Source organism: Candoia aspera, chromosome 1 (genome assembly GCF_035149785.1).
Source record: "Candoia aspera isolate rCanAsp1 chromosome 1, rCanAsp1.hap2, whole genome shotgun sequence".
NCBI lineage: Eukaryota > Metazoa > Chordata > Lepidosauria > Squamata > Boidae > Candoia > Candoia aspera.
In genome coordinates this window covers 322,880,460-323,457,175 of record NC_086153.1, presented here as the reverse complement: position 1 = coordinate 323,457,175, position 576,716 = coordinate 322,880,460, and the positions used below count along the sequence as shown (strand labels likewise).

Below are 576,716 nucleotides of genomic sequence, written 5' to 3'. Positions count from 1 at the left end.
AATGCACAATTCTTCAGCTCAAAATTTTCACACTTCCCTCAGCCTAGAAAAGTCTGCCACATTTTAATTATGGGATGTTTTAACAAACAAGGCTCTAGAATCAGTTGTTGTGCACTTTGTTCACATTGAACCACAAACTGGGGTCTTGCACAAATCTAGTCTGTGAAGGCAACAGTTCCCATGTCCTGCAAATCGAGACAACTGAATTGATTTTATAAACTATGGTTCTACAAACTATGGATCAGCATCTCAGCTGTGAGCCTGTTGCAGTCTTACATTCAAGAATTGAGGATTTAGGGGGTCTGCTGGCCATCAAGGAAATAGCTGCCATTCTCTAAATGGATGGGGGATCAGGTGTTCTTCAGATGTTTTTGGACCGCAATTCCCTGAATTGCCAGCCAATAGAGTCCAGTAGAGAGCTGCCCTAAACCCACTTGCTGGGATATTCCACTGAAATAGGTAGGACGTCTTTCAGAGGTGATTATCCTGACCCTTGTTCACCAATTTCAAGACTGCAGGCCCACATGCACTGACCTCTTAATAAACACTCTGGGGATTTTTATAAAAGAATGGGAATTTTTAAAAAAAGAAAAAAAACCCACAAATCTAGGCAAAATGCACTCTCAAAAATGCAGAGCTGATCACAAGTACATACATGCATGGTAGCAGGACCGGAAAAACAAACTGGAACATAGTCCAACTATCACCATTCCCTGCCAAAGACTGGATGTCACAAAAGGCTTTGTTTGCAGAGGTGCGGCTGATCAGTCAAAGCAACAATTAAAACCCAGATATGTTCCTTTAAAAACAAATCCTAAACAGTAAGGTAAAAGATCTGGGTAAAGGGGAGGTTGTATGGAGAGGGAGCAGAGAAATCTAACCATTCCCCAAATTACCTCTACGAAAGGTTGGGGGACAGGCCAGTCAGGATAGTTGGCAATTAAGACAATTTTTAAAACAATGGGGGGGGGGGCTGAGGGAGGGAAATGACTCTATATTCTTTCAAGTGCCTGAAGGAAAAGGAGGATACTGATAGCTTGGCAACCCCACCCCGGCCCTCTCTAGATAGTAACAAAAGATGTTTAAAAATAATTTTATAAAAATCTATTGGCTTTACTTTTAAAATAATGACTCATTTTATTTTTTATATTTTAATATGTCGTTATAAATATATTTTGCCAAAATATATGATCATTATTGTCAAAACATTTGCACATAAATAAGGTCAAGGTGAACGGATGGATCAAGGGGTTTGTACGGGAGAAAGAGACTGGCCAGGTTTTGCTTCCGCTTTGAAATCAAAAGCCGGTCCCCCCTCCCTTCATCCCGTGCCTGCAGATTTTGGCCAGGCTGGCTGGGAGGTGGCAAATGGAAGGGACAGGGAGAACTCACCACCCCCCCGCCTTTAACGACAGCCACATCCCTCTACCACCATTTCCTGGTAGTTCTTCAGAACAACTTTATCGTATTCGTCCAAGTAGAGCATGGAGATGGCGCTCAGCTCTGTGGGGACGCAGCAGGCTTTGGGGATGCTGGAGTTGACGGAATTCACCAGAGTCTGCACAATGGCATGGTTAGTAGAGTTGAGGTGGTCAGCCAAAGGGAAGGGGCAGTCCCCGTGGCAGTAGAAAGCTTGGTAGCCAGGGGGGGCCACAATCCAGTCGTTCCAGCCCACATCACTGAAATCCACATACAGGGCATGGCGGCGACAATTCTTCTTGCTCTTGCGCGGCCGCTGGTGTGCATGCTTAGGGCTGCGTTTGGTCCTCCGCGTGAGCAGAGACTGGCCCCTGCCATCATGGCTGAAGGTGACCAGGAGAGGCCGGAGGCGAGCCCATTCAGCATCCTCCAGACGGTCTCCTTGAGGTAAAGAGCGGCTAATCCGGACATGTTTGCCCTGGTGAGTCTGCGTGGGGTGGAGGTGGATGACCTCCACGGCCAGCCCGTGGTTGGGCTGGCCACCTGCGGTCCATCGGATGACTGCGGGGCTCACGTCAAAGCTCTCCCAGCGGCTCACGTTATGATGCACCAGGCGCGTGTCCAGAAGCCTGGTGACCAAGTCCCCCCCTTGCAGGGGCTTCATCACCTCATAAATGTTGATCCGGTGGAAGCCTTTCTCCCAAGCGGCGGCCGCCACCGCCTCCTCTTCATTGATCTGCTGCCGAAAGAGTCTCAGCTCTGCAGAAGAAATTGGCTCAGTGGACGGCACACTGCTGAGGTTGAAAAAGAAGTGGAACCGAGTGGGTTGATTCCATGGGCTGGCCAGATGTTGCAGGTCTTCTGGAGAGAGGAGCGGGGAGGAGACACAGAGAGAAAGAAGCACAAAGGGGAAGAGGTGAGCAGGATGAGCCACACAGATGATGCAATTTCACAAGCCCAGAAAAATACACAATCAGCAAGAGGATGGCACCATGAGGTGTGATCTCCTTGCTGTTGTGCACCAAGGTGGAGAGGGGGCAAGGAAGAATGCCCCCTCCCTTAAAGCAATTCCTCCATGCCCCTATTTTCATGGATTTCACTTGCTTAATGTCAGGCCAGGCCTTTGCACCTGATGCACGTTAAGGGTATCCCATGGGATTGCCAACAAGGCAGGTAAGAGGCTGATCCTACATGTATAGATGTGAAGATCCTGCCAAGGCTTAGTGTTTCAGCACAGAACAGCCATTTCAGCTAGATCCCAAACATGATTTACTGGGAAATGAAGCCAACCAAATGGAGCTGTTTCTTCACATGCTGACAAGCAGATTGCAACCTGTATTTCAATGACTGTTTAGTCGGAATGTAGCCCCAATGAAATCAGTCGGACTTCTATTCAGTGTTATGATGCAGTAGCGAGGATGCTCCAAGGGCTTCCCTTTGGAGAGGCCACTGGAGCAAAATGCTGGGTGCTCCAAACCAAATGAACTTGCACAAACAGGCCTGGCCTCCCTCCATTGTCTCCGTCCTTCCTCTCATCCACTTCCTCTGGACTCTATCCTCTGCTTTGCTCCTACCTCGGAAACGAACTGCAGGAGGCTGCCAAAGTTCAGCCAGGGCACCTAGTCATGCCCTCTGGACAAGCATGTATGGAGCTGTATACCCTTTGTCCTAATTATATCATCATTCATTCTTGTATTTATAGAATGCCAGGCACGTGCCCAGCCCTCGGCAGAGTAAACAGAAATGGACTGTGCCTGGCCGGGGCGGGGGGGCAGAATTTGTGATGATCACACCTTTAGGAAACAGCAAGGAGACTTCCCCAGCAAGTGTAACAGTTCCCAGAACTGCTTCAGCCCTCCCCCCCATTTCTGCCTATCTTTTGAAATGAGCTCCACTCACGATCTCTAGATTTCAAGTGCTTTCGGAAGCAACTTGCAGACCAGTCTTTCCTACTTAATTCCACTAGTGAGAGACAGATGTAGCCCACAGTTCACTGGATGGTGGTTGGATAAGATTAAATATGCCTCCTCTGGAAGGCAAAAGTGGATTGCAAAAAATGCTTCCTTCATGAAATATGCCCTCAGAAATAGGCAATTTCTTTCTTAAAACCGTGTTTTCTTTTGTTTTTTAACTCTTTGTGATAGACTCACAGACACACTAGCAAGACCACAGCAAAAGCTTTACTAAGTCCAGGCTGCTAAACACAGTCTCGGAGGCAAGGCTGCTGAGCAAGTTAATGCCTTGGACTTTTCTTTGGGGAGTGGGGAGAAGAGACAAAACGCACACTAGGAAGCTTTTGGGTTCAGCTGCACACAACCCCCTCCTTTTTCCCCCAAGCAGAGGTAGCTGCAGTCATTCACACTGGTCATTAAAAAGGAAAATATATGGACCTCCCCCCCATCATTCCCCAAAACAACAAATGAGTGGGAACAGTTTTATCGGAAGGTGGTGTGGACGGCAACAATAGTTGCTACTAAGTAAAGCCTAGAATGAAGAAGCAGGGTGGGGAAGTAAGTAACAAACCCAGCAACCAGCGTGAAACGCTTAGAGCTCCGTGTGCAGAATGTGTGTGCCAGCGCTCTCACTTTTTCTCTTACACACCCACAGCTCTACCCAAGGTAACCAATGACGATTATTCAATAATATGAACAATTGCTACTTTTATTACGTTGGCAACGCCATCTAGGTCCCTTCTCAGTTGGCCAAGGGGGGTTTCACGTGTCTTTGTTTCTCAGTGAAGCCACAGACACCCCGCTTGCTTCTACAGCAGAGAAGGATGAACACCGTAGGATGTTATTTCCTCGGGTCCAAGGACAGTGCATTAAACGTCTCGCACAGCAACCCCTCCCCACCCTGGAGACTGCTAAAGATGAGGAAAAGAAAGGAAGTGGGACCCGCATCCTATGCCCTCCCCTTCCCGGCACAGCCCGATCCACAAGCTAGAATGTTTCTCTGGAAAACATTTTCAGTCTGAACCTACCACATCCAAAGTCCAAACTGCTGGAAACAGGGCAGAACATCTCGGGGTTGGAGGGAGTAAATAAATCTGGCTACCTGCTCCCCCTCCAATCTAAATCCTAACTGAAGAAGCTTCCAAGCAGCCCGTTTTTCCTGTGTTAGCCAGGTTTGGGGGAGCTTGTAAGGGGGGGCCTCAGTTGCTACGGGTGTCGGATTCCCCTCAAATTACTTTGAAGAGGCAATCCTGCAACCCCATCACTTCTCGCTTTAGCCCTCTTTTCCACAGCACCCGACCCCAGCTGACGCCTCATCTTGTGACGCACCTTCATGGTGAAAGCTTCTCACAGTGTTGGCGCGGCTGGTCGATCTCTCGGGATACTGGAGGTTGAGATCGTGAAGGTTCTCCTCCTCGTCCCCAGACTGGAGGCGATAGAGATCCAGCATGTAAGAGGGGATGATGGCTGTTTTGCTGGGCTGTGGCCGCCGGCGCAGCCCAAACATCTGGAGGAGGGTGGCCTCGAACCCACGCAAGAGTTCATGGTTTGGGAACAGGCGGTGTGCAGTTCCCGAGGCGCCCTCTCCCTCTCCGTCTCCTCCTCCTCCTCCTCGCTGCTGCTGCTGCTGCTGTTGATGCAAACCCGCAGCCACCTTCTTCTTCCCAGTCTCAGCGGGTATCAAACTGGCCCGGTTGGAACCTCCAAGGATCACTTGGCACAATAGAATGACCATCAGCATTCGGCTACCAGGCGTCATGGTGTCTCTGGGGGGGTTGGAAGTGAAGGGGGGCAGGAAGCAGGGGAGGGAGGAGAAAGAGAGCCAGAGCAAGCAAACAAGGTTGGTGAAAAGAAAGCACCCAACAGTCTAAACTTTTTTTTGGGGGGGGGGGGATGCATACAACAGCTTAAAAAAAAAAAAGAGACGGCTACTAAAACTTTGGGTAGAGCGCCCTGGTGTCAATTTGCCTCCGATTAAGGTCCCCATCAAATAAACGCCCCCCCCCTCTTCTGTTTCTATCTAACTATCCCGGTTAAAAGTGCGATTGTAGAGGAAGGAGCTCTCAAGGAAACGCTTCCATTCAAATCCATCGTGGTAGAGGAACTGTCCCCCCCACCCACCCCCCGGTAAAAACTCAGTCCCTCCTCGGTCGGAGTTGCCCCGTTTGCGATGAGAACAGAGAAAAACACGCGGGGCGGGAGCCGAGGGTCGGACGCTCCGGTTCATTGTTAATAGCCCTTCCCGTCCAAGTACAGCGCCTTTCAAGCGGACGCGTTTTGGTGCTTAGCCTTCCCGGCTCTTAGACGCTAACCACTAGGTCCTCCCCCCACTTCAAGAAACGCTCCTGATTACGTGCTTTGTGGATCGCGAAGGGAGGGAAAGGCGCGCGGGGGGGGGGGGCGGATAAGGATGGCCCTCCGCAGAACCTAAAGGGATTTCTCTTTTGGGAGGATGGAGAGAGGTTTAATCTATTGAAATAAGTAAAGCGCGATGCTATCCCTGTTTACTCGGAAATAAACTTGGTTCGAGGGAGTTTGTTAGGTTCAAGGCAGCGCGCGTTTAAGTCTGCAGCTCACACCGCTTCGCAACGACTTGTTTTTCAGGTGCCGAAGAAATCAATTACAAAGATGGAAAATCCACAAGGAAGGCGTTCACTTTTTTGCCTCTCTCATACACACACGCGCGCATACACTCTTCGGATCGTTTCTAGCCTTAAAGTGACTCTTAACGCTTTACATCAAACCACAAGAAAAACGAAAGCGCTACTCACTGACAGAAAGCAAGGCATATAAAAACAGTCCATGGTTCTTGACAGCCAGTGTGAAACACGACTCGTGGAAAAACTCGCCGCGCAGGGAAATCCGGAGTCAACTTTCGGGACGAGGAGAATCGCTCTTTGCTGCCGCCGCTGCTGCTGCCGCTGCTATTACGGATTGCTTCGCCGAGCCGCGGATGGGAGCGATCGCTGGGACCTGATGCTCCGGAGTGGCTCCTGGAAAATGAATATATTTGAATATAATGAAACCCCCAAGCAGGCCGCTGCTTTTCTTCCAGCTCCAGGGAGAGTCACGTGGGCCCGAGAAGTCACTCCTCGCACCGGCCTGTCCATCAGCGCCGCACAAGCAAAGCACCGCCCTCCCCGCCTCCCCCCGCACTGGGATTTGCAAGTGGATGTCCCACCCCCTTGGCCTCTGCCAATCTCTCCGTAACTCACCCGCTCTTTCTTTAAAAGGCACGGTCTTCTGCAGGGTTGAATTTAATCTGAATGGCTCTACCAGGTGGGATGATCTGGGGAGCACCACATTAGGGAAGGTTACAAAATCCCTGCCAATCGTGGGATGCCTGTATGGTCAAGGAAGACCCTGTGGGTGTAAATGGGTTGTCATGTATACCCACTCTTCTCACATTATCCCGTGTTTATTTGGTGCTTGCCAAAGAATTCAGCTCAGACCTTGGGCTACTGATCCTGTGTCCAAGGGGAATCAAGTGGTCAAGATTCTTCAGCAGGAAATCTTCTTGCAGTCCCCAAGAATAGCCTCACATTTGTTTGGCCAAATATAATCCCAGTGTTAATGCTCAGTAAATACAGAATTTCAAATTCTCATGGTAAGTGTGATGTTCTTGCACTTACTAATTTATGAAGTCACTAAGACATGCAATCGTCTCTCCTGTCACTGTGGGCACTTTATACTGTACCTAGGTTCAAATCCAGCTTCAGCCATGGCAGTCACTCACTGGGTGGCTTTGGGCTAATCACTCTCTCAGCCTAACTTACTTCACAGGTTGTTGTGCAGATAAAATGGAGATCTCCACGTACGTCACGCCACCATGAGCTCCTGGAGATACCGCAGGGCATAAGTCAGAAGGAAGAGGAGGAGAAATAACTTGTCCTACATTTGTGGGTCATAGAGAAGGATACAAAAGGTAAAAACAATGTAAACAATCTCAGAGAAAAATTAAAAGCATAGAAACAGCAGTATGATGAAACTCCACCATTCAGTGTGCATAACCTGGGAAGATAAAATGATGTTCATCAAGTCTCCATTCACCAAGGTATCACTTGATGCCAAAATAATACCAGCTTGGATAAAGGTCTAACCTCTGCATGGTAGGTCATAATTATAGGGCCATAGCTAAGAAGACCTTTTCTTGTATTGCCACATAATGTTCTGTTTTCACTGACGGGGCACCGAGAAGAACTCCATTTGCAGATCTTAATTCTTGAGCGGGGGTGGAGAGGGAGAAGCATTCCCAGAAGTACTTGGGGTGTTACATATCACCAATGCCATTCTTTTAAAACTGATCAAATCTGCTTTCTAAATAATGCTCCCATTATCTAGCAACTGTATCCAGTACTAGTGTCGTGACTTCCAATTCTTATTGGACACGGCTCCTTTTCTTTCTTTCTTTTTTCTTTAACAAGATAAAATCCCAAATTCTGCTCTTACTGTGCCAACTGATTTAATCATCAGGATGTCCCAAAGAGGCTTCTATGACAGGCCTTGTGAAATACCTTGTTTAAGAGCTTGTCTTTAATAATGCCACTATAGCAATTTAAAAAGGTTTTAAAAACTGTTGTCAGTCTGAACTCACTCTTGCACTGGTAATTCATGCTTTATATTTCAGGACTCTTATTCTGTCCTAAGAAGCAGGATAGAAAGAATATCTGACACTTTTGAACTTTGGTGTTGCAGAAGACTCCTGAGAATGGACAGTTAAGAAAAGAAATGGATCACTGAACAAATCAATCCAGAGTTCTCATTGGAGGCACAAGTGACCAGGATCAAATAATCATATTTTGAACACATTATGTAAAGACTTAGCTCTCTTGAGAAGTCCATAATGTTGGGGAAGATGGAAAGAGAAGAGGACAGCCAGCAGAAAGGGGAATGGACTCAATAAGAGTGGCAATGAGTGCACCATCGGAAGACCTGAAGGGCCAGATTGGGGACAAATTATTCTGGAGAAAATGTATGGGGTCATTAAGAGTCAAGATTAACTTGATGACATTCGATCAATCAATCAATCAAAATAAGGATAGGAAGCCACTTCCCTACAGATGTTTTGGGCTACAACTTCCTTAAGGCTGAGTCAGCATGGACAATAATAACTGATTACGAGAGCTGTAGGTTGAAACATCTGATCTGCACTAGAGCCCAAGATGAGTGGGAGTTCCCCCAAAAACCCCGATGCTGAAAAATTCTGAAAAAGGACAAAAACAGAAGACAACCGAAGAAGTAATTGTGGCCTCACATAAAACTTGGTGAATATCTGATCTTTTTTTTTTAATTGGAAAGAGGAATAGGGTCCAAGGAAGAATACCTTCTGGTAGCCTGAATTTTCAAAGATTCTGAAGCTGAAAAGCTGAAGTTAGCAAAAGATGCTAAGAAAAAAAAAGCTTCTTCAGATCTATGTTTAAGAAGGCAGAGAAGAAAGAACACATCAGCTGCTCTGTGAAGATGGCAAAGAAGAAGCCAATAACTAATAAAATGTGAATTACTCAACTTGCGGGGGCTGATCTTTTTTTGAAAAAAGGAAATTAATTCTGCTAGGCAATTGTGAAAAGCTGATTCAAGAACAGGATTCTGATCTGAGCTTGACAGAACCATAACACTCTTGACCATGAATGGGCTCAAATCTCTAGGGCGAGATGGAGGAATTTGCTAATTTCCTGATCTAATCTCTATCCATAATCTTTGAGAAATTCTAGAAAGCTGGGGAAATACTGGTAAATTTAAGAGAGGGAAATGCAAAGCTTTTCACTTAGAAAAATCAAATGTGCATACATTGTGAAAAAGAATATTTGAATTGTAGCTGAGGTCAAGCTGATTGGGAGTCAATTTATGAAGCAGTTGCTGAAAAGGCAAATGCAATTTAGGTTGCATCAACAAAGGTACAGTTTCCATATTATAGGAAGTAATATTCATTGGTCAGATCCCAGCCATATCCCATTTAAGAATTATGGAACGTAGGAGTTGGAAAGTACCTTGGAAGTCATCTAATTCAACCCCCTGCTCAATGCAGGAATCCACAACTATTGCATCGTCAACAGATGGCCATCCAAACTCTTTAAAATACCTCCAGTGAAGGAGAGTTTATCACCTTATGAGGGAGTCAGTTCTATTGTTGAACAGCTCTTACTATGAGGAATGTTCCCCCTGTATCGAACTCATAATTCAGCAAAGGATTGTTACCTTGTCGTGGCGCTGGAGCTTGAGCACCTCAATGACGCCATGAGCTAAACCGTGAAGGGCCACCCAAGACGGGAAGGTCATGACAGAGAGGTCAGACTAAATGCGATCCCTGGGGAAGGTGATGGCAACCCACCCCAGTATTCTTGCCGTGAAAACTCAATGGATCAGTACAACCAGAGATATGTCGGTATACCATCGGAAGATGAGAGCCCCAGGTCGGAAGATGGTCAAAATGCTTCTGGGGAGGAACAGAGGATGAGTTCAACTAGCCCCAGACGTGATGACGCAGCTAGCTCAAAGCCGAAAGGACGGCTAGCGGCCGACGGTGCTGGTGGTGAATGGCAAATCCGATGTTCTAAGGATCAACACACCATTGGAACCTGGAACGTAAGATCTATGAGCCAGGGCAAATTGGATGTGGTTATTGGTGAGATGTCAAGATTAAAGATAGACATTTTGGGCGTCAGTGAACTGAAGTGGACTGGAATGGGCCACTTCACATCAAATGACCACCAGATCTACTACTGTGGACAAGAGGACAACGGAAGAAATGGAGTAGCCTTCATAATTAATAGCAAAGTGGCTAAAGCAGTGCTTGGATACAATCCAAAAAACGACAGAATGATCTCCATTCGAATTCAGGGCAAGCCATCTAACATCACAGTGATCCAAATATACGCCCCAGCCACAGATGCTGAAGAAGCTGAAGTAGAGCAGTTCTATGAGGATCTGCAGCACCTACTGGACAACACGCCTAAAAGAGATGTTATTTTCATCACGGGAGACTGGAATGCTAAGGTGGGCAGTCAAATGACACCTGGAATTACAGGTAAGCATTGCCTGGGAGAACAAAATGAAGCAGGAGATAAGCTGATAGAATTTTGCCAAGACAACTCACTCTGCATAACAAACACTCTCTTCCAACAACCTAAGAGACGGCTTTATACATGGACTTCCCCAGATGGACAACACCGAAATCAGATTGACTACATCCTTTGCAGCCAAAGGTGGCGGACATCTATACAGTCGGTAAAATCAAGACCTGGAGCTGACTGTAGTTCCAATCACGAACTTCTTATTGCACAATTTAGGATCAGACTAAAGAGATTAGGGAAGACCCACAGATCAGCTAGATATGAGCTCACTAACATCCCTAAGGAATATGCAGTGGAGGTGAAGAATCGATTTAAGGGACTGGACTTAGTAGATAGGGTCCTGGAAGAACTATGGACAGACGTTCGCAACATTGTTCAGGAGGCGGCAACAAAATACATCCCAAAGAAAGAGAAAACCAAGAAGGCAAAATGGCTGTCTGCTGAGACACTAGAAGTAGCCCAAGAAAGAAGGAAAGCAAAAGGCAACAGTGATAGGGGGAGATATGCCCAATGAAATGCAAAATTCCAGAGGTTAGCCAGAAGAGAGAAGGAATTATTTTTAAACAAGCAATGCGCGGAACTGGAAGAAGACAATAGAATAGGAAGGACAAGAGACCTCTTCCAGAAAATTAGAAACATTGGAGGTAAATTCCAGGCCAAAATGGGTATGATCAAAAACAAAGATGGCAAGGACCTAACAGAAGAAGAAGAGATCAAGAAAAGGTGGCAAGAATATACGGAAGACCTGTATAGGAAGGATAACAATATCGGGGATAGCTTTGATGGTGTGGTCAGTGAGCTAGAGCCAGACATCCTGAAGAGTGAGGTTGAATGGGCCTTAAGAAGCATTGCTAATTAACAAGGCAGCAGGAGATGACGGCATCCCAACTGAACTGTTCAAAATCTTGCAAGATGATGCTGTCAAGGTAATGCATGCTATATGCCAGCAAATTTGGAAAAAGCCAGGGAGTTTCAGAAAAACATCTATTTCTGTTTTATTGACTATTCTAAAGCCTTTGACTGTGTGGACCATAACAAATTGTGGCAAGTTCTTAGTGGTATGGGGATACCAAGTCATCTTGTATGCCTCCTGAAGACTCTGTATAACAACCAAGTAGCAACAGTAAGAACAGACCACGGAACAACGGACTGGTTTAAGATTGGGAAAGGAGTATGGCAGGGCTGTATACTCTCACCCTATCTATTCAACTTGTACGCAGAACACATCATGTGACATGCTGGGCTTGAGGAATGCAGGGCTGGGGTTAAAATCTCTGGAAGAAACATTAACCATCTCAGATATGCAGATGATACCACTTTGATGGCTGAAAGCAAAGAGGAACTGAGGAGCCTTATGATGAAGGTGAAAGAAGAAAGTGCAAAAGCTGGCCTGCAGCTAAACCTCAAAAAAACCAAGATTATGGCAACCAGCTTGATTGATAACTGGCAAATAGAGGGAGAAATGTAGAAGCAGTGAAAGACTTTGTATTTCTAGGTGCAAAGATTACTGCAGATGCAGAATACGCTTAATCCTTGGGAGAAGAGCAATGACAAATCTCAATAAAATAGTTAAGAGCAGAGACATCACACTGACAACAAAGGTCCTCATAGTTAAAGCAATGGTGTTCCCCGTAGTAACATATGGCTGCGAGAGCTGGACCATAAGGAAGGCTGAGAGAAGGAAGATAGATGCTTTTGAACTGTGGTGCTGGAGGAAAATTCTGAGAATGCCTTGGACTGCAAGAAGATCAAACCAGTCCATACTCCAGGAAATTAAGCCAGACTGCTCACTTGAGGGAATGATATTCAAGGCAAAACTGAAATACTTTGGCCACATAATGAGAAGACAGGACACCCTGGAGAAGATGCTGATGCTAGGGAGAGTGGAGGGCAAAAGGAAGAGGAGCCGACCAAGGGCAAGGTGGATGGATGATATTCCACAGGTGACGGACTCATCCCTGGGGAAGCTGGGGGTGTTGACGACAGACAGAAAGCTCTGGCGTGGGCTGGTCCATGAAGTCACGAAGAGTCAGAAGCGACTGAACAAATAAACAACAAAATCGAACTCATAACTACTTCCTTGTAATTTGAACCCATTGTTTTTTGGAACAGTTCTGGACAGTTCTGCCCCCTCTTCTATGTGACAGCCCTTTAGGATCTTGAAGACAGCTCTCACGTCTCCTCAGTTTTCTCTGCTCCAGGCTAAACATTCCCAGTAGCTCCAGTTGTCCCTCGTATGTTTTTCCTTCCAGGCCTCTTATCATCTTGGTTGCTTTCCTCTGAATGTGCACCAGCTTGCCAATGTACTTCCTAAAATGTAGTGCCCAGAATTGGTTATAATATCCTAGGTATGGTCTGACCAATGCAGCAGAGAGAGGAACAATTACTTACCTTGGTCTTGACATTATACTTGTGTTGTTGCAGCTGTATCACTACGTTGGCTCATGTTTAGCTTATGGATACCCAGATCCATTTTGCATTCATTGCTGCCCAGTATAGTTCCCTGCATTTTATATGCATCCCTTTGATTTTTCCTGCTCAAATTCAGGACTTTGCATTTATCCCTGGTGAAATTTATCTTGCTGGTTTCTGCCCATTGTTCTAGATTGTCAAGGAACCTCCTGACTATTGATACTGCCTCCAGGGTGTTTTGCATTCTTCCCTATTTTTGTGTCATCTGAGATTTGATTATCATATTTTCATGGAATTATAGAATCATAGAGTTGAAAGGGACTTTGGACATTCTTCTAGTCCACCCCCTGCCCAGGGCAGGAATCTTCATCCCATCTCAGGCAAATAGATGTCCAACCTTTGTTTAAAAACCTCCAATGATGGAGCACCAGGTGTCAGGTTATTTGACTACTTAATAGCTGTCATAGTCACAAAATTCATCCTTATTGGACAAAGAAAAAATGAAAAGAAATCAAGTTCTATGACACTATTTGAATGGTCTAAAGATTAAGATTGTTAGAAGTAAAAGGAAGGAATATAAAGTTGGTTTATTTGATCAAGGTTAAAGTAAATATGTTGTTATCCCTGGTAACCCTTAATGGACTTTTGCTGACATCAGGACTGAAATGACAAGGCTTTATGGATTTGTTTATAGAAAAGAGATGGGATATGGGAAGAAGAGATCATTTGTATTTTAAGAGGTGATAAGTTACCAAAATTGTTTATGCTAGTGATGAAGGTGGGAAGTCACTTTATATTTCTTTTCCTTTTCTTTACTTTATTCGTATTTTTCTTTCTTTTCTATTTCTCTTTCTATTTTACCCTTTTTCTCCTTTTTTACCTTCTCCTTTTTATTCTTTTATTGTTTTAGTGCTCAAGACCTTTGAGTGGCTGCAGCAAGTTAATTACAATTAACATCCATTTTGCCCTTCTGTCACATTAATAATTGCAGTTTGGTAGCAATATCTGCAGGGGCTTGGGATATAAACTTTTGAGGAGCTACATGTAGCCTTGGGGCAGAGGTTCTATAGCTGTGGTTTAGATATTATAACCAAGACTTTGAATTGTACTCAGAAGCAAACCAGTATTCAGTGGAGCTGATTTAACAGTGGACAAACATACTCCAGTTAGTCAACTGAAAGGTGTATTATGGCCCAACTGAAATTTCCACATACATTAAAAAAATCCTAGCAGTCCAACCAGGATGCAAACAAGGCAGGCAACCAACACTTTAAAGTTCACTGATCCTCAATAATTAGTGTTATGTTTTTATCAAGATGCCTAACATATTGCCCCAAACAAGTTGGTCAGCTTGAACGCTGTTCTGTGTAGAAAACATGCAAATTTTGAGCCAGAGAAAAAGGGAACTAAGGGAAGTGATAGATGAAGATAGCAAGTATGGTGACCTGGACAAATTTTGGCAAGATCTTATTTTGTGTGTATTACTGAACATGGCTACAAATATGGATTGTCTGCTCTCTCTCACTGGTTAGTTCTGCCACACCAGACCAGGGAGCAGGGAGTATGGGGGTGAGGGTGGGGATAAAGTGCAAATGGCCCTTCTGCAGATTTTTCATTAAATGTCAGCAAGTCCTACTAAAAACTCTAGTCCAAGTGCTGCTTCCCAGCCCTATCTAGACACGTAGAAAAAATATTAGGCATTTTGACTGACAGTGAAGATGGATTTTCTAGCCATCCTCTTGCACTGTGTGCTTATCATGGCAAAATGGCGTACCACCAGGGAAATGGTGCCACTTGCCATCTTATAGGGGCTAAAAAATCATGGGATTTCTTTAAGATGTTCTAGCCATAGGAACATCAGACTCCCAAGACGTTGATACTCCGGTGTCTACAACTTTTTAAAAAAACATTCCATGACTTCAACTTCTGTCTCATGAATCCTCTAGAACCCTTCTATACTATTCTTTACATCTCAGGTTGTAAATTCCACCCTCAGTCATGGTTTTCTGCAATGCCTCTCCTCCCACATCTGGTTCAAAGAAGAAAGGTGCACTTTTTGCTCCCAGTGTTACCAGGATAGTAACTCTGACTCTATTCTCTCACTAATAGTCAGAGGCTGAAGCTTGATAATGAGGAGCTAAAAAAGGCAGGTTCTTACACTTCCAACATTTATTCCAGAAGCCCCACAATCCTCTGATTTGCTCACTGTCCCAGCATGTCAAATGTACCTTGTTGCATACAGGGTCCACTTGGAGGGAAGTTCCCTTGCTTGCTCTTCTTAGATGGGGCCACTGTTTTGCAAAGCCTACGTTGCAGCCTTGGCTTTGCTGAGCCTTGGTTCATGGTTGTTATTACATAGACGCCTTTGGCTATGCTGGACTACACATCAGTTATGGTTGTGGTGACCCAGGCATAGGGATCTCTGCATGGCCATGCAACACAATCTGTTCAGGTATTTCCTCAGGATCCATGATGCCAGTAGCCAAAGTTAACACAATAAATACCTTCTCCATTCCAATGCTCATCCTCCTGGGCTTGCCAAGTTTCAGCAGGTCAGCTCCCTTGATGTCCCTCCCTTCCTTCTGATTGTTATAAGCACTTGGAACAGGGTATCCCTCATAATTGCTCTCTCCTAAATTTGCCAATCTTCCAAAACTTTTAAAGGTTGGATACTTATCTGCTTACTAGTGGATATATCAATCTCTTTAAATACCCACATTCAGTCTTCCATAAGGTTGATATTACCATGTTCAAACTCACCAACAAGAAGAAGAATTGGGCTCTGCAAGTTAGGTGTCCAGTCTTGCATTCCTAGCCAAAATGGCTATGGAGGCACATTGCCCTGCTCAGCAACCAGATGAGAGTGAACAGTCCCATAGCAGACATGCCATGCCAGTTGGACCCAAGGAGATTGCTGACCCTGAATGCATTCCCTGAAAGTTTCACCTCCATGTGCTCTATAATGTCCACACAGAAGTTCTTGTGTCTCAGTACAAGGGAAAATGCTATCTTGATGCCAGAATGCCTTAAACTGACTTCAGCCTGCCTTAGCATTGAGCTGGCAACAAGATGGAGTCTACATTGTGAAGACATGCCCTTGACAAATAGTTAGTAGAGCATCTTTGCGCTGCAGCAAGCAGACATGTGGGATGAGCCTTAAATTAATGTACGTGCATCGTGTATATTAAATGAAATTCCCATGTGTATGATCATTACACATAACGATCTCTGCACAAAGGATGCCTGCTAATTCCTTCATTGAAGTATATTCTTTTTTGGAGTGTTACAGTTTGAATCAGTTCTGAAAGTCTGCCCCAGTGGAAGAGTCTCATTTCACCTCTGGTGGAAGTTCACATTTTAGAAACCTGTTGAAGAAGAGAGTCCTATGTACTGTAGCTATGATATAATAATTAAATCTAAAAAATATCATTACATTATTCAAGAATTACATGTTAACTTATACAAGTTGTTGTAGTTTTGAGCCCCTGGGTTTGAAAAAGTGAAGGTAATGATACTCCCAAGTTGAACTCAGCTCCTTGTAATGGCATGGGCATATCCATGCACTATGGAAATGTTTGCCATTGCTTTCTTCCAATACGTTCTTTCAACTTCTTCCCTTGAAGACATATTGATGGTCTTCCATTCAAGTACTAACCAGACCTGCTCAACTTCTGAGCCTAGACAAGAACAGCCAGTGTCACATCTAAGACTCTTGAAGAAGTGCCTCTCCCATGTATTTCTGCTCTGTACTTCAAGTTTCTTTAAATAGTGGGTGGTTCTTGGCGGATGGCTTTTCAGTAATAGACTGACCCTTTATTATGTAATGAAGCCCAAGAAGTTTGCATGACACCTACTTTGTTACTTGGTCCCCTGAAAAATTATTTCAGGACATCTTACATTTTTGCTGCTCCCTTGTCTTCCATCTATATTTTCAATTGTCTCATTATGGTGTTTGTTTTAGCCTTACCCTGAGAATGCTTATCTTAGGAACTAATATATAAATAAATACATCTGACATATTGAGGAATGCAGAGTCTGATTCTACTATGGTCTGCCATCTCCTGGTCACTTGTGGTAGCTCTCCATCATTTCAAGCAGTTCGTTAGAGTCTTTCCCACCTCTTCTTCCTGTCTCTCATAGTAACATCTCTTACCATCGATCATTTGAGACTCGCAACAACCAATGGACATTGTATTCTGTGCAACCTGAAAGATGCCAGGGCTTCAACCTGGAGGTTTAAAAATCAGGCTCAAATCCCTTATGTTTTTGGCCACCATGGTAGCTTTATATACTACAGTGTCTCAAATCTAGGTGGAGAGAGAATGGTATAGCAAGTATCAGATCAGTTGTAGTCAAGTCAATACAAGAGTCAATTGGCTGTATGTGTAAAACAGAAGAATACACTTCAAATTCATTTTATGTGTAGCAACATTCTGAGAGTCTTGTGACCAGCAATGGGTGCATTGTTGTCAGTGAACAATTCCTCAAGGACTGTACTGATGGCCAGGAGATAATGGGAGCTGTGGTTCAACATATCTGGAAGATTGGAGAAGGCTGATCCAGATGGATTCCTGAATACTCTGAGGGCTATGCAGGAGATTGGAGTGGCAGGATGGTCCAGGTCTTTGCCTCAAATCCAACAGCTATGGGTATGAGAGAAATCAGAAAATAATTGGAATACATAGGAAAGAAGACTGATACCAATCTGCTTAAACACATTGCAGAGCTATGAGGTAGCTGTAGGTATGGCAGCAAAGGCTTCTGCATCAACTGAACTGCATCCAATGGAGCATAATATGTGTCATGCCCTGTCTATGTAGAGTAAAGCACTGATGCTGATTCATGCGAGAGCAGGTTCAGTTTTATTCTTTACATAGCAACGGTTCCGAAAAAAAGCTGAGAGTGACAGGAGCGCGCCGGTGCAGGGTTTAAATACCCCGCGCCAGTCAGCGCCCCCTCACTCAGGGTTACGTCATCCCCCCTTTGTCCTGCATGCTGTCTTGCCGGTAGGTGAGGGGTTGCGAGGCCCCGCTGGTGCTCCGGGATCGCCCATTATCGGTTTCCTTATTCAGCCGGTGATTGCTGTCAGCTGGGCGATCTCCGTTGCGCTGGTGCTAACAGCTTGGGTGTGCCTCGCGATCCGCTTAGCCTTTGTCTCTTCTTCTTTCTTCTTTGTGAGCTGATGGCTGCTTATCTTGAGCCCCTTCCCCTGCTTCCTCGTTATTGTCATGTGTGCCATTGCGCTGATGTCTTCAGCTCAACGGCACTCATGACATACTGCCCCCTGTCCGAATAGTGCCCCCCCCCCGGCTTTCCGTTTTTTTACCAGGAGAGCTGTCAAAATGGTTTTTTTGAATTTCCCGCCGGAGTGTTTTCGCCCCTCCCTTTGTTCCGCCCTCTACCTCGTGTCCATCTAGGGTGTGTTCCCAGTGCGCATGCCCCGACCACACCCTGGGCGTGCGCATGCTCCGGCCACACCCTGCTTGTTTGGCTCAGTTCGGCGAGGAGAGAGGCGTGGCTGGTCGGGTGCTTATCAGCTCCAGGTAGGGCCCTTATTTTTATTCTAAGTGCGTCGGCTTTGTTATGTGTGCATCCTGGGCGTTGCCCCCAGGCATGCACAGGTGACCAATGTCACTCCTTCGTGGGCCCGGGCAGGGGGAGGGTGAGTCCCGGGGAGGGAGGTCTACCCAAGTCGCAGGCTTGGGGGGGCCCTTTCCCCTGGGGGCGCGGTTGGCGGGGGGGGCCCGCGGGGGAAAGAGTGTTCGGGGCCGGTTCGGCTTGTCGCCCCTTTGGCTTGTCGGGGTACGTCCGGTGGAATGCCCGGGTCAGGTCTGGCGCCTTGACGTGTTGCGCCGCCACCCATTCTGGGTGGGGGAAGTGTTTCCACCTTACTAGATAGTGTAATGTTCCCCTTTGACGGCGCGAGTCGAGTATGTCCCTTACTTCGAAATGTTGTTGGCCGTCGATCATCACTGGGGAGGGCAGTGGCGTGTTCGGGTGCCATCGAGAGGTGGTTGCAGGTTTCAGGAGGCTGGTGTGAAATACCAGGTGGAGTCTCCGTAGATTGTGCGGCAGGTCCAGGCGTATTGCCACCGGGTTCACTATCTGGGTTACTCGAAGTGGCCTGATATACTTAGGCCCCAGTTTTTTCGAGGGTTGAGGTGACTTCAGGAATTTGGTGGATAGGTAGACCATATCCCCTGCCTGGAATGTCGGTTGCTGGCGCCGGTGCTTGTCGGCCTGCTCTTTGTAGGCCGCCTGTGCTTCCTTCAGCGCTGCCGTGATTATTGGCCACGATTCCGCAATCTTCCGTCCCCAGTCACTAGCATCCACTTGGGGTCCCGGGGATTGCGGTAGCTCTGGTATGGGGACGAAGTCGCGCCCCGAGACTACTTCGAACGGGGTTTTCCCCATGCTCGTGTGGACGGCGTTATTATAGGCGACTTCCGCGAACGGGAGCAGTTCGACCCAGTCGTCTTGGTGGTAGTTTGTGTATGAGCATATGAATTGCTCTAGGGTGCCATTGAGGACCTCTGTGGCTCCGTCCGTCTGGGGGTGCCAGGCAGTGGATAGGGCCTGTTGGGTCCCCGTCAGTGTTAGGAAGGCCCGCCAGAATTTAGAAGTGAATTGTGTCCCCCTGTCGGTCACCACACGTGCGGGACATCCATGTAACCTGTACACGTGTATCAGGAAGAGTTTCACTAGTTGTTGGGCGGACGGGACTGATGCGCAGGGGATGAAGTGGGCTTGTTTCGAAAAGTAGTCTTTCACCACCCAAATGGCCGTTTTATTCTGGCTGGGTGGGAGATCTACTATGAAATCCATGGAGATTTCCTCCCATGGGCGGGAGGGCTCCGCTACTTTTTGTAAAAGTCCCGGGGGCTTACCTGGTGCCCGTTTGGCCCTAGCGCATGTCGGGCAGGATGCTACATAGGTTTTCACGTCCCGTCGCGGGCCACCAAAATTGGCGTCTTGTGAGGTGCAGGGTCTTCAGGAACCCGAAGTGTCCCGCTTGCTTGGCGTCGTGGGATCTGCGCAGGATCACCTGGCGTTGCGAGTCTGGGACATATATTCTGCCTTCCCCCCATGCCAGGTCCTGTGCCATCGTCACCTTGTCAGGGTTTGCTAGGAGCCAAGGGTCGGTTTTGAGGGCGGCAGTGAGGTCTGCGCGTATCCCCCCTGGCAGTTGTGGATGGCGCCGTCTGGTTACCGGTTGCCCCACCGTCGGTTGTGCCGTGGGGTTGGGCTGTTTCCGAGTGCCGCTCCGGGTGGTCACCGCCATCCCCAGCTGGGACGCGGATAGGACCGTCCCGATCATGTCTGGGGCGGGCTCCTCGTCTTGGGGCAGTCGGGAGAGGGTGTCGGCTAGGAAGTTCTTTTTGCCGGGCATGAACTTCAGCTGAAAGTTGAAGCGGCTGAAGAATTGGGCCCATCTGACCTGTTTTGGGCTGAGGCGTCTGGGTGTTCGGAGGGCCTCGAGGTTCCGGTGGTCAGTCCAGACCTCGAATGGTTGAGTGGTGCCTTCCAGCAGGTGCCTCCATGTTTCCAGCGCCGATTTCACCGTGAAGGCTTCCTTCTCCCAGACGTGCCAGCGCCTTTCTGTCTCAGAAAATTTCTTCGACAGGTAGGCGCATGGTTTTAGGACTCCTGTGGGGTCCTTTTGGAGTAGGATGGCCCCCAGGGAGAAGTCTGAGGCGTCGGCTTGGACCACGAACAGCCGTTCTGGGTCCAGGTGCGCGAGGATTGGCTCCGTGGTGAACAGCGCTTTCAGCCTGTTGAATGCGGTTTGGCACGCGGGAGTCCAATTCAGTACTGTGCCCGGGTTCTTGGCGCGTCGTGTGTCCCCCACCCCTTTAGTCTTGAGGAGGTCTGTTAGGGGGAGGGCTATCTCCGCGAACCCCCGGGCGAATGACCTGTAAAAATTCGCGAAGCCGAGGAAGCTCTGGAGTTGGCGCCTGTTACGGGGGCGTTCCCAGTTCACCACCGCCTCGACTTTTGCGGGGTCCATCTCGATGCCTTCCCCGGAGATTCGGTACCCCAGGTAGTCTAGGCGTGCTTTGTGGAATTCGCACTTTGAGGGTTTGGCATAGAGTTTTGCCCGTTTTAGCTTGTCGAGGACCTGTCTGACTAGGGTCACGTGTTCCTCGTGCGTTTTAGAGTAGATGAGGACGTCGTCTATGTAGACCAGGACCCCTTTGAACAGGTGCTCATGCAGAACCTCATTGATGAGCTGCATGAATACTCCCGGGGCCCCTGCTAGTCCGAATGGCAGCACTTTGTACTGAAAGGCGCCTAGGGGGCAGTTGAACGCCGTTTTCCATTCGTCCCCCTCCCTGATTCGGATTCGGTAGTACGCTTCGCGCAGGTCCAGCTTGGAGAATACTCTGCCCGTGGACAGGTGGGCGAGCATGTCTTTAACGAGGGGTAAGGGGTATTTATTGGATAGGGAAGCTGCATTGAGGCCCCGGTAGTCGGTGCAGAGCCGTAGGGTGCCGTCCTTTTTCTCTCGAAATAGGACAGGTGCTCCGACCGGTGAGCATGCCGGCTCTATGAATCCCCTTTCCAGGTTCTTGTCGATGAACTCCCGGAGGGTTGCCATCTCCTTCGGGGTCATCGAGTAAATCTTCGGCCGAGGTAAGGGGACATCGGGCAGCAGGTCAATCCTGCAGTCCGTCTTGCGGTGGGGGGGTAGTTGATCAGCTTCCGCCTCTCCGAAGACCTCTGAGAACTCAGCGTACTGCTCCGGTAGGTCTTCTGGTGTGGTTGTGTTGTCCTGGGTTGTCGCCTCTGCTCGTCCCACCGTGGGGTTGGTCTTGCCCGCTGAAACTGGCGCCCGGTACTCGCCGTCGTCGAATCGAAAGGTGCGGGTCGCCCAGTCGATGCGCGGGTTGTTTGTTGCAAGCCATGGTATCCCCAAGACTACGATGGGCCGTCCTATGTGGGTTACCACGAACGATGTTCGTTCAGTGTGGGTACCCATTTGTAGGGTGACCGGCTCGGTCTGCATCGTAGCTGGTGTCCCTCCCGCTGTTGAGCCGTCCAGCTGGTGAAATGCCAGCGGCGTGGGGAGGGGGAGGCAGCGTAAGGAGAGTTTTGCGACTATGTCGGGGTGGATCAGGTTTTTCGAGCACCCCGAGTCCACTAGTGCTGCGGCCGTGGTGACTCCGTAGCCCCCAGAGAGCTTGATCTCCGCCGTTATGATGGAGCTTTCACCGCTCTGTCGAAGTGATCCGCGCCTCTGTCCCACCACCTGCCTCGCGGCGCGTTTTAAGGCAGGCGGGGAGCATTTCCCGCCGGCTGGTCTGGGTCTACGGCATCCTCTCCCCCCCAGTGGGCGTCCCAGCCTTCGTCCGGTGTCGCTGTGGCTCCGGTCATTCGGCGGTGGGGGGGGGTGGCGGGTTCATTGGTTTGAGGCTAGGTTTCAGTGCGGGTTGAGGAGCGCTCGCTGGGGTTCAGCTGGAGAAGCACTCTGCCGTTTTGTGCCCCATTTTCCCACACCTCCCGCAGGGCCCGCGAGTAAATTTCTTCCTTAGGTGTGTGGGACCGGCCGCCCCCACGTGTGGCGCGGGTACCTTTGGGTAGGTGTTGGTTTTATCTTCCGTCGTTGTCATTAGGAAGGTGCGGTGCGCGTGCTCTGCTTTCCCCGCGAGGTGGATCCAGCCGTGCAGGGTTTCCGGGTCGTCCCGGTAGAGAGCCCATTGAAGTACTTCGCGGTTGAGCCCCCTTTTAAACATTTCTAGCAGGGTGGTCTCGGACCAGTCGTTGAGCTTCCCTGCTAGGGCTTTAAATTCGAGGGCGTAGTCTGGGACAGTGCGTGCGCCCTGTTTGAGGCTTTGGAGTGCGCTTTTCGCCCTCTCTTTGGCCAGTGGGTCCTCAAAATAGCGCTTCATCTCTGTGATGAAAGCATGGAAGTCCGAGAGGGCGGGGGGGTTGGACTCGTACATTTGGACGTACCAGTCCGCCGCCCAGTCTTGTAGCTTGATCGCCACGGCTGCGATCTTGTCCGCGTCGGAGGTAAAGGAGTGTCCGTGCCGCCCCATGAACTCCCTGGCGTTTGTAATAAAAAACGACAGTTTCGTGGGGTTCCCATCAAAGAAAATGGGGAAGTCCTTTGGGGCTCGGGCGTTCTGTGGGTCCCCTCCTCTCGTTTCCCGACTCCTGGCTTCGTCCGGTTGGGCCGCTTGTTGATTCACATTCGGCCCCTGGGAAAGCGACGACCCGCTCGGGGTGTGGGCCTGTGCGGGAACGTCGTTGGGCGGCGCCGGGGACATCAGGGATTGCAGCATGGTCCTGAGGTCCTGTAGCTGGGCCTCCATGGCCGCGAGTCTGGCCTGAGTTTCCCCTTCCGAAATCCGCGCCTCAGCTGGGGTCGGGTCTGTCGGGGTGTCCGCTGGGTTGAGCCGCTGGTGGGGTTCAGGCAGTCCCATCCGCCGATCCGCTTCCTCCGTTTGGGGGTGCGTCGGCTGGGTCGCCTCTCCGTCCTCCACCGAGCTTGCTTCAGTTGGGCTGCCGCTCCACGCCCGTGGCTGGGGTGCGATGTGGGGCGGGGGGCTCTCCGCTGGTCTCAGGAGGTATGTTACTCCCTCCCGTGGCCGGGTCGCCTCCGCCGCCATCTCCCTCTGGGGTTGGAGCTGAGGCTCGGGGTGGGCCGGGCGGGTGTCCGTGGCTCCTGGGGTCCGCAGTGCCTCTGGCCTCGATCGGTCCTCCTCCGCTTCTTGCCGTGCGGTTCGCCCGTTCTGGCCGCGACGCGTCGGCCTCATTGCTCGTGGTCTTCTCGCCGTCTGGTCCTCCCGCGGTTCGTTGTCCGGTGGGGCTCGGCGAGGCTGAGTTTATGACTCTCAGCTTTATGTCATGCCCTGTCTATGTAGAGTAAAGCACTGACGCTGATTCATGCGAGAGCAGGTTCAGTTTTATTCTTTACATAGCAACGGTTCCGAAAAAAAGCTGAGAGTGACAGGAGCGCGCCGGTGCGGGGTTTAAATACCCCGCGCCAGTCAGCGCCCCCTCACTCAGGGTTACGTCATCCCCCCTTTGTCCTGCATGCTGTCTTGCCGGTAGGTGAGGGGTTGCGAGGCCCCGCTGGTGCTCCGGGATCGCCCATTATCGGTTTCCTTATTCAGCCGGTGATTGCTGTCAGCTGGGCGATCTCCGTTGCGCTGGTGCTAACAGCTTGGGTGTGCCTCGCGATCCGCTTAGCCTTTGTCTCTTCTTCTTTCTTCTTTGTGAGCTGATGGCTGCTTATCTTGAGCCCCTTCCCCTGCTTCCTCGTTATTGTCATGTGTGCCATTGCGCTGATGTCTTCAGCTCAACGGCACTCATGACAATATGGGACCTAGGAATATGTTCATTTCAGAGTACTTGGGCTGTATGAACAAAGTTCTGCCTGAGCATGCAGCCACACCATCTTCATCTTCCATAAAATGGGGGGTTCCTAAACTTTTTGCCATCACCCCTCCCTTTAATGTAATCTTAATGTACCCACCTCCCCTAAAAATCCAAACACCAAAATGAACACAAATAAACAATGAAAACAACACAATGAAACTTTATTTTTAATAAGGACATAAAAAATAAAAATCTTGACACCTCCCCTGGACTCTGCACCTCCCCAAGGGAGGAACACCTCACAGTCTGGGAAACCCTGCCATAGAATGTCTCTGAAAAGGACCCAACTCCATCAGACATTTTGAGGAATAGAAGGAGGAGGTGGAAGAGAAGGAAGGGAGAAGAGAAGCAACCACTAATTTTTGACCTGTATTTCTTTTTGCAGTACATTTTCATCATAGAATTATATATGGATATAATCAACCAGTGGAAGAAGAGGAGCATGGTTATAAAATTGGAGGAAGAAACATCAATAACCTGCACTGTGCCAATGAAGCTACTCTAATAGCCAAAAATGCAAAGGATCTGCAAGGTCTACTAGTAAAAGTCAAGGAAAATAGTGAAGAAATGGGACTAAAATTAAATATAAAGAAGACCAAACTAATGACAAGAGGTACTTCCTCTTGTCAACCAGCCTTAGAATTCTTCTTTAAATAATTTTTATTAAAAAAAGATTTTACAAATATTTTTTTAAAACTACAGAAACATAGAAGAAGAAATAGAAAAAGATTATAGAAGGGTAAAAGGAAAAGTGAAGAATAACAAAAAAGCAAGAAAAAGAAAGATATCTAAAGAAGTCATTTCCAATCTTCTTTGCAGCAGTTACAAACATAGTAATTACCATCTCCATCCACCCATATTGCATATCATAGTTCTCTTCTTCCCATAAACAAACCTTTTTAATCGATAAATCTTGAAACCAGCAGTTCATTTTTATTCATTTTCAGCAAAAAGTCTATACAGGGTTTCCAGTCTTTTATAAAAGTAATTGTAGTTCCCTCCTTGATTAAACAAGTCAATCTAGCCATTTCTGCAAACCCAGCCATCTTCAAACTCAATTCCTCCATTACTGGTGTTTCTATAGCCTTCCATCTTTGTGCATATAATAACCTTGCTGCAGTTACCATATAAAACCAATCATCCATTAGCCTTTTCTAGCTGAGTGTTCATAAGTCCTTATAAGAAAAGTTCCAGTTTCAACTGAATGTTAATTTTTAAAACTCTCTGCATCACCATATGTATTTGTATCCAGTATTTTTTCACTTTTTCACAAGTCTACCATGCATGATAAAATGTCCCTTCATGTTTTTCACATTTCCAACAGTGATTAGAAGAACCTTTATACAACTTCTCTGGTGTTATATACCAACAATACATCATTTTTAAAAAAGTTTTCTTTTCAATTGTAAGACAAGGTGAATTTCAGACTTTTTAACCACATTCTCTCCCATTGATCCATGTGAATATTATAACCAAAATTGTTGGCCCATTTTACCATACATTCTTTAACTTGCAACCAGCCTTAGAATTAATGATGAAGATATTGAAGTGGTAAATATCTTCTGCCTTTTAGGATTAACCGTCAACAGTAAAGGAACAAACAATCAAGAAATACACCGCAGATTAGCACTTGTTAGAGCAGCCATGAAGGCTTTGGAAAAGATATTCAGATGCTGCGATGTGCCTATACCTACTGTACAGAATAGTGTAAGTAATATAAGTAATAGAGACCAGTAGTAATAATAAGAAACAATAAGTAATAGAGTAATATAAGTAATAGAGAGCCAGTTTTGTCTAGTGGCTAAGGTTCTGGGCTAGAAACCAGGAGTCTGTGTGTTCTAGTCCCACCTTAGGCATGAAAGCCGGCTGGGTGACCTTGGGCCAGTCCCTCTCTCTCAGCCCAACTTGGTGCAATGTAGACTAGCCTCCTCATGGTGCACCCCGGGCAACGTGACTTGTCACGGCTAAATAGTCTACACATCTGGCTGCTGGACCTCACAAGGATTTCCCAGCAAGAAAAAGCAGCATGAACACCGAACTGCTATGCCATACAATTAAAAAAAAAAAGAAAGGTGCAAATAATGGTATTCCCTGTGATACTTTACGGAAGTGAAAGTTGGATTTGTAGAAACAGGATAGGAAGAATATTGACGCTTTTGAACTTTGGTGTTGGAGAAGATTCCTGAGAATACCATGGATAGCCAAGAAAACAATGGATCATCAAACAAATCAACCCAGAGATCTCACTGGAGGCACAAATGACAAGGCTCAAATTATCCTACTTTGGACACATTATGCAAAGACCTAGCTCTCTGGAAAAGTCTCTAATGCTGGGGAAGGTGGAAGGAAAGAGAAGAGCATGGCCAGCAGCAAAGTAGATGGACTCAGTTACAGTGACAATGGGTGCATTATTGGAAGATCTGAAAGACGAGGTTAGGGACAGATCATTATGGAGATAATCTATGTGGTGACTAAGAGTCGACACTGACTTGATGGCACATAATCAATCAAAAAATCATCAACCAAGATCAGTTCACATTTATTTATTTATTTCTCTCTCTCTCTCTCTCTCTCTCTCTATTTATTTAATTTTTATCCCACCTTTATTATTTTTATAAATAACTCAAGGCAGCGAACATACCTAATACTCCTTCCTCCTCCTATTTTCCCCACAACAACAACCCTGTGAGGTGAGTTGGGCTGAGAGAGAGTGACACATGGGTCGTCCTTGGATCCACGGTCTCCAGCATTTCCCTAAACAAGTGGAAGATAATGTGATGTCTAAATGGAACCACACAAAATATAACTTCCACCTACTATACATCCCTTCTCCTTCTCCAGACAGGGAATAATCAGTGCAAAGTCATGGGATGGAACAGTAGGAATAAATCCTGTTCTTTCTTCACATTCACCACTGGTAGTTTTTGAGTATTTGGGAATGAGATAAGCCTATGCCAAACTTTAATCTGCACAGTCAACAGTCTACTTTTAAGGCATTTTAATCAGGTTGGAGAAATGCCTTCTAGTTTTATTGCTTTCTTTTCTACATGGGGTGATATACAATAGGGGTGTAACTTGTCCAGGTACAACCTTCAATTCTTCTATTTATTCATAATTTATTAACAAAAGCATGTTATCCACTCTTCATCAGTAATGTGATTCCAAAGCAGAGGAACAAACCAGAATAAAAATAAGAAAGCCACACAAAATTCAACAGCAACAATAACAGAATGGGGAAACAAAATATTTTAATACTGATTTGAAAAAAAATGTTACCCGTGAAACCCAGTTAGAGAAAAGTCCCTTTCCCACACTTGTAGTGGTGCGATACATACGTCTCAAGTTTGATTCCCCCAATCAGCTTCCCCAGTCATCTTAGTTGGGGAGTTTCCTTGGTATTTTTTCCCTTGTGTTTTTTGAGGTTTATAGAGCTGTTTGAATTTCAGCCTCAATATTCATTTAAATCCTCTTGTTCACCATTCCGAAGAGATAATAACTAGTTTCAGAAGATGGAATGCCCATGCCATGGTTCTGAAATAGCAGCTGGCAGGGAGAGACAAAATTTTCTCCAAGGGCAGGCAGTCTGCTTGGGAACTGTCTTCCATCCATCCCATTAGAATGAACTGCCATTCATTCCAATGATGATTGAGACCTCCTAGGGAGTTGTGCCCCAGCCTCCCTCAGGAAAGCATCTGGCAAATTCAGATATGCAAATTCCTCAAGGCTACATTGAGTCATACCCCCCCCTCCTTTATTTTTTAAGGAAGCCCACAATGCTGTTGGCAGTTCTGATGACTCTGGTGCTTCAGAAGCCTGTCATTTGAAGCCTGCATTTCTCTCCCCACTTCCAAACTTACCACTTCAGATGAGCCAAGCCACACAGCACTCAAAGAACTGACATCTGTCTTCATCTCTAATTGTCTCTTGTGGGTCTGTTAGAGAGGAAGAAAGCTCAGGGTGAAAATCCATTTTCCATGATGGGTAGCTAACCGATCACTACGCCTGTGGTTACTCGTTTACATTTTTAAAAGTGAGGGAAATGGGAACTTAAGGACAGGATCTAGCCAGAGCAGAATAAATAATTAAAAACCCACTTTTCTCCATCAAGTGTCATACTTGTTGGGACAAGAGTTTCCAAAATTCCCAGCCACATAGCCAATGGTTCCTCCCTGACACTCTCAGTTCTAAGCAGGATGAGGATCATGGCACGACAATATATTCATAAGCTTTCTAAATATCGATCAACATAAATAAGTAAAAAATAATTTGTCCAACTGGATTCAGACTGCATTCTGAGGAACTGAGGAATGTCTAGATTTATTTTAGAAGAACTGAATCAATGCTATAATAGGCACAGTGTTTTTGGCTTCATCTTCCTGCTGCCGGCCTTCCTTCTACAGGAAGGAAAGGCATAGAAAATGTTTTATTTATCTCCTACCTTTCACCAAAAGGAGCTCCAGGACCAGTTAGAAAAGAGATAATAATGACGTTGTATAATAATCAAAAGGTATAATAATCTGCTTGAACACATCCAGTAAAGAGACCACCACCTTAGTTCCATTGTCAAGCTATTTTTAGTCTTAGGAAGTTTTTTCTAAAATTCAGTCTAAATCTGACTAACACAAATTCTATCATCCATCCATCCATCCATCCATCCATCCATCCATCCATCCATCTATCTATCTATCTATCTTCTGTCTATCTGGTTCATTTCCTGCCTTTTCTTCAGGAGTTGGGTGACCTTGGACCGTCACTCTTTCTCAGCCCAACCCACCTCACAGAGTTGTTGTGGAAAATAGGAGGAGGAAGGAATATTAGGTATGTTCACCACCTTGAGTTATTTATAAAAATAATAAAGGTGGAATAGAAAATAAACAAACAAACAAACAAATAAATAAATAAATAAATAGTTTGGTGTGGGTCATGGAGGATTTCCCTTCATTTTATGCCCGCAACAGCAACCCTGTGAGGTTAACCTGAAACAGAGTGACCACCCCATTGCTGACAACTGACTTGAACCTGGGTCTCCCCAATCTTAGCAAAATATTTCAACGATTCCTCCACACTGGCTCTCCATGTCCTGCTCTTGGAGGTGATGGAGAACAGGCCTTGACCTTCTTCTCTGTGATATCTCCTCTATGTGCTGTCATCTCCCCTGCTTCAATCTTCTCAGGACTAAACATTCCCACTTCCTTCAATCTTCCCTCAAAAGACTGATTGGAGTTCCCTGATCATCCCATTGTTCTTTCTTGGCTCTGTTCCAGTTTGTCTAAACCCTAATATAATAATTTTGTAACTTCTGGCCTATATTTGAGCCTGAATGTGCAGGGGTTCCCTGAGGCCTGAAGAATATTTCAAGTGTTCCTCCAGGGTCAAAAGGTTGAGAAAGGCTGGTCTAAACCCTCTTAAACTATGGTGCCCAGAACTGGACACTGTATTCAAGGTGTGGTTTGGCCCTCCCTATCTCCCATTCTGCAGTTATAATCAGATTCACCAGCAATGTTGTGTTTATGGTACATAATTAGCTCTTTGAGCATCTTCTTCTAACACTGAAATTTTGAGATTTAATTCTTACATTTCTACAAATTTTACAAATACACTGAAATATATCAGTACATTTGGGTGTATGTTTGTTTTATATTAAATTAATCAGAATATCATAACATAGCAAGCCAAGTGTATAAGCCATGTCAATGAGAGCTAGCAACCTGCCCTGTTAGAGGAGTTAAAATGGGAACATCAAAATATACATTTTCCTAGTGCCAGACATAAACATTTTAATATTTAAGAGTCTTAGACCTATATTCCAAATGTTGCAATCAAAGCCCTGTATTTTTTTTTTTAATGTGCATCGCAGGATGTGCAGGGCTAGGTGCAAACTGATGCAAACCCTGCATTCAGTTAGTGTGATGACTGCTTCACATGGAGAACACAGGACACAGGTTCCAACCTGTCCTCCTGTTATTTCTCTGAAGAATTTTCTGTTTTTGTTTTTATAAGATATCTTTTGGACAGTCATGGCTTTCATGGACTGTTAAGTATAGTATGTTTCAAAACTGTCGTACTACCAGTTTTACTTGTGTGACACTGCTAAGAGAGGGATGTGATGCTTTTATAAGCAGGAATTTAACTAGAAAAAGAGATCCTGTCACTGCAGTGCTATTGGCTGTCTATGTCCACCTCCTGCTTCTCCTCCTGTGTTATATGCCTCATATGCTCATATCCTGTATAGAGTGGATATGGCACCACAGTGCTGGCCATGTGCTTACTGAGCAGGCACTGAATTTTGGAAAATGAGCATCACCTCGTGCGTCAACATGCAAGAAGTCCCAAATTAAGGCTTGCCTGGGTGAGATGTTTCTCATTTCCCCTTTCTTTCCCAACAAATCAAAACCTACAAAAATATGTGCCAGTAAGAGAGAGGAGAGAAAGGCAAGGGTGTGAAAAATATATGGGTGCTTTAGCCATGCTAACTGTAAGCAGCACTCTATATTTTTAAGGCTGGATCCATATACCGTGCTAAACCATATCTTGTTTGGTTTTATTTAGATTAACTTGTTGAGTGAACCCAGCCACTGAGTCCTGTAAATTATAAAGCATGGCTTTGTGTGTTGTGCTAATCTGGCCAATAATCTATGGTTGAGCAGATCATGGCTTAGCACTATGTATGAACTAGGTCTTTGTCCGTCTTTCTTAATCTGAGATAGAATCATAGAACCATAGAGTTGGAAGGGTCCTAAGAGGTCATCAAGTCCAACCTCCTGCACACTACACAATTCACTACACCATCCCCAATAGATGACTATCCAGCCTCTGTTTGAAAACCTCCAGTGAAGGGGAAGAAACCACAGGCAACTGAATTCAAACTTACCAGTACTCTAAATGAAGAGTCATGATGTTGGCTGGTTTTTTGCATGATTCAAGACTCACCCAAGTGTTTGCAAGCTGTAAAATTAGCCTCCAGTTATGTATGAGGTGCCCAACAGTGCTATTGTTTGTAGTTGGGCTGTTGTAAGTTGTTCCAAATTTAACCAGTTCAAAGTCTTTCTAAGTCCTCATGGTATTGCATCTAGTGCCCCCAAAACAATTGGTATCACTGTTGACATCTTCCAAGTATTTGCAACCTTTATTTGCACAGTTCAGAGTTTTGCAATCTTTTCCATTTCCTTGTCTTCAATATTACTGTCTCTGGGTTACATCAATAAACCAAACATGGTTTTTCAATGACGGCAATGTTTGGTGTCTATCATCATCATCATCATCATCATCATCCCAGCTGAAATTGAATCTGTGTATGCGTAGAAGTATTTTCAGTCTTAAATACTGAGCTTGGGAACTGCAGCTCCATCTTGCATCACAATTAGAAGAAAATTTCCATGCCCTTGTCCCAGAAATTTTCCTTGCAAAGAAAAATACAACCTCATTTTTTGCAGGCAAGTTCTGATCCTTACAGCTTTATCAGCTAAACAACCAATCTCCCTCCTTCTACCCACAGACTCACAAACTCCTAAATAGAAGCTCGAAATTTTTTGTTTTGCGTCTTTACTGAAGAGGAGACAGGAGCAGGATTGAAGCCTGAGGCTTGCTTCTGGGTGTTCTCAAGGCTTTAAATGTCACTTCTTAAAGAGTTAAAGATCTAGATGGTTGGGCTAAGAGGGATGATAAACTAATCACTCCTTTGCTGCTGTGATCTGTCATTTACCCAAAGGAGGAATGTGTTTAACAACGTTGAATGAAAAAAAGAAAAAAAAATCCCACCTTACACCATGTGCAGACAATTGATGAATGTTAAGGTCTACTCATGAGAAAGTCCTCCAATCCTGTAATCATCTGTGCACCACCTGTGTATTCAATGCTTGCTCTAAATCTCATTATCTGCTCATTTTCTGCTCCTGAAACCTTGAACACTGGCCTTCTTTGAAATTGGGAAGCTGCTGGATCTGAATAGGATTTGGAGTACAATTACTGAATAGAGTAAAGAACCTTCCACAAGGCTGTTGAGCATCCCCCCCCCCTCTATAAAACTATCAGCATTATTTTTCTGCCACACTGAAGCATTGCATGGGTCTCATCATCTCCCAATGTTCTCTCTAGCTGGGCAATGCCAGCCGGAATCTTCCATCTTTTCCTTGTTTCCTTCCCTTGCTGCAGGGAGGAAGGAAAGGAAACTCATCAAATGCTGTGGAGTCCTTGGTCCTCTCTGAGCTTGATTGTTTGCTTGCAGATGTTTCATTACCCAACTAAGCAACATGATCAGTGTGAGTGAGTGTGGGGTTGGCTCCCTATTTATATACAGTAGTTTGCCCTGCCAGTATTGGTGGGGGTGTGGTTTTCTCCTTGGTAGTTCCTTGATTAGTATGATGACTGGAATGCTCATGCACTCATTCAATTACGACTCATAAGCTTTTGCTTAGAAATCTATTTTAATGGCACAAAACTTCCAGTACAGAGAAAAAGTTGCGAATGAAATTTCCCATGCATTCCCTACATTTTAAAAATTTCCATAAGTTCAAATTCCCACCCACTACCCCCATAGGTATGCACCTCTCCTTCTCATGCCAGCAGTTGTCTGTAACAGTTTTCTACGGATGACCTTGATGCTGGAAGGTGGTAGTCAAAACAGGATGATTCATACTCCGGGCATGTTCCCCCTCCCTGCTGGTCAACTCGCAAGCTGACACGCATTGCACCAAAATGGATGCGAGCACAATAAGATGTTCTGGGAACATTTGACCAGGGAGCGTGACAATTAGGGCATTGTTCTCTGCTTGACTGTACAGAAATACAAAAGCCTGGCATATCTCTTCATCCAACTGCATCATTACCAGGGACCCCAACATATAACACAGCCAAAGAACTTACAAAAAAGCTTGGCCATCTCACAGAGGGGAGTGAATATTCTATCAACTCCCCACTACAGTGCCTTCAGAAAATCAAAGACATAAAAATAGAAGAAGATGAAATTATGGTTTCATTCAATGTCAATGTCATTCATTCTTTACATCCATAGATCCAGAAGTAGCGAAAGAACGCATGGCAGCAGCACACCCAATCTAGTCAAATACACTAAGATCTAAATACCCAGAATCATGGACCTCATCAACCTCTGCCTCACTACCTACTTTCAGGTTGATGGACAAATATACTAACAAATCAGAGGAACACTCATGGAGTTACCATTCTCAGGACTCACAGCAGAGACCGTAATACAAAGTCTAGAAACTATAGCACTTCCACTCATACAACCAAAAGCATGAATCTGGTATGTAGATGACACCTTCATCATAATAAAAAAGGAACAACTAGAGAAGACACATAAAATAATCACCAACATCTTCAAAGGAATAATAAATCCAGAACCTGCAGTCAGATGATTTACCTGAGGGTGCCTGGAAAGGTGTTCAGCAGAATTCTGATTATAGAATTAGCAGAGTACAAGAGATTACAGGAATGTCCACAGATATGGTCCAAAAAGTCAAGAAGGCAGCCACAATGGTGCAATCTAAGTTCCACCTGTGTTTTGTTTTTTGTTTTATGCATGTCATCTCTAAGAGATGTCCAAAGCACGCTTTGGGAAGTGCAGAGTGGCATTATGCCAGGCAAGGAATGTGCAGACAAATCTTGGCTCTTCAGGAAGTCACTGAGAAATGCATGAATGTGTTCCCCTGGTTCCTTGTCCAGTTCCTTTAATATTTATCGTAATATTCAGGGTTGGTGGGCTATTTTTTTGGCTTCCTCTTTCGCTTGTAAATCTATGGTATTCAACAATAAAACAATAACAGTCCAAAAAAGAGAAAAAGCAAGAGAAATATATATATTTCCCCAAGCTGTTGTTAAAGGCAACATACAAGTTGATGTGTGGATGCAGTGAAAGCAACAGTTGGTGTACAAAGACAGAAAGGTGTAGAGAAGTTCCTGAATGGAGTTGATGTAAACTGGTTTCAGATATGTCGATGAAGATTCTCAGTCAGCCAGGTGGAATTGTCTGTAGGTTGAGTCATGGCAACTGGATTTCTTTCTTTTTGGTAGAAACGTTTCGCTGCTTGTCCAAGCAGCTTCTTCAGTCTGGGAAACATTTAGTTTCAGATATGTTTTCCTTTTCTTATCTCAAGCTTTCAATTTCTTTGGGTTAGTATTTCTAACCATTTTTCTGTGTCCTACATAATGTTGCCTACTCCAAATTGTATGATGTGTGTGTGTGTGTGTGTGTGTGTGTCTGTCTGTCTGTCTGTCATCTTTGCTGAATTTCTTGTGCTGCTGCAGCAGCTAAGCCAATTAACTTCTGAAGTTAATCAGTTCAGAATGTGAAGTCTACTGGAAGCCCGCAGTATTGTGGGAACATCAAGAGCAACATCAGTCTCAGGCTGACACTGTGTATGGAAGAGCACTTAGGCTTAATGCTGGACAGATAAAAAATTTTTTCAAAGGAGAACAGGATTTTGGAGTGATTCACTTATATATAATGTAGTGTTCTTAGATTTATTTAGTTACAAGGTAGATAAAGTGGGTGTTTGTGAATGTCTTGTTTTAAGTACACATTTTTTCCCTCCAGCTGTCTTCAGCCTCCTTAACTTCCCATGTTTCAACTAAATCCCAAAGGGAGATCTCTTGTGCAAGCTTGCTCCATGCATTTTTTAAGGATGTAAGAACAACCCTGATGGATTAGGTCAATTCCATCTTAATCCAGCATTTTGTTTCTCACAGTTGACAACCAGATGTTTCTGGGGTGCATGCAAGCAGGAGTCATACCCTTCTCTCCTACAACTGGCTTTGGAGGTATGCTGCTTCAAACCCAGAGGTAACATTGAGTCTTCAAGACATTGCTCTTTTAGCATCAGGGAACCATAATAACCCATCAAAGAAGTAAATAAAACATGTCTCCTTTATGATTTCTCCAGTAGTGCTGGTATTGCATCCTGTTTCAACTCATTTACTCTGGATCAGATGTTTACAGACTTGGGGCAATCCTGCCTGACAGCCTAAGTTGCCTGTCTCTGGTACTTAAACCAACTTCAGAAATTCCAGTCTGGATTGCAGTGGGTTGGCTGTGGGGACAGGCTGGTGCTCCCTCTGGACTACAGCCACTGCAAGACCTGATTGGTCACTCCCCTGCAGGCAAGGCAAGCCCCACCAGCTGGCTCCTACATGGGCAGGGGCAGGTCTACTAATGCCCACCTTTTCCTTTAGGGGATTGTTCCCTCCTCACTAGTCAATGTGCCTTGCCTTTACTTTCCCAGGTGTTTCCACACAGAGATGCCTTCACCACCATCCTCATTTATCTTTTTTGAATTCACACAGACCTTTCTTTTTTTTCCTTTTTTCCCTTATGGTTCCATTACTGCTCTGATGATACAATAATCAAAGCAATAAGTTCTTCTTTCATTCCTATGTTCTTCTATTTCTCAACCTTGGCAACGTTAAGATAGGTGGACTTCAACTCCCAGAATTCCCCAGCCACAGGGCCGTAAGTAGGGGGGGCAAGTGGGGCATGTGCCCCGGGCGCCTTGCTGGGGGGGGGCACCAAAATAAGTGCTGGGAGGGGCAAAATGGGCATGGAATCCATGCTTGTCCCGTGTGACACAGACCCTAGTTGCGGTCCTGCCCAGCCAGCCAAGAGTTGAAGTCCATACATCTTAAGGTTGCCAAGGTTGAGAAACACTGTTCTATACTGTAGGTCCATGGAAACTGCAGCAAGGAAGAACTGATAGCTTAGCATCAGAGAAACAAAGTAGCAATATTCCTATTATCTTTTCAAAAGCAAAGTAGGGGAAGGGAAACTTTGCAATGCTATGGGCAGGGGCTGGAAAACAAGCCTGGGCAAAAACCAAAGGGGTGCCCACTGGGAGATGTAATTCTTCTAGAGTTGAGGATAGTTCATTGACTTAATGAGTAATTGCAAGATTATTAAAATTGATGATGATGATGATGAAGAAGAAGAAGAAGAAGAAGAAGAAGAAAAACAGCAACTGGCAACTAGCAGAGAACATGATGTGGCTACCCAGGGTGACCAGCTGCTGGAGGGGAGATGCCATGCCAAGGCTGGGGCTGCTGCTAGAAAAGAACAAAGAGAGCCAGTTTGGTGTAGTGGTTAAGGTGCTGGGCTAGAAACCAGGAGACTGAGAGTTCTAGTCCCACCTTAGGCATGAAAGCCAGCTGGGTGACTTCAGGCCAGTCATTCTCTCTCAGCCCAACTCACCTCACAGAGTTGTTGTTGTGAGGAAAATAGGAGGAGGAAGGAGTATTAGGTATGTTCGCCACCTTGAGTTATTTATAAAAAAAATAAAGGTGGGATAAAAATTAAATAAATAGATAGATAGATAGATAGATAGATAGATAGATAGATAGATAGATAGATACTAAAGATCATCTGAAGAGCTTAAGACAATTCCAGTTGGGAAATAGCAGTTTTTCATTTAAAAATATGGAAAATATGGGCAGGGGGTGCATTTGTGATGGGCTGGGAGTGAGAGGAAGACACTCAGGAAGGAGTGGGTGGCCCATACTAGTGATCGGCCAAGCAGGAAGTCTGGATCTGCCCTTGATCTCATATTTATATACATGGGCTTAAAGGAATACTTTGAGAAAGGCATGAAAGAAAGGCCCACCAGAAAGCCCTAACAAAATGGTTAGTAAATGTAAAGGTTTCCCTTGACATTAAGTCCAGTCGTGTCTGACTCTAAGGGGCGGTGCTCATCTCCGTTTCAAAGCAGAAGAGCCAGCGTTTGTCCGTAGACACTTCCATGGTCATGTGGCCGGCATGACTACACAGAACGCCGTTACCTGCCCGCCGAAGCGGTACCTATTAATCTACTCACATTTGCATGTTTTTGAACTGCTAGGTTGGCAGGAGAACAAAATGATTACTGCTTCTATATATTTGCTCTTCTGTTATTAAGAGACATAATCTTCCCCCTTTGAATAATTGAGTAGGTAACCGCTTATTTGTTAGCTATATCCATATTTGCAGCTTTATTCATTTGTATAGAGCATGGGATGGTATTTTACTTCAATTCCCTTCCAATAAGCCTCATTGGCTGATCTCTGGTCCTTGTACTTTAAGAGAGGGAGGAAAACCTCCCTGCCCACTTTCTTCATGGCATGCATGATTTTATACATCTCCATCATGACCCTTCTCCATCACCTTTGTTCCAAGCTAAGGAATTCCATACAATCTAGTCCAGCATTTCTCAATCTTGGCAACTTTAAGATAGGTGGACTTGAACTCCCTAGCCAGCTATGCTAGCTGGGAAATTCTGGGAGTTGAAGTCCACTATCTTAAAGTTGCCACAGTTGAGAAACGCTGGTCTAGTCTTTTCTTATAGATATCCACGCTGCATCTGAGCTGCAAAAACTCAGATGACCAATAGATGGCAGCAAAGAGACACAGAAACTCTCAACCCTTTGCTGTCACCTAGCAAAAAAAATCATCCAGATAGTGGCAATGCATAATTTGTGCCCAGTTCTGTTTACAGTGCAGTGAAGGCCCAGTGGATCTAATATGAATAGCCCTCCCTCATTGACAAGTTGATGTCTCCTTCAGGTAGTTGGGGAAGGAAGAATTCTGCTCCATGAAAAGCCTCCCATCAAATCAAGCAGCAAAGTTATACTTAGGCATGCTATCTTTGGTGTACAAAACTCCAGATGACCAGCAGATGGCGGAAAAGATACAGGGAAATCTCTTTGCTACCATCCACTGATTATCCATATTTTTACAGCCCAGATATGATAGGCCTAGTTACAAACCTATATCACCCCTCCCAATTCATAAGGTGTTTTTTGCCCCAGTCATCCAGCATCTCTGACAAGAGCTACTACAATTTATGAGTCATTGGCAGAAAATGTCTAGGAAAATAGCCTCAAGACTTCACATCATTTTGATGAAAATCTCTTTCGTCATTTATTTATTTTGTTTTGAATGGAAAAAGCCAGGCCTTGCTTTGCCATGGGAAGCAGTAATTTCTTAGCATGACATTGCAATGCAATGACAGTTCACTTGGAAATCTATTTAACAGATTTGAAACTGCTAGATTGTTCATCTTTTGGGAACCTCCTTTCAAGGAATTCTGGGAATTGTAGTTGTGTGAAGGTTGCTGGGATTTCTTTTAATGAGCATTCAGAATTACAATTTTCTATTCTTTATTTACCCACTTGGAAATGAACAAGACTTGAAACTGGTGTAACATGTAGAATGGTATACATTACTTCACAACTCTTTCTGGTAGAGTTTTCAAGCATAAAGGAGAAGTGTTGGTCCTTTAGGGAACAGGAGATTTTGTTACCACAGCTAACTTTCCCCGTTCTTGAGATACTTTGGACTAAAATTCTCATTACCCCAGCTTTGACCATACTAGCCAGTAAAGATGAAGATTGTTGTTGAACACATCTGAGTGGGCACAATATAACTCTGTTAACTAATCTTAGTGTGAAGAGATCAGGATCACTCATTAACTTGTATAATGTTTGACATCAACAAACTGGAGCAAGTTCAAAGGAAAGCCAGCAAAAGCATGAGCAGAATGGAGAACAAGCTTTATGAGGAGTAGTTAAAGGTGCAACTGAATATTTTTCTCCTGCAGCAAAGAAGACTGAGGGGAGAGATCTAAGGAGTTGCCATATAGAAGAAAGATTGGACTTGTTCTCTGCTGTCCTGGTGGGTAGAATAGCCAGTTGTCCAGAATGATATGAGGATTCCTGCACTGGGCAGGGGGTTGGACTAGAAGACTTCCAAGACCTCTTCCAACCCTATTATTCTATGACTCTATGAACCAGAACCAGTAGTTGTGATTATAAGGAAGTAGATTGTGGTTAGAAATTAGGAAGACTTTCCTGATGATAAGAGTTCTCAATTAAGGAATCTTGTAAAGTAGTGTGTTATCCTATACTGGATTGCCAGCTAACTGAAACACTTTAACAGAGTCAAAGAGATGAATCTCTGAGAACCTTTCCAATTTGTTGAACTAGTTTTTCCAACCTGATGCCCTTCAGATGCATTGGATTTCAAATTCCAGCATAGTACAGTATGTGTTTGTGTGTGTATACACATGTACACACAAACACATGCAAACACACATTTATAATACAGAAAATAAAACATAAAGCATAATTAGCAGTTTATTTTAAGATAATTAACATCAACTTAGTAGAGTAAAAAAATTATAACCTTTTTCTTTCATAAAGTTTTTTTCTTCATTTTCTTTTAAAATTAAGAAATGTGTATTATTTCAAAATAATTTTGAGGTTCTGAGTGTCTTATTATGTCTTGTTTGTCTTCAAACTTCTCATATGAGGACATTTCAAGAAAGAGAAGGTGGATTAAAAGCCTGCCATGATCAACTGACTTCTCCTGCATCTGCCCTGGGTGATACTTTCTTTTAAAGATTCCCCTACCTTGGCAGTCTTAAGAAGAGTGGCGGCTGCACAAACTTGACAATGCAAAGCTTTCCTGCTTTAAAGGGCTTTTTAATCCTATATTTCCACTAAAGAACTGGAGGCTTATTTTGAGCCAACCTCCTGGAGGCATCTGGTTTCTATAGTCCACAATACAAGATATTGGATTATACAATCTGATCTTGCAAGGTTTTTTTTTCAATGTAAAGCCCAGAATAATCCAGTATTTTTGTGATGAAGTAAGGATTTGGATTCACTTCCTAAGTGCCAGCTACATATTGCTGCTTACAGCTAAAATACTGTCATAATGCCAAGAAAAAAATAAGCCTGTAATATAAAATGCACCCATCGGCTTCTGAATGTGGGGACAATTATGCTTTTAGTCTATTTCTGTTGCTTATTTTTATTTTATTTATTTATTTAACAAATTTATATAGCCACCCATCTAAAATGTGAGATAGGTAGCGTACAATACATAAAAAACAATAAATAATTTTGGAAGGATAGTGGTGATGGTGATGGGAATTGGATGCATCTCTGTATAAATTTATGCAAATAGGCCTTCACCTGTTGAACACTTTCAATATTATGCTTATTCTTTTTTCCTTTCTCACTCTATTTGTCATATTACACTAATTGTAAGAAAAGCTTCAGAAGGAAGTAGAATATCAAAAGATAGTGATACACCAACCCAAACAATCTGAGAGCTCACCATTACAAGAACAATTTATTTGCTTGATCCTCTAAGCAGAAACATTGCCAGGTCCTGCCCCTCAGAGTACACGTCTCATGCAGCCATTCATTTTATGTTCTATCTATAGAAAAAAAGATCCAGAAAAAAAAAATCTCTTCTCAGAATCATCATCTGCTCTCCCCATCCCTGGTAACTTAGAGCAATGAGTGGTGGTAACAACTGCTGATTTAGCACATTTTGAAGAGTTTGAGGACTCTGCAAGAACACAAAAGCTGTGTGTGTGTGTGTGTGTATGTGTGATATCATGGAGGGGTCTTGAAGGGGTGAGGCTGGATGTAAACAGCTTCCATCCACTGTCTCTTCTAAAGCTCTGCTCCACCACCACCACCACCACCCCCACACTCCAGAGTCAAGAGACGGTTCCGTTTTGAACTTTCCTAGGAAGGCAGGAGGTTAAACCAAACTGTTAACTGTGTCTTTTCAAAACTGACATTTAATACAGGACATAAATCACCGGGCAAGCCTGTTACTCCTTCAGGAATGCAATTACATAGGGTCAAATAAAACATAAAAGGGCCCAACAAGTTTTAAAATGTAGTATGTTCACCAAACTAGGCAAGAAGGAATGTAAAGCAGTCCAGCTATGCTAACATCCACATGTTGGCCTGTGCAAAGGGTGGACAGGGAGGGGGGAAGACTGACGGATTAGAAGGAAAGGTTTCTGTTCTTTAATGAGGATGCCGTTAAGGATAGGTATAGGCATTCCAATGGCTCTCCACTGGAGGGGCGCTCAGCACTTTCTGCCGGTTACTGTATTCATTCAAAGCAGGTGTCTTTTCTGTGTTTCATTACTTTAATTGGCAACCACGGTCCCATTCGAAGGGCCGAGCCGCTTAACAAACACAGGAAAGGGCCTCTGATACGATACGGGCAACCTGAAGAGGGGAGGAAGAGGGAGGGGACACCATCTTTACGTCCTTTCAGGTTCTGAACCTGTTGTCCCGGCAACCATTAATCAAGTCTTTGATGGTAGGCCTCACTCCAAGGGAACCATCTTTATCGGTCAGCAACTGCCTTTGTCTAATGCACTCCATCTGAACAGCATGCGGCCTTGGCCCTTTGATGCCCCCTCTGCTCTTTTACGAGATAAAGATCCCATGAGCCAAGTTCTTTCCCTTTTTAAGAGATAAAACCACATGCATGCTGCATGCCACTGAGGGAGAACTTTGGGAGGAGGGAGTCAGCCCCTCTAGCTGCATAGATTCAAATGGATCAGGTTGGATCCAAATCTTCAAGAGCAGAGCCTTATTGATAAGCAAGATGCTACAGGTGAAGAATGTTGCTGTTGTTGTTTCCAAGCTGCATTTGTTACACAGGATCTGTTTTGCTTTGGATGAAGGTTGTGCAATACTGTTCCATACTCTTATATCTCCAGCCTATAAGGCTATGGCATGTTTTATTATGGGATTCCCTGGAAGATTACTTGGAGATTTCAACTAGTGTAAAACAGCATCTGGCTGCACATCTCATGCGGCTGTGTGACTTACTTTATAAAGGACAGTCTTCCACTTGAGGGCATCAAGGATATCAGAGTATATCTTCCACTTGAAGGTAAACACTTATTTGAAGTCCTGTCCAATCCAGGTCCAAGCTGAAAGGAAAGAACCATCACAAGGAACATCTTACTAGTCCTTAAATTTCCATTTGAAATTACTAGCCCATAAGTAGCGTTTGAGTATCAGACTAAGTGCACCCATAGAACACCAATTCATTGTTGTTTTCTAGAAAAGTGACACATAACAAATACCCATTGAAATTATAGTAATTATTTATAAATGTAGAAGTAGACATATGCACCAGCATGTGCAAGTTATAGACAAATTGGTATTCTTTTTTAATTCAATTTTTGGTTATAAATTCCCTCTCTTTGGGTGATGAGTAAAGAACAATTGTATGTATGTTTACTGATGAATATAAGGAATTGAGCATGTATGCTGCCAATTTTGCTCCAACTATATTGAGTACAGTTGTTAATTCTTACCTTGAAACCCTTCACATCGTAAAACAATCCCTTTGAGAAAGTCAGAAATCACACGTTCAGGACTATCTGGGAGATTGTAATGTAAATGAAAATCATACATTTTCAATAAGTCATACATAACTTGACATTGTTGATAAAAATTGCCTGGACATTCATTTAGTCTTGCTCATCTCCCTATTATGCGGGGAGATTATCTCACTCTTTAATTTCCTACAAAATATATTTAAAGACACACAATGACTGAATTCAATTGATTGCATATATAAACTGATGAATTAAATAATATGAATTAAAATCTGGTATCCAGACTTTTTAAAGGAGTTAATCTATTTAAATGAACCTTCTAAACCAGAGCTTTCCAAACTGTGTGACGCGACACATTAGTGTGTTGGCTGCAATGTGTAGGTGTGTTACACGGTCAAGGGATCATACAGGTACTGCACATGCGCAGTATGCGTAATCGGATCAAAACAGCTGATTCCGCGTGACTTCTGGTGACGTGGCCGCACCTGCAGCATGTTAGTGTGTCATCAACATGAAAAGTTTGGAAAGCTCTGTTCTAAACAGTTCTAAATAATTAGTAAGCTTAAACAGCATCTTCAAACCTGATATTCTAAAATATTGATTTGATTTCTCTATAACCTGCTTATTTACCTGCCCCCTTCTTTCCATCTCATACATGCTGTTTAAATAATCAATTTGTTTAATCTTTTAAAATAATGTCTATCTATCTGACGTTCATCAATCATCTGTATAATTGAAAAAGGTCAAATTAAAAGTATTAAATCATTCCAGAGATGGAGATAAGTGAGTTTATTTGCTTTATTGATAATATTTCTATCCACTTTTAACTGATCAAAAAGTCCCACTGCATGGTGATTCATCTCACAGGTACTGCAAACACACAGTGTTATAAGCTGCTGGTATCTCCATATATACCGCTTTCCAGGACTATTATAAAAATTAGCCCTTCCCTCTTGGCTTTAGAAAATTGGTAAAAACCTGGTTCTGTCAAAAATGGGGATTAGATGGTTGTGATTGCTCCTTTAGTCACAAGACTGCATCTTTTTACTATTACTGGTATTGTTTTTATTCATGATTCTCAGTTCCATAGAAAAATTACGTAGTTATTATTAAACTGTTTGCACTATATACAAACGTGGTGGCGCTGCAGGTTAAACCACTGAGCTGCTGAGCTTGCCGATCGGAAGGTCGGCGGTTCGAATCCGCGTGACGGGGTGAGCTCCCATTGCTAGTCCCAGCTCCTGCCAACCTAGCAGTTCGAAAACATGCAAATGTGAGTAGATTAATAGGTACCACTTCGGCGGGCAGGTAACGGCATTCCATGACCACAGAAGTGTCTACGGACAAACGCCGGCTCTTCGGCTTTGAAACGGAGATGAGCACCGCCCCCTAGAGTTGGACACGACTGGACTTAATGTCAAGGGAAACCTTTACCTTTACCTTACTGTCTTAATCCCAATTACATATTGGGGAGTTGTATATTGCTCAGCATCAGTGGATAGGAAAAGCCTATAAGCACTGTAAATAAATAATATCAGTTAGTCCTACGAAGTAGACCAGATCAGAAAACCAACTCCACAGGAAGACTAGAACTATACTTTACTGAGATAGGCTATAATAACAGAATCTTGTGTTTCACCTTCCCTCCCTCTTGTACTCCACTGAGTCAGGGAGATGCCAGCCTAGAGTCTCTTCCTAACACAGTCTGCTTTCCCAAAGCTTTAGAAATGCTTCTGCCCTTGTCATTTCTGTGATGGCTTCTGAATATTCCCTTCAAGGTCATCTCCATGGCTTTCCACACATTTCCTTTGTATTTTGCCAAATCAGCTAATAATAGTTACTACATTTAAAACAGCAAACTACAGAATTCCACAGAATAGAATCATGGTAAAGTATAATAAAAATAGAAGTAAATCACAAATACCCCATTGCAAAAAATGCACAAGGTTGTTACAATAATACTTCTAAATAATAATGAAATAAAATAAACAGAATAAAGTAAAATTGAACAGTTAAAAGATTGTAAAGAAAAAGTCTCAATTTGTGCAAATATTCAGATTTTTTGGTCCAATTGCAAGAACCTGGTAGCCTAGACCCATCAGGAGAGCTAGCACTGGAGTTTATTTCACCAGCAACTGGGGTCATGGCATCCAAATCTCATAAAGGTTGAAATTCCATTGAGGAATCAGGAACTCATATTCAGAGGCCTGAATAAAAGAGAATATGAGGAACAGTTCCATCCACTCAACAGTGAATCCCTTCTGCACAAAAGCTTGAACTTCTGGACTATACTTCTTGGAACATGTCTGGATACTGTTTGCCTGATTTCTGTTCTTTTCCACTTGTTTATCCCTGGACAGTCACTTAATTTATGTATTTACCAGTTTGAATTACAGAACAGGACACACAATGATATAGACAGCCAGGTGATTTTGTAACTCTTGCTAGGCAGGCAAAAGGGAAATTTACTGAGCCCTTGATGACCAACTCTTCTGGATGGTTCCAAGGTGAGGAAAGCTTCTTTGTATGAATAATAAGCATTCTGAAGATTGTTTTTTTTTCCCTGCTCATGTATTCCACATTTTGGCTGTCATATATGGTCTAGTCGGAGCTATCAGGAACAGTTCAAGATGGGCTAGGAAATGGGAACCAGGAACCAAAAGTAAGTCAGGACAGGACTGAAAACAAGATGGCGGAGTTCAAGGAAAAGCTTTTATATTCCCTCCAATGACCAGTCTGGGAGGTATGTCAATTCAGTGGCTGAAGGTACTTCATTATGAGCTGCAAATCAATAATTTACCACATACAGTAGGACAGCTGCGCATGGATACAGCAGTTCTGACATATTCTACAGTAAGGTCTCATAGAGCGCATGTGGCAGCTGTTGATCTGTCCCCCGCCCCTCTCCATTTTCCTTGTAATATTTGTCCCAAGAAATGTGTGATCTGGCTTGTTTTTCAATTAGCTTTGCTGCAGAGTTCATGGGAGAAACTGAGACACAAGACTGGCTGCCATGCATCCCTAGCTATATGGACATTAGGACCCAAAGCCTGTGAGTTGCCGCTGTACATTACTTGGTGAGCTTTCCTACTTCCTTTTTTTTAAAAAAAAGCAAACATTGCAGGTTCCATGTTTTACTATTACCTATTTTGATTCAGCAACAGGGTCAAAAGTTTTAACTTGGAAACTGTCAAGGAGAGTTTACCAGAACTCTGTGTAGCTGTACAACAGCTGCTCCAGCAGCAAAAGAGGTTTCACCTTTTCTGGGAGTCTACACCCACCTGGTATTTGATTTCCTTGGACAGCAGGAAGAAAATTAAAGGTTAGCAAAGTTTGCTTTCATCTTGCAGTGGGAGCTGTCGGTTATTTTGGTATGGGACTTGCCCTCCTTTTATTTATCTTCCCCCCTTTTTTCTTTACTAGACAACTCCCTTCTTGTTTTTGTGACTAAAAATATTGCTCAGGATGTTTCTTTAGTTTGAATTATTTCAAGGAACTTAAAAAAAATGTAGACAGCTTTTCAATTTCAAAGAGTTATTGAAGAGGTCTCATTTCTGTTCGTTTAACTGCTGTAGAAGTTCAACCAAGTAACAAGAACTATGACTGATGTCAATAATGACCCCCATCTTAAAAACATAAAATATAATTAACAATTAAAATACTTTGAGTTGCAGGATAGAAACATATGTAATATTTTTACAGAGTTGCACAAAAACACATTTTTATAGCAAGATTGCTTTATATACAACTCGAGCTTACTCATACGTGAGTAGATGTATCACAACCAATATGACAGCTGTTATTCATGTACAGGTAGATGAATTTTGGTTTTGCTCAATTTCTGATTTTCAGGAACATTTGTTGTAGCTTGTTTCCATGTTTCTTTGTGACTTTGGCAAAAAAAAAAACAGTTTGGAAGAAGGCATCTCTTCCAACACTTACAGTTTTGAATCTACTTTTCCTAGCGTGGCACTTTTCTGAAGCAAATTTCCCCTAATGTAATATGGGGGTTTGTGCAAAATTTGCCCTACATTCCTGTGTACATTTTCTGATTGGCAAAGAATTTTGGAAAAAAAAAACTGAAAATGGTGGATTTTGGTATGCTAGCGTGTCTTGGTTCTGTATAGCTTCATCTGTGAATTGCTCGGGTATGGAGGCAATGTCTTCAAACAGCAAATTCTGGAAGTGCTCTGGCTGACACAATGGCCACAGTGTCGTTGCCAACCTCTGCTGTAGAATATTTCAGCCTGAACCAATTTCTCTTCCATCCTTAGTCATTAGTAAACTACTAATGTCCCATTTATTTTAATACCCCTCTTGCTACATTTCTATATAAAATTTTGGTTATTTACATTTTTGTAGTCAATGTATTGTTTTTATTTGTTTCTGTTAATTGCCTTGCAAATAAGATTGTGTTGAATATGTGGAATATAAATATCTACATGCTCATATAGAAGCAATTCAATGTATAGAGAACAATTTGAACTCCCAACTGGGTTTTTACCTTGAAATATGGTAACTGCGTCACATTAAGTCAGTTGCTGGCCCGTGTAGCTCAGAGCGCACAGCTTAAGCTGTAAGGATTCTGTGCGGCACTGAAAAGCCTTGGTGCATCTCCTTAGACCCTTCCCAAAGTTCCCTTCGATCTGTAATTTTTAATCTGAGAATTAAAAGGGGGAGATATTATTAAACATATGAGAAGTAATATTCATTGATTGATTGATCAATTATGTGCCATCAAGTCATTTTCAATTCCTAGCAACCACCTAGATAGACTTTCTCCATGAAATATGCATTGTATCTAACTAATTTAACAAGCTAGTTCTTGATCTATTATAGACCCAAAATATAAAGAAAAGAATATTCTTTTCACACTGGGCCATGTAGGGGCAAATGTTTTTCACTCCAGTTTCACTGGTTCTTGAACACAGGATGGAACCAAATGAACATGGTTTTCTCATTCAATTTGGCTGTGGGGAGATATAGGAGACAGTGAAGTCACAGGAAATAGTCATCTGCTCTTAAGCATCTTTCAAGAGATTATGTAGCATTGTGACTAAAAGACAAAGGGTCCTATTTCATATCTTGCCTGTATTAGGAATTAATTAGATAGGATTTCAAGAGGCCTTTATCATTCATCTCCCCTATCCCCCACTTCAAAGAAGAGTATGGTGGAAATCACACAGACCTAACTGACAAACAATATTTTGAATAGGACAGAAATGCTAGCTGTGATATACTCTGCCTTAAGCCCATAGAAGGGACTGAATAAATGCTGCTATTCTTATTGTTGTGTTGTTGTTGTCGTTGTCGTTATTGAAAGTATCTGCAATTTGGGATTGGGTCCATAAGCCCTGAAGATGGGGCCATGTGTCAAAATGGTGTTGAATCAACACTGTAATTTAGGAAGGAGGTAAACCCACACAAGATAGTTCAAAGCAGTAACTCCTCTGCAGTTCCTATTCTGTTCCCCACCACACCTCACTTCTGGAACAAAATCGCCTTAAGGGCTTCTCTTGCCAAAAGCGTAAACCTGGTTGACCTTTCCATTCTTACCATTCCCTTCCTCCCCCCCACCCCCTCCATCCCCAACAGTTTAAATACTAACACTGACTCCGAATAGCTGCAGAATATTAGGTAGATGCCTAAATCCAGACAATGAGAATTTAGTAGGGGTGGCACTTTCTGTGTATTCCTTGAGAGCCACATTTTGTCATTTTCCTGATTTTATCTATTTTGTTTTTTTCTAATTGAAGAATAAGGGCATCTCCCACTGCCCAGGCAAACAGTTTTATCTCACGGTTTAGGAGGAGCAGGGGGTGGGGGTGGGGGTGCCGGTGGATGCCCCTAACAATGACACCGGCTTCACTGTTTCATCTTCCCAGTGATTCCAAGGCCACATCCTGTGTGGTTGCTTCCAGACCTGTGGCTTTTCATGTGGTTTAGCATGCCTTTAATTTAGAGATAATCTGGTTGGGTCTCTAACTTGAAATGCAAAAGGGAAGGGGTGGGGGGGAGAAAAACACTTGGGAACCTGCTGAGCCTCTCGAAGAATTCGACAGATGTCAACACAGCGGGAATGCAATGTCAAACTGTTAATTAGACGGGTAAACAGGACCAAAGGTAATTACACACTCAGTGCAAATATTATTTGATGTAACTATAGGCTGAGTGTGGGCTGAACCAGCTCATCTAAATAGATGATATTATTATGGGAGCTAAGTCTGCAACAGGTTTGACCCCAAGCAGTCCTTCCCTTCCAGCCAAGTATGACTATGCTTAACTAAAAAAAGAGAGAGAGAACGATCAATGTCTTCCGTTTACCCAAGAACCAACAACAAAAGGCAAAGGTTGTCCACATGTGTTTACCAGCAGGAGAGAAAGCTTCTCTAATCCCTCCAAGTGGGTCTGCCGTCCCCGTGTGGAAAGCAACACGCCTGCAATCCTCTCCATACTGGTCTGGGGGTAACTGGGGCACACCCTGCCCACGGCCAAGAGAACGGTTCTGATGCAGTCAGCTTTCAGACGGGCCCTACAAAATTCTTTATTTTGGATTTCCCTCTTAGCTTCCCATGCCATAATCCTGATAGTTTCATCAAATGGCCTGTCTTGAAAACCTTACCCATGGCTTGAAAATGATGGTGCTGTTTTCTGAATTCTGACATATGTAAGCAACATTCCAGTTTTATGCTGCTGTTTTCAGATGTTGGCATTCCCTTGGTTTTGGATTTGTTTTGGGCTTTGTTTGTTTGTTTGTGTTTTGGTCACCCAATATCTCCATGTGCCAATGAGCTGTAGTTGCCAAGAGAATGGATTCCTTTCACTTCCCCCACTTTTTCTTCCTGTGTGTTCCGCAAACATTTAGATGCCTGTGAAGTATAAAGTAGCAGGAATGTACTGGCTGAAAGTCATCCAATGAATGCTATTTATTTTTACATTCAGAAGACAGAATTCAGTAATCTGAGAATCATGTGCATGTTTAAGAAAAACAAAGGCTCTAGTCCTCAAGGCTTTGTGAAAAGATTTCATATATGGAAGCAATTTGCTTATCTATTCATTCAGACTTTTATATTCCACCATTTTATCAGACAAAATGACAGTAACTTTAAGAGATAATGAATATAGAATAAGTATAACAGGATTTTCTTAAGAGATAGCGGTAAATGAGTGTTCTGGAAAGATAAAGCCATAAAACATGCATCCTCAGAAACTTCACTAGTACTGTGGGAACAGGGGAGAATAGCACAACGCTGCAAGACACTTATCTTTCAGCGAGAAGATTAAAAGCTGCACAAAGGCAAGGATAAAATATAATAAGGATTTACATAAGATGTGCATGTTAATGATATAGAGAGGGGCAAATTTAGAAATATTCACTGCATGCACCTTACATTAACTTCCTCATTATATTTGGGGGGGAAATACCCAGAGAAGTGAAAATTTGGAAGAACTTCAGCCTCCCACATAACCTTTTCCTTTTGCACATAAATAAATCAACTGTCCAGGACAACAACATTTAAAGAAATCTATGAAACCTTCCCAAATTAATGGGAAATTAATCAGAATTTAGGAACAAGCACTTGTGTGGACATGTGGCATATGAAATAAAGACAGAGTAAAATGCTTCCTAAGCATGGTGGTCCTGGGACAGAGCATACAGTTTATGCGGAAACTTTTTCTAAACAAGAGCCACATCAGTTTCTGGAAAGCAGTTGGGTGCCTAGTGCTGGAGGTTTGCAAGGCCACAACAAAAGGGGACATGCACATAAGCATACGACATACATGCTGGCTGGGGAATTCTGGGAGTTGAAGTCTACACATCTTAAAGTTGCCAAGGCTGAGAAACATTGGATTTGAGCAATTCCCATTACCTCTGGTCTGGAAGGGAGGAGACCACAGATGAAAAAAAAAAGTCTATGCTAAAAGGTAGTGTTGAGTTGAAAAAGGAGAGAATCGGTTTGATTCTTTAAAAGAAAAGTGCTTCAAATTATTCCAGAACCCTTAAAACAGACTCTGGCTAAAGTTACACTTCCTAAGGTTGAAGGCATGGCAGTATGTGATGAGGCTGGATGGGCAAGACACAACCCTCTCCTGATACCCTAACCTAACTCTCGACGCCTTGGAGCTATTTAAGCAGAGAGTGCAATAGGATTGGTCCTCCTGGATCATGTGACTGACTTTCAGGAGGCTGTCCCCAGCCAGTGATGCTAAAGGAGGCATACCAGAGATCCAGCAGTTTCTATTTGCAGTAGTAGAATATCTGGAATTATGGCAACCAGCTTGGTTGATAACTGGCAAATAGAGGGAGAAAACATAGAGGCAGTGACAGACTTTGTATTTCTGGGCTCAAAGATTACTGCAGATGCTGACTGCAGCCAGGAAATCAGAAGACGTTTAATCCTTGGGAGAAGAGCAATGACAAATCTTGATAAAATAGTCAAGAGCAGAGACCTCACACTGACAACAAAGGTCCGCATAGTTAAAGCAATGGTGTTCCCCGTAGTAACATATGGCTGTGAGAGCTGGATCATAAGGAAGGCTGAGAGAAGGAAGATCGATGCTTTTGAACTGTGGTGTTGGAGGAAAATTCTGAGAGTGCCTTGGACTGCAAGAAGATCCAACCAGTCCATCCTCCAGGAAATAAAGCCAGACTGCTCACTTGAGGGAAGGATATTAAAGGCAAAACTGAAATACTTTGGCCACATAATGAGAAGACAGGACACCCTGGAGAAGATGCTGATGCTAGGGAGAGTGGAGGGCAAAAGGAAGAGGGGCCGACCAAGGGCAAAGTGGATGGATGATATTCTAGAGGTGACGGACTCGTCCCTGGGGGAGCTGGGGGTGTTGACGACCGACAAGAAGCTCTGGCGTGGGCTGGTCCATGAAGTCACGAAGAGTCGGAAGCGACTGAACGAATAAACAACAACAGAATATGTAGAATTTGCAGTAGTAGAATAGAATCAGGTGCGATACTGAAAGGAGTGCCTCTGCTCTGTATCAATGGGGCTGGAAAGACTCTCCTTGTTGCAACTGTGGTGCTGATATGCAAACTATTAAACACATTGTGCATGACTGCCCCCGACGTGCGTTCCCTGGCTCCTTAGAAGATCTGCACAAAGCAACACCAGATGCAATCGCCTGGATAGCTGAACCGGACATCCAGTTATGAAGCTATGACTGTATCCCTTCAGAAGTTTTGTATACAGTATAATCATGTATATTGTGTATATATATTTGTGTGTATATATTTGCCTTTCTCTTGTCATGTACTCATCATACGCTATATATATATATATCTGCAGTAGCAGTCCTCAGTGAGGAAAGACATTGCTCTGAAGTTTGGAAGTCTCTGCAGTCACTGCCTTTCCATTTCCCCCTGTCTACAGAGGGGACTTGCTTTATCTATAGGGAGACAAAGGAAATGGTGCTTATAGGAAACAATAGCAACAACAGGGGAGCACATTGACTTAAAAGCAACACAGCGCCCCCCCTCTGCCCCTCGGTCTTTGCAGTGTGAATGCAGGAATGTTCATGCATTCCTAGAAGCGAGATAAAAAACTGAAAATAGCTGTTCTACCTATCACCAAGTGAATTCATAACAAATAGCTGTGTTCATTGCAAATAGATTAGCTGATGCTTACTTTACAATAGAATAATTAACTGGAGTCCACTGATAATTAATTGGTTAGGTTGTGTTTAATGAAATGGCAATTCTTTTTGCTTATTTCACTTCAGAGAATGATTTTACCTACCAGCTTGTTGCATGGCTTCTATTTAAGAGAGGTGGCTAATTATAGAGCATCCTGCACTGGGTATGGATCTTCTTTGGTGGGGCGATTGTGTCAGGGGAGAAGTCTGAAATTTAGGTGATGCATAAAGCCTGGAAGCAACCAAATCATCTGGGCATTATGATGAGGTAATTAAAAGAAAAGCTTCTGAGATCTTAAGGTCATCAGATCTGTTGAGAGAGAAATATATTGAGTCCAATGATGTTCTGATTGTTTGGGAAAGTTCAGTAAAGATCATGCACAAAGGTGAAGATTGAAAAATATCGATAGAGAAGAACAGTGTTTAGATAACCACTGAAGTCTATTTTAGGTTACCATGGTGGTGGTGGTGATGATGATGACGATGACAATAGTGGTGATACAATTTCCCAGCAGATCCTTAATAACAAGCTGGAAAAGATCTTGACTATTTGGAACAGAATCTTGTATCAGCCTAACTCAGGTTTTGGCTTCATGATTACCAAATAGGGCAGCCCCTCCGTTAGACAGAGTGAGTTGCTGATTAGGTAGCAGATGCTTCTTAATAAGTTAGAGAAGGTATAACCTCAGTTACCAGCCTTAATCATACCAGCGTCACATGCAGCATTCTTTTTTATTTTTTTATTTTTTATTTGAAAATTTCTTAAAGAATTTCTTAACAAGTTTTATAGAAAGACACAATAAAAATAAGAAATAAGAAATAAATTCTTGAAAAACTACAAAAACAAAACAAAAACAGAGAAGGGGGAAACAATATATGTCATACATTAATCAAATGTCAAACAGATTTCTAAATCTACCTGAGGGGGGAAAATTAAAAAAGTAATAATTCTCAAATATTACAAAATATCATAGAATCTAGTGAAAAACATATAGAGTCATTTTTTGCTTAGTGGATCAAATTGCCTTTTCAAAAACAAATTAAGTCACATGTCTCTTGAATTCAATCCCTTAATATCAGGAATATTACTACTTTTCCAATTTCTCAAAATAATTATCTTAGCAATATTCCAGGCCTGATACAGCCATAACTCCTCAACAATGGAAAAAAAAATCCATTCATGCTATTCTATGCAAGATAGGATCTTGACAGAATAGCACTATGTTGTCTTGGAAGATGGTGACTATCTTCCAAGGCAATGTAGTGTTATCTGGATCCCATGAACTAGGAGGTATATGCAAGGTACTGACCCACGCACAGTTTGTATGTGGTTATGGTGGAAGCAGAGCCGGTTTGGTGTCGTGGTTAAGGCACCGGGCTAGAAACCAGAAGACTGTGATTTCTAGTCCTGCCTTAGGCAGAAAGACAGCTGAGTGACCTTGGGCCAGTCACTCTCTCTCAGCGTTAGGAAGGAGACGATGGCAACCCATTTCTGAAACCTTGCCAAGAAAACTGCGGGGACTTGTCCAGGCAGTCACCTGAGTGACTCGAAGGCATTAAAAAAAATGGTGGAAGCAAGGATGGTTTGCAAAGACAGAAAAATAGGGAGAGGTATGGTGAATAATGTTGGTGTAAACTCATTTTATCTGTGTTTTCTTTTCTTCTTAGTTTATGCATTTAATGTCTGCTTTGGTTATTCTTATTCCTTTTCTGCACTCTGCATGACATTGCTTACCCTAAAATGGAAACACATGATGGTTATGCATTTATTTTATTTTATTTATTTATCAAATTTGTCACCACCCATCTCCTCCCACCAGAGGGACTCTGGACATGATGGTAGGTAAGTGGGTATGTAGGTAGTAGATGCCAGATGTTAGAAGTCACCACAGTGTGTGCTCTCTATACCCCTTAAGATAGCCCAGATGAAGATTACGAGTTTTAAAATAAGATTCCATGACCAGTATAGTAAACTTTTATACATATAGTAGAAGGGCAGAGTGGATCATCTTGTTTATCATCTTAGGCAGTGAACTGTATATTGCCTTAGGCAGCAGTCCAATGATGGTGAATTGGGGCCAGGTCTCTGCTACCCACCAACTTCCTGATCCATTTCTCAGAGCATCTACTATAATGATATGCTGCTCCAAGAACTCCTTAGAGCAAAGAAACATGGATTGACACATAATTTCTTTAGAACATCTTGTTCTGAGGGCTCTCAAAAGCTTATCTGATCTAGAGAGTTGTCTATGTCCCAATGTCTCCTTTTGGAGACCTCAAAACCAAACTTCCTGGTTAGTGAGCAGGAAGATAGCACTTGTAGCAGCTGTCCAGGGTGGGCATTGGGTGAGAAATAGCTCTGAGAAAGACGTTTGCAGAAGGAGTAACCTCAAGAGGAGATTGTGTGGCAGACTGGGAGTGTGATTCAAGATAGGCAGACAGGCAGACACACATACTGTATATCTACACACATACAGTTTAGGAAGCAATATCTTTCCTATGGTTTGGCATCTTTCCTATGCCCTGTATGCCAAAATCCCAGATTGAATTCAGTACTCTGTGCTTCCTGGTGATGAAGAATTGAAGTTTAAGCCTCTGGAAGGCTGCTGCTAATCAATTCCAGTGATGGTGGGCTGGATGAATCAACAGGTTAATTCAGTAATGATAGACAGAGAGACAGACAATAAACAGATGACAGAAATAGATAGATAGATAGATAGATAGATAGATAGATAGATAGATAGATAGATAGATAGATAGAGACATAGAGACATAGAGACATAGAGACATAGAGACATAGAGACGTAGACAGACAGAGATATTTGACTGAATAACTGGATGGGGCGTGATTTTTTTTAAAACTGAGTCAGATTTTAATCAGCTTCTCACTGGAAATGTATTCTTGTTTTCCTTCTCTACTATTTTTTACAGTATTTGGTTATCTTTTAGACATACTTTATAACTACAGTACATTGTGAAATATAAGTAGCACCTCCCTTTGCTTTTAAAGTATTCAAAGACCCTTCACACATATTATCAGGAATGCTCACAGTCAAGCTCCTGACCCAGGATGGCTGTGTTGCTGAAGGCAGCATTGGACACAAGGGCCGTCCCTTTCCCTTTTTCTCAATGGAAAAACCAAGAATAGAAGCCAGAGTGGCAGACCATTTCTAAGATTTTTGGGAGACTACATATCAATGTTGTACACTTCCAAGACCAACTTTAAGAGCAACAAGGCCCAGACAAAAAGGGTAAAACAAACAAAGAAAATACATTTTCTGTATTTACTCATTTCAAGTTTATACAAGCTGGCCGTTTTTTAAAGTTGGCTCTCCCATGCTGAAAACATCTCCACCTAGGCAGCCCAAAACAATGTCGCAGACATTTCTAGCATGCTTCTTGGGAGCCAAAGTTCTTCTCTTGGCTCTATGCTATGTGGAATGCTGGCCAAACGCAAATATTGACTCCGAAAGCATCATTTCTGGTATTAGGAGAATGCAAATGTGGACAAGAATCACTCCCTAATTTTAAACATGCTGAGTAAAGCCCAGCTGGAGTCCCTTTGGTGCAATCCCAACTGAATGGAAGGCATAATGGATAGGGAAATGAAACCCCTTGTTTTAATCAGCCTTTGTAGATCCAGCCACTGGAAGATCTCTTTTTTAATCAATGTCTGCTTAAACGAAGGAATCCTTCAACAGGGACTGAGCTAGCATACAGGAGTAGGTGAGCTGTGATATTTTACAATGCTTCCTTGACAGGGATAGAAAGGGAAATTGCGGCTCTCAAAAGGAGTAATAATCCAATAAAAGTCTATCTGGATGAAAATAATTGCTGTTCCAGAGAACTTTTTTATCAAAATTCTCATTCTGCTGACCACAAGTACAGTGTTTACCAACTCAGTGGGAAAATAATACACAAATAGAGTGAAAACTTGTTTTAGCAAAGTCTTTGTGGGGAAGGGGGATCCTTTTATTCCTAATTGTCTGTTAGATATGAAAATAGGTCACTGAAGCAGGCTACCTCATTTGTGTGATGATGCCATAGGGCAACTGACACAAACTGCTGCAAATAATGTAATTTTCACCATTTGTTTAATGACTTACACAAAAGACGGACATCACTGAGGATGTCATAGAATTAAGGTGAAATTAATATAAATTTATCTCCCTTGTCCAGACTACTTCTGATGCAACCGATTTGTCCCTTATGTGGGAAGGGATGTCTGGATGGAAATTTGATCAGGTACATCTGAGGTCCACTAAGTTGTGTCCATTAAATGGAGACTTTGCTGCATTTCAATACATGTCTATGTAGAAATACATATTCCATTCTTTCCGAAGATTATTTTCTCAGTTTGCATCTTTTTTTGCATTCATTTGTTCCCAAAGTCAATTGCTGTTTTCTGATTCCTTGTCTTTAATGTATACATCTTCGTCTATAGTTTTCCAAAATGCATATGTTTCAGTGCTTATTGAACCACAACACAACAGTCTGAAAATACCGATTTCAGGGGCAAATTACAAATAAAAATTTGTATGAAACCAGCCAATTTCTCACCAATCCCTGTATCAAAGCTGGCCTCCCTGTTGTTGTTTTTTCTATGAAGAAAGGTGTTATATAGTGCAATTTATCTTGTTTTATTTCAAACTCATCTCACCTCCTTTTCTGTAATTTGAACTCCAGCCTATCTTAAACATGCTATCTGCCTGCCTCTGGCCCTCAGACCCTCATATGCCAAGAATCTGGCCATTATTCTCTATAAATTGTGTTACTGAATATAAGGATGGACCAATAATCTCACACTTTTGTTCTAATTTTCTGCAATTTGTGCATTTGTTTCTTTTAAAAGCCTTGTATGAAAATATGTACATATTCCTGAATGCATTTCTCCCAACGTATTCTATTTATGGGATTTTATCCAGTATAAAAAAAATGGCATAATATCTGATGTACTTATTTGCTTGCTTGCTTGCTTGCTTGCTTTTACTACACTCTTCAGCCAAAACAGATTAACCAGGTCAGTGGTAAGGCAGTCATGATTTCTGTCTTCCAATCTAAAAGACATGACACAAAATGAAGAAGAGTTGGAGAGGGAGAAGGAAGCAACACCACCTAAATCCTTGCTCTAAATTATGCTCACATGATAATCCAAGGTCAGAAAACATTTTTTTCAAATTAACTATATTCTATCATGATACTTAGATTGCATTTGGATTCCTAAGTCCTGTTCAAAGGGACGTGGATAAGCTGGAGTGAGTTTTGAGGAGAGCTCCCAGGATGATAAGGAATCTGGAAACCAAGGAATCTGGAAACCTCTGAGGAACAGTCACAGGAGCTGGGCCTGTTTAGCTTATAAAAGAAAAGACTTAAGGGGAGATATGATAGCAGGCTACAAATATGTAAAAGGTTATCAGGTGCAAGAGGGAGCAGATCTCTGTTGGAACTGAGCGTTGGACAAGAATCAACCAATTGCAATTAAAGAAAGGAGGGTCAGGCTGTATAGTAAGAGGAATTTCATGATGGTAAGAGCAGATAAGCAACAGAACGCTTTGCCCAGAATAGTGGTTAGGGTAGAGATTTTTAATGGGGGTTGATGGGTACTTGTTACTGAACTACTGTACTAAGCTGGGGGTTGGTTTAGATGACATAGAAGGTTCCTTCCAATTTATACATTCTGTGATTCTATGACTTTAGGCAGTTGCTGATAATCTGAAGAGAGAAGATAATTTAAGCTCCTTAAATTAAAGGAAATAATAACAGTGAGAAAGAAATCTTCCCATGTGCAAGGGAAATGAACTAATCCAAAAGTCTTCTGGGTTAAAATCTTCATTCCTCAAGAAAGCTGCCTGTTGGATGAATTATTGATCTCCTTTTAACCAGTCTCTGACCGTTGTTAATTCTCTCTGGTCCAAATTGGATAATATTTGGTAAATTCAGTCACTCCATGACAGTTATGCCAGGAATTTATGTATCCTCATTGGAGGCTACATTTTCAACTTCTGTATGAAGTACTACAAACTCTGCCAGGAAAGACAACCTGAATAATAACACAGGAAGAAAGACGTGGTTAATGCTGGGTAAATAATTCATGCCTTAAGGTAAGATTTTTTGGGACGTACCTTCAGTTTTAATTAAAAATTAAAGGTTGGTTTTGCTATAGGTTTTGGGCAATGCTGCTATCTTGAGTCTCCCTCACAGCCATATTTTTGCATGAATTATCAAAGAGTTTTGCTGGATATACTGAACCCAAATAGATTTATCCAATATAATGGTTCCAATAGCAAACATCCAGATGCTTCTGGAAAGCCAACAGGCAGATTATAATGGCAGTGGCCCTTTCTTGTTAATGTTCCCCAGTAACTAGCATAGATTATGTGCCATCAAGTTAGTGTTTGACTCTTAGTGACAATGTAGGTAGACCTCCTCCAGGATGATCTGTCCTCAGCCTTGCTCTGTGGGACACTGAGGTTTATTAATACCAAAGGCACCATATCAATTGTTGTGGATCACGTTCACTTCCCTTAAATTTGCTTAAATCCCTTTTCATATCATTGCAGCAATAGCTGTCGCTATATCCAGTGGAAATCAGTTTCATAGATAAATTACACATTGTGGGTCAGAAGCATTTTGTTGCATCTGGGTGGAACCTCTTTCCATTCAACTTCATTGGACAGTCCCTCAACAAGTGCATGCCTCTGGCTGATCTTGTTTAGGCTTGGAAGCTAAGCAGGCTCAGGCCTTGTCAGTACTTGGATAGGAGATCACCAGGGCTACAGGCTAGACTGGGAAGTCAAAAAACATCCTAGAAGACAGCAATTGTCAACCACTGACATATTGCTGCCAAGAAAACTACATGTATGTGCCCATTAAGTCTACAGGAATTGTGTTCAATGAGAGAAAATGAGATTTCTCTGTATCTACTTTCTCCACGTGATGCATAATTGTATATACTTCTATTAAATCTCCCTTTACTTGCCTTTTTTTCTAAGCTCACAAACAGCAAATGTTGTAATCTTTCCTCAGGAGGGAATTTTTCCAGCCCCTGACTGCATTTTTCTGACTCATTGCTCTACTGCATTCTTTCTTGAGATGATTGACAAAATGAATTTTATATACAGCATTTATGCCTTATTGTATCAGAATTTCAAAATCCATACAAATCCAGCAGGGCAGGCCTTCTTTTCTTCAGACACACTTCTTTGATTTCATTTATTGTGTAAGCTTGGTGAATTGAGTGCACTGGCTGGGCTGCACAGGCGAGTGACATTTTCACAGTTGGCCCATTGGGAGGAGAGCCTAAGAAGATAATTTTTAGCTTTGAGAGGGTTGCTGGTAATTGTAGGCCATTTCCAGGATAATTGCAATTGAGTTGGAAAATGCTCCAGTCGGAGTGTTTATGTTCATCAGTCTAATTTAAGATCTAGAAGGCTGGAAGAATCATGTTTGGGTCCATGCCTTCTATTGCTCCCCCTCCCCCTCCCGCCCTTCCCCCCCTCCTCCTCCTCCTCCTCCTCCTCTTCTTCTTCTTCTTCTTCTTCTTCTTCCTGCTTCTCCTTCTTTCCAACAGTAATTATAAAAAACAGTCCCTGTAAAAACCACAGACTGCAAGGCAAGACAACCATTGAAAAACTCACATTTAAACATTCAGGAAAAAGCTGTTTGAAAATTAGCTATGGACAATGCTGATAATTAGCAAGGGCATGGCGAGGAGAGAGCACAATCCCCCAAACACCATGGGCCTGATCTATGATCAAGTTTTCCAGTAAAAACCACTGAAGGGAATGAAAACTGCAAGAAAGCACCACCAAGAAGATCATTTTGGAAGGAGGAAAGCCTTTAAGAGACCCACCAGCTAAGAAGAAAACCAACTTAATGGAGTGTTCAGATTCCCCCACTGCAGTGACACTTGAACTGCTCACAATTTCTTACCCAATCTTACCTCTTAATGCAAGGCCTCAGTGTTTGGATGACTGTTCCATGGGAGGCTGAAATGGTAAAGCACCACAGAAGAATTTTATAAGATCATGCAAGGGTCATGGCTCAAAATAAAGAAAATGGTTAGAACTTGCAACCTGAAGAAAACTGAGGGTATTTCCTTGCATAGTTTTGGCATCACTGTCAGATTGGCGTGGTTGCTCCTGTGATCTCACACCATCATTGGTGGTAGGCAGAAGAACCAATACACTTCCAGCACATCAGATCAGCCGTGATGTAGTCCAAATTGTAGATCTTCAATTTTGTAAGTTGTAATTCTGGTGTTCTGCAGTGCTTGGGACACACCATTATTCCTTGGCAAGAATTTTGCCAACCCATCCCTCCTAGTTCCTTGGTTTTCTCTGTCTCCCTCCAGTTGCTAAAGTGCCTGTGGGTCACAGTGTCCTTGCACTGGGCTTTGGAGCAGAGTGACATATTTGGAGCCAATTACTAGCTTTTTATTTTGTTTTTATTATTGCAAAAAGAAATACAATGAGAAAGGGATGGCCAGGGCTGCCACATGCAGGTGTACAAGCTGTGCACTAGACAAAGACTCTATGACATGCGGGGCACCAAATGGTGGGAACAACAGTAGCCCAGTGCTGCATTGCAGGGTGCCAGGTTGGGGAAAGAAGCCTGTCCAGTTACTACTCCACACATCTGCACAATCACTGTAGAAGGAAAGAGAGAACAAGGTATCGGGAAGCCACAACAGCCACATGATGTGACTTGACACTCTGGTGGCAAAAAACTTTTGCACAAAGTCACCTTACAGTGGAGGTACTGGGAATGGCACTAGTTGTATATCAGTTTTTGTGCTCCCTATACTGTGACTTGGCAGGAGCATTCATTGGGTTGTCTAAAGTTCTTGGCTGTAGTAAGGTCAATCATGGGCAATAAGAGAGTATGGAATATTGGGAGAGCAATCACAGTGGCATGTGAAAATATACCAAGGGAGGATATGATAAGGCTTTTCAAATACCTTAAGGGGGAAAAACTACTTCTCTTGTGCTATAGAGAGGAGGATTAGAGCTAATGGGCTTAAGTTAAAGGAGAATAGAGTTCAATACAATAGGAAAAAGCCTTGGCTCTAACAGCAGTTTGACAGTAGATCTAATTATCTGGAAGAACTGTTGCCTCTTCCTTGATAAAAGTTTCCAAGCAGGCACTGAACAAGCTGCTCTAGATTTACTAAACTGAGCAAGGGATTGGAATAGATGGATCTCAAGACACTCAACAATAAGGTGACCAGTACAGAATTTTGGAGGAAAGGGACCATGGTACGATAAGGAGGGTGGTAAATATTGAGAATCGTGTACCTTGGATATTAAGAAAGACAATTTCAAAAACTTCAGAGAAAAGTTAGATAGATTCCCATAGCAAGAAGTTCAGAAGGTCAAAAAACTTCAAGAGGGACTGGAAATTCTTAAAAATAAAATTAAGGCTACAGATCATGACTGCAAAAATAGAGATGACCACTAGATGATAGCAAGGAGATGCAGAAAAGTCTAAGCTTTTGCTGCCATGATCTGGTTACCTCAGGTTTTGCAGACCCAATATTGGTAGCTCTAACTAAATGCTGAAGAATATAAATATAAATCCAACTAATCACACTCTTTGATTCTATAAGAGATTGCAGTATAATTCCAGATCAGCTCTGTAATGTCCCATTTTCAGAAAGAAAGGAAAGTCAAACACAAGAAGCAATAAATTGGTTAGTCTGATAACAATGTGGGGCAATATTCTCAAATGGTTGGTCTATGAGGTCTGAAAAAGAACACATGAATTACTGGGAATCAGCACAGTAGATCATTACTATGCTATGTGAACCTTGATTCTAGCAAAGCAGTTGACAGACTTTCCCATTAGACTCTTGTTGACAAGATAGTAAAGTAAATTGAATGCCTCTACTATTAGGTAAATCTGCAGCTGACTGAACAATTGTACTCTGTGAGTGATTATTAATAACTCTGCATCAACTTTGCATAGACTGCTACAGTGCTCAGTAGCAATGTGTTACTCAACATTTTTAATAAATGACCTGGAGGAAGGCAGAAAGGGGATATTTATCAACTCTGTAGATGCCATAAACAATAGAATGGTCTACACAGGGCCAAACTAACAAAATTAAAGAGAAGTAAATATTAAGTTCTGCTCTTAGACATGAACAATAGGATGAGAAGGTCCAGCTTGGTATTCATACATTTGAAAACGATGTAGTTATCTTAATAGATCACAAATTAACACAAACAAGCAGGCTAATGTGAATTCTGAAAAACATTACACAGACTTACTAATACTTTCCTATTGTTGTTTGGTTAGATGACATTTGAAGTATTACTCTGGGCATATTTTAAGAAGGCATTGACAATCTGCAAAGTGATGTCCAGGAAGAAGTAATTAGGATGTTGAGGCTTTAGAAAACAAGGATACAAATGCACAGTTCTTTGTACTACCAAAGAGAATATGTTGTGCAGGTATTTTACCTTTTCCTCTTTAATCATTTTTTATAGAAATGGAAGAAATAGTAGGCAACTGAGAATGGATATATGAATTTTTTTTTTTTGGCTAGGATTTGCATTTTCCTAACTAGATTCATGACCACATTGGTCTGTGATGGGTTTTATTTTTATACATTCTAACGTAAGGCATTTTATTACAGAGTATTTCAATTATCTTAATATATGTGTTTTTCTGCACCCAAAACATGCGGTAAATTCGCCTTCAAGTGAAGCTTCATGTGTTGATTTTGTATCATGGACTTCTTGGTGGTGGTATGGAGGTGGTTGGCCATTGCCCTCTCCTGGGATGTTTGCTTGACTTCCCAGTCTACTGCATCTATAGCCCAAACATCCCCTAGAGGCCTCCAATCCAAGTTCTAAGGCAGCTTAACTTCCAAGATCTGCTGAGGTATGTTCAGTGCTTCCACCTGCTGAGATATTGAGAGGTTAAGCCTAGAACAAAGAAGATTAAGGAGAGACATGACATCAAATTTCAAATGTGTGAGAGGACATCATGTAAAAGAAAGTGAAATGGCCTGATGTCTCCTTCGCAATGGGAGAGTTTAAAAATAATATCTAAGGATCAGATCATCAGATGGTAATCCAAGTGCTAAGGTACATTCAGATAGACACCTGATCTCAGAGCTGTCTTATTTGAATTGTCTGAACTGGTATTTCAAGCAAAAGTTATGACAGAAGGGCTAGGAGTCATCGTCTCAACATATCTGAAGGACACCCAGATTGGGGAAAAGCAGACTAGCTTGATAACTGTTTACTCTTGGCTGTGTTCTGGCTCCTTCTTGCTTTCAGAAGGGTTGTGGCAGGTTTTCTGGTGTCACTGCAGCAGGGGCAGTGTTGTGTGAGTTTGTGTTATTTGGGGTGGACCTGGAAGTTTTTGGAGGGAACACATGGCTTGCCCTTGCTTCCATCTTCCAGTATCCCAGGGTAGCACCAGGAATCAAGACCAAATAAAGAGACAGCACAGGGGTTTTGATGATTTGTCACACTGAAAGGAACACAATGTCTCTTCTTTTAAACAGAAGGGAAATGTGGATGGTGAGGCATTTCCTTCTGATGGCTGGCCAGCAATGGAAACTTCTGATTGGCTGTCAGTTCTCTGCCAAGTGGGAAGACTCACAAAGAAGCAAATATCTCAATAGTGACCTAGTACCTGCCAATAGTCGGAAAGCCTACTCAATATTTTTATATGGCAAAATCAAGTGGCTTGGGAGGCGAAAAGGCCAATTGTCAAGAAATGCATGTCACTTTTGCAGAAAAGGGAATCATGCAAATAAGGCGCGAGGGGGAAGCTGTCCACTTACCCCTGCAGGGATCAGGGAAGGTCTAAATGCAGTTAACCTCTGACTGGCAGGCTATAATGTTCCCAGAAACAACCAGGTGGTATCACTTCATGGGAGACTGGAAAACAGGCTTACGCTGGGAAAATGAAAACATATAGCAGAGAAAACTGAGAACACAAGGGCAGTTAACTCCCATAGTCAGCCAAAGGTATTTTCCTCATTTTCTCCGTCTTTAGACCCAGTGTCTCCTGAAGGCCCAGCTCAAAACACGTACATAAATCTTGGCAAATACTCTCTTTAAAGTGCCAGACAAAAAGGCTTTGCAATCTGGCTGTTTAGTCTCTAGTAACCTCCCGTGTCTTGAGGGCATTCATTCAGGAAATAAATACCCTTCCAGGAAGGGATGTTAAATGGAAAGGGAGCCCCCCACAGGAGACCAGGCCTTGGGACTGAAGCAGGCAAGCTGCAGACAGGAAAGGGGTCTCTTATACTTTGTGCCCACATTACTACAACAGAACAGGAGCCAATGGAGCAGTCTTTCTCTTTGCATTGCTAGGGTAGCAGCGATAGACCTAGCAATATGAGAGAGGTGTCTGCCCTTTGATTCTTCTCCATACCATCATGAAAACTTTCTGAAGGAATGATGGGGTGAGAAGACAATCCACCCAGGGGATTGTGCGTTTCAAGTCTGGAGATCCAAAACTTGCTGACAGTGTGCCCAGTAATGGCTATTGTCTTAGCTCTCTCAAAACAGAGATGAGGAGATCTTTCCCCCAGATTATGGCTATGCAAGAGTTTCCTTAACAGATGTGTGGGGAAAAAATACATTGAGGCAAATGTAACTTCTGGCCATGCTAGCTAGAATTCCTGGAATTGCCATTTCAACCCATCTGGATTGGGAAGGGCAGATTAGTCCAGAATGGAAAATCTGCCAGTGATCTCACAGGTAGCAGTCCAGTGTTGAAGGACAAGAGTAGAGGAGGGTTTCTTGCAATACTGTCCCATTTGTGGGCTTCTCGCAGTCATCTACAGTAGTTGTCCACTGAGAGAAACACGATTCTGGGTTAGATGGAATTGTTAGGTGTGAATCTAGGGTTTTTCTTACGCCTTTTCAGGTTGGCATGAAGGCAAAGAGGGGTAAGCCTGAATATGCTGCTCCAAATCCAGCAAAATATACAAGCGAGATACAATTGTAGGGGAAGAAAAACATTTCGAAATCCCTTACAATGGAGCAGTAGTGCAGTTATGTCCATCAGGACTGTTCCCGGACATGTTGCTCCCTGAGCAAACAGCAATGTCAACAGCAATCCCCCTCCCCAAGTCTTTTTGGAAGTTGGACAGTCTTCAAATCCATAAATGAATGAATGAATGAATGAATGAATGAATGAATGAATGAATGAATGAATGCCCGACCAACCAACCAACCAACCAACCAACCAACCCCTGGCAACTGAGGTTTACTTACCCAGGTCAGTCTTTCCTACTTCACCTCAGGGTCACAGCCACCAAATTACGTTGGTGAATGAGGACAGGGTTTGCAGCACACAGGTCTACCTCTCAGCACATTACCATCATTTTGCCTACTGTTTTGTTTTTGTTTTTCCTTCAAGTCAGACTCAATTCCTGGTGTTTGCCTGGACAAGTCCATGCAGTTTTCTAGGCAGCATTGTTGGAAGTGGTTTGCCATTGCCTCTGTCCTAGGACTGAGAGAGAGAGACTGTCTCTTCCTTTGGAGGCTGCCTGCTGTACCTGATCTTCACCTACAAATCTTGCAATATAACAGCAGTTCCTGAATGTATTATAAGAGCAGAGCAGAGCAATGTATGAATATACTAAATGCCTTTCCAAATTCCATTCTCTGTCCCAGAGAAATTTAACTTGAAAAGTGTTCTTGAAAGCAACTGGAATTAATAATAATAATGATAATAATGATAATGATAATACAGAGCAGAAAAAAGGGCAACAATTCTGTAAGTCAATCAGCTTTGATAGTTTATGGTATTAGCCCTGTTCCGAACTCAAAACACAGGAATAGGAAAATATTCCAACATGTGCAGAAGTATACACAAGAGGGGAAGGATTGGAAATCGAGGCGGGGCACCCTATCCCTAACTTTTTTTAATTGAAATTCAGGGTTTTGTCGTGCTTTGTTTTGCTCTAGAATTTAAACTTAGAAAATTGAAATCCAATTCTACCCCCTCCATAAAAGTTCACACAATATGAGATTACAGATCTACATCTTGGATCTCAAAAACGTTTTTAAGTGCCTGAAAAACTTTGAGGACACCACAAAGCAGTGATACTGGTTTAAGTGTGTGAAAAAATACCTAGGAGAAGAATTTGATGATCTTGAATTTCCTCAGAACTCAGCCTTCCCAATCTGGTGTGCCTCAGGCATTTGGTGAACCCAGTTGGTTGGATAATGGTTATTTTAATTAATTAATTAATTTTCAATTAACTGAGCTGCTTTATTACTTCTTTAATTTCTTTACTTCCCAAAGCCCCCGTAGTGAGATGGGTGGCCATATAATTGTTTAAATAAATCAATATTGGACTAAAGTTCCAGTCATTTATTTGTTTGTTTGTTTGTCGAATTTCTCTGCTGCCCATCTCATACACAATGACCCACAGATGGTATTTACCTCTAGATAGCCTGGGCTATAACAGCCACCAGCTCTTGACCAGCTTAGTCTTTGGCTTGCGAGCTGAGTCATGAGAAGGGAAATTTATCTTAAATTTAGCTGTAGGCAAAAACTAACAGCAAGGACAGCCCCTGTATTTTCCTGTCTGAGTTATAGCAACAGAAGCTGCCCAGCCATTAGGGGTGTCTGCAGAACGGTGTCAAAAACATCAAGATGGTTGCTATGGCCTGTGTAATTGAGCCCCACCCCCTTTTTACATGCTTCAAGCATGTGGTTGTGGTCGCCATCTTGACTTTTTGATCCCCCCTCCCTCTCCGCCCCCAACGAGGACTCTCCTGCTAGCCAACCAAGTCAAAACGTGCTATAACTAGCAGTACTCATTTTGGCACATACGTCAGCCTTGCCAGGCAATAATAACAACAGCACGGTCAGAAATAATTTAAAAGCTTGCCATTTTCTGCCCATTCCTAAGGCCAAAAATCTGCCACTTGAGTCATCCACTTCCTGTCTGTAAACATAGGCTGCAGTACTTCCAACCTGTGTAGAGCTTCCAAATGGATTTAAAAATCTCTCCGATATTTTGCCTTCCAAATCCACCCCAAGCCTTAGATGAAACTCAGTAGCAACTTTGATTTCAAAGAGGAGATCCTTTGCCAAGGTGGGCCATTTCAAAGAGGCAGCCACCAATGACTCTTGCCTCTTGACCAAAGTTAAATTAGTGCAATTTCTTTCAAGCCAGCCATAAGCGAACAGCTGCTGCTGCTGCAGAGGACGCAAGGTCTCCTAGTATAAACTCTGCAGATATCATCACCATCAGAAGGTCATAAAACTGATGGATTATAAATACAGTCCCTCTTTTGTTTACAGCTAACATTTTTGGGTCCTGGGTAATCAGAACATTAGCCATCTCTCAAAGTGATTGTTTGCAGGTGCTGCTCAGTGATAGTTTTTGCTGGTGGGACAGGGCTGGGAGACCAAGCAAAATCTGAAGCTAAACAGTCCCTGGGATGGCTGTAACTGAGAGGGAGGGAGGGGTGAGGAGAACAGTAATTGATTCTGTAATGGTTTGGTCACTTAATTACACCTCTCCAGGAACTGTGGGCAAAATATTGGGCAAATCTGCTAACTTCTTTGAGTAAGAATTGATTGGAATGCTACTGGAAGGGAAACGGATGTCAGCTAGAAAAATGTGGGAGAGGAAGACCTATAGGTGATGTCTAAGGTTCCCTCTCCTCCATACAAACTTACTTATTTAAAGATCAGCCATGGTTTTGTCATTATTATTATTGATGTTGTAATAATTGGTATTATAATCTTTCCACCTATCCCAGAAGAAGGAAACATGCAAGCAAAAAACACTGCAAGTCTGCTGTGAAATTCTGTGAAGATCTTACTCCAGGAAATTGAACCCGCTGGATTTTACTTTCCTTCTTCTGCAACCACTGCCTTTGCATTAGGGTAACTACTGGTTCCCCTTCATGGCTCCCATCTTGTCCAGAACAAGCTTCAAATCTAAGGTCAGTCAAATGCCCTCTAAAGGTCCCTCTGCTACGCAAGTGGGTCCTGACCATAGAAGGAGACAGGTAGTAATCTAACTTCCACAGTGTCTGGGAATGACGCTTGTTGTTTATTCGTTTAGTCGCTTCCGACTCTTCGTGACTTCATGGACCAGCCCACGCCAGAGCTTCCTGTCGGTCGTCAACACCCCCAGCTCCCCCAGGGACGAGTCCGTCACCTCTAGAATATCATCCATCCATCTTGCCCTTGGTCGGCCCCTCTTCCTTTTGCCTTCCACTCTCCCTAGCATCAGCATCTTCTCCAGGGTGTCCTGTCTTCTCATTATGTGGCCAAAGTATTTCAGTTTTGCCTTTAATATCATTCCCTCAAGTGAGCAGTCTGGCTTTATTTCCTGGAGGATGGACTGGTTGGATCTTCTTGCAGTCCAAGGCACTCTCAGAATTTTCCTCCAACACCACAGTTCAAAAGCATCGATCTTCCTTCGCTCAGCTTTCCTTATGGTCCAGCTCTCGCAGCCATATGTTACTACGGGGAACACCATTGCTTTAACTATGCGGGCCTTTGTTGTCAGTGTGATGTCTCTGCTCTTAACTATTTTATCGAGATTTGCAGCATTATGGGGAATCTAAATGGTATTAACTGATACTCAGCACTAACTGGAACACCAGTTGCCAGAAAAAAGTAGATTGAAGGAGGTTTGTGGCAACTTTTAAATGTCAGGTCTTGCACAGATGTTGTGGCCTCAACAACTATCTACGGTTGATATAAATTGACCCCAGGCATGATCTTACAACAAGGGTAAACTGAGAGGACTCAGTTGTTAACAATCTCATTTTTTATAGGGAAGATGACCACAAATGTGGTTCTGTCTCTGGCATTTCTCCACAAGGTGAATGCACCAAATTTATGAGTGGTGTGATTGGCAACTTTGCCCTGAGTTCCAGACTCATATTTTCAAGATGTGGATACAGAAATACAAGTTTTTGATCAACTTTCAACTAGAAGACTCCCTAACAAATGGCAAAAATGCAGTCATCCAAGTGAGCAATAGCTGGATGGGAGAGAGGTATTCTGGTTGCTGTGCACCACTGAGAAATTCTAGGGCTCTGATGTGCTGTCAGGATAGGGAAAACCAGATAAGTTTGATTGTGTAAGGAGAGTTGTTTTATTGTTAGGAAACACTGGGCTTTTTAGAGGTGACAGGGATGCTAGAAATTGCCTTTCTTTCTTTCTTTCTTTCTTTCTTTCTTTCTTTCTTTCTTTCTTTCTCTCTCAAATATTTATATAGCTGCCTATATCAATACATGACTAGCAAGAGGAGAAACATTGATGGGATTAGGTGCCTATCACCCAGTTACTGTGTGCAATTTCCTTACTGGGGGGAGTTTTGTTTAGAGGCAGAAATACAGGTAGTCCTTGCTTAACAACCACTCATTCAGCAACCGTTTGAATGTACAATGGCACTGAATGAGTGGTACCTATAACCGGTCCTCATACTTGTGGTGGTTGCAGCTTCCCCTTCAGTCATGTGATCGCAATTCAGGCACTTGGCAACTGGCTTGCAATTACAACAGTCGCAGCATCCCGCAGTCATGTGATTGCCATTTGCAACCTTCATTTCTGGCTTCCCACAAGCAAAGTCAATTGTTGCATGCCACCCAAAGTCACCTTGTGTGAGATGGGTGGCCATATAAATGTGACTAATAAAATAAAGTCAGTGGGGAAGCCAGCAGGAGGTCGCAGATGGTGACCACATGACATCGTGCTTAATGGCGTCGTGGGATTCCATTAACAACAGCAACCAGAACTGCCAGAACTGCCATTGCTAAGCAGGATGATCATGTGACATTGCACTTTATGACCGCATTGCTTAGCAACAGAAATTCCAGTCCCAATTACCGTCCTTAAGTGAGGACTACCTGTAGTTCCTTTAGGTCTAACAGGATTATGTAAAGTGGGAAACTGAACCCAGTCCCTATCATGTTTGCAAGGTCAGAGGAAAGTATCCAAGAAAAATAATAGCAATAACATATTCAGTATATATGGTGTCTAACTCCCAACGAGTCTGAGTGAAATAAACTCTCATCTCATTTCAGCTATAACACAAAGATGATGGTGAGGACTAATTAATAGCTGTTAACATCATGGTGACTGTCTAAAAATATTGGGATGCTGTTATGCAGTTCCTAAAGGGACCATGTTCTTGGGGACCTCCTTTCAGGACACCAGGCTGCATTCTTCCAGGTGGATTCCCACTCCCATAATGCACAACCACCATGGTGGTCAAAGGCTCTGCTTGCCCTTCCCCTCAGTGTGCCCAGCAATGCCTCTCCCATCCATGCAGACATTCATCCAGGGTGATAGGGAGAATCTGCCTTTGGTTAAGATATATGGAGACTATTAAATCACACGGGAGTCTTCAAAGGGGCCTGGCAAGCTATTTTTGTACCCTGATGAGAAATCCTATGAAACTAGAAAGCTTGGACAATCCTACATCAGCCACACCTGGTCCAATGAAAAGTATCAGCTTTCCTGTTTTGCCTGGCTCCTCTTTTTGCTATCACTTTACAACTCCCCTCAAGGCCTTGCAATCCTAATTTACTATATTTTTACTGCCTCCCAGGCTCTGAGCAGGTTCACTGGCTCAAGGAAAGGGATGACCAGCCAAAATAAACCACAGCAAGAGCATTTTATGAAAAATGTTAATATTGCTTTTCAACACACTGCTGGAAATCTGCAGCTTGCCACAAAGTGAATGTCACCAGCACAGCCCTGGGGTTTTATGCCACTTGGATTGTGTCATTGTGGGCCAGTCTGTGGACATGCCACCAGCATCTTCTCACCTTCTTATGACCAACTCAGAGGAAACATGAAGAAACCAAAACAGCAAAGGAAGAACCCTGAAGCGAACTGTGATTAATTTTGCTAAAACCAATATTGTGTTTTACAATCAACTGTACCCACTGGGCAATCATTTGGGATGCTGAAAAAGGAACTGACTCCATACTGTGGTTTATATCTTCTGTGTCTCTCTTCCTAAGTCAACATTAGGCAGAAGATTTTCTTCCCCCACCATTTGGAAAGAGTCTGCCTGGAGTTACACACACACACACAGTCCCCAGACAATGCTGTCTCTTTGTTATCTTGCCTGGGATGTGTAGACTTGTTACCCATTTGGAATTTTTACCTCAAAACCACTCTACCCCCTGCCCCCACTTGCTCCAAAAAAATCACTGATGCGGTCAAATAATTTTAGATCCTGGATCAACTTATGGCGTCCCTTCTCTCTTTAGTCAGCTATGTGTTGTACTTTGGCATAAACTCGTTTGTTTCAAAATAGAATAATATGCTTTCAAAGTGAAAATCATTTAAGTCAGCATCCATAACATTTATGAGGGCTTGCCCCTTTGATTCAGGAACCAACTAACAAACAATGGTTTTGCATGACCTCCAAACCAGATTCAGAAACCCAAATGTTGTTTCAGAGTCTGGTTTGTAAACAGGTACAAAGCATGATTTGGAAATTCATGGCAGTAACTATATAAATTTAGTTACTTTTTGAGTAAGGAATTGAAGATTGTGCTTTCTTCCCTGGGTCTTCACAGGACCTCACTAATGATGGCTTCTGTCAGGTGGCACAGAGTCAGTAGAAAAGGAATCAGATTCTGTTCTTTGCTGAAAAAGTTTGTTAATTCCAGGTTAGGCATAAAGCCCTGGTGAAAAAGAGGTTTGATCTAAGTTACTTCAGAAAAGAAGGGTTGTTAGATAATTGGTAGAAGGGAAAGATGTACTCATTCTTTGTACAGTACGTGCAAATCAAGTGCTATCCTATGCTGTGGTCTTCCCCAAACCGCTACCCTACAGATGTGTTGCACCAGCTCCCAGAATCTTGGCTAAGGAAGAATTCTAGGACTTCAACACATCTGGAAAGCACAGATTGGAAAAAGCCACCGATAGCCATTTCAGACTTATTATAACAAGATTCTTCTTCCTGCTGAAGTGAGTTGAACAGTCTGTTTAATCACGATCATTCTACAGTGTGCTGATCTCCCAGATGTAGATGAGAGTTTTTATGTTGGCTTTGCTCTTGCTGAGTCAGCAATTATGGGCGAGGAGTGTGGTAAATAAAGAATCAAGCACTGAGGCAGCTGGGAGAAAATAATCTCTGTGGAGTGGCAGTTGAGGAGTTTGGTTAAGATGCCTGATTTTAAACAGAGATTGAAACCTGTTTGGCCTTCATTTCTAAATAAACACTTGCATTCTTCTGTTAATGACACCGGTGTCCATCTAACATCTCAATGATAACAAACAGGATGAATCCAGCAAGCATTTGGTCTTCCTTGGGGGAAAAAAAATCCATGTCAGGGACTGATGGGATTTGCACTCATCTTCAAAGATGTACCCAGTGACCACGAGATACCTTCTATCTGCCTCTGGCTTTGTAAAAGACTTGTGGACTTACAGAACCTATGGGGAAGAGAGGCTTCTTCCCTGGGATTTTCTTCAACTGTCACATGACCATGCATTCTTGTTCGGCCCAAAGGTTGTCATGGGGCTGTGTGGTCTGTCATGAAACTCTAGCCCCTCCCTTGGAAGTCACTCAGATTACTTCTTCCTTTTTCTGAGCAGAATGGACATTCCTGCAAACCATGTTTATTTTCTAGGCCCAATTATATTCTTGAATGAACATCACGATAGAGACCAGTGAATGCTGTTTTGCAACATGTCATCTTCTTATGTATCTGTTTGGTTTAATGAAGCTTTTTTTTTTTAGTTGAGGAGCAGGGAAAGCCTCCCTATCCATCAGGGTGCCAGAGAAATTATTTTCCACCTTTGTTTCTTGTCCTTCCTTCCTTCCGCCCTCCCTTCCTTTATAATAACAACTCTGAACAAAAGTATAAATATTAACGTTTTTCAAATACAGGCAGATCATTCTTGCCTGATCTTGTGGATTATTTTAGGGAGCTTTTCAAATTCAAATTTAGAACATCTCCACTGGAAGATTCTGCACCAGTTTGAAAGCAGTCACAGATCTCTCCAATATCACATCTGCAGAGGTTTGGAAAGCTGAGCAAATCTATTTCCAAATCAGTTGTGCTGAACTTGAAACAACAATGAAGTTACCATTTGCTTTTGCAATTCTTTGCAACGCCGTGACTCCCTGGAGCTTGTTACCAGGCCATCTCATCACTTCACCCCCACCTTCCAGCCTTTAGGCTTGGCCACTCCAAAAAGTCCTTCATGGGGTCCTGACAACTTTAACAACTCAACTGCTTGGATTAAAAAAAAACCCAAACAAATACTGTAAATAGACAAAATATATGTATGGATGAATGTGGTAGGATTGGAGGTGGAAAGTAATTTATTTTATTTCCATTTTGCTTGGAGTGGAGAATGAGGGAACTGATGTTCCTTCAGAATATACAACATCTTGGGAAGCAGCAATGGACGTTTCATATTCTTTGCTTGTTGTTTGTGTAGGAAGTGTAAATTCATTGGCACTGATTCTTCAGCAACCCATGACCTACTGATCACACTAGGCCAGTGGGGCATAGATGGAGAGTTAAGGATTTACTCTGTGTCCCCTCTTTATCTGTCACTCTGCATGCTCTTTGTCTAAGAGATTGCTATTCTGACGTCACTTCCCAGGCACAAGCACCCAGAGCATGTGCTCTTTGACCCTCCTTCTGGTGGGATGTACCTGGGTGGGTGCTAGGTTTTGCTTGTCTCTGTAACGTATTTCTTTAAAAAAATGTGCTTTCTGTTATAAAACCTGTTTTGCTCAGCATTATTCACATCAGGCTCCTGCTCTCAAGAATTCTCACACACACAGAATGCTGTAACATTTTGCAGCATTTTGAGGTCAGCAGTTGTGGGTCATCTTGAAACTATTTTCTGAGGATCTGGAGAATTAAAGTGGTGGTGGTATGAAAGGAACTTCAAATTAATGGCTCAGTTCTGAACATATACTGGGCTGGGGAGCAGAGTTTCCAACTCCTGTCTGGATGGAAAGTGAAAACCACAGGGTGTCCCAAACCAACAGTCAACTAGATCTTAAAAAAAAGGAACAACCAAATTCTGTTGCTCCTGATTATATTTTGGAGAAATAAAAACTGGATAAGAGCACTCCAGAGGAACTGCCTTGAAATAGGGGGGAAAAAATGACATGGAAGACAATTACAACTGCCTTGATGTATCTGCCATCCCTGCCCCCCTGAAACCATTAGGTGGAAAAATTAATGGTTTCATGAGAGAGGGAAGGAAATCACACCTATGGTTATACAACATCAAAGGCTCATAAAAGAACTGAGCAAACATATTGTCAGTCTAATGCTTCCTAAAGACAAAAAAAGTATTTCCAGACTGATTTACACAATCATTCTAACGTGTCTCTAATGCAATCAACTCAGGGCAGATTAGTAGGGCTGCAGTCAAGTTTAGACAATGACAAGGTATGAGAAGGAAGAAGGAAGAAGAGATATCAGTCAAGAAATGGATGGTGAGTCTGTTAGTAACTTATTTTATAGATGGCAACTCAGCCCATCTGGCAAGGAACCTGGGAAGAAGAGACACTGTCTTAATCAGTTTGCTATATAAGAGAAACTCCTGTTATACTTTCCAAGCTTCTGTATTTATCCAGAATAGCATTTAAAGAGAACAGACCAAAGTCTGTGCAGTTCTTGCTTCCTTGATCTTGCCCAGCTGCATGGGACCAAATCCATAAGCTTTGAGGGGGCTCACTGGCAATGCCTCCAGACCATTTAGCAGTGATCCTGCTCCTTGCTTCTGCCCACCCTGAGCAAACATGAAAGACAGATCATTGTCCTTCATATGCCTTGAGCGCTTCTTCTGACTGCAGGGGTTGGTTGGAAGGCTCAGAAGGAAATAATGTGTGAACAGGTGATATGGACAGAAGTAAGGAAGAGGTGCATCTACTAAGAGCAGGGGACAACAAGGCATCTGCCCAAAGGTCATCAAAACACTGGGTCTGTATAGAATTGTCTTTGTGAATGGGTTCTCCAACTTAGCCAAAAATGAAATATCACAAGTTCAGAGAGGGAGAAATGACCCAAATCCTGAGGGTAAGATACATAATTTTTATAGGTGTGAGCCAATATCCAATCTAAATCTGATTGTTAAAGATGATCTGAATGGGAAATTAGTAAGCACAACATTAGATTCAAACCAATTCAAGATATGAATGAATGAATGAACACATACACACACAGAGTATATGTATTTACAGCATATACAGCATATACATATACATATCAGACCAGCTTCCAATACAGAAACAGAAACTTCTTTCCCTCTCTGGTGTGTCACCCTCTTTAGTTTTAAAATATGCACAAAAAGCTTGATGATAAATATTTCTATTACACTTCTTACAAGTGACAGAAAACACATTCTGTCTGAAACATCTGGTCATGCTCTCTCACTTCCTAATTTCTTCCTTAAATATTATTTGATTTTATTAATGTGTCACAGTAGTTCGGCATTGCAATGAGTCATTTCCCGCAGAATCAAGCAGCAGCACGCAGCATTGGAAAATGAACACTCCGCTTATAGCCGTAAACCAGAAAGGGAACTAGAAGTAAACATTGAATGGAGCCAACACACAGTTCATTGTGCACACGTTTTGGGCCACTCCAAGGCATGTAAAAAGTTGGAGCTTCAGGACTGGGAACAGGAAGCATTTCCTCATATAGTATATTGCTGAACTGTATATTTTCCTTTTGTATGATGTGGGAGTGGCCATCAACATGAGCAGCTTCAAGGATAGGCAAGTTCAGATCAGTCGGGGTTACACTTCATTGCTGTCATTTCTTGAGGGTCTTTTGTTTCGCTTTCTGTTTGGTGCCTCAGAGGACCACAGGCCATGGCAATGACACAGCAATGTCACTAGACACCAGAACAACATAAAATGCCCCATGTTTTTGTTTCTTGGGGGACAGGAGAGTTTTAACAGATTAAAAGTGGTTTATTGGGCCTTGTATAGCATTAAGTTAGATTTTAAAATGGTCAAAAATTGGCCTTTTGTCTGATTCCCCGTACTTTTTTATTTTATTTTTATTTATTTATTTTTCAAATTTCTATCACCGCCCATCTCTCCCAAAAAGGGGACTCTTTTTATTTTGCTCTAATTACAAGAGAAAAGGAAGACAAAGACAGAAGCATTTTATTGGATTTATTGATCAACCCCATGGAATAATAATGGTTTATTTTTCTATTATTACTAAGCAGAGTGTGAACATGGATCATCAGTCCAACTCCTGTCAGTCCAGAGTGGCACTGTCATTCCCTCATAACAGAATGCACCTCATGCTTAATAAAATCCACATTTCTTACATATTCAAAAATAGAGTATAATTATTTTTTATATAATTAATTGATTTTATTACAGTCACTGACCAGTACAAAAATACAGTATCTATTTTTAAAATATATATAATTCAACATTTCTTTGACATCTTTGAACCCCATTCCTATTCCCAAAACTACCTTATAGATATTAAGCCAAAACTGGGACAATTGGGGGTAGAAGCCCATATTATATGTGTAAATGTCACCTCCATCATTTTATACTTCCCGCTTAATGAAATTGACAGTCAACTCCTAAACATTCTCAGAAGTACTAATAAACATGGAAAAATCTTTTGTTGGATAAATCTCATCTTAAGATCATAAGAAACCTTCTTAATAGTCTTAAAGGTTCTTGACCACTGATGTGTTAATGTGGGATATTCCAACTATTAATCCCGCTGTTCATGCAAATAACCATATCCATCTTTATCATACTTTTTAATTGTCTACTAAAAATACTGCAGTTTTTGATCATCCCAAGCCCTTATATGTGCTAATAATAATTCAGAAGTTTTAGATACTGCTAATCCTTCTGGGCCATATTGTGAAATCGGAAGATGTTTACACTGAATGTACTACTATTCTACAGTTTTAGACAATCCAAATTCTTCTTGCAATCATGGCATCTGCAGGGAGGCAATGGGGGGAGGAAAATGGTGATACATGATCATGACATCATCATGCAAGTGACTCAACTTTGCATCATCGTGACATGAGTATTAAGTTGTGTTCTTCATGTGATATCATTATGACATACATGTCATCTTTCTGACATTATTGTGGCTTTTTTTTTTTTTTTTTTGGCACTGCTGTTTGCAATATCTCAAATGGTTCATCATATTTCCTTTTAAGTTTCTGTGTTAATTTGATCCCCAAATCCTTTCCACCTGGAAGAATCTCAGATATCCGACTCTTTACCTGGGAGCCAGAAGTCAGAACATCTTACCAAATCAGAATCTTGGTTTAGCTCTATGCAGAGCTGCATCTAAATAATGGCACTGACTTCTATGAAGTGAACACTGTGAAGCTGACTTCATAGTGGACTTCTGTGAAGTTGAAATTGTTTCCCACATGGTTGTATTTGATTCTTTTGGGTGCTCTTATAATGGGAATCAGTTCTTCCCTGCTACCATCCACTGATCAGAATCTGGCCCAAAGCTTGGAGTCACACTTATGAGAAATGATACGTTTACCATAATGAATGAGGAACTTAGCTTATGAAGGATTTCATGCCCAACAAAGAAATGGCAATAAGTATAACACAGTTGGTAATATATTGATCCTGCAAGTGGTATTTGGCCGTGGTGGTGAAGATTCCTGGGGAAGTGAAGGAAGCCTTTGTCCCCTGTGTTCTCCAGCCAACTCTGCAATTAATAAATAGTAAACAAAAGTAGTTGAGAAAAATTATGACTGGCATTTTTATCTATGAGTTTTACCATGGCGTCCTTATGAAACCCCTCCAACATGCAGATGAATATTAGCCACAAAATGGTCCAAACCAACAACATGGCTAAAACTGTCTTCACTTGTGACGCCACCAGCCTGATTACGTACTTTCTGACGAATTATTGCCGTTTGTAAAACAGCAGCAGCCTAGGAGATGTTGATTTATGTATGTCTGCACATTATGAAATAGCAACATGACCAAAAAAAGGCCACAAGGATGATATAATTTAATGTTGCTTTATTTCTCAATTTCTTAAAATGATTACTTGGTGAAAATGAGCAAGCAAAAGAAACACTACAATGTGCTATGTAAACATTTAGACAGTAGTAAACCTCAAAAATTGCAGCCACCTAGTGGTGCATTTTGGACGCTACCTGGAGGATTGCTCACACATCTGCATAAGTGGGCAGGACCTAGTTTATTATACATGTAGTTAGATGTATTTCGCACATGGTGGGCAATCCAGTAAATTGGTAAATATAATCTTAACACAAAATAATGGTGATAATATTTGTGGATGTGTCTCAAATATCAGTGGAGGAAAGCATACATTACTCACCTTATATATGAATTAACCAGGAACTGAGGAAGTATGTGAAACAAAGGGATGGTCAGGAAGAATATTCTACAGGGTTCTGGAAAAAAAAATTGCTTGGTTTTTTATTCTTAAATAAAAAGGCCCCTGCTAGATTAGATCAGATCAGATCAAAATATGTCTAGAATTTAATTTTCCATGCTGGCCAGCCAGGTGCCATTGAGAAACTCTAACTAAGTTAAATAAATATATATTGTTGAATATAAAATGTTGAATATGGCCATCATGATGTAAACATCTGAGAATTGTGGCAAAGATTTGTGTAAATAATGATGTTATATCCCTATGGAGGGGGTGGATGAGATTCCTAATATTTATGCATTTGTGCATACCCATGTACACATATACTTTTATGCAATCGATCCACTCATTTTCTGGCAGCTCTTACAATAAATCAGATTTTTACAGAATATATAGTATGTCAGTATGTTGCATATACTAACTTGTAGTGGGATGTGGGCAACGTTATATTGGCTTGTAAAATGGTCTCTAGGTTAGAGATATTAGCTTGTATATAACAGCATGAGCATGCTTGAAATGGGCTTTGGATGAGCTTATCTTACAATGGTCAATATATGCCAAAACTGACAGATACTGTCAGTTATTCTTACCATTCTCAGGGAATGCTGCATGTGGCATAGGCTAATCTACACCTTCTCAATCTTACTAAAAAACTTTACATAATGGAATAACTTAAAATTTGTTTTGGAAGTGGGTGAAATGGACTAATCAAGGAGCTTCCAGAGCGTAAATGGAAAAATACAAGTGACACAATGCTTTGGGCTAAAAATGAGGGAATGCTAGAGTCAGACATGACTGTGCAGGGGAAACCTTTACCTTTTACCTTGCTAGAAGGAGAATTTTAGAAATTTGTATGAGAATAGTAATTATCTGTCTACACATGTAACGTAAATGAATGCTACAAAGGTTAGCATCCAAAAAGAAATCAATGGAAAAGAAGTCATAAATGCTGTGGGAATGTAGAAAAATAGTAAGATACCTGCAGGTGCAGATGGTGTTAACTGGGAAACTTTTAAAACAGGGATCTGATGTGCTTATGAAGTGGCTGGGCACCACTTGTTTAAGTGGAGGGAAGACAGCAACTGTGCCTGCTCATTGAAAGGATGCTGTTACTGTGCCCCTGTGGAAAGGTAAGGGCAGCAAGACTGTGTGCAGAAGCTACAGGGGACTTAGCCTGGGAAGGTGTTTGGCAGAATTCCAATTGAAAGAATACAAGAGGTGGCCACAAGCAAAATTTGGAAAGTGCAGTGCAACTTTCCACCAGGCAAGGGTTGTGCAGGCCAAATGTTAGCTCTTGAGCAAGTCATTGAGAAATGCATGAATGTGAAAAAGAAAGCTTTTTGTACATTTGTTGATTTGGAGAAAGTATATGGTTAAATGAATAGGATTGAATTATGCAACATTTTGGGCAAATATGGAGTCAAAGGTTGAATACCAAATGTGATAAAGAAGTACATGATGGAACTAAGCATGTGTGAGAATCAATTGAATACTTAGCAAATGGTTCAACATTCAGCAGAGAGTAAAACAAGGATGTGTGATGTTCCCTTAGATGTTTAATGTATTTATAGATAAATATATAAGGAATGCTTATGGGGACATGAATGTACTATACATTTACATTTTTATGCAGAAGATGCTGTGTTGTTTGCTGAGAATGCAAATGATTTCCAGCAAATCTTAGGTAAATTGTATGATGCGATAAGGAGTATGGATCTGATAATTAATGTATCAAGGACCAAGTAGCTGTGTTTGACAAGGAAAATGGAGCAGGGAACTGGGAAAACAGCAAGTAGATGAATTTGTGTACCTTCAGGGTATGCTTACTAAAAAAGGGGAAATAGAGAAATTTTAAGATGCGCAAATGCTGGTGGAAAGGTAAAGGTAAAAGTAAGTTGAGTGCAATGTGAATGGGATGTGGTGGTAAAACAAGAAGAGATGGTAGTCATGAATTAATGCATGCTGAAGGAATGAGGACTGAATATACCAGTGAGTGGCCAGTATGAAAGCAGCGTGTGAGGTGCTTCAGTCAAATAAAGAAAATGAATGAAGGCCAAATTGAAAAACAAATAAATGAAACAGTGAATAGGTTGACAGAAAGAAGACTGAGAAAATTGTGTTTGGATGGAATCAAAGAGATCCATAGAAAGCAAGAGGTGAGAGCTTAAAAAAACCAAAGGCAATGTTTTGTTTTATACAAGGGTTATACAGAGGTGGCTGAAGCAAGGACAGTTTACAAAGGATAGAAAGGTATGAAGAGGTACAGTGAATGGTGCTGGGCTAAACCAGATTAGCTATGTTTCCATCTTCTACCTTTAATGTATTTTGCTTACTGTTTCTTACTTCTCTTCTGTAATTTCAGCATCAAATTCCGTTATTCTGTTATTCTGTTATTACAATAAGTGGGAGCACAGCTCCACTTTTGGATCTTTCCTTCCTGTTGCTTTTATTTCTGCCTAGTTTCATTTCAACAACACATAGCTGTAAATAAAAGGAGTTTCATGTATATTCAATATGAAAAGATACTCATACCAGCTTCCCAACCTGGATATCTCTTAGGTATGTGTCAGCCCTTCAAGGTAGACCAGACTAAGAAACCAATGCCATGTACATCAGTACTGCTTTTACTGTGACAGCCAGAGTATGTGCTTCCTCTTCCCTCTTTTTGTGAACCAGGGAGGGGCTTGTCTGAGACATTTTTTCAAGTTACTTTCTTGACCTAGGCTCAGGCCCCTGTTATCTGACCATTGCCTTGTTAGCAGCTCTTCCTCCTGCTCTTCAAGGCCATTCCCTCTGCCCTCTACAGCATGTGAACTTCATCTCTCAACACTCTGCCACCATAGCCAGTCCTGAGAATGTGGAAGTCGAAGTCCACACATCTAGGGGGTAACCTGCCTGAAGAAATTGTCCCATACAGTAGCACCGCAAGCAAAGCTGTAGCATTGCCGAAGCTATTATTGTCTCTTGTCCTGTAAGTAGGACAAGAATCTCTCAACTGTAGCAGGCAAAATATTGAAAAAAATAAACAAACCAATAAGCAAAAAGTAGAATACTCACAATGGCCTAAAGGTAACATAGCCAAGATGAAATAGATTATGGTTCAACCATCAGGTTGCTTGTAGGTTCTAGCTGGCCATCTCTGTTCTGCATAGTGGGAAAAATTCAATGTAGCAGAAACTTCACATGGTCCTGCAGCAGCTAAATTAAAATAGTGGCTATGTTCTAGTTCATTGTGGAACATGTGTCATGCAAGCATAGGTAGAATTTTGCTGTTCCTGCTTCGGTGCAATAGAGACTTCTGTCCTGTGATCTTGACATAATCAGACTGTTCATGAGGCTGAAAGCACCCACACCCAGTGTGTTCCAACTAACTGAAGTAGCTAGATTTATTAGTTGGCTTATTTGTTTGAATTAAACCTTCATCTCCTCCAAGTACTCAGGACAATGGGCAGAGTACTTACTCCTCCAATTTTATGTTCACAACAATCCTTTAAAGTAGATTAACTGAGAGACAGTGAGCTTTCACAGCTGAAGGTTGGCAGGAACCCAGGTCTCTCTATTCCTAGTCCAATATCCTAACCACTCTGTCCTATTTACTTTCTTTTATCAGCCTGTTCCTTGACTACCCATGATCTAGCATGCAGCAGTGAGCAGATGAAGCTGCTCTTCTTTCTTTATTTCAGCACATCTGCCTAATTTCTGCTGCAAAAGTTTGGACCAATTTAAAATTGGCAACTACACAGTCATCCTGGAGAAATGCAAATGTGTGGAAGGCACAGTGAAGCCCCCCCTCTCCTCGGATGCTATGCCTAATTGCTAAAAATATAAAGTGTGGCCTTAGAAGTTGGAATCACCCATTCTAAGATATCAATGGGCAGAGGATAGGATATAGGACAGATAAAAGATGTTGTTTGGTTTGCAGTTCAAAATTAAGGCATGACGTCAAAATGGCTGCTTTGGTGGCTTTAAAAGAGAATACATTTATGGTGATTGATAAGATGGTCATAATGTTCCCCAAGCCGGAGCATAAGGTGGAACGCAAATGTTTCAGCCAGTAAAGAGCTAGAGAATCTATTACCCAAGATTGTTCAGCTAAAGCAGGATATCTCTGAAGACCAGGAAATGGATTAATTAGAGATCCTGCCACATTAGCAGATAACTCTATTTTGGGCACAAGCCACTGTAAGAAGTCTACCTCCCAGAACAATGTCTATAAGCCAAAAGTGAGACCAATGCAAAGATCAGTGGGATGGCTTTCTTCCAATTGGGAACACCTTGTGTCCCCAGCTAGTGGTTGCCTAGCAGACCTTTCTGTTGCTTTCAAGACTTACTGATAGGTTTCCAGGGAAAAGACTTAAGGCAAGTCCATGGCCCTTAGTTGCTCTTCTTGCCCTTTGCACTGGCCACCTCTGACCTCTTGAGATAACGTTTGTCTTAAAAATGATACTTCTGTCTTAAGCATTAGTGACTACTCCCAACATTTGTGCAACAGATGGTGAAAACCATTTGGCTAAATTGTTACTTTTTTAAAAAATCTGCAGATGAGGGTAATGGTGCCGGAAAGTAACTTGAGAGGATTTACCATGAACCTCTACATTCAGACCCACTTCCCTCAACTGACTTATTTGCATCTTTCCTTTGACATCAGGGGACAGTTTGGCTGTTTTAGGGATCCCCAGGATTGCCCATATCACCCCATTATGTTCTGTCTTTGACTGATAACTATGAAGCCACAACGTTAGTCTCAGTGGTCAAGTATCAAGGAGGGTAGACCTTGCTATTTGGCAGCATTTGCACACTGAAAGCAAGTAGAGGGAAACAGGCAGCAGCAGCAGCAGCAGCAACTGTATTCAGTGGAAAAGAAAAACTGGTTGTTGCTATAAGACAGGGATAAATCCAATTCTTTGAATCAAATCAAGTCAAGTCTTTATTATGGCCATAGACCAGCATAAGGAGGGGAGGTGCAATCAATTAAAAAGCATCAAAGATATTTTATTCTTTGAAGATGTTTATCTTAATATACAACTGAAACCAGAGACTTTTCTTTTGGGACTGTTGGATAAGCAGTTATAAAGAGCTCATGATACTTTACTTTTATATATGATAACAGTGGCAGGGCTTCTATATGCACAGAGGTGGAAAGAGACATTACCTCCTACAGAAGAATGGATGGTGAAGTTGATGGAATTAGCAGAGCTGGCAAAACTGACAGCCTTGATTAGGGCCGGGATGGTGGCCACAATAGTGCAATCAAAGCTTTTTTATGTGCATCATGTGTGCTTAGCACATTATGCTTAACCCAGAACCCAGGTTCATGACACACAGTCGCTGTGTTCATATCAATAAATTTTGTCAAATTTTATTGCTACCTGGAAGCCTCCTCTGGACTTTTTGCATGAAACTGAAAAAAATGATACTGTGATACTTGGATTTGATTAGATAAACGATGGGCAGTAGAAATAATGGAAAATATTTTTAAACTTAGACTAAGAGCTTGATGTAAATGTATACGCATATCTGTAACAAAGAAGGTAAAAAGTCAATTCTTTTTCTTATGTTTCTGTTTCTTGTTTTAGCTTTTCTGAATTTTTTTTTCTTGCATCTTTGATGCTTTCACTTTTTCTTTGCTTTGTTCTTCTATTCTATGTACTTTAATATTTGTTTTTATGTGTGTATTTTAAAAAGTTTAATAAAGCTTGCTTATGTTTATCTTCTCCCCTTTGGCCTCCTCTACAGCGGAGGGACCCCGATTGGAGAAGGTGCCTCTTGTCCTATAAGGTGGTGGGATCCCAGCTTTGTTTTGTTTGTTTCAGGTGGTCTGAATGAGCCCATTATGACTCTGGGTGGTATACAGTATTAAAACAATTCAAAAATACCAGCAAGAAAATAACAAGCATCTGGGTAAAAAGAGACTCAAAAAACAAGCCCTAATATGAGCTATATAACATACAAGGGGCCCACTACCCCATTTAACTTAAGGCCCGGGGGAAGAGCCAGGCTGGATGGATGCTAGGCATATCCAAGAAGAGTTCACAATGAAAAATAGATGGGAGAAACTGATTACTTTGGAGAAAATATTCCCCTATAGCTTAGTTCACATGGAAGTGGTGGTGATGGCCTGGTTCCAGTTTTTCTTACTTACTTTGCCCCAGTGCCATTTGGATTTGCCTTTCTTTCTCTGAGAAGAGGTAGCAAGTCACATTTGACAAAACCTCCCAAATATTGCTTAGCTGAATCCAGGCCATGGCACTACACAAGTTCTCCTTTTCCTGTGGATTTTTTGCAGCTGTTAAAAGTGTGTGTGTGTGTGTGTGTGTGTGTGCGTGTGTATAAGGGAGTAGAGAGGTGAAGAGGGGAGGACTAGAATATCTATACTTCCGATTTTGTCATTCATTCTTTTTCAGTGGAATCATCAGCCAAGAAAGACAAACAAGAAATAAGCCTCAAAACTTAAGTACTAAATTCCACAGAAATCCCTCTGTTGTCCAGAGACTCAGGAAATGACAGTAGACAATCCAAACATTGCCTTCTTAAGTCAGTAATGCAACCAAATCAAAGAGCAAAACACAAAGAAAAATAATGTTAAGCTGTCAGCAAGAATCCACTTGGATCTCCATCTTAATATTTACATAGTCAGAGTCAGATCGTGCAAATAGTGGCAGATTTAATTCTCAGTGGTTTGAATTTCCAGAGGTGCACAATTTTATTTTCTCACCCACAAATGACTAGGACAGCCAAACCACCAAGAGTGACAGATCTGTGAACCCTGCTCTGGGGAGGCGGGGACAGTTCTTTTGAAGTGGGAAGTTGATACCTGAAAGCCCTTTTCTCACAATCCTGGAACTACTTCTTTGGCTAAGTATGAGAAGTGCTGTTCCACAGTTTCTTCTTGGGACTGCCTGTAAAGTAATGATTATGATAGAGTAGCCACTTACAGGTTGCAAAAAAAAGAGGGCACTGGTTTTCATTTGCTTGCTTGTTAGTTTATTATATTTCTATCCCACCTTTTGTTTTAGAATTCAGGGTAGTAACCAAAGGAGTTTTTCCCTGTTATCCTCACAAGAATAATCCTGCGAGGGAAGTTGGCCTGAAAGACAGGGACAGGCCCAGAGTCCTTCACTGAGAGGGGACATCAACCTGGATCTCAAGTCCAATGCCTTAACCTCAATGCTAAAAGCTAGAGATGTGGTCCCTTGCATCAAGATCAGCTCTTGGTGATTGTCTGTAGTTCTCTTCACAGCAGGAGAGAAGTGGCCTGCCATTGACTTCTTCCAGGATATATTTTTGACTTCCCAGGCTAGCCTGGGATATATCCTAGTGGTCTCTCACTCAGGTATTAGCCAGATCAGTCTGACCCTGCTTAGCTGTTTTGCGCTTGAGTTTTTCAAGTCTGACCACCTGCTGTGACACTACATTATGCTTCACGTGACATTTGCACACATGCCGATTATGGTCGGATTCAGATTAGCAGTTCTTGGAGTTCTGTTCGCTCTGGAGGAAGGGAGCAGGGAATAGTACTTGATAATTTTCACGCTCCAGGGCAGCCTAAACTGCAGAGGGATTATGTTATCAAGGACAATTGCCTCCTCTCTTCCTTTAGCCAAGAACCACTCTGGATCTCAGGACTTTCCATGGATAGTCCTGTGCACATGGAATGGCCCATTTGTGTCGCATCCTATATGGGAAGATCAGCAGTTCCCTATCTTTGGCATACTGTATGTGGATACACTGGAATCTTGAGAATGGGGTATGGATACTCTCGCAGTTACAAATTATTCATTTACCAGAATGTTATCTGTTCCTTCTTTTACCTACCCTTCTGCAGGAAGCTTCTTGCTTACCTTTGTCCTGAGAAATGGGCACAGTTCCAAACAAAATACTGAGCTAGAGCTATCTATTTTTATTGCCTTCTAAGAAAGCACATGGGAGTCAGTTGGAGTTTACAGACACCTTTCAGGACCCGAGACTAGTTTCAGGTAGAGACTGTCTGCACTCACCTGTGCTTTAAGGGTCCTCTTATCAAGTACAAAAGTTTAAATTGCCACTTAAATTTCCCCACAAAGACCTAGAGCACCCACTGTGGCATCAGTCTATGACATTGCAGGATGTTTAAGATAATAGATTACAGTGATTTATTATTGTCCCCATGTAAATCTAACATCAGGGTGAGTCCAGTAGTGTAGAAGGAAGCCCATTTTGCTTCTTTATATCTGAAGTTGCTCCACAATATAAAACAACTGTAGCTTCAGCAATCCTATTCAGATAAGCCCCCATTTCTTTTTTAGCAAATATGTAGACCTAACATATGAGACCTACCTACTCTAGGTTGGAGGACAAAATACAAATCAGGCTGGGTTTGTCATTGTGCCCATGGAGTAAACCAAGATAGATATGATGAATCATTTATTCTGTCCATGTAACTTAAATATCCTTTCATCACTACTGGGGCTGGAAGAAGTGGGGGAAAATATGTCCCAATTCATGTCCTTTCCCCCAAAAAGCTAAATTTTCCCATCATGCATTACTTAGCTCAAGTAATCAAACATTTTCAAAGGAAGTTCCAGATGACATCATTAGAATGCAAAGAACTTTTTTGACAAACTTGCATGCTGATGACCTTTGTCCAACAGCAGATTGAGTCAAAGCATTTGCATGTAAATTATAGGTCTTTAAGAAATGGGTTATTATCCAGGAAATGATGGGTGTAACAGAGGATGAAAAGGGTTGCAATGAAATCATTTATTCCTCTCCAATTCTTGTCCACTTCCCATCTTTGGGAGAAACATTTGTCTTGCCATGCTGTATAGCAAATGCTGTTTTTCACAATCTAGAGGGGGCCCAGCAGCTCCCATCACAAAGCAGGAGAACCCACTGGCAATAAATCTGTAATGTTCTATATTTTATCACATTTCCATGGCAGGCAGGCAAAGGTCAATGGCATGATTTAAAGAGGGTAGCCAGTCTTTTCTCAGTCTGTTGGGGATCCTGCTCTAACTTGTGTCTAAAATATTTGTGATATCTGAATATACGTAGGGATTAAGATACTCGACATATCAATTTACTTTGCTTTGCTTAGGTATTCAGCTCAATCAGGATAGTTTAAAGTGCCAAGTAAACCCCAGAAACTGCCAACCTCAACAAGTCCCACAATTTCATCTCCTAAACCTTGACTCCATACTTCAACCTATAGTCAACATTATACGCAGGTTTTCCACTTGGGGAGCGGATTTCTATGATTGCATACTGCTTTATCCCCACACTCTGCAGGGATCCCAGAGGAAATCTGCAAGGGGCCACAGAGACTGGATGAGAATATAGTGGATGTTTCCATTAATTAGATGTACCACATATTGGACATTTATTATTGGATATAACCTTTCATATTACCTTCTTTATTTGCAATGTCAGCCTTTATTCTCAATTCTTCCCTTGTTATAGTGAAAATCTGTGTCCATTCCCCTGATATGTGCATAATATAGTACTTTACTGTTCTTTCTCATGATAATGGCATAAACCACTATACAAATAATAATTAATAATGATATACTAGCAGTCTTCATGAAACAGATTTGTGGGAGCAACCCCATTATGTTCATTCATAAGGTCAAGAAACACTGGTTCTTCTTTCATCTTTCTCTACAGTAAAAGAGAAGATGAGCAAAACACACTAAAAAAAACCCTGAACATTTTGTATACACTCTTAAAATTATCTTTGTTGACAATGTTATTTAGGTTTGGATTTTTCCTGTAGTTTACTTTAAAAAGCTGTCCTAAAAATTGTTTATGTTTCTTCATACAGTCTTCACCAGTGAGGTCAACAGCTGCTTGGGATTTTTCCTTGCAACTCCACGCAACAGGCTGCCTGAATCATTCCTGATGCTCAGGGACAGACAGACTTTCAATAGTTGTGGATCCTCCTTTGTATTTTGTCAGAGAGTGAGGGAAGGATCTTCACTGTCTTAAATCAATGGCTCTCAAACGTTGTACCATGAAATACAAAAGCAATTTGTAGGATCCTCCCAGGGAATGACCCTCCTCAAGGGTGTCCTCAGGGTATGGGCAAATGAGTCAAGATGGTGGACACTATCATATGATGCAACACACATAAAAACAGATGAGCTTCAATCATCCCTTTGTCACCACCATCTTGACTTTTTTGACCACACTCTTTGGACACCCCAATGTTCCCCATGAATAAGATAGTCATACAATTATCCCACAATTAGAAAAGCCCTTGCTTTAAAAGTATTTTATACCTATTTAAGTATGTACAGTACACCCTCCTGCATGTCCAAATGGGAAGACACCCTTGATCTGATTTGACATTGCTTTTTCTTTCAGAATATCATCTTGGCTGAGGTACTTGACTGACTGACTGACTGACTGATTGATTATGTGCCATCAACTCACTGTTGACTCTTAGCAACCACATACATTTCTTCCATGATCTCTGTACTACTACAGTCAATTAAAACAATTTGGATCTAGTTACTTCATTACCCGCACAATGAGAATATTAGGAGTGGGAAAGTAAATCCTTTATTCCCACCTTAAAATGGACTTTATATCTAACACAAAATATTGAACATTATGGGATTTGACTGGATTCCTATCAAGTCACACCATTACAGTGCCTGCTCTTTTCATTGCAAGTGACACCAAACATTGGTAAACCCTTTTTTAACCAGCAAAAATCAGCCCCTTGCTGAACACCCCATGACCCTATCTCTCTGAAGTGTGTCTTGCATAATCCCTACAGAAGGGAGGGCAAGGCTTACAAATTGCAACTAATTTGCCTCAAAACTATACACCTCCACACACATGTGCATGGACAAACACATGTTTTTTTTAAAAAAAAACCAAATCCAAATGTAAGGACCCTGCACAAACACTTCTGCACTTATTTGTTTGAAAGTGGAAGGTTCCTTCATCTTGAAAGATTGATTGATTACACGCCATCAACTGGAAGATGTCATCTTTTTTTGATTGATTAGGTGCCATCAGGTTGTTGTCAACTCTTAGCAACCACATGGATAGATTTTCTCCATTATGATCTGTCCCCAACTTGGTCCTTCAGCTCTTCCAATGGCACCCCCATTGCCATTATAACTGAGCCGATCCACCTTGCTGCTGGTTGTCCTCTTCTTCTCTTTCCTTCCACCTTTCCCAGCATTAGAGCCTTTTCCAGAGAGCTCCAAAGTAGGATAATTTGAGCCAGGTCATTTGTGACTCAAGTGAGAACTGGTTGACTTGTTCAACGATCCATTGTTTCATTTTCTTGGCTGTCCACGGTATTCTCAGGAGTCTTCTCCAACACAAAGTTCATCGTGAAAGGTCTTACCAGAAAAGCAAAGTTCATCCAATTCTATTAAACATTCTAAAATACATAGAGCCCAGTCAGATGGCCACAATAAAGTGCAGTCCCCCAATCCTTGAGCTGGCAGAAAAGTATACAGCCTCAGAAATGGAGCCAGCACATGTTGGGATTTTAATACAGGACACATTAAAGAAAACAATTGGTGTGTTCCCCTGGCTGGTCCAACACTCTTTCAAAAGAGCGCTACGCCTGTGTATAACCTAAAGACCACCTTACAAGACTAAGTCCCATGTGGGCTGGGGAAGAGATAAAGGCAATGTCATGGTAGCACAGCAGGCAAAAGATATGTCCAGGGCATAATTGTGCCACGTTGACTGCAAGAGGAGGAAAGCCTATGCAGTAGCAGTGAAAGCTCCCTATACTCCTTGCTTTTTAATGACTCCAGCAGATATTTTAAATAGGTAAGTCTTCTATCAAGGCAGAATATGTATCCACTGACACCAGTATTATTTACTTAGAATGGATCTGTACTCCAAAATCTCAGTCATTACTCATTACCAATCCTTATAAGTGGAAATACTTCATCCATTTTGAAAACAGTTTAAACTCTTCAAATACTGTAAGTGCAGTTGTACTTTTCTGAAGCACACATTCTTTTTCCTAGGGCTTGCAAGAAAACAGAATTCAGGGAGAAGAGGACCATGAGCATTGCAGTGAAGCATCATTCTAATCAGTGAATAGGAGATGGAGAAGCCAATTCTTTATATGAAAAGGAAGAACCAGCAGTTGGCTGAGGAATTAGGTATCTACTAAGATTAACGGCTGCAAGCAGTTTGTATAATTAGTTATTGTAGATAAACTAAATTATTGTTGTTTAATTGACAGTCCCAAATGAGTTTATAAAGACTGTAACACTGGCTATGTGGAATCCACCATAGAGTATCAGATACAGCCAATGAAGATGGGCAGTGTTGCTCCTGGTGGGTTTTTCAAAGGCATTTAGGCCATCCCTGTGTGAACCCAGATCTGATGGAATTGTGGTCAAATCCATCAAGGATCCTAATACATCTACTTTATTGGATTAAGATCAGGGAGACCGGTGTGCCACTAGCCACAGAAATACATGGGGTGACTTTGGGCCAGTTGCTCTCTCTCAGCCCAGCCTTCCTCACAGGCTTGCTACTATGAAGATAAAATGAAGGCAGATCCTGATGGAAGTCACTTTGAGATCGCGGAGGAAATGTGGGATACAAGGCTAACTAATAACAACAAAAACAATAATGAATTAATAATTTAAAATAATGAATTGAAAATTAAAACTAATAAATCAAAAATAAAAATAATAAATTATTTAAAAAAGAAGTGAAAGGCTTGATTTTGGCTGCTCAAGAGCAAGCTATTCAAACTAATGCAATCAAGGCCAGAATTGAAAAATCATCAAATGATTCAAAGTGCAGATTGTGCAAAGAAGCAGAAGAAAGAGTAGATCATATACTCAGCTTGCACAAGAAGATCGCACAAACTGACTATAAACAATGACATAACACAGTCACCAGAATGATTCACTGGAACATCCGTAAAAATTATCATGTGCCAGTAAGGAAAAAATGGTGGGAAATATAGTTGAAAAAGTAATTGAAAACGAGCAGGTTAAAATATTGTGGGATTTCTGAATATAAACTGATAAAGTCTTGGCGCATAACACACCAGATTTAACTGTGGTTAAAAAGAAGAAAGTGTGGATAATTAATGTGGCAATACCAGGGGATAGTAAAATAGAAGACAAAAACACTGGTTGTCCTAACAGTCAGGAATCACGCTGAGACAAGGAGTAGGTCTCTAGTGTTTATTACTGCTACATAAGACAGAATCCTAACAAACTGAAGAAGCGTGGGAAAAACCCAGACAGATAAACCCCAAAAGTCAAGGCGGGTCTGATCTGTGTCTCTTTGAATGGCTGCTTAATTCCTCAGTACTACTCATGCGTTTTCCCCCCTGGATAGGGGCCCCCTCCCGCTCGCCATCAGTACTCATGACACTGGTGCCATACCAAAAAGCCTTGGATGACATTTAGAAAATCTGCAGAATGACAAAATTTCCATCTGTCAATTACAAAAGGCCACACTGCTTGGATCCGCACGTATACTACACCGATACATTATGACATCCTAGGTTCTTGGGAAGAACCTGACGTGAATGAAAGCTAATACCAGCTCAACAACTGGCAGCTGTGATTACACGTTGTTGTGTATATAATAATAATAATTTCTCTTTAATTTCTCAGTGAATCATTTCTTTAAAAATTAGAATATTCACTGTTGTTCATATTTTATTGCTGTCATTGTGCTTATTATTTATGTATTTATTTCATTTTTATATCATCGTATTTCACAAGGAATGCATTTTTCAACATAATGTTATCTCCAGTAGACATTTTTCTATATAACCCCTATTACAGACTTTTTGCTATGCAGACTGAGAAGTCCGCAATGATGAGAAAAATGGAAAGAAAGAAGATGACCAGTAGCAAGGATGGACTCAACTACAGTGGTGATGGATGCACCACTGGGAGACCTGAAGGATCAGGTTGGGGACAGATCATCTGGAGAAGGTCTATCTATGCTGTCACTTGGAGCTGTCACCAGCTTGATACACATCATCAATGAATTTAGATACAATTTTATCTACAATTTATATATATGACTTTAATGTATTTTTCCAAAGTATATAAGAATGCCTTTTATGCAACTTTCCTGAATGTGGCTAATTGTTAGAGAGTTGTCTAAACTGATCACAAGGGAGATAATAGATTTCATTTACCATTGCCCTTTCTATGCTGCAACAGAATATATTTTGCAGCCTGTAACATTTGGATGTTAAACAGGCTGATAACATATTTCTGATACATCTTCTGATATACCCTCATCTTCTCTTGCAGGAAGACTACCTCTGAATGCATCCTTCACAGCCTCCCTGATTTCCCAACAGAAATTAACACAAAGCTAGAAGGAAAACTGCTAATGGCTGTAATGTGCACACAACCCCTTGGGCCTCCTTTGTTACAGTGCCATTTTCTCTCTCTATTTTTAAACCAATGATTCCAAATGTCATACTCTTTCTGCTTCTCAAGTCAGATGAGACTAATAAGAATACCACCTGAGGGGAAAAGGCTAATGTACAGATATATTTCCTCTCTGGAGGATCAAACAGCCAAGACCGTTCCTTTTCAAGTTTTATTAATCCCCGGTTCATAATTTTTACCACATCATTAGTCTTTTCCTATTATCGAGTAGCTGGTTGCCAAGTCAACCCCCAGTACATAAAGAGAGGTGGTTGCACCACCTGCAAAGTTTGAGTTGACATCTACCCCCACCTAAACATTTCCTCAGCACATCTGTAAAAATGGCAGAGAAGATACTGCATAAAAGGGAAGCCAATTAGAAATCCCATCAAGGTGGCTTTTTATTTTATTTTATTTATCATAAAGGACTGCCTGCTTCTTTTATCCAGTCCAGCTGGGTGTTGGCCAACCACCCAGAAAAAGCAATTCCTAATCAAAGGGAAGGGAAATTGAAACTGGCAGGGTGGGGTAGGGTAGGGTGGGGTGGGGGAGGCAAGAAGACTGAAGCTCAGCAGCATGCTTGCAGTGGTTTCAGGGGGAGGGTCTTGTTTTACTTTATCTATTTAATTAAAGAGAACCAACCTGAAAAATAGAAAGCAAAACAAAATGAGTGTGCATGTGAGTATATACACATACGTATATAGAATTTTACACCAACATTTCCATAAAGGTTGACTTTATTTGTTTATTTATTTTATTATAGCATTGCCCACTCACAAGGCAATTTTTCATAGTCATCCATACTTACTGCATGACTTTAAGCAACTACAGTAATTCAAAGATGCAGGTAACATCAAGTTTTTAGTCTATTGAGTAATGGAGGCCACACATTTATCTTTCCAAAGGGGAAGGACATCTCATAGTGATAAGAATAATGCAAAACATCTATTTCTGTTATCTAGCCATCAATTTCCATGTAGTAGGCATGTCATTTAAAAGGCTATGAAAATCCAAAATATTAAAACCTGTCTCAGAGTCCAAGTATGCTGCAAATTAGCAGTTGGTAGGTAGCCATTAGGGCTTTACAAAAGATATTCAGATGCAGGGATGTGTCTATACCTACAAAGATCAGAATCATGCAAACAATTATTTTCCCTGTAACACTCTATGGAAGCAAATATGGAGAAAATTCCATGGATAGTCAAGAAAACAAACAAATGGATCATAGTAAGATCCAGAGTTCTCAATTGAGACCCAAATGGCCAAGCTCAAATTATCATGCAAAATCTATCTTGTCTCTCAAGAAGTCTACAATGCTGAGAAAGGTAGAAGGAAAGAAAAGAGGTCAACCATCAGTAAGACCTGAAGGGCCAAGTTGGGAACAGATCATTCTGGAGGAGATCTATGTGGTCATTAAGAGTTGACACCAACGTGATGTTACATAATCTGTCAGTCAATGACGTCTTCCCAAATATAACAATTTTAGGATGTCACAAAAACATGTGTATGAGTTGGAGTGTCTTACAATCTCTCTATAGTATAGGGGTTAGATGTGACTGGTAGAGAACCTAACACCAACACAGCATAAAAAATCAGGATTGTAAAACAAACCAAAATCTCCAACAGCCTTGATCTATGAGAGATGGCAGCAGTGAAATCAGCCAACTGCTGTCCAGCATTCTTGGCTAGAAAAATTGGTAAAAAAACAGCTGACTTTGAGTGAGAAAACAGTGAGAAATTGCACTGGCTGAAAAATGAACACAACAACAAGAACCATTAAAACTCCAGCAACAAAGACTGCATTTATTCAAAACTGGTTACCATTTATGAGCTACATTAACTATATCTTTGCTTTCATCAGTACAAATGTCATTTGGGACAAGAGTATTGGATTTTAGTATTTAAAATATTAGTATATATGTATTTGCTTGTATGTGTGTATTTGGTGTATATTCTCAGGTTTTTATTCTCCTACCTATTTTTACTTTTTCATTTGTTTTTGTTTTTGTTTCTGGTTAATTTTGCTTTTCCGTTCTATAATTTTTTGTTTTTGCTTTTTGTCTTCAACAAGGGAGCAAAAATGTCTTAAAGTTAAAAGCAGTTCTTCCTTTTGGGAAACTTGGAGGCACCCATGCCATGCACATGCCAAGATAATAAAACCATGTTCTCTGTACTACTCTGACACCATTAGTATCCAAAGGAACAACGCATAATCTGTCTGAAAAGGAAATCCATAAAGAGGCTACATAAGATGGGGAAGATGGGCTGGGTAGCGTGTCATGTACCCCCTGAGGAAGTCAGAAGTCACAGTCGCAGTATTAAAAACTTTTAATTCTCTCTTTGGGGCAGCCTACACCTAACCAAAGGGACGCGGTGGCACTGCGGATTAAACCGCTGAGCTGCTGAGCTGGCCTATCAGAAGGTCAGCGGTTCAAATCCGCGTGACGGGGTGAGCTCCCGTTGCTAGTCCCAGCTCCTGCCAACCTAGCAGTTCGAAAACATGCAAATGTGAGTAGATTAATAGGTACCGCTTCGGCGGGCAGGTAACGGCGTTCCATTTAGTCATGCCGGCCACATGACCATGGAAGTGTCTACGGACAAATGCCGGCTCTTCAGCTTTGAAACGGAGATGAGCACCACCCCCTAGAGTTGGACACGACTGGACTTAATGTCAAGGGAAACCTTTACCTTTACCTACACCTAACCAGAATTTTCTGGGGGTGGGGGGATCAAGTCATTGTTTACTCCCAGAGACTGCTTGGACTAATGGCAAGATTTTGGAAGTGGTTTGCCATTGCCTGCTTCCCAGGGCTGAGAGAGAGTGTTCAGCCCAAGGTCACCCAGCTGGCTTTGTGGTCTCCTGGTTTCTAGCCCAGTACCTTGACCAAACTGTCTCTCCTAACCAGAACATGCACCTGAGTAAAAGAGGGCATTCAGGGTTCGGTATCTGAACTGTGAAGTCAGGGGAGATACCCATCTCATCTTTGTTTCAAGCAGCAAAAGGATTTGGCTAAGACTTGATTTGTAATCCAAGAGGTGGGAAGGCCCAGAATAAGATTGCAGCTCAAATGAGAGAGTCAAGCAAATGCATTCAAGCCACAGGCTACTTTCTAAGAACTTGGTGAATATCCTTTATCTACTGGAGGAGTTTTTGTGACCCAAGCTGACAAGTACAAAAGGGCAAATTGCTTTGCTTTCTGTTTGTCCAAGAATAAATCAGTATTAGATGTTTGTCTCCAAACGGGTATCTTATATTTTCAACTGAGCCCAGAAATTTTGTACACAAGGAAGATTCCAATGTATCTGTATCAATCCATCCTCCGAAGTAATTTGTTCTGTGCCTCCATGCTTTTGAATGAATATCAATTCAATGTATTGCATTCTTTGGGGATACCCGTACCAATTTAAGGAGCATGAGAAAGACAGGCCTACTCTGTGGAAAGTAAAAACATGGGACATGATTGTCCTTTTCTCTTTTTTGCTCAGTTTTATTAGTAACAGTAAGGCAATTTCAGAAAAGGACCATAATTGCTGTATGTATCTAATACAATGTTTCTCAACCTTGGCAACTTTAAGATGTGTGGACTTCAACACCCAGAATTCCCCAGCCAGCATGGCTGGCTGGGGAATTCTGGGAGTTGAAGTCCGTACATCTTAAAGTTGCCAAGGTTGAGAAACACTAGTCTAATAAAGTGCTTCCAGTTCCTCTGAATGAATTATTCTGAATTAATCCAGGCCATCGAATTACTTTAATTCACTGATTTCCAGCTCCCTGTGTTTCCATTGACTTACTTTAATTCATTGATTTCCATCTCTCTAGAGATAAAGTAGCCCTTATTTGGTCAGCCTCACGACAAGGTCTGTATTTAAGGAGCCTGGCCTTTTGCTGCTGCTGCTGGAACAGACCAAGCCAGTCTGCCCAAAAAGCTACTTTTCCTACGTTTCCCATGTTTCCTCTGCTTATGGGTTGATTTCATTTCATGCTGTACTTTAATAATGAAGGGAAGTCTCCTGAAAGGGAAGTAGATTAAAGGGTTATCATCCAGAGCAGCAAAGTAGATCCCAAATCAAACACTAACTGGAGAAGCTCCAGTTCTATATTAAATGGAGAATAGCAAGCAAATTAAGAACACTGGAAGAAACATGCTGGATCAGACCAAGAAGCAGGACTTCCAGTCCACCATTGCCTAGCTCCCACTCTGTCCAGAAGGGACTTCCCAGGAGAACTTCCCCACATGTGGTTGGCTTCCTTCTGTTCTCCTTTGAACAGCCTGCCCGGCTCTGCCTTTTGCAGCCAATTGGAAAAGTTCAAGTGGCCTTCCGCACAACTACCGCTCTCTCTAAGAAGATGAACGACCAGAATGGCCTGCAAGCAAAGGAAAACAAGCCCTTGATAGGTTCGGAAATAATGCCCGGGCTTTATCTAAAGCAGTGTAATTGCATCATGTGCTTTATCTCTAAGTGCTTCCCTCCATACCTCCCTCCATCTGAAGAAAAGAGCCTGTCTTTCATTTTTTACTGGGACCTCCTATTCACCAGCCTCCCTTATGACTAGCAGATTTTAACAGGCTGCCTAACAACGGAGTTAGGCTATCTCTGCAGAGCAGGTAAGCAGAGAGATAAACTAGCCCTTGTTTGGTCAACCACAGGACAAGGTCTGCTTTTAAGGAGCCTGGCCTTGCTGCTGCTGGAACAGACCAAGCCAGCCTGCCCAAACAGCTACTTTTCCTACGTTTGGGGCTGCAACCTGGAGGGTACCAGGCTGTGAAAAGGAGGATTACCCTGCATTCTATGATTAATTTGTTTGGTACATTTCTACTCCACCTTTCCGTCAGGAGTTCAAGGTGGAATAAATAACCATTCCTCTCCACACCAATCCAGTCATGTGGGCTAAGAGATGGTGACTGGCCAAAAATCACCCCGTGAGTTTCTGTGGCGGATGGTGGATTTCAGGTTGGGCCTCCCCAGTTGTAAAGTCCTACTAGACAAGGATTATACCCACACGGGCTGCTGGATATGCCCCCAGACATCATACAGTGCAGGCTTCAAAAAGATCTGGGTCCTGCCTCCCTGCTCCCACCAATAAATATGCTTGTATTTTTTTCTTTTGCTTTTAGCCAGAGGGAATGCATGTTCCCATGTGCTTTCCCTGTTGTTGTTTTATCTGCCACGCTGTCCCCTTGTAGCTCACATTTCACTTTTGTAAGTCAGTCTTCCCCTTAGCTATTCCAGCGTTAGTGGTGTTCTCCCTTTTCCCCCAACAAACATTTTGCTGCATGAATGATCTACCGTGCCATTACTGGTGGAGATATGGTTGATCAGGTGGTCAAGGGCTGAGACCTGCCCATCTCTTACAGGCCACTATATGCTGCTCTCAGTGTGCTGCTGCCTCCCCTTTGGTCTCTGAACTATGTTTTGCAGGGCTATTCTATTCTTGTCACTGGGAAAGATGAACTCTTTCAAACTGGTTCTCCACCATCCAAAAAGTTATCTCCTCCCATCTGTCCTGTCACTCCTGCCAGACTTGTCAATAGATCACTGGGCTGCCAGAGCTGGACAGGATGGCAAGAGAAGCTGAGGGAGCTTTTGAATTATATACCTAGCACATGGAATCTGACAACTGGACAACATACATGGATGCTCTGTGCCCTTACTATGGCCAAAAGACTGATATTGCAACATTGGAAAGATAAATGTATGGCCCCATTGGCTCAATGGATTGAAGACCTGATTACACTTGCCATCTATGAGAGGATTGCCTATAGATGTAGACTTTGTATGGATAAGTGCAATCAAATATGGGACTCATTTATATAAAACACAGTAGTTTAGGGAAAAGCATGATGGTTATATAGTTGTATTATTTATTTTATTTATTTATTTATCATACAGTATTTCTTCCCTGCCCATCTTCTATTACAACTCTGTGTTAGGGATACACACACACACTTGCATCATATTTGCCTTAGATAAATATATAGAGAATTCTAATTGTTTATTGTGGTAATGACATATTTCATATTTTTATTTTGTTTCTTTCTGCTACATTTTCCCTACTTTTTTAAAGCACTTGTTATGTATTTTTTATACTGTGTGCATCTTTGTGTATTTTGGTTTTTTTCCCCTTTCTCTGTCATTATTTTATAATAAGTAAATAAATAAATAGAAAAGCGGAGGATGCTGACACATTCCCTGCCAGGCCTCTGTTTGCATTGTTGAACTGTGTGATTTGAGACCCAATGGGGAAGGACTCAGCTCCCTGCACTTCACCTCACAATTGCTACCCTCTTCAACTTTTTGGAGGGGCTGCTTTAAAACAGGAAGCTGGGTGGGCTTCTCTGTAAAGCCGCCTGGTAAACTGGGAGAGCTCCTTCCCATTTTACTTCACAACTGTCAAGTGCTGGGGAGCTACTTTGAAACATGGGTTTAGCACTCTTTCAAAAAAGAGCTAAACTCATGCTTAATAATTGTTTTAAAAGCAGCTGACAGTTCGGAGGGCCGTTGCAAGGTGCAGTGAGGAGTTATCCCAGTTTATCAGGCAGCTTCACTGAGCAGCCTAGCCCAGCCCATAGGTCAGGCACTGCAACTGATCCCCTGGGTGGCTTGGGGCTGCCCAGGAAAGCCACTGACAGGTGTGTAGTGTTGGAAGCTACAAGTTGAAGTGGGAGAGTTACCTCCCATTTCACCTTGCAACTGCCATCCCCTTCAACTTTTCAAGGGTGCTACTTGTAAACAAAGGTTTACTGCTGTTCCACAGTACCAGTATTCCTTTTTTTTTTTGAGTAAATTTTATTAGGTTTCAAGAAAAGAATAAAAACTACAAAAAACAAAAAACTACAAAGAAAGGAAAAAAACTAAAAAAGTGCAGAAACAAGAGAATTTTTTTAAATTTACAAAAAGATGTGGCTTCCAACTTTTAACAGCAAGGATATACAAAATTTCCATAATCAATCTCTTACTCTATATTAAACCAAAACACCACATTATTTCTATAAGTCATTCCACTTTATCACATAATAGATATCACTAAGTACAGTTACTCCTCCCCCTTCTATTAAAATAAAGAAAAAAAAGTTCATATAAACCTAAAGATCTTTCTCCCCTCCAAAAGATAACACATATTATTCCCTTCCCACCGCTATTCCATACATTTCTGTCTACTATAATGAAAATCAAACTAAAAAGCATGTAAGTTGTCTGCTATTATACTTAATAGTATAACAATTTTAATAATCCCAATCTTAATAAACCCAAAAAACAAAGACAATTCAAAACAGTAAATCCATAACTTTAAAAGGGAATAACATCAATCAGATCCTTAAAGCAAACCAAATAAACATTCTTTAACCCTAATACAACAGTTCTAATAATTTTAATCTTAATAAACCCCAAAAACAAAGCCAATTCAAAACAGTAAATCCAAATCTTTAAAGGCAAATCGCATCAATCAAATCCTTAAAGCAAACCGGACGAACATTCTTCAACCCTTATCCCACGTCAGAATAAACCAGAGCAGTGACATATCCCCACAATGTGCACAGAGCTTTCCTCTTGAAAGAATCAAACAGCCCCCCTCAAAGATTCCAGGTTCTTTTCATGGCTTTCCACCAGGAGATCGATTTTACTTAGGGCTTGCAGATCACTCTCTCCCTTAGATTTCTCCAACTCCACTATCCAATCTTCATCCAGCATCAGGATAAAAATCCCAATCTCACACTTTAAAAAGACCTTTCTATCGCTCTTAAATTCCTCAATTTCATCACCACATCCCCAGCCTGATGGCACATTTTAGATCTCATATTTTCTACAATGACTTGGATATCTTGCATAAACGTTTGATAAAAGTCAGAAGAAATCTGTTTAAAATCCTGGTGAAAGTCAGAAAGAATCTGTTTGAAATCCTCCATGCCTCACGCAGTAGATTATGGCGCCCCCTAGGAGCTTAACCAGCGAAAGTCAAAGATATGGAAGAGTTCCAGAGTGTGTTTACATCAAGTGAGGGTGAGATAGCGGACTGTTCTCAATGGAAGGTGAAAACAGAAAGCTGAAGGTTCAAATCAGCCGATTCAGCGTGTAGGAAAATACTAATATCTTCAAATTTAATACAAAAATAATAACAGGAAGGCAATTGTTTACTCTCAATCTTTGGAATTTCCTGTGAAAGGAAAATGAAATCTAAAACTTAAAAGATTTTTTTTTTAAAAGTAATCCCAAAAATAACATTAAGCACCAAGAGAACCAGCTTCTCCTTGCTGTAGAAAGCCTCTCTTGGGGTACATATACTTTAAAAAAATACAAACTGGTGATTTAGAAATGGGGTGGCTGGTCTTAGTGTCCCTTTAAGGCTACAGCACAGCTTGGAAATCCTGACGTCCCAGCCTCCCAGCTGCTTTTACCAGTCAAGCGCGAAACGCTGTTTGCGATCTTCTGGCTGCAAGCAGCCATCTGGAGGACAGATGGGAAGATTCCAAGTATTCTCCTTGATCCAGAGAACGTTTCTGGGCTTCAGGAACGCCTGCCTGAGCCCGAAAAAAGTTACCGCGTTGTCAGCTCCACCTGCTGGACCAACAGGCACAGCTGTTCAGTCCGCCATTCCCACCGGAAGCGAGTAGCAGTATTCCAGAATAGCACTAAACCCGTGTCCAAAAGGAGCCCAACTGTCTGCTTATATCAAGAACAGGCGAATGCAAGTTAATGTGGGAAAGCCCAAAAAGAAATCCAGGTTTTGTTATATGTTGTAGCTCTTGTCCAGGTATGTCCCAAAACAGTTCATCCTGTAGCATTTGTTATATGTATGACAAAGACTGTATGCTTGCAGTACAAGGTAAGTGGAGAAAAAGCATGCAAGTTGATGCAATGAACAGAATTTAGCAAGCCAGAGAGTTTAGCTTACTCTGAAAGAGAGGCAAGTTATTAGTCTATCTATGCATTATAAGGGACGCGGTGGCGCTGCGGGTTAAACCGCTGAGCTGTCGATCGGAAGGTCGGCGGTTCGAAACCGCGCGGCGGGGTGAGCTCCCGTTGCTCGTCCCAGCTCCTGCACACCAAGCAGTTCGAAAACATGCAAATGTGAGTAGATTAATTGGTACCGCTTCGGCGGGAAGGTAACGGCGTTCCGTGAGTCATGCTGGCCACATGACCCGGAAGTGTCTATGACAACGCCGGCTCTTCAGCTTAGAAACGGAGATGAGCACCGCCCCCTAGAGTCTGACACGACCGGACTTTACGTCAAGGGAAACCTTTACCTTTACCTTTTATGCATTATAAGGAGATGCTTAGGACATGCTTGATAAACACTCAGCCCCAAACAGGAGAACTTTCTTGACTTGTAGGAGTGATTCACCAGAAGGGTAAGAACAGAAATAAAAAGCAAGAAGTTGTTTGATGGTATTGTTCCCTCAGTTAGGAAAAAAAAGATTCTTTTTGCCCAGGAATCATTGGCAATCAGGTGTATATGGTTAGCTCAGCCCAGCTGCCTTCAACCACTGTTTTCTTAAACACTGAAGCAGTGTTATGTAGGCACAATGAAAGCTTTTTCCCAGTAACCATTTCATCATGAAAGGAACACACCCTACTATTAAACCTGTTATTGAGAGACATGGCCATTATCAATATGCCAATTCGGATTCTAGAACTTCAGAATGCCTGACTACCAGACGCTGGAAGCAAACAAACAGATTAGCCATTTTCATTCTGCCAACAGCTTCTAGCACACCACTTTGGGAGTCAAACAGCAATTTCTTGTGACTCAGCAGGACAGTGCTTATGTCTTCAGTATCATGTTAATTCTATGCCCAAGGAACAACCAAGTGCCACAATATTTTTTAAATTTCTTTGTTTGATGATCCTCTGTGACCTGCATTCATTTGTTTGTACAAGAGCTAAAGAACTTGCGGAATCATGGAACTGGAATAGGCCATTTAAGCCACTGAATCAAACCTCCAGCTTAAACAAATGGCTACCCAGCCCTTTCATGAAAGCATCAGTGAAAGGAAGCCATCACTTTCCCAGTCAAATTACTTTTAGGAACATTCCTAACATTTTTCCCAAATATCTAATGGGAATCTGACTTCTTGTAACAAGAACTTTAATCCATTCTTGCACTCAGGCTGATAGATGGGACTTGCTGTTCCTGCTGCCCCTTTCAGGTTCTTGAAGACTGCTATTTTCCTTAGTCTTCTGTTCTCACAGCTGAAGGTATCCAATTTTCTCACTTTGTCCTCCTAGACTAAATTTTCAATCAGCTGATTATCCTTGTTGCCATTCTCCAGTGTTTGCATTCAACATTAAACTGCAGCACCAAACTAGACATAGTGCTTGAATTGAGATCTGACTAAGACAGAATCAGGTGGCTTCTCTGGACAGGACATAGTCTCATTTTATCTTCATGACAAAAAGCAAACCTGTAAGCATTTTCTTGGGAAGAACTTCCCAAATCCTTTTTAGAAAAAGGCTAATTTTTTTTTGTAAGTAATTTAGTTGTAAGTAATTTGAACAACTAGTTCCTAACAGCAAGGACCTCACAGCCCACTTTTGCCACAAGGAATGTGAACAGTGAGGAGAGGGAAAGAAGAAATTATAGAACAAGGGATCAACATGAGAGAGATGCTTGTTCTGTAGGCCTCTCCTGTTTAATTGGGGATGAGGCTAAACCAAAGGTGGGCAACCTAAGTCCTAGGCCACATGTGCCCCTCACCCCAGCTAGTATTGCTGATTAACTGGCAACATAATTTCCCATCATGCTGAGGTAGGAAACACTTCAAAATAGTAAGCTTAGCACAGAGCATTTACACAAGAGGATTGTGCATGGGATGGAAAACTGTTCTGGAACTTTTTGTTCCTAAAATGACAGCAGTGCTGGGGAGCTGAAATTATATATTTCTGGCTCTGCTGTGGTGTAGTTGAAGCTGCTGCAAAGGTAGTTGCTATTTGCTGGTTTGAGATGCTGTGTCCCCATGGGCAAGAACTCCTGCCTCATTCTTCCTTCAGCTCCTAAGCTTCAGGGCCTATAAGGGAAATGCTAGTTTGACAGCTTTGCAGCTCTATCTCAGGGACGCAAAAGAACAAAGTGTTACACCACTGGGTCATTTTTTTCTCTTTCCTTCCTTTCTGTTTCTTCCCTTTTGTGTGGAGTGAAAGGGAAGGAAAAATTGTTGCTGTAGCACTTGCCCCAATTCAGGGCAGGGGAGAATCAGCTGAAGCAGAGGTGTCTGCAGGATCCAACACTTGCATCAAAGTTAGAAAAGCTGTCACATTCTTGCACCATAAGCTCTGTCCCTTTCTATATGCATGTGACGTCACAATATTCATACAAATGGGACAGAGCTTACATTGCATTGGCGCAGTGCTTTGTCATTTGCCCCCTTTGTCCCCTCCCCATGGATGCCACTGAACAGAAGTGAAGATAGTCTCACATCTCCTTCAAAATTCTTCTAAGGATTGGAGGAGTGGAAATGGTGCCAGTATATAAAAAATTATTTTAAAAAGGAGAACCTGAACACTCCTCTATAATACTTAGGGGCGGGAACAGGAACCTGGGTGCATGTGGCATCACTGCCTTGCCCTTTATGGCTTCTGAAGTGCCCCCCCCCCTCCATTCCAATGCTAAGGGCAGTTCCTCCCAGTGCTGCTCAAGTAGATTAAATCTTCATAAGAAAACATGAGTTGCAGTCAATATATCTGGAGGGCACCAGCTCAGGGAAGGTAGCTGTAAGTCTTTGGGAGGGATCTATAGCCACTCAGGACTTCAACGGTGGAGCATTCTTTGAGGACTGATAGGGATGAAGTGAAAACCTCTCTCCCTTCTTTGTACTTACTAGGATTCTGAGAAAGAGCTTCTTCCTCCCCTCAAACAACTGAAATGAATTAGCTCTTCTATTTCTAGATCCCACCAGTCAAGGCATCTCCTTCCCCCATACCACAAGCTGAGCCTTGTGTTACTATATTCAAAAATGGGAAGTGCTAATTATGGTCTGGGCTGCACGACAGCCACCATCTGCCCAGCAGCCACAGGAAGGTAAATGCAGATTTTTGCAAGGGGGGGGGATACTCACTTACTTGTGGGTGGCAGTGCAAAACTCAGGGTTTGTGGTCCCAAACAACCCCAGACTTTGCCATGGGGTGTGAAGGATTGCATATATGGTTTTTGGATTATTATCTAGGAATTCAGATTGAATATATCAGTACATGCTTAGCAAAAGGGAGCATAAAACTCAGAGTTTGCAGCGCAAAGCACCATAAAACCTTGGCATAGATGTCAGAAGGATAACCAAGTTGTTTTCTGTTTTGTTTTCTTTTTAATTCTGAGGTCTGAAAAGCGAGCTCCTCCAATACACTATTGGGTGGCCTTAGACAATGGTCCAAGCCACTCCTGCTTCTATTTCAGTAGCAAGCTAGCTGAGAGATACGTTGCAGGGAGGAGCAGGCTCCAGGAAGCCCAACAGGCATGCTCCACAATTCAGTTGGTTAGTTTCTTTATTGACACTATTGGTAGTCTGCCCCGGTCATGAAATTCCAGTTGGTGTACAACAAATTAGAAAGAAAGAAAAGAGCCAATCTCAAGGTAGAACAAAGCATCCCTACAAAATGGAATGACCACAATCCTTTAGCTACAGCCAAAGGCATGTTAGATTTAAAAGCCAAGGGGGAAAGGAAGCATATTTCAGAGCACGGGGGCCACAGCAGAAAAGGCCAGCCACCAAACCCAAATCCTTCCCTGAAGTGGGGACCTCACCTAGCAAAAAATACAGGATCGGAAATGGGAACATCATGTCTTCAGTATGCAGTATGTAGCTATTTATCTGTTTTCACTTCTCCCCAAGTACACATTCTGTTTCTCAAGCCCTAAAGCCGTGTTTCTCAACCTTGGCAACTTTAAGCTGTGTGGACTTCAACTCCCAGAATTCCCCAGCCAGCATTAAAGTTGCCAAGGTTGAGAAACACTGCCCTAAAGCGATAGAATCCCCATTGAGCTTCTCTGCACTGCTGGGTTAGTATTCTCCCCTCATCCTTCAGTCAGGCTTTGAAAATAAAGCTGTCTTCTATATTGGAAAAGCCCTGATCCAGAGCAATAAAGTTCCTTGATATCACTCTTCTGCAGTCTAACAGTAGCAAACCCCAACTGCACATATAAAAGGGGAAGAGGTGGCTTTGATCCCATGATTACAACTGCCATATTGACCTTTTTTTTTTTACCTCCCCCCTTGAAGATGCCCCTGATCTCCCAAATGTGTCCTGGCCCAGCTGATCTACATCCCTAAATGCATGAACTACTTGTGAAACAGCACTCTGAATCAGCCCAAGCTAGGGTGGGAAAAGGAAACTATCTAGGATGTGGGGAGAATGGGGCAATTCCAGAGCCAGTCACTCTGTTCTGCACATCGTCACTTTCGTTCCTTATGGCACTCTTAATCATTCTTAGAATTATAGAATCATAGGGTTGGAAGGGACTTTGGAGGTCTTCTAGTCCAACCTCCTGCCCAAGGCAGGAGTCCTCATACCATTTTGGACAAATGGTTGTCCAATCTGTTCTTGAAAGCCTCCAGTGATGGAACATTCATAACTCCAGGAGGCAAGCTGTTCCATTGCTTAATTGTTCTCACTGTCATGAAATTTCTCCTTGTTTCCAGGTTGGATCTCCCTGATGAGCTTCCACCCATGTTCTTCTTAGAACACGAGTTCTGTTTTTCACAACACATTAAAAAATCCTAACAAATTTTAACATTGGAGTAAAACACCAGCCGGTCTATCACCACTGCAAATATATGTCCTGATTTTACTTTCTAGTTATAATTGCAGCAGGGAAATTCACTTGTCCTGTTAGAAGCTGTTTTGATCATATGCTGATTTGATCACCATCATCATCAGATTTATCTACACATCTTCATTTGTTGGACCTGTTCTTAGAACCTTTGTATCTCAATAATACAGTAGATACTTTTGCTGTGCATGATGAAATATGAAGTTATTGATTCATCATGCCCCCTTCTCCTTCAGCAGCTGTTGTACAACCTAGATCACAGGGGAGGTGGGACCAGTCCAAATGCAGTGCTTAGGCGGAGAGACCAGATCATCAAACTCCTCCATCATTATTTATTCTGACTGATGATCACAATAAGAATTGCTATTTAACTTCTTGAACAGAGGCCTGCATCTGCTCCCTTCTCTTTCCTTTCTTCCACATTCCTTCTTCCTTTTGTATTGCAACTTTTAGACTGTAAGCTTATTTAAGGGTTCGAATGATTTAATTGAAAGGGACAGTGCAAATCAGTGATCCAGTATCTTTCCTTTTTAATTCAAACTACTAATAAAACATAACAGAAATAGTTTTGCTTCCAGCTAAGCTGTACAAGTATGATTTCCTACTCCTAATTGCTCTGCATACCAATGTGAACAGTTCCTCCTCCCCTTCAGGAAAAGACAGGATTCCAAAAATACAAGTGAGTCTATTGGTGTGCTTATTTTTTGTGGAATGAATGTTAACAACAGACAAACATTATTGTAATACATTATTTTATTGTAAACTGCCCAGAGTCCCTTTTGGGAGATGGGCGGTGATAAATTTGATTAATAAATAAAAAAATAAAATAAACATTGAATGTTTACTTTTGACAGGGTCTTTTGGGCAGCAACCAAATGCCAATTTAGCATTTTAACAAAAATGTCATAACCAACATTTTTATGTACTCTAAATTATCGCACCATAGATCACTTGGTTAGAGAACCAACTTGAAAGGAGGTAACTCTGCATTTAATCCCATGATCACAAGAATCACCAAGGCCATTTTGTCCAGCATTTTATTTCTCCAAGAAGCCAATAGGATGCTTCTAGGGTGCTCACAGTTGAGATGGAGACATATTCTCTCCTGCCATTGTTCCCCTGCAGTTAGCACGCTGCCTTCAACCCTGAGATAGTATTTAGTCTTCAAAACTAGTACCCTTTATGGATCTGTCCTTCACAAATTTACCCAATCTCCCTTTAATGCCATCCAAGTTAGTGACTATCACCATGTCTTGTGGTAATGAATTCACAGGTTAATTATGCATTGTGTGAAGAGGTATCCAGGACCTACTCGGAGTTATGACTCTTGCTGAATCAAGTGGAAACAATAAACTTCATCTATATGTAAATGACAAATTGCTAAGGAACTCTAACAGACACAAGATAGCAAATGTGGGAAGTTATCCAAATAGGAGGGTTAGTAATCACAGAAACTGTGTAGTGGAGATGATTGGTTCTTTTGTTATTTAGAATCTTAACATTGCTTTTCTTTTAGGCTTAACATTGTTTTTTTCCCCTAGGCAGTGGGATTGTACTGCTCAATTACTGACATATATTAATCAAATGGGTTGATTTTAAAGTGTGTATTAAACATACATCACCTATCCACTCTTAGCATTCATTATCTTAATGTTGCTAAGTTCTACCTTTCTGAATAATGGCTTTTGCTGGATCAGAAAAATTGGGGTCTTTGGGACTGATTTTTAGCACAGGGGACTGCAGAACAACTGCTTGTTGTGACTCCTGGTTCCACCTCTTTGTGGCCTTTTTGTCTGCCCCACTGGGCAGCAGCTGCAATGATAGGCATGTTATTGGTTCCTGTGGGAACAGAATGCTGGACCACATAGGCTTTCATCTAATCCAAAAGGGCACTTCTTATATTCTTAGGTTTTAATGTGGCCACTTGAAGCAACTCAGCTTTAAGGACTCATCTCCCTTTTTAGCCAGGAAATGACATCCTAATGACACACTTAACACTCCCCAGCTATTTGACCTGCCCTACTAATGCATTTGGAAAGAAGGTTAATTAATGGGGGAGAGCTATGTCCTCAAGCTTAATTTTTCCAACAGCTTGTCTCATAAAAGGGGAGGGGGAACCCAGGCAAGCAATTAAGTTACACAAATAGTGAGCTTGGCTGAACTGCAGCTGATATCTGTCATGTCAAAGAACAGCTAAACACAGAAGCAATGAAAAGATTGTTCCTGCTGACTGACCACCGTGGAGGAGGTCCGACTGGGAATAGAGATGAATTGCTTTCTACTCAAAGATTAGTGAGGAACCCGGCCCACCCCACCCTGCTAGGAATCACACACACACACACACAATTAGTTGCTAGATGCAGGCATCCCCAGAACAGAATTATTTGGAATGCTCTTTTGAAGGTCTTGAGTCATTATTTCCTACTGCCCACTTTCTCTCCATGAAAGAATTAAAAACCACAGATCCATGCAAACGTTGGTTATTCTTTTCCCACTGAGAAGCAGCTGCAAATCCACCCATCTCTTTATGGGTGTCAAGCATCGTTCAATAGTTGAGGGCTGATCCATACTTCCTGCTTGCCCCAGCACAAGGTGTGGCGTTTTTTGGTGGGGGTGTGGCAAATAAGCAGAAAACAATGCTGTAATCAAGGAACTACCAAGGAGAAAACCACACCCCCACCAACACTGGCAGGGCAAGCTGCTGTATATAAACAGGGAGCAAACCCCACACTCACTCACACTGATGATGTTACCTAGTTGGGTAATGAAATGTCTGCGAGCAAACAACCAAGCTCAGAGAGCACCAAGGACTCCATAGTATTGCTAATGTCTATTTTGTGTCCTAGAAAGTTACCTTTCCTATAATATTCATTGACTGACTTCCACTGAAACCTTCTGTCTCCCTTGGCCTTCTGCAACCTTGGGTGTGGCTCCCTAATATGCCTTTTTTTTAAACCAAATTGTCATTTTAATGTGATTGGGGAATTCATTAAATAAGTGGGGCATAAACATATTAACCATATAAATTAATGTAATATATCTAAATTCAAAACCCTTTCAGCTTTTCTCCTGTCCCTTTTGGAAGTATATCCTCAGCATATTAAGTGTTTCAATAGAAGAGAATATACGTAGCTCAGGGTTGAACTGTGGAGTCCTTGGTGTTCTCATGATGTTACCTAGTTGGGTAAAGAAACATCTGCAAGCAAACAACCAAGCTCAGAGAGCACCAAGGACTCCACATAAGTGTCTCCCTGAGCTGGTGGGAATTCTGGAGGACTTGTCCTAGAGCAAGATAGAACTGATATCTGTAAATATCTATCTCTTGGATCTGCTTAGAATCCACATAGCAGAGTCTTTCTCCTCTTTCCATCCTTCTTTTAAATTATTACAAATATTAAGAAGAACCCTTTCCTTTAATTTAATTAATTTCCTGATTGGGGAGGGAAACGGAGCAAGAGTTTTTGTCTTAGGAGCATTTTGGACTGGACAGTAGTGACCACCCCAGACTTGAACCCAAATAGAAGCATCCATGAGACAAATCCTCTGTCTGTCTGTCTGTCTATCTATGTCTCTCTTAATCCCTAAGTAGTTAATACCCAGCTGTGTCCTCTATAATTGTGCACAAGCCCTCCACGCTGCACTGCAGAATCCCTGTTCTCCAGCAGTCTGAGATAAATCAAGCACCAACCAGTCTAAACTCTCTTTATGAGAACCAGAGCTCCAAATAATGCCACTGGGACCTTTGGAGAGTCTGGGGGGAAGGTACGGGGAAGGAGTTGAAAGGGAAACAGAGACTTGTACCAAAGCACAAGACGTCATGGATGTGAAAATTGGCTTTCCTTTCATTTAAAGAACATGCGTAAGACTGCCTTCTCTAAGCTGGCCAGCCTCAAAGGTATCATGCTGTGGCCATTGGCCACATTGACTGAAGGTTTCTGATTGGAGGATGGTTAAGAATATCAGCTCTGCTTTCACATTGTGGGGATGGCTGTCCTCTTATCCCAAATTTACCTAAAATATCTATAATTTCTAAAATACGTAATTGTTGGGAATCGGGCGCTATATACATTTACAAATAAATAAATAAATAAATAAATCTTCTCTGTTTATTTCATGTTTCTTCCTCTCCTAAAGTCCCATCCCTCACTGAGAGCTGCTTTATCTTGCTAAGTATTGTTTAGGCTGTTTTTGAGATCAAAAGCTGTACACAGATATTGTGTTTCAGGGGCCTCACGCAGGCAGGGCAAGGGGGGAATGTGGCGTGGGTAAAGCAGGAAGCGGGTATGTCCACAATAAAACTGACTTTTTAAAAAATGCCATCCATTTTTTTGTAATGTTTTTCCCCATCCACCTTATCCTTACCTTTATTTTTTAAGTTTTATTTTAACTTGCCATAAAAGAGTAGCAAGATAGGAGTAGGAGCACAATTCGCTTGGGCAGCCCTAGGTGGTTGTATATCTTTAATTTAGGGACTACAACCAAGGCTTCAACTGCGGGCTGCATGGTCTGCAGTTCAGAATGCTGGGGGAACCCAGCCATTGTTTTTGCATATTGTGTGAACTGGACCATGATATTAAACCTTTGTATGGGAGTTGTGTTAATTTAGGATGTTGCAAGATCCCAGTCTATGTTGTGAGGGCTGAACCCTACCTGAACAGTTACCATGGTATCTGCATGCACAGAAGTCTTTTCAAGTGCTTAACCTAATGTTCAATATGAAATTCTTGTTATTGGTAGGCAGAACATGGATTGGCTGGATTGGCAGTACATGGATTGGCAGTAACATGGCTGGATTGGCTGGTCTAAATGTAAATATAGAAAGGCAGCCCGTTTGCCACTGTAGGCCAATGCCACCACCCCAATTGCCTATTGTGCACTGTGGCAGACGTGCCCCCTCCCTCCAGTTATTGCTTGTGGTACTCAACGGCCATGTCATCTTAGGCTGCCAGGCTGCTTCCCCCTTCTGAAAGGACTTTCTGTACTTCTTTTACAAGTTCACTGATGGTACAGTGAAAGGCTGGACTTTTTGATTTTTGTTTTACCAATTCACCAGGGGCATGATGGAACTTTTTTTTATTTCCATCTCCCAACCAATCACCAGTGGATGTGCCAGGGAGAAGGAATCAAGTACAAGAGGAAATCAACAAAGGGTGAGAAGGGTATTCACGCACAAGTCTAACAGTGGAAAGGAAACAACTGGTGCTTACTTTTCCAGCACAGGTAGGATTCCACTAATCAAAGACCATTGTAACCATGGTCCAAACAGAACACTTGGCCAACTTCATTTCATTGAGTGAAATCCAGACAGCAGTTTCTTAATCCAGCTTCATTTCCAGCCAGTTTCAACACAGGAGACAAGCAGCTGCATCTGTTGTACAGATAGGTGCTACACTGAGGATGTGGCTGCTTTGTTTCTGTACTTTCCACTATTGTAAATCTATGAAATATGCCAACTTAAATACACCAAGCACTTCAACACAAATTACTTTTCTTTTTGATTGGCTGATTGATCACAGTGCTGCTCTTTCTTCTCCCAGCTGAAATACTTTCTGGCATTGACTTCTCTTTGAGTTGAAACATGCAAGGAAGTGGAACTCTGAATTGCCCCATATAAACTAAACACCATGTCTTGACTTCATTACCACAAAAGATAATCAAAGGGCAAGAGATCAGTGGCATCTTGGAATCATGGGCTCCCCTCTTTTGTTTACAATACCCACATATGGGAGTGTGCAAAGGAATTAGGGAATTCTTTCATCTGTTGGATGTGTTCTCCAACAGCTTCCTTTGTCTGGCTTCACCTCAGATGGACCTGCAAATTGTGCCGTTGTGTTTTGCCAGCAATCAGAGGAGAAAAAGATCCTCATGAAGGTCAAACTTCTGTAATAGAAAATCCTACTTTCTGAGGTTAGATTTCAATGTAAGCTATCCTAACAAAGTTACTACTTTGGGATTTTATTATGGGTAAACTCATGCATATTTTTTAAAAAATCACAATACAAAAATACAATTTAAGGCACAGCAATTATAAAAGCATATAACCAAGCAAATCATTTTTAATAGAGATCAAGGAAATGAAGCACAATAAGTCTGCAAGTAGGAAGCAAAGAAGGAAAAAAATCAGAACTGGCTTCATCTTTAGTTTGGACAGAAATGCTGCATAATGAATAGAAGATACCTCTGCAATTAATCAAATATTTTTGATCAGTTAATCTAGCTAATTTAGCTATGTTATATGCAGGTACTTACCAAATATGGCACCTTTGGGGCTGTGTGAAATGCTTTCCTTAGACAGGCCGGCTTAGTAATAAATGTAATAAATTTTGTAGTAATAAATTTTGGGCACTGGTCTTAGCATACCTCAAGTTTAAATGGCCAGGAAGAAAAAATGTATCAAAGGTCATTTTTGGACGGCACAGACACACAAAAGGATCTTTGAAGCAGTTCTTAAACTACAGGTTTAAGCTCCAAGGAGGAAGAAGCTTTTCAGATATCTGGACTGCAAAGCACTTAAGAATTTATAGATAAGGCACAGTACCTTGATTTTTTTCTGGAAACAAATTAGTGTGGTAACTAGTACAACTGGTAAATTCAGTGAAAGATGCTCCAGAATGTAATCCACTGATGCTACACTTTTCACTAGTTGTGCTTTCTGAACAATGTTCAAAGGTGGCCCATTGAAAAGCTTATTGTTGTTCATTTATGAGATGTATCTGCTGCCTCAATCCAAGTGTACAGATACTTGATAGTATAATAATAATAACAAAAGTAGTCCTGATAATAAAAAACCCAACTAAAGTTACCGCTAATGGCTCTGCCATCATCAATTGCTAATGGTCTTTCAAAATTAATCTTCATGGGAGGTAATTCAGACATGGATTGCTGGGTCCAGATTTATTTTCTTCAGGAAGGGAGCTCCAGGCTACAGCAGCCATTTGACCAGTCAAGAGTCGTAGCAGCTGAGAAACACACCCAGGCTACAAATCAAGTCCTTCAGAAGTAATTCAGTATAATTCAGGAGAGATTTACCGCCATTTCCAGATGAGTCTGTTTACTGGCCAAGAGTACCTCTATCTGGAATGAGCCTTCTGGAATGAGGTTCCCCACTAGATCTGGACAGCCCCCACCATGCTGGTGTTTCAAAGGGCCTTGAAGACCTGGCTCTATGCCCAGGCCTTTGGCAAAGATGACTGAAGCCCCCTTTGTGTTGTGTAGGTCTGTTCTTTTTCATTCCTGCCCAGTTCTGTCATCTTTACCCTCTTTTACTCCTTTATTGTTGTTTATTATGGTTTTTTTCCCCCTTGCTTTTAATGCTTTTTACCTGTGAACCACCCAGAATTGTTGGGAGTTGGGTGGTATATTAATTAATTAATTAATTAATTAATTAATTAATTAATTTTTTTAAAAAATTAAACCCTGAATGAACTGAATCTCATCTTGGGCCATATGATGAATTTTATAGAGCAGTCAACAAGTAGACTATCACATGGAAAACTGAAATACGTTTCAAGGATACACAGGGCTCCCTGGCTCCTATCTATTTTTCTAAACTGAGGAATCTTGACTTGTTTAACAGCATCCCTTTTTCTGAGATCATCAGTTCATTCGTAATGACTTTTGAATGTGTATGCTATTTAATCTTATCAACCCCCAGTTATTTCAATACTGTTGAACATATTTCTAAATGGAGAAAGCTTTATCAGGAGAGCAGTTTTCCTCTGTAAACTCAGGAGATTTGCAAATTAGTTATGATCAGTCAGCCTGGAAGACAATTAAATACATTGCAGATATATGTAATCTTTATACCGTGTGATTTTTATGTCTTCGTAGAAAGATCTTAAAACTTTTAAAAAGCTGATATAGTTGGAATGTTTGAGAACATAGAACATAAAATGCTTGGCTTTCAGGGGCTTTTTCTGTGTTAATATTTTTCCACAGAAATCCTTACTGATTGAAGAAGACTTTCCAAAATGCTATAGAGCTTCATTCAGTCCATTCTGTTTGGACTGTCTCCCAGATTCCATGAGCTCCACTTCTATCATGGTAGATGGAATCCCTCTCCAGAAAGTTGGCCATGATATATGACCTTCTGATGGAGAACACCAGATTCCCAAGTTTGGGAATCACACATCCCATCATATTTTTATTACCATACACAGGTCCATTTAAAAAGTTGCTTTCCAACTAAGCAGGCAACACATTAGAATGTTGTTGATCCAAAGAATAAATAAGATCCAGTGGTGAGCTGTATTGTGCCAGTAGTTGTGGGGGGGTGGATTAAGGATGAAAGGGAAACTTGGAACTCTCCAAAGCGCTGGTAGGATTGCATGGCAATAACTGTAAACCATGTTGGTGATTCCTGTACTTAAGGGACATGCCCAGTGCACTTATTTTCCGTTTGAGATTTGCCTTTATATCTATCTTCAACCATGAGATTTGCCTTCAGCCATGAAGTCAACACATTCCTCTTCTAACTCATCCCGTACCTCATCGAGCTAGCAAGTTCTGACCCACTGTTTAAAAGGTTGTTTATCTATCATATGGTCATGCTAGACTGCAGTGCCATCTAGTGGAAGCCCAGCTAATAGTCCTCCCATTCTGTTCAACTGGCCAGATGACAAAAGAGACTGGGCTTTGTCGTGTTTGGATGCAGGGTAGCTAAGGGTGCAGATGGAAAGACAATTCCCAAGCACAGTAAAATGCTAGCACATGCAGCAGAAGCTTGGAAGTGTACTCGTGGGAAGCTGATGCTTTTAACTCATTGCTGGATTTGTAAGAGAGCTTCCTCAGCTTGGACTTTTCAGTGATGAATGTTTGAGAAACTGGATCCTTTGGAGTCCTGTCAGATCCTTCTCTATAAAGTTTCTTGCAGGTGGTGAAAACTTTTCTTTCTCTTTCAGTCATGGTGTGGTTGCACAATATGCTTTAAGTTTGTTGGCTAAGTGCTGGAGGTAGCCTGGGAGAGGCCCACATTCAAGCCCCAACTCAGTCATAGAGCACCCTGGGTGATTTTCAACCACCCCCACCCCCATCCTCTCTCTCTGTCAGCCCAGGGTACTTCACAACCTTGTTACCATGGGGATGAAATTAGAGGACACACACACATCCCTCCACCCATATGCATCACCTTAAACTCCCAAAGAAAAGGTAGGATATAAATGCAATAAATATGGTTGAGTAAATTAACCCAATTTCCAATATCTCGAAGAAGATGCTGCTGTTTGATGTGATACCAGCTTTCATTGTTCCTGGGAAAGCTCTGCATAAGAACAATGGGCTTTTTAAAAAGTTGCAATAACTAAGTCAGCCTTAATTTGCAAGCAAGCAAGCATAATTTCTTATACATATGAGATTAACAATGGAGAGACCACATATTGGCTGCATTTTCTGAAAGTATTGGGTGAATGGGAGGAGGAAATTAAGTGCATGGGATTATAATAAGAAGCATTTTTTCCCAATACACGCATCCAAAAGATCTAGCAATAAATGTTATTTCTGATGTTTAAACACCTTTCATATGCTCTTAGTCAAAAAGTTGCTTTGGACAGCATGATGCCCATACACCCACCATGAGACTATCCCATTGGGGGGTGTAATTATGTTACCCATTAAAAGCTTTGTTGAAATATTCCTGGGAACTGTAGTTGGTGAAGGTGCCAAGAAGTCTCCATTATGAGTCTTTACTGCTTTTCCTCCCGTCACAGTTCCCATAAAACTGGTTAAACTCATCTATGGCTGTAGACATACCCATTCTAAATAAATATTCTAAATAAATGAACAAAGTAAGTGAAGAGAACTGTATCTCCATGGCACTTTTGAGCAGAGGTAGTGTGGCTTTCTCTCCATCTTTCCCCACCTGTCTGTCTGCACAACAAGAGGGAAACGGTGGCATAGACCAAACGGGCTACACTGACAGCAAAGACCAAGGTCCCTTTCATTTGTAGATTTGTGGCTGCCAAAACCTTGAGCCAAGATGGATGCAAGAACTGCCAGAGCTTTCTACTTCCTGGCCATGTCTTTTTTCACATGTGTTTGTTGATAAAGCCCGTCTGCCTTATTTCTGCATCAATCTGCAAGTTTTTGTTTTCTGTGCATGAAAATTGCATTAATGTTTTACAGATTTTCCTTTAAAATGTGTACTAAAATCTTTCTGCAGCAGCTTATTAAATCTAAGAAAACTGAATCCAAAGGGAAAATATTTTCTGAGCCACTTGAAAACCATCACAACCATGTTGATCCACAAACACACAAAATCCAAAATCTACACTTGGGTTATAATGAAGCCCACCAACCTGACACTAAAGAATCTGGAAGAACCAAAGCAGATACAATCACCTTAAAAAAAAAACAGGCCAAATGAAATTCTGAAGCATTCCTTAATGCAGTGTTTCTCAACCTTGGAGACTTTAAGATGTGTGGACTTGAACTTCCAGAATTCCTCAGCCAGCAAGCTTCAATTCTGGGAGTTGAAGTCCACACATCTTAAAGTTGCCATGGTTGAGAAACACTGTCTTAATGGATAGAGAAGCCCAGAAATGCAAAGAAGGAACTCACAGAGTTATCCGACAGATTTTATTTGCTTTCCATCTCAAACATACCTTAAAACAATCCAGGATATGCATACATATGGTGATCTTGTCATCCACAACTGCAGTCTGTGTTCTTGGCCACTGAGAAGTTAACCTGTTTTTAAGGGGAAAAAGAACTGACTAAAGAACTGAAATTAGAAATACATAAAAATTAAATGTTTATAAATATTGTACATCAGTCAGAGTACAACAAAGGTGAAACTAGAAACTAAAATTTATTTATTTATTTTTATCACGCCTTAATTATTTTTATCTTCAGCAAAGGATCGTTACCTTGTCGTGGTGCTGGAGCTTGAGCACCTCAATGATGCCATGAGCTAAACCGTGAAGGGCCACCCAAGACGGGAAGGTCATGACAGAGAGGTCAGACTAAATGCGATCCCTGGGGAAGGTAATGGCAACCCACCCCAGTATTCTTGCCGTGAAAACTAAATGGATCAGTACAACCAGAGATATGTCAGTATACCATCGGAAGATGAGACCCCCAGGTCGGAAGATGGTCAAAATGCTACTGGGGAGGAACAGAGGATGAGCTGAACTAGCCCCAGACGTGATGACGCAGCTAGCTCAAAGCCGAAAGGACGGCTAGCGGCCGACGGTGCTGGTGGTGAACGGCGAATCCGATGTTCTAAGGATCAACACACCATTGGAACCTGGAATGTAAGATCTATGAGCCAGGGCAAATTGGATGTGGTTATTGGTGAGATGTCAAGATTAAAGATAGACATTCTGCGCGTCAGTGAACTGAAATGGACTGGAATGGGCCACTTCACATCAAATCACCACCAGATCTACTACTGTGGACAAGAGGACCACAGAAGAAATGGAGTAGCCTTCATAATTAATAGTAAAGTGGCTAAAGCAGTGCTTGGATACAATCCAAAAAACAACAGAATGATCTCAATTCGAATTCAGGGCAAGCCATCTAACATCACAGTGATCCAAATATACGCCCCAACCACAAATGCTGAAGAAGCTGAAGTAGAGCAGTTCTATGAGGATCTGCAGCACCTACTGGACAACACGCATAAAAGAGATGTTATTTTCATCACAGGAGACTGGAATGCTAAGGTGGGCAGTCAAATGACACCTCGAATTACAGGTATGGCCTGGGAGAACAAAATGAAGCAGGACAATTTTGCCAAGAATTTTGCCAAGACAATTCACTCTGCATAACAAACACTCTCTTCCAACAACCTAAGAGACGGCTTTATACATGGACTTCACCAGATGGACAACACCGAAATCAGATTGATTACATCCTTTGCAGCCAAAGGTGGCGGACATCTGTACAGTCAGTAAAACAAGGCCTGGAGCTGACTGTAGTTCAGATCACGAACTTCTTCTTGCACAATTTAGGATCAGACTCAAGAGATTAGGGAAGACCCACAGATCAGCTAGATATGAGCTCACTAATATTCCTAAGGAATATGCAGTGGAGGTGAAGAATAGATTTAAGGGACTGGACTTAGTAGATAGGGTCCCGGAAGAACTCTGGACAGAAGTTGGCAGCATTGTTCAGGAGGCAGCAACAAAATACATCCCAAAGAAAGAGAAAACCAAGAAGGCAAAATGGCTGTCTGCTGAGACACTAGAAGTAGCCCAAGAAAGAAGGAAAGCAAAAGGCAACAGTGATAGGGGGAGATATGCCCAATTAAATGCAAAATTCCAGAGGTTAGCCAGAAGAGATAAGGAATTATTTTTAAACAAGCAATGCGCGGAAGTGGAAGAAGACAATAGAATAGGAAGGACAAGAGACCTCTTCCAGAAAATTAGAAACATCGGAGGTAAATTCCAGGCAAAAATGGGTATGATCAAAAACAAAGATGGCAAGGACCTAACAGAAGAAGAAGAGATCAAGAAAAGGTGGCAAGAATATACAGAAGACCTGTATAGGAAGGATAACAATATCGGGGATAGCTTTGATGGCGTGGTCAGTGAGCTAGAGCCAGACATCCTGAAGAGTGAGGTTGAATGAGCCTTAAGAAGCATTGCTAATAACAAGGCAGCAGGAGACGATGGCATCCCAGCTGAACTGTTCAAAATCTTGCAGGATGATGCTGTCAAGGTAATGCATGCTATATGCCAGCAAATTTGGAAAACACAAGAATGGTCATCAGATTGGAAAAAATCAACTTATATCCCCATACCAAAAAAGGGAAACACTAAAGAATGTTCAAACCATCGAACAGTGGCACTCATTTCACATGCCAGTAAGGTAATGCTCAAGATCCTGCAAGGTAGACTTCAGCAGTTCATGGAGCGAGAATTGCCAGACGTACAAGCTGGGTTTAGAAAAGGCAGAGGAACTAGAGACCAAATTGCCAATATCCGCTGGATAATGGAAAAAGCCAGGGAGTTTCAGAAAAATATCTATTTCTGTTTTATTGACTATTCTAAAGCCTTTGACTGTGTGGACCATAACAAATTGTGGCAAGTTCTTAGTGGTATGGGGATACCAAGTCATCTTGTATGCCTCCTGAAGAATCTGTATAACGACCAAGTAGCAACAGTAAGAACAGACCACGGAACAACGGACTGGTTTAAGATTGGGAAAGGAGTACGGCAGGGCTGTATACTCTCACCCTACCTATTAAACTTGTATGCAGAACACATCATGCGACAAGCTGGCCTTGAGGAATCCAAGGCTGGAGTTAAAATCTCTGGAAGAAACATTAACAATCTCAGATATGCAGATGATACCACTTTGATGGCTGAAAGCGAAGAGGAACTGAGGAGCCTTATGATGAAGGTGAAAGAAGAAAGTGCAAAAGCTGGTTTGCAGCTAAACCTCAAAAAAACCAAGATTATGGCAACCAGCTTGATTGATAACTGGCAAATAGACGGAGAAAATGTAGAAGCAGTGAAAGACTTTGTATTCCTACGTGCAAAGATTACTGCAGATGCTGACTGCAGTCAGGAAATCAGAAGACGCTTAATCCTTGGAAGAAGAGCAATGACAAATCTCGATAAAATAGTTAAGAGCAGAGACATCACACTGACAACAAAGGCCCGCATAGTTAAAGCAATGGTGTTCCCTGTAGTAACATATGGCTGCGAGAGCTGGACCATAAGGAAGGCTGAGAGAAGGAAGATCGATGCTTTGGAACTGTGGTGTTGGAGGAAAATTCTGAGAGTGCCTTGGACTGCAAGAAGATCAAACCACTCCATCCTCCAGGAAATAAAGCCAGACTGCTCACTTGAGGGAATGATATTAAAGGCAAAACTGAAATACATTGGCCACATAATGAGAAGACAGGACACCCTGGAGACGATGCTGATGCTAGGGAGAGTGGAAGGCAAAAGGAAGAGGGGCCGACCAAGGGCAAGATGGATGGATGATATTCTAGAGGTGACGGACTCATCCCTGGGGGAGCTGGGGGTGTTGACAACCGACAGGAAGCTCTGGCATGGGCTGGTCCATGAATTCACGAAGAGTCGGAAGCGACTAAACGAATAAACAACAAACAATTATTTTTATAAATAACTCAAGGCGGCAAACATACCTAATTCTCCTTCCTCCTCCTCTTTTTTCCACAACAACAACCCTGTGAGGTGAGTTGGGCTGAGAGAGAGTGACTGGCCCAACATCACCCAGCCGGCTTTCATGCCTAAGGTTGGACTAGAACTCCCAATATCCTGGTTTCTAGCCCAGCCCCTTAACCACTAGACCAACCTGGCTCTATCTATAAGTTTCTAGTAGTTTTTCGTTCGTTCGTTCTTTCATTCTTTCTTTTTGCATTTTTTTCTGTATTTTTAAATAACAGCTGGTGGAGATTTTGACACTCAGCTCAGAGATTCAAACCTTCCTCATATTGTTAAAATAATTTAATGTACTTCATTTTTATGGTTAATTTCTCATCAGTAATATACTGAGCACTAACTGTATAATCTTGGTAATTCCTTTGCCTACTTACAGATATTATATTTCTGTATCAACTTTTTTTTCTTTTCTTTTCTGCTTTTGCTTGCTCATTTGTTCATTGGAACCAGCCTCCAGCATCACTCTCATTTAAAAGAATACCTCTGGTCTCATAGGGATGTCCTTAAGGGGAAGGGGGTCAAAAAAGTTGAGACAGCATCTGTGACAAAGCAGTCAAAGCTCCACTCCCTTTTTCATGCATTGTGAAGGGGGCTTCAATTGCACAGTTGCAGCCACCATCTTGACCCTTTTGATTCTCTCTCCCCTCCGCCCCCCATGGATGTCCCTGTTCTTCAAACATTTTTAGAAAACAAAATTGGTTTGAACTGCTGTTTAGGGCTTTGTCCTGAAATGTGCTCCTTTGCTCAGGAAAAAAAAAATAGAAACATAAATTAAAAAGCATCTGGGCCCAAAGGGGACTGGAGAAAAAAAAAGACTTCTCCAGTTCATCTTTTGGTAAACTGTTTTGCGATTGGCTATGCCCGCCAAAACAACCAGTTTGGTTTTGGAATAATCATGTAGCCATTTTGTGCTTCAAATTCTAAGTAGGCCCTACCATCGACAGGAAAGTTTTTCCTGCTACATTCTGGCCTAAAGTCCAAGCCTTGGAAGAAAAGAAATCTCCATAAAAATAACAGACCAATTAATATGAGAGCCCTTAGAAATGTCATGGGGTTAGCCACTTCCAGAATAACTTTCTTCACACGTTTGTGCTTGTCAAAATAATAAAGGCGGGATAGAAAATCAATCAATCAATCAATCAATCAAATCCCTTTTAAAAGTCATCCCTCTCACGGCAAATGTCCCATCAGAAAAGACCACTTCTCCTCTGGGCATGGAGAATTCTATCTTTATCTCTGTTGTTTGCTGGTTTGTTTTCACTGAGATAAAGTTTGATGCCCTTTCTGGTTAACGTCGTTCACCGTCAATTATAGGCAACGTACCATGAAAAGGTTAGTCTGGTGAAGTGAGCAGGGAGGGAGTCGGAGGAGTTTATCAGATGATCAGGAAAGCTGTGTTGGTGTTCATCTCTTGTAAACAATAAGAAATGTCAGCGTTCCTGGTTGCCATCACCATTGACAATATAAAGAACAGAAAGCCAGGCATTCTTTGGGGGAACTCTGGAGAAATGAATCAGGTGCGGATGGGGAAGGAGGCTGCCTGTGGTTATCTGAGTACCTTGGGAAAAACAGAGGCGTTTCGACTTCTCACTCAGCAGCCTAATGAAAACTAGACAAATTGTCTTGCGTTTAATATATAGTTTCCACTGATTCCATTTGCCTTTTGTTCGGAACAATTCCGGTCTGTACTGGAAAGAGACAGTTAAATATAAAGAAATCATTTCACATCGGCAAGAGACAGCCACAATGGTAAGGGGGGAAGGGACTTATGAAAAGAAAACAGGAGAACATTATGGATCAGATGAATTCTGTAACCTTACCAACCCATTCCTTCATGCTACTTATCCCTCACCTCCCATCTCTGTGAGAAAGAGAAAGAAAGAAAGAATCAAGGAATCATTCAGAGGCCTGGCTGAATGAAACAAGCGTTAATGGAGTGTGCTAATGATGGCATCTTAATCAGGAATGGGAGTAGATATTGGCAGGTTGGTCTCAAGGAATGAAAGCCAGGAGATCAGATTCCAGTCATATGTCAGTCAAAAATCAGGTGGGTTTGGAAGCTGGAAGCTAAGCAGATTCAGAGCTGCTTAGTACTTGAATGGGGGACAATAAAATTCCAAGACTGGGAGGAAATCAAAAAATATTTTGGAAGAGGGCAATGGCTGACTCTTATTGCTGCTAGGCATGTGCAATCTTGCTGTGCAAATGAAGCTCAACTTGAGGGAGCTTCAGGTTGTTTATTGTTTTATCTTCAGACCCTTTACAGTGCCCTCTCAAAATGCAACTAAAAGGGGGAAGAACAAGGACTGATTTTGCGGGACTTCTTATTTATGGAATCCTCTTATGTTGATGTGCCAATTACTGCTCTAACATTAATGCTCTTTCAGCATTTGCCATGCTATATTCTGGATACTTCTGTCAACTTTTGTTCTGTGCCAGTCCTCAATCAACAGCCAATACAGGCTGGAATAGCGTGGACATAACGACTCCTTTGGAGACAATGCCAATCTTGGCCTGACTGGAAAAAAAACATTAGGGGCAGGAACACACCTTTCTAAATGAACGGTGGTCTCACTGTGAGAACTCCAACTATTTAGCCCATATCATTCATTCATTCATTCATTCATTCATTCATTCATTCATTCATTCATATATATTCATTCTAAAAAAAGTAAAATGGGAGGAGGGGTAGACAGAGAGGCTGGTTGATAAAATGCAATACTGTTTGTTATACCACTTATAGCCTGTGATTAACACCAAAAGGATTCAACTAGAAAGGAGTTTAGCCTATAATTTCTCCACAGCTCAACCCTATATTTCTTTATGAGCCATTATGGTATGGGGGCAGGGCAGGGGGAGACTTCCTCTTCTTTTTCTTTCAGCATCCATCATCAGCTTGTAATTATTGCCATTTCTAAAGCTTTGCCAGACAGTGTTCCCTTAGAAGCAGATTGGCTGTGCGTTTCAGGGCAAGCAAGAAAGAGGAAGCGGTAATATTACTCTGTAGCCTGGTATATGTCGCCCTATGCCTTTTCTTTCCTACCACCCTTCCCTGCAGGGATCAAAGGGCCTCCACCTGCAAGAGAAAGCCATCTCCACTCCTGCTCATTTCCCCCACCTAGCTGAACAGGCAACAACATCTACAATGCCTGCCCTTAAGACTAGAGTTCTTTGGTGGGACTTCATGTATTTTTTATTCTGCTGCTCACTTAGGCACTCTCCTTTACCCATCCTGAATTTGCTTGAGTTTGGAGTCATAGGACACACACATTCTCTCTCTCTCTCTCCAATATAGCCTAGGGGAGTGAAAGTGGATAAACATTTTCTCAAGAGGTTAAGGTCAAGACATCACACAACACCACACAAGAATGGCAAGAGCAGCTAGACCTAAAGTTCATCTAATTCTATTGGGAGGCCGAGGGGGGGGGATGCAGGGGTCAGTCGCGAGTGTTAAGTGTTAGGTATCGCAGAAAGCCACTGCTATAGTTCTATTAGTAGTTAATGAGGCAGGACCTGGAACAGATAGCCCACTTTCAGCTCACAAAAGCTTTCAGATTTCTCTGTTTACATTGAGCCATTTGAGTTCATTCGAGCCTCCCTGGTGTTTTACCCACCCAGCTCCCCCACTGCCTCTCTCAAATCTAGATAAATCCCCTCCGTTCGAACAATAGTATCATTTACTGACTTTATGCTTAACAAGTTTGGAGACTGGTGACAATGGAATAAAACCCTTTTATTTTTGAGGTGCAGGGAGCCAGAGGAAAGGATCTATGCTCACAGCACATATATATCTCCTCCTGTAGAAAGATAAATGGAAGAGGGGGGGAAAGGAGAGGGAGAAATAACAGGAAAACCTGCATTTGGGGAAGAGATTTAAAGTTATTTGTTCCTGATTAGGCAAGCTGCTCTTTCATTTTTATCCATCGGTTTTTATCTGCACAATGCCAAAAGAACCCCCTTTGTTAAAATGTTCTCTGAACGGATAAAACTAATTTGCTGGAATGTGAAATAATCCAGAGAGCAAGCTGAATTGAGCCTCATTTTCACAGAGGGAGAGCAGCAAATTAAATGGCCACATTTTCCAGTCCCTGGGGCACTAGGCAGGAATGTAAAGCTTCCGAAGAAAGCCCTGGAGTTAATGGATTTGCATGAAGTTTGGCATGCTAATGGAGATTGTCTCTTGTAATGAGCTTTTAATTATGTCTCTTTGGTGCTTGACCTTCTGATAAAATGCAGGCCACTCTTCAGATCACTCTTTAGATGTGTGGACTTTCAACTCCCATGCTGGCTGGGGAATTCTGGGAGTTGAAGTCCACACGTCTTAAAGTGGCTGAGGTTAAGAAACACTGCCTCTTTGGTAACCCGCAGGTGTAGATAAACAGGGCATGGAAGAGCACACAACATTCCCAGCATTCCCAGAGCTGACTTGACAACTTGGGAAACTCTTTTTCTTTTCTTCAGTCTTGTTCAAGAACAGACTGCCCATTGCTGACAAGGGCAGATAGAGGCATTTTGTTGTGCACAACCGAAGAAGTAGATTTCCAGATCCCTTGCAATCATGTAAAATAGGGTGAGCAGATTTGGAAATGTGTTATGGATGTTCTCCTGAAAAGGGTCTATTGGGGTAGGCTCAGAAAGAGAGGACAGAGGGACTATATAATAATACTATTGAAGTACATGGAGGAGTCTCCCAGAAAGAAGGTCACACAGTTCTCTCTCATCCCAGAAAGTAGGACACAGTAAATAAATGGTTATTCATTACAGGAAGGCAGATCCCTCCTGAGTTCTCACTCAAGGCACACGTGGTGGGACTCAAACTATCATACTTTGGACACATTATATGAAGACCCTTAAGAAGTCCATAATGCTGGGAAAGGTAGAAGGAAAGAGAACAACAAAATGACCAACAGCAAAGTAGATGGCCTCATTTATAGCAGCAATGGGTGCACCATTGGATGACCTGACAGGTTGGAGCAGATCATCCTGGAGAAGGTCTGTCTATTTGGTCATTAACAGTTGATACCAACTTGATGGCACATAGCAATTAATCAATTAGTCAGATTCCTCTCAAATGTTATGAAAAATGTCCTAATAGTTAGAGCTTTTCCAAGCAGCAGACATAGAAAAGTAGATAAGGTGTCTATAGCCTTCAGCCTCTGTCACCCTTTGGTTATGTACCCCAGAGGACCTGAAACAGTAACTTTTCATGTGACAGAAATTATTTAATAAATGACCTAAGAATAATAGCTTTAACTTTATTTAAATCAGACTGCAATGTAAATTATATGAAATCCCCTCAGCAATTACCCTTTGGGATAGGTTGAGCTGAGTGAAAGACCTAAGCTCATCTGTAAGACTCCATGGCTGAAGATGGACATGAACCTGGGTCTTTCTGGTCCTAGGCCACCACCTTAACTACTAGACTAATAAAAACCAAAATAAATCCTAAAATTTAACCAGGCAGGGTAATGTATGGAATGGTTCTAGGGATCTGAACATCAATCTAGATGTAAAAGTAGCTCAGGTCTTTCACATTTAGGCAACTCCCCATGGTCAGCATCAATTATGAGAGAAGAAGAGAGAAAGGGCCATTTATGTTGATAAAAGAGTGAATTTACAGTGATATGAAGGGCATGGTATTTTCTGTTGTGTATATAGCAGCCCTTTATATACACATATTGATATATATACACATACACATGACTCTGTTTACAGTGCAAATGGGAAAATTTGAGGCTCATTAGGGTAATTTTGAAAAGGGGTTAATTGGTGCACTGGATCCTAGGAGCCAGTTTCTCTATCTCTTAACACTGAGATAAATTTCATGGGAATTGCCATGAAATTCAAAACACATAGTTTGGAAAAGGAAAATAAGAACAATAATGTTACTGTTTTTAATAGATTAATATATAAGCCTTAACAGGCTTTGGCTGAACCCTGGTAAGACGGAGTGGCTGTGGGTTAAGGGTTCCTCCGTATCCAGGACTTTGTCATCTTTAGTTCTGGATGGGGTTGCACTGCCCCAGACAGACCTGGTGCGTAATCTGGGGGTCCTCATGGACTCACAGCTCCTGCTCGAAGAGCAGGTGGCAGCCGTGGCTGGAAGGGCCTTTGCACAGCTTTGTGTTGTGCACCAGTTGTGCCCTTTCCTGGATTGGGAAGCCCTTCGGACAGTCACTCATGCCCTTGTTATCTCCCGTATAGACTACTGCAATGCGCTCTACATGGGGCTACCCTTGAAGAGTATCCGGAAGCTTCAGCTGGTCCAGAATGCGGCCGCGTGGGCTATTTTTGGCGCCCCTAGAAGGGCACACATAACACCTTTGCTACGTGAGCTGCACTGGGTGCCAGTTTGCTTCTGGGTCCAATTCAAGATGTTGGTTATCACCTTTAAAGTCCTACATGGCATGGGACCAGGTTACCTAACGGACCGCTTCTTCCCTGTATCATCAGCCCGTCCCACCCGCTCGTGCAGAGAGGGCATGCTGTGGACCCCGTCAATAAGATAATTCCATCTGGCGGGGTCCAGGAGGCGGGCCTTCTCGGCAGTAGCTGCCGCCCTTTGGAACATCTTGCCCCTGGAGGTGAGATTAGCCCCATCGCTCCTAGCCTTCTGGAGGAAGTTGAAGACCTGGCTCTGCCACCAGGCTTGGGGCAGGGAGAAGAATCGACATACTTGGGGTTGGCTAGTGCCTTAAAGTGTCCCTCCTACATAATGATTGAAGAGATCATAGCCATCTGGATTTGGCCATACATACTTTTCTGTATAACCAAACTGAGGGGCTGTCATTTTAACTTTTAAAATGTTTTTCTTTTCTAATATAAATGCAGTGTGGTATTCCACCCAAAATTATCATTAAAATGAAATACTGTATGCAAGTTATTTTATTGGTATAATAGAAAGTTTCCATCAAAAATGCTGTGAGATAGATAGTTGATAGATATGAGAGGAGAGGAGAGGAGAGATCATTATGTTACTTAGTGATGTGCACTAAGACAAGGTATTTTAATTATTAATACAATTTAGAAATCCTAAAATATTTGTTTCTGGACAAATGTTGCATCATATGTATGACTTATCTGCAGAATACACCAATAATAATTACTTCTCACTTTCTAATACATGTTTACATTTTACACTGTATTTATGCACCAACATATTTCGGTGCATGGTACTCATGTACATCTTCCAGAACCACACTCCTTTGGTGATACTAAAGCTGGAAGGATTTCAGGAATCAAGATAGTACTGGTGCACAATTGCCATCTTTAGTACTCCATGAGTTCAACCATATGTTCCCATAATCCCAGCCCAAACATGCTCCAGTAAGCACTTTTTAGTGCCATGTCCTTATGACATTGCCCACTTTTTGTTCCTCGTCCAGAGCTGAGGCAGCTTAAAATCATCTTCTATCACGGATTTGATCTGAGTGTTTCACTGATGATATAGTTGCTGCTGAAGTCAGAGTGGAATCTGCCAACTCCTGTGGGCCATTTTACAATGCCGTAGGCATGCTCCCTGAGAATTGCCTTCCATGCAATTTGGGGGCATTTTTCATTTTTTTCATTTTTTGTCAAAGGGGGCTAGGGGGTGCCATCTAGTGGTATTCCCAACCCTTGAGTTAAACTCTGTGGCATAAAGGTGGATTTCAGGTATAGAGATGGGGTAAAAATTCCCTCATGGGGACATAGAAAACTGTCTTTCATTGAGTCATTGTCCAATATTGTTTGTAATGCCAAGGTTTAAAGCAGGAATCTTTCTTGTCTTTACCTATGGATGATAAAGACTAGCCATTCCTAACAAAGGAGAACCAAATTAGACAAGCATGGATGGGTGAAGAATGCTACTCAACAGTGACATGAAATACATCAAGAAGGGTTTCTCTGGAAAGGAAAACAACTGAAGAATTTATGAGAGTTCCAAGTGGAAACCATTATGTTCTGCCTTATCCCACATAAAATTCTGTGACCAGGCAGGACAATTGCACAATAAAAACTTCTTCGGGAAGCACCTGCAATGATGGTGAGCATGTAGTGAGCTCTGTCAGTGCCAGTCTTCACTTCAGAAACAATGACAGCTGCACAGGAGAAAACACCATGTTTCTTGTACAGCTCTGTTTTCCCACTCTGCCTGTTGGCCTCTAGCTTCAAAATCCAGCTGGCATTTCCCAAGTTCTCATTCTCCCCATTTGACATTGGCAATGCAGCTTCTCCTCCACCCTGACATTAATATAAACTCTGAAACCCACCACAAGTGGAAGACAGAACTGACCACCCAGAAGCAAAATCCATATTAATCTGTCACTCAGGAGAAGGAAGACCAAATATACTCAGAGGAAGAGCAATTCTGGCCCTCAACCTTCAGGCAGGTTGGGAGATCATGGGCATTGTTCAGCGGCCAACAAAATCCATTTTCTATAAGTTCAGAGGCAGTACCCACTCAATATTGTGTGGATCCTTCAGGCTGTGATGTCTTCAGTGGCCTCCATTTATTCTTGGGGAGCGCCTATCTCTATCTCTTCCTCCTGAACTCTGCTGTCAGTAGCCACTTGCTACTGCTCACTCACTTGCCAGAAAGAGTTGCTGAATATGTTAACGGCTGCAGCAGCCCTTCTCCTGGATCCTGTTTACCCCCCTCCTCTGAGCAGAGGGTGAAAAAAACAGTGAGAAGCAGGTTCTGCTTCTCTCAGCCCTGCCTCTACTTCATCCCATCATCTTAATTCGCAGTACAAACTCAGATTGCAGTTGGCAATTTTAGACTTGGAGACAAAGCTTTTAGGATAGTGGTAGTGCAGTTATTTAAATGATGATGTGTTACTTTACTTACTTCAAAACAGGGTAACTCAGTTCAGTTTAGTCTGGAAGCCCTCATAGCTATTTTGCTGAGTTAGACCATGAGCTTCCTCTTTGAAGTCTGCTCCTGGCTGCACCACGATCCAAGTTCTTCCCTGTGGAGAACAATTGGTCATTTCCTGTACCTTTTACACATACAAATGCTGCTACAGATCTGTAATTTTTGTTCCAAGTTTCCCATAAATGTATGGAAGTCAGGGATGATTCCAACATATATGATTCCAATCCACTTGTGCATTCTTCACCCCCCACCCCCCAAAACTTGTGAGAACATTTCAGTTATACTTCCAGAACTACTTCTTTTTTTAAGTATATGCCTAAAATGTAATATGTAAATGAAAAGCAGAAAATGCCTCAGATGCTGACATGTGTAATAAACAATACTTATAAAAGAAAGGAAGCCACTTAAGAAGGAGGTAATTTAAAGCAGAGATGTTTCTACTTTTATTCTCTGTTCAAAAGAATGTCCCTCAGTGGCTTCACATACACATACACACTGCATAACATTTTGGCAACCAAGTATTTAAAGCTTTTGCTGCCTGGGGAAAATGATTTGGAAGGAGAAAGTCACCTGGGTTAAAGAAAAAGGATTGTCTATGATTTTACATCGTGGAAAATCTAACCTTCACACATACATGAAGTGAATGTTTGTATATAAGAATCATCTCAGGATGATTTGCCATAGATCAGCAAAGGTTTTTAATTTGCAATAGTTTAACAACATTGGAAATAACACACTTTTCATCTACCTAAAGTGGCAAAAAGGCTGCTTGAGCGATGCCACGGAAGTTCTGTCTTGGTGCCTGGAGGCTTCAGGAGCCCTTCACGGGGCACAACAGGCTTCAGCTCAACCCAAGCAAGACCGAGTGGCTTAGGGTTTTTGGACCTCCTGATTCCGGGGATCTTCTACCTTTGACTCTGGATGGGATGGCACTGCCTCAGGCAGACCCGGTGCACAATCTGGAGGTCCTCCTGGACTCTCAGCTTCTGCTTGAGGAGCAGGTGGCAGCTGTGGCTAGAACAGCCTTTGCATAGCTTCAGGTTGTGCATCAGAGGTGCCCATTCCTGGGCCAGGGGGCCCTGCTCATGGTCATTCATGCCCTCCTGACCTCCAGACTGGACTATTGCAACCAGTTATACATGGGGCTGCCCTTGAAGACCATTTGGAACTTCAGCTGGTGCAGAATGTGGCAGTGTGGGCAGTTAACAGCGTCGGGGTTTCACGCATCTGACACCACTACTCTGCAAGCTGAAATTGGCTTCCAGTGTGCTTCCAGGTGCAATTCAAGGTGCTGGTAGTTACCTTTAAAGTCCTTCATGGCTTGGGACCGGCTACTTACAGAATCGTCTCTCCCCAATTGTTTCCACCCTTCTCACCTGGTCCAACAGGAGGGGCATGCTCCAGGTCCCATCGGCTAAGGACTGTCAGCTGGTGGGGCCCAGGAGGAGGGCCTTTTCTGCCATGGCACCTGCCCTGTAGAACATCATTCCACTTGAGATTAGGTTAGCCCCAACCCTGCTGGCCTTTTGCAAGGCCCTAAAAACTTAGTTTCGTGCCTGGGCCTGGGGCCCTAGAAGCGTGATAGAGCTTGTCTCTTGGCTTTGTTGATGGTTATTTTATGATGCTTGGCTGCTATGTGATTTATATTATGAATTTTGTTTTTATTTTATTGAAAGATTCCCACAGTCACATATGTGAGATGGGAGGCTATATAAATCAAATAAATAAATATAGGCAACATTAAAGGAAAAAGAATGTACTGTATCAAACTGCCACCTCAAAGATGATGTTAATTTATATAACTTCCCAGAATCCTATGAGAGTTAGAAGGTATGGATGCTGTTTTGCAGTGATTCAATTCCTTTCTGAGTCGTGCCAGTCACTATTGGCCTGTTGGATCCTGCTTTACAGAGTGCCAAATAGCATCTATTCTTACTCTTCTTTTTTAATATTTAAATGAAACCACTGGGAGAGAATGTTTGTTGGTTCAGGGTAAAGTATTATCAAGAGATAATACTTGGTTGTATATCACCATCATTAGGATATCAGAGATGCTGTGAAGGTCTTGACACAGTGTCTGGGGGTTGTGAGTCTTAAATGGGACATAACTGGCAGAAGATAAACAATAGCAAAGTGGAGTTTTTGATTATGTGCCATCAAGTTGTTTTTGACTCCTAGCAACCACATAGATAGATCTTCTCCATGACAATATATCCCTAACCTGTTCTTTCAAGTCTCCCAAAGGTGCACTCATCGCCACTGTAACTGAGTCCAGCCACCTTGCTGCTGGTCATCCTGTTCTTCTCTTTCCTTCCACTTTTCCCAGCATTAGACCTTTTTCCAGAGAGCTACACTGAAGCCATTAGTGGCCTGCTAGAACCACCTAATGGAGGAGAGCTTAACACAGCAGAGGAGCTGTGCACAGAAAAAGAATATTATCTTAAATAGCTTCAGTGAGCATGCCAGAGAAACACAGGTTATTGATCTTACACACTAAGCCCTCCCAAGCATAAAGAATCACACACTTAGACAGAGCAGGTTTTAAAAGTAAAAAGAATCTTACTGACTTTTTATTCTTGGTTCAGTTACATCCATCTTTGGTGGAAAGATGAAGTTTCTTTCTTCATTTGTTCTTTCTAAACTTAATTCACCCTAAACTCTCAGCCCTAAAGCTGCCAAGAGCTGTATGGAAGAAAATGGGAATTCCAGGCCCACCACATGGTGCCCATAGATGGAGCAGCACCCAGCCATGTGCTTTGCTCCCAGTGGAGAAGAAGGAAGAGACAGAGAGGAAGTGGGAGTGGCAACAAAAAGCTTCCTCAATAGCATGGAGAGCTTGCATCCTAGAGCAACCATCCATATGCTAATGAGGCATGCTGGATTTGCCAGGACTTCCAACACACATAATGTGTGCCAAGTAGGATCATTTGAGCGTGGTCATTTGTGCCTGAAGTGACAACTCTGGGTTGATTTGTTCAATGATGCATTGGTTTGTTTTCTTGGCTGTCCACAGTGTTCTCAAGAGTATTCTCCAATGCTGAAGTTCAAAGGTGCCAATACTCTTTCTATCCTGCTTCTTTAAAGTCCAACTTTCACTCCATAGAGTATCACAGGGAATACTGTGGCTTGCATGATTCTGATTTTTGTAGGTTCAGAAACATCACGGCATCTGAGTATCTTTTCCAAGGCTTTCGTGGCTGCTCTACAAGTGCTAGTCTGCGGTGTATTCTTGACTGGCTGTTCCTTTACTGTTGATGGTTTATCCTAAAAGCAGAAGCTATCCACCCCTTTGATATCTTCATTATCAATTCTAAGGTTAGTTGTTCTACCTGTCATCATTAGTTTGGTCTTCTTTATATTTAATTTTCGTCTTCTGGAGTCACAGTTAATGCTGGATTCGCAGGTGGACACCATGGGCAAGGGAGCCTTCACCCAGGTTGGGATGTTATGCCAGCTGTGGCTCAACCTATAATGGGGGGCTCTGATGTCAATCACTTGTGTCTTTATCAGCAGAAATTTGAACAGTGCTCTACAATAGAGCTGTCTTTGACAACTCTTCAGAAACTGCAATCATTTATTTATTTATTGTGCATTTTAAAAGCCATGTTCCCATGTGCACCTAATCATCTAATCATGGCCCTAATATCCTCTGGCAATATCTTTGTTCTGCCATATCCCATAATTTTGCCTACATATCTTCCCTAGTCCATGAGTGAGTCAGGCTTAATTTATTACTAGTAATGTTGTTGTTGTTGTTGTTGTTAGTTGCTGTCGAGTCATTTACGACTCATGGCGACCCTATGTATAACAGAACGAAATGCTCTGTTAACTCCAGAGATCAGATGGTTGAGAAATTCATTAGCCTTTTGCACCACTGTGTTGTTATCTGGCTTCACAGGTAACAGTAGCAGAGCTGAATCCAGTTGAGTGTTTCAGTAAAAATGAAGTTCAGTCTTGCACCATATCCCTGACTTTAATACCAGCATTAAAATAGTATGTTCCCTCCCCACTTATTCTGACTTTGTTCAAGAGCAGTCTCAAGGTATGTAAAATCTGTTAGGCTTTGTCATCTGTTACCTTAGAGTGACTGGGTGACTAGCAGTGACTTGAAATAAAGGCAACAGTGGCAGGATGAAGATCAACAATGAGGACAGCAAATGTCATTCTGCCAACTCAAGAATGGGTAGATAACACAGGAGGGGAGAAAGCCCCCAGGATATGTGCTTTGGTAACTCCAGAGATCAGATGGTTGAGAAATTCATTGGCCTTTTGCACCACTGTGTTGTTATCTGGCTTCACAGATAACAGTAGCAGAGCTGGATGCAATTGAGTGTTTCAGTAAAAATGAAGTCCATCCCAAAAGCCTGGAGGCTGCCCATGCCTAACAACCTTAAGGCAGAGGTATGCAACTCAGAGAAGGCTGCACTTGACCTTTTGAATGTGCTTTGAGAGCTGTCCTTAAGACTTTCAGGTGACACCTGCAGTCTTGGGTCTCAGATTATGCTGCCCTGCACTATACATGACAGGTTTGTTTGTTTGTTTGTTTGCTTGTTTTTTTATTCAATTTATATGGCCAAACATCTCACAGCAATGGCTCTGGGTGGTGTACAAGAGGTTAAAACTAGGCAACAATAGAATTGAGCAACCATTAATTACTTTATCGGCCTCAGGTAGAAAGGAAACCATTCCCAATTCCCAGTTAAAAGCAGCAATAAAACCAAAGCTAAACAACCAGCAGAGCTTGTTTAACATTCTGGCCCAAATGCCTGGTGGAACAGCCAGGTTGTGAATGTCTTAGAGAAGGTTAACATGTTAGGGGCCATACAGATCTCCAGGAGGATGCTGTTCCACAGGACAGGTACTGCAACAGAGTAGACGCAACTCCTGGGTCCAGCAAGATGACATTGCTTGATGGAAGAGCCCAGAACATGCTGTCCCTGTCAGATCTGGAGGGGTAAGCAGAGACAATTGGAGACAGGCAGTCCCACATATAGCCTGGCTCTGTGCCATGTAGACCTTTATAGGTGATAACCAGCATCTTGAATAACACCTGGAATCCCACTAGGAGCCAGTGCAGCTCGTAGAGCAGCATTATTATTTAAATGTTACACCATGAGCTGCCCACATCACTGCATTCCAGACCAGCTGCAGCTTACAAATCCTCTTCAGGGGCAGCCCATGTAGAGTCTATTACAGTACTCCAAACAAGAGGGGTCTAAGGTGTGAATTATTCATAATTATTGCCTATACAATAAAATGTCCTTGCTCCTCCCAAGATGAATCTCATCCTTTCTTAACTCATAGAGTGATTGCTTCTGCTGAATCTCTGGCTATATGCATACCTGTGATACCAGAGACTCAGGGCCACAAGTCAGTTCAGTAATCCAAATTATCCCCATAGGCTGAAAGCATAACTCCAAAAAATTAAGGCGACATGCAGAGGAGAGATGGGTGGGAATCCTTCACCTCTGGAAGCCAGCACATTAGAACTTCATAGTCATTTCCTTGCAAGTGCAACGAAAGCTTGTATATTTATAGAACTGCACATACACATATATACCATCTTAATGCCTAATATATTATACCCTCCCCTGCCAAGTCCCTAGGATTTAAATCTGGATTTGGTAACTAAAGTAATATAAATGTTCGCTAAGAACTATTCCAGCAATGTGCTTCTAATTTAAGCTTGTTTTGAAGTCTGAGGGACAAACATGTCTCTTAAATTCTGTACTACTCATTGAAGATCTAAATGTCATTTGTGGAGGAGAGTCCCACTATTTCGATCACTATAATAGCCTCCTTGTAAACAATCTGGAGTGGGGGGGGGACAGAGAGGGGAAAAAAATGGAGGTGTATAAATTCCCCATAACTTTTGATCTTGAGAAGTTGCAAGGAAATGGCATTCTGTTTGCCAGGCTGCAAGAGATGAAACCCAGTCCTTTCTTTGCTTCCTTTATCACTGTTCTCCAAGGAAGTTGTCAGCAATTCCACTTCAAAACATGGTTCCAAACAGAACTCTGAAAATCATAATGCAGAAAATTATAATCCGTTACCTGAATTAAGACTACCCCAAAATACTAATCTTAATCCCATCATCACAAATATATTAGTCTGACAAGATTCCCTGTTACTGCTTTTGCCTCCCTTTCTAATTTAGACTATAATGTCTTCCGGCTAGAGTGCTGTTTGTATAATCCCACATAAAAATGATTAAGTCACAATATAAATTAAACTTTCAACTCTATAAACTGGGCAGATTTTTAAATTTGTCGTTATTTAATTTGTAGTCTTTATGTAGGCCGTCCAACACAAAACACAAATTATATCACAAAAACTGTTCTGGCATAGGGCTATTCTCACATCTCCTTAATGGAGGCACGAAGGTGCCCAGCTAACTGTCTCAAAGGACACATTGTCATGTTGTTGTCTTCATCTCTTTCCCAGCCCACCAAGGAGGCAGCTTAAAGCTGATCCTGTTTTATTCCTCCTTCTCCCAATACAGTTCCTGCCATGGACATGACCTATGACACTTCCTCAATTAGGAGGTTGATGACATGGTCAGGGACTGGGATGTCCAGCAGCCCCTTCTTCTCCAGTCTTTGGGTATGGCTCTCCATGTCTATTCTGGTTTGAGCTCAACAAGAGACTCTCAACTGGCTTCTGGAGAAACGTCTGCATATGTAATGCCTGCCCAGAACTTTCTGAATTGTTGGTCAGATCTTACACAAAGGTATAACGCTCTAATGAAAAGTGTACACCTGTCTTCAAAAACCGAAGTAGCACTCTCTTGGATGTTTATGTGCATGCCCTGATGTGTGAGTTATCGAAGTAGAGAAATTGGCTAAAATGTTTATATAACCTTAATGGATCTCTGGATAAAACCATAAAAAATAGAGACAGCAAAATACTAAGAATAGAATAGAATAGAATAGAATAGAATAGAATAGAATAGAATAGAATAGAATAGAATAGAATAACTTTTATTGTCATTTCACTATACACAAAGTGTACATTAAAATGAAATTTCGTTGCAATTGGCTCGAGCAATAAAATAAGAGTACCATAATTACTATAACCTAGTCAAATCAGGTTAGCAAAACATCACAACCTAAAAGTAAAATGGTGAGTTAAGACCAAGCATCAGTAAAAGCTTGGATGAATATCCAGATGTTTACTTGATGCCAAAATGAAAGCACTGTTGAGATCAGACTGGCCTCTATGAATTTCATAAACAGCCATCACTGTCAGAATCCCAATTTAAGATCTTTAATCCATGTATTGCTAGAATGGACTCTACTGTGTCACTTCCAAGACTGTGTTTGTCCATCAGAAATGGGACAGGCAGCTATCCACTGTCTCCAAAGGAAAAGGGTGAAATAGTCAATTCAGGGTTGACAGATGTATTCTGTACACAAAGCATGTCTGTATAACTGAACAGCAAGGCCTTTTCTTCTTAGAAAGTGACTGGTATGGTTTCCCATTCCTCTGTGAGAATATAACATTTTGGGTGTTCCTCTGCTTCTGAACTGAAGGTTTGCATAATACAGTTCAGCAGCTGAAAGGATACAGATCCAAATCACCTCCAAATATAAATGGGATTTTTTCTCCTGATCCTGAAAACTGAAGCCAGGAATGTTCAGTGCAGTCCTCTACTTAATGTGCAGGGCCTTGCCAGGGAAGGAGCCCAGGTCCTGGCGCTCGTCCTCAACCAGTGATTGAAAGAATCGTGCACATGAATTTCCTTTTGCCTGAACAGGAAAGAAAAAAATAAGGATTTCTTTGCCCCACCTTTCCTTCCCCAATTCTCCCCCCCCCCCAAATAATTGGAATGATAGTTGGCTGTCATGACAAATGAAAGGAATGAATTGATTGGTGTAAAATGAGCTTAGTTCTAAAGGCAGAAAGTTTGGGGGTTTATCCTCCAGAGTGTGATTGAGAGGGTGAGAAGTTAATTTGGCAGATTCGCTTCTATGGTTTCATAATCTTTCTCTCCTCCTTTCCCCAGTCCCTTCTTCACACAACCCCTGCCCCTCTCCCCCTCCCTCCCCTCCCCGACGCAGCCTGGCTCCACCAAACCTCTGCTTCGTGCCTGCCCTCACACAAGTCAGGAGCATGACCTGAAACGCAACCCTTCTCCCCAGGGCACATCCTGAGTGGCAACAGCTTAGCTCAAGTGTTTCTCATGAACTGCCTTCCCAAGCACTTGATCTAAATCACGTTATTTCCTTCACAGTCTGGCCCAGTCAGTGCATCAACGGGATCTGCAGATGGCAGTTCAAAAAGGCCACAAGCTCAGCGAGAGGAAAGCCAAAAGAAGTCTCAGGATTTTGTTTGTTACTTGGCTTCGGCAGGGAGGGGGGAAGAATGGGGGGGAATGGGAAAGGTTTGGCGGGGAAGGCCAGGCAAGTCTTCAGCACAAGCATTTCTGTGCAAATATAGTTAACAACTTGCAAAAACAAAAGAGGGATGGCAAGGAACAAGGAAGATAACATTTTGCTTTAAAGTTTTTTTTTAAGCTATTGCTCACAATGGATACACTCCCACACAGATTTTCCATGTTTGTGTCCCTCTGGTTAGACAGGTGGCACATCTTTTCTTCAGCATAATAGAAGACCTTTTTTTCTTTTCTTTCCTCCCTCCCTCGAAAGAGCAGAAGGAAGCAGAAGGGGGCTTGAATTTCAGTTTGCAGGTTGGTAATTTTGCAAAACTCTGAGGACCCACTGAATTGTAGGAAATTGCTGTGTGTGACTTGGACACGGTGTCTTTTAGGAAGGGATGGCCTTTCTTCAGCCAAAGCATTATAAAATCAACAGAGAAAAGAGAGAGACAGGGATAGTGACTATTTTATGCTTATGTTTCTTTTGGTTACAGATATTTAAGTTATTGTTTTGGCTTTGGTGTTACGCCAGTGATTATGTACTGTTAGCTGCCCAGAAGCACTATGTGGAGATAGGTGGCCATATAAATCATTTAAATAAATAAATAGCGAAAAGGAGCATACAAATCTGGGGTTATTTATTTATTTATTAAATTTCTTTGCCACCCACCTCACATATGACAATTCTGGGCAGCTTACAAATAGTAAAAATAGCAAATCACTAAAACAGTTCAATATAAATACCTAAAAATACAAATACAAATATGAACTATGCAATGTAACATATAAAGTATAAAATTCCAGATGGTGGCCATGACTGTGCATCGAAGCTGCACCCTTTTTGACAGGCATGTGCAACACATATAAAAAAGGGTGATGCTTTGACTGCAGGGCTGTGGCCTCCATTTGGACCTTTTTGTACCCCATCCCTCCTCATGGATGCTTTTGGCTGGGCCAAAATACTTTCTTGCCTGAGACTGAGCAGCAAATTGCATTCCCTCTTCCCTTCTCAAAAGTATGAAGTACCCAAGGCTTACTGAAGTTACTTTAGTACCCAAAGCTGAAAATTAGGAATTTTCTCTCACAAATATCCTAGGTATTTATGAGGGCAGCCTTAGTCAATTCATCCTGTAGGTTTGAATTAATCCAGCAGTTAAGTAAGTAAACAAATCTGCATACATTTACATATGAGTAAAAGCCACAGTTCTGAAAATAACAACAAAAACCTTATTTCCTTTCCTTCAACCCCAAAAATGTATGGTTAAGTATGGTGTGTGACCCCAGAAAATTGAGATTTTATTGTGCTTATTAACAAAAAATATACATACACATAATAATGAAATAATAGCTGTAATAATAATAAGGGTCACCTCTCAATGTATCCTCAAAAGAAACTATCTTATAAGGTAGTGTAAAGGACTGACAGGTAGGTTGGAGTGAGAGAAATGACTGTCCTAGCTCTGAGTCTGCCTAGTCTAGTCCAACGCTCTAACCCAGTGTTTCTCAACCTTGGCAACTTTAAGATGGGTGGACATCAACTCCCAGAATTCCCTATCCATGGCAAGGACTTTTCAGAGTTTCAGGAAGGAGAATTTACCACCCCTACCTCAAGACGCAAGGGACTGAACCCTGAATCCAGGATCTTCTGCTCGAAAGTTCTATTTGCCTCCATTCAAGCAAATGGGGAGCAGGTATAACCTCAACTCAGAGAAGAAAGAATATTCTATCACACATCCAAAGCCACCAAAAAATTCAGAGATGGTTATGAAGCTTTCCTGTCCTATACCATCTCAAGTAGAGATAATCAGACCTACTTGCTTCCGTATCTAGAATATTGTTTTCAGTTGGAGATCTCTCATCTGTGGAAGCTACAGAGTAGCAGGTGCTAGAGAAATATTAATAAGGTATATTAAGCAGAAGTGAATTTTCATGAGAAGATGGCACCAGAAAGGAAAGAAACACCTACTGGAAGTAACAAAGCCTTTTCCAGATTCAAGGGCTGCTTTTTATGAAAATGACCAATCAAGGTCATTCTTGAAGACAAATTTTCTTTTCAGCACACTGTAAATCTGCAGCATTGCTTTCAAGGTGTTGATTACTAGGGCAGAGCTTGCAATATGGCTCTCTTAGTAATAGCTTTAATAACATTCTGAAATGAAAAGCAGATACCTTGACATTTGGCTTACTTTGAAAAGCTGCACAGGTCAGTCTGCTTTTAATTTATGTTCCTTTCTACATCTGGAATCCCTTATAATTAAAAAGAAAAGGTTGGACTACTACTTCCACCTGTCAAATGATAAAAAGATAAATGCACTAATAGGTTACTAAATAGTCCAATGAGAGGGACTTTACATTTTCCAGTTTTATATGGTAAAAAAATTAAAGGAAAATTTCAGCCAGGAAATCAAAGGTCTTCTGTCATTGCTAATAACTTGTTCTCGCTCCTAACCTACATACCCCTGTACCACCCATACTATATACTGTTTCAGGGTTAAATTCTCCTAGTAAATAGTTCCTACTAAAACTTCCTAGTAAATTTACACATGAAGTGAAGGTTTCTTTGACTAAAGCTTGATTCCTGCTGATTACGTGGACATATCCATGTGGATTTTTTCACAGCTACACAAAAGTGGCTTGCCATTGCCCTCCTCTAGGATGTTTCTGCAATTTCCTTGTTTAGCTTATACCCCTGGATGTCCCATCCAAGCACTATGCAAGTCTGGACCAACTCACCTTCCAAACCAGGGCAAGGTCAACCTGATGCTGCCACTGCTGAAGTTAATCATATAAGTATATACACACCATGTCATACACATACACACCCTACAGGCTTCCTATAGTAAGGGGTGTTTTAGGAGTGCAGAAAGATAAGGACATATTGTTAACCTCGGAACCTAAGTCTTCCCTATTCACCCCTCAATTGTAGCGATAAATTATAGCATGATTTCCAACTATTGGGTATGGAAAAAACACAGTAAGACTTACTTTAGGTTCTATGCACAGCCTCTCCCAAAAAACAGTCCCCCCCAAAAAAGAAACAAAGGCTGCATTTGCATGACCAGCTTATCCATGGTTAACACATTTAACCTAGTAGTCTGGATTCAATCCATACACTGAACAACACTTGCTAGGCTACGATGTGGTTGGCTAGTTTCTGTTTTGTCTCAGCAGGTGGCAGTACCTGGAAGATCTTGTGTGGGCTTAGAAGCTAAGTAGGGTTAGGTCTGGCTAACACTTGTATGGAAAACCACTGGAAAATTCCAGAGTTACAAGCTACACTGGGAAGTTGAAAAACATCCTGGAAGAAGGCAATGGCCCACCACTTCTGTGCTGAAGTGAAGAATCCACATGGTTGTGTCCATCAGCATCCACAGGATGGGTCCAAACAAGCAAAATGGCACCCACCTTTTGAATGCTACTAGTTGTATCATGGAATCACTGGAATTCATGGAATCATCCATGGAGCCAAACTCAACTCAAGGGCATTTGTACTTCTAAGTGCTGAGTAAATACAATGAAGAAAGAAACATGTGGAAGTTCTGTTCCCTCTTACTTCAGTTACATTCACCATGTCACTACTCCGACTGTTGCCATCTCTGGCCACTGAAACAAATCAAAACATTGCTTACTTCTGCCCTAAACAGTGGACTAAGTTTTATGATTGGCTTCTAGTGGCTGACCAGAATTTCTTAGGGGTTCCCCTTGCCTATTACCTTTGGAGCATCCTTCAGTGGAACTCCAAGTCACAGAACTCCCATTGCCACACTGGCTCAGGATTCTTGCAATCTTTAAAGGCAGATTACATAGGATTGGTATACACTTCAGGAATATTCCCTTGAAAAACAACAACAACAATGCACTATGCCAGAATAGTGATAAACCCTTATCCAAAAGGAGCCTGCAGATCAGATGAGATCAGATGATCAATGGGCTATCTTCAAAACTTGCCATCCTCTCTCAACCCTAAGGCCATTTATTTTGTTTTGTTTTGTTTTAGCTTGCTTGGGGAAATATTTAAGAAAAACCTTTACAACAACTTTCATCAACCTGGGCATGGTCCTGATGACTGGACTTCAATTCCCAGAACACCCCAGCCAGCACAGGCATGGCTGAGAATTCTGGGAGTTGAAGTCCACATATTCAGAGGATATCTATGTTGGGCAAAGCTGTTTCCCGGCCTCCAAGTTGATGACAAATTCCAAGCTGTGTTCAGCATTTGCTGAGCAGAATGTCAGCCTCCAAAACCAAGAGACTAAATCATTCCAAGACTATTCTCTGAAAGGCCCCTGTCAAAGGGAGCCATTTTGTTAAATGTCCTGGGGAGGGCAATAACCATCACATACATTTGTACCCCCATCACATACATTTGGCAAGTTCCACACCCAACTCCTCCAGCCTTTCTGAGGGTGATTCATAAATGATGTGTGTTGGTTTAATCTATTTTTCACAGGGGGTGCTTGAGAGCAGGAAAATTAGAACCAGGTAGAAAGGAATATTATTACTGTCTCAGAATGTGCTTTGGTTACATGAGGACTGGATTAAGGTAACATCTGGTCCATATTTCTTGAACTATTTCCCTTTTATCACAAGAAAAGATCGGCAACCCATCCCACAACTGCTCTTAATTTAGGCCCAAATATTACTGATGAAACATTGTACAACATGCTGTTATCTATTAAAACAATTTCCCTGAAGAAAAATTTGATACTTTTATATTTTCCAGCAGAGCCAATCACACACCACTAACTGGAGCTTGCAGTAATAACAGACTCTTACAATCCCACACTCCTTCCAAACATTGTACGAACATTGTGTGAAGGACAAGCAGGTTGAAGAACAGTGACTTGTTGAGAGGAACCCACGGATTCCTTCTTCTCCCCAGAAACTCGGCTTGCGAGTCGAGCCAAGCGGTGGATGAAAGGACTGACTGGCTACTCCAACCTAACCCATCTCTAACTGTGCTGGCCTTCTGAAAGGCCTCAGAGACCTGTGGTTGTTAGCATGTATGTGTCTTGGTTTATGGTCTTTGAGGCTCTTTGGTTTTATGCTGTTGGAAATGTTTTAGGGTGCCTCAGCTAGGTTTTGAATTGGTTGTTCTTGCAGTTGTGTTTTTATTTTTCTGTTCACTGCCCAGCATTACCCTGGTTAAGATAGGAGGCCCTGTACATTTGTTTAATATATAAATAAGAGACTCTCTCTTGCCCTCTCTGATAAGAAGACATAGGAAAATGTACCTGTAGCTCCCCCATAGGAAAACTGAGCTCTCTTTGGATTAAACTGTGCTGAGTTGACTATTTGAGTCAGGGTTCAGGAGGGCAACATGTAGCCCTCCCTAAAGATATTGCTGAATTACACTCCCAGCATCCCTCATCACTGGGTAGGCACAGTGGGTCTGCTGGGGAAGGCTACAACTCTTACTTGGAGGAAGATGGGAGATTGGGGGGGGGGGGTGTTTAGGGGAGGTTCTATTACCTCTCACTTTTAATTCTTGTCCTGTCACCCAAGGAACACTGTAGTTTGGATGGCGGAAGTCACCTATAACACTGATACTTGTGTATTCTGAACTGTGTACTCATGGTGGAAATGGAGAAGCCACAAATAGATAAAGCACCAGTAACCTGTATCCTGTGATTTGAGGTCTTTATAAACAAAATTTGTAAAAAGCACTCTCATGGTTTTCCTGTTGTAATTTTGGAAGGAGAGACAACAGAGCCTCCTTTTTTTACTGGCTACTCCAGTGGAATGGCTTCTAGTTGCACTGAAAGAAACCGGAGTAGGGATCATGCACAATATTGTGTTTTGGAAAAGGAGATGGACGCTGCTTCTTGCTCTATTCCACAATATTGTTTTAATGCCAGCATTCAAAATCCATTATAAATAAGAAATTGATATTATGGGAAAATGTAGTAAGTGTACTAAATCACAGAGAAATGCTCCATAAATGCTCAAAGGAACAAAGAATCCCAACGAATCAAAGAATCCCAAAATATCAGAATAAACTTAAATTTCTAAGAAAGGTTTTAAGCATATATGTATAGTAATTACTTTTTCCCTTCAGCGATCTTCAGCAGTTCTTCTGCAGCTGAACTCATAACTTTAAAACCTGGCCTAGAAGCAACTCAAGTCAACATGCTGTTTTATCCTCACAACAACTATCTTATGAGGTTGGTTGCAAACAGTATTCCGTAATTACAAGTAGATCATTCATTTAGCAGATTGAAATGAGGTACCCTTTCTCTTTTCTCAAAAATTCTTTTAGAATTTAGCATCACACCTTACAACTTAAAAATATGTACAAAATGTGATTGGCAGGGAGAAATATGCATAAAATTAAAATATTAAGGGCAAATACACTAGGGCTATGCAGTACTTCGAATTCAGTTTCAAAAAAGTGCTACATGGAGAGCACAAACTAGTATATATCCACACCTCTTCAAAGAAGCTACATCTTTTCCCAGGATCTCACAGCAGCTATGGAAGGCAGCTGCATCATTCCAGGAAAGATGCAGAACAGTTGCAGGCAGGTGTTGGGTTAGTGATCCACACATTCTGAAGTACTTGTTTGGAATCAATTATGAAGTGCTGTGTAGCCTACAATATACACAAAAGGTTTTTTTTTCTTGCTTATTAATGTTGAGTATTTTAAATATGATTATTTTCTTCTGGGATTTGATCAGTTATTATTATTCACAGATGTATGGAATGCTTTCTAGATTTTCCTCCCTCATCAAAAGATTATTTCTATTTCACAAATTGCAAAGTTTTTCTTGTTTTTTCCTCTCTCTTGGCCACAAGCAAATGATATAGCCAAATGTTACAGCAAATTCTTGCTCATTTGACCATATGTTTATTTAATTCCTCACTACTTTGTCTAAATGGTAAACTGCAATGGAAAATGGGGAAAACCGATGTTTGGAATGACAAGAGGCCATAGGAATGTGTGTGTTGGTTACCCCTTCCTTTCCCTTCTCTCACTCCCAGTCCCCTCTCCAGTCCCTAGTTTACCATCTGTGGAATGGAATGAAAGATTCAGAAGTAAAATCAGAACAGAAATTGGGAGTATTTATTTGCCGTCCTTCTTGAGCTGTTTTCTGGTGATTGGATCACTTGAAAAAAGATTACTGCATTTTTTAAAACTTAAATTAAAAAAAAAGATTCACTCTATGCATTCTCTGTTTATCAAAAATATGGAACATCATCATCATCATCCATCATCTTCTTTCAGGTCAGAGATCAAAAAGATGATCATTCTGTTCCTGGATTACCTGTTTGCTCTATTTCCATTTTCAGCATGGAAAAAGGCACATCTTTTTTCAGTGCAAAGAGGAATCCAAACAGCCAATTGGTTATCCATGAAAATTGAAAGAAAGCAAGTTTCCCTCAACCTTATAGATGTCCTACTAGAGTCACAATGATGCTATGCATATGATAAGATTGATGCAGTACATAATGTAATTGGCATTTTTGTGTGGTAGCACCGTGATGTAAGTGACATCACTTCCTCCCCCTTGTTCCCCGCCCCCCACCCCCGCTACTTCAAAGCACATCAAATGTCCTGAGGCAGCACCTGAGCCAGTTTCTTTCATCCTTGTCTGAAGGACTGGGCTTCAACCAGCCAAATGGGAGGGAGTGGTCCATGAGCCAATGTTTAGGCTGTTGGTCTAGTGGTTAAGGGGCTGGGCTAGAAACCAGGATTTTGGAGTTCTAGTCCCGCCTTAGGCATGAAAGCCGGCTGCGTGACCTTGGGCCAGTCACTCTCTCTCAGCCCAACCCACCTCACAGGGTTGCTGTTGTGGAAAAAAGAGGAGGAGGAAGGAGTATTAGGTATGTTTGCCCCCTTGAGTTATTTATAAAAATAATAAAGATGGGATAGAAAATAAACAAACAAACAAACAAAAAAGTAATAGATTAAGCTTATAATTAATCACTACCCATCATAAGTATAAAAGGATCATGATATTAGCACATGAAATTCAATGTTACAGCTGTATTCCTCTTTTGTGCTACCCATCAGAATATCAAGATGGTCACTCACCGGCAGCTCAGATCCCCACTGGGATTCATGCAAATATTTTTGGTATTAATAGTTGGCCAATAATTTGATGTTATCTGAAAATTTGGTCACTTTGGTGATTTTTTTTCACTTCCATTTCATTTATGACCAAAATAACAACCACCAGTACAAATCCTGCAGGGATACCACTTCTCCTAGTGTTCCACTGTGAGAACTGTCCATTCATTTCTGTTATTGGCTATACAGTACAGGCAGCCCTCACTTAACAACCATTCATTTAGTGACAGTTAAGACTTATGATGGTGCTAAAAAAAGACTTGCAACCGGTCCTCACACTTAGGACCGTCAGAGTCCCCAGGGTCATGTGATCACAATTTGGGTGTTTGGCAACCAGTTCACACTTATGACTGTTGCAGTGTCCTGTGGTCATGTGATTGCCATTTTCAACCTTCCTGCTGGCTTCTGGCAAGCAAAATCACTGGGAAACCATGTGATTTGCTTAACAACCACATGGTTCACTTAACACACATGATTCACTTAACGACTGCCGCAAAAAGGTTGTAAAATGGGTTGGATTTGCTTAATGACCGCTTCACTTAGCAACCAAAATTCCAGTCCCAACTGTGGTTATTAAGCAAGGACTACCTATATGTTCTTTATCTATTTATATCCATTATAGCATTTTCTTTCTGATTCCATGGCTCTTATATTTTCCAGGGAATCTTTAATGAAGAACTTTGTCAAAAGCCTTTGGAAAGCCAACATTTACTGGATCATCCCAGTACACATGCTCCACGACACCCACAAAGAATACCAAAAGCTTGGTCAAGCAAAGTCTATCCTTATAAAACTGCTAATTCTCATTTGGTAAAATTTTTCCTTCTATATGCTTGATGATTTTGCCTTTAAAATTGCTTTTTGCTGGTTTATCCAGCGCAATTCAAACGTACTCCCCACTGTAATTCTGGTAACCCTGGAGCAGTAATACAAAGGAGAATTTATTTTTAATAGTATGCTTAAATGAAGATGTAATCAAGCATGGATATTTTTAGTCTGCTCTCATGTTGAGTAGATCCATGAAATATTGGTCTAAGTACTGCATATTTCTATATAACTTTTATATCTTATTCTAAAAGCAGTTCATTATAATAAAGATAAGCAATGAACCTCATACCAAAAGATATCAAAACAGCACAGCAAAAGAACCATAAAACTAGCAATTCTTAAGCATAATATTTCAGAAACTAATATTTGTCTATGTGGAATTCCTGCCGGAAATTTTGGTATCACATCTAGAAGGCACCAGGCCAGAGAAGGCCAATATTGATTCTGTGCTTTCTGCCGTGCTATTGTCATGGGAATCATAGCCTAGGCATTGGTGCCTATCACACTGGCATTTTTTTCTGAAGCCAGGAAATTGTAAGTTTGTTCTACTTCCACCTGGAAAACAAAAGATGGTTGGCTGTCATCATTACTTGCATTTCTACATTTTCAGAATCAATATAATAACCAGAGGGTGATATCATGTGGAGTGAAATGTAGACATTCCATATCTTAAATAAGAAACACAGAGACTAGGAATTGTGAAGGCCATGGTGAGCACCACAAGTGTTTTGTAATAACTTAAGTGATCCAGATGAGTTTTGTGGTTTACGCATTCAAACACAAGCAGGTTCTATTTCCCCCACATGCCATCTTTGAAATTATCTGCTGAGGGGCATTTCTTGAATAAAAATCAAGCTAAAGATGTGTCTTCCTCCTTCTCTACTCCTCCAACTTCTCCTCTTCCCTAACAAAGTAAGTTTGAGCTACTAAGCAGGAACTGAGATCATTGTGCAGGAGAAGTCATACTGAAGTATACATTCATAATGCATGATTGAATCAACAGAGCTAACTTATCCTCCTCATTATTCCATACGCCAACAGATGTTTTCTCTCTCTTCCTCCCCCCTCTCAAATATCTGTAATTCCACAAATTCCTTGAAGCGATTGGCTTCATCATCGGAGAACCCTTTGGAAGGATTAGATACATCATTAGTTCTGAATTTGTCTGCAAGACCAGCCAGTATTCAGAACTGTTTATTGCTAAAATGATTGTGCTGTGGTCATACTATACCTGCATTTGGGCCCTAAGAGACTGGGGTTGGGATTGACCAAGTGAAACGCAAGTTCTAACAGTTGTATATCAGGCTCAACTTTTTCACAACTAGTTTCATCTCCACATTTTTCATACAAACATTAAGTGAAAATTAACAACACCAGCTCCCAGTGTTGTATGACAAGATGCTCTCAGTGGGCCAACCTAGTGATTTTTCTGGGTAACGATTTATTCATCTATACAGCTTCCCTAGGCCCAATGTACACAGCCACTGAGAAGGGAAAACACAAGGCAAGTGAAGTGGTGAAGTTAGGTAAATTTAGCTCATACTTCCCCAACACAGTGCTCTCCAGGTGTTGAACATCCAGTATTTCCAAATAGCACTAGGCGCGCTGGTGGAGTATTCCAAGAATTGTGATTTACCATGTCTGAAGAGTAGCAAGTACAATAAAGCTAATATAGACCCTGAATTTGTTGGTCCTAGGAGGGCACCTATTTAGATGGTGTCATGTATCTTCAGTTCTGAAGCAGAAAACTAAATTAATTTACTTCCTTTTCACATCCATGTTGACGCACCAAGTGGAATTCTCTTATCCTGCTGCTCAGAAAATCTCTCTTTAGCAATAAATTAATTACATCCAAAAGTGTTAAGAAAGTGAGGCTTTTGCGAACCTTGTGTCCATATAGGCTGCATTATGGCTGTGAGCTTGATTGACTCCCTGCCACATGACTGGATAATCAAGCGCCTAGAAATAACAGGAGTCAATAGGATCATCAGAGGCGTTGTGCAAAGATCAATGGTACAATGGAAGACACAGTTGCTGGTCAGTGGTGATAGACTGAGAAAGGTTAACATCAAGAGAGGAATCTTTCAAGGAAACTCATTATCACCACTCCTGTTTGTCATTGCATTGATTCCTATGTCAACAATACTGAACAAGTCAGACTATGGCTACCAAACATCAAAACCATCCGCCAGGCTATCCCACCTCCTTTACATGGACAATCTGAAGCTGTATGGAAAAACACCATCTGAAATAGAATCACTGCTCAACACTGTCTAAATATACAGCCAAGATATCACAGTGGAGTTTGGACTGGACAAATGTGCTACCATTACCATCAACAGGGGAAAAATAGTGAAAACTGAAGGAATCGAGATGCCCTATGGAAATAAGTCAAGAGTCTGGATGAAGAAGATCACTACAAATACCTTGGCATTCTTCAGGCTGACAACATCAAGCACACTGAAGTCAAGAAAAGGTTACCCGTGAATTCATTAGAAGAGTGAAGAAAATCTTAAAGTCCAAATTCAGTGGAGGAAATACCATTAAGGTGCTTAACACCTGAACAATTCCAGTCATTAGATACATAGCTGGAATAGTATAGAAATGTACAAATACATAGTATATTGTATATAGTATACAATATACAAATGCATATAAAACCAGAATTGGGAAGACAGCAACAGACAGCAAATGCTGCCTCTGCAAAGAAGCTGAAGAAGCAGTGGACCACCTAGTTAGCTGCTGCAAGAAGATCATACAGACTCACTACGAACAATGGCATGACAAAGTAACAACAGTGGTGCATTGCAAGAAATACCATTTGCCTACAAGCAAGAACTGGTGGGACCACAAAATAGACAAAGTAATAGAAAATGAAGAAGCCAAAGTGCTCTGGGATTTTAGAATTCAAACAGACAAGTACCTGCCGCACAACACCCCAGACCTAACAACTGTTGATAAGAAGACAAAGTCTGGATAGTGGACATTGCAATACCTGGAGAGAGCAGACTAGAAGAGAAAGAACTGGAGAAAATCACAAAATACAAAGACCTGCAAATAGAAGTAGAACGACTGTGGCAAAAGAAAGCAAAGGTAGTACCAATAGTAATAGGCACCTTGGGTGCAATTCCAAAACATCTGGAGCACCACTTGAACACCATCGGCATTGACAAAATCACCATCAGTCAATTGCAAAAGGCAGCTTTACTTGGAACAGCTTACATCCTGCAACGATACCTTTAACACCATCAAATAACATCTGCCTATCCCAGGTCCTTGGGAAGGACTCAATAGGTGGGTAAAAATGCCAAATACAGTCTAAACATCTGGCTGACTGTGCGACCAACCATAATAATAATAATCCTGTTAACATAACAAGGTAAATACAAAGAATCCAATGATGCAAATAAAGAATTTCACTTTACAGTAAAGATTAAAACAGTACCAATAGTGAATCAAACCTTCCCATGTCTAATTTTCCTGTATTTTAGCTGTCAGAATTTTAGAGTTTAGCATGTACTCAAAGGTTGCTTTTCCTTATTATGCTTCCCACCCAAAGCTTCTTCACTGTCTCTCATTAGCTCCCTTTGCAATATCAGAAGGGGGGAACAGCACATTATCTATTGTAACCTGGCAATTGCAAACTGATAAGCAGTCAGATGGATACAGGAGGAGAGAAGTTTTTAATTAGCAACATTTCCCTCCTCTTGAAGCCAGGAAATCCTGATTCAAAGCATAAGGTCAGGATAATGGAAGGAAGCACAGGCAGACAAATAAGTGACAGCACATCTCTGGGAATATAGCGGACACTGTAACAGTAAACCCAGTCACAAAACAGGCACACACACACACACACACACAATGTAGAAATGCCATTGGATTTTCTGGAGCTGAGTGAAAAAGTCGAAGTCTTCTACAACAGGAACCATATTGCCTTTGCCAGGTCAAGTTGCCTTTCTTTAATATGTTCATGAAATTTAATGGATCAGGAAAAGGGTTAGGACAAAGATGCCCAATTTTTCCCATGCTGACCTACAGACAAGCTGTAAGCTATGCCACAAAAATAGTGTGTGGAGCCAGGAAAAAAAACTGAATTTGATTTCATTTCCACTCAAACTGAATTAAAATTAAATACAGTTAATTCAATTATTTTCCACCTATGTATTTAATTATTTCTTCTTTCAGTCACATTCAGTAAGGAATTCTGGAAGTCTCTGATTGGAGTATCCACAATGGGGTCAAAAAAGTCGGGATAGGACTACAACTGTGTGATTGAAACCTCAGCTTTTTTTACATGCATTACACAGGACACATGTTAAAAATAGGGCAGGGCTGCAATCATATAGTCCAGTGTTTTTCAACCTTGGCCACTTTCAGAGGTGTGGACTTCAACTCCCAGAATTCCCCAGCCAGCAAGCTTCAATTCTGGGAGTTGAAGTCCACACCTCTGAAAGTGGCCAAGGCTGAGAAACACTGATATAGTCACAGCTGCCATCTTTACTTTTTTTTACCACCCCCACCCCCAGCTCCCCTGCTCCCCAATGGACAATCCTGCCTTTGACAGTTCACGTGTGGCCCTGGAGCCTCCATCTGTTCACTTCCGGCTGAGGAGGAATGTTCAAATCATTGGGAATGAGGGCAAGGCTTCAGGAGAGGGATGAGGCCCCCTTAAACTTGTTGAGGATCAGTTTGGTAGAAATGCATGCACTTTGGGCAAAGGGTTAGAGTTAATTCTAGGAATGGCTTCCGTTGAGAATATTACTTTCCAATTTAGTTATGGTTGCCTAGCAATTAGTCCCACTGTGATCACAGTTATATAAACTTGCAACCTTTGGTCATATCAAGAAAAATGTACCTTTTGTAAGCCTTGGGAAGATTGATAAATTGTGGGGAAGCCAAATAAACAAATACTTCTGCTTTTTTTTTTTAGATTGATATCCCTTATCCACTTTTGTTGGAAGCTGCTTGGGCAAAACATGAAATATAAAACATGAAATATAGTAGTCATTCTGAATATGCTCATCAGCTTTAGCTTTCTGACAGCTTCAGTAAGTAAGAGTTTGCAACTCTTTTAATATCCTCCCCATATGGTGGCGATTCCTCCTCTCCCATTACTAATCCTAATGGAATTCAGCCAGATTTGCAAATGAGATCTTTATTGTTTACACTAAATCCCACAAAGCTCATAAATATTGATTTAACCTCTAGAAAAGCTAGATAATACCATGTGGATTGCAGCAAAATAAATATATATATATTTCTATAAATGCAATGCTAATTATTTCAAATGGGAAAGAATAAGCACCACAGAAAAGAGGTTGGCTTTGAGTTAAATACATCACTGAATATGCTGAAATTTAGAGATTGATCAGACAATTCTTTGGAGATTGCATAGCTTACCATGAAGATGAGCTTGGCTGATCTTGAAAAATTTAAGTATATTCAGATATGGATGGGACACCACCAGAAAATCCCCAAACTGTGGACCAGACTGAGAAGTTGAAAAACATTCCAGAAGAAAGCAAAAGGTCCAAAACCACTTCCAAACTGCCAAGAAAACGACGTGGATGTCCATGTAGTCACCAAAAATCAAATTCTGCTTAAGGATGTCTTCACCTTTTACCATGAATTCACACTGATAATAGTTTGCCTTTGCATCCTATTCACATGAGAATCACATGTTTATGAAACATTTGCCAACTTTACCAAGGAAGTTTTACTTCTTGGTATTATTAGGATATTATACAAGAGCTTCCCTCTGCAGATAAACTGAATATAATTTGCTATCAATAATCACAAAAACTGTTGTTTAAATATTAAATATTAATATTTAATAATTATTATATTTAATACAATAACAGCATCAATAACGCAGAAGGAGAATTATTTTGATCATTCTTAAGTCGGGTTGGATCAATAATTGGCAATTAAGTTGGAGGTGAAAGAGGATGCAAATTGTAGTTTTGCTCACTAGTTTGAACTACTTAATAATGATTTGCCATCAGGATTTCCATTGTATAGACTTCATATTGGACAGAACAGAGTTATAAATTCCAAAGGCTGCAAATAAGTTTATCCCAGAGGAGAACCTTCATCTGTTGAAAGTGATGGTGATGGATCTTCAAGCTCTAAATAATCTGGATCTGAGATGATAAAGAAATGCCTCTCATAGGAAGAGGAGGTCTGTGGGAGAGATCCCCTTCTCTGCAAACTGTTAGACAGAATTTCTATCACATCCCAAAGCAGTGTCACTGCTGTGTTGAGAGAAGGGCCTCTTCTGCAGCTACATATAATTGGTGGGACATTTTGCCTCAGGAGATACATTTGGCTGCTTCTCCCACTATTTTATACATCAGGATTTAAGCTCATATCTGCCACAAGCTGTACATGGCATAGGGCCTGGTTAGTTGAGAGACCCCTGTCTCCCATAGTGTCTGCCTGGCTGATTCAACCCTTCAGGGCTGGTGCCCTCTGGGTTCCTTCAATTAAACAAGGCCATCTATTGGGAACCTGGAAGCGCGCCTTCTCTGTGGCTGTGGCTGCCCTCTGGAATGAGGTTCCCCCCAAAATCTGGACCACCCCCATTCTGCTGTTGTTTAGAAGAATTGTGAAGACCTGGCTCTTCACCCAGGCCTTTGGCAAGGGAGAGGGAGACACCCTGCCCCCCAACTTCATTTCATCTGGTCTGTCACACTTGCCATCTTAAAGATAAAATTGCATCTTTTATTGATTTTATTGTAATTTCTTTGATTGTTGTGACCCGCCAGAGTCATTGAGAATCTGGCAGCATACAAGTTTAATAAATTATTACTGTAGCATTAGCATTTGATGTGCAGGGTTGAGAACTTTAATATAGCAAGTCCTGTTTTGCTTACTGTGATCATCTAAGCCAGTGTTTCTCAACCTTGGCAACTTTTAAGATGTGTGGACTTCATGGTGGCTGGGGGATTCTGGGAGTTGAAGTCCACACATCTTAAAGTTGCCAAGGTTGAGAAACACTGATCTAAGCAGTGTCTGCCTTTACCTCCCCTTTGTTTTTTAATGGTCCTCAGTTTATATTTGAATTTTAAATTCATTGTTAGCTGTTCTCGGGCACTTTAGGATTTTTTAATTAATTGAGTGATTGACTGATTGATTGATTGATAAACATGTAGGTCCATTGTAAAAGCTCAAAGGATTCTAAACTTGCCACCTCGGTTGCTTCTTCTATGTATTCATATTAGGGAAGCAGAGCTGCTGAACCAAAATGGCATTCAGAAGTCACTGCAGCCATTTGAGCCACAAAGAATGTCAAGTTTTTTCCTGAGAAGCACTTCTTAAGGCTTGTTCAGTGGCAATCTGTTTCTTCTCCTCTTTATTCTATCTCCCCACCCAAGGACCAGGAGGATCATGTTAACAAAACCAATTGTTTTTACCCTTAAAATAAATGAGCTAAAGACATTGCTGCAGACATGGTACCGTAAGCTTGGGAGCAATTAGCTCTCACAAATACCAAGACAATCAGTCTACATGCAGACCAAAAGGTCTGCCGAACAATGAGGATCCCCACGGCCCCATGAACCTCTGTCATGCCCACGTATGTCACCCACTGTAGCCAAGGGTGTGCTGGTTCTTTGATGAACAGGAACCCAAGGCTTTGACTTTACATAAGAAATGTCACCCCAGTTTGAGGCTAACCCATCAGGTCCATAGAGCAGTTGATTTGCTGAACCAAGTCAATAAACAAATGTTGGGTTGGGTAGCAGGAGCAGCCATCATCTTAATTACCTTCCACTCCTCGGTTTTTCCTTTTGTTATGTACATCACAGATACTTGTCCGCATTAACATTCCTGGGATTGCATCTGACCAGCCCTTTGTAAAGAGATTGAAGGCAGGGCCTTAATATAGGCTTGTGTGATGCTTGTATCTCCAACAACAGCTTAATTATAGACATTGTTTACAGATCAGTATTCAGTTGAAGGCTTGGAGGGCAGTTCTAATCTGGGGATTAGCACAATTGTTTGTATTGGGTTCTTCTAAGAGTGGAGTAGAAGGAAGTTTTCAAACACATAGCGCACATACACAAACAAAACCTCTTGCCTTTTCATTTTTAGATTTCTCTGTTTTGACTCATGTACAATATGTGCAATTCTTGCAGGTTTCTCTGCATGGATTTGAATGCTTGAGTGCAACAATTATCAACAAAGACAGCTGCCATTTTATAATCTGAATCTGCTTCATGGATAGAGAATGACATTAAGTAATTAGGAATTCATTCATTCAATATTAATTCAGGATCAGCTTTTCATCATGATCTCTGTGATAAACCATAGATCCATTAATTGAATACTTGAAAATTCCAGGGAACATACTTCACAGAATTGTGCTCATTTAGAGGGAAAGAAGTCATTGGTATTCATCACATCACAAAGAATTTGGTTTCAACTTCGATTAGAGCCTTTTCTCTCAGAAAGAATGGTGAACCACTTAAGATACAATACTCTCTGGGTCCCAAAGAGGCACCAGCATGTCCATGGTCTCCTCCTTGGTGTCCTACCAAAATTTACTTTTCAAAAGATCTTAATTTTATTTTATCCATTTTTTAAAGAGACGCAATGCTGCAATGCATGGCACAACTTTAGCATCCTTTTAATTTGTAATAATGCATCTCAGCTCTATAGAAATGCTTATAGGAAAATCATGGGTGGCTACCGACCAGTGTTTTGTCTACAGGTGTGCCTTCCACCTAGATAAAAGAGAAAGGAAAATGTGAAAGGCAGAGAGCATCCTGAGGGACTGAAGAGCCAGCATGGGGACCAAATTTGCTTTCTACTAAGTTGATATATTGTGACAACTATACCCATCATGACAGCCATTGAGGGATAGATAAGTTCTGCAGTGGCAGTTATTTTGTGTGAATGGCCACAACAAGAATTCCAAGTGTGCATCCTCCAATAGAGGCTTAGGCAAGTAGGAATGGTGTGAGCAGTTCTCTCTTTATATGTCTACTGATAGGATCCACAACAATAATTCTATCTCCCTCCAGTGCATAATTAATACATGGATTTTATTCATCATAAGTAGTGATCATCACTAGTTTGGATGACTTTGTAACAAGAATTGGACCAGTTCTGGGAGCATGTCTACTCTACCAGTTGCTGTTAGTGATGACAGCTAAATGAAACTCCATGTGCACAGACAGTATTCTCATGACTATCAGCATTAACTAGAAAGCTCATTCTTTCATGAACTGCTTACAAATATCAGAAGGCAACTGGTCTAGTGTGGTTGGAAAAATTCTGTACTAGATGGACCTTGTTCTACCACTCACTGTATGCCAAAAGCCCAAGTCTACAAGTGGCTGCATATGTGCATCTGCACTTAACTGGCTCACCACAAATTGGAGCCCAGATGCTTTGATCTGGCAGTTTCCTCTTCTGCCCACATAGCTGGTGGAGAGATGATGGTCTGAACTGCTTCTGAAAAGCATCAGATAGCTACCACACCCTTCCTAGACACATTTCAGATATGGAGATTATTGTTCCTTACTTAATGGAAGTTTTCAGCAAGTTTTCTGCCAGACTGAAGCAGTATGCACATGGCAGAAGAGATGTAATTCACAATTATTAATAAAAGAGACCCCCAAAATGAGAGCTATAATGCACTGTTCACATCAGCCCAGATGTTTGCAAAATGAAAAACAGCCCTAATGCATGGCCTCTAGTAGTAATGTGAAGGAATGTTGAAGATGTGATGGGGGTCATTCTATATTACTGAAGGCTAGAAAGCTCATGGAAAAAAAATTCAGCAGAGTCTTGGGCAATGTGGCATTAACCCTTGTAAATACAGCTGTTTTTTAATAGTTAGGAAAAGAAATCAAATGTAAGAATACAGCAAATATACATTTAAGCTCTCAAGGGAGAAATAGCAGTGAAATGTATAGTCTGTGACGAAGAATAATGAATTTAAACAATGAATTTAATAATGAATTTAATATATAATCAATTGCATAACTTCTTGAATTTTCATTTTACAAGGCCTGAGAATCAGCTCAGTTAGTACAGCATTAATGAAAATAGAGGGCCTGCTGCTGCAGAAGATAACATACCCTCAAGAAGGAAAAAATAATTCAAACAGAACTGAAATCATACGAAGTCACAGACCTCCTTCAGGCGGCATTTGACCCCATCCAGATCCAGTCCCAGGAATGGATCAACTCATTCAGGAAGAAACAAAACATTCAAGGGTAGTGGTGCCTCCTACTCCTAAACCTTGCAGGCTATCCAGAAGGATACATGGTCAATGGTACCGAACACTACTGAAAGAATAAGAAGAACACTCTCCCTCCATCCAGGTCCTGATGAAGGTCATCCAGCTGAGAACCAGTGCTGTTTCTCTCCCATTCCCAGGCCAGGATCATGACTGAAGATCATGATCCAGACAATCTATTTCCTGTAGGTTCTTCTAAAGCAGAAGCCCCACTACCTTCTCTAAAATCTTCCCCAAAAAGGGGAAATTGGGATTGGGCAGTAGTTTGTATCTCTCTTATTTTTCTTCTATTTTTTCACAGAGGAAAAGAAAGGAAGATAAGATTTCTGCTGATGTATGCAGTGCTGATTTTGATTGGGAAAAACTGTACCTAGACTGCCCCAATAGTTCACGCTTGATCAGAACTTCTGCGTATTCAGTGAGTCCTATTATTTTCATCCTCATTGATTTACACTGAGAGGCTGCTCTTGAATACATAGGATATTCTGCAATTACTATATGCAGGAATAATTGTCCATTATTGATGTTCTGAGATATAAAAGGTCTGCATTTGCTTTCCATCCACACACATCATCAATGCCCATAGAAGAATGGACCGAGAGTTTGAGGAATGTCTTTTCTAGGGTTCAATGACAGAATAGTTTAACAGATTGAACCAGAGCTATGTCCAAACCCAGTCCTTATCTGCTCTTTTTTCTTGAGGAGGACTATGTTTCTTAGTATGAATCTTTCTTGCAGAATGCTCAGAAGTTTCAAAACATTACAAAACCTTTGGCATGAGTACATATGACCAATGAATGTATTCCTTTTTCCTAAGATGTGAGAGAAGATACCTGTCATTGCAGCCTGAGATAATGAATAAATTGGGACAACCCATGCTAAACACTCTTCTGTGGGTTCATGAGCCATCTGAGATTATGAGCACTTGCCCAAAGTTTCAAGATGTGGTTGGCAACTGTCTCACCTTTGTCAGAAGTATGTCAGTGTGGCACACTTACAATATGCCTCTTAGGTAGTCCAAATTGGAGACAAAACGGACAATATCAGGTTCATTCATTCCTAACTCAAAGATGTGATTGAATTCTCCCCACTTGATTACTTCATGTCTGGTAGTTGTATGTGTGAAATGACACCATGCAGGTGGGGGGGACCCTGATTTCGATATGATACAAGCTTATCTTTGATGTAATGTCTGTGACAGCCATTTAAGATACCGCTCCTGATCCATGCCTAATCATCACATTTAGGTCATCACTTGCTCCATGCTTAGTGCTGTACCCAGCAGGATCACAGCTGATGTTGAAGTACCCACAGGCCAATCTTGATGCTCCCTCATCTTCTCAGTTGCCATGCTTCTCTTTTTTACCCACAATGAACAAAAACTTGAATTTCTAGGTACTGCATATTTAAAAAGTTGGTGACCTCAATTATAAAAAGACAATTTGTCGTAATACCCAAGTAAAGGGGAGGCTTAGGATAGCATGGAAGAGGAGGCTTTGTACTCCAGGGCTGACCAGACCTAATTAATTGATGTGAAGGATGTAATAAACTTGAATGCATGTACCAGCCTCTTTATTTCAAAACAGAATGCATGGAAAATCATTTGGATTAAAAATAAATTGTGCACTTAAGATGACTTTGAGAGGAGATCTGTGCTGAAACCCCTTCCATATGTCAGAATGCCATTGCTGCTCTATTTTTAGGCAAATGATAGGCAGTGTATCACAATATTCACTGCAAACATACTATGAGAACACCTTTTAATTCTGAGAAATAAGGAGGTGTGAGAAAGGCTTTGAGTTTTTGGCAACCAACAGCACTGCAGTTGCTGCTCTTTTTCTTGTTCTCCAGCTTTCTGTTCACAAACCAGCAATGTGGGAAGCACTTTCCTCATCCTTGCATATTGATATCTTTTTTAAGGCATCCAATCCCTTTTAGCACATTCTTGGGCTAAAAGAAACCTGAGGGGGCCCTGTTTCTTCTCAGAGAATCCTGTCTGAATCCAACCTACTCAAACCCCAGCTTCATTTTTTTTCCTGATAAGTAACATGCAGTTTCCCCTAGAAGTGGCCCACAAGTAAAATGGATAGTACCATAGTTTCAAAATATATTGCACTTGGTAGCACAGGGAAGTCATGTTTGTCTGCATACTTGTTATAAAAATAGTCAGGAAAAAACTGGATCTTTGAGGAAAAACTAATATCTAGGGGACAAGTTGGAATACGTGGCATGTGCTTTTGAACCCATGTATATCAGCTTCCCTGAGCAAAGTTGTGTCCATTGTACCAGTTCAAGGCCTTCCCAAGGACCCTTTCATAAGATTTCAAAAAAGATGACTAAAAGTATACCATGTGCACTACGGGGACATTTATGAACAAACTACAAATGGTTCTTCTTTGTATGATTTAAAGTGGTCTTTAGGAGACTGAAATCAACCCCACTGAAAAAATATGGAGCTATATTTTGAGGTCAGTTTACATGTGGGTGAGTGTTTTCATGAGGAAACATGGCATTATGGTCTGTTTCCTATTTGCTTGTCAAATACCAGCACCATTAAAAAAAAAGCAATGGCATTAAATCCACCATTTTAACCTAACATCTACCCACAATTATTGCTAAAATAAGTCAGCAATTTTGAGTTATACAAGCACAAATGAAAACATCTGTAACCAATCACCATTTTTCTTTTCTTTTCTTCACTCCTCCTTTTGACGATTTTACATCTTGAAGTTTTATATGCAGTATTTGCAACTCTTGGGTTTTTAAAAATAAATACTGCTAATAATTTTTTTTTTATACAAAAAATTCTCTCTAGGCTGGGAAACACATATGCATGAGAAATTTAGCCTGAAGAGAAAGAAAAATATGGGTGACTTATAACCTCCTGAAAAATAGGAATTTATCATGGAAATTTAGTTATAGACCTATAACTAAAACAATATTCAAGCAGGAAAAGAATGTTTGTTATCTTTTCTCAGTTGTGTTAACAGAACAATTACAAAAATCTGTACATTATATAGTACCACGAAGCACAGTTTATCATGTATTGTAAATTTATGCGATCCAATAAAATTAATATTTATTTTAAAATAATCAAAACACTCCTAATGTCACATTATGGTGGAGGGGAGCAAAGTAGTGATAAAAAAAACATTTTTAAAAAAATTTAGGGGGTCACAGTGAAATCTTCCAATTCCTTGCATAATCTTGTCGGTGGAGCCCTGCTATCCAAAGTTACAGTGAAGTAAAAGTTTTGCCTCCGACCACAACATTCATTTCCCCACAAAAGTGAATAGCCACCATTGAATAGACATCAGGAACATGCAATACTGATCACCAATAATTTTATTTTATTTCAGTATCAGAGAGCTGCTGCCAAATCACTAATTCACTACAATTATTACAAAACATACAGAACAGCAGCAAGTACCCAGTTCCCAATATTGTGTGGGTGAAACTGCCCTTTTCTAGATGTCTGTGCAAACAGCAAGGGCTGCTTTGTGGGTAGAAATGTACACAGAGAGATTTCCATGCAAGCAAAAACTGCACCGTTGGGATTCTTGCTGTATGGAGGCCTCCGTCAATACAGCCTGGCATCTTACTTTTCTACCTTTCTGGGGTACCGGGCCATTACTTTTTATGCCTTATATGATGAATTTAAGGCTCTCTGCCACCATACCTACTTCTAGTTGAGGTTACAGTGCCACCATGAGGCACTGTGTTACCAGTTTCATCCTTATTGGGAATCTTCAGACACAGATAGCCAGATGTTATTCTATGGGGTTCAAACCCTCTATCAGGAATTGAACTCACGTACCATTGCACAGGGGGAATCACCTGCAGCTTGCATAACATCCTAACATTCCAGTTGTGGCTACTATACTATACCCAAAGATTACACCATTGATTCCTTTTTCTTTTCCTCTGTCTCTTTCCCCATCCCCCAAAGTAACAGAGGGAATGAAACCTTACCTTACTTGAGAGGTAAGCCATTTCCCTTCCCACTCTTAATATCTCCCCCAAAGAAAAAACTGGAGGAATTTTTGGGGTCCTGCTCTTTCTGGTGACATCAGCATATAATTGGGCAACTTCCTTTGACTCTTTTCACATCAGGAGGCAGAACTGCAATCTCTGGTCCCTCATCTGTTCTACAACTCAGCTTCATGCATCTCCTTTAATCCACCTGATGTTCCATTGAAAGAGCCTCCCTTCTCACCTCAAGAGCAGCCTCCTTGATGGGAGAATGATTTGCAGGCTCTTTGAGAATCGTCTCTCTGCAACTGGCCAGTTGGGCTAACAGGTGCAGAGGAGGGGTGCAGGGAAGCAGGAGGGAATTACTGATAATGAGCGAGTGTCATCCTCACTATTGCTGCAAAGAAATGGCAATGCTGATAGCACATGGCCATGGGTGGAAGTAACCCACGCAGTAGGCAAAATGGTGGTGGCACAACTTTTCCTAGTAATAAAATCGGTAAAAATTACAACAATTTTTGTAATTACAACAATGAAACCTCTTCTTGATAGAAGCATCAGAAAACCTGGAAAGCACTCATAGGTGACTCTCTTTCCTGGCTTAGATTTACCTTTTGTGCAGCCCAGGATTAGCACACTCTAAAGAGAATGCTAATCCTGTTTTTGAAACAAAGATCCAGCATTCTAGTACTAAACAGGACAAGCTCTCATTCAAAAGAGTGCTAAACTTGTGTTGTCTTATGCAAAGCTTTGGACTGGAAGCAGACAGACTGAGAGGCAATTTAAAAGTCTTTGAGGTTTAACTGACTTGCTGTAAATCTTTCATAGTAGCAGAGAAATAGAGAAGCTCAGTCTAAGAGTCATAAATTAGAGGCTTTACAGAGCAAAGACAGAGTTCTTGCCTGCAGTGAATCTTGGAAACAGCTAAGAATAGGAATACCAAATCACCTAAGAAATTTCACCTAGGTTGCTGCAATCTCCTTTACATGGGGCTGTCTTTGAGAACCACCCAGAAACCTATAGCAGTGCAAAATGCAGCTGTCCCTATGTTTCCAGGACAATCACGGTATTGTCACATATACAGTAACCCTACTGTTATGAGAGTTGTACTAGTTACCAGTCTATTTCCAAATGCAATTCAATATGCTGGTTATTACTTATAAAGCTCTATAAATAAATTCTGTAAATAAAGTAAATTCTGCATGCCTGACCTGGCTGACCCTGGGTGAATAGAAAATGCCCACTGAATGTCCCTTCCTATCATGAGATAGTAAAGTAATAGCATTCTGGGTGGCTGCTTCCCTCCTTTGGAAAACCTTATGCTCCGAGGCAAGAATGACCCTATTCTTATGGCCTTCTAGAGAATGTTTGTTTGTTTGTTTGTTTGCCAAATTTCCAATGCCACCTGATTCCATAATGACTCTGGGAGGTGTACAATAATAAAAACAGTTTGAAACAATACAACAAATAATGTCCAGTAGGAGCAATAAAACACAGCCTAAACAGAGAGTGATCTCAGCACACATTCTAGCCCAAGGCCTGGGAGAAGAGCCAGGGTTTTTAAGGCCTGTTTAAATGAAGTCAGGGTAAGGACAATATGAATCTTGGGGGGACACTGTTCCAAAGGGCATGTGCTGTGACACAGAAGGGCCACTTCCTGGGTTCTGTCAGATGATACTGTTTAATTGACTGGACTTGAAGCAGCTCAACTTTGTCCAATTCCACAGGATAAGCAGAAATTACAGGAAACAGTTGGTCCCTCAGAAAGCTAGGTTCTATGCCATGAATGGTGGAATAGTTAAAACCTGGCTTTGCCAGAAGCCTTTGGTGATTAAGCAGCTAGAGAAAGATCTATGCCATTCTTGTTTGCTATTGCTTATGGTTTTATTGTGTTTCATGATATTGCCCCTTGTATGGTGTTTTAATTTTATACCCTGCCTAGAGCCTCTAGGGTGAAGCAGTCTATAAATCTTGCAAATAAACAAATAAATACAAGGTTAAGGATCAAATGCTAAAATAATTCATAAAAGTCAGTCCAAGGTAAAAAATGGAGGTCCATCTACAGGAAGAACTTGGAACATAAAGTTGCAAAAACACAGGTCAGGAAGCAGGCGAGTTGTTTCCAACAAGAGGAGGAGACAATTTGTAATGAAGCCAAACCAGTATCTCCATCTTCCAGGAGTTGACACCCTCTCCTCTCAAGAAGTCACATAGATTTCCAATGCCCAGAGCCCTTCTGATTCTTAGCTGGTAGTGTGTTTTAGGGCTTCGCAGTCTCCATGGTCTGGTGGCAACTCCCTGTTAATTGAGTGAGCAGCTACCTGACCTAGATTTTAGTCATTATTCTTAGGTGGTTGACAGTCTAGTGACTCTCTAACAACAGGCTGAGAGTCCACCAAGTTCTTTCCTTCAGCCTCAGAATCAGAGGAGTCTATAACATGTGTATAACTAGCATAGATAAGACTGGACCAGAGCTCAAAGGGTTATATAGGCAGATGTCTCTGCAAAAGCCAGGGGTCCTGTCTCTCTTGCAGCTCAAGCAAAAACGGTAGGGTTTCAGAGGGAGCTGGGGGTTATACCTGAAGATCTGCTGCATGGTCCAGCGGAGGCCCTGGCTGCTGCCTGGAATAGGGAGACAGCCAGGGCCTTGGACAGGATCGCGCCTGCGCGGCCTCTCTTGTCCTATCGAACCCGACACTCCCCATGGTTTATGGGGGAGCTGAGGGTTCTGAAGAGGATTAAGAGACGCCTAGAGGGCCACTGGAGGAAGACAAAGACTGAATCCAAACGAACACAAGCTAGAGCCACTATTAAGGCTTACCTTGTGGCGGTAAGAGCAGCAAAACGACAGTATTTCTCCGCTCTTATTGCATCCGCGGAATGCCACCCAGCAGCCGTTTAAGATCACCCGATCCCTTTTGGGGAAAGGGGAATCAGAACTCCATCTACAGGGCCGTGCTGAGGAGTTTTCTAGGCATCTGCAGGATAAAATTGCTCGGATCCATTCCAAGTTGGACTCCAAGCATGAGACAGGGTCTGTGGAGATGCCCAGGGAACATACTTACCCAGTTATCTAGGAACAGTTTGATCCCATTGGGCCCGAGGAAGTGGACAGGATCCTCCAGACTGTAAATGCCACCACCTGCCAATTAGATTCATGCCCCTCCTGGCTGGTGAAGGCAGCTCGGGAGGGGACCTGTGGTTGGGTCCAGATGATGGTAAATACATCCTTGCAGGAGGGGGTGTTTCTGGCAGCCTTTAAAGAGGTGCTGGTGTGCCCCCTCCTCAAGAAACCATCACTGGACCCTAGGGTACTGGACAACTTTCATCCAGTCTCCCACCTCCCCTTTTTGGGGAAGGTGGTTGAGAAAGTGGTGGCATTGCAACTCCAGAGGATCCTGGATGAAACGGATTATCTAGACCTCTTTCAGTCAGGTTTCAGGCCCGGTTATGGGACAGAAATGGCATTGGTCGCACTTATGGATGACCTCTGGTGAGAGCGGGATGGAGGCAGTGCATCCATCCTGGCTTTTCTTGACCTCTCAGCGGCTTTCAATACCATTGACCATGGTATCCTTTTGGGGCGACTTAGGGAGTTGGGGGTGGGTGGCATGGTTTTATGCTGGTTCACCTCCTTCCTCCAGGGCCGGTCCCAATCAGTGCTGATAGGGAGTGAGAGATCCAGCCTGTGGCCCCTCCTTTGTGGGGTGCCACAGGGCTCAGTACTCCCTCCGCTCCTTTTTAACTTCTACATGAAACCGCTGGGTGAGATCATCTGTCACCATGGGATGAGGTATCGTCAGTATGCTGATGATACCCAATTATACATCTCCATCCTGGGTGAAGTACTGTAAGTGACGCCATGACCACCCTTTCCAGGTGCCTCGGGGCTGTGGGGGCCTGGATGGGGAACAACAGGCTTCAGCTGAATCCTGGTAAGACGGAGTAGCTGTGGATTAATGGCTCCTCGGGATCTGGGAAATTGTCATCTCTAGTTCTGGATGGGGTCGCACTGCCCCAGACAGACCTGGTGCGTAACCTGGGGGTCTTCTTGGCCGCACGACTCCTGCTCAAAGAGCAAGTGGCAGTCGTGGCCAGGAGGGCCTTTGTTCAACTCCTTGTTGTGCGCCAGTTACACCCTTTCCTGGAGTGACAGGCCCTTCGAAAGGTCATCATGCCCTGCTCATCTCCCACATAAGACTACTGTAATGCACTCTACGTGGGCCTACCCTTGAAGAATATCCAGAAGCTACAGCTGGTCCAGAATGCAGCCGCGCAGGCAAACTTCAGTGCCCCAAGGTCGGCACATATAACACCTCTGCTACACAAGCTGTACTGGGTCCGAGTCTGCTTCCAGGTCCAATTCAAGGTGTTGGTTATTACCTTTAAAGCCCTACATGGCATGAGGCCAGGTTACCTGAGGGACCGTCTCATCCTGTTACACACACAAGCTCCCAGGTTTGGCTTATGGTCAATCACTCACAGACTCACAGACTCACAGCCTGTCGAGGCACTCAGTTCTTGTCAGCCCCCCTTGCTTTCTATCTGGGTTTTCCAGATAGGCACAGCTTGAGCAGACAAGACACACAGCCCTGGTCAACAGCCGGGAAGTAATTAGGGGCATACACAAATAACTTTCAACCGAACACTGAGGCACAACAGGTTCTTTGAAATACACGGAGACCCAGTGAATTTAAAGTAACAGCAAAACTTTACTGGTTGCAAGGTGCATTGCTCTTTCTCATATGTACACACGCTCATCCACACTTACCCATGTCCAACTAAGCTGCCAGGCACTAGCTAGAGGGACAGAAGCCGCCAAGTCTGGGTCCATAGATGACTCAAGGAGTGGGCGGGCTTTGGGATCCCTTTTATCCCCAAAAGCCCTTTCTTTGTTGGTTCACAAGTTTGGTAGCTGTAGATGGGATTGGCTTCAGCAAAGGATCGTTACCTTGTCGTGGTGCTGGAGCTTGAGCACCTCAATGATGCCATGAGCTAAACCGTGAAGGGCCACCCAAGACGGGAAGGTCATGACAGAGAGGTCAAACTAAATGCGATCCCCGGGGAAGGTAATGGCAACCCACCCCAGTATTCTTGCCGTGAAAACTCAATGGATCAGTACAACCAGAGATATGTTGGTATACCATCGGAAGATGAGACCCCCAGGTCGGAAGATGGTCAAAATGCTACTGGGGAGGAACAGAAGATGAGTTCAACTAGCCCCAGACATGATGACGCAGCTAGCTCAAAGCCGAAAGGATGGCTAGCGGCCGACGGTGCTGGTGGTGAACGGGAAATCCGATGTTCTAAGGATCAACACACCATTGCAACCTGGAACGTAAGATCTATGAGCCAGGGCAAATTGGATGTGGTTATTGGTGAGATGTCAAGATTAAAGATAGACATTTTGGGCGTCAGTGAACTGAAATGGACTGGAATGGGCCACTTCACATCAAATGACCACCAGATCTACTACTGTGGACAAGAGGACCACAGAAGAAATGGAGTAGCCTTCATAATTAATAGTAAAGTGGCTAAAGCAGTGCTTGGATACAATCCAAAAAACGACAGAATGATCTCCATTCGAATTCAGGGCAAGCCATCTAACATCACAGTGATCCAAATATATGCCCCAACCACAGATGCTGAAGAAGCTGAAGTAGAGCAGTTCTATGAGGATCTGCAGCACCTACTGGACAACACGCCTAAAAGAGATGTTATTTTCATCACAGGAGACTGGAATGCTAAGGTGGGCAGTCAAATGACACCTGGAATTACAGGTAAGCATGGCCTGGGAGAACAAAACAAAGCAGGACATAGGCTGATAGAATTTTGCCAAGACAACTCACTCTGCATAACAAACATTCTCTTCCAACAACCTAAGAGACGGCTTTATACGTGGACTTCACCAGATGGACAACACCGAAATCAGATTGACTACATCCTTTGCAGCCAAAGGTGGTGGACATCTATACAGTCGGTAAAAACAAGACCTGGAGCTGACTGTAGTTCAGGTCACAAACTTCTTGCACAATTTAGGATCAGACTAAAGAGATTAGGAAAGACCCACAGATCAGCTAGATATGAGCTCACTAATATCCCTAAGGAATATGCAGTGGAGGTGAAGAATAGATTTAAGGGACTGGACTTAGTAGATAGGGTCCCGTAAGAACTATGGACAGAAGTTCGCAACATTGTTCAGGAGGTGGCAACAAAATACATCCCAAAGAAAGAAAACCAAGAAGGCAAAACGGCTGTCTGCTGAGACACTAGAAGTAGCCCAAGAAAGAAGGAAAGCAAAAGGCAACAGTGATAGGGGGAGATATCCCCAATTAAATGCAAAATTCCAGAGGTTAGCCAGAAGAGAGAAGGAATTATTTTTAAACAAGCAATGCGTGGAAGTGGAAGAAGACAATAGAATAGGAAGGACAAGAGACCTCTTCCAGAAAATTAGAAACATTGGAGGTAAATTCCAGGCCAAAATGGGTATGATCAAAAACAAAGATGGCAAGGACCTAACAGAAGAAGAAGAGATCAAGAAAAGGTGGCAAGAATATACAGAAGACCTGTATAGGAAGGATAACAATATCGGGGATAGCTTTGACGGCGTGGTCAGTGAGCTAGAGCCAGACATCCTGAAGAGTGAGGTTGAATGGGCCTTAAGAAGCATTGCTAATAACAAGGCAGCAGGAGACGACGGCATCCCAGCTGAACTGTTCAAAATCTTGCAGGATGATGCTGTCAAGGTAATGCATGCTATATGCCAGCAAATTTGGAAAACACAAGAATGGCCATCAGACTGGAAAAAATCAACTTATATCCCCATACCAAAAAAGGGAAACACTAAAGAATGTTCAAACTATCGAACAATGGCACTCATTTCACATGCCAGTAAGGTAATGCTCAAGATCCTGCAAGGTAGACTTCAGCAATTCATGGAGCGAGAATTGCCAGACGTACAAGCTGGGTTTAGAAAAGGCAGAGGAACTAGGGACCAAATTGCCAATATCCGCTGGATAATGGAAAAAGCCAGGGAGTTTCAGAAAAACATCCATTTCTGTTTTATTGACTATTCTAAAGCCTTTGACTGTGTGGACCATAACAAATTGTGGCAAGTTCTTAGTGGTATGGGGATACCAAGTCATCTTGTATGCCTCCTGAAGAATCTGTATAACGACCAAGTAGCGACAGTAAGAACAGACCACGGAACAACGGACTGGTTTAAGATTGGGAAAGGAGTACAGCAGGGCTGTATACTCTCACCCTACCTATTCAACTTGTACGCAGAACACATCATGCGACATGCTGGGCTTGAGGAATCCAAGGCTGGAGTTAAAATCGCTGGAAGAAACAGTAACCATCTCAGATATGCAGATGATACCACTTTGATGGCTGAAAGCGAAGAGGAACTGAGGAGCCTTATGATGAAGGTGAAAGAAGAAAGTGCAAAAGCTGGCTTGCAGCTAAACCTCAAAAAACCAAGATTATGGCAACCAGCTTGATTGATAACTGGCAAATAGAGGGAGAAAATGTAGAAGCAGTGAAAGACTTTGTATTTCTAGGTGCAAAGATTACTGCAGATGCTGACTGCAGTCAGGAAATCAGAAGACGCTTAATCCTTGGGAGAAGAGCAATGACAAATCTCGATAAAATAGTTAAGAGCAGAGACATCACACTGACAACAAAGGTCTGCATAGTTAAAGCAACGGTGTTCCCCGTAGTAACATATGGGTGTGAGAGCTGGACCATAAGGAAGGCTGAGAGAAGGAAGATCGATGCTTTGGAACTGTGGTGTTGGAGGAAAATTCTGAGAATGCCTTGGACTGCAAGAAGATCAAACCAGTCCATCCTCCAGGAAATAAAGCCAGACTGCTCACTTGAGGGAATGATATTAAAGGCAAAAATGAAATACTTTGGCCACATAATGAGAAGACAGGACACCCTGGAGAAGATGCTGATGCTAGGGAGAGTGGAGGGCAAAAGGAAGAGGGGCCGACCAAGGGCAAGGTGGATGGATGATATTCTAGAGGTGACGGACTCGTCCCTGGGGGAGCTGGGGGTGTTGACGACCGACAGGAAGCTCTGGCGTGGGCTGGTCCATAAAGTCACGAAGTGTCGGAAGCAACTGAACGAATAAACAATAAAAACAGATGGGATTGGTGGGGGGGGGGGTTCTTCATGTGCTCAGGCCCAACTTCCTTTGTCTGGTTCAGGTGACATTTTTCCTTTGTCTCCTTAACAACTTGCTTCCTTCTTATCTACTTCCCTGAAGGGATCTTTCAGACAAGTTTCCTAGCTTTTGTCGTCTTTGCCTATGTGCCTGCTCCATCTTTAGATAATGGCAGTTTCAGCCTAGTCTGATAGTCATCGCATCCACCTGTCCCACCTGGTCATGCAGAGAGGGCATGTTACGGACCCCATCCATAAAGGAATTCCATCTTGCAGGGTCTCGGAAGTGGGCCTTCTCTGCAGTAGCTCCCGCCCTCTGGAACATCCGTCCCCCAGAGGTGAGACAGGTCCCCTCACTCCTGGACTTCCGCAAAAAATTAAAAACCTGGGTTTGCCAGCAGGACTGGAGCGGGAAGAGGAATGGCCACTCCTGGGGATGGCTGGCGCCCTAGGACGATCCTGGAACAGCCTTTATACTCATGGCCTGATAGAGAACTTTTAGCCATCTAGATTTTATTATATTTTCATTTTTATTGTATTTATAATCATCTTGAATTTTAACTTATTTTTATTGTAAACTGCCCAGAGTCCCTCCTGGGGGTGGGGAGATGGGCAGTGATAAAAATCTAATAAATAAATAAATAAAAGTAAAAATGGCTATAGTGGGCCTGTCCAGTAATTAGATTTGAAGAGGCCTGCCCATCAGAGGCATGTGCAACGGGGAGGGTCAAACAAGAAAAGCAACACTGTGTCAATTAACATAACCTCCACTCCTTTTGTACATGTATCTGTGATGTCATGATACACATACAAAAAAGATGGGGCTTCTGTTTGGATAGTACAATACTGCTTTCATCATTTTGAAGAAAAGGCTGGTTCCTGAAGATGCCTCTGATGCCATAGTAACCTAAAGTGACCATTAGGACTGAGCAAATCCCAGCCCCTCACTGGGTGTAATGGTATAATCATGTATCACTAACTACATTGTCAATGAAATGTCTGAGATTGTGTCCATGGCAAAAATTGCGTTGGGAGAGAGGGAAAACACTACTTTAAAACTGGAACGGCTGAAGTTAACAAATACACATAGCGTGTGTTGAAATCATTGGGTGTGGGGAAGAGGAGCTAACTGTGATTGAAAGTTCCATGTAAAGGAAGAGGGGTGTGACAACTGTTTTAGCAGATGGGATGAAGCAAAGACCTAATGTAAAAAGCTCCTAAAAGAATAGGACTTGGTCATCTCAAATGTGTGCCAAAACCATAATGTAAACAGGAGCATGTATCAGATTAAAAATGAACTCAGTAACATATTTCAACCCAGTTTGAGCTGATCAGGGATTTTAGAATTAGATTAAATAACAAGCAACTTCCACACAGAGAAGTATCAAATAACGCAAGGGACCAAACTCTATCCAAAAGACTTACTCTGCTCTATCCCACAAACCCTACAATTGCCAGAAGGTTTTTCCTCACTGGGCCAATTAATACTGTTGCATTGGTTGCCAAAGCTGAGCGAAAGTACCTTTTCCAGTGGGGTGGGACAACACAGCTACCAGTTTCAAAGGTAACTGTTAGAAACCTTTGGATGATGGTTTTTAAAAAGTTCATATCTATGCAGGATACATTAATTTAGATGAAAATTGTCTGTCTTGCCTTCAGTGATGTCACTGCACAGCAAAATCCAACTGTCTGTGGTGCATTATAAGTTTATGCTGTTCACTATTAACATTTCTAATGGGCTGGAAAAAATCCATATACAGTAACTGATTAAGGGGCACTGCCTTCATTCTCCATTTGCTTTGAGTCCATGCTGAGCCTCAAGCAATAGCCTCGGGCATGTTAGACATCTGATACTACATATTGAACAATCATCAAATCAGAAGCCATAACCAGTAAACAAGCCAAAATCCAGGATTAAACGCGGGAGTTCACCAGTACGTTATTCAAGCAGACGTTCTCTGAGATAGCAGCTGAGTTAAAGCCTTTATCTGTGAACATGTTAAACCACTACTGTACCTGGTCAAAATGATTTGGGAATAATCCACCTGTCCCATTCCTGAGCAGTATCTCAGTATGTTTTGTTTGCTCTAGGCCAGTGCTTCTCACCCTTGGCCGCTTTAAGATGTGTGGACTTCAGCTCCCAGAATTCCCCAGCCAGCAGGCACTGCAGCAACAGAGGTGGGGGAAACTGTTGCGTAATCATATAATAATTAGAAGGTGATAGGGCTAAAATAGCAGAAGAGGAAAAAGCAAGGACAAAACATTTCCACAAAGAGGAGTTTTCCCGATAATATTGCTCTCTCAACTTTCACACACAATGAATTTTTTATGAAGGAAAGAATGAGAGCAGGTGAGTATTTCGCTATTGTTGTTGCCTGTGCCTGGATTTGGTAATAATTGTAAAGTAAAGTGACTCCTGTTCCCATAACTGTATTTCACTGTATTATGGGGTATATTCTATTCTTCTTTTCTCTTCCTTTAGATCTGGGAGTATCCATTTCTAAAATTCCTGAACTGTTCCCAAAAAGTTTGTACTTTTGATGTGATCTGGAAAAGAACAGACCAGACTACAAGATTATTTTCATATCTTAGTTTTTCCTCTGAGGCAAAACTCGTATGATTGAAATGTGTCAGAGAATTAATTCAACAATAAATTATTTTCTGCACCTGGCAGTTTCTGCCTTATGGATTTTCTCACTCTGTGGGGCATCCTTCCCTCTAACTGCAGTCTCCAGCAAATGTCCACCACATGTAACCTTGGGTTTAAGATATACATCTCTTCTTCCCACCAAATGTGTTTGCTGCTGCATACCTTACCCTCTGCATGGCAAACTGTCTGACTGTACTGAACAGAACTGTCTGTCAAGGTTTCCAGAAACCAGGAAAAGCAAGCACAGTGCCTAGTCAGGTAGCCTGCATTTTCATTTATGTGAAACGTTTGTGTTGTATAGATGTTCTCATGATAACTGGGGGAGACCACTCATTTTCACTGAAATTTCTAAGAAGTCAACAAGTAAATCAGTTACAGTAGCTTCATGCTACAATAAAATATACTTTCCCCTCTTTACAAGCTCTCCAGACATTCATGCAAAAATTTAAGAGTAATAATAGAAGCTAATTGATAGTCCCTGCACATTCATTACACTATAATGACACCTCTTCTGCATTTTACCTGAAACTGCCTTCTCCAGGGAGGTATATATGGTGATCTACCCTGACTGATGACATCATTTTATTTCATTACTTGGAAATAATACAAGTCTGTCTGTGTTCTGGTTTACCCTTTTTAACCAGGTTGCACAACTTTTCTGAGGCCAAGGTCCACACATAGCCTTGGTGTGACAAGCTGGGGACAAATGGCAAAAAAAATGAGCAGCAGGGTGAAGAAGCTGCTAGAGCTAGAACAAAAACTTAATTTGATTGACATTTGAATGTAATTAAAATTAATTAATTAAAGCAGTTAATATTGATATGTCCCTTGTAGTTAATATTTTCTTTCTATCACATTAAATATATAATTTGGCAACAACCTACCAGGCTTTCAAAGGGTATCTGTGTCTCTGGGATCACAGGATGGATACTCTGCTGTCCAACACTAACTTCTCCACTACAAATACAGGTAGTCCTCAACTTATGATCACAATCGGGACCAGAACTTTGGCTAAGTGATGCAGTCATTAAGTGAGGCATCACATAAACACACCCAATTTTACAACCTTTTTGCCCTGGTTCTTAAGTGAATCACATGGTTGTTAGGTGAATCTGGTTTCCCCCATTGATTTTGCTTGTTGGAAGTTGGCTGGGAAGGTCCCAAATGGTGATCATGTGACCCCGGGACAGTACAACCATTGTAAATACATGCTGGTTGCCAAGTGCCTGGATTTTGATCACGTGACCGTAGGGACACTGCCATGGTCGTTAAGTGCAAGGACCGGTCACAAGTCACTTTTCCCAGTGCCATCTTAACTTCGAACGGCCGCTAAACAAATGGTTGTAAGTTGAAGACTACCTGTATAGCCAAGACCGACCAAATCATTCTACTATTTCACAACCCAAGTGATATATAGACAGTTTTTTTGCAATATCTCAGGCTGTATGCAGAAGTATGCTGAGAGAAAATGACTGGCCCAAAGTCACCCAGCTGGCTTTCATGCCTAAAGGAGGACTAGAACTCACTGTCTTATACTTTCTAATCCAGGATCTTAACCACAACACTAGATTAACTTTCAATTAACTTTCCAGTATAAAATGTGGTCAGCTTTGCAGGGAAAAGCAAAGAGGCTGTTAAAAAATGTCCAAACTTTTCAGTGCAGCTATTGGAATGCTTGAAAGTTTGGGGATGTATTCTGGCAAAATACAAAGAAATAGACCCAAGGAAATAATAGTAAGCACAACATACTCATCTTTCTGCCAATAAAGCAATTTTCAAATGAGCATAGTCCAGTCAAGATTCCCTAAGAGGAGTATGTCTTGTTGAATTTATGGATGCAGATATTTAAGCTTGACTGTGAAAACGTTTTATGTATATAAGGGTCCAGTTTTAATAATTCTAACTTCTAACCTTTACATTATAGCAAAGGTACAGTATCTTTGTAATTCCCTAATAGCATCATGTCAGTAGTTCCACCAGGACTTCTCCAGAGTGACATAATAACAATTTAAACCCACATTCCTGATAAAATATGTCTTTTCAAAATGCAGCATCTTTTCTATACAGCTTTATAGGAACACCTGGACAACATAATTTAAACACTGCTGTGGCCATTTCCTCAGCAGCGATTTACAGCATCTTCGAGCATCAGCCAGCCATCATTGTGCTAATATAGCAATGATGAGGACAAGCCTTTATATTGTCTCAGGGATGGCTGGATGATGCTAGAAGACACCATAAAGCACTTGTAAAGATATGATCTTAATCTCACTTTGCTCAGTAATAGTTCAAATAACATTTAAACTCTTGTTTCCAACTTTACAGCCAAACCACAAAAATGTAGTTAGCACGTGAAATTGTTTGTTAACTTCTGGGTTCTATAATGCTTCTGAGTGAAAATTGAAAGGAGAAATCAAAATCTTCCTACTGTAGTTCTACATCAATTCTCTTACCTCATTCTATGAATACTGACTTTCTTCATAACCTGGCGCCTACAGTACTCTGGATATCTAACAGTAGCACTGCACAGCTGGAAATGTTATATGGTTTCAATATGCTCTAAGAGACTGGAATGCCCACCCCAGCCTAGTGAACTCTTGGGTGAGTTGTCCTTTTTTTATGTTAGTACAGAGTAAGTCATGAATTCAATGGGACATACTTCTCAGTTCATCTGCTTTAAATTATACAGCAAATCTTTAATCCCAAGGTAGTTCAGTAATGGCATTTCCTACTTTAGGATTTCTAAAAATAAATAAATAAATAAATAAAACTAATAATTTTAATCCATTAAATTAAGGTACTCCTGTTAAAGTGGACCTTGATACAATATACATCATGTGCAATGGACTAAATTTCTGCAGGGATTTAAGTCACTTGCTAACCCTAATTATGCTATTTACATCATTTGTGTATTGACAGCATTACACAAATGATGTAAATCATTTCAATGACATAGTTTTGTATTTAACAGACATTTAGGAATAACTGATTACCCCTCCCCACAAATAATCCATTAAAATGAGGTTTCACTCACTGTAGCAGCACCATTTGTACCATCTCTCCATACCTTTCTACTGGGGCAAACTATCCTTGCCTCTCCCCAGCCCATATATTACTTCATCCATTGCTTTCAGATACTTAAGTTTCTCTCTTTTTGAGGAACTCATCAACTCCACCCAAGTACAACTTTGTTGGCCTCGCCATTCCTTTCAGCGCAGTCACATACTTACTTCATATATTTGTTCTGCAATTTGATCCTCATTCACTCTCTCTCTATGATCAAACTATCTCAACTTATTTATTTCATACTCATCACTCGCTTTTGTATCAGTTCAAGTTCCTTTAGCAGCTTTATTTTCTTTTCCCCATTGCTCTTTGCACATGCTTCAAAGAACTCCATTCCTACTTCAGTTTATTTTTATATTTCTCCTAATATATCCATATACGAAAATGGGCAGAAGTGTTCTTTCAGCCATTTTAGGCTCTTTTAATAAAGTTATTCCTCAGAACAGACCACATGCTCCCCACTATCTTTCTACCAGCATTTGATGTCTTAAATTCCCTGCAATCATTTAGTAAACATTATTGTTGTATTTATTTATTTATTTATTTATTTATCTATCTATCTATATCAAATTTTATCACCGCCCATCTCCCTCACAAGGAGGGACTCTGGGCGGTTTACAATAAAATAGAATTAAAAAGCCAAACAGTTATAAATACAATAAATACAGTAAGAATGTAATAGAATCAAGATGGGCAAGAGTTCTTTGTCAGACCGTGAGTATAGTAGGTCCATCAGAAGTCACTCTAGGGCGCCAGCCATCCCCAGGTGCGGCTATTCCCCCTTGCCTTCCAAGCCTGCTGAAAAAACCAGGTCTTTAATCTTTTTCGAAAGTCCAGGAGCGAGGGGGCCGGTCTCACCTCTGGGGGAAGGATGCTCCAAAGGGCAGGAGCTACTGCAGAGAAGGCACGCTTCCGAGACCCCGCTAGATGGAATTCTTTTGTGGATGGGATCCGTAACATGCCCTCTGTGCATGATTGGGTGGGGCAGGTCGATGTAATCGGGACAAGATGGTCCCTCAGATATCCTGGTCCCATGTCATGTAGGGCTTTAAAGGTAATAACCAACACCTTGAATTCCAAGGTGGACCTGGAAGCAGAGATTTAGATCCTGCCTTTCCTTCTTGAGCTCAAGTCATACACAGACACTCTCTCCTTCAATTCTTCCCCCCAACCTGCCCCCCATCAGCCTTGTGAGGTTAGGGGGAGGTTAGATACTGGGTGAAAATTGTCCAGTATGGTGGGATCCCGCAATGGTTTCTTGAGGAGGGGGTGAACCACTGCCTCCTTAAGAAGCAGAGGAACAATCCCCTCAGTCAAGGAGGAATTCACCGTCGCTATAACCCTCCCACATGACACCCACCTGGAAGCTTTAATTGGCCAGGAGGGGCATGGATCTAAAGAGCAGGTGGCCAAACTCACAGTCCTAGGGACCCTGTCCACTTCCTCAGGCCTAACAGGTTCAAACCGTCCCCAGATAACAGGGCAACGTTTCTAATCTGACATAAAGAACTGTGGGAAAATGATTGTATTTTGGGGGCTAAGATCACAAAAAAATTAGGAGGCCTTTATAACCAGCCTGATGAGCAGAAGGACTCAATTTGGTAATCTTTCTGTTCTGCAAAACTTCACGATCTAGTGTCTCCTTGATACGAGCAACAGGAAGAGTCTCTTTTGTGCCTCCAGTATTACACTTGTGTGCCATAGGATTACTTTACATTTTGTTTGTCCTATCTCATCGCACCTTGTTGCCATCTGCCTTTGAATTGGTTCCAAGAAGTTTCCCCTTTGATTTAGTTGATGGGTGGGCAAACTTTTGGTGATCAGGCTCACTTTTAGAGCGTGTTTTACATATACATATATTATTTTGCCCTGCAATTGCTGCAGAGGATGTGGCCAATACTAAAATGATGTCATCAGAGAAAACAGGACCTTCTTTTTGTTTTGGGGGAAAATGGAGATTTTTAAGGGACAGAAGCCTTAATTAATGTATTTATTTCACTTCTTATTTTGGGGAGTGAGCAAATTTTTTGCCACTATACTTTAGTGATGTGACCTAGGGATGGTCTGAAGTAAGACCTGCAAAAATGGAGCTGGGGTCTACAAGCAACCCACAGGCTGAAATTGCCCTGCCTCTGATACTGGCCAAGTTATACTTAATTGGACAGCAAATACATTCACCCCGAAAAACAGATCTCCTCCATGTTAACAGCTTCCACACACCTAGCTCGAATATCATGCAAGAGACTCAGAACTGTCTTTTGGTGTCACATGTGAAAAACTAATTTAGAATTTTCTCCTCCTTTTGTTCCAGCAATGGCTCAAAAAAAAATTTAAAATCTTCTATCACCTTGCAGCTCTCTAATGCTCTTTGCCAGACACATCAATAAATATCCCCAAGATGTCCACCCTGTTGCATGGCAAAACATTTCTTTTAATAACTCCATATACATGGCAGGCTATTCCTCCTCAATCCATTACATCATTATTATCACAGTCAAAAGGAAATTAATTGTGTTTTCCAAAGGCTTGGCAATGGGTCGGCTCTGCGCTTCGCCGACATCTGCTGTTTTTGTACATAGGTCATTTTCTGAAGCATAGTTTTTCCTTCTGACTTTCTTCTCATAACAGTTTATCATGCTATGCTGTTTGCCAGGGAAATAAAATGTGCAGTGAGATTTCTCACTGGTCCCATAAAAAAGTGTAAAGCTAACTCTAAAGCTGATAGTCATAATCTATATTTCACTTTCAAAATAGTTTTGCTGGTTTCCAAAAACAGGAGGAGGGGGAAATTTCTCACCAAAGCCTGTTAAGCAAAAATAACCTCTCTTGGTCTGTTTCTGAAATTTATTACTCTCTTTGCAGCACTTTGTTTTAACAGATGGGGCTTTATCAGCAGGTTCTGTGGGCAGCTGACCAGTTCCCTTTAAGAATGGGGGAGAGCCTCTATTTACTTGGGTTCTTATCTCTGTACTTAAATAAGCTATATTCTGAGCACAACATTATAGCAGTTTTATTTTCATTTACTGATACAAAAGATAAAGCACAGAGAATCTTAAGTTCTCCAAAATGCATCCAGTCTTCCTCATGTATGGTCAATAAATAGAGAAATTGCCTTTTTTTCCTAGCTTCAGTGAACTTCAGGAATGTAGTTTCATATTCATCACAGAGCTCCATTAAGACTTTCTTAAAAGAGAAACACCTCCACTGTTCGAACTGTTGATGCTCTATAAATTATCTGGTTTGGCTTTCTTATCAATCTCAAAATGTTAGTCCATAGGCTCTTGGATGATCGTGGGCTCTGGCTAGAAGTAACAATAAATATTATTTCACACATGCCAAAAGGAGATAAGGAGCAAATACTATAATTTTTCAATCTCCTAGTTTTTATTAGTCTCTTCTAAGAGCAGTCTTGATTTGGGTTGTATAAACTGGCTGTGCAGAAGATGGTGCATCAGGATCTCTGTGTCATTAAGACCCATCTGTTAAAAGATGCACAGTAATTGCACAGGTTTCTAAATCTCATCATTCAAGCTGATGGTGATATCGAGAGAAGTCAGGATATCTGAATATCTCTTCTTATATACAGAGATTTTAACCAGATAGGTTGATAAACAACACACACACACACCTACGTACATACAAGCATGCATGCACAAATACACATACACCCAAAGACAGTGAAGGCTTTCTTTTTTAGCATTTGCTAGCAACTTTGGACATAAAGGATTTCCATTACAGTAGTGTGTGTAGATGCAGAAGGAACCATCTACATAAGGAATCAGTGCAAGCACAGCTACAATACCCGTCATTCTATCAGGCTGCAGCAGAGGAAGAGTTGTGAAGTAGGGTTTTCCACTTGAAAGACCAGCTGATTTTGGCTCTTTCTCACTTGATACCACCCAGCACCAACTATTGCATCAGAAGACAGGAAAGTTAGAGGGGGGAAAAGGAGGGTTATTCTACTGCAGTTGCTTTGCTGAAACAGCAGATTGGAAGAGAGATTCAGGGTGTTTTTTATTCCCATTAAAATTACTGAGATATTTTATACTGCTTTCCACACATTACGGACTGCAGCAACAGAAAGGAGCAAAAAGATGAAAACCTCAGATGTTTAGAGGGGAAGCCTTGTGGGTACACACCACCTACTGAATGTGAGGAACTCTGTGTAATGGATAAGTGAGCAAGTTAAAGTTGCCAGCATTGAGAAACACTACCTTTGGGCAAGGATGAGGAAGCTGTGGCCTTTCAGATGTTGCTGAATTCTAATACTTGGCAGATCCCATCAGCTCCGTCCCCAATAGTGCTGTTCTCTCTAGGCTCTGCCTGTCTCTTTCCAAAAATAAAGATTGCTCTGTCCTGAAATCACTGGAGAATGGAACAGACGAGTGGAGAAAGGAATACTATAATTCTTGCCATTTCAGATTTGGCTCTTTGCCTTCATTTTGAATGGGGGGATGAAGGACATATATGTGCAGCAGCAAACATGCAATTATTTCTAGGCTGGGTTTTAAATTATAATCAAAGCATATCAAGCTTGTTGGGAGTGTCACCCAGCTGCATAAAATTCTTCCCGTCAAGCCCCTTTGATAGGTCCCCAACCCTCTTTGGGTTACACTCTGCTAAGGACCACATGCCCTTCTGAAGTATGGCCATGGTTCAATTACTCCATCTGCATATAAATTTCATAGTTATTTGAAACACATGCAAAATGTGGATACTGAGGTACTTTAAAATTGATTAAATATCTGCCTCATTAAAGTATAAAACCTGCAGTGCAAGAGGCCCCACTAGAGTCTTCACTTTGCATTAAGACTACTAACCTTTGCCAACAAAATACTATTCTCATTTGGCTCAAGTTAAAGGGTGACATATCTGCACTGTAGCAGCTAACCTATTTCTATGAACCTGGACTTGCAAAAAGCTTGAACAGAGCCACATCATTTTATTTCCCTTTGAGCTAAGGGAACTAGAACTCAGAGGCCAGCTCTGACAAAAGACAGGTTAGATGAAGCTCAGATATTACAACATCACACAAAAATAGTATGACATCCTGGTCATTTGTGTGATGATGATGGTATTTATATCTTGCCTTTATATTTGGTCAACACAAGGCAGTGAACATACCTAATATTAAACTGACAAGAGTACAAAGAGCACAAAAATATGTATTCGCAATGTACCTCTCCTATTCTGGATGTACCTTTGGTTCTTTATATTATCAAGGGCTTCAATTAACACTATGGGCACTTCCATATGGGGCTTTGGTGCTATTCCCACATCAGCACTGCTCCCTTATGGTCACACACTGTTGTCTGTTGTGAGTGGCTGACCTGTTTTTTGTTTGTGTGTTTTCTAGCTCTAATTTTCCATCTTGCTATTTGCATTGCTGAAGTTGTTTTACCATTCTTAGGAATTCTTGCTTCACCTGCCTTCTACCACTGAAACGTGGGCTTATTAGAGGTCCAGTATTGTGGGCAACTTTATTAGTGAGACCATCTTAATCCTCATGAATTTCACAATTCCAGTTTAATTTTCCCTGTCTACTTTTATGAGCACTGCACACAATTCATGCCTCTGTTTACCTCCCAGCTGCTGGGCTCAACAAGGCAACATTCTTTCTGTACGTCATACTCTCACACATGGAGGCTCTACACTGCAGCCTACAACTATTGTTACCACAACTGAGAAAAACACCTGTCTGCAAATCTACAGTGTGATCATAACTTTCAGTGGGAACTTGCAGGAAAAATGAAGCCTTGACACTCAGACATTTTACTGTCATAACACCAGCTCAGGTTTTTTTTTAAAATGCAAAAACTACCCAATTCATGTACTGTACAGAAAGTGTGAAGTGGGGCTAATAATTCAATTTTTCTTATTTCCATAAGGAATGAAGGCAAAAGTTTCTTTCTTACTTCAGGAACTGCCATAGGTTCAGGGGCAGGACATTGACTGAATAACAATTGTTATATTCTTGGTTAGGTGGAGGGAGCACTCATGGTGTTCCCTGACTGTTCTGTTTTCCACATTTGGCAGGAAAGACTACAATGGCATAACCTGCTTCAAAACACGAGGGAGTGTCACATGGTAGTGTTCTAAGCAAGGTTTTCAAAGCTTTCCAGAACCCTAGGAGGGAGGGCACCATCCTTATCTTCAACTAGATACACACATGGCTTTATATCATAAAATATAATGAGAATCAGATATTTATTTTCATACATCTATCTTCTCAAATTTTATTATTGGTATATGTGATAGCCATGTGAAATTTGGAGATATCAATATTGCCAGTAGCTTCCAAATAGTTGAGAATCAGTTTCTTAAAGGTCTGATGAAGAATGTAGCCAAAATTAAAAGGCTTAGCCATCTTTGTCCCCAACCCAAGTAAATCAAAATCCTTCTTGTAAAACCAAAATTAGTTTTAAATAAACTTTTTCCAATCAAATGCCATTTTCCCTGGGGTCTATATCTCCAAATCAGCTAGCAAGGAGGCATGGAAACTAAAAAAGAATAACAGGGTCATAAAATTAAATGGCTATTTATTTATCTATTTATCAAATCTTGTCACCGCCCATCTCCCTCAAAAGAGGGACTCTGGGTGGTTTACAGTACAGCTAAAAAAGATAAAAATACAATAAAAACAAGATATATTAAATAAAGATATAAATACAAAATAGTATCCAAGATGGCAATATTAAAAGTTCTGATTTAAATTCTATTACTTTGTATGTGAAATTTGATGTAAAATACTTCCTTATAAAGAGTTATCCATAAACATAACTGCATTAATTTTGTAAATGCCAAATTCAAAGATATTTTTGTATCTTTTAAGGATAAACAAATTAAGTAAATTAATCAAGTTATATTGCACTGACTAAAGTTTGGAAGGCTGGTAGATCCCAAACCTTCTCCCCCAAGAAGCCCTCTAAGTCTCCACATCCTGGTCCCTCCTCCTGTTGGTTGTTCCTACTGCTCCAACCTATCTTCCAGACCGTGCTCAGCTGGCATCCATATCTTAATAGCAGTGTGTGAGAGAGAGGGCTCTCACATCCTATGTTACATTTCTAGCAATTAAAAGATCAAAAGGAAAAAAAGAAAATAATTTCAATAAAGCTATTTCCTGACTATGTAGATTAGAGGCATGGGATAACAGGATCCAGCCTTCCTTCCCCACCCATCTGGGAGATAAAACAATGGATAAAAAAACAACTTTGTTTTTTTCAAAAGATAATAAACTTTTTAAATATTAAAATGCATACATTCAGTGTTGAAGAAAATAAATTACAGATCACAGTATATCTCAGCTGCCACATAACACAGCTAGTTAAAAAGAGAAAAATCAAACAGAAAATACAATGCTCTGGACAGATCACAAGATGGCACTGGTCTGCTACAAATGGAGAACTCTCTGCCAAAAGTCTCCATAAGTAGATGGGAGAGGGATTCATATTATTACAAATCTCAGGAAGATTCTAAAGAAAAAATACATCCTATGACTGAAATATCAATAAAAATTTAGATTACTCCTAATTCCTTGACTTGTACACACTGTTAGAGACTATTAGACCTAGCACTACACAGAAAACAGAATAAAAAATCTAGTGCAAATTCCTAGCTAAAGATGTTACGTATTTCTAAAGAAATAGCTAGACTGTGAAGCAAATGTTCCTCTGCCTCAATTTCCTGGACTCCTCTGGCTTCCTGGGATATTCCAAATTTTAATCAGAGGCTGTTGCAAATCATGGTAGTCTTATACTTCTCCTAGCCTTGGTCCACAGGTTTCTCTGGAGATCTATCCTTGGGTTGAAAAGGACAAACCTTTTCTATCTCCAACAGAGGAAGAGGTTGGGGTAATCTATATCTGGTCCAAAGCCAAATCTACTCAGGGGGATGTGCACTGTATAAGTCTGCAGACTGCAATCTGGCAAGCAGACTACATTCACAACACATCTTTTAAATCCATCCAAGTTACTGGCCATCACCATAACTTGCACTAAAAATTCCACAGGTTAATTATAACCAGATATGGTATAAGAGTAGGAACTAATGTTCTTAGAGTTTCCATGAAGGAAGAAACTATGAAGGAAGCTGGACTTTGTACCATACCTGGTACATGCTTTCCTTGATCTCATTTCTCCAGTGTCTTAACATTGCCTGCTTCCTTTAAAAAGCACCTCCCAGTGAGCCAGTCTGAAAAAAGGCTGTACAGAGATAGAAACTTGGCAAGTGGTAAAGAAGAAAGTAGGAGTCATCCATGTAACAAGTCTGTAATATAAACTCTTAAACTTTTTTCTCACAATGGTTTCATGTGAATGCTAAAACATGAAGAAGCTACAATAGAGTCCTGAGATGCTCCATAAGTCAGAGGCCAGAATTGTGATCCCATAGCATCATTTTCTGGAAGTGACTAGCCAAAACAGATTGGATTAAAGATATAAATATTTCCAGGAATTTTAAAGCCATGGGGGATAAAAACACTATTTATTCACTGAAGCTCATTTTGCCCATTTTAAGAACATATAATGCAATACATATAAGTTGTGCAATTATGCTTAATATATTTATTATGTATAAAATTATAAGTTATGGTTTTTCTGCACTGAACACTTCAGCTGCCGGTCTCCCATGCATAAACTTGCTAGAAGTGAAACTGGCTTACGAAATCCTTTTTCAGATTTCACCCCCTTTGTCCACTTTGTTCATAGTGATAGCCAGGTGTTCTGTCTGGAGTGCTATAAACATAGCCCCCAGTCGGGGGTTTCCTCTTTTTCTTTTCCCCTCCCATCTATACCAGGAAAATAAGCACCAATTGCTTTCCCTCTTCTGAAGGCTGGTAGAGGAAAAAAGAAAAATTGTAGTTATTTCTGTTACTTGGGCTCGAAGGGGAAACTTGCAGAACTCTTATCACTTTCACCCAATTAAAGAAAAAATAAACAAGGAAATAGAGAGCATGTCACCATTTCTCTGCTTAACCTGTTTAAAAAAACACAACGGAGAACATTTTCGCTACCCAATCTGGGGGGAAAAATATCTAGTCTTTCATGGCAGTAGCCCAGCCAGTATGAAATGGCTATCAAAGACAGATGGGGGTTGCCACCAGAGCACATGCCAGCGATTTGGAACAGAGCACTTGTATAAGATGGAATTAAGTGCAGCAGGTGGGAGGAAAGAGAAGAAGAGGACAACCAGCAGCAAGATGGATGCACTTAGTTACAGTGGCAATGGATGTACCATTAGAAGACCTGAAAGACCAGGTTAAGGACAGATGATCATGGAGAAAATCTATGAGGTTGCTAAGAGTTGACACCAACTTGATGGCACAGTCAAAAACACTAATATATTCCAATATATCATTAGAAACTTAGAATAGTAAGAAATATTTCATATCCATTTTCTAGTCAAAATCCACATACTTCTGTTGAACTTTAAACAAAAATTTGGTTAATACTGTTCAAATCCTTAAGAAAAACTGTAAGTAGTAAACAATGCATTTCAGTTATACTATGAATTATGCAACAACTTGAATTATGAGCTCTGTGAAACCAAAGTTTGGAGGGTACACAATTCCATGTATGAGATTATAATCCAAGAAGGGTTTTAAATTCCACATCAGATTTACTTTTTAAAAACAAAATTCTTTTATATATCAAGCCATACTCCCACAGTTTAGTTAACCATTCTTCCAAAGATGGAATCAAAGATCTTTTTCAATAAGAGGCATACCTTGCAGTAGGACTATTCTTTGTAAAGCATCATGTAAATTGCTAAAACAAATACATTTTATATGTAAGTGTTGCAAGGACAGCAATATAATCTTCCATTACATTGTGCTTCATGACTGAGATGGAATCAGGAATTCCATAAACAGCAAAAGCCAAAAACTCAAAAAAAATTATAAGACCAGGGAGGGAAATCTTTTGCATTTTAATTTATTTATTTATATTTTTATCACTACCCATCTCCCCCATACGGGAGACCCTGGGCAGTTCACAATAAAAATCATGGTATCATAAGCTAAGTTGTAAAGAACAAGAGGAAAAAACCTTAAAATGAAGTCCAAACTTATTCAGTGATTGTTTCTCGCACAGATTTATTCTTCTGGGAAACATAGGAATGCTTAAAAGATAGGAGGATAGATATAAAAGGTTTGCTATTTTGTTTGCATAACTAAATGTTACATGATTTGCAGTCAGAAAATGTAGCAACTAAAGCAACACCATAAATTTAATCTAGCATGAATCAAAATGATACAATAGTCATCCTGTTTGCCACAAAAATGAATGATCTCACTGAAACAACTGCACCAAACTAAAGGAAATTTCAAACAACCAGACTTTCCAGGCACAAACTCTTCTGATTCCAGTCTAAAGCCCACTCAGTACAGTTCTGGGCTATCCTGACCATTTCATAAGTTTTGGGAAATTGACACTATGAGTAAGAGGTAGATTTACATGCAGGAACTACCAGCCAATCAGTATTAATTATTACAACAACAGAGCACACAGAACCATCAGCCAGTCAGTGTACGGCTGCTGGCCATAACTGAGGGCATTGTCCCCCTCACCACCTTCACATTTATACCCTTTCACCCTCTTCAGGGAAATACCGGAAAATAACTAGGTAGCATTCATGTGTGTTTCTGCTCAATGTGTGTTATGTCTCTGTCCCTTTCAAAATTACTGATGCTGGGATGCCAAGATTACTACATTTGGGCTTTTCTGACCACTCCAGCCACTACATCGCTGTGGATGGAGAACAGGAGCTATGAGGTTAGATGAGCTGTGGTTTTCCTCCACTAAGAGCACAGACTAGTAAAAACAAGCAAAACTAGTTGTTGGGATGGTGTTTTAGTAATGTAACTTTCCCCAGTTGACAGAAAAGACAGGGAAAGATTGGTATTTCTCACTTTCGCAAGCCTCTGGCTATAGAGACACCTGATTGCCAATAGAGTGGAGGTATCTCACATTCCGTTATCAGTTCTGCATCCCTGTCTGGAATTCTCCTCAAATTGCTTGTTAGGTTTTAATAGCTTCCTATTATTTTACTAAGCAGTGTGTCTTGCATCACAGTTACAAGTATTCCTGTGGAATGCAAGCAGAAGAGATAATAAACGTATTTGTTTCATTACAATATTTTTTAAAATGTAAAAACCATATAAAAAACACACCAACTGTAAGCTGACCTCTAGCCAAAGTACACATTAATTATCCAGCTTAAGTCAAGCGGATGCTCAAGGAAAGGGGAGATAAAGTTACCCTCAGCTGGATACTTTGTAGTAAACACAAATGTAATATAAAGCGTACCAGAGTTTGTCAAGTGTCTGTCTGGATTTTCAGTTTTCATTAGTGCCCTAATTAAAACCACATTTCTTGACTATATTACCTATAACTAGAAAGGAATGAGAAATGAGGTTGTCAAGGTCAGTCACTCTTTGCTCTTTGTGCTGAGGATCTGCAGGCCATGAGCTGGATTTTGGTGTAAGCCAGAGCAACTGGGGTGGAATGTCACGTTACAGCTAAAGTTTTGCAGTTGAAAAGACAAACCTATGAGGTCACTTCCTTTTAATCACCAACAGAACATGTTTATCTGAATGGTGTATGTGAGACAAGGAGGTGGACAGGCTGATGACAGGCGGAAATAGCAAGCTTCCTGAACGTATGTCTATGGATACTTTAGGCTCAAAAGAGAGGACAGACAGGGCTTAATTTGAGTTAGGTTAGCCCTAGAAATAGTTAGGCCAAGGCTTGAAAGCTATAAACAAAAATAATTTTTCATTCATAGGTAGGAAGACGCAGTTGTTCCACATATGCTTATTCCATATGACTACAAGGAAGACTTGATCTCAGTATTTAGGCTCTTAAGAATTTCATTTTAAAAACATTCAGTATAAAAATGTAAGAAGATTGAAGAAAAAAAGCAAGTGTTAGTCACTACATATAATATAGCAAAATTCCCTTTTCATTACAGCTTAGCTCTTGCAATTAAGGTTGTTCAAACAGCTGGACTGTTCACAAGTAAGTATTTACTCACAACTGAATTAAAATCTTTCTAGGCCCTATTTGCTTAAATCAGATTCCAGGAAGATTAGATTCAAAACAAGTCAATATTCCTGTCCTTTAAGCATGCAGGAAATGCTGTCGAGTGCATAAGTGTCACACACAGTGAAACAAGTTGCATCTGATTATTTGCTTTCTTCCACATAAGCCTCAGACAACCTCATGACACACTGGAGATACTTCCTTAACAATGTTGGGGAGCAGATAATACTCAATTAGAGAGAGTTGCATAATGAAATCTTCTCAATAGCTGCCACTTACCCCCTCTCTTGTTACTGAACTTATTCCTAGTACAGATTCGAACAGCAAATCTAAGGGTGCTTTCAGATGGACAGCTCCTAGCATTACTAATCAAAGGACATTCTGCCATCCTTCTCAGCAGCTTTTTTTCTGATAATGGAAAACGTAGAAGTAAAAATGGGAAATCACAAGAAATTTACTACTGGAAGATGTCACTTTTTAAAATAATACTTGCCAAGAGAAGAATCACCATCCTTTGGGATCTGAAAGTTGGGAATCAAAGATGACCTCATAGAATCCATTTTGGATTGAAATTAAGCACTTTTATTTATCATTGAGATGAATAAAATAAATTATTATCTTTATCTTATAAATAATAAATTTTATCATTGAGATAAATAATAGATTTTAAATAATGTGCTCTCAAAAGCATATATTATTTTCCCTGTTATAATTATCTTCTTTCTGTCTATATTACTTCCACCCCAGATTAGTCATCTGAAGTAGCATGGCTTTTCATATATTTTGAAAAAGCATTCTTTGTATTAGGAAATCACAACCATTGTTCATTTTCATATATGCTGGCACAATATTATAGAGGCCATCTATAACAATACCAGATTAGTTCTAACATTTCCTGTGTTACTTTCATGAGGAATGGTCAAAACGAACTATTGATTATCAGGAAGATGCAGTGTAAAGATGGGTGCTTCTTGGGTAAGAAGTGGAGAATTATAGATGCTTAGAAGTGGAGATAACAATATTGGCCACCATTAAATAAAAGTGCTCCTGTCGACTGATGGCTGTGCTTTTATACAAGAGAACCTTAAAAGAAAGTATATAGCAACAATTGCATCATCTGGTTTTCTTAGCAAGAAACTATACTTCAAATGCTTGGCATTCTTAACTGGGAGCAAGTCATATATACATAGTGGAAGGAAACTTGAACAGAATCAGCAACAATATAGAAAGAAACATGTTCAAAATATAAAGACAGTTTTACAAACAAGAGTGAAAAATGTAGAAGCTACTTCTCCAGATATGTATCTAATGTTTTATGTAACTTCTTTCATACAATTTCTTTATTAAAAAGATACATGATTTATTTTTAACATTTTAAAAGAAAAATGAACAGCTTAATGTAGATAAACTATTCCAATTTTACACTCTCAAAATAAAGTTAAGAATATCAAAAGATTCATGCTGAATCAAACCAAAGACCTGACATAGATAGTCAATGGTTTCTGTCACTCTGAACATCTTATTTTTCTGTAAGTGTATAATAGTAACGATTTTTTAAGGATTTTTTAAAAGTACTTACATTCATAAAGCAAGAGTGCCCTCTACCGTTGCAGAAGTATTAGGCCAACATGCCCTTCTTTTCTTCTATTTAATTAATGAAAGCAGGAGCAAATCTCAGTCACAAAAAAAATAGGATTGATAAAAATATTATTGTGCATATATTTATAGATTTGTTTGTGTGTGTGTGTAGTGGTGCTGTAGAATTTACATATAGTATAGTAAAAATTAGAAATAAACATATTGATAGGAAGTCTACAATCCTTTACCCACTTCCTGGGAGGTAAGTTTCACTGAACTTAATTCATGCATATGAAAATACTATTGATTTGTGTATTTAATCTATCCTATTAATATGTGCCTAAGATTAATTCACAATGTGATTTTCAGAAACATACCTTTGTTTCTTATTAAATAGGATTTCTCATACTGAATGGATTATACTGAGATTTTACAGGGAAGAAATTACACTGTTCTGACACTTCATATAGCAATTTAGAGCCATTGGAGGCTCAAAAACTATAATGCATTGTCAGTGACAGCAAGTGTTCACATGGCTTCACTCCCAAGGACAACTACAGTCAGGAGGAGGAACTATAAGTCTTGTGGGTTAACATTTCATGGAATTTATCTGAAAATTTAATCAGAACCAGAGGCAGAATATCAGAAAATGGAAAAGGGTTGTTATCTTGTCTGGTTGGAAAACTCAATCAACACAGGCTGGGGTTGAGCAGAATCATAGCCAACACATCTGGATGATACCTTTTCACATAATAAATGCATGAATCTTTAAGGCACCCTTGTTGTAGTCTCTAAATCGGTGTTTTTTCAAACTTGGCAACTTTAAGATAGGTGGACTTCAACTCCCAGAATTTTATTGTCAAGTTTAAAAACCATGGTACTAAAGAAAAACAATATAATCATCTTTCGAATAAGCTGCTTTTAAAAGTGTCCACTCCTTGGTACATTCTGGAAGTTGAAGTCCACACATCTTAAAGTTACCAAGTTTGAAAAACACTGTTCTAAATCATCCTCAGCTCTGCCCCAAATAACACAATATATTTTTTTCTGTTTGGGGATACATTTCTACTGAAGAATACCTTTGCTATTCAAAATCTACATTTATTTATTTATTTATTTTTATTTATTCTTCAAATTTCTATCACCACCCATCTCTCCCAAAAGGGGACTCTGGGCGGTTTAAAAAAAGAACTATCTGTACCTTGAATAATTCTTTCCCCAGAAATAAATTTTACATACTGAACTACTTCTTGCTTTTAAAGAAAATTTACCTCCTGACCCTACACATATCCACGTCAAAGGAATTCCATCGGGTTAATAGCATGTACTCCCCATATCTAACTGAACTCAACTTCTTAAAAAGCGCCTGCTGTGCTGTATTCCGGCCATCCAAAAAAAAAAAAAGTCCTTTCAAGTTAACGAAAGGAGAGTCACCAGGGCGGGAAATTTGTTTTTTCCTGCCGGTTGATTGGCTAAATGAAGAAGCTTTCGCGAGGGGTGGGGTATCTGCCCGCGTTCTCGAATCAGCTGGGGATTCCCTTTTAAACCGTTGGTGGCGAAAGCGAGTTTTTCGCGGAATCCACATCGCTGAGGTAGGGGGGTATCCTAGCAACACAGAGCGGGAGGAAGCTTCTCTTCGACTTTCTGTTCTGTATTTTGGACTAAAACCGACGTTTCTATTTCCTGTCCTCCGACCCCCGTGTTGCTATGTGAGCCTTTTGCCATTGGGGTTGATAATTGAGCCTCTGAGCATGTTCTAAGTTTCCCTCCTCGCACACGGTGGGCAAACGTTCTGCTTTGAATACTTCGATTTTATTGATTTTAGGATGGAGGGCTCCTTGAAAACTATTGAAGTCTGTCCATTGTTGTAGGTTAATAGAGGAAAAGAGAAAAAATACAGGGAAGCCAAACTAGCAAATAAATTTTGAAAAAAAACCCGTACAGTAGCTAACATTTATCAATTTGTGCGGCCTAATTGCACAAAACAATCCAGCTTCGTGCTAGAGACGTTCTGAGGAGCTTGCGCGCCTGAAGCCAGATTTTCTTCTACTTCTAAGGCACCGCCCCAGTTGCCCAACCCCGCCCCCATCACAGGTTAAGGAATTCGATTGGTGAATCTGTCTCCCGCTAGCAGTGACGTTCTATGAGGAGAAACGAAGCCGGGAGGAATCCGCCAATGGCTACCCTCCAATTGTCCCCTATGGAAACTAAGTGGAGCCTCCTGTTATAGAAGCGTAGAACAAGTTATGCCCGTTGACTGTTCTATGAACTCAAGGATGGGTGGATTGAACTATACCGCAGTTATCTCGGTGGCCCCATAGAATTAAAGCTTGGTATATTTTTTTATACGTGAAGCTGCAAGCAAAGTTGCGCATTTGATGAAAAAAAAATCCGAATTCTGCTAGCATCTGTTGGGACGAACAAATTTTATGAGTAGGTATAAGCTTAGGTGAGCTTAACTCCATAGACTGACACGGTTCTCCTACAGCATCTGACGACGTGAGCTACAGCTCGCGAAAGTTTATGCCTTTTCATAAAATTTGCTAGTCGGAAAAGGTGCTACCAGACTCCTTACACATTCGGCCATAAATCTCTTTATCAGCACACTTTATCACCCGCAGATTATGGTTTTTTTAATGGTTTTAATAGTTTTTAATGTTTTAATTATTTCCGTTATGATTGTAGTTGTTTTTGTATTGTTTTTGTCTTTTTAATTCTGTAAGCTGCCCAGAGTCACGTATATGAGATGGGTGGCTATATAAATCAGATAAATATAAATAAATTTCTGCCGCTTACTATTTCTAATGCTGCTTAGGCTGGAAAAGAATAGTATGATGGGAACCTATACATGTAAAAAGCATTCCCAGGTTAGCTAATTGGTAATAATTTCGGTTCTGTAGTACTTAGACTTGATTCCAAGAAGGTGCTTTGGAGCATGTAAGTATTGTTTAAACAGCTGCATTTTTTCTGGGATCTTGGGGCTACCTTCTACAGTTGGTGTGTGATTCCAGGAAAAGGCATTGTTCCTTTAAAGAATTGCAGACAGGTGCTCGGATTGCAGCTTTGCATGATCAGAAGCAGCTTTCTGGAATTAAATTTGATGCACAGCACAGCCCTAATTAAACATTCAAACAGTAAAATCAACATGGTAAAAGTTCTTTATATCAGTTTCCTATTTAAGCTGAACCTATATAGTAAAATAAACAAGCTCCATGCTTCTCCCAAAATTTATTTTATCTAAAGTGACTATATTTCTGTTTCCTTCTCCTATTGGTTGTATTCTTACAACTAATTCTAACAAAGCATTTAGAATTCAGCTTATTCTTTTTTCAAAAAGTATCTGCCAAAAATCATCTCCAAGGCAATCCTATAACTTTTATTCAGACAAAGCCGTTTTTTTGTTCAATGTACTCTCAGGGAGATGTGAAATATTTAGAGAACAGTTTAAATCACTGTCATTCAAATATTTTACTTTTTATCATTCTATGGTAATCACATGCTTATCTTTGTATCCCTAAGCTGGTTTTGGTGGCTCCTGGACCTAAGGCATGTTTGTTGCTTTTACCATCAAAATCTCAGCATTTCTCTGTGTTATTTTTCTTTTATCTCAGTATATCTGTCGTAGTCTTTGACACACTCCTCTCTCTCTTCATCACTGTAGCCATTTAAAGATCACCAGGTGATCTACAAGTACAAGTCTGTCCTTCCTCTCTTATGCTACCTTCTGGACTGCATATCCCTCTCTTCCTGTTCTTATTTTAATCTGAAATTTTAGGGGTGGGCCTAAGCATTAAAAGATAAACAACTAGACATGGAGCTATCTTATCATCATACTTACTTGTGGCCAGTTGTAAATAGTCTTTCAAGATATTAAATTGTTCTTATGTATGGAAAGGGAAATTAATGTGGTCATCCTGTGATAACTCATGCAATAAATATGTTGATGACATAAAAATATTTTCCTGCAATCTTTCCTTGAGATGTGTGCAATGCAGGTAAATGAATTTGACTCATCAGATGAGGAGTCCCTGGAGGAAGAACAGACACCTTTTCAAGTATCCTGGTAAGACTTGACCAATAAGGTATTGGAGCAAAAATGCAGAGTAAACCACCTTTAGAATCTTTTGGAGCATCTTAATATTCTGTCCACATCTCATTAAAATATTTGTCTTTCTTAATTTACTCCATATTATATAAATGAGATGCTGCTGTCTGTTTAATTTTCTGCAATCTCATTTAAGTGACAGTATCTCTTCTAAACACCATTTATTTATAATGATTTCCATTCTGCTGCTTTCCAAGAATTCAAAGTAATAACATAACCCTCTTCTCATCTTTTCTATAAATTGACTACAAGTATAGAAGGAATAGAATTTAATTAACTTGCCCTGCTTCTGACATTCATGTTAAGATGGCCTGTAGTTTGAATAGCAATGTATGTGTACAAGGCTTTTATATACAAATGGAAACTCTAGTGTGATTAGAAATACTGGTTGTGAGTGTGGGACCATGAACTTACAGCTGTACATACCTAGATCCCTTCCCAAAATTGTGGAACGTAAAATGCGGCAACCAATATAATATTGGTCTTCTGTTGGTTTAATATTCTCCTCTATTGGGACCAGTATGATCCTCCTCCTCCCTCTATGCATTCATTGTACATGGAAAGATTAAGGTGAAAGTAGAATTACCTAGCAGTTCAAAAACATGCAAATGTGAGTAGATTAATAGGTACTGCTTCGGCGGGCAGGTAACAGCGTTCCATTTAGTCATGCCAGCCACATGACCACGGAAGTGTCTACGGACAAACGCTGGCTCTTCGGCTTTGAAACAGAGATGAGCACCGCCCCCTAGAGTCGGACGTGACTGGACTTAATGTCAAGGGAAACCTTTACCTTTACCTTTGAGTTACAGAGAAGAATTCTTAATGGCTGTTTTCCAGCATTAGGCATGCCTGTTGTAATCACAGCCTGAATGTTTAAACCCAGTATAATTATCCATATGTTTAGCTCTTCATTTCTTGGATGTGATTTCTGATGCTTATAAAAATGTCCCCTACTTGGGGTGAATATATTCACAAAGCTATTTTTTCCATGCCTAATGAATATTTATTACTCTTTTCCATAAATGGAATCATAGAATGTAAAGGATGGAAGAACTCTGGAGATTGTCTAGTCCAATCCCCTGCCTAGTGCAGGAGTCCATTACTACAGCATCCATGAAAGACAATCTTTCAGTATCTCCCAGTAAACAGGAGACCGGCAGTTCCTGAGACAGTCTGATCTATTGTTGAAGAGGTCTTTCCATTAGGAAATACTTTGATGCCTAGCTGAAATCTACTTCCACGTAGTTTAAATCCATTCTTCCTTGCCCTATCTTCTGCAATAACTCTGAACAATTCTTTTCCCTCTTCTGTATGACAGCCATTCAGATATTTGAAGGCAGCTCCCATGACTCCCTGCAGTCTTCTGTTCTTCAGGCTGAACATATCCAACCCCTTCAACCATTTCTCATGCATTTTCTCTTCCAGGCCACTTATTGTCAGTTTTCCTGTGAATCCACTGCAGCTTCTGCATAATGGATGAAGTATTCTAGATGTGTTCTGAACAATGCAGCATAGACAGAAATGATGACTTTTCTTGATCTTGGCATGTTACTTCTATTGATGCAACCTAGGACTGTGTTTGCTTTATTGCAGCTTCATCACACTCTTGGTTCATGGTCAGCTTGTGATCCACCAAGACACTCATATCCTTTTCACAAGTACTGCTGCCTGGTATGGTCTAATCCTAACCCTATACCCATGCCTTTGATTTTTCCTATCCAAAAGGAGGACTTTATATTTGTCATTGTTGAAATTCATCTTGCTGGTGCTTGTCCAATGTTTCAACTTACAATTCTCCTGAATCTTGATACTGTTCAATAATGTGTTTGTGGATGACACAAAGATAGTGGGGGGGTGGCGGCAAATTTGATCACTGTACTCTGGAACCTCTTATCTAAGTATGTTGAACGGCCAAGTGCTTACTTGACACTTCCTTCATGACTTGATGCTAAGTCACTTACTGTATGTACAATTGTTTGATATGATTATTCAACTAGTTCTGTATCCATCTAATGGTAGCATAGTCCAGCCAGTGTTTTGCCATCTTCTTTCCTAGAATCTCATGATAGACTTTGTTAAATGCTTTTCTGAAGTCAAGCTTTCTATATCCACTGCATTCCTGTGGTCAACTAAATTAGTCATACTATCAAAAAAGAAGATAAGGTTGGTTGGCATGATTTATTTTTGTTAAACCCATGCTGGCTCCTGCCAAGTAATGCATTCTTTTCTGAATGCTCACAACTGCTTAATAATTTCTTCTGGAATTTTACCTGTTATTCATATCAAACTAACTGGCCTGTAGTTACCCAAGTCCTGTTTTTTTCCCTTTTAGAAGATAGGAACATTTGCCCTTCTCTGGCACTTTGCCCACGCTGCATGATTTCTGAAAGATCACAGAAAGGGGCTCAGAAATGCTTCTTTGAAAGTCTTGAAAGTAATTGATCTAGTCCTGGAGAGGTAATCTCTGGTAGCTAGGTGCTCCCTAATAATCTCTTTACTTACCTAGAGTTGCCGCTTCATCCTACTGCCAATTTGAAGACAGTTCCCTTTTGAGAAGAAGACCAAAGCAAAGTAGGAATTAAGGAACTCTGCCTTCTCCCTGTCACCTTTCACTATCCTAGCATGCTCCCCTAGCAGCAAGCCCAATTTAAGAGAATATGCAGATTGAAATAATTATATTTCATATTAGAATTTGAGGGATCTAATTTCCAAAGAAATGACATGAGTATACTGATTATTGGTTGCATGTTTATGTTAAATATACTAATTTTCTTAAGAAACTCTTATGTGTGGGATTAGTGAGGAAATTTATCAGTACACTCTTGTATATTTTATTAATCAAATAAAACCACAGCACTCTCAGCAGCAAACAAAGTAAAAAAAAAACCCAGGACAAATAACACCCAAAGTCAGTGCATGGCATCAAGCCCCCAAAACCATCTGGAAAAGCTCTTTATTCAACTTTTCAGACAATGTTGGAGACAGACTGAATCTCCAATGGGAGGTCATTCTAGAGGACAAGACCCATCACCAAAAAAGAATGCTTCTGGGCTTCAGCCACCTGACCTCCTGGAAATGGAAGATAACCAGCTGCATCTCCTGGTGTGATTGAAGTGGTTGGGCGGATTCTAGTGGAGAAATGCAGTCCTGGAGTAACTAGGCATCAAGCCATAAAGGGTTTTATGGGCAAAACTAGCACTTTGGCTTTCTGTTAGCTTTTAGATGCAATTCAATGTAGGGCCCACAAAACTGATATAATATATGCTCAGCAGTCCATGAGCACCTGGGCCACTGCATTTTGAACTAATTGAAGCTTCCAGATGGTATTTAAAGGCAACCTCATGTAAAGTTGCCTAATGGGGTGGTGATGGAGGTGTTAGCCACTGTAGTCAAGTCCTCTCATCCCAAGTAGGGCTGCAACTGGCACATCACCCAAAGGTTCAGCAAAAGCCTCCTGGCCACAGCCTCCACCTACTGATCCAGCAAGATCCCTGAGTCCAGGAAGATGCTCTTTCAGGGGCATTGCAACCCCATTCAGATATAAAATATGGGGTGTGGAAGATGCCAATATATAAACAGTAGCTCCATCTTGCTAGGGTTTAGTCATATGCCTTGAGAGCAAATGCAGTAGATAAAAATGTCAGTTTGTAAGAGAACTTAACTGCCATTGGGTTTTGTGCTTTCTTCCTGTAGGTTATCCTTATCACCAGCTTATTCTGAATTCCTAGGAATCAGCTCACTACCAGGTAAGTACAAAGAGATGGCTAAGAACTTGAATGAATCCATAGATGTTTTATATTTATAGTATTTGTTTTAATGTTAATAGCAGTGTTTGTTTCTTTCTCTTTCTTCTCTCTTGCTTGATTTAGGTTGCAGATTCAAAAATATTAGAAGAAACCTTCAGAAAGACATAGGTAATTATATATCAATGGCACAGATAGCTTATTTAATTAATGGCACAGACAGCTTATTCAATAGCTTATTTTTTAAATAACTACTTTGCATGGGAAAAGTGCTTTTAAAAATACACATATTTAAGACTTGGGAAATCTTTAACCCTCTAGATCAATGTTTCTCTACCTTGGCAACTTTAAGATGTGTGGACTTCAATTCCCAGAATTCCCCAGGCAGCATGGCTGGCTGGGAAATTCTGGGAGTTGAAGTCCACACATCTTAAAGTTGCCAAGGTTGAGAAACACTTGCTACTCTCTATCATCACTCATCACTGGCATTATTAAGTGCAGCTGCTGGGAATTAAGGCTGAGCAGGAGACAAGGCTGTAGGTTTTCCTTTATTTGTTTTATTTAGATGGTGTGGTTTCATAAGATGTCATTTGCTACCTGCAATTTTTGTATGTTCTTATTTTAAAAATAATGTAAGTATTTTAAGAATTTTCTCCTGATTAATTGGGACATCTTTTTATTGACTAACATTATCTTAATAATATAATATATAATAATATAAATGTGTATTCAGTAATATAACCGTGTACTAATAATATAACCATGTACTCAGTAAATATTGCTGTCCTACCTGAAACCTTTTCTTATATCTGCTAACAGAATGAAATAACGAAGTAGCAGATTTCACAACAGAGTGCAATTTCTATTGCTAAAATTAGGCAGGCTGAAGGGACATCTTTAGTTTGCCTAACAATTAGATCATGATACTCATATGAAAACTGATGGTAAAACTTAGAAAAGTTTGCAAATTAAACTTTTCTAACTGGTTTTACAATCAATTATAATATAAATATAAAACACATGGATTCAGATTTGTATTTTTATTTAGCACTTTAACAAATATGTAACTTGGCCTCTTTGCAGATGAACTAAAAAGTTACGGGGTGCTGGATGTATTTGTACTCTGTACCAAAGGAGAACTCACAAAGTACCGTGTCCCACATCTCATGGAGACATACCAGAATTATGGGATCACTGTGCATCACCATCCAATTCCTGATGGAGATATACCAGATATTGCCAGATGCTGTGTTATTCTAAATGAACTGAGGAACTGCCTTGAATGTAAACGAAAAACCATAATACAGTGAGTTCTGATATTCTAGTCATTTATCCTCTTTCAATAAGTGAAAGTGATTCGATCACTAAATGTTCAGCTTCAATCTCTGTGCCAAAATTTGATTTCTCTTTGCTACCGTCAGCTTCTGCTGTATCATTCCAAAATGCAGATCAGAGTTAGTAGCTTGGGGCCTCAGGGCTGCATATGGCCCTATACTGTCAAAAGCCTGGGATCTCCGGAATTTTACAGAAGAATTTTACAAAACTGTGATTTTTTTATGTGACTTTGGGAGAAACTATTGAATTCATTTATTAGACTACTCATATTAAGTATATTTAATTCTGATTAGATTTAAATGTAAATTGAGTTTTTTATCTGATTTCAGCCGCTATGTTTTAGACGGTAATCGTGCATACCAGTTTAAATGTATCTCTTGGCTTGGAAAAAATTGTTTTCCCTGTCTAGATAGTCTTATATCAAGTAGATTCCACAAATGAGTCCTTGGGAGGGAATGGAAGAAGGGCAGTGAGGTTGTAAGACATTTTAAAAATGGGGGAGGGGGAGTAGGGCTTAGACCAATTGAAGCAAATATTTGTAGCTCAGGGTTGAACTGTGGAGTCCTTGGTGCTCTCTGAGCCTTGTTGTTTTCTTGCAGACATTTAATTGCCAGACTAGGCAACATCTTCAGTGGGGCTTCAGTAGGGCTTATACTAATGGTAATTATACTTTTTTCCTGCTGTATATCTAAGGGACTTCAGAGTTGTACTGAAGAGTAGAATGCCCAGTCTCCTGTTCAGATACTGAGCAGTCCCAAAGTAACTTAACTTTGACAGTTTCACTACCATAAAAAAAAATACTATTCTAGAATATATGATGATGAAAGCTTATTGTGAGAAAGTTGAGAAGAACCCATTATCAATGGTCCTTAAAAAAAAAAAGAACATTGTTTTTAAATTAGGCTTTGGAAGAGTAGATTCCCCTAAAAACATGTTATGTATGAAAGAGTGTCATTCACAGCAGATTTAAAAGGCATGATCTTGGTTATGAAGTTTGTCATGTTTACAACTATCGCAATATATTCATTTAAAAAAAAAACTGCTCTTTTTTTTTCTTTCAGTTGTTATGGAGGACTTGGACGATCCTGTCTCAGTAAGTGAAGTGCCCTCTAAAAAAATTGCAAAGTGTTGTTTTCCTTACTGTTACTGGTAATATTCTGCAACATGAAGTCATCTAATCACAGAACTATTTTCTCTGCATACTGGGTGGAATATTCTCCTGCAATACACAAAGCCTTATTCTAGAGCCAAAAAGCAAAGCTCTCTTTAATCTCTCACAGCCAACAGCAGGCTCGTGATTAGTTTTTAATAGCAACAGATTTCCCTCACAGTTTGAAGGAGATAAACACATACAGGTAGTCCTTGCTTAACAACCACAATTGGGACTGGAGTTTCAGTCACTAAGTAATACAGTCATTAAGTGAATCTGACCTGATTTTATGACCCTTTTTGCAGTGATCATTAAGCAAATCACATGGTCTTTAAGCAAACCATGTTGTCGTTAAGCGAATCATGCAGTTCGCCATTGATTTTGCTCATCAGAAGCCAGCTGGGAAGGTTGAGAATGTTGGTCACACAACTGCAGGATGCTGCGATGGTCATAAATGCAAACCAGTTGCTGAGTGCCCGAATCACGATCATGTGACTGTAGGGACACTGTGACAGCCGTAAGTTTGAGGACCGGTCCTAAGTCTGAACCATTGCTAGACGAATGGTCATTAAGGAAGGACTACTTGTAGATTTTCTGTAAATTGTAAGATAAAAGAACTATCCTTTTTTTTTTTTTTAAGCTGGTCATGAGAAGCTAGAGCAGTGTTTCTCAACCCTGGCCACTTCAAGCTGTGTGCACTTCAACTCCCAGAATTCCTCAGTCAGCTGGCTAGGGAATTCTGGGAGTTGAAGTCCACACAACTTGAAGTGGCCAGGGTTGAGAAACACTGAGCTAGAGTACTGTTCGCTAGGTGCATGCATGCATACATACTGAAAAAAGAGAAAGTAAATGCACACACTGTCACTTTTATCAGGAATTCTTTGATATAACACTGAACTCAGCCGCCCAGAGTCCCCTTTTTGGGAGAGATGGGCAGTGATAGAAATTTGAAATATAAATGAATAAATATGGTGATGGTTTTGGCAAGCCTAAAAAATTCATAGATGTGTTGCAGCAAAAATTTCAAGAGTGAAGCTGAAGCCCTATCACCATACCCATGAGCACTAATGTGACAGCAGACACTTCCCTTAGTGCTTGTGCCCACCTGACTTCCTTTTTAAAAATTAATGTAAAAAGCATTTCACAGGAAGGGGTCATGCTGCAAAGCAAGTGCCAGCATCTCAGATTGTTGTTTCCAAAAATGTCTGAGTGTACTGTAAAACAGAAAAGATATTAGTCTTGCTACTTCTGTGCTGACCTCTAGTTCACCCTTACTCTTTCTAGTGGTCTAGCAAATCTCCATCTCATAGCTTTTACGGTATTTTCAATTAGAAGTATAATCAAGAGAAAGAATCCAAGCATTTTTCCCACAGTCCTACGTACTAGTGCAGGGTTTCTCAATCTTAGCAACTTTAAGGTGTGTGGACTTCAACTTCCAGAATTCCCCAGCCACCCTAACCCTTGCTGGCTGGCTGGGGAATTCTGGGAGTTGAAGTCCACACACCTTAAAGTTGCTAAGAAACCTTGTACTAGGGTGTCTGGAGAGCAGTAGTAAAAAAAAAAAAAATCAAGGTGGTCACAGCCATCTTTTAGGGAGGGGCTTGGGTTGCATGATTGCAGTTGTTAGCTTCACTTTTTGACCACCACCCCTGTAGACACCCCTGCTTCCATAGAAGCCATGCTCTCTGAATCCAGCTAGCCCTGCCTCTATGATAAATCCCTATTAAAACTATGTAAGTACAGAGGATTTGAATTCTTGTTTCAGGCTGATGCTCCTGCATTTAATATGCCTGATTTGCATGATTGCTATCACTGACATTTTCCAAGGCAGCTGACATGTGGAAAGCTGAGAATTCATGAATAAAGGAAAACAGGAATCTTAACGTTCAGTTATCTTGCTTGCTTTTTAAACAGGTTGTTCCTCCTCACTAAAAACTTCTGGCTTGCTTAAGTTATCCTATTGTTCCTTTACAGTAGCGGCTTGCCTTCTGCTCCAGGTATCTGACACGGTAGCCCCACAACAGGCAATAGACAGCATGAGGGAGTTGAGAGGTTCAGGTGCAATACAAACTCTAAAGGTTAGACTTGCCAAGGAGGAAATAGAGCTTGAAAGATGCTTGTTTGTTTGTTTACTCGATTTCTGTACCTCTGTGATTCTCAAAGCTTCATAGGATACTCGACTGTAGACATTTTACTTGGCAGTAAAAGTCTTTTCTGGATTAAATGCACCATATTTGCCCCCAGGCCATAGACCACATCCACTGCTGCTGCTGGATCCCCTTTGATATTGTTAAACCTTTTACTCTTTTACACGGACCTTGCCCTGCATTTGCTTTTCCTGCCCTAAGTACGCTTGTGTCGTTACTGTTTAACGAACAGTGTAATTGTTGCTTCGATCTCATTAGGCTGCTTTTCAGCCAAGCGCTTAACCATACATTATTTAGCTTTCCTTGTTCTGCATGACTGGGTTTGACAACACAGGGCTTCATTAAAATGTTGATTGGGTAGTTTATATTTCAGCAGGTTGTGGGAATCAGGGCATCATCTTGCCCAACCTCCTTAATGGTGGCACCTCTTTTAGGGAACCACTTGCCCTATGTGAAATAACCATCTGCTCCTTACTGAGTTTCAATAAAGAGCTGGAAGAGAGCCTTGGGGTGGGGAGGGCAATGGGGGGTATAGGGTTTTTTTTATCTGTGCTTGATTAGGGCTATTGTAATATATTTGTCACTCTTTTGATGTTTATAATCTCTATTTCTATATAATATAGAATTATATATTTTTTATTTACAGCCAAAAAGCTCCACTTGGAGCCATTTTGGAGTAGAGCAACATACAGATACCAATAATAAAATAAAAATGAACAATGTGGCTTGTTTAGACATAGCAAGTTATAGTAACACAACTGTGTGCTGTGAAACTAATCTCTACATATTTGCTAAATCTCCTTGCTTTACTCTGAACTGTGGATGTTGGGAATGAGTACTGTGAAGTATTTTTTTTCCTCAGAGGCAGAGAACTTTCTACTGAAGGTTGCCAAAATCAAGGATTTTTTCAGGGGAGGTAGGGGGAATCCAGGGGACTATCTTCTCCAACCCAGTTCAGCTGATAATGGAAAATATTATAGAAACCTGTTCTCTGATAAGAACAAATATCTACATTCAGAGAGTCTGTTTGATAAGAGAGTTGGAGAATGGAAATCCATTCTATCCTCCTTTTCTGTGGTTCTCCACTCATTTCAACCCATATCATTAGAAAAAGTCAGGTCATCCTAATGCTGAAATCTGGTCATTCTGAATAATCTGTTTTTCTTTACAGCAATACAACTATCTTCATGATTTTCCGGAGAGCTTGGCTGCCTATCTGGCAACAGAAAGTGCAGTAGCAAGATCAGTATCCCGATAAAGTAACTTGAGTTTATTTACCACTTGAAAGTATAATTGTTTTTACTTTGTACACATAGTGGGAAATATTTTTATTAACTGCCTGCCAATATCTCCCTGACAAATGATAGATTAATAACTGCATAGCACAATGAGTCTCTATGAATAAAGTTCCATCTGCTGATTGTATTTTTAAAACCTCAAGTTATAGCAGTAGCAGAATTCATAATAAATTATTTTTAATCTTTTTAAAATCAGTTCCTCTAGTTTTCTCTGCTATGATGGAGGATATTTTTGTTGTACTCCTGTCTATAGTTTATGGGAAAGTCTATATAAGAGAATCTCATCTTAATTTATAATACAGCAGTGCCAGCTTTTTGGTGGGGTATATTGTAGGACACTAGTAATAGAAGGGGGTTGTGGGTTGTGTTTCACATGAAATTTCAATTGATGTGTCCCTGTACACATACCTATTACCATGGCAAACCAGATGTTTGCTCACAAGTAGAGAAGTTCGTGAGCTAAGGTTTTGCTTGTTCCCTGAAAAAGCAATTCATAGTGTCTCCCTTAAAACAATAACTTTTATTCAAGTTGTCCCAGTTCATCATCTGAAAGAGCACTCTATCGTTACTGCTGCAGAAGTACCAACCAACCAGGATATTTATTTTCAGGATTAGCAGTCCAACCTGCTGCTTAAAACAGGAAATGGCAAAAAATGTATTCCATAAACAAACCCTGCCATGGAGCAGCATGAAATAATTATTGTTGTATTGCTCTTTGCATAAAGAAAAATGTAGGACAAAAGAAGACACTTTCCTCTATGTTCTACATGAATGTGAAACAGATACACTGCAATAGCAGCCAATTGAAATTCAAATTTTGGCAAGACTGGTATGCTGCTTGAGGCAGTATGATTGTCTTCCTACAGCAGTGTTTCTCAGCCTTGGGAGCTTTGAGATGTGTGGACTTCAACTCCCAGAATTCTCCATGCTGGCTGGAAAATTCTGGGAGTTGAAGTCCACACATCTTGAAAGTTCCCAAGGTTGAGAAACACTGGCCTACAGTATTCATTAAATGTATACCTCACCACAATCTAGTGACTCTTGGCAGCTTACATGGTATAATGTAGCAAAAAAAATTACAACATCCATGTCTTGTTAAACATCCATGATATGATTAAAATGAAACAACTAATCATAAAACCCCTCCAAGCAAAAGAAATAATAAAAAATAAAAGACAGTGCAGTGCATAAACTTAGAAGGAAGCTCTCCAAAATAATTCCATGTTTAACTTTTTTAGATCGAGGCAGCTAGCTTAATTTCTGTTGGAAGGCTACTTAAAAACACTAGTACTGCCATGGGGAAAGCCGTGTTTTCTAGTGCTAGCCCCCCTCGCCTTTCAGAAAGGTGGGACCATAGTTTCTCCCTGGAAGAACTACTAGGTCAGCCAATTTTGATCAGAGCATATAATCTTCCAGGTACCAAGCGAAAAATGGCTTTATAGGTCAACCACCTCCCCCAGCACCCTGAATTGTAACCAACTGGAAACCAATTGGCAACCAATACAGGTATTATTTTATTAATATCATATTGGTATTATTTGCTCCTAGCACCAAGAACTGGTGAGTAGGCTGCATTCTAGACCAGCTGCAGTTTCCATGTAGTCTTTAAAGGCAGCCCCAAGTAAAGCATATTGGATTAGTGTAACCAGGTGATGATGAGGGCATGAGTTACTATACTCAGGTCCCCTGCACCAGATGAAGGCATAAGTAACACACCAATTAAAGCTAAGCAAAGGCCCCTCTAGCCTCAGCTTCCACCAGCTGTTAAAGGAGGAGCCATGAGTCCAGAAGGACTCCCCAAATTGTGAGCTTGTCCATAGATAGCGCCTGCCTATTCAGAGATAATATTGGTGTTGAGAGAATCCGGAGTACAAGCAGTAGCTTCACCTTGGGTTCAATTTCAACCTGTTCTATCTCACCCAGACCTGTTTAGCCTCCAGGCACCAGGCTAAGGAATTGACAGCATCTCTTTACAGCCTGAAGTGGCACTATGAAGTTAGATATACTTAGCATGCTGATGTTACCACACCCCAAGCTATCAGATGACCTCTCCCAGTAGTTTCATATAGATGTTACAGAGTAGAAGAGAGGTGTCCAATCCCTGTAGCACTCAACATATCAGGGGCCACTGGATATCTCATCTCATCTACCATCACAGACTGAAATTGCCCCCAAGAAGGAACAGAACCTCTGCAAAACGATCAGTCCCCATAAATGGTCTAGTAAGATATCATGATCAACGGTATTGAAGGTTGCTGAAAGGTCTACCAGATCTGGGTAGGGTGGGCTACTCCATCCAGATCCTGAGAGCTCACCCAAGAGAGCAACCAATGCCATCTTTATCCCATACCAGGGCCTGAACCGACTGAAAAGGGTCCAAATAATCCACTTCTTCTAGGGTGCTGTGAAATTGGTCCACTATCACTATCTCAACCTTCCCCCAAAATGGAAGTTGGTGACAAAATAGTTGAATCTAAGGATCGCTGTTTCAGAAGGGAGCACACCATTTCCTTCAAGACTACTGGTAACTCGCCCTCCACAAAGAGGCACTGACAATCTCCCAAATCCAAGAGATTACCTCTACCTGCTCCCTATAACTGCCAGGATACTAGGCACAGAACCACCCAAGTAGCACCCTATCCACTTATTCAGAGGTTAAAAGCATAATTGGCAGGACAAGGCCCTAGTTACCACCAAAGAATGCCCAGGTAAAATCAAGATTTTGGCAAATTGAGCCTCTTAGTCAGCAAAATGCTATGCAAATCTGTTGCAGTGGCCAAGTGGGAAGTCCCTATACTGTTCCCTCCCAATAGGGATTTGGTCAAGGGTGCTTGATGGCAGCCCGCTGACAAAATAAAGGGGCAGTTCGTTTGCTTTGCTTCCCTTATTACCATGATACAGACCTTTTACATGTACTTAAGTTCACGCACACATGACGTCAATGCTAAAAGCATTAGTGCACAATTGGTTGGTTGGTCTGCTGAGGTGTGGAGCATGTTGCATATACTCTTGGTCCCCAATGTTGAGCTGGTGGATGCATTTACATATGCAGTGAGTATCTCCATCTTCAAAGGCACACTGAATGTTCCACAATCGACAGACACAGTATGCACAGAGCACACAAACGTATGAATTCACCTAGCCATTTTTTTTTCCGCGAAAGTTTTATGTTTGCTTTGCTTTGGCTGATGTGCTCCATTGTATATTTTGCTAAAAAGACATGTTTCAATTTGGTGGTTTGATCGGTTTGCTGCTGTTCTTCTGTCTATTTACCACTTCAAAAAGAAAAAAAACTGTTTTGGTAAGCAAGTGCATATGCATGACTAGCAATTACTGTTTTGTTCTACGGCTGTGAGTGCTCAGAATATAAATGTAATTTACATTTAGGCTGTAAACGATGGCTGTCGGACAGGGAGGAACTTTTTTGTGCTTTCCAGAGTAGGGCTCCTTTCTCAACACACTCCTGCTCTCCACTAATTGTATTGCTGATAAATGGCAGGTTTTAGATGTAATAAAAAGTGGAGGACGAAGCCATCTTGCAAGAGAGCCTATTTTAAAAGGAACAGAGAAAATGGAATAGTGATATAATTGCTCTATTATAAATAGCCCCTTTTTTTGTAGAGTAAGCTCTGGAAAGTATACGTTTTTCCCCATCTTGAAAGGAGTTCTGCCATTTTTACAACGTCGTGTTTAGTAAACTGACAAACTGATGTATAGGAACAAACACGTTCACTGCTTTAAAAAATAGGAAGCAGACTTTTTGGTGAAGGAAGGGATGGAATAGGCCAGAGGCCTTATCTGGCATGTATTCTGTAATACAAGTTTCAATACCAAGGGTCATAATATGAAGGACAATCCATTATTTTTATTCTTAAAATGCTACATGTCTCCCAAATAATGGTGCAGCCAGCATTCAAGTTCTTGTAAAAATTCAGTACTACTATAAAAGATAGAAAATATCAAAAGCAGAGATACTTTTCCATGTGAACATATCGCTAAGGATACCTCACATATTTAAAGGAGTGATGTGGATAATTTCAGAGGTTTTCCGCAGCAACTTGCATACCTAGAAACTGCTGCATCACATGAACATCATTTGACACCAAGCACTAGCCTAAATAATTTGACGTTTAAGATGGTGACACAGCTCTCATAACAGAATATGGATACACATGTGTTCCATATCTTTATAGCATTTTGGCAAACTCAACCTATTTTAAAGAAGCAAGCTTCACAGCTATTCAAAATGCTCAAAAATGTTTTTAATAGGCTTTCTAATTAAAGTTCTCCATATTCACTCCTTTTTCACACATCTTTATAGACCTAAATGAAATAAAAGTTTCCTTATTTGCACCTAAGAGAGATCTTGTAGCTCCCTTGTTCTTGGACTGCAAAGGGAAGTTCCACCATGAATAGATTAAAATGCTTTCCAACAAGGTGAATCAAATTCAGTCTAGTTTAATGATCTCCTCTTTTTTCTCCCAAGATTATCCATTTTCTGAAGTGCTTTAAATCGGAAAGTACATGATCTAGAAATCTCTTGCAGAATGAAAGCATAAATAACCTGTTCCAAAGACCATGCTCTTACTTAAAAATAGAGTTTTCTTTTAGGACCAGAGCAAAGTTTATGAATGTAAAAATCCCAGCAATCAGCAGGTGCTAAGCAATCCACTGGAGAACTGTAGCCATGCTTGCTCAACAGCTAACTGCCTATGTTTGAAATGTTAACATTTGGATCTGGTAGCAATCTCTCTCTCGGAGATTTTTATTGTGTGGCACAGCAAAGAAATCTGCCAAACCATGTGGCATGTGTGACTCAAAATGTATGCCATGCACTCTCAAAATGATTTTTTATTATATTGGCTTCAGATGTATGGCAGTTTGAGACAGTTGCAGATGTTTTTTTAAAAAAATAGACTTCAAAATGAGCTCTACTTTCCCTAACATCCATTTAGCCTGGAAAACTAAAGCAAGGAACATTCAGCTTAATGTTTCATGTTAATATGAAAATGTTGATCCATGCATATTATAGGAGAATATCCTAATAGTAAAAATAGAACTACAACTCTTCCTGCAGTTGTACTTATGTATTCATCTACGTGACACACAGAGGTTACCTAGGAGATAACATACAGAAAAGTATTCAGTGTTTTAGAAATGGTGACTACAGTTGACAGTGAGATGGAAGTCCTTTATCCAGATGAGCCACTATAAGGTCCAGTAAGCAAAAGAAAAAAAAAATTCCTCTCTTTTACTAAGGACAGTAATTTACACATTTTTACTGAAGATACGACTGATCCTTATGGAGGGCAGGAATAAAACTGTCCAAAAGCCAGAGGCAGTTGTATTACGTTAATTTATAGGTAATTCTTGCCACTTTAAATATCCCAATTGAAAAAGTCTCTCCATGAGTATTAAAGACTAGGTACTTTTGGACGGGAGAAAACCATAGAAGAGGAAGGCATTTTTCCTATGATCATCAGGTTCCACAGCTAAATCTTTATACCAGATTCTTCTTCAAAGATAATCCTTTGCTTTATGGCTTTTCTGCATGCACCTTTTCTGGAACCAAGTCCACTGTACATCACCCTTTAAGAGCTCACCAAAACATAAATCATGCTGTTGGAAAGAGAAGAATAAAAAATAAAATATATTTCTGTTAAATTTTTGTTCTGTTTCATTGGAGATTGACAACTAGTAACCAACCTTTAAGCTTCACTGTTGGGCTCACTAGGCTTACGGCCAGATACTTCTACTGGCATATCCCTCCTATCACAGGAAACCTGAAACCAGTCTCATTTGTACAACAGTATGGTCATAACTGCAGTGCAGCAATTGAAAGCTTCTGCCAAGAAAAGGTGGCACGTTTTTCCTCTCCCAAGCTGATACACTGAAAACAGTACTGGCTGTTCCAAATTTTTGGCTGTGGCCATCATTTTAGCTCCAGTGATTCACCAAAGTTAATTACTAGTTCCCACCATATCATAAATGCATTATTTGCAAGGCTTATTCTCAATAACATAGCAATCAACCAAGCAAATACCTTTTATACTAAAGAGGATGCATATCTCCAGAATAAATCAACACGAAGTTCACCACTTAACTCTGTTGTTAGTAGCTGACATTATCCTGATATCAAATCTCAACATTATAAAACATTTTAAGTTTTTAATGTTTTAAATAACTGTACAATTTTATTTTTATTTCTGAAACTGAAAACAGGTTTGGTCTAAAGTAAAGCCTCTGTCCACATAAAGCAATTTAATAAGCAACATACAAGTAGAACACTTTTCCCTGTTTCTCTAAGCCTGACCCTGACAAAAAGTCAGTGTCACGGCTGTGTTCCAGGACCAAAAAGAATCAGGAATTACCTATCCCTTTCATTGTTGAATCAACAATGTGACACACAGTGAGTCAGTATGGTATTGCAGTTTAAAGTGCTGGACTAGAACTGGAGACCCCAGATCCATCCTCAACCCAACCTACTTCACAGGAGTTCTGCTGTGGAGAAGAAGTAGGAGGAAGCAGCCATGTGTGGCACCTTAAGCTCCTGAATTAAGAGTAGGATATAAATCAAACAATATGCTGCTGGGCATTCATCAAGGTCCCTTCTCCCTTTCGTGTGTGTGTGCGTGTGTGCACATGCGTGTGTGTTTAGGGAAGCCACCATGTGACAAAACGAAGCTTTAGCCTCAAACTTAATATGTATTTCCAACAAGGTCTCTAAGCTACTCATGGACTAAGCAGGCTTTCTTAGAAAATAATGTAGGTTACCACAACTGATGTATAATTTCTATTATGGTATGCAAGTGATTCTTGTCTGGACTCACCATGGCAACCATTTTATGAAAATGCCGTAACATGCTGTCAAAATATTAAATGTGCCCAGTGATCAAAAAGCTTGGGACTCCCCTGCTTCAAGCAAATGAATTTTAAGTGCCTGGGCTTTTAGCACTTTTTAAAGTCATTGCTCTAATTCAGTAAAAACACCTTTAAATTTTTATTTTGCTTTCCTACGTTGTGTGTTCAACTACTAGAAAGACATTTTATTAGAAACAGTACACTGGTGACTTACCCATATAGGTAGTAAAAAAAGGATAGAAGATAAAACGCTAGTTTGCACCACCCTTCCTTCTGACAATATGCTAAAATATCCGCATTCATAATGGTTGTGGGATCATAGAGTCCTGGTCCACTCATTACAGGCCTACTCATATACCTGAAAAAGTGAATTGGTATTTTAAAAGCCACAGGAAAAATTAGTTTTCTCATCAAGGAACTACACCTATCATTACACCGTAGTGTTTTCTACCCTGTCATTTATTTCACATACACAAAATTCCTTAATTCCGCAGTAATGAAATAATTTTTTGGTGCCTTCGAGTCTGTTGACTGCCTGGCAAGTCCTTGCAGTTTTCTTGGCAATATTTCAGAAGTGGTTTGCCATTGCCTCTTTCCTAGGGCTGAGAAAGAGTGATTGGCCCAGGGTCACCCAGCTGGCTTTGTGCCTCAAGCAGGACTAGAACTCCCAGTTTCTAGCCTGGTGCCCTAACCACTACACCAAATGGGCTCTCAATGAAAGAATATGCACCATTAAAATGGAAACACTCTGTTCAGTTTATCTCTGCCAAGATTCACAGTTTCTGACATCAAATGCACTGAGCAAAGGGCTAGCCTGAAAGGATAAGACTAGTTTCATGAAACTCAGGCCTAACTCTCAAGCTTAAGTGAAGCATCCTTTATGATCATCCTATGGTCTTTCTAGCTGAGACAAGCAAGAATGCAAAAGGGGTAGGGCTTGTAATATCTGGCAGAAGGGTAATATCTTTCTGAATGTGCTGACCTGATCCCTCTCTTTTTCATGTTATTGAATGGAAGCATAAACATTATTATGTTTTATATCAGTTTCTTTGGGGGTAAAAGCACAAAACAGCAGCATTAAGTATGAGCAGTGACAGCAAGATCACAACTGATCTCTGATGATGATATAGCAGGAGAAAGCAACAAACTGTTATCTTTCTCTTGCTTCCCTTGGGATCTTCCAAAAGCAAGGAATGGAAGGGGAAATTGAACACAGCCTCCCGTCTGTCCCAGCAGACCAAGTAATGTTGGGGAGCAGGATTTAAGGGACAGGAAAATCCCTGTAGAACAATTCATACAAAATGCAGTACACTAAAAACAAAAGCCACAAGTAAAGTTATACCAAAGGATGTTCAAAATTACCTCCAAATGTGGTAAGCCAGTAATGGCATATTAAGACTCAGTGTAAGCCATTCTGTTGCACACAAAAACATGACACAGAAGAATGCATGGATGAGATACTCTGGAAGTACAAGCTGCAAAAGAAGACAGGTAGTTAGATCATCCTCTCTTCAACTTTTTGTGCTCTTAAAATAAAGACAGCATTATTTATGGGAACAAGAAGGAGGTGAAGTAAAAGAAGACCATTAGACAAAATAAGCCAGTGGAGAAAATGTCAATCTATTGTGTCATAATAACCGGTAAGTGTTACACATACTTAGAGGAACTGAATAAAACTGTTAACATCTCTTATGGAATTTGCAGTATGGACTTTGAAATCACAGCACTATCACTTACACATACCTTCCAATTTCAAACTGTTGTCCCAGAGATGTTAGATTTATTCTACGTAATTTCCATCCATCTGCATATTACATTAGCAGATGGCATTTAGGTACCTTGTGAAAGCTGCCTATGTATCTCTAATTAACTGCAAGAAGGACACTCTTTTAGGAGAGGTCAGTAACCTTGTTACTTTTCTATAGATGTTACTTTTCTATAGAAATAATGTTAGTTAAGGTTTAACTAAGAGTAAGAGATTAAGTTATTACAATATGCATTTATATCTGTGTTGGAGAAGGTCGGCAGTCACTTTCTCCTTATTTCTTCTTGCTATTCTTGCACTTTTTAGTTTTTCTTTTAGTTTTTTATTCAAGCTTTTCTGTACTTTGTATTTTAACTGTATTCTGTAACTGTAATAAAGTTATTAAAAAAAGGAGTGGTCAGTAACCTCTTGGAATAAGTAGGCATATCTGGCATTTTAAAAAGTATTGTAGATTTCAGTATTGAGGAAGGGGTGGCTAGTCACAAATTTTTATTTAGTTTGGCCTGTCACAAAAAACTGGATGCAATCTGCATCTTTTTATGTGAGAAACAAAGACAGGAGGGCAGAGAGAGGGACGCAAAAAAGGAGAGTGAGACAAACACAAGAACTCACACTCATATAGTTGGGGGAAGGCAGACAAAGTTGAAGGGAAAAAGACAGAAAAAAAGTTTTTCAGGAGAAGTTTCTATTCAAATCTCTGAAGGAAAAAAATACTCCATTCACTTGAATGGGAGGGGCAAATTCTATGCTGCTCTTCTCCATTTTTAGCTTTCACAAACTATTCAGATCAAATAGTTGCATATAGAAGTTATAGAGCACTGTGCATGTTAATATATACACATACACAAAGGCCTAAATTTGGGCCTAATTTAGGCCTAAATTTAGGCCTAAAACTGTTGCACAAACCACTGTATACAGATATAAGCAGCAGCAATTCCACTGTGAAGACAGGAGCAATTAGAAAAAAAAATAATCTCTGTCTATATTCAATCTTTCTAGGACCCTGGATTTTATGTTCTGGAGAAAACTTATTTCCAGTTCGTATTTCTGATATTCATTTCTTAACCATCATATTTTTCAATAAAAGCCTAATATAGAGAGTTCTGATTATATGGGGTCCTGTTATAGGCAGCTAGACTGAACAAAAAATGTGCAGCTATTCACTGTAACAAAAGCCATTGATGATCTGATGTTCTTTGATTTATCTGAGTTTGCAGAAACAAATGAATCTAGTGTAAAAGACTTCACACAGACTTCAATCAGCGTAGACTCAATAGATTCAAATTGCACTTCTGCTGAACAAGGTTAAACTATGCAATAACTATGGAGACCAAGATAGCAGCTGAAACCTCCCTTGGAATCACAAGCTCCCCAGCTCCTCTGACACTGTATTTTTTTGGGAAACCTCTATTGTAAAAAAAATCAAACAGGATGCTGGCATACTGCAAAGCAAAGCAGCAGCCCTCTAGTATCATCTTGATTTTTAAGGATAACATGGGGCCCATAGACATTCCTAGAAAATAAAGACAGCCAGGCCAGTGCTTTGTGTGAAAAATGTTTCCAACTGCCCAGAAACAACATAAAGGAAAGTTGAAGGTGGTCAGAGAGACTGGCATGGAATAACCTCATCAGTCTGCCTTCTGATAAGGGATGTTTTGTGATTAGCCATTCCATGAATAGGTAAGTCAGGTCAATGGCGGCTTGTTTATGAGACCATCCATGGCATGTAGTACTAAGCAAAATAAAAATCATAGAGTCATTTATTAAAAAAATATTTTAAATTTAGCAATTCAGTCATAAAATATCAAAAACTGCATTGAAAAGCTAAAATTCCTACTAACGTTGGCAATTTATTTTTGTTGTTAGTTTTTCCTGCATATATTCCTAAGATGCTACATTCCCACACTAAGGTTTCATTTATGCCACCCAATATGCAAAATCTCTCATCAAATTTCTCTCTGTATTAAACAAAATAGCCCAGAGAAGTACAACATGCACATGGTAATATATCTTTCTTAAAAGTCTGATAAGGGGATGCACAGATGTAGTGAAAGTCTCTCTCCCTTGCACGACAAATGAAGGATGAACCGAGAAGGGTAAACTGTTCCATGCACAGCTTCTATACAGGTTTACTTCTTCCTTCATTAGAAAAATAGGGGAACATCTTTCAACAGTCAGTCTCGCTTCACAGTAATTTTTTCTTGTTCACCAGTTTGCATTTGGCACTTATGCCACTTCCTGTGGCCCAACTTCAGCAGGACTCTGGGATATGTTATACAATCTTCTAGAGGATTGCTATCTAGTCAGGTCAAGTCAAAAATATATGGAAAGAAACAGAAGTCTTTCCCAAACCTCTCAAGTATACAGTAATTTGTTACTAGTTTGTCAACAAGTGAATGAGAAGCATTTTAAAGTAAAGGTGGAAATAATGCATATGAAGCTGGAAAACTCTAAGGAATTTGGTTTTGGTCCTCTAAGGAATAAGGAGTTACTGGTATAAATGTGAGCAAAGAATGGTGGGTACTAGCTAAACCGGTAAATGCAGATTAGAATTAACGTTTTACCAATCACATAGACAAGGCAGAGTTTGGATCCCATCAGGAAAGGCCTTCTAAAAAGTCCAGGGACTGCAGGCTATTCAATACTACAGCAAAGTCTTCTTCAAGCTAAGCTTGATACAGAAATGGTTTGCCACTGGCTTCTGGAATGCTCTGTCAACTTCCCAGGTTAAGCCTACAGTCCTGGTTCCCCCAGAGATCTCCCATCCAAGTCTTAACCAATCCAAATCTAGCTTAGCATCCAGGTCCACACAAGGTAAGCCAAATATTGCCACCTATCAGGACAACTTTAAATATAAACATTTTGGAAATGGGCACGTAACTCACTAAGATCTAATACAGCTGTACTTGTCACAACATGGAAAAACAGAATTGGTGGTATTAAACATACCCATGGCAGAACCTGCAAAAAGTGTCCTTAAGATCAGGGTGGGCAATATGGGAAAGGTACCGTTTCCACTATTACACCACAGGTACTATTTCCAAACTATCTCCATGCAAATCACCTACTGTAAATCAAGAAGCCAGAACTGAATGAGTATACCCTTGCTCCCCAATTCCAGGATGAATTCCCTTAACTGTGGCTTAAATCTATATCGGCTCTAATCAGGACCCCAACTTAACCATGGTTCATGATATAAATTAAATTTATATATTCTGATTAAGGAGAGAGATGGCATTTATTCTATTTAAATAAACATGAATTTATTGAATTGTTGACATCAAGTCCTGTCAATAACTCTATTATAGAAGAATTTAAGCATGTAACAGTTTTCCCCAACTCTTATTAAGCAAGTGCAAAATTCAAAAAGTTATTTCAATCCCTGAACAGACAAAAGACAAGCAAATGAACAGGCACATGGACCAAAACAAGAGTTAACATAAATCATAGACATGTTCCTAATAAATGGAAAGCAAAGAAGACTGTGGGATTAAAACATTAAACTAAAAAGCAGTACACACCTTGAATGCAATTTTGACTCTTTTAATCTTTTTAACCTTTTCAACTGTCTTTGTGCAGAAAACGTAAAAAGCAGATTGAAAGAATGTTAGTGTGACCACTGACAAGTTCACCAGCAGATAAATAAGTCAGAATTTCAAGAATGGGGGGTGGGGAAGTGTGAAAGAGTATAGGGAAACAATTCTACCTAAAAATCTTAACTCCATTAGATACTGTACTATCAAATAATATGTATGTTAAATAGTATGTATGTTAAATCATCATAAATCTACCAAAAAAACTGACTAGGAATTCATGAAGAAAGTTCTGTCTCATATGAACTTACAGGATTAAGAGTATTACACTGGTCTATGGGATTCTTGTAGTCAGTCTTCAGCTCATCAAAAGCTATAATCTAAAACAAAATTAAAATGGTTAGGTAACAGTGTAAGAGCTCTTCCCATCCTAAAGTCCAGCATTTAGAACAGCCCAACTTCTAGATGCAAATTTTGATGGAATCTCCTATGGAACTGACTCATCCAGCTAGCTTCAAGTAGTACTAAATAACTAGGCTTTTTAAAGCAAATTTTAAGAATTCACTCATATCCCCTATACAGTAGCAGCATCCATGCCTTCCACCCCGCATTGAATAAGACAATTCAATTCATATGGAGTTGGATCCTGACTGAGCACATCACAGTGAGCTGACTGAGGCTTCATCTGGTCCTATGATCTAGGTGGGGGTTCACCTTGTCACTCCTGAAGAAGTAGACAGAATCTTGAGTTCTAGCAACCCAGCGATCTGGTTATCAGATCCGTGCACCTACAGGATGATTAAAATTTCCTGGGAGGTGGTGTGTGGCTGAGTCCGTGCAATGATAAATGCTTCTTTATGTCAGGGAATGGTGCTATCTGCCTTGAAAAAAGGTGGTGATATGCTATCTCCTATAAAAGCCACTGTTGAACATAACAGTTCTGAACAACTTTTGTCCAATCTCCAACATTCCCTTTCTCAGGAAGGTTGTTGAGAAAGTGATCAGGTTGCAGTTTCAGAAAGCCTTGGATGAAATGGATTACCTGGATCCTTTCCAGTGGTGTTTCAGGCTGGGACAGCACTGACTACACTTGTGGATGACCTCTAATGGAGACAGGATGGAGGCTGTGCAAACCTGAATCTTCTTAATCTCTTAATGGCTTTCAATACAATTAATCATCATATCCTTCTGGGGTGGCTACGGGGATTAGGGGGCACAATGTTATAGTGATTCTCTTTTCCCTCAGGCTGGTTCCACTTGGTGATGGTCGGGAGGAAGGGAAGGTTGATCCTTTGGCCCCTTATCTGTGGGATGCTTCAGAGCTCAACCCTCTCACCTCTCCTGTTCAATATCTACATGAAACTGCTGGGTACAGTCATCTGCCAATGCAGGGTCCAATAGCATAAATACACTGATGATACTCAGTTGTACACATTGATCCCAGGCCAACCAAGCAATGTCATCAAAGCGATGTCCCAGTGCCTGGATGCTGCAAAGATCTGGATGGGGAGGAACAGGTTTAAGCTCAACCATGGCAAGATAGAATGACTATGGGTTTTTTGCTCTCACAGTAACAGGGATTTTCCATCTTTAGTTCTGGACAGGGTTGCACCTCCCTAAACAGAACTGGTACACAATTTGGGAATCCTCTTGGATCCTCAGCTCTTGCTCAAAGAGGAGGTGGCAGGTATAACCAGGAGGGCCTTCACCCAATTTGTCTGCTGCACCAGTTGCACCCTTACCTGGACCAAGATTCCCTTCTCACAGTCACTTCTACCTTAATCACCTCACATTTGGACTACTGCGATGTGCTCTACATCGGACTGCCCTTGAAGAACACTCAGAAGCTGCAATGATCCAGAATGCAACTGCATAGGCAGGTATGGACGCACCATGGTACACCCATGTGACACCTCTGCTACATGAGCTGTGCTGGTTACCAGTAAGCTTCTGAGTGCAATTCAAAGTGCTACCCACCTTGTATGCTTCTGCAGAGTGGGCATGCTCCAGGTCCCATCAGTGAAAAAAAAGTCATTTAATGGGTCCCAGGAAGTGTGCCTTCTCTGTTGTGAAACCTGTCCTCTGGAATATTATTCTTCCAGCAGATTGTGTTGCCCCAACCCTGCTGTCCTTTTAGTGGGCCTTGAAGACCTGTCTCTTTCCCCAGGGCCTGGATGAGGAGTGGTCTTGACTGTCTGTATTATCAAGACTTGAGGGTTTTTTTTTTACTTTTATCAGATGCCATCTTGCTGGGAATTTTTAATTGGTTATTTTTATTGTACAGCAATCAGATTCAACTAAGTTGGGTGGCTCTATAAATTTGATAAAATATATAAATAAAGTTTGTTTTTAATTATTTGTGTAATTTCAGGATAAAGGAAAAAAGAATACACTGTGGACACAATCAGGTAATCCAATTAAAATGTCCATTCCATCTATTTTATAGTATGGGTGATTGCTGTGAAGCAAACTTGTCTTCACAGTCCTCCAGACTGATAGCTTCAGTCTTCTCCAATGCACATCTCTTGGTGTCAGACAGGATCCTCCAGGGTAAGGATGTTTATCTTAGCACATAATTAAAGGGGATTCCCCCTGGCCTCTATCCTTCTCCAGAGGAAAAGGTGTTTGCCTTTTAAAAATCCAAGGAGAAGCAACATCCTGGGGCTAAGAGAAGCTAAGGAGATTGGAATCTACTAAAATCTGGAAAAATCCAAGGAAGCAACCAGGAAATGTTTGCTTCATTGATCAGTTCATCTCTAAAGGTTAGGTAACAGGTGTGAGCTAGAAATATTGTATAAGATTAGTGTTATTTTGGAATGTGTTTTAAACTTTATAGTCTCTGATGTATATTGTGTATTTTCTCTGTGCAAGCTCAGAGCCTCCATCTTTTAGGTAACAGACCAATACATCTCATAGTCCACTCAGAGCCTTAACTTTTCCTATGTGTTTTTCCACTGGAGACTCTCTTGAGATGCTCTCTATGATTTTCACAACTCTCTATCTTTACCTCCTCCACCACCATTAATTGTTTTGCACATGACTACTTAAAATGAAAAAGGAATCTTTATCTTTTATCTTTTAAATAATGTTAATTTTGTCTATATCTTGTGAGATTTGATTCTGATTTCACTGCTGAGGGCTAATTTTCCTATTCACATGTCTTCTGCTACAGAATCAAGAGATAACACTACAGAATTGATTTTATTTTTTTCCCTTTTACTTGCCAATAAGGCACACAGATTGTCAGATCCCTCTCTCAAACATCAAGGGTGTGGGGAGATCAGCAGGTAAAGACATCCCCTGAAAAATAAGTGGTTGCAGCAGTAACTAGGCAGTAGTTACACCAAGGCAAGAAGGTGGGGCCACACTGTGTAGTCTCAGAGGGCTTCTGGGAGAGGAGGTTTGAGTCTTCTAAGCTTTCACCCTACATGCTCAGCCCTGCCACTAGCCTGCTAAAAACAGTCTTGATATACTTTCACACAAAAGCATGATACATTTTATCCTGAGGGTATTAAGATAGCACATTACAATTCTGTATAGCGTAATGCACCCACCTACTTCCCACATAAATAAGGCAGAGACTGCCCCATCTAATTTCACCTCTTCCAAGATTCCCCTCTCCTACAATTCTAGTCCCTTTTATTTCACAATAAGCTTTAACAGTCCCTGGCCAAACCCCATGATGTCTCTTGTCCCACAAGTTACTACTCTTTCCATATTTTCCTCTTTATTCTACCCATCAGTCCAATTCCAGTTCTTCAAACACTCATTAAAAAATGATGTATCAAACTAAAATCCCACCTAGTTCAGTGTCTTACTTCCTACAAAGACCACTGTGAATTAACAGCTCTCCTGTTGTGCCTGGCAATTGGCACTCAGAGTCTAACTGCCTTCTTACTGGTGGCAATATACAGGAAGCATGGTGGGGCCACCAGGGGTGTGCAGAATGACAGTGATCTACTTCAGGGGGACACTTCACCCTTGTCATAACAAGGTACATCATTACACTTTGACAATCATCAAGATGGAGCTGAGACAACTCAATTGGTCATTTCATTTTACAAAAGAGGTTGCTGTGCACAGGCAGGAATCCCTTTGGCTGCTCAACTAGAAGTGAGGTAGCCACTCTATTCCACAACTGTGCAGCAAAATGCTACCCTTCCTCAATAAGGTGCTTTGTGGGGACGATTGTGGAGATGCTCCAATCAAAAGGTTCCTCACAGCAAAGCAACTTTTAAAAGCTCTGTGCAGCCCTAACACGCTTGATAGTTTGATCCTTCTGAATGTCTCTTGAAGTCATCCAAACACAACTTATCACTATATCCTGCAGTATGAAATTACATAAATTATGGGTTCAGGAAGTAATTTGTTTTTGAGTTTTAACTGTCCTATTTTAAATCTTTTCTATATATGGCATCTTTTTTAAGCTTAACCACTTTGAATATCCCACAAACACAAACATGGAATATAAATCCATGTTTTAAATACCTTAAATACCTTTTAATTTCTCTGAAGTGTTAGAGCACTACAAAAAAGAAACACTTTTTCCTATTCACTTTCCCCAGGCATTCTTTAACATTCTTCTAACATGCTCTCTCCCTTCTCCATTTGTAAATTGGAGCTTCTAGATGCACCATCCTTTTTCTACACTTTTTCCAGTTCCACAAAAGTTTTTTTTTTTAAGGATGCAGAGATGACACTACGTGCAACACTTAAATGCGGTCACGCCTTATAATTGCAGAAAACCATGACGGCGTCCTTTTCATGCCCGCTGCGCACATGGTCCACGTTCTCACGCTCCCCAAGACCCCGCTGGTCTCTCCCTGCCCGCTCCGGTCTCGCCAGGATAGATGCAAAGTTCGGCTTTGGGGGCCCGCAGTGCCTCGCGTGACTCTTCTCTGTCGTGGCGCCACAATTGCCAGTTTTTAATGCCCGCCCCTCCACTCTTCGTGGCCACTTTGGGGTTTAATCTCCCTGAGAAATTTAGCGCCCCAAGTGAACGGGCACTTCCTTCGCTTCCCCCAACTCCAGGCAGCCCCTTGTCTACATTCATCCCTTTCTTCGTCCCTCTCCCTTTACGCCCACCGCCCCAGATTCCCCGCGAATGCCCTCCACTCACATGCCATATAGCGAAGAAGATAAGGGCAGCGGTGAGGAGCAGCGCCAACATGTAGCAGAAAGCAGCGAACGTGAACGCCATGGCGGCGGCGGCGGCGGCACTAGCTCTAAGAAAGCCGGACCCGACGGCGAGGCGCGCGGAAGTTTCTGGGCCGGATCATTCAGGGCGGCCGCAGAGGCCCCGGAGGGGGAGCGACAGAGGCGATCGACGTCAGTGCGCAAGTGCACAAGGGAGAGAACGCCGCCGCCGCCGCCTTCACTGACCGGAGGAGCGCAGCGCAGCAGCTACTACTGGACGGCGGTGGAACTGCAACGTGTCTCCATCCCCACCCCGGGATGTTTGTTTCTCGCACCCCCGGGAAGCGAGTTTCACGCGTGACGCCCGCAATATGGAAGTCGCGCCCGGCGTTCTCTTCCACGGAAGAGCAGCGTAGCAGGAGGACGCATGGAGAGGAGGGCGTTATTTGCCGGGGTCGCGTCCGGGTGAACGTGGAAGCTGAATGGGCTTCAGCACCGGAGGCATGTCACGCCTGTACGGAGGGGCGTTTACAACCTGCAGTCGGCACCGTTAGGAAGAGGGCACGATTACAATTTGGAAACCTTTTTCCAACCCCAGGAAAAGGGCTTGGGTTGGAATTTGCCCGGGTTCTTCAGTATGCTTTATTAGGAATGGGTTTATAGCAGTCCTGGATGAGTCGTTACTAAAGTTCGCTCCTTTTGTACATTTAAGGTTAGATTAAATTAAAAATTCAATTTTGTTTAAAAATATAAAATTAATTTTATCATTGACTTGAGTACATGAAATGAGAGTGTTGCTTTTGTGGAAGTATGTTTTTTTTTCAGAATTCATTTTTTAATCTGGACAATTCATTATATCTTCATTTTATTTTTACTCTCTCTTTCCCCCAATTTGGTGCTTGGGTGTGAACTCCCATAACCCCCACATTCAGGGTAGGAAAGGTGAGATCGTTTTGCTGTGGATGGACTCCATTTTTTTAAATTAGCGTTTCCTTACCTAACCAGCATCTCTTGATACTGCAAAGGCTCGGCAACCTTTAAACTGTCTCGCATGTAATCTGCATAACCATCCTCTCCCCTCCTTCCCACCCCCCCTCATCCAGTTGAAATCCTACATCCGTTTAGCTGCTCAGTGCGTCTGATGGAATGAGCTGTAGCTCATGAAAGCTTATGCTTGTGAATAACATTTGTTAGAGCTGAATGTGAATAATGTTTGTTAGGGATTTTGGGCTATCCTACAATTTTGACAGTGGGGAAACCATTGGAAGACCTCTGAATGGGCATGGGGGTGTGGTGACTGATTATCTGCCATCAAGCCAGTGCCAATTCTTAGTGACCACTCATTTTCTCCATGAGTTGAGAGTTTACAGAAAGCTTTATTGCCTGAATGGCTTAGTAATTGTACAGCTCTTAAGGGAGATGTCTCTTGGCACTGTGGGGCCCAGCTGTTGCATTGGGAATCCCAGCTAAAAAATGAGGTGGGGGAGAGAGCAGCAAAAATGTTGTGAGACCTCAGCTTCATTGGATATTTGGTGTGGTCTATAAAGTGACAGGCAATGCCTGGTAAGATTCAGCTGCTAGGGCAGTTGGTATCTTTGTGTGGGAATGCATTTTGTCCTTTGCTTCAAGCAATATTTTTTTGAAAGGTTAAATTTTAAAGTATATGGCATCCCAGACATCTTGTACTATAGGGCAGCGTGTCAGTGGATCAAATAAATGCCAGCAGATGAAAATGGAACATTGATCTTCAGAGGAAAACACTTACTGCTGTATAAATAAGAAAGGAATAATAGAGAATAATTTATTTCCACCCTTGGCTTGTTTAGGAATTTCCCAAAACTACTTCACCCAAATTCAACAGGTGCCACCAATTTTCCATCACACAAGGTTTGTGGGACAGGAGGAATTGAGATAGGATCAGCCTATCAGGCACCTGCCAAAAATAGAACTTTTTAAGGGTGAAGAGAGACTAGATTACCCACTGGAAAATCCATCTGTTCTTTTTTTTCCTGAGTCAGTGGTGCTTCCTCTCTAGCACACACATTATTTTGAGAGCAGCTTCTGGTATGGCAAATCTGAAGATCAGTGGAGAAAAAAAAGTGGTTTGCATGCAGGTGGAAGCACCTCCTTCTGAATTACTTAAAATACTTTAGAGGTGATCTCACACATTTCTTATTTATTGTGCTGTTCACCCAAGTGTCCCAGGAAGATCATAAATGACCCATTTGTTTTTTTTGGACTTATCTGCTCTTTCTTAAAAGCTTTGTTGGTGACCACTTCCAGTGACCAGTAATTTCATGATATGAATTACATCTGTAAGTAAAAAAGTACTGGATTTCTACAATATGTTTCTTGAGATGGAGCCCTCAAAGATGCACAGAATCGTTTATTTGGGTGAACAGCACAACTCTCTGGAAATACAAGCTTATTTTCTAGATCTTTCCACACTGTGGAAGAACATACTGAACTTAAGTTTTCACAAAGAACATGCCACTGTATCTCACAAGACTTCTGGATTAGTTAGTTAATGCAGATCCCAGATACATCACAGTGTATTGCACAGGCCTCCCTACACCTGACATTCCCATTCCTGAACTCCCAGCATATGTCACCTATAAATGGAAACATTCAGTATCACCCCAGATCTGAGTAACAGATGAGTCTGATTTATCCTGGAACTTCTTTAAAAGCCTGTTCTCAGTGTCTGCAACTTGAATAACAAAAAATTTCTCCTGAGCATGTGCAAATGAGTCTGATATATAACCAGGACTATTGCAAGCGAAAAAGTAACAACAAGGAAGTCTGACAGGTTTTATTAACATTGTATGATCATTTATACCAATACAAGCTCCATGCTTTGCCAAACAAAAAGGAAAAAATGGTTTAAAAAAACATGCAAAATCAATTAAGCAGAGCATTAAAAAAAACAGACATTGCAACACCTGTCAAGCTGGATAGTTTCACAGAACTGTCAGAACTTCAGTCAGTCAGCACACTGAACAATAAAAGCACATACTGTAGTTGTCGCTCAAGGTTCAGATGCCTTCTTTGCACAAAAGCATTTTCCTTTTGATAATACACTGTTACTGTTGTCTTATACAGAATACATTTTTGGTATTAGAAATGTTTAATTATATTAAGTCAATACTTGATCATATATTCTTATAAAGAGGCCAATATTCTCATCAACAATTTGCAGATTTGGGGAAGGGAATTGAGCTGCAGTGAAATGAGAGTGGTCCTGGGTTTAATCTGCAGCCTTTTTCAGGTTGGCTAAGAGAGACTGATATTCCAGGAACTGGGGTACATCAACCTTCTCCAACCTGGCACCCTCCACATGTATACTGGTTGGAAATTCAGGGACATATGGTCTGGATACATCTGGAGGATGCCTACTGGGGTAGGTTATTCTACCAGATATTGAGCCAGTTGATGGTCCAGTACTATCAAGGAAGAATTCTATGCCAAAGGCCCAAAAGGAAGATTTGGCCCAAGCAAAGTCTAAACTATAGATACTACAGTACACGCTCTTCAGGTGCAACTGGAGGAGATGGTAACAGAGCTTTAATTGGCTTGGTTATACCTTTATCCTCCATGCTTCAGCTATCCTTTCTCAATAGCTTTGCAACTTTGCACATTTACAATGTGCACACCAAATTGAATGATGCTAACTTCCCTAAAAGGTGTTTCATACAGCACTGATGCATCTGATTTCAATACAAACATCGAAGCTGGTGCACAACTACCAGTACTTTAGGAATCTACCCAGTTTTATTAGTAGACTGATTCTCATTTTTTTAAACCCTGCGTGCTCTTATGAAAGCCTTTTCACATGTTACACACAAGAACATAACCTTCCACCAGCTAGAAAATTCATTCTTCCATATACATAACAAGCCATGTCTATTCACTCAGATCAACTGGTACCACTCAACACATCTGGAAGGGGTCACAGTAGAGAAGTATAAATTAAATCACACACGTTTTCACCAAGGCTGATCAATATTGATTAAGAGAAAGCAGGAAAAGTTCACAAATGCCAGTTTCACATTTTATCCAGTGAATACTGCACTATCAATTAAGCGTAAAGATGTGATTTCTTAAGTTCTAACAAGCTTGTACAGAAAAAGGGAATAAATTAATACAGTTCATTCATACAATTGTAACATGTGAATATTAATCACATAATCATGTGATTCTTCCAGTTTGCTTGGATCTTCCTGTTTATATGCTACAGCAAGCCTGTATTATGTATTTGTAATATGTGAAAAGGCTTAAGGAGAAAAAGATTTCAAAACCAGGCTTTAAGGCTACGATATTTAGAATCATGCCAGATCCCCAGTATTTGGTCCCGATTTGAAATACTGACAACTCTCATCTAAAAGAGATGAAAGAGAAGTACTATTAGAAACAGACAGGAAATGGAACCATTTCTAAAAGTTTAGCATCCCATTGTATTATTACTTATTACAAGTAGGTTCAACTTGCTTATTAAACCATCCATAAGAAGATTTGATTTAAACAAGTTAGTACTTCAAAGAATTGTTACAGCTACATATTTTGGTGAGAATTCTTCATTTGTTGCTCCTTCAAGATCCAAATAGAGGGGAAAGGGAGGAGCAAGAAAAAAAACCCCTCCCCTTAGCTCAAGATGCCAAGGTTTCCAGACTGCAAAAAGAGTTCCAGTTACAAATAACTACGGTTCACATTATACCCCCCAAAAGACATCAAAGAAAGAAAGATCGGGACAGGGTGGGGAGAAATAATTGCTTAGAAAAGAAGAGAGAACATCCACAACTGTGAAGCTTAGTCTCAATCTCTAAACCTAAGATCAAGCCTGCAATTTCTTTCATTGACTTTGACCAAAACGTAATTCCAAGGAGTTCTCAGCCACATGTCCTTTCTTGCCAAACTTTTCAGACAATTGCATGGATATTAACAATACTTTTCAATTTATAAATGCTTCTGACAGGATTATTCATTTTCCAGACTGTCTTCAGCCTCCATTTTACCCTACATCAGAGGGGCACAAGAATGGTCCAGGAGCAGCATGCAACACACCAGCATTCCTTTTATGTCCCTCAGAGCCCTTCAAGACTGAGTAGCCTGCCCCCCTTTCTGCTTTCTGGAGGATTTTAAGTGGCAAAATGGGTGATTTACACTTTGCATGTGCTTAAGGTACTCAGTTTACCTCTTAAAACTCTGACAACACCTATCCAAAACAGAACCTAACTCCACCAACCTCTGGAGTATGTCTTACAAAAAGCTGGGTACATTTCTTGAGCTGATTGAGTCTCTCTGCTCTAGTAAAAGGGGGTGGAAAAACCACCAAATTAAAAGCATCCAGGGATTCTCACCTTAGATGAGGGGCTGCACAGGGTCAGTCACTTGGATACATCTTTTCCTAAGAAAAAATGTCCTAAGGAAAAAAATTCCTAGGAAAAACACTGCTTAAAAAAACTAACAAAGGAGTGGTTGAGAAGGCAGATAAGCACAAAAGAATCTTCAGACATATTTGGTACATGAAAAAGGATGTCTATGTATATCCTTCTTCAGTCAAAGAATAAATCTGATCCCAAAATCCATGTAAAACTACCTCTGCATCTGTACTATTTTAATATTCTAGGGCTAACACAGCTCAAGTTCATTGGAATGCTACCCAAGATGGAACAATTAAACCAGAGTGCAACCGATCCCTTGCAAGATGCTCAGGATTAACAGACGTGGTTCTTGAGAAGGGTTATCTGTATAAAATTCATTCTTCCAATACAGCATTCGCCCTATGAAATCTGGGTTTTTACTTTCTCAGAGTACAAGATTTATTTTAGATATTTATAGCCACTTTCACAAACTCCCAAGAAACTAGAACTTCAGTTAAAGTCTTGCATAGAAATGGCTGTTTATAGAGTAAATGCAGAGAAAATATTCTTCCTCCAAGAAGCTCAGAGTGGCTTCAGAACATCTCTTTAATAAATCCTATCAAGTAGTAAACCTGAAATACCATTAGAGTGTGCCTTTTTGCAAACTTTTTTGCAGGGTTAATCTCTAACAAAAAGAATCCTGTGCTATTCATGTAATTTTTCAAAGTATATTTATCATGATGGTTCTCCCACGCCACAAAGAGAATGGGGAGTGTATATGCTTAAAATTATATAAAACAAAAACAAATGCCCAAGACAGATTATATTTTCCTACTAACAAAGACAGAAGACGGCCACTGAAGAAAGAAAAAAAAGATAGCTAACAATATCTCTCTCTGTCATTTAATAAAGGTTTGCCTCAACATGGTATTTTAAGAGGGCTCAGTTTTTGCTATCAGTATCAACTACCTTCTTTAAATATGAACAGCCCAATTCTATCTGTTGCTATGCAAGTAAACAGCTTGCAGAATTAGGCAACATGCACATACACCCAAAAGGCACAACCCAATCAGTGCATGGTTTTGTATATTGCTAAAGTGGACAAGAATCGGTCTACAAAGATGGAAAGGCTACTGCCTCTTCCTTCGTCCTGGCCATGAGAAAAACAGCTTACAGTTCACGAACAATATCCAGCTACCAATTTTTTCCAGAGAACAGCCTTCCCCAATCTGTACTCTCCAAATGTGGTAGACTACAATCTTCATCACTTCTGTAATGCTGAGTATTGAGTATTCTCACCCAAAGACATGTGAAGGATGCATAGTTGGAGATGTCTGCCCTAGAAGATATTTCCTCCCCTCAACATAAAAGCTGGCTACTTGCAATCCCTATCCTAAAGCTTGTTAGCACTACAATTTTATCTCATTGGTCCTACCAACTATTACTTCTAAGCTTCCAAGAAAGTTCACATTTTAATTTTACAAGATGAAAGAAAACCCCACAAACACCCAGAATTCACGTTACCGGAGTTATGATCCCATTGCTGCCAATTGGCATCAGATTCAGTATACAGAATCTGTAATTTTGCCCAACTAGATGACCTAGGATGTGTTGAGATTTTGGAATGTTGCAGTTATAATACATGTACAGCGCAACATGCTGAGGAAAACTTATATAAAATTTGATCAACTAGCTATCACGTTAGGGAACAACGTATATTTCTGCTCCTTTGTCAGATCACTGTCTAAAATTCGCATTTGGCCATCCCAACTCTTGGGAATCTTGTTCCTAGATAAACCATAACCACAGTAGATAGGAAAGCCCCCACCCCATCTATCTCTAAAGCCTATATTGCCAGTTTATAGGCAAGATCATGCATACCCTCCATCAAAGGGAGAGTCAGGTTTTGCAGCTAGGTAATTCAAGCCGATGATCAAGGAAGGTGGGATTCTGTGATCTGCATATGTTGTTGTCAAGATCTAGTTAAGGAGAAGCACATGGTGCTAAGCATGACACCAAGGCTCTACTCTCCCCTATGCATTGCAGTGGGTATTCCTCTGGCTTCTGAGAAGGCATTGCCTACATATTTTTAAAATACAAAAAGGAAACCAAGGTAGTCAAGGAAGCCAAATTCTGCATCCTATATATTACGTTTTTCCTGCCCTGCACCCATGGGAATCAAGGCACACACAGCCCTATCTATTAAGATGCAGAATGCAGGGTTGTGGTGGACGCTGATTAACTTGAGAATATGTATTGACTTGTAATTTTATTTTTTAGCCAGGCATTTTGCCTTAAATCATAGCACTGTAAATCAGAGGGTATGCACCTGCAGCTGAAGTTAATGGAAAGAGAGATTAAGCTGCTAGATGCTGGCAGGAAGATTCTTTTAGACAAAGTTAACCTGTATCAAATTTAATATTTAAAAAAACTGGCAGTGTAAGACTTTCTTACAATCATTTGTGATTTTTTTTCTTAAAAGGCACACAGATTGAGAAGTGCTTGCATAAAAAGCCCAGAAAAGTCAAGACTTTTATATTAATAGATCTACATATAAAGACTTTTGGAATGGAAGTCCACTACAGTATGTTACCAAGCCCTTAGAGGTTGCTTTAAATCTACTTTCTATTTGATTAGTAAAAATGCTGTCTTCTACACACACAAAAATAGTGTCAAACCTTTGACCCAAAGCAGAAATACAAGATTCAAAATAATTGGATTTTTTCTTAAGAGAGAACTCCCCTCTGGAGAAGTTAGGAACCATACTACAGTGTAAGTACCTGTCCTACAATATGTTGGGCCCAATTCAAAAGTTTTTATGCCACTGGATTCAGTGTTATTTCCACATACTATTATGCCCAGTTATTGATGATTAATGTCTACTACAACAAGATGCACTTGTAGCTGAAGAGGGGGAAAAAATCTGAGAGTTTTCCAACCACTTGACCGAGTACGCCCCTAACACAGCCTATTAATACAAGCAAGAACTAGTGCACTATGTGTCCCTTTGGAGACTCTGCCCCAGAGCTGTAAACAATGACCAGTTCTGAATCAGACCAGATAGAAATATTAATCATGTGAGTGCCAAAAAAAAAAAATTATCCCTGCAGGAAGAGAATTGTTCCTTTTTAAACAATTAGAAGGAATAATCCTGGGCAAAGTTTGGTTAAGTAGGAGATGCTTCTTCCCCTCATGTATATAAATTTTGCACAGACAAATATATACATATATATGTACATACATACAAACATGGCAGGAAGCAACTGTAAGTACAGTGCGTTCTTAGTAGGTTTAGAAAGCAGGAGTCGTGTCTGGTTCCAGTTTGAACCGGATGGAATGCTTAATCCTCCTTTTAGTGGAAGTAGCCAAGCTTCTCCTGAAGCCATTCCTCAGTGAGATCTTCTGTATTCCTGATTTCAAATACCTGGGGGGAAAAAACCAAAACAAAAATAGCTTCAGCAAGTGCACCAAGACATGGTCAAAAGGATAAACCACAGCTGACTATGCTGATACAACACACTAAGCCAAACCCAAACAAATTACATTATGGTTTAGCGTGCTGTATGTGCTGAGCCAAAAAGACAAGTCATCCAGCCAAAAGGAGGTAAGAAACAGATATTACTAGACAACCCATGACAGTTGAGTCATCGTTTCAGTCATCCTTACCAGATTCCTCAATGCCTTCAACAATGGCAGAGCTTCTAATGTACTGGAAAAGTTCTTAAAAATTCAGGGAGAGATGTATCTGCCTTGAAAATAGCCCATATCATACATATAGAACTGTATAGCACAGCCAAACATCAGGAGTTGACCACAGGAAATGTTTCATGACATTTTGTATTATGTCATAAAATGTTTTATAAAATTTGCCAAATTGCAATTCCATGGGAGTCATGGGTCCCAGATTTTGGATGCATTCTGTAAGTTAGCTCATTTGAGGTTCCTGGTTCAAAAATTGTTGCCCTACAATGCACTGTTTTGCCCAGTTAAAGGTTACAAAGTATCAAACAGGAGAGTTTAGTAGCATATAGATTTCATAATACATTTTCTATTTAACTTTGATGTAGAAATCTACTACTATTGATGCAGATAAATTTGTCTAGGAGAGGCTTAGAGCTGAGAAGACCAGCACACAATCATCTATCCTTGGCCTAGAAACTGCTATAGTTGGATTTTTTTTTTAAAATGTTGCCATTTGGTTTGGGGGCTTCAAAACAGTGTATCAGCAGGTCAAAATACAGTGCTATCTCAGGGCCTAGTTCCCACAGAAACAGGACACTTGAGCCCAGGACAGAACATTTTCAGTTGCAGGTAAGTCTTACAGGATAGACCTCTATTCCTTCCTTGGAGAAAGACAGCAGATAAAGGAGAAAGCTAGGTTAGAACCTCCTCCCCAGCATTTCAGGTTTTTATGTGTAGGGATGTATTTATTATTATTATGGGAAACATTTAGTCATACAAAGTTTCATGTGTGGTTAAAGGGCTAGGACTTTCCCTTGAAGCTCACCAGTTAGGAATGAAAAAAAAGAGGAAGGTCAACTATATGGAAAGTGCAGTGTCAAGTTGCTCAGTTCTTTATTGTAACCTGGTGCTCCCTCAAGATACTTCAGACATGCATCAGCCTCTTGCAGGAGCTATAGCTCAAGAAACATGGAATGCACTAGGTTGCCCACCCAGGCCCTGTTGGATCCCCCAGATTCCTGAAGCAGAAAAAGAAGCAACACAAGGCTGGAAAGGGAGGGTGAATGCAGCAGTTTTAGTTATTTTTGTGACTTCTCTACTCTCTAGATGTATACTCTCCACTCACTGGGCACTTGGGACTATTTGCTCAGACACTGATTAAAATGAAAGATGTAAAGCGAACATCCCAAATCCTGTAAGACTGCTTAGCCCAACACAAGGCAGCTTCTACATTCATACAAGGGAGGGCAATTGAATATGGGGATCAGAAATCTTCTAAGGGGAAAAACTGGGCAGGCAAGAGAAGAGAGTCCAAAAACATTCTGTTAAAGACAGTATGAAACGTCACTGCCTGGCCAGAGAAGAAGAGGCATATCAACAGTTGTAGCAGCAAAAGAAAACCTGAACAATCAGAAACACAGGAAGTAAAAAGGCAGGTTCTCCTTGCAATGACTGTGGACCAGTCAGCTTCAGCTGTCCCTCTTAATCAGGCATAACATGAAAGTTGGAAGCCCCTTCCCAACTACTTCTATGACCCATCTGAATTCAGACTCTCCCTCTCCCACCAGAAATAGAAGCATTGCAAGACTATACATCTTTCAGAGACATCGTGCACCACTGAAAGAAACTTCAGTTTTCATTTTCAGTCATTTTAACTACTAGTTTTTAGAGTCACGAAGTCAATTTTGGAGAAAACATTGGGAGAAAACACTCTGAGCTGGAGGACTAAGACTGGGTAAGCCCATCACACCCACATAGATAGACTTGGGTTTGGGAAAGAAGTTGAAGGATTTTTTTTTAACTTTTTCATGGTATTTTGCTTATTTCAGGGGATAAGCTACAACTGCCTCAAACTGATAAGAAACTATGCTGTTGGTTTTCAACAATTATGCTCAAAGGGCACCCCAAGGACTACACATTGGGCTATATGCATCCCGGGACCACTGTCTGCCGCCCATGGCTATAGGAAGCCAAATACAATATCATTCCCATAGTTAAAAATAAATATTCACCAGCTGAGTCTCCAATGAACATGGAACTGCATTTGAAATCATCCTGGAGAATAGCAGTTTTGGAAAGGTTACAGTAGATGTTATGAAGTTCAGCTTTCTCTTGAGACAGAATTTTGGTAAGTACCAAACTACGTACATCCTGCGAATATCAGTATTTGAAATGACAGATGCTTTGGGGCAAGAGGGAATACATCAAGTTCATGCTAAATGCATTAAAGGTTTGCTTCAGTTTTACCTTTGTGAGTTCTGCTGTTTGTACTAACTTATTTTTGCTGCCAGCATACATCATCTGTTGCTCAGGCTTACACCCTGTAATTGTGAAAAGGGAGGAAGGCAAGCAGAGACAAAGAAAACCACATTAGTCAGTGTCTTTGGCTACTGGTCGTCAGTCCTTACTGCACATGCAAGAAGCTACCCAAAGACACCACTAGTCTTTTCCTTATCCTAATTGCCACTTTAAAATTAGGGATCATGCCTCTTTGTGTTTTGTAGAAAACGTAACTTCACCAACCAATGAGTTCCAGATGTTTTAGACCAATTCTCACAACAGGCTGGCTGCGAACTAAGGGAATTGAAGTTTTCCAACACATCTCCAGAACATCAGCTTGGAGAAAGCTCAATTAGGTCATTCTTCACACCAAGAGAGATTCAGCTAGCAGTAGTTCTTTGTCAAAGTATTGAAAAGGCCAGGTTGCCTTCTGCCTTACGAATATGCCTAGATTTTACAGTCTTTATCTAAAGCCTATTACAAGTCCTACATGGTGGGCACTAGGACAGAGCTTTTTCTGTGGCAGCACCCTTAGCCAAGGGGTTTAAAACTTAAGAAATGTTGATTAAGAATTTATTAGTTTAAGGGTTGACATTTTTATTTCTGCTTAAAGATTATGTGTTTCTGTGCTTGAAGGTTGAAAAGCATACTATAGGTGTTTTAATAAATGATTATAAAAGAGACCAGGATCCACAACTTCATGATCTGTAGATGTTTGGGACTATGACTTCCATAAACTTTTGCTGGCTGGGGCTATAGGAAGGCACCAGATTGCCTAGCGCTGTACAGGCTTACATACTGAACATGAAATCTGATCGTTTACCTACTTCACTATTCTCTTTGAGCACTATGCTAGTAAAAAGATATTTACTGAAGACACCAGCTGCCAATTCTATTCATATACACCAAAAGCATTAAACACAGAACATATGTTCCATAGTCTATACCAGCTTGTCAGATTGGAAACATGTAATAAGCATCCGCAGAACGTTCTAAAAAGCATTTGAAAGGTTTACACACATTACTGAGTGATTCTTATTATTTACATTACAGCAGACCATTATTAGCCCTATGCTGCAGACATGGCAATTTAGGATATGAGAGAATATATCTTAAACAACTAAGACAATTTGGTATACTAACACTTAACATTCATACACAGGCAGGCTCAGTGTTCACACATTGTGCTAAGCATAGGCACCTAACCTAAGTCAGAATGTGCATCATGTCATCATACAAATGATGCAAAACTGTATTTCCACTATAACATCATAGTGTATGTGACATTACATGACCCACTGCAGATGCCAATGGTGCTAAGCCATTATTTGTTTTATCTACAGAGGTTCTCACATAATACTAAGCCATCAGCCATGACTTACAATCAACAACCACTGGGTTCACAAAATATACTAAACCAAAACAAACAAAAACCATGAGTGAAGGGTCAAGTGCCACCACACAATGTTGCAGTCCTCTCTGAGATAGAAAATAAATAAAATATAAAATATGAAGCAATGAGGCCTCCCGTTACATTTCAAAATCCAATGGCTGTCAAAAGTTATTCATCCAATCACTTTAGAATAAAGTGCATAATTGCTGAAGTTTTTACAAATTTCATTAAGGAAGCATTTAAAAGTTTTCTAGTGTCTTGGTGAGAGCCTGAAAATAACTACATCCCCATTAGCTAACAAAATTAACTGCTACCAAGAAAGTCTACAGCCATTCTGCATGTTTTCACTCCCTTTTCTCATAACTATGTCACTTGCTGGCCTCCAGACTCCTTGTCCTGTTCTTCCAACAACTGTTATTGAGCTGGGCTTCAACACTGTTTATCTTCTGCATTTGTTGATCCAACACAAAGGCCCTTATAATGGCACTCAGAAGCCAAGCAACATGAACTTCCCCCGGCTAATCAAAACTCAACCTTTAACACATCCTTAAGCACTTTTCATCTTGGATGGCAGCCAGCACTTTTTTGTTTCTACGGAAGAGTTTGCACATCAGTTCACCAGAGTTCAACTTACCAACTGGACTTGAGAAGATAAAGCAGAGTGGGTAAGAGACTCGCCCATCATCATGTTGGTACTTGTAGCTATAAACAATGAATGTTTTCTTAAGGTAAGGAAACCAGGCAACTTAAGTGTGGTTTGTGGAATATTCCACAGCTGGTTTGGTTCACATACACCCTAAGCTAAAACCAAATAAACTATAGCATGGCTTAGAGCTGTGTATGAGCCCAATATAGAAATAAAGCTCTTCCCTCTGTTACAAATCCCTTCCTTCCTGGACACTTACACCAAAGAGAGTTTCTAAGAAAGAACTGCACACCTTCTTTAACCTCTAGCCTCTATGCCAAGAAGCACAGCATAGCTGACTGCATCAGGCACCAACTGTGACAGCAGAAACTGATTTCTATGTACCAAAATATTACTCTGATCACTAACAAAGGATATCGAGGTTGTCTTTCTGGAAGTTCATCTTTTAGTTCATCTGGAGAAATGCCCTGTAAGAGTAACAACAACTAGTATTTTAGCAATGTACCTTATAGCCAGGATGGCTATACATCATTACAGCCTTCACTCATTTTTAAGACAGTATTTATAGCCAATACCAGTCCTTAAAAACAGATTATTATGACCTGTTATTTAATTTAGTACAAGACTATCCTTTGTTTTTCTTCGTTTGTTGTTGTTTATTCGTTTAGTCGCTTCCGACTCTTCGTGACTTCATGGACCAGCCCACGCCAGAGCTTCCTGTCGGTCGTTAACACCCCCAGCTCCCTCAGGGACGAGTCCGTCACCTCTAGAATATCATCCATCCACCTTGCCCTTGGTCGGCCCCTCTTCCTTTTGCCCTCCACTCTCCCGAGCATCAGCATCTTCTCCAGGGTGTCCTGTCTTCTCATTATGTGGCCAAAGTATTTCAGTTTGGCCTTTAATATCATTCCCTCAAGTGAGCAGTCTGGCTTTATTTCCTGGAGGATGGACTGGTTTGATCTTCGTGCAGTCCAAGGCACTCTCAGAATTTTCCTCCAACACCACAGTTCAAAAGCATCGATCTTCCTTCGCTCAGCCTTCCTTATGGTCCAGCTCTCGCAGCCATATGTTACTACGGGGAACACCATTGCTTTAACTATGCGGGCCTTTGTTGTCAGTGTGATGTCTCTGCTCTTAACTATTTTATCGAGATTTGTCATTGCTCTTCTTCCAAGGATTAAGCGTCTTCTGATTTCCTGACTGCAGTCAGCATCTGCAGTAATCTTTGCACCTAGGAATACAAAGTCTTTCACTGCTTCTACATTTTCTCCCTCTATTTGCCAGTTATCAATCAAGCTGGTTGCCATAATCTTGGTTTTTTTGAGGTTTAGCTGCAAACCAGCTTTTGCACTTTCTTCTTTCACCTTCATCATAAGGCTCCTCAGTTCCTCTTCGCTTTCAGCCATCAAAGTGGTATCATCTGCATATCTGAGATTGTTAATGTTTCTTCCAGAGATTTTAACTCCAGCCTTGGATTCCTCAAGGCCAGCTTGTCGCATGATGTGTTCTGCATACAAGTTGAATAGGTAGGGTGAGAGGATACAGCCCTGCCGTACTCCTTTCCCAATCGTAAACCAGTCTGTTGTTCCGTGATCTGTTCTTACTGTTGCTACTTGGTCGTTATACAGATTCTTCAGGAGGCAGACAAGATGACTTGGTATCCCCATACCACTAAGAACTTGCCACAATTTGTTATGGTCCACACAGTCGAAGGCTTTAGAATAGTCAATAAAACAGAAATAGATGTTTTTCTGAAACTCCCTGGCTTTTTTCATTATCCAGCGGATATTGGCAATTTGGTCTCTAGTTCCTCTGCCTTTTCTAAACCCAGCTTGTACATCTGGCAATTCTCGCTCCATGAACTGCAGAAGTCTACCTTGCAGGATCTTGAGCATTACCTTACTGGCATGTGAAATGAGTGCCACTGTTCGATAGTTTGAACATGCTTTAGTGTTTCCCTTTTTTGGTATGGGGATATAAGTTGATTTTTTCCAGTCTGATGGCCATTCTTGTGTTTTCCAAATTTGCTGGCATATAGCATGCATTACCTTGACAGCATCATCTTGCAAGATTTTGAACAGTTCAGCTGGGATGCCGTCGTCTCCTGTTGCCTTGTTATTAGCAATGCTTCTTAAGGCCCACTCAACCTCACTCTTCAGGATGTCTGGCTCTAGCTCACTGACCACACCGTCAAAGCTATCCCCGATATTGTTATCCTTCCTATACAGGTCTTCTGTATATTCTTGCCACCTTTTCTTGATCTCTTCTTCTTCTGTTAGGTCCTTGCCATCTTTGTTTTTGATCATACCCATTTTTGCTTGGAATTTACCTCCAATGTTTCTAATTTTCTGGAAGAGGTCTCTTGTCCTTCCTATTCTATTGTCTTCTTCCACTTCCGCGCATTGCTTGTTTAAAAATAATTCCTTATCTCTTCTGGCTAACCTCTGGAATTTTACATTTAATTGGGCATATCTCCCCCTATCACTGTTGCCTTTTGCTTTCCTTCTTTCTTGGGTTTTTCTTCGTATGTATGGATAAATAGATATAAAATATTTTATCTATTGACACCATGTTCAGCAAGAACAAAATATTTATATATTTAAGCTTTGCAAAGCCACAAGCTACTTCTGCCTCCTACTCAGACATGTCAAGCCACAAACCTCATGTTCTTCATCCAGAACCACCAGCTGTTTCTCTTTGTCAATCTTCACTATATAATAAAAAGAAGGAAACAAAAAATGTTAATTTAAGCTATGCTATCTGAGGAAAAAAATATTCTTATTCATTTAGATGGCTTTGTTTTTTTACTGGTTCTTATTCTTTCACCTGAACTAACAGTCATCGCCAACTGCATAACCAACAAGACCATCAGAAAAGGTCTTTCCTAATAGTCATCAGGCTGCACTGCCTTTTATCACAAGCATGCGCAGTTCACACATTACATTAAACCAAAAAAGTACTATATGTGGCCCACGCTCATTCATTCTGTGGCTCCCAGCATTTTTCCAGGGAAATTGAGACCAAGATTTATTGAACTGTTTACTGGTTAAAGCCTATAAAGATTCAAGGCACCAATTTCTCCCTTAAACATACCAAACCCACATAACAGGTCCTGGCCCCACCCACATTTGGAGTATGGCCCTTGGCATGTTGTATCAAAGACACTACAGCCCTCAAACAAAGCCAATAGAAGTTATTGTGTCTGCATTTATATAGTTTGTTTGGTTTGGGTTTTGTGCATTTCAGTAATCCAATGTCATTTATATTTGCTTAAAGCAGCCATTTCATTACTTAAACCTTCTGAAAGCCCCTCTGAAAACAGGCTTTGAGTCTGGCCAACTTTGGAATGTGGCCCTTGACATGTTGCATAAAGCTGGTGTGGTCCTCAAGCCAACAGAAATTCCATATCTCCACTGGATGCCAGATGACAACCGCAATTAACTTACTTGCACACCAAAATCTGCACTCTTTGGAATTTTGCAGCGCAGACTGTAATTCAAACGCAGCTAAACCAATGGACATACTACATTGAAAATGTGGATTTGTATGTGGATTTTTTTCTTTTTGCACAATGAACCAACTCAAAATAGGGCAAATGAGAAACTGACTGAACAACACATGTTTGTACAGCAAAATGCTCCTAGATTTGCTTCAAAGACTTAACAGCTTTTTAAAATTTGGTGTATATACATTCAGAAACAAAAATCCAAGTTAATTTCAGCCAGAGGAGAGAACATGAGGCTGTATTCCCCCCCACCCTTACAAGTTTTGTGAGCACTGCCTTTCAGCTTACTGATAATGGCTGCATTGTTCGTGTCTTTGCGAAAACGAAACTTTCTCAGCTTCTCTACAAGGTCTTCAGCAACATCGCAAACCACTAGGGATTCACTCTGAAGAGATGAGGGGAGGGGAGGGAAGAAGAAAAGAAAAGGCATGGATGAACAAAGGAACTCTTTATTCCAGCCATATATATCACTCCAATCCTCAACTGCTGGAGATGCAACGCATATGAAAAATCAGGCAATATCATATATAAAGAAAAACTGTAACAAGTATTTTGAAGGAGAAAATATATCATGAGAATATAGTACAATAACTCTATAATACGAGGACAACTGTTGCAGTTTCCTAGTCCACTGCCCTCCAGATCTGTTTAGTTCCATTATATCTAGAACGTCAGGAAACGATTACAAGACCCCATTACCAAATCCTTTTCGCAAACAGTGGTTTATAGCAAGCATTTAACGTTGAGGCTTGCTGGGAGTTGCCGTAGTTCCACCCACTTGGAGGGCTCTGAGGTGAGGGAGCCTGGCTTTCCGCACTTTTACTTTCTTTCTTTTCCTGCACAACAGCCAAAAAAATCAAGCTTCAGGCAACCGTGGGAGGCCTACAGTATGAATTCACTGCAACTATGGGAAGGATATAAAGAAAACTATCCTTTTCTTCCCTCAAAACCCTCAGTGGTCTTGCCCCTTGTATCTCTATTCCTACACTCTATTCCTACACTCCAGGATGGGGAACACAAGGCCTTTTGGTGTTGCTGAACTATCAATTCCAGCATTCCTCACCTCTGGCCATGCTTGTGGGCTTGCCGGATAATATTGTTCAGCAACCACTCAGAGTCTCCATATGTTATACTCTATCCCAATGTTTCCTTGCCTGTGGCCACCTAATTCCATCATCCTTGCCTGTTGAAAAGTTTCTAACTTGTTCAAATAATTCCACTTGGAATTTCCTGTGGTCTCTGATATCCAAAAAGCCTCTACTATGCTACTTTTCTTTCCTTCTTTTGTTCCTTTCTTTCATTCTTCAAATCCTTCATTTACTTTTTCTGAAGTACGCAGTAGAATGCACTGTCCTCACACCCAGCTGAAATTCACCTTACTATGACTATAAAAACCTAAATATTCTTGATTGACCATGATTCCATTTCTCTCACTTTCCCATTTTGTCTCCCTTGGGTTGTTTTCCAGACTGTAAGGCTTTCTGGACCTCTCTGCCTTCTTATATTTTGATGGGGGCTCCATGTTTAGACAATAGCTGCCACTGACTATTCCCACTATGGCAACATCTCCCAATACACAGCTTGTTATTAGAGTTCAACATAGGCTGCAGTGCTAAATACAGTTCTGAGGAAATAAATCCCACTGAGTTCAATGTGATTTAATTCTACAAAATCTAGAAGTAGCTCTAGGTTGTGTTCACACATTATACATAGCCATAATGTTAGTTTGGTTTTAGCTTAGAATGTTCTGTGAATGTAGTAATTGTTTCACCAGAAGCCTATGGTTAAACAAACCCTCACTTAGTACAAGGTGAACCCAGCCAGGAACAACTTCTGGACTTTGCAAACCTAGCATTGCAGTAGGCCAGATGATGCACCTCAGGAAGGAGGACAATTCTCAAGTCTTTCTGGACCAACATAACTAAGTATTACTAAATCACACAGCTAAGCAATCCCAGATTCCGTTTTTCTCTGCAATAGAATAGGTTGGAGATTCCCATATCCAATACGAAAGGCTGTAAACTTTCACAAAATGCATAGTTAAGCTACAGAATTTGTAAATATAGCAATAGGCCCCAATTTAAATGCTATAAAAGGGAATAAGACAATTTATGGAAAATAGTAGTTATTACTCACAATAGCTATATATTACTTCCAGTTACCAAGGCAGCATGATTTTCAATATTAAGAAAACATGAGTCCATGTGTTTATGTTGAGCTTTGAATTCCCCATATGTACCTGGTTGTCCAGTGTGGATATGTTGGTCTAGGATGCTAGACTAGGATGTTAATCTGATTCAGCTGAGTTCATATTTAAGGAAAAATTTTAATTACCACCCAGAGTCCCTCTTTTGGGGGAGATGGGCGGTAATTAAATTTGAATAATAAATAAATCAAATAAATAAAACTGGTAAAAATTACTCTCAACAGATATTCATTATTCTATAATACACAAATATATCAGAATAGAGAATATTACAACATTTATTTAAAAAACAAAACACCTGCTCGTAAATCCAATCTGCAATCCACATTACTGTATACTTACAACACTCACCATGTATAAATGCTGTATGAAAGTATATCCTGGCAGTTAAAATTGCACACAATTACATTATGCCAGAAAAGCCACAACTGAGTTTCCTGAACAGATTGTCTTTCATGCATTTGTTATGATATGCAAATCAACTATCCAAAAAACATTTGCTCATAACAGAAGGTTCTGGGGCTGCATGGAGTCCTTGAGCAGGAGAACAGTATATCCCAATCTTGTTGCCAAGGAAAAAGAGAATAAAATGGATTCAGAAGTCTTCATCTTCTGTATCTCACTGTTTAGAGCAGTGTTTCTCAACCTTGGCAACTTTAAGATGAGTGGACTTCAACTCCCAAAATTCCCCAGCTAGCCATGGCTGGCTGGGGAATTCTGGGAGTTAAGTCCACACATCTTAAAGTTGCCAAGGTTGAGAAACACTGGGCTAGAGATTTGCTATCAGTCCTGTGCTACATCAGAAGCCAGTTTAAAAGCCACAGGATTAGAGAGAGATTACCTTGCTGACCTTTCCCCCTCTCCCACTAAGATTGCAAAGTCTTTTGGATAGAAACTGTTCTTTATTTATCTTACTTCTGTTCCTCTAAAGCATCATATATACTGTGCTAAAAACAGTATTTCTCTAAGGGAACGTAACATCTAATAAAAATTGCTACAGAGAACATAATTCATAGATAGGGGTGGGAATGATTTCCTGACTAAATCTGGTTTAGGTTTGGAAATACAGACACGTACTGCATTTCTTCATGCTGCATATTAAGTCTTAAAATCTCTCACAAATACACAGCTTGAGGTCACAAAAGTCTTGCATTTTCATTTAAGTAGAAAGAATTTCACCAACAGCTTCTGAGCACACAAAGTGATAAGTCAAATTCTTCAATATTAAGCAATATTTGCAGTTAGGAATTTAGAAGGTTGTAACAGCACAAGGGAATGGATTTGGAGAGAAAGAAAAGCAATGAGGAGGCCCAAGGCCATTTAGACCAATCTCTCCTCACAAGCACACAAGCCATTAGGGCAATCTATCTGTCAACAATGGCCATAGATGGAAAATGACTACACTTTGGGGACCAGAATAATCAGCAGCAATACCATTAATTTTACAAATGAAAATAACTAGTATATTCAGGGATATGGTTTAACACAGATAAGAAAAAGATGATTGTTCTTCAAATTTTGTTTCTCAGGACAGCTAAGGAGTATTAGTAAAATAATAAAGCCTTCTTCAAGTTAACTCCTGGCAAATTCATGGATACTGGTTCATATTGGGGGGTTTTTGTGGTAGCAACATGAAATGGTTTGCTACTTCCTTTTTCCAGACTTCCTTTTTCATTCTATTTTCCAGTCTAACATCCTGGGATTTTCAGGTAGTTTCTCATCCAAGAACTAACCAATCAGTCAAGGTTGGCTAGATGTTGCCACCTGCTTGACAAGGAGCAGTTAGATGCACATAACATCAGATTTCTCCAACTCCTTTCAGAGCTATACTGTACATACTGAAAAGAGGTCCCTTTAAATCATGGCATTTTTTCCCTAAATAAACACAGATTATATCAGGCAGTCACAAGTATTCTAGAGCAGTCCTTATAGATTACCGTTCTCCTTTCAGGAATCTTTAGGAAACAGGTCCTATTAAAGGACAAAGGTTGAACCCCATGTACATTTTCCTCAATGAGAGTTAATGCTGGACACTACAGTATCAGGAGCATAAACGTGCCTTGATCACACTTGGAACTTAAGCCACTCATATCTCCACTTTTTCCATCAAATCTTGAAATGAATGGCAAGTGGAAATTTTATTTATTTATTTTATAAATTTATTTTATAAATTTATTCATGGCCCATCTCTCTCCTACGGGGGGGGGGACCTCTGGGTGGCTAAATTTAATGCACATACTTGTCTGTGAGCATGAATCTACAGTATTGGAAGGAGCTTTTCCTAGAGCAGGGTTCCCCAAAGTGGTCAGTATTGACCCCAAGGCTTGATAGGACTATCCATTATTAGTAGTAGTAGTAGTACTATTAGTTAAAGTAGTATTTATTAAATACTTCGGGCTTGATGAACAATCTGAAACTTCATGAAGGGGTCAATGAGCTGAAGAGTTTAGGGACCCCTGTCCCAGAGGCTAGAGCAGTGTTTCTCAACCTCAGCAACTTTAAGAGGTGTGGACTTCAACTCCCAGAATTCCCCAGCCAGGGGAAAATGCTGGCTGGGGAATTCTGGGAGTTGAAGTCCACACCTCTTAAAGTTGCTGAGGTTGAGAAACACTGAGCTAGAGGAAAGAATATCCCTTTTTTCCCCAAGGTAGTCTCTCTCAGATGCGCTGGATCCCAAATCCTAGCCAGTTATTTTGGTGATGGGAGAACAGGAGGGGGAAAAAAAACCACAGACGGAAAGAAAACGAAATATCAAGAGCTCTTCTGCTAGAGAGCTGCAAAATGGGAACCGAAGGAGTGCAGCTTAGTCCCACCTTTGCAAGAAAACACTGATTTTTCTTTGCGGAGGCGGCAGAGAATAGCAATTCTAGACTACCCCCCTTCAGACGTGAAATTGGAGATAATTTCATCAAAACGAGCATCAATCCGAAGAGCAGCGGATTATCCCCGTCACAGGAAGTCATAGCTTTAACCTTTTCGAATATTTAGGCAAAGCTTTTAGGAACCCGAACGTTGTTTACAAGCTACGGTGTATCATTCTCCTTCTAACGAACAAGCTCACTCCACTCAATTTATCTAAATTTGTTGCCGTAGGGGGAAAAAATCTCACTCTCCACTTTATCGCTGGGAGGGGGCTATTTCCTTAGAGCATAAATAATCGCGGGGAGGACGGAAAAAAGAATAACGAAGACCCAAACGCTAAAAACAAAATGCGATTCCGCGGCAAGCGAACCCATGAACTTACCATCTTGTAGCTGCAGCAGCCGCCTTCCCTCCTCCTGGCCCTTTAAGAGCCCTGAAGGGTCCTCCCCACCCCAGCCCCAGTCCAGCGCCAGGCCCACTTAGTGCGCATGGCCCGAGCACTCCCTGAACCAATCAATTGTATCGCTCGGCTCTGCCGGCGGCCTCCCCCAATTACGGTGAGCGAGAGGCGGTCTCACTGGAGCTCCCTCTCATGTGAGGATCATTAACTGCTCCCTCCTTCCCTCCCACCCGGGCGTCCATCTACCCGCCCACGGCTAGAGAGAGCAAAGAGCGTCTATAGACGATAGTCTATAATTCCGGGCGGGCAAGGGAGAGTGCTTCTTCTTCGCTCCCCCCGCCTCGTCGTTAACCAGGAAGCAATGTTGCCATGGTAACCAATGAGCTTTCCTTCTTTGAAAGTACCGAGGCCGTGCTACCCCCTCCTTGAAAAACGAGACAAAGCCAAGCTAAGCAAAATTAAATAGTGGGATTACTCCTAAACTAAAAATAACAGTCACTTACGTTTGGGGCGTATAAGCGTTATTTTAAAAATTCAAATTTAGCATTTAAAATTGTTAACGTTATCTCTACGATAGAGGTAGTCAAGTTACAGCAAGGAAATCGTCTTGTGGCATATGGTGTTGGAGACTTAACCAGTCCGTGAGATGGAGGCTCCTTTCACAAAGGCTTGTTCCAGCCTTCTGCAATCTGATGTCTTCATGAGCTCCAACATCATGCTCCCGTCATCCCCAACCAGCACTGCATCCATATTAGCTCAACTTGGTTTGAATTATAATCCAACATATCTGGAGGATACCCAGCTGGGTTTTATGTTATGATCCATTTGTTATTCTGAAACCCAGTGCTGGCTGGGGAATTCTGGGAATTGAAGTCCACACTTCTTAATGTAGTCAAGATTGAGAAACGCTGCTCTGAAAGATACCATCCCAATCCTCCCTCCAGTCTCTTGGCACTTTTGGCTTGGGATGCAGGAGAAATTGGACATGGGGCTTCTGTGGAGGCATCTGTCTGCCAATGACTGACCATCTTGTCAGGGGTTATGGGGGCTCCCTAGAAATCAAGATTGACCACTCTTTTGAAAAGGTGGTTTAAACCCTAAGACTAAGGGTTCTGGTTTTAGATGTGGGTTTGTGGGTTAGCAAAGAACTGAACGAAGCTGCAATGACCAGGCTGAAGGACAAGAGAACATCACTCTTATAAATTAGACAGAAAAGTCCAGTTAAAACTCATTAGAGAATCCCTCCCCACTCCAACATTTTGGTCACAAAGGGAAAGGAAGGGCCAATATGCATTTAAATACAGAAGAAAACACACACCCCATGACCTCTTCATATGATTTCTCAAAACTCTGCTTAGTCCCTGTAATTTTTTTCCTCTTTTTAGAATCAGGCAGTAATTCTCCACCACTGGAATTTACCAGGCAGTCTTCTAGCACCTCACTTTACAACCATCACCTCTTGCACATGTCAGCCAGCTTCTAGCTTGCTTTTAAAGGCATGTTTAGTGTTGACCAGAGTACTATTTCAAAATTCTGATACCCAGGAACAGACAGGAAGACTATCAGATTTCCTTTGAAGGCACTTGTGCAAAATCAAAGCTAATTCTGACAGCTAGCTAACCCTGGTGTTCTAGCCGTCTGTCAAAACTCACCTTCTCCCCAATCCCAGACCCTGCCTCCCCCGCCCCCAGGATGTTTTTTCCTACTGGCTGGTGACATTTTGTGGGAGGAAAAATGAAGCTGGAGGACTCTACCAATCCCACATTAAAAAGGACAGCTCCACGTCTTCTCATTAGCAAGGTAGAATAGAGCTCGGCAGGAAGGGCAGAGCAAAGGCTGTTTGCAGAGAGGGGTCAGAAAAGTCATGATGGTGGACGCAAATGTCTGGTCAAAGCCCCATCCCATCTTTACATGTACATGATGCAGGCTATAAAAGAGTTGCACCCATTATGTTAACTTTTTGACCCCCCCAGGGGACACCCCTGAAAGCATGCCAGTATATTTTTCTGCTACCTCAAAGACAGAAGGAAAACATTTTAACATTGTGAGGACTGTGAGGAAGAGCATCAGGATTGAATAAATGCCACAACTGTTTTCATTCCTGTTTTTTCCCTTTATCTGGCATATTATTTTAGAAAAAAAAACATGCAAATTGTTTTGTGACCTGCCCTGTTTTAATTGTTGTTTTTGTTACATGCATGTGGAGACTGTGAAGAAAATATGCAGGCTTTAACAAGAAGCCATACTTATTGTTTGCTTAAAACGAGAAGAGGTATAACAAGTGAACAAAAACAAAACCAGAAAGAATATAGAACTGATCTAACAATAAAATGAATATACAGTATAGAAAACTTGCATTCCAGTTTCCATTATTTATTTTATATTTATATCTTCACAATATTTATTTATAAAAATATGGACTAATTGTCTTTTGATTCACATGAAGCAGTGCCACTAGATTAAAACTTATAAGACAATACCAGTATAAAACAACACAGTGTACAAATTATAAGCATAACCTTATAAATGTCTACTTGGGTATAAGTCATGTGGTACTGAGTTCAAGTTCAGTAAAATGTGTACTGAACTGCAGTTTAACACAGCAATGTGTTGATGAAATAACTGAAGAACAAAATTGCATCAATGGGATGCAAATGAAAGGTAACTTTTGTCAATAATTTTAATACATAATGTATACAAGTTATGACAAATATTTGCAAAATGTACATATAAATGTTCAAAAATACTAATAGCAACAGTATTAGCAAAGAAAAACAACTGAATATGCAGTAATTTATGTATTCTTGTCTTAATTCTTATTTATTTTAATCCGTCTAAGGATCTATTTAAGATCATTAAAAATACATGAAGCACGTTACTAATGATATATGTCAGTGGGGAAAAACTCCCAAAGAATTCCAATCCACAAGGTTCGATGATACAGAGAAAAGAGTTTATTTGTAACGCATTTGCAAAGGCAGGTTCCCTCCATGCAGGTGCAGGAAAGAACCAAGAACAAAGCTAGCTCAAAGTTTTTATACCCTACCTGTCCTCCCCCTCCTCCGAGGGCTCAGTTCACAATCTTCCTGTTTCCTAAACAGTCAGCATTATCTTATACATTCCTACACTATCTACTAAACTTTTGGGTCTGTAGGATGAGTCTGCAGATCCTTTCCTATCCTTGTTTCAAGGTCTATCTCTACTCAAACACATATTTCCATTGGCCAGCCATCCTACACACAATCAGCTACAAATTCTTAACCTAAGCAATTTTATCAGTGATCAGGGTCTGTTCACCCATCTGTGGCTAACTCCCTTTTTTTCTCTCATGAGTTTGAGGAACGTACAGGGGTTTTTCTTTACCTTGCCCCCCCCCCCACTCACATATATAATGATATATATATATATATAACTTTTTTCAAGATCTCCACATCATTTGGACCTCCAGAACCAGTTGGACTGCAATTCCCATCATCTCTCATCATTAGCCTTCCTTAGTTGGAATTCAACAATTGGAGGTTGCCCATATTTGGTGCATAGTTTTGAGTGATGGTTTTCATATGCTGGTCTGCTTTGATCTAATAGAATGACATCAAATACTGTATGTGTAATTAATTTGTCGTTTTAAAAAATTGTTTGGGTATGGCTGCATACCTCCAGAACAATGTTTAAGTATTTCAAAGAGACAATTATATGTTGTAAGTGTATGTTAATAATAGTATACCACTGAGTTGAGAGGGTGGTATAATATATGGGAGGACATCTGTATTATCATGAAGTGAGCAGGTACGGTGCGTCCCACTGCAAGACACCCTCCACTCCCAACAAGAAGAGCAGGAAGTGCTGGGGCGCGGGGAGAAGGCCGTGGCTTCCCTATTTCTTTGCGAGCATGCGCTCATTTTGCGCATGCGCTCTTAGATGACAACAAAAGGACGGTGGGGTTTCGGAGCGGGAGTGCCTCTCGTCTCTCTTTTTCCTGCCTGATGGCTGCCGCGTTGTTGGTGGCGCTGTACGAGTACTCTCCGCTGTTCTCCATCGCTCTGGTGTTCGTCTGCTTCTTGGTGACCAGCGGCCTGGTCATGGGCTGGTAAGTCGGGTAGCGAGGGAGTAGGGTCGCGGGGAGGCAGTGGATCGTTACGGTTTGCGCGGGCGGTTTTGAGGAGTTGAGCCGCGAAGATTCGCTGAGAGTCTCGACCATGGGGGTGGAGTATGCAGAAAGGCGACTGTCCTCCAACCGGGTACCCTCCGTTTGCGTTGGACGATGACTCCCATTGTCCGATTGTCCATGGCATGTGTGTTGGAAATGGTAGGAGACGTGGTGTAGTCCAGTGCGCCTGGGTTGGGAATGACTTCTGCGAGACTTAACATATCCCACATTAAAGCTGCAGAAAGCATACTCACTCTTACGAATGCTTGTAAAGGAAACCAGTATTATGAACCTCGTGGGTTGGGTGACATAGGCCACTTAAAGAGGTAGGAATTGAGCAGGATATGAGGGAGGTGGAAGGGGTTTAAAGCCTGGATAGTGTGGAATAAGACATGGGGCTTTTGTAGAGAACACGTAGGGGTGGGAAATGGCTTTTTCAGGAGTGATGCATAAGCTCAGATGAAAAATGGCTGTGCTTGTATGTTTTTAATGGGAGGGGGCAAATAAGGGTGGTTGCTGTGGAACAAAGTTGTAAGGAAACGTTAATTGACCCTGGGGGAAGTTGAGAGCAAATGCAACAGGATTTGGAGGATGTCTTCTTTGAAGATGTTATTCCTTTAATAGTCAGATCTGGGCATTAATGCAAATCTTTGTTCTTTTATTATGCTTTAAGTTGCACTGAGGAGTGGGTTATGCTCAGCCCTTCCAGATCTCTAATTTTATGATTATTAATATTTTGTACTTCTTAGGTTTGGGTGGGATGTTCCTGTGATTCTGAGGAATTCAGAAGAAACTGAATCAAATATGAAAGTGTTCCAGAAACAGATGCGGCAAGTGAAGAATCCATTCAGCTTAGAAATCAAAAACCCAGAAGTGGCTTCAGCTTCAAGTCAGTATATGGTATTTAATATTTATTGACATTTTCTGTTCTACCTTTTGCTTCCTCCATTTTTATTACGATAAATATTTCTATTTACCAGAACAAATGGATGCAGTTTTGGTGATTTAATCTGAAACCATTTTTATCATAAGCTTAAATCATTTCTCTGCTATTATCCCTCCTAAACAACGAGCATGCAAAAAAGAAATAGAAAAGTTTGTTTGTTTACATTTCAAATTTCTGTCACCACCCATCTCCCCCAAAGGGGGACTCTTTTTAAGGAAAATTCTGCTCCTTATAGATTTCTGTTTGCGTTGTGAACTTAACTGAAGCAAGAACCACCGTTTGTGGGGATAAGAAAACACTCTTGATTTGTGGGTAATGTTTCTCCATTCTTGTTGGTGTGGGAGCTGAAGAGCTATAAGCTCATCGCAGAGAATCACAGAAAGTATACAGCTGCTTCACTAGTTAAGTTTACATGACAAGAATTAGGTCATTGTAATAAAGGCACATTTTGAACCTGATAGTTTAAATCTGAATGTATTTACAACCTTATATGGCCTCGAAGAGATAATGGGCCAGTTTTTAGAATGTTTTAGATTTTCACTGCTTGAGGATCACTCCATTTGAGCTTGGAAGTTTTGAAAGGCAGAGTCAAGGACAGTGTTTCTCAACCGTGGCAACTTTAAGATGTGTGGACTTCAACTCCCAGAATTCCCCAACCAGCCTGGATTCACAATTAAGGCAAAGCCAAACAAACCATATTATTTATGGCTTAAGGCATGCTGGCTGGGGAATCCTGGGAGTTGAAGTCCACACATCTTGAAGTTGCCATGGTTGAGAAACAGTGCTCTAGGAGAATGTTAGATTCACTATATAATAACATGATATAAAGATAATATTTTGTTTTTGTTGTTCACTTTTGAGTTACCACAATTCCCCATTATACATTTGTACCATTTGTCTTTATTTTCCTCAAGATGGCATTACCCTGGTGTCTAATTGCCTGGAAGACTGTCTCCTTACATGCTATTGGGGCTGCAGTGTGCAAAAGGTCCATGATGCTCTGCAGAAACATGCCTACTGCTTTCGAATAAAAACTCCACAATCTTTTGAGGATGCAATGTGTAATGAATATCTCTATTGTCAACAGTATTGGTATCCTTTAGTGAAGCTTGTGTATCTTCAGTTTTGCAGAAGTATACAGTGGTGGAAATTTCTCCTTGTAAATAGAACATGTGCAAGTAACCCATGCTTCCAGTCCTTATGGTTGCAAAGAAAAATTGGAAAAATAAGAGTACTTTCTCCTTTTGCTGTCCATGCTGTGAGACTGGTGTGCTCCATCTGATAGTTGTTATTATCAAAGCAAACAGAAAATAAATGCTTAAAAATTATCTGGGCACAGGAAATTTGTTAACTCCAGATATTAAAATTGTAAAAGTTGCTTGCCATATCCCCTTACCCTCTTTTAAGTCTTTGCAGTATATCTAATTTGAAGTATGAACTCCAGTCCCATGTGTTTGTCACCATTGCTTGGCCATTTCCTTTGTGCCTCTGCGTGCTGCTTGGTTGCCATGGCAAGCCACACGGAGAGCTGTGCTTAACTATCATACTTTCTGTTTACTGTCCAGCAGCTACACAGCCAAAGAAAAGTACGGAATAGAAGCCCTCCGACTTTCTATCAGCCTTTTGTCAACTCTTTGCCATAATAAATCTGCATTCCGTTTCAGAAGGACTGAAGTTTTGCACAGTGAAAGACAGAATGTGACCAAAATATAAAAATTAAGTGATTTGCATGCATTTTAAAATTTTACTTCATTTGTTTTTGGGCAAGATTTCTGTACTTTTGTAATCTTTCCACTAGCCATCCAGAGAAGTTATGCAGAACATTGAAGCCTTATTCCCTTGTTGGTGAAGATTAGCTTATTTCTGCCCCCACAGGGAGAAATCCAGGGGTACTTCTAGGGCAGTGCGTGCTTTGAAAATGACTTGGAAGAATTGCCTTGGAACTCACATGACTACAGCATCTCTCTGCTACTTCTTAAAGTTGCTTTTTTTTCCTGGCTTCTCTGCAAGCTTGAAAAATGACACAATTGTTGTAAGAATTCCATTGAGTCATTTCGGCACGTTAAAATACAGGTAGTCCTTGCTTAATGACTACAATTGGGACTGGCAACTCTGTTGCTAAGCAAGACATCATGTGACCATGATGGACTTATGACCTCACTTTTGCCATGTTCAATAAGCAGATCACCTGCAACTGTTCATGTAACGGCAACTGTCCTAACAGCCAGGAACCACGCTGAGACAAGGAATAGGTCTCTAGTGCTTTATTACTGCTACATGACAGAAAATCCTAACAAACTGAAGAAGCGTGGGAAAAACCCAGACATATAAACCCCAAAGACTAAGGTGGGCCCGATCTGTGTCTCTTTGAATGGCTACCTAATTCCTCAGTACTACGCATGCGCTTTACAGCCTGGATGGGAGCCCCCTGCTCGCCATCCTTACTCATGACATCAACTTGCAGTTTTACTGCTAGTTTCTCCATTGATTCTGCTTGTCAGAAGCTGGCTGTAAAGTGCGCAAATGGTGATCGCAGGGACACTGCAACGGTCATGTTAGGACCGCTCATAAAGTGACTTTTTCAGCACCATCATAACTTTGAATGGTTGCTGAACAGGGCAGTTGTTAAGCAAGGACTACCTGTAGCCATGCCTTTTTTTAAGGCTCACATGCAAGTGGCTTCTTTAACAAATAACAGAGGTGTTGTGCTCATGTGGCTTCTAACCTTCTTCCAAATCATTTTCAAAGCATGCTTAACTCTAATATGTCTATCACTAGATGGACAAGTTGGTAGATGTATTCTGTACATCCTTCCCTGGTGGGTAAATATTTCAGAGTAACTTGAAAGATTAGTGATGGAAGGAAAATTCCTTTATTTGAACAGAAAGTTGCTTACGCAATGCTGGATGTTGTTTGTAGGGGCTAGTACTGCTTTTAAAAATGGTTGCAGCTATTTAAAGGTTCAATCCTAATTTCTGTGCTCCTGAGTTGTCATAATTAACGGGTACGTTACTCTTTTGTCCCAGGTGGAAACAGTTCAGATAGAATAGGGGTTGTGATGTAGCTTGAGCCTTTCTTTGTGAATTTGACAGCATGCTTGGCACAATAGCCTTTGTTTGTGACAACACAGACTATTCCTTGACCCAACAAAGCATAAAGAAGACAGAAAAAGAGGAAACGCATTGCAGGTTACCAGAAGAGGCAGAAATCAATGATTTTGGTCGCGTGCCTAGATCTCGGTACCCTCTAGTTGTACTGTTAACCCTTGCCGATGAAGGCAGCAGAGAAATCTATGACATTGTAGGTGATCTCCACTTTTTTTAAAACAGGGCAGGGATTTGTATTATCCTGTACATGTATAAAAAAATTACCTTTGAACAGAACTGACTGAGATGTTTGGGTTTTTCAGTTTTGTGTTACAGAGCTTTCAGTTTTAATATGAATTTCTTCATGTTTCAAGCCATCTCTCTGCCTGTAACTCTTGAAACTGAAAGAAGTGCAGTTACTGAAAATTACAAAGTTCTCAAACTGTGATCCAGGGACCACCAATGGTCCTTGGAAATGGTACAAGTGATTATTGTTGTGTTTAGTAGAGTCTGAGTAAATTTAGTGAGATTTTGGCCATTTTATTTTACAGAAATGTAATTTTTTGCTGACTCGGGGCCTATGTGGTAATCCTTTTTTTAATGGTAACGTATTTGTCTACTTGCCTCATGTGGCCTCATGTGGTGCAGAGAGGTAGGCAGCAGTATTGCAACTGAAACTCTCCCCATGACCCAAGTTCAATCCCACGGAAGCTGGATTCTCAGGTAGCTGGCTCAGGTCGACTCAGCCTTCCATCCTTTCGAGGTCGGTAAAATAAGTACCCAGCTTGCTGGAGAAGGTGACGGCTGGGGAAGGCAATGGCAAACCACCCCGCTATAGTCTGCCAAGAAAACGTTGCAAAAGCGGCATCCCCCCAAAGGGTCAGACATGACTTGGTGCTTGCACAGGGGACCTTTCACCAGGGTTCTGTCTAAAAGGAGTTGGGAACCACTGACTAGAGTAGATTCCTGCAACTTGCTACCTTCCAAATGTGTTAGACTTCAACTCCCATAATTCCCCAGCTAGTATGGCTGGAACAGAATTATGCAAATTCAGGTGTAGTGCATCTGGAGTGCCCGAAGCTTGAGCTTGCCATATCTCATGGATTTGTATCTGTTTCAGTTGAAAAGAATTACAGAAAGAACTTATTGCTCATAGACAAAACTTTACATCTGGGCAAGTTTTTAACTTGCATAGCCAATTAATGAAGCCAAACTAGTTTTCTTAGGTGACCTTAAAATAAAATAAATTTTACATGACAGAAATAAATCACTATCACCAGGAGGAGTTGTTCAGTAGAACCTGGTTGAGAAACTAAATATTTTAGTTACTTTCATAATAAAGAACTGAAATAAAGGTAGTTGCCTTTTTGATAAGGTAAATGCCACCTTTCTTCAGAATAACCTCAGACCATTTCACAGCCAATGGAAACATTTATATAAAAACATTAATTATCATGACCACATAAATCAGACAGTTAAATCACGGGGCATTACTAGCAAATGTCATAGTAGGTGTTTCGTTCACAGCTCTAAAATGATTGGAAAAACAGAATAAGCATTGTAATAATTTGGGGAAATGTGTGCAGATAAATACGTATGTGATGCGTGTATAGCACAGGCTTCAAAATGCATGTGTGGGTTTGAAGGTGACACAGCATTAACATATATTTTTAATATGTGAAATCTACAGTATTAAACAAAATTGTTGGAGACTCAACTTAAAATGAGTTAACAATTTATATCACCTGTTAACATTTTTAGTTGTTCTGTGGTCTGGTTGGGGTTTGCTTGAACTAAAACGGACAATGTGCTGAAATTAATGTTTCTGTCTTTAAGATTTCTATGGTATCCATAATTCATATTCCGGATGCCAGTTATGGGCTTTCCTGCCGGATACTGTATCAGTATCTCCTCTTGGCCCAAGGTCAATTTCACGATCTAAAGGTAAACTTTCAGATTGATTTTCTAGACCAGTTTTCTGCATTATTATCTTTGCCAAAGGCTGCTTTCTTATCGTGGAAAAGAAAGAGAATGGTGCCTTTCTTCACCGTGTTGTCAGAAACATGAGAAAAAGTCCATTGATTCCTGGTATCCAGATAATTTTGTCTTTTTGGATAAAGAAGTTGAAAACCCGGAGTTGAGAAGTAGAGTGAGGCAAGTGTTCCTACAGATGGAGAAATAGACCATTCATAAGCCCCACTGGAACTACAGTATTGCAAAGAAAAAACAGCTTTCTTGTGATTTTAAACAAATAGCAATAAAATCAGAAAAAAAGACTATGTTCTTTAAACCAGACAGTCTCGTTTGATTACACACATCTAGAACTGACTTCTAATTGGTGCAGATTATACTGATTATAAATCTATAATCTTTTGTGATTTATTTATTTATCAAATTTTTGTCACTGCCCATCTCCCCCAGAGGGGAGCCATAATTGTCTAGATTCCCTGGAGCAAATTTTTCCAGTCTCCTCTAAATTTCCCTAGTGCATTCTTCATTAGATTTGTTGGCCAACGTTCTGGCTCATTTCATACATTAAACTATGGTTTACATCACAGCTGTTGAATTCCCAGATCAAAATAAGCCAAAACCAGATATGCCACAACAAGTTTTGCACCCACCCTTACTCCCGCGCTTTAAAGACTAGCCATTTTTATATTACCATAATCTTTTGTGGATCTCAGTCAGTCAGTGCACTTGATAGAAAATTGGTTAGTCCTGAGTCCTTAAGACTCTTTTTTCCTGGGCTGCTCTTTCTATTGGATTCCAGTAGAAAGTAAAGATCAGCCATAGTAAAGGAAGTCTCTCTCTTAATTTTCTTTACGCATTTATCTGGGTAGTAGGAATCAATGCACTTTTTTTCATGCTTCTGATAACACGATGAAGAAAGGCACTGTTCTCTTCCTTTTCCACTAACTTTCACCACTTTCCAATTCCTATTTTTCCACTGTTACCCCACATGCCAGTGCAATCCCTGAAATGCCTTTTTCATAGCATTACGCCTTTTTTCCATCTCCCTTCTCAGGGCTCCCCAGTTGTTGATCATGAAACTGCCATTGTAGTATTTGTTTCCTAAATACTTTTTACAGAAGAGATCTTTGCTGGGCCACAAGTAGCCTCAGGTATTCAGGCTTTGGCCCAAAATTAAAATCCTATGAATTTTGTCCCTAAAGCAGTGTTTCTCAACCTCAGCAAATTTAAGATATGTGGGCTTCAACTCCCAGAATCCCCCAGCCAGAATTCTGGGAATTGACGTCCACACATCTTAAACTTGCTGAGGTCGAGAAACACTGCCCTAAAATGACATATGGACACCTTCCTTGGTGTTTGCTAAGCTTCCAGCCTTGCCTGAATGTTTAGATTTTGAGAAGAGCCAAATGTCAACCACATTTTACTTCCAAGAATGATTCTGTGTCTCAAATAGACCCCATTTGCTTTATTAGAAAATAAAAATGAGTCTTGTGCTTTGTACAGAAGTGTACAGGTAGTCCTTGCTTAACAACCATTTGTTTAGTGATGGTTCAGACTTAAGACAGTGCTGAAAAAACCAACTTGCGAGTGGTCCTTACACTTACGACCGTCGCAGCATCCCCCACGGTCACAATTTGGGTACTTGGCAACTGGTTCACATTTATGACTGTCGCCGCATCCTGTGGTCACATGATCACCATTTTTTGAACTTCCTGGCCAGCTTCTGGCAAACAAAATCAACGGGGAACCACGTGATTCGCTTAACAACCATGTGGTTCACTTAATGCCTGCAGTGATTTGCTTAACAACTGCTGCAAAAAATGTCATAACATTGGGTCAGATTCACTTAATGACCACTTCACTTAGCAACCAAAATTCCAGTCCCAATTGTAGTCATTAACCAAGGACTACTTGTATCCACTTTCCCAGAAAAGGGGCAAAGGTAACTGAGTATCAGGGAGCGTTCTGTTAAACTTCCCTTTTTTACCTGCTTGCCTGCCAAAGCATTTGATTTGGGAAAGGGCAAGGCTTCCCCCAGGAGACCTTTTGCAAGAGTGACCACAAGATGTTCTAAAATTCAACATGTGACCAACAATCTTATATTTTAACTGTTTTAATTATAATTGTTTTAATTGTTTTGTGGTTTTATTGTTGTAAGCCGCCCAGAGTCACTTGTTGAGATGGGCGGCTATAGAAATCAAATAAATAAATAAATCCATAAAGGCGAGGATCCCTAGCCTGTCCTAACCTAAGGGTTGTGGGGCAGGGGAGTATTTGTAAACATTGGTGTCTTTCTTCTACCTGTTCCCATCTTCCCTCCACCCAGCAACTGTTCATGTCTGCCAATAACAACGCATCTTCTCTGAGCGTCCCTCTCTCTGGAGAGACAACTGAAGACCACGTCCTGCTTGAAAAGGCTGGCCTGGTGGAGAGTGAGTCCGAGGTGCTGGAAGAGAGCAGCAAGGACTGCATCGTCTGCCAGAACCGAGCGGTCAACTGGGTGCTTCTTCCATGCCGACACACCTGCCTATGTGATGAGTGTGTGAAGTATTTCCAGCAGTGCCCCATGTGCCGGCAGTTTGTGGGAGAGTCATTTCCATTATGCAGCTAGAGAAAGTGAGCCTTGCCAAAGAGGATCCTGTGTATGGTACTTATCAGGGACTCTGTGGCAAAGGATTGATAAAAGCTTCAGCTGTTGGTTTTGCAACAGTATCTTTGATCTCACATTTCCTTCTGTTTGAATGATGTTGGGTGCCTGGAGAACTCTGAAGCAGCATTTTTGTTTTCCTTTAACAAAGCACTTAGAAGCATCACCGTGAAGGCATGTAACACAGGAACTTCGGTGTGGTCTTCAGGAATGGGACAAAAGGGGAAGAACTTCAGGCAACAGAAGCAATGTACTGAACATGGAATGAAGGACATATTTACACAAAAAGAAGTCTCTTGAGATTTCCAGGATATATTATTTAGAGGTTTATTCCAAGAAACACTGAACATATGAAGAACAAATATCCACATATGTAAGAGATATTGGCAATCTTTATTTATTTATAAAGGTATTTGAAAGAGTAAATATCACATAGCTTGGCGTTCAGCCATTAGCAACTTTGCACTTTTTAAGTTATAGTAGGAGTGGGGGGGAGGAAATATATAAACATTTTCTACGTACTGTAGCTCTTCAGTAGTTTCAGATGTCTTTTGTGTATTCCAGCCTTTGTCTGCTTCATGATCTTGAGATGTGCTGGGATGATGCAGGTTAGGAATTCTAGAGTCCTGACATAACTGGGAATTGCCAAGTTGGGGATGGCTGGTGTATTCGGTTTTCTTGGGCTTGCTGGAGCTAGGTGCTTGGATTCATTTGCAGATGCAAGGATGGCATCGGGTGTGAATTGTCACTCCCCACAAAAGGATGTCTAAAGGATGCAAACTCAAGCAAATATTCATTGAACTGCAAATCAGTTTCTGCCTGTCTTGTCCTTGGACACTAAAAATTGGTTTGCCTCAGGCAGTTTTAGACACTACAAAGACATCGGTGATGTCATGAAAAGCTGATGTGGTCCAAACTCATTGTGATGTAAATTAGTCTATTGACAAGGAAGAGTGCATTTGAAGATAGTGTTAAGCCTTTGAGTGGAAGTGTTTTGTGTAGGTCTTGTCTCCTGCCCAAGATGTTACTTGTAGTCAGCATTCTAATACCTCACTTTGACTTACCCAAATTCCAAACATAATTCTAGACCCCATAGGAATTCTATGAAGTAGGTTTAGCTGAAATGAGAAGATGTCTGAGTTCATGCATACATCACGCATAGCCATAATTTAGTTGTTTGTTTTTGGCTTAACTTGCTGTGTGAATCTAGTTGGTTCTGGTTCATTAAAACAAAGCATTTGCTTTACTGTAATGTGTGAATCTAAACAATGACTTTCTCGTGACTTGCCACTGTGTTTCCTACCTCAGGTGGAATTTTAACCAGCACTGTCATTCTTAATAGGATCACATTAGTAACTTGGAACAGTTACTGCTAAGCCCTGCTGAATGTCTCTGCAGCACTAGGTTCTTTGGGTTCAGTGAACCAAAAGTGAATTTGGAAAACAGTTTGCGCTTTCTACCCTTCTCTTTTCCATCTATAAAACATGCATATTTGGGGCTAATAATTATCGTTTATATATGTTTTTTAAAAAGAGGCTATTTTTAGGAGGGAGGCTCGGAATAGGATTCATCTTTACCTTAAGCCAGTGTTTCTCAATCTCAGCAACTTTAAGATGTGTGGACTTCAACTCCCAGAATTCCCCAGCCAGCATGCCTTAAGCCATAAATAATATGGTTTGTTTGGCTTTGCCTTAATTGTGAATCCAGCCATTGTGGATTCACATAGCTTGGTGTGATGTGCACTATCAAGCTGTTGCTTATTCAATAAGCCATGGGTTAATGTAGTAGTCAGCAATTACCTCAGGTGCCAGGTGTTACCACCATCTTAAATTATGGCAAGCCGCCTACCCTTTACATTATGGTTGAAGTATTATAGAGTCATGGAATCTTACATGATTCTTGCTATCTCATTCAGAAGAATTTGTGAGATCTTTGTGTTCTCACCTGACATATCAAAATAAATCTATTTTAAGAAATAATGTTGGGGTACCATGGATACATTTGCTGATCTGTAGCTGAGCACAATGGATGTTTCCTGATTACCTTTCTTTCAATCCATTCCAGTCTCGGTGAGCAAAATTAAGTTGTTACGCAATTCTTAGTATCTACTGAGAACTGTACACAAATTTAAAAAATATAATCCTACTAGCAGAAGATTCCAAGAGATATAAAACAGAAAAAGGGGGTGGGGAGAAAAGAGGAAAACAACCAGACACCAGTTCTTTAGCTTGCATACCAAATATGAAATAAACAGGAATAAAAAACCAGACTTTCTAAAAGCCTAGCCTTTTGTACACAGAGTACATTGTTCTCTTTATTATGTAACAACAGTTCTTGTATGTACAGAATTAAAAGGATAACTTTTAACAGACTGTTAAAAGGATAACAGTCACAAGGCCAGTAACTGACCAGGCATGGTTGGACACTGCTCAGGGGGTATCCATTGCGCAAAGCTAGTCTCCAGTTCGATTCCTGGCATCTCCATCTAGAACTGAAAAAACTGCAAAGCCATTGTCAGTTTGCTATCAAGCATATGGGATCTGTTTTGCTTTTCTTCTGGAAGTCCTGGAACTCAGTGCAAAATCATTGCTCAGGAAGAGACTTTCATTTCTGGAACAGGGTATCTTGACGTATATGCTCAGTCAGAAATTTATTTCCTTACCTTATATATGAAAAAGGAAGAGAAAACCTTTCTGTCATTATTTCAGAACCATCACAATTTACCTGTCTGCTGTATGTCATAGGGAGACTTATCAGTAGTTCCCAATATTTCTTCTGCCTGCCTGCCAGCCACATAGACAATATTGAGTTAGATGGACCAATAATCTGAGGTGGTAAAAAGCAGCTTCTAATCTTAGTATTCTTAATAAAAACTACACAACCCTGTGACCTGCTGGGTCAACCTATGAGAGAAAGGTAATGCAGTCTGATGTGACTAGAATGAACATTACATTTTAGGCTGACCATGCTTTTTTTACCCCAATGCTGGATGGTCCTGTGATCATCTGAGAATATAGATCATAAATATAAAAATAATGGTAGTTACGCGTTCTTTAAGTTAGCAGATTTTAAGTACCTTGATTCAAAAATTGTTACCATATAATGCACCATTTGGGCTATCTTGAGGGGACAAACAGACAAACAAACACAATGAGAGTTTTAGTATATAGATGTTTGTCAGAGTGGACACTGTTGGGGGAATGGGTCAGCCCCAGACTCTATTCCAGATGAGTAAATCTGAGAGGAACGTTAGGAAAAGAATGCAAAGGGAGGACCAATTGCATGGAATACCAGTCCTATCATGGTGGAGGTAGCCTTCTAAACTGCATAGTCCTGTTCTTTATTCAGCTTACATGGCAAGCTGAGGGAGAAACACTTAAGACAGCAACATTACCTCTCGCCAATGTTTTACCTGAGGTTTCAGACATGCTAGCTTCACTCAACATAGTTACTTAATTAAGCCAGTCTTCTGATTTGAATCATACATCAAACTATAACTGCACTATCTGGATTCACAACATGCTAAGCCATAAAAACTACACCAGGGTAACATTTATCAATCTGCAAAATATACTGTTGTGCCATTTTAATTCTAAACAGATACCATCTTAGTTCACTTTAATCACTGGATACAGTAACCAGGTTAAAGGGATCTGTTTAGCTGAGGGGAGAGCAACTTGTAGCCCTCTAAGGTTCCATTTGTGGCTCCAGAAGCACCCCAAGATCACACCTACCATATTCAGTGTCTGAGTTCAGTAGTGAGATTATTTTTACTCAATTGCAGGGGTTTCTGAGGAAAGGAGCAGAAATGAGAGACTTCCAGAGATAAAATGTTGCCATCCCTCTCCTAAAAAGCCCCTTAAAAAAAGAACATTGAGTTAAAACCCCCAGAAACATTGCTAGAAGGACTTGTTTCGGTCTGCCAGTAAGTTGGAAAGCTAAGCTGCCTATGAGTTAGTAAAACTTCCCCTCCCCTGATATTCCCCAGGAATTTCAACTCCTCACCCCCACCACCACAACCCTGAAGTAGGTTGGGCTAAGAGAGGGTGATTGGCCCAAATTCACCCAGTAAGTGTCCATGGCTGAAGGTGAAACTACACCTGGGTCTCCTTAGTCCATTACACCAGGATTCTTGTTAGTGCCCCTGGCAAAGTATAAAAATACCATATGCACATACTCACTTCCTTGAGCCTAGATCTCTATACTCTCTGATACACTCCAAAGGGAGCAAAAGGCAAGTAAGTTTGGAAACCAGAATTAACCAATGGTGATGGGATGGTTATCTGCAGATTGTTAATTATATCTACTGGCCCTGTTTACTTGCAGAAGTTCCATTGTTCATCCCATCTCCAGGGTCTATAGTTGATCAATCCATGCAAACGGTGTTCCCATGTCAGTGATGCCACCAGCTGATTTGTCATCCCCCATCATCTGCTGTTTTGTCAGCCTCTCAGGGCTGTCAATGTCTTGATTAAGAAAATCTGGGGCTCCTTGAAATGTGATATCAGAGACTGAGCTGTAACTCCTAACAGATGGCTTCTGTTCTGTTGGCACGATGCATTTCATGTTTGCTTAATTAGTCGCATGTCATATTGAAAGCTGAAACGTGTTTGCATGCCAGGCACAAGCACAGAAGAGAAAGCCTGGCCTCAGCCTTCATGTATAGCCTTCTTCAGCTGGATGCCCTCCAGATGTATTTTGTAGAATCAGAGCACTGGAATGAACTGTAGAGGTTATCTAGTCCAACTTCCTATTCAGTGCAGGATCCACTAGAGAATCTCTGACAGATGGCCATCCAGCCTCTGTTTGAAGACCTCCTGTGAAGGAGAATCCATCACATGTAGCAAGTTGTTCCACTGGCTGACAAATTGTATTTGGAAACAGATGTTAAAATCCCAACACATTTGGAAGATGCTCAGTTGGCTATGGCCAGGGCCACAACTAGGGTCTGTGTCACCCAGGGCAAACATGGATTCTGCACCCATGTTGGCGCCCCCCCCCCCCCGTGCTCATTGTGGCGCCCCACCAGCGCAGCGCCTGGGGCACATGCCCCAGTTGCCCCCCCCCCAGTTGCAGCCCTGGCTATGGCTGGGTTCAGAAATCATATTAAGCTATGGCTTTTAACTAGTTTTTTTTAAAAAAATAGTGCCCTGGTTCATGCATAACAAGGGACGTGGTGGTGCTGCGGGTTAAACCACTGAGCAGCTGAGCTTGCCAATCGGAAGGTCAGCAGTTCAAATCCGCGTGACGGGGTGAGCTCCCATTGCTAGTCCCAGCTCCTGCCAACCTAGTAGTTCGAAAACATGCAAATGTGAGTAGGTTAATAGGTACCACTTCGGCGGGCAGGTAACAGCATTCCGTTTAGTCATGCCAGCCACATGACCACGGATTTGTCTACGGACAAACGCCGGTTCTTCGGCTTTGAAACGGAGATGAGCACCACCCCCTAGAGTCAGACACGACTGGACTTAATGTCAAGGGAAACCTTTACCTTTACCTCATCCATAATGCTCAGCCATAAATCATGGTTGACAGCTATAATGGCTGATTTCAAGCATTATCACACCAAGCCAAAACCAAGCATAGCAGATTAAGATTTAAGGTCATCTATATAGCAACTCAACCATATAGCTATGATGCACCAAGCAAGAGGCAATCTTATCTGGAGAAGTATTGTTCTTCTTTACTCTTTGTAGTATTTATTTTGACTGGGCCAGGAGAAAAAAAAAAGGCCAAACCCCGCTAGACAAGAACCCATCAGTTCTTCCATTTAGTGAACTACAACTCCCAGAATTCCTCTATTCTGAAGCCAATAGAGACCTTCACTCAGTGTTAGAACATACATTTTGCATGCAGAAAGTTGTGGGTTCCATTTCCAGCATCTCCATTTTAAAAATATATTTAACTGATTGTAGAATTTATGCCCATACACTCCTAGCATGCCAGTCTGTAACAGTTTACAATAAGATATTAAATGGCATTAAATAACAGCATCAAATAAAACAAATAATAATGCATAAACATACCCCCCAAGTCCTCAAGCTGTAGAGGTAAAGTGCAAAAAAAAAAGCAGTATGGGAATGCTTGCTTATAAAATAGGTCTTTGGATTTTTCTTAAGGTCAGCATGTGAAGGCAAAGGCCATTTCTCAGATGCGGGGAGGTTCTGGCCTAATTGTTTCTAACTGGTCTTCTTTTCTTAGTAATGCCTATAATAAGCCCATAGAGGAGAAACATCATTCCCAGCTAATAACATGGTGGGGAAGTTGTTCCTTTAGGTAAGCAGAGCCCAAGACCTTAAGAGGATTTGTTTGTTAAAAACTATACAAGAAGCCAATGCAAGTGTCACATGCTCCCAGTAGGGAACACCCAACAGAAGACTGGCTGCTGCATTCTGGACCCACCACACTTTCCTGTTTTCTTCAAAGATTTCCACACATAAAGTACATTCCAGTAATCTGTTTGGGAGGTGGCTAGCATATGGATCACAAAGGCCAGGTCAACACTGTCCTACGAAAGGATGAAGTTAGTAAATGAAACACACATGAAAAAGGAATCAGGCACAACCCTCACCACTTTGCTCACATCCAGCGTACGAGCCTGCCGTTTCAGGTGAATGTAACTCCATCCAGGGTTGGTAATATCCCTTCCAACAGAATAAAGTTATCACTGACTCTCAGACTTTAGCTTCAGCTTCAGCCTGTTATCTCTCATCTAGGCTGCAGGCCAGTCCAAACAGGAGATAACCACAGATGCCAACACACCTGAAGGAGGTAAAAAGAAAAAATAAATCTGGATCATCCACATAAAGATGACACCAACTCCACATTCTCTACCACTCCCAGCAATTCCATGTAGTTGTTGAAGAGCTTGGAGGACAGGAAAGAACCCTGTGACATCTCACAATTCAAAGATCGCAGAGAAGAGCAGTAATCCTCAGCAATACTGCCAGGATCCTGCCCTCAAGGTCAGAGTGCAACTACCACAAGAAAGGTATGGCTCCAATCACGACCTTCCCCATGTGGTCCAGGAGAATACTGTGGCTGATGGTATCAGAGGTTTTCAAGAAAACTGGGAGCACCAGGCAGGGACACGTTCTCCCTGTCCCACTCTATGGAAGCAAAAGTTGGACTCCGAAAAAACAGGATAGAAAGAATATTGGTGCTTTTGAATGTTGGTGTTGGAGAAGACTCCTGAGAATACACAGACAGCCAAGAAAACAAACCGATGGATCATCAAACAAATCAATCTAGAATTCTCAGTCAAGGTACAAATGACGAGTCTCAAATTAGCATATTTTGCACAAATCATGTGAAGACCTAGCTCTCCTGAGAAGTCTATAATGCTGGGAAAGATGTAAAGGAAAGGAAAGAAAGAATCCGCAGTAGGGTGGATGGATGGATTCAATTACAGAGGTGGTGGGTGCAACATTGGAAAACTGGAAGGACCAGGTTGGGGACCATCCTGGAGGAGGTAAACCGAGAGACTGGGAGTTCTAGTCCTGCCTTAGGCACAAAGCCAGCTGGGTGACCTTGGGCCAGACGCTTTCTCTCAGCCCTAGGAAGGAGGCAATGGCAAACCACTTCTGAAAAACCTTGCCAAGAAAACTGCAGGCAGTCTCTGAGAATTGGACATGATTGAATGAATTTAAAAAAAATCAATATTATTCAGAAGAACCTGGAGGTGTTCAACTATGACCTGCTCAACCACATTGGCCCAGAATGGGAAGTTAGAAACTGGGCTATATCTGTTAAAATTGAGGGATTTAACATGGCAAAAACCATGAAGTCCTGAGCAGGAAGATAACCATCACACTCTTCCACCATTTGCTCTCTTTTATTTCTTCTCGGACTCCATCTCATTTTCCACTACGGACTCCACTACTTTTACTCTACCCCATTTCACAGTGAATCTTCAAACCTCCTACTCATTTTGATTTTAAAAAATACTTCACTTTTTTCTTCACTTTTTGTTCTTTTGTCTTCTCCTTCTCCACCACTGACTCCTCTCACAATTCCCCCCAACAGACTACTGTACTTCCATACTGTGACTCCAACTGAATTTTACCTTGCACTCTTTCTCTAATGCCATCTCCTTTCCAACAGTCTACTTCTCTGTATCCAATGCCATCACCAACATACTTCCTTCCCATCACCACTGTCTCTTCCTTTCATTTACAGCTCTCTCTCCTACTTTCCAGCTCCAGCTCTGTCTCCATCACCAACTTGTATTATCATTCTCTCAAAGTTCTTTAAGTTGAGTTTCCTAGTATCCAATTCTTGATCAATTCAGTATATCCAATTCTTTTGCATCTTATTAATCCAATTCTTATAAATCTCCAATAGAAGAGAATATATATAGCTCAGGGTCGAACTGTGGGGTCCTTGGTGCTCTCTGGCTTGGTTGTTTGATTGCAGACATTTCATTACCCAACTAGGTGACATCATCATAAATCTTCCACTGATATAAAGGCAGTATTTCTATTGCAAGCTTGCAGATTCCATGCCAGATCTCAACATCTCTCTGCTGTATTTGTATCAATATCCACAAGATATCTCACAAGAGAGCCAGTTTGGTCTAGTGGTTAAGGCAACGGGCTAGAAACCAGGAGACTCTGAGTTCTAGTCCTGCCTTAGGCATGAAAGCCAGCTGTGTGACTTGGGGCCAATCATTCCCTCTCAGCCCAACCCACCTCACAGGGTTGTTGTTGTGGGGAAAATAAGAGGGGGAAGGAGTATTAGGTATGTTCCTTGCCTTGAGTTATTTATAAAAATAATAAAGGCGGGATAAAAAATTTTTTTTAAAGTATTTGGGCTACATTATTTGATGTGAAAAAAATAAACCTAGCCAATTTTTTGAAGTTTGAACAATATATTTAAAAAAACAAAAAACAAAAAGCTTTGATGTGTGGAGAAAAATTATTTTTATTCAAATATTGGAAATAAAGTTGAAAAAAATTGGGCAATAGGCAATAAAATAATATGCAATTGCTAAGTACCTTTAACATCCCAGTTTTTAAAAACGATCACCTGAAAAGTTATTACTATTATTATTATTTTGAAACTGTCAAACTTGCCTAAAATGAAATTTTTTCCATAGAAAAATTTGACCCTGGAAAATTTTCCAAAAACATTTTGATTTTGGGTATCTTTTTGCCCACATCTCTGCACAAAACCATAGGGCTACCAAGGCTTTGTACTGCCCTCTATTGGTCATCCAGGTATCTGTAGTGTAGATGGTATACCGAAGCTTGATTCGGGGAAAGCAAGGGCATTTACACAGCTAATATTAGATTGATACCTGATTCCATGATCAGACCAGAACCAAGAAAATAGAAGTTCAACCTCTTCTTGACCATGAAATTTGCTGGCTAGTTTACCTACTATATTTATCTCTTAATGTAACTGTTTGGCTTTGATTACTGCCTTGTGTGAATGCAACCATTGTGGATAGTAAATCAAGTTTTTAGTATCACATATGTATTCAGCAAATTATGTTCTGTTCAAAACACCCGGATTAATCTAATGTGCAAACCCTGTCATACTTAACTTGGTCCCCCACATTCAATTATCTGAGATACAAATTCTCTGATATGTTGCTCTAGCAGAGCCACTAGATGGCACTTCCTTGTCACTTTGCCTAGGTTCAAGGATGGCAGTAGCCTGTACAGTTGTCAGCATTAGTCCCATACAGATTTCAGCATAATTGTTCTAAGGTGCTCTTCAGTCAGATGTGACTTACTGCAATCCTGAGTAGCATAACCACTGTAGGGCCTGGACAAAGTGAAATCATCTTCTTGCCCCATACTGGACTTTGTTCCACACCTACGTAACTTCCTAGGTTGTGGGGAAATTGTTTTGATAAGTTATGATTTGCTTAACCATGATTTATTGCACAAGTTGCAGTAGTTAGGTTGATGCAAGAGTTTTTTATTTATTTCTGGTATTTCTACACTGCCCAGCTCAAACTGACTCCTGGCAGCTTACTCAAAATGTGATATATAAATTCAAACAAAATTAATACAGGAGACATTCAACTACAGAAATAGACTACAGTATGCTAAGTCATAAAGTGTCTTAGCTGACAAAGTCTAGTTTCCAGAGATCCAAGATGGTGGATCAGAAGACCCATTAAAACTGAAAATTAAAACAACACCAAGCATATGCTTGCTGAGATTTCTGGCTGAGCATGTTGTGTGAGCACACTCTATGGATAAACGTAAGGTTCAGATCCAAATCATGGTTCACCAATAATTTGCAGTAGTTTGCAAATTTGAGGAAATCTACAAGGGGGGCTCTGGAGTAGCCAAAGCAGCAGCTGCATCCTATGAGCAGAGAAGCAAATTAGTGAAGAGTGAGTGGGACAAACAGGGGCCATTTCTCCCTGCTCTCCCTCTAAATGACCCCCCATATTTAGGAGGCTTCAGCTTGCTCTGAACATGGCAAAAATTGTATGTCCTCCAACATATTGCCAAGCTGTGCAGATAGGATTAGAACAATGGTCTCTGATCAAGCCCTGCAGCCCAGAGAGTCCCCAAATTCAGCAATGTATAATTTAAAAAAAAACCCTAATTCAACAGAAGTCTATCTTGTCTTCTCAACCCCTACCATCATCTTTCCTGAAGAAAATTAAAATGCTGGGCTGACTGTTTTTTCTCTGTAACATACACCAAATTCTTCAAAAGCTAAGGATTTAACTTGTTAGCTTAGAAAGAAAAAGGGTTTGCCAGAAAGAAAAATGGGTCAGGACAGATATGGGGCAACTCCAGAAAAATGCCTGGAGTTCCCCAAGATATATCTCATCTAGATATCAATCATGGATTCTGCCCCCAAGATGTGTCAGGACAGTAAGTCCCAGTATTGCCAGCCACCATAGCCGTGGACTTCTGGATCCTGCAGACCCAACTCAGTTTGGGGAATGTTCCTTCTAAACCATGGGGCTGCTAAGAAGAATGAAGCAAGTAAACCAGACATTTGCACATTTTAAATGACATTTTAAACATTTTAAATGACAGCATTCCTCCTCCGTTTCAGGAAGAAAAGTATTTTGTAGCAAATAAAGTCTTGTGGAAGCCTGAAAGCTTACCAATCTATTCTCACCTAACTTTAGCAGATAGTATTGCTCAACTCGAGGGGAAAAGGCAGACAACGAAGCCACCTCTGGCATCTATCTCCTTCAGGGATAAGGTCACCTCTGCCACTGAAGACCAAGACTTTCCATCCAGGAGAATGGGGAGCACTGGAAGTCTACTGGTCCAAGTAACTGCGGGAAAGATATCTGTATTCTGGTGAGTGAATGAGGTGATAAGAACATTTAAAGTTCTTTTGTTTGTGATTATCAGCCCAAATTCAAAAGGTGTGTGGAATTCTTTTCCTGTTATTCATTGGGGCTGTTGATCAATCACAGCAAGCAGCAGTCCTGATTAAGAACAAGGCCAGAGAAGAGGAGGGTAGCTCCTGGATTTCTCTTTTGGTTTACAACTCTTTCTGCAGACATTAATTTTAACTATCTTGAACATGACGAACTAAATACCACAAATCAAGCAATTGTAGGAAAGACACTAAAAATGAAGAACAGACTCAAGCCATTTTCCTTCCATGGATTTCCTACTTCAGGCAAATGATCCTAAATGGTAAAACTTTTTTGTAAGATGGTCTGCATTTCTCCTTAAAAGCTGAAATTTGCATTGCTACTACCTGGAAAAGATCCTTCATTAAGCAAATAATCAATGTGTTTTCTTAATGCAGATTTACTCAGAAAGCATCCCTTAGTTTAGAAAGCATCACTTCATTCAGTGAAGCTTATTTTCATGTATACTTATTTAGACCTTCCAGTTCTGAGCTGCAAAAATCTGGATGACCAAGAGATGGCAGAATGTGCTATTTGCTGCCATTTAATGGCCATCCAGATTTCTGTAGCCCAGAAACCTATTTGGCAGGTTCAAATTCGAAGTATTTAGGTTACAAGTCAGTGTGTAGATATGCACATTGGTTGAAAAATACCATTAAGTATCTAGTTTGCACAGCTTGCTAAATTTTAAGCTATGGTTTATAAACCATAAAAGCCAAACCCAAATTCTAAATCAGAAAAGTATAAACCAAACTTATTAAAGTGATTAAATTGATTATAATTCAGTGTGAGGTATGAAGCAACTGATTGCCTTATATTTAGATTACAGTAGATTTCTGCAACATACCCATCTTTTGAATATAGGTAGAAGGTAAATTTCCTTCATGTCAAGCTTGACATCATGGTTTCATCCATGTAGTTTTCTCAGCAGCAGTATGGAAGTAGGTTGCTGTTGCCTTCTTCCAGAATTTCTTTTTTTATTTTTCAGTCTATCTGGTGTCCCCTGGAGGACCCCATCCAAGTTCCAATAAGGTCCAGATCTGCTGAATTTCCAAGTGTAGATAAGGTCAACCAGGTGCTGCCCCCTGCTGAGATTTTGAATGCACTCCTTAACTTGATTTCTTTTTTTAAATTAAAACCTTTGAGGCTTATGGAAATGCTAAAATAGCCATATAACTTCCCATAGTCTAGATTTTGTTTTGAGACATTAAGAACAAAATCGTATCTGCTAATAATAGCATTACTGAATCAGATCATTTGTCATGGAGATTTCTGAAAGGTTTCTAAATGAAAAATGCATGCCAAAAATATCAGTTCGAATGTACCATTCCAAACCATGTTGGTAGAGAGGTCAATTATCTGGCTGGGACAATTCTGGCTTTTCCAGCTCTGAGTCCTGGATATTTAAAAGCCACCTGGGTAGGGAAGGCAGCTTTAGCCCATGAGGCTCATGCCACAAAATTTTTACTATTTAATATAAATTCTACAAGACAATCTCTTAACAAACTGGTCATTCTTCCTGCACATTGGTGATAACATTTCTTAGGCAGAAAATTAAAATAAGACAGATACAGGCCAAATGTCATGCTTTGCAAGTACTAGTGGCTGTCTTGGAAAAAGGGGAATGCAGCAATTCTATTTATTTAAAACATGCTTATTTGTGCAAGACATTGAGGGACAGATAGGCTTACAACTACAACGTTGAAAGGAAAATACGGTCAAAAGTTTATCTGCTAGAATGAATCATAATGACTTTACTCCCAAACTACCTCTCTCTACTGATCCTTCCAGGCACCCAGAGAAAACAGTCCAAAAATAATCTAACAGCAAACTATTGCTGCCGCTGTGCAAATCTGTGTCCAGCAGTAACCCAAGGTCAAATGCCAGCATGGAATCACATGCCATCAACAGAGCCAAGCCCTTTTGCAGCAGATCTCTGATGGAGTTTTTAAAGGTTAATGAAAGAACTCCAAGCAGCTAACAACAATCTTGCAAAGTAGAAGTGTGAACCAAAACTTGCACATTAAGCTTAATTACATTCAGAAAATAAATTCAGTCTTCACACAGTAGTTAGATGAAGAGAAAAAAAAGGTAGCTTACATTTATTCAGTAGATACAAGTATATAAGTAGCTTCATAGTAGAAAGCAGTTATTCATCACTGCTTCTTTGTAGATACATTTCTATGTGGAATAGAAATGTCTGTGTGCAAGTGAGATGAGAGGATGAGAGCTGCATTCTGCAGCATCTCCTGCTTGCAGGTGTGCCCAAGAGGTAATGGAGATCGTTAATCCCCAAACCCAAGGAGGAGGAGGAGGAAGTAGAAATCAGGTGACCCATGTGACATCACACAAGCACAATAGAGATGAGTTTACTAGAAAGACCCCCTTATGCTTATGAGACAATGTTGAGTTGATCCCTGATAATTCCAACAATCTCAGCCTTCTGAGCAAGTTGCCTACAACTCTAGATACAGCAGTCATCCTGAGTGTATGAGGGCAGGCACACGTTAGAATTCGCATCTTTGCTAGTAGCGCTCAGAGAAAAGGGGGAAAGTAAATAATTTCTACCTGGTAGAGTTTCTACTCTGGAACTCCACTACAGCTCCGCTTTGGAGCTACTGTTGCTATAGGGCTTAAAAATGGGGATGGGGGAAAGACATGAGAATATGTCTGTTTGGCAGAAGGATAGGTCTGATGTTTCATACAGTACTGCATAAACAGATTCTTCCTGTACTAAGGGTACTATATTCTTGGCCCTTTGCCAACCTATCCCCAGATGGTTGACTATAATCCCTGAATCCCAATGGTGGCTGGGAATACCAGGAGTTATTGTCCTAAGTCAGTGATAGTGAACCTTTTGGGTTCATGTCAAAAATTCGGAAAATGCCTAATTTGACTCTGCTGGCATGTCACACACACATGAACAAAGGAGAAGCAATTCTTTACATATTCATTTATTTTTAAAAAATTATTGTTATTGCCCCTTTGTGCAAAGCCGGTTCCTGGAGAAGACTGGAAGGCAGTTTCTTTTTCTGCTGAAGGCCAAACTACCTGCAATACTCTCTTGGCTGCACACATTGCCATGGGCATCCCCAGAAAGGGGCAAGGGGAGAGTGATGCCACATGCATTGCAAACCCAGCTGTGGTTTGTAACCAATGCTTATGGCTTAGCAATATGTTTGAATCACAGACTATTGGGACTTATTCCACAAACCATAGTGAAGCAGATCCCTGCTTGGTGTGGTAGGTGAATCCAGTCTAAACGGATTCACTTTTATTTTCCAAACACCAGATATCCATGATCAGGATAGGACTGTTACATGCAGACAGAAGAGGATTAATACCACTTGTGGTCCTGGTAATTCCCCTCCCTATCCCTTACAAGATGAATGCTGGTTCATATACCAGGAATGACCAGGACCACAAGTGGTATTAATCCTCTTCTGTCTGCATGTAACTGCCAGAGTTCCTCTTCTGGTGGGAGATGGGCGGTGGCAAAATTCGATAAATAAATAAATAAACACCACCTATTGTCATCTCACCCAGAAGTCTCTACTCCAATTATCTGGAGTTGTCTAAGATCTCAGTCAAAGGAATTGCTTATCCTTTGCTATCTGGAGAAGAGTCAGGGACTGAACCTGGGTTCACAGCATGGGCTTTATCATTGAACCGTATTCCTTCTCCTACTGCAGTTAGCTCAGGGAAGGAAACTTACCTAGCAACTTCCTATCCAAAGCTGCAAAACAATTTTCATTAGGAGCAGAGCAAGAAGGCTTCCCCACAGTCCCCACCATATGGAATGGAACTCATGCCAAGACCAAAATGATCAGTTCTGATTGGTCACAATATTCTGGAATCTTAGAAAGATCCTGTAAAGAGAGGTTCCAGGGATTAAATCCATTTGTATGCAAAGCATGCGCTCTACCAGTGAACTCTTGTTTCCTAGGAATGCATGGGTGTGGTTTAGTTTTCCATTCTCTTTGTAGGCTAGATTGACTCAATAAAACAAGCCAGGGTCAATCTAAGAACTCCTTTGCAAAATGCATTCCTAAAAATCCTCCAGAAGTCACTGGAGTGGAATGTTGTGGTGGCTAACTAGCACCCATTTCTTCTATCATCTGCACTAATCCATAAAACAAAATAGCAGCTGGAAATCTCAGGACCAGTGGGAAATATGCATAGCCTTTGCAGCTCCTGGTGGTTCTTTTCTGTTTTACTGAGAACTTTAGTATTTAGGCTGGTTATACACAAACTACGTTTTTTTAAAATCTTTTTCAAAAAGTCCTAAAGATATTGTTGGCAGTCTTCTGATATGGTATTTAGAAAAGGAGTTGATGAAACTGGGAGGAAAGTTAGGCAGTTATGAAATCAGAAGTCATGTCTCAGTTTTCAAATATGCTTTTGAGTATCAGATGAGAGAGATTAACTATAAGGGAAGTATTGTAGGAGGAACACCATGTTAGTCTATGGTGGCAAAAAAGAGGAGGAGTCTGGTAGCACCTTTTCCAACTCATGAATTTGGCTGAAAGGCATAAGCTTCCATGAGTTGCAGCTCACTGTATGCATCTGGTGAATGAGCTGCAGCTCACAAAAACCTTCAGTAAATTTTGTTAGAGGGGAATTAGTATCACCAGTTTCCTGGGTTTACATGGGATGCTCCTGTGGGTCCTTGAAAAGTTCAGTGTGAATTAAGAAATGTGGGTCAGGGTCATCCCCAAACTAACAAAGTACCCCAGCTTAATTCTGGGTGACTCAACTGAGTCAAGTAGCATGGGGAGGGTGAAACTGGGAACAGAACAGAGGTGGAATGACAACTTACCCTGTCCTATTCTTACACCATTCAGGTCACCATAGTTGTTTTTAAGAACTGTGTCTTTTTAATTTCTAAAACATAACATACAGAGCATAGGATTTCCTTGTAAATCATTAACTTTCACTTTGATTGTCTATGTGTGTGAGAGAAAGAAGTAGATGTACCAAATCGGGACTGCAGAAATGCAGACAACCAGTAGATGGAAGTAAAGAGAAATGGGAAAACCCTTTTTGCAGTTCAGACCAAATACAGGTAGTCCTTGCTTAATATCAGGTAGTCTTTGCTTAATAACCATTTGTTTAGTGACAGTTTGAACTTACAACGGTGCTGAAGAAACCTTTTTTTTTTTTTATCCCACCATAATTATTTTTATAAATAACTCAAGGCAGCAAACATACCTAATTCTCCTTCCTCCTCCTCTTTTCCCCACAACAACAACCCTGTGAGGTGAGTTGGGCTGAGAGAAAGTGACTGGCCCAAGGTCACCCGGCTGGCTTTCATACCTAAGGCAGGACTAGAACTCACAGTCTCCTGGTTTCCAGCCCAGCACCTTAACTATTAGACCTCACATTTACAACCGTTGCAGCATCCTGTGGTCATGTGATTGCCATTTTTGACCTTCCCAGCTGGCTTCTGGCAAACAAAATCAATGGGGAACCATGTGATTTGCTTAAGGACCACATGGTTCGCTTAACACCTGCGGTGATTCACTTAATGGCCACTGCAAAAAAGGTTGTAAAATCAGATTGGCTTTGCTTAATGACCACTTCATCTAGTAACCAAAATTCCGGACCCAGTTGTGGTTGTTAAGTGAGGTCTGTAGACCTTGAGAAACTGGAGCGCACACATTAAAACCAATCAGAACCTAGGAAGAGGTCTTTGAGACCATTCCTAACAAAAGAATAATAATGTATGTACAGTATTTTCTGTCCAGAAACCAGTTCCTAGCCTATAATCTTTGATCTGAATGGGGGCCAGACTGAGCAACAGTAGCAACCGACTTCTGCCTTTGCAGAATATTATAACTCTGCTTCTGTAAGACTTGACAAAATCTCACCAGGAGTAGATACTAAACAAGGAAATATTTTTTCACCAATATACATAAGCATTATCTTTTCAGTTTCTGCCCTCCATAGGTTTACTGCAGTCCAGGCCTTATCTCTATTCTCTAGGAAGAGACCTGGGAAAGCCTTTCTCTTGCAGGTTGTTCTAGTTTTAGGCCAGCACAGCAGTCAATAAGGGCCACTCATTAAAGCTAAGCGGAGGGGAAGCCATTAATCCTCATGCCTTATACTGTAAATCAAAAGAGCACAGCCATCCATTTGTCCAAAATATGATTTTTAGGCATCATCCATCCATCCCTCTCTCTGTCTTGCTTCCTCTCTGTGCTGGTATGTAGGATGGGAAAGGAATATGTACCTATTAGTGAACTGAACATATGCTCCTGGAACCTCTGGCCTCAAGCTGGCCTTTTCTCACCCTGGAATAGTGTCCTGTTTCAAGATATGGATGGCTTAAAAGATTTGGGGAGATCAGCTCTCCCCCATCAGAAATCAAAAAGGGCTGTTGCAGAGCTGTGCATCTGAAACGAAATGATGCTTCAAAGCATGTAAAGGTGTCAGCGTAGCACTTGTCTTCAACTCCTTAAACCAAGGATGTGAAGCACCATTTTGCCTTCAGATTCAAAATGTTGCAGAGCCCTAGAATCAAACATGCTGAGATTGAGTCTATTATCTATTGAACAAAAAGATTATTCTGCAATTCAAAGTGACTGATTTAAGTGATTTAAGGAATTGTACTGTATACTCAAGTGTTTTAGCATAATTGGAAAAAGGCTACAAACAAAACCAGAATTAGTTGTGTCTGCACATTCCTATTTTAATTAACAGGAAGAAAGCTATCAATGGTGCACAATCTTTTTGGGCAAAGAGACACATCAGCCGCATCCCAGAAAGTTGATACAAAAACTACATTTGATTTAATTTAAATAGAATATAACCAATTATGTGCCGTTAATATGATAATTCTTCCTCCATCTTTGTTACTAGAAACAGTTTGGCCGTACATGTTAAAAGAACCCCAAGGGCCACATCCAAGGTGTTTGGAGACTAAGGTTGTGCAGCACTGGTCTAATCAGGCAGTGCATAGCTTGCAAGACCATTAATGTATCTTGATGACGGGGAAACATTTTCTTGAAAGATCTAGAAATCCTTCTCCCCTGCCTTTGGAACATGACACAGTCCAAGCAGAGAAAGTTGGCGGCGTCTCTGAAGATAAAAGATAGTAAGGCAAGAAGGAACTGTGAGCTGGCTGAAGATAAAGCATCTGGGGTATTAACAGGGCTGTCTTGGAACCTTGATGTGGCAGCCTGGTTTTGCTCTCTGCAACAAAAGTCTATAGCTTCCCACAGATTTTGCTACTGTAATTATTACCACTCCAGATGTTACTAAGGCAGTACAAGTCTGCAGTCCTCTTTTACCCATCATGTTAGGAAGCTGCTAACAAAACACTCCCTTTACGGAAGTTGAGAGTGACTACCAACAGCAGGCACGACGCCCTCACCTCACTCCCTACACAGGCATACAAGCGCCCGTCTGCCGCCCGCACACCTGATGCAGGTGTTCCCTTCGCCAGGCTAATCCAATGCAGTGTGAAGAACCTGGGATAATTTTGCAGGGCTGCGCCAGCGGCTCGTTGGGAACGTTAGGACGTGTGTGGACTTCTTTGCAACCCCCGCACATATCTCCTGATCTTAAACCAGACAACCACAATCTGCAATGCAGCAGCGTTTAGTGGGGGCACTCCGATGTTGCTGGGAGGTTTGATTTGGTTCCTTTCACGGCACGCACGAAACTCTCGCTCGTACCTCGCTACGGCTCACTCCTCCAAGACCAGGTTTGTGTAAGGTGGGGGGAGGATTTTTTGTTTTTTTTTAGCGGCCTGCATTTGCAAACACCGTTTAGAGGGGGCGGAGGTATGCGATAGGAAGTGGGAAGCAGGACATCTCGGAGCCATGTGCATCCCAGGAGAACCAACCTGTAGGCAGGTATTGGGCCAGGAAGTTGCCGGCTATCCACTTAGGACATACATGGTTAGCAGGGGGCTTTTGCGGACGGGCGTGTCCTTTGCAAGCCAGCAGAAGTACGGGCGCGCGAGATGAAGCGCAACAAGCCGATTTGCCTTTTTGCAAATGCAAAGTCTCCCAGCTTCGGGAATGACAGCAGCGAGCAGCCGGAGCCCCTCCTTCTCTGCCGCTCTCCTGGCTGGGCTGGAATCGAGTTGCGCTCCGCCCCTGCAGCCAATCGCGCCCCACGCAGAGCCACCGCGGCCTCGCCTCGCCTGGGGCTGAGTCAGCGGCGGAGGAATGCGAGGCCCCCCCCTGCTCCTCGGGGAGGGGGCGTTGCACCTCCGCTGCCGAGGCCATGACGTCATGGACTATGCTAATGACTAGCATGTGAGGAGCGGGGGCTCCGCGGGGCGCGCGGCTCACTTGTGCCTGAGAAGCAGGCGGGGAGAGACGCGGCTCCGACGGCGCGCCCGGACGCCCCGCCGCTCTTGCTCCGTGCCGCCGGGGCCGCCTTCGCTGGTGCGCGGGCTCGCCATGGCCCTGCCCGGGCACCGCCAGGCGCCGCCGCTGCCGCCGCCTCCGCCCCCACCTCCATCACCGTCTCCTCTTCCTTCTCCTCTTCAGTAAAGGGTCAACCAAAGCCGGCGAAAGAAGGAAGGCGAGCGAGAGGGCGGCTTACGCGACAGCCAGGTGGGCGCTCCGTATAGCGCTGGGCGGGCGGGGAAGCGGGATGGTCGTGCGGAACAGCGGGCGAGCGCTGCGGCGTCCTTCTTGTCCGTCAGGAGCGCTCGCGGCGTTCTCCCGGGCGCGCGGGGACTCCGGGCGCTCCCGGCATGGAGCCGGGGACGCCAGTCTGTCGCGGGGCTCAAAGGACGCAGAGACAGGGGGCGCGGCAGGGAGGCGGAGGCGGAGGGGAGCTTCGCGGATGTCTGAGGCGAGGGGAAAAGGGCCGCCCGAGGGCGCGAGCAGTGCCGGTTGAGGTGCCCGCGCCCCTCTGCTCTCTGCGTTTTGCTGGGAGAGGTCGTGGAGTCCCGGGCTCGAAGTTTATTTGGGACCGGTGCTTGGCCTCCTGTAGTCAGAAGCCGGGGGCGGGGGCATCTGCGAAGAAAAGGTGGTTGCTTCTCCTGCTGATAGGTACCCTGAAAGGGTCCGATCAGATGAGGATGGGGGTTGGCTAACCCTTCTGGGGGCACCCGGTTCTTGAGGACTCACCTAGTTTAACCCTAAAGAAGACCATTAAAGTAAAATGCTTTCCTCGGACAGTTACTTTTTCTGCACCCATCTGTGCTTGGGAGATAGCGGCTCCCTCATCGCCCTTCCTGGCTTTGGCTCTAAAACGGTACTTGAAAGCTGACCGTCTCACCTCGGAACTCTCCAGAAGTGTAGGATTCCAACCGCTGCCTCCGTAGCCCTTGCCATCTTGACTGGGGTGATGGGAGTTGTAGTCCTGGGCATCTGCGGGACTACCGGGGTGGGGGAGCCTTTTCGGTAGATTTGCAACCCCTGGAAGGAGCTGCCCTTTGTAAAGGTTTCAACCTGGCAGCGAAAACGAGAGATGGACGCCACCTTGTGAAATAGGTGTGAATATAGATGTGTGAAGCGCACGCAGGACAGTCTGTGACAGCCTGAATGGTGATTGGAGCAAGGGGGAGGGCTGGTGTTCATCCCGTTTTTTAAAGCAACCTGAAAAAAGGGAAAAGGGAATGGATAGTGAGGTTCCTTGACTCACCCCCCCCTCCTCGGCTTCCGCTGAACTGTGTCTGATGCGGTCTTGGGGAAGGAAGGGGGTGCCTGAGAGTTTATTTTTGTCTCCTGCCTGCTGCTTCTGCTGCTGGGGCTTGCTTGGAGCCTACATCCAGCAGGGGCTGGTTGGGAGATGCTTGAATTCTGTAGATGAAGCTGCAGCCCTTCTCCTCAGCCGCCTTACTTTCTGGTTGGGGAGGGGAAAGGCAGGAGGAGGAGGAGGAGGAGGAGGAGGGGAAAGCATCAGAACCTGGGCTGGTTTGCATTAGCTATCTATAGCCGCAGTGTTAAATTCTCTCCCCCCACCCCCTTTCCTTCTTGGGCATGAATGATCAGTTGCGGTCCTGTCTCTTCCCAGCCAGGTCCGTTCCTATCCTGGGGTGAAAGACTGCTTAGAATGTACAATCAGCAACAGGGAGCTCCGTCCCCCTCTCCACCACTGTGTAGCCCGGAGGTTCCTTTTAAACCTCTCCCAATGTGAAGCCCGCACCTCTCCATCACTCCCTCTGCTGCCTGTGTGTGGGCTGCATTTTTCGTGTCTCAGTATCTCTGTGCTCATCTCTTCCTTCTTCTCCAGACCTGTTTTATTTCTTGGGAAGGTGGCCTTAAAGAAAAAAAAAGACACAACCCCTTGCTGCCCCACACACCAAGCACCAGGCTGTTCTCTCCCCCCACCCGCCCCCCGCAACACACCCCCTTGCTCTCAAATTTCCCTTCTGTCTTATTAGGAAGTGAGCCGCGTTGTTTGTCATGCTGAATCACAGCGTTGCCTTTCAGAGTGTCTCATCTCACAGCAAAATTCTTCTTCTCTCTTCCTCCCCTCCAACAGTTGTGAAGGCTTCTATTTTCTCCACTTCCCCCCAGCGAGGAATGCTGTGACTGTGGATGGTCCAGAACGCTGCTGCTGCTGCCCGAGGAAGGAGAGCCAGCAGCCAGGCCAGCCCTGGGCTAAAATAGCCAGACGGGGAAGAGCAAGGAGGGAGGGGGAAGCCAAACCCAGAGAAGAAAACAGCTACATAACACACATCCCCTCACAACATCTTCACACATTGCTGTGCCTTGTTGAGAAATACAGCTATATAAGTCCACACACAGAAACCACACAGCGTGTCTGTTTTCCTTTGCCACCATGTGTCATCGTCTCTGGCAGAATTAAGAAGCAGCCGCTGGCATTTTGGCCTGAAAAAGGGACGTGTGAGGAGGAAGAAGAGCAAGCAAACCTCAGGATCCGTCTGCAAACATCTGTCCTATTTCTGCAGTGACAACGTTGTAAAGTGGACGAGAGATTTTTTTTAAAAAAAAGGTGTGAGTGGGAAGAAAAAAGGAACTTCTAGGGGATTTGCCTACTTTTTTTTCCTTGCAAAAAACAAAAGACGTATCAGAAAGAGAGAGTGCTGCACACAGATTTTTCTGTTCTCAATATTGCACGCGGACGTTCACTTGCACAGACACCAACCATGATGTTTCGAGACCAGGTTGGAGTGTTGGCAGGTTGGTTCAAAGGCTGGAATGAGTGTGAACAGACTGTTGCTTTGCTTTCCTTATTGAAGCGGGTGAGCCGGAGCCAGGCCCGTTTCCTTCAGCTCTGCCTTGAGCATTCCCTGGCTGACTGCACAGAACTGCACGTTCTGGAAAATGAAGCCAACAGCCCTGGTGAGTTCCCCCGCCTTGTCTCCTCTTTCGCCTCTCCTCCCCTCCCTTTTGGTGCATCCAATCCATTTTGAATGCCACATCGTTTTCTGATGTGTATGAGGATGGTGCATAGTCATATTTGAAAGGTGGTGGGTTGTGGCTGGGTTTTTTTTTTTTTTCTGATGCTGTATAGAAATCACTCTTCCAAAACAATACTCTTAACCGCAACAACTGGAAGCAACTTCCTGATGATACTTTTTTTCCCCCTGCAAGCTCTTTCAGCTTAAGCTTTGCTGTAACTCGGGTAGCATGAATGATTGTAAATTTCTTTTTCCTCCCTCCCATAAAACCTCCTGTCAAATAACTAAGTCAGGTCACGTAGAGTCTGGATTTCCTAGGCTTTTTTGGGGCCATAGGATTTCCTCTGTCTTTCAGCAGTATGCAGAAGAAGCCTAATGTTACCTTGTGAAGGATGTTAAATAATTCTTGCCTTTGCTCCTGTGTGTGTGTGTGTGCATGTGTACTCATGTATATGTATTTATGTCGCACACATACATCAGTTTTAGCAATTCTGGAAAGCCCATTTTATAAGAAGTTGTGATATGTTTTTCAGCAAAAACTTCTGGTGGCTGTTCATAGCTTTGCCAATATGTTGAAATATTCATTATTTTACTGTAGAAAATATGTGCATATTTAAATTGATATTTTAGATTTTTTTTATGTTGTTTCCCCTGTGAGTAAGGATTAAATTATTGGAGTAGCTGAGTAGCCAACCCATGATATGCGGCAAAAAAGAATTAAGTGTTCATTGTGCATGTGCTAGAACAGAGATAGAGGAAACTGGTCTTTTTAGAAGCTATTGGACCAAAACTGCCATCATTCTCACCACTTTCCACACTGGCTGAGTCTAAAAGGGCTGGAAGTCCAACAGCACTGGAGGACTACAAATTGTTTGCCTTCTATGTAAGAGCAAGGAAAAAGACTCATTTTTCTCAACATTGCAAAAAAGTTTGGCATTCATATAGAAAGTTCTTTTTTTTCTATGGAGCCACCATTGCAAAATCCTTGTGCAGATACTGACAAAATAGTTAATAAGATGTGACATTTATGTAATGTATTTCAGATTTTTCTTCACATACATTATCCCAATATTTTTTTTATTAACCCTGTTAAGTATTTCCATATTATCATCTTATTGTTGAAGGTGAAGGGCTAGCTTAGGAGACATTGGTAATTATAGGCTGGTTCACATACACACAAAGCTATAAGTTCATGTGGTACTGGTGTAATATGTTATGCTGATCCAGCTATTGTGATTTGAAAATTATGGTTTATAGTGCATTCCTAACTAGTTCTGCGTTCATTAAACCATAGCCGAGGAAAGCACAGCTGCTTAAACTTGGGGTTTATGGCCAAGAGAAGGTTTGAACTGGGGGCTTCGCTGCACATGCACTTAAACTTCCTTTTACATATGCATCATGATAGGCTAAACCAGTATTTTTCAATCTTGGCAACTTTAAGATGTGTGGAATTCAACTGCTACCATGCTGGCTGGGGAATTCTGGGAATTGAAGTCCACACATCTTAAAGTTGCCAAAGTTGAAAAACACTGGACTAAACAGTGAAGCAGTTCAAGAATGATAACATCACTGTGCAAAAGTTGCCAATGAAAACTTTATATTGAGCTGAATACATACACATATATATACACACAGTCCTTACCATATACTACTATATTATATATTGCTATGTATTATAATAATATATTCAGGGTATTAAAGTCTGCAGTCTTGTACGCCAGCTTTTCCCAGTCTGGCACCTTTCAGATGTTTTGGGGTTGCAACTAAGGAATTCAGGAAGCTTTGTTCTAAAAGAGTGCCAGATTGGAAGGGCTGCTGTACTCTTATTTTTGAGATCAAGTATCTGTTTGAAGTTAGGCAGATAGCAAGCAGAGAAGGGGGAGGGATCTTTTCTGGGATAATGCCCAGTGTGTGGAATTACTGTTAGCAAATAAAACTTTTCAATAATTTTTAGAGTGATGTTTTAAGATAGTTTTTATTTTATACTTTGCGTAAACTATGTTGGAAACAATGCTGAGAGGTAGCACACTTTTCTTATATAAATAAAATAAGCCTCATTAAACTCAGTGGGGCTAACTTTTGAGTAAGATTGCATTGTGAGTAGCAAATTGAGAAGTCTCTCATTCAAACTTCATGTTCACCTTGGATGTATTAGGCAAGCCACACGCTTAGTCTTACATCTTTCCTCTGAAATAAAGAAGGGTGATTTACCTTCTTGGATTGTTGTAAGCAAAGAAATGAATTGGGATCATGTGTGCAAATGCTTTGGGCACTCAGGTACATTACCTGGGAGTGGAATCAGACTCGGCTGAAGCATTGGCTCCCCCCAGGCTCCTCTCATGAATTGAATGACATAATTGGCTCAGACTCTGGCTCCCACCTTTAGGGATGTCATCTAGCTCCCAGGGAAGAGCAGCTTCAAAGAGCCAGGAATACAGCCTTCCCCAAAGACCCTTAGCAATGGCACCTAGGGAGTTTTCAGGGGGAAAGGTGTAGGACACCTGGAGCAGAACTGCTTTACAGGTGTTCAGCCAGAATACTGCAAGTGTTGCTTTAATTGATGAGGAAGAGGTAGGAGGGAGGGGGTGGATTTTGGGTTGGGAGCCAGAGGCCCAAGTTTCCCCATCTCTGTTTAATATTAAAGCTCTAATACAGTTAGTCAGGAAAAAAATGCATTGCTGATTTCAGAAGTATGTTACACTTCTTTATTCTTTTCTAAACAGCTATAACAACTGAGCATGCCCAGTGTAGCTTCTTATGAGCACTTAAGAGTTCAAGTGTGCAAAATGCAGCTGAGTCATGGGCGAGAAGGGTGGTGGTGGTGGTGGTGATGATGATGATGATGATGATTTCAAGTAGAGGTTTTAACAATGCATGATTTCAAGCCTTTTCAATGCATTCTCACATCAGTCCTTGTTTTTAATTAACTTCAGTTTTTTATTTAGTTTCTTTATCCTTTGTAAGACTGAACCAAGGTTGACAATCAGAACTGAAAAAAATGTGAAGATGAGCAATAAAATGCTCTGTTGGAGACAGATGAACCTGGGAAGTGTTGATATATGTCTTTTCCTGGTTTTTCTTCTGGTTGTTTGAGGCAAAGTTCATCTATGCACACTCAAAGGCCTTTTTGTTCATTGACATGCTCTGAGGTTGTATCCTTCTAAATGTTGGGGATAGACTGTAATTTTGAATCTATAGATTCCAGTCCTCATATAAACAGTTGTACTATAAATTAGATACGTTTTTGCAGTAGGGTAAGAAAAGCTCTATTCAATGTAGCTTCCTTGGGCAAAAATCACAAAGTAAAAAATTCTGAACATATTCTCTGCTTCATTTTTTTTTTTTTTTTTTACAAAATTCTGTAATTCCAGCCAAACAAAATATTCTGGGTGAAATTGAACAAGTAGCCCACTGCCGACAGAAGGCTTCCATTAGTAGAGGGGGGTAATTCTGTCTTCCCTCAAATCTGCTTGGGAATGGGGAGAGGGGAAGGAAATTTCCATTGCCTGAGTAAATAGGAGTTGTAGGAAAGCTACATTAAGGCACTTGGATTTGGTTTGGTTTGCTATTGAGCTACATGGGCTTGAGCTAGATCAGGTAGCGTGTCAAGAGATTAAGAAGCTGGACTATGTGGCTACACTTGTTCTTAAGGGCTTAAAAAGCTCTTGCTGCTGCCCTTGTTCACAAGTAATGCTATATATGTACGTAACTAGTCTAATGTATGTACATGTCCTGTTACCATCTATAAAATATTGGGCATACAATGCTGTTCCTGGAATATTTGAATATATCAGTTGACCTCTGTTTCTGCATTATGTGTTTGTTTACACTTAAACTTTCTAAAAGTAATTCCCTTAACTGCTCCTTGTGAATGAAGACCTGTAGTCTGCTAATAGACTTTGGTGAATTTTGTGTGCAGAGATCCAGATTTGGAGCAAATCTGTGGTTTTCTTTTTTCCTCAATTTGTGCAGCTGCCCTGTGCAGATGATGCACAACCCAGAGAAGAGATGTATTGGTTTAAGGTGTGCACCAGCAGGGCTGTGTGTATGTGAATGCACACTCCAAATCACATTTTGCCCTTCAAATCTGGATCCATTGCACAGCCGGACCATTTGACTCCATTATCATTTGCAGAATAAAAATCCACTTTATTATTTATTACCAATTTTTTAAAGAAAACAAATCTGTTTGTTGCTGCCTGTGAATGACATGTTTACACCCCACCGCTAGCACATGTCTTGTTAAGGGAGGGGGAAGATGGTGCTGAAAATGTGTAGTTTCCCCCTCCTCCCCATTTTGTCCAGCCTCAGTGTAATTCTGAACAGAGCCCCCAGTGTTCGTTGTGGAAGAGAATGGTGAGCGTTCTTCCAGTTCACATGAGAACACAAGGCTCACAGGGTTTGGGTGCAGCTGTTGCTGGGGCCATTGAATGGTAGCTTCCTGCTGAATTTTGCAAGGCGTAGAAAGCTACTCTGAAATTTGTTTTTAGGAAATCACTCCAGGGCTCCATTCCAAGGCAGCAAGGTTTCTCTGTTTGAGCTCGTGGTGGTAAACCCTGCTGGGAATTAGGCTATTTCCTTATATAGTCTGTGTGAGGAATGGTATTGTGGTGTGTTTCATGAATGCCACCACACTGCATAAAAGAGTTTAAAGTGATCTAATCTCATGAATTCAGGTAAGAAAGCAAAGCACGATTAAGAATAAATTACCCAGTGCAAGAGCACTGGGGGCCCAGGGGTCGAAGGGCGGAAGAATGGGCTGCTCTCTCTCTCAGCTGCTTCATAGCTAGAGCTTGTCATTCTCTAGCTGCAGTGGAGAGACTTGGCGTATGGGATTGCACGCTCACTTCTCAGACACAACATTCCCATCCACCTTAACATTGGTTGAACATGACATGAGCATGAATGTATTTTAAGGTAGCCTGTTGGGAGAGCTATGCTCCAATGCCCACTTATTTAAAACAAGTCTTGAGAGATTTTTAAGTCAACATGCATAGGATCATAGAGTAGTAGACTGAAATGTAAAAAAATTAATGCATAAAAATGTAAGTAATCTTCATACCATTTCCTTTTGGAGCAAGCGGTGTTATAAAAAGCACTGAAAATAAATAAGAAACAGTAAGTCAGAGTGATTAAAGATACGAGATGAGAGGAAGGAAAGAGAAATATAGCTAAAACTGATTTATTTATTTGTTTACTTGTCGAGTTTTATTACCGCCCATCTCCTCCCCCCAAAAGGAGGGACTCTAGGCGGTTTACAGAAACAAAATTTAAAATTCAATATCAATATCAATACAATAATAAATAGACAATAAAAATATATAATAAAATATAATAAAATCCAGATGGCTAAAAGTTGTGTTTCAGTCTGTGAGTGTGAAAGATTGTCTTAGGGCGCTAACCATCCCCACGAATGATTGTTCCCCAGCCTGCTCCAGGCATGATGGGAAAACCAGGTTTTTAGCTTTTTGCGGAAGTCCAGGAGTGAGGGGGCTTGTCTCACCTCTGGGGGAAGGATGTTCCAGGGGGCGGGAGCTACTGCAGAGAAGGCCCACTTCCTGGATCCCGTCAAATGGAATTCCTTTATGGATGGGTCTGTAACATGCCCTCTCTGCATGACCGGGTGGGACGGGTCGATGTGATGAGGACAAGATGGTCCCTCAGGTAACCTGGCCCCAAATGATTTACTCTACCATCATTCACTTTAGCTCCCCATACCATTTTCTATCTTTGCACGCCATCTTAATTTCACCATGTCCATATACCACTTTATACATGATCCCGTTAAACTTCTCACCTTTTTCATTTTGAGGATCTCATCAACTGCATCCAGCTACAGCTTCCTTCATTTCCTCCTTCTCATCCCATTTCTTCTTCCTTCATATACTTGTATTGCAATTTGATCTTCATTCTCTCTGTATGACCAAACCACCTCAACATGCTTGTTTCAGACTAGCCATTCATTTTTGTATTCATTCCACATTCATTTGGCACCCGTTCACTAACCCTATCTCTTCTTCTTTTACCATACATGCTTCTTAAGCAAACCATTCCCACTGCATTTAACTTAGTTTTGTCTTTCTCCTGACATGGCCATCTGCAAAGTAATTTAGAGCTGATCTGAGGGAAGGTATGTGAGAGCCATTAAGAGGAAGAAGGAAGGAGCAAGCAGTTAGGGGAACTTGGATAAGGGATTGTACAATTTACAAATAGAAGGAAGTGTGAGAAAAATAACTCAAATAAGCCTTGATTTTGTTTAATATAAGATGGGACAGAGAGAAACCTAGATAGGCTCTCAGTTATTATACCCTACAAAAATAAAGTAGCATTCCTAGAATTCTGTGGTATTTCTTTTTTGGCCTACCATGAATAACTGATAATTTTCCTCATTTCCAAATAACTTCATATTTCCATTTCCAAATAGCATTAGTTTTTACCATTTATGCAATTGTTTACTTCATTTTTCATGTCAAACAGAACTACCTTGATCATACATTAATTTTCAGATCCATACTCCTACTGCATCATTCAGCTTAACATTTACAGGAAACCATTTGGGTTCTCAGTTAACACAGCATCATTTTCACACAACAGTTCACATGTATTCACATCCACAACCATCACACATCTATTGTCAACACAAGCTTTCCTTATGTGTTTATCCATAAATAATAAAACAGCCAAGGAGATATCACACAACCGTGTCTTACCTCTTGCTCATCATTGAACCATTCACTAAGTATTCCATTTATTCTCATACATGCTTTATACCCATCATACTATATATTTTTATTGCATTCATCAACCAACCTTCAACTCCATAGACTTGCAGAATGTTCCATAATTAAAACACCTAGACTTTTATCATATACTTCCTCTAAATCAATCAATTATAATAAATTAACTTTCTCGCTTTCATACCTACTCCCAACATAAAGCACACAACACTTTCTTAATATTGCTCATGATAAATTTATGTATATTTTGATCAGAATTCTTCCAGATACCTCCCAGGCACATTTAACAATACTTTTTGAATTCAATCCTATACTTTTTGAATTCAATCTATTTTTCTCTTTGTACAAGGGGACAATAACAGCATTGCTTCAGTTACTGGGCACAGATGCAGTTTTCACACATACGTTAATTAAGTTGTGCACAACCACTTCGTAAGCAAACTACATTCATATGAGCAGTCACCGCATCACTTACCTCACGCAGGATGGAGATGTACAATTGAGTATCAGCATATTGATGATACCTCATGCCATGGTGATGGATGATCTCACCCAGTGGTTTCATGTAGATATTAAAAAGGAGTGGAGAGAGAACCGAACCCTGCGGCACCCCACGTGAGGGGTCGAGGGTTGGATCTCTCATTGATTGGGACCATCCCTGGAGGAAGGAGGTCAACCAGGGCAAAACCACACCACCCACCCCCAACTCCCTGAGCCGCCCCAAAAGGATACCATGGTCAATGGTATCGAAAGCTGCTGAGAGGTTGAGAAGAGCCAGGATGGATGCACTGCCTCCATCCCACTCCTGCCAGAGATCATCCATAAGTGTGACCAGTGCTGCTTGAAGAACTGCATCTCTTACACAAGCCAGGAGCACACTTTGGAGTTACAAAGAATGATACAGCAATTCCTTCCTATGTCAGATTACAAGTGGTTGCATTATTTACAGAATGAACCTTAAGAATACATCTAGATGTTAGTGCATAAATGAGTGATCACGGTCATTTGGAAATGATCGGTTGATTGATCATTGTCACTTGCTTGGCAGACACTTGGTTCTATGGAAGTACTTTTTCAGTCCCCTATGTTTGTGGCAGGCAATCCAAGCAGAGATTAGACCAGTGTTTTTCAACCTTGGCAATTTTAAGATGTGTGGACTTCAACTCCCAGAATTCCCCAGCCAGCATGCTGGCTCGGGAATTCTGGGAGTTGAAGTCCACATATCTTATTAAGCTAGTTAATAAGACTAGTTAAAATTTGCCAACTTTTTCTGCTAGATTGTTCATCATCTGGCCATCAAATGAGTATCACTAAAGTGTAAAAAATTGTATTTGTGAGTCTGGAGAAACAAGAATGAATATTGTTATAAGGAATGGATGGTCCATTGTAGGGCTCCTTTCTCTACCCCTTTTTAATGGAGGTCATGTGGATAGATTCAGGGAATGATATTTGGTGTTCCTCAACAGTCCTTTTAGAAAGATTGTTTGGAAAGAAGCAGGCCAAGTATGACTGCCTAGGACTGTATTGGTCATAGTAAACGTATAAGGGTTAAATGGCAGATGTTCCCACTGAAAAAGCAATAGGTGCATTCCCAGTTCTGAAGAAGCCTTGGCTGTCTTTGTTTTTCATGCAGAAAGTCCTACATTTTGTCCTTGGCAGCTTTCATTAAGGCAAGGTTGGCTGGGGTAAGTAGGTTACACAAGAATTTTCAAGGGGCTGAGAAGTGCAGTGAGCGGTACAGAGTAGATAGTGTCTCAGAATAGCTACAGAGGGCCAGCTTTTTCTGGATTTTCTTTTGTTTGGGGTGGAGCTGGGGGGTATTTGCTGTTTTTAAATGTTAATCTTATTTTAGAATATTTATTTATTTATTTATTTTCTATCCCATCTTTATTATTTCTGTAAATAACTCAAGGCAGCGAACATGCCTATTACTCCTTCCTCCTCCTCTTTTCCCCACAACCACCACCCTGTGAGGTGAGTTGGGCTGAGAGAGAAGGACTAGCCCAAGGTCACCTGGCTGGCTTTCATGCGTAAGGTGGGACTAGAACTCACAGTCTCCTGGTTTCTAGCCCATTGCTTTAACCACTAGATTTAGTGCACTTCTCAACATTAGATCTGGCAGAGAAGACATGCTGTGGGCACTATCAGCTAGGGCCAAACATTTGGTGGGTCCCAGGCAACAGGCCTTCTCTGCCGTGGTGCCTGCCTTATGGAACATTCTTCCCCCTGAAAACCGATTAGCTCCATCCCTTTTGTCCCTCTGGAAGTCCCTCAAGACCTGGTTATGTCACCAGGCCTGGGGCTCCCAGGGAACCAGAGACATGCTTAGGTGGCTCCATTGCTGAGGGGGCTATTCTTATTCTCTTTTTGTCTAGGGTTTGTATATTTCGCTTTTATATTTATCTTTTAATGTTGATATATTTTTATACTGATTATTTTATATACAGTATATGTTGCTTTATCAGATTGTTGTACGCCGCCCAGAGTCACTTTTTCCGAGATGGGCAGCCATACAAATTTGATTAATAAATAAATAAACATGGCAGAATACAGTTACCAGTTTTTAGCAGTTGTGATTAGAGCAGACTCCAACATCTGGAGAAAGAGTGTTTCCGGCCATGTGTGATCCTGGGACCGCTGCCCCCCCTTTGGCCAAAAAGGATCATTTGGAAGGCTATGCTTCTCTTCCTGCAGCCCTTAAGAGCTATCGCCATTTGTAATACACTATAAAGTACTTGGGGAAATAGCAGAATAAATTAACTTCCCATGTTTCAGTGCAGCAAAGATTAAATCTCAGAAGCATATTGAATTCATTTGTGTCTTTCTCCCACATTCAGATAGTTACTAGAACCTGCCACATCTCCTCTTCCCTACAAAGATCTGTTTTTGCAAAGAAAGCAAAGCTTTTCTACCTGTTATTTATTCCTCAGGATTTGCTTCCAGTTGCAGAATCTTTAGGCGTTTCTTCTGGTTGTACAGCTGGTGGAGAAGAGATTATCTACAGAGGATGGAATCTTACCAGGACTGAATTGAGTGACACTATGGATTTCTCAACCTAGTAAAAATAATACTCAGCTGTTTCTAGTGCCTTCCTCCCCTTTCCTGTCAGCTTTGCACCCACCTGTTGCCTCTTGTCTTAGCTTTATCTTGTTGAAAGTTGATTTCAGGCTTTTTAAATATCAAAATGGAGAAGGCCACCTTGCCTTAGAATTGTGGGAACGTTCAAGGTTTCAGTCTAAGTATACTTACCTTATACTGAGCCGTGAATTGCATGATGCTTGAGAGGCTGGTGGAACATAAATCAGAAGCATCATGCAATTCATGCCCCAAAGACCTTAGAGTGAAACTTCCAGCAATAACAGAAGGGAAGGAAGGAACAGGAGGCGTGCTGAGAGATGAATATTGGCTAGTGCAATTCCATGGTTTTGGCTTTCATTTTATCTGGGTGTGCGGATGGAGAGTTTAAATGAATGTCTGTTGGAAGGGTGAGTTTTAAAGGGGGATGATTACATGTTAGAAAATAATTTTAAAAACTAATAAAGCAGAAGACAGACTTTTGGGTCATTTACAGTGAATCAATAGGTTTTTATCACTCCAAGTTGTTTAACAATAGCAACCACAAAATAACTTTTTTTCTGTTAAATTTGTTGCATTTTGAGAAAGAGTGGGGTAATTAGAAGTAAATTTCTATGTGCAGTTCAACCCTGTCCTGCCTTATCCTAAACCTGAAAATAATTTTTGAGGCTCATTATTTGCTTAAATACTCTCAAAGGCTTTTGGAAACTAGAAAACAAAGTTCATCTGTTGACTGGACTGAAGTCTGCCTACTCCTTGACTTTGGCTTTACGTGCTTTGTAATCTTGCTGCTGATCTAGTTACCTACTTGGGATCATTGACATAAGGAAGAATTTGGGATTGTTGGATGGCTTGTGTTCCTTAAAATAACGTTCAGCAACACCAACAGATACTACAAAAATGAAAGACAACATTGCATGTTGTCCTATCACTGCTGCTACCATTCATCCACCGTTCTCTCCTGCCTATTCCAACATGGTGCCCTCAGATGTTTTGGGACTGCAACTCATTCTCTTTCATGGTGAACGTGGGGTGAAGGAAAATTAGGCTTCTGTCCTTTTCTGCTGCAGAGATGATTCAGGTAGATTCCTTGACTTGAGGGAGTGTAGATTGGAAGCACTTCCTACATTATATCAGGATATATTTTAAAATTAAGCTGCTGTGGTGAGGGGTAGATTTCTTCAGGATAACACAGTGTGCAACCAATTAATATATCCTACATCTGGCCTATGGTATAAGACTGAAAAAGAACAAGATGATGATGATGATATAATATACACAGGTTTTCATTTTAAGATTTCTCAAATGCCGCAGAATGTCCATATTAAAGAAGGAATTATCTGACATTCCCACTACTTTCCTGGTTATCTAGACATTTGGAGGGAGGAGTTAGTTATGTTTTATCATTTTTGTTGGTTTTGTTTCCACAAATCAAGACAGGAAGCTCTTCTGTACTATTACTGTGTAGAATTTTTTTTCAGGAGGGAGTGTTGTGTTGAGAGATGAGAATAGTCCCCATATAAGAACATGAAAAGAGTATCTACACCTGTGTCTCCCACACTACTCAGCAGGATGCCTCATCAAAAACCCACAAATTGAACACAATGCCTTTGCTGTTTGTTGTTCTGCAGAACTGGTATTCATAGACATGAAGGGGGAGTGTAGCCAGCATGACTATTACTATTAATTGAATCTCTGTGTAACCAACTCCATGAGATACCACCTCAGTTCCTGCTTCTCCCTGTGCCCTGACAGTCTGTTGATTCACAAGAATGGATCAGTGGCTGAAAAAGCAGCCCATTAAAGTATATAAGTAATGATACAATAGCACTGTGAGTATCAAAATTCAGAAAACTGACAATACTGAACATGTCTCAAGTGCAGTAAATGATTGTGAATCCACGTGTGCTTTGCTAAATGGAGCTCAACCTCGCACTTGCAAACCCCAGGAAAAGCGTGAATAGGAAACAAATTGGATTTCATTGGGCTGGAGCTTCATTTTCCTGTAGCATTTTAGTAGCCAGAGGTTTCTGTTGAAGAAGATTCTTGACCAGCAGATTTATTATTATTATGGAATGAGGTACATAAAATAATTCAAGCGGTAAATAAATAATTTGGATATTTTTTTTGGTACAAAATTCAGTTTTAAATGGTTTTAAAAATAGAGTGTATGGGAAGGCAACCACAGTTTTTATTTCATTCACCAAAAATTGAAATTTGATGCTCTTAAAGACAAAAACATGAGGGGAGTGTTTGTTGAACTGGGTGGACCCTGCATTTTCAGAATGTTTATTTAGTGGTCTGTGATTGCAGAAAGTTTGAAAAACACTGCTTTACATCCCAGTAAAATAAGGGGAGGGAAAAAAATCTGTTTTCTCCATATTATGCGTAATTATACTTCTATTTGCCCTTCCTCACATTTTTGCTAATCTAAAATCCTGCAACACTGCAATGTTTCCATATAAGGAAATTGCTCGTGTCCCCCAAGATTGCCATTTTCTTCTCCCTTTCCAGCTCTTCAGTATTCTTTTGGAAGAGCTGTGCTAGAGTTGTACAGGTAGTCCTTGTTTAGCGACTGCAATTAGGACTGGCAACTCCATTGCTAAGCGAAGCAGTCACTAAGTAGACCGCAACTGTGCTTTCCTTTTCTCTACTCCCCCACCCTTTGGAATGCTCACCCCAGTGCTGGGATAATTAACGAGAAGGGAATTAATGTTTGTATTTACATCCATTTGAGAAGAAGAGATTACAAAAGAGTAAGCAGACACACAGTGGGGAATACACATCAAAAGCAATGTGCTGGCACCAGCAGCCACGAGCACCCTACATAAACAGCCTGGTGAATTCCCCATTGTGTGCCTGCTAAATCTCTTGCAATCCCTTCCTCTCCAATCTCTCTGCTCTTCAAAGGTGGGGAAGAAAAAAAAAGGTCAGGCACAGAACAACGCTTACTGACTCTAATGGTGATCACATGACTGAGGGATGCTGCGAAGGTGGTAAAGGCGGGCATTGGTTGTAAAGTTATTTTTTCAGCACCATTGTAACTTGGTGGGACGCGGTGGCGCTGCGGGTTAAACCGCTGAGCTGTCGATCGGAAGGTCGGCGGTTCGAAACCGCGCGGCGGGGTGAGCTCCCGTTGCTCGTCCCAGCTTCTGCACACCAAGCAGTTCGAAAACATGCAAATGTGAGTAGATTAATTGGTACCGCTTCGGCGGGAAGGTAACGGCGTTCCGTGAGTCATGCTGGCCACATGACCCGGAAGTGTCCTATGGACAACGCCGGCTCCAAGGCTTTGAAACGGAGATGAGCACCGCCCCCTAGAGTCGGACACGACTGGACTTTACGTCAAGGGAAACCTTTACCTTTACCTATTGTAACTTCAAACGGTCACTGAATGAGGCAGTGAGTAGGTGTCAACTACCTGTATAGGGATGGATTTTACCCTATATTTGCAATTATACATTCATTCTCTTGCCTAATGATTCCTAGCAAAGAACCTACTTTTGCTCAGCTGTATCCACAGGGTCAGCATTTCCACTGAGCTGTCTTTGTATTCCCAGAAATCTTTTGTAGTTGTTCACAGTCACCTCAGACCCATTAGTACATATATGAGGCCAAAATGTTTTGTCACAGTGTGAATTTTTAGGCTGAGTTCACACATCACCCTAAGATATTTGAGTAGCCAGCTTTATTGAATGAATCATGATTAGCTGGTTTCATGCAATATTTGGTAAGCCAAAACAAAAAAAAAACCATATTACAGTTCAGCATGTGTATGAACCAAATCATGTTTTCTTTCCCATCCCTCCACTACCTCCCCAAATTCAGGAGAATCACATTCAGGGAAATTATATGAGGGTATCTTGAAGTTCTCCTTTGCTTTTCTGTACCTGTACTCTACATGGCTCCTCAATTTGTCTTTGAAGTAACTGTTCACTCATTGGGTTTGGATTTATTCGATGTTTGGTCATAGGCTTCCACTAGAAACCACAAGGATGAAAATGGATGAAAAGTATGTTGCAAGGTCACAGTACAAACCCAGTTTTTTATAGTTCTGTCCTGACATCAGGCACAGGTATGCAAGTCATGGAGTTTGCTTCATGATGTCACAGTGTTCCAGCTCTTCCCTCCCACTGCAGACCCCTATGGCTTTGGTTGAATATTGCTTTCTAGTTATAAAGTTTGCCTTTCCCTCTTTACCCTTTCAGTTTTGCTTTGTCTGCCAAAGTGAATTGGATAGTTCTTCTCTGCCAAACTTGCATTATGCCTTGCAATCAGCCTGCCTAAATGAAATAATAATCAGTCTGACCACTCTGGTCAGCTATATTTTTAGGCTTTGTTACCCAGTGCATTACCTTCCTCTGTGTTATGTTTGTTAGTTGCATGCTTGTATTTAGCCAGGGTAGTTTTATAACTAAAAAGAGAAGCAGGGAAGCCACTGCTTCAAATCTCACCCATCCACAGTCTCACTTGGTAGAGCTTTACAAAACAGCTATTTAGATTGCCGTCATTATTTCAGAGCTAGTGTTCTGGGCATTGAGATCTATCTAGTCAATTTTTATGAATTTTACAGATTTATGCAACTTGAGGATGTGGACAAGATCTTTGGAGGGAAGAGATCCACCATTTTCATCCTCGCCCATTTTGGCTTATTAAATCAAGTAAGATAGGGCCTGATTCTTGGAGACAGGGATGGGAATTTGAAATTTATAAACATTAAGAGACGGTGATGCAGCCCATAATGAGGCTGCAAAGATCCTCTTTGGGGTGGGGAATCAGTAGAACAACCTGCTAGAATAATTTCCATCTGGTCTTAAATTTACCATTTGGGGCCAACATGGCTTGGTGCATCACTGCCTAGTCATAAAGCAAAAACAGAAATATGCAATTTTTCCAAACTCTCCTGTCACACAGTTTTGAACTGGAGATGGACAGGGACTGTAACCCTGTTGATTCCTGAATCTCCTGAACCAATGAGCATAGGTTCTTCTGGACTGAGTAGTTGGATGGGACTTGGAGTCACTATTTACAGTAATTTTGATCTTTCTTAGAGAAAAAGTCTCCAGAGGTTATACTGTTGTCTCTGAGATGTCACAGAGTCACATTTTAGGATAAGGTCATCCAAAAATGTGAACGATCAGTATTCACAGATGACATTCAGAGAGATTATGGCATCTGCCTCTATTTTCCATCATCTGATAATGGAAATTCTAGACTGGTGTTAACATTTTTAGATTGAATGAAGATGCAAAAACAGATTTATAAGATGTATGTTCTGCTGATTGAGTGATCCTGATAAACTGAATGGGGAGATGCAGTGTGAAGTAGCTGCCTCTGAAATAATACATTCACAGCTTGGGGTTAATCTCTATTTGTCCCCCATTGTTTCTGCCTGCCCCACTAGAATTAGAAAGGAGGGCATGCTCCAGATCCCCTCCATCAAACAATGCCATCTTATTGGACCCCAGAGTCATGCTCCTCTGTGGCCGCGCTTGTCCTGTGGAACAACATCCAGAGATCCAGATGGCCCTGACCCTGTTAGCCATTCATAAGGCTTAGAAAACTTGGCTGTTCCTCCAGGCTTTGGGCCAAGCAGTTAAGCAAGTTCTGTTGGTGTTGATGATGTGGTTTCATTTGGAGTGTTATTATTTAATTGGGGCATCATGAGTTTTTACTTCTGTGATGGTTTTAAATCTTTATACACCACCCAGAGTTACTGCTGTGAGATGGGCAGTCCTATAAATAGTTTAAATCAATCAATCAATCAATCAATCAATCAATCTGAGACTGAGTATTTTTAGATAACCAGGTGGAAATAATGATAGGATGTAGTGGTAAGAGGCATTTTTTGTTAACTTGATTTGATATTACAGCTACATTTTTATTGCCCCAGTCATTCATACTTCAGCCAGGTTGCATTACACTGTTTGATGCTGTTGTGCTCTTGAAAACAATTTGCAAACTGCGTTTGGTCTAGAATGTTATTACTAGAGTCTCTCTGGGATCAGAAGATCAGACTGCTCTACTTAGTCCCTTCTGTTGGCTACGCTGTCCCATCAAGTTATTTCAATACTCCTGGAAAGGTGTTTTTCTTTGAAGAAATAGCATGACTTGGGACCAGAGTATCTCAAGAACTGCTTCTTCCAGTATAGACACTCATAGAGAACTCCATTCTATTACTGAGGTCAAGCTCCATGTCCCCCTGCTGTCTGAAATGCACAAGGAACAGGGCGTTGGCTGCTTTGGTACCCATCATGTGGAATCCCCAGAAGAGCTTCCTGGTTATATTACTTTAAAGCTGGTATGAACTATAAATGGGGATGCGGTGGCGCTGCGGGTTAAACCGCTGAGCTTGCCGATCGGAAGGTTGGTGGTTCGAATCCGCGTGACAGGGTGAGCTCTCGTTGCTAGTCCCAGCTCCTGCCAACCTAGCAGTTCGAAAACATGCAAATGTGAGTAGATTAATAGGTACCACTTCGGCTGGCAGGTAACGGCGTTCCATGTCATGCCGGCCACATGACCACGGAAGTGTCTACGGACAAATGCTGGCTCTTCGACTTTGAAACGGAGATGAGCACCACCCCCTAGAGTCAGACATGACTGGACTTAATGTCAAGGGAAACCTTTACCTTTACCTATGAACTATAAAAACGTAATATTTTCACTGCCTTGACTATATGAGATAGAATAATAATATGAATCTTCTAGTGCTGATAAGTATTAAAACTGACCTCATTAAAATCATTGGATTTAATCAGGCTAGTTTTATTTACTTAACTAAATAGATTAGATATGCATTTTCATAGCAGGGAGGTGGAAGAGTGGCTGTCAGTCACCCACACCAGCCTATGAGACCCTTCTCTGGAATCTGTATCCTACAACTCTTCTATTGAGTTCTGAGTTGTCTGGATGATCAAAGAGTTTTACTGCTGTCACCATCTATTGAACGGGGAGATGCCAGCTGGAACCTGGATGGATCAGAAAAGGAAATCCTCTTTTCCCAGGAATAAGCTTTTCAATAAATGACTCCAGGATTTCTCTTTTTGGAGTGCATGGTGCTGGATTACAAACTGAATACTGGAGTAATCAAGATGAAAAAGGCTGCTTATTTTAACAACAGCAATAAAGTAAGGATTTGAGAGAATAGTCTAACTTCCCTGCATTACATAAGGCTGAGATCTGCTAATCAAAGCTGGCACTCAGTAATTTCTAAACAATTTGAGCCAATAGACAAAGAGATGGAGAACCAGAGTACTGGAGCTGATTTAGAATTACTCAGACTTGATGAGCAGCTCTAAACAGAAATAAATAAATAAAGAGGAATAAAACACAGCTGAATGAACATTCGTTATTGGCTTTGCTGGTTCTAGTTCTCCAAGGGCTTTCTGAGGCTTTGGCCTGAGTTCCTAGGCCCAGCCACATGAAATCTGTTTTCTGTAGGTCCTTTGGGGGGCCACCAACCAAAATTCCCTGAAACAAAGACATTTTCTCCTTGCTTCGCTCCTGAATTGTACCTGCAGCCTTAGTGTAAAAGTCAATGGCTGTTCTGAGAGAGGACTTAAAAGACCATAGCAAGCCAGCAAGCCACTCAAAATTGAGTTCCCTTAACCCACTAAGATATTGCGTTTTTTAAAGAACAAGGTTTGATTGGGAGACATGCATACATGTAGCAACCAAGTTTTTCCTCAGTCTTTGAAGGGGGAATACCTTTTCTAAGACACTTCAGAAGGCAGTATCTACTATCTGCGGTGTTTATCAGTAACAGTTAATGTTTCTAATGCACAATAGATTTAAAATCAACTTATCTAACCACATTAAAGGTTGCAGCCATAACTATAGTTTATTAGTAACTATCATTTTCTGCTCTCCCCACTTACCTACTGAATCATTTCTGCTGGAATCCTTGGATTTCAATCAAACAACTAGAAATGTCTCTTTTCTAGTTCTTTTTTAAGTGGTAATTGGAGAATCTGCAGTAGTATTAGCTGCTCTTTATGTAATAAATCATTAGATCATTAATACACTGATGCCAGATTCCAGAGCTCTGACATGCAGACTGTAAGAAAAGCATTTGCTGGACACTTATGTAAACTCTTGTGATTTGAGCTCAGATGTTTTAGATCAGTGTGGGTATTTGTTTAAATTTCTCCCACAGTAATTTTTGAGAACTGTGCCATGGATAAAATAAAAAGTAAAGACTCATTCAAGTTGAGCTCAGCTCCGGGTAACTATATGGTCCTGTAAATAGGTAGTTTTCTTGGCAATAAAATAGAAGTAGTTTGCCATTTTCCTAGAATCCTTCCAGGATGATTTTTCAGTTTCAAAACTCTAGCTTACAGCCCTTAGGTTTTCTTTCTCCTATCCAAATGTTCCACAAGTCATGGTTAGCCCCCCCCCTTTTTTTTTTTTTGAGAATACAATACTGAATTTTAACCTTGTGGACATGAGTTTAAATCCATCTCTGCCAAAACGGATATTCTACATGTGCAGATATGCTAATTAATTTTCTGTCTTATTTTTTATTTTTTATATATCTATACAATTTCTATAGTTGTCCATCTCACATCTGTTACTCTGGGTGGCTCCCATGGTTAAAACAACCAAACAGCACAACCAATAAACAAAATACAAAAATCAATAAAAAAACAACAACCCCTTTAAAGCCAATTTAAAACCCCACTAAGAACCAAAATTAAAACCAGAGAACATATAAAAAGCAGGCAAGTGCAAATCATGGATCAGTCAGTATAGCCATCTAGCAGGCTCCAAGCCATAGCCAGATCTCCAGGCACATTGGCACAACCGTGTCTTTAGAGCCTTTTAGAAGGAAAGCAGGGTTGGGGCCAATCTAACCTCCGGGGGATGATGTTCTACTGCACCGCAGCAGAAAAGGCTCTCCTTCTGGGCCCCATCAGATGACACTCCTTAATAGACAGGACCCATAACATGCCTGTTCTCCTGGACCTGATGGGATGGCTAGATGTGACTGGGGAGAGGCGGTCCCTCAAATAACCCAGCCCCATGCCATGTAGGGCTTCATAGGTTATAACCAGCACCTTGAATGGGACCCAGGAGCAAACTGGCAGCCAATGCAGCTCGCAGAGCAGAGTTTTAATGTTCGCTGAATGAGCAGCACACACCACTGCTCATGCTGCTGCATTTTGCACCAGCTGAAGCTTCTGGGCGCTCTTTAAGGGCAGCCCCACGTAGAGTGTGTTACAGTAATCCACTCAAGAGGTGACCAGGGCATGAGTGACTGAGAGTAGAGCCTCCTGGTCCAGGAACGGGCACAACTGGTGCACAACACAAAGCTCTGCAAAGGCCCTCCTGGCCACGAGCAGGAGCTGTGAGTCCAGAAGAATCCCCAGATTGGGCACAAGATCAACCCCATCCAGCTCCAAAGATAGTACGTCCCCGGAACACAAAGGCCCCCAAATCCAAACCCAGGCTTGCTAGGGTTGAGCCAAAGGCTGTTGTTCCCCATCTTCCCTGGAATTTGAAATCAGAGTGTGATGTGGGTATGGAAACTGTGATTATGAGGAAGTCTGGTTAGTTTCTGCCAGGGTTAAAGCTGGTGTAGCTCTAATGTTGAATTATGATAAGAGTTGATAGACAGGAGATTGGAATATGCAGTAGAGTTGGTTGAATGTTGATTTCTTGACATACAGTCCCAAAGTGGGGCCATTCCACTCCAATGTATTAAGGAAAGACATACTTGAAGGAGTCAACCAAAGAGTGCCCAAGGAATAATGCATGTGGTTGTAAAACTGGTCCAGTTGGAGCTGTCCACTTCTCAACAAAGGCACCTTTGATATCAGGTGCAGCACCACCCTGGTTGTCACCTTTTAGAAAGCTTGTTTTTGTTTAAAATTATCTCTTCATACCACGTGTGAGGGCTCTGTCCCCTGGCTAGTCAAGCTAACCTAGTGAACAGTTGTAGGCTGTACAAAGACCTGATGGATCAGCTTAAAGGACTGCTCTGTGCTGGGTTTTCTGAAAGTCCCCTCTGTGTGCCAGGAACGGGGTGGGGGGCGGGGGGATCACCAGGCTGCTGCTGCTGCTGCTGTTTTTAAAGCACATATCAAATTAGTCCAGTCCTTGAGATGGGGGTTTGGAGAGCAGGAAGGTTTGCCTGCATGTTTGGACAGGTGTTTTTCATCCCTCCCTGCCCCCAGGTTATCCTCAGTTTTCGCGAGAAGTAGAGGGGGCCGGGGGGGGGGGGGAGAGAGTCTAGTAATCCTCAGTGATGTGGTAGGAGGATGGTGCACAGCAGCTGAAGGATCCTGCTGTTCTCTATGGGATTAAGGAATTTTATCAGAGAGCCTATTGTTTGTATGTCTGGCTTGGAAACTGGGTTAACACCTTCTCTGCCGCATCCAAAATCCAATGCAGGATAGGGAGGATGGGAAAACTCTCCTATAGTGGTTCTTCTTTTATAAACATTATTTGTTTAAACAAACATTGTTGATTTCAAGACGTCACAGGATTTCAACTAGTGAAATGAACATCTAGTTCATAGTATAGACCTGAGTAGGTAAAAGTTTTCTGGGATCTACGTAGTATCTTCACTATAAATCCACTGGAATCTGGTACAAAAGTCAAAGGCCTAATTCCCACAGTGTAGGTAAAGGTAAAGGTTTCCCTTGACGTAAAGTCCAGTCGAGTCCGACTCTAGGGGGCGGTGCTCATCTCCGTTTCTAAGCCTTGGAGCCGGCGTTGTCCATAGGACACTTCCGGGTCATGTGGCCAGCATGACGACTCGGAACGCCGTTACCTTCCCGCCGAAGCGGTACCTATTGATCTACTCACATTTGCATGTTTTCGAACTGCTAGGTGAGCAGGAGCTGGGATTAACAACAGGAGCTCACCCCGCCGCGCGGTTTCGAACTGCCGACCTTCCGATCAACAGCTCAGCGGTTTAACCCGCAGCGCCACCGCGTCCCCTCCCACAGTGTATCAGGCCATAATATAGTTCATTTAGCTTTGGCATAACTTGTGTAAATTCGGTCAATTGTGGTTGGTTCATTCCATAAATCAAAGTTAAGCAAACGCTAGCTTACCCCAGGGTTAACTATGTTCAACAGAAAAATCCACTCCTATCTAGTGGTATCCCTCACTTTCTTCACTATAACCATGAACTTTGGAATCACTGCTGCTACTATCAAAACATTGGGAGGCACCTTTGCTTCTGATCTTCTGAAATGATCCAGTGATCAGTAGTCTCTGATTTAGCCATGATGTGCTGGTGTTAATGAAAGATGACAGGTCAGTATAGATACAAGGAAATATTTTTGTAAAATGTTATGCAAACAAGGTATGGTTCTCCTTCAACAGTTTCTGCTCTTATAACCGCTGTGTGTGTAAGAAGAGGGCCATTCATCCTTGAAGGTGCATAGGGGAGAAAATAAATCTAACAAACAAAATGGAGGCTGCACCCCTTTCCTCCCCTTTTTTTTAGACGTGACCAGGGTCAGACCCAGCTCCTCTCTTTGCCTAATTCCATCAGACCCAAATTGACCCTCCCTGCCCCAGACAAAGCCCCCCCCATGCAATCCCATCTAGACCAAAGAAGAGAAGCCTCCTCACCAGCTCACAGCCCAGCCCAAGGGCAGCCCTGCCAAGGGAACAGCAACCCAGAGAAACCCCAACCTTCCATCTTAATATCGGAGGACCTCAACATTCCATCCCCTTTCACAAGGGCTTCCCCAGCTCTGTGCCCTCCTGAAGGGCCCATTTTGCTTAACAATAGACTAACCCAGGCACACTGACAGTGACCTACCTAGCTTCCCCAAAATGGCCGGCCAGTCAGATCCCTTGGATTTCCCACCTCACAGTCCTCAGCTTCTATAAAAATCTTTGCTTTTGTTCAGGATCCCTCTTCCTTGTAAAGCAGGCACCCAAGATAGCAATAAACATGGTTCTTCTCAGGGTTGTGCTCTTTCTTCAGACTGAATCCCTGACAAGGGGGTCATGATGGGTAAGTACCATGTTGGTGATAAAATAAGCTTCCTTTCTCACCATCATGAAAACAGAATAAACTCTAAGACAGGTTTTCACCTTTGTTGGGTTATATTTGTCATACATCTTTTATCACTCATGTGCTGCTTGTTGACCCCTCTGTTTCATTGCCTTCGGCTCTTTCTCCATTTCAGGACATTGGAGAATTGTCATATTGATGATCCAAGTCATCGTTTTACTAAAAGTATTTGACTACAGCAGCTTTTGCCCACCTGATGCTCTCCAAGTATGTTGGATTACAGCTTCCATCATCCTACACTGGCCTGGAATGATAGGGTGTCCAACACATCTGGCAAGCATCATTTTGCAGAAAACTGTGCTATATAAAAACACATCAGGGTTTCTTGGGTATGTGAATGAGGTGTTCTGTGGAGTAGTAATGCTGATAGTGTGCCACTGCTGCTGTTTCTCCAGGAGAGTACATTAAACCCAGCAGGTGATGGGAGCGTGTGTTATTTGAACATCTGATGTTCAGAATTTTAAACCAGATTACACAGAAGGCTTGACAATTATTTGCCAGGACTATATGTCTGTATATTCCATTGCCTTTTTATAGCATTGCTCAAGTTAACTTTTAAATTTGCTTTCTGTGCAGTGGTGCTTGACAAACTTAGAGTTCCCATCATGTAGCAATTAATTGCTATTCAAGCTGCATAGTGTTTTCTGTCTTCTCAATCAGCCCCCAGTTACTGAACCTAATATTTACAAACTCTATAAGTAACAAAGCACAAGACATTCCAGCAATTTTTGCAAATGAAATGAAACTTTGTTCCATTGTTGCTGTTGCTACCAGTGGTGGGAAGTTCCAGGGGCAAACCTACAGTTGCCAGCTGACAGTATGTTGGAGGTTTATGGTAACTGTCTCATATTTGCTTTATTTACAAATATGGAAGCAAAACATAGTGGAAGCAAATGTATCCCAATAAATAGACAGCAAACAGCTGATACTATATTAGTTCCCCAAAGGCAACAGCTGCATTCCAAGGATGCATCATCCAAATAACAGCTGTTTCTGTGTCTCCCAGTTCAAACTGCCGGTAACTGCAAACCATTTTTCTGATCCCTCCTTTTTCCTAAAGGGATAATTCTTCTTCTGAGCCCATTCCAAAAATTGGGGATTATTAGATACAGAAAAAATGCATTCACTCTCATTGATGAAAAAGAAGTCATGGGCTGGATTCACTCACATATTGCTCTAAGCTCTGTTTTCTTAAAAAAAACATTTTATTGAATGAATCACAGTTCAGCGGATTCATCATAAGATACTGAGCTGTAAATCAAAAAACTACATTATGAGTTAGTGAAATGTATGAACTCAGTCACAGACTTTCACCAAACCATCTGCTTAGTGAAGGATAATCCTCCTGCAGCTAATGTTACTGTATTAGCATCCTTGACACATTATGTAAACTAGAATTTCCGATGATGTGAGGTTACAGTGAACAAACGATCATGCTGATGGGTGTTGCTCCTTTTTGGTTCCTCTTGCTAACAGAACCAACAAATACAGGTGCCCTGTAAAAACATGGACTTCAAATTGTCATTACTTGTGTGTTGTCATGTATTTGCCAAGTCTTAGCATAGCTTTCCCAATTCTGATACTACTTTAACTTAATAGTTTAGCACAAGGTGAAGATAGTTCAGGACTGGAGAATATGCCCTGCATGATTTTGAATGGGAGTTGTCCACTTTGGGGGGAGGGCTCTACTGATGGGTTTGCAGAGGGTGTGAGAGCTGCAGCATCAATGTATCATTCCTGCAGGTGGAGTTTCTGAGTTGTGGGGTTATTCCTTTTTTTTTTTAATGATAAACTTTTGAATTGTGCTATCTGTTACCTAAGAAAATTCAGTTGATCAGAGTCTGGGGGATGGTGCTGAGACCCCCCTCCCACCCAAAAAGGACATTAGGGACCATGGATTGCCTACTGCAGGTTTAGGTTGAACAGTTTTAGATTCTTGTGGATTGCTTAACTAGGGTACAAGCTAGGAAGCTACATGCATATACCTGGAATTGTAATGCTTTGTATTTCTATAGAAGAGTAACTGCTATCTGTTCAATTAGAAGTATAGACCATGGAAACATCAGGTGCTTATATGGTAACTCACATCACCATCAGGATTATTTTGCTACTATATAGCCTCAGAAACAAAATCTGTTAGACATGATGCTAGTGTGATGCTCAAACAATTTGCCTGTGAAGGTGGTCATGGCCGATCTTTTTCAGGAAAATAATGCTGATTGACCATGCTGCCCAAGGTCTCATGTAGAGAAGGTCACCTGCTGCCAGATCCTTTTCATTGGAGATGCTGAGGACTTAATTTGGGGGTCTTTTCTCTGCAGGTCTTGGTTCTAAGGCTCAATTTTGTTGATCCACAGCACTGTGCAGATATTATTGATTCACTGACTGACTGATTTGATTTATTTACCACTCTGTCTCTAGGTTCAGTTTACAGCAGTTTTTCTCAAATGCAATACTTTCACCCCCAAGAGGCACACATTCTTGGGAATGAAAGAAGCTATTTCATACCATGCCAGAAAATTATTCCATTTAACTAAAGACTGGGTTCTCCAGTCTTGAAAAGCTCTTGGCCTTCCAGATGCATAGGCTTCACCTACATTGGCCATACTGTTATGGATTATAGTGGTAACCATTCAACATATCTGCCCATCAGATTCAGAATAGCAGCCTTGCTGTACTCTCCAGGGTTTCAGGAAGAAGTTCTTTTGAGCTATCCCTAAGATGCCATTAGTGAAAACAGATCATGCACAGAACTTGTGGGATGCATGCGAAAAGGGATTGATGTGAGTTCACCGTCTGGAGAAAGAACAATGTACAAATAATGGCATGCTAAGTCTCTTTACCCATCATAAAGCCTGACCTTTTGTAAAAGGCTTGGGTTGTACAGGAAAATGCCCTGTTACTTTGGAGGATTATGGAATAAGGTTGCCCTTGAGAATGTAGACATTGGCCAGAGTCCAGCAAAGCTGTAAAATTCTAAGATCTTTGCTGCATGAATATCTGTGTTTTAAAGTTACTGCTTTTTGAGCCCAGATTTAATTAGTCTTCACATATCTAAATCTAATAAAGGTAGTGATTAGAGCAGCCTGTAAGTTCTGTAAACAAGTAAGTAAACACTGCAGAACCAATCAATGTTGATATTAAGAAAAAAAATCATGAACTATCATTTATTCCATTTGTGTATGTTAACGGGTGGATGGTATCTTGAAAACCTAGACGGGAATACTTTCTCCCAATTGGAAAATAACTTAATGCAATTTTGAATAAATTAGAGCCTGACCCAAGGGTAAAGGAAAGATGTGTTCCTTGAATACAGGAGTTATACATAACAGAAGTATCTTTGCAAAAAGATATAATTATGTGTTTCTGAAATTGTAACTCGACTTCTTGGAGAACTTGGTGTGCACAAGTGGTGCCTTTTGAAACATAATTGTCAATTTTTGCAAGGTTCTAAAAAATGAACTAAGTGTTCTGCCCAAGAAAGATAAACCAGGATTAGTGCTTTAGAAATGAATGGTCTGTAAGAGGGATGAGGCCACTCTTGGTCCCTGGAGCATTTGGATTCACTTGCAGAATTTGTTTTTGTTTTTTTGTAAAGCTTTATTAATTTTCAAGATATAATTAAAACACAGAATACAGAATATAGAACAGATAGAATACAAGTCTAAAAAAGAAACAAGAGAAACTAAAAAAATGTAAGAATAGACAGAAAAACATAAAGACAGGTGACTTCCGACCTTCTCCAGCACAGATATAAAAGTACATAAAAGCTAATCTCTTGCTATTAAACATTTAGTAACATTATTTCTCTAAAATCAAACCATTTAATCATCAAAACCCAAAATCAGAACTTCATTTTTTTCAGATATAAGCAAATTGTCCAAAAGCAGCTTCCAAACAGAAACAAATCCAGTTAAGTATTTTCTCGTATCAATGCTGCCAATTTAGCCATTTGTGCCAGTTCCATTAACTTAATCATTCAGTCCTCCATTGAGGGAATTTGTGCATCCTTCCATCTTTGAGTGTATAAGAGTCTTGCTGCTGTTATCATATATAAGAACAGAATTCCATGTTGCTTCTCAAGCTGTTGGTCCATCAAACCCAAGAGAAACAGCTCCGGTTTCAATTGTAAGTCCACTTTAAGAATCTTTTGAATAATAATACATATTTGATTCCAAAATTTCTTAACTTTTCCACAAGTCCACCATAAATTATAGAAAGTTCCTTCACCTTGTAAACATTTCCAACAAACATTTGATACCCTTATACATTTTGAACAACTTATCAGGAGTTAAATACCAATGGTACTTCATTTTATAAAAATTCTCTTTCAAATTCTAATTCAGAATAAATTTCATACCTTTGTTCCACATGTTCTCCCACTGTTCAAGCATAATGTTTTACCCAAATTTCTTAGCCCATTTAATCATACAATCTTTAACATATTGATCTTCTAAATTCAATTGCAACAACATTTTATACATTTTCTTAATAAGATGCTCATCGTTTGTACAAAATTCCATTTCAAATTGTGTTTTTTCATGAACAAAATTATATACTTTATCCAAATTAAACCATTGTGACAATTGTGCATAATTAAACCAGTGACAAATATGACCTTCCAATTCTAGTTGTTCCCTTGTTTTAAGTTTAGCTATCCCTTCTTCAAAATTCAGCAAATTTTCATATCTCAACCAGCTTGGTTTGCCTGCCATCTCTCTTCTAAAAACAGCTTCTTGAGGGGACAACCACATAGGTACATTAGGAGACAATATTGGTTTATATTTATTCCAAACCCTCAGTATTGCACGCCTAACAAAATGATTTTTAAAATCTTTATTAACTTTATCATACCACAAGTAGGCATACATCCAAATTGGAGATCATGTCCTTCAAATCCCAATAATTTCGTGTCCTTCAAGGTCACCCAATCCTTCATCCATAGCAAACAGCAGGCAACAAAATACAATTTTTGTTTTTCAAATGAGACCTCCTCATTCTTTGGCATCTTGTAACAATTTATACTTGATTCTTGGTTTCTTCTCTTGCCAAATGAACTTAGAGATATCTTTCTGCCATTGTTTAAAAAATAATTGATATTATCTGGAACAAAAACAACATTCTAGGCAAAACATTCATCTTAATCACAGATATCCGACCCATCATTGACAGCTGCAATTTTTCCCACCTTAACAAGTCTTTCTTAACATCACTCCACAATTTAACATAGTTATTCTGAAACAACGTACAATTCGTGTTTGATAATGTCATCCCCAAGTATCTGACCTTTCTGTCAATTATAAAACCAGTCTTACCTATCAACGTTTCTTGATTGTGTGTAGTCATATTCTTGATCAACATCTTTGTTTTTTGTTTATTTACTTTAAGTCCGGCTAATGACCCAAATTCCTTTAATTTCTTCATCGAATGTTCAACAACATTCAAAAGGTCTTGTAATATTAAAACTAAATCATCAGCAAAGGCCCTCAGTTTGAAGACCACCTTCTTTATCTTCAAACCCTTTATTTGATTGTCTTGTCTAATGTCTCTATTCAGAACTTCCAAAGCGAGGATCAAGTGTAAAGGTGACAAAGGACACCCTTGCCTTGTTCCTTTTCTGTATATGACAAGGCTCAGTTAAATTGCCATTTACAATGTTACGTGCTTTTTGAGGCACATAAATTAATTCCTGGAATAAAATTATCTCCAAAGTCCATATTTTCCAAAACTTTGAACATAAAAGTCTCATTCAAATTGTCAAAGGCCTTCTGTGCATCTAACAAGATAAGAGCTGCTTGCTTTTCATTGTGGTGTTGTAGATATTCTATAATGTCCAAAACTATTCTCACATTGTCTCTTAATGTGAGAGATGGGCGGTAATAGAAATTTGAAAAATAAATAAATAAAAATTGCCTTTTGGGTAGAAACCCACATTGATCTTGGTGAATAAAGTCCTGTAAAATTTTCTTCATTCTTTCAGCCAATATTGAAGCAAATATCACAGGAAGACATCTATAGTAACTATACTCAAGAATAAATATGGAAGCAATCTTATACAGGAAAATGAGGTTAAAGGAAGATGTAAGGCTATTCTAAAGTCCTTTACAGAAAGAGTCCTAGAATGACATTTGTAAAGAGAAGAGTGAAATACAACAGGCAGCAGACCAGCTGTCAAATAGGATAGCGTCAAATGCAGATTAAAATTGCAGAAGAAGAGGCAGAGTCTTAAACAGCTGTATGTCAACAAATACAGAGTAAGAGTGTGTGACCTAATGACTGAAGATGATTGTTGGGCATACCTATACAAAGGAAGGAAGATGCAAGAGAATATGCTAATTACTGAGTCATCTCATGCTAGCCAAGTTTTGCTTAACATCTTACAAAGGAGGAGAAACAAATGCCAGATGAAGAGGGAATAGGGAATACTGTATATAGATAGCAAAAAAAGTTAAATTGGTAAATAGTTTTGTTGAATAAAAATTGACAGTGTGCTAGAGAAATTAAAAAGAAAATCATACAGGAAAAGGCAATGCTATTTATTTTATTTGTTTATTTGTCAAATTTTATCACCGTCCATCTCCCCCCTAAGGATGCTAGGCTAGATCATGAAGGATAGAGACATTTAGTGACAGCAATGATAATAATGGTTGATTGGGCATGCTATGGATCCTGTCAGCCAAAGAATGTTGGTTGGCGGGGACTAGAAGGCATGCCTTTTTCAGCCGTAGCACCTGCCCTCTGGAATATTCTCCCCTTAGAGATCAGGATGTCCCCGACCCTGTTGGCCTTTCGTAAGGCCATGAAGACCTGGTTATGAGCCCAGCCCTGGGGCCCCGAGTGTGATAATAGTCCTGTTTCTTGGTTGTATTAACATCTTACATTGTTTACTTGGCAGCCATGTATACTTATTTTGTATTGTAACTATTTTAATTCTAATTGTTTACTTGCTTTATGGTTTTTATCGTTGTAAGCCGCCCAGAGTCACTTGCTGAGATGGGCGGCTATACAAATTGAATAAATAGATAAATAAAGTAGGCTGTTATAGAGAGGGAAAAAGAAGATGGATGTCTTTGAATTAAGGATTTGGAGATGTGTATTAAGAGTATGATAGACTGCAAGAAGAACAAGTCAATCAGTATTGGAGCAAGTAAAGGCTGACTGCTTCCTTGAGGTAATGATCAGCAAGCAGAAACTCATATACTTTGGGCATGTGATGCAGGCAGATGGTGTACTTGAAACAATTATTGTGTTTAGCAAGGTTGAAGGACATAAAGTGGATGGACAGGATCAAAGAGATTACTGGAATGTCCTTGGAAGAGCTATAAATTATTATTAAGACAGTGATGGGCAGCTCAGTTTGTCCATATGGTCAATAGGAAATTAACCTGGCTTGATAGCACCTAGCCAATTAATCCCACAGAATACATTTGTACCTTTTTCCTCTAATAACTTTACTATATTTTCAAAAACCATTAAACAGCAGTATTGGTATTATGAATATCAGTTGTATTAAACCAGCATTCTGCAACCTGTTGCCCTTCTCATTTCTGTAGCCCAGGATGATCATTGGCCATGGTTGCTGGAGGTTATTTTTAATCTTGCATATCTGGAGGCTGCTAGGTTGCAAAAATCTGCATTAAACTGTATGTTCCACTTACAGTACCTTAAGAAGGGCGTGGCCTTTTTCTAGAAGAGACCAATATGGCTTGGGGCTTTCACCAGCCTCAGTCCTCCTGGATCAGAGGCATCTAAGACCTTTTCTTTTCTCAGAGATGATAATGACAATTACATTATTATTCTGGGCAGGCAGAAGGGGAATTGAGGAAACATTCTCTTGCTTACATGACAAGGCTCTGGTGTGTATCACAAATAGATCTATTTATGTTCATGAACAATAGGGCCAGAAGTGGAGGAAAAAGAAATGTCTACCAGAGGCTGGATGGGGCCTCTCTAAAAGAATGTATGCATTCTTTCATTTTGATCTCTTGGCACGAGGTAGAGCAGGAAGAGGAACCACAAAAAAAAAAAAAGCTCAGAATTACAGAAGAAAAGATCCACTATAGAACACATTTGCAGCAATTTTAAGTTTTTTATAAAATTTTGAATCTGTACAAAGTTCCGTTTTCCCCCAAATACCTTAACTTGACTGAGATCTGAAAAGGCAAGTGTTTGAGCTGAAATAATTTTTGTTGGCATACACACATACAAACATTTTAGACCTAACAGTTTAGTAGCCACTACCTAAAATAAGCTTACAAAGGTAGTTGTGTTTCTTTCTCAAGCGTCCTATTCATTGACTTTGGCCATTGACAATGATTTTGTATTGTGTTGCTTGTTTGATACCCTGTTTTGCAAAAATTAGATGAGTTTGACTCTGTGTTACTATAGGCTCACATTCAACCAGTCTGCCAATATAATAATAATAACAAATAACAAGTATTCCAATATACTCAAGTTTCCTCAGGTAAACACTGTATTTGTATCAGAGGAGAGTCTTCCTGTCCTGTGCATTTGATATGGGAAGGGATGGTTCTAATCTCCTCCCCATAGGATTTCTGTGAGGCAAGGAATTTCTTAGTAGTTGGAGCAACTCTGTGGAGCAGCCTGCTTTCCACCCACCCTGGTGATCCTTTCTCTGTTTCTTCAAGGAAGAGGTTACGATCATCTTCTTTCGCATGATTTTGGAGCACTGATTGTTAAATATGATGGTGGCTAGGTATTTATTCATCGCAGTGACTTTAAGTGTGATTGTGTAATTCTAGAATGCTGTGTATCATCTGTAGATTGTTACTTTTAATTTTATTTATTGTGAAATAAATGTCAAAGTCTAAGATTGGGCAGCATATAAATCTTACGAAATACATAGATGAGAATGAAGATCCCTTGCTGTGCAAATCTTACTCAAGTGTTCTTCTGGCCTTTTAGATATTCTTATAATACCAAAGTACTTTTTTCAAAGACTTGTTGCAGCCATAAATAAAGTCGCTCTAAGCCTGTTGATTATAGTGGGATTAAATGCAACTTGCCATGTGTTGCATGATTGCCCCCAATAAAATGCAGCACCCAGCACTACTTTATGTCCTGCTGCTGTAAGAAAATACACACGTAGCTTGGCTTAACTTTTAGGGAAGAAGGGTGTTCTCTGCTACCTCAAACCGCCACTAATAAACCCCCTCTGCGCCTATGACTCCTTTGTTTTATATAACCTAAAATTATAGTTATTGTATGACTATTACTATGGGTTGCAGCTGTTGTATAATTTTCACCTTTACTTTGAATGTATAGAGGTTAATATTATTATAAATTGTGGACATTTTACTTTGGAGGCTCCTTATTTTATATCCCACTATAATTCCTTTTAATTCACCTTTGTATCAATTCTTACTATATTTTGAGTCTGTACTGCACTTAGTTATAAGTATATAACAAAACCTAGTACTGCTGCTGTTACTGCTTTCCCATATAAGGCATATGGTTAGCCGATGGCAGTACTGGGATCTATTGTTACTCCCATCCAAAGAGATCAAACTTATCAGAGGGTTAGGGGAAAGTATCTGGAACACTAAGAACAGGCATATATAACCCACAAAATAGACCACAGCCAGCTGTTATAACAGGCTTGCCCCTAATTTCACTGACAAAATGCAAGCCCCATTAAAACAGCTTATGGCTTGATTCATACAATGTACTAATATAAGGTTAACAAAACACCCTTGCTGTGCCCACACTCACACCATATTATATCTTAAAGTGATAGCCTGTCTCACACATGCTAAGGTAATAGCTGAGTTTTCACAATAAAGTAAAACACAGATTACCTAACACCATTTTAGCCTGGTCTAGTATGTTGTTTGAACCCAGTCAATGTTCCTCTTAAACACTGCTGTGATGAACCAGCCATTTGTCTTTAAAGGATGGACGAAGCCAAAATTGCAAAGTAGAAGTAGTGAGAATGAGAGTACAATTTTCCTTTCTATTTTAACACTTTACATATGCATAAGTGCTGTTCCTTCCTAAGAGTCAAGCCACTTTTACAAGCATGTAGTTATCTAAAGTATTACAATGCTTTAGGAGCTGCTACTGGCAAATTTTCCGCCAAGTGATCTATCACTGGATCCCAATCTATCTTCTATGTACATTGGAGATCCACTGTCTGCCAGTGTTGTCCAGAGTTTCAAGCACGTTTATGGGTGCCTCCTCCTTGCACCACTTAACACACTCTCTCTCTCTCTGTATGTATGTATGTATGTATGTATGTATGTATGTATGTATTTTAATGTAGCCATTCTGGTTACTGAATTTGGGACTACCTGCAACAAATGTCCTGATTTACTTTCTTGCCTTTGAGTAGTGTCATGTCATCATCTCATAAGTAATTCTTCTGTAATAAAATATAACTTTTCACAACTGAGCATTCTTCTCCATACTGCTGACATATTTAGTGATGCTCTGATACAGGTGTTGCATGAGGACCAGTGGCCCAGTTCAAGTTAGCTATGGAAGCTCACTGGGTGACTTGGGGCTAGTCACTTTCCTTGAGCCCAACCTACCTTGTGGGATTGTGGTGAGGAACTGAAAATGCAGGAGGGAGCGACATGTACGTGGGTTTAAAGTGATGGGAAAAAGGCAAGATATGAAACTGGCTAAACCTATAATTAAACAATAAAAAAGCTGAATAAGGAAAGAGGCAACTCATCATGAATTTGACATGATTAGCCATCCTGTTACAAAATAAACTCCTAAAGGCCTGGAACTTTCTGCACAAGCTGATAATTCCATTCTGAAGATGCAGGAAGGAGCTTTCTTGTGGATTTTAACTACAGATAGGCAGAAATACATGTTAGTGTATCTATGTAAGTTTCCCCCAAGCAGTGAAAAGAAGCAGCTGTGGTTGAACCACTCCTTTCTCTGGCTTTCATTTAACATTAAGGTTGCTGGCATTTGTTTCAAAGCTCAAGTTTTAAATGTGATCCATAGTTCACTCAATTGTCTACTCTCAGCTCTTGCACAGTAAGAGAATTGGTATGTCCATATGTCTGCACAATGCAAATATATCTGTGATCACTCAGAAATGCAAATTTGACATCATACAATACTGCTTTATGGCACTGACTTGGAGGCTTTTCAGGGCCTTTCCAAACCCAGGTTTACTGAGTACACACTTTTAAGAAGCTACAACTACCTTTTTGAAAATGTGTTATCCTTTACATTACTGGATTAAATTACTCTCATATACCACTCTCTCAAAGTTGCTGAGTGTGGAGTACATAATAATGGAAAACCTACATTAAAAGGGGCTAGAGAGGCCTTTAAAGGCATATCTGCATGGTCATTTTCCACTCTGTAATAAACTAAAAAGATGCAAAGAAACATTGTTGCACTTGATCTCCACTTCCACATTGGCAGGCTGGTCATGCAGGAAGATTGCGAAGGTTGTACAGATAGGTTGCACTTTATCCTTGAGTGCCATTGAGAAGACAGTATCTTATTTTGTGTTTTCAGGACCGAAACATTTCAAGCAATTCAAATATTATTACTGGGGCTTTTTTATTTTTATTGGAGATGGTGCTACTGCTGGTGGTCCAGAGTGAACTTCACTGCCTGTAATAGGTATAAAGGAATAATTGTGAGAGTAATCATTTTGTCTAGTTTTAAGCCTAACAAACAGTTTCCTAATTTATCTTTCTGTTGAAACTCTGTAAGCTAGGAGTCAAAAATGAGGGGGCTAAATTAAAATCCATTAACAAGGCCATCAGAGCCTCTGGTTGTCAACTTAAGGGGCAAAAAGGGGGTTGGGATGACAAGGTTTGTGGAAACGGGATTTAGGGAGAGAACAACAACCATATTATATCCCCAACGTTCCCTGGTTACAGTAGACTTTTAGTGGAAATAGTTTCTAACCAGAGTTCTAGATGTCTAGTAGAGACATTAGTACCTTTCCAAATCACAGTTTTTCTAACCTCCAGCATCAAAACCTATTAATGCAGAAATTGGAGTTGACTGACATGGGTTTATTTTACTACCCAAAATGCTAAAGCCTATTTTCATACGATGTGTATGTATATGTAATGCTTCTAGGTAGATGTGTGTCATTAATTTCCTAACCTGTTGATTACATTTTAACTGTATCAGTTCAGCTTAAAATCATAGAACTATAGTTGGAAGTGTGGTTGAATCCCACCCACTGCTCAATAGAGGAATCCAGATTAAAGCGTCCCTGACAGATGGCTGTTGAGTCCCTTTTCAATCACATTCAGTGAAGGGGAACTTGCCTCTTTTCTAGGTAATTGCTTCCACTCTCAGACTGCTTTTAATGTTAAGAAGCTTTTTCTAACATTCATTTAGAATCTACCTTCATATCTTAAATCTATTATTTCCTATGCTGCACACTTGAACAATAGAGAGCAGGTTGTGACCTTCTGTGTGGCATCCTTTAAGTTAATAAAAGATACTGAGTCTTCTCATCTCAAGGAGAAATACGCCCAATTCCTTCAATATGACTTAGTTTCTAGTTCATTTATCACCCTCTTGCCTTTTTCTGAACCTGTTTCTCTAAATCCTTTTTAAATTTGGTAACCAGAACTGAATAGAGAACTCAAAGAGCAGAATAAAGAACTTTTATTTGCTCTGGCTATGACTGTCCTCCCAGGATATTTCTGAACTGCAGTTCTCTCATCCCTAACCATTGGGCACATTGGCCAGGGTGATGCAAAGTGGAGTTCAACAATACCTGGAGGACCGCAGGTTCCTCAGTCCTAGACTAAAGTTTTAATTCCAGATTTTCCTAGGAAAACAAATTGAAATCACAGCCTAGTACAGTGTTTCTCAACCTCCTCAGCTTTAAGATGTGTGGACTTCATGTTGGCTGGGGAATTCTTGGAGATGAAGTCCACACATCTTAAACTTGAGGTGGGTGAGAAACACTGGTCTAGTATCTGCAAGCAATATTCTAAAGGAAGCACATTAATTGAGAACTGCTAACCTTTCCCTTTTTGTCTCTTCTCTATTTCTCGGAGAGCCATTTCAGTGAACTCTAATGCCAGAATAGAAAAGTCTGAAGCCATAAAACCCTTTAATAATTGAGTTCTATTTTGAAGGCATCATGACTCCTAGGCAAAGGTCCAGTGTTTTCCACCTCTTAGATTTCCTGTTTGAATGTTTAAATAGTAACACTTGAGCTGGGTAATCACAGGGTATGTCTTTGCACTGGTTTGTAAGTGCAGTAATAAAACACTCCAGATTTTTACATTAAAAAAAAAACTCATGGAGCATTCTGAATTGTTTTTATGTTGCAAATTCTGTTTCTGAGATGAAAAAGGCAGCACCTGCAATGCAAATCTTAAGGGCCTCTTTCTCTTTTCCAAAGAAAATCACAAATGCATGCTTCTTCCCCCACTTTTAAAGCTTTTTTTAAAAAATAAGAATTTTATTCAGTTTGAAACAAAGATAAAAACTACAAAAAAGCAAAACTACAAAACAAAAAAAACTAAAAGAGTATGTAATCTTCAAATTCTTTTTTCTTGTCTTTCACAAAGAAGTGACTTCCAACTTTCCAACAACAAGAATATACAGCAGTTTCCATAATCAACCCCTTACTCTATATCAAGCCAAGATCACATTATTTCTATAAATCATTCCAGTAGGACATTTAAAAAATCACTAAACACAATTGCTCCTTCCCCTTATATTAAAAGAAAAATATATAAACCTTGAAATCAACTCCCCCCAAAAACATTTATTTAATTATTTCCTTCCTACCAGTATTCTATATATTTCTGTCCACTGTAATAGAAATCAAATTATAAAAACATTTAAATTGTCTACTTTTATAATTAATAATACTATGACAATCTTAACCCTATTAAACCTAAAACCGAGCAATTATTATTATATCTTATAAATCTTAAAAATCAAACAAACCACTTTTAAAGCTTTTGAGGGACCTCTTATTCTTCTGGGTGGGTTTGAGAGAAGCAGAAATAATACTTGTAAACTGGCTTTCCCCAGCTTTGCATCTCCCCACCACCACCACATTGTAGAGAGTGAGAAAGATTACCTTGGCAGAGATATGCAGGATCCCTTGCTTAGGCAAAAGGGGCTGAAGCATTTTTAAAGTCCAGAATGTCCAGATAGCATTTGGAAGTGGCTCAGGTAGATGCCTAATTCAGTGAACTATAAGAAGGAGAAGGAGGTACAGAACAATCAGACTTGCAAGATTATGTTATTGTAGCCAGTCTCAATAAAAGTAGTTTTAGCCTTCCTTTGGAGTTGATTTCCTGGTCTGGTCTACCTAGTGGGGCTGACACATACGCTTGGAGTTTAATTCCTAGAATTCTGCCTAGAAATTTGGGGAGTTTTAGTCCAAACATATCTGGAGTTTCCAGGTTTGGAGAATGCTTCCCAAAACAGTATTGTTGAAGAGAAAGGTGTACATCATACTTCTAGAGAGCATTTCCTCCTCTGGAGTATTGGAGATAATTCAAACACTTTCCAACACTTGGTAAAGAAATGAGGATGAGAATGGTCAGGGGGCTCCATTTCTGACGTACCTTATTGAGAAGAAAGATCTAGGAAGAAACCTAAGTCTTTTTAAGCAAAAGAAATGAGTTTAGGGGTTAAACCATAGCTTCTGACCCTCTCAAAGCCAACATTCTGATGAAAGTGGAGGATTCAGCTCCTTACAGGACTTACTTTTGATCTTTAGACTAGACTTGGTCTTCATACGCAGCAGAATAAGGTGGCAGACTGTTTCAACTGACAGCTATTTCAGATTGCAGATAATTATTTTCACTTTTTATTGTTCTACATGGAAATTCTCACAGGAAGAATGGCACAATGGAAAGCAACCAGGGCATGAAGCTTCCTAATGTTTTTCTTTCTTTACTCCCAGGGAATTTTGCCCCATTTTGCAACCTGAAATAGTGGAATAGATTCTACCACCTTATTCTTCTGCACATCTAGACCACATTCCAGTCCATACTCAATGTGTGATCAGAGCAGGCATGTGGGGGAAAAAAAACTTAGTTGCAACTATCATGTGAAAGTTTACAGAGTATAACTATGCCTGCTTTGTTTCCTGACATTTCCAGTCAAAAGATGTTGGATATTGCAGGACTCTGCCCAATATATTGGAGAAAGATTGCTCATCAAAGTTGATGGTTCTAGATTTTTTTAAAGCATTCTGAGTTGCTTTAATGATGGTATTTTATTTGCAACCAGGGATGGGGGATCTCTGGCTCTCCAAATGTTTTTTCATTTTATTTATTTCAACTTCGAGGCTGCCTGACTCCACAGTGACTCTGGCTGGTTTACAATTTAAAAATCTAAAAGAAAGCACTGTGTATCAAAGAAGAATATAGCTGACTGGAAGACAGAACCCAAAACCAAAGGGGCTCACCCCCATTCTAGCCCAAGGCCAGGGGGAACAACCAGATCTTTAACAATTTGCAGAAATTCAAAAGGATGGGAGCAGTGCAGATCTCTGGGTGGAATATCATTCCACAGGGCAGGAGTCATCACTGAGAAGATACGCTTCTGCGGTCCCTCAAGGTCCCACTGCTTAATCAATGGGACCTGAAGCATGCCCATTCTAGCTGACCTCACCAGATGTGTAGAAACATGTGGAAACAGGCAGTCCTTCAGGTAGCCAGGCCCTATACCATGAATGTTGTTATAGGTGGTAACCAGTACTTTGAATTAATCCAGAAACCAACTGGCAGCCAGTGCAGTTTGTGAAGCAACGGGGACATCTTCGTGTACTGTGACATACCCATCACTGCCCATGCTGCTACATTCTGGACCAACTATAGCTTCTGAGTGATTTTCAAGGGCAGCCCCATGTGGAGCGTATTACATGTTGCTGAGTTTAATTCTCAAATCCTTTACTACAGAATTAGCTATGCTAGCTGGGATCACTAAGCGCTGTAGTTTAGCAAAATTAATAGGGCCACAGATTCCTCACCCTGGTATGTGCTGCATTTCACTACAAGTTAAACCCAGCCACTGATGCCTATGATGATCTGGGAGGCAAGAGGGTGGAGCAGGTGACAGGATCAGCGCCAGAAGGTGCATGGTGTTAAGTCAGTTTTTGATGCATTTACACATGCATTACCTACATGCCTGGGGCCTGCCAAGATCCTTCATTAGCTACCTTGCTAGCAAAATATTTATAGTTGCCTTATCTCAGTGTATTTCAGAGTTCAGTCAGTATAAAACTAACAACAAGTGCTTCTGCCACGGGAAATGCCTGTGGCTGTCTCTTGTTGAGGCTGCTTCTGGTTGTATCCTTCATGTATTGCTTGCATAGGTTCACGGATACTTTTTGGATAGCTGCAATCAGACAGTGCAAACATTTGTGTGGTCATTATGGGAAGAGAACGCTGGACAAGATAACACTTCATTTCTGCTCTATCAGGACTAAAATTATGCTTAGAATCATACCAACACCCAAGTGTATGAACACACTTTTTCTTTTGAAAGGCATGATATCTGAAGTGACACCAAGAGATGCTGATGGTCTGTTTGTTGTATGGTCTACAGGCATCTTTGACTGAAGTACTATTACTATCAGTAATGACTGTGCATGCATCAGCCAGACAGTCAACACAGTTCTTTTTTTTTTCCTAAGGACATTGCACAAGCAATGTGATCATTGCTGTACAGGCTCACCCTGAATAAAAAAAATTGGTGTGTTCAGTTCTAGGTAACTCATCTTACTGTTTTCTACATTCACTTTCACCATTAAGTCACCCTCACTATTTAATTAATGAAAAGTCACTTTACTTGCCAAATTAAAGTATTTGTTATGGCTTCTGTTGCTTTTAGAGCTATTCCCCCCACCCCACCCTACCCTACCCTACCCTACCCTGAGAACACCACACAGCCACTGTACATAAAACAGAATGGAAAAGTTCACATTTTATGTTGTTTTGGATTCATATTTTCCAGGCCAGACCATTTAGGGCCCAGGTTGTTAACCTCTGCAATATGTTAGTAATTAAAGGGCCTTCTTTCCTGCCCCTCATTTGTTTTTTTTAAACTTGGAAGGAAGTAAACCACCTTTCAGTAAGGTGATTAAAACTGCAAAACTCAGAGGGGCTTTTTGAGGAAGGAGAAGAAAAATGTTAGTTTTATTTATCTAAGTAACATTACTGTCTCTTCCTTCTTCTGTGTTGTATAGATTTGCAGTAAAAACTGTTCAAATGCTTTTTTTAAAAAAAATCAAATTGCAGAGTTGCCATTTGCTGGTCTGTCACCTCACTGCATTTGACAGAGAATACTAAATAGATTTTTCATCACAAATTAAGCTACAATTCAGTGTACTTTGTTTAGCTGCTTTGTAGCTAAACTTGTGATAGCAGAGAAGTGATGCAGCCAATAAAGACTTACTGTTCGGCATGAAGGAGGATGCCAGTTTCCCAGCACCCAGGTGTGGCGCATTATTGGTGCTCAAAACATATTTATTTATTTTGATGCCTTGGAGCTGGTTTGGGGTTATTTGGTAGCTGAGACTGCCAGAAAAGGCAACAGTTACAGTAGTGGGATTTCTTGAATGAATTGTTAGGATGGTGTTGGTTTAGAAGTCTCTGTTTTGGTTTCAGTCAAAGAGCACAAAATGGTAACATCTGCCCCCAGAAATGATAAAAGGAAGGAAGTCCTTTTTCATCCCTTATTCTGTGGTTCCATTGTGGCCTCCTTCCAAAAACATTCATGGTGTGTCTAGTTGTGTGTTCATTGAAGCTGGCTGCAGCAACTCAGTATTCAGAAATAAAACAGTCCAGTTTTTTTCCCTTGGTTTTGCATGTCTTAGCAAAGAGCAGTGACAGCTATTTCACAAACTTGTCTCCTGTCATCTTCCCAGCTAATATCTTTGTTACAGCTAGAGATGGGCAACAAGAAATGAAGAGGCAAGAAATTAGGACTTTTTTTTAAAGGCTTCCCTTCCTCAGATTTGCCTTGGTAGCAAAAGGATTAAGAAAAGAAGCTACTCTTGTGCTTATTTTATATCGTTTTACAGTTTTTGTAACCCACCCCAATCTGCAGACTCTGGTTGGCATACAGCTGACTAAAGAAATGAAGAAAAATGGTGGGCACATTGACTTATTTGATCAGACAGAAGACAATATGTTAATTGCTGATTGGAAACCCCTCATGGGCTTTTTGCATGAAACAGAAAAAAATGAACTTATGACTTAGTTTTTGATGATTAGAAAGAATAGATTGTAGAAAAAAGAGTTGTAAGCTCTAAAAAAATGCTGTAACCATAGAGCAAGAGATAAACTTATAATTGTACTTATAACTGCTGTAAAGAAGATTGGAAGCCACTTCTTTTGTATCTTTTCTCTTTCTGTCCACACTGCCACAACTCTTGTCTCTGCACACACCCTGCAGAGGGGCTGTTCTGTGCTCCTTCCATATTGAACAAACACAAAATTAACGCTATAGCTCCTAGTAAATTCTGAGACAGTAAGTACAGTGAATTTGGGAGACACTCTTTTCCAAACACCATAGTCAATATCTCTTTTTCAGTTTCGGCACATCTTGCTCAGTCTCTAACAGAACTCTGCTCCCATAGGCAGTCGTCCGCGAAGAACTGCCTGCAGCAGCCCTAATTCCCCAAAATTACTAGCCTATTAAAAAAAAACCCACCCCACCCCCTGCTTTTTTTCCTCCTTGGTAAGAGGAATAGTTCTCTTGACTAAAATGCAGGCTTTAAAAAAAAAAAAAACTAGCCTGGAACTATACCCTCCCCCGCACCGAAGAAATAAAATAATCTGTATCTCTTTTACTAGTTTGCTTCCTTTTTATATTTGGCATGGAGTAAATAAAACTTTGACTCTGTTGTTTTTTCACCTGCCCATTAACTAACTTGAGGGAATTCTACTACACATCTGCATGGAATTCCTGGAGCAGTGGTTGCCCATTGAGTGATTCAGAGCCAGGCTAGCATCCCGCCCATTACATTACAGAATCGGCTGGTCTCTTGGGTTTGAGGACAGGGCCATCTGCAATTCATTCCCTTAAACTTTAGATGCTGTTTGTTGGGGCCCTTTCCAATCCCATTTTAGAGTTTGATACCTCCCCCCGCACCTTGCACTGGGGAGTCTAACTGTCAGATTTGGAGAGAAATTTGCCAAGAAGCTTATTCTTTCCATGAAGTTATACCTCTTTTGTATCTCTTGGTGATAGCAGCTTCTGAATTAGACTCCTCCTGAGCTGCTTTCTAATCAGTATGACAGAGATATTTGCTCAGGTGGGATAGATCACAAGGCCTTTTAAAGATTTTTGTCAGGCTCTTGCAAAGGACTTAAATCTGATTTTTTCTTTTTAGTAGAACTGATTAGTTCTAAGTCAAGCATGTGGCACACTTGCATTACTAGAAGGATATTTTTAACTACTTGATAGACACTGCTGCTCTCAATTTTAGATTCAAGGGTTCCTGGGGTGACCATAGTTCTTCCTTGAAGTTGGGCATTTTGTTTTATTTTTAATTGCTTGAGAGAAACTTTCCTAAGCAAGCTGCTCTAAAATAAGCAAGAGCAGTGCCTATTTTATTTGAACAGAGCTTGTACAAGGCGATTGTGCCTTCAGAATTCGTCATCCTCAACTCTGCTCCTAGAAGTGTTAGACCACAGCTCTCATTAACTCTTACTACACATGCTGGCTAGGGATCTGAAGAATTGCAGCTGATACATCTGGATGACATTTGATTGGGAAAGGCTGTCTGACTATATTGGCCCATTAAAGATAAAACCCAAATTAGGTCAGAATAAAGCATTAAATTGTTACCTCATTAGTTTAGAATAACTCAGTGGCAGTTTCATCTTAGCAGTTCCAAGCAGTGCAGGAGCTGCTGCTGCAACTGAAGAAAAATCCAAGTTTGAATTTTCTGCTTTGACAGAGGATTTTTGTACCTCTAAAAGTTAACTGGCCTGGCTACAACCTCTTCCCTCTAATTCTGACATTATTTTCAAACATAATGCAGGAGTGGCACATAATTCTGGAAGCAGGCAGTTGAGCAGTTCACAGCATCATCCTGTACTTGTTCCTTTGAACTGGGGTCATAGATGAAGTGACATATTTTACTGAATCTTTGCAGTAAATGCAATATGAAAGTGACCAAAGGTTTTTGCTTTCTGTTTGTCCAAGGTGTGGTACCTGGGTGAATACTAGGAATCCTTGAGCAATACTGCAATTCACATTGGGATGTCTAAGTGCATGTGTGGTTTTCTAGATGTTGCTGCTGAACAACTTCTCACCATTTCTCCACAGCAGCGTTCCTCAACCTTGGCAACTTGAAGACCTGTGGACTTCAACTCCCAGAATTCCCCAGCCAAGGTTGAGGAACACTGCTCTACAGTATTAGCCATGCTCACTATAGCTTCCAGGAGTACCCATATAACAACATTTGGAGGACTTCATGAAGGTGATTTCTTAGACTTGGACAATAGTTTGAGAACTATTTCAGCTGGGTAAATGGAACTTCTTCCTGGTTCAGATTGCTCTTCTCCCATGGACTTCATATATGACTAGAGACAAATCATCATTTTTGGCTTTGGGGACCCTGTTCTAAAGATGTAGCAAATGATGCTGACTCAAAGTTGTAACGGAAATTATACAAATTTGAAAACTATGTAGGACCACATGGCATTCTTAGGATTCAGGGATGTTTGATCCAGTCACTTTGTTGTAGCTAAGCAATTCTGGGTCTGGTCAATGTCTGAGAGTGACTATCTGAGAATTCTGCATGTAGTTTTGAGTTCCAAGAAGGAAAAAAACAATACAATGCATGCAAAACATTATCCAAACTTTCTCTCCCTCTTGATGGTTGTTAACACTTTAATGAGACCATGGGGGATGTCAGAGACCTGTAAATTATTTTTTTTTAAAGCTACATATGAAGGAAGAAAATGTTTAGGTTTGCGGCTGTTGGAATTGTTGCTGGTAAGGAATAAATTTGGCTAGGTATCAATGGTCTGGAATGAATGATGAAGTTTGGTCATTGGGGTTCTTTTTGAAAAAGAATTTATTTCTCTAGCCCAGTGTTTCTCAACCGTGGCAACTTTAAGATGTGTGGACTTCAACTCCCAGAATTCCCCAGCCAGGCTCTAACCCTTGTCCACTTCTTCCTATTCAGCTACACCTGCTCCTGATTTCCTGTATGATATTCTCAGGGCTTCCAAATGCCAAAGGCCTTCTGCCTTTATTCGCTTCCTGCATTCCCTCTGTCCCTGGTTTCCACTGTTATGCTTTCCTAAATGGGGATCAGTGATCTCGAAGCAAAAGAATGCAGCCAACCACTGTCATTTGGGATCCTCTGAAGTGCTACCCTACGGAAACTGTGCATTCTTTAAGCTCGCTTGTGGTGTGCCAGCACATTCCAATGGCCTGAGGTGGAAGGGAATAAGTGGTCATGAGCGCTGCCATGACTTGGGGTGGAGAAAAGGATCGTAATTCTTAAAAATACTCCTAATTATATTCTTTCCCAACAAGTGAGCTTTAGAAACATTTTTAGCTCTTTATAAATGTAGAGATTTCTCTGTCCTCTTTACATCTTTAAATCAGGCTATGATCTTGTTGACTTATTTTTGTAAAACAAAAAAAAAAACCTTGCTGCCAGAGTGCTCTTATTTTTAGACCACATAAGAAAGAAATAGAGCAAACAGGCTTGCCTTCAGCTGTTCCTTTTTCTGGTAGATTTTAGGTCCCCCCCCAGCTTCTCTTTTTGTTACCCTGCTTTGGATTAATTGATTTTTCTACCATAAACTAGTCATGAGATTCAGCTGTTATTTTGTCACTAGCTGTAGCTTAGAGAAGTGCTCTGGACTGTAGTTGGAGGATGTTGTTCAAATGGCTGAATTACCTACTCCACATTGCTGAAAGCTTTTAATCAATGCCTGATGAACATCTTCGTCTATACTAACCTTTCCCAGTCTGGCCACACTCCAGATATGTGGACCAACTCTGAAATTCCCCAGAGTATGGCCATTGTTGGAGTTGAACTACAACATCTGGAGGGTGCCAAGATTGGGAAAGTTGTCCTGTACATTCCACATCGTGTTGAAGCCACTTTCCTCCTCAAAAGCTCAATCTAAAGATTCCACCCCACTGGAAGAGCTTCTTGATTTGACCCTTCTGCTTTTGTCTTGGGGGCGGGGGGGGGAGACGTGCCAGGATTCTACTTGTTCACACTGCTCCTATTGGCCTGAATCCTTCTGCCATGATTCTGTCCTCAGCCTCTTATAGGCAGAGAACAACCCAAATGACATCTTTCTAAAAGAGGGAACTGACCCATGTTGCGCAAAGTGATTTGCTTAATCTCAGTTTTCTGATTCCAGCTCATTTAGTTGAAGAAATAGCCTACTGAGATAACTATTGAAAGATTTTATTGATAATATAAATTAATATGTGTACTATTAAATATATTTTAGCTTTCCATAAAGTTTTAGCTTCGCAGAACCTTCTTAATTGAGAACAAGTAAAACGTGCCTTATATTGTAACAGCAGTTCCAAACCTTTTCCTTGAAGTGGACCTCTCTATCGAAAAGTTTTGAGGTCCATCATGGAAGCTAAGAATCATCAAGATGGTGTCTCACCCCAGAATTAAAGAACAAAATTTAATATTAATATACCACAATAATTTCAATATTAATATTAAGTGGACAAAATCTTGCAAGATGGTTCAAACTCATGAATCACCTAACTCTTGGGTGATTTGGCTATCTCCTTAGACTTCGGCCATTTTAAGAAGTACACCACAATCTTGCACCCATACCAAAAATCACCTGCAGCTCTCACACAAATCATAGGCTGGGAACCATCGTGTTAGAAAATGTATGAAATAACAAACTCAGATTTAAAAAACTCATAGTTCACTGTTTCATGGATGAAGTGGTTTATATAATAACTTCATACCTACAGCAAACAAACAGAATGGCTAACTGTTCAGTCTCCAAAACAAAACTTTGAGTTATCCACAAGAACCTCCAGAAGTATGACTTTGAGGCTGAACTCTCTAAGACCTAAAGATTAAATCAAAAATATATTATTTTTTCCCCACAGGGAAGATGGCTTACAAATATCCTAATAGCTGTACTTCTAATTAGCATGCTTATGAATTTTCTGTGCCATCATATGAATATAACCAGTCAGTTTCAGAAGTTATACTGCTAGGAAGCAATGCAAGATGGTGCTTCTCTTTGAGGTTCATCTGTACCAGTGAGGTACGAAAGGATAAAAACAGAGCAGCTCTGTTAGAAAGAAGCTGGTCTGCCCCTGGTTTATTCCTGGCTCTTGGTGAGGCCGCAGACGTATTTTTAGAAATATAGTCATATGTTTGCTATATCTAGCATGTGTCTGTACTTTTTCTCTCCATCTCTTCAACAGGGTCGTGGTCTTCGTTACTAGACTACCATTCTTAGGGATTATTTCATTCACACATCTTTAAAACATCAGAGCTGGACACTGCTTCTTTAAGAAATACAAAAATGACATTTTATTAATAAGCCATTTTGAAAAAATCTGCTAAAAACACTGCTACTTGTAGTAATAAAATATATAGATGCATCATATATTCGCATACCCTGCTTTTTTGTGTTCCCCCAAATTCCTCCCAATAGCTGAATTATATATTCATTAGGTACTACTATCTAGGATGCCACCTCCCTTTCCTTCTAGATATACAGGTAGACAAATTGAGATCCCCCCCCCACCCTTTTCAGGTTTTTTATGTTCTTTTAAAACGATTATGAGTTGCAGAGCTCATTTGTTTTGCATGTTTCCTAGGAATACTTGCTCATATATTCTGGTACTATGACGTTTTTCATTTTTGCCAACAAGATTGCTCAGTAGGAGAGGGTATACTTATAGCTACTAAATTAAGTTGCATAAAAACAAATAGGTTTGGGGAAAGAATCTGTTCTTTATTTTTGAATAGCTTTGACCTCCCTTTCTGGGGAATACTGCAGATCTGACTGGAGAAGGGTCCACTTCGGTAAGGCTGCTCAGCAGAGTGTAAAGTGTAAACCTATTTGTTTTTATGCAACTTAAGTTCAGGTTCTCTCTTTCTGTATGGAAAGATGCCTCCCAGTTGTCTTTCTTGCTTCCCCACTAGGAAAAAAATTGCTGCAAACCCAGTGTCCATCCTCATCCTGAAAATATATTCTTTCAGTCCACAAGCTTATGTTCCTTTATTTCAATTGCAGGTTATTTTATTCTTTGTTGTATGCTTTTTCCCAGAACAGGAAGAAATTTTAAGACTTGATTATAGACTGGATGGAAAAAGGCAGAGAAATTTTAAACTTCTCCGTTTTCCTCTCTTATTGTAGAGGATATGATATTTTCCCTGCATTTTACCTCTGTGTCCATCCTGTTTCTCAGCCCCATTTGCAGCTGGTAAAGGTAGGTCAGGTTCCTGTTTCTCACATAATCCCATTTTCCACACCAGAAAGAAAAAGAAGGTAATGTTTTGCCCACCTTCAGAGATTGATTAAAAGAAGAAAAAGACTGTGAAGGGCAGCTGTTGCAGGGAAGGAAGAAAAACCTGGACTGGATTTAATTGGAAGAAAGAAAATGTTGTCTCCTAACCATATCAACCCTGGTTTTAGAAATAAATCCATTCTGGGTTGTGTTGCAGCTTGTCCCAGAAAGGCAGGTGTAGTCATTAATTATAATTATTACAATAATACCCACAAAGGACATTAGCGTAACATTTGTGCTGTTAGTCCTTATTACTTAAGAGGGGCAGATTGCCATTTGCTTGGTGGAAAGAAAAGCCAATCTATGTTTGTGCAGAAGCACTTTTATTATATTTTGTGACAGTAGAAATTTTCTAATATATTTAGCTCATTATGTCCTGAGATTTCATTAAGGAAAATGTGATACCGAATGCAGAATGCCCAGGTACGTTGTATTTCATAGACAACAAAATAAAAGTGCATAATAAGATTACCTACTGGATAGCATGCAAGAGAGAAATCTGTTTTGTCCACTATCTGTATGATGATGGGAAAGAACTGAAGGAGTGGCTGATAACCATTTTAACTCTGAAGACTGCTGCGTTCTCTTCAGAAATCTGAATGGTTGTAAGGAAATAGTCAGCACTTGTAGAGAATATGTCAATAAGAGTAGCTATCAAACAGATTATATCTGCATACTCATTGATGGAAAATCATTCCTTAATCACCTGGGAATTACATTCCAAAAACGGCTACCTTAGACAGGAGTTTCTAGATACCCTAGATGGTCAGATACTCAAGAACAAGAAACGTAATACAATTCTTGCTGCAAACTCTTAATAACAGTATTTCTAAATTACATTTCTATTGGCCATATTAAAATAAGAGCAAGGGAGGAATTGTTCTCTGAACGTAACTTTCACTACAGTTGATACAGCAAACTAACAGGGTATTACTTCTTTTTAGACTTGGGAAAGGAGGTGGGCTTTTAGTATACTAATGCTCCCTATTAAATGAGGTAAAGTAGAATATAATTACTTCAGAAATGAAAATGTGTAGAAGTTCTTGTGATCTTTGATATCCACCTCGATCACCTTGATTGACCAGACTATCACTGCACAGAGTCCTGGTGGTCACAACTCGCTTTCATTCATCTCAATTCCTGGCTTTTCTTCTCCAGGTTCAGCTAAAGTTCTTGACTATTGGATCTTCCCATCTCTTTGGAGGTCGGCCAATGGGTCTTTTTACTTCTCTTGGATACCATTCAGCAGCTGCTGTTGTCCAATGGCCATCCGACATGTGTGCGACATGTCCTGCCAGCATAGCTTCCGTTTGCGATATTCGACAACATCATTTATTCCACTTTGTTTTCTAATCTGGCTGCTTGGGATATAGTCTCAGAGAAAAACTTTCAGCATCAATCTTTCCATAGCCCTTACTGCTTTTGAAAGCTCTTCCTCTTCTGCCTTTGTTAGCGACCATGTTTCGCTTCCATATAGCACCACCAATAAGACAGTCAAATTAAAAAGATTAGCATGCAGTTTTCCATCGATCTTCTCATTTTGTAAGACTTCTCTAATGGAATTGTATCTAGCCCATCCAGCTTTCTTTCTTCTAACCAGTTCTTCTCTTTGATCATTGTTCATTTTGATTAGCCATTCCAAGTAGACATAGTGGTCGACCTCTTCGATGAGTTTGTTCTGAAGCCTCATTTGGAATTTTGGAAGGTTCCCTGTCTGCATATATCTTGTTTTGATGAAATTTATCTTTAGACCTGCCTTTCTGCTTTCGGCGGCAAGTTGTCGAAGCATTTTTTGCAGCTTTCGAGCATCTTTTGCAATCAGTACAACATTGCCCACAAATCTGAGATGGTTTATCTTCTCTCTGTTTATATCGATTCCATCTTCCCAGTTCACTTTGCGCATGATATTTTCCAAGCAAGCGTTGAAAAGTTTACGTGAGATCATATCACTTTGCTTTACACCTTTTTCCACTCGTATTTCAGTTTCGAAGAGAGTAATATTTGTGAAGCAGTTGGTATTTGCTTCTTTGAGCAGCGCGATGTAGTCAGAGTTGATTCCTTGTTCAGATTGCTTGCATTACTGCATTGACTTTGACACTATCAAATGCTTTTTCATAATTCACAAATGCGATCACAAGCAGAAATTTATATTCTCTTCACTGTTCGATGAGCTGAGTAAGAGTGAATATATGATTAGTAGTACTGTACTTGCTTCTGAAGCCAGCCTGGTCTCACGGCTGTTGCTCGTCTAAGGTTCTTGTAAGACGGTTTGTAATCACTTTCGTGAATAGCTTGTAGACGGTCGATAATAGGCAAATTGGCCTATAATTTTTGAGATCTTTGCAATCTTCCTTTTTGTACAGCATGACTGTAGTAGACTCCTTCCAGCAGTCAGGAATTTTTTGCATCTCTACGTACCTGGTGAAGTGCTCCGCCAGTGCTTTCCATAATTCATGGCCTCCAGCCCTCAATATTTCTGTTGTTATACCGTCTTTTCCTGGAACGTTCTCCAGTGTCATCTGATGGATGGCGTGTCGAACTTCACTTATTAAAACGGGCGTTATATGCTCAGTTGTGGCGGTTAATGGCGGCATTGGAATGTCCAAGCGGGATGCAAACAGGTCCATGTAGAATTCTTTGCAGATTTACTCAACGTCTTACTTTCCTGTCTTTTCCTTTCCATTTTTATCTTTTAATGCTGCTATTGTTGTTTTGCACAGTGCTATTTCCCGTTTGCACTTTCGGATGCTGCTTCACTTATTTGCTGCCTCAAGAAGTTCCTGCTCTTGGAATTTCTCCAGATCTTCTTTCAGTTTCCTCCATATTAATTTGCAGAGAAGAGAGTATTCGACGTTATTCCAAGCAGTTCTAGCCATCTGTCTTCTGTTTTGAAGAAGCATTTTGGTCTCTTCCAAAATTCTTCCTTTTATCTCTTTTGGCTTCGTTGTTCTTGCTTCTTTGGCGCATTGCATCAGCTTCTCAATGAAGTTGCTATAGTCTTCATTATGATTTTCTACCATGTTCCAATTCATCTTTGAAATGCTTTCCTTCAGGACATTTTCGTCGAGAGATTTTAGTAATCGCTTTTGATTTGCAAATCGTAGGATTGTCTTCTCGATCTTTTCATCGAAAAGTCTTGCCATTAGCATCCGGTGATCCCTGTCTGTATTGAATGAAGGCACTACAGATATGTCTTTCAGCAGTTGTTTTTTGTCAATCAGAATGTAATCAATTTCATTCTTCTTCCTTGTATTCGGAGTGATCCAGGTCCATCGTCTTTTAATATTCTTCTTAAACCAAGTGTTGCCAACATATAATTTGATACTACTAACTAATAATTACTAATATCAAATATATTATAGCAGTAGATAATCTTCCATGTAAACTTGGGTGGGCAGTTTATGACTCTGAAGGCTATACCAGTGGCTTGGGGCTGCACTTCCATAAACATTTGTGCTTATACATGCAAAGTCACTTTCCATCACAAATACATACACTTGCAACCCATTTTCACAGTGATCCCAGTTCCATATCACATATACAGGGTTATCACATCCCACCCATTTCTACATGCAATCAAACCACATACCCGCTGCCCCATCCTGCCCCACAGATATCTTAATTTAGGATAGTTCGGAGAGAATACAAGGAACCCCTCTCTTTTCCAGTATCTCTATGCATGGTTACCCTATTCCTGGAAGGAAGAGGGCTTTCTCCTCTCCCAGTGACTGGAAGTAGGTTTCTGGATAAGGAAGGGAAGGCTTTTACTGATCTTACAATTCTTTACAACCCTCCATTTTTAGAGGACATTCTTTATCTCATCTGTAGCCTACTATAAAGAAAGCCTAAATTCATTCCTAACTGTTTCAGTTAAGTTTAAAAAGTAATGTGTTCCATATTGTTCTGATTGGTGAATGAACTATCTACCACACCTTGGTAGATTCATGACCTTGGTAATGAAGCAGTCAAAAGCTGGCATCTGCCAAGCTCCTTTTTATTTATTTATTTTATTTATTAAATTTATACACTGCCCATCTCACTATAAAAGTGACTCTGATTCTTTTGATAAGTTGAGGCTGCTGTGGGCCCCTTCCCTCCCATCATTGGGCACTGGTGTCCCTGGCCATTTTTGCTTGGGGCTGCAGGAAAACTATACATCTTGCTTCCACAGAACACCTGTCTGTGTAATATGGTGTAATGTCCATCAATTAAGCAGTCATCTAGCGGAACCCAGGAAGTGTGTCTTCTCTGTCATGGTGCCTCTCCCCTGGAATATTATTCCCTTAGAGATCCAGGTAGCTCCTATCCTGATGACGTTCTGAGGCTATTGAAGACCTAGCTATTGTCCCAAGGCTTAGGGCAGGGTGATAGTTTAGCCGCTATTGAATGGATGCGCTGTTCTTAACCTATTAATTGTAAGTTGTCCAGAGTTGTTCAGAGTCAGGCAAACTGTATAAACAAATAAATGCCCTGTTATTTCTATCTGAATCAGAAACACATTAATGTTCATTTGGTTAAGGCCAGGCTCTGGTATTCATTTGAGAATTGTGGACCTACGTACTGGTTTCAGGCATGAGCAGATTTGAGTTTAGGCATCATCACTAAAGAATAGAGGCCAATGTTTATTACTGGAGTAAAAGGTCCTCTTTCCTTTTTTCTTTTAATCATCCTCATATTAATAATAAGAAGGCTGCCCTTAACACAATTTTACCAACTGGCCCTGTACATTTTTATTATGTTTTTATTTAATTTGTAATCCTTTTAGCAATTTTTGAAATGTTAAACCCTGCCTTCATTTCAATATCCATGACTAAGGATGCTGTTCAGACTTGCATCTGACAAAGATCCCTGGAAGGAAGACAGCTTTGCTGTCCACAGGACTATCACAGTTTCTGTCTTCTGTGTCTGGTGCAGATCTTACAGCACTTTTCAGTTTTACTGGGGGGGGCAGGCGGGTTCTTCTTCAGATAACCATTAAGAGCTATAAATCTGCTCAAGATATTTGCACTAGCCAGTGGGGAACATCCCCACACAAGATTTGTATCCAATTTGCAGAATTTTGTCAGTGTGTCAAAGTTCAGTTTTAAGGATGAGAAATTACTTTGGTTCAAATGTCAAACTTGGCCCCTCTGCACTAAAAATGGTGTGCCTTTGCTTTGATTTCTAAAACCATCTCTTACAACTAGTGATACGATTATGATAGTAAAGCCTCCAGCTTGCTGCATTAAAGTATCCAACAGACTCTTGAGATTTGTTATTATAATTGTCTACACTAATTGGGACTCATGTGGTATACTACATTGTCAGCTGGATTGTTTGTGCTCTGTTCTTCACAAACAACAGAAAATAAAACCATTCTACATAAAAATAACTGCAGTCTTCTGCTAAGGAAATCTGAATTTTTCCAAGATGTATTTATAGCATTGATTTTAAGTGAAACTTCCCAGCAGATATTATTGAGGTTACTCTTAACTCAAACACATTCTATGTAGCTTAGTTTCCCAGTGTGGCATCTGGGACACCAGTATGCTTACAAACAATTCCTTTTGGGGGGGGGGAGTTGCAGTTTAAAAAATGGGAAGCTGGCCTCTAGCATAATTTTTAAGTTCAAGAATGCCTGAGCTCCACATGGGCCCCATAGCTATCTTAGAAAATAAAAATGATGGACAGCTACCGGCCATCATAAGTTTGGAAGTCAGTCTGCTTCCTATAAAAAGGATAAAGTTAAGAAGGAAAAGTAGAAAGCATCTTACAGAAAGGGAAGTAGAGGATATGTTGGGGAGCATTCTGATAAATCAGTGCTTTTAACTAGCTATGCCTCCTACAGTGGCCACTTAGTGACTGTGCTAGTCCCATCTAGCAGCCATTATGGAACAGTACCCATGACATATTGTCAACTTTGCAAACATGCACACCACTCTGCACACCACTCCAGAAAAGTTAGGACTATCTGCCATATAGGATAGGGAAGATGACATTTCCTTTACCACTTAGGAATGGAACCAAATGAATCTGGATAACATTTTGTTTTTATAGACAAGTGGCTTTAGTCTGAGCTCCTGAAACCTAGTTGCGTTGTAGATGCTGTTCCATGGACCATTGGCTGATTCTTCACTGTTTTGTTTTTTTTTAAGATTGTCTAAATCAGTTATGTTCTAACATATTGATGTGTTTGTCTTGGTGGATTTTGGTGCTACGTGAAAGGTGAAAGGGCCCCTGTGCAAGCACCGAGTCATGTCTGACCCTTCGGAGGGATGCTGCTTTCCTTTTAAAAGTGTGAATCTGGGCATAATATGGGGGGTGGGATTTGATTGAGTGATTATGTTCCATCAAGTCACTGTCGACCTTTTGCAACCACGTAGGTAGATTTTCTCCAGGACGATCTGGTCTTCTGACAGTGTACCCATCACCACTGGGGTGGGGTGGGGGGGCTAGTTTGGGATTTTCTTTTTGGTCAAAGTTTTCCCTGCTTCCTATGCATCACTGAACTCAGGATAATACTAATTATGCTTATGCACAAGCTGTATGTAATTTCTGACTCAGTTTCCCTTCTCCTTTGGAACTTCAAATTCTCTATACAACAGAGTTGAGGGAGCAACAGGGAGAAAATAGGAAATTAATGCACCTGTTATTCTGGTATGAGCTAAGGATTTGTGGCTGGTTTTTCAGGGTGTGATGAGGTACATATTCTCACTTGCCACTGAGTCTCTGTGAAGAGGGATGACACATAGCAATACAAGTAGTAGGGCTGATGCAGCATTTTTCCAGGGTGTTGTGCCTTGCCAGAGAGCAAGCTATAGCAAGACTCTGGTCTAAACCAGACAGGTGAATTTCTTGCAGTCTCCCAGCCAAAAACCACCTCAGCATTTAGTCTTGCTTCACTAGGTATGTTGGAGTAATGTTCCCATCATCCTCAACAAACACGATCCCAAACTATGCTGGCCAAAGTCAAGGGAGTTGTAGCCAACCCTTCTAGAGGGTACCAGAATGAAGGCAGTTCAAAGACATCATTTGTAGGTATTATAAATAAAACAATTTTGCGGCTTCCTCTCTTCTTGGGGGAAAATCCTGAAAGATGTTGTCCATTCTGCACAGTTCTTGATTTTACCAAAAAAGTTCCTTCCCTGGCCTAAGATATAGCTTGGAGCTCCACACTTATTGAATTCCTCTGTTAACCCTTGCAGATCTGAGCATAACCATCACAAGATTCAGGTGACTTGAAATGCCTGGTTGCCTGCCTAGGGCTGCAAGCTCTCAATTTTTCTTTTTTCTTTTTTAATCAGAAAAAAGTTGGCTCTTCAGCATACTTGGGACGGAAATATATCTGGGAAAGGAGACGGGACGGAATTTGGGATATTCTTGTGAATGTCCCTTCCAAGAAGTTAGCTGTCTGTTTCTCTTTTTTCCCTTCTAAAATTTCCACTTGGCCATGGTTGGCTGAGCCAATAGCATTCCAGTTGGCAGACTTTCTTCCCAGTTTGGCTGAAACAAGCAGTGATTTCATCCCGATCTTCCCTCCTCCTTCCGCCTTTTTCTCTGATAATGTGGAAGTCATCATGGCGTTACATCATATGGCCGTGGACTCAGGCACATTTTATGGCCTTGTGAGTCATCATTACTTTTCCAGTGTTCATGTCATTAGTGTGGAATTTGTATTTAAAAGTTCCTCCACACTTCATTTACTCTAGATCTGTTGGCATTGCTTTCTGCTTTGGTGTTTGACTCTTTGTATGGATTTTCTGGCCCTCTTTTCACAGCATCCTTCTACCACCACCCCTATGATACTGGGGGCAAACCCAGGTTTTAATGTTCATAATTATCCCACTCTTCTTCCCTCTTTTCCATTTCTTTGCCATTAATAAAAATATATCTGGTTTGTCATCACATAAGAACACCTGTTACAGAATTAATAGTCCTTAACCGAATTTGCAGTTTTCTTAAGAAACAGGCAAGTATTAAAAAAAAGTTCTGGAGAACTAGAAGGTTAGTTTTTGAACTGGAGAAAGCAAAATTAACATCCACGCAAAAGGTTTGGTGTGTTGATGTCATGAGTACTGAAGGTGAGCAGGAGGGGGGGCCCTCCTGCTCACCTTCAGTACTCATGACAGTTTAACTGTTAAAAATAATCCGATTTGAATCCCTGTGTGGTTCATAAACTAAGTAAAAAGCTTAATCTCCACAGAGGGATTCGAATCATGCTCACTGAGCATGATAGTCTAACACCTCAGGAGGACACTGGGTTGGAGAAGGCTGGTGTCTGCCTTTGCAAAAGTGGAAAATGAGTTTATCTTTTATGTATTTCCTAGAGCATCTCTTAGCAGGCATATCCTTAATGCCCACACTGCTTAATAGCTGCAAAACTGAAATGGTGGAGTCATTTCTGCCCATTTCTTTTGGTGGGTGAGGGCAAATTTGGGAGGGGATTCATGGCTGTCCTTGCCCTGGCCATCATTAACACTTGCCATTTGCTGCCCAGGACAGAGGCAGCTTCTAGGTAACCTTGGATATCTCAAAAAAAGTTAAGTAGGATCAGCCCTGGTTAGTACTTGGATGGAAGTTGACGGGGAAATCTGAGGACTGGAGTCCAGACTGGGAGATCAGAAAACATCCTGGAAGGCAGTGGATAACCACTGGTTTATTGTTGCAAAGGGCCTTGTTCGTGTATTCACCAGAACTGAACTTGAAGTGTTTACTTACTTTTCCCCAAAGCCTCCTGAAGTTGTGATTATATAATGTTGTAGCATTCTTATAATGGGAAGGGAGTGGGACAGATGACAGTCCCAGAAGGCGTAATTTTGCTCCATGGAGGTTTGTGGTGGCAGAGGATGGGTACTACTATATCGCTTTCCCCTCTGGGGGAAATTGATTGTGACTTTTGCCTCATTCCTGGAATTCAGTTCAGAAATTCTCAGCTATGCATGACCCTAATCCTGGATGCCATTCAAGATCTGTTGCTTGAATAATATTTACATTAGATGAGTATATATAGAATTGTAACTGTTAATTGTTATAGCGATATGTTATACTTTGTTTTTTTCTATTATTTTTTCACTTTTTTTAAAAGCACTTTTTATGCATGGTTTTTTTTCTCTCTGAAAATGTATGTGTTTGCATTATAACTATTTTTGTGTTTTGTTGTTTTCTTTTTCTGTTATTATTTTAAAATAAATAAATAAGATCTGTTGCTTCTGAATTCTGTTCTGGCAACACTTGACATCTTGATGGAAATACCAGCTATGGCAAACCAGTTTCCTAGGAGATAGTTTGCCCAGCACTGCATTTTTTCTTGTATCATATTTTTTTCTCCCTATATATGGGCCTTATGAGCCCTGGCTGAAAGTTATGATAGTGACAGAGAGCACTCAGATCAATGTACATGAACTTACCAGGCTGGGAAGCATTGAGGCCTGTCTTGTGTGAACTGAGAGTAAGAACTGGCATGTGGTGGCGAGGCTTGTTCCACAGAAGGAGCTTGGTTTCCTTCTTCGGTGACTGCTCAAACGGTGTATAGTTTTCCTTCTGGAATTACAACTGACCTTTTCCTCATCTCCCCCATATTGTAAGCAGTTGTCCCACTTTTCAAACTACCATTCTTTTAACCATCTTGCAGGTTTAGCCAGTTGCATTTTAGCTTGTTACTTTTGTTGTTTATTCGTTTAGTCGCTTCCGACTCTTCGTGACTTCATGGACCAGCCCACGCCAGAGCTTCCTGTCGGTCGTCAACACCCCCAGCTCCCCCAGGGACGAGTCCGTCACCTCTAGAATATCATCCATCCATCTTGCCCTTGGTCGGCCCCTCTTCCTTTTGCCTTCCACTCTCCCCAGCATCAGCATCTTCTCCAGGGTGTCCTGTCTTCTCATTATGTGGCCAAAGTATTTCAGTTTTGCCTTTAATATCATTCCCTCAAGTGAGCAGTCTGGCTTTATTTCCTGGAGGATGGACTGGTTTGATCTTCTTGCAGTCCAAGGCACTCTCAGAATTTTCCTCCAACACCACAGTTCAAAAGCATCGATCTTCCTTCGCTCAGTCTTCCTTATGGTCCAGCTCTCACAGCCATATGTTACTACAGGGAACACCATTGCTTTAACTAGCTTGTTACTTAGTTTGTTTTAAAAAGGTTTGAAAGGAGAACATGGAAAACTGCCTCAAGGAGTAGGTGGCAGGTAGTGTCGTGATGTCACAAGGACAAGCCAGTCAGAAAGGCTTTCTCCTGAGGTTGATGCAACATCAGAGAGTACAGACCTGACTAAGGAAGGAAAGGGGAATGTGAAAGTGTGTAATTAATGGTGCCTGGAGCAATTGGATTGTGTATGTGAGTGTTATTGGATGCCCCAGGACTTCAGCAAGACGTCAAGATTCTGTGGTCAGACAGGGTGGCTTTTCCTCCTCAAAGGAGAAAGTCTGGAAACCAAATCACATCATAAATAGAGTGGATCTGGCAATGTAAAAGAAGTGTATTATGAGCATCCAAAAATAAAAAATAAAAAAGAATCCCTAAATGGAAAGAAAACCCTTGAAGCTTGTGTTCTGCCTGGTGGGGTGGAGAAAGGCCAAGTGAAGCTGCAATCTAATTTTGGAGTGGTGTTATTACAGGTCACAGAGTCATTTCACTGGCCAGTCACAAGCAGAGATTCCAAAAGAACAGGTCACATGGTGGCAACAGTGCACTGAGGAGGCTTACGCGAGTGACGATTTATTTTTTAATTTGGCCGAGAGCCCCACATTACTTTGTGTCTTCCTTACAAAACAAAACAAAGCAATGGTTCTAGCATTTCCTTTCCTGTAACACCACCCCCACCCTGTGGCATTGCTCAGCTCTCTGGACAGATGTGTTGAAGCATAGGGTTAGCACCACCGTTCTTCACAGTTTCAGTTGTATCATTTTTGTACAGAAGAATCTCATCAGCAGTTAGGAGCTTATGTCCCAGGAGGCAGAGAATTAGACCACAAGGTCCTCATGTGTCTTTTATTTCCAGTGTGTGTTGGTTGTGTGTGTTTGATCCTGAGCTATAAAAAAATGAAATAACAAGAGTGTGACTCCCTCCAACCTCCCTCCTACAACTGCTTTAATTCTTGCAAAATGTGTGGCCAATAGGGATGTATATGAGATGCTATGGATGACCTCTGGTGGGAGCAGAATGAGGGCAGTGCTCCATTCTTGCTCTGTTTGACCTCTTGGTGGTTTTCAATACCATCAACTGATTGTAATATCCTTCTGGAACTGCCCTGGGGGTTGGGAGTGAGGGGTATGGTTTTGTACTAGTTCTCATGTCTCAGAGTCAGTTCCAGCTGGTGTTGATACGGGTGGAAAGGTCCAGGTCACAGCCCCTTCTTTATGGGGTGCCTCAGGACTTGATGTTCTCCCCACTCCTATTTAACATCTACATAAAGACACTGGGTAAGGTTATTTAACAGCACGGGTTGAGGTATCAGAAGTATGCTGATGATTTTCAGCTGTATATCTCTGCCCTAGCTGATCAAGCGATGCCATGGAAGTTCTGTCCTGATGTCTGGAGACTATGGAGGACTGGATGGGGAACAACAGGCTTCAGCTCATCCGATCTGAGTGGTTTTGGGTTTTACGGCCTGCTTTGTTGTTGTTGTTTATTCGTTTAGTCACTTCCGACTCTTCGTGACTTCATGGACCAGCCCACGCCAGAGCTTCCTGTCAGTCGTCAACACCCCCAGCTCCCCCAGGGATGAGTCCATCACCTCTAGAATATCATCCATCCACCTTGCCCTTGGTCGGCCCCTCTTCCTTTTGCCTTCCACTCTCCCTAGCATCAGCATCTTCTCCAGGGTGTCCTGTCTTCTCATTATGTGGCCAAAGTATTTCAGTTTTGCCTTTAATACCATTCCCTCAAGTGAGCAGTCTGGCTTTATTTCCTGGAGTATGGACTGGTTTGATCTTCTTGCAGTCCAAGGCACTCTCGAAATTTTCCTCCAACACCACAGTTCAAAAGCATCGATCTTCCTTCTCTCAGCCTTCCTTATGGTCCAGCTCTCGCAGCCATATGTTACTACGGGGAACACCATTGCTTTAACTATGCGGACCTTTGTTGTCAGTGTGATGTCTCTGCTCTTAACTATTTTATCGAGATTGGTCATTGCTCTTCTCCCAAGGATTAAGCGTCTTCTGATTTCCTGACCACAGTCAGCATCTGCAGTAATCTTCGCACCTAGAAATACAAAGTCTTTGACTGCTTCTACATTTTCTCCCTCTATTTGCCAGTTATCAATCAAGCTGGTTGCCATAATCTTGGCTTTTTTGAGGTTTAGCTGCCAGCCAGCTTTTGCACTTTCTTCTTTCACCTTCATCATAAGGCTCCTCAGTTCCTCTTCTCTTTCAGCCATCAAAGTGGTATCATCTGCATATCTGAGATTGTTAATGTTTCTTCCAGCGATTTTAACTCCAGCCTTGGATTCCTCAAGCCCAGCATGTCGCATGATGTGTTCTGCGTACAAGCTGAATAGGTAGGGTGAGAGTATACAGCCCTGCCGTACTCCTTTCCCAATCTTAAACCAGTCCGTTGTTCCGTGGTCTGTTCTTACTGTTGCTACTTGGTCGTTATACAGATTCTTCAAGAGGCAGACAAGATGACTTGGTATCCCCATACCACTAAGAACTTGCCACAATTTGTTATGGTCCACACAGTCAAAGGCTTTAGAATAGTCAATAAAACAGAAATAGATGTTTTTCTGAAACTCCCTGGCTTTTTCTATTATCCATTGGATATTGGCAGTTTGGTCCCTAGTTCCTCTGCCTTTTCTAAACCCAGCTTGTACCTCTGGCAATTCTCGATCCATGAATTGCTGAAGTCTACCTTGCAGGATCTTGAGCATTACCTTACTGGCATGTGAAATGATTAGGGCCTGCTACATCCAGTGATTTCCCATTATTAGTTCTGGGTGTAGTGCACTTCCCAAGAGAGAATAAATGCACAGTTTGGGGGTCCTTCTGGACTTGTGGTTCCTATTTGAGGAGCAGGTGGCAGCAGTGGCCAGGAAGGCTATTGTACAGCTACATGTTATATGCCAGTTGCACCCTTCCCTGGATGAGGTGGCACTGCGCAGGCATTCATGCTTTGGTCTCCTCCCAAATGGATTAGTGTAATGCACTCTATATGAAGTTCCCCTTGAAGAACATCCAGAAGCTGCAATCGGTCCAGAGTGCAGGGGTACAGGCAGTTATGGGTGTATCCTCACTTCATGAGCTGCACTGGCTCCTGAGAGGCTTCTGGGTGCAATTCAAGGTCCTGGTTCTCACTATAAAGTCCTTCATGGCATGGGGCCAGGATATTTGATTACCCTGTCATTCTCTGGGTCCCATCAATTAAAGAATGCCATCTAGTGCAACCTGCAAAGCGTGTCTTTTCTGTTATGGTGCTGCCCTTTGGAATGCCCTACCACCTGAGATTACTGCTGGCTTTCAAGAAAATGCTTGATTGGCTATTTTCCCAAGGATGGGGATCAGGAAGCTAGTGAGGGCGGTGAGGTTTTATAACTTGTTGAGGAATTATCCTTGGCTGCCATGTTTTGCTTTTTGTTACCTGTTTTTTTATCATTTGTGTTATTTGTTATTTATATTGTTTTTAAATTATGTTTGCCACCTAGAGCCGCCTTGGGGAAATGGGCAGCTCTACAAATCTAAATAAATGAATACTCAAATAAATTTATATTGTTGAGTGTCCACAGTTCCACTCACTAGAGGGGTTCTTGCATCATTCTCTGGCAGCCTTGCTCTGCAGCATAGGGAGATGATCGTGCCCTTCTCTAACAATGAGTTTCTGGTCCCTCCATTAGAGGAGACTACAGCCGTTTCCTCAGGAATATAGATTAGACCCCCTTACCCAAGAATATAGAGTTGGCCAACTCATTTTAAAGCCTCAAATAAATCTTTCTATTCTTATTGACAACTGATATTGCAACCCTAACCTGCTTTTAACCGCCTTTGATCTCTTCGAATTGACCATGGACATGCTTTCTGAACTGAGATAATGCATTTGGTCAGGGCTGGTCATACAGTATCTGCAACAGCGGCTCTGCAGAGTATTTCAGAAGTGTTCTTTTGTCTGCCTGGAAGCAACTGCTCTCCAAGACATCAAGATGAAGTCTTTCCCATTATCAGCTACCTGGTTCTTTTAAAGGCCTATGACGCCAGACTGAACATGGAGTTTTCAGCTTCCATTTTGTAAGTTCTGGATTACAACAAATGACTCTCATTCCAGCAGGGTAAGTTGCACACTGTAACTACTTCATTAGCCTCACAGTCATGCCTGTCTGCCTCCATTAGGGATGCCACTTTTCCCAGTGTGTAAGACAGGCATACAGTTAAGTTAGATTGATGTCTGCCTTCCCATGTCGAACAAATATAGAACCTCAGAGGAGCTACCAGTCTTTTCATTTTAAGTGGCACATGTCTTGCTAACCCTTCCTTCTCCAAATTTACAAACAGTCACTAAAGCTGCTTTGCACCCTGGGGGATTGGCAACCACAGTTAACCATATCTTCCACAGTAGTAGGCGCAACAGAAATGATTGCATCCGATAGGATGCACGACCACCACCACTACAGTTGCCTGCAATAAAGGTTTATATCACAGATAGCACACAGCACCCTACTGCCCTCTTTGTGCTTGCTGCAGAAGCTCTACCATGGCTGTTCACTGCCTTCCCCAGCTCTGTGCTGGGATTGGATGCACCGAGGGATAAGGAGGTTGTCCTTAAAGACACAGCCTAGTTGGCATCCTTCACAGGCAGCTCTTATCAGTTCACTGAGCTCTGCTGAAAATCTGCAGGGTAATTTTTCTTGGCTCTGAGACAAGAAGCTGTGTGTGTATATTGGAAAGCAGTGACAGAGCTATCAGATCACCTCTACCTTCCTTGAATTGTATATTGGTGTTTATACTCAGGTAGCGTGACTGGAAGAAACATTTCAGAGAGGAAATGTTGATGTTCTTCTAGTTGGACTAATGGACTGGATTCTCTGTTTTGTTGCTTTTGTTGAAGATGAGCATCTAACATGACTCAATTTACTGGGGCTTTTTTTCTTTGGGTGGGGGATATTGAATTTCCCCTGTTCTATTTTAAATGGAAATAGTTTGGAGTACCGGTTAAGGCACCAGGGCTAGAAACCAGGAGACCGTGAGTTCTAGTCCCGCCTTGGGCATGAAGCCTGCTGGTGACCTTGGGCCAGTCACTCTCTCTCAGCCCTAGGAAGGAGGCAATGGCAACCCACTTCTGAAAAACTTTGCCAAGAAAACTGCAGGGACTGGTCCGGGCAGTCTCCGAGAATCAGACATGACTGAATGGATTAAAAAAAAATTAAATGGAATCGCATTTCAGTATTGTTGTCCTTTAGCAATATCATTGAGCTATTCCACACATACCGTGAACCCTTCTAGGCACACATCTAGTTCTTTCCATCCTCCTTGCCTGAAAAGGGTATCTAAATGTAGTTAGGAAGGGGAAAAAAACAACGTTTCAGAAACTATGTTGTCAAACAGAAAACCAGGATGTAATAGATTGGGAATTTATTTGCTAATGACTGGAGCTCTTAAATGCACCTTCATGGCATAATGCTTTTTTTTTTTTTTCCTTTAAAATATAAGGAAAATGACTGGGCTGGAAGATTTTGTAAATATTTGCTGCTGTGACATTGTTGAATTCTTATGGGAGATTTTTTATATAAAAATATTATTCTGGTCTTTAATTGCTGCTTATTATAAACTGCTGTCTTTTTTATAAATTGAAGCAAAATTAGTATTGAATTTTGTGTGCATGTCTATGCTGAAACTGCTGGCTGACACATTTATATTCATTACTCATATACATTCTGACGAAATTGTACTAATCTACTGAAGCTACCTTCCCACCATCCTTCTGGGAAACATCCAATTCTGTTTGTTTGTTTGTTTGTTTGTTTGAAAATAAGCAGATTTACTCTTAATGGGTTCCATAAGAATAGCTTGTAGCTTTCTGTGTCTCTGGGCTGTTTTTCCCTGTACAGAATAATTTTGGGATTCTCATTCTTCCTTTACAGAGGAAAAGGCTTTTTTAGATTGGCTTACTTCCAGAAGGGTCGACACCTGCCCTATGGAACAGCCTCTGCCCAGAGATACAGCCAGTCCCAACCTTTCTGGCCTTTTGGAAGGTCATGAAGAAAATTTGGAAATTGTTCAAAGGAGTTCCACCAAGGAAAAATGTTTGAGGAATAAATGGAGGCATTGGTTATGTTTACCCTGGAAAAGAGAAGTCCGTGGGGACACATGATCAGTGTCATCAAGAGTTTGAATGGTTTTCATGTAGAAGACAGGGTAGAATTGTTCATAGTTGTTCCAGAAGACAACTTTGAGATTTAATTTACCAGGAAATTATTTTGGTTGGTACCGGGAAAAATATCCTAACTGTAAGAGCTGCTTGACAATGAAACAGAGTGCCTCAAGGGATGGTGACCTTGCCTCACAGATGTTAAAACAGAGGTTGGATGATCATCTGCCAGAGATGCTGTAGTAGTTGATTCCAGCAGTGGGAGGAGACTAGGTGATCTCCAAAATGATTTTAATCCCTTTCATGCCATGACTCTATGATATACCAAAGTTTACAGCTTGTGCCTTTTTATGTAATGAATACCATAACTTTAGATCAGGGCACACAAAGATATTGCTGATGGGCTAAAGTTATAATGGATGTCTCCATCATTTTTGGATCTACTGAATAATGACCCTTCCTTCTGTTTGCTACTGAAGAGGTAGTCAAGATGTAATAGGATTCCTGATACAGTTGACTAGTCTTTGGCATTTATTTATTTATTTAATGGATATCTACACTGCCCAGTCAAAATGATTTTAGATATCTTACAAAAAATTAATAATATGCAACAATAAAATTCAGTCACCAATTAAAACTACAAAATCCAACAACAGAAGGACCAAACTATAGGAAATCAACTTCAGCTCCAAAGATAAAGCATTATAAACCCTGTATGGAAAAAGCCAAATTAGTTGTTGATGTTAAATGTAATAGGGGACTGGAAAAATGACCTAAAAGCATGGGGCAGAGTGCTTAAAAGTAGGCAGTTTTGACAGTAACTTGGATCTAATCAGTGTAACCATAATAAGCAGCTAACCATAGTGAATGCCTTGAATTGGATCTGTAAAGGAATTGGCAGCTAGTGCAGATGTTTCAGCAGATTGTATGCAGTACCTCATGGAAAGCCCATTCACCACTCACACTGTTCCATGTTTGACCAACTGGAATTTCTGGACTATCTTTAAGGGCTGCCTTACTGAGAGTGCAGAGCAGGAGATGGGAAACATTATGAACTGGTATCTTAGCAAGCATTTGTAAAGAAGATGTCCACCCACTCTTCTGAGAGAAAATATTAGATGGAATTGCCTTCAATTTAATCAAGAAAAGCATTGTGTTCCCATACTAACAGCTGCAACCAGTAAAAATATTCCCCTTCTCTCATATAAACAATAATTATCTAAAGGTTGCCTTTTAATAAATTCTCTGATTAGCCACAAAATGCTCTCCTTTCTCAGCTAGTTGCGATTTGTGTAAGTGTCCATCTTGGAAACATGAGCTGCCTTTGTGAGTTTGAGCCATTTGCTATCTTGGAGGTGGCAGATGACAGAGAGAGGACTGTGTGGGTTGAGACAGTTCGGGCACATATGTGCCAAAGAAAAGGAATTAATGTCATCCTTCTCTACTACACAGGCATTCCGTTTTCTTTAGTAGTGACTTGACTTTCAGTAAACCTCCACTTGCAAAGGCATTTGGCTGGCTGCCTCTGAGCCAAGTTTGCACCATCTTGTTTCAAAACAGGGATGGACATCATCCTAGTCAACCCAATATTTCATATTTACAGTGGAGAATGAATAGACAGAGACAGGACTCAACACTGCAGCTAGAATTATGAATGGCTGTGGGAAAGCAGAAACGGACGTTTGCTTGGATTTCCAACATACCTATCAGATTGCACAAGGTTGATTTAAATCATTAAAGGAAAAGATGGTTGAGTCAATGTTTTACCTTCTTCAGATTTTTGTAAAGCAAGAGTAAATATTCAGTGGAATCCTAAAATGTAAATCATTCCAGTTTGGGTTGCTGCCTTCACTGTCAAAACACCTTGATTTATAACTGAAGTTTTTATGTTTTGGAAGTATTCATTTTATAGTAAAAAGTATATTTTGCTACTTTAGAAATAGACTAAGATATCTTGCTTATATAATAAATAACTTGCTGTCTGCTCAATATTGGTGGCAAGCTGTATCAGGCTAGCAACCAGCAATTAATTACACATTTTTTAAAAAATCAAATCGTGTCTTTATTTCCAGTTATGATTTCCCGTCTGAACTGAGTAAGGCTCCCCACAGGGCTGTCTTTAAATAGAAAAGCAGCCTTGGCCTCAAGGTGCTTGAGTATGATAGCGTAATATGATTGTTTTCAAATAATCTTTGTATAAATGCACATTTTTATAAGATAAAGAACTTCATACAATTGACATTTGACTTTTTCATTTTTCATATTTTTGTAATTTAAAATAATCTGTTTTCTTCCTCTGTCTCCCTCTTAGTAAATTACAAATTTTTAACTGTCCTGCATTCCTGGCAACTGAATTCAGAAGCCCCCGTAAACTTCATTATAAAGGTTATAGTGCCCAGCTGAGCATGATCCTTCCCTCACAGAACTGTAATCCCTCCTAAAGTTAACGGATAACAATAAGCATAGCCATTTTCGCCAGCCTGGTTGCTGCCCAAAGTGTTGGAGATACCACTCTGTTGTCTGCACAGATCATACGTGTAGTTCAGATATGGTAACTCTAAAACATCTAGTGCCAACACTTCTGGATTCCCCAGGCAACAGAGTGGGGAAAGCTGATTTGCAGTGAAGTTTCATGTTTTCGTCCTCTACTCTGTATAATTGGCCATTAGAGAAGTTGACTCTTGCAGCAGGATGAAGACATATTGCATAGCAGTGGCTACTTCAGCTGGGTTGTAAAATGGTGGGTCCTTGTCCTTTTCAGGTGACCAGGCGCATACCCCAACTTTCCTTCTGTATAGTTGGACTGCAACTTCCTTGATCCCCAGCTCACATGATTGGAAAAAAGTGCACAAATGATCAGTACCACAGAAGAGCAATATGAGTATGTCTGGATCGAGTAGGACAGTTAACCATTTTGGTGTCCGGTTCCATTTAGGACACATTTACAAGAGGACACCAGTCAGAGAAGTTGAATCCCGAGGCGGGTATGTTTCTAGTTACAACTGGTGTGAATGATACATACTCACTCTAGCCTGTCTGAAACAAAGGACGTTTCTTCATTTGCAAGAGCAAACATAATGTCCCCCCAGACCTCACTTGAACTTGGTTAGTGGTTCTATGTGATTCAAAAGCTTGCATACAGTCATAGTATCCTGCTTTGTTGTTGTTTGTTTTTATTTTTCATCTTTATTTTTACTGCAATAGAAGAAAAAATGATTTGATCATTGATGAGATTAGTGTCATAAAGCTATTTGTAATGTTTTAAAATCTCTTTATGTACTTCCTAGGCTTGTTTCCTGATTTCACAACTCTCTCTTTCTCTCTCCCCCCCTCCCATTTTTTTGGGCACAACAGGAATCATTAACCAGTGGCAGCAAGAATCAAAGGACAAAGTAATTTCTCTGTTGCTCACCCATCTGCCTTTGCTGAAGCCAGGAAATATTGAAGGAAAAGTGGAGTACATGAAACTACTTCCCAAAATCCTGGCCCACTCGATTGAACACAACCAACACATAGAGGAGAGCAGGCAACTCCTGTCCTATGCTTTGATCCATCCTGCCACGTCCCTGGAGGACAGGAGTGCTCTTGCCATGTGGTTGAACCACTTGGAGGACCGCACATCTGGTACTTTGGGCAGCCAAAACAGAGGCCGGTCTGACTCGGTGGATTATGGGCAGTCACATTACTATCACCAAAGACAGAACTCGGATGATAAGCTCAACGGGTGGCAGAGCTCCCGGGACTCTGGCATATGTGTGAATGCCTCCAGCTGGCAAGATAAAAACCTGGGGTGCGAGAATGGTCACCTCCCTCTCTATTCCTCGTCCTCCGTTCCCGCAACCATCAACACGATTGGGACTGGCACAGGCACAAGTAAGTCAGTAATAGTTTTAAAGGTTGATGCTTTGCACCAGGTTGTAGTTAGACAGAAAGAGATGGCCTAACTAGCGCATCTAAATGGGTACCTCAAACTGTGGCCTTAAATAGTGCAATAGTGCAAAACATCCTAAAGCTTAAAATGCCCTTGTCTGATTTTGAAGTGCACCATTTCAAATCTGGAAACTTTAGACTCAAAATGCTCAGCTTGAGTTGGAAATGCACCATTTTGAATTTGAAAAAGCAGTTCCACCCTACCAGAAGTTTTCAAGCTTAGCTATATCAAGTTTAGAACATTTCCAGAATGATTGGAATAGCATCAGAACACTTACGGTAAAGTTGGGACAATAAGTTTCAAACTAAAAACAGCTGTTTCAAGCTCAAAACAGGTTGCTTTGAGAGCCAAACATTTTAAATTTGAAATATTTTGCATGCCCCTGTATTTTCAGTAATCATATTTAATATAGTGAGAGGTGGGTTGAGAAGATAAAGGTCATAGTCCACTAGGACAGCTGTTTTCCCCAAATATGATGCTGGAAAGGAGTTCTGGGAGTTCCATTCCAGCACATCTGGAGAGCATCATTTTGGGATTGTTTCACCTGGAATTTTTTACCAAATAAGGATGATTAAAAGGAACAGGAGCTGCATCCTTCATCGTTGTTCAGTGGACTGAGTCAAAAAGATAATTACAGATGATAATGGTACTCAACTGCAACCCTAGCAATTAATTGCATGTTACACAAGACAATACTTATGGAGTGACTTATTACAGTACCAAATTTATCTGAAAGGAAGTGTATTTTTTTCTCCTAAATAATTTATCTAAAAAAAATTAGAGGAACGTCTCAAGAACATGTTAAAGGGGGCAAAATATTTGTTGCATAACCTTCCAGGGTGGGAGGTGGGATTGATTTAATCCCAAAATCATCTTCAGTTCATTTAAACATAGTATAGTATGTACGCATTAGAGCTCATTCACCCAGTTCTCTGGGCTATCATTTAATTCCCTTTCTTTCTTTAGTTAGTCATCTTTGCTTCATACATACGCTTTATTCTCTGACAAAGTGAAAGTCGTTTTTTATTGTTACCTAAATAAATACTGAATTTATGCCACTTCCAGAGAGCGAATTGCATCATCCTGTTACTAAGAATCTTGTTTTAGAAGTAAAAAAAGCACCATGCCTAAGCATTCTCTGGTTCACCAGGAAGTATACTGTCCATGATAAGTATTTAGCCTCTAAAGAACAATAAGCTGCTTCATTGATTTCCTACAGTTGTTTCTCAGCACACATCGTAAAGTTTGTGGAGAATTTTATGAAGAGCTAATGAAGCCCTTGAGATGATGCGCCAGTTGGGTTCCAAGTTTGTAAACAAATGGTGCATTATTCAACACATAGTACAGAGCATGGAATAGTAGATTTAAGTTAGAAAAGGACAGATTTGGGTTGAATGTTAGGAAGAACTTCCTAATAGTAAAGGCAAATTAACATTAGAACCAATTATGAAGGAATTGTTGATCTCCCCTCTAGAAGAGATGCAGACAGTTTAATAATCTTGATGTCTAGGCATTATGGCATCTCTCTTTGCTTCTATCTTTTGGAAATGTGTGTACACAAAGTCTTCATTTGGTCAGAAGATAGACTTTCAAAGGAGAAACTACTTTGGCAGGGAGTGGTCTCCTCTTTGTCAGAAGCTGTTAAGCAGAGTCTGAATGGCCACTTATTAGGGATAGTATAAAAGTGGTTTGCCTTAATCAGGAAGAGATCAGATTAGATGACCTTTGAGGTCTCCTCCCTTTCAAATTGCTTCGAGTTCCATGTGGAGATTTGGTTCTGTGGTATTAGGATATATCATATACCATTATCCTCTATGTGGATATAAAGAAATTATGCTGTTGCTTAACTTTTGCAGCAATGACTGGGCCAATAAATCCTATTTTGGATTTATAGACAAGCACACCTTTCAAACATGCACCTTACAAATTGTTTGTTTGTTTTTCAAATTTTGCCACTGCCCATCTCCCCCCAAAAGAGGGACTCTGGGCAGTTTACAGTATAGCTAATAAATAATATATAAATGGTTGCAAACTATTTAACTCCTTTGACATAAAAGAAAAAAAATGGAAGAAGTTATATATTTCTGTCCCCAGAGTTCAATATTGGGCACTTCATTTCTAATCCGCTCCACTACTGTATTGAATAAGAAATTATAGGTGTAGAATTTGTAAAAGCAAGAAACTAGAGGTGCAGGAATATTTAATAATCTCAATAGTAACTTCAGTGGTGTTTTGCATATCCACACATACCAGAAATAAGATGTAGTAGAAAAAGACTTGTGGACAATCAAGAAAGTGCTATGGCAAAACTGTCCTCTCAATTCCTTATTAGAACAAACGTATGATGCGAACTACAAAGAAAACCAATAGTGTAATAAAACTTCTCTATGCCTCTATGAATACCCACCCATGCAGATTTGCATACACACTCAGATACATTATGTTATCCCATCTCCTCCATTGTCATACAGATGTTTTCTCTACAACAAATAAGTTGTAAGAAGAAGATAATACAGTAGTTGACTGACATAAAGTAAAAGAATTTAATCAGCAATGTATAACAGCAAATTGATTTATTATAGCTTCAATTTTTTCCATGGTGTGTTAAAAGATTTTCATATAAATTTAATACAGAAGACCTGTGAGTATCCTTCAACACCAGATGATGCTAGAGCGTCATCGTGCATGACATGAGATAGTGCTCACAACTGGAAATGAGCAGCTGTCTCTTAACCCTCTGCATCTTTATAACTGATTATGAAACACTGTAGACAAGTGAGGATGGCAGGAAGCCAGTTCATATTTGCATGTGCAAAAGCAAACAGACAAAACATGCAGCTATTACAACAACCACCAGCATATTAAAGCAAGTGGCTACATAAAAAACGTCCTTGTGGGAAGGCACATATTGACCTCTCAGTCCATGAGTGGGAAACCCACAATTAAGTAATGCAAATCATTCACAGCTGCTTTTGGGTTCCTTGTTTTCCTCTTTTCTCCTTCCTAGTAGAATATTTTAGATATTTAGTTATATCAGTTCCACATTTCTAATCAATTCTAATCAATTCTTTTTACTATTTTCTTGTAGAAGAACAGATACTTCTTACCAAACAAAACCAGTTTCAAGCAGCAGGGTCTGCAGAGGGGGGCAATGGTGGGATGCAAAATCAGGAGTGCAGATTTGAGAAGGCTAGAAATGTTAAAAAGACCTGAAGGGCTCTTCTCTGATCTCTTGTGCTATGCCTTGTGTGCAGGACTTTGTATTAGATGATTGAACAAAACTTGAGGCATAATAATAATGACGACGACTACAATGGTGATGATGGGTGATACAAAGTACAATTCAGCCCCAGACTCCTCCCCATCCTTTCGTCTTGTCTGTAGAGTCAGAGGAGGTAACTGGGGTTGTATTGTTCAGTGTCATCTGGGACTCATTTCAGCCTATTGGCTCCAAGGAAATGGATAGGATGAACTGTAGTTTGAATTCTGCCACACACGGGCTAGATTCCTGCCCACCCTGGGTTCTTCAGAAGGCATGGGGAGTGTGAGTGGCTGGATCCAGGAGATGATCAAAATGCATTCATACCTTACTCATGAAGGACGTGTATCCATTCCTGAGATCCACTCAGTTTAAAACAACTATCCATTGGCTTCCAACCTTTTCTGGTGGAGATTGTTGGGAGAGAGGTGGGACTGCAACTACAAACTGCCCTAGATGAAGTGGGTTATCTGGCCCCTTTCAGTCAGGATTCAGATCTTGTATTAGGCATAACCTTGGGGAAGGTATGAAAGAACCATCAAAGAGTGACTTGAGAAAAGATTACACAGTCCAGAGACTGAAGCAAGTATGAGAAAGGAACTCAAAATAACCCTGCCTTGATTTTGTTTAGTATGAAATGGGTAGAGAGAAACTTGGACAAGCTTTCAAGGTTCTGTTACTATATCCTACAACAACAACAACAAAGTAGCATTCCTGAAATTGCTGCTGTGTTCTTGACCTGGCTTACCTCGAAGGGCTGGCAGATAGGAACCAAACTGGTTGCCCTGTCATTGGGAGCTGGTTGTGGGATGTACCCCTCCTCATCCTACTAGGTTTCTTGGTGACTTCCTGGATACTCTTAACTGGAGTCCTTCTGGGCTTCCAGCAGAGTTGAAGAGTAGGAGGCTCTGTTTTGCAGCAGTTACATCCCTTCTGAAGTGGGTAGTTCAGTTTCGTGATAGGGAGAGGAAGGGTCATCCAGTGTCTAGTCACTTGTGGGGTGCTACAGGTAGAACCAATCCATTTGAGCGGTTTATCCTGAAGTGAGATGTTAAGAGTACTCTGACTTCCACATAAGAACAGGTCAGAAGGAAAAGAGCATAATGCTTTTCAGTTTATGCTCCATCTTTGTGGAACTGTTTTTTTATTTATATACCACATTTATATTCCACCACAATTGTATGCAGATTCTTCGTGGCTCGTAACATGAAAAACAACAACAATAAAAATGCAAAATGCAAAAGCCAACAGTAGAGAATGCACAAACAGTTTACCTGTGGAGATCCAGATGGTGCCATTCTTAGTGGCACTTTAGACTGTGGTTAAAATATAGCTTGTCTGCAGAGCTTTTAAGAAGGGAATTGGTTGTGAAAATACGGATGCTGGGTTAGGGTGGGACATTTTATTGTTATGAGCGTTTTATGTTCAGTATTTATTAAACCCCTAGAAGTCCTTGTAGAGTCATCAACATATAAATACTGTAAATAAATGAAATAATATATTCTAACATAATATTAGCCTTATCATTCATAATTAAATCAGTATCTTCACTTCCCTACATACATTCATCAACTTTTTAAGACCAAACACTCTTCATTCAGATCTCTTAACACTCATCTCTTTTCTGTCATAGTTTCACAGGAACATGATACACCTATTTTCACTTCACTTCACTTCATTTCATTTCTTCATGTATCATCATTACCATTCTTTTTTGCTTGCTTTTCTGTGTGGTATCTGTTTTTAATCTGTATGCCATTCAGAGTCAGTGCTGAGTTAGGCAGCCTTATACATCTACTAGAGGAAGGCTGTCTGTATTGATTGCACGTGATTTTAGAAGTGCCGTGAAGCCTTTTCAAAGGGCAGGTTCTTGACCAGGTGAGCCTGTCCTGGCAAAGGCGGATGTGGCTTCCTTTGAGCCTCATCTACTTCTCATTGAGTCCCCCTTTCTGAGTCAGTCTCTGCTTCGTGAACAATGTTCTATTCAGCTACACTTCTGGCATGAAGCATCCTTTCCCACCGAAGGAGCTGCTACGTAATACTTTTCTTTCCTTTTGCCTGAATGTTCTCTCCATGTCGTTCCTACACAAATAGCCCTTGTCCCAGCCCAAGATACTTCCTGACTTGCTACAGCGAGGGCGTTCTGCTCTCACCAGGAGCACAGCTTGCTCTGGCTAACACGTCGCGCTTGTTCAACAAGAGGTTTGCGGAATTTCTCCCCTGCTGGAAATTTTTTAAAGTAGGATTTTAAATACAACACATACATTTAGAATCTACAGATTGTGTATCCCCATGGCATATAGATGCATGCTTTGGAAAGGCAGGGTTTTTTTAGAAGTTAATGTTCTAAATTTAACATTTTTACTTAAAGAAGTGTTAACTGTCTTTCACTTGCACATATAGAATGAAAACACGCAGATAGCATTTATAAAGTCTGCATTCGGATGAGCACCTGGACTGGGTTTGTTTGTTTGTTTGTTTTTTGCAATCCCCAGACCGTTCTCAAGGTTATGTTGCTAAAATTCTGTTCCAACTACCTACCTGCATGAGTTCAATTTTCTGCTCGTTTAAAATCAGCAGTAAAACAGTGAATGAAGCTGCAGTGGACTCAGCACATCAATTTTTTAAAAAAAGATCCCACAAAACATTAGAAAGGAGGCCAAAAATGAATGCTTTGCCCCCTTCAATGATATCCCTGCATCACTGCTATGCTTTCTGCAGTCCCCAGGTCCAAAAGGAAAAGAAAAAGGCATGGCTCCTGCTGCACAATCTTTACCTGTTCAGAGGAAGTCAGATTTCATCCAGCTCTATGACCTACAGATCTTACTGAACAATATTTCCTTCACCATTAGCCATAATGGCTGAGGCTCCTGGGAGATGTAGTTCTGCAAGATCTGGAAGGCAAGATTTCTTTCCCTGATGTAAGCCTAGGCAAACTGTACCCAAAAGCAGTCTGAGGATAAGTAAAATAAATTGTTAAAAAGTTTGGTTTGTCGCTAGCATTCTTTAAGGTCCTCCAAAGTAAAGTGAAGGGGGTGGAGGATAGGCAACTCCCCTTCTCTGTAGCTGCCTCCACACTGTAGAATGCCATACCTGCCTGCCAAAGTTGGAATGCCCTGAGCCTCCTGGTTTTTAGGAAGGCAGTTAAGACTTGGTTGTTCTGTGGGATGTTTGGGTGCTGATGGTGACAGGACTGCCTATAATTAGTTAGCAGGTCTTTTTTTATTATTTTTATGCCGCTTTTTTGAAATTTAAGTATTTTGCTGTTATTGCAAGTTGATTGCCTCAAGTCCAAGTATGTAAAACAGTGTTTCTCAGCCTCGGCAACTTGAAGATGTGTGGACTTCAGCTCCCAGAATTCCCCAGCCAGCCTTGCTGGCTAGGGAATTCTGGGAGCTGAAGTCCACACATCTTCAAGACGCCGAGGTTGAGAAACACTGATGTAAAATGTTAAAAGAATGGATGAAGCATTCTTCTGCAGCTTGCTGTCTCTTTGATGTGTGAACTTACAACTTCACTTTATCTTTACAGCTCAAGACCAAACAACAATGTACAAATTCATAAAATATACACTATAGAAATAACTGACCATAGTTTACATTACATGAGAAGAAGTCAGCTTCTAGGAGCCAATGCCCCTGAGAGATATCTTGCCACTGTCTTAGAGATATTGATGGATTGATTGCTAAGTAGCATGGCCATGACTTCCCGGTCCAGCAAACAAGTAAAGGATCTAAAGATGGGTCTTTTAGCTCTGTGTGTCCTTGAGCATAAAGCAGACAGCGAGGAAGCACATGAGGCAGATTTGATTTCAGACTCGGAACATAAAGCAGGCACAGCATTCATAAAGGAGATTAGAGTACTGTTGTTTTGTTCCTCTACCTTGTACAGTTTCAAAATGTTTTTATAATATCTTGTATGCCCTGTATAGAAACTCTTCACACTGGCATGATGTAACATGCTACCCACATGCCATCAGGATGACAACAGGCAGATACTGGATCTACAACTTCTGTTATTCTTAGCCAGCCTCATCACTGATGATACTAGTTAAGGGTCATACTAGTTGCACATCAGACTGGAAAGGCTGGTCTAAGTTCTGTGTAATTTTGCCACCTTTATTTAGGACAGTGCTTGTTCCAATAAGCTCTTCTTTTAAAAAGTAAAGTTTCCATTACTTTCTGCATATTTTGATTATCACAAGCAATAAAAGTTGTGTACTGGGAAAAAACTTCTAGCATTCTGTGATCTGCTCTGGCTTTAGGTCAGACTAAAGTCAGGAGGTCAAATATAATATTTATTTGTAAGTAAATTTTCCATCCTGCTCTTGAGCCTAAATACTCTTAGAATGGCTAACAACTAAAAATGCAGCAAGATCAATGTAGTAAAATAATGTGCTATGAAACTGTGACACAGAACCACACATTAAAATCTCCAGATATTAAACAACAGGATTCCCCAACCAGTAGTCCAATAATTCACTCACTCACTCACCACATTTGTATATCTCCAATCCCTGAAGGCTCTGGGTAATTAACTATAAAAATCATCATAATAAAAAAGCCCTCATAAAATAATGAATACCACCACCCCATACAAACAGAGTGCATTATAGTAATCAAACAGGAGGTAACTCAGGCAGGATTTCCCAGTCCAGGAATTGCCCTATTTGGCACACAAGATCTCCCTGTGCAAACACTACACTTACTACTTGCTCAGCAAGCAGGAGCTGTGTATCCAGGAGGACCCTCAAATTGGGAATCACCTGAACTTAGCTCCAGATCAAAAGTGGGATTTCTCTGGAATCAGTTGGCCCCCAAACATAAAGCCACTCTATCTTGTGGGGTTCATCTCAAGTCTGCTCCTTCTCATCCAGAGCCTGGCAACTTCCAGGCACCGATTCAGCATTTGTCTGTTTGGTCCAGGTCTGGGATATATAGCAGGGTATTATCAGGGTACTAATGACACCAGACCCCATGTTAATGGATGACTTTGCCTAGCAATTTTATGTAGATATTTAAAAGAAGTGGAGAGGGTGGAGAGCTCCAAGGGAGTCCACAGAGTAGAGATCTCTGGGCAGATCTCTCCTCCCTCCCCAACTGGAATCACCCCTTGAGGAAGGAGGAGAACCACTGCAAAACAATGCCCCTGCTCCAAACCCTTGAAGATGGTCCAGAAGAAAACCATGGTAGGTGGAATCAAAAACTGCTAGTTGATCAAGGAGGACCAAAAAGGTTGTAATCCTCCAATCTCAGTCTCTCCAGAAGTCATCCATAAGACTACAACTCTCACCATTTCCCGTTGATCCTTCTGGAATCCATTGGGTGAAGGGGGAAGGTATTCAAATGTTTTAAATAACTGCATAGTGTTACAAGTAAGTTCAGCTATATTTATTATGCCTTTGGGATTTTTCCAAATTTATCAATGATTTCTCTGGGAGAAAACACTAGTTGAAAACAAATGTTGAGATATAGTTTGCTTGGTAATACCAGGCTTTCCAGAGCAGAGCCACAGAGGAGTGCTGATTATGTTTTAGGGGGTATTTTCTAGGTCACACAGGGCAAACAGTAGCATTTGTGAAATGACAATGTACAGTAAACCAGTGTGGGTAATTGCAATCTTGCAGCAGCTGCCTTTTTTTAAATTAGATCTCTAAGATTTACTTTTGGAACCAAGTACACAATTTTATTTAATAATAGAAATAATAATAGTTTTCTGTTACATGCATTTATCCCATCTGTTGGGATAACTGCATGGTTGAAGGTGACCAATTAATACTTCTGTTCTACAGTTCAACACAAAGGCTGGAAAATAAGAGATCAGCACAAAGCCAGCAGTGACCAACAATTACAATTATTACTGCAATTCTAGACTTTTTGTTAAGCCATTAGAAATGGAAGTAGTTGTTGATCTGCTAGGGTCGCCAAAAGGTCTGCCTTTTCCCTATTCCTGTTGCAAGTTGTCCCTCATCATTCTCCACTTTGAGTCAGATTTGCCTGAGAAGACATAAAAGTTGCTTGACAGTCACATTAGTGTGCGATGAATAATCTAAAACTAGAAAATTCAGCAGAAATGCTACATTATGAAATATTTATATATGAACAATAGCCAGTTGGAAAGGGCAGATCAGTTGTGAGTTTTTCTGCTGATATCATCTTCTAATGGTTGGTCACCCCATTTAGAGGGAGGCAGTATATCTGTACTTAATCCACTTACAAAGGCATAAGCAATTAAATGTCAGATTCAATTGTTGCAGAATAAATTCCAGGAATCTTGACTTCCAGGACTGATCAACCTGCTCCTTTTTCTCCAAAGCAAATATTACAGGCTGACAGTGTTTCCATTACTGTTATTTTTGTAGATGTGGTACTCATAGAATTCACCATGGGTTTAGAATAGCTTCTATAACCACAAAAAAACAATCAGTGTACTCTGGTCTGCAAATTACTTGACCCAAAGAGCAGAGTGGGAAGAGCCTGCAATAAATGGATGTGGAGATGGATGCAGGAGAAGATCTCACAGCCCTAGTTCCATGGATTGATTTTTGGTTTTTGTTGTTTGGTTTGGGGTTGGTTTGTTTACCGATTTTCATCAAAGAGAAATGATATTTCAAACTGAACTGAGGTGTGGTTCTTTGGTGGTGCAGTGTGATGCAAGAGTAGAAAACTTGTGGCACTTCTGATATTGTTGGGTTTCAATTCCTGTCCTCCCTGATCATTTGTCCTACTGGCTGGGGCTGATGGAAGTTGGAGTCCACCAACAACTGGAGAGCCAGAATAAATGTGTGAGATAGACTGCAAGTGTAAGTCAGTTAAAGTGATTTAATATTTGAGGTAAGGGTCACAGGATGATGTTAGAACATACACATGTGGAAAGATCCTGATAATTTCCCAATATTTTCAGTAAGGCATAGGAACTTCAAGCCCATAGTTCTAACATGGCCCCCTGAGTTTTTCCAATCTGGATCAAAAGTTTATTTCCCGGGCCCTGCATCTTATTCCTTAGTCCTTCCTCCTAAACCCAGGTCAGGAAGAGGAAAAGCTCTCATCCTAAATCTACACCTGTTCTCACCTGCAAGGCTCTAACACAGTGTTTCTCAACCTTGGCAACTTTAAGCTGTGTGGATTCCAACTCCCAGAATTCCCCAGCCAACGTGGCTGGCTGGGGAATTCTGGGAGTTGAAGTCCACACAGCTTAAGTTGCCAAGGTTGAGAAGCACTGCTCTAACACATCCTTCATTGATGTCAGTGGAGATGGTTTTTGACGTAGGAGGCATTTTCAAGGCCTTTCCATTTTTAGCATAATTAAAATGGATTAGAAAACCCAAACTGAATTAGCCTGGATTTAAAGAACATTTCTCACCCACTGTATGATGAGTACCAGTTGTTTTTCCACCCAGAAATGCTAAGGATTGAACCTGGGACCTTCTTCCTGCACAATGGGTACTTTGCCACTGAGCGATGGCACCTCCAGAGTTGCTTAAAAAGATCTAGAGACTACAGAAATTATAACATAGTAGTATAACCTAAAACAAATGCAGCCACTTTAAAGAGGTGCTTTGCTGATGCTTCCACGCATTTGGAAATACCTCTTTCAAAATCATGTTCAAAGCATGCACATCCTGCTGAATATTACAGCTCTACATGAAGAAAAAGATTGCAGATTTGGCCATTTGGTGCCCATTTATCCTCTGTGAAAGGTGTTAAGCAGATTGCCATGAAAACTATTTTTCTTTCACAATTTATACTGTAGCTGCTATTCCTATATTGCCTCTAATAGAAAACTATTGGAAAGTGCAAGGATGCTGAGCTGTAACTGAACAGTTCAGCAATTGGCAGTCTGAATTCTCTGTAATTTTGCAGGGCTTTCCATGTTTTTTCCCCTTTGCCTAATTTTGTCTGATGCTTAGCCTTGCTGATTATTTGCAAACAGCTAACTGCTTGCCAGCATTTGGAACGTACCCGCTGGAACATTACTTTTTTAAGCAATGAAAAGTATGTGTCAAAAAAAAAAAATCTTTAACATAGAGGTAGGAGCCACTTGGCACAGTCAAAGGGCAATCTTTTACAATTAGTTAAGGAAAAGAATGTAAGTTCTACAATTTTCTATGTGTACACCTTTTTCTTTCTTTACTTATTACATTTATTTATATGCTGCCTGATCAACATGCAACTCTAGGGTGGGGTGGGGGGGGCTAACAGTAAACATAGCAACATAATGATTAAAAACAATTAAAAATCCTAGGTTACTCCTGAGGATCTGCTGCACGGTCCAGCAGAGGCCCTGGCTGCTGCCTGGAATAGGGAGGCAGCCAGGGCCTTGGACAGGATCGCGCCTGTGCGGCTTCTCTTGCCCCTGTGAACCCAACACCCCCCATGGTTTATGGAGGAGCTGAGGGTTCTGAAGAGGCTTAAGAGACGCCTAGAGCGCTGCTGGAGGAAGACAAAGACTGAATCTGACCGAACACAAGCTAGAGCCGCGATTAAGGCCTACCTTGTGCCGGTAAGAGCGGCGAAACGACAGTATTTCTCTGCTCTTATTGCATCCGCAGAATGCCACCCAACGGCCCTGTTTAAAATCACTCATTCCCTTGGGAAGGTGGGCCCGTTGACCCACCTACAGGGCCATGCAGAGGAGTTTTCTGAGCATCTGCAGGATAAAATCACTCGGATTCATTCCAAGTTAGACTCCAAGTGTGAAGCATGGTCCATGGAGATACCAAGGGAGTGCTCTTACCTAGTTATCTGGGAACGGATTGATCCTGTTGGACCCAGGGAAGTGGACAGGATCCTCCAAACTGTTAATGCCACCACTTGTCATCTAGACCCATGTCCCTCTTGGATGGTGAAAGCAGCCTGGGAGGTGACATGTGGCTTGGTCCAGGCGATGGTTAATACATCCTTGCAGGAGGGGGTGTTTCCAACTGCCTTTAAGGAGGCGCTGGTACACCCCCTCCTCAAGAAACCATTGCTGGACCCTACCATACTGGACAATTTTCGTCCAGTCTCCCACCTCCATTTTTGGGGAAAGTGAGTGAGAAACTGGAGGCATTGCAGCTCCAGAGGGTTCTGGATGAAAAGGATTATCTAGACGCCTTTCGGTCCGGTTTCGGGCCCAGATATGGGACGGAAATGGCATTGGTCACACTTATGGATGACCTCTGGCGGGAGCGAGATGGTGGCAGCGCACCCACCCTTGTTCTTCTTGACCTCTCAGCAGCTTGGTAACCTTTTGGGGAGCCTCAGGGAGTTGGGGATGGGCAGCATGGTTTTACGCTGATTCACCTCCTTCCTCCAGGGCCGATCCCAATCGGTGGTGATAGGGAGTGAGAGGTCCGACCCTTCACCCCTCCTTTGTGGGGTGCCGCAGGGTTTGGTTCTCTCTCCGCTCCTTTTTAATATCTACATGAAACCACTGGGTGAGATCATCTGTCACCATGGGATGAGGTATCAATATGCTGATGATACTCAATTGTATATCTCCATCCCGGGTGAGGTAAGTGATGCTGTGACTGCCCTCTCAGTGCCTGGGGGCTGTAGGGGCTGGGATGGGGAACAACAGGCTTCAGCTGAACCCTGGTAAGAGGGAGTGGCTGTGGGTTAATGGCTCTTCCCGTATCCGGGACTTTGTCATCTTTAGTTCTGGATGGGGTTGCACTGCCCCAGACAGACCTGGTGCATAATCTGGGGGACTTCTTGGACGCACGACTCCTGCTCAAAGAGCAGGTGGCAGTCACGGCCAGGAGGGCCTTCGTGCAACTTCATGTTGTGCAGCAGTTATGCCCCTTCCTGGATCAGGAAGCCCTTTGAACAGTCACTCATGCCCTTATTATCTCCCATATAGACTACTGCAATGTGCTCTACATGCGGCTACCCTTGAAGAGTATCCGGAAGCTATGGCTGGTCCAGAATGCAGCCGTGCGGGCTATTTTTGGTGCCCCTAGAAGGCCACATATAACACCTTTGCTGCTCGAGCTGCACTGGGTACCAGTTTGCTTCTGGGTCCAATTCAAGATGTTAGTTATCACCTTTAAAGGCCTACATGGCATGGGGCCAGGCTACCTGAGGGACTGCCTCTTCCCTGTTATGTCAACCTGTCCCACCCAATCATGCAGAGAGGGCATGTTGTGGACCCTGTCAGTAAGAGAATTCCATCTGGCAGGGTCCAAGAGGTGGGCCTTCTCTGCAGTCGCTCCCGCCCTCTGGAACATCCTGCCCCCGGAGTAAGGCTAGCCCCATCGCTCCTGACCTTCTGGAGGAATTTGAAGGCCTGGCTTTGCCACCTGGCTTGGGGCGGGTGTGGAGTTGTCATGTTTGGGGATGGCTAGTGCCCTAGAGTGCTCATCGCATACAAGGACTGAGTTATTTCTGCCATTTGGATTTTATTTTTATCTTTATTATTTACTTGTAACTGTTTTTTAGATATTGTATTTTTATATATGGTAATTTTATTGTATATTTATTGTTTTATCGATTATTGTTGTAAACCGCCCAGAGTCCTCTGGTGGGAGGAGATGGGCGGTGACAAATTTGATAAATAAATAAATAAAAATAAATAAATAAATACAAGGAAACATAATCTGTATGGAGCAAGACTCAATGGGCAAGGTCATGACAACAAACACAGGCTTGTTCATTAGCCGGGCCCAATGCTTAGGGCAAGAACCAGGTCTTTATTGCCTTAGGAAAGGCTGGCAAAGTCAGGGCCATTCAAATCTCTACGGGGTCCCATAGATTGTGCTGCAACAGAGAAGGCACACTTCCTGGGTCCCATTAGATCACATTGTTCAATAGAAGGGATCCAGAGCATGTCCATCCTGTCAGACCTTATGGGACAAGGAGACATAATTGGAGACAGGTGGTCCCACAGATACCTGGCCTTGTACCATGAAGACTTTGTAAGTGATAGCCAGCACCTTGAATTGCACCCAGAAGTTCTCTGAGAGCAAATGCAGTTTGCATAGTAGAGGTGGACTGTAGCATGCCCATAACTACCCACACCGCTATATTCTGGAGCAGGTGCAACTTTTGATTGGTCTTCAAGGGCAGCCCCATGTAGAGCATATTGCAGTAGTCCAATGGGAGATGACCAAAGCTTGAGTGAGAATGATCAGGGCCTCTTGGTCTAGGAATGGGTACAATTGGTGCACAAGGTGGAGCTGTGCAAAGACCCTCTGAACTGCAACAGCCACCTGCTCCTCAAGCAGGAGCCAAGAGTCTAGATGGACCCCCAAATTGCGCACCAGCTCTGTCTGGGAAATGCTACCCCCTTCAGAGCCAAAGAGGTCAAGTCTTCAGCAGGTCCCAACTGCGGCTGAGCCTCTTCCTTCCCATCCAGCCTCCTAGAGCCTCCAGAGAGAAAGCATCTTGGTACCATCATTTGGCTAGCCTAAAACAGACATGTATAAATGGGTATTGTGCTGATGATATCTGACCACCAGATGACCTTATCCAGTGGTTCATGTAGATGTTAAAGAGGAGTGGGGAAAGAGTTAAAGCTGTGTGGAACCCCACACATTAGAAAGTCTGTTTGTGACAACCAGTTCTGTGCATCTTAAATGGCAGAACTGCCCTGCTGATAATTTGAAGTTTGTGGCCATAGAAAACTAGTCTTCTACAGTGTTAGCAATTACTGTTCTCTCCCTGCCAAAACTCACGGTGGCTGATTGCATCCGCCTGAGCATTAAATCTTCGGGGCTTCCAAATGTCGAATTTTAAATTTGCCTGCCAGACTTCCTCAGCAATCGGTATTTCCTCCTTGATTACTTAGTTCAAAAGCAATGTTGTCCTTTGATATTTCTTGCTTTCCCTTTTTCGTACACACAGCTGTAGTACGATAATTTCCGCTGAGTAATTCTCCCTTCCATATACACATTTCCTAGTGTTGGCACGTATAATTTGGAAAGGGTGGAATTTGCTTTATTTGATAGTGCAGAAATAATAAATCAGTCAAAACAAAGAGTTTAAAGAACAGGGAAACAAGAAAAACAGGGTGAGTGAACATTTATCAGCCTAGTTATTTCAAGGCTACCAATCCAGGGATGCAGTGGTCTCATGAGCTGGGTTTACACAACACACTAAACCTTGGTTAAGAAAACACAGTTGCTGTGTTCAAGTAACTTGCTGTGCCCAGATAATATATATTATGGCTTAATGTAATGATTTTGTTCATACAAAATATTAAGGCAATAGTTGGGTTTTCACAACTACCAACCTCATTTTATCCGAATCAAGCATTTTTTGTAAGATGTCATTGGGCTGACCCAGAGCCATGGGGTGTTCCCCATACATTTGCATGTAGAGATATGCAATATTTAGATCTAAATATTGAACATCTCACTGTTTATGTATGTACATGCTCACCAACACATATGCTTCTGTATTCACTAAATAAGTATATAATTAAAATACAGGTTGGTGTCTATATGACTTCTGCAATGAACTATATTTCAGGTATTTCCATAAGAACAATAGACCAAATTCCAAAATGTTGTTAAGCTCAGAAAATGTGTCAGTAACATTGACTAATCAGGTAGAACACAAAACACTTGCTTTAAAACTCTCCTGTTGGAGTCATTGACCGATGAGCTGAAGGTCTGGACCAGATTGGCAGTGTGAATAAGAACCGTTTTCAGTAGGCCTTGAATTTGCAAGGTTCGGTCCGCTTTTAACTTGAAATTGCCTGCATTCTGGTTCAGTTCAGACAGACATGATTATGATCTGTGGCATTCACACATGTGTGGGATCATTAAAACAGGTAAGATGGTGGAAACATTATCACAATGGCAAGCCCTACCCCTTTGGTACATGCCGCACCAAATATCCCAGGTGATGGATCAGCGGGGTGGAGAGGAAGCAAGTTTGCAAGTACATCAACACTTCTTTCCTGCTTCATCAGCACCTCTTCTGTTCCCCATGGACTTACCAGCTATCATCCTCTTATTTCTTCCTCCTCCTCCTCTTCTAAAGGAAGATCATCTTCCAGAGGATCAGCAGGCCTGGGAAAACACCACTTTAACAACAGAACAATTAAAGAGAGCTTTAGGCTGCCTCTGCAAAAGGCTGGTGATGAGATATCATGAGGGCATAAAGACCATTAACAAGGTGTCTTCTTACTAAAGTTAGAGGAGCTCCAAGAATGAGTTTGCAATTAGTTTATAGGATATGAAAAGAAAGATACTAAGTTTTTTTTAAAAAATACGGACCTTTAAAATTTATTTGGTACACATTCTTAAATGTAGTTTCAGGTTTTCACATGTTTATACACAATTTGGTATGCTTTCTGAGTTGAGAGCTGTAATGCAGAGTTTGTGAAAGTACGAATCAGGTTGTTTCCTTAAAACTGCTGATAGAAACTTCAACTATTCTTATGAGTAAATATGTAGATCTTTATTGTTAGTATCACTGAATTTATTAGTAGGACAAGCTTGTAAATAGTGCCTTTTCTACCATTTAATTGCTCCTTCTGTTATTTCATTTTGTTTTAGCTTTGTGGCAGCAGCAACCATCTGTTTACACAGAGAATGTGCTAATATCTGCAATGAAAGGACGTATATATGGAAAGAACCATATTACACAAAATTTCTTGGCCACTCAGCTAGTTATAATTTCATGGAATGATTTTGCTGATAGGGTTCCATTGGAGAGAGAGGTTCTGCAGGAGTATTGTCTCTAAAGCATCTCCCAGTTCTGTTTTTATTGACCACGGTGTTGGTGGAGACCTAAATCGATCTTCCCCAATCTGGTACCATCTGTACCCAACCAGCTAGAGCTGGGTAGGTTGCCATATCTGAGCTGCAAAATCTAAATGGCAGCAAAGGAAAAGCATGCATTTCCTGTACCCCTTTGCTGCCATCAAGTGCTCATCCATATTTTTGCAGCCCAGAAATTAATTTAGTTGACGTATAAATGAATATTCAATTTGACATTTTCAAACCCATATACAACCTGGAATAGGGCAATTCAACATGGCAATTTTCCATTTTCACCCCCAGTCCCTCAGAAATCTGTTTCAAGCAGGCCATCATTTGTTTTTAATTCTACTGACCTCAGAATGATGAAAATGGGCCATAGGTTCCTCTTGAATACTCTTCCAGAAGTATTCAAGGATTTTTGAAAAATTAAAAAAAAAGCCTGGAAAAGTGCCCCTCCCCATGACCCTGGAGTTACAAAAAATCTTCTTTTTCCTACATAAAAGAAAACAAATTGCTAGTGCCCTCTCCATCCATATTTTCAATACATGTGTGCATTTATTTGGCCAGTTGCAAAACTTAAAAAAAAAAAAAAAAGCAATTGTTAAGGGGGAAGCCACCCTGCAGTGAAGGCGCCATTCCTTCTCTTTCTGTTAAAAAGTCTTTATTGGCTCTGATACCAAAAAGATAGCATGGGGATCTTTTTGCAACCATGTTTCAATGGTCATAGACTGCAGTGTGGAGCTTTTGTGCGAGAGTAATGGCTTGTTTAACCCAGAGGCTCAAAGGTGGCCAGCAGGCAAAAATTTGGTGCACGCTGGTTATATAAGCAGACGAAAATCAAACCAGGCAGTTCTTTTAAGAGATTTAGTATCTGACTAGAAGTATTAAGGTTATCTGAACTCCTTCCCAGCATGGTTTGGAGAAGCAGCAGATACCACGAAAGTTCAGTAGCTGGGAGGTATGGAGAACCAAGATGTAATGGTTGCCTAACCTAACAAAACCAGGCTCACCAGTAGACTCTAGGAAATCTGGTTTATTGAAGGATTAGTATGCAAGTACAGAGAAAGCTGAGAATGAGCAAAAGCGCGCCAAATACAAATTAACCCTCGGCTCAAAACGTAAGACCTCCCCCCACCCGGCCGTTCTAACCCCCCCCCCCCCCCCCGCAGGTGCCAGTAACTGTCTTCACCATCCCTGGGAAAGCAACCTTGAGCATTTGAGAAAACCCAAACACATTCCATTCCCTCAGCCCAGAGATAACAGTCCAGGGTATGGAAGCCTCCCTTCCCTGCAAATCAAACACGCAATTAACAACTGACACGTGAAGTGTTACAAATCAAATACGGGAGTAGTAAATGAAATGTGAAGTGTTACGATGTACCAGGCACATTGAAACAGTGAACATGACACAAGAGCAAAGCCAGTAGAAAAGAGACTGCTAACAAGCCCCATTGTTGGCAGGTGGGGGAGGAATGTCCAGCGTTCTAGTGAGCACAGAGGATGGCCTTGAAGGACAGAGTGAAGATCCATTACCAAGGCAGTGATCAAATAAACGAGGCTTGAGCCCAGACCAAGGAAGTGGTTTACGAAAATGCCTCAGACATCTCCCCACCTATAAATTCACATGCAAATAAAAGAGGGAGGAAGGGAAGTATATTCAGGCTTGCAGGATTGTAATGTGTCAGCCTTACCAGGTAGACCAGACAGGAAACACGACCAGATAAACTAATTCTACCTTATTGTAAAGCTACATTAACAGAATCTTGCAAGTCTGAAAACACAATTCTCCCGCCGTCACCTTTACAGCCTGAAAACGTAGGGAGGGTCTCTCCTGAGCCTCTTGCTCTGCCCACTATGCAGCTGCAGGCTGTGCTGTCTCTTATCTGACTGTTCCCTAGGCAGCATCTCTTTGCCCCATTTCCCAAGGTCTTTCCCATGTACCATTACATAATGGTAGGTGGGAATGACCTTGGGAGACAGAGCAATGAGACACAACCAAGAGAGCAGTCAGACAAAAGGCAGCTTAGACCACAGCAGGTATGTGGGCAGGGCAAGAGACTTAGAAGAGACCCTCACTAGCTTTTAGGCTGTAAAGGGGGCAGGGGGGGCGGGGAGAGAAGTACTTTCAGACTCGCAAGATTCTGGTAATGTAACCTTACAGTAAAGTAGAATTAGCTCATCTGGTCGTGTTTCCTCTCTGGTCTACCTTGTAAAGCTGACAAAGATTGATGTCAGTCCTATGAGTTAGACTAGACTAGGAAAGAGACACTGTGCAGACCTAAAGCTACTTTTGTTAGAACAGCTATAGTAACAGAATCTTGTAAGTCTGATGTGCTTCCTTTCCTCCCTGTTATCTTCAGAGGGGCTGTCTGAGGCGTTTTCTCAAATTACTTTCTTGGCCTGTGCTCAAGCCTTGTTTATTTGATTGTTGCCTTGGGAGTGGATTTTTCCTCTGTCCTTCCATCCTCTGTACTCACTACAACCGTTGCTCTTGTTTCTGATAAATAGACACTTAGCTGGGAAAATAATGACTGTACCCTTAAGTCCAGAGCCAATTCTTGAACACTGCAAGAATGTGCATAGAGGGGCTATCAGTTTCATTTCCAATTTGGGATTCATCAAATTATACATTGCAGTTTGCCAGCAATGGAAAGATATAGTATGGTCTATACAAAAATATATTAATATATATATTAAAATATATTAATATATATCACTCTCAGCCCAACTCACATCACAGGGTTGCTGTTGTGGGGAAAATAGGAGGAAGGCGTATTAGGTATGTTCGCTGCCTTGAGTTATTTATAAAAATAATAAAGGCGGGATAAAAAGTTAAATAAATAAATAAATAAATATTAAATAACTTGATCAAACAACTCTGGGCGTTGTACAGAAGGCTCTCAGGATGAGCAATCTCCCTGTATACAACAATCAACAGCAATAAGTAGGAATTCAGTCAAAAATGAAATCAGATGGCCACCCTCTATCCTCACTAGGCATGTTAAGAAATTATTTGGAAAAATTTTAACAGGCAAAACTGCTGCCCAAAACACATACAGTTGAAAAAAAAATTAAATTTAAATAGCAAAATAATTATTCAATGCAAATTAGAGCCCTACATGGAAACAGAGACGCCAGATGTTCTCATTGTAGAAAAGGCTGAGGAACAAGAGACTTTATTGCTAAGGCACACTGGATAATTGAGAAAGCCACGAATACCAAAAAGAAGTCAGTATGTGCTTTCTTTGATCATAGAAAGGCTTTCAGTTGTGTCAACTGTGTCAAGCTGTGGAATGTCCTTAGAAAAATTGGAATCCCAGAATGTCCTTGTGGGAAAACTATACACAAGACAGGGAGCCATTGACCATTCAGAATGTGGCAAAACTGACCAGTTCCAGGTTGGCAAAGGAGTCAATAGTCTTTCACTAATCATTCTACCTCTATGTTGAATATATATTGAGGGAGACTGGACTGGAAAATGAACATACTTTTAAAATTGGGCCAATATACATCAGTGCTATGCTGTTGATACTACTCTGATAATTGAAAATGCACATGATCTGGAAGCTCTGGTAATGAAAGTCAAGGAGCACAGGGGAAAAAATAAGCCTAAGCGTAAACATAAAGACCAAGCAAATGACAACAGATACAGCAACCAGCTTTAGATTTGACAATGAGGATACTGAAGTGGTGGATAGCTTCTGCCTTTTAGGATCAACTGTCAACAGCAAGAAATATGCTGCAGGCTAGCACATAGTAGGGTGAAGTCCTTGGGGAAAATATTCAGAGGCTGGGATGTGTCAGAATCATGCAGGCAATGGTTTTCTCTGTAATACTCAATGGAAGCAAAATTTGGTCTTTGAAGAAGCAAGATAGAAAGAATATTGATGCTTTTGAGCTTTGGGGTTGGAGAAGACTCTTGAGAATACCATGGATAGCCAAGAAAGCAAACAAATGGGTGATAAAACAAATCAATCCAGAGTTTTCACTCAAGGCAAAATTACTGTATTTTGGACACATTATGCAAAGACCTAGCTCTCTAGAGAAATCTGTAATGCTGGAAACAGTGGAAAGAAAGAGAAAAAGAGGATGACCAGCAGCAAGGTAGATGAACTCAATTCAAGCCATGATTGCTGAACCATTAGAAAACCTGAAGAGAGGTTGGGGAACAAGACATCCTCGGGAAGATCTATGTGGTTGGTTAGAGTCAGCACCAACTTGATGGCTCATAATCATATCAATCAATATATTAGCACAAACATTTTTTTAAAAAATGGGCTTTAACAAACCAAACTTGTTACAGTCACAAAAATGAAAATGGAAAGTGACTGAACTTGACCCCTAGGTGTCCCCTAGAATTCCAAGTCAGAGTGACAAGTCGAGTAACTCTGGCCTCAGAAGTAGAGTGATCCTTGATTGCTAAAAGTATTGTCAATACTTTTTATTTTGAGCTAAGGATTTACAAGGTTGGGTCTACATTCTATATGCTTCCTTCTTTTATTGATTTTTTTGAGTGCCTCAAGTGAGATCTGTATTTCCGAGAAATAGGTCTACGTGGTATAATGTAGTTCTAGGACTCAAAAGGTCTCAACAACATAATGGTTTTTTTAACACGTTACAGTTGTTAGTTGATGGTGTACTGTACTTGTAATCTGTCTCACATGTAACCTGCATTTGCATAATCATCCCATCCCCTCCCACCCTTATCCCAATTTTAGTTGGATATCTGTTTAGCCGCTCCATGTATATGATGAAATGAGCCGTAGCTCACAAAAGCTTATGTGTTTTCAAATGTGTTCATAGAAAATAGTGTACCAGACTCCTCCTGGTTCTAGGACCTGAGTAAGTTTAGTTTGGCTATAAAATGCCTGTGAATGTGGTAAGGAAATATATATATTCTGCAGTGATTTTGTCTAGATGCAGCAGAAATTCAGACATGGGTAAGGAAATGTCTGTCTTACTGGAACAAAGACTAGTTGTAGAATTACTTATTGATTAGTTTTGAAAAGCCATTTAGCCATCCTTCCAAATGCCAGGCATTTAAGGTTCTTCACATAATCAACACTAATAAAACATGAATCATAGACGATAATGTTCAATACTTCTGCAAAAATGTACCCCTCCATTTCTTTTTAAACCAATTTGCCAGTGCAGATAGTTCTGGGATAAGTGGTGTCTGAGAACTTAGAGCACTGTTTCCCAGTTTGGCATCCTCCAGATGTGTCAGATATCAACCCTTAAGCTGGGGAAGCGAAGCTTAGAGGGAGAGAAAAGCAATACAAATATATACATTTAGGGAACTTCCTTGTTCTTTTCTTTTGGAAAGATCTCCGCCCCCCCCCCCCCCCGGAGAACCAGTTTGGTGTAGTGGTGAAGGCACCAGGCTAGAAACTGGAAGACTGTGAGTTCAAGTCCAGCCTGAGGCGCAAAGCCAGCTGGGTGACCTTGGGCCAGTCCCCCTCTCTCAGCCCTGGGAAGGAGGCCATGGCAAACCACTTCCGAAATCTTGCCAAGAAAATTGCAGGGACTTGTCCAGGCAATTGCCAGGAGTCAAAAACTGACTTGAAGGGACACGCCCACACACCCCACCCCTCAAATGCACTTTTCTGGAAATAAATTCCTTGCTCCACTTTCTCTGCATGAGGAGAAATATTATGTTCTTATAATAACAGCAGTCATGTAACTTGTCTTCTGGTACACCTCAGATCTGTTTACTTGATTAGGAAACAAGCATTCTGTTGTTGAGGAACACGACTGAGTCACATCATAGCAGTTTTGGGGGAAATAATTTTATTCACCGTAGTTTGGTGGGTTTGGTAGACATGCGAACAGGGTTGTAGAAGTGGCAGAGATCAGGATGCATGTGAAGATGTGGCTTGCAGCGTAGGTCCCAGAAGGGCAGGCAGGGAAGGAAACAAGTTTCAAAGAAAGGAAAAAGATGCAGAGCCAGGGAAATGGAGCTGGCAGTCACCCACTTGCAGAGCACAATCCATCTCTTTTAGGTTGTATTTCCCTCCTTATTTATGCAGACCTGGGTTTCAGTGATGTTTTATACATTCTATGTTTTAAGTAGAAATGACCCTTACTGAAAAAAATGACAGTTTCATGATAGGATGCCACTTAATGTAGTAACAGTTTTATTACCACAAGGATGCTATATTCCTCCATGTAATGGAGGTCTCTGAAATTATGGTAAATTGACTTATTTTCATCTAGTGGGCAACTCTCGCTTAAAAGATGCAAAGTATAATATTAAAGCAGAATGACCCAGCAAGAACATTCTGTCAAGTAAAAATCCATATTAGTGCAAGTGAAATATATGTGCAATTCATGCTTTAAACCAGTGGTTCTTAAACTGGGAGTAATTACTCCCAAGGGACTAATTTGGACATATCCTGGGGGCAATGAAGCAATTTCTAATTGCTTGTTTGTGAGTCCAGGATCCAGTGTTGAACTGCCATTGCCAAGACGCTTGTGTAAAACAACAGTCTGGTTTGTTTGTGTGGTTTTTTGTTTTTCTTTTTGGTGGGGATAATGCCATTATGTAAGACCAGAAAAAGGGGTAATTGGGTCAAACAATTTAAGAACCACTGCTCTGAATTAATCACTTGCCCCCTTTTGCTGCTCATGCGTTCAGGAGAGATATTTGCTTTGATCTGCTAACCGCTGGGGGAGAAATACCTTGCTTTAATTTTTTCCAACTTTTTTCGTTTCAGTTCTCTCAAGTCAGACCCATCACAGCCCTCTGAAACGGTCTGTGTCCCTCACCCCACCCATGACCGTGCCTAGCCAGCCCCTGGGACACGGATGGATGTCTCACGAGGACTTGCGGGACAGAGGACCCCAGGGCATCCCTTCCGATCACGCCCCTCTGTCTCCGCAAAGCAGTGTAGCTTCTTCAGGGAGTGGTGGCAGCGAACATTTAGAAGATCAGACTTCTACCCGTAACACATTCCAGGAAGAAGGGAGTGGTATGAAAGGTAGGTGGAAAGAAATGAAGGTTTTCCCTTCCTCCCCTGCTTGCTTAACAACATGCATGTGCACGCACGCGCACACACACACACACAGTCCCTGAACTTGTTTGAAACATGTTGTTCCAAAACAGAATAATTTTAATTACATTTCTGTGCTTATACTGCAGTTTAAATGTCTTCCATTAAAAAGGCTGATTTGAGAGAAAGTAAGTCTAAGGAGTTATTAGCTTATTTTATTAGCTGAGATAGGACACCTCCCCGTCGCAGCTATCAAACCAGGTGGCGAAGAATGACCTTCTGGGATCCAAAGTTTCAATGCGGGAAGTATGAAGCGCAATAGCTGAGTTCGTCCATTGCACTGAGCCATAACTCGGTTTGCCTTGTTTTGGCTTACTACATTGTGCAAACCCAGGCAATTGCTCTATTTTTGATAAATAGCGATTAATAAACCAGAGTTTAGCACAGTGTGTGAGCCTACTCAGTTAAAAAAGATGTTTTAGAATAGCCAGCTGAGAAAAAAGGGAGAGTTGGGGTTCTGGTTTATGCATATCAAACATACACAAGAACACAAATGAAGAGAACTGAGGAATCTTCTGGGGCAGTGTGAAAGACCAGGCTGTTGAGCAAAATTGCAGGCACCTGTCCTGCTTTCTCTCCCTCCCATTTGAGCCTCCCTCTGCAGCATCAGCAGGGCAGAGTTGCCAATATTGTAAAGCTGCAACCTTGACACAGGTGCAGGGGGAGAATGGAGGAGAAGGGTTTTTTTGGAGCTCTGCAGCCACCAGCAAACCAAACGAAAGAAGGTGTTTTTCCTTTGGAGGAAGTGGATGGTCCAGAGGAAAAAGAAATATAGAGGCCTAGCAAGGCAAAGCACAATGTGGAAAGACGCAAGAGCTCTACGTACTATTAACAGAGAAGAAAAAAGTAGCAGACCTCTCAGAGAGGGAACTTAATAAATGTTCATGCATACTAGTAATAGTATAGAGCATAGTACATAGGTAATTGTAACAGAGTAATAAGTAATAGTAATTGAATAGTATACACCAGTGTTTCTCAACCTTGGCAACTTTGAGCTGTGTAGACTTTAACTCCCAGAATTCTCCAGCCAGCACATGCTGGCTGGGGAATCCTGGGAGTTGAAGTCCACACGGCTCAAAGTTGCCAAAGTTGAGAAGCGCTGCTATATAGTATAAACATTGGCACAATGTATTGTAATAGGAACTATCATGGTAATAGTATGGAGATGGCAATAGAACAGAATATAAGGAGCACTCAGATATCACTTTTATGTGTTTGCTTTTACAAAATAAAACATCTCCCCAACCCTTATAGGGGGATACAAAGAAACCACCCGTCCAGTGTCCAGGGCTTTTGGGTCTCTCTTGAGTCTGCGTCAATCTAATTGGGTACAGTTAAAAAAAAAAAAATCCGTGACAGGCAGATGACTCCGTAAGCAAGGCTGGGACTGCAAAGGCTCACCTGCTCTGCCTTGATCGAGGAAGCCACATTCCCTTCTGAGGACTTCAGCCTGCGGGATGCCCCCTTTCTTAGGCCTGAGTGCTACATTGGGCCCCTGAGTGCTATGCTGGAGACTGCACACCACAAAGTGAGAGGAGCCGGGACAAGGAAGGAACAGGGTCAAGAGCTCAGTTTGAATGGAAAGTAAAAATAGAGATGTCCTTAAGATATCCTTGACTTTGGTGACTACCTATATGTGTCCATGTGAGTTTTTTGGGAAGCAACACGGAACTGGTTTGCCACTGCCTTCTTCCGGGATGATTTTTCAACTCCCTAGCCTGCAACCATGCGAGTTCCTGGTGGTCTCCCATTCAGGTACCAATTAGTCCTGACTCTGCTCAGTGTCCAAGCCAAAAATTCAACTAAGTACTATCACGTGGTCAGGATAATTAAAAATGAAAATTAATTAATTAAATACAGTGAATATGATTACCCACACACATACAGTTATTTAACCACTTGTCCCTGCTCACATGTTAAAGATTTACAAGAGTCCTGGACCATGTGCAGAACTCTGCCTCATGCTGTTCAGAGCCTTAAGATTCTGGCCTGGTTGGTCATCTGGAAGAAGACCGCCCATTCTTAAATCAGGAAAAAGGCAAATTGGGGTGTTCACATATTTTGGATTACATAGCCTATAAGGCCCAACTCGTGTGCTAATTATCGTCCAGTCTCATTGATTAATGTTGATACAAAGATCTTAGCAGTGTTAGCAAATAGATTACAGCAAGTGATATCGTTCATTATTAAGAATGATCGAGCAGGGGTTATAAAAACTAGGCAAGTAGCCTCCTTCTGGCTTAATATCAGTTCAAATAGTTAAATGGAACCACCAGCCTCCAAGATGGTATTTGAATCCTACTAATTAGCTGACCATCGCAAGGGTATGGAAAAGAGACCTTAGCTTTTTTGACTGGACTTTCAAACAGCTGCATTTCATGCTGCAACATGTTGTTGCAGGTCCCACTTATATCTTTCAGTAAGAGTTACTGGGGTGCAAACAAAAGAGAAGGGCCATAGCCTTCAAGTTGTTATTTTTTGCAGATTTTCCCAAAATTTCCAGTTGGCCAATAGGGAAGATGAGTAGGTGGGTATTTAATTTGATAGAGCAAGGCTCTCTTGGTCTTATGCAATTCCATTGAATAATAAATATAGCAGTTTTCCTGGTCCTGATACCTCCAGTATGCACACATAAGTCCTGCTGGCTGGGGATTAAGGAGTTGACACACAACCCACCTGGATGGCCCCAAGCTGAAAATACTCCTGTGTGTAGAATATTTCTGGCATCTGCATCTGAATCATTAGCATAACAGGTGAGCTTTTTTTATCACTCTCCATGTGTTCTTCAATCTGTGCTTACTTCCATGGCTTGTTAGCCAGGAGTTAGCTGTTCCTGTCTGTTGCTTCTCCTTAAGAGCTAAGCTTGATGAGGAAATGGCCCCTTCCAGTCCCAGCTCATTCTGCTTTACAAGAGGGAATCTTTGTGGGAGTTGTGCTTTTCCACTTCTTTTTGTTTCTAATTGCTTCAGGTGGCACTCAGAAGACTGCACGTGGCTTCCCTGCTTTGGTTTAAATAAGTGTTTTTCAACCTTGGCAATTTTAAGATGTGTGGACTTCAACTCCCAGAATTCTCCAGCCAGGATTCTGGGAGTTGAAGTCCACATGTCTTAAAGTTGCCAAGTTTGAAAAACAATGCTTTAAATTAAGGAATACAAAGAGGAACCACAATTATTTGAGAGGTATCAGAATGGCAGCTCAGTAAACAGAGCTAAATTGCAAGCCTGTTAGTGACAGCTGCTAATTTGCATTTTATAATTAGCATAATTTCATGCCATGCAATAAGTGAGGGATTGTATAACTGTGCAACTTGGTGCCCACCATGGTCCTGAAGCTTGTAAAAAACTTATAGTGAATAAAAGTAAACCCTCAAAACAACAATTCAGCACAGCAGGGAAAATAATGTCTGCTTTTCATGCACTCCATTTTACTACTTTGCTGCAATTTTATCATATTTGTAGGTAATTTTTAATGGAGAAGAACATTCACATAGTTTACTCAGATGGTACTTTGGTTTACTCAGCTGGTATCACTGTTTCAAACTTTTACAACTGCAAGTCCTTAAATGAGCAGATTATTTTGATGCTACAAACATATTTATATTATAAATATTAATATCTATATTATTATAATATATTTATTGATATTATATTGATATTATCAATATAATATAATATAATATAATATAATATAATATAATATAATATAATATATATAATATATAATATATAATATATAATATAATATAATATATAATATATTGATATTGATACTATATTTATTGTTTTTTTATTATTTTGTTGTAAACCGCCCAGAGTCCCTCCGGTGGGAGGAGATGGGCGGTGACAAATTTGATTGATTGATTGATTGATTATAATGCACTTGAATTCTGGACAGTTCAGCCTTATCGTGAATACTCTGCCCACAGGTACACAGAGTCTGTTCCTTCCCACTGGTGTAAGCAGCTAAACAAAGTTGTAAGCAACTAAACAAAGCAGAAATGATTTTTGCAGCGTGGAATCCTAATTATAGACCTTGGTCTCCTACTCCCTTTACAGTTCGGATCACAAAGTGGGGTTTGTTCTTGATTTTTTGTAATCAATTGGCCTGATTGGAAACAGCAAACAAGGATCAGTTTGGGTAACCTGCTAAAACAGTAAGCCCTTGGTTTGCTTAGCTAGGTGCACTAATGGAAGGAAGCAAGTGGGAGCAAACAGGTCCCTGTACATAAGCCCACTGCTCCTTCAAAATGAAACATGATTCTCTAGAATACCTGTGGTTTTGTGCTTGAATGATGTCTTGCCCTGTGTAAAACATGTACAGATTCTTTGATATAAGCCCACTGCTCCTTCACAATGAAACATGATTCTCTAGAATACCTGTGGTTTTGTGCTTGAATGATGTCTTGCCCTGTGTAAAACATGTACAAATTCTTTGATATCAAACCATTGTTTTGAAGAGCATGAAATGGGTATTTTTAGAAGCCATGCAAGGTTGCTAGGGTAGCACATGCCTGTTGTAACCATCATTCATCCATCTATCTCCTTCATCTTCTAGAGAGCCAAGAGCAGCTTTCTTCTAATTCCCAGGCCAATCCTATCTAGTTCGAGCAGGTCAACTGTGACATCTGATACCCTTGTACCTCCAGGGCATCCTGGGAAAAAAAGGAAGTGTTTTCATTGAACCTGAAATACCACATCCAGCAGCACACAGAGCTGTGTTGGAGCATAAGGAGATGGGCGGTGACAAATTTGATAGATAGATAGATAACCAACCAACCAACCAACCCTAACCCTATATATAGCCATCTTTCCTAGTTTCACCCCTTTGCACCTCAGAAAAATACTATGAGGGTGGCTCTTCTGTCCCGTTTATGAGCTTCCCAGAATCATAATGCGGTCAGATTGTACAGCCAGTGTATCCCTGTAAATAAGGGGAAAGAATTAAAATACATGCCTGCCTATTTAAAAAAGGGGCTGCATTCTCTTCAGACATGGAGACCGTGCGAGCAAAGCCAACAAAAGAGGAAAGGAGTGGAATGCCAGTACTTGTATGTAAACAGAGAATAATATTAATATGTTTTCTACTACAGGTTAAGGTTACTATGGTAACTAATCATTTTGGCCAGGTGAAGAGGTTGAATTTAATTGTCCTCTTTTTGGATGTTAATTTTTGCACCTGGGGAGAAGAACTTGCCTGGGCTTGTTTTAGTTTCAGTTTCCCTTCTGTGTAGGCTTGCAGAGAATATGCAGCTGAGAGAAATCTCTCCTCTCAGCAAACAGCCTTTAAATATGTTTGTTTTCTGTAAATAAAATTATTTTTATAGAAATGCCTGGTATGTGACTTTTCTGATCTCTCCTGGGCCAAAGGCTTTCCTAGCAATCAGCCAACAAATAACACACATCCTCGCCCAATAATTATTTGCAAGGCTGATAGCCTAAGTCACTAAGCAGATACAACCTTCATAGCCTTTCTGAAATACTCAAGTTCAGAGTTGACTGCTACAGCACAGGTGTTTCCAGTTTACAGTGGTATTATCTGCATATCTGAGATTGTTAATGTTTCTTCCAGCGATTTTAACTCCAGCCTTGGATTCCTCAAGCCCAGCACGTCGCATGATGTGTTCTGCATACAAGTTGAATAGGTAGGGTGAGAGGATACAGCCCTGCCGTACTCCTTTCCCAATCTTAAACCAGTCCGTTGTTCCGTGGTCTGTTCTTACTGTTGCTACTTGGTCATTATACAGATTCCTCAGGAGGCAGACAAGATGATTTGGTATCCCCATACCACTAAGAACTTGCCACAATTTGTTATGGTCCACACAGTCAAAGGCTTTAGAATAGTCAATAAAACAGAAATAGATCTTTTTCTTCTGAAACTCCCTGGCTTTTTCCATTATCCAGCGGATGTTGGCAATTTGGTCCCGAGTTCCTCTGCCTTTTCTAAACCCAGCTTGTACATCTGGCAATTCTCGCTCCATGAACTGCTGAAGTCTACCTTGCAGGATCTTGAGCATTACCTTACTGGCATGTGAATGAGTGCCACTGTTCGATAGTTTGAACATTCTTTAGTGTTTCCCTTTTTTGGTATGGGGATATAAGTTGTTTTTTTCCAGTCTGATGGCCATTCTTGTGTTTTCCAAATTTGCTGGCATATAGCATGCATTACCTTGACAGTATCATCCTGCAAGATTTTGAACAGTTCAGCTGGGATGCCGTCATCTCCTGCTGCCTTGTTATTAGCAATGCTTCTTAAGGCCCATTCAACCTCACTCTTCAGGATGTCTGGCTCTAGCTCACTGACCACACCGTCAAAGCTATCCCCGATATTGTTATCCTTCCTATACAGGTCTTCTGTATATTCTTGCCACCTTTTCTTGATCTCTTCTTCTTCTGTTAGGTCCTTGCCATCTTTGTTTTTGATCATACCCATTTTGGCCTGGAATTTACCTCTGATGTTTCTAATTTTCTGGAAGAGGTCTCTTGTCCTTCCTATTCTATTGTCTTCTTCCACTTCCACGCATTGCTTGTTTAAAAGGATTGCCTCTTAACCCAACCCATTTGAGTTGAAGAGATTAAAACAGCCCCTCCAACCACCCTTTAAAAAAATAAAAAATAGTCCTAATAGAAGGGGTGGGAGCTGGCTCAACCTCTTTCTAAAAAGTATTTCAGGGATGAGAAGAATCTCTCCTTCACTGAGATCCTGAAAATCTTCTGAGTTGTCAGATGCTATTCAACTTGATTGCTCATCCTTTCTTCCTTTTTTGCCCCCTTTCCAAGTTCCCTTAGTGCTGAACAGGAAATGCATGAGCTCCATTGTAAGGATGTACAAAACTCACTCATTTAAGAACCAAAGGTTACTTTTGGGAACTCCCAAAGCACCCTGGAATGGTGTGGTCCAGAGGAGGCTCAGCATGGTCCAGAATGTTTCATTGTGTTTTGTGTAGGGTTTTTAAGGTTTAAGTTGTAAGATTGTAGCAGTCTATAAACCATGTAAATAAATACAAAGAAAGAAGCTTTTTCCCAACCAGGGATCTTTTAGATATGTTAGACTACAATTCCAATGATATGTTGATGTGATGTGTCAGCCATCATGTGTTGTAATCTGACATGTCTGAAGGGTGCTACCTTGGAGAAAACAGTTACGAAGTTTTGAAGTGTAAGTCACTTGAGGTCTTTCTGGGTCCAGAGGCAGTTCAGAAATATTTTTACAGAAAACTGGAAAAGGGTATAAGGCCTCTGGCTGCCCAGTCGAGATGATACAGAAGAAACAATACTGAGCATTTCTCTGATGTTGCCTTCCAGTGCTCTGTGGTATATTCTACAGTCACTAGAATAGGCAGCATACAATGGTAGGTAAGTAAATACATATGCTTGAAATGAAAAATGTATAATATGTAAAATGTCCACGGAGAGGCTAGTTTTCTGTCATTCTTATTGCACTTACAGGTATCCATCTGTATTGGCCATATTGTATTATTTACTTTATTAGTTATATCTATTATTGCTGCACTTTCCTTTTTGGGTTTGAAAAATGTAAAAAAAAAGTAAGACGCAGTAAAAGACTACCATAGCATAATATTACGTGAAACGTCAGTAAACCAGCAAGCCTGGCTAAGTTCCAGTCTTTCTGCCTTTCCCAAGCCAATCAAGTCATTCTTTCACTGACAATTGTCTGAAAAGCGAAGGGGTGCCCTTGTCATGGCTATGGATGGTGAGCAGGAGGGGGCCCCTATCCAGGGGGGAAAACGCATGCGTAGTTTAGAGACTTTGAGCTGTCATTCAGAGAAACCCAGAACAGACCCGTCTTGAGTTTTGGGGTTTATCTGTCTGGGTTTCCCACGCTTCTTCAGTTTGGTAGGATTTCTGTCTACAACAGTAGTAAATAAAACACTAGAGACTTTCTCCTTGTCTCCGTGTGGTCTTTGCTTAGTCAGGACAGCCCTGAAGATGAACTCCCCTCCCTCGCACCCGGAACATATTTGCATTTATTCACAGAGCCGCCTCAAACGGGTTTGTGGCAGGTCCTACAGGCAAGGACTTTTATGTTTTTAATCTCAGCCTTTCACTACAGTTTATTTGTGTGTTTTATTTCTTTTAATCATTTGTATAATTATTTACAATTTTTAAAATAATTTTTGCCATTGGCCCAGGGAGCTGGTTATGGGGCAGATTATCATAATTGTTGCTCTGCTACTCTTAATACGTAATTGTCGTGTTTGTCTGTTCCACATGTAGATGTTCCTGCCTGGCTCAAAAGTCTTCGCCTCCACAAGTACGCTGCCCTTTTTTCCCAGATGACATACGATGAAATGATGTCCTTGACTGAATGTCAGCTTGAGGCTCAAGTATGTTAGATTATCTAGTAAAAAATAGCTTCTGAGTTGTTTTGGCCATTTGATGCCTAATCATGAGAGCCTAAGACCAAACAATTTAAGAGCAGATTAATTATAGTTTCTTATTAACAGTATATAAATAAATACTAGATCTGAAGGGGGAAAGCCCATGTTCTCAGTCTGACCCATTATCCTCGCTGATGGCAGGTACTACTTTAAGTGGCTCATTCCCTCCTATGGCTGAAAGAGAATGCCAACTTTACAAAAGCTTTCATAAAAGCTTTTATACAAAAGCTTTCATAAAAGCTTTTATTTGGGTTACAGCAAACTGCCTTTGTTTCTGGCCAGAGGGAGAGTGCTCTGAATAGAGTTCTTCTCTGAATGCTCTTGCAGATAGAAAAGAAGATCAGATGATACCTGTTGTTTTTTCATCCCACAGAATTACCACTTCCGTTTTTCCTGGCAGACCTCCAATCATTCTAGATCATATTTTTAGGAAGAATAGGGAAATCACTTAATTCATGCTACCAGTAGGCTTTCTTCGCTGGAGGAGAAATCTTCTGTGAATGAAAAGAGTCCATCTCTCTTTAACAACTTATATAAATAAGATTTGAATCAATTAGATTTAGATCAGGCACCTTTTGACTTGATCTAAAAGGTTCAGCAAAGTTTTCAAGCCTTGGGGGCCATAATGCAATGTACCAGAGGGCCCTGCCTCAAATGCCTGAAATCTGGTAAGATACATAAATCATACAAAATTACAGCGATTGCAACCTAAACTGTAACCTAAGTGAAATCATTTGCTCAAATACGAGAATTAGCACTCTCATAAGAACACTGGAATCTAGCAAACTTTCTTAAGATTTAATAATTTTACCAGCTTTCAGGCATCTATACATCTAGCATCCACCAATGTTAGGATGCTGGCTCCAGATTAATCTAAGTAGTTAATTGGCTAAGCCCTTTTGGAACCTCGACCCTATTGGTTGCTTCAGTCTAGAGTGATTAACTGTGCTTCCCCATCTGCACTATGTTGTATATGTGTACTAATATTGTGTTCCATGTTTCTGTTGCAGAATGTTACCAAAGGTGCAAGGCATAAGATTGTGATCAGTATCCAAAAGTTAAAAGAGAGGCAGAACCTTCTCAAATCCCTGGAAAGAGTGAGTTCTCTTCATTTTTTTCTTTGGAAACAGACAAGAGTTTGGTTGTTACTTCAGCTAAATGTACTGGTAATTAATGCTCTTAACCTCTTTGCCCACATGTATATTCCAAGTTGAACTCTGTGCTGATGAATTGCTATGAATAACATCATCACTTCCTTTCCCCACAACTGGGTTTGACTTTTGGTTTACTGTTCTAACTTTACTGCCTTCTTGCCTTCCTTCCATCCTGCCTGCCTGTCATGAGTGAGGATGGCGAGCAGGGGGCTCCCATCCAGGCTGTAAAGCGCATGCGTAGCACTGAGGAATTAGGCAGCCATTCAAAGAGACACAGATCGGGCCTGCCTTAGCCTTTGGGGTTTATATGTCTGGGTGTTTCCCACGCTTCTTGAGTTTGTTAGGATTTTCTGTTATGTAGCAGTAATAAACACTAGAGACCTATTCCTTGTCTCAGCGTGGTTCCTGGCTGTTAGGACACTGCCTTCTTTATTTATTCGTTCATTCATTCATTCATTCATTCATTCATTCATTCATTCAATATGTCTGCAGCTGCCCACTCATACATGACTAAGGATGGGTTACAAAGGGCTAAAACGTCAAGATACAAAATTCAAATAAGAATAAAAATGGCCGCTCCAGGTGGGAAGGTCCACAACAATGAACAACAAACAACTCAGAAAGAGCCAGGTCTTCAAGGTTCGCTTGTAGGACAGCAGGATCAAGGCTGCACAGATCTTGAGTGAGATGCAGTTCTAGAGGAAAGCTTCAGTCCATGCAATACCCAAGCCACAGAACACTCAACCAGGGCTACTGATAACCAAGATTACCAGGCTGTATGACTGCAGCTGCTAGGTCTTTACTTGACCACGTTAAGCATGTTGTATGAATATGAAAGCATGTTCTCCAAAAGCAGTAGATAAATTAACTGAAGTGAAATGGAACAGAAGGGGAATAAAACTGAGATGGGTACAAAAAGGAGTCTACATAAGGAAGCAGCAGATTTTGGTGGCAGCAGCTTCCCAGCCTTGGCTGATCTAAAACAAAGATAAGCAGGGTCAGACTTGGTTAATTCTTGAATGGGAGACTAGCAGTACATTCTAAGGCAGTAAGCTAGACTGGGACATGTTGTATGAATATGAAAGCATGTAGATTGGGACATGAAAAAAGCAATGGAAAAACTCTTCTGTATTGTTGCCAAGAAAATCACCTGTATGTATCCATGTAGTCACTGGGAAACAGGCTTCTCTTGAAGGAGTTTTTACCTTTTTTTAACCATAGGAATAAAGAAAAAAGAGATAAATAGAGTATATTTTTGGAAGAGATGGGCAGTGATAATAAATTTGATAGATAGATAGATAGATAGATAGATAGATAGATAGATAGATAGATAGATAAATATTTGCATGTTGCACTTCACCTAGTCTGGTGCCAGATGACCAACAAAGTTTGGGTCCCAGTTTGACTGAGAACAGCCATCATGTCTGGTATCCCAATTATTTTTGGAGTGCAGAGAGTTCGCATATGCTTATTTTTTACAGATTTTTGAAAAAAGACATAAAAAAATACAGGGTTGCCTAATTGGATCATGGCATCACTAATAAAAGTGGGAAAGAGCTTTGTCTTCCTCCACCTCCCTTCTCTCCCTCTCTCTTATAGGGGAGGGATTCAAAAAAGAGATGGTAGCTGAGGTATCTCTAGATCCATGATGGCTAGGGAATTCTGGGAGTTGAAGTCCACACATCTTCAAGGTTGAAAAACACTGCTCTAGATCACTAATCTCAAAATAATCCTCTCTTCTAGGTCTGGAAGAAATGGGGAACTGAGGCTTAGGTGGCTGTCTCCTAAGAAGTCTTGGAGAAAAAAGTAGGATTAAGGCACTCCAGCTTAATTAGTTGTACTCAGATTCTGGGTTTGAATGACATGCTAGGTCTTAGAATAACCTAATTTAGTATGGCATGCAAACTTGGCCATAAAAGATCTGGGAGAGGTAATTGCATTGGGCAAGAATTTGAACTTTAGTCTCTTGTGAGCTTATAAGCCTTTTGTACTTCTAGTATTGCATAAACACAATTAAAAGCAGGTGTTAAGTATATAGTCATCTACCCACTGTTCTCTGCTTGGACCTTTTCAGTTGCTCTGCAGGTTGTCTCTGTGTTTGGTTGGCTAACACCTCTACCATATAATGTGTATTATATTGCGGGTAATGAAGTCAGAATTATCTGAATAAATGAATGAAACCAGAATCTTGCTTTAATATTAGCTTTAAAAGACAGAAAACGGCAGACATCGAATGTAATTTCTGAGTAACTTCAGTGTCTCCTCTTGACACTGCTTTTTTCTTGTTGAATTTGATGTAATAAAATTCCTCTTTAATGGTCTTAGATACGGAACCATGAGCATGCTTTCATAGTGAGTGTTAATGTCCAAAATGGCTGGAGATCTCTAGGTTGTCCTCCACTTTATTTAAACTGCATTAAAACAATACTACTTTCCTGCAAATAAATGCATATGTAAGTTGGATTTATAGAGGCACTAAGAGTGTCATGAAGTCTTCTTAGAGTTTTTCCCGCGATATGGCAGGGTCCGCTTGTCAGAATATCCGTCTCCATTTGGCTCAGTCCAAGGCATCTTCAGGGATGGCGTTCAAGCATTCTATGTCCTCCTTAATGCGGTCCATCCACTGTTTCTTGGGTCTACCATGGGGCCACCGGCCGCCAGGGTCCAGGCGCATGGCTGTTTTCGCCACCGAGTCTTCTTTGCCACATATTATGTGTCCATACCATCTAAGCCTTCCTTCCTGCAGTTTTGCCACGATTGGCGCGACTCCCAGTCGGACATCATCGTTCATGGTGTGGTCGAATCACGCTAGTCCAAGGCACCATCGGAACATTCGCATTTCCATCACGTGCAGGGCCTGCTCGTGCTTTGCTGTCGCTGGCCAGCACTCCGATCCGTAAAGGGTGACTGGGCGCACTACCGTTCTGTACATCTTTGACTTGAGGCGTAGGGGCATCCAACGATCACACAGGACTCCAGTCACCTGGCGCCACTTCATCCAGGTAGCGCTAACATGGGCGCGGGCATCCGGAAAGCTATCGCCATCACTGCATATGAGGGAGCCGAGATACTTGAATTGCTCTACTTTCTTCAAGTCTTCTCCACCAGTGCTGATGGTTCCATCAGTTTGGGGGCCGCATTCCATATATTGCGTTTTCTTGATGTTCAGTTGAAGTCCAAATTCGCTGAGCCATTCATTCCATTGCTGCATTTGCTTTTGGAGGTCTGCACGTTGTTCATTCACCAAGAAGATGTTGTCGGCATAGAGGAGTGACCATGGATGAGGTGGTTGGAGGTCATGTGTCACAGTGTCCATGCAGAGGACGAATAATAAGGGCAAAAGCGCCGATCCTTGATGTACTCCGACACCGATGGCGAAGGGAGGCGATGTTCCCACTGTGCATCGGACCATACTGGTGACGCTGCAGTACAGTAGTTGGATCCACTGGACATAGTGTCATGAAGTCTCTTAGGCCATTATTGTGACTTATACATCTATATGTGTGGACTTCAACTCCCAGAATTCCCCAGCCAGCCATGCTGGCTGGGGCATTCTGGGAGTTGAAGTCCACACATCTTAAAGTTGCCAAGGTTGAGGAACAGTGATATGCATGTTAGCTAATTTTGTGGTTTTTCACATATTTCTCTGTGAGCGAGGTTAGGCAATTTGATATCCTCCAGATGTTCTAGTTTGGCTGGACCAGGTGAGAACTGAAGTCCAAAACTTCTGAAGGACACCAGGTTGCCTGTCTTCATAAGCTGCTCCTGTGCTGTGAAATTCTCGACCTCTGAATTTTGTCTATTTTTGAACATACATTAAGGCATTATTTTTGCTGGTTTAGTTTACTGATCTTTTGTTATTTCTAGGATGTTAAAACTATTGTTTTTAATATAGGCTGGGTTTGTATAACATACTCAGCTAATATGTGGTTGGCTCAATATGTGGCTTAGTATGTTGTGTGAACCCAGCTGTTGTGGTTAGTTCACAGTTTAATGTGTTCCATAAACCCAAACTATTGGATTAGTTCAACAAAATGGTTATATTAACTATAGGCTGGTGTGTTGTATAAACACTGCCATTATAGCTGCAATTTTAATATTGTAACTGTGATGTTATTTTGCTAACCACTTTGAATACCTTTTAGCAGCAAAGTAAGATACAGATATTTTAAATAAACACATTACAATGCTATAAAATGCTGGGTTTCCTTTCTCTTGCATTCATCTCTAGAGATGTCTTTTTGGTTTCTTGTTTCTTTGGGAAGGTTTAAAAAAGAGCTTTAAAAAGCAATCTTGAAAGGAATGTGAAGCCGGCATGAATAACAGCCATCGAAAGCTTGCCCTCCATTGGTGTCTCTAAGTCTTATTAAAGACATCAGATTTCCAAATTCCAAAATTTAATTTTGTTGTGTGTGAAGACAAACTCTCTTGCATCAGTCCTGAAGCAGTTAAACATTTTTTGATTTCTGGGGATGAGAAATGAAGTATTGTGTTATTTGAAGTATAGATCAGATGAGTGCTGTGGGTATTCCCTGCCCTTCCAACACCATTCAGAGTACAGCAGCTTCTTGAAGGCAGATAAGCATTCAGTGCAACTGTCACTGGGAAGAAAGTTTTCATGCACACAACTGTACACACATTGGCTTCTATATGACCAGAGTCTTGATACTGCAAAGACCTGGCTCATGTGAAAGCCAATTTGTGTACAGCTGTGCATGTACATGCATTGCTTTTCTTCTACAGATATCTCCACTGAACATGTAGACATGTGATATCATTGGAGGGATGGGGTAGGGTGAGGCTATCTGAAGCATCCACATTGTGAGAGCTTCAGATCGTGTAAGGCTGTCATGATGACAAAATACAGTATCAGGTGATTCCATTGCACACCACATCTGCCTTAGATCAGGAGTCCTTTGCAGTCTCTTGCCTGCTTTCAAGTTGGACCTGTTCACTTGCTTCTTTTCTCCCCAACATCCGATGGCTCCTACTTGCCCTGCTGAATTTCAAGAAGGCCATCAAAATCACTTATCAACAGGCCTTGAGGGTGGGAAAGTTAAGAGCTGCTCCTTCCTGTAATCTGGAGATTATTGAAAGTGGAGTTCTGTTTGTCCCCAGGACTGTTTTTTGTATTACATTGTTATTGGTATTTTTAATTATACAGTTCAACTTTATTTGTGTAAACAAGGTAAGTAAGCTATTCAGAGTCAGTTTTGACTAGAGGGACATACAAACCCTGTAACTAAACCAACAGAAAAATCAATAAAGTGGTCCTGCTTTGTTCCAGCATGCGAGCACCTAGTTTGGGAGAGGTAGAGCTTGGTTGCCATTATGCATTCCCATGTCGTCCAGCCCACTCTGTCTGTACTCGTGAGCAGGCAATCACAGATAGCTTTCTTTTTTTCTCTCTCTTTTTTCTTTTGAAATGTTTGTAATCTTAATTCTGAAAATGTCTATTTTCACCTAAAAACTAACAGTGGCGCTCTCATGAGATCTCACACAAAGTAATCAAAACCTCATCAGAACTTGTATGGGATTATCGGAAACAGACACAATATTGTGTGACATGTTCAAAATCTTGCTAGTGTTTCTGTGACATCTTGAGTTTTTTAGCAGTTTTGCGCTAGATTTCATGAAATGTCAGTTTTTTCACACAATATCTTACATGCCTTTGGCATGTTATATTATGTGGATGCAGCAGGGGCCTCACTTTGTACCCATTGAAATCATGTTCCTACTTTTGATCTAAATCACAGTAGATGCCCTCATTGTATAGTTAGTTTATAAGCAAGCATTGTAGCTTCAGCTTCTTTGTCATGAATACTCACATCATGAAAAACTGAGGAATAAATGGAATAGCGTGAATGGTGCAGTGTTGTAGGTTACAGAAATGTTTAGCGCTGTAGATAAGAAACAGGTCTGCTTGCTAAGATTTTCTAAAGAGAAAGGTAGCAGTAACAGAGCAGGCTACTTCAGAGTCTTTGAAGTACTTTTGCTTCTCTCAAGACAAAATATTTCAAGCTGGGGGATAGGCTTAATATTATTAAATTAAATAATTTTATTTTATTAGCTCTGATACTGGAATGAAGTTTCCATGTCCAAGGACTTAGCTCTGAATACAGAGACAGAAAACAGGAAAAATCCATCACTTTTTTTCCCTATTTACATGGAAGTTGGCCAAGCTGGAAATATGTTGATGTTGATGTAGATGAACCTTTGATCTTATACTCTTACAGGGGGTCCAACATCATGGTTTCTCCCAGTAGAGGTTGGGAACTACAACTGTACGAAAATGATGAGTTCCCATTATTTAAAACACTATCTTCAAGCTTCCTAACAAAAATGACTTAAGAATTTCTAGATTGCAATTCAGCATGTAAAGTGTTTCAAAATTAATTCTTATTGAACATTAGGAAAATCTTCCTTACAGTAAGAGTAAGATTACAAATTTCTGATGGAGGTAGTGAGCTCCTTTTCATTAGATGTGGTCAAGCACAGGCTGGACAGCCGTCTGTTAGGGATGGTTAATTTGGGTTGAATTTCATCAATCCCCACATCAACTTACTCACTTGAGGGAATGATATTAAAGGCCAAACTGAAATACTTTGGCCACATAATGAGAAGACAGGACACCCTGGAGAAGATGCTGATGCTAGGGAGAGTGGAAGGCAAAAGGAAGAGGGGCCGACCAAGGGCAAGGTGGATGGATGATATTCTAGAGGTGACGGACTCGTCCCTGGGGGAGCTGGGGGTGTTGACGACCGACAGGAAGCTCTGGCGTGCGCTGGTCCATGAAGTCACGAAGAGTCGGAAGCGACTAAACGAATAAACAACAACAACAATGGTGGAGCAAGGATTTGAACACAGATTTCACAGAATTAAGACTGTATTTGTACAACACACAATGCGTTGGTTATAGTTTTGACTTAGCTGCGTGTGTAAACTCAGTGATCGTTGTTTAATAACAAGTATTTATGGTTTAGCATTGAACCGAACCAGTTTTGATTTATTTTGCAAACCATGATTAAGCAAGTTGTGGTTTGTTGCAACATATGAACCAAAACTAAATCAACATTTTAGTGTCTTATATTATGCTGACTTGTCAGATGCTAAACATCCATTAGGTTTCTTCTTTGGTTTGCCTTTCTGGTTTATCTTATGCAAGAAAATGAGTTTTACTGATATTTCATTGATACTCATGCTTGGCTCAAAACTACGACATGATAGTGTGCTTCAGGATTTGAGATGCTCATGGGTGGGTGTGTTTTGCTACCCACAGGATATTCTAGAAGGAGGCAATCTGCGCCTCCCGCTGCAGGAGCTTCACCAAATGATCCTTACCCCAATCAAAGCATACTCTTCTCGGAACCTGATGGTGGATGAGCACAGCCGGGATTCTCAGCTGCATCGACCAACTTCTCTGATTGGCTCAGACAACCCAGGGCCAGATTGCAAGGACTCTGCCTCAGGAGGGATACAGCATCACACCTTACCAGGTTGTGAGGGAGAATCTGGAGGGGCCCCTTTGCCAGAAGGGGACATCCCAGGACACTTTACTAAAGTGATGGGGAAAGGTGAGCAGCAGGTTTACTTTTTATTCACTGTCCAGTTTTGCCTGCTGTAAGATGTTTTGCTCCATGTCATAACTATCATTGCTCATTAGCCAGTTTGTTCCAGATTAATTAATGTGTAGGCTGCCTGACTCAAGTGACTCTGGACAGCTTACAACTAAAAACCAACTTATTAAAAGGAAAATGCTACCAACTGAAAGAGCAAAGTACAGAGAACCGGAACAAACAAAGCAAAACCAAAAAGGTGGCTCCACAGTCATGCTGTCCCCAAGGCCTTAGCACGATTCAGAGAACAGAGTGATGAGGATCTGATGCAGAAGTGCTCAACCTGCGTTTCCAGAATTACATGCAGCCAACCAGCCAACCCAGGAGCATCTACTATGGGAAGACCAACAGGACAAAATAGTGGGTACAACCACCATTTTCCCCCCCCTTGATCCCCCATAGTGGATGTGCACACTTTACCACAAGGTTTGAGAACCTCTTCTCGTATTGCCCAGAACTGACTTGCTGGGATTTTTTTTTTAAAAAAATTGACAATCTAGCCTAGCAATTTAGGATTCCCTGGTGTGCTCCCATCCAAGGATAAAGGAGTCCATCCCTGCTCAATTCTTTCCATATCACTCAAGGTCAGCTAAGTGCTGCCATCTGTTGTGACCCATTCAACTTGAATTAAATTTAATTGTAAATTAAATTAAGTTTTTGTGAGGGCTTCTTCCATTTCTTTCTTCCTGGTCTCAATTATTTTTTGGAGTGCAGCACTCCATACAGAAGTAAGGATGGTCCTTCACTTGAAAAACCTTGATCTAATAGAATTATATAGTTGGTAATTCCCCTCCTCCTCAGATCCAGTTAACAACTTTAATACCAGTAAGTTTAAATATTGGATCCAATTTTTATTTTTGTATTTTGTTTTGCATATTCTTTTACTGTACTGTCATTCTGTTTGCCTGTATCTGAACATTGCCATTTCTCTCTCTCCTCCTTTTCTTCCTTTTTCTGCTCCTCGTTCTGTCCACACCAGGTAGTCCTCAATTTACAGCCACAATAGGGACCAGAAAATTCATCATTAAGTGGTGTGGTTGTTAAGCGAGGCATCACGTGATCACATCCAATTTTATGACATTTTTTGTGGCAGTCGTTAAGTGAATCATGCAGTTCCCCATTGATTTTGCTTGTCAGAAGCCGGCTGAGAAGGTTGTAAATGGCGATCACATGACCCCAGGACGCTGCAACCATCATAAATACATGCCAGTGGCCAAGCACTCACATATTGATCACGTGACTGTGGGGACACTGCGAGGGTTGTAAGTGTGAGGACCGGTCATAAGTCACTTTTTTCAGTGCCATCATAACTTCACAGTCACTAAACAAATAGTCGTAAGTCGAGGACTACCTGTATCCAAAAGGCATTTGGCATGATTCGTATTCACTACTGATCAAACTGTAGTAAAGATTTCACATTGATCTTGCCTCCCTCCATGGTTGCAGCAACAGCAGCATTCAATAGAGGCAGCAAAGCATCAGTCCAGGGCAGGCCGGCATTTACAACTAAAATTGACTCTAAATTCAGCTGTGTTTAGAGTTGTTTGAATTCAAAATGTAGAGCATATGTTTTGCATACAGTCTCAGGATCAGATTCTCAGACAGCAGAATCTTCCGTAGAATCACAGAATGTATTGCATTGGAACAGCCTTTCCCCTCATGGTCATCCAGTCCCATTGACTGCAGTGCATGGACCTACTAAACCATCTGTGACGGGTGGCCATTCAGCCCCTTTTTGAAGACATCCAAGGAGGGGGAGTCCACCATTTTTCTAGGGAGACTATTCTCTGCTGCTTTTTAGCTCTTACAGTCAGGAATTACCTCCTAATACGCATCTCCTTTGTTTTGATTTCAACTCAGTTTCTGTCCTTGGTTTCAACAAAGAATAAATCTGCCCTTTCTTGCATGTGACAGCTTTTTAGATATCTGTAGACCTTTGCAAGCTAAATTGCCCAGCTTCTTTGACTGTTCCTCACAGGGCTTGGTTTCTATCGCCCTGGTAGCTGAATCTGTTCCAGCTTTTGTGGCCCTTTTAAGTGCAATGCCCAGAACTAGATATTAAACTCCAAGTGCAGTCCAACCAGGGCATTTGGATAGCTACTCTCAAACATAAATTTCAGGTAGCCCTGATGGTCCATTAGAAACAATAGGTCAATACATTTAAAAGATCAAGAAGTGCCGGATGGACTTCTAAAATCTCCAGAAAAATTATTCTGGCTATGCATGCAATGAAACAAAGCAGCACCATTTTTGCCTTTTGCTGTCCTATCATGCTGACTTATCAGGCCAAAAGATGGGGGGAGCCTGGAGGAAGAAAGCTGGTCTAATTGGGCCCATGGGCTTCAGCATCCCTAGAGATGCAAGGACTGTAGCAGAGGCAAACATAAAATGCAGAGTCTTTGACAATCAGACCTTAATGCCTTTGTTGACAAATATTAGGTGGCCCATCTGCAAAAGACTTTTAGGACTTTAAAGCAGCTCTGCCATCAAGATGTGCTGGATTACAGCTCCTATGATTCTTGGTCAGTTTGCCCCATGGCTTTGCTAGCTGGGGATGGTTGGACTTGTAGTCTAACACATCTAAAGGGTACTGTGTTGCGGAAGACTAATCCAGATATCAAGATTAGCCCTCTATGGATTCAGAATCTGACTCAGTATGAAGCAGCATATTATGCTCATACCTGCCCCCTGATGGCAGTGATTAGGTTACATTATTCCATGTCTGTCCCATCCACTCAAAGTCCTTCATGTGGCTTTTCCATATTGGAGCTGGAGAAGCAGGAAGCCCAGCTGCTTCCTTTTTATAAATAGACCTACATGGAATAATTCCAGATTGACGCCACAGTAACAGAAAGTAAAGGATAGAACAAAATAGAAGAAGGCATGAATGGAATCCAGCCTGTGTGTGTGTACGTTTGTTATTGACAGCTGTTCCATTGATGGCAATTCTTTTCAGGTCACCACAATGAGGGCAGTTTGAGTTCATTCTTCAAAAGACTTGTAAAATTCTCATTAATCTTAAAGTTTTTGGATGATGATGATGATGATGATGATGATGTTGTTGTTGTTGTTATCTGCAGTTTGCACCCAGCTCCTTGTCTCCAGACCTGATGAGGAGAATATAAGCTCCTATCTGCAACTCATAGACAAATGCCTAATTCATGAGGTGAGTCATTGTAGGGGGGCTGAAGGAAGGGAGATAGATGGGTTGGCAAACTTGTTCTCTTCCCAATTCTTAAAGAGACCTGCTGGATTTCCTAGATATGCAAATATGACTATTTCTAGCACTAATATTGGCATGGGTGTGGCTTAGTGACGGAGTTTCTGCCCTGGATAAAGAAGTCCCAAGTTCAGTTCCTGCCCAGCCAGATAACGTTGGGAGGACTCTGATATAAATCAATGAAAACCCATTGCCAATCATTGTAGAAACAGTATTAAATGAGGCACCCATATTAAGTGAGGAAATGGAGTAGATGATTTCTAAGGATCCTTTTTAGTGCTTTGCTTCTCTGTTAAGCTTCTGCTTTATAATAAGCAGACTAGTGAAACAAACACCTTTGGGTATAACCATTATTAATTTGCAATAACAATTAGCAAACATTTTCCTTATATGGCTATAAATATTCTGGAGTCTTTTCTCTTCCCCTCAGTTAATAATAATCTTTCATAGGTCAAAATGTTGTTGCCCTGATCTTTGCCTGTGGTCACTCTTGGGCAGAAACACTTCCTCACCCCTGTCTGGTGCAACTTCTCTTCTCCTATTTTGGCATTTCTGAACTACACATAGCTTGCTGTGACTGGCTTCTGGCTTCCAGAAAACTTCAAAACTTTGTCCAAACTTTTGATGTTTTATATTTATCAAGTAGCATTAGCATTTATAGCCATGTGGCATTGAAGAGAGATTCCATAACATCTGGAGTAGACCAAGTGACCAGACAACTGGTTAACCTTAGCCTGCTTATCAGCATCTCATCTCATCTCATCTCATCTCATCTCATCTCATTTCACTTTTCTTTTTCTTTTTTTAAGAGCAAATGGATCATACTATCATCTGCTATCATCTTTGCCCAGGCTCATATTTTAAATATAGCTGGAGCTGACTATTAAGGAAACTCATTTGTTTCAGTCCAATCTCTCATGAAGTGCTACTTTTATTTTCCCCACAAATGTTTGCAAACTAAGCCTGTCCTTTTACAATAGTGTAACAATGTTTATTCCACCTGGCCCTTTCCTATTTATAAAGGATCCAGTGAGTTCCCACACTGCACTAAGCTATGGTTTGTTTAACCATAATTTCTTAACTAAACCTAAAAAAGGTTCAGAGACGGTGAACAAATTCAGCAAAAGGCAGCAAGGATGATCAAAAGGATTAGAGACTAAGTCCTATGAAGACAGATTGAAGGAGCTGAGGATGTTTAGCTTTGGGAAGGGAAGATTGAATGAGGGAGATGATAGCACTCTTCAAATAACTGAAATGGTGTCATAGAAGAAGGCAAAGATTTGCTCTCTCATTCTAGAATGCAAGAGATGGAATAATGGATTTAAGTTATAGGAAGGCAGGTTCCAGTTGAATGTTAGAAAAAAGTATTTTCTAACAATAAGAGCAATTCAATATGAAATGGACAAAACATGCAAGCAAAATGTGCTGCTTGTGGTTGAAGAGTGCACTGCTAAAGTTGGAAGTAGTAAGGAAGAAAACATTGTTGGCACAGAAATGAAGCAGGAGAACAGCTTAGCAGTTTCTGCCAATCAGTTATTCTGATTGCTAACCCAGTCTTCAAACAACCAATACATGGACATGAACAATACATGGAATACACAGAAATTAAATTGATTATATTATTGGTACAAGTAAGTGGAAGAGCTCACTTATAATAGTAAAGATATGGCCAGGGGATGACTGGAACAGATCACACGTTGCTCATGTGCAAGTTCCAAGTCAAGCTAAAATGGAAGTCAACTAGTTTCCAGAATATATCTTGAGCATATATCCACCATTTTGAAGGAGAACATTGGGAATTGCTTTGAATTCTTGAATCATTGATAGAGAATCAGAGAAACTGTGGAATAAAATCTAAGATGTTGTTAAGGATAAATGTGAACAGAAACTGCCAAAGATCAAGAAACAGAAGAAAGCAAACTGGATGTTAGAACAAACAGTGGAAATTGCCAAGAAGAGAAGCCACAGCCAAGAAAGACAAAAACTGCAGGAAGGAATGTAACAAAGAATTTCAGAGAGCTATTAAAAGAGACAAGAAACAATATTACAATGAAATCTGTAAAGACATCAAAGTTGAAAACAGACACAGAAAAACAAGGAGTCTTCCAAAAGATCCCCAAAGTTAGAGGTTCCAGTCTTGCCTTGGTTTGCTAAAAGACACCAGTGGACAGATAGTAACTGATTCCAAGATCAAACAAAGATGGACAGAGTATGCAAAAATTCTGTACAATAGAGATGTCAACATCCAAGATATCTTAGAAGATCATCCCTATTTATAAGAATCTCTAGTACAGTAAGATGAAGTTAGATCAGCACTCTGGTCATTACCAAGTCAGAAGGCTACAGGAATTGACGAAATATTTACAGAAATATGGCAAGCAACAGAAGAAGAAGAATTGGTAAAGATTCTAACCAAACAATGTTAGCAGATCCAAACAATAACACAGTGGCCAACATACTGGAAGAGGTCAGTCTAAATACCAATAACACAGGAGACTTAAACAGTGTGTGCAAACTATTGTATAATGTCCTTAATTTCATATGCTAGCAAAATAATGCATAGGATCATCCAACATAGATTGGAATCCTACATGGAAGGGGAGATGCCAGATGTTCAAATTGGTTTTAGAAAATGCCAAGGAACATGAAAAGTATTGTTGATGCATACTGGATAAATGAGCCAGTTTGGTCTAGTGATTAAGGCAACGGGCTAGAAATCAGCAGACTAAGAGTTCTAGTCCCGCCTTAGGCATGAAAGCTGGCTGGGTGACTTTGGGCCAGTCCCTCTTTCTCAGCCCAACCCACCTCATAAGGTGGTGGTTGTAGGGAAAATAGGAGAGGGAAGGAGTATTAGGTATGTTCGCCACCTTGAGTTCTTTATAAAAATAATAAAGGCAGGATAGAAAATAAAATTAAATAAATAAATGAGAAAAGCAAAGAATACCAGAAAAAGTCAATATTATAGAAAAGCCTTTGATTGTGTTGACCATGTCAAGCTGTGAAATGCCCTTAGGAAAATGGGAATCCCAGAACATCTAATTGTCCTCTAAAGTTGGACTTTAAAGAAGCAGGATAGAAAGAGTATTAATGCTTTTGAACGTTGGTGTTAGAAAAGGTATTTGATGGTATTCCTGAGAATACCATCAATAACTTAGAAAACAAACAAAGGGATCATAGAACAAATCAATCCAGAGTACTTGCTTGAGGCAAAATGACCAGGGTCAAACTATCATAATTTGGACCCATTATGTGAAGACCTAGCTTTCTTGAGCAGTTTGTAACATGGGAAAGACGGAAAGAAAGAGAAGAAGAAGATGACCAGCACCAAGTGGATGGACTCAAATGCAGTGGCAATGGGTGCACCGTTGGAAGACCTGAAGGGTCAAGCTTGGGACAGATCAATCTGTGTGGTTGTTAGCGGTTGACACTGACTTGATGGCACATCCCGCCATCTGTTGGAAGTGCTTGAATCTGGATTCCTGCACTGAATAGGGATTGAACTCTGTGGCCTAAAGTATGCCTTCCAGCTTCTTAATCATGCTAAGCCAAATAGAGGCAATCAACATTATGGCTTAGTGCAATATGTGAGACCAGTGTGTCTGAAATGTTGATCCTGTGAGAACCGTAAAGAGTTTTGCTTCTATCAAATCCACATGAACTAGTGCTTGGCAACTGGCATATGGAAAGAGCAGTAATGGTGTCAGAAACTTGGGGAGAAGCTGTTTCACAGCCCCTCCATAGAATGACGTGAGGATCACAAGATCAGTGCAATTCACAGCCTCAGCATGTGGGGATTCCCTTCAGTGATCCTCATTTGGAGAAATGTCTGTGGCTCAATTTGTCTTTCTCCAAAGCGTAATTAGTTTTACTGAAAAATACAGATTTCAGACTTAGAATGTAAAACTTGCCACTTGAGTACAGTGGTTGCTTTTAACAAGGTACTGCGTTCCACTCATTAGTGAGATGTTTTACTAACAAGCCGATGATGATGATGATCACTTGTGACTTTTTCTTCTAATCATTATTCTATTTTGTATGTTTACCCCCTTTTCCCTTCCCTCCCCCCCCATAACTCCCTGTCTTGGGCAGGCATTTACAGAGACACAGAAGAAAAGACTGTTGTCATGGAAACAGCAGGTGCAAAAACTATTCAGGTCTTTCCCTCGCAAATCCATCTTAGATCTCTCGGGATACCGGCAGCAAAGAACGTAAGATTGGGGCTTCATCCACGGATTCAACTTGTGGGAGTGCCAATGCTGCAGAGAGTGTATGACTGTTAGTGCCGTGGAACTAGGCCTAGAGAGCCGGTGGGTGGGAGGCACACCCCTCAAGTCTAGGAGAGAAAACTGGGGCTCGTGGTTGCCCAGGAACAAGCCCAATCCAGCCTAGCAACTTTTACGCTTCCACTGTGCCTGGAAAATATGGTGGGTTGATCGATTTGTGAGCAAGTGATAGACTTGGGGTGAGAGTTGGAAGAAATCACACCTACAAAATTACTAATTTCCAGATTCTTGACAGGCGCATGGTTTTAGTTCCAATTAAATGATTTGCAGTGATTTATTTCAGTCATTTCAGCACAATTCTGTAATTCTGTGAACCATTATTTAATTACAATATTTTAAAGTGAATTTGCAATGTCCTTAGTTTTAAACAAGACAATGTGCAAGGTCTTCAGCTTCAAGGCTCTGGTGACAGAAAGAGGGAGATTGTGGCACTTTCAAGATTAACTGATTTAATATATATCCTAAAGAGTGAGGGGTCTGTGTGGGGTTTATAATATAGGAGGTGAATTGCATTGGGTTGGATTTGTCGGATCTTGTTTTCTCAGCCGAGGTTTTGGCCAGTCAAACTCCTTACCAACAGCTGGATCTGCAGGTGCAGGAATGGGCAGAAGAAACCTACGCCAGTTCCAAATTCCCTCCCGGAATCTCCCCCCCACGCGGCTGGGGCTTTTGGGTCCCAGTGGCCTCCTAGGAGCCGGCCAGCGCAATGGAGCTGCCAATCCCACCATCTTAAAGCAAGGAAGACAGGTGTGTATCCGTCAAGTCGTGGGTAGTTCCTCAAAGCCACTAGCCTGACATAAAATGAGGTAGAAAGAGTTAGTGCAAACTACAGGGAACTATTTCAAAAGTGAGGTGGCTGGATCCACCCTCAGTACAGATTTGTCCAATGTTGTCACTGACCTCTTGGGATTTTCTGTGACTGAACAGAAACATTCTATCTATCTATCTATCTATCTGATGGGACGCGGTGGCGCTGCGGGTTAAACCGCTGAGCTGTTGATCGGAAGGTCGGCAGTTCGAAACCGCGCGGCGGGGTGAGCTCCTGTTGTTAATCCCAGCTCCTGCTCACCTAGCAGTTCGAAAACATGCAAATGTAAGTGTCCTATGGACAACGCCGGCTCCAAGGCTTAGAAACGGAGATGAGCACCGCCCCCTAGAGTCGGACTCGACTGGACTTTACGTCAAGGGAAACCTTTACCTTTTATCTATCTATCTATCTATCTATCTATCTATCTATCTATCTATCTATCTATCTATCTATCTATCTATCTATCTATCTATCTATCTATTTAATATAGCTGCCCATCTTGCAAAACAAGCAATTCTGGGTGGCGTACAACAAAACTAAAACAATAATACCCAAAACTATTATCATTATTAATTATTTTAAAAACATTAAAACTATAAAACAGCTAAAAACAAACAAACATAAAAGAGTAAACAAAAGGATGTTAATAATAAATGGAGTCACCTCACTAGTTCACCTGTCCCCTGGGGTCTCCAGGCCTGCTGGCATAACCAAGTCTTGAGGGACCTTCAGAAGTGATGAGGCCAACCTTACCTCAGGGAGAAAGTTCCACAGCATAAAATAAAATAAATAAAAATTGTGTGGAACTACGTTAACAGGTTTTGCTGCCACAAGGTGTAGTGATGATCACTAATTTTGATGACTTAAGAAAGGATTTATACAGGCCCGTGCAAAGAACTCTGCCAAGAGGTGTCCAGCCACATTAGCTAAATAAAATTGCCTGTTTTATAAACTTACAGATCGAAGTGTAGTATATCTTGCAAATGTCAGTGTTGGGGCAAACAAAAAAGGAAACATGCATCCATGATACTATCTCCTTGGGAGCATCTGGCTGGCAGTTGTTGAAAACTATCCAGTCTTTAATCTTTCCCAAGAGGGCACTCTCCAGAAACAGTGATGTTTAACTCCCAGAATTCCCAGGCAGGGGCTCTGCTGGGCGTTGTAATCTCTGCACACGTGCATGTGCCAGTTTGGGGAAAGCTGGTCTAAAATCACAAGGCAACCTCTGCAAGTGTTGAGAGAGACACACACACACAGGCACAATCCTGATACTCACATCTTGGAGAGCATCCAAGTCCATGTATGGATTCAGATTGTGTAATTTTTTTTTTTCTTTGATGGAAAAGAAAAATTATTTATCACTCATCTAAAGTTCCTTTGCACTCTCTTTCCAGTTTCCTTCTTGGACTAAACTGAAAACTCTTACATTCAATTTTTAGTTCAAAAACAAAAAATGAAAGAGATCGCGCTGGCCAAAATAGTCTGAAGGCATTTCCTGTTTTCATTCTCTTCGGTGCTGTAAAGAGGTCCTGTAAAGGGGATGAGGGTTGCTGAGGGAGGAAAAATAAAATGCTTTGAGGGCAGGAGAGACAGGCCATGGTAGGGATTGATGTTCCTAGTCCTGCCTGTTCAAAAAGCAAATGCAGCATTTGGTAGGTTAGAAAAGATTAGAAGCAATTGTGTGAATTGTAGTAGTTGCAAGTTTGGTGTACTGAACAGTGGCCTGGTTCACATATAATACTAAATTATGATGTCAGTGTTACAAATTGCTGTGCTGTGCTCTCCTCCACCTTTTCCTTTCTAGCCCATCCCTGATGAAATTGGAAGATTTCATTTCCATTTTCAATCGACTGTGGTTATACTCTATATTTGATTCCAGTCAGCTTGGGACTAGTACTAATTAAGAATTAGGAGACAAACATACCAAACCATGGTTAATTATGAGCTTATCTTCCCAATCATAGTTAAGACTGACTATTATCCTCAGTCAGACTGAATCTAGTAGATCACTCAATTGAAAACAGTAGTAAAAACTTCCAGTTTTCTCCCCTTGGGCATTAGTAGGAGGTAAGCAAGACTGGAGCCAAGCAAGAATGAAGCCAAAGCTTTACCCAAATTCATTCCTATAGGGTTACTGTGTCATAGTTTGATTTAGTATTTACACATACTCAAAAGAAGCCATTGGGTGGACTCACATAATAAGCTAAGCCTTAATGTGATTGATGTATTATTTAATTCAATTTAGCTGCTGCCAACTCCAAATCAATTCTGGGCAGCTCACAATATAATCAACCATAAAAACACAGTACTGTACTAAACAAAATGGGATCCAGTCGCTCTGTGCAGAAACATAGACAAAAATACATCCAACAAGGGGCTCCATCCATCTTAACCCAAGGTCTGATCTTCAAGGCTTTATGGAATGCCAGCAGGATAGGAGCCACATGGATTTCAGGGGATCCTTCTAGAGTTGTTTCCTTCCGGCTCACTGCATTGGGCTATCGTGGATCTAAATCTAATAGGAGGAAAGGTTAGAGCACATATTATGAGTGGTTGTGCTGTGTATTATCAAAAAAAAACAAACCATGAAGTCAGGCTATTTCAAACTAACTAGTGGTTTAAAGCCGACAAGAAAAATGCAAAAAAAAAAAAATCAGTTATTTAAGAAGGATTCATGGATTTAACTAGTATCTCAGGTGTCTCAGAAACTGAAAATGCTGCTGGTCCAAACAATGTTGTTAACAAATGTTGTAGCTGTAAATATTGCCATTGGGTTATATCTGATAGGTGATATTAATCTCTTAACATGGTGTATGTTAAGAATTCATCTTCATTTTCATCATCTATCAGTTGGTCCAAAGTCAATATCCCACTTCCATCCAATTTTTCCATATCACCATCTTTTCCCCAATTTGTAAAGTTGGGTTTCCCCATAAAGTCAATTTAGCGTGGGAAAAAGGGTTGAGCCTTTTTTTTTTATTAGACATTCTATTCCATAACTTTTTAACTGACGTAATTGTTTCCAGAGATACTAGAGTTTTAGTGTATTTAGATCCTAATGCTGTCCATCCACCCCAAGGTGCTATATATGTATATTCCAAAGTTGCCCAAATTGGAAAATTAACACCAATTGTTGACTTCCAGCATTTAATACTTGACAATAGGTAAGCGCGATGAGATAGCTCCAGATGTGGAAAACAGAAGTGAGGGTTTGTGTAGGGTGGGAGGTCCTTGTTTAACTGGCGGTGCTGAGTGCCTCTGCAGAAGCACCTCTGGATTTAGGGGGTCCTTATGGTTGGTTGTTGGTTATGTATGTACTGTATGGTGGGTGCTGCAGGCTTGGGCATGTGCCAATATAGGCAGGGGAGAGGGGAAGTCTCTGGAGGGTTGCAGGTACTGTAACATCTCAGTAGTGACAAGGGGAGATATGATGGGAGACCAGGGGCAGGCCACTCTTGGAGATTGCACCACATGTATATTGTCCCAGTGGTGCATTCCAGCCCCTCAATCCCATTCCCAGGTCCCAGTCAACAGACCTTCAAGCCCAGAGCTGTGGGCGGCTGCTGCTGAAGACCAGGTCGATCAGTAATAAGGCCGTCCTCATTCTTGACTTGCTCGTGGATGAGAGGGCTGACCTGGCGTGTATTACCAAAACCTGACTGGGACCAGAAGAGGGGCCTTTTCTGCCTTGGCACCTGCCCTATGGAACCTTCTGCCTCCAGAGATTTGATTGGCCCCAACCTTGCTGGCCTTTCGTAAGGCCTTAAAGACCTGGCTCTGTGCTGAGGCCCAGGACCCCAAGTGTGTGAAAGGACCTAACTCCTGGCTATGTGGATGGTGGTTGGATTTCTCGGCTGCTGTGTATTTTAATTTTTGTATATGCGTTTGCTTTATTTTTATTATTGTTCGCCACCCAGTTATTGAGATGGGCAGCTAATTGATAACAACAGCAACGACACCAACAACATAGCATTCATTAAATACTTGAAAGGATGCCACATGAGGTTCATATCTTGGCTGCATCGGACATTCTTTTTAGGTCTCAGCACATCAGCAGCTGGACATACTCTCAGCTTTAATCCATTCACATCATGGACACCAGTAATACTTGTACTTACCTGCTGTTATTCTCCCAAAGCAGACTGAATATTTTCTGGGGAGAGAGGGAGGTGTCATCTTCCAGTATCATGTTAACATTGTTCTGGTTGGGAATGTCTGTTTGTCTGCCCATAATGAGTGACCTTTCTGGAAGTGTAAACTTTCTATTCAGTGTAAACTCCCAACATTATAGTTCGTAGCATTGCTACAAGGTGAAGGGGAGAAATGACCGCATTCTTCAAAGAATGAACAGGTGTTACATAGAAGTTCAAAATCTGTTTTCTTTCTTTCCAAGTACAGGATGTGGAGTAATCAATTTCAGTTACAGGAGGGCAGGTTCTGACTGAATCTGTTAAAAACTTCCTAACAACAGTTTTGAAGAGGAACCAAGCATGCAGAGAGATTGTGGGTCCCCCTTGTTGGATGTGTTCAGTCGGAGGCCAGAGAGCCATCTGCCTGGGATGCGTTAATATGGATTCCTGCACTGAGCAGGAAGTTGGACTCAGTGTCCTAAATAGCCCCTTCCAACTCTGTGATTTTATGAGAGTGCAAGGGCAGAAAATTGGCTTTCAGGATTTAGAGCAGCCTTCCCCGACTTCTTGCCTTCCACATATATTAAACTATCCTATATTGGCACTCCTTTGCAACCAGCATATTCCTGCAGCCTGGCATCAAATTAAAAAAATCAAACATTGGCAACATCTCAGGCATCACACCTAGTTCAGCTTTAAGGGAATGTCTGAAGACAGGTGATTACTGGTCACTTTTCTAGATAATCTGAAACAAGATGTTTATAGGAGGGTGTTACTGTTTCTTCCCCACCCAGATCCCAGATCAAAAGTTATGAAGTACTGTAGCTGAGAATAGTAACTGGTTCACAGAGTATAGTTACCACTTGATGCCTGTTAAATCATATGATTTATTCCAAACCTTCCCATTGCATCTCAAGCTGTCTCAAGATTAAAAGGGGCCCCTTGGCCCCTGGTTGTACTTCTCTCTGGGTACACAGCAGTCGGGGGTGATCCAGTGCCTCGGCTTCCTCTGTCTATTTTTGTCCCAGGCTCAAAGGTAAAAGAGACGGCTTACCAGAGGGTGGAGGAAGTCAGTGGCAGCAGCACTCATGGCACTTCAGTGTGGTCCAACCAGCTGTCATTGAAATTGTCCGTAATGTCTTGGATACAGCCATTTTATGAGTGGCCACCCAAGACTCATTAGAAGAAAACCAAAAGAGGAAATCTAGCTAATGGGTGTCAAGGGCCCTGAGCAGCCACACAAGGTTATCCCTTGCTGGTGTTAACCCTATCTGCACCTCAGGCACTGGGCTTCTAGCAGAATCCTTGCTGCCTCCCTCAACAATCCAAAAAGAGGGACACGCAGATATAATAACATCCGTTTTGGGCAAATGCATTTGAAGGAGGTTCTGTGTGGTGGATTTCAGTGCTGCCGCGGATTCTCAGGAAGGATGGAGCACATTCCAAGGAGATAAGAGGAGTCACAGTCTGGACAGCATTGATGGGAAAGTGAAGAAGTTCAGGGTGGCCCTGCCCTAGAGTCTCCCCGGTTATTTCCCCTTAGGTTAGTTAGGATAGCTTTCGCCTGGCAAGATTCTCTCTGTATGGTGAGAGCACATAAAGAACTGGAGTTTGGAATACACTGACTCGTCACTGTTCTTGGGCTGGCCCTGACATTCTGCCTAATTACAAATGGGTGGAAGAGTTCCTGAAATTAACTGTTTTGCTGCCCCCTTCCCAAAAGCAGGGCAATTGTTTCTTTTCTGGTAAAATCCAGCACACTGCCAAATAGGTTCTCTGTGGCCTTCCGGTATCATTCTAGGGATTATATGTTGTTTCTACATTTATGGCTTGCCTTATTTTAATGATGCAGACTTCTTGTCTCCCCGTAGAATCTTTGGTTTGCAAATCCAGGGGGAAGTAACAGTATGCCCAGCCGAAGCCATAGTTCTGTGCAAAGGACCCGCTCGCTGCCTGTCCACACCTCTCCGCAGACAATGCTTATGTTTCAGCAACCTGGTAAGTCCGATCTGTTTTCTTGTTTTCCAGGGCTCAGTCACCCTCTTATTTCCCCACTGAAAGAGTGTTGAACCTGTGAAAAGTATGGCTTGTTAACAGTTCCTTTGGGAAAACATTTAAACATAATGATTTGACAAGACTAGAAAGGGGTGAATTCTTCCCACCACACTCTCATGTCAGATTGAATTAGAAATAAGCAATTCTCCTTGAACTGGAAAAGATCACCTTTAATCTCTGGACTAATAGTCATCCATCATGATGTGTATAGGGGGTACTTTTAGTGCTGTGCAGGAAAATTATCTTGCATTTTTTGGTATCAGTTCCCATTTAATTTGATGAAACAAAATTTCATTGCATTTACTGCAGAGGAATTGAGAGTTTTGATGAAATTCTCTGGGTGAAATGTGGCATTATTGAACTTAGTTATGAGATGGTCAAGAGGTACGTGCAGTAGCCCTGGCTTCCCACTTTTCTTTTAATTCCTGTTGATGTTTTTTTCCTTAATTAGCATCTTTGGTAGATGTAGGTATTGCAAGGGGTTGGAATATTACTGTACACCACCTTGGCTAGAGTTAATCACCACTTGGTGGTGGGATTGTACCATCTTCAGATTGCTTCAAAAGTATCTGTCCACTGTCCCAGAAAAATCAAGAGAACTGCTGTTGAGCCTAAAATGGGAAAGTCCTTTTTTTCCTTAGAAAAAAATTCTCATTCCTTGCAATAGCTACACCCTAAAGTCCTCTTTAGTTACAGGAGAAGCCTTCCAAACCATTGCAGGGTTCTCATTTGCTGTACTTAGTCCTCTCATTATCTTTGCAGAGTTCCAGGTCCCAGTGACAGAACCTGATATCAATAATAGGCTGGAGTCCTTGTGCCTCAGTATGACTGAACACGCCCTGGGAGGTAAAAGCTGTTCCGCTCAGATTAAAATTGCATCAAGCCCTTCTGATATTGTGACCCCAAATCTCAGACTCTTGCTAGCTGGGCGATAGGGATTTAATATTTGAAAGCTGCATATATGCCAACACATTATTCTCTCTCACTTTTGCCATCAGAGTTGTTAATTTTTGCAGTTTCAGACTTTCCTTCTCCCTCAGGGCACATCAGCAGCTGGACATTAATTCAGCTTTAATCAAACCACATTAGAAGCATTAGTGCTACTTGTACTTGTCCTCTGCTCTTCCCCAGTAGCTCATTCGGTTCCTTCCAACTAGAGGGCTCATCTTCCAGTTTCATGTTGACTTTGTCCTGGTTGGGAATGCCTGGGTTTTTCTGACAGAGTACTGGAGTGCGTTGCCATTTCCTTTTCTAGCAGATCATATGTAGTCTGATTCCTCATCTATTACCTGCCCATTATCTATGTCCCAGGTGGGCTCTGAAGCATCCGGGTCAAGCCTTCAAGAGCTGATCCAGAGGGACGCTTTATCACTTGAGGAAGTGACCTGCACAATCCTAATATTTTTCATAGTTGTTATTGTTATTTTCCATCCCATCTACTCTATGAGCTTTCTGCATCACTTACAAGAAGAGTAAAATAGTGTAGAGTTAAAACACAAATTAAAAGCAATCAAGGGTGTCCACAGGGTGTGGTCAAAAAAGTTAAAACAGTGGCCACAATGGTGCAAAAACTGCTTTTTTTGATGTGTCATGCATTAAAGCAGACAAAGCTTTTATCAATCCAACATAGTCTCCATCTTCACTTTTGTACCATACCCTGCAGACCATCATGAAAGCAATAATTATAAGCAATGGTTGCTAAAATCAGTAAAAGCAGAGGAAGTCCAAATAGGAGATAACCAGAAGATGAATCAGAATTTTAGCATGGGACAGAAAGGAGATGAGACTGATGGTTTTTATGTTCGTGTTACAAATTGATATAAGGGCAAATGTATTTACTCCTCGTATGTGAAAATGTCTTGACACCTTCCTGTCTTCTAAAACAACTTCAACTCCATTGGTAGAAGGGGAATTTTAAAAATCCTCTTTTTTGCAACTGCTTTAAAAGACATCTTGCTGAGACATTTCACAAGACTTCATTCTCTGTCCATTGTTTTTATTCTGAAATGATCAAGCAAAGATTGTGCTTTACATAACATCTTAAAAAGAGAGAAGAGGGTTGAAGAGTTTGGATTGAATTTAGCTTGTTCATTTTTTTTTCACATGAAAGCTAAGCAAGATAGGGTGCTTTCTTTCCATTAGGAAAAACAGTAGAAGAAATGAAACCTGAGTATCAGACCCATGGACATGATTGTTTGACTAGCAACATTAACAGGGAGAACCCTAATAACTGGCCCAGGAGTAGGAGTGGTGCTGATGAAAGATAGTTGTGGGACGGACTGCCTCTGTCCTTAACAAAACCTGCTGTGTCTCCACCATGTGTGCCTATGTAACTTACAAGCCGCAGCCTTACCAGCAGACTTCAGAGGTATTTCCTCTGTCTCATTCCTGCACTAAATGGAGAGCATTATGCAGGTTTGTGAGCTGGAAGGAGGGGCGGCAGGAGATGAAGTTTAAATTGACAGTGGCTCCTTTCCATTTATTTTGCCTTCTTTGAAGTTGTCCGAAGTAGGGCCACCAGATCTAAGCTGCAAAAAGAGTACTATAGATGACTACTAGATAATGTTGAACACATTCAGAAAACTTTAACTCCTCTGTCGTCATGTGGTTGTCCAGATTTTTGCGGCCTAGATCTATAGCTGTACTTCAAAGACAAGAAGGGATACACAGTAGAAACTACTGAGAGATATAGACATGGTTCGCACACTAAGACATACTCTAATGTGGTTTATTTGGTCACTAAGGATTATAAACCATGCCTTATGATATAGCATGTTGTGGGAACCAAGTCAGCGGTGAGTTATTTGGTTAAATCATGGTCAAGAAAACCATTGCTTAGCTCAATGTGTGAACTTTAGGGAGAGGCCATCAAATAGAGATTCCTACTGCTGAATGAACATGTTTATCTTGAAAGAGAGAAAGCCACAAGGTTCTTCAAGGAGACAGTTATAAAACTACCAGCTGTCCAAGGAGAAAGTGAAAAATGGTCACTAATAAAATACACAATGAAAAAACTAGTGATTTTTAAAAAGACAACTTTAATAAATAAATTCAACCTTTGTTTATCCATTCCCATATATAGGAAAGGAACCACATGATTGCATCCTGCTTTGCATGTAGAAAGTCCCAGATTCAGTGTCTGACAGTTCTGGCTAAAAGACACAGATTGTATTGGAATAGTTGAGCAATACATTTGACCTGGTGCAAAGTATTTTATGCTTTCTTGAGGAGATACCAAGAGAGATAAAGGAGAGGAGCAGGTGTCAGAAGGTTAACAACTACTTGTTACTAAAGTCACATCCACACAAATATTTTAATGGAGCTATGAGTGCCTTGGATGAGTGGATGGATAAATGAATGTGCTGTGGTGTTCTTTTTGCTGCTAGTCATAGGTCGCCATCTGCTGGATTTGCTGAAGCATTGTCCCATTAATGGCGCAGAGTGTATAATCTATCTCATTCACATAACTTTGCAACGCTGAACAATTTGGAACAGGAATGAGTTTGGGACAGAGAAGGGCTCTGCTCTGGTCCCATTTCTCTTGCTCATGCCCCACCAGGTCCCCACCCAATCCTATTTATTAGAACGAATGTTACCTCACTTCTTTGCTGGGATAAGATAAGTCATCACAATGATGCCAGACCTACAGCAGGGATGAGGCAGTATGTGCCAGTATGTGCCATCATATGATTTTGTATAAAGGTATAGGAGCCTCCTCATCATTAAAGTTAAAATGACAGTATTTTGGTGATCTCTTGCGAGCTCTCCTGTGAAAATACTGAAATCTAATGAGATTAGCTACCCTTGCAAGGGCTTGGCCATGTACAAATATTTAGCTTTTCGTGGTAACTATTTAGCAGCATCATAGGTACTGTGGCATCTCGGGGGGCTGTACTGCCAACCCCCCCATCTGGAAAATCTAGTTTAATTAATCTAACACAGCATTTCTCAACCTTGACAACTTTAAGATGGGTGAACTTCAACTCCCAGAATTCCCTATGCTGGCTGGGGAATTCTGGGAGTTGAAGTCTACCCATCTTAAAGTTGTCATGGTTGAAAAACACTGGCCTAACCTGACCATCTGATCCAATTTCTTCCCAAGAGAAATCAAAGTAATCTTGGGATAGCACTGCAATTTATCCATCTCCTAGCAGTGCACTTTCTCCTATCTTTGCTTCATTTCAAAAAGGCTTGGGTTGGGTAGGAGATAATTCCCAATGTGCTGACTCTGTATTTTTCATTGTATGATCCTCATTGCCAGATTTATCTGTGGAAGGGCCTGGAGGGAAGGGGTAGAAACATTCAGTACCCTGCTTCACAAAAAGGGTAGGTTGAGTTTAGTGGTCTTTGCATTACTATATCCTCCTTGCTCCTAAAAATTTGCTTCTGAATTAGAAAGCCATAATGGCCAGACTGCTGTCCCTTTTGAACAATGGCTTATCTAACCATGCCCAAATCCTGACAGATGGTGTTGACAGAACCTCAACTATCTAGAAGATGGAAGAATCTGCAGTGACAGCGCTGGCCGTGAGAAAATTTGGCTGCTGGACCAGTGGTAGATTTGATGATGAGTCCCTTGTCATGCTAAGGATCCCTGGAGATACTCTGCATCCTTTTCATTGCTGTTTCCTTCTGTTCTTCTCTCTGCCTTCTCTCTCTTCTCCATCTCCATTTTCATTTTGTGAAGGGCTGCTTATCTTAAAGGTTATGTCAGAAGCAACACAGCAGCTGTGTCATCGGAGACAGTGCACACACAAAGAAAACATTTGGAGGAAGCAAAGGAAGTTGGGGGGCTTCACCTAAGGGCTGGCATCCTGGTGCATGTCTTAAATGTATCTAAGGGCAGGCATCTTAGTAGCATGGGTATAGGCAAGAGATCTCCAGTGGAATTGGGGTCGAGAGGGGCGTGTTAGATGCAAGTCTTCTGTATGAAAAAGGAGACACTTAAGTATGTTATTGAAGCATGGTCAAGAAGAGGGGAATAACACATTGGCTGTCTGTAAATATGAGCTGTATTTCACTGACATTCAAACCATAATGGGAGCTGTGGTTTCACTGAGTGGGATGGAAAGGAAACACAAAGGTCCAATTGGTTTTGCCTCGGTGACATTCAAAAGACTAGCTTTGAATCCTGAGCATTGTTTACACATGAAGGTGGATAGAAAAGAGCATGTTGCACGTGCTTCAAACTCCACCTTCCTTCTTCTCCTGCAGAGAAACAATAGGGTAAGCCAGCCAAGTTTCCAAGCTTGCCCTTGGAGAGCCATCATGCATGGCCAAAATTCCTGCTGTCTGGGAAACTACCAGTGCCCCAGTCCCAATTGCCAGGTTCCTGTATGAGATTGTATGTACATGGTGCAGGTGACATCTCTCGAGAGATCCAGTGGCCAGGATAAGGGCACCCCCAGAAGGAAGGGAAGCCGGCAGGTTCAGCTAGTCCAAGAAACAGAGCCCTGTGATCTTGGAGGAACCAGGGATTCCCACTTTCCTTCTCATCTTGCCATAATAATAGATCTTTTGCATGGTACCTGTGTGTGTGTGTGTGTGTAATTTTTTTTTCTTTTTGGCATCATAGCAGGTTTTGCCTTTTTAAATAATGTCAAACTTCTAGAGGATTTCAGGCACTTGTAACTTTTTTCTTGACTTTCCAAGCTGGGCCAGAGCAGGATGCCAAAGAAATGTAGAGCAGAAAGAAGAAAAGTTGAAGAGAGGGTCCTGTTCCTTTGATTTTGTGTGAATGAGAGAGAGAGAGAGAGAATTTTAAAGATGCTTCATTGGGATTTGGCACTAGAGCATTGGGATGCTCAAGAATAGGTTTATGCAAGTTAGTGCCATCTTAGAGAAGACTTCTCTAAAGATTTTTTTTTCTGGAAAAGCAGAGGAGTATACACCATGGAGATTTTTTCTTGATCTTGGTTTGGTAGCATTTGAAATTTGGAAGTTAGGGAAGCAAATTTACAACATCTGTTCCACCACTAACTTTTTCCCCATTCTGAAGTATTATCTACTATCTGATGTGCTTGGTACATAACACTAAGAAACAGAGTAAAATAAGCTGCTATTTGGATGGAGCACCATGGTACGGAGAGGGGAGGGTTCTTTGAACCTCCAAGCTCTACACTAGAAGCCCTGTACATTTAACTGGGACCCAGAACATCAGTCAAACAGCAAGAGGTTGGAAAACCTTGGCTTTGAATCACTTGGGTTGTCCAAACAATGTTCCCTTTTCACTTTATAGAGGCCACTGGATCTCGCTCTGGGGACCACCAAGAATTAAGCTTACCTGTCAAGTAGTTTGGAGGGCTTAGGTTTACTGAGGCTGTGAATACTTATTTTCTTCCAAGTAGGTATACAGAGATGGAAATGATCAGCTAAACTCAGAAGATCTTTTGAGATCAGTCTGACCTAATGTAAATGTTGACATGTTTCAGGTAGGAGGCCCAGTTATTTAAATCAAAAAAAGGTCAGGTGAAGCAAAGATTCCATTTCTTTGCTTGCTTTGTGAAGTAACTGGAGGAAGTATCATTTTCAGATAGTAGATTGTGCTTTTCCTAGGCCTGAGTCACATGGGAAGGAAGGATAAATAAAGCCATGGGAGATGCTACTATCAGCCTAAATTGGACTCTTGTTTCTCAATCTCAGCAACTTTAAGATACGTGGACTTCAACTCCCAAAATTCCCCAGCCAACAAAGTTTCTGAGATTGAGAAACACTGTTCCAGGATGTGGTTCTGTTGAACAGCAGGCCCTGCTCTGTTTCCATAAACCTGACAAGAAGTTGAGCTTGAGGTCAGGAGGGGCAGTTAAGCCAGTGCAGAGAGGGAGAGCTGTGGATGGATAGGTCATGGGGAAAGGAAGCTGGAAAGCAGTCCACTGGGTTGCACACAGCTACCCAACACTGCTATCATTTCTTGCTGCATTTTTCCCCACCACAACTTCTGTTGGGCCTGGCCTAGTCTGGCTTCAGAAGCCAAACCAGCATGTCTTCAAAAGCAGTTTCTGTATAAACCTGAAAGAGAAGCCAAATCACAAAGAAAGTTAAGCTTCGCACATCAGCGGTTCTGGAATTTGCTCGTAGTTGTTCTGCCTCATCTGAGGAAGACTCTTGTTACTTGAGGCTCCCTGGACTTGTTCAGACATTGAATTGTTCAGGGAAGGGACCTTCCAAAAGCATTATGACTGGAGGAAAACGGCATGTGATTACAGCCTCACAACTATTGTGTTTTAACTCAGAGATGAGAAACAGTGTGCACCATGTGCAGTTGCTGCCAATACCCCTTTTATGCTCCTCCCAAGCATCCCTAGAGGCTTTTTGCCCATAGAGGAAACGAAAGGGCAGAATGGGGTGCCTTAAGCCTCTAGGAGCAAAGATACTTATTTCACACCTTAAACCTGCCAACTCACATCAAGGCCAAAATGGTGATGACTTCAGCCATGTTCACTGCCATCTGCAGAGCCTGCCCTCAGGCTGTTCTCTGTTTTAGCCTACATTTTCCTACTGCTATTCTAATTATGTGCTGAGGGGAAGAGATGGCTTTTAAATAGATATATGTACATAAGTGGAAACGTGATACGTTTCAATGCATCACATACCAGACAATACCAAGTGATAAGGTGTCACTTGGAAATCGGTGTGTCATTTCACCATTTCTGATCATAGCAGTACAGAAATAATCTGTGCCTCAGCTCTACTGGTAACTCTCCAGTCCATTCACCTAATAACAAGTTTATGTTTTAGTATGAATAGTTTCCTGTTCCTCCCATGGAAGAAAAATAGCCGTGCATCTTCTCGCCCAGAGGCATCCTTAGTCCTTGGGTGCGTGTGACAGTGCCAAGCAACAAACTGCATACAGTGAACAGTAAACCAGTTTGAAACGAATTGCATCATCATGGCTTCTTGCATTGGGAATTGTAGTGTTGTGAAGGTGCTGAAGATTTGTTGTGATGAAGCCTATGTTACAGATTTAAATTGGTTTGAAACTAGTGCTAAATAGGTATGGCTTCCTACTCTCCGCTTCCCAGTTGTGTGAGAATCCTGAGCTTTCCGTGTTCTTTAATTTCAACTCCAATACAGAGGCAAATTTCCCAGGGCCCACAAGTGGGAAGACCTAACAGTGAAACCAGCATGAAAGTGGACATGCCCAAAATGTGATGCAGTAAGGCCTGCTTCAGTAAGTCTGTGGTGCATATTGCTGTGTTTTTTCCCCAAATAGGGAATCCATTTTTGATAGTAGACATTTTCTCCATCTAATCAAACCTAACTCAGTGCCAAACATCTGCTGCTGCTGCTGCTGCTGCTGCTGCTGCTTTTTGGCTAGAAAGGGGAGGGAGCTGAAGGGCTGCTTCTCAAACTCTGTAACTGTTTTATTATTATTTTTTAAAATTGAGCCTATAAATGAGAGAGAGATCAAAATATCTTTCAGATAACAGTATTTTAAAGAATTAAAACTGATATTTCTGAGCAAAAGTGCCAAAATACTTCTTTGTTTTGTTTTGTTTCTTTCACGTTTTTCTAGAATCCATATTAACAAGGAAGGAAAACATGGTTTTATGTTTAGTAAAGAAGGAACGCGGTGATGGAGGGAAAGATTTTGGAAAGTGATTTTTAAGGCACATGAGAAAGACATAATCTGCCAGGCTAGTTTTAGGCAGAGGCTGTTTTGCGACTGATGGATTTACATACTGTTTATTGCAGTGCAATGTTCATTGCTGTAGATCAGCCTTCCCCAACCTAAGGCCTTCCAGTTGTTGGACCCATTGAAAATTCCCAACCAGCATGGTACGTGGCCATAGAAGTGAGGAATTCTGGGAGTTGCAGTGCAACATTGCTGGAAGAGATCAGGTTAGGTGAGGCTGCTATGTAAAATAGGCTGATTGGTTGCGCTAGGATAATTGTCAGGAAAGCAGGTGGCATAGTGTAGAAACCATGGGCTTGAGTATTTTGGAAATCTACAAACCATGCACTTGTGCAGGAATCTGGGCTGGGGGGAGGAGAAGTAAGAAAAAGACATTGCTCCTCAAAATCAGGGTGCTGTGGTAGATTCAGGGAGCTTTAGTCCATCTATGTCTGGAGGGCACCATGTTGGGGAAATCTGGTCAAAATATTTACAAATCTGAAATGTTTATTTATTCCTTTGCTGAATATAGAAAACAGAGGTTATCTGATTATTAAGATATATTATTTTGGATAGACATATGACTTATAACTTGCTATGGCTGGTACCCATGATAAAATTCTGGTATTAATAACCATATACATTTTTCTTCTATTTTTCCCTCTTTTAATAAGAGAACTTATTTTCCATTAACACTGTGTAAGTACATTGCTAAGTTGAGCATGTTTCTGTATCTTGTGTACTGAAAAGAGGCTTCAGATACATTTTAGAAGTCACCACCCCAAGTTTCCTCTTAAATCCTGTATTGAGTGCAGGTAGAAAACACAGAAGATTAAAAAAAAATCTATCCAGAACTATCCAAAATAAAATTAAATGTATTTATAAAAAAATAGTTGCATGCTGAAGGCCATGGAAGTCAAATGTTTAGTATTTTTTTAAAAAGTGGCAGTGCCTTTCGTTTTTGTATTTACCATTTATTGCCGAATGCAACTGTTTTATAATAAGCAATTATATGATAGTTTCAGAAATTGCAGACTATTTCACTACATAGAAATGTGTGTTCTATTTTTTTTTCTTGTTCTCATTACAAGAGTGTGTAAGCTGGATACCTCTGCCTGCTCTGCCAGAGACAACTTTTACTATGCGGTTATCATGTATGAAATTTATATTGGTGCTTTTCTTTCTAGTGATTTATGACAATTGTTAAATGGGGAAATACAAACAAATTTATGTAACGGAATTGGGGGTGTGAGGGTAAGGGGATGAACTCTAGTTTTTATGCTGCTTTGAAATTTATTTGAAGGATAGTAGCTGACAAGAGGAAAAATCCAATAACACAACGGGTTAGGCATTTTCACTCTTACTTTCTGCACTGTGATAACTTTTGTACTGCAGCACAAAGCAGTCCGGCACTTTGAAGTGTCCTTGACTGTGATTCACACTGCAAAAATAAACTGTAGACCACAGGTCTTAATGGTGGTCCTTTGGCTAATTATTACATTCAGAAAAGAGCCCGATTATGTGGCAATGGGAGATAACCACCATTCAATGTGCTGCTTTGTCACCAATCAGCATGTACTCCTTCTCATGACCATTGTTAAACGGAAATTCCCAATTATCGATGCCCCATGCTAATTAGTCAGGATAACATTGGGGCCTTCCAGCTCAGCACCCAAAATGTCTAGTCATACATCGTGCGACATCAAGCATACTAGAGATTTAAAGATTGGTCATCAAGACTCAACCTTGGCCTGCTTAGGTAATAAACACAGTTTGAGATTAGTAGCATCTAATCCAGTGCTTCTCAACCTCAGCAACTTTAAGACGGGTGGACTTCAACTCCCAGAATTCCCCAGCCAGCAAGGCTGGCTGGGGAATTCTGGAAGTTGAAGTCCACCCGTCTTAAAGTTGCTAAGGATGAGAAGCACTGTTCTGATCTAATGGCTTGTTAGTGCACAGAAAGGCTTTGGAGCTTCACACAAGAACAGATTTGTAGACTTCCACATAGAGCTCCATAAACAAGAAGCTTATTCAGAGCATCTTGTTTGTTCTGGAACCCCACAGGGAGTGGGATTAGTTGGAGGAGTTGGGATTCAGTACACAAATGTCCCATCCATAGATAACAAGACCCTGTGTTCGTTTTTTGTGGCAGACTCAGAGGCATCTGCAGGTGGCAGTCACAGGGGACAGATAACATAAGCAGCATTGCCCTGTCACAATGGAAGCTCCACTCCTTTGGTGTATGTGTTGTGAAGTTGCATGCATGTAAGAAAAAGGCAGAGTCTATGGTGAGCTGCTGCTTTTGTCCTACTGATGAAAACCTCCTATCTTGCCAATTACTTGACAAGCTTGAGTATCCAAACTCAAGAAGTCTGCAACCCACCTATCATCAAGCAGCCCCTTTATATTCTCTAGACATTGGGCTTTGGCAGTGCCTTTTCCTCTTGTCTAAGATGAGGCCAAGAAAGAAAAATATCAAAGAAAACAAATCTTTCCTTGTGTCATTTGCTGTTCCTTTTTGGCAACTGGAACCTTTTCCAGTTTGAAACCAAGATGCAACCCAGACCTTTTCCTCTATTGTCCTGGGAACAGGCAGGAGAAGAACTTTCCTTGATAGCCAGCTCTACTCCCAGAACAAAGAATTGTTTTGATGAGAAACATACAACTTTGTCAATGTTTGGCTTGTCTGTGGCTGCAGAATTATGCTCTGATTTGGCCCTAGAACCCAGGGTCCACCTTACAGTCAACAGTGTTTCTCTTCTCCTCCTCCTCCTTCCCTGGGTTTCAAGGAGCTAAATTACAAGTTCTGAATGTTCTTGTTTCCCCTTCCTCCTCTCACTTAGGAACACCCAAACTGTGACATAATGGCACTGTGCCCATATCCCTTCTCATTAGCTATTGGCTGCAGGAGCAAGTGTTGCATCCTGTGTTTTCACTAGACATGATGGGGAAGAGGAACAAAGAGATTTTCAGAACAGTAGCAGGTCCATCTCGCTTGTAGCATGTAGTGAATACCATCCCCTTCCCTCCTCCCCAGTCAAGGGTCTTCTGGATGTGCCTGATTCTAAGAAGTAGAAAGAGTAGATCTTGTAGAAAGTATAATTTGCACACAGCTACGATAACACTAAAGTTGATTTTATACAAGTCATCAGAGTTTGCAAAGTGAGTTTTATTTTTTGTATTCCTTTAATCTTTACTTAAAAGGTGAATGTGTATTCCTCTGGGAGGAATTGCAAGAAAACAGGAATGTTAATAAATGTTTAAAAATAAAACAGAATACTTCCTCCCTTATTAATATATAACCCTTATGTATTTATGCCTACTGTAAGCAAATGAAAAAGCTTGGATTTCCATTTTGTTGCATGCCTGCTATCGGCAAAAATGAAAAAAGAGCCTTCTATTGTACATGCATGCATTTTAGTCTTGATCTCTTTTTTTTTCTATTTTATTTTATTTTATTTTATTTTGGTTAGGGGGAAGCGTGTATTTCCTCTGCATAAAGTTAGTGCACAAAGAAATATTTTTGCCTAGTTAATGTTGCCAAGCAATGCATATTTTTAAAAGAAATTTGTCATATATGGAAATAGCATGTTTGTTTACATGTATCAGCTTCCTGATTAATCAGAAGAAGAAGGAGGGGCAGGGGAAAAAGTCCAATGTTTGGGGATGCTGTAATTTCTTTGCAAGTGTACAGTTTTCAATTTGTTGTTATTACTGGTGAAACACCCTTGTGATTTCAACTTGCTACAATATATATTTATTACTTGTTCTCCTTCCATGTAACTAGGAACCATGCCTATGTTTCATATCAACGTTATATTGAAAGTGAAGGGAGATGATTAATACAAGATTTTGTAACATTGGGGAGTGTTGCCTCTTTATTTGGTGTGTTTGGATCAAAGGGAAGAGGAGAATTATCTTTTCTCAGAAAGCAGAGACAAACCCTCCATATTAACTGTGAATTAATTTCAGCAATGGGTTTAATTCAGTAGTATGTAATGTTACAGAATAATATCGAATTGAATAGAAAACTGGGATAAACATCAAACAAATACATGCTCAAGACATCCTTCACAAACCTACCCCAGTATTCTGAAATAAGCAGAGTTATATAACAGCATTTCTGGGCCTTATTCCAGCTTCTCGGGTAGCTAGTGGCATCCACAGGCATCAGACAAGTGTGGCTCCATTCACACATGGCCTTAAGGCAGTGTTTCTCAACCTCAGCAACTTTAAGATGTGGGGACTTATGCTAAGAGGAATTCCAGGAATTGAGGTCCACATACCTTAAAGTTACCGAGGTTGACGAACACTGCCTTAAGGCATGGATTGTTCCGTAATTCGGAGTAGGCTCAGTTCATATATCCTCCATTCATATCCTTGGTAGGTCTAAACAACTTACAAAGGATAGGATATGGTTGATCTGATTTGGATTTAGCACAGTGTATGAGCCCAGCTATTGTAGTTTGTAATCCCATGATTTATGGCAGTGGGCCAGAACTTCCAGCAGTTTGAGATCCTCGCCAGGTTGGCATGGCATGTTGAGGGCCACATTTCAAAGATAATGCATTTTGTTCCCCAAGTTACAAAGAAAAAAGTCCTTCACTTCTTTGGCCCAACCAAGCTCAGTGGGTTGCAAAAGAGATGCTTATCAGTCACACGGAATCCTCAGGGGATACGTTTTGTACTGTTCTACAGCATGCAACATTGTATGAGCTGAACCAATTGTAGCTATATTCTTGGTTAAGCAAATGATGATTTAGTGTGACGTTTACTCATCTGTGCATAGTGCTGACACAAAAAGGGTACTGGGGACATGGGCCACGGGCACTTCTTTTTAACATCCCAGGAGAATGGAAGTGAAAGTTGAGAAGTTGGAGAGATTTCTTGTTTATTCTCATAGAAAGTAATTCCAGATTACGTACCTCATGGATGCTAGAAACTAGCTGGAAAGTATCTGCCAATTTAGTACATATTGATCATGCTATAATTTTATTGCAATACTTAATTAGCCTTAGGAAAGCCTCGTGTGCTCTTAATATTGCACCACTACTCACCATGTAATTAATTATAAGAAGGCAAAAGATGAAGGATATACAGGTAGAATATTGATGATGGTCATAATATCAAACAGGTCAGATGTTTTAAATACTTATGTGTGATGTTACAGACCTCAGGAAGAAAGAAGGCTCAGGTCAATCATGGGAATCTTGGTCCAAAGGATTGCAGCAGCCATTCTGTATTTTTTTTTCCAGTCAAAAGAAGTAGTCTTTGTACCTGCAGCTCTATTATTTGTGGCAAAAACGCTGGCCCAGTTTCTGCACAGAGCCCAAAGATATGGCTTGCAGTTCTTTCATTCTTAAGAAAGCCCTCTTTCCAACCACTAGATGGGTACCCAATGCAGCCCCTGTCTTGGAAGCAGGGTAGCAGAAGACAGGGTTAATGTAGCCTTAAAATAAAGTAGAATTAGTTCATCTGGTCATGTTTCCTCTCTGGTCTACCTGGGAAGGCTGACAGTGGTACACAAATAGCTGAGATAAAGTCTGTTGGTGGCTGGCATAAGAACTTGAGCTCCTAGCTCAGCTTCCCCCTTAGCCACAATAGTGTATTTGCATTCTTCCCTCCTATTCACACAACAGTGTACAACCTTGGTTCAGGCTGAATACACTGAAATAGCTACACTATCCTTAAAATAGCATCCTAGCTGAGACAGAGGCACCTGTCAAACCATCAAGCTAGGGCATTTGATTTAATTTTAAGGAAGTTGCATTTAATTAATTACACAAGCTAATTTTATTACAGTATTCAACACGTACCTCATAATTTCCCCATCACATTCAGAATAACTACTCTGTGGCAAATTCTGGAAGACCCCAAGGAGGCCTAACCAAGATTGAGAGGGGATTGTTCAGTGTAGAGAAGAAGGACACATTTAAAGGAAACAGATAATTGTGTATTATACAGAGGACATAATTGAGCTGTGTGAAAAATTAAGAGATTAACCCTTCCCTCTGTGTTTCTGCTTAAAATCCTGGTTTGGATGAGTCTGCACTGAGGGCAGAGAATGCTGTGGTGCGCCTTTTCTCAGAAGTAACTGGATAAATGTTATGCACCCACTGGGAAAATCCAACCCACCTGAAAAGAGATTGGAAAGTGGCAATGAATGTATGTCCACGTGATGCCACATCTGTGCCTCTTAAAATCCCCCTTTTCCAGGGAGCATCTGAAGTTAAAGCTAAATGGGGAGAACTGAAATAAGTGCCTCCCTTTAACCCCTTGGTTTTGGGGGTTCCCCTTATTTGTTTGCCTACTGGGGAAGGTGTTTTGGCTTTGTATGGGCAGGTGGTGTCAATATTCAGCCAGCAGAGGGCAGTCCAGTCAAATAGCCTGGCTGAACATTGCTATGTGCTTCCAGGAGGAAAAAGAACTGGAAAGCCAGGGTTTCCCCAGCAAGGCAGCTTGCCAGGAGAGTAAAGGGGGCCATTCATAAGCAGTCTTTAGAACTGCCATCGTGTTTTCCACTGTGTGGCTTGAAAAACAAGTATGTGTCAACAGCCCTGGTTAACTAATGTCTTCACTTGAGACCAATTAAAATACCATGAAAAGCATGTAAGCATTCAGGAAGTACAGAGGTTTTTATCAGGTGAGGCTGGAGGGGAAAATAGGCTGCTGGGCTTACATGGATCCATGGCAGCCCCAGTGTGCCCCCCACCACAACTCCCCTTCTAAAGAGGCCATGCAGAGTTTCTGCTGAGGGTGAAATCCCAGATCCCTAACCCGGCAGGGAATCAAGTAAAGAGAAATACGAGAGACTTTCTGTCAGCAAAGTTAGTATTTGAATTTTTTTTTTATTACAGTCATTGACCAAATTGCAAACAAAAACATGTGAGAGCGATCTGGCTGCCACATCTGTCACCCCATTGATCACCAGAGTTGATTTGGCTGATCTGGCTGGCTAGGCGGGTGTCCCCTTCCTTCCTCACAGCTCCATGTGCATCCCTCCTGAAGCTGCACGCTCGGTGGAAGAGGATAACCATCCCAGATAGAAGGAGTGTACTGATCCTCAGTCAAGGGCAGTGTTTCTCAACCTTGGTGACTGGAAGATGCGTGGACTTCAACTCCCAGAATTCCCCAACCAGGCTGGCTGGGGAATTCTAGGAGTTGAAGTCCACACATCTTCCAGTCGCCAAGGTTGAGAAACACTGGTCAAGGATATACGATAGCTGAAAAGTTAGTAATTTTAGTTGGTCCCTAGATTAAACAAAAATCAATTGGACCAAAGTTCATAATATTACTGTGCCAGAACCCTCACATTTATCCACAATCTGAGTTTTGAAGAACAAGGTTAAATATGCTGTGTTCCTGGCTTTGTAACTGCACACACAATGAGATGCGCCATAGCTGGAAGCTAGTAGCCATGGGCCTGATTCTGGAGACAGCTAATTTCAGAAGCTCTTACTGAATCCTCACAAAACAATAAGTTGTGACCATGATTGAGTAAGCTGAACTGGTTGGGTTTGTACAACAAACTAAACCACAAACCCTGTTTTGCAAACCACAGTAACAGGATTTTCACATTGTAATAAGCCATCCATTTTTTTTTAACTAACAGAATAACAGCTGTTATTCTGGTACAGCACAATATGTGAACCCAGCCTCTGTTTCAGCTTCATACTGTTGGAATTATCAGGGGTCAACTCAGCATTGTCTCATAAGCATAGTAAGAGGGCTTATCTGGTAGGCGTGTCTCTATTGTGCTTGTGGGAAGTCACATGGGTCACCTGATTTCCTCTTCCTCCTCCTCCATGGTCTGGGAGATTTAACAGTCTCCATCTTCACCTCATGGGCAGACATGCAGGCAGGAGGACTGCATAATGCAGGCCTCGTCCTCTAACACCTTGCTTGCACACAGCCTTTCAATTCCACATAGAAATTGTCTACAAAGAATCAGTGATGAAGTGCCTTTCTACCATGAACCTACCTGTATCCAGATCTACTGAATAAAAGTAAGCTACCTTTACTTTTTTTCTTCTAACTGCTGTGTGAAGACTGAACTGATTTCTGGACATAATTAAGCTTGATGTGCAAGTTCTCTTTTTGGTCCACGCTTCTACTTTGCAAGATTGCTGTTAGCTGCTTGGAGTTCTTTTGCTAACATTAAAAAAAAAAACTCCATCACATACATCTCTTTGAAGCTCAATCTTAGAAAGGAAATGCATGCTTTCACTAAACATAACGAGGATTCTTCTAAAACCACTCAGGCATCCACATGCACAGAAGCTTGAGCTCTACATCCTTTTGTTAGAAGTAGATTGCAATCATTCCCACAATTGTTGGTTCAGATGTTAAGATTTCATCAGAAGGGAGATCAGAATGACAGCATCTCTTCTGGGAAGAGACAATTACACTTCCAAAACCAAAAGCTACTTTAAAAGCAAATGTTTCCTAAGTTATTTCAGTGTTAGTTCCTTTCCCTTGTTCCTTTTGAGAAGTTAATGTTAAAACCTTTGCTTGAGTTGTGAAACTAAGATCAAGAGAAACTTGGGAAAACTTTGCCTAAAATCAATGAGAGGTCACGCCCCCTCAGAACAGCCTCCTTCCACACCACATGGAAGGTGTGTTTAGCAGGTTTGCACAACTAACCTAGCATGTGAAGTCTTTCTGGCAGAATAACTTTTGTTAGGAAAGCCATGCCCAACTTGAAATATATCAACAAAAATCCATTATCTTTCAGACAAAGAGGCGGCAGGTGCAAACCAATTATTACCTAAGCTTTTGTGGATATGGTCTGGGGTCCGTGAAGTCTTAGGCAGACAGTGCTGTAAAAAACTAGCAGAAACATCCTTCTGGACATGGTCTATGCTGGAAGGTTGGGCGCTGATGAAGGGCCATTTATTTAAATGTCAGCTCAATAGGCTAACAAAGCCGAGGTTCAAAGGGCCTCAGTGATTGCAAAAAGTGTTTCCCAATGCTGTCCCTTTGATTTAGACCAGTGTTTCTCAACCTTGGCTGCTTTCTGATGTGTGGACTTCAACTCCCAGTATTCCCCAGCCAGCCATGCTGGCTGGGGAATACTGGGAGTTGAAGTCCACAGATCAGAAAGTTGCCCAGGTGGAGAAACACTGATTTACATACACAAAGACAGATGGCAAAAAGTGTACCATTGTGAAATGATGACTTCTGGAAGGGATGATGTGAATTTGTCACAATGTGCTGGACATCTCAAGAAATTTTATAAAGCAAAGAAGTTGCCACTCTCTGTGGGCCTCTGTTAAGAACTCTATCAGGTTGAGTAATGTTGTTGAAACCTGTTCTTAAACCTGATAGTTAAGCTGCTTGTTGAACCTGTTAACCATTACAGTGTAAATTCCAGATTCACTAACAACCTTAATCAAAAAAGGTGAGTGAGGTTCTATAGGTTCGTGTCTCTAAATCAAGTTTAGTGATAATCACTGATTTTTTTTTAAAGTTTTGCTGATGCTCAGAAGTGTTTGAGCAGCACCTGGAGACTGAATTAGGTATCCAAAGAGTTCCGTATCTTAGATAGCTCCTTCCTATTCTTGAATGGTAGCAAAACCAGAATAAAGTATGTGAAATGAAAAGGGAATATATGCAGCGTTTGGAACACCTTTCGTGATATCAGAATGGAAGGTCGTCAAAGAAGCTGATTAGAAGGAGATTCAAAAGGGACAAAAGGAAGCAATTCTTCACACAGTGCAGAATTAACCTTTGGAAGACATTACAAGATGTGTTGATGGCAATTACTTTGGATGGCATTCAAAGGAGGCTGGATACATTCATGGGGAATAGATCTATCAGAGGCTATTATTTATGAGACAGCATGTAGCCAAATAGCATTTCCAGAGGAACAATGGCAGGAGAGGAGTTATCTCTAGATCCTGCTTGTTAGCCCCTGAGATGTATTTCCACATATATTGGCCACCAGGAGTCAGTACACAAGCAGTTTTGTTCTATTTGGAACTCAGCAGGTATACTTAGCCCCAAATCTTCCTCTGAACTTCAAACCCTCTACCAGGAATTGAACTCATGAATCCTGGCACTTTAGGTAACTGTATGATAGTACATTCACTTTATGAGGTCCTGGTGCTCTGCACTGTTGTTGGAAGGGATAGAGAGAGAGAGAGTCTGTCTTTTAGACATATAGGGAAGCTAGGGCAACCCACTTCATCCATCACCTGCTGGCTATACAGATTGAGTTCTGGAAGTTACAGTTTAGCAGCGGAACAGCTTTGGGTTCCCCAGGCCTGTGAGATTGTAGAAAGAGAGCTGTGTCTGTCTATGATAGCCCCAAACCAGAAGGAGTCTAGTGACACTTTTTCAGACTAACATGTTTTAAAGCTTTCAGGAGCTTCAGTGCCTGTGAGTATGGTACTAAAATTAAGCCAATCCAGGTGTTGTCAGAAGTCAACTAGAAGACCATCTGGCAGCCTCCACACATTTCTCCTTGATCCCATAGAAGGAAGGTGATATTTAAAAATGAAGCACACATTTGCATATATACCCTGGGACCATTCTCCTTGCTGTTATGCTGCAGCTGTTGGGGTACCTCTGCCTGAGACATTGATTTGTCTCCCCAGACCACCCAAACCACTATCCAGTCCAGCACAGAGCAGACTGAATTGCAGCCAGATGTTCATCAAAGCCTCAGCTGGTGAGATCAGAAGGTTTGTGACGTTGGAACCAAGGGCTTTCAAAATAACAGTTTGCTGGGTAGGCAAAAGCATCAATGCTCTTACAAAAGAGCAAAGTGGGTGGAGTGGATCTGGCAAATAGACACCCAGCTAAAGATCAAGCGAGCCTCTTCAGTGAATGAGAAAACCAAACTGACCCTTGTTCTGCTTTTAAACTATCTTCTCTTCCAGACAGGCTGATGTAACTCTTCCCAAACTCCATTCTCAGAGCTGACATAAAAAATAAAAGAACATAAGCTCATGAGTATAGTTAACCTTTCCACAGCAAGGCAGTGCTATAATATAAACGGGGGGAAAAACCCAACTTGGGCTAAACAGCAAGTTGGCAGCCTAAATAGTCCCTATAACTGAAGACAGTACGGGGTCTAGCTTCCTCAGACATACACAGATGGAGAAAGTATCTCAGATCCAAATCTCAGCATCATGAGGATCTCTGTTTCCAAAATGCATACAGTGCTGAACACTTTTTATATCAGATCATAGCACTGGAAACAATTTAGGCCATAGAGTTCAACCCCCTGTTCAGTACAGGAATCCAAATTCAAGCATCTCAGACAGATAGCTATATAACCTGGGATTAAACACATCCTATGAAGGGGCACCCTCCATCTCTCTCAGTTGGGTCCATTAGCAGAAGCTTTTCCTTCGTCAGGAAAATACTCCAAGTTTCTCTTCTGAAATAGATCTAGATACACAAACCACTAGCTTGGCTATTATGAGAAGTGTGTATTATGAGTAATTCAGAGTGAAGTTCATCCTTGGCCATAAGAGTCCATAGGTTGACTTAGGGTCAGTCTTGGCCCCTCAACCCAACCAAAACAGGATTGCTATGGTAGGGAAGCATTGGAAAGGCAATCCTCTGAATTCCTGGTGGAAGGGCAGGATATAAATTTAGTGAAAAATGTTATTGCTTGCTCCATAGTGAGAGTTATGAATGCCAACCTGGTCTATAGCAGAAGCAGATGGGAGTAAAGCACATGGGGCATATTGCACATGTAGCCATTCCTGGCCCACCCACCCCTACTTTCATCCTGAAATCTGGTTCTCTCTCTCACATCACCAGAGAACCCAAAAGAGAAGTTGCATTTCCAGCCTTTGCAGACGCTCATAATGAGCTCCTGAAGCAACTCAGATTAAAATTTATGAACTAGTTATGACATGTCATTGATGTTCCTCTTTCCTTTTTAAGCATTAATAAAAGCAGCAGAGAAGGAACATCTGCAGAAAATTAAGAGCTGTAGTGCTGGAAATGGAGCTAATACATTTATCAAGGTCAATTTCTACTTTAAATTCACCCCTTCACAAAAGCTGATTGCCCTAGTGCAAAGGGTATTTAGAGGAACTGTTTGGCTAACATGCTATGTGGTTTCCCCTTAACAGGGAAAGAGTAGTTTGATGATGGAGCAATTTCAGTGAAGCAAATAGCATGGAAGGGAAGGAGTTAAGCTCATCCCCCACCAGTGATCCAGTCCCACCCCTGCACACCCCCTCTCCCTCCCCATGGCTGTTGCTTTGGTTGTATTTGTTTTCAGTGGCAGGATATGTGCATTGCAAAACTGTGATGTGCTTTCACAGGAGAACCTTGAACAGAGGTGTTAACTATGATTCTAGTCCTTTCAACTATTGTTATTCAAACTGGCTTCACACATCACAGTAAACGAGGGTCATGCAACCTAGACCAAATGTGGCCCTTGATTCTTTTTTGCAGCCTTCTCTGATCATGATTGTTGAAAACCAATGGCACAATTACCTCCCATTTTGAAGTGGGAAACAGGTGAAAACATCAGGCTAAGTCATCACAGATATTTTAAAACCCCAGAAACACTCCCAGAGCACCACCCACATATGCAACATGACTCTACCCTCATTGCTGCTTTCCCATCTTCCCCAAATTTGTCAAGTATGTCCCTTGGCTACAAAAAGGTTACCCACCCCAGTGCTGAGCGATAAAGTGGTTGTTTTGGGTTTAGCTTGGTTTTGGTATAAGGAGTTGTGTGAATCTAGCCCACTGTGACTTATTCAACAATTAGGGCACTGTGTGAACTCAGGTTATGGAATGAGCACTCCTTGGCCTATTACAGCTCCCATCTCACCCTTTGCATTCAGGCTATCCTGATGAGCAAACAGCCTCCCATTTTTCCTTGTTTCTGAGGAAGGGAGAACTGACATGACCCACTTCCCAGACAGTATCTGAAATCGTTGCTATCCCATGAACGTTCTGAGACAGCTTTTCTAACCTGATGTCTTCCAAAGATGTTGACCTACAGCTCCACAAATTCTGCTGGTGTAGTAGTAGCCCACTGTGCCATATGGAAGAAAGCTGCTCTTCCAACTTGTTCTAAAAGCTGACAGTGCTGGCTTCACATCCTAGCTCAGGAGCTCCATGGCTGAGCCCAGGTCAGACCAGGTCTTGTCCTAGAGTCCCTCACAAGGCTCAAGATGGGGAAATCCTGAGCAACCTTTTGCTGCGAAGGACAGGATACGAAGGGCCGGGGCAGGGGGTTAGTTCTGCTGGAGTCATCTGCTACAAAAACATGGGCTTTTGCCAGAACTAAAGGTCAACATTTTAGTTCATTTATGGATTCAATAAAGCTGAACAAAGAAGCTGAAAGATGTAATTTCAAGAGTATTAGATAGCTCAGCTAAGCTGAGCTGTATTGTTTGAGGAGACTAATATTGACACTGCCTTTTAGTTTTAAAATGCTGCGTTTTGCTGCTTTGGAAAACTGGGGAGCATTCCTCTTGACTGAACAAAAAGAAAGGGAAAATGTGGATTTGCGCACTTCAAATAAAAAGGGAAAGATGGTGATTGTGCTTTGAAAATACGAGTACTGTACAGGAAAAAAATCCACTGCATTAGAAAAACTCAGGCATTGCATTTTGAGGAAAAAGGAATTTGTGGCATGGATTTATGTTGAGCCAAGAAGCAAGAATGGGGAAATTTTAAAAGCTCCAACATCCTCATATGAGCTGGGAATAAACATTTGATAATCTCTTTATTCATGTAATTCCCATCAGCATGTGGTAGGGAATTTCCTGCTGCTCACAAGTGGAAGCTTTCCTTTAAATTGTGCCTGCCCTTCAGAGTAGCGTTCAGCTGCCTCCAAAGCTGAGTGGTTTGTTGAGTATAAAAGCAATTCCCAAACAGTTTTTACTATAAGTCGTTATAGATTTGTCACAGTGTGACTCTGGGTTCTTTTACAATTCTCTCTCTCTCTGTCATTAAGCAGGACAATTGCTTGACAGAGACAGACATGGGGGAGGCCTTTTGCGGGGGGGGGGGGTCCCTTTACTATATACAGCTGTATTTCCAGAACTACCTGCAGCAGCATCCAAGCTTTCCAGTTTCTACCTTTCTCTCCCTCTCTCCCAGAGCTCTTTGCTAGCAACCACTCACTCCTTGCCAGCAAAGCTACCAGCTCCCCTTTCTCCTCCTCTCAGCTTTTCACAGAGAGAGAGAGACAGACAGACGACAGACAGGAGGGGGATTGGCTGAGTTACTTTGGTGTGGGTTTCAAGCCTTTTGCACCTGTCCCTCTGCGAGGATCTTGTGTGAGGCACCTCCCTCTGGGACTTCCCCAAAGGCTCCAGGTGTCAACTGCAGTCAACCCCTCCCTCCATCCCCATCTGCCTTGGCTTCGGGGTGAAGCATATCTAGGTCTTCACTTCACTTCTTCCAGGGGAGCTTTCACTCTCTTCTTCTTCTGGGGCCAGGAACCGCCATCCACACACTCCAGTGGCCCAGCACACACCCAGCAGTGTCCAGCCACCAACTTCCCACAAGATTTCCCCAAAGGCACTTTTTGCCTCAATGCCTCAAAGCAGCACAGCCTCAAACACGTCTCTCCATTCTTTTTCTCTCTCTCTCCCTTTATGGGTCAAACCAACAGCATGTCCCCCAGCAGCTGAGGAGGTGGGTGTCCCCCCAGGGCTCTAGTCCCCAACACAAGGCTGGACCGATGGGAGTGCTGCCCCACTCTGCCCCACAAGTCCTGGCTAGCAGCCAGGGCAGCTCATCTGTCCTCGTGACAGTACACCTGCCCTTCAAGGCTAGACTTGAGCTTCCTCTCCCCGTCTTTTCTTCTCTCCTGCTGCTGACCCACATCACCACCACAGCAGCCAGCCTGGCCACAGAAGCCATATGCCCAGTATTCAGCCGGTAAAAGGGAACACTTAATTCACAAATCACACAGAGGAGCATCTCCAAAAGTGATCAATGCTGCGTTTTAATACTATAAATAGACCAGAATTTGATTGGAGGGCAAGACAACAGCCAATTGCATATGGTTTACATACCTGTACATATACTTATTTGGATAAACACATACAACATGTACATACACGGATGTGGTAGTATAATGACATTAAGGGGCAAGAGACAGGTTTCGCAAAAATTATCAACAGTATTCATGGAGCCATTGCTAGCTGGGGAATTCTGGGAGCTGAAGTCCACACAGCTTAAAGTTGCCAAGGTTGAGAAACACTGTTCTAAGGCCACAAAGTGAACAAGCCACTTGGAATTCCCTTTGATCCAGGGAATGGAATGGAAGTCCACTTCTCTGCATCTCTCCTGCACTTTCAAGCAGTGCAAGAGAGGAAGTGCTGCCATTAGGATGCATCCAAGTACCAGTTAAGAGGTATGTCTGAAGGACTGCGTGGTAAGAGAGAAGACAGAGAGACTGGCTGGATGCAGTTATTTCCTCCACCCCTTGAGCAAAGCAGGCTGTAGTGGTTCCTGTTTCAAGTACAGGGCCAACAAAAACCATATATAATGGTGGTGGTCCTTGCTCTCTTGTACTTTTAAAACTGATCAAGTCACTTGCTTTTTCCAACTTTCAGCTGATATCACAGCGCAACTTAAGGCTTTAAAACATTAGAGTGCAATTCATAAGGTGACCTAGAGGGACGTAGTGTTACAGGTCAGAGATATTTAGACTCAAAACTTCAGTCTAAAGTCTAAAGTCAGGGAGTTGATTAGGTTGCTTTTCATCTCCCAGACAATAAAATGGGGAAAACCTAGACATGCTTCTTGGAGGAAAGGCAAGATCTGGCCAACAAAGAAAACTAGTGAAAATTTCTGCAAAGCTCTACATCACTGTTTCTCAATCTTGGCAACTTTAAGATGTGTGGACTTCAACTCCCAGAATTCCCCAGCCAGCCTCGCCAAGGTTGAGAAACACTGCTGTACAGATTCATTCCTCTGAATGAATAAGAACATTAAAAAGAGCCTTTGTTGGATGACTCCAAAATGTCTATATCTAGTCCAAGGATGGGCAACCTCTTTTTAGCCTGGGAATCACTGTAACGTCCTTCCTTGACAGGGGACCACAGGGAATTTTGTCAATGATGGGGTGATATCGCCAGAGTCTATGGTGGACTTTTTTTTTCATGATTTAGGGGCACTGGCAAGTTAAGAAAGAAAGCATACAGCATCCATTTTGCCTCTTAAAGCTCTCTCCAAAACGGGGACATTGGCTGGATTCTAGGGTGATCATAGTTTCAAAGGATGCAAGGGGTATGTTAAACCTCTGCATCTTCCCCATAACCTCCAACAGCCAACCCCTCCAACCTCCCCCCACCCCCAAACTAAAAACACTGGCTCTGCCAATGCTGCAAAATTCTGCCTGTTATCCCAGCAGTGTCTGTAGGGTGTGGGTGGGGGTGACAAAAGCTACAAGATTGCAGGCAGAGTGTTGCAATCCCTGCCATTTTGTATGTGGATGCAAGAATACATGTGCAAAAATACATGGGCCTGGGTTGGGATACTGCATCTGCCATCTTGCAGATTTTGACCCACACCCCCTCCACCGATGCTGCTGCTTCATCCTTGCTAATGGTGGCTAATCCAAAAAGCCAACAGCAAAATAAACAAGCAGGTGCCTCATTCTCCACCCTTGTTTGAACCAGACCGGGCTCAACAGCTGCTTTGCCAGATGGCCAAAATGAAATGAGCATCTCACATAAACTAAGGACTGTGAAGCAGTGGACTCTGATCCCATCTTTCTCTAATTAGAGTGGTTATAAAACTTTCTTTAATATGTTTTCCATTCGGAGGGCAATTATTGAGATCAGCTCCAGTAAGCTGCTTTTCATGCCATTCCAGTTACACAAGAGGAGGACGAGAGCTTGACCTACTTTGGTCCCCACAAAAAGTGTCTGTTTGCAGAACCCAGCACCGCTGTGCTCACAGCTCCCATGTCCACCGTTCTTAGTCTCTCACCTGCTGAGGACTTTATGGTGAAGGAAGCAATTGCCCAAAGCAGGAATTAGATACTTATGTCACAGGTGGACAACCTTTGCTGGCCAATATTGCATTTAATAGGGTGGTGGGGTTTAGGAGCAAAACGTGAGTGGGGCTATATCATGTAAGAGTGAGGGGGTTGGGGACAGGGGCGTTAACAGCGATATGCCTATTTTAGGGCTTCTATGGCAGTGTTCATGTATCTGGCATCAAATCGCAGGAGACTCTGTCTTCATGTTTAGCAATCATGGCCTCAGAACTCTGAGAGTCAGAAACAGGAATCAGGTGCCTGCAACTATAGATTGCCCATCCTGGGTTTAGTTATATGCCTAAAACTGAAGTGTGCGAATAAAATAATGCCCACTTCCCTAGAAGGCAGCATTTGTTAGAAAGGCATCACTGGCTGGAACTTCGGCATGCTGTAAACACTCCTGCAAAGATAGATATGCTGCCACATATCCAACAGAAAGCCCATTTAAGAATTGCACGTTGAAATCAGCTCCAGGAGAATTTGAGCTAATACAGCAAAGAAATCCTTGCAAACTAAGCAATGGATGGGGACATCCCAAAAACCCAAAGGGGGGTTGAACAAATCATCTGGAAATCAGGAGCTCTGTACCGCACGCAGCTCCTTAACTCCTTCTATGACTGAGCAAACTACATTATGCAAGTTGTCTCAGAACACAGAATTCAGGATGGTGTTTTGGTAAGCCTGAATTCAGCTGAGCTTTTTGGCACTTTTATGGCCAGAACTGAGATGAGGTGGATCCTTCCAAGTCCTTCACACAAACAACTGGAACCCACTGGAGCTGCACAGACTGTCTGCTTCGTGATCTAAACGTCTTTGCTTTTCTCTCCCAATGATGGAAACTTGCCAAGGGCCACAGGAGGAGAAAGCAGTTGCTAACCCTGCCAAGGAAACAGAGTCTATAATATTACCCATTTTTGAAAGAAGAGAGTTAGAAAGACAAAGCTCTGGGTTTTTCCAGAGATCCTTGTATTCTCCTCCTAATTTTAGCCTGCAAAAATCACTTATGAACAGCAAATAGAAGAACTGAAGACAATTAAGGAATTGGCTGCTAAATACAGCCTCCCAATATTCTTTACTCCATATTTGTCTGAAAATTTATTCTGTTCAAAATGTTTCTGTCAATGTTTCCGTTATGGCAAAGATGCAGAAATCCCAGGCTAGAGGTGGTCTGAAATTGGCACCAAGCTGTTGTAAACAATGTAGGGCTGACATCCAAGAAGTGATTTAGATCACTCTTACTTGCATGCAAGCCCTGAAAATAGTCCGGTACAGATTGCAAACTATGTAGTGTCCAGAATATACTCACAACCCACATTAAGTAGAAATCATGTGGTAAAAAGATTGCTACAGTTTACTACAGACAACATCTAAATCAGCTTCATATAGGGAAAAACACAATGCTCAAACCCTATCAACATTTAATCAGTCCTGGACTCCTGAAGACAGCCCAGCCTCCCCCAAGTTTATGCCCTCCAAATGAGTTGAAACTACAATTCTCAGAATTCCTAGCAAGCCTGGAAATGCAGACCCAGCTTATACAGCAGCTCTGGGTGTGTACATAGTTCTTCTGCTCCCATCCCTTCAAAAGGGATTCCATTTCGTACCTTGTTCCATTAGTAAAATAAACCCCAGGCAAACCATGATGTATTCTCTTCAGTGCCAGAGCTTTTGCCAAGTCTCTTTTGTTTAAGCAACTCCTTTGAAGGAAAAATAGTTGCAGCCCAGTTTCCTGGATTATGGTCAGATTAAAGTGCACATCTCCAGACTTCAGATCCTTGGTCTTTCAGAAAAAAAAATTCCTATTATGTCAAGGGCAATGGCCCAATAATGAATGCAAACAATCCCACCCACCCCAAAAGAAGGGTTCCAGATATTTCTTCCCTTTCTGAAAGGGCCCATCATTTCCATTTCATCAATGGAAGCCGAAGGAAGGACGTTGACTTCCAGTTGCCTGAGATTTGAGAGACATCTGAGCAAAGGGAAGGCAAAACACATCCACCTGAGGGAAGGGGGCCCAAGCTCATTTGCAGGATGTAAGAGAGATTGAGAAAGCGGAGAATGGGGTTAGCTGCAACTGAAGTACAAACTGGAGGGCTGGGGGACTGGCTGTACAAGTTGCTCTGAAACAAGGACCAGTGATGGCTAATTGACCCCTGATTGGGGTGTGTGTGGAAGTATGGCTCGACTGTTGTCTGCAAAACAAAGGATCATGTGAGAAGGGTGTGTCACCCTCTCTTTAACATCTAGAATATGAAAAATCCTCCAACTACCTCATCCGTCTTCCTTGACCCTGAAAAAGCGGGGAGAAATTTTGTGGACACCAGGACAAAGGGTTTCTCTGTCTCAGTGGGGATATGTCCTTAAAGCACTTCAGATAACTTTGACAAGAACAACCCTACTAAGCCCACACAAAACACACAACAATTTCGTGACATTTGCCTTAAAACAGTCACGTAACATAGACCGAGAAAATATTTCCAGGACTTTTATGGTCCACTGACACAAGGAACCACCTGAGCAAATAAAGTACGTGTGGCACTCACCACCAACACACCAAAACCCCAGAAAGGTTAAAGTGACTGTTACTTTTTCAAAAAGAGAACGACCAAGACAAACAGCAAAAGAATCAACAGCAACGCTAGAGAAGACAGTCCAGGAAGGAAAACCGGTGGCACGGTTTTAGCTACGGATGAGTGCCAAAAATTCTTCACGTGTCTTTGGGTCTTCTCGGAATACTCCAAGCATCGTGCTGGTTACAGTCTTGCTGTTCATTTTCTGAACCCCTCGCATCACCATACACATGTGCCTGCAGGAAAGAAAGGCAGAAAAGAAACCCAGTAAAAATCTTTTTGTTGAAAGAAAATAGCATGTCTTTTTCTGCTGCAAAAATCAGCAGGAGTAGGATAGGAAGCTTTAGCTCCAGAACTGAAATCCAATCCAATCTTAATTTCAGTATAATATCTTACCAATCATTTAAAAAAAGCCACCAATGTCTCCTCTCTCATGTACATCAACTCTTTTACTGATGATTGAGGCATGGCATTCACTGAGGAGGTGATGAAACAATATATTCCTCCAGTGTACAGATGGGGATTGTAAAATTGAATGGTGCTCGCTCTCTCTCTCTTTCTCTCTCTCTCCAAAATTCCCTGCTTGTGAAAAACTAGTTCTTGGGAAGAAGAGCTCCTGGCAAACTACATTGCTACGGACAGGAATTACCATTATAGAGTTTCCTTCTACAGTTTCCTTTAATGCAGTCCAGGCTCCAGCCTATCACTTCCAAAAGAACTAAGCTTCTGTGACTTAACCACTTCCCCTTGAATACAAGAATGGAACTTGGAATACAGCTACAATGCTTAGCTGATGTTGTTCTTCAAACATTGTGCCCTTTACTTCTCATTTCTTTTAAGTTAAAAAAATGTTTGTGGGCTGTAAGAACAATTCCTATCCACCACAACTGGGCAGTAGCACAACTGTTGTCTGTCCCCAAGCTCTGGAACTCCCTCACCCTCTGGACACATCACGAAACTTGTGTCAACTTACGTTGCCTCAATCACCACCCCAACTCCAGCAGGCTGCAAAGCTTCTGTGATGGCAACAGCAATTTGCTTTGTAAGGCGCTCCTGAACTGCAGTGAGAAGGGAAAGAAGAGAAATGAATACCCTCTTATCCAAATTTAAAATGTCTTATCCAAATTTCAAATTTTCTTAAGCTAGATCTTGTTAAAAATCTTGAGTTTTAATCTTATCTTCACAGGCCACAAAGTCTACTGAAAGGATTGGAAGTCTCCATAATGGAAGGGAGCCTGTCAGAGTCCAGAGAAGAAGCATGTCTTTCCCATCCACTCCACTTAAAAGCAGGTGCTTACCTCCGTATGTGGAAAACCACAGTGGCATTCTTGGTGCTCTCTGAGCCTTGTTGTTTTCTTGCAGACGTTTCATTGCCAGACTAGGCAACATCTTCAGTGCGAACAGGGAGAGGGCCTTGCACCCCCACCAAAACCCCAACCAACAGCCCCCACCAACACCCCACCAACACCTTGCACCCCCACCACCTTGCACCCCCACCAACACCCCGCCAACACCTTGCACCCCCACCACCTTGCACCCCCACCAACACCCCTACCAACACCGCCCACCAACACAAGGAGGACAAGCCACTATATATCATCAGAGAGCAAGGCCCACTCCCTCTTTGCATTGAAGATGTGGCCTAGTCTGGCAATGAAACGTCTGCAAGAAAACAAGGCTCAGAGAGCACCAAGGACGCCACAGTTCAACCCTGAGCTACAAATACTCGCTTAGAAAAGCACAGCGTTTGGAGCAGGGCCCCATGAAAGGGGCAGCAGAAAAACATCTCGGAGTCTTCAGGACTGCCTGGAGGTGAGGAGCTGGGCAGCAGATTTGTTACTGGATAGGTTGTGCTTCTGTCCAGGTCTCTCCCTCAGTGTTCCCTCTGCTTCTGTATTTATAAATCACAAAATGCAGAGGAACACAGAGACTGGTTGGCCACATTATCAAGTCAAAAACCGTAGTTGCCACAAGGGGGAAGGAAAGATGCCACAGGGGCATCTGCGGGGGGAAGTCAAAAAAATCAAATGATGGCCAGAGCGACACAAGGGAAGCATGGCACACACATTAAAAAGTGGTGAAGCTTCGATTGCATGGCCATGATTGCCATTTTGACTTTTTTGACCCCTCATAAGTGTCTATAGGATCCAGTACTTTTGTCAAGACGACAAAAGCAGTACTGCGCTGTCACAGGGCAAGCTGTACCCCTTTTGTACGTGTGTGAGACATCTTGACAGATAGGTGTTACTGTGGTGCAAGGCTACTTTTGGTGCATGCCCTTCCTTGCTGCTGTGACCACCCCACCCCACCCCACCCCACTGCCTCTGAAGCGTTTATCTGCTTCGCTGTAGAATTTAGGTCTGAAAACAGAACCCATGTCCCTTGGGTCAAAAAGGCAAGAAAAGTGACAAACCAGATTTTTGCCCTCACTACATACATAGACTATCATATGCTTCTGCATCTAACGTATATTTACAAATCCTTCCAAGTGGAAAGTCAGCATACCAGAAGCTAGGCTAGAATGCTTCTCACCAATGAACATGCTGATACTCCGTCATTGTTTGTTATTGATTGCCTCCCACAGTCACCTCTTGAGATGGGCAGCTTTACGAATGAATGAATGAATGAATTAATTAATTAATTAATTAATTAATTAATTAAAATATTCTATGAGCAGGGAATTTCTTGTATAGTGAGTTATAATAAATTATATTATATACTGTATATTATATATACTATATTCTATTATATACCTGCTCTCTATCTTGTCTAAAATCTTTAAAAAATCAATAGTCCCTCAATAGTGTATGGTGATTCAGGTCATTCAACAGTTCCTGATCTAGCAATAATTATGAAAATCGTTTTAGACACAAATTCATCCATCTATTACTGTTGAATTGTTTGTGGAGGCATTGTTTTGCCAAATAAGTATTGGGCATGAGGACTAGTTTCCTATAATATAAGATTATTGCTTTCTTGATTGACAGAAGGCCCACTTCTAATCTCAACATTACTGCTGGTATACCTGGGGGTAAGGCTAAGGATTACCAACTACACACCGATTATACATTTGTAATAACTCAGAGGTGGAAGATTTGAGCCATTACATATTATTTTGCAAATTATATCAGGAGCCTAGAGCTAGATTCATCATGCCTTTGTTAATCCAACTGAATCATTCTAGTTTAGAAGAAAAAATATATTTTCTGTTGACTGATGTTGATGAACATGTGACTAAACAAGTTGCATTGTTTGCAATGGCTGCAAGGAAGAAACAAAAGCAGATGTTGACAAATAGTGCAGTTAATATTAGAGGGGATGTATTGAACTGATATGGAATGTTGTAATTATATATGAATTTTGCTAAAACCTATGGTTGCAAATAAATGTATATACATTCATGCCTTTTATTTTTATTGCTACAGCTAATAGCCCTTCGATATTGCATGCCAAATTTTATTAGGATGGCAAAAGGTACATTTCATTAGGGAACACACAAAAGGTGGCTACTTGCCTTGTAATCGTCTACTGTATATTTCTACAATCCTAGAAGGAAAAAAAAACCAATGCACTTCATTAATACTACTTTGGGAACACAGACATGGAAAATTAAGATAGAATTTGCACTTACAAGTACAAAGCCTTACACAAACAGCCACCCTAGTATGATAAAGTGATTGCATTAATTGTTCTATCGTTTTCCTCCTTGATTCTGCCACCATTCTTTCTTGCACTGTGGTGCAGTGTTGGGCTCTGGGATTGGGGCAGGTCACAAATATGCCAAATAAATAAATAAATGACAGAGCCCATGGAGTGTGCCCTTGCATCAAAGGCTTCTCAGCTCAAGGAGGTAATCCACAAGGATCCTTCAGGCAGGATGATGTTTTAAGTCATCCATCACCCTGGAGCAAAGCTCTTTTGCAACTGCCCAGCGTCCCTTTCCCCAGGGACCAAAGGGTCTGGTAGCAAGGGGGCACCTGGGTTGGGAGAAGGCCATCCATTCTCAGCATCTCACCCTGGCATGGTCTGGTAGAGACTGGAGCCAGGGAGGAGAGGAGGCAAAGTCCTCATGAGAGTCAGGGCCCTTCTGCCACACAGCACACCCTCCCCTCCACCTTCTGTGATTCTCACATGCTAAGCTGCCCCAAGAAGCTACTTTCTACTGCTGTCTTTTTGTCAGCTCAGCTCCAAATCCAGAAACGAGTTGGCCAGCCTGGCTGGGTGAATGCTTTAATGATAGGCTGGACCATACTCACAAAACAGAATCAGGGGGTGCTGGGAATTCCTATTCCGCCAACTCATCAAGCCTCCCCATCAAATACACTTGCTGTAGTTCCTTATTTCAAGGACCTGACCACATTTGTCTGTAAAAGCACCTAGCAATCCTGGGCTGCTGATCTTGAAAAAAAGCTAAACCAAGTCAGACCCAGTTAGTGCTTGGATGGGAGACTGCCAGGAAATCCCACAGCAGTAGGCACATCTGAAAAACATCCCAAAGGGAGACAATGGCTATCCATCTCTATACTGTTGCTAAGAATGTCCATGAAGTCACCCTGGGCAATCTCAATTTCAGCTTGTAATGATATGTCTAGGACAGCCTTTCTCAACTATTTGACCATGGAGGAACCTTTGAAATATGTTTCAGGTCTTGGGGAACCCCTGCACATTCAGGCTCAAATATCAGCCAGAAGTTACAAAATTATTATTTTTGTTTCATGTGTAGGCCTGTATATACATTAACAGTGTTCTTAAACTAAAAATAAAGAATGGAACTTACCTCTTTAATGTGAAGTTGCCCAAATTTGAAATATATATATTTTTTAATAAATCATGACCTCCCAGGGAACCCCTAGAGACCTCTCATGGAACCCTAGGGTTCCACGGAACCCTGGTTGAGAAACCCTGGTCTAGGACAACATATTTTAATACAGGGATGTAATCTTCCACTTTCCCAGCATCATCTTTCATCACTGCACTTGCTGGGACTTGCAAGGGTCTAGCAACACAGAGTGAGACATAAGCCCCCTACTCTGTTCTATTACAGTGTTCAAGTTCTGACACATCAGTGTGGTGGCCCTATAGTTTTTAAATGTACTTCTCAGGATGGAGCTCTCTGGGAGGCACCCCAATCCCTTCTTCATTCAGCCTCTTTGATCTGCCTGAATCCAGCCTACACCTGCCTCTCGGCAATCACGCCTCTGCACAGAGAAATATTGGGATAATCCAACAAGCAGGAGGATACTCTTTTGAAATTTAAACCATGCTTTTCAGTGTCACATTTTACAATTTACGATTTAAACAAATGGAACGAGCAGTGTGTCATTGTTTTATGCTAATTTTCCCACTTTTCTCATGGCTTGCTATTGCACTATCATTGTTGCGACAAGGGATCTAATAGTAAAGTATCCTGAGATATAATGACAAACAGGCCATGCAAGTCTCAACATGGGATGTAACACTCCCAGACATAAGCTTTTCTAAGCCCTGATTCTTTTAACAGAAGAATTAAGGACCAGCCTCAGTCTTTGCCTGTGAAATACAGTATATGTATTTCCTGATCTGGGAGATTATGCTTGGCAAACAGCCATAGTAAGAAGTGCTCCTCAGCGGGTTGGACCAAGTTTGCTTCTGGAGAAATCTCTTCTAGCTTTCTTGCCAGTCTAGTGAAACAAGGCTCCCAAGACCCAGTTCTTAACAAATGTCTTGGGTTTGGGGAGAAAACGGCTTTGCTCTAGGTTGAATCCTTTTCCACCAACTGGTTGCAAATGGGCTTCAGTTGCTTAGTGGTCAGAACTAAGAAAAATGCTGCTCTGTCTTCTACATGACAGCCCTTCGGATGCTAGGCAGATAGCTATCATGGCTCCTCACAGTCTCCTCTTCTCTGTGCTAAACATACCCAATGCTTCTAACCATTCCCAAAAGATTTTCTTATCATCTTGGTAGTTGTCCTCTGGACACACTCCAACTCATCAATGTCCTTTCTAAAATGCAGTGTCCAGAACTGGATGCAGTATTCTAGAGGCAGACTTACCAGTGCAGCATAGAAAAGAACACTAACTTCTCTTGATCTTGGTAATATACTTGTGCTGACATAGCCTAGCACTGCTTCTGCTTCTTTTGCAGCTGTGTCATACTGTTAGTTCGTGTAATGCTTACGATCCAAAGACACCCAGATCCTTTTCACATGTACTGCAGCCCGGTATAATTCCCACCATCCTATTTTAGATTACTGAAGTACTTCACTTTTGTCCCTGCTGAAATACATCTGGATCTCAATACTTATGTGCACTTTCTTCCATATGTGTCACTTTCTAGCCTATTTCTCTTGAATATCTTATAAACTTCAACTCTTGTATTTCATTCCTGAGTTTCATCTCACCAAGGAAAAGCACATCCTTCCAAAAAGCTGCTGGATGCATGAACATTAATAACATGTAATGAAATACCAAGAGTGACAAAATCTGGGTGGCCATCTGTCCAACTTTATATAAAATAGTCCTCAACTTCAGTTCAGTCCAAATCCAATTTAAAGTTAACAAAATTGCCTGTCAATAGGTGTACTGCTATTCAAATCACAGTAATAGTGTCCTGTCTTGGATCGAAGAACAACGCTGAGATGGTTGGTTAAGTCTCTAGTGTTTATCGTTCTACTCTACTAGACAAAAAATCCTGCCAAACTGAAAGGCCATGGGAAACCCTCACAGATTAAACCCAGAAATCAAGGTGGGTCTGCTCTGAGTTTCTTCAAAGGGAGATTCAAAGCTTCTAAACTATGCATGTGTTTTTCCCCCTGGATAGGGGCCCCCTCCTGTTCACCATCAGTACTCATGACAAATAGTTTCTAAATGCAAATTGCATGCAAGTCTACATCTTCTTGGTTTTAAAGATGAAGTTTCTATTTTTTGGTAACAGAATAAATACAAACCTTCTTTATATGCTAAGTACCAGCTCCTCCACTGATATAAGAAGCAGCTCCTCACAGAAATTCAACATCCTTTACCACTTAACTTCAGCAATTTATTGATTCATAAGAGAGGGAAAGAAAATGATGCTTGCCATGACTCACAGACAGAAAGAAAATCATCAGATGTGATGAAAAATCAACATTAAAGTCTTTACTGTGCTTCTACAGTTTAGAGATAATTTTGGGCCACCCTAGCAATACTAATTCACTAATTTGCCCTGCCAATTCCATCCAGAACAATAGGCTGATAACAGATTTCAAATAAATCTCCCAAGATGAAAAACAACACAAGATGGATGAGGCACAAGATAATACTTTCAACATTTGCTCACCCAGGCAGATAGAAACCACCAATTATTACACAAGCAGCTCTCACAGTAGTCATTAGGTGTGGGGGAAGTGAATCATGAATGTCAGAGTGCCAGAAGAATACAGAAGGAGCAACAGAGAGGTGAAAATGTCAAGTTCCACAAAAGGTGGAACACCAAAAGGTATAAGACATTCTAAGTTGAACTCTAAGTGTGAGGCATAATGTGGGGAGATGCCGAGGGGACGTACTTACCCTGTTATCTGGGAATGGTTTGATCCTGTTGGGCCTGAGGAAGTGGACAGGATCCCCTGGACTGCAAATGCAACCACATGCCATCTTGACCCTTGCTCCTCCTGGCTGGTAAAATCGGCCCGGGAGGTGACTTGTGGTTGGGTCCAGGCAATGGTTAATACATCCTTGAGGGAGGGGGAGTTTCCAGCTGCCTTCAAGGAGGCGCTGGTACACCCCCTCAAGAAGCCATCCCTGGACCCTACTATACCAGGCAATTTTTGCCCTGTCTCCCACCTTCCCTTTTTGGGAAAGGTGGTTGAGAAAGTGGTTGCATTGCAGATCCAGAGGATTCTGGAGGAAACGGATTATCTGGACCCCTTTCAGTCAGGTTTCAGGCCAGGATATGGGACAGAGACTGCATTGGTCGCACTTATGGATGATCTCTGGCGAGAGCAGGATGGAGGGAGTGCATCCATCCTGGCTCTTCTTGACCTCTCAGCAGCTTTTGATACCATTGACCATGGTATCCTTTTGGGTCGGCTCAGGGAGTTGGAGGTGGGTGGCATAGTCTTGCGCCGCTTCACCTCCTTCCTCCAGGGCTGGTCCCAATCGGTGGTGATAGGAGAGGAGAGATCTGCCCCTCGACCCCTCCATTGTGGGATGCCGCAGGGTTCGGTACTCTCTCCTCTCCTATTCAACATCTACATGAAACCGCTGGGTGAGATCATCCGTCACCACAGGATAAGGTATCATCAATATGCCAATGATACTGTTATATATCTCCATCCCGGGTGAAGTAAGTGATGCGGTAGCTCCCCTCTCCAGGTGCCTGGGGGCTGTGGGGGTCTGGATGGGGAACAACAGGCTTCAACTGAACCCTGGTAAGATGGAGTGGCTGTGGGTTGATGGCTCCTCTGTATCTGGGAAGTTATCATCTTTAGTTCTGGATGGGGTGGCACTGCCCCATTCAGACCTGGTGCGTAACTTGGGGGTCTCCTGGACTCACAACTCCTGCTCAATGAGCAGGTGGCAGTCGTGGCCAGAAGGGCCTTTGTGCAACTTCGTGCGCCAGTTACGCCATTTCCTGGATTGAGAGGCCCTCCAAACAGTCACTCATGCCCTGGTCATCTCCCACATAGACTATTGCAATGCGCTCTACATGGGGCTACCCTTGAAGAGTATCCGGAAGCTTCAACTGGTCTAGAATGTGGCCATGCGAGCAGTTATTGGTGCCCCAAGATCGGCACACGTCACACCACTGCTGCGCGAGCTGCACTGGGTGCCAGTTTGCTTCTGGGTCCAATTCAAGGTGTTGGTTATCACCTTTAAAGCCCTACAGGGACCAGGCTACCTGAGGGACCGCCTCATCCACCTAACATCGATCCATCCCACCCGGTCATGCAGAGAGGGCATGCTACAAACCCCACCGGTAAAGGAATTCCACCTGGTGGGGTCCAGGAGGCGGGCCTTCTCTGCAGTGGCACCCACCCTCTGGAATATTCTGCTGCTGGAGGTGAGACAGGCCCATTCGCTCCCAGACTTCTGGAAGAACCTAAAAACCTGGTTCTGCTGCCTCACTTGGGGTGGGAGGGGCACCAGTTCATCTTGGGGGTGGCTATTATAGATCTCTCCCCAACTAACAAGATCTGCACTGCTGGATTTTATATTTTACACTTTATATTTATTTTATTTTTATAAAATATTATATTTTTATATTTATTTTATTTTTATAGAGTTATTTTTATTGTGATTTATGTGTTTTAATTCTGACTGTAAACCGCCCAGAGTCCCCTTTTCGGGAGAGATGGGCGGTGATAGAAATTTGAAATATACATAAATAAATAAATAAAATAAAGGCAGCAAAGGCAAAGTTCAAAGGCCGATATAGTCCAGGATTATCTTATTAATACTGTCAACAACCACACAGCAAGTGTGCTATGTAGCTCATTCATTCTGCTTTATCAGAACTGGTTGTTAAATTGTCACAACATTACAGATAAGTCCCAAAGTCACACTACCTTTGCTCTGCAAAAGTTGTCTTTTCCAGGCAGAGAAGTAATGAAAGCCTGGAGAGTGTCTGTCAGTTCTTTGGCTTCTTCCTACAACTGAAAATAACTTTTCCAGAGTTTATTTAGCAAGATTTATTGAGAAGAAAGGAACAGGATTGTAAGAAGCCCAGAAACTGAACTACTTCCCATCTAAAATTCAATGTATTCCAAAATACACTGGGTTGCAGCCTTCTTTATCCTCTCCTTCACTGCTCTTCTCTGAACCAGTGAAATGGCAGGTCTCTTCACAGATAAACAGGAGATTGCAGCCAATTGTTTACAAAACCATCTCCTAAACCTTTATAAGACAGAGAACTAACCATTACACTGTCTGTCATGGATCAGGCTTTGCATGTACAATCCAATCCAGAGCCTTGACAGGCCATGCTCCATGCTTTCTGGACAGCCAGGTTGCCCGGACAGAGAGGGAAAAATGTAAGTTTATATCATAGCTCTAATTGGATTGAAAATACCAGGATTTAAGCAGCTAATTAAGCAGTTAAATTAAGCCAATTTAAGCAGTTAAATAATTTAACTTCCACTGATTCCTTTTCAATAAAACTTGATAAACACAATTGTGATTTATGGATGAAAATTTTGCTCAACATTTATTTATATATATATACACAGAGAGAGAGAGAGAGAGAGAGAATGTATATGCTATTTAGCTCAGTAACACTCTGGGCCCAAAACTGGATTTTATCAGCCCAGTTCTAAGCCGAAGTGCAGCCAGTGAGTGCAGAACTGCAGTGAATGCCTTTTTAGCTAGTAAAGCCTTTAAAATGTGTTTCAATGATTTAATCATATCACCAATATTAAAAGAGTGGGAGGAGTTAAATAAAGAAAAAAGTCTCTGGGCATTCAAACTCTAGCCACCTACCCTTTCCCCTTATCTCTTCAGTTCTCTGAGTAAAGCAACTCCAGATCACATTTTCTAACCTTTTATCAAGAAATCCTATCCAGCTCAAAGGAAATTCTTTCTATCAGTTTTTTTTTTCTTGCCAGGCTTACATTCCAAAATCACTGCATTCCTTAAGAGTTTCAATTGTACTTATTTATTTACTTATTAAGAGTATTTTTATACTGCCAGACTCCATGAGGACTAAAATTGTGTTATTTAGAGCAGATTCCTGCATTTGTGATTGCAAGGTGATGAGAAAGTTGAAGCTTACTTGAAAGTTTAGTGTGTGAGTGGGGGGGCAAGGTGAAGAAAAACCCCTGTATGTGCCTCAAACTCATGAAAAAGGGAAATATGCCACCAGACCCTGAACTCGTGGGGTGGAGGATATGGGTGTTAGATAAAGTTATTTAGGTTAGAAATTTGTAGTTAATTGCGTATAAACTGCTGGCTGGCGCCAGCAAAGATATGCTTGAGTAGGATGAGACCCTGAAACAAGTAGGTGATAAGAGTTGCAGGAACATCCTGCTGACATGTAAAATCCAGCAATCAAGGATACTTGTGAAATAAGATTGTGAGCTGAGCCTTCGGAGAGGGGGAGGACAGATAGGGTATAAAAGTTTTGTGTTGTAGAGAGCATTGAGTGCTATGCTGTTGGCTGGCAAACCATGACAGCTGTGCGAGATGTTCCTTTACATTAAACTTCCCTTGAACTTCCCTATTTGGAAGAGATTATCAGATCTTGAGGCTGGTGGGAGCTGTAACATGAGCCGCACAGGAGACCATCCCGAGGACACTGCTAATTAGACCAATCAGCTTTGGATGATAAGAACTGATTGCTTTGAGTGTACTGAATAAAAAAGAGAGCTTACAGTTGCAAGGGGCTCTCATCCCGAGGAACTTGTGTCTGTGCATTCTTCCTATATTCTTCATGAGAGACCACCACATTGTGTTAACTTCATTCAGGGTTCCTTCTTGCACGGAGGGACCCGCCTTTGCAAACGTGTTACAAATAAACTCTTTTCTCTGTATCATCGAACCTTGTGAATTGGAATTCTTTTGGGAGGTTTTCCCGCTGACAATTTGGCGAGCCAGCCAGGAGTCCTGGGAGTAACGTCGGTCTGGAAGGATCAGGGTGGGGTAAGTGGCCACCGCTTCCTGTTGTTGAAGTGGCTTCGCCCAGTCCTCCTGGAGCGACTCCCAGGGCCCCGATTAAACGAGACGGTACAGAGAAAAGAGAGGAGAAAGTCCAACTGCTAGGTGAGCAGTTGGTGGAGTAAGTCCAACCGGTTGGTGGAAGTCCAGCTGCTAGGTGAGCAGTTGGTGGGACCAGTCGTAGGCTCTGACGAGAGCTGGAATAGGTGAGTGCTTGTTCAGAATAACCGGCTGCTGTGTGATCAGTCGGATGGTTGGTTGAGTTGGGACTGTGTGGGTGGTTAAACAGTCGCAGTTCCTGCAGGTAGCCGTGAGAGTCCAGTGCCCCAGGTCGGCTGTAGTGTTCCCTCGGGGACGGGTTAAAGAGGAGTCAGACTTTAAAAAATAGCCAGCATCTGCTGGGAGTCTGATCGAATTTTGCCGCAAAAGGAGAGGGCTTAAAATTCGCATCCAGCGTGGGCTGGAGTCCTCTCACTTGGGGCGAAATCAGTCAGAAGGTCGACCAACCATGGGAAAAGGACAGAGTAAACTACCTAGGAGACTGGAGGGTCCTGGTGCAGTGGCGCCAGGCAGGGGGCCAGATCCGGATGTGCCCCTGGGACAGCTGATTAATCAGTGGAATATGCCTTGGCTGAAGAAATATACTAGGGATTTAAGCAAGTTAAAATTGATTAGGTTGTGTATGAAGCAGTGGCCCACCTATCCATTGGTTAATCCCGAAGCTCCATACTATTGGAACAAAGAGGGAATGACTGATGGATATTGGATCACTCAATAAAAGGACTATATTGTGGAACATGGTCTCACGGACCAGGTGCCTTATGTAGAAGTCTTGGGAAGGGCCAGACCCGCCCACAGGCATTTTTGTAAGTAAAGAGGACAGCAGCGATGAGGAATGCCTAAACTTGTCTCGATGCCATAGGTTGAGGTCGGACTTTAAAACTAGCCAGCGCTTGCTGGGAGGCCGGCCCGGTTTTGCCCCCAACAGTCAGAGGCTTAAAATTGCTGGAAAGCAAATCCAGCGTGGGCTGGAGTACTCTACCTTGGGTGTAAAACAATCAGAAGGTCGAGAGGGGCTAGTGCTGATCAAGGATCAGGGTGAGAGAAGGCAGTAACCAAGATGGGCTGAGGAGAGTATAGAGGATCTCTTAAAAGAAACAGAGAAAAACGTAAGCAGAAGGGCAGGATCATGGTAGCAACAATAAGGGAGGTTATGGAACAAAGGGAACACAGCAGGACGCCGCCACTCAGAGATGAGGAAAGTATAGGTGTGGAAATGGCGGGGAAGAAGAGAACCGGTAGAAATCAATCCTGGGAGTCCTTCAGGACTGTCAGAATTTGTATGAGTATGTGAAAATGTTTTCTGTTTGTAGGTCTTTGTCTGTGTATTGGTATGTATATTTGTTGAGGGAAATGGTGCAGAGTGTGTGTGTGTGCTCATGTGTGTGTGTGTGGCATGGGCATCTGTCCTGAGCTGAGGAGAGAAAGTCTGAAGAGGAAATGAAGGGAGAGAAAAGCTATGTGAGCTTGTCCCTTAAGGAGTTAAATGTGAGCCTGTCCCTTTAAGGAACTGAACTCCTCCACAGTAAAAGGGGGGAATGCTTCAGGTTTTTGGAAATCCATAGCCCTGGCCAGGCTGCGGGTCTTCCAAATTTTTGGCTATGCAATCCCTTTTGTTATTTGCTGTGAATGGAGGGACATGGGATTTGATTGTGTCCTAACAGCCAGGAAACACGCTGAGACAAGGAACTGGTCTCTAATATTTATTGCTAGCACTTAACAGGAATCCTAACAAACTGAAGAAGCGTGGGAAAACCCAGACATATAAACCCCAAGGGTTAAGGCGGTCCCGATCTGTGTCTCTTTGAATGGCTGAACAATTCATCAGTGCTACGCATGCGCTTGACAGTCTGGATGGGAGCTCCCTGCTCGCCATCCTTACTCATGACAGATTGTATCATGTGTTCAGTGCTGTGAGTAGGTGACCAATTTAATTTGTGTGGATGGGAATTGGGTAAAAGTGAATTAAATAAAGTGAAGGAGAAATAAGAATGAACTTGTGATGTTGAGATGACTTGAGAGAAAGAATGCCTATGGGGTGGTACACAATTTTGGAAAAATATGGTTAGAGAGGGGACTAAAGGGAAAGAAGTTTTTAAGGGCTGATTTAGAAGAGATACCTTTAAGTGCAGGAGAAAGATGGTTTGTGGATGGGTCAAGCAAAGTAGAAGAGGGAAAGCGGAAGTCAGGTTTTGCAATTGTTGAAGGGAATGGGGAAGTGATAGAGAAGGGAGCTTTGCCTCCGAGTTGGTCGGCGCAGCGATGTGAACTCTATGCCCTGGCCAGAGCTTTTGGATTGGCTGAGGGAATTGAAATCACCATCTGGACTGATTCGAAGTATGCGTGGGGAGTAGTTCATACTTTCGGGAAGATCTGGCAAGAAAGGGGTTTTATAAAAGCTGATGGGAAACAGGTGGAGCATGTTCAGCAGGTGGAACAAACTTTGGAGATGCTGATGCGACCCCATAAAATTGCAGTAGTTTATATACCAGCTCATCAGAGAGGCCATAGCTCAGAGGTGGTGGGAAATTGGTGGGCAGATAAATGGGCGAAGGAGGCCGCTGGCCAATTGGAATTACAAATGGTGGCGGTGCCAATTTTGGATCCTCCAAAAAAACCCGATCTGGAAACCCACTGAGCAAGGAAAGAAAGAGTTAAAAGAGGAGGGTTGCAGAGAAACAGAGAAAGGATGGCAAACGGAAGGGGGGGTAGAAGTGATATCCCCAGTAAATATGAGAGGGATTTTTGAAAGAGTTCATGATGGAGGGCATTGGGGAACCGATGCTTTGGTAGATGCAGTAAAAGGAAAGTTTTGGAGCTTAACTATATGGGCCATAGCCCATAGTGTGTGTTGGAAGTGCTTAATTTGCTTAAAAGTCAACAAAAAGGCAGCTAGAAAGAGAGGGGAGGGGGGGGCGACCGTTAGCCCCTTGGCCATTTCAAAGGGCACAGGTAGACTATACTGAGCTGCCAGAGAAAGGGGGGTGCTGGCAGAGCCCATAAATGAACAGGGTGTTTGCAGGGCAACCCCAGGAGGAGAGAGAAAAAGAAAGAAAGAAAAGGAAAGATGAAATGCCTTGTTTTTAGCTCAAGGTTTGCGGCCCCAAAGAGGGGGAGGCTGGGGGAGTTCTCGGAAGATTGGGTCAAGGAGGTATTCCTTGGAACGGAGGGCTCGGGAAACAGACAGGCGCGGAAAGGACCTGGAGAGACGCAGGCTCCCTGGGGAGAGGAGTTGAGTTAAATCACAATAGGGCAGTTGAGTGTGGATTGTCTCCAATAGGCATGGGAGCGGCTAGATTCATCTTGATGAGAGCTATCGCCCTGCAATAAAGCATTCCTTTCTCCTGGCTGAGAGGTAGGGAGGAAGAGCTTCTGTGTTCCTGCAGTGCTGTGATGAATTGCATGTGGCAACAGCCTGTTGAGGCATTGGTGTGCGGTTTTCTTTTTGAGAGCATTTGTTTGTCTGAATGTGTGCGTACACGTAAGGTGGAGAAACTGTTTTGAGTTGTGAAAAGAGAGTTGAGAGATTGTGTGAGTCTATTCCTTAGGAGGCTGCAGGTTCTGGCCATGCCTGCATCCACCATTTATTCTGGTTTTGTGTGTGTGTGTTGTGATTTATGTAATTTGAATGCATATGATGGGAAAGTTGAAAAGGTTTGTGTCAATCCTTTCCCATTTGTTTTTTTTGTTCTTTAATTGTTTGAGGAGTATGTGTGTTTCATTATTTGCCCAGTCTCACCCAAACTCCCCCCCCTTACTGTCTGCCTCTTGCCTGCTTGTTACAGGCTTGAGGATCCAAATGAGGGGACAGAAGGGTGACAGAGGGGAGGGGCAATGCTTTTACAGAAGATCCTTTACTCCCCATCTTTTTAGGATTCTTCCTTTTACAATACCTTTACACACCGGGGGCAATCTTTTAATCTTTTAAGTTTCAGAGATGTCTCTTTCCTTCTCATTTCCAAGAAGGAAATGATTATTCCTCTTGTGAAAAGGGGGGGAATGTGGGCAGTTTCAGAGAGGCAATGACTCAGAGAAAGGGGGGGGCACCCCTTTGCTCTCACAGCTCCACTCTGCTCTGCCCCTGGCATTCCAGTTTTAGAAAAGTGTGTGTGTTTTTATAAATTTTATATGGATTAAATTTTAATCACTCCTCAGCATAGCACATGATGATAAAAACAGGAGAGAGAGAGGAAAAAATTTGGACAATGTATGGTTTTAGTAGAGCTTCCATGGACTGGAATGATCTATCTGAATTTTGTTTTCTTTTGGTTTTTTTTCTTTTGTTTTAACAATTTTGGCTATGGAAACAGTCCAAAAACACTAGATAAACTCTTATGTCAATGTTTTTTTTCTAGTTTTACAAGTTTTGATTTTAGAGAAGTTATTGGGGAATTAAAAATTGGCAATTGAAGTATAATATTGTTATTATTGAGAAAAAAATGACTTTTAAGTCATTATATATATATTTTTTAAAATTAGAGGTTTGGCTGTAAAAGTCTTGACCCAATCCTGGGGTTTTTGAAAAAAACAAAACAAAAAAACTTGTTGTTTAAGCAATTGGGTCAGGTGGCGACGAGATGGCCAGCCTACTTACTTAGGGTGGTATTTTGCTAGGGCAGAAAAATTAGTTTTATCCAAAGTAGTGCTTAGATATATCCAAAACTACACCTACCAATCTAGTCACATGGGACAAATGCTTCAGAGACTTGTGTGTTTAGAATCTTTATGTGTCCTGGAATCTTTTTGAAAGCCAAACAGGTGTGTGTGAGAGATGTGGGGTATGCCAAAAGGACAACCCAAAGACCAACCAAGTTCAACTCCAGGGGAACCTCCAAAGGGGGGTGGCCCTAGGGTGAACTGTTTCTTAGAATGGGTGAAAGGCTTTCTTTATAGGCTAAAAAGACACTTGGAGAGGCTAGGACCAAAGGCAGGATCAACATGGACACAGCCTTTTTAGTGACAATACTAAGTCTCTGGATTGCTCCTAAGAAAAGACTAGGAGTCAGTCCATTTGAGATGGGTGACTCTATCTTGGAATTCTTAGTGGAGAAGTAGGAGACATGCATGCCATGGGGAAGAAATTTGTCTGCTAGTATTTGAAACAGTCATCTGCGCAAGTCTTGTCCTTGTCTCCCTATCTACAGGAACACAGAGCCCTACTGTTGGAACAGCAGGCGCATCCTTTTAAGTCTGGAAATCGAGTTAAACCAGATGGAGGGGAGTCGGCAACTGAGTTGGGAGAAACCCTAAAGAAGACACTGGTGTTGCCAAATACTGCTGGACACTGGACTGTGCAGAAAAAGAAAAAAATGCGCCTGAACTTTTGTCTAATACCTTGTAGTTTTGATGACCATAATAGTCCCTGGACCTGGAAAAGAGAGTCACAGGGTTCAAGGGAAGCTTTGAAGATGTACTCAATTTAGAACAATAGGGAATTTATATTTCCATATGAAAAAGTATTAAGAATCAGTTCTGAAATCCAGCCTACCTGTAGTATGGAACTATGGTTAATCCACTGGTTTGGATTTGTTAACCTTATAGGCTGGCGCCTGAGTCACGAGTGGACTGATGACACATCCCGGTTCAAACTTGGAAGGTGACATTTAACTCTGAGGGGGGGGGGGGTTAGGTGGACTATTCACAAGCTGGAAACAAGCTCTGATGATGGGAATTTTAATTTTAGTAGGACTAATGTGTATACCATGCCTCATCCCGCTTATTAGAATTATTGTTCAGAGCACTATTGAAAATATGGCTCCCCAAAAGGTTCTGTACCAGAAGTTGGAGGGGAGTGATCCTGGAAAGTACCAAGAAGAAAGACATATTCTGGAACGACTTGAGTTTGAGGCAATGTTGGAAGAGAAAAAGGGGGGAATTGTGAGTGGGGGGGCAAGGTAAAGAAAAACCCCTGTATGTGCCTCAAACTCATGAAAAAGGGAAATATGCCACCGGACCCTGAACTCGTGGGGTGGAGGATATGGGTGTTAGATAAAGTTATTTAGGTTAGAAATTTGTAGTTAATTGCATATAAACTGCTGGCTGGCGCCAGCAAAGATATGCTTGAGTAGGATGAGACCCTGAAACAAGTAGGTGATAAGAGTTGCAGGAACATCCTGCTGACATGTAAAATCCAGCAATCAAGGATACTTGTGAAATAAGATTGTGAGCTGAGCCCTCGGAGAGGGGGAGGACAGATAGGGTATAAAAGTTTTGTGTTAACTTCATTCAGGGTTCCTTCTTGCACGGAGGGACCCGCCTTTGCAAACGCGTTACAAATAAACTCTTTTCTCTGTATCATCGAACCTTGTGAATTGGAATTCTTTTGGGAGGTTTTCCCGCTGACAAGTGGATTGTGTCACCAAAATGTTTGAGCCTCCCTCCTCTTATTGGCACTTACTATTATTATTGTGACATGCTGTGCTTTTTAGAACTTTGTTGAAAGTTAAAAGTTTTTAAAAGACATGTCGGTATGTTTGGAAACTTAACCATGTTAATATTTCTCCATTTGAAACGCTAACATGATTATTTTGGGAACCAGTTGCTGCCTAATTTGGGTAACACCGCTGTATGATACTGAGGGAGATTAATGTTCTCAGCATAGAAGTTAGAAGAGGGCTCATAGAAGAGGAATGGTCCCCTTCTCCGTCTAGCCCAGCCTCATCCAAACTGACCTTCCCCAGATGTACTGGCACTCCAAGAGTCCCAACACATCTGGAGGGCACCCAGTTGGGAAAGGCTAGGCAACCTTTTCTAAATGATTCTGCTTTCTAATACCACATTCATATGATACATTCTTGTCTTTGTAATCTGAACCCAGGGTTGCCTAGGGTTAGGTTGTGATTAAGACGGTGTCTTAAGACTAAAGAGATTAGGGAAGACCCACAGATCAGCTAGATATGAGCTCACTAATATTCCTAAGGAATATGCAGTGGAGGTGAAGAATAGATTTCAGGGACTGGACTTAGTAGATAGGGTCCCGGAAGAACTCTGGACAGAAGTTCACAGCATTGTTCAGGAGGCGGCAACAAAATACATCCCAAAGAAAGAGAAAATCAAGAAGGCAAAATGGCTGTCTGCTGAGACACTAGAAGTAGCCCAAGAAAGAAGGAAAGCAAAAGGCAACAGTGATAGGGGGAGATATGCCCAATTAAATGCAAAATTCCAGAGGTTAGCCAGAAGAGATAAGGAATTATTTTTAAACAAGCAATGTGCGGAAGTGGAAGAAGACAATAGAATAGGAAGGACAAGAGACCTCTTCCAGAAAATTAGAAACATCGGAGGTAAATTCCAGGCCAAAATGGGTATGATCAAAAACAAAGATGGCAAGGACCTAACAGAAGAAGAAGAGATCAAGAAAAGGTGGCAAGAATATACAGAAGACCTGTATAGGAAGGATAACAGTATTGGGGATAGCTTTGACGGTGTGGTCAGTGAGCTAGAGCCAGACATCCTGAAGAGTGAGGTTGAATGGGCCTTAAGAAGCATTGCTAATAACAAGGCAGCAGGAGATGACGGCATCCCAGCTGAACTGTTCAAAATCTTGCGAGATGATGCTGTCAAGGTAATGCATGCTATATGCCAGCAAATTTGGAAAACACAAGAATGGCCATCAGACTGGAAAAAAACAACTTATATCCCCATACCAAAAAAGGGAAACACTAAAGAATGTTCAAACTATCGAACAGTGGCACTCATTTCACATGCCAGTAAGGTAATGCTCAAGATCCTGCAAGGTAGACTTCAGCAATTCATGGAGCGAGAATTGCCAGATGTACAAGCTGGGTTTAGAAAAGGCAGAGGAACTAGGGACCAAATTGCCAATATCCACTGGATAATGGAAAAAGCCAGGGAGTTTCAGAAAAACATCTATTTCTGTTTTATTGACTATTCTAAAGCCTTTGACTGTGTGGACCATAACAAACTGTGGCAAGTTCTTAGTGGTATGGGGATACCAAGTCATCTTATATGCCTCCTGAAGAATCTGTATAACGACCAGGTAGCGACAGTAAGAACAGACCACGGAACAACGGACTGGTTTAAGATTGGGAAAGGAGTACGGCAGGGCTGTATACTCTCACCCTACCTATTCAACTTGTACGCAGAACACATCATGCGACATGCTGGGCTTGAGGAATCCAAGGCTGGAGTTAAAATCGCTGGAAGAAACATTAACAATCTCAGATATGCAGATGATACCACTTTGATGGCTGAAAGCGAAGAGGAACGATGAAGGTGAAAGAAGAAAGTGCAAAAGCTGGCTTGCAGCTAAACCTCAAAAAAACCAAGATTATGGCAACCAGCTTGATTGATAACTGGCAAATAGAGGGAGAAAATGTAGAAGCAGTGAAAGACTTTGTATTTCTAGGTGCGAAGATTACTGCAGATGCTGACTGTAGTCAGGAAATCAGAAGACGCTTAATCCTTGGGAGAAGAGCAATGACCAATCTTGATAAAACAGTTAAGAGCAGAGACATCACACTGACAACAAAGGTCCGCATAGTTAAAGCAATGGTGTTCCCCGTAGTAACATATGGCTGCGAGAGCTGGACCATAAGGAAGGCTGAGAGAAGGAAGATCGATGCTTTTGAACTGTGGTGTTGGAGGAAAATTCTGAGAGTGCCTTGGACTGCAAGAAGATCAAACCAGTCCATCCTCCAGGAAATTAAGCCAGACTGCTCACTTGAGGGAACGATATTAAAGGCAAAACTGAAATACTTTGGCCACATAATGAGAAGACAGGACAGCCTGGAGAAGATGTTGATGCTAGGGAGAGCGGAGGGCAAAAGGAAGAGGGGCCGACCAAGGGCAAGGTGGATGGATGATATTCTAGAGGTGATGGATTCGTCCCTGGGGGAGCTGGGGGTGTTGACGACCGACAGGAAGCTCTGGCGTGGGCTGGTCCATGAAGTCACGAAGAGTCGGAAGCGACTAAACGAATAAACAACAACAAGACGGTGTATTTTACCTACAGTCTAAAACTGTGTGTTTTAGGTTACACCCCTCAGCCATAGTGCGACCTAGGAACCCCAATCTATGGCTTGGTGGTCCCCAACAGCTGCCACCATTCTGCGAAGGACAGATATGGGTAGGTAGTGCAACTGCCAAGATGGGCACTGACAGCAGTGTCCCAGCAGCTCCAGCAGCCTTTTCACCAACTTCACTTCCACAACAAAAAGACCAAAAAAACAGGGTCAGTGAAGAAGAAGTTCACATGTATTGCTCACCAGCTTGTTTGTGTAGCTGTGCTTTTTTTCCCCTCACAATACTGTAAACTGCCCTTTTAATGGATTCAGGGTTCATTATTCCCAAATGTTATTCCCAAATAGAAGGGATATCCAGCCAGACGTTTTGTCTGTTGTTTTTATTGTAGGCTTTTTTTTTTAGTTAAAGGAAAAACAACAACTTCAACCAGGAAAGGGTAGGTAAATAAATAAATGAACTACCTGGCCTTGCAGGTGGGGATCAAGTATGCTCTATGTTTAATTGTCAGTGGAGCTGACAATTAAACTAATTAAACTAACCAGAGTTAGTTTCCTGAGCCAATGCATATACAGCCTACGTCATCAGCTGTCACCACCACAATTTGTAGCAGCCATTTCCAAGTATTTATTTATTCTTGTGTGGAGAAACCTATCCTTTTTTTACCTCCTCCAGATATGCTGCCAGTCAGTTCTACCGACTGGCCCAACGTTCCTTCCATGTCTCCCAGCCTTTGGGGAGAGATGGCCTTTTGGAATTGTCCACCAAATTGGCGGGCAGAGAAATTCTCCAGCAACAGGACTTCCTCTCAGCAGCTCTGCTGAAAACAACCGGTAAAGGAATTCCCCATTTCATGGTTGTGCTGACACTGACGGATTTTGAGATCTCTTGGCTGTACTTATATTTAATTTTTTGTTTTGTTTTAATGGTTTGACTGTTTTTTATTATTGTTAGCCACCCAGAGTCACAGGTCTGAGATGGGCAGCTATATAACTTAAACAAAGAAAGAAAGAAAGAAAGAAAGAAAGAAAGAAAGAAAGAAAGAAAGAAAGAAAGAAAGAAAGAAAGAAAGAAAGAGAAAGAAAGAAATTCCTCATAATCCACACAGAGGGGGCAGTAAGCAACTGGGGAGAGGATTGTTTTGTGAAAAACAGGACATTCACACATATCTCCTGGCTACCTCATCACTCAGTAAGTGCAAGAACAGCGTATTCTCTAACCATTTCTTCAAAATCCTCTCTGCTTTGAAAGAATTTCCAAAGCGGACTCCAAAAGCAACTGGCAGAAGAAACACAGGGGAATTTCTTCGCCTGGCAGTATCTTTTTCTCCATGTATCCCTTTTCTTTACTCCATATGTAATTGCACATGCCTCTAAAATTTTAACGATTTGTAAATTGCGCAGAGTACCACACGTATAAATTTAATAAATGATTGTGGTGGTGGTGGTTGTACAGCTGCACTTTAGTTTGCTAGAAGCTTTAAAACCATCAAACAGTGTCATATTCCCTCAGAGGGGAGTTGCTCTAGTCCCTTTCACGTGGTTTTGTGAGCTCTACAGTTTCGTTCTAAGGATGGGGCAGCCCTGAGTAAAAATGAAATTGGTGGCATGCAAATGGGGTAGAGAACTAAATCAATAAAAATACACTTGCACCATTCCTATAAAAGCACGGTACAGTCGGCTACTCCATTTTCCCACCCCTAACCTCATCTTTGCCTTATCACTCCCATTTCCTCCCACAAAGAGCAGGATTCCGGGATGCACAGAAGCTACCTAGGTTTAGCAGATTGGTTCCCGCTAAGAGCCAGCCCAGTTCCTGTGTGCCCTCCTCCCTCTGCTACTCTGTGCAAGAGGAGAAGACAAAGTCCAGGATGGAAACACACTGCCGACCTACACGAAATCCAGTACACTTTCAGCCTATTTCACAATTACAACACCAGTGATAAAGTTCACACAGCGTCTTAAATCCTAGCTCTGGGCTAATAAAACACAATTCCTCTAATCACATAGCATATTATTGCCATTATGGCTCAGCTTGCTAGTCTGGTTTACTCAACATGCTATGACAATGGCTATAACCTCCCAGGCCACAAACTACCCAACCTCATTTTAACTTAACGTAGAGCGTTGTGCAAACCCATCCCTTTACTTAGGGTTTGTATATATGCTGTCCTTCCAACTCCTCGCTTAATCCAATAATAGAATATTTAGCTTAAAGTCAAAGTAACAGGAGGGGAATGGAGGAATGGTCAGAGGACCAGGGCTGGAAAGAGAATATTTAACACTCTCTCAACAGAGGTTTCCTAGCCAGACTTCCCTATTATATCCACTACTTGCCCTGCACTGGAAAATGTACCTCCGTATCTCAGTGGTGCCTAAATGTTCTTCCATATGGGACAAAAAGGGAATTTCAGCTAGAGAAAATATTGCTGGGGAAAATTAAATGTTATCTCTCATAGTATCACTTCCTCAATCCCATCATCCCCAATTGCTTAAAATAAAAATAATTCTAGGCATAGCCCATATACACATGCTGAATGTTAAATTTACCAGCTTCTCACCTAGTTGTGTTTTCAGTTAGCTGGGCTAATCACAGTATCTAGTTCTCTAGTGAAACGCGGAGGCATGGACTTTAACTCAGCTTAAACAAAACCAGTTTAAAGCTTGCAGCTCTGTACGCTGCGTTCCCCTGGGCATTTGCTTTTTACAGCATCTATGATGGCCAGCAACCTGTTATTCAATAGTAAAAGGCTGTCACCCTCAAGGAATCTGACTGGAACAGCAATTCAGGGTCAAAATAGATGGGATTGTGAGGGAGTCATAATGGGACCTCTGTTTTCTTATTAATGCAAAACAATGGTATTCTGGGATAGGGGGAAAATAAGATCAATTAGCCTCTAGTAGAATGGCCTTTCTATGTCGGGGGAGAAGGGAATCTGAGATTGTCCTTAAATCTGCCCCTTTTTCTTCTGCGGAAGAAGTCGGTATCTTATTGGAGGAGATCCAAAAAAAAACCCTATAAAATCTCTGGCCAAATTTCCTACAACCGTAGCAAAAGGGTCCTATTCCCTCCTTGATCACCCACCTAGATATACAATCTGCTCACTCCATAGTGGTGGATCTGCAGCCTGTCTTGTCTCTAAGACATGCACCCAGTGTGGTGTTGTGGTTAAGGTGCTGGACTAGGAGTAAGGAGACCCAGTTCTAGTTCATCCTCAGCCACAAAACCTCACTGTGTGACTCTCTCTCAACCCAATCTACTCAGAGGGTTGTAGTTATGGGAAGGAAATAGGTATTGTAGTTAAGTACTGTAGGAAAGTTAACTTTCCAATAAAATGCCCAATGTTCTGATTAAAATGTGGTTTTGCCTCCAAGCTATATGGTATTTATGAGACAGATAAATACTTCCAAAAAAGTGAATCATAACTGCTTATGCTCATATAAAGTTCTTGATCCCTGCAGGATACCACAAAACACGTAAGGTCAAATTTAACTGAGATGATTAAAACAGAAGGTCATTGTAGAGAGAAAACAAATTTTATCAGACCAAACTGTGAATGGAGGATTTAGTGTTTCAAAAATGGCTTTCTCCCTTATCATCCAGATGCTGAGAAAAATTATCTTGTATTCTTCTATAAGAACTATTTTAACTTCCATTTTAAACCTATCCACCTACTTTTATAAGCAATCCCCATGTCCAAACAGAAGAGTTAAAATAACCTCTGAAATGCAAAGAATTTCTGCAATTCAGGGTTGACAATACTGGACCGGATAGTATGATCAATAGTATGAATTGGCATAAGGTAGCTTCTTACTTTCCTAAACTGATAACCAACCATGTAGGATGTTTCTCATTACAACTCTTCCTCCTTGAGTTAATCATTACCTATTTAGCATGACCTAAAGGGGGAAAAGAAAGCATGGTCAATTTAGCTCCATTTTAGGTATCTGGACCAATATAGCTGGAGCTATTTACCCTAAACAAAGTAAAACCAAATCTGGGTCACACCAGTTAAAGCTCTATCTCTACCATTTCCAAGGCCTTAAACAAGTCACTCTCCCATAAAGACTAGGAAGGCTCTGGTACCTCAGATGTGATCCCTCTCTGATGTGAAATCATGGCAATGGTTATTACATATATAGCCTTCAAGTTGGTCTTGACTTCTGGAAACCGCATGGACAAATCCATACAGATTTTTTGACATTTTAAGAAGTGGTTTGCCATTGCCTTCTTCCAGGACTGAGAGAGAGTGACTGGCCCAAGGGCACCCAGACTTTTATGCGTAATGCAGAACTAGAACTCACAGCCTCTCAGTTTCTTGCCTGCTGCCTTTAACCACTGCAACAAACTGACTCTTTGATGATTATTACCCAGATCACTGCTGTTTAGTGGCATGGGTTATGCAAAGAGAGAGGTAGAGAGAGATCACAGTATTCCATTGGTTTGAGAACACATCAGGTTTTGTGTAGCATATTGAGGGCCATACTGCAAAATTAGGTGGAACCAAGATCCATTTGGGGAGGAAGTTTCAGGGTTTTAAAGGATGAAATGGGTATCACAAGCCAATAGCTTGGCCTCAATTACTCCTGGTTGGCTCTGGGAGTCACAAAAGGCATGCTGATGGGCTGTTTGTGGTTCCAGACACCCTTTTTGTACCTTTAATATAAAGAAGGGCCTGCTGCATGACATGAAAGGGTGCTGTTCTCACAGTTAACCACCAAATGTGGAGAGAAAGCCCACAAGCAGAATTCAAGGGCAAAAACACCATTACTACTTGTACTCCTGACAACAATATTGCAAAAAATTTTAGTACTGGAACTAATATTTAGCCATTTTCCCATTTTATTATTTCTGTAAAATACACACCAGTCTTACTATACATCTCCAGGTGGTAAATAACATTAGAATGTATTTTATACTGTACTTTTAAAATGCACAGTACAATTGTAGCAGGGAGTGGAACCGCTCCAACTCAAGCCCATGGCTGCAACCTTTCTTCTTAGTTACCTGGCCCCCCAGCTCCTTCTTCCTCAGCCAGGTGCCAACCAAAGGTTTTCTGCCCAGGGGAACATCCTTTTCTCCTTAAGCTTCTATCTGTGGTGGGAGGGGAGGGGAAGGGATTCCTCCTCTCCAGGGTAAACAGCAATGTATCCTATTGTATTATATTATCAGGCTTGAGAGTCAAACCTGAGGGCTGGGCTTTCCCATGTGTAGCCCTTAAAGGTACTAGCCCTCAATGAACAATTCTAATAGAGCTGAAATCTGAAACCCACACATGATCAGAAATACAACAGCTACTTAGTCACAGCTCTTCAGTTCCCCAGAGCCCAATCTGATCTGTCTTGTTAGCATCTCTATCAACCATCTTCCACCATTGATGGTCCAAAACACCAACCCTCCTTGCTCTCTTTTACATTATGACCCTTCCCTCATCTTTCTGGTGAGAAGAGGGAACTGCAACTTTTTATTGGCAATCATCCACAATCACAATATTTAAAATGTATTAAAACATGTAAACCATGGCTATAAGTAGTAGAGCAGTACCACTGAGCTTCTTTGCACAATCTGTGTAGTATCACGGTGGCTTTCCCCCAAGTTAAAAGAAAAAGTGAACTCTGGTCATTTTTCCCACCTTTTCTGCACTCAAAATGTCTACAAGGAATCTTGCAGACATTTGTATAGCTTACTGAAACCTAAAGAACAACTGCATTAAATTGCTGAACATTCTGCATCCAAGAGAATCTGGGAGTCATTTCCATCATATTATCAGTGTTTCTCAACCTTGGCAACTTGAAGATGCATGGACTTCGACTCCCAGAATTTCCCAGCCAGCATGGTTGGCTGGGGAATTCTGGGAGTCGAAGTCCACACATCTTCAAACTGCCAAGGTTAAAAAACACTGATCTCTATCTCTATCTCCTTCAAGTCAATCTTGACTCCTGGTGCCTATATGGACAAGTTCATGCACTTTTCTTGGCAATATTTTTGGAAGTGAGTTGCTGTTGCCATTACCTTTGTCTTAGGGCTGAAAGAAAGTGAGTGTCACCCAGCTGGCTTTGTGCCTAAGGCAGGACTAGAACTCACCATCTCCTGCTTTCTAGTCCAGTGCTTTTAACCACACCATACTAGTTTTACTTTGGTGACCTGCAGTTAAATAACTTACATTACTTTAACTACTTGTTGTTCTTACCTTGCAAGCTTGCTGAGCCCAAGGACTTGTTTGTTGGGAAGGTAACCTATATGCACCTAGGCAGAAGGAGAACAAGTCATTAAACAAAGTTCAGGACTTTTTGACCTGGGAGATTCATGCATGTCACCCATGCCATGTCACGCATGACCAGAAAGTGATTTTTTAAAAATCTGTGAGTGGAGCAAACAGGCATGCAGTTGCATAAGTCTTAAAAGGTCAAGGATAAAGAGAAATCCAACATGCTTGTGAACATACTTCCCATTTTTTTCTTTCTTTCCTGTAAAGAACAGAAGAAGCAATCAGAAATCTTTCAAAGTTCAATATTTATTAAGCTTGCTGAAAAGTCTAAGAATGGCTACATAAGTTATACAGATAACAGTGAGAGTACGGAAAGTTTTCCTAAATTGAGATCAATCTGTTGAAAATTTGCTACTCCAGATATAAGCTGGATTGCCTAGCTAGGTTGCGTGGATTTGAAAAGATTCCCCTTTGAAAGGAATGGAGAGGGGAAAAAAGAGAAAAGTAAAGGCAGGTAAAAAATCATTCTCACTGTGCTACAGTAGCCAGGGGCGTTTTCAAATGGGTCTCTTGTGACCTGGAAGAAGTCAAAGCTCATGTCTGTGATGATCAAATTTAATACAGAGATGTCTGCCCCCAAGGCCTGGCCCCAGGGGCACTTCACAAAGAGCTTTGAAATGAAATGTCAGAAACGATTAGGACAAAAGTCTAGGCCAGGAGATCGAACTGGCTTTCCAAGCAGGAAACTGATGGGGCTATTGCTAAAGAAAGGTGGAAATTTTGCTCAGTGGATTTGCTGTGGATGTTGGAAAGCCTTTGACCCCACTACATCCCACTCATTCCCTAAAAGCCTATAGAATACAACAAGCAAATTGGAAATCCACCCTTGTTTCTTTTTTGTCAACTTTGTGAAACTCCAGGTCTTTGTAAACCTGAATCTTTCAACCTTTGCAAACCTTTATTAAATTAAAATGAACACATCAGTATATATAAAAGGCATAGAAGCAAAACATTTACTTGGTGTTTCTTCTTTCCAGGAAATTTTGGGACAGTCCATAACATAACAACATAACATCAAAACATAACATAACATTACTCTGTACCAGATCAGATTCAGTTTTCATGTCTGAAGGGACTCCCTTCTAACAATGTAATCAGGTACAGACTTGAGTCTGACATCAGCTACATCTTTCCTTCCCCCTTCCTTTTTTTTTCCTAGCCAGTTTCTCTGATGAAGAATAATAGAAATTCTAAAGCTTGCATTCCACAACATTTCCTATATACTGTATATATATAAATACACACCCATCTAATACTTTTCAAGGTGAGCAACATTATGCAAATCACAAAAAAAGACTAAGAAGTGGTCAGAAAAAAAAGCTAAAGCAAGAAGAAAAGGAAAGAAAATCTAATTTATATCAGCACCATTCACTACACTTCCTCATACCTCTAGCCTCACAAACCATCCTTGTTTCCATCACACTCCAAATCCACATTCATATACAGGTAGTCCTTGTTCAGTGACCACTCATTCAGTGACCATTTGATGGTGCTGAACTACGACCATTCCTCGTAGCTGCAGCCATCACAGTGTCCCTGTGTTCACTTGATCATGATTTGGGCACTTGGCAACCAGCTTGCAATTATGATGGTCACAACGTCTCAGTCATGTGATCACTGTTTGCGACCTTCACTACCGGCTTCTGACAAGCAAAGTCAATGGGGAAGCTGACAGGAGATCGCAAATGGTGATCACATGACCACAGGATGCTGTGACCATATGGGATTTGCCTAACAATAGCAGCTGGGACTGCCACAACCACTGTTGTAAGTCGGTGCGGTCATGTGACATCACGCTATACAACCCTGTCACTTAGTGACCAAGTTACTGGTCCCAATTACCAATTAAGCGAGGACTACCCTGTATTGCCTTTTGTTCTTTAAATTTCTCACTTCTCTCTTATTCAGTGTCTCATCAACTCCATCCAACCACAACTTTTTCAATCTTTCCCTTCCTCTCAGCTCATTCACTTTTCTTTCACATATTTGTTTTGTGACCAGATTTGCTCAACATATTTTTGTCTTTGTCACTCACTTTTGTATCCAATCCATGTTCCTTCAGCACCCATTCATTTACAGTGGTATTTCTTCCTGTTTTGCTACACAAACACACCTCTTAACTAAGCCACTCCCACTGCATTCAACTTACTTTTCAAGGATTGCTGGTCAACGTTGGTGGTTGCTGATCAGAAGGATTTTTTCTAGGCACACAGTTGGGGTACTTGTTAACCCTACATTCCCTCTGAGTGCTCAAGTTTAAGTGTGGTGGTGAGGGACATTTAAGTTACCAGCTTCATCCCCACTTGGATAGGCCTCTGTGATTCATGCTCCTGAATAAATTACAGTATTGTAATGCACTTTTGTGGATATGCTTTTGAAGGAAACGTGGAAGTTACAGTGGGGGCAGAAGGCAGTGGCCATCATAAGCATCAATGGAGTGAGGTGGGTGGGAACAGGAAGCAAATGACAACACATGCATAACGATTCCATGGAAATGCTGAAACTTATGTAATCACATAAATAAAATACTTGCATCACATGTTGGGACACAAGCACCTAAGGTCAGTATTTGCACAATGGCATCATTGAACACATTTCATCATTTCAGCAGCATCATGCCTTGGCTGATGGCCTGGCTTCTATGGAGTATCTCTCCCTGGAAGTACATAAAATCATCCTGGCTCAGCTTCAAAATGCTTGTTTTAACATTTCTGATATCGCTAACTGGGAGTTGTACTCATCAACTAAGGGTCAGCTGGAATCATCTAAGACCAAGATTTGATCTCTATCAGCCCCAATGCTATGGAATTCTCTCCCCACTGATTACAGTCTTCATACTCTCTGATCACTTTTAAATATAACTTGAAAAAAATATCTTCATAAGCTGGTATTTCCTTGCTTAAGCACACATTATGTCATATACTAATGGCTGCTTTAATATCATGATGTAAGGTTTTATTGTAACATAATTATTTTGCTACATGATTCATATGTTTGTTTATTTTAACTAAAAGTATTATTGCCAAAATAAGTGTAAGTGACTACCGGCAGGCTTTGCCAGGAGCATGCAAGCCAAAATTTGAAAAATAAAGAAATTCATCCATCCATTTTAAGTATTATATGCATATATGCTATATGCAGCTCTCACTCCCATTTCAGTCAGCTTAATAGAAGTATTGTTCCTTTGGGTTTGGGATTATTTTTTTCTCATGGCCAACATGGCTACTCTTCTTTATTAAGAAAGTAAATTATATTTATATTTTTATTGTATTTTTAATTGTAATGGTTTTATATTTTAATTTTGTTTTATTGTAAGCTGCCCAGAGTCCCCCTGTTGGGGAGAGATGGGCGGTGAATAAATTTAGAAATAAATACATAAAAATAAATAAATACATGTGATTGCAATTCTCATTATTTATTGTAGCAACATAATGCGATTCTCCCAGCTCTGGCTTCTACTTTGTTTTTATTTGTTGAAGGTACAAAAGAAACTCAGCACTGCTAAATCTTCCCACTTACACTGAATAGGCAGACAGGCAGGCAGTTCAATGTGAAGTTGAATGAGAAGGGCAAAAATTGAGATAAAGCCAAGATGAATGTACCTATTAGCACTGAGTAATGACCTATAAAACGACTGTTCCAGCAGAGCAAACAAAGTGACATCAATTTTTTAACTGATTCATTCACCCTTCGTCTCCCAACAGCCATGCCTCCCTCTTCTTTGAGTCACAGGATACAATCAAAATGACCAATGCACAGAACACACAAACTGCACTTATTCCACAAAAACCCACACGTAGTAAATGGACAAGGGAAACAAGCATTACACATCCATTCTTAGCCGTAACTAGACTCTCTATTTATTAAACTATACATGTGTACATGTGGTCATTTTAAAACGCTTTGCTGCCTGAGTAAATAATCCTTTGATGTCACCTAAATCAAGGTGCAGAGCTGTGACAACTGGTATTTAGAGACATGAGGCTCTAAATGCCATGAACACCTCTTCCCACTTTTTGAAATACATATTAAAAAAATTGAATAGCAACAAATTAAATAACGGACTGGGTTGCCTATTCATGACTCCCCAAAAGCTGCAGCTTGTAACAGTACCTTGTTCTGCTAATAGTTGGGCTTCTCTGGTCCACCTTGCATTTCATACCTTGTTTGATGGCCCTAATGTCTGACCACGGTTGCTGTGTATGCAGAGATACATTGCCTTTAAAAACATTTCTGATAATTTGCAAAATTCATCCCAAATAGTTTTGCAAATCAAGCATCTAAGAATGACTGGCCTATTGATTCTACTTTATAGCAGAGAAAAAGAAATTAAAGTTTACCTTTCCAACAAATGGAACCAGGTGATGTTCACACATTGAAAACATATCTATATCCTTCACAATCACCATTTCATCGTGGTCTTCATCAAATATGGCATCATTGAGTACATCTGAAATCAAGCAGGCACATACAAAGTAACTATTACATTACCTGTCACTTTCCTTCTATGTTGTTTTATTTGAATGTGTAAGCTACAGCATTATCCAAAAAATGGATCTCAAAGAGTTATGCATTAAAATGGGAAATCAACAAAATTAAAAATATAAAGCGCAAATTCATCATTCAGACACGAACAATTAGTCACCTGACAAATTGTCACAATTTACAGTACCTCAGCAAACAGAAGTTTAAGCTTAGCACCAACACCAATATAATGTTGGAGCCATGTGTATCCATGCGGGGTGGCCTTCCAAATTGCAATGCTAGTTACAGTACTAAGAACAGACATTCTCAAAGCAGTTTTGGAGTGGTACTTAGACATTCTTACCCACATCAGCTGCTGAAAGCTGTTTGAAGTTCCTTTGTTCACGGTGATACTTGAACATCTGCGACAGAGTATCCTAGGCAGTTTAAATGTTCTCCTACTGTTTTCTTGTTGTTATTATTTTTTAAAAAGCCAAATACCGGTGATGCAAGTTGTTCTTTTGTACATAGAGCATCTAGTTTGTCTTATCTGTAAATTTAACTACATTTCATCCATTTCCATTTCCTTGGACCAGCCTGTTTAAAATTCTACCACCTCCAAATTGTGGCAGGACACACATATACACATACACTTTTACAGTGTTGCTTAAAAGTTTGCGAACCCTTTTGAATTTTCAGTATTTCTGTATAAATATGACCTAAAATGTGTGTAGCTTTGGATCATTTTCCTCAATAAATACATAAACAAGTATAATGTTGTTGACTTATTGGACTGGGTTCTCTTTATCTAGTTTCAGGACTTGTGTGGAGAACAAGTCACACTTCAAGTCATATTTATGCAGAAATATCGAACATTCAGAAGGATTCATAAACTAAGAACCACTGTATGGATCGAATGAAATAGCTAAATCTTATGTATAGATATAGATAGAGATATAGAGATATGCATGCAGCTGGATAGCATAGTGGTTAGAACGCCACCTTTGGAGCGGGAGACCGCGGTTCAAATCCTGGCTGTACCTACCTTACCAGTAGGGGTCCTTGGGCAAACACCCCCTAACGCCTCACCTGCCTACCTCAAATATGAGAGTTACATGAATTAAGAGAGTCATACCAGCTCGGACATCGCCCGGATTAACAAGGTCCATGTCAGATGTTGGGGAACCAGGACAATCTGATAAGTGGGCTACTGGAACAAACCATACATGGACAAGACAAGAGAACCTGGAATTGATGGAATGTACTACAACAGCAGAGGGAACTATGGATGGACAGAAGACCTGCATTCACACTAACTGAGAAACACTATTACCCAATGCTTCAACATAGTGAAGAGGAAGCTGTTCTCACACTTGAGACAGACCAACTACACATTACATCCCAGACTCAAGAAGACCCGGAAGAACAACTGGAGGTCCAGCCAACACCTGAAGCTGGAACTTCACTGCCACCTGCTCCATTTCAGAACACACCAGCTGATATGAGGCAAAAGATTATGGATAAACTAGCTACAGTCAACTCTCAAGACCGATTACCAAAGCTCAGTGGAGAAGTACCATCAGATAGTATCCTAGAAGATGCCAACAGAGCCTTCATGACAATCCCTACTACTGCTATAATTCAAACCAATGAACTAGTTACGCTACAGCCGCTGTAATCCTGGAGATGCTTGGCTACATGATCAAGAAGAACAGCAGTATGTACCCCCTCTGGAAAATGAGGTTGGAGGGTAAGATCAAGGCAACTCGGAGAGAAGTTAGTCAGCTGGTGGAACTACAGCAGGGTGTGGAGATTAACAATAAGACTCGGCTACTGAAAAAATAAAAGGGCCTGGCTCCATCTGAAGCCCTAGAGACTGCTTAACAAAGGCTCACAGTACTGGCTACCAGGCTAAGGAGATACACTAGAGAAGCAGAGGCCAAGAAGATAAATGCCCTGTCTCCAAAGAACCATCCAACATGTACGCTCAATTGCAGTGCAACAACACAGTAACAGCAGAGCCACCAACAGCAGAAACTGAACAGTACTGGAAGAACATATGGGAGAAAGAGAAGACACACAACACCAGTGCAAAGTGGCTGCAGGACCTGAGGGCAGACCACAGCAATCTCCCAGAACAGGAACCAGTCACCATCACAGTAGCAGGCATCCAACAGGGGGTCAAGAACACAAAGAGCTGGACAGCACCTGGCCCGGACCTGATCCACACCTACTAGCTAAAGAAACTAACATGCATGAACGCCTAGAAGCACAGATGAACCAGCTGTAGCAGCAGGCTCCCACCCAGACTGGCTAACACAAGGAAGGACAGTGCTGATTATGAAAGACCCCCACAATGGAACAACTCCATCCAACTACAGCCAATAACCTGCCTCCCCACAACATGGAAAGTCCTCTCAGGCATTATAGTTGCCAAGCTAAAGGACCATATAGGCCAGTACATAAGCACAGCTCAGAAGGGCATTGGGAACAACACCAGAGGCTCCGAACACCAGTTGCTCATAGATAGAGCAGTTGCCCGAGACTCAAGCTCTAGACAGACCAATCTGAGCACAGCCCGGATTGACTACAGGAAGGCCTAGGACAAAATGCCACATACATGGATCTGTGAATGCCTGGTACTATACAATCAACAGGACACTCAGGACCTTCCTCAAGAATTCAATGGGATTGTGGAAGACAACACTGGAAGTCAACTCAAGGCAGCTTGCACAAGTGGCCATCAAGTGTGGCATATACCAAGATGATGCACTGTCCCCACTGCTGTTCTGCATGGGCCTGAACCCCCTCAGCCAGATTATCACAAGAAGTGGATACGGATACAAGTTCAAGAGTAGAACTACCATCAGCCACCTCCTCTACATGGATGACATCAAACTGTATGCTAAGGGTGAACAAGACATCAACCTGCTGACCCACCTGACACGGATCTACAGTGAGGACACTGGGATGTCATTTGGACTGGTATGGCTGGATAGAAGTAAAGAGAGAGAGAAGGTAGTTAAGATTGATGGAGTGGAACTACCACTGGGCCACACAGCAGACATACAGACCAGCTACAACTACCCTGGTATCCCACAGTCACATGGGAACCACGATGAGGAGGCAAAGAAGACAGCAACATCCAAGTACCACCAAACAATAAGACAGGTTCTGAAGAGCCAGCTCAATGGGAAGAACAAGATCCATGCCATCAACACATATGCTCTGTCAGTCATCAGATACCCTGCCGGTATAGTGAGCTGGCCAAGGGAGGACATGGAAGCTGCTGATGTGAAGACCCGGAAGCTCCTCACAATGTACAGAGGCTTCCACCCCAAGTCCAACACCCAGAGACTGTACACCAGGTGGAAAGAGGGAGGTTGGGTCGGGTCGGGTCTGGTGAGTGTCCAAGCCACTGTCCTGGATGAGACCCAGAGCATCCAGGAGTACATCAGTAAGATGGCACCTAAAGATGAGCTGTTGAGAGAATGCCTGAGGCAGCAGCACACATGGAAGGAAGATCAAGCAAAGGAAGTGCCATGGCAAGACAAGACCCTGCATGGGATGTACCATCGATAGATAGTTGAGGTGGCTGACATTGGGAAATCCTACCAGTGGCTGGAAAGGGCTGGACTAAAAGACAGCACTGAGGCACTGATCATAGCAGCACAAGAACAGGCACTAAACACCAGAGCCACAGAAGCAGGGATCTACCACACTAGACAGGACCCAAGGTGCAGACTGTGCAGAGAGGCCTCAGAGACAGTCCAACACACAGTGGCAGGGTGTAAGATGCAGGCAGGAACAGCATACACTGAACAACACAACCAAGTAGCTGGCATTGTGTACAGGAACATCTGCACGGTGTATGGGCTAGACCCTCCCAAGTCCAGATGGGAGATTCCACAGAAGGTTGTGGAGAATGACAGGGCTAAGATCCTGTGGGACTTCCAGATCCAGACAGACAGGCAGGTACTGGCCAATCAACCAGATATCATGGTAGTAGAAAAGGACCAGAAGACAGTGGTGGTGATAGATGTAGTAGCGCCAAGTGACAGCAACATCAGGAAGAAGGAGTATGAGAAGCTGGAGAAGTACCAGGGCCTGAAGAAGGAACTAGAGAGGATGTGGAAAGTGAAGGCTAAAGTGGTCCCAGTGGTGATAACGGCACTCAGGGCTGTGACTTCTAAGCAGGAAGAGGGGCTCCAACAGATCCCAGGAACCACATCAGAGCTTTCTGTCCAGAAGAGTGCAGTGCTAGGAACAGCTAAGATCCTGCGCAGAACCCTCAAACTCCCAGCCTCTGGTAGAGGACCCGAGGTTGAGGAAGACACATACTACCCATAGGGGTGAGAAGGGGTTTTATTTATTTGTATGTATGTATGTTTTTAAGATGTAAAATATCTTTAAACTGGCCAAAACTTTATGGTGATACATATTCTATGATTGGTACTTCTGTAGCACAGATATTTTTCTAACCGGCAGAGGATTTACCCTTTCAACTTGCAGCTTTCCTTCCCAAATTCTAAAGTACCTAGACTTAATTTATAAAATAGCCAAACTGGCCCCAGAGTTAGTCAAACCATTTGCAAAGAAAGCCATAGTTTAACCACAATTTAAGGCTAAGTTACAATGTCTGAGACCATACAAAGCTCATTTGGTCCAAACTAAAAGCAAAAGGGCTTAGTATATTACATGAACCCAGACTTACGAAACGGCTCTTCAAGTTTGGGTCTCCAAACTTGGATCTTGTTGTGCATAATTTGAAGATATCTCTGTCTCCATTCTCCTCTTGTAAAATTTGAACCATCATAGCCTATCTCACAAGATTATTGTGAAAACAGATACAAAAGCAACCTGGAAAACTAGTTAATACAGTAGCCATGATATAAAATATTTCCTGTGATTTGGAATGTTACCAGTTTATTTATCCAAAGCAGTTGGGATAAAAAAAGGGGGGGGGGCTTCAGGTGGGAATGGTGGACTGAATGGCTGTGCCTGCTGGTTCAGCGGGTGGAGCTGACAATGCGGTAACTTTTTTCGGGCTCAGGCCAAAAGCCCAGAAACGTTCTGCAGATAAAGGAGAATACCTGGAATCTTCCCATCTGTCCTCCAGATGGCTGCTTGCAGCCAGAAGATCGCAAACAGCGTTTCGCGCTTGACTGGTAAAAGCAGCTGGGAGGCTGGGACATCACGATTTCCAAGCTGTGCTGTAGCCTTAAAGGGACACTAAGACCAGCCACCCCATTTCTAAATCACCAGTTTGTATTTTTTTAAAGTATATGTAAGCCCAAGAGCAGCTTTCTACAGCAAGGAGAAACTGGTTCTCTTGGTGCTTAATGTTATTTTTGGGATTACTTTTTTAAAAAAATCTTTTAAGTTTTAGATTTCATTTTCCTTCCACAGGAAATTCCAAAGACTGAGTAAACAATTGTCTTCCTGTTATTATTTTTGTATTAAACTTGAAGATATTAGCATTTTCCTACACGCTGAATCGGCTGATCTGAACCTTCAGCTTTCTGTTTTCACCCTCCATTGAGAACAGTCCGCTATCTCACCCTCACTTGATGTAAACACACTCTGGAACTCTTCCATATCTTTGACTTTCGCTGGTTAAGCTCCTAGGGGGCGCCATAATCTACTGCGTGAGTCATGGAGGATTTCAAACAGATTCTTTCTGACTTTCACCAGGATTTTAAACAGATTTCTTCTGACTTTTATCAAACGTTTATGCAAGATATCCAGGTCATTGTAGAAAATATGAGATCTAAAATGTGCCATCAGGCTTGGGATGTGGTGATGAAATTGAGGAATTTAAGAGCGATAGAAAGGTCTTTTTAAAGCGTGAGATTGGGATTTTTATCCTGATGCTGGATGAAGATTGGATAGTGGAGTTGGAGAAATCTAAGGGAGAGAGTGATCTGCAGGCCATAAGTAAAATCGATCTCCTGGTGGAAAGCCATGAAAAGAACCTGGAATCTTTGAGGGGGGCTGTTTGATTCTTTCAAGAGGAAAGCTCTGTGCACATTGTGGGGATATGTCACTGCTCTGCTTTATTCTGACGTGGGATAAGGGTTGAAGAATGTTCGTCCGGTTTGCTTTAAGGATTTGATTGATGCGATTTGCCTTTAAAGATTTGGATTTACTGTTTTGAATTGGCTTTGTTTTGGGGGTTTATTAAGATTAAAATTATTAGAGCTGTTGTATTAGGGTTAAAGAATGTTTATTTGGTTTGCTTTAAGGATCTGATTGATGTTATTCCCTTTTAAAGTTATGGAATTACTGTTTTGAATTGTCTTTGTTTTTTGGGTTTATTAAGATCGGGATTATTAAAATTGTTGTACTATTAAGTATAATAGCAGACAACTTACATGCTTTTTAGTTTGATTTTCATTATAGTAGACAGAAATGTATGGAATAGCGGTAGGAAGGGAATAATATGTGTTATCTTTTGGAGGGGAGAAAGATCTTTAGGTTTATATGAACTTTTTGTTCTTTATTTTAATAGAAGGGGGAGGAGTAACTGTACTTAGTGATATCTATTATGTGATAAAGTGGAATGACTTATAGAAATAATGTGGTGTTTTGGTTTAATATAGAGTAAGAGATTGATTATGGAAATTTTGTATATCCTTGCTGTTAAAAGTTGGAAGCCACATCTTTTTGTAAATTTAAAAAAATTCTCTTGTTTCTGCACTTTTTTAGTTTTTTTCCTTTCTTTGTAGTTTTTTGTTTTTTGTAGTTTTTATTCTTTTCTTGAAACCTAATAAAATTTACTATTAAAAAAAAGATTTAAAAAAAGGGAATAGAAAGGAAATCTATAAATAAAGGTGCGGCTTAATCTCGTGTTACATTTCTTACATACTTTTTAGATATTTCTAAAAGCCGATCTGAATAAAGACAAAGGATTTGATGCCATCAAAAGCTTCCTTCTCATCTTCAGGTGACTAAAACGCTAATACAAAAATGCAACATTCGTGCCAGCCACTTTTTCTTTTCTAGCTTCCTCTGAGGTACATCATCCCAATTATGAACACAGGCACATGTACCAATGAACTGCCCTTTAGGCCAGCTGCGATATGCTATCAGGGGCGGTTTTAATTTCCTGTGTGCTGCCAGACAGACGCAGGTATCCCTGACAACCAGGGTTTAGAGGCACGCTACTGTTTTGTTGCGTACTGTCCATCACCCTTGAGGAAGCCAGGGATGTAAACGGGGGCTGGGGGGGAGGAAAGATTAAAAAATTGTTCTAACAAAAAGGCTCAGAAGGGCAGCTGTGACTAAGTTGACTTTTCAACACTTCCCTTTCCATAAGTCATTTGCCTCCACCAAAATCTCTATGTATTAACAAGTTCTCCTCCTAAGTTCTGCCCAGGCGGTGGGTATCAGAACACCACTGAACGTGAGGCAGCCACTAATCTCAGGAGGGATGCCATTCAAGTCATGGGTTGCATGCAATCCAACAATAATCTGGTTTCCTGGGATAAAAATATCTAGTCCAGGATAAGTAAAGGTAAAGATTTCCCTTGACATTAAGTCCAGTCGTGTCCGACTCTAGGGGGCGGTGCTCATCTCCATTTCAAAGCCGAAGAGCCGGTGTTTGTCCGTAGACACTTCCGTGGTCACGTGGCCAGCATGACTAAACGGAACGCCGTTACCTGCCCGCCAAAGCAGTACCTATTAATCTACTCACATTTGCATGTTTTCGAACTGCTAGGTTGGCAGGAGCTGGGACTAGCAACGGGAGCTCACCCCGTCACGCGGATTTGAACCGCCGACCTTCTGATCGGCAAGCTCCAGGATACACCATCTATTATTCGAACAGCATATGCAAGGATGAACTATCTGGATTAGCCCGCCCAACACACCAAGTGGCTATACTAATTTTTATATGTGCTTCCCAGAGTAATACAATCTTTATTCACCTATTCCCACTGCAATATCATATTTCTAGGTTTTTGTAAATACCTCTTTCAAGTATGAAGTAAGCACAACTTTGTCAGCACAAGGGCCATATCAGGCTTTGCATGGCATGCCAAAGGCTATGTTTCAAAAGTGGGGTTTCAGAGGTTTTAGAAACTAAAATGAGTGGCATAAACATTTTGCCCTTAAACGGTAAATAGCCCTTCAAGTCAAGTTTGACTACATCCAGGCAGTTTTCTTGTCCATGTTGATCGGGTGACTATGGAAGCTGAAGTTCACCACGTAGGCAGCATCTGGTAGGGGGAAGGCTGATATATACGATCACAGATGCTGCAATTCCACACACACTTCCCTGAGCATTAATCCCACTGAATTCAATTAACTTTATACTTCCGAGTAGAAATCAGCAGAGTAGTTCCACTAACCATTGCTGTGAGTCTCTATACCAAATTTTAAAAAGAGATGACATACATCTATATTGTAAAACGAACAAACAGTAAGAACATTTCAAATCGCCCAGAATATTTATCTGTTGATCTAAATGTCGGCATTTGCCATTTCAAAAAACGATACAGGACCCAGTGTGGCATAGTGGTTAAGATGCTGGTGTTGAGCTTGCTCTAAGGAGACCCACATCAAGCCCCCACTTACCCACAACGTTCTCTAGGTATCTTTGGGCTAGTCATTCTCTCTCCAGCCTACTTCCTGTGGTTGTTTTTGTGAGGATAAAGTGAGGGGAGACGTAAGAATAGCTCTGCTGGACAGGGCAAGGCCAGTCCAACACGTTGTTTTTCACAATAGCCAACCAGATGCCTCTGGTGCGCTGAAGCAGGAGACTAAGATATATCTTTCTCCCACCATGCTGTCCCCAACCTCAAGATAACACTGAGTCTAAAGATTAAAACTCTAGATGGACCAGTCTTCCATGAATTTATCCACTTTCGAAGCCATCCAAATTTGGTCTAGTGGTTAAGGCAACAGGCTAGAAACCAGGATATTGGGAGTTCTAGTCCGGCCTTAGGCAGGAAAGCCGGCTGGGTGACCTTGGGCCAGTCACTCTCTCTCAGCCCAGCTCACCTCACAGGGTTGCTGTTGTGGGGAAAATAGGAGGCGGAAGGAGTGTTAGGTTTGCTCGCCGCCTTGAGTTATTTATAAAAATAATAAAGGCGGGATAGATAGAAAATAAATAAATAAATAAATAAATAAGCGACCATCTCCGCATCTTATGGTAATAAATCCCAATGGTGTGTTGATCCTTAGAACATCGGATTCGCCGTTCACCACCAGCACCATCGGCCGCTAGCCGTCCTTTTGGCTTTGAGCTAGCTGCGTCATCATGTCTGGGGCTAGTTGAACTCATCCTCTGTTCCTCCCCAGTAGCATTTTGACCATCTTCCGACTTGGGGGTCTCATCTTCCGATGGTATACTGACATATCTCTGGTTGTACCGATCCATTGAGTTTTCACGGCATGGTGTTTTTTTTTGCCACACTCTTCTCAAATTCCTTTTTTCCCCCTAGGGAATTTTTGGGAGAAAAATGGCAGCTCCTAGCTGTCAGCCACACTTCTTTATTATGATTACAATTATGTTTATGATCATTATTATTATTATGTTGTTGTTGTTCTTGTTGTAAGTCTTAATACATTATGTTTTTTCAATATAACAATATTTATACAGTATTGATTGAAGATTGTTAATTCTCTAATGTTTAGATAACTTAGACTGTTGAGGATAAAAAGAAAGAATTATATCAATATTAATTACAATTTAGGATGTCACCGTTAATGACTGTAAAATTATTTGGCTTTTTCATCCAGAATTGAATACAGCATTTAAAAATCCGGCTGCATATTGTGTCAAAATGTTTGTTGCACAATAAAGGTTTTGGTCTTAAGTTAATTACTTAGTGTTAAGGTCTCCATCATATTATTTAATGTTTTTGTACATGTTGGTAAAGAAAAAAAGAAGATACGCAGAGCAAATCTGTCAAAAATTAAATACCAAAAAAGAAAGAAAAAAGAAAAAGTCTATTGGGTTTCTAATTTTGTTAGAAACTCCCCCTCCTCCTCTTCCTCTTCGTTCCTTATTATCACCCACCAGTTTGACCCCTTTGAGTTCTCAAGAGAAAAGGCAGGATATAAAGCAGGGGTAAAATAAATAATGATGAAAATATTTCCAAAACACATAGCCATTTACTATAATGAATCATACAGTTCCCAGAAAAACCCAGCCCAAGTCTTGTGGCACTTTAAATGCTAACATTTATTTTTGTATGGGCTTTGGCGGATCCTGGTCCACTTCAGGAGATGTATTTCATCAGATGAATAGAATACATTAGCAAGTTTGATTCTGTGTATTTTGGTTCCAATAATGATACTTTCATTTTCCACTTGAAGAATGAGTTTAGCAAAGCTAGGATGATGACCATCTTGTATCTGGGGTGCTACTGTCATTAAGGAAAACTGGGCTCACCTTAGATGCATTTAAGATTGATCAAATTATCCCAGATTCAGTCTTTTCCCTTTAATTGCAATTTAGCCACATTTATAATTTATTTTATAACATAAATTTATGATTTATTTCTCTGTAGGCACAAGCTTGACTCACAGGAGATTTACTTATGCATATGTCTAATTCTGATAGACAAGGAAAAGAATTTGCATATATGACAAAACAGGTATCTCATCTAGTCCAATGGATTGCTCCTAAGCCACAAAAGAACCGAAGTCTTTGTAGAGCCACAAGTCCTTGGCTGAGCACTCCACTGAAGCAACTGGGGCACGAAACTTTGTTTGGATTATGTTTTAATCTTTGAAAGTCTTGTATGGACACAATCTCTTTTAACCTGTAGCTAAGGGGATGTGGAATCTCCACACACAGTAATCATATCAAGCATCTGTCCTGTTGAGCTGAAAGGTTTAGAAGATGCTGGTGGTAGAATATGATTAATTGCACTCAACGGAAGTGATGCTGGATGAAAGCAAGGAGCACAGCAAGAAAGGAAGAGAGAAAAGATAAAACCGAAATGAGGGGAAACACAGACTTTGCGTCAGAGATAAGGGAGCCTGTTGCTATAGAAACTATTTGCATGGCTTTAATGTCACTTGGGCAACCTCTCAGAAGCACAGTCAATTTGATACTCAAAAGGCAGGTCAACAGAATACAGAAGACATACTTAATGGTCTCTGAGCAACTGAGAATTTACTTCGTTCATTCCTAGAATAAACAGCATCATGAACTTTTTAAACAACAGACAGGCCTGTAGTACTTTAAAGGCTACCAAATTTATTGCAATGTTCAGGAACTAAATTTATTAGTCTTTAAAGTGCCATAAAGCTCTTGGTTGTCAGGGTCAGCCCCACCAATGAACAGACTAAGATGACCACTTTAGGCACCAACTGCCGGGCAGTAACAACAGCCCACTTTTCTCTGAGAGTCTTAGCACTGGATACTTCACCCATGTCTACCAGACTGCTTCTTTAATGGAGCAGAATAGAAGGATTACCTGGTGTCCTACTTTCCATCTCTGTTCTGCTGCCGTTCGAACTGGCCATTTTCCAGTTAGCCTAATAGACCAGCAACTAGCTTAGAGAACTTTTCATGCTGCAAAAAAATGTGAAGTACTTCCCTCCAGTAATTAAAAATAGTTTAGCAAACAAACACAGATCTAACCAAGTAATCTTCCCCAAAACAATGCCTTCCAGGTATACTAAGACTGCAAAAATCCCTACCAGCATGGTTGAGAACTCTGAAAGTTGGAGTCCACAAGGACCAAGTTGGGGAAAACTGCAATGGAAAGAGGAGAGATCCCTGAACCAACTGTGGTTCAAGAGCCTTAAGCCAAACTTGAGACCATAATACCTAAACCCCGCATTCTCCAACTTAAACTTTGTATTAATGCAAATCAAGATTTCTTATGGATAACTGCACCCTAGTTTCATGTTGCACAGTATTAACTTCCTCTTTAAGATACAACAGTTGGCTATTGTGCTAATGCAAAATACTGTGCCACAGCCAATGTGTTCTCCCATTCACCTACCTCACAGGATTGTTACAAGGACAACAGAGGGTAAGGGGAGGTGAATGATCATGTAAACAGCCCTGAACTTCTAAGCATGAATGAAAGATGGGAGAAAGATTCATATATTCCTCAATAGCAAGACATTGTTTTCAGTGATACTGCACTCAGCTGCTCCCAAGGAAAAAATGGACGTCCATTGTGAAGTTGAATTAAATGGGCATATTTCTATGAGTTATCCCTTGAAATAAAATACTGCTATGCATCTTTTTCCTACCAGAAGTCTCACCTGTCAATTTTCTGCCTGCTCACAGCTCATAAAGGCAGAGGATATTTGCCAAGCCATTAACAATCAGCCATCTTGCATTTTCCACAGTATTCTAACATCCAGAAGAATGCTTATGATGAGTATCCATAAAAATAAGGAATGTTTTTTTTTCAAAAAGAAGGGATTTTTGGAATACAAAATTCTGCAGAGATGACATAGGGCCATAAGTCAATACTTGACTTAAGATAATGTATCAAAACCATTTCTTCACTTCAACCTAACCACATTTGATAGAAAAAAGAGGAGCTAAAAGCAAAATTAAATAATACTCATCAGAGCCCACATAAGGCAGATAAAATAAGATGAAGACCTGGCAGAATAAACATAGAAACAAACTAAATAAAACAAAATCCTTTAAGTGACAACAGAACCAAATTGCAGCACCTGCGAACAGTATTTCCAATGTAAAGAGCAACAAATTTTGGTTCTGTAATCACAGCCTCTAATTGTCGGACATATCCCTGCCATCCTACATCGGGCAGAATGGAGGAGCAAATCACCTGGTGTCCTACTTTCCATCTCTGTTGTGCTGCCGTTACGTACATAAAAGAGTTAAGGCTGGAATAACCAAAAGCCACTCCCTTTGGGCTGCTCCTGCTAATTACCCACAGACTTGTTTTCAGGGGTCTAGAAAGTTCTGTGCCTTTTGCTAGAGATAGAGAATTTAAATTCTTGTCCGTTGTTCATGTCTCTCTGTCTTTGCCTGCCTTTCCTCCTATTTTGCCAGTTCGCTGTTTTTTTAGTGTTTGTTGTTGTTTCATAAATAAAAACCAAACAATACTTTTTGCTAACTGAATGGAATGGCCCTGCTTGTTTGCTCTGATCTGGCTGTAAGGATTGGCTGGGAGCGGGCCCAGTGGAAACCAAATCGGAAATTACCCACAGTAATTTTCCAAAACTAGCAAGGTCTGCAAACACGTATTGTCTCTTCTCACCCCAGTGGAATCAATTGTTTGGAAAATATCTAGTAGTTCCGTCACCAACAGCCGTGGAAAAAAGGGTATAATTTAACACATACTACGTTACCCTGGAAAATTCAGATTGAAACCAGGGGGTGGGGGGAACCTTAGCGTCATTTTGCCACTTTTAAGTTGGATTCAGATCAAGCTTTTTCAAAATTATGCAAGACTTTTGGCACAAGAACAGCCATTAAGCAAGAGACGACAGCAGCTTTGCAAAGTTTATAAACCAGCATACCGAAAACAGCCTACCAGCCACAAGCTGACTGGGGCCTTTAAAAAGCCCCGAAGGCAGGAGATGCAGGTGGCACATCCAAGCCTCAGTGGAAGGCTAGGCAGAGTTGCTCATCTTGATGGGTCACTAGTAATGTCTCTGAAGGGATCACAGCTCAGTGGAGGAGCTGGGCAGAGCTTTGAAAAGGCCCCATTTTAAGACATCTGTTAGAGCAGTGTTTCTCAGCTTTGGCAACTTTAAGATGGGTGGACTTCAACTCCCAGAATTCTCCATGCTGGCTGGAGAATTCTGGGAGTTGAAGTCCACCCATCTTAAAGTTGCCAAGGCTGAGAAACACTGAGTTAGAGGGTGATGGGAGAAAATTGCTGGATAAAAGCAAGATGCAAATTTAATACAATAAACAAACTCTTAGCATGAAATAAAAAGAAAAACCTTCAAAGAAAAGGATCCTCAGCTCATTTTGGTGATTGTTTCACCAGTTTCTAGAGCATGAGGTGAGCCTCAGCCTCCACTTCTCTGAATTTGCAACCTGAAGGTGGAAAAGCTTTGGAAATGCAGCTCTCTTGGTCCCCTCTTGAGTTTCAAGGACAAGGATTATCTCTTTGCACCCTTGGGCTGTTACAAGGGTAGGCCCACTTAGGATTTAGTAATTACCTCTTCAGAAAGAGGGGCCAGGGAAGAAGGCTGTTGTTACAACTGATGAAGTTAAGCGAAAGGATAACGCAAAGGTTTATACTGGGACTGATGACATTTTACGTGTTCAGAAAAGATTTGGAGTTAATAACACTTAACCATTGTACAGGTAATCCTCGCTTAATGACCACAATTGGGACTGGAATTTCAACTGCTAAGCAAAGTGGTCATTAAGCAAATCCAACCCAATTTTACAACCTTTTTTGTGGCAGTTGTTAAACGAACCACATGGTCATTAAGTGGTTCCCCACTGATTTTGCTTGCCAGATGCCAGACAGGAAGGTCAAAAATGGCAATCACATGACCACAGGATGCTGCAATGGTCATAAATGTGAACCGGTTGCCAAGTGCCCAAATCGTGATCGCATGACAGCAGGGATGCTGCAATGGTCATAAATGTGAGGACTGCTCATAAGTTAGTTTTTTCAGCACTGTTCTAAGTCCAAACTGCCACTAAACTTATGGTCATTAAGCAAGGACTACCTGTATAGTGCTTTTCAGTGTTCAAAGTATTTCCGTTGATGGCCAGTTATAATTTTGCAATAACACTACAAGGTAAATTAATAGGGTAATTTTTCTTGGTACAGACTGAGGCTGAAATACATGAGGAAGGGGACTTGCCTGAAGCCGTTTAGCTGCTAGATTCACACAACTAGACTCAGCTAAAGTGAACTTATGATTCAGTATGTTGGGGGAACTCAACACTGTTAATTTGTGTAGTGTGTTATGTGAACTCGCCAGCAAGCTCTGTCCAGCTGTCTCTTCCCTGAACCGCATCTCCATCTAGTTTCTTCATCTCCCTTCTCTATCCAGGGGACATCTACCCTTTCCCCATATCCCACCTCCTTCTTCCTAGGATTTTTCTCCCTTCAATGGAAAATGTCTGTATGTGTATGTGAGAGAGAGACGGGGTGTGTGTGTGTGTGCGCGCATGTGTGTGTGTTTGTGGGTTGAGAAAATGCTTGGTGTATGTATAGAGAGGAGCTCAATTACTTGTATAAATTGGGCACTTTATTATACAGGCAATTATTTTGAAACAATTGTTACTGTATTCATTTAGTTCAAATCTTTTTTTTTGTCCTGGCTCTATCCAGGCATCTCTAGGTAGATAGGGTAGGGAAGCAGGATATTAAACAAGATTTTTTATTGATTTTTTTTCCAGTTTTCTTGGTGGGGTTCATAAATACAGGGTCATCTTCCTTTCAGAGAAATACAGTAAATTAGCAGATAGAGGGACACGTAAGTCAGACTTTGAAGAAAAAGGATAGAGTATCAGTGCTTCTGAACTTTGATATTTGAAAAGACTCCTGGAAATACCAAAGATAGCCAAGAAAACAAAAAAATTGTTCATAGAACAAATCAATCCGGAGTTCTCACTTGAGACACAAATGACCATGTTCAAAAGATCATATTTTGGACACGTTAAGCAAAGACCCAGCTCCATTGAGAAGTCCATGATGTTGGGAAAGGAAGAAGAAAAGGGAAGAAGAGGATGACCAGCAGCAAGATTTATAGACTTGATTACAATGGTGCATCACTGGAAGTCCTGAATGGTCAGGTCTCTCTGTGTGGTTGTTAATTTGATGGCACATAATCAATCAATCAGTCAGCAAGATCTCATGAGTCACTGGCATAGTTGTGCCTATGTTCATACTGGCAGTTTGTGTAGAAAACATTAACCCATTGCTCACTTAACCACAAGAGAAACACAATTCTGGAAAATAAGCTGTTTCTAGAGAGAAGGCACCTGATGCTAGGGCTACCAAACCTGTTCTACAAAAAACTGGATAATCACTATTTGGCAGCAAAGAGGTCCAGAAGACTAACTCTTTGTTGTCATCTGGTGGTCATCTGGGTACTTTCAGCCCAAATCTGAAAGTGCTACCTAGTGCTTCACAGGCATTCCAGCTTTCCCTCCTCAACCATATTCTTTTTCAATAAGGAAAAAGAAGACACAATTACTGTATATAGAAGGGCTACAAGTGGAATATGGCATCAGTAGGATTCCCTGTCTACCACCCCATAAAGTTCAGGACAACTGCATAGTAAAAAAGTGAGGAAATTGCAATTAAGATAATTTTCATTTGGCTTCTTAAACTTTCCTGGCTTTAGCAAACCTTTCCCAACCTGGTACCCATCAGATGCAGTAGATTATAATTCCTATTTTCCTTATGCTGGCTGGAATGACAAGAGTTTAATTAAACAAACATGAAGGTACCAGATGGGAACATCCACTCTAAGGAAGTGATGCTCACAGTCACTTCATTCTGCATCAGGATTGCCAATTATTTATTTATTATATTAAATTTATTATGGCCAAAACATTGCCATACTTATCCTCATATTAATATTATAGTGCTTGAATAAAAACTTATTCATCCTAAATGCTGCATAAAAATGCAGTACTAAATAAGACACACTACCAGCTGTTACACTGCACAAAGCAAAATAAGAACTTTAAAGAAAATTTAGATAAGTTTGAATGAAACCATCCTTCTAAACCTATTGAACTGTGAATCCTACAATTCGCATGAACCAAATGTCTATGGCTGAATGCGATGGGAGCTGTAGTCCAGTGCCTCTGGACTGCAGAATGGGAAAGGCTATGATTAAATTGTTCCACAAAGCAATTTACAAGAAGTCTGCTACCAAAAGATACAGCAGGGAAAACTTCACCTGGATGATTTCAATCTGGTAAAGCTCCATAATTTTGGCAGAAACATCTTTGCTCATTTCTGCGTGTTCAACAGCGTCTAATCACAGGAACTGCTGGGCAGAAATCGGCTACCCCATTCTCATTTTATTGATGTACTAATGACTTGGAGTTAAAAATACCCAGCCATGTTTTTCTATACCAGAAAAAAAGTGGTGAGCAACAGCAGCACAAAATACAAAGTCCATGTTTGATCTAGGACAATTATCTTGAAATGGACACATCAATTGCAATCTTTCCTGTAGAATTAATGCTACATCCCTCCTCTCCCACGGGGATCATGAACATGACTGGGACAGAGATAACAAAGCCAAGGAAAAAGTCTTTGACTTTGTGATTTTCCAGCCCTTCCTATCAGTATACATCACAAATAATCAGTGGTGAAAGTTTTAGTAGCATGTTGAGAGCAATTTCCTTTAGAATTTCTGCCTCAAAACTGCTGTTACAGGGGAAGGAGCCCAGTCGTGTCAACCTGATAGGATAGATCAGTGTTTCTCAACCTTGGCAACTTTAAGATGTGTGGACTTCAACTCCCAGAATTCCCCAGCCAGCATGCTTTCAAGGTGGCCATTCACCAGCAAATATGTAAAGACATATTTGCTAAGCTAGAAGGATTCTGTTTCATTCTTGAGCTGGTAGTGTGCTCAAGTGGTAGAGTGATTAAGCTGCTGGCCGAGGGCTACAGCGATGCAGATTCAGGTCTACACTCAGCCATGGAAACTCACTGGGTGGTTGAGTTGAGACAGAACTGGCCCAACCTACCTCATCAAAAATAGAGGAAGGAGTACATCATACCCCACCTGGATACTTTTCCAAAAGGCCCTGAAGATGTCAGCAGGCCTGGGGAACCCAGACTGAGCTGATCAAGTGGCTGATCTGATTTTGTTTGTAGCTGCTGTGGGGGATAGGGGCTTGATGGTTTTTTTATATTGTGGATTTTAATTTTGTAAGCCGCCTGGAGTCACTGTTTGTGAGTTGGGCGGCCACATAAATTTATTAAATAAATAAATGATAAATAAATAAATCAGACACTGTCCAACTCTTGGAAGGAAGGCAGGATCTAAATCTAAATTTAAATCATGTGAGAGAAAGAGAAATAATTGCAGTGATTAGAGATGCTAATGAATGTTTTTCTACAACTGATATTTCTCCTGTTGTACTGGACTATGACTTCCATCATTCCGGGTTCTATTATATATTTGAAAGCACTAACGTTATTTTTGTAAAGTAAAGTATCCAGCACTTCTGAATCTTTGGTTGTGTTCATACTAAGCAGTAAGCCATGGTTTGTTTAACAATGGATTGTTGGCAAAACTTGGTTGGTTTATGCAACAGGCTAACCCCTGAACAATGATTTGCAAACCACAGGGACCAAGATTATGCAGTATTAAGCCATAAACAAGCAAACCACACTTTGGCCTAGGGCAAGATGCAACCCAGGCCTTCAGTACTGTTGCATTTTCATTGATCAGGATTATGAAAAGCAGGGACAGCCTTATTATTTATGACGCAACGGAGGGAAAGGATCCTGCTGGTACGTCTCTACCCCTTGTTGTTGGTAAGGCCCTTTGAGTTAACCTTGACTCCTAGTGACTCCATGGGCAGGTCCATGCAGTTTTCTTGGCAACGTTTTCAGAAGAGGTTTGCCAGTACCTACTTCCGGGATGTTTTTTAACTTCCCAGTCTAGGGTTCAGAGCAGGTAACTGGGCCAAAGTCACCCAGCTGGCTTCTGTGCCTAGGGGAGGACTAGAACTCTGGCCTTCCTGCCTGCCCTTGATCCAGCAACTGTAACCATTATGTCATTTATGAAGCAATTGGACCAAAGCATCCTGCTGGCTTGGCTCTACCTCTTTCACTTCTGTAAAAGACTACAAAAAGTGAACAGGCCCTCTGGACTAAGAGGAACACTTTTTCTTCTAAGTCACACTGATTTCACTGGAAGGAAGCCGTATGCATTAGTCTCCAACAAGCCTCTGTCTAGAGGACTTTGATTCTCATTCTCCCTCATCCATCATCTCCAACAGACAAACTGTAGGCATCAGCTGCCATATGAGTAAAGCTGTTAAACTTCTTGACACTATGTATACTTTAAATGTAAGCTGGGCTCCAGAAACCCTGTTCATTCATTTGAACCACACTGTTACACCAGCTCATCCTGGATAGCTTATCTGAAATAACTGGCCTACCCCACAGGGCTGTTGTGAAGATCCCCATTTCAATGCATTCAAGGCTTCTACAGCCACGGGTCGCGCGCCCACTGGCTCCCACCTGTAAGGGTCTCCTGATAGCCTTTGGTGAAGAACTGCATGGCCATGGCCGCCCTCCAGGGCGTCTTGAGCAGCCCCTGGCGTTGCGGGTCCTCGCCCAAGGCGCTCAGGATGGTGGTGTAAGCGGTGGCCAGGCCGGGCAAGTTCATTTCGTTGTCCTCTTCGCTGCGGGTCCTCTCTTCCTTCCAGCTCTCTAAGGGATGCCCACTAGCCGCGGTCTTCCAGCTACGGGACGGCGCTTCCACGGAGCGACTCCGCTGCGGGGGCGGCTGCTTCTCTGCCGGCGCGTACCCATTGCAGCTGGCGGTTCGCAGAGACTGGTCCACCACGGCCCGCGGCTTCATTTTCTCCATCTGGTCAAGGGATGCGCCCCGCCCTGGAGTGCCGGTACTCCTCAGAGGCTCCTGCGCACTCTGGAAAAGCAGCCGAGACTAGAAACGGAGCCTTGCTAGAAGTTGAAAGTGGGGGTCACGGACTCCCCAAAACACTATACAAGTAACGGGGTGGGTGGGAGGCTTGGCGCGCAAGAGGACGTTCCCTGAGAGCACGTGCGCCCAGCCTCTGGAAGCGTCTGGCCGCACTCGCGGGCTCCCGTGACCGAAGTGGGGACTGATAACTAAAGAAATCGCCTCTAAAACCACCGGCCGACCTCCGTATCCGCCGAGTGAGGTGCCACTACGCGCCCGCCGCGTTCACCCCGCAAAAGGCTCCCCCTCTGACAAGCAGGAAAGGAAAAAAGGCTGCCGGCGCCGCGCCACCTCGCTTCTTCTGTCCAGACGGCGCGCCCCACTTTATACATCGCCTGCTTTCGGTCCTGGGCACGGCGCGCCTCTTTCATTGGGCACCTCTGCCCGTGCGTCACCCCGCCCGGCAGCCTGTAAGAGGCTCGAGCGCCGGAAGCCGCAGGCAGCGTAAGCTTGGCGAGCGCTTCTCCTGTTGCGAGAGCTTGTCGGTGGCCGCGCGGGGGGGCGCCCCGTCCTCCACAGGCGCGGGCGGGGGCGCGGATCGTTCTCACAGAGCTGCTTTAAATTGGCTAAGTTATAGGAGAGCATGTGCACCGAGCACTTTCTTCGTACGGTACTTAAATAGTTACTCAGGCCTTGGGGCCACGTTGTTATGTTGGCTAGTAACAACACTGACCCGAGCCATTTTGTGTTTGTGACTTAGGGGATGTGTAAACACAGGCATTGGTTATACCTATCACGCCTCAGACGATGGCGAAATTTCTATTTGCCTTTCTACCTACTGCAGCGCTAGCTTGGGGACTGCTTCATCCCATCCATCTTTTTCTCCTGTGCGGCTGTAAATTCAGGTATCACTCATCTACTGCATATTGCAAAACATTACATGTATCATTGGATTCATTCATTTTGGACCTGTTATCCATTCTGACCATTAATCCTATTCTTAACACAGTAGCTGCCCTCTTCTCAAGTTTGGAGCCAACTGCAGATTGAATGAACATCCCACTGTCTACGTAATTTTTGAACAAGTTAGAACAGAACAGAATTCTATTGCACCCTCAGTTGTTCTCCAAGTTGAGAAAGAGTTATCAAGAAGCATTGTTGTTGTTTATTGGTTTAGTCGCTTCCAACTCTTCGTGACTTCATGGACCAGCCCACGCCAGAGCTTCCTGTCGGTCGTCAAGACCCCCAGCTCCCCCAGGGATGGGTCCGTCACCTCTGGAATATCATCCATCCACCTTGCCCTTGGTCGGCCCCTCTTCCTTTTGCCTTCCACTCTCCCTAGCATCAACATCTTCTCCAGGCTGTCCTGTCTTCTCATTATGTGGCCAAAGCATTTCAGTTGTGCCTTTAATATCGTTCCCTCAAGTGAGCAGTCTGGCTTAATCTCCTGGAGGATGGACTGGTTTGATCTTCTTGCAGTCCAAGGCACTCTCAGAATTTTCCTCCAACAGCACAGTTCAAAAGCATCGATCTTCCTTCGCTCAGCCTTCCTTATGGTCCAGCTCTCACAGCCATATGTTACTATGGGGAACACCATTGCTTTAACTATGCGGACCTTTGTTGTCAGTGTGATGTCTCTGCTCTTAACTATTTTATCGAGATTGGTCATTGCTCTTCTCCCAAGGATTAAGCGTCTTCTGATTTCCTGACTACAGTCAGCATCTGCAGTAATCTTTGCACCTAGGAATACAAAGTTTTTCACTGCTTCTACATTTTCTCCCTCTATTTGCCAGTTATCGATCAAGCTGGTTGCCATAATCTTGGCTTTTTTGAGGTTTAGCTGCAAGCCAGCTTTTGCACTTTCTTCTTTCACCTTCATCATAAGGCTCCTCAGTTCCTCTTTGCTTTCAGCCATCAAAGTGGTATCATCTGCATATCTGAGATTGTTAATGTTTCTTCCAGCGATTTTAACTCCAGCCTTGGATTCCTCAAGCCCAGCATGTCGCATGATGTGTTCTGCGTACAAGTTGAATAGGTAGGTGTCATGTTCATCGTTTCAATGTTTTGCATACATCGTAACGTTTCGCATGTCACTTTGCTGATCCGGGTTTGCTGGGTGGAAATTTCCAGCCGTGCCTGGCTGTAATCTTGCTGTTGCAACTGTGGAATGTTGTTTGGGCTATTGGGCATGTTCAAGGTTACTTTCTCAGGCCGATGTGGGTAACGGTTTTCAACACCTGGGAGGGGGTGGTTGTTAAGGAGGGAGCGGGGCGGGACTGGCTGGGAAGCGAGGGGTTTTAGTTTGTATTTGGCGCGCTTTTGCTCATTCTCAGCTTTCTTTGTATTGCACACTATTCTTTCAATAAACCAGTTATCATTCAGCATCTACTTGTGAGACTGAGTCTATTAGAATAGGCAAACATTACATAAAGCTGAGAATCCAAAACCCTTGTTCCGCTAGCCCTATCCAGCATTGTCTGTAGAAGGGAGCGCTAGCGAGGAACGAACCGAGATTGCAGGAGATGGCGAGCAGGGCATTGAGCAAAGGGGAACTGGACTCCACGGTGGTTGGAGCGGAGAAGGTACCCTGCAGCGACTTAAAGGGGTCGGAGGCACGTCGGAAATTACCGGAAACGGCCAGCACCTCGGCTGGTGACTATTTTACCTGGGAGGAGGACTCGGACATTGGGGCGGCGCAAGCCCCTTCGAAACGGAGGTATCCGTTGTCACCTAAGGTGGTCGTAAAAGAAGCGCCCAAAGGAGCACTCACCCCTGAGCATATAAAGGCGTTGGAGTATAAATTAGATTCAGTTGAAAGTATGTTGAAGAGAATGTCCACGGGTCGGGAGTCCCCTGAGAGAGGAAGGGAAGGGCCCCCTCGTAAGCGTTCCATATCACCAGCACCCCTTCCATCCCCCAGAGGGAGAAGCAGGGTCCGGCGCAGAGGAGAGGAGAGAGGCCCGGGGGTGACAATTTCGAGGTCCCCTCCGTCGGTGAGGCGCTCAGTAGGGGCCATACAGAGGGCGGAATGACCCGAAGCTGGGAGACCCCCACCTTTCACGGTAAAGTTTGATGGGGACCCCACCAAATTGTCCTCCTTCATAACTAACGCTAAAAGTTATATGGAAGATTGGGAACAGGGATTCCGCTCAGAACGGAGCAAAATAACCGCAGTTGCTACCAAACTGAAGGGGAGGGCGGCCAATTGGTTTGTACAGCTGGGCCAATCAGACGCTCCGGAGCTGGAAGATTTCGAGGAATTTTTATGGGCATTACGCCAACATTTCGAAGACCCGTTAGCTCAGGAAAGAGCAAAACGGGCATTAAAGAGACTGTATCAAGGATCACGATCCGTGGCAGATTATGCAATGGAGTTTAAAGCGCTGGCTGGAAAGGTGGAGGATTGGTCCCAATCCACCCTAGTGGAGATGTTCAAAGAGGGGCTGGAAACCGAAGTCCTGAAGTGGGCTTTGGGGCGTGAGGACCCAAGAACCTTGTATGACTGGATTCAGCTGGCGGGCAGTGCAGAACATGCCCTAGAGACATTTGCTTACAGTAAGTTGTTGAGGTATGGGAGATTCAGTAAAGGGCCCCGCACCTCTGCTCCACAAAGGAGACCCAGCCAGCGGGTCTGGGACGAAGAAAAGGAGCGACGCTTTGTGAAGGGTCAATGTCTGCGGTGCGGAAAAGAGGGACACCGAGCGGTGGCGTGCCCAAAACAAAGGACCGAAGACCGGGGGAAAAAGTCATCCAGGAAATCTCCGTCGCTACCAAGAAGGATGAAGGTGGCAGTGGCGGAGGTCGAAGCGGAGGAGGTCCCGTTCTTCGGAGAGGAGGAAGAAAATGTGTTGGAGCAACCGGTGGGAAACGCTGGCCACCTGCTTTAAAGGGCGCCGCTGGGCAGGTGGAAGAGGAAGGGCGCGATCACACTTCGGTGAGTGGAAATTTCCCTATGCTGACAGTGAAGGTGAAATTGGGATCACGCACACGAACTGTTGAAGTGTGGGCAATGGTTGATTCAGGGTGCTCACGGTGTTTAATGCACCCCGATGTGGTGGCTGCTTTGGAGCTACCCACGTTCCCTTTGAATCGGGAAATGATCTTTACCCAATTGGATGGGTCTACGGCGGGGGGAAAACCGGTGACTCACTCCACAGGGATGGTGGCATTGCAAATGGGAAGTCACTGGGAAAAGCTACCTTTCGTGGTGGCGCCTGTTGGGGGTCCGTTTGTCATTTTGAGGATGCCTTGGTTTGTTCAACAGAACCCACACATAAACTGGGTGCACAGGACTGTGACTTTTGCAGATGGATTTTATAAGGCCCCGAAGGGGGATTTATTGGATAGCGGTGAAGTGGGGCGGGCGGCAGCAACCTCTCTGCACCGTATGCCTGAATTCCTAGAAGGGTTGCCGGAGCAATACCAGGACTTTGCGGATGTCTTTGGTGAAAAGGAAGCAGATCAGCTACCGCCACACCAAAAAACTGACTGTGCCATAAACTTTATCCCTAATGCAAAGTTGCCTAAGCTAAAAATTTATGCTATGACCCAGAAAGAACCCAGAAAGAACGTTAAGGGAGTTTGTGGATAAAAATCTGGCTCGGGGTTTTATTGAGTCAGCAAGTTCCCCAGTGGGTGCGCCTGTTCTGTTCAGACCAAAGAAAGATGGGACTTTGAGATTATGCACAGATTTTCGTGGTTTGAATGCAGTCTCAATATTAAATAAATATCCCGTTCCGTTAATCAAACACATGTTATCACATCTGTCAGAGGGGAAAATATTCTCTAAATTGGACTTGAGGGAGGCATATTTCCGGATTCGCATAAGGGAAGGTGATGAGTGGAAAACTGCTTTCAATTGTCCTCTGGGCTCTTTTCAATATAAAGTGTTACCTTTTGGGTTGGCGGGAGTGCCTGGGGTTTTTATGCAATTGATTAATGAGGTCTTGCATGACCATTTATATAAAGGTGTATTGGTATATTTGGATGATGTATTGATCTATACTACAACAATGGAGGCGCATGTGAAACTAGTCAGACAAGTGCTCAGCAAGTTGAGAAAAGCTGAACTGTATGCTAAATTGCCTAAATGTGCTTTTCATAAGTCTCAAATTGACTATTTGGGTTATAGAATTTCAGACAAAGGTATTGAAATGGATCCAGCTAAAATTGAGGCCATTCTGTCGTGGGAGGCACCACGTACATGGAGGCAACTCCAAAGTTTCCTCGGTTTCGCGAATTTCTATAGATCCTTCATAAGCTCATTTGCAGAAATCGCCCTTCCCCTTACTGAGTTGCTCAAAACTAAGGGTCAGGGGGACACCAGGAGATCAAAGAATCCCGGCGCATTATTAAAATGGACGCCCGCATGCCAGATGGCTTTTGATACACTTAAAAACCTATTCACAGCAGAACCTATTCTGCAGCACCCAGATCCTACCAAACCATTTGTGGTATAGGTGGATGCCTCTGATTTTTCTATTGGAGCACTCCTCTTACAGGCAGACGAATCGAGGTGTTTGAAGCCTTGTGCTTATCTCTCTCGTAAATTCTCGGAGACTGAAAGGAGATGGCACATTTGGGAAAAAGAGGCTTTTGCTGTGAAAGCTGCTTTGGACACTTGGCGCCATTTGTTAGAGGGGGCTGCTCATCCTTTCGAGGTTTGGACTGATCACAAAAACCTCGAAGCACTCAGTGCACCCCATAAACTCAACCCAAAGCAAATTCGATGGGCTCAGTTTTTTAGCCATTTTGATTTCAAATTAAAATTTATCCCAGGAAAGAAAAACTTTCTGGCTGATGCATTGTCACGCAGACCCCAAGATTCCAGCAATGTGCCTGATGTAATAGGAACTCTCTGGACGGAGCCGCAATTGAGTCTCGCGGCTGTGACGCGCAGCCAGACCCATGCGCAGCAACCAACGAAATCAATTTCACCCCGTCCAGGACGTTTGCCAGTTCCCTCAGATTTGCAACAACAGTTTCTTTCAGAATTGAAATCTGATACTTGGTTGCAAGCCAACCTTAACACTGTTGCTTTTGACAATGGTTTTGCTTGGGAAAACGATCGGCTCTATGTACCTGAACCTTTACGCAAAAACATTTTACTCCGTTGCCATGATGACAAACTGGCAGGACATTTTGGCTTTGTTAAAACACTGCACTTGGTGAGACGCCAATTCTGGTGGCCCACACTCCGGCGGGATGTTAAAGCCTATATTGCCTCCTGTCCTGTTTGCACGGCTTCTAAACGGAAGGTGGGGAAGCCTCACGGCTTGCTCCAGCCTGTGGCCAATCCCTCTCACCCCTGGGAGGAAATCTCCATGGATTTTATTGTAGATCTGCCTCCAAGTCAATGGAAAACTGTGATTTGGGTGGTAAAGGACTTTTTCTCAAAACAAGCTAATTTCATCCCGTGCGCTTCTATTCCCTCGGCGCAACAGCTGGCCTGCCTCTTTTTTGTACACGTGTACCGCCTCCACGGTAGCCCCTCCCATTTGGTGACTGACAGAGGCACACAATTCACTTCGCAATTTTGGCGGGCGTTTATGAAACTGGTGGGCACAAAACAAGCCCTATCCACTGCGTGGCATCCTGAGACTGACGGCGCCACGGAGGCGCTTAATTCTACATTGGAGCAATATCTACGTGCCTTTGTTAATTATCAACAAGACAATTGGGTCGACCTTCTCCCTTTTGCTGAAGTTGCCTATAACAATGCTGTCCATCAAAGTACTGGCCAAGTACCCTTTCGCACTGTCTTTGGTCGTGATTTCGTCCCCATCCCTGAACTGCCTCAACCAACCTCTCCTCCTTCCTCCCCGGCAGACTGGGCTGCTCATCTGGGGGACTCTTGGCCGAAGATAAAACAAGCTCTTGCTGATGCTCAAGCAGCTTATAAACGCCATGCTGATGCCAAATGAGCGCCTCAACCACCTTTCAAAGTTGGAGACAAGGTCTACCTCTCCACAAAATTTATTAAATCACCCCCACCCTCTAAGAAATTAGCACCGAAGTTTGTGGGGCCCTTTCCAGTTCTTGCCCAAATTAATCCTGTGACTTTTAAATTGGACTTGCCTCATAATCTTAAACATTTGCATCCTGTCTTTCATTGCAGCCTACGTAAAGCTTATCACCCGTCTGACCGCTGGCATCCTCACGCAGCGCCACCCACTCCTATTATGATTGATGGCCAGCAACACTTCGAGGTCCACGACATCCTCGACTCTCGCCGCCTTCGGTCTATCTTACAATACCTGGTCCGATGGAAGCACTTCCCCCATCCTGAATGGGTGGCTGCTCACCATGTTCGCTCACCTCTTTTGGTTGCTCGTTTTCATTCCACCTACCCCCATAAGCCCGCTCCTTAACTCTCTTTCTCTTTAGGGGGGCACTATGTCATGTTCATCGTTTCAATGTTTTGCATACATCGTAACGTTTCGCATGTCACTTTGCTGATCCGGGTTTGCTGGGTGGAAATTTCCAGCCGTGCCTGGCTGTAATCTTGCTGTTGCAACTGTGGAATGTTGTTTGGGCTATTGGGCATGTTCAAGGTTACTTTCTCAGGCCGATGTGGGTAACGGTTTCCAACACCTGGGAGGGGGTGGTTGTTAAGGAGGGAGCGGGGCGGGACTGGCTGGGAAGCGAGGGGTTTTAGTTTGTATTTGGCGCGCTTTTGCTCATTCTCAGCTTTCTTTGTATTGCACACTATTCTTTCAATAAACCAGTTATCATTCAGCATCTACTTGTGAGACTGAGTCTATTAGAATAGGCAAACATTACAGTAGGGTGAGAGTATACAGCCCTGCCGTACTCCTTTCCCAGTCTTAAACCAGTCCGTTGTTCCGTGGTCTGTTCTTACTGTTGCTACTTGGTCGTTATACAGATTCCACAGGAGGCAGACAAGATGACTTGGTATCCCCATACCACTAAGAACTTGCCACAGTTTGTTATGGTCCACACAGTCAAAGGCTTTAGAATAGTCAATAAAACAGAAATAGATGTTTTTCTGAAACTCCCTGGCTTTTTCCATTATCCATCGGATATTGGCAATTTGGTCCCTAGTTCCTTTGCCTTTTCTAAACCCAGCTTGTACATCTGGCAATTCTCGCTCCATGAATTGCTGAAGTCTACCTTGCAGGATCTTGAGCATTACCTTACTGGCATGTGAAATGTGTGCCACTGTTCGATAGTTTGAACATTCTTTAGTGTTTCCCTTTTTTGGAATGGGGATATAAGTTGATTTTTTCCAATCTGATGGCCATTCTTGTTTTTTCCAAATTTGCTGGCATATAGCATGCATTACCTTGACAGCATCATCTCGCAAGATTTTGAACAGTTCAGCTGGGATGCTGTCGTCTCCTACTGCCTTGTTATTAGCAATGCTTCTTAAGGCCCATTCAACCTCACTCTTCAGGATGTCTGGCTCTAGCTCACTGACCACACCGTCAAAGCTATCCCTGATATTGTTATCCTTCCTATACAGGTCTTCTGTATATTCTTGCCACCTCTTCTTGATCTCTTCTTCTTCTGTTAGGTCCTTGCCATCTTTGTTTTTGATCATACCCATTTTTGCCTGGAATTTACCTCTGATGTTTCTAATTTTCTGGAAGAGGTCTCTTGTCCTTCCTATTCTATTGTCTTCTTCCACTTCCGTGCATTACTTGTTTAAAAATAATTCCTTATCTCTTCTGGCTAACCTCTGGAATTTTGCATTTAATTGGGCATATCTCCCCCTATCACTGTTGCCTTTTGCTTTCCTTCTTTCTTGGGCTACTTCTAGTGTCTCAGCAGACAGCCATTTTGCCTTCTTGCTTTTCTCTTTCTTTGGGATGTATTTTGTTGCCGCCTCCTGAACAATGTTGCGAACTTCTGCCATAGTTCTTCCGGGACCCTGTCTACTAAGTCCAGTCCCTTAAATCGATTCTTCACCTCCACTGCATATTCCTTAGGAATATTAGTGAGCTCATATCTAGCTGATCTGTGGGTCTTCCCTAATCTCTTTAGTCTGATCCTAAATTGTGCAAGAAGAAGTTCGTGATCTGAACTACAGTCAGCTCCAGGTCTTGTTTTTACCGACTGTACAGATGTCCGCCACCTTTGGCTGCAAAGGATGTAGTCAATCTGGTTTCAGTGTTGTCCATCTGGGGAAGTCCATGTATAAAGCCGTCTCTTCGGTTGCTGGAAGAGAGTGTTTGTTATGCAGAGTGAGTTGTCTTGGCAAAATTCTATCAGCCTATGTCCTGCTTCATTTTGTTCTCCCAGGCCATGCTTACCTGTAATTCCAGGTGTCATTTGACTGCCCACCTTAGCATTCCAGTCTCCCGTGATGAAAATAACATCTCTTTTAGGCGTGTTGTCCAGTAGGTGCTGCAGATCCTCATAGAACTGCTCTACTTCAGCTTCTTCAGCATCTGTGGTTGGGGCGTATATTTGGATCACTGTGATGTTAGATGGCTTGCCCTGAATTCGAATGGAGATCATTCTGTCATTTTTTGGATTGTATCCAAGCACTGCTTTAGCCACTTGACTATTAATTATGAAGGCTACTCCTTTTCTTCTGTGGTCTTCTTGTCCACAGTAGTAGATCTGGTGGTCATTTGATGTGAAGTGGCCCATTCCAGTCCACTTCAGTTCACTGACGCCCAAAATGTCTATCTTTAATCTTGACATCTCACCAATAACCACATCCAATTTGCCCTGGCTCATAGATCTTACATTCCAGGTTCCAATGGTGTGTTGATCCTTAGAACATCGGATTCGCTGTTCACCACCAGCACCGTCGGCCGCTAGCCGTCCTTTCGGCTTTGAGCTAGCTGCGTCATCACATCTGGGGCTAGTTGACCTCATCCTCTGTTCCTCCCCAGGAGCATTTTGACCATCTTCCGACCTGGGAGTCTCATCTTCCAATGGTATACCGACATATCTCTGGTTGTACTGATCCATTTAGTTTTCACGGCAAGAATACTGGGGTGGGTTGCCATTACCTTCCCCAGGGATCGCATTTAGTCTGACCTCTCTGTCATGACCTTCCCGTCTTGGGTGGCCCTTCACGGTTTAGCTCATGGCGTCATTGAGGTGCTCAAGCTCCAGCACCACGACAAGGTAACAATCCTTTGCTGAAGATCAAGAAGCATAATACCATATTTATTTAGCTTGGTTTTACGCTAATAATATACTAAAGGTTTCTTGGAAACATTTTGCTGGCGATTATAGGACTGACTTACAACTTATGGATCTGCAAAATAGGCACTAAGTTGTGGCTTAGCCAAGGAAGGTCAATTTGGTGTAGCGGTGAAGACATCAGGCTAGAAACTGGGAGACCATGAGTCCCACCTTAGGCACGAAGCCAGCTGGGTGACCTTGGGCCAGTCTCTCTCTCAGCCCTAAGAAGAAGAAAGCAATGGTAAACCACTTCCAAAATCTTGCCAAGAAAACTGCAGGGACTTGTCCAGCAGTTGCCAGGAGCCAAGACTGACTGGATGGCACCCCAATTTTTTTTAAAAAAGAGGCTTAGCCAAACCTTTATCTGGAGATTGCCACTGGATTACAATTTCCTTGTAAGAAGTTGCATTTACACCTTTTCTTGAGATTGCTCCAGTCTGGTTACAGAGAGAAAGAATTGCATGTATAATGTGTACTTGACATATACTCATTTTCCTATATTAGAACGATGAACATACTTTAAAAAAATCTCTTATTTGTAAAATGGCTCTGTTTGTTTGTTTGTTTGTTTGTTTTAAAAAAAGGGTCTCTCAGCTGAGGACAGTATGTCAATTACTGTTCTATTTTTATCACACATGCTTTCCAAATGTTTCAGGCATCCAAATTTCATTCTATGAGAACATGTACCTTGACCAGACACTTAGCCTGAATGGAAATATGAATCTCTTCTGATTAGGTGATCAACTATCTCACACTAAGGTTCATTAATATAGTAAATTACAAGCAAAGCAAAGTTTTAAATTCCAATCCTATACAACCTATGTCTGGTTGGCCATTGTGGCAAATAGAAGTCATTGGACCATCTGTGGATAATAGTTTGATTTGATAGATAGGCATTTGATTTAATCCAACATAGAACATTTTCTGTGGCATCCATAGGGGGTGGGCAGGTGTAAAACAAAGTGAGTTGCTGTTTGTGGCAGGAAGATCAAAGCCCCACCACTTTTGAACATACATTACAAAAAGACTGAGCTTGAGTCACACTGCCACAACCACCATCTTGCCTTTTTTTCACTTCCCCTGCAAATGCCACTAAATACTTTCTCCGCACTTAATTTTGAAATCTTTTTTTCAATCTTACATATATCAGAACATCACAGTTGCATCTTTATTTTGATGCATGTCTGATTTTTTTCACAGAAGCATCATTCTATCTATCTATCTATCATCTATCTATCTATCATCTATCTATCTATCTATCTATCTATCTATCTATCTATCTATCTATCTATCATCTATCTATCTATCTATCACAAAACCTTTGAAAACAACAGCAAAAATCCTTCCATCTGTGATTCCTGCCCGTCAGTCAGTGGCCAGCATTATGGGCTTTCACCCGGAAGAGCTGAGATTGTAGGCTGTCAAAAAGGCAGAGCCAATGAAATGTCACAAATACATATGAGTGCCCAAGGGGTGGTGAGGAAATGAGCGACTAATGGAATTAAAAAGAAACAAAGAAATAAAAGCAACTGGGTAGCTTGATGATCAGGGAAATTTGCAATAATGTCAACTTCTGCAGCTGAAGTTAATGGTGCTGCAAAGGAATAACAGCGTTATAGCTAAGAACCAAACCGCAAGGTAAATAGTCTCTCTCTCACATACATACGTACGTACATACATACATACAATTTTAAAAAAATAAAAAGTAATGCAAACTAATATAAAGTAAGAAAAACAAAGGAATGAAAAGTAAATGAAAAATAGAAAAGAAGGAAAAAAGATACAAAGAAGTAGCTTATGACCGCTAAGATGTGACTGGGACAACAGATGAGGTATATTGTCCCTTAATTCTCCCTTTAAATATGAGTGTGTGTTAGTTAATAGCCGTAGTATTATGTTCCTTCAATTCTTTTCTTTTCTTGATTGTATAGTTTTAGTAAATAACGTTACGCCGTTATTATTGTTTATTTTCTGATGTGATGTAAATATATTGAGAGCTTTTGCAATGAAGTCAAATTCCTTGCATGTCTAATCATACCTGGCCAATACAGTATTCTCTTCTCTTCTTCCGATTTTCTTTATAGCAGTTAAAAGTACTATTATAAGTTTACCTCTTACTCAATGGTTATAATATACCTCTCTTCTTTCTGTAGTCTGTTTTGCTAATCATCAAAACCATAAATCGTAAGTTCATTTTTTTTCTGTTTCATGCAAAAAGTCAGTAAGGGGTTTCTGGTCAGCAATAAATGTAGACATTGTCTTTTCACTTATCAAAGAAGTCAATTTAGCCATCTCAGCAAGTTCCACCATTTTCACCAACCATTCCTCCCTTGTGGGTAATGCCAAATCTTTCCATCTTTGTGCATACAATAATCTCACTGCAGTTATCATGCACAGAAACAAAGTTGCATGACTCTTTTCCAACTGCATAAATAGTCTCTTTCAGGTTAAAGTCAGAATACCCATGGCTGGCCAAATTATTGTGGCAGGGAAGAAATAACTGTAATAATAATAATGATGATCACAGCAACAATAAAGCTAACTTTTTGATGTCCTATTCGTTATTACCAATGCTCTAAGCCAGAGGGGAACTCTGTATTCTTATTTTCTGACTGCACTCCATCCCCCGCCTCGCAAATTCTCCATTTAAAACTCAGCAGCGGTACCACCGTCTTTTTTCTCAGGAAAAAGAAGCAAGCACAGACTTAAGAAAAAAAACGTGGATAGTATTCACTAGATGTGGGGGCAAGGACAGCACCGAGCATAAATTTAAGGATTAGGAAAATAAAACTTTATTGCTGACAAAGGAAACCAACACAGAAATCAAGAAGTATATGAAAATGGCATCAGTGTATATCGGCTAAGTTACAAACCTTCGGAGGGCAGGGGATAATCGCTGAAATGTGCCTTATTTCCGTAAGTTTTACTTTTTTATCAATGATAGAAGATTTTACATATATAGAACTTAAATACAAATATATTTCATATTCATATATTTTATACTTAGTATTATTGTATTAGAACATTTGCACTTTTATTATGGCTCTGAAGCCATGTTTTATTTCCTTGAAGAGTTGTGTTGGCTTTCTTACTCTCCCTTTCTAACAGGCCTTGATAGATAGCTGTGCCCATAGAAACAAGATAAGCTGTACATTCCAAAGATAGCTTCTCTAGAGGAAAGGTATTGTTTAATAATGGTCAAGGCGCCATAGCAAGGTTGGAAGGAAGTTCCTTAATGGAAAGGAAGGAAGGAAGGAAGTTAAAAAGAAGGAAATTCCTAATATGGAATGATGCTGAGGTGGAGTATGGGTAACTGAGTAAGGGGTGGTATTCTAAAGGAGGAGTTGAGTGGAATGTATATAATGTGCCATAAGGAGGGGGGCCTGCGCAATCGCCCACCTGACAGCTTGCTGTCATTTTTTTTTCTCTTGGGTGAAGAATAAAGAACTTAATTTCATGCAACTGCCTGTTTCTTTGATCCCAGCTCAGAAGCAAACCTGGTAAGGAAATAAAAACATTCTAACATCAAATCCCCCCAAACCCAACTGTTTCCTTCTGGTTCCTGTTCTCCATCTAGGCTTACCCTCCAAACCATCACATGAAGATTGGTTTCAAATATACTGCTCTTGACCAGCCTCCTAATCCTGTCCTCATCTTTGCTTGCTTTTTCCTCAGAATATCCTATCTACTGAAGTATTTTGTTCATGTTTCCTGCTGAATTGTTCCTGATGATCTATAAAGTTATATATCTTTTTCCTCACAAATTTTAATAGTCCCTTTTTTGTACCCCCTCTAGAGCTACTCAAGTCAGTTGCTCCCAATCATGGTGCAAACATACCCTGGCAATGTTTTTTTTTTTCCTCATGTCCCCATCATGTTGCTTCTGGAGAAATCTATCTATGTGGTTGTTAAGAGTTGAGATGACTCGATGGCACATAACCAATCAGTTATGATGTTGCCTGTCTCATTCCCCAGTCCATGAATGAGACAGGCTGAAATCCTCTTCAGCTGTATTGGTATTAAAGTACTGCTTCTCCTTACTCTCATACTATACTAAAGTTGTCTGTAGGTTGAGTCATGGCAACTGGATTTCTTTCTTTTTGGTAGAAATGTTTTGCTGCTTGTCCAAGCAGCTTCTTCAGTCTTCTTCTGTCTTCTTCTTCTTCAGCCTTGGACAAGCAGTGAAATATTTCTACCAAAAAGAAAGAAATCCAGTTGCCATGACTCAACCTACAGACAATTCCACCTGGATGACTGAGAATCTTCATCGATATACTAAAGTAGCCTCAGGAGTGGTAAGATTTGTCACCTAGAGAAGTCAAGTGACTGGAAATGCCTGGAAATGTGAAGCAATAGAAGCAGACTAGGGATTGTCAATGAGGACAGTAAATTTCATGCCAGTATAGCGGGGTTTCTCAAAAGATTCCTCAAGAGGTTATTAGGGGTTCCCTGGGAGATCACGATTTATTTAGAAAATTATTTCAAATTCAGGCAACTTCACATCAAAAAAGTAAGTTTCATTCTTTATTTTTAGTTTAAGAACGCTGTTAAGGCATATAGGCAGGCCTACCCAGGAAGCGAATACAATAACTTTGTAACTTCTGTATTTGAGTCTGAATGTGCAGAGGTTCCCCGAGGCCTGAGAAATATTTCAAGGGTTCCTCCAGCATCAAAAGGTTGTGAAAGGCTGCAGTATAGTTTTCTGCTGACTCAAGGATGGTGTCAGGCTTCTCCCACACCGATATATGAACTCAGCCAGAGCTCTCAGCCAGAGATTCAAAGGAACAGCTCTGATAAGCTACTTCTAATGCAGACACTAGGGAAATTCTTAATCATGAAGAAAAGCAGCTGCTATAAACTCTGGGATTCAAACACTGTATTTAGTGGCTCCCAGGTTCAAATCCTGCATCTCTTTCTCCTGCCTTCCTGTCATGACAGATTGACAGGTCCGTTTCTCAGTGGGAGGAGTGGTTGGCATCTGGGCATTGTTACTGTAATGGAGTGGTCTGTTTTCTGACCTTGGCAGTACTTGCCCAATAACGGGAAAGGCAGTCAGAATTGCAGCCATGACTTCAACTAGACTTCCTCCAAGAAGTGTAGATAGGATTCTAATTTAACTCATTTTTTAAAAGCAAGCACGTTCTCTCTGTTCTTCCCTCACAATGCACAGAGAAAGAATGTTCTACAGCAGGAACTGCTATAGAAATTGTTAATATTGTCCTCACCCATGATTCCTGTTAGTGATAACATACAGCAGCAAAATCATCCTGTTCTTACAAGTTTAAAGGTGTTTGATTACTTTTATCCTTTTTATTCCCATTTTCCCCAAGTCAATATTGACTTTTCTCAGCTGCTTTCCTGTTTTTATAACTGTGTTTTCTGTAGCCATTGTGAGTCTTTAGTAGTACAGTAGGTACAAATTTAGAAATAAACATTTGGTAGAGTACATCCTCTATCCTAATATCACTACCTCTATGCCTAATTCAGTAAAGCTGCATCATTATTTCCAGGTCATTCACTGAGACACCTGTTTGCTAAGAATGTTGGTATCAATCCTAGAATCCTTTCCTTTTAACTATGTCAGTTCAAATGATAATTTCTTGTACACTTCTGATTGTCATGGCTGTGAGGCCCAGGGGGGCAGTACGGCTGCATCAAATTACTGTCACCCATTTAGCACCACCCAGGAAGTACATGTAGCTTAAGGAATGGTACAGACATGGGTAACTTTACTCCCCCCGACCAGGGCCACAACTGCGGGGGCAAGCGGGGCGTGTGCCCCAGGTGCTGGGCTGGGGGAGCGCCAAAATGAGTGCTGGGGGGGTGCCAAAATGGGCGCGGAATCCATGCTTGCCCCTGGTGACACAGACTCTAGTTGCAGGCCTACCCCCCACATCAGAAGACAACAAGCTCTCGCCCAGTTATGGTCAAGGATGTTGAACAACAAGGCCCTTCCTATTCATCAGGATATTGCATAGACCACCACAAGATTGAAATCTCGTAGGCCAGCTTAGAAAACAGCCATAACATCTATCCAATTCAATCCTAAGAACGCCTAGAGAGAGGAATGGTCCAAGTTGTCACATCACAGCTTGGTCATTAGTGATCCCTCTTCCAAACCTCCTGGCTTTAACCTGCCTTGCTCTGTCTGGACAAAATTGAATAGAATCAGGTGCGATACTGAAAGGAGTGCCTCTGCTCTGTATCAATGGGGCTGGAAAGAGTCTCCTTGTGGTGCCGACATGCAAACTATTAAATACATTGTGCAAGACTGCCCCCGACGTGCGTTCCCTGGCTCCTTAGAAGATCTGCACAAAGCAACACCAGATGCAATCGCCTGGATAGCTGAACCGGACATCCAGTTATGAGGCTACTACTGTATCCCTTCAGAAGTTCTGTATATAATTGTGTGGACTGTGTGTATATATTTGCCTTTCTCTTGTCATGCACTCATCATGTATGTATGTATGTATGTATGTATGTATGTATGTATGTATATATATTTCAAAAGATGAGTTTGACTGCATTTACATTTCTTTAGTGACCTATGGGAAGCATGGCATGTTGTAATATAACAGACTTTTGACCTTAGGTTCTGAGTAGTGGCTGCTTTAAGGTCAAATATTACTTAACCTTGTTTAACCAAAAAACAGAAGGGCACCAGTCCCCAAATACTGAACTTCTCCAAACACCAGGCTTTGCTTTATTCTGAAGCTTTTGCCTCCCTGGTGTCCTGCCCTCCCCATTCTAGGAACTGTAAGAGAATAGTTTCTAGAATTCTCAGCCAGCATTGGCCAACAATACCTTTCTCCATGGCCAAATTTCTTCTACAGTGTTTACCCAAAGCAAAGGTCATTGTCTGCCTCTAGGTCCAGCATATCTTACTGCTTCAAGGAAAGAAAATTCCTGAGTGTCAAATGCTATTCAGAGGTGTGTTGAATTACTAATTTCTGTTTGTTAAATACAGCCAGTCTTAAAAATAGAATAACAATAACAAAAGCCAAATTAAAGTACCCCTGACAGATGCCTCAGGTCCCTTCCTTTAAATGTTGCCATCTTACAGGACCTAGGAAGCATGCCTTTTCTGTGGCAACCCCTGCCCTATGGAACACCCTTCCACTTGAGGTCCACCCTTTTAACCTTCCAGAAAGCACTTTTCCCCCAAGCTCTGGGATAGGGTGAGATTGGCATTGGATGAATGTTTTGTGGGCTCCATGGGAAAGTTTAGCTGTAGTGCCAGATCTTTTGTTTTTTTGTTTTTATTTTATTGTTGATATACAGTATATTATGGGGATGGTTGTTATAGACCACTCCTCCCACACTTGGACTGTTTTAGATGCTTCACCACTTGGATTTTTTATTTTTATTTTTATTATTTTTTATTGTATTTTACTTTTTGTATTATTGTGATGGTTTTAATTGATTGTTGTAAACCGCCCAGAGTCCTCTGATGGGAGGAGATGGACGGGGATAAATTAGATTAGATAGATAGATAGATAGATAGATAGATAGATAGATAGATAGATAGATAGATAGATAGATAGATAAAATTATTTTTATTCTTGGGTTGTGAGCTGCCCAGAGTTTGGTTTAAGATGGGTGGCTATATAAATGTTTTAAATAAATAAATGCTCCTCTTGATGCTGTTCAAGATGTTGTTGACATTCTTGCAGCTGCATTAAGTTGCTGGGATATGCTGAGCTTGTGATCCTCTAGTGCACCCAAGTCCTTCTCACATGGGCTGCTCTTAAGTCAGATTTTCCCCCATTCTGTACAGGTTTCTTTCATTTTCTTACCCAGGGGCATGATGTTACATTTCTCCCTGTTAAATGTCATTCTATTTGTTTCTGCCCACCGTTCTAGCCTGTCTAAGACTTTTTGAATTTTTTCTGTCTCCTCTCAAGTATTAACCACCCCTCTTAGCTTTATATTGTCTGCAGATTTGGTAAGCATTCCCTTGACTCCATTACTCATATCATTTATAGAAAAATCTTGAACAGCACTGGGCCCAGGACAGAGTCCTGTGGCACCCCACTCAAGGTGTCTCTCCAGGTAGATTTGATGCCATTTATAATTATCCTCTGGGTACAATCCTTAAGCCAGTTGTGGCTCCACCTTAAGGTTGAGTTATCAAACCCATATTTGACCATTTTGTTAATAAGGATGCTATGAAAGACTTTGTCAAAAACCTTGCTGAAGTTATACTATATCCACAGCAGTTCCCTGATCAACCAGGCTAGTAATTCTATGATAAAAGGTCAAGTTAGTCTGGCATGACTTGACCTGCATAAAATCACATTGGCTCCTGTTAATGAATTCCTGTTTAAGGGCTCACAGACATGCTGTTTGATAATTTCTTGAAGGATCTTGCCCAGTACTGATGTCAAGCTCATAGGTCTGTAATTTCCCAGGTCCTGCTTCTTTCTCTTTTTGAAAATAGAAAGAACATCAGCCCTTCTCCAGTCTTCTGGGATCTTGCTTGTGCTTCAGGACTTCTCAAAGACTACAGAGAGTGGTTCTGCAATTACCTCTGTTAGTTCCTTCAATATCCTAGGGTGTAATTCACCCTAGGCCCTAGAGACTTTAATTCATTTACATTAACTAGCAATTCCCTCACTTGCTCTTTGCTTATCTTGAGCTTCAGTTCACTTTCCCCCCTAGTGGCACAATGAGGGCCAATTGAGAGTTCGGTCACCTTCTGAGAGAAAACGAATGTAAAATAGGAGTTGAGAACGTTTGTTTCTCATCCTCCTCCTCAACCATTTCGCCATTGCTCTCTCTGCAGAAGACCAACTGGCTCCTTGACTTTCCTTTTGCTTCTGACATACTCAAAAAACTGTTTTGTTGTTGTTGTTGATGCTGATGCTGCTGATGTCCCTTACTAGGCTAACTTTGTACGTGGCTTTAGTTTTTCTCATGCCAAACCTGCAGTTTTTGCAAACTGCTTTGTATTCTATATAGTCCCCTCTTTTCATTTCTCATATGCTTCATTTTTTTCTTTTAAGCAATTTATTAAGTTCTGAGTGGATCCAGTTTGGTGTCTTTAGGTGTTTCCCGTTCTTCCTTCTTGTAGGAATTGTTTGAGTTTTTTGCCTCCAGTATATCATTTTACAGAAGCTCCCAGCCTTCTTGGATATTTTTTTTTTTCCTTTTATAAGCATTGAGAAAACAAACTATGCCTAGTCAGTGTCTTGCTAGTGTAGAAGCAACTGTAGCCAGGGTGATGTAGTGGTTAAGGTTAGGGATTATAACTGGGAAGAAGCAGGTTTATGCTTGAGCTCAACTATGGAAGCTCACTGCATGATTTGGCCTGGTCACTCTCAGCTCAACCTCCCTCAAAGAGTTGCTTTTGTGCAGAAAAAAATTATGGGAGTGCTATATATGCTACCCTGAGCTCCTAAAGGAAAGGCAGGATGCTATACGTAATAGATAATTTAATGGCTGTACAGCTGAAATTTTAGCTGAAGGCAAAAGCTGGATCTTCACTTCTGAAATCTAAAGGGAAATGAATGCTGAGAGGATATTTAAGTGGAATTTGGTTAACATTTAAACATAGGTCTAATTGTTAAATGAAAGTTCCATATTTAAAAGCATTTATCCTGGAGTCATAGATGTAGAAGGCAACTAATAGATAAGCATCCATCATGTTCTATGAAACTGACAAGTGTTTATTTAGCTACTGTCTAGACCATGGTCACTAAACCCTGAAGCCCAACACTACCCAACAATTTAGCTACTGGTAGAGACAGTATTTGACTAGATGGAGCTTGGTTTCATCTGGAAAAAGAATGCTTGCGTTCTAAGAGATGCAGAAAAAAATAGAATCATGCATATCCAATGATATTGTTTTAATAAAGTCCAGAAATTCACTGCTATTTAAGAACTGAATATTTCAGTTGCCTATGGAAAAAAAGACTAATAAATATTTATCAAGAGTGTCTATACTGTTTGTATATCAATTTAACAGCAAGTATTCATCTATAATCATCTCAGTAACCTTTATACTACCACAGTAAGGTGAAATATTTTACACTGAGAATTTGCAGCAGGCACAACAAAGGCCTTAAGCAAGCCACTTAGAGTATAGGTGAACTCTGAACGGAACATTTCTGGCATAGAGCCTACTCAGTTTCACTAAAGTGTCAAAGGACTCCTGCATTTTTAAAACAACCAGCTTCTCAAAATTCCTCTGAAAAAAAAAGAAAACAAGGCCTATCTTTCGATTTGTGGATCAAAGCAGCTGTGCTCATGCATTTCCTTGTTTGTTTATATCTGGGCATATTAACTTGGTATTGATGAGGTGATTTATACTTCAATACACTGTTTATAACAAACATCTAGATTTCTTCAATAAAGCAGAAACTGCTGCTAGACATTATCTGTTTATATCTATCTATCTATGAATAGATGAAAGTGATGTTCCACAGGATCAGCCTTTCAGTGTTCAAAAATATTAGACAGGAAGAAAAAGATGTTGATTTCCACTGTATTTTTAAAGTCTATCTAGATTGGCAAAACTACCAATTAACTCCCTCAAACTCCCTCTACCCAGGCAGCAGTGCATATTCCCATTTACCTGTACCATTTATACCACTCATTTTTCATTTGTCAAAATATGCATCTCCTGCTTTAATGATGCAAAAGAAAATATTCCTAGACTGCTTCTTAAGAGGAACTCATAAAGCTGTATTAGTTGAGGTTCAGGCCTGTCAGTCAAAAACTGCCTTCTGTTGAGTTCAACCACTGGTCAATAACATGTACTCTACTGTGGCTTGGCTGTGACTGTCCAATACTTTGGGGGAATCTTTTCCAGCCCTGCTTGAAAAAGCCAAAAATGCTTTTTGGAGACATGTACTATATTGCTGAACTCTGTTTTGCTGCAGACTGTCTGCTCTGTATATCTATGTTGAGGCTTTGGGAATTTGAGGCTTCCCATTTAGTTCACATGGAACCATTGATTTGAGAACACTTCAAGGATACATTCACACGTGGCATGTTCACTCATCTAGCACACACTGCTGAATTCCCATATTTTCCACTCTGGGCAGCCCATCTGACATTCTTCCCACTCAGTTCTGGCACAGCTGAAATTGCAAAATGGATGAAGCTCTGCAAGGTTTGGTGACAGGCTATTTCCCCTTTGATCAACACCCTTGCTTCACTCTACCTTCTGTTGCTTGAACTTGTAGATTTTACAGGCAACCTTGTCAGCAAATCCCATGTTAATTCTTCTAGTCAGTTTTTAATGCGATTCATAATACATTTTTTTAAAAACTTGCATAGCATGACAGTTGCTGTGTGCATACGTAGTGTATAAGCACTGAAATCTTGCCTCAGCCCACTCACTGAATGGTATTTTTTACACTATTCTATGGGTCAGGTGGAGGGAGCACTGATTGGCTCCTGGCACTTTGTATGCATTCCCAGCATTCCAAGGTTGCCAGAAATAAAGACAATTATATGGCTGATTTCAAATATCTTGGAGGAATTTGGGAATAAAAATAGTGCCATGGGAAAATGACACAGAATCACAATTTCAGATTTGGAATTTCTGTCCTAAGTGAGAACAACTTAAATGCAATAAGTTTTTTTCAAGTATTTTCTTAGTGTGAGAAGGGATACCACCTGACTGAGAAGGGATACCACCTGACTTTTTCAATGCTGGTTATTCTGGAAAAAAAATGACTATTTTGTTCCTGGCCTCAAAAATGACCAAGGTAAAGTTACCTCCAGCAATATAGGAATTAGAAATAAATTGCATAAACTAACATCTTAGTTCTCTGGAGCAGTTATAATACAGGTAGTCCTTGCTTACTGACTACCTCGTTTAGCGACCATTCGAAGTTATTACCGTGTTTCTAAAAAAGGCTATGTGACCAATCCTCACATTTATGACCATCGCAGTGTCCCAGTCACGTGATCGCCATTTGGGCACTTTGCGACCAGCACGCATTTACGACTGTCACAGCATCCCGCAGTCATGTGATTGCCATTTGCATGCTTCCCAACTGGCTTGAAACAAGCAGTTAATGGAGAATGCAGAAGTAAAATCGTAAGTCGTGGTCACATGTTTTGCTTAACAACTGCGCTCACTCACTTAACAACCAAATGGGAAACGACATCATAAGTCCATTGCAGTCACATGATTTCCCACTTAGCGTCCACAGTGCTTAGCAAGGGAGTTACCAGTCCCAACTGTGATCGCTAAATGAGGACTGCCTATATAAGATGTTGAAAATGGAAACAAAGTGTTCAATAGCCAAAATGCAAAAGGTCCTTGCTTTATTTAAAATCATCAGTAACATAAAAATATAGCATTGTAGGATCTGGAGAACAATGGCATAATAGTCAGCCTGGGGTTCTCTGTTTACTGCACAGAACTAAGGGATACCCTATAATGCCAATCCTTCCCCAAACTAGGGTTTGACTTAGCTTCTAGAATACAATGCTGCCTGGGAGTGAAATCCAGCAGATCTGGCAGATCCCATTCAGCCATCTTGGGAAGGCTGAACCAAGATAACCAAAATCCATTTTTTATGGATTTTTCTAGAATGGAAGTTGTATGACAAAAGCCATTGGAAGGTTGATTCAAATGGCAAGGGGATAATGAGCTGACTCCATTATTAAGTTCAGCTGTCAAGGAAGCAGAAAAATTGACCTTTGTTACATGATGGGCATGGAGGAAATGGAGAAAACACAAGACTGGAATCACAACTTGGTATCCAGCTAGCACACAGTTCATCTCCTGAGTCACATGTCTCCTCCTCTCCTTGCCCCATTCTGCCGTCTCCTGCCTTAGGGTCCTGTAAAGCACTATCTGAATGTGCTATTCTGAATGAGCGATTGAGAGAATACTTGGCCTTAGGCCACTCACGTGCATCAGTTGGAACCCACTCAACACGAGCATGACATACAATGGCAATGCCTTAAGACCCATAAAGGCAAATCAGGTCACCAACTACCCTACGCAATACAGATAAGCTATAACTGTCACCCATACAGCCATTAGAGACGTGCTTCTATGGGAACAGAATGTTTCACAGAACTTCAGAACATGCTCCAGAGTGTGCTGAACCCCCATTCCTAGATCAATGTATTCTGCATATCGTAATAGCCATGCTTCCACAAATTTCCCTTCCCTGAATGCTCAAAACAATAGCATATCTCCTTAGGGGAACAATATTTATCCCTCTCTTGGAATTTTTTTGATGCTACAGGCTAATGTTGACAATTAAAAGATTTGTTTAACTCTGTTTATATGCAAATGTTGACAGTTTCATGAAGGTAGACTGGTTAAATGACTTGGATTTTTTAGCAGAGCCTACATCCTCTTCTGATTTTTGCTCTTGGCCTTCTTGCCCTTTATTGTTAACATCTTCTGGGCGCTTTCGCTTCTTCCCTTCAGATGGATCACTGGTTTCTCTTCCTTTGGCTTTCTCAGTCCAAGCCTTAAGTTAATGGAAACAGAAACAAAACAATAAGGAATGTACAATCCCTATTATAGTATTGTCATTAATTAATGTGACTTTCCCAGAAATATTAGGCATCTATATATGTATATGGTAGAGACTATAATTTAGAAGATTGTAGCACTGGAACCATACTGGAAGTTGTCAATTTTGAACATCTACAAGAGTGCCAGAGTTATTCTTAATTACCCAGAGATCAGGTGTAGAAAGAATAAGACAATGTGGCTGAATGATCTGGCACTAGAGCAATGGCATGAGATGGCCTTGCATATTTTCACTGCATCATGTTCCGAGTACTCCAGCTGGATGGCCATGGCACAAGTAAAGCAGCGTGGGTGGTCTGAGGTCAAAGTTAGTACCAAAGTAGAATTAGAGTCTTCATTCAGCCACGAATCTCAATGAATTATGGAGGCCAATCACTGCCTTTGCCTGAATTACTGCATAGGATCATAGCAAATGAGTGTTACAATGGGTAGGAAGAAAAAGCTTCTTGAAGAAGAGGCAAGATAATGTATGAAACGGATATTAGCCAAATATGCATCCAGACAAGGAACTCCTCACACATCTCTGCAGAAAAGGATCTGTCATACTTTGCATTCTACTTCCTGCTTTTACACATAAAATTGTGTGACTTCAGGAAAAGTGAAACAAGGAATACATTTCTACAAGGTAAACGAAGATATACTCCTCCAAAAGAAGAGTCCATTACCATCCTTTCCTCAGCAGACAGAATTCGGAATCGAACCATGCCTTCTTTTATTATCTCCGTTTCTTCAAAATGAGGATTATCGGACAAAATACTGCTTCTGTTCTCTTCTAGCCACATCTGGAATCCAGTCCTTGGCCTAAAAACAGTACAGATGAGGAAAATGTTCTGAAATGAAAGCTTTATACTACCTGTGAACATTTTTATTCCCAGAAGGTGGAGTCATCTCACAATGGCAATATAAGACTCACTGGCACACTGACCTTTTATTATCTCTGTTCTCAGCCACAGTTTGAAGTTCAGATGGTACAGTGTCATTTTTTCCCTCTTTGTCTTCTCTGACTTTCTTTTCAGTAATAAGTGCTCGGGGTTGGAAAAATGCAGTTGCTGCGGCCTGAGCAATGAAATATATATAGTTCTATAATTCATTGCAAATGGCAAATCTTTATATGTTGCATTTTAAACTCAAAGTTTCTCAGAGCAAGAACCTCTCAGTATGGTGAGCATCCACTTAACAGTATTTTTGCAAGTCATTGTCTACTCAACAGTTTTGGAAACAGTAATATTGATTATATCGGAAGGAGACCGTGAGATAAAGAAATACATAAGGCTTTAAGCAGTGCACCAAACTATGATTTAAATGGAAAACAACCATATTAACTGTATCTAATTTAATTTAAAATGAAATAAAGCAAATGAAATTTTTGCTCCAGGTCCACCCACTTCTTTGTCTTGACTGCCAACTGTTGTGAAGCTTCTGTAAAGTCCCTCAGTAGGGAAATGCAGCCCTCAGACTGGAAATAATTACATACCTACATGCATACATGAGGTTTATCGCTCAACCTCTTTCAGGTGAGAAATACTGTAGTCTTAGCAACTATAAGCAGTACAGAAGCAAAAAAAAATGTATGCCATTAAAAGAGAGTACTTGTATATACTTAGAGTAATCCAAGTACGTAATATAAATTGTATCACTAATATGCTGTTCTAAATAGAGTTAAAAATCTTAACATCATTAACTCAAGTAAAGAGTCTGTGTCCCTTCTAACTGTACTTTGCAAACCGTCTATTTCACCTCCATGCTTACCTCTCCTATTCAGCCACTGCATATCAAATGACATGAAAGAAAGCAGAGGAAAAAAATACCACAGTACCATGTTATAAACATTTCCTGAATGGTCGTCAAGAGGGAATTTCTTTCTACTACTTAATTAATACTACTACCGGCTATTTGCAAAGTTGATAGGAAAACAAGAAAGAGGAGTCCATTTGATACCAGTCTGCTGCCCCACCCTTTTCAATTTCTCTCCCCACCAATCAATCCCTTGGTAGTCCTTCTGCTTTCTTTACGTTTATAAGATTTGCCACACCTGGTAACAATGAATTTGCCAAAGTCTTGTTTCCATAAACCAAGATAAAGGTCCAATCCATCACCTGCTTTGACTTGGGCTTGGGAATCAACGGCTTGATAATTGGACTCTTCTTGTTTGGAACCCCTTGGCCATTCAGCATGGGATTTTTCTTAGGCAGCCTAGTCAGGTTGTCCAGAATATTGGGTGAGTGAACAAATGCATCCCTTTGGCTACTGGATACCTACAGGAGCAAGAGATTTAAGCAACTTGATTTTCCACCCCCCAAAGTAAGATATTCAAACATATCTTACTAAAAAGTAAGGTAAATTAAAGCCATCAATTCTCACCTTGAAAGGATTTACTCGCACTTGGTTGGTAGATGCAAGGACAGCTTTCGTTATCCCAAAAAATAGGAAGGGAAGGGAAGAAGAATACCAGTGCAAATCTTTAGAAAACAGTCTGTGTATGTTTTAAGAAGAGATACTGAACAATTTTTATTTACGAGAACAATTAAGCAGGGCTGTTTATATTTCCCTGCCTCTAGTCTTTAAGACATGAACAGAACCTTGTCTCTGCATGTTAATTTAGCATTCTGACAATTTGAGCTTTAAAAAAAGACCTTTCCAGATGAAATCAAACAATCTGTTCCTCTGTGTGCATTTATATATATATGTACGTACACTATGTATGTATGTGTACACACACACACACACACAAACAAAAGGAAAAAATAGATGAACAAAGCAAGTTTAACAAAAATTAAAATACCAAAAAGTAAAAAAAGAAAAAAGGGGGGGGGGCTTTAAAAAATAACTTACATTTCTGACTTCCCCCTTTTTATGCATCTGCTAATACGCAATATTTGTGCGATTATCTTTACTTTTTGTACCACTAAATACTGTGGTCCCTCAGCAATTTACGTAACACTCTTACAACGCTGCAAGGAGAAACTGGGCTCTAACAATGCACACAGGATCATGCTGAATGCTGCCAGTCTAGTATTCTTTGGCCCTACACTGTTCTCAGTAAAAAGTCACTGGGCGATCACAGCCCTTGATTCGTGAAACTGAACTGGTGCATCACGTCCTAATGGCAAACTATACAGCGGCATCACTGGAAGTAGTAGAGTTTTCTACTAATCAGGCAGCAAGATTTCATTTCATTTCATTTTTCCCCTCAAGAGGGATCATTAAACAGAATTTTGAATCATGTATGTGTGTTTCCAATTTATTTAATCAGCTTGAAAGTTCTTCATGAGAATAAAAGCATTTAACAAATTCTGTGGGAGTACGGTTGCATAGCTGAAACCTAATATTTGGACAAAATGTTTAACAATTAAGAGGTTTTCCTTGCCTAAAATAAATTCAGTTTGACTCACCAGACTTCGAAGTAGATGCATTTGCATACAGTGTGGGAGAACCTTCAGAAGAATTAAAATGGAGAAAAAATTAATATTCCAGTAGAAATTTTCCAGTTCAATTGTGAATAAGAATTAGAAGATTGATATGAGCCCCGTGTGATAAATATTGAAACCGAAGGGATGTACAACCGGGCTACAAATGCACTAAAGAATGAAAAGACCAAACGGGGAGCACTTTTGAACTCCACACTCCCACTCCTACCCACTCCTCATAACTAGGCATAAAGGGTTTGGCTGCAGCCTTCCAATAACATCACTGCATCACCAGAGGGCCTCCTGTGGCCCTCCTGGAGGTTGGAAGGCAGCTCCCAGCTCCTCACAAATTGCCCCTCTCTGTTCCACAGGGAAGTCCTTTTTTGAAAGGACCACCCAGCCTTCAGAGTCTGAATTTATGACCATGTAGCCTTCTGCCTTAATCTTCATGGGTGCTTGCTCAGCTTACTAGGTTGTGCCTCATTAAGGGTGTTCACTTTCTCCTCATCCTCCTCTTTGTAAGTCTCCATGTTTTGCCGGCACTGAAGGTTTCTTTCTTGAGCACGACTCCATTCTGTGTGGGTATTACTATACCTGCATATAGAGAAATTCAGTCAGCCAATGGCTTCTATTCCTTTGCTTAAAATATCAAGAAAAGGGCAACTGCCACACAGTCCCTACAAGAAAAGCCAGGCCTTAACAAGAATGATAAAACAACACCTTTTGTTTCCATAGTATTTCTATAAAACAGGCTATCCTGGTCCTCATGGAATCAATTACCAACTCTCGAGTTCTGGTAAAAATATAAAAAATGGCACTTTTCCACTTTTTTAAAAACAGAGAATGTGATTATCTATATTACTGCCCAGAATGCCTACTTCATTGCCAGCTACCATTCTATTTTCTTTGTTTCCTTCAGTGGCAATAGCCACCACTGGGTTTGCCCAGATCCCTTCTCCTTTCTTGACTGAACCCATCCTTTTCTTCCACTCTGCTTACAAATGTTTCTTCTTTCCATTCACCTAGAGCCTTTGAAAAAGGCTAGATTGTTGATTTTTCCCATCCCATCACCTGATCAGCTGCACTTCTATCTCTTCTTGGGTTGAAAGTAAGCTACTGAACCCCAGGCTCCTGTTTTTGATATTATAATGGAGAGCCTTTGTTCACTGTTAGTCCAACCCAGTCCTGCTGCAGGAGGGATGTGACAGTGCATTTTTCTCCACAGTGATTTAGAAAGCACCTGCCCAGCTTCAAACAAAAACGTTAACTATAAAAGTTCGCTCTCTGCTGTGTCCCATTCAGAATTCACTTTTACCCAGCGTTCAGGTGATTTCTAAAATCCTGCTGCTGCTTCTCTTCTTCCTCCTCTTGCTCAGCACACGCTTCGGCAGATGCCAGCTCTGACACCTTCTCGGCAGCAAGTTCACTGAGTCTCTGGGCCAGAATCAGCCTCCGAGAGCGAGAGGCATATTTGATAGCTAAGCTTGTGGCATTTGGGGTCATAAGTTCGGCAAGCTCCATACAGCGAAATTCACGTTCCAGTGTGCAAGATAGCTATTTTTAAAGCAAGAAGGAAAAAAAATTGTTAATGTTTATCAGAGAAATATTTGTTTGGGGAAAAAAAGAGGATAAAAAAATGTTTGTCCTCTAAGAGGACAGAACATTCAGTTCTCCTTCATTCTTTACAAGACAGAAATTCAAGGAAGCAGCCTCCTGATACATCCGTGGCAGAGCAGAATGAGTCCCAGCTATTTTCTTATAAAGCCACTTCATTGCTGTGAAAATAACTCGTTATGATACAGCAATTAAAGTGAGCAACTGCGTGTGAAACCTTCATTGAAGAAAAACTATATTTAAAAAGAGCCAGAGAACATTCATACTATAGTTTTTTTAATTAAAAAAATAGCGAGTTCAAGAAATCCATGTCTCTTTCTGCTTTTCAAAAGCTCTATGAACCTCTTTTCCAGGTAGCAATAATATAGTGTAGTTAAGGATCAAGCTCCTCATGCATCTGATAGTTAATCTGCCCAGTAAATAGAGCCACAGGGAAGCCTGAGTAAACAGATGTATGGGCTGAGGAAGGGGGAGATTAAGTGCCTCTCTCTTTCTCAGGTTCCTTTCCAAAAATGGCCTCCCCTTTATATTGCAAGGAAGTTGAAACAGGCTTATCTTGAAAAACAAATGAGCTTGGCCAGGACAGGCCATTTCTATTAGGATCCTGGCAAGAAATGATAAGTGTTAAATTCTCAGCCCTCACCCCCATAGTCACAAGAATACCCAGGCTTCCTGAGGCTATTTATAAAATGCGGCGGGATAGTCACACAATTAATTAATTTCATTTCTAGGCTGGCACTAAGAGACTGAGCTTTGAGCATAAATTGCTGATCAAGGTGACTCATTTCCTGAGTGTGGTCTGCCTTTATCTCTCCATTTTGGAATTGCAGCAATTCTGCCTCCCAAAGCTCTTGCTACCCCTGCCACAAATGCTTAGGCACAATCATCTCCTCCAGTTCAGGCTTCTTCTGCCTTGGATCCTCTCCTTATCTGCGCCTTGCTGCTAGCTTTATGCCAGTACTTTGGCTCCTCTCTCTGGCAGCAGCTCTGCCCACAGCCAAATTACCCAGGACCATGGGCATCCATAGGAGGGAGGCAAGAAATGAAACAGCACCATGATGCAAAACCCACAACTTACAAACAGGCATCAGACATCAGGATACAAGCATGTAAAGACAAGACTGGGTTGCGATGCACATTTCATCATTTTGACGTTAGCTCGGTTTGCTGTGGATCCCTGCAATATTTTTTCTGTTGGTTGTCCAGGATGACTACCTATGCTTACACTGAACATTACAGTATGTACATTAGCAAGTTACATTTTGTCTAACTGTGTGCTTAAAACATTCCTCATCTGTTTCAGAGTTAACAAAAGTCAACAGCTGATCACAGGGAATGAATGACTCCATGGAACAGACAAATTCAAAAATTGCAAAGGAAAAAAAAACGAAACAGGATTCTTTATTTGAGGAATGTAACAACCAAATGTCTAAGAAGTTTTACTCAGGTACATTTAAAATAGTCTTCCCCAATGTGGTACCCTTCTGAAGTTTCACTTTAACTCCTGCACAACTTGGTGGTAGGCCGAGGCTTCATGGAAGCTGAAATCTAGCACAACTGAAAGGCATTAGACTGAAGAAGACAGATTTACAACTTTACCCACTTACTGCAAACATTTTCATCAAGAGATGCTGCTGCTCTTGGACTGCCTGGCCTTTCACACTTTCGTCATGTTCATATCCATTTTGGGATAAGTAGTCTAAGTAGTTGTGAAACAAGACTGAGCGCCAGAATTGTTCCTACAACATGCAGAGAAAGGAAAGAAAAACACAGCCCATATAATTATTTTATCACGCCTGCAAGAACACAAAAATAATATAAAATTTAGTACCGGACAAAGAGAAGTGTATTTTTACTTGCTAGCTTGCTTTTTTTGGCGGGGGGAGGAAGAGAAAAACAGCTGAGAAAAAAACTGTTAAGGTATTTTAAGGTTTTACTGAAAACAAGACTTGCAATTTTAACAAGGCCTTGAGGGCTATCTAAACATTATCACAATTGTACCATTATACATCATGTCTAAATAATGCCATAGACATGCATACCATCTACATAAAGTTGAGACATACACACACAAGTAGGGCCACTGTTTCTATACCTTTCCTACATATATGTGAATTATATGCAATTGCAACCAAATTGTACAAATCATCTTGATATTAATTTAATGGGTGAGATCAGCATTATGGTCTTTCTTCATTTTAGAGATTATCTGCATGCAAGGTATTTAGTGCACTATTTAATGCAGAATGTAAGTTAAAATTACTAGAGATACCATATATTCTATTTCCATGCACTAAGGACAAAGTGAAAAAGCAAACAAAATAGATCTGAACAGGGAAGCAACTTGCAACCCCTTATTTCCCTTTTTAGGATGGATCTAAAAACTGCATTATAAATTCTAATTACCCACCTCCATTTGTCCCTTATCTGTTGCAGTTTGACAAAAAGGGAGCTTAAATGGCAGCACCGCTACTGCAGGACGGGGAAGAGTAGGTGGAAAACGAGCTCCTTTACAAAGAATACATCTGTGCAAGACAAATACAGAATCAAAAGACACATCTAACAGCAGGGCACTCCTTTTCTCCTTCCCAGAGTCACCAAAGTCTAAACAAGTTATTTACACATTCAGCAGTATATATGTCAAGAAGAGGAAGTTTGCATTTTTCTCAATTTTTTTAATGCCAAGCTAAAAATTAACAGCATTTTAGGAAAAAAAAAACCTGGAGTTTTCTCTAAGCCTTGAATATGCAGATACTTTATTTAGCATTCAAATGAGATTTCCCTAGAAATAACAGAACTGCCCCTTTGTCACTTTGTTTTCTATCCCTTTATTATTTTTACAAATAACTCAAGGCGGCGAACATCCCTAATACTCCTTCCTCCTCCTATTTTCCCCACAACAACAACCCTGTGAGGTGGGTTGGGCTGAGAGAGAGTGACTGGCCCAAGGTCACCCAGCTGGCTTTCATGCCTGAGGCGGGACTAGAACTCTCAGTCTCCTGGTTTCTAGCCCGTTGCCTTAACTACTAGACCAAAGTGGTCTAGTTAAATTCATTCAACATAGGATGCCATGCTTTTTTTATAATTATTTAGCAGGTTTTTTTTAGTAAAGTCAAGGACAAGAAAAGATCACCCACATACATAGCATAATTTCATAGTCCTCTTATCTCTGGACTGGCCTAATAATATGCTGCCATTTTAGGCAAATCAGTGAGTAACTTGGTGGACTTCTCTGCAAGGCTGAGCTAAGACAAAACTTTGCCAATTCGCTGAAGAAATGTACTGAATGACATTTCAAACCCTTGAGCATAAATGTGGTTAGAGATAGTGTTTCAAAGTCCCTCTCTTATATCCTCCTCTTCAAAACTCTACTACTGCCATTCTACTAATTGTATTTCATTATATATTTATTATGATTTGAAATATATTACGTTAGGGATTAAAAGACTGAAGTCTAACAAAAAAAATTATAAAGGCATCATTTTTATTCAATCAACTAATTAAAAAATATTAGCAGGAGTTGACCAAAGGGTTTTTCACAATCTAAACATTTAGCCCAATCAACCACTCTCTTAAAACCAAGCCTTCAATGAAGGAAACATCTTCACAGACATCCATCTTTAACTATGTTTAAATGACGTGTTTTCTGTCTTCATTTATCTTGGATGAGCGGAAGGAAAAAAAAAACCACAATGACTTTCATTCATAACCATCTTCCTAGGTTGACATGTTCTGAGGCTTTAATGAATTTCCTAGAAAAGAATTACTTGAAAGGGGAATTGGAAGAACACAATATTTTTGTGTGTTTGTTAAGTGAATTGTTGCTAGTTCCACAGGCCTCTTCCTAGTAAAAAAATTAATCCTGGAAGGCTCTAGTTTAAATGAATGGATGCAGTGGGAAGATAACAAGAGAGGATAATTGAGAACGTGATCTTTCAACAGATTTGTGTGAATATTTCTGTGTTGAGCACTTCCCACTGTTCTAAAGAACAACAGGGACAACCTTCAAGTTATTTTTGTACCTGAGCTGCTGAGGATTTTCATGAATGCCAACAATCCAGTAATGGTCTGACTTTCCTTTACAGTGCTCCCTGGTATTACAGACTGGGGTCCAAATATTACCATGCCTTCTGTTCAACATTCGTATAATACCCTCAGAATCCATGTAACAGGGGGTACCTAGTCATTCATTAGAAAAGCACAAACATAGTTTTGTTCTGACAGTCAGTTCTCTTCAAGCAACTTTATTGATTCATGAATAAACATGATGTTAAATGCTATATCTCTCATCACCATCACGTACATTGAAAAGTACAAAACATTTTGAAGAGAATCAACAGATTTGTAGTTAACTTTGGCAATGACTCCCTCTTCTGGCAATCCAGAATTAAAAATCATGGACATTCAGTGTAATCAGCCAACTTCCTTCCCCCGCCCCCCTAGAACCAATAGTATTGTCCTAACATAGATAACTGATGCATAATTTTTAGTCAACAAAACATATGATGTGTTCCGTTCCTGGTGTCTGGAGGATGTTTAATATGGAACAGTGCTGAGGATTGCAAATGAACAAATGATTTGATCACATTCTCCTTCCCTCACTTCAAAAGAATAAATTAGAGTCCATATCTTAAATGCTCCATCTTACCTTCTACTGAAAATCCTATCCACGTTAAATAGGATTTCCTGGAAAGGGGAAGTGATTCACCATGTAAAATTTGTCTTTTCTTTTTCCCAAGTTCTATAAGCTGAATTCCAAGACACTGATCCCCTTCAAAGCTGGTGCCTACAAATGAGGGTGGAGGGGTGGGAAGGATATATGCCATTAATTCTGACCAAAGAAAGTCACACTGAAAAGTTGCTGGGGAAGTGTAAAGAAAAGGAAGGAATTTAGCTGTGTGCAAACAAATTCTTCTTTATGCTATTGAATGATTGTGATGGATTTCCTGGGTAATTTTAATCATTGTCAATATGTGATGACTATGATTTGGGACTTAAGAAATTATTTTAGGAAGATAAATTATATTCATGTCAAGAAACATTTCTCCAATTGAAATTCTAATAATAATAGTAGTAATTATTATTATTATACTTTTACAGAAATCACTGTGAAATGTAGAAGAGATGTTTGCTGTCTTTTGAATCCTTATCATCTAGCCTTACTAGTATTACATCTCTATTTTAAAAAAAATAAAGACAAAACAGTAGAAAGCCAGAGGGAATCATAGCTCAACCACAGAGCACACGCTTAGCATGTAGAAGATTCCATGTTCAATATCTCCACTCAGAAGGGAAGGGAGGGAAGTAGCAACACAGCATAAGATCTCCTGGTTTTAGAGTGCTGCTGTAGGAAGATTTGACAGCACTGGACTAGTTAACCAGTAATTTTACTTGATATAAGGCAGGTTCACAGCCCAAGATTTCCTAAATGCAGACACTAGAACTACGTGGCAAATTCTAGTTTTGGAAAAAGGTAACAGAAAGTGAGGAATGCTGTAATCACAATGGAAACAAGCAGTCGTTAGGGCAGGGTTTCTCAACCAGGGTTCCATGGAACCCTAGGATTCCGCGAGAGTCACTAGGCATTCCCTGGTAGATCATGGTTTATTTAAAAAAATATTTCAAATTTTGGCAACTTCACATTAAAGAGGTAAGTTTCATTCTTTATTTTTAGTTTAGGAACACTGTTAGTACATATATACAGGCCTACCCATGAAACGAATATAATACTTTTGTAACTTCTGGCCTATCTTTGAGCCTGAATGTGCAGGGGTTCCCCGGGGCCTGAGAAATATTTCAAGGGTTCCTCCAGGGTCAAAAACTTGAGAAAGGTTATGTTAGGTACTTCACGACAGCTTAGTCATGTGACTAAAATTAAAAGAGCAATTCTACTTGAAAATGGAGTGACCTAATAAATTCAGACCACAATGGCTGTAGCATGGTCCTTAAAAAAATAATAAAGAGGAATTTATGCAGAACAACCAAATGGCTGATCTAAATTTGCCCCAGGCTCAGGTGTAGAAGGGGTCATTTCAAGGTCAAACATTTTCTAAGGTCAAATTTTTTGGAATTTCCTGGCCTTGGAAAACACAAGCTGTGCATCTAATAGCCACATCCCCCTCACCAACCACAGAAGGAATAATCAACATTTTAAATTTAAAATAACTAAGCAATGCATAAAAGAATACAGAAAGCACCTTTGTGGAAGACTACCAGCAGCTGCTCTCCATGTCCTGCCATTGACACCACAGGGCCAGGGAGGCTGAAAATCTCTTTCTGAACTCCCCCAATGGTGAACACACGAAGCAGAAGAGAACTAGTGGCACACGCAGCCCAGCCCTGGCCCAAACAAATAGCTTCAATGTCTTCATCCTGCAGCATGTCAACCGTCCATTCTTTGTTAGGATCCCAGGAGCTGAAATGAATGCAATGAAGCTTGCTAAAAATGAAAGAGGGAAATGAGTGTAAGTAAAACATGAATGAAGGGAAGTCCAGTTACACACCTCTTGCCTTGCACTTTTGAGGATGGTAAACTAAAATGCTTGTTGATTACACTGATGCTTTTGCTTTGATGTTAAGTAGTTCAAATAAGGAGATCTGCAGTCATCAGTTTCACCTGTTCCTCACTCTAAGGAAAATCTGAAGCAATTAGAACATAACAGCAGCTCTGATGTGCACTGATTCCATCCTCATTACTCTCACTCCTTTGTGAGTTAATGGAATACAAAAGTTAGTTTTACTGGCTATAATTCACACTGAAGTACTCTGTCTTCTTACCTTGCTAGCTCCTCTGTGCTGTCACAGGCCAATAAAATAGCTTCACTTGAAAGGTCTGCCATTGTGTGATTCAAATTATTTGGCAAATGCATTGCATGATGCATTGCAGTATCATGGAATTCAACCTCAATAGCATTGTCTTGCTCATCATTATAGCAGCGAATAATGCCGACAGAGTTCCATACCTACAAGTGGGATGTCAAGACTTGTTAAGAAAAGAAGGTATAAATGTTTCTACAAGGTTGACTCTAGACCTGCCCTATATATATAGACCATATGATAGCATGCAGCCCATTCATGTAGTCTTGGTATGTAGTCTTTAATCAGCAATTGGAGATGGGGCCAATATGTATTTATTATTTATTTATTTATCAAATTTGTCACCAGCTATCTCCTCCCACCAGAGGGACTCTGGGCGGTTTACAATGAAATAATCAATAAAACAATAAATATATAATCAAATTACAATATATAAAAGTACACTGCATAAAAACAATTACAAGTAACAAATAAATATAGATAAAAATAAAGTCCAGATGGCTATGATCTAATGCAGTCCTTGCATGGGAGGGGCACGTTAGGGCATTAGCCAACCCCAGGCATGACAATTCCCCTCCCAAGTGGCAGAGCCAGGTCTTCAAATTCCTCCAGAAGGCCAGCAGCGATGGGGCTAACCTCACCTCTGGGGGCAAGATGTTCCAGAGGGCAGGCGCTACTGCAGAGAAGGCCTGCCTCCTGGACCCCGCCAGATGGAATTCTCTTACCGACGGGGTCTGCAGCATGCCCTCTCTGCATGATCGGGTGGGATGGGTTGATGGAGCAGAAGAAGTGGTCCCTCAGGTAGCCGGGCCCCATGCCACGTAGAGCTTTAAAGGTGATAACTAACACCTTGAATTGGACCTTGATAATTCAATAATAATTCAACACCTTGAATTATTGAATATAGTATCACTGCAACTGAAATTGAGATGGAGGGAATGAGGGATGATAGTACCCCCAGTGGAGGACTATATACCCAAGGTGGGTATATACAACATAAATTTGTCAAAAAGTAGACAGTTATTGCAATCTATTTTCAGTTTACTGAAGAAATCAGAACAGGCAAGCAGCAAAAGACAGGATCAATGCCTGAGAGATAAGCTAAATTCCTAACTTCTGGAACAGATCTCTAGAGGGAGAAGCAATGGATTCTAACCCTAACCTTATCCAAATATACTTAAATAAATACATTTCTCTTTCCTTCCTATTTATGAAGAAATCTATATTATTTTAGTCATATTCAGAAATATAAAGACACTACCTCTATTTTGAAAGTTTTTTAGCAACTTTTTTTGGTATAAATATTCAAAGCTTTTAAAAGATTCCAACAACAGAAAAAGGGCAGTCAGTAATGTTAACAGCAGAGGACCAACTGATGGTACTTATCTTGTTTTTATAGGAGCACATTGATAGTCAAATGTTACTTATGAAATAAACTTGCTTTTGAATGCTTTTGTGAGAATTGCAGCCCTTTATCAGTTTAGGCTGTGGCCATATCTTGAAAATGATCTGAGCAGTGTATTACATATGTTAAAAGTCATAAGGTTACATCTGCTAAGTGGAATTGCTTAGGTAGACTATCTAGAAACTTCATTATTACTATTACTATTATTATTATTACTATTAATATTATTGCTGCTACTACTACTATTATTACTATTACTACTACTACTATTTAAATTTATATGCTGCCTCCCATCAACTCTGGGCAGTTTACAAATTATTTAAAACATTAATAATCTTACTGTTTAATAGATCAGCTAGTGAAGCAATTTAAACCTGAAATTAACCATGAAGCGGTGAGTAAGATGCATTGGGGTAGAACCAGACTGGAATGGCTTTTGCTGAGGAGTTGGCAATGGCCCATCGTAGAATGGCCTCTGGACTGATGGCAGTGGCTGGACTGGAAGAAAATTTTCCAGATCATCCTCTTCTTCCTCCTTATCGAGGGCAGAATTAGCTTTCAGCAATCCAGTATCTATGAACGGCAGATAGCTCACATCAAGACATTTTGTGGCATCCTCAGAATGCTGGCAGCCAAACTGACAGCATTATCACATGATTATGCTTATAGTTGCCCCAAAATTCAGCCCCTCCCTCTGCTTCTGCTCCAAACCTCCCACTTTGGGGAATCCTAACCTAGAGAGTTATCATCATCTTCTATTATTGCACGTCGGTTTCTGGGACGCTCCGATGCCATCTTAAAGTCATCTTCGTCTTCATCATTTGTTGCTGCCTTAGAGCCCCAGGCATCCTCAGTGAAATTCCTATTCAGAAAGTCCTCTTTGTCATCCTCATCAAAAAGTTCATCATAGCTTTTGCTAGAAGAATTAGGTGCCTGAAGCCAGGATTTAACAGTTAATAAATGTATATATGCCAAATCAGCAAATATTTTTTAAAAAGGAAAGCTCTACCTTCCAGCCAACAACCTTCAGATTCACACGACTGGTTTCATATTCACAAAGGTAACAGAAAAAACAAGGAAGATTCTGGTTTATATTACCTTATGGATTGATTTCTTTCTTTCTACATCACAGACATTCTCAAGTAGTCCAAGATTGCCTTCTGTATCTGTATAAGCAAGCTGGCCTCCTTTGGGATGCCATGCCAGACCACAGACTGTGTAGCCTTTCTCATGTTTTACCCTAAAAAAGGCAAAAATAATAATAATAAGAAAAAATGTAAGTTACAGGCAGACCTTTGCTTAGCTGTAGCTCAGGCCTTAAGGTCTTAAAAGTTGTGCTAAACCAAAACGAAACAAACTACTTTATATTACTTGATCAAGACATGTGAACCTAGAAAGTCTCATAGACTTGCCACAGTTTTGATTTTATGGTAGAGGTTGTCCAAACCTTCCATGACATACTTTTATTGTAAACCACCCAGAATTCCTCCTTTGGGGGGAGGTGGGTGGTTATAAAATTTGACAAATACATACATACATAAATTAGTAGCTCCTGTAATTTTTCTTAATTTTTTTTCTTTGCAAAAGTCCATCTTTGTAAGAGATACTGAAAACCAACTGGTACCTTTCCAGGCATTCTTGGGTTTCCACTTTCCAAATGACTATACAGCCACCAATACTTCCAGCTGCCAAATATTGTCCACATGGAGACCAGGCCACAACATTTAGGGGCTAACATGGAGAAAAGAAAGTAAGTCCTTGATATTACAAATTCTGTGTCTTTGGCTAATATTGTGGTTGGTGTACCCATCCCTTGAGCAGAGAGTGAAAGAGTTTTTAGTGTTTTTTTTTGTTAATTTGTTAATATCATGTTACTGTTTTGGAGGGAGACGGAGGCAGAGGCAAGGCAAGGCATTGAGAAAGTCAAGACAACAAGTTTATATCTTGACAAGAGACCTGTGGCAATGGCAGAGTTGGGTTGGTGCCCCCATTCCAGAAATTCATTGTGGCAGTGGGTCATAGTGGGTTTGGCTGGGAGGAGAGTTTGGGTCAACCAACACAAGTCAGCCACAGGAGTGTGCAGAGAGCGAGAAGCAACCAGCTGTGGCAGGCTGGAGTCTATCTCCTGGAGCAAGAAGAGATTGGTTTTGGGGTGTTGGACACTAGAGGAGCCTGAAGGCCAAGGAACAGCTGCAGGACCCAAACTGGAGGCCAGAGTGTCTATCCTATAGGCTGGACAGCCCACTCTTGGACCACTAATGGTGGTGAGATAGGAGCTTCAGCAGACTGAGCAGTGGAGGCCAGCCTAGAAGCCCGCCAGTTAACCACAGTAAAACATGGGCTGAATTGTCTAGTCTCAGCCATGCCAGAAGGTGAGTTCTGTTTGGAGCCTTAGACAATAGGATGAGATAATTAATTTTTTTACTAACATTATCCATGTGAGAGACAGAAACTTGGAAATTAGAACTGGATGCCCCTCCTGGGGTGAGTAGGCAAGCTGTGGCTTCTTTTTCCCCCAGCCAGGAGCCTAGTAACAGACTGCCTGGACAGAGTAAAAGAGAAAAGGTTGTTTGCATTGCTTTTTGGTAAGGATGGGAGTGTTGATGTGGCTTATCAGCCTCTTGGGGTGTCTTTGCCAGGAATAGAGCTGGCAGTTGTAAAGATGTGTGATGATAATCAGGAGTGAGGGGGTGGATGTTCTAATAAAGGTTGTTAGCAAGTGTTAGGTGAAGAACTGGAAGGGTGAAGTGTTAGTTTTAATTGTGTTGAGTTTTGGTATAGATAATGGTCTGATTGTGAAATATGAGTATGATTGTAAGCAGCAGGATGTGGGAACTGGCAGGTGCCCATGGCTGGGGAATGAAGGCAAACTCAATCTTGGTAGTAACAGGCCAGAGTTGATATGGTCATGGGTGCCATGTGGGCCGTTCTAGGGGAAGGGAAATAAATAATGTGGAGTCAATCTCCACTTCTAGCCCTGGGGCCCAGTCCTGGGTCCTAGTAGTTGGATTGTTGGTGACCTTGGGTTTATCTTGCTTTTGGTAAATAGCTCCCTTTGTGAGTCCTCAAGAGCAATAAACTTTAAATTCCAATGAACTGTCCTACTTCAGTCAAGCACCTACATCGTGCAAAAAGCCAACCACATGCCAAACTTCAGCAACTCAACCCGATCATTTATAGTAAGACTGTGCTCATTCACAACTTGGTTGCAGATGAGCATGCAGACCTGGCATGTATAACCTAGACCTGGCTAAGCAAGGGCAGGAATACTGTCCTCTCAGAGATCTGCCCAGTGGGTTTTGGATCCTGCAGCAGCCAGTGCTGTAGGTCCCTAATAATGATCTATTTACAAATGTACACACAGTCAATGTTAGGAGGAAAGCACACTTCTGTAACAGGGAGCACAACCATTGTTTCTGCAATTAATATCTAGACAGCTCATAACACAAAGGAACCTTAACCTCTGACTACTACCATAGATCATAGGTCTCTGCTTTTAGTCTCTCTGATACACATGCACAACCCAAACATCAAACAGACTTTCCATTTAGCAGCAAACTCTTTCCCAGACAGACTGACCCACTAACCATTAATCAACTTAAGAAAATATGGTTTTCTCTTCCCTGGTATGCCAAGCAAACACTTCTCAGAGCAAGGGATTAAAAAGCAGCCATCTAAAAGGATACCAACCTGTGTGATGAAGTTGTCTGACAGATCCAGTTCATGAGCCCAGGTTTCTCTTCTATATAGTTTGACTACTTTCTCTACTGGAATGGCTAGCAGCTATTTAAGGAGAAAAAAAGTGTTAGTAATAAGGTGGACCTGATTTTTAAATGCTTGTTAAATAAGTTCTGTCCTGGTTTTGTTTACAGACAAACTCACAGGGGACAAAGACTTGGTTTACACATCTGGGTAAGTCATAATGGGGCTGGTGTTTAGCTTAGTGTGATTTATGAACATACTCATTGGCCATGATGGCTTATTCAACATGGTTAAAAAATTCTGGTTTCAAACCAAGGAACCATAGAATACATTTGAACTACATGATTGATATGGATTGTGTCCTATTCCAGAAAACCTTTTCATAACGTTCTGAACCAAGTCTCAGAGATAGTAAATGGTACCAAGCGATTAAGATTCTGTCAGTCTGGGTTAGAATATCTGGGATTTTAAAATAGCTCCCTTTGTGAGTCCTCAAGAGCAATAAACTTTAAATTCCAATGAACTGTCCTCCATCAGTCAAGCACCTACCTCGTGCAAAAAGCCAACCACATGCCAAGCTTCAGCAACTCAGTTTGCCATGCCTACCTTAATGAGAATCCCCTAAACTATACTAGTTCAACCACTGATATGACTAGAATTTGTCTAGGTGGGAAATGGGGTTTCCACCACAATTGCTAAGACCTCATTCTCCCTCCCTTCCACTCCAGGACAAGCATGATATGGAGACCTGTTTGCTTCTGGCTCCTCTGCACTCTCACTTCTTTTCCAGAACTAATCTCTAAAACACTCTTCTGAATGCAGCCTAAGTACAATGGGCTTTATAAAGAAGTGCTGCTATGCTAGCTCTACAGCACCACATCTCTCCTCATCTCTGATTTTTTTTTGTTTCCCACCCACTCTGTCCAGGTGACATGTTGTTCCCTCTCCTCCTGTTCTTTATAACATTTCTGATGCTTTGCAAAAATGAAGTGGATTTTCCTTCCAAGTCCTCCCTCCGCTGCTGCCAGTTTTTCTCACTTCTTACAATACTTCTTGCAAGTGAAAAAGGATCTCAGAAAGTGGGCAAAAGGAATGATGAGCCACCCAAGAAAGCCTGGAACTTTCATGATTTTGTGAGTTCTTGTCATAAAGGAAAGGAAGAGCATCTTTTCCCCCCATCGTTTCTCCTATTACTTTCCTTGATTCTTGCAAAGCAGCAAAGAGGAAATGGGGCAATGGGTAACCTGGACCAGCAGTTTTACCTCCTCCACATCTCTGCCACTGATTGAAATGTGTTGCCCCAAATTCTTTTCTTTCTACCTGCCACCACTGAACTTCCACTGTATCTTTTCATTTTTTTGCTACTTTGCAAGTAGCTGCTACAAGCAAGGAAGGAAGAAGCAAGCTTTAGTGCACTGCACAGAAGTCTCTCCAATGTGGCCCATTGTTGGTTTACTGTTATTGTTGGGAGTGGTGATTTCGCATCACTGTTGCTCATTTAGTGAGTGGGGGACACTTCCCATGACTTCTTAACTTGAGCTGGAAAATCAATTTTAAAATTAAAAAAGGGGGAAAAGGTGCGATAGGATTGTTTGGAAAGGGGATGTATTTTAAAATCAGTAATAGAATTCCATACACTGTATATATACCACACACACACATTTTTAGAACATGTGTTATTGTTTCTATCCAGGTGGGAACCCAGGTTCTTCGATTGTTATGATTTCTAGATCAAATTTCAGTCAAACAACCAGCCTTTCTCCCAATGTTGATACTGCAGAAGTAGGGGAGATTATCCTGGAAATTATGTTTCAACACCTGTCACCCCCCCATCTCAAGAATTGGGAAGAATGCTGGGGGTGGATGGAAAGCCTTGGCTAAGCAAGGCTTAACTGCCAAACAATTACACTTGACTGCCTTTTCCTTCCCTGCAACAGGGAAGAAAGAAAGGCATTAGACAAGTTCACACAATAGCACCTAACTTATAATTCCCCTCACTGGCTGTTCCTTCAGGTATATTCAAGAAACCACACCCAGTATTGCATCCTTCCTACTTTCCTTGGAAAAACCTGTGAAAGATGGCCCGGGAAGAATGGAGAAGCAGATTATGACAATCTGTGACAAACCAAAAACCACAGATTCCTGCTCAATGCTATGGTTTCAAGCTTTCAAGGAAACTGGAAAAAAAAAGTATACCTTTTGTCTTCTTTGCCAGGAATTTACAGGAAAATGAAAGACTTTGGGCAACAGAAGTTGTTGGTTATGTTTCTTACTACACAGGTTGAAAGGAACAATTATTTGAACAGTGCTTATTCTCTGAGTGTGCTATGGAGTGCTCTTGTTCAAACCACCCACTCCCAGTTTTATCTGAATCAGAATAATTTTCTAAGGTATCTGAGTTAAGGAAGGAACAGACTGTGCACATAAAGCTATAGGCAGAGATTCTCCAGCTACTTTATATTTGACCTCTCCTCAAATGAGTATTAAAAAATAATGCATTTGCCAACTCCCTTCTGCCACTAAACTTTACCAGGATTCTGTCTTTGTTTGGCTTAGGCCAGATGCCAATTCCTAAGATCAAACGCCTACTTGCACAATGGCATTAGGAGGGATTAAACAACATTGCAGAAGACAAGGATTTTTAATCTTTCCCACCTAAGTAAGTCAGCATGCACGTGCACACATGCACTAACCCCCAGAGGTAACCATATAAAACAACAGTGACATCCAAATGATGACATGTGCCCACTTCTTGTAGACCTCCATAGTGCATGCGCGCGCGCACACACACGTGCATGCACACTAAAACAAACACAGATAGGTAACTTATTACCTTTCCTTTTTTTGGTTGCCAGGACAATCTACATAAGGATTTTGCATTTATCACATCATTACATTTCTGCAGCAGCAACCAGCTGGTCTCACAATTCTGGAAATAAAATAAATTAATGGTGGTTAACTAGCCTTTCTGAAATATAAAGTATTTTGCAAGTTGCAAGAAGTAGATGTAGGATCATCCTTGCCAGCAGCTACAATATATTGATTTTTTAGCATGGAAGCAAACATGGAATACTTGCACTGCCATTGCTGGAACATTAGAGATTCAGATTTAGGCTTCCTTCAGACACAAAACTCACTGGATAGTTTTAACCAGTTTATCAGTCTTGTTTATGTGACAGTCCTGTTTTGCAGGCAATTACTTTAGAAGGGGTTCCTCTTCCAATACAAATAATAAAACTTCATTGCTGCTTCTCACCCTATGATTTTCTTACTGTATCCTGGAATTTCTTAAATTATCAAGAGTTCCCCACTGAGAAGGCAAGTAACAACAGCCATCTTTCATAAAAAGAGCTGGCCTATCACAACTGGTTTTCAAGACAAAACATTCAGCCCTCTGGAACAGCTCACTCCCAGAGGTAAGACAGGCCCCCAGTCTCCCGGCCTTCTGGAAGGGGGTGAAAACATGGCTATGCCACCTCGCTTGGGATGGGAGGGGGGTAGCCATTCATGGGGGTGGCTGGCACCATGATCGTGCCAAGGATAAGATCCTATTGCCATCTTGAATTTTATACTTTATACTTTTGTATTTTTATATTTTTCTTGGTATTTATGTATATTTATATTTGTATTGATTTTATATTGTACTGTTTTTATTGATTGTCATTTTATTATCTGTAAGCCGCCCAGAGTGGCCGTATACGAGATGGGCGGCAGAGAAATTTAATACATAAATAAATAAAATAATTCTTAGATATAGTATTTATAACTGAATAAACATGTTGAGGATTGTACTGTAAGCCCCACTGAATCCAAAGAGGTTTATTCCAAACTGCTAAAAGAATTACAGTCTTAACTCTGTAATTGGCTACATATTAGTTCCACACTGGGATCCCCCACTTGCCTTAGGATTTAAATCAGGATTTAAAAGGGGAGACAGAAATAGTATCGGTGTGGTCTAGTGTTACAGTGTTGGACTAGAACAGAAGAGACATCAGACTGGTCCAACATCAGCCATGAAAACTCTCACTGAGTTTGAGACAGTCATTCTCTCTCTCTCAGCCCAACCAACCTCATAGGATTGTTGCTATGAGCATAAAGTGAAGGAAGACACACACACACAAACACATGCCCATATAAGTTGTTGTTAGCTCCTGGAGAAAAAGTGGAATTTGAATCTAAGTAACTGATGATGATTATATCAAAGACTGGTGGCCAGCAATCACATATTTTCTCTGCGCATGGACAAATGAAAGCCAAATATCTGCTGCACGGTCCAGTGGAGGCCCTGGCTGCTGCTTGGAATAGAGAGGCGGCTGGGGCCTTGGACAGGATCACGCCTGTGCAACCCCTCTTACCCCATCGAACCCGAAACTCCCCGTGGTTCACGGAGGAGCTGAGGGTTCTGAAGAGGATTAAGAGACATCTAGAGCGCCGCTGGAGGAAATCAAAGACTGAATCCGACTGAACACTAGTTAGAGCTGCTATTAAGGCCTACCTTGTGGCAGTAACAGCAGCGAAGCACCAATACTGTGCCTTGAAGTACCCCTTCCACTTGAAGACTGAATGAGATACAGCCATCTGGACTTTATTTTTATTCATGTTATTAATAATATGTAATTTTATAATGTATTTTATATATTTCGTGTTTTACTAAGTATTTTGTTGTAAACCGCCCAGAGTCCTTCCGGTGGGACGAAATGGGTGGTGACAAATTTGATAAATAAATAAATAAAATATTAAAATGTACATTTGTACTAATTGCCCCAAAATATATTTTTAACTAAGCAAATCAAAGTAAAACTGTTAGTTTGGTAAATGCAATTTATTTCTACTTATTTTTGTTATTTGTAGAAAGGGAAGAGGAAATTCTATTTAATTTTGTCTATATTGTATCTTCCTATATTATATTAACAACACAATACATTATAAGAAATACATAGCAGAGGCTGTATTTCTAAGAGGATAAATATAATGTTTGAACGTGAATTATTGTTATTTGTCCCACCTTTTTTATACTGTATATAACTCAAAGCAGCGAACGTACCTAACTCCTGCCTTCTATTTTCCCCACAACAACAACCCTTTGAGGTGGGCTGGACTGAGAGAGAATGACTGGCCCAAAGTGACCCGGCTGGCTTGCATACCTAAGGCAGGCCTAGAACTCACAGTCTCCCGGTTTCTAGGCCAGCACCTTATGAGTTGTAATGGAATCAATGCAGAGGACAGATAGAGTAAATAGGACAATATGTAAGGCTATCTTATTGGAAAAGTCTAAGTTTAATCAAGGAAATACTATTTTACCTGTTCTGAAATTTTCCACACTCTGACAGACCCGTCACAGCTAGATGATGCCTGCAAAAGGAACATTTTTAAAGATACAAGCACCTGGCATTACTTACTGCATTTAGATTTACATTTAAAATTGCACTGAGTTCAGTATCATGAGCACTTTAGGAAACCACATTTTTGTTCACATACTTGTCCTGAAACACCCTGCTCTGGGAGAAAACAAATGCCTTTTTAAGCAGAAAGGCAGGGTGTAATTTTAATACATAAATAACAGTCAAATCATTCACCTGACTGGGCTTTCTTTGGCTATAGGAACCAGCTGGGTGAAATCTGAAACAGGTATTTAAGAGTCTTTACTACCCTATTCTAGAAAAGGAATAAGTACAGTATACCAGAATAAAAGCTGGTAGTGAAAATTCCTAAACCTGGGTACCTTTAAACTACCATTTAGTCCAATAAATATACCTTTTCACCTATTTAAGCTATCTGTGTATTTTTAAAGATAACCTGGTGTAATAATTTCTCCATCTAAGTATTAACCACAACAACCCCTTCAAGTCTATATTCATCTTTCTTAGGTAAAAGAAAGTAACATCACTTTAACAGTACAATTCTATACAAATTTACTCATGCACATGGGCTCACAGGTCATCTACAAATTTGATTTTGATTTTAATTTCTTTGGATTTATCATCATTTAATCTTTTTTGGAAATAGCCCTCACAAAGACCAAGAAACAAATAACTTCCCTTCATGAAGTAAATATGAGATTAAGTCATAAGGCATAAGTTAATAGGTTGGCATATGCAAATTCCTGCAACAGAATCTCTAAATGAAATGCTGTGTTGGGGAGATATGACAATACGAACTATATAGAATTATAGCCTATTCTATTAAAAAGCAATGAAAAGCAAGTCTATAGTACATACCAGAAAGATATCTACTGGATCCAAAGATACACTTAAAACAGGTGCCTCATGTCCTCGAAAGGTCTTTTGTTGGCTGCTGTCGTTTATATCCACTATTTTCACCAGGAAGTCACTAGAGATAATTATCATAGTGTAACAATTAAAAAAAAACACCAAGAGTATTTATTTTTATTGAATAAATAAACACTGTTCTTTCCTAGCAAATTCAGATAGGAAAAATAATCCATAGCTGAAACAATCTGGGTATTTTTCTTTTCAACTTCCAAATAACTTTACCTAGATCCAACGGCTACTTTGCTCCCATCAGCACTGAAAACCACATGGTTTGCATTTGTGGTAAAACGTGTCAAGATACCATCTGGAAGGCCCTCTGGGAATGTATGGATTTGGACAGTGTTGTTAGATACTGCAGTAATCAATCTTCCATTCTACAAATAAAGCAGTATTAGGATTATAGGCTATTCTATCATCCATTGCCCTGAACAGAAAAAGTAAATTATAATCCTTCATGCAATAGGAAGATACAAAAGGAAAGTTCTGGAAAAAAAAAACCCAGTAACTTCTCCAACTGCCTTTTCAAGTACTGTACTAAAGACATTGCGATTACACCAAGCAATTGTAGGTGGACCTACTGTATATGTTTTGAGACAAAAATGAGGAATTCAGCCTCATTGCTGTCTCAGAATATTCATGCAGAGACTGGAGAGATCACTGCCAGACTAAAACTGTGCACTTAATTATTGCCCTAACCAGTTATTGTCACCTGCAAATGCTATTCCCAAGTTCTTTAGCCAATTATTTTCTATACACAGCTCCAAAGCTGAAAACAGCACAGAAGAACATTTGAGGTACAGAATCAATAGACATTATTAAGGCTGATATATTTACTAAAGATGATGCTTTAAAACAAGAGTCAGCAACCACCTTACATTGCGAATTGAATCAAATTATCCATTCATTCGTATCTGACCCTTGGCGATTCCATAAGCCAGCTCTCTCCATGGTTTCCGATCTTGTACAGCTTCTTTCAGTTACTTTATATTTTGGCCTGTGTCTGCTTTGATTACATCCAACCAGCGCTTTGGCGTCGTCTTTTGCCACTGACCGTTCCAAGCATAATGTCTTTCTCCAACAATGTTGATCTCATGACATGACCAAAGTAACTAAGTCTAAGTTTTGTTATTTTTCCTTCTAGTGACATGGCTGGTTTTATGTGCTTCAACACTTATTTGTTATCTTTGCAGTCCAAGGGATGCGCAAGGGCCTCCTCCAACACTATAGTTCAAACAAATCAATTTTCCTTCTATCCAACTTTTTCATCGCCCAACTTTCACAGCCATATGTAGTTATGGGGAACACGATAGTGCAGACTAGTCTGCACTTAGTCTTCAAGCTGACATCCTTGTTTTTCCAAATTTGATTCATACTCATCATTGCTGTGCGACCCAGCATGATTCGGCGTTTAATTTCTTGGCTGCATTCGCCATTTTGATTGACCAGTGATCCTAAAAAGGTGAATTCTTCCATGCATTCCACCTCCTCTCCATCAATTACTATTTTATGTTTCCATTCCTTGCAGTTGTCATGAGTTTGGTCTTTTTGATATTCAGAAAGAGGCCAAACTTCTCACTTTCTCCTTTGAGTCTCATGATTAGGTGCTTTAGGCCTTCCTGGGTTTTTGAGAGGAGGGTTATATCATCCGCATATCAAAGGTTATTGATGATTCTTCTGCCAATTTTTACCCCAATTTTTGATTCGTTTAGCTCCAGTTCCTGATGATCACTTTGGCGTACAAGTTGAATAAGAAAGGTGACAGAATGCAACCTTGTCGCACACCTTTCTCGATCTTGAACCAATCAGTGTCTCCATACTGAGTTCATACAGTGGCTTCCTGATTTACATACAATGATTTTACCAACTTCACCAAATGTAGTGGCACCCCAAGTTCTGCTAGGGCTCTCCATAGTTTGTCATGGTCAACATAATCAAAAGCTTTCCTGTAGTCGATGAAGCACATATAAAAGTTCTTCTGAAATTTGTGACTTTTTCCATTATCCATCATACGTTTGCAATGTGATCACAGGTGCCACGACCCTGTTTGAAACCAGCTTGGGCATCTGGCAGTTCCCTTTCAATGACTGGAGCCAGGCATTGTTGTATGATTTTCAGTAGAATTTTGCTAGCATGATAGATAGATAGATAGATAGATAGATAGATAGATAGATAGATAAATAGATATAATTTTATTATTAATCTAATTTATCACCACCCATCTCCCCAGAGAAGGGACTCTGGGCGGTTTACAATAAAACATAGATAATATGAGAGCAACAGTGTGGTAGTTGGAACACTGCTTTGAATCCCCCTTTTTTGGCAATGGAATAAACACTGAGTGTTTCCAGTTATGTGGTGATGTGTTGGTTTCCCAAATTTTCTGGCACAGAGCTCTGATAACTGCAGTTGGTACTGGTCTGAGCAATTCTGCAGGGATGTTGTCAACTCCTGGGGCCTTGTTGTTTGGCAGTTGGTTCATTGCCCACTTGACATCCTCATCAAGGATGGCTGATTCTAATTCTGTTTCCTTATCCTCCTCTCTTTGATGTTGCTCCTCTATACTAGTAGCATACAGCTGTTCTGCATATTCTCACCATTTATTCTTGACACCTTGTTGGTCAGACAATTCTTTCCCTTGCATATCCTTGATGATACCTTTGCGAGCCTTAAACAGTGCCCGAATCTTTTTGATTAGTGCAAAAGCATTCCTAGTGTGTTCTTTTGTATAATCTTCCTCTCATTGTTTGCAATGCTTCTCCCAGTAAACTTCACTATCTTTCCTTGCTGCCCTTTGGAAATCAGCATTCAATCTTCTTACTTCTTCATGATGGCCCACTGCTTTAGCTGCCTTTCTCCTCTCAGCTATTCGGATGGTATTCTCTGAGAGCCATCTACACCTTTTCTCTGCCTTCTTGCGTGGTATGTAATCATCTGCTGTGCCAATGGTAAGCGATTTAACTTCTTGCCATAGTTCATCAGGCATTTTCTCAGCAGTATCTAGAACTTCAAACCTATTTTTAACTTCAATTGCATATGAGAAAGGAATTTTGGTGATGTCAAACTTCTTTGGTGGAGTTGTCCTCTTAATGTTACGGAGTTTGACTTTGATCTTGGCCACCAGCAGTTCATGGTCTGAGCCACAGTCTGCACCTGGATAAGTTTTGACTGCAAGAACTGAGCTGGTCCAACGCTGATTATATAGGACATAGTCTATTTGATTGCGATGTAGTCCATCAGGCAAGGTCTATGTGTATAAACGACGCTTATGCTGTTCAAATTACATATTCATGATTCGAAACTTGCAGGTACCTATAATTTTGCCCAATGTCACATGTTCTTCACAACATATAAATCAATCAAAAAGGGCCAAAACATTCAAGAAGTCAGATATCTTGCATAATTTGGCTATCTTAGGATATTTCAGCGAACTTGATTGTTTAGTTTAATTTCTTGTTATAAATGTTGGGAATGAGTTTATCATATTGGGGTGTCACAGATACTATATGGCCAAATTCCATTTTAAAACATTCCTTTCTAATTCATCTTTCTTTTAATCCAGGAGTGCCCTAGACTGATGGTTCACTTTACACATCACGATTCATGCATGTGCATATAAATATAAAGTTAAGGAAGAACCATGCAATCAGTCTATCTTGAAAATTTGGCCTCCCAGCCTCCTGTTTGGGTCTCCTAGAATCTGCCAAGAGATGCAGAGCCAATAATTTAAATTTGGGAGCCCATTTTAAGGGGTGAAACAGCACCTCAGGTTTTTCAGAGACTTAAAGCTAATGTAACATCTCTTAAATCTACCCCAAAGCCTAACAGTTGAATAAGTTGAAAACATTCAACCCAGATCACACTTTCTCGCAGGACAGAAAGAGGAAGTGCAGCTCTCCAATTGGAAAGAACCGCCCATTCATGATATAAAGGCTGGATTATTTTATAGAAAGCACTGGATTTGCTTTAACTTGCCATATAACCAAGGGGGAGACTTGATCCAAATTTCAATACTGCAATTCTATTAGGAATTTTGATCTAGACACCAAACAGTCTAATAAATAATCTGATTAAATTCTGAAGCAGAAGCCAAACCTAAAGCTTTAGGGAAGCATAAATAACGTTTCAGGGAAAAACTGTAATTTGTACACATTTGACTTTTGCATTGGAGCAAGAAGCTTAACAAATAAAAATAACGATTTTCTACCCAATTCAGACATTTCTATTATTACTTCATGATAAAACTGTAGGTAGATAATACAAATAAAGAAATTAAATTTCATTCAATGAATAAATATATCTATTCTATGGAACTGAAGTCTTGTAACTTACAGAAAAAGTCACCACATTTAGTAACCAAACTCCCCACAGAATAACCATTTGTGGCACACATGACCAGAAAAATAGAAAAGGTTGGGCGAGAAAGAACTGTTAATTTCAATTTACAGAAATTTTGAAATCATAATTCTTGTTTTCCTCAGATGAACAGCTTGACTTGTTTTCAAACCCAGTTTAATAACCTGTATTTCTGAACTCAAAGCCAGAATCATACACATATGAGAAATTGAAAAATTAACACTAAATATTTTCCTAATAAGTTTGAATGCAATGATTTTCATCTGAGCCAGTGTGCTATGCATTGTTTTGATAATTTTGGAGGTGTTCCAATCTCAAAACAGCCCTCTGAGTTTGAAATGCTGTATTCTGAATTCAAAAACACTTCTAAAATAAACAAAGCAACGTCATTCAAAAGAGGATTAGTTCACCATTATATACAGGTCTATTCAATGGCTTGGTTCACATATAACATATACAGTGTTTTATTTGGGTTTGCCTTAGCAATTTTATGTGATCCCAGGTATTGTAGTTTGTACACTATGATTTATGTAACTTAAAATGATGTATGAACCCAGCCAATTGTAGGAAAATCCACTAATCATATTTTAGCAAAACACTGCTATATGAACCTAGCTGATCTACAGTCACAAATAAAAATTACACATATAATGAAAGAAAACAGGCTATCATTTGTATCAGTATCAGGAGTACCTTGAGAGCAAATGAGTAGGCTTTTTCTCCCACATTAACTGACTTTGGATCATCATCATCCAGGCTTTCCCAAATCCTGACATCTCCATCACTGCCGCAAGTTACAATACAACTATTCAAAGAAATAAAATCAAGATAATACAAGCATACAGGAAAGACATGCATAACTATTTCACACATATATATTCAGTTTTCATTAAAATATATAGTAACAAAAGATAACAGTATCCAAAAGCATTCTTTCCATAAAGGATAATAAATAATGACTACAAGTAAAGATGCCGGTCTCCAGGAATGGCATTTACAGGATTGATGGTTCCTAAAGTAGCCCCAAGGTTAACTAATTGAGATGATGGCTTACAAGGTAGGCTCTAGATGAAAAATCCTAGCCTGATCTTGTGGACTGATGAGTTGATGGATCTATGTACAGAAGGACTAAGGAAATACTGAAAAACATCAGAACGAATATAATCCAGTTGAAAAAGTTATTCTGTTAGGCGACATGAATAGATAGGTGGGAATGAGACAAAAGAGGTCTACACTCTGCTGTGTAGAATCAAGATTTATTGTGAAGCCTGCTATGTAGTTTGACAACAGGGAGTAAGACAATGTGTAATGTCCCCTTGATTGTTTGCTGCATTTAAGGATAAACATATAAAGAATGCTTGTGGTGACATTAGAGATATATTGGTTGGGGACATGAATATGCATGGACTGTGCATCACAGTTCAAAAAGGATAGTAACAAATTGGAGCAAGTACAGAGGATGGCTACTATGACAGAGAAGGATCTGGAAACCCAGCCCTGAGAGGAATGGTTAAAGTATCCAGATAGGTTTAGGTTACAGAAAATACTGAGGATATTTGACAGCAGTCTTTAAATATTTTAAGTGTTGTCACATGAAAGAGGGTATGAAATTATTCTCTATTCTCTTAGAGGACAGGTTCAGAACCAATGTATTACAAAAAAATTAGAAAGCATGTTCAGGCAGGAACCTTTTGACTGTACAAGCTTCAGCCAGTGGAACTGCCTGCTACATTAAGCAGTGAATTCTCCTTCACTAAGAGTGTTCAAACAGAAGCTTCTGTCAGAGATGCTGTAGTGCATCTTGTGCTAAGCAGGGGATTGGACTGGATGACCTCTAAGGTCCCTTTCAACTCTATGAATAGTGTGACAATTTTACACACACACACACACGTACACAGATCAAACAGGACATATGCAAATAATCTCATGCACTCAAGTCTGTGAAAAAACTTTGTAATGCTTTCATAATACAAGGTGGTCCTTGGCTAATGACCACTCATTCAGCAACCATTTGAACTTGCAACAGCACCGAATGAGCTGTACTTATTACCAGTTCTCAGAGTTCTGGCTGTTGCAGTGCCCCCATGGTCACGTGATCGCCATTTGCAACCTTCTTTGCCAACTTCCAACAAGCAAAGTCAATGGGGAAGCTGGCAGGAGGTCGCAAATGGTGATCATGTGAGGTCCTTGCTTAATGACCCACAGTGATTCGCTTAATTATGGCAACAGGGAGTGCTGGAATTGCTATCACTAAGCAGCGAGGTCATGTCACACTTAATGACAGCAATTCTAGTCCCAACTGCTATTGTTAACTGAGGACTACCTGTATACATTGAATATAATGGAATTATTTCGGTCAATTATCCTAATGATATTAGGAAAGAACTTTGGCATGGCTGGCATGGGGTGGGAGTTCAAACATTGTCACTGGAAAAAAAAGATACTAATTTTATTTATTTTCTATCCGCTTTTATTATTATATGAACTTCATATTTTGCTGTCATGGATCCAACACTAGTTTCTCTTTAATTCTTTTACTACTTTTTAAATTTTCTATCCTGCCTTTATTATTTTTATAAATAACTCAAAGTGACGAACATACCTAATACTCCTTCCTTCTCCTATTTTCCCCACAACAGGAACCCTGTGCGGTGAGTTGGGCTGAGAGAGAATGACTGGCCCAAGGTCACCCAGCCAGCTTTCATGCCTAAGGCCAGACTAGAACTCTCAGTCTCCTGGTTTCTAGCCTGTTGCCTTTATTTATTTATTTATTTATTTGATTTTATTTCTATAGCCACCCATCTCAGCGAGTGACTCTGGGCGGCTTACAACAATAAAACTATAAAACAATTATAATTGTTTTACAAAACAGTTAAAATATAAAATAAATACAAAATAAATATACATGACTGCCAAGCGAGCAATGCATGGATGTTAATACAGCCAAGAGACGGGACCATCCACACGCTCGAGGCCCCAGGCCCGGGCACAAAGCCAGGTTTTTATGGCCTTACGAAAGGCCAACAGGGTCGGGGACATCCTAATTTCTGGAGGGAGGATGTTCCAGAGGGCAGGCGCTCCGGAAGAGAAGGCACGCCTTCTAGTTCCCGCCAACCGACACTCCCTGGCTGACAGGACCCGCAGCATACCCAATCTACTACATTGAATTGGAAACAATTGGGAGAAGGCGGTCCCTTAGGTAACCCAGCCACAAGCCATGAAGGGCTTTAAAGGTGACAACCAGCACCTTAAATTGCACCTGGAAGCACACCGGCAACCAATGCAGCTCACGTAGTAGTGGTGTTACATGTGTCGAATACCCAACACCATTTACTATCTGTGCAGCTGCATTCTGCACCAGTTGAAGCTTCCGAATGCTCTTCAAGGGCAGCCCCATGTAGAGCGCATTACAGTAGTCCAGACGGGAGGTCACGAGGGCATGAGTGACTGTAAGCAAAGCCTCTCGGTCTAGGAATGGGTGCAGCTGGCGCACAACCCAAAGGTGTGCAAAGGCCCTCTTAGCCACGGCTGCCACCTGCTCTTCGAGAAGGAGCCGTGAGTCTACAAGGACTCCCAGATTGCGCACCAGGTCTGTCTGGGGCAGTGCAACCCCATCCAAGACCAAAGGTGGAAAAACCTTAGCACCGGGAGGCCCACAAACCCAAAGCCACTCAGTCTTGCTTGGGTTGAGTCGAAGCCCATTGCACCCCATCCAGGCCATTACAGCCTCCAGGCACTGGGTCAGGACATCCATGGCATCACTCAGGCGGTCTGGGGTAGAGATATAAAGCTGAGTATCGTCAGCATATTAATGGTATCTTACCCCAAACCATCAGATCACCTCCCCCAACGGTCTCATGTAGATGTTCAATAGGAGAGGAGAGAGAACCGAGCCCTGAGGCACCCCACAGAGTAGGGGAAGTGGGCTGGACCTTTCCCCCTCTATCAACACCGACTGGAACCGACCCCGGAGGAAGGAGGCCTTAACCACTAGACCAAACTGGTTATTGAATACTTGTTACTCTGTCAGGCACAAAATGACCATGGAACATATTTTCCACTCAGAAGGATCATGTGCATGTCTCCATACACATCTGTGCTGAACTATAATTCAAATCTGTGCAAATATTTTAATATTTATACTCTACCTTGCTGCACAGTGGTGCCCAACAAGACTGCAGATAATACAACATAAAATTCTTCCATAAAGCATAAAACTGTATATAAAACAAGCAGATAGCAGTATAGTGGAAATAATCAGTGGGATAATAAAAGGTAAGAAAGACCTCACTTCACCAACTAATTTAAAGAATATTGTGATTAGATAAAGGAGTCTCTTTCAGGAACATTCAGTACTACATAATTATGATGCTGTCCCTTGTAATTCAACAGTAGTTAGATACAGGGCACCATCTGAGCTATACCTTGAGCATTTCACAGAGTATATGTCATGAGCACAGATGGTGAGCAGGAGGGGGCCCCTATCCAGGGGGGAAAACGCATGCGTAGTAGCGAGGAGTTGAGCAGCCATTCAAAGAGACACAGAACAGACCCGCCTTGACTTTTGGGGTTCATCTGTCTGGGTTTTCTCACGCTTCTTCAGTTTGTTAGGATTTTCTGTCTAATGTAGCAGTAATAAAACACTAGAGACTTATTCCTCGTCTCAGTGTGGTTCCTGACTGTTAGGACAGTATAAAATAATTTGTGTAAAAAGAAGTGCAAATTTGTTTCTCACTTTGGACAAACACTTGGAGACATCTCCACCTCCAGTAAGAGATTTCTACAGGTAGTGCTCACTTAACAACCATTTATTTAGTGACAGTTCAGACTTACGACAGTGCTGAAAAAAACGATTTATGACCAGTACTCCACTTATGACAGTCACAGCGTCCCCATGGTCATGCGATCACGATTTGGATGCTTGGCAACCAGTTCATATTTATGACCATCACAGTGTCCCATGGTCACATGATTGCCATTTTTGACCTTCTAGGCTGGCTTCTGGCAAGCAAAATCAACGGGAAACCACATGATTTGCTTAACAACCACATGGTTCACTTAACCCCCCACAGTGATTCACTTAACGACCACTGCAAAAAAGGTCGTAAAATCTGGTCATCTTAACTTAATGACCGCTTTGCTTAGCAACTGAAATTCCAGACCCAATTGTGGCTGTTAAGTGAGGACTACCTATACTGAGTTTTGGTTGCCTAATTTCATGCAACTAAGCACACTTCAAAAATATTTTGGAAGGGGTGCTCAACCCTGAAGTAAATCACCAGATAAACAAAGATAAGATGGCAGCCTCAATCACTCACCTTCCAGTATCATTGAAGCAAACATCTGTCTGGCCTTCTGTGTGTCCATACCTCATTGGTTTTTGTGAGGGCATTTTGTTTGCCTGTGTAAACAAGATATAATAAAGGGCTTCAGCAACTAAATACAAGCATTAACCAATAACAAAAGCAACCTTTTTATATCCTTCAATAAAAACTAGCAAACATTGAAGTAAAAGAACTGCAAAATAGGGTGCAGGCCTCTCCTACTGAAGAATGACCAGTAGGATCCCTGCTTTACTGATACTGACCATGCAATCCAGAGATTTATCAATGATATGATCGTTATGGCTCCAACTTCAGAGTTAGGGAGAGCAACCCTAAAGGTTATACTTTATTTCAAACTTTCGCAACGAGGTGCCCTTCAAAGTGGGTTGCACGACCTCCCCCAAGCCACGCTGGATTAGGATGGGAGATGTCGCCCAATAGATCAGAAGGGCACCAGGTTGGGGAAGGCTGTCTATGGCTCAGGTAATACAACACGCCTTAATTCCTTCCCCGTTGAGGAAACCCGAGAAGCGGCGGCAGGACCTTCCCGCTCCCGGGTCCTGAGAGCGTGTGTGAGACTAGCCATGGGGGACGCTCGTTCCCCAAGCACAGCCCCGAAGAGCGGCTCACAGACCCTCACCGGCAAAGCCACGAAATCCCGCCGCCCTCGCTCGCCGCCCGCTAGCCCGCCGTCCTTCGAGGCTTCCCGCGCTTCGCTTCCGAGGGACGTCATCCGCACCAGAGGCCGGGCCGTGCTTTTCTCGCCCTCTCATTCGGCCGTGGCGCTGTCCGTCCCTCGCTCGGTCCCGCCCTCCCAAGCCGGCTGGATCCTGTCTCGGCGGCCACGGGCGGGCTGGGCCATGTCGGCGCCGCCCCGGCCGCCTGAAAGGCGGGGAGGAAAAGCAGCGCCTCTGGCCGGGCGGCTGAGGGACGGGCTGACGGCGGGAAGGGTGGGGTAGAAGGAGGGCGGAAAAGCTGCCGGGCTTCCCTGGCTCCGTCTCCTTCCGAGCCCCTTTTTCCTCGAAGTCTTGGGGTTGCTCCGTTCGCGCTGCGCTGTCGCCCTTCTTTCTCCTTTCCTGTCCTCCCCATTCCGTACTTTTACCAATATTTAACGCTTTTTGGGGACACAGATTTAAGGGGAAAAAGGAAAATAACACTCTCCCGTTTTGTAGCAGCAGCAGCTTTCTTCGCCACGGTCCCTTTCCCTTTTCCTGTTTTTTTTCCCCCTCCCCATGCAGGGAGACTTCTGGGGCTTTTCCAGATCTCCTCCATCCCACCCCCAGTCTTGTCTCCTTTGCAGCTTAATTACAACCATATGGAGCCAGAAATAACTTCCATTTATCGTAAAGGGATTTCCTCCCAAACGAATGGATTTAGAATTGCAGCCATTGCTTCTCCTTATTAGCTTGCATCCATCGTCGGTCACTTTTTCCTGGCAAACCGTGTCCTCCAGTCTCCCCCATTCTTTCATCTTTCTCCCTTTTCTCACCAATCTCTTGCCTCATCCTCCAGTCCCCTTTCTCTCTCCATCCTTCTCCTCCCCCCCCCCCCCCACACACTCACACAGTTTAAAGATCCCTCCCCTTCCAATCCGACATCTTCCTTTCTCTCCTCCTTTCTCATCTCTGGACCCCTCAGCCCAGACCCCTCCTCCTCCAGCTGTGCAGTTGCTCCGTCATCCTTTGTGTCTGATGGAGAGCAGAGGTGCCTGTCCGTGCCACGGTATTGGACGAGGTTTCCCTTTCATCCTTGTTTTTGGGCATCCCCTCAAAATGTTTCTTCGGGTAAGCAGCAGGTGAGCATGTGCACGCATGGGGAAGGGGGGAGATGGAGGGAGGGAGCTGGCATCTGTTCATTCTGACAAAGTTATCCCTCTCCACCAAAGATTCTCAACTTTTATTAGCTAACAGGATCTCTCGCTGATATGTTTCTTTAAATTCTGGGGAAAGAAACCTGAACTGAATCTGAATTTGAGATAGATGCCCATTGTGTGTGGTTTGGAGGAAAGGAACCAACAGAAAATTAGTTTCAGTGTTAATTTCATAGCTATAGCCATCACTTCAGCAGTATAACTTTTAAAACCAGCCACAGGCAACAGTTTTTTTTAATGAAACTTTATGTTAAAATAAAGCATCACTTTGAAAGCTAAAATTTGTAACGATTCTGAAGGTGGATATTATAAAATGTTTAGGATTTGTAGCACAATAGTTACATTGCTGAATGTTTGAAGTGCAAGCTTTAGTGGAAAATATCCACTAAAGTGGATATTTGTGGTTAGTCCAGTGTTTGCCATGTTGGTGATCGCATCCACCTTCTGCATTCAGCCAAGGAATGGTGTTTCTTAAAGTTGGAACATTTCAGCTCCAAAGCAAGCCCTGCACCTTTTTTTTAAAGAGCTTTGATCTGCCCACTTTTAGTTCTAGAAAGTTGGAATTAAATTTCTTCTTCTTCTGGCACTTCTTTCTGAACATACTTTAAAGTCTTTAAAGTTAAGTGGAAATGTCACTTTCCACTTCAATTAGTCTTAATTGAAATACATGTCTGTAGGACATTTATTGACAATATTCCAGGAGCCATTTCTTCATGTTTTCATCTTAAGGCTACTTCTTTTAGAATAAAAAGTAAAAATTGGAGAAATCATAAGGAGTGTGGATTCTTGTCCTTGCCCACTTATATTGTAATGTTAGTTTGGCTGTTACTGACTCATGGCTGACAAAATATATAAATAGTTCTGGATAGCTTGGTTGGCCATGTTTACACTACAAAAGGAAATATTTTTGGTCTCATGCTGTGCTTTGTTAATGGGGCAGATCGTTTTGGGATACATAGAGAAATTTATTTTAAAAAACAAGTTGGTGCCATATTTTCTTCCTAGGAAAACAGGTATTTTATTTTAACTGGTTTTAATTTGAATAATGTTCTAATCATTCTAATTAATGCTGTGAGACATGACATTATACCAAAATATCTGAAGTTAACTAACTTTTGTTTTATTTTAGAAAATGTTCTTAATGTTCTTTGCATTTTACTCTGCCTTTTAATATCTATTTAGAATATCTACAGTTTCAGGAGAATTGTGAGAAATGCCTTTTGAGGATCTTAATCCTTGTTGAATGAAACTGGAGATATTTCTGCAAGCAGAATAATCTCAGAGGCCTGGGAGCGGTCAGAATAGACCATTTCCTATCAGCCTGTTCTCTATATACATTTTATTCTTATTCGTATTGTTTTTCTTTTCTTTTTCTGGATACTGCTCTGTTGCTCGAGTTTCCGAGTCCTTTAGCTTGATATATTGATCTCTTTTCTCATCCCAGTTGCCTTGTGGATTTTCAGTACCAAATACCAAGAGGATTTACTGATATAGTGGATCTTAGTTCCCACTGGAGAGCAGAGTATGAGACAGAACTGATCCCAGTGTTATTGGGAAGTTCTCCCCGTAGAAGCCCCTGCTACATACCGTAATGGTCTTATCCAGCTCTCATTCATTTGAGCAAGGGTTACATAGGAGACATTCAGAATGAATTGTGTTGCATATTAAGTAGCCACTCTGGATTTTTCTTCTCTGAATCCAAAATGTATTTGGCAAGTCCAGTCCAATATATTATTCCTTATACCTGACATGTGACATCAAACATCAGTGTTCAGGATAAATCACTAGGCAGCTTTTATATTAAAGAAAATACATTTGGTAATATAATACATGTTAACAAATTAGTGAGAGGGAGTAAACTCACAAGTGATATACTATCCTCCTTTTCCTATGTAAAATTCACTGCAGAATGACTAAATTCAGTATTTTCCAGATCAATAATAATATCTGTTCACTTTCAATTGATATATCTGTAACAAGATGTGCGAATGCCATATGTGGTCCTGACAATATGAGAAAAGCCATTATGCAATTTCTGTTCTAATAAAAATTTGGTATCAGAGAAGATGTGATACGCACTTGAAAAGAATTGGGACATGGCTTCCAGCAGTATTCTGTCTTCCTGGCTTTGATGTAGGAAAAGATCAGTCAAATTATCTTGTATGTTCTCCCTTCAGGATAAAATCTACCTCAAGCTTTAAATGAAGTTAAAGTGAATGCATCCATTTCCATACTCTCTCTCAGATAAGATATGACATTATAGCCAGAAAGGCAGTCATGTGTCACAGAACAATGGCTAAAACTCTTCAGTGGTTTTCATGCTGTGATGACTTTTGTTGTAGCCAAAAATCATATGACCTAAAAAAATTCTTTGTTTTATTGTCTCTGTGGGAGAGCTAGCTTCACATGTAAGTGTTTTTCAAGTGCAGTTACAAACAGAAGATGCAAGTCTCCTTTTAACTGAGATGGTCTGCCTGTATCACCTCTGCTAGTTTTCTGTTAAAATAAAGCAGATGCCATATCTTGACTTACCAAATGGCTCATTCCATTAATACTGCCCTCTGGGTGAAAAGATACTTAATAACTAGGCTGCCTTTCATTTTAATTTGTTTTGTTGGCATTAACTGACATAAAGCTATGTGTATTTAGTTTAAATGTCTATAGATTATGAAGCATAGTTAGGGAGGGTGAAACTGATGGGAAGGAGAACAAAAATGAATATGGACTTAAGTAAATCTGTAGGAATACAATTTATGTGAGTGCTTCTTTTGAATCAATTTGAATTGGATTTTTGTCTGTCTGTTGTCATCAGACTGTTTGTCAAAATGTAATTAGACTTTATGTTGATATGGTTATATTCCCAATTTGTATCTTGTATTTGCATGCATAAGATTATTTAACTGTGTATTGTGGACTTATTTATTGTTTTAAATCTATTATTAGGTTCCTTCAGCTCAACATGGTGCTGCTTAAACATAACATTTAATAAAGAGTCCTTTTGTCTTGCTCAATCACTGACTGAGTGATTGTGCATAAACCCTAAATGATTAAGTCAGGGAAGAGGAATGTCTCTCAGCAGCAATATTATGATTGGTAAACACACATGATGATGAGAATAGGTTAATTAAACAGAACAGCTTTGTTCTTTTATCATCTCAATCGGTTTAATAAAAGAGGAATAGTTGGGCTGAGAGAGGGAGGAATGTGGAAAGGACTATTTTGAACCCGCTGTTTTTCTAAAATATAGACAAACTTATTTGGGAAAACCCAAATCTCTGATTTCAATTATGTGGAGAATTGTTTTAATTCTTCTAAAAACCAAAAGAGGTGTTCTCAAACTCTGTAATACTTTGACCCCCTTAAACGATGAATGAATTTGTGTGATAATCTGTTTGTCAGATAAAACCATGATAGAGCCTTACAGATATTTAAAATAAATAAAACCTGAACGTCACTAACACATACATTTTTACAGACACTCCAAATCTATGGACATACTACTGCATACCACACCACAGAAATGTCTGAAACACAAATATTTCTAGAAGCCAAGCCCAAATTATATGTGGTCTGTGTCAATGATTTTTTTTTTAATCCGTTCAATTGTGTCCAATTCTTGGAGACTGCCTGAACAAGTTCTTGCAGTTTTCTTGGCAAGGTTTTTCAGAAGTAGTTTGCCATTGCCTCCTTCCTAGAGCCGAGAGAAAGTGACTGGCCCAAGGTCACCCAGCTGGCTTTGTCCTAACGTGGGACTAGAACTCATGGTCTCCCAGTTTTTAGCCTGGTGCCTTAGCCACTACACCAAACTAACTTATTTATTACTATTTTCACAAAATACATTATACTTTAATCAAAGGAAAGTACGAACAACTGACATTTTTTATTTAACAAAGGATCTTAATTGATTGATTTAAAAATTTTGTAGAATAAATAGATATGCAAATATTTAAAAACTTTATTTCAAAGTAATGTTCTGTAACATACATAATACTTTCAAGAAACAATATTGCTAACAGGTTCACAAGAAAAGGAAGGTGAAAGCCAATTCATAAGCTTAGTAATAGTCAAAAGCCTAAATTTGATTACCATGCCAAAGTCATTTCTTTTTTAGCTGTGACTATCCTCTAAATTATTGACTATTCTAAAGCCTTTGACTGTGTGGCCCATAACAAATTGTGGGAAGTTCTTAGTGGTATGGGGATACCAAGTCATCTTGTATGGCTCCTGAGGAATCTGTATAACGACCAAGTAGCAACAGTAAGAACAGACCACAGAACAATGGACTGGTTTAAGATTGGGAAAGGAGTATGGCAGGGCTGTATACTCTCACCCTACCTATTCAACTTGTACACAGAACACATCATGCGACGTGCTGGGCTTGAGGAATCCAAGGCTGGAGTTAAAATCACTGGAAGAAACATTAACAATCTCAGATATGCAGATGATACCACTTTGATGGCTGAAAGCAAAGAGGAACTGAGGAGCCTTATGATGAAGGTGAAAGAAGAAAGTGCAAAAGCTGGCTTGCAGCTAAACCTCAAAAAAACCAAGATTATGGCAACCAGCTTGATTGATAACTGGCAAATAGAGGGAGAAAATGTAGAAGCAGTCAAAGACTTTGTATTTCTAGGTGCGAAGATTACTGCAGATGCTGACTGCAGTCAGGAAATCAGAAGACGCTTAATCCTTGGGAGAAGAGCAATGACCAATCTCGATAAAATAGTTAAGAGCAGAGACATCACACTGACAACAAAGGTCCGCATAGTTAAAGCAATGGTGTTCCCCGTAGTAACATATGGCTGCGAGAGCTGGACCATAAGGAAGGCTGAGAGAAGGAAGATCGATGCTTTTGAACTGTGGTGTTGGAGGAAAATTCTGAGAGTGCCTTGGACTGCAAGAAGATCAAACCAGTCCATCCTGCAGGAAATAAAGCCAGACTGCTCACTGGAGGGAATGGTATTAAAGGCAAAACTGAAATACTTTGTCCACATAATGAGAAGACAGGACACCCTGGAGAAGATGCTGATGCTAGGGAGAGTGGAGGGCGAAAGGAAGAGGGGCCGACCAAGGGCAAGGTGGATGGATGATATTCTAGAGGTGATGGATTCGTCCCTGGGGGAGCTGGGGGTGTTGACGACCGACAGGAAGCTCTGGCATGGGCTGGCCCATGAAGTCACAAAGAGTCGGAAGTGACTAAACGAATAAACAAAATCCTCTAAATTGCTCACAACTCCCTGGGAGGTCACAACCTACAGTTTGAGAATCACTGAACTAATATAACAGCGTTAACTGTTGAGACAGGATATTTTTATTTCTTTTGCTTTGTGGTTTCTCTTACCCAAAAAGATAAAGGTGTTATGTTTCAATAAATCTGCAGTGGTATAGACAGTGCAGTCCAAAGCTTTAGACAAAGTATCCCCCCTGATCAGAAAAAATATTAAGCTGAGGATTGGTTGTGAAATACAAAAATTAGAGAGACGATCCTCTCTATTCTGTCTTTGAATAGTTTGGTGTTTTGGGAGTAACCCTTGCAATTGTTTTCAATTTGAAAGGGGAAAAAAAGGACACACGTAAGTGGAAAGAGGCCCAGTCATAAAGGGAGAGTACTGGCAGGTCATCTAACACTATAGTTCTAGAAAGTGAAAGCTTAGAATAAGATGACTTAGAAAGGACGTCAAGAATAACAAAAAGAACATCTTTATATATGTTCAAAATAACTGGAAAAGAATCAGAATGCCAGCTATTCAATGAAGATAGCAGATGATAAGAGATGGCAAAGAAAAGGCAGCACTACTCAACTCCTTTTCTGATTTGTTTCCAACAAAAAAGTATATATTCTACCAGCAAATTATGAAGAGCAAGGTAAAGGGGCAGGATTGAAGCTTGAGAGTGATAGAATCCTGGTAAAAAATATCTCTTTAATGTAACAGTTTAAATCCAGGACCAGGTGAGTTGCATTCTAAGGCACCAGTTTGTGGTTGGGCTGAACCTTTGTTAATCTTGAGAAAGACAACCACTTACTATCTCAGACCAACCTATCTCATTTCTAGGATAAAAATTAGGAGACCCACACCATGTGCTCCACCTGGAAGTACAGGATATAAGAGTAATAAAAACATGCATAGGATAATTGTGTTTTAATTACTTCCCCCCAAATATAGTGGAACCTACTAAGATATTTTAGTATCAGTGAAAAATGTTTGCCTGCAGCAGGTAACAGCTAACTAACTTTCATTAATCCTAAAAAAAAAAAACTAAGTGTCAAACTTAGATATTTGGATGAAAGACCATAAGGAAATCCCAGAACTGTAGACTAGATTGGAAGTAAAACAAACATCCTGGAAGAAGGCAGTGACAAACCACTTCTATACTGCTGCCAAGAAAACTATATTGATCTGCCAAGAAAACTATATTATCATAGACATCCAGCCCAACCCAGAGTGACAAAGAAATGACTAAACATGCATTGCAGTGTAAATCGCCTTTCATACCTGTGTCCCAACATCGGTTTGCGTTGCAGTGTCGCAACACATGTTTTGTCATTTGCACCTGTAAGGAATCAAGCTTGACTCAAGGACATTTTTTAATTTATTTAACGTATTTTTATCGCCACCCATCTCCCTCATACGAGGGACTCTGGGCGGTTAACAAAATTTTGCATTACTTTAAAGCAGTGTTTTTCAAATTTGGAAACTTTAAGATGTGTGTTGTTGTTTATTCATTTAGTCGCTTCCAACTCTTCGTGACTTCATGGACCAGCCCATGCCGGAGCTTCCTGTTGGTCGTCAACACCCCCAGCTCCCCCAGGGACGAGTCCGTCACCTCTAGAATATCATCCATCCACCTTGCCCTTGGTCGGCCCCTCTTCCTTTTGCCCTCCACTCTCCCTAGCATCAGCATCTTCTCCAGGGTGTCCTGTCTTCTCATTATGTGGCCAAAGTATTTCAGTTTTGCCTTTAATATCATTCCCTCCAGTGAGCAGTCTGGCTTTATTTCCTGGAGGATGGACTGGTTTGATCTTCTTGCAGTCCAAGACACTCTCAGAATTTTCCTCCAACACCACAGTTCAAAAGCATCGATCTTCCTTCTCTCAGTCTTCCTTATGGTCCAGCTCTCGCAGCCATATGTTACTACGGGGAACACCATTGCTTTAACTATGCGGACCTTTGTTGTCAGTGTGATGTCTCTGCTCTTAACTATTTTATCGAGATTGGTCATTGCTCTTCTCCCAAGGATTAAGCGTCTTCTGATTTCCTGACTGCAGTCAGCATCTGCAGTAATCTTCGCACCTAGAAATACAAAGTCTTTGACTGCTTCTACATTTTCTCCGTCTATTTGCCAGTTATCAATCAAGCTGGTTGCCGTAATCTTGGTTTTTTTGAGGTTTAGCTGCAAGCCAGCTTTTGCACTTTCTTCTTTCACCTTCATCATAAGGCTCCTCAGTTCCTCTTCGCTTTCAGCCATCAAAGTGGTATCATCTGCATATCTGAGATTGTTAATGTTTCTTCCAGAGATTTTAACTCCAGCCTTGGATTCCTCAAGCCCAGCTTGTCGCATGATGTGTTCTGCATACAAGTTGAATAGGTAGGGTGAGAGTATACAGCCCTGCTGTACTCCTTTCCCAATCTTAAACCAGTCCGTTGTTCTGTGGTCTGTTCTTACTGTTGCTACTTGGTCGTTATACAGATTCTTCAGGAGGCAGACAAGATGACTTGGTATCCCCATACCACTAAGAACTTGCCACAATTTGTTATGGTCCACACAGTCAAAGGCTTTAGAATAGTCAATAAAACAGAAATAGATGTTTTTCTGAAACTCCCTGGCTTTTTCCATTATCCAGCGGATATTGGCAATTTGGTCCCTAGTTCCTCTGCCTTTTCTAAACCCAGCTTGTACGTCTGGCAATTCTCGCTCCATGAATTGCTGAAGTCTGCCTTGCAGGATCTTGAGCATTACCTTACTGGCATGTGAAATGAGTGCCATTGTTCGATAGTTTGAACATTCTTTAGTGTTTCCCTTTTTTGGTATGGGGATATAAGTTGTTTTTTTCCAATCTGATGGCCATTCTTGTTTTTTCCAAATTTGCTGGCATATAGCATGCATTACCTTGACAGCATCATCTTGCAAGATTTTGAACAGTTCAGCTGGGATGCCGTCGTCTCCTGCTGCCTTGTTATTAGCAATGCTTCTTAAGGCCCACTCAACCTCACTCTTCAGGATGTCTGGCTCTAGCTCACCGACCACACCGTCAAAGCTATCCCCGATATTGTTATCCTTCCTATACAGGTCTTCTGTATATTCTTGCCACCTTTTCTTGATCTCTTCTTCTTCTGTTAGGTCCTTGCCATCTTTGTTTTTGATCATACCCATTTTTGCCTGGAATTTACCTCCGATGTTTCTAATTTTCTGGAAGAGGTCTCTTGTCCTTCCTATTCTATTGTCTTCTTCCACTTCCGTGCATTGCTTGTTTAAAAATAATTCCTTATCTCTTCTGGCTAACCTCTGGAATTTTGCATTTAATTGGGCATATCTCCCCCTATCACTGTTGCCTTTTGCTTTCCTTCTTTCTTGGACTACTTCTAGTGTCTCAGCAGACAGCCATTTTGCCTTCTTGGTTTTCTCTTTCTTTGGGATGTATTTTGTTGCCGCCTCTTGAACAATGTTCTGTCCATAGTTCTTCTGGGACCCTGTCTACTAAGTCCAGTCCCTTAAATCTATTCTTCACCTCCACTGCATATTCCTTAGGAATATTAGTGAGCTCATTTCTAGCTGATCTGTGGGTCTTCCCTAATCTCTTTAGTCTGATCCTAAATTGTGCAAGAAGAAGTTCGTGATCTGAACTACAGTCAGCTCCAGGTCTTGTTTTTACTGACTTTATAGATGTCCGCCACCTTTGGCTGCAAAGGATGTAGTCAATCTGGTTTCGGTGTTGTCCATCTGGGGAAGTCCATGTATAAAGCCGTCTCTTCGGTTGCTGGAAGAGAGTGTTTGTTATGCACATTGAGTTGTCTTGGCAAAATTCTATCAGCCTATGTCCTGCTTCATTTTGTTCTCCCAGGCCATGCTTACCTGTAATTCCAGGTGTCATTTGACTGCCCACCTTAGCATTCCAGTCTCCCGTGATGAAAATAACATCTCTTTTAGGCGTGTTGTCCAGTAGGTGCTGCAGATCCTCATAGAACTGCTCTACTTCAGCTTCTTCAGCATCTGTGGTTGGGGCGTATATTTGGATCACTGTGATGTTAGATGGCTTGCCCTGAATTTGAATTGAGATCATTCTATCATTTTTTGGATTGTATCCAAGCACTGCTTTAGCCACTTTACTATTAATTAGGAAGGCTACTCCATTTCTTCTGTGGTCCTCTTGTCCACAGTAGTAGATTTGGTGGTGATTTGATGTGAAGTGGCCCATTCCAGTCCACTTCAGTTCACTGACGCCCAAAATGTCTATCTTTAATCTTGACATCTCACCAATAACCACATCCAATTTGCCCTGGCTCATAGATCTTACATTCCAGGTTCCAATGGTGTGTTGATCCTTAGAACATCGAATTTGCCGTTCACCACCAGCACCATCAGCCGCTAGCCGTCCTTTCGGCTTTGAGCTAGCTGCGTCATCACATCTGGGGCTAGTTGAACTCATCCTCTGTTCCTCCCCAGTAGCATTTCGACCATCTTCCGACCTGGGAGTCTCATCTTCCGATGGTATACCGACGTATCTCTGGTTGTACTGATCCACTGAGTTTTCACGACAAGAATACTGGGGTGGGTTGCCTTTACCTTCCCCAGGGATCGCATTTAGTCTGACCTCTCTGTCATGACCTTCCCGTCTTGGGTGGCCCTTCACGGTTTAGCTCATGGCATCATTGAGGTGCTCAAGCTCCAGCACCACGACAAGGTAACGATCCTTTGTTGAAATTAAGATGTGTGGACCTCAAATTATGTCCAGGGGCTCAGTGCTCTGTCCATAAGCAGGATAAGTGTCCAAAAACTGAACATAATAGGACCAAATTTGGTGTTAGGGAGAAGTCAGCAAAAAAAAAAAAGAGTTTGGAAGTGGGCTCCTTCCCCCATGCCTCCTTAAGGGAGAAGCAATTTAGGAGGACTCAGAATGGTGCCAGGTGCCTCTCCATTCACCCACCAATGACCAAAGCACAGCATATGTAGCCTGCTTGTGCTTCCCAATATACACATGTACAGATGCAACACAAGGGGAGACCAAAAACACACAAAGATCACATTCCTTGAATACACAGAGGAAAATACAGATGCCTCCTATTGCCATTGCTGGTGAAGGGCTGGGAACAAAATCCAAAAGCCATGTTCTGCATGCTTCTCTACCTTGTTCATTTAGTATTAAAAAGCAGCAAAGACATACAATTATGTGAAGGCTCAGTGGTTGCTTGAATATACAAATTGCTTTTGGCTGCTAATCCTTGTTCCACAGAAGTTTATTTTCAAGTGATGATTAATAGTGTTTCACCTTTGGTGAATCAAGTTTACAGCTTTCTTGTAGTATTGTCTGCAGTTCGATGCATAGTTGGCAAAAAGGTTAGGAAAAGCTTCTTTAACAAGCCTCCACCTCCCTGATCTGAACTCTTGTATGCAAGTTTGAACAGCTTTCATTCATTTTTCTTCACTAGACTTGAATCTGATGAATGAGACAGAGGCTTCAAGGGTATTTAAAATACTTGACCAGCGCACAACATGGTAAACCAGGCAACTTGTAAGAAGACATCAGGCTCAGATGAAACTCTTTCTGTGCTAAATTACACTACCGATCAGTGTGCTGAACCCATTCAAATCCCTTGGTTCAGGTGTATCCTACTTGATCCCCCTGCGGCTTCAGATGTGCTTCACTGGGCTGGATGAGCCTCAAGTGGATTTGGAAAGAACTCAGGGCAAGGGTACATGACTGGATTACTTGACTTTGGCTTTTTATATTCTCTCTCTTTCTCCCATCCTATAGTGTTTCCATATCTTGCAAGCTCTGAGGAACAGTTAATATCCTGATCCTGATTCTCAGGCAAAAGTATAGCTTCTTCCATTGTGGCTTTCTTCCTGTGGATTTAAGGCATAATAAGCTTACATTTAAAGATGCTTTTCAAAACTACAGTCTTCGTAAAGTGGCCTCACTGATTCAGATGCTGTTACGACGCATTTTAAAAAGGTTGTGTGCCTGAATTCCATTCTGAAAACACTAATGCACAAAAGAATAACTAAGGCAAACAAAGGCATGAACTAGACCTTGAGGGAATCTTACTTTTTGTAATGTCATTTCTTTCCTCTGCCGTTCCTTAAGAGCATTTCCATACATCATGGTCTTATAAAATTGCTTTTAGTAAAACAAGTTATTTTTTTTATAATCCTTTTCAGGATGTAAAGCCTAGGTGCTTCAAGTGCCTTGGGGATACCCTTTTAAAAGCCCAGTTTGAAAAGCAAATGACTAGAATACCCAATCTGTGACATATTTTAATTAGTTTCTGTCTTAATGACCTGAAAGTGTCAGCACAAAATAGCATCTCTTAACATTATGCTTATGTGAACTAGTATTGTAAGAAGCATTACATGAATCTTTGATTATGTTTTATTCCTTGACCTACTTTCTCTCTCTCTCTCTCTCTCTCTCTCTCTCTCACTCTCTCTTTTTTTTGCTGTTGAATGGTTCACTGGCCTGAATATGGCATTTGTCCAAAGGGCAGGCAAAGGAAATGGAAAATAGTCTTTTCCCAGGAATGGAGGTTAAATTAATCTACAATTTGTTTGTCTTAACATGTTAATGGAGGAAGCTCTGGAAAGCTAATTAAATTAGAATTCTATTAGTTGTGATTCAGAACATCATCACTCACAGATCCATTTATCTGAAAGCCCTAAAAGATGAGGAGTGAGTCCAAGGTTCTACCAATGTTTTATTAAGAAAATAAACTAGTGGCTATGAATGTTTCAAAGTAGAACACACAAAATGCTAATATTTTCCATTCCATAGAGAAAGGATCTGCCTTTAGTGTGCTGGCTCTATGAGCAAAATTTCATTTCTGTTGGGACAGCTTTTCTGCTTATAGAGTCCACCATCTAATTAAAAAAATGGGGCTTCCTGTTTCTAGTCCTTAAATCCCATTTTTAAAGATGAATACTGATGTTACAGCTGAGGGTTCACTAAGGCCCTTTAGTCCGACGTTCCAAGACTTCATTCATATATACATTTTTCCTGGAGCAATCATTACTGAATGTAAAATGCATAGTATAGGCCTGCAAGTCTCATTTCAATTCATGTAGACTATTCAGGGAAATTAAAATACGCTGCATTAGTTAGAACACCTTGGAAAGAGCCCCTGAAATCAGAGGCATAACTTTGGAGGAAGCAATATTAGAATGGTGGCCTGAATGGTGTAGAGGTGAATTGGTGCCCGCTTTCTCCAGCACATATATTGCCTTACGATTATCACTGTAAGAGATCAATTAAATGGGAGAAAAGCATATAATCGTGGGGAAAAATTATCTTTAGTATATACGTTTGAATTTAATTGACCAAATTCAATCTCATTTGCCTTATTAAAGTTTTACTGTATAGCCTTTCCTTTTCTACAGAATCACTCCCACGTTGCTAGAACCACACACAACATTGCAGCTTTGAAGCTGTCCTTCAAAATCTCTCGAAAAATATTCTTTTCTTTGAAGTAGATTGACGTTTAGAGAAGGATAAACCACCAGATTTTCCTCGTGTTGGCCTAGAATATTCCTTGGAAAGGGCTAGAATATTCTGGCTGTAATGCTTCATGCTTGTGGCAGCCTAACGATGTGCAGGAAGCAGGACTGCTCTGTCTCTCATATATATTTTGATAGACAACTAATCATGAACTTAACTGAACATAGGTAAGAGCTCATGTGCAATCCAGTACCATGGTGATAAGGGTGGTGAAGCATTCTTCTCCCCCCTTACTTCATCATCATATTGTTGTCCAGATGTCCTATTTAAAGTTACTAATGAACAGGGGGAATGAGCAAGACCATTTACTATCTGGCTGCTCTGAGGATATTGTACAATGTTTTGCTGATAAAGTTGCTCAAATTCACCAGAATCTTGATTCCTCATCAGTGGGGTATGAAGTGATGACTGGCAACATCTTGTTATGTTACTGGGATTCATTCTGGCTTATAGACTTTGATGAAGCAAATATAAGGCTTTGTGGCATGAGCTCTACCACCTATAGATCCATGTCCTTCCTGGCTCTTTCAGATGGCCAGAGGGGGGAAACAATAGTTGGGTCCAGGAGACTGGCAACATTCCTTTGGTGGATGAGGTTATCCCAGTTGTCTGTAACAAGACACTAGTGTTCCCCTTTCGGAAGGGGGCTCCCCTAGACCCCAAAATCTTGGGTAATTATTGTCTAGTCTCCAATGTTCCTATTCCAACTAAGGTGGTTGAAAAGAAGGTGTGGCTCCAGTTGCAGACTGCTTGAGAAGAAGCAGCTTATCTGTACCCATTTTAGTTAGGATTCAGGCCTAGGCATGGAACTGAGACAACATTGGTCACTCTAGTAGAAAAGCTTTGTCATGACCTGGATGACAGGAATGTACTTTTGTCCTCTCAGTGGTTTTGGGTGTCACTGACCATGGAATTTTGCTAGCCTGGGTGGTTTCAGGATTGGTGCTGGTGTTTTATAGTGATTTTCCTCCTCCTAAGAGAGTGGTTTTGATCAGTGGTAGTGGGGGAGGAAAGGCTGGTTCTGTGGGTGTTCGATTCTCTCACTTCTGCTGTTTAGCATCTCTATGAGGCTGCTGGGAGAGGTCATCCATGTTGCAGATGCTGGGAAAGCCTTTAGCCCAGGAGAGGTCAAAAAAGTCACACACCAAGCATTTCTATAAAAATAATTTATTTACAGAAAGCAAAAACAAAAGCAAAAAACATATTTAAAGGACTTAGCTCTCATTGAGAGCTACCTGGCTTGCTACATGCCGGCAGAGAGAAAAAGAGAAGTGAGAAGACAAGTCCAGGCAGGTCCTCCCCCCAGGCTATTTTGCATGAAGCACGTGAGAGGAAACAATCAAATGCAACCCCTTCACCTGGCCAAAATGATTTGTTACAATAGCAGTCTTAATCTATTAGTAGGAAAACCTCAACACTCCCCTTTTTACACTACAGATTAAGATGCATAACCAATCTTCTCTGACACCTTTATATGTCTTTCCATTCACATTACCATTATCTCCCCTTTGGTTTAACAGAAAGTTACCATTTTTCTTCCTGTGTTTTTTTCAAACCTAGGTAATTGGTCACAACTCCAAGGCTTTTTAATATGAAATGGCTTTTCATGCAGGCTTCAAAATCAAGCCTTTGTTTTTCTGTTGATGTGAATAGCAGCAAATCATCAACATAAATGCACAGATACATACAGCCTTGTTTGTCCTTCTTCATATATACACAGGGATCTGCTTTTCCTTTTTCAAAACCAAAATTCTGCAGTTTTTCATCTACTTTTTGGTTCCAGGATCTAGCAGCTTGTTTTAACCCATAGATTGACTTCTGCAGTTCACAGACTAGATTCTTCCCTTTTTCATAGCCAGGGGGTTGCTGCATGTATAATCTGTGGTCTAAATCACCATAGAGAAATGCAGTTTGAATGTCATAGTGGTTAACTGACATTCCCTTGAGTGCAGCAACTTTTAACAGTAATCTAATTGATTCACCTTTAGTAACTGGTGCAAAAGTCTTGTCAAAGTCTAAATCTTTCCTTTGAGTGAACCCTTTTGCAACCAACCTTGCTTTATATTTTTGGATTTTGCCATCAGCATCCCTTTTCAGTTTGAAAAACCCACCTACAACCCAGACAGTGTTCATTGGGAGGTAGATTTACCAGTTTCCATGTTTTATTTTCCTTCAAGGATGCTAATTCCTGTTGCATGGCAGAATGCCAATTTTGTGCAATCTCAGGTGGTAAAGCATTCACTTGTTCTAAAGACTCAGGTTCTGTGAATATGTGAAAAGCCTTTACTGTTTCAGCCTGAAAACGTGATGGAGGAACGCCTTTATTACTCCTCTGAGATCTGCGAGGTAATACAGGGCTTAAATTTTGACTCCTATCACTTTCCTGAGAAGCATCTGTCTCATCAGACAGATCTTCAGTTTGCTTTTCTGATTTAATGTCCTCATCAGGCAAAAGATCACCATCAGCAAGTCCTTGCTGTTCTCTTGTGGTGGTCAGTTCAACTGGAGAGCTAGAATTTAATCTCCCCCAGTTTTGTTCAGCAAAAGAAGCGCTTTTGCTAATTATTAATTTCTCTCCCATTATGAACCTGTAGCTCCTCTGGCTTTGTTCATAGCCAACAAAGATGGCTTTCTTTGTTGTGGGGCCTCCTTTCCTTCTCTGCTGTTTTGGAATGTGAACCCATGCAGTGCTACCAAACACTCTAAGATGGCTTACCTTTGGTTTCACACCATAAAACAAATGGAATGGAGTGTCCTGAATCATAGAGTTATACAACCTGTTCTGAACATAACAAGCAGTCGATAAAGCTTCTCCCCAGAACTTAAAACATAATCGTGAATCTTTTAACATGCATTCCATCGCATTTTGCAAGGTTCTGCCCTTTCTTTCAGCAACACCATTTTGCTGAGGGGTGTACAGGTTAGAAAGAATTTGTTCTATCCCTTTTTCCACTAGGAACCTTCTGAATTTGTGAGAAAGGTATTCTCCTCCTCTATCACATTGGAGTGCAGATACAGGCCTTGCCCATGTCACAAAACCTTTAAATTTCTCAAATGCCTCATCTTTATGTTTTAAGATGTAGATAAATGTGTATCTTGAGAAATCATCAATGATGGTCATTGCATACCTTGCTTGTCCAAGACTTGGAGCAAAAGGACCAATAATATCAGAGTGTACAATTTCCAAAGGTCTAGTTGTAACTCTGTCACTGTGCTTACTCACAGGAGCTTTTAGTGTTTTGCATTCTTTGCAAACTACACAATCTAAGTATTTATCACAGGGTTTTATCTTTAGGTCAGCACACAGCTGTGGCATTTGTGCTATATACTTGATATTAGCATGACCAAATCTCCTGTGCATCAGGTGTACACATTGGTCATGATATGGTGTGTTGCCAACTGCAGCCTTGCAGCTTGGCTTCCTTGCATTTTGCACAATGTACAAGGAGTCTTTTAACATACCAGTAGCACACAATTTCCCATTTTTACGTATCTCACAACCATTTTTCTTAAATGTTATGATATACCTTGTTGCAGCCAATTGTGCCACAGATAAAAGGTTTGATTGTAAATTTGGCACATACAACACACCTTTTACAGTTTCTCCTAAGCAGGATAAATACAAGTCACCTTGTCCCATAATTTTGGTCACAGACCCATCAGCCAAAGATACACTTTGTCTTTCAGTTTTAGACAGTGACACAAAAGAGCTTTTACAATTACATAAATGACAACTGGCCCCAGAATCTAACACCCATACATCAGAATTACCCTTCTCAGCAACCTGTGCAATTTGGGTTGTCTGTAGAGCCTTCTTCTGTGTTGCCCTTGTGTTCTTCTGCTCTGTCTTTCTACTCTTGGGTCTCATGGCACAGTCTCTTTGCAAATGTCCAGCTGAACCACAAGTGAAGCATCGCTGGCTTGCTAGCGCTGTGGCCTCAGGTTCCTTTCCCTTCTTTTCCCTCATTTTCTGGTCTTGCAGCTTTCCAGAAGAGATGGGGGGGGATCTTTCCTCTCTCTTCTCCCATTCAGCGAGTAAGCGCTGTGTAACATACGATGGGGTGAGGTCTGCTTCAGGCATAGCCTCCAGGGTACAAATCAGCGTGTCCCACGTTGCATTCAGTGAGGACAGGAGGATATAGGATTTTGTGAGAGGTGTAAATTCCATTCCTCTCTCCTGCAACTCAACAAACAGCTGCTGAATAAAATGCAGGTGCTCAGGAAGGCTATCTCCTTCTGCAAGGTAGGCTCTGTACAGCTTTTTCGTCAGAGTAACTTTACTCCCTGCTGTTGCCTTTACATATAAGTCTCTCAAAGCGTCCCAAAGTTGCTTTGCAGACTGCATGCCTCGCACGTGGACTAGCTGATTGTCCTCAACTCCCAAGATAATGGTGGCTCTAGCCCGCTCATCCTGTCTCAGCCATTCAGCACTGGGATTTTGGGGGGTTTGCTCACCAATTGGCAGCCAAAGATCCTCTCTGCGAAGATACATTTCCATCTTCAGGGCCCAATTCAAATAGTTGGTCTCTGATAGGCGCTCCAGAGGCATCGCTGAGGGCTGGGAGGTAGCCATGGCTTCTTCCTTCTTTTGCAAGTCACCTCAGCTAGCTTCTTTGTCCTGCAGACCGGCAGTTGCTGGAAAATCTCCAGGTGGCTCCAAAGAAAATCTTCACAGGTCTTTGCTACCTGCCTTTAAATTGTGCATGAGGTGTGGAGTTGATCTCTCTTTTCTCTCTGGGTTTTACTGCGTTGTTTACTGGGCCCATAACCTGTTGCAGATGCTGGGAAAGCCTTTAGCCCAGGAGAGGTCAAAAAAGTCACACACCAAGCATTTCTATAAAAATAATTTATTTACAGAAAGCAAAAACAAAAGCAAAAAACATATTTAAAGGACTTAGCTCTCATTGAGAGCTACCTGGCTTGCTACATGCCGGCAGAGAGAAAAAGAGAAGTGAGAAGACAAGTCCGGGCAGGTCCTCCCCCCAGGCTATTTTGCATGAAGCACGTGAGAGGAAACAATCAAATGCAACCCCTTCACCTGGCCAAAATGATTTGTTACAATAGCAGTCTTAATCTATTAGTAGGAAAACCTCAACAATCCATCAGTCTATAGTGCGGTATTACCAGTATGCTAATGATACCCAATTATATATCACTGAGCCAGAGATGCTGTTGAGGTCTTGACTGTTACTGGAGGTTTGTGGGGCTGGAAGGGATGAAAGAAATTGAGGCTGAACCCAAACAAGGAGGACTTATTGTTTGTCCAGAGATCATCTGTTTCCTTATCTACTTTGGTGGTTACTCTGGATAGGGTAGCACTCGCCTTGAAGGGGCAGGTCCATGACTTGGATTTTCTCATAGTCTCATGGTAACTGCTTGATGGGCAGGTGGAGACCATGTGCAAGATGGCTTTTGGTCCAACTCTGGCTGGTGCACGATTAGTGGCCCTATCTAGAAAGGACCTGGTAATGGCCATTAGTGATCTCATTGCTATTTCTGTAGACTACTGTGATATACTCTCTATAAAGCTACCTTTCAAGATTATTCAGATGCTGCAGTCTGTGCACTGTATTCTGCTTTTGACCCACATGCTGACAGGTGAGAACTGTTACTGCTAAGTTACACCTATATTTCAGGCATTGCTGTAGTTGCCTATAGGCTTCTAGGTTTACTTCAGAGTGTTGGGTTTAACTCTTAAAGCTCTAAATAAGTTGGCTCCTAGGTACTTCCAAGACCACCTTCCCCCTGGTACAACTGACCCATCACATATACTCATTCCATGTCAGAATATTGTGGGTCCCCACTCCACATGAGATAAGATCAGCGGTGGCCTGGGGACAATGTTTTTGAGTGGTGCCCTACCCCTATAAAACAGCCTCCTCCCCAAAATGTCAGACCAGTGACAATCCTGACTTTATTCCAGAAGGTGGTCAGATTATTCTGAAGGAGTTTAAAAGTTGATGTTGCCTATATGAGTTGGCACTATCTGATGCTAAAGTGATTATCTGATCTTTTTAACAGAATTCGCACTGTGTTTTTAATCTCTGCTATGCCCTTTTTATTCTTGTAAACAGCCTTCAGATTCTGGTAGTATAGAAATGTGAGAAATAAATATGTTGAGTGCTCTTTTTTCTATTTTCATAGATACAGCCTCAGAACACATGAGGGGTGCTTTCTGTGATAGTCACTGAGGACGAAGGATTTTGGCAACATTGGTTCTGGAACCTTTATGAAGTGTGTAACATTAAAACATGGCAGAAAATAAAGAAAGGAAGCCTAAAAACACAGATGTGAGACCTAAAATCTGTCGGAGTAGGAGTGCAGACAGAAAGGACGGATATGTATGGAGTGGAAAGAAGCTTTCCTGGACAAAAAAGAATGAGAACAGTTCTAATGCTGAAATGGCAAGCACTTCAGGAAAACCTACATTAAGTCTAAGGAATCAGGAGAGGAAACACAGCTGCTCCTCAGCTGAAATGGAATTGGAACATGCATGTGGTCACAGGTTCTTAGGCCGTTCTTTTAAACAGAAACTGCAGGATGCAATGGGACAATGTTTCCCCATAAAGAGTTGTACCACTCGGCATTCTTCAGGGCTTTCCTCAAAGAGAAAAATACATATCAGTGAGCTTATGCTGGACAAGTGCCCTTTTCCACCACGATCTGAGCTAGCATTTCGATGGCATTTAATCAAGCGGCACACTGCCCCTATAAAACAAAAATCTGAAAGTTGGCTAAGTACGGGCTCATCAAAAGGTGAAGGGAAAGATGAAGAACTGAGGGAGATTGAGACTGCAGATGAACAAGACTCTGCTGTTTTGCAGGCAAGTAGTGTTATTGATAATGCTTCCTGTCCATGTGATCCTCGAGATGAATCTGCCACAGGTAAGCAGCTAAAGAGCAGCAGAGAGGAAAGTGACATGGACTCTGATGATGAAGTGGTGACACTTTGCACTAGCTCTAGGAAGAGAAACAAGCCACGGTGGGAAACAGATGATGAACTGCTTCAGCTGCAGATGCCTCTCAGATATCACACTCAGATTGATTACGTTCATTGTCTTGTCCCTGACCTCCTTCAGATCAATAATAACCCATGCTACTGGGGAGTGATGGATAAATATGCTGCAGAAGCACTTTTAGATGGAAAGCCAGAGGGGACTTTTTTGTTACGTGATTCTGCCCAGGAGGATTACTTATTTTCTGTTAGTTTTAGGCGTTACAGTCGTTCCCTTCATGCCAGGATTGAACAGTGGAATCACAACTTCAGTTTTGATGCTCATGATCCATGTGTCTTCCATTCTCCTGACATTACTGGACTCTTAGAACATTATAAAGATCCAAGCTCTTGTATGTTCTTTGAGCCACTTCTCTCTACTCCCTTAAACAGAACTTTCCCTTTTTCCCTTCAACATCTATGCAGGACAGTTATTTGTAACTCTACAACTTACGATGGCATAAATGCCCTTCCTATTCCTCCATCTGTAAAGTTGTATTTGAAAGAATATCATTATAAATCAAAAGTAAGAGTCCTCAGGATTGATGTACCAGATCAACATGCCTAGAAAACATTCTGGAAGTTGTTCTAGTTATTTATAATTATTCCGATGGACTTTGTTTTTATTTCTCTCTCTTATCAACAAAATGTTCATGCAAAAATATCTATAGACCAAATTTAACTTTACCTGAGCCTTACATCCCAATATATTTTTATTTCCTGCCCCAATGAACAGGTTTCTGTAAAAACACAAAATTGGTACTAACATTCTATAAAGTTTTGTGGAATTTCAAGGAAGCTATTTTAAAGTTTTCACTTGAGCTTAACTTTTCAGATATAAAGCTAAGTCAAGGTTCAGATTTGACTTGCCTTTTATAAGCTAATTTATATGCAGTACAGGCATGTTTGAAACACTGAATACAGTAGTTCTCCAAGAATTGCCAGTTTGTAGTTTATTTTTTTTAATTATTATTTTGTCCTTGCTATAAAAGTAAAATTAATAAGATTATCGTGCTCCTACTAATCTTTGGGTGCTTATTGTTTTAAATTTTATATATGTTGTTTATGTTTTGAGATTTAATGGCACTGCCGTATGCTATTTGTCAGAACATGATTTGATTTATCATTTTTAATAAATGTTGAACATATATAATTTTCTGGACATCTACTAAGAATCCTGAAACTATTGCAGATCATCTTAAAGGATTTTGATATGAAGTTAGTATATGTTTTAAAAGGAACTGTGTGTTGAAGCACAAGGTAGATGCTGGTTCCACAAGCCAATAGCTGTAAGTGCTAACAGAAATGTATGAATAAATCTGATGGGTGTGTATCTAGCTACCTCAGATCTTCACGCTTCCCTGCTCTGCCCTGCTGCTCTGTTTCAGCAGGGCCTTGGATCTTTTTCTCAGCCTGCTGAATGTCCTTTCGTGCTAAAAACGTTTTTGTTTTGGGGATTTAACTATTATGTAGGGCAACTTCTAAGGGCAATTATGGCTGGGAAGAAGTGGTTAACTGTCCTTTTTCCTCTTCACTTAAAACATATCCCTTAGAAAATCCAATTCTCCATGTGGCATTTAAACTTAAGAAAAATATTTCACAGATGCTAGTAGAAGTATAAATGCCATGCTGATGTGGGGGAGAGGATGGCCCTTCTCCTATCCCTAAATAAAGCAGTTCCCTCATGCACACTCGATAGGCACATAACTCATCCACTCTTCAAATTGTTGCCATTCCTTTCTTACGATGCCACTCCAGCATTTACCAAGTGCTTGCTTTTGGTCACTCCTGTGATGCAGGATTGTGTTGTTCTTGCAGATGGTCACAATCACCAAGAACACAGAGAAGAGTGTGTCCTTAAGATAAAGGTTAGAGCAATACTACCCTCCCCTTTCAGACATGAGGCTCTTGAAAAAAAGTATAAATGGAACTGAATTGAACTACATACACAATTTATCTGCCATCTCAAGGACAGCACTGTCCCCCCTTAGGATTAAAAGTAACTTACTAGGCCTTTTTCACTGTTGTCTTAAAACATCACAAATACCTGATTCTATTTTTGCAATAACCCCCTTTTATTTCATTTAGAATCAATTATTCTTGATTGCTTAACTGCTTTCTATTTCTTTTTTGTTTTGGGCCCATATTCTTATAACTTGTGCTGCCTTACTTACTTGAAGAGAGGTACTTCTGACAGAGTCTTGTCTGTAATGGAAATAGCAGACATTGACAGTAGAGCCTCCCAATCCAGGAACAGGAACAACTGGAGCACAACACGAAGTTGAGCAAAGGCCCTCCTATCCATGGCTGCCACCTGCTCTTTTAGCAGGAGTGAGTCCAGAAGGACCCCCAGATTGCACACAAGGTCTGTTCGGGCAGTGCCAGACCATCCAGCACCAAAGATGGTAAGTTCCCAGATCCTGAAGGCCCCAAAACCCAAAGCTACTCAGTCTTGTCAGGATTGAGCCAAAACCTATTGTTCCCCATCCAAACCCCCACAGCCTTCAGACACCGAGACAAGACATCAACAGCATCACTTAATTTGCCAGGGGCAGAGATATACAACAGCGTACTGATGGTACCTCACCCCATGGCGACAGATGGCTTCACTCAGCAGCTTCATGTTAGATGTTAAACAGGAGCATAGAAAGTACCGAACCCTGTGGGACCCCACACAGTAGGGGCCAAGGGTGGGATCTCTCACTCTCAATCAACACCAACTGGAAAGAAGAGAACCAGCACAATACAGTGCTGGTCCAGAAGAATGTCATGGTTGATGGTATTGAAAGCAACTGAGAGGTCAAGTAGAGCGAGGATGGACGCATTACCCCCATTCCACTCCTGCCAGACATCATCCAAAGTGCAACCAATGCTGTTTCCATCTCATACCTAGATCTGAAACCTGACTGAAAGGGGTCCAGATAATCTGCTTCTCCAGGATCTGCTGCAGCTGTTGCATGACCATGATTTCAACAACCTTCCTTCTTAAAAAGGGAGATTAGATACTGGTTGAAAATTGTCCAGTATGGTTGGGTCTAACAATAGTCTTGAGGGGGTGAACCAACATCTCCTTAAGAGGCAGAGGAACAACCCCCTCTCTCAAGGAAGAGTTTATCACTGGTAGAACCCAGCTACACATCACCTCCCAGGAGGCCTTTGCCAACCAGGAGAGACAAGGAGCTAGTAAGCAGGTGGCTGAGCTCACAGTCATAAGGACCTTGTCTGCTTCCTCAGGCCCAACAGGTTTAAACTCATATGCCTAAGTTCTGAGCTGCAGCTACCAATTGTTGTTCTGGGAAATAAAGATGATGTTGGAGAGAGGGATCATGGATCTGAATTATCAAATTAATCTAAATAGCAGGAGATTAAAAACACCAAATGCATAAGCAAAGTATGGAATTCACTGCTATGGAATATAACGATAGATACCAGCCTGGATGGCTTTTTAAGAAGAGGTTAGATAAATTCAGGAATAATACAGCTGGAATGCAATGATTTGACAGCAGCATTGCTTGGTTCATCAGGATTAATATAAGTTTGAAGAATAGCCACTTGTCAAGAAAATGGCAATAGTGTTCAGCCATTAGATTAAAACCGGATTATTTAGTTGCTAGTGAAAGGTCATGAGATAATCTTCCAACTTACTATAATATTTGTGTTTGGTTGGCTTTTTGTTTTATGCAGGACATTTTACTGTGACATCTGTTTCCACAACAGCAGCTGAGGCCAACCATTTCTCAGTCATGCTTTACTATCTCAGCAGACAAAACAGCTCATCCACTTGGCAGTTGTGTTGGTAAAAATAGTGACTGTTCCATTCTGCCCTGTCCATAGCCATGCCTCTGTTCAATAATGAAGGACTCTTTCCAAAAAGGAAGACCTCTACAAGACCAAAACTGATGCCCAAATGTCAAACCCCAAACAGAGAGGATTGTTTATCTTAACACTGAACAGCTTGGTACTAGAACAACAATTTAAATGCCATTGATGGCAGTTTGACCATTGTCCAAACTTGGCTCGTAGAAAAATCTGTCTCTAAACAAAATATACAAGCTCAACTTTCAGTCAAAGCTAAGTGTAGATTTACTTTTAGGTCTTTAAGATCTTAAAATAAAACAACTAAACTAAGCTGGAAGCTGAAGCTTTGTATTGCAGGGTCAGCTTCCTCTTTGCTTTATTAAAAGTATAAAAAACTAATACAGCCAAACAGAGCAGGAAAACTGTTGGATGCCAAAGGAGGTGAGTAAAGGTATACTGCTGCGCATAAGGCATGTCGCTGATGCGCTGGTTCATCTTCAATACTAGTGATCACCCTTATGACAGATACATAAAACTTTGCTGGTGGGTCCCTCTTAATTTTATTTCTAAGTAACGAAGCAGACACTGGAGACTGGGGAAGGTTTTACACTTAACATAGCAGAATGTTGCAGCTTTGAAAGATGGACAGATGTATTGTACCCCACAGCCTTTCACTGGTGCATCTGTAGCAAACAACGCTTGGCACATAAGCTGTAAACCACCTCTAAACCCCCTTGCTGTAGTTTCTGGAGCCTCCAGAAATGACTTTGCTGAATTTTGGGCACAAACCATGGAAGAATGATGGTGTGATTTTCTGGGAAATTTGGGTAGGAAGGAAAAGAGCAAGTAAGTTGCCAGATATGCTTAGTACATCCCCAAAGTCAATGAACCTCACAACCCCCCAAAATATCTGCTTTGGTTATGACAACATCACTGTGAATACTGCATCCTTCAGTGGCCCAGAAAAGAAACACAAAACTTGTCTCCTGGATGCCAAAAGGATGACTACACTGACCAATGTCCATAAACAGCTATGACTTCTTAAAATGCTTTTAAGATGCCACAAAGTAAGTATTTGCTATTTTTATAGTTAAATAAAGCCTAAGTTTCATCAGGCAGCAAAACAAGTTGATTGAGCTATCAGAATGAAAAGTCCAGGAGAAAAATGCTGTGAAGAAAAATTGCAGAAATTATATCTGGGATACATGAAATTATTTATAACTACTGCTGGTAATCCAGATAACTACTGTGCCTCCAAATTCCTGCCATCTCCATAGCTGCCTGTGGTAGGGCAGAGTAGAACATTCCAGTTTTCTGAGAAGAAAATAGGCATTTTTCACAAACCAGCAACCCTGACCCAAAAGCCAGAGATGTTCAATCACATTAGAGCAGTATTTCACAACCTTGGCAACTTTAAGTGTGTGGACTTCAACTCCCAGAACTCCCCAGCCAGCTTCTGGGGAGATCTGGGGTGATTTTGGGGAATTCTGCGAGTTGAAGTCTACACACCTTAAAGTTGCCAAGGTTGAGAAACATTGCATTAGAGGACCTTCTTTTAAAAAAACCTCAAACATCCTACCCAGACTGCTCTAAATCTCCTCCCTAAATAAATCTACAAGCAAACAAAGAGTCATATGCAATGCAGAAAAGAGAAAGGGGCTTATGTAAACTGGCCCTCTTATTGCAATTAAGCAAAATGCTGGAGAAAAGAAAAAAGAAAAGATGTAAGTCAAGGCCTTACAATAGAGGCAGCAAAATCCAACCAGAATAATGGAGAATTTGAAAAACGCCACTCTCCTGTGGCTAATCTGTCCTTTTTCCAGGCAGGAGGATACATTCCCCACCCAGCCACCCAAAAACAGCACTCAGCAGCATCCAAGGCCATCTTTATTACCTACAAAAGTATATGGCAGGTTAGCATGATGCTGGAGGCTGATGCAGTGCTTTAAGCCTGCCAGGTTTGTGGATCTTTGAGTCAGACAGCCTCTTGCATATCAACACAAATGATTACATGTACCATATTTGAGACCCCACCTCTAATAGCAGGGAAATTATGGGAGAATAATATATGCTGTTGATGGAGTCCGCAGAACAGATTTTTTTCATCCCTGCTTCTCCCTTTTCTACATCTCTTACCAAATGTGCTCTGAGGGACAAATTCGGTGGCTTCCCACCATGGATTGAGAAGAGGGCTGGAGGGCTGGAGTCATTCCACACATTAAACCATATATCATAGTTCTCAAAATTGCAGTGGCTGGGTTCACGCAATGGGCAAAACAAAAGCCAAATGCACTACATTCTGGCTTAGCACTATTTGTGAACATAAATAGATACAAATATAATTTCACACCATGCAGTTGCTTTAAAGCAGTGTACCCCTTTAAAAACTCTCCCCTATTTTCCATTGAAAAAAGTCATTCTTGAAGAATGCACTCATACCTGACCTCACTGTACAGCTGACCTGCTCTTAAATAATTGAAAACTGGAGGAGGAAGTCTTGAAAAACATACCCTGGAATGAAGGGAGAAGGATGAAGACAAGAAGCTTAAGGAAGCTTTTAGTCTGTTCTTTAGCCAAATGTATTGATGATCTGGTCATCAGGTCTCTGCTCTTTCCAGGATATAATGCTAATGGGAAGTGAATGGCTTTTAGTTAAGCTTTCTGGATTCTTAGAAACAAAGCCAGGCATTATCTCCTAAATAAAGAGAAATAAGTTATTCCCCTAACCCTTTTAAGCAGGCTAAACGTGATGAACATGACTCAGGATGTCATTGTCATGACCATTTATTAGAGAAATGGCTTTTGCTGAGATCTTCCCTGCCTTTTTAACATTTTACTAGAGATAACATAACCTGCCTCTATTATTTATTCATGACGTGTAGCCATTAAGATGATAAATCAAATTATCACTTCCTGTCTCACTTCAGTTTTAATCATTTTTTATAGCTGGCATTACACAAAGACAGCTTCCTTCCTATGGAACAGAAGACCTTTGATGATCTATTTATTAGGAATCCACATTTCCTTTCAATTTTTAAGTCTATCTTTGTCATTTTCTCTGTCAATCTAGCTGTAATAAAAACCCAACAAGGAACTTGAGCACTGATTAACTGGAGAAAAATTACTGCTGATATTAATGGGCTTTTTAACCTTTAGAACAGTGTTTGTTTCTCAACCTTGGCTATTTTAAGATGTGTGGACTTCAACTCTCAGAATTCCCTAGCCAGCATGCTGGCTTGGGAATTCTGGGAGTTGAAGTCCACACATCTTAAAATGGCTAAGGTTTGGAAATACTGCTTTAGAATATATAATACTAATAGGCTAACTCTCATTTAGCCAAGCTTTCTTTAACTAGTATACAGCAAGAGAACTGGGTAGTGAAGAAATGTAACTTCTATGATTCTACATGGAATAGCAACATAAAATTAAAACATGGTGTGGAAGCAGGGTTGCGGTGAGCTTTGCTGTTCAACTTTTTGCTGTTGTTGTTGTTGCTTCCTTTACAAAACATTTCTGCAACCACTTAAACAGCTGCTTTTGTTTATACAAGTTTCTTTCCAGGCATAATTTAAAGGCTGTTATCTTGAAGGAATGAATACTCAGAGATTTGGTTCCTTGAAGGAACACTTTTCCTGGTGGGATATGACCTTCCCGAAAAGCTTCATTTGCCTTCTGAGGACTTTCTCCTGCTCATCCAAAGGGCAGGTCTTGTGGAACAGGGTGCGTCTCATATGAAATGTCATCCCCATCTAAGTTCTCTAGATCTAACTTTGATATGCTCTATTTGTGGCAGGCCTAGTGATGATAACCAGACTTTTTATCATATTTTTATAGTTGGCTTCCAAGTTTTTCTTAAGATTCCATTAGAGGTTGGTTTTATGCTGCTTCTCTGTTATATTTATTGTTTTCCCAACTTTCATTGTATTTGTTATTTAGCCTATATGCTGCCAGGGGAGCCATTTTGCTCAAGGAGATCTATGAACTGAGTATTTTTAAAATGATAAATATTGAGCTTCAAGGTTAATATACCTTTGGCTCCTCTTTATTTTTAATGTTTGTATCTTTCTTTTTCAAAGACCTCAGAGCTAGAAACTTGGGTCATTTTGAATGTGTGTGAGAGAAAGAGCTTGCAGGCAGTCTGCTGAATTGTGAGCATTTAGGGACAGATAAAAGTGCATAGCTTAACTCTGGAATTAGCTATCAGAAAATGTGAAGACAGCTACCAGATCAGACGGCCTTAAAAAGGGATTACAGAAATGGAAGAGTATCAGTAACTAAATTCCTAGGGCTACAACAGCGAGGCTACAGAAGTCCAGATCATCACTAGATTGCAGCAATGAAATACAGAAAAATCTAACTCCTTGTGATCAGCTTGTGGTCATCCAAATTTTTGCAACACAGATCTGGTAACTCTACATGCATCTACATTATAGAAGTAATATAATTTTCTAGTTGCTGTAGAAGAGGAGGAAGAGACTCCTTTTTATGTCATTTCTGGGCTTCCCATATGGATTGATTTGGACACTGGGAGAAGAATATGCTGGACTAAGATGGGCTTTGAGGTTCCTCATATAGTGTCACCCCTGATTTTTTGATCGGGAGAGTTATCCACCAAAACTAGGCCAGGTCTACAGCATCATAGCTTCACAGTTGCCACCTAAAGAATTGTTCCTGTACCAAGAGCAGAATTTCTCGACCTTGGCAACTTTAAAATAGGTGGATTTCAACTCCCAGAATTCACCAGCCAGCACAACTGGCTGGGGAATTCTGGGAGTTGAGGTCCACCTATCTTAAAGTTGCCAAGGTTGAGAAACACTGACCAAGAGGAACAACCTAGACTGAAGAATTTACTGCACAAAGCCCAAGAAAGTTGTGATAGGGTAGCTATGTGAGGGGACGGAAGAGATTAACCCTCTTGTTTTGTATATAGGAGATATCTAGATCAACAGACCTGCCAACCAGAAGCACTGTCACCTGGCTGACAATAACAAACTTTGAGGTTTGCTTTTGAAGAAAATAACATTGCTCGAGGCTCTGAGCCTGTTTTGAAACAGCAGCAGGGTCCGTCCTCTCCCTCTTCTCAGAGGTAAACAAGCAGCTGCCCAAAGGAGAGAAGAAGCCTTTCCTTACTTCGCCCAAAACTGCCATGTACTTTGAAGCAAAGCATATCCTGGCATTTTGGCAGATCCAGGAACCAGACAAGTGTCCCATGGGGATGTAAGAGACCCACCCCACATTTAGAGGGCCAAATCATGTTGGAAGTTATTGTTGGCAGTTGTACAGTATGCTGGTTCCCATTCTCCTGATGAGGAAAAAAAAACCCTATTCTATCTCTCTTCTCCACAGCTTCAACAGCAACAGGATCGTCAACCATGCTCTAAATCAGTGTTTTTCACCACAGCAACTTCAGGATACAGTATGCGGACTTCAACTCCCAGAATTCCCCAGCCAGCATGCTGGGGAGCATTCTGGGAGTTGAAGTCCACATATCTTAAAGTTGCTGAGGTTGAGAAACACTGCTCTAAATGGCAATAAATGTTCTAAATGCAGTAAATAAACAAAGGTGGATTATTTTACTCTACTTTGCCATTTTGGAGAGGCCTTTCAGATTTCCCCCTTCCTGCACCTTAGCCTCTCATTTTCTGTGTGTGTGACCAAATGGATGACCTTAGTTGATTCACGGTTTGTTTGAAACAGGCCAAACATCATTGGAAGCTTATGTGGTTTGACTGGATGACATTTTATAGCTGTGATCACTCCGGTTTAGACAAAGGGTTACCTTAATATTACTAGGCAGGCAGGACAATCATCTCTTTTTGTTGGGAATATGTTACCATGAAAACAAAATACATGGACAGATTACTCTCTGTAACTGACTTTAATGATACCTAGAACAGGTTGAAACACTAACAGTATCTTGAATGCTGGACTTCACTATTTCTGATCAGTCTAAGTTGGGCTGCTACCATTACTCCAGGCCTGTATTTTTATAAATGAACATAATGATTAAAAATGACCATGTTTTGCAATCACCTTTCAAAAGAAACCAAACCTGGATAAACCACAGACACATCAAAAGTGTCTTGCTTGCAGAATTGAGGACACCCAGTGAGTTTATTATCTTTCCCCAAATGAATTTCCAAAGACATAAAATCCCTGCCCCCCCCCGCAACAGCTAGCAAGGGAGAAATGTTGATAAAGCAGCCCATACCGTGCCTTGTCAGGAATAGGCAGCCTACAAGTCTCAGAAATTAATGAATGTATTGATATTTAGAAACACAATTCTCTTGCATTAGCTCCATGCTGCTGTTGCTGCTGTTATCTATGAAGCCCCATTGATTTTTTCACTTGCCTGCAGCTTGTTGCATCAACTTGTCAGGGTTTAAATATCAGTGAAAAGAACCAATCTTCTTCCTTTTTCCCACCCAACATGTTTGCTGTCCTACCACCTGCCCCTCCCTCACAAAAGTAATGAACAGTTTAACACCCAAGAGACCATTTCAAATTATCTAGCACAATGTGGGGGCTCCAGCAGACTGACTACCCTTTGTTTGATCTTCTACTAAATGTGATATTGTGATCAACACAGCAGCTTCACTTCCAGGAATTTACACCATTTTCTGTTTTCAGGGGATTTGTTAGCAGCACACCAAAATACAGTATAACAACTATCAACCTACTCGCTAATCCAATTGCTGTTTCTTATTTGGAAACAAAACTGGATGAGGCCATTTCCAGCAGCACTGAAACTTTTTAATACGGTATAGGCATATCATACAGATATGCTGGAGAAACCCATGAAAATCTGTAGTGGGTTTTCTTTTTTCTTTTTCTTTTTTTGTAATATTTTCCCTGGATCTTATCTCTTTCTTTTCCAATTTCTATGCACACATCCTCTCAAAGAAGACTTCCCCTTTTTCTGGACAAGTAACTTATTCGGGGTGTTTTGCTTCTGCAGTGAACGCAGTTTCACTGTGATGAATGGAGCACAGCACTAGTGTTGAACTTCAGTCTTTCTATAGCGATGTTTCTCAACCTCAACAACTTTAAGATGCGTTGCTGAGGTTGAGGAACGCTGCTCTATAGTCTCTATTTATTTATTACACATTTATTTTTCCCTCCCTCAAAGGACAGCATACAAGGTCCTCAGGTCACCCTTGTAATATACAGTCCCAACCCTACTGTGCATGTTTGGCTAGCAGAAAGTCTGCCCCAAGCTATACTTCTAAGCCAGCTCTCTTAAACCTGGTGCTTTTTATACATTTATTTATTATTCATTTATTTATTAATCAAATTTGTATGGCCCCCCATCTCACAGAAAATCTACTCTGGTGGGCTTACAACAATAATAATTATACATCTGCTCTCACTGGCCTGGAGAGATCAGCTGGGGTTATGGGTATTTGGAATTCAGCACCATAAGGAGGACCTTGGATTCCCCACCTTTATTTTATTTATTTATTATTCAAATTTAATCACTGCCCATCTCCCCCCAAAGAGGGACTCTGGGTCTAACTTAAGTTAGACTGTTGGATTGGACTGGGGACAACCAGGTTTAAATCTCTACTCAGACATGAAACTCAGTGAATGACTTTGGGTTGTTTGAGAAAATGCCTCTTTCTTTATGAACCTGCACATTCATTAAGATCATCTTTAAGGAGAACTGCCCACAGTTGCTACGAGCTTCTCTGGTAGCAACCAACATCAAGCCTTCTCTTTTGCCCCTTCAATGCTTTGGAATGTACTCCCTACAGAGATGGGGGCCCAGCATCTTAATTATTTTATTAAAAAGCCCATAAAGCACCTATTTTTGTACAAGCTTTTAACTTCCATTTTAATTGTTAATTGTTAATTATTAATTTTACTTTTTCACTTGTTTGATTTCACTGCTGTATTAACGTTTTTTTTTGTTTCAGTTTAGAAAAAAAATAATAATTTGCTAAGACTTTGGTGGTTGACATCATTATAATCTGAGTAAGTATTTTTTTTTCTTAGCCCTTCACAGGGTGTTGCAAAAATAATACTGGAGAGAGACAACTATGTATACCATTGTAAAGTTTTGGAGAAAATGGATACAAAAATAATAAATAAATAAATAAAATAAAATACTGTAAGATTTCAACGTATATGCTGTCTGGAGAATTCCAGTGGTTTCTTTGTCCCACAATTTATGATTTATGATAGGACCTAATATGCTTTCTTCTAACATATCTCACTTTTCATCTTCTTTTTCATCTTCTACTTTTCCTTTTTTCTTTGCTTCCCATTGTATCAGTTGGAGAACACCTGACCCTGCAAAAGCTTCCATGATGTTTTGTCATCTTGAGTTGGCCTAATAAAAATATGGCCTTGCTATGGATTTTGCAGTGTTGAGTGGCTCATCCTTAGGCTTAAGTCAGTGTTCATCATAAGAATGGGGCTAGCATTCATCATAAAAAGACTGTAGTGACAAAGAAGGATAATGATAGAACTGAATTTAGCAGTACAGCCATCTCCTTTAGAGGCCCAAGGAAAAGATTGATAGTTTCAATTATACATCTGACTTCCTCAGATGTTGCCCAAGGCTGCCAGAGCATTTCCAGTTTTCCTCTTTTGCACACTGACTAGGAAAGCTTCTTTTCTGGGTACGGCCTGATGCTGAAGCAGGGCAGGGGGCCAGTTCAGACAAATGCTCAGTGGAAGCTTTCTCCCTCTCCCTACCATTTACCTAGCCAGCAGGCACTTGAGAGAGCTAATTTGGACCAACTGCCTACTCTTAAAGCACTCCAGCCCCTTGTGATGCTTGCAGCAGGGCTGAAGTGCAGAAAGCCTGGAAGCTCCCTCTTTCAATTTATCACTGAAATGTCCATCAAACTCCCCAAGAGACACTGGCTGCTATTTTGCAAAGACTTTTTTCCAACGTCATTTCTTCCTCTCCTCACAAATGGGAAGAGGAACCAGTTGGCATTATATTAATAGCCTTGAGAATTGGAAGAATTAGCCGATTGCTCTAGAATTCACTGAATCTGTTACCGTTGTCAGAAGCATCCTGAAGGGCGGGGGGGGGGGGAAGGAAATGGTAGGGATGGAGATTTCAACTATTTATATTACCAAAGCAGACAAGAGTCAAAACAGTTAAATGGAAAAAATATGTAACAGTCTTCATTATTTAGCTCTTGTTATTAAAGCAGTGTTTCTCAACCTCGGCCACTTTAAGATGTATGGACAAACTCCCCATGCTGGCTAGGGAATTATGAGAGTTGAAGACCACACATCTTGAGATGGCCAAGGCTGAGAGACACTGTATTAAAGAATATGATAGGCTCCTGACTTAGAGCAAAAAACCACGCTGAGACAGGGACTTGGTCTCTAGTGTTTATTATCTGCTCTAGTAGATACCCACACAGATAAACCCCAAAACTCAAGGCGGGTCTGCTCTGAGTTTCTTTGAAGGACAGTTCAAAGCCTCTAAACTACGCTTGTGTTTTCCCCCCTGGATAGGGGCCCCCTCCTGCTCACCACCAGTACTCATGACAGATAGGGAGATTATGAAATATGATTAGGGACACTGCTTCCAGAGGTATCAGCATTTAGCTGACCTTGGCTATCTTGCAAATTACTGTAAAGTAATTTCGATAGTACTTGGTTGGAGGACCACTTGGAAATTCTAGAAATGCTAGCTAGAATACGAAGTCAAAAAAGCATTTCAGAAATAGGCAGTGGCAAGTCACTTCCATACTGCACCAAAAAAATTGCATGAATGAAGTTCTTCTTCTTGTATCAGGATCAGAAGGTCCCACCAACACCACCTTCTAGAAGACAATCAATTAACATTTCAATTCTTCATGGAGGTGGAATGATAGAAGAAATTTCCACAGTTACTAGCTAATGATGATCCCCCGTCTCTGCAGGGATGAAATAGAGTAACCAATAGAATGAATAGACAGAAAAAGAACCTCTCATTCAGCGAGTAACTGAACACAGCCCCACAACAAATGCCTGATAGTTTCCACAGTGCCACAAACAGGGTGTGGAGTATCTGTCTTCCCAACAAGAGGCAACTTGTCCTTTGCTCAGACAATACTCTCAGCAGGGAAACTTGGCGAGGTCTACCAAGAGCATCAAAAAACCAAAAGCCACTAAGCTCCTGACAATAAACGTCTTCAGACCAGCAACGTTAACAATGAAAGCAGTTCCCAAAGTCAGACTACATTGTTCTTATTTGCTACCCTCAGATGGACTGATAACCACCATTTTATCTTGGTATTTATTCTCAGCTATGTATTTTAATGTTTGCATTATTTTAATTCTTTTTATTTTTTAAATTTTGTTTGCTGCCAGAGTCACTTGGTGAGATGGGCAGCCATACAAATCAATCAATCAAATTTAAATAGTTTTTAAAAGGTGCTAGAGAAGTTCCTAATAGAGGAAGAGGCTATTGCTCTCTTGTTTCTCATGCTGGTCAGCTCCTTGGTTGGCAACCGAGTGGCACAGTAGGCTAAACTAGGGGGCCTTTCACCAGATCCAGCAGGATTCAGATGTTCACCTAAAGTATACCAGGTCCTTTTCTAATCACGAAACAGAGATTTCTACCCAAGTAATCAAATATTTAAATCCTATGCCTTCCTACCAAAATGATGGCCCACCCTAGGGCTATCAGAACTGGGCTGCAAAAATCCTAACAGCCACTCTATGGCAGCAAAGAGAAAGACACTGCTTTTTTGTGATGGCCCAACATTTTGCAGCTTCAGTAAATATGGTCATTGTGATTGTTGGTAACTTTTGTCCTTCAGGAAAGTCTTGAAGACCTGGCTCTTTCAACCGGTCTTGCGACAGCATTATTTGTAACTTGCTTGGTGTATGTTGTTTTGCATTGTTGTTTCCCCAAGGAAGCTACAAGGGTGGTTTATATTTCTTTGTTGGCTATGTTCTGCCAGTTTTGTTTGTCTTTGTATCTAATATACTAAACAAATAAACAAACATACAAAACAAAAGAGCTGGCTGGGGAATCCTGGGAGTTGAATCCACCTATCTTAAAGTGGCCAAGGTTGAGAAACACTGCCATAGAGCTTGTAGAACAACACTAATGGGAAGTATAAAAAAAGATGCTTGGTGGAATGAAAAAATAAAAAGGCTGTGGATGAGAAAAAAGGCCAATTGAGAAAATCGTTGCTGCAAAAATGAGGAAAGGTATTATCTAGTATATATATAGAGAAAAATATACTATAGTTATAAAAATGTGGTCAAAGACAGCAAGGATTGGTTAAAATTAAAAGAAAATGCACAGAAATTTCAAAGAAAATAAAAATGGATGAAGCAACAAGGAGCCTCCAGAAGAAGAGTTATATGTTGAAGAGTGGAATGAAAATGAATGCAATATGTGTTAAAATCCAAGGGACGAAATGATGAATCATAAATGCTATGAGAATAACTGAACTAAAACAAAAATTTTAAATCAGTTGGCGTATCACAAGGGAAGTTAAAATCTATTATCTATCTATAATGTTTTTACAGTTAGTAGTTCTTCTATTTTTTATTTTTAAATAACTAATAGTGAAGATTTTGGCACTCAGCTCAGAGATTCAAATCCTTTCTCATATTGTTAAAATAAGTCAATGTACTTCGTTTTTCATGGTTAATTTCTCATCAATGATATATTGAGCACTAATTGTACAATTTTGGTAATTCCCTTGTCCACTTGATACTATATTTCTGCATCAACCATTTTTTCCTTTTTTCCTTTCACTTGTTCATTCTTTTTTCTTCTTTTAAAAAATGATTAACATATTTTTTTTAAATGAATGCCGTGAGAATGTTGAAAAATGGTAAAGCTGTATGTTTAGAGAGTATAACAGGAGAAATGTTAAAATATGCATGTGATTTGTTTACAGAATGGCTATGGAACTTGTTTAATGTGTGTGTGAAGATTGGATCTGTGTTTGACAATTGGAAGAATACCATTATTGTTCCCCTATGAAAAACAAAAGGTATTAGGAGTGAATGCAAAAATTATTGGGTTTGGTCATATATAACAGCATGCTTCTGGCCACTCTGTTACATGGAAATAAGAGTCAGCTATGTCAGGAGAAACATAAAAAGTAAACTGAATACAGTGGAAATTGGGTACTTAAGCATTGTATTTCTATAAAACAGGTCTATATTTCTATAAAACATTTCTATAAAATGAGGTCAAGAATGAATAGGCACTGACAGAATGGAAATTGAACATAAAAGTGAGTGACCAAAATATAAGAAGTGCATTGAGGTAGTTTGATCATTTGCAGAGAATGATAAAATCTCAAAACAAATATATGAACAAAGAGAATGGGTTGAAAGGAAGGTAAAGCCAGAGAAAGACTTGGTTGGAAGGAGCTGATGGAGCTGATGAGATCCTGAAAAGAAGACAGGTGAAAAGGCCATGTATAAAGCAGTGTCAAGATATGACAGAAGCAAGGGTGAACCACAAAGTTATGCAGAGGTATGATGTGGCGTTATCATAAATTAGATACAACTATGCTTTGTTTTCTTTTTCTTATGTCTTAAATTCTGTAAATTAATAGTTTGGCCTTTCAATACTGATCTCATTTTCAGCATTAATACAGTTCAGGACAATGGAACCTATAATATAAGTGATTTAGAGGAAGGTTTTAACCATTTCTATTTATAGAGTCGTTGGTCCAAAAATTATTTCCAAGAAAAGTAGAAAATAATACTTGATACACTTGCCAGACTCTCCAGTTTAACAACTTCCAAATATTTATTTATTTGTCACATCTCACACAGTGACTCTGGGCAGCATACATTTTATATAGATATAGATATATATAAACAACAAAGCTGCCCAAGAGGCTTTTTTTTGTCACATTTGCTCACCCTTTTTTATTCTGACTGGGTTTGTACAACACACTTTGTCAACTGTCGACTACATCTAAATCTGGTGTATTATCTGAACTCAGGTCATGTGGCTACTTTAGGTCCCATGAGTCCTGCAAACAGATTCTGTAAACCATGGGTAAATTACCTATGGATAAATGTGTCATACAAGTACAGCTTAAGAATAATATTCAGACATATTCTTCTGGCTCTTAAGAATATGTCTGAATATTCTAACGCGAATGGTCTAAAACCTAACCCATCAAAAACTAATGTCTGTGCATTCCACCTTAAAAATAGGCAGGCCAGACATAGGCTTGCTATTATCTGGGATGGAGTGAGTCTGGCACATTGCAAGACGCCATGTTACCGAACATTACACTGGACCGAACATTAACCTTTAAAAGACATTGTTTCAACTTAATGCAAGACATTTCCACCCATAATAATCTTCTCAGGAAGTTGGCTGGTACTACTTGGGGTGCTCAGCCTACTACTCTACGCACGGCCGCCCTTGCATTGTGCTACAGCGGGAGAGTATGCCTGCCCTGTTTGGGGCCACTCTGCGCACTCTACGCAGGTGGATGGGCACTTAGTGACATATGCTGCATTGTTACTGGATGTTTACGCCCCACTCCACTTGATAAATTATGTATCTTGGCGGGAATAGCCCCGCCAGGCATTAGGAGGAGTGCGGCACAAGGTGTGGGTGTTACACAACGTGGCACACCCATTATTTGGCCAAGTTTTGTTGTTTATTGGTTTAGTCGCTTCCGACTCTTCGTGACTTCACGGACCAGCCCACGCCAGAGCTTCCTGTCGGTCGTCAACACCCCCAGCTCCCCCAGGGACGAGTCCGTCACCTCTAGAATATCATCCATCCACCTTGCCCTTGGCCGGCCCCTCTTCCTTTTGCCCTCTACTCTCCCTAGCATCAGCATCTTCTCCAGGGTGTCCTGTCTTCTCATTATGTGGACAAAGTATTTCAGTTTTGCCTTTAATATCATTCCCTCCAGTGAGCAGTCTGGCTTTATTTCCTGGAGGATGGACTGGACTGGTTTGATCTTCTTGCAGTCCAAGGCACTCTCAGAATTTTCCTCCAACACCACAGTTCAAAAGCATCTATTTTCCTTCTCTCAGCCTTCCTTATGGTCCAGCTCTCGCAGCCATATGTTACTACAGGGAACACCATTGCTTTAACTATGCGGACCTTTGTTGTCAGTGTGATGTCTCTGCTCTTAACTATTTTATCGAGATTTGTCGTTGCTCTTCTCCCAAGGATTAAGCGTCTTCTGATTTCCTGACTACAGTCAGCATCTGCAGTAATCTTCGCACCTAGAAATACAAAGTTTTTCACTGCTTCTACATTTTCTCCCTCTATTTGCCAGTTATCAATCAAGCTAGTTGCCATAATCTTGGTTTTTTTGAGGTTTAGCTGCAAGCCAGCTTTTGCACTTTCTTCTTTCACCTTCATCATAAGGCTCCTCAGTTCCTCTTCGCTTTCAGCCATCAAAGTGGTATCATCTGCATATCTGAGATTGTTAATGTTTCTTCCAGAGATTTTAACTCCAGCCTTGCATTCCTCAAGCCCAGCACGTCGCATGATGTGTTCTGCGTACAAGTTGAATAGGTAGGGTGAGAGTACACAGCCCTGCCGTACTCCTTTCCCAATCTTAAACCAGTCTGTCGTTCCGTGGTCTGTTCTTACTGTTGCTACTTGGTCGTTATACAGATTCTTCAGGAGGCAGACAAGATGACTTGGTATCCCCATACCACTAAGAACTTGCCACAGTTTGTTATGATCCACACAGTCAAAGGCTTTAGAATAGTCAATAAAACAGAAATAGATGTTTTTCTGAAACTCCCTGGCTTTTTCCATTATCCAGCGGATATTGGCAATTTGGTCCCTAGTTCCTCTGCCTTTTCTAAACCCAGCTTGTACGTCTGGCAATTCTCACTCCATGAATTGCTGAAGTCTACCTTGCAGGATCTTGAGCATTACCTTACTGGCATGTGAAATGAGTGCCACTGTTCGATAGTTTGAACATTCTTTAGTGTTTCCCTTTTTTGGTATGGGGATATAAGTTGTTTTTTTCCAGTCTGATGGCCATTCTTGTGTTTTCCAATTTGCTGGCATATAGCATGCATTACCTTGACAGCATCATCTCGCAAGATTTTGAACAGTTCAGCTGGGATGCCGTCGTCTCCTGCTGCCTTATTAGCAATGCTTCTTAAGGCCCATTCAACCTCACTCTTCAGGATGTCTGGCTCTAGCTCACTGACCACACTGTCAAAGCTATCCCCGATATTGTTATCCTTCCTATACAGGTCTTCTGTATATTCTTGCCACCTTTTCTTGATCTCTTCTTCTTCTGTTAGCTCCTTGCCATCTTTGTTTTTGATCATACCCATTTTTGCCTGGAATTTATCTCCGATGTTTCTAATTTTCTGGAAGAGGTCTCCTGTCCTTCCTATTCTATTGTCTTCTTCCACTTCCATGCATTGCTTGTTTAAAAATAATTCCTTATCTCTTCTGGCTAACCTCTGGAATTTTGCATTTAATTGGGCATATCTGTCATGAGTAAGGATGGCGAGCAGGGGGCTCCCGTCCAGACTGTCAAGCGCATGCGTAGCACTGAGGAATTGGTCGGCCATTCAAAGAGACACGGATCGGGACCGCCTTAACCCTTGGGGGTTATGTCTGGGTTTTCCCACGCTTCTTCAGTTTGTTAGGATTCCTGTTAAGTACTAGCAATAAATATTAGAGACCAGTTCCTTGTCTCAGTGTGTTTCCTGGCTGTTAGGACATCAATCCTAACAAACTCCTACTCCCATCGAAAGAGGGAGGAACAAGCAATTAAGGAGATACGTTTGGAATGTCTTCAGAAAACCAAGAAATGCTGCTCGCCATCCTTACTCATGACAATATCTCCCCCTATCACTGTTGCCTTTTGCTTTCCTTCTTTCTTGGGCTACTTCTAGTGTCTCAGCAGACAGCCATTTTGCCTTCTTGGTTTTCTCTTTCTTTGGGATGTATTTTGTTGTCGCCTCTTGAACAATGTTCTGTCCATAGTTCTTCTGGGACCCTATCTACTAAGTCCAGTCCCTTAAATCTATTCTTCACCTCCACTGCACATTCCTTAGGAATATTAGTGAGCTCATTTCTAGCTGATCCGTGGGTCTTCCCAAATCTCTTTAGTCTGATCCTAAATTGTGCAAGAAGAAGTTCGTGATC

General features: G+C 41.3%; 9 protein-coding genes across 11 annotated transcripts; 4 read left to right on the top strand and 5 right to left on the bottom strand.

Annotated features, from left to right (window-relative positions):
* Window positions 1–1,112: 1,112 nt before the first annotated feature.
* BMP4 (bone morphogenetic protein 4) lies at window positions 1,113–6,454 on the bottom strand. Its single transcript, XM_063290522.1, has 3 exons — window positions 6,143–6,454; window positions 4,701–5,137; window positions 1,113–2,280 (listed from the first exon to the last, which is right to left on the bottom strand). The coding sequence occupies exons 2-3, from the start codon at window positions 5,128–5,130 to the stop codon at window positions 1,406–1,408; spliced, it is 1,305 nt and encodes a 434-aa protein (XP_063146592.1). The 5' UTR covers window positions 5,131–5,137; window positions 6,143–6,454; the 3' UTR covers window positions 1,113–1,405.
* A 185,559-nt stretch (window positions 6,455–192,013) lies between these two features.
* On the top strand, window positions 192,014–202,442 carry CDKN3 (cyclin dependent kinase inhibitor 3). Of its 2 annotated transcripts, XM_063290525.1 has the most exons (8): window positions 192,014–192,065; window positions 192,500–192,582; window positions 196,318–196,370; window positions 196,494–196,538; window positions 197,451–197,673; window positions 198,764–198,795; window positions 200,827–200,930; window positions 202,171–202,442. In XM_063290525.1, exons 2-8 carry the CDS (start codon window positions 192,500–192,502, stop codon window positions 202,255–202,257), a joined length of 627 nt encoding a protein of 208 aa, XP_063146595.1. In that variant the 5' UTR covers window positions 192,014–192,065; the 3' UTR covers window positions 202,258–202,442. The 2 variants fall into 2 exon arrangements, with proteins under 2 accessions (XP_063146595.1, XP_063146596.1); XM_063290526.1 differs by lacking the exon at window positions 200,827–200,930.
* A 3,700-nt stretch (window positions 202,443–206,142) lies between these two features.
* Window positions 206,143–219,785, bottom strand: CNIH1 (cornichon family AMPA receptor auxiliary protein 1). Its single transcript, XM_063290521.1, has 5 exons — window positions 219,576–219,785; window positions 214,768–214,836; window positions 210,521–210,633; window positions 209,373–209,516; window positions 206,143–207,916 (listed from the first exon to the last, which is right to left on the bottom strand). The coding sequence occupies exons 1-5, from the start codon at window positions 219,654–219,656 to the stop codon at window positions 207,889–207,891; spliced, it is 435 nt and encodes a 144-aa protein (XP_063146591.1). The 5' UTR covers window positions 219,657–219,785; the 3' UTR covers window positions 206,143–207,888.
* A 2,604-nt stretch (window positions 219,786–222,389) lies between these two features.
* Window positions 222,390–241,995, bottom strand: GMFB (glia maturation factor beta). Its single transcript, XM_063290520.1, has 7 exons — window positions 241,908–241,995; window positions 236,746–236,842; window positions 235,613–235,662; window positions 233,370–233,419; window positions 232,941–233,023; window positions 230,881–230,954; window positions 222,390–228,376 (listed from the first exon to the last, which is right to left on the bottom strand). The coding sequence occupies exons 1-7, from the start codon at window positions 241,908–241,910 to the stop codon at window positions 228,305–228,307; spliced, it is 429 nt and encodes a 142-aa protein (XP_063146590.1). The 5' UTR covers window positions 241,911–241,995; the 3' UTR covers window positions 222,390–228,304.
* Window positions 241,996–245,806: 3,811 nt separating this feature from the next.
* CGRRF1 (cell growth regulator with ring finger domain 1) lies at window positions 245,807–255,974 on the top strand. Its single transcript, XM_063290518.1, has 6 exons — window positions 245,807–246,012; window positions 246,822–246,961; window positions 247,933–248,110; window positions 250,171–250,318; window positions 251,941–252,048; window positions 254,402–255,974. The coding sequence occupies exons 1-6, from the start codon at window positions 245,909–245,911 to the stop codon at window positions 254,684–254,686; spliced, it is 963 nt and encodes a 320-aa protein (XP_063146588.1). The 5' UTR covers window positions 245,807–245,908; the 3' UTR covers window positions 254,687–255,974.
* Window positions 255,975–274,249: 18,275 nt separating this feature from the next.
* SAMD4A (sterile alpha motif domain containing 4A) lies at window positions 274,250–412,074 on the top strand. Its single transcript, XM_063290516.1, has 13 exons — window positions 274,250–274,639; window positions 276,522–277,345; window positions 343,354–343,872; window positions 367,599–367,862; window positions 376,169–376,278; window positions 377,343–377,429; window positions 384,766–385,060; window positions 388,183–388,268; window positions 392,412–392,530; window positions 393,151–393,352; window positions 399,415–399,541; window positions 400,361–400,444; window positions 404,064–412,074. Exons 2-13 carry the CDS (start codon window positions 277,150–277,152, stop codon window positions 404,090–404,092), a joined length of 2,118 nt encoding a protein of 705 aa, XP_063146586.1. The 5' UTR covers window positions 274,250–274,639; window positions 276,522–277,149; the 3' UTR covers window positions 404,093–412,074.
* Window positions 412,075–423,123: 11,049 nt separating this feature from the next.
* On the bottom strand, window positions 423,124–479,107 carry GCH1 (GTP cyclohydrolase 1). The gene is made up of 6 exons (XM_063290517.1): window positions 478,286–479,107; window positions 459,020–459,129; window positions 454,602–454,657; window positions 431,281–431,312; window positions 428,740–428,824; window positions 423,124–428,002 (listed from the first exon to the last, which is right to left on the bottom strand). The coding sequence occupies exons 1-6, from the start codon at window positions 478,635–478,637 to the stop codon at window positions 427,876–427,878; spliced, it is 762 nt and encodes a 253-aa protein (XP_063146587.1). The 5' UTR covers window positions 478,638–479,107; the 3' UTR covers window positions 423,124–427,875.
* Window positions 479,108–501,117: 22,010 nt separating this feature from the next.
* WDHD1 (WD repeat and HMG-box DNA binding protein 1) lies at window positions 501,118–535,333 on the bottom strand. The gene is made up of 25 exons (XM_063290515.1): window positions 535,256–535,333; window positions 530,631–530,742; window positions 525,807–525,958; window positions 525,531–525,642; window positions 524,614–524,664; window positions 522,146–522,241; window positions 519,301–519,393; window positions 517,235–517,341; window positions 516,709–516,850; window positions 516,345–516,543; window positions 515,996–516,183; window positions 514,167–514,351; window positions 513,587–513,828; window positions 512,038–512,175; window positions 511,412–511,568; window positions 509,800–509,914; window positions 508,997–509,128; window positions 507,091–507,329; window positions 506,235–506,369; window positions 505,761–505,816; window positions 504,730–504,773; window positions 504,465–504,623; window positions 503,294–503,424; window positions 503,034–503,169; window positions 501,118–502,303 (listed from the first exon to the last, which is right to left on the bottom strand). Exons 1-25 carry the CDS (start codon window positions 535,327–535,329, stop codon window positions 502,100–502,102), a joined length of 3,399 nt encoding a protein of 1,132 aa, XP_063146585.1. The 5' UTR covers window positions 535,330–535,333; the 3' UTR covers window positions 501,118–502,099.
* A 1,049-nt stretch (window positions 535,334–536,382) lies between these two features.
* SOCS4 (suppressor of cytokine signaling 4) lies at window positions 536,383–558,054 on the top strand. Of its 2 annotated transcripts, none has more exons than XM_063290514.1 (2): window positions 536,383–537,045; window positions 555,982–558,054. In XM_063290514.1, exon 2 carries the CDS (start codon window positions 556,089–556,091, stop codon window positions 557,397–557,399), a length of 1,311 nt encoding a protein of 436 aa, XP_063146584.1. In that variant the 5' UTR covers window positions 536,383–537,045; window positions 555,982–556,088; the 3' UTR covers window positions 557,400–558,054. The 2 variants fall into 2 exon arrangements, with proteins under 2 accessions (XP_063146584.1, XP_063146583.1); XM_063290513.1 differs by having other exon boundaries at window positions 536,383–537,056.
* Window positions 558,055–576,716: the final 18,662 nt, after the last annotated feature.

Bases quoted from the DNA above. Each gene is read 5' to 3' on its own strand.
- WDHD1 (XM_063290515.1), bottom strand. From the start codon at position 535,329: ATGCCCTCACAAAAACCAATGAGGTATGGACACACAGAAGGCCAGACA. The intron at 513,829-514,166 runs GTAAGAAGACAG...TTTCATTTTTAG, and splicing joins AGCACAGAGGAGCTAGCAAG to CAAGCTTCATTGCATTCATT. The intron at 504,624-504,729 runs GTGAGAATTGAT...TTGCTCCTGTAG, and splicing joins TGCGAGTAAATCCTTTCAAG to GTATCCAGTAGCCAAAGGGA.
- BMP4 (XM_063290522.1), bottom strand. From the start codon at position 5,130: ATGACGCCTGGTAGCCGAATGCTGATGGTCATTCTATTGTGCCAAGTG. The intron at 2,281-4,700 runs GTGCGTCACAAG...TCCTCTCTCCAG, and splicing joins GAGAAGCTTTCACCATGAAG to AAGACCTGCAACATCTGGCC.
- GMFB (XM_063290520.1), bottom strand. The intron at 233,024-233,369 runs ATATCCTTTGTT...CCTTAAGAAAAC, and splicing joins CTTCCAGAAAGACAACCTCG to ATTCATTGTTTATAGCTACA. The intron at 228,377-230,880 runs GTAAAACTGAAG...TTTTCCCCCCAG, and splicing joins AAACAGCAGAACTCACAAAG to GTATTTGAAATCAGGAATAC.
- GCH1 (XM_063290517.1), bottom strand. From the start codon at position 478,637: ATGGAGAAAATGAAGCCGCGGGCCGTGGTGGACCAGTCTCTGCGAACC. The intron at 459,130-478,285 runs GTGGGAGCCAGT...GCTTGATTTCAG, and splicing joins CTATCAGGAGACCCTTACAG to ATGTACTCAATGATGCCATA. The intron at 454,658-459,019 runs GTAAACTTTAAT...CCTTCTGCCTAG, and splicing joins TGGTTCCATTTGTTGGAAAG to GTGCATATAGGTTACCTTCC.
- CDKN3 (XM_063290525.1), top strand. From the start codon at position 192,500: ATGTGTGCAATGCAGGTAAATGAATTTGACTCATCAGATGAGGAGTCC. The intron at 192,583-196,317 runs GTAAGACTTGAC...TTCTTCCTGTAG, and splicing joins ACACCTTTTCAAGTATCCTG to GTTATCCTTATCACCAGCTT. The intron at 197,674-198,763 runs GTGAGTTCTGAT...TTTTTCTTTCAG, and splicing joins AAACGAAAAACCATAATACA to TTGTTATGGAGGACTTGGAC.
- CNIH1 (XM_063290521.1), bottom strand. From the start codon at position 219,656: ATGGCGTTCACGTTCGCTGCTTTCTGCTACATGTTGGCGCTGCTCCTC. The intron at 210,634-214,767 runs GTAAGTTCATAT...CTTCTTTTGCAG, and splicing joins AGTGTAATACTCTTAATCCT to CTTGTACTTCCAGAGTATCT. The intron at 209,517-210,520 runs GTAATTTTGAAC...TCACTTTTTCAG, and splicing joins CTGGCTTACCACATTTGGAG to GTATATGAGTAGGCCTGTAA.
- CGRRF1 (XM_063290518.1), top strand. From the start codon at position 245,909: ATGGCTGCCGCGTTGTTGGTGGCGCTGTACGAGTACTCTCCGCTGTTC. The intron at 246,013-246,821 runs GTAAGTCGGGTA...TGTACTTCTTAG, and splicing joins AGCGGCCTGGTCATGGGCTG to GTTTGGGTGGGATGTTCCTG. The intron at 246,962-247,932 runs GTCAGTATATGG...ATTTTCCTCAAG, and splicing joins AGAAGTGGCTTCAGCTTCAA to ATGGCATTACCCTGGTGTCT.
- SOCS4 (XM_063290514.1), top strand. From the start codon at position 556,089: ATGGCAGAAAATAAAGAAAGGAAGCCTAAAAACACAGATGTGAGACCT.
- SAMD4A (XM_063290516.1), top strand. From the start codon at position 277,150: ATGATGTTTCGAGACCAGGTTGGAGTGTTGGCAGGTTGGTTCAAAGGC. The intron at 388,269-392,411 runs GTGAGTCATTGT...TGTCTTGGGCAG, and splicing joins ACAAATGCCTAATTCATGAG to GCATTTACAGAGACACAGAA. The intron at 392,531-393,150 runs GTAAGATTGGGG...TTGTTTTCTCAG, and splicing joins GGATACCGGCAGCAAAGAAC to CCGAGGTTTTGGCCAGTCAA.